The sequence below is a fragment of the Erpetoichthys calabaricus genome, chromosome 2 (assembly GCF_900747795.2).
Source record: "Erpetoichthys calabaricus chromosome 2, fErpCal1.3, whole genome shotgun sequence".
Classification (NCBI taxonomy): Eukaryota; Metazoa; Chordata; class Cladistia; order Polypteriformes; family Polypteridae; genus Erpetoichthys; species Erpetoichthys calabaricus.
This window is the reverse complement of record NC_041395.2, coordinates 152,321,557-152,829,249: the sequence shown is the minus strand read 5'-3', so window position 1 is coordinate 152,829,249 and position 507,693 is coordinate 152,321,557. Positions and strand designations below refer to the sequence as shown.

Genomic DNA, 507,693 nt, shown 5'->3' with positions numbered 1-507,693 from the left:
TGTATATATATGTATATATGTATGTATATATATATGTATATATATGTATGTATATATATGTATATATGTATGTATATATATATGTATATATGTATGTATATATATATGTATATATGTATGTATATATATATGTATATATGTATGTATATATGTATGTATATATGTATGTATATATATATGTATATATGTATGTATATATATATGTATATATGTATGTATATATATATGTATATATGTATGTATATATGTATGTATATGTATGTGTATATATGTATGTATATATATATATATATATATATATATATATACAGTGGAACCTCGAGATACGATCACCTCTGTATACGAGAAATTCAAAATACGAGGAAAGTATGAGCGAAAAATTCAGATCTAAATACGAGCATTGGCTCACGTAACGAGCCACATGCCAGGCTGTGGGTATAGCTCGCGGCTTAGCGAGGGGGCGTGGTAGCTGTAGCGAGCCGCAGGGCGGTCTGCGGTGTCTGCGTTTCTCACCTAAGTGCACAGGTGGGAAACTGCCCACATCCATGATTTGTCCTGTGGCTGATGGGCTGGGCAGGGTTGCCAACCGTCCTTTAAAATACGGAATCGTCCAGTATTTGAGAATGAAATTGCGCGTCCCGTTTTGAATCAATACGTATGCGTCCCTTATTTTTTTGTATTAGAAGTGGTAACCCTAGCAGCTGCCATGTCTTCCCCGCATATATAGAGAAGCGCGAGCCGGTTATGGGGGAGAAGAAGTAAAAGAAAAGAGAGGAGAGAGAACGGAGGTTGCAGGAGGAGGCAGGAATCCGCAGCAGTAGGTAGTCGGTGCGAGAGAGCGAGCGAGTACAGGCTCGCGTGTAGCTGAACAGGCGAGCCAAACAGCTGAAGCAGGACAGTGTAGAGAAGGTCAGCTGCATTAAGTGTCTCGCCTGTTGCAGAGCCCGCATGGGAGAAGTAGGTGAGACGCTAACAGAGAAGAAGCACCGGGGATTGTCATCTGTTTTTTGAAGACTGCTTCCTGTTGACGTTTTAACCTCGTGTTAAAGGATTGTTATTCTTATGTACTTTAAACCTCCACTTCACAACTGTTTTAAGGATTATTTATTTAAAGATTTATTGAATGCTCTACTGCACTTTGGACACCTGTTTTGATTCTTTTAATAATCAGTTATATTATTTACCAGTGTTATTTATTAAAGTAGACTACAGTATATATAATGTATCAGTGTTATTTGTTAGGAAAAATGATTTTTATGTTAATATATTTGGGATGCGGAACGGATTAACTGGATTTCCATTATTTTCAATGGGGACGTTTGTTCTAGATACGAGAAATTCGCTATACAAGCTCAGTGCTGGAACGAATTAAACTCGTATCTAGAGGTTCCACTGTATATATATGTGTATATGTATATGTATATATATGTGTATATGTATATGTATATATATGTGTATATGTATATGTATATATATGTGTATATGTATATGTGTATATGTATATGTATGTGTATATGTGTATATGTTTGTATGTATGTGTATATGTACAGTAATCCCTCACCTATCGCGGGGGTTACGTTCCACAGCCCCCCACGATAGGTGAAAATCCGCGAAGTAGCGACCTTTATTTATTTTGTTATTTATACATATTTTAAGGCTTTATAAACCCTTCCCACACTCTTATAAACCTTTCTCACTCTCTTGTTAACCTTTCCCACGCTCTTAAGCACTTTCTGCATTCTTAAACACCGCAGACCAACACTGCACACTGCGATCAGACGTCAATGTGTCTGCACTCGCTTTGTGAATGGAGGCAGCTGAACTCTGAGCAGAGCAGAAATGGACTTTGTGCTGCTTCTGCCAAAATGCCTGCTTGTGGCGCGTTCGGGAGGAGGAGGAGGAGTTGGGGGTGTGTGAGGGCTGAACGCACTTTCGCTCAAACCCCCCTCCCCGGAGGCGCAGTACGCTCCTGCCACTTCGCATTGTCAAGGGGGTGGGGAGCTGAATGAACGCTAAGGAGAAGTGGACTTTGTGCTGGCTTTGTGCTGCTTGTCGCTCTGCGTGTCAATAATTTAAAAGCCTGTACAATCAGGCTTTTAGGTGTACATCACTTATTTTCCTGTCTCACTGTCTTGTCTTGCGTGAAGTTAAAATGTTTTATAATAGTGAGATGTTACTCATATCTTTAGCCCGACATCCACATATCATATGTGTTAACAAAGTGTGTTTTATAAGTTTACATGTGTTTAAAGCATGTGGGATGGGTATTTTAAGGCTTAAACTATAAAAATGTTTATTTATATGGTCTTTCTATATCGCAGATTTTCTCCTGTTGCTGACGGGTCTGGAACATAACTTCCGCGATAGGCGGGCAATCACTTGTATTTAAAAACCCGCGAAGTCGTGAATCCGCGAAAAGTGAACCGCGAAGTAGCGAGGGAATACTGTATGTATATATATGTATGTATATGTAGTGTGTGCTTGGTGTGTGGGTGTGTTTGTGTGTGTGTCCTGCGGTGGGTTGGCATCCTGCCCGGGATTGGTTCCTGCCTTGTGCCCTGTGTTGGCTGGGATTGGCTCCAGCAGACCCCCGTGACCCTGTGTTCGGATTCAGCAGGTTGGAAAATGGATGGATGGATGGATAACGTCCCAACTTCATTGGAATTGGGGTTGTACCTATGCACATCACTCGCTCTTTAGACCTGTTTATATTTGGCTGCATGCAGCTACAGACATAGTCGTACACAGATGATGTGCACCTTGGTCTGTTGGTCAAGTGTTCAACAGTTTTTCTGTACATTTATATATCGATCTCGCAGAAATTTCCATTTCTACCTCCAGAAACTTTCAAGAGTCTAGGCGATTTTTTGCCATGAATCTTGTCAATGTTTGGCTATCACTGTGCAGGTGCAAGTAGTGAACCTTTACACAACTGTTGCTCCATTTACTGTATGTATTCTTGTCTAGCACATTTGCAGACATGTTGGTTATAATCGACTCTTTAGTCTTTGAGTGCACACTGACTAAATAGCCTGCACTTTATACACAGTGCCAATCACTGCTATAAATTGACTGATTTATTAAGGTGCTAGTAATGGCCCTTCTTCTGTCATGCCATGTTTTCAATCCATGGTTGGTTGAATCTGTGGATTTAGAACTTGCAGATACGGAGGTCTGACTGTATTTATTAATATTAATTAATATTTATGAATTAGTTTTGAATTTAAAAGTAACATAACCATCCTTTAAAGTAATTTGCAGTGCACACATGTAAGTTTTGGTTTTAACTATGGTGAGATTTTGAATTTGCCACTCAAAGCCATAGGTTAATTCAAAATTACTATTTTTAAACAAAGTAACATTACCGTAAGGTTTTATGCTGTTTGTAGTGGTTGAAACAAGTAGCAATGTTATTAATTAAAAATATTTGTGTTATATAGTATTTGAATATTAAAATACTAATTGATTATACTAAATTTACATATTTTTGTATTGTCTACATGGTGGGATATGATATAGCAGGGTCATTAAATAGGAGTTCTTTGTGGCCTTCAGTCTAAAGTGAATAAAGTACAGCTTTTTACTTTATTTATGTTCTTTCAAAGGCCCTTTAATTACTGGTATTTAATGCTTTTCACAAAGGTCAGTGTTACGTAGTTCAGTGTTTAAGCAAAAGTGTAAAACAACTGATTTATTTTTGGATTATTTTAGGTATTTATTTTCCTAGTCTGTTTTTAAACTACTCAATTGCTGGCAAGAATATAAAGGAAGCAAGTTTCCATCATATTAAGCTTCTTTTCAGCTTGCTAAACATTTACATGTTTTAACATGATATTGCATATGTGGGTTATCTTTCAGACATTGCTGAAACTCTAAGATTTCTTCTGTGTGGTGCCTCAAATGGCAGCTGTCAAGACCAGATAGACCTTGTGCCACGTAGTCCTCAAGAACTTTATGAACTAACCTCTCTCATCTGGTAATTATATATTTTTATGTTAAAATAGCCTTCCTTGAGTATTTTGAATACAAGATTAGAATATTAAGAGTCTACTCTTTATGAAACAAATTCATATTGAAAACCATTCTTGTGTGTGTACATACTGTACCTGTCAAAATAATAAAAATTTTTAATCACAATCTCAAATTGTCACTCTGTTAAGTTCAGTTTATTGCATGTATAATCAAAGTACTTCAGCAGTGTCCTGTAGTCCCCTATAAATGAGATTACTGTACATTTTCTTAGTTGCTCAAAATGTGAAGACTTGTGCTTTTCATGTAAATTCTTGATACATGACACAGTTCTCCCATGTTAAGATTTGTCAGACTGGGCTCTAGCTGAAGGGATGGAGGTGCTGAATCCACACTTGACCCCAAACGGGCTCTGAAAAAGTCGAATGTCATCTTTAAGTGACAAAGTCTTGACATTTGTCACAAAACTGCACTTGTAGCAGTCTATTTCTATAACCATGTTTTTGGGGAAATCGGAATCAAGTGTTTTGCTTTGCTGAAGACCCAAACAAACAGGAAAATGGTCAAATGTGCCATGTGATAATTGCGTGCTGAAAAATGATAACTTCATTTCAGAACCCCTTCACATAACTATAGAAATCACAAACAAGTTTCCCTTTGCCTTGCAATCTGTAATCAGGTCATTTGTATGCTTTCTGAGGTCAGTGAGAAATGCTATCTCCAGATTCATGTACCATCAGACAATTCTTTCAGAGGTCTACCTTTTCCTTTTATGAACATGTCAGAAAACATTTTAGCACCTTACCTCGACTGAGCCACCTGACCTCAGTGTGGTCAATGACATTGGAGTTAACTTTCCTCAGTTTCATCCAAAAAAAATGCTGAAACTGCCTATGATTAAGTACACATGATCGGATGAAGTTTACAGCTGATACTACAACATTCATTAACTCTTCAAAGCCAAGCACCTTTCCACAGAGTGTCTGCTGATGAATGATGCAATGCAAATCGACTGGCTTTTCTTTGGCCATTGATTCAACATGCATTCATTTGGCCCACCAGTCCCGACATCTTTCCAGTCATGGCTTTTGCTCTATCCGTCGTAACAAAGTTGAGATTTTCCCACTTTAAGTTAAGCTGTTCGAGATTTTTGCTCAAACATAGAAATTGTTCTTCTCCCATTGTTGTGCCCTTCAAAATGCACATTTGCACAAGCTTCTCTGCGAGTGTGATGGATTCATCAACACCGCAAATAAACACAAGTCACTGTGCCGTATTGGAAATATCATTGCTTTCATACAGTTCTACTGAATAATAAACAATATTTTGGGCAATGCATTTTAATTTCTGGAAAAGATTCTCACCCAAATCCTCCATTCTTCTTGTTAGTTAGGGCCAATAAACTCGTACTCTGAAAGACATCGCATTTCTCAAGATATATTTCATCCACCAACTCTTGCACACACACTTTGTTGAATTTGCCCTCTTGGAACAGTTTCCACGATGTTCTAATAAGGTGTGATATTTGGTAAGTTGCTGTCACGGCTGATATGCTTTCTTGGAATTTCCTTTGGAAAAGATTTTTCTGTCCCAGCAGTGACTTCTTTAACTGTTGTAACTTGACCATCCTTTATCTCCCACGTATTCTGAAAACTTGTCCTTATGTTTGCTCTGGTAGTGTCGTCTGACAGTATATTCTTTAACTACTGCGATAGTCTCTTGACATACAAGACAAATAACTTACTTCTGTTCACCATGGAAAGACAAATCCTCTGACCATTTATTGTTAACTGATGCAGAGTGTCGAAGTTTTTCACGTTTCTTAGACATGACTACTGCTTCTTGCTATCCATTGCACTTCAAATTATTGAACATCTTATTTTAAATCTGTAACTGACTTTGTCCCAGATTGGTTAACAAAGAAATGCATGCTTATTTCACCCAGGTATACATGTACAAAAGCCTCATTAAATAAAGCATTAAAAAAGTGTTTAATTCAACCAGTAGAAGTATAGTACATGTACTTAAAAGCATCATTAAAGTATCAAAAAATACTACAGTGGAAGGTCCAGAAAGACGCGTTGGATTTATACAGGAATGTTATTTTAAACTAAATATAGAAAATGAGTGATTTTTTTTTTTTTTAAACCTAAATATTAATTATGACTTTCACAGACTTTCCTGGGCCAATCTAAAATGATCCAAGATTCGGATTTGGCCCACGGGCTATAGTTTGGCGATCCCTGTAGAATGTAATTAAATACCAAGCAATATCCCTTGGCCAGGGTTTTTAACATTTTCTCTTCGTATAGGACATCCAGGATTTCATATAAAGTGTAATCATTTGAAGTGATTACAGAGAGTTTTTCAATTTTTTTTTTAAATATAAGACTGTATAAGGGCATTTTTGTCAGTTTTCATACCTTTTAGCACAGTTCTTCTTGTAACTTGAGTTAATTACTGCAATTATTTTCAGTAGAAAGATGAAGGTTACCAAATATTGGCAACTCTGTCTGAAACAATAGCCTTTCACTCTTAATTAATATTAATAACACTAAAATGCTAAGTTTAGATATATTAATTTTATTTTTAATTATTAAAGTCACTCTTTGTTCATTATTAAATATTCTTAATCTCCCAATTTTTAAATAAAAGTGTTCTATAAGTAATGGTACAAATAAGTTCACCAAAATTAAAAACCTTGTAACATTTCAGAATTAGACTTCAGACAAAGGAACGGGCATTCTGTGTAACTTGATTGTGTGGATGGGGGGGTGGGAAAGAGAGCACTCAGGTGAAACACACTTTCTCCGAAATCCATCGGGATTTTGATTTGATGTGGGACATAGACATGGAAGAGGAGAGCTGGGGTGGGAATGAGAGGAGTGAAGTCTTAGCGGCACTAAGCACTGTGAGACACCATGGAGGAGCTGAAACATAGATGAGCATGGAGACTCACTAATTGTCCTTTTAGTCCCCACTTTTTGGCTTTTTTTTTTTGTTTCCTTGTGAACGGACTTTGATAGAGAATTACATTTATGTAATAACCGAAGACATTTCAGTTACCTGTGTGTTTATGCTAAACTATGCAATATAAAGGCAATCTTTAATTGATTTTTGGTAATGTAAACCTTTCTGCAACCATGGTCCCTAGGTTGAAAACCATTTGCTTTAGATAGCAAGGGTTTTCAGTGAACATGATTAAGGAAAGTAATGCATTATACCTTTAAAAGTTAATCACATGCATTAACTCTGGACTCACACATGTTGGTGATTAATGTAGAAATGACAAGGTGGTGTATCACCATTTACAGTGCATCCAGAAAGTATTCACAGCACATCACTTTTTCCACCTTTTGTTATGTTACAGCCTTATTCCAAAATGGATTAAATTAATTTTTTTCCTCAGAATTCTACACACAACACCCCATAATGACAACGTGAAATAAAGTTTACTTGAGGTTTTTGCTAATTTATTAAAAATAAAAAAACTGAGAAATCACATGTACATAAGTATTCACAGCCTTTGCTCAATACTTTGTTGCACCTTTGGCAGCAATTACAGCCTCAAGTCTTGTTGAATATGATGCCACAAGCTTGGTACACCCCTCCTTGGCCAGTTTCACCCATTCCTCTTTGCAGCACGTCTCAAGCTCCATCAGGTTGGATGGGAAGCGTCGGTGCAGAGCCATTTTAAGATCTCTCCAGAGATGTTCAATCGGATTCAAGTCTGGGCTCTGGCTGGGCCACTCAAGGACATTCACAGAGTTGTCCTGAAGCCACTCCTTTGATATCTTGGCTGTGTGCTTAGGGTCATTGTCCTGCTGAAAGATGAACCGTCGCCCCAGTCTGAGGTCAAGAGCGCTCTGAGGCAGGTTTTCATCCAGGATGTCTCTGTACATTGCTGCAGTCATCTTTCCCTTTATCCTGACTAGTCTCCCAGTTCCTGCCGCTGAAAAACATCTCCACAGCATGATGCTGCCACCACCATGCTTCACTGTAGGGATGGTGCCAGGTTTCCTCCAAACGTGATGCCTGGCATTCACACCAAAGAGTTCAATCTTTGTCTCATCAGATCAGATAATTTTCTTTCTCATGGTCTGAGAATCCTTCAGGTGCCTTTTGGCAAACTCCAGGCTGGCTGCCATGTGCCTTTTACTAAGGAGTGACTTCTGTCTGACCACTCTACCATACAGGCCTGATTGGTGGATTGCTGCAGAGATGGTTGTCCTTCTGGAAGGTTCTCCTCTCTCCACAGAGGACCTCTGGAGCTCTAACAGAGTGACCATCGGGTTCTTGGTCACCTCCCTGACTAAGGCCCTTCTCCCCTGATCACTCAGTTTAGATGGCCGGCCAGCTCTAGGAAGAGTCCTGGTGGTTTCGAACTTCTTCCACTTACGGATAATGGAGGCCACTGTGCTCATTGGGACCTTCAAAGCAGCAGAAATTTTTGTGTAACCTTCCCCAGATATGTGCCTCGTGACAATCCTGTCTCAGAGGTCTACAGACAATTCCTTTGACTTCATGCTTGGTTTGTGCTCTGTCATGAACTGTCAACTGTGGGACCTTATATAGACAGGTGTGTGCCTTTCCAAATCATATCCAGTCAACTGAATTTACCACAGGTTGACTCCAATTAAGCTGCAGAAACATCTCAAGGATGATCAGGGGAAACAGGATGCACCTGAGCTCAATTTCGAGCTTCACGGCAAAGGCTGTGAATACTTATGTACAAGTGCTTTCTCAATTTTTTTGTTTTTAATAAATTTGCAAAAACCTCAAGTAAACTTTTTTCACGTTGTCATTATGGGGTGTTGTGTGTAGAATTCTGAGGGGGAAAAAATGAATTTAATCCATTTTGGAATAAGGCTGTAACATAACAAAATGTGGAAAAAGTGATACGCTGTGAGTATTTTCCGGATGCACTGTATATTCAGCTAAGTAACTATTGATTAATTATGTCTTTGCTTTAGAAATTACACTACCCATTAATTATGCTTTAATTTATAGTATCTGCAAATTATATTTAATCATTCACAGGAAACATGTTGAAAGGTATACGATCACAGAAATGAAAACAAATATTCTGCTGGCCTAGTTTTTGTATACCTTACTGCATAGGTAATTATGTGCAGCACATATAAAAGTGACAGATAACATTCTCCTTTTATGATTTATGCTTGAATTAGTTGACAATTTCTTATTGGGATTGTGTCATCTTTTAGTACATGAACCATTGTCTGGTGTTGAGTGCAAGAAGTGTTCAACATTTAATAGCTACCCAAAAATAAAAACAATTGTGATTTCTAATTACAGTGAGCTAATGCCTTGCTTGCCTAAAGAAGGTATTTTTGCTGTGGATACAATGCTGAAAAAGGGAAACGCTCAAAATACAGATGGTGCAATCTGGCAGTGGAGAGATGACCGAGGTCTGTGGCATCCTTATAACAGAATTGACAGTCGCATAATCGAGGTATAATTAATTTCTTCTCTTAGAATGATAAACTTCAGGTTTTTTTTTTGGTTTTTTTTTTAAATTCCAATGTGTTTGAAACAACAAAGAATAGGTCTTAAAAGAAGGGTTCAAGGGTTTTTGCTGTGTACCAGTTTGTTCGTGTGTGCAGCTAACCTGTTTGTGTGCATTCTCATTAAAGGTAATGTTTCTTTGATTTTTCAGATTTCAATATTGTGTAATATTTATATATATATATATAAAATATATATACTATAGAGTTTTATACTAAGTGATTATCTGTTCTATCATAAATTGAGTGATTAGATCAAATAAATTGTGCAGTCCTGAATGGCATTTTAAGACAGCATACTGCTTTTTTGTAAATTTTATAAACAAACCTCAAATTCAAACAAATTCATTCCAGTGGTTCTTTAGATGATTTTGTATATAGAGTGTCTCAGTTTTCACTTCATAAATCAATTTATTCTGCAATTTATACTCATTCTTTGCGCAAATTAGACATATTTTAATACGCATTTAAAATATATCTAGATTTTGTCTTTTAGTTCAGCTGCAGCATCCTTTTAGCAGATGAGTAAGCTTGTTGTAATCTTGGTTTTGAAGTCCAGCAGTTACTACACATGCAGTATATGGATAAATTCAGAATTAGTGGTAATGTACATGACATGTAGCAGATTAATACAATTAAATAACTTTTCTGAAGTTTTGATTGTGGTATGATAATTTTACCAGATATTTTGTCTCTTCATCTTCCTTGTGGCTCCGCCACCCTGAGTTCTACCAGTTTCAGCATGAAATTACTCTGGGTTCCCCATTTTTTTTCTACTTTCCCAAAGATGTGTACATTAGGTTAATTTGCAACTGTTATTTTGTATATGTTTGGATGTGTGCATGAGTTAGGGCCTTTAGTGGATAGATGCTCTGTCATAGCTTGTATTCTGCCTTGAAGACAAGTTAGGATTTGGTCAGTCTCAACCCTGAATTTCATTAGGCTTGTATGACAATATTTTATTTGCCTTTTAATAAAGTATAAAAAAAAAGTACTGTCCCTAAAAATCACAGGTCCCTGCCTCCAATAGACATTTCTCTATGTAAGTAAGTTTTGTATGTTTTGTATTTTGAGTTAAATATCCCCTTTACTGGCATACTTAAGATTGTGCTGCAGGTCACTGCTTGAAACATCCCTCACTCGATTTGGCCAAGTAAAACACGGTACACAAAAGTAAAATTTTTATCAGTCTTTTTTCTTATACATTAAAATGACAAAAACATGTAATTTGGATTAAATGTCTTTGGATTAAAAGAATAGTGGTAAAAATGTCAAGATGTGCATCTCTACAAAGCTGACTGTTAAATAGTGGTTGGCAATGCAAAAAATACTTAATTTGTTTATTCACTCCAATGTTACTTTAGTTGTGTTTTTTTTTTTTAACCATAACTTTTTTTTTCTCTCTTGCTTTCACCTGTCATTTCTTTTTCATTTAGTTTTATCATCTTGTGACAATTTTTAGTTCATCTTGTTTTGGTTAGTTCTCTCATTTATTTATTTTTTTTATTTTGAGAGAATAATTTCAGGTTAGGTCTTGTTTTATCTTAGAAAAATGTCTGTTGAATGAAGGTTAAGCAGTACATCCTGTGCCAAATAGCAAATGGATTTTAAAAACATGCAGATATGCACATAAAATACTTGTCTATACTGATAACTTTTGAAGGTTTTGTAACATGTGAGTTATAGCAGTATACTTCTGATCAGGGAATGGGCTGATTATTTTGGAAGCACTAGATATTTTAATCTCTGCATTATGTACTTACTAGCTTTTGAAGGTTTGTATTTTGTACAACCTGCTAAACATTCATGATTTCATAAATACAGTCCCAACCACAATTATCGGCACCCCTAAAAAAGATGAATAAAAGCGGTTATGAATAATTGACCTTTTGGTGAATTGCCTTAATTTTACACTGAAAAAATTAGAGAAATGGCTACATTTAACTGAAGTAAAATTATTCTGAAAAAAGATCATTCAACAAGTAATAATTATTTTTAACAAAACCAGATGTGCCACAATTATTGCTACCTCTCCATTTAACACTAGAATTCCTGAATCCTACGAAAAAACTTGTAATTCCAGCCAATCTTAAATCTGTTCACACCACTAAAATGTTACCATAAGTACCACTTGTGTGCCCTGTATATCTTGCTGGATTTAAAAAGCACCTTTTGTAAGGGCCATAGTCTTTGTTGGACAATCACTGCAAAAATGAATACAAAGGAGCATTCTGTTGATTTGAGAAACAAAGTCATTGAAATGTACAAGGCAGGAAATGGCTACAAAGGAAGATTTTGAATGTCCCGTTAAGCACTGTTGGAGCTATTATCAGAAAGTGGAAGGTTCGTCACAGCACACAGACTGTTACTAGAACAGGCCTTTCCACAAAACTAAACATCAGAGCAAGATGTCGACTAGTGAGAGAGGCTACTAAAAACTCCAGCCGTCACTCTCATAAGTCTGTAGTGTTCTTTGGCTGAAACTGGAGTGAAGATGCATGGGTCCATAATTTCAAAAGCTCTCCATAAAATGTGCCTCTATGAGAAGGGCCATGTAAAAGCATGTATGGCATTTGCTATAAAGTATGAGAAAGACCCAGTTAAGATGTGAGAGAATGTTTTATGGTCAGATTAAACCAAAATAGAACTTTTTTGCCAGACTTCAAAGAGGTATGCGTTCTGTAAAACTAACACTGACCATGCCTCAAGAAACACCATACCTATGATGGTGAAATATGGTGATGGCAGTATCATGCTATGGGGATGCTTTTCATGTGCTAGGACTGGAAATGTTGTCAGAGTTAAAGAGACAATGGATGGACACACAATACAGCACAGTACTGCATTAGAACATGTTCCAGTCTGCTTTGAACCTATGGCTTAGGAGAAGATTCAAAGTGTAGAAGGAGAAGGTCAAAGTGACACTGGAATTGCTGAAAAAAAGAGAGGTGATTGTTTTATAATGGCAAAATCAGAGCCCTAATCATAACCCTATTGAGAATCTGTGGCACTATTTGAAAACTGCTGTCCAGGGCCACCATCCCAGCAACCTAGAGAATCTCTGTAAATTCTGTCAAGAAGAATGGGGAAGAATCACAATGTGTGAAACTGGTACATACCCTAAAAAGGCTGTTATTGCAGCAAAAGGGTTATCAGCAAATTAGTAATGTGTAGGGCTTGAATACTACTTCCTCAGTTAAATGTCTACAGTAAAGGTTTATTTTGACTTTGAAAATGTATTGTCATAGCTCAAGATTTCACATTTAAAATACTGAATGAATAAATTGGTGCACAAATCTTTTGTGATGCAGAAATTTTACATACCACTGTAAATTATACTGAAAAATCAAGTGTATCTTTGAGTCTTTCAGCATATGCGTCCTTCTCAGTGGAGTCAAAGCTGTTATTACAAATCACCTAGTTTACTAATGTGACAGACCAGACCAAACCATCCATCCATCCATTATCCAACCCGCTGAATCCAAAACACAGGGTCACGGGGGGTCTGCTGGAGCCAATCCCAGCCAACACAGGGCACAAGGCAGGAACCAATCCCGGGCAGGGTGCCAACCCACCGCAGAACACACACAAACACACCCACACACCAAGCACACACTAGGGCCAATTTAGAATCGCCAATCCACCTAACCTGCATGTCTTTGGACTGTGGGAGGAAACCGGAGCGCCCGGAGGAAACCCGCGCAGACACGGGGAGAACATGCAAACTCCACGCAGGGAGGACCCAGGAAGCGAACCCGGGTCCCCAGGTCTCCCAACTGCGAGGCAGCAGCGCTACCCACTGCGCCACCGTGCCGCCCAAGACCAAACCATATGGAAGATTATTATTTATTTGGAAGAAGTCAACCTTGGGTATGTTAAAATACTATTACCTTTGATTAACTTGTGGGTTTAGTGCCAAGTACACACATGCCTTTTCATTCATGTATTTGAATAGATTTAGTCTGTTTTGCTCATATGCAAAAGTTTAAAAAAAAAAAAAAAAAAAAAAAAGCAGCTCAGTTGTGATGTTACATAGACATTACTGGTTTCTTATTCAGTTCAGGGTTTATTGTTAAAATATTTCGTCATCAAACTCTGTTTTGCTTTGTTTTCACAAACCAGTAATTTTATGAATCAAATAACCTCAAAACTCTGCACAAGTAATATTCACAATGGGTGGGCAAAGTAATTGAGTCGCTTTAATTTCAGTGCAATATCTGCATAATTGATGACCAGAACGATTGTTCCCCCCAATCTTAGTGAATTTAGAGATGAGGGAATTCCTCCTTCTTCTTTCTATGTTACTGGAAAATGTGTTGGTTTATTTAAAAAATACAAAACCGTTTCATTTCCATCCATTTTTATTTAATTTTACTTAGTTTTTAGGCTGGTGGTTTTAATCTCAAGTTAGTTTCCATTTTCCACTTTTAATTTTAACAATGTTTTGTTTGTCATTTTAGTTTGTTTTCAGCATTAACCTTGGTTCACTTATATTATGATAAACGGTCTATTTGTATTTGAATAAAAATATGCTCAAATTTTGTACATGGGTTAGTGTATATAATTGAATTGTGGGGTGTTTTTCAAGCTGATAAAGTTGTCTCCTTTCCAGTCATGGTATACATTAATTTGCCTTGGGAAATTGTGCCCTCAATTTTATTTGTATTTTTTATGAATCTTAAAATTCCATGCCTGTTCCTGAGTGCTAAAATGGGGTTTATGGCACATCAGTGCAAACCAGTAGGAAAACGCCTTAAAACTTATTGATGCAGCAGAGGCGTTGCTTTCAGAAAATGTGCCTTCCACATTTGAGATATTTGCAACAGATGAAGGAATTCGGAAGTAATAAATTCAACCCCAGAGTCTTGGAACTATTTATGCTTAGGTAAAGATGCATTCCTGTTCTCTTGTCTGTTCATAGTGAGCATTGTTGGCAGTTTTGTTTTTATTAGGGAAGTAAAACAGCACAAAAACCACACATTCGACACCTTTAGTACCACATTACTACTCTACAAAAATATCAATGTCATGATTACAGTACAAAGAACTTACATTTTCAATACACAACAGACTTCGATTAGAGCAAGCAAAATTTCATTGTACAAATGCAATGCCACAAATTAGTCTTATTGCTCAATAAGGCCAAAGTCTAACAGTCCATATCGATCAAACACGCCCAAGGCTGAACCCATAAAACTGAATGCTATTCAATTCAAGGGGCCATCTTAAAGTAAGACAAACTTAAAAGAAATGAACACAAAAACTTACGAAAGACTCTTCTTTAGCTTAGTCTACCATTGCATGCAACTAATAAGGCCACTAATATAACACATACACTGTTAACTTAATATATCAGAACACTTTACAGTACAGAGTGTAAACTTGCATCAAGCTTGAGGCATGATATTATAAAGTTAAAGCACACACATCACACATATATCGGTAGATGTTAAACTACATAACTCCCCATTAGAAGAGATTTGACAAGTCTGGGAGCATCAAGTAGCCCCTGCATTTTGCCAACTATGTTTGAAGTTGTGGCTTCAAGTGCTTAGGCTAACACCCACAGAAAGCCATTCTTCAAGTTTTTTGCCACTGTTTTCAAGCAGTGCCTAGTGCCCCTCTAAATGTTACCCATGTGAATAATTGCTCGAAAGTGAAGTAGTGTAAAAAATGCAGTGGTAGAGTGTTAGCAATGGAAATGTAATTTACCAGCGAATTGAATATTGTACAGATGAGTCACTGTTTTGCAAGGTGGCAGAGTAGAGCAGTCTAAAGTGCTGCTGCTTTTCACATCTAGCATCCCACTTTTTGCATCTTATGTCTAGTCATTGTCTCCATGCAGGCTGCATGTTCTGTATGAGTGAGTATAGTTTTTCCATACACATGCCTAAAGACGTGCTCTCTACAGCTGTTTATCCACAGATCTTAAGTCCTGGTTTTGTATCTTGTGCCTGGTCATTATCTCTATGGAGTATGTAGTTTCTTCCTGAGTGAGCATGGTGTTTCCATTCACATCCCAAAGATGTACAGTACAGATGAGTTGGTGATTCCAGAGTAATAATCTTGTAGATGGATGTAGGTGTGCAAGTGGGTTTAAAAGACCGCTTATTCATTTGAATCTTCAGAACAGTCTTGCTATAAGTGATTTAATCACTGCAGCATTCATGAAAACAAGCTACAGAAAAGCATACCTGTGCAAGGTGAAGGGTTGCCATAACAGGAGACAGGCAATGAGGTGACAAGCACAGCAGAAATACATTTAAAATTGCAAAACATCGCAAAAAAAAATTTTTCTGAAAAATTACATGATTATGCTTTTTAACGATATGTGTGCAATTTAAAGGCAAAGTTCAATATTTGAAGATATTGTTCACTTGAAAATGGACGTGTTTGGTTATTTTAAGGATTTTGTTTACATATTTGTACAAATACACAGTAGACCCCATTTTAAACCACAAGAACAGGAACAATATTTTTTAAAACTTACTAAAAATGCTTCACTAGACAATACTATTTTCAGTGACAAATCATTGTATTACTGCTTTTGTGAAAAAATAATTTAGTTTGAAAAATGTTATAGTTGTCCTTCAAAATGTTTCAGTGGTTTGTGGTGTTAAGAGAGAAGTGTTTCTGCATTTACTTTGTTCATTGGGGGTTATCTTTGTGATACTTGCACCCAGAGTATTACCTGTATTATCCTACCACAGTCGCTTGTGGATTTCAGCAGAAATGCATGCTTTCTTGTGATGTTTCACAAATACCGTGCTTAAACTTTATTTGCTTTTATACTGCTTAGGCAAAGTGATCTTCAAGTAGCTTTGTTGCAAGCATTTGTTTAATTAGAATCTCAAATTATTTTCCACATTTAGATGTGCTCTGTTTTTGGTTTTCAGTACTTTCAATGCAGAAAAACCTGCCACGTGGGTATGTTCTGTCATGGGTATTTGTTTGTGAGATTGCTCCAAAATTCTGACAGGTGAATTGCAGAGAATTGCATTTTCAAACTTCCATCTAAATTCCTCTTGTAACCTCAAATCAAGACAATCCACTTCAGTTTTGGACTCAAATAGATTTCTGATCCCGTTTAAATGACGATTGCCCAGCTCTGGGAAATTGTCAGTGAAGTATTCCTTCAGGTGTGGCAAATATAACGATATTGTAGGCCGGATTATGTCTGCCAGGTGCATTGGAGGTTCCAAGCTCCTGGTGAAGGACCCGGAACACTATAGTATTTCTTTTGTTTAGCCTTTTCTGCCAAAGCCTGATTTATTTAATTTTTGGTATAAATAAACTTTCTTGCAAATTAAGTTTGTTGTGATCGTAGCCCTGCATGCTCTGATTAGAGGTATTTGAAAGTTCAAATATGTAGGCCAGGTATGCAAGCTTCAGAACCCACAACTGGTTGTCAAAACAGCTGGGAAATTGGGAGATCACAGACAACAGAAATTCATGCAGCTTTTTGAGGAGATCAAACACTTGTTGTAAAATTACCCTGCCTGACAACCATAGGAACTCGGAATTCAGCAGAATGCTTTCAAAACTTCCCTCCATGCCACTGCACAGTTTGGCAAACATCCTGTGTTCAAGGAGACGTGCTTTGATACTATTTACATCTTTAACAACATTGAAGAACTTGTTGCAATTTGTCCATTCTTTTAGCGACAAATGCTTCTCTGTGAAGCATACAGTGTGTATCTATAGCATCTGGAGCTTTGGCCTTTTAATAACGTGATGACTCCATTATGCTTGACTGTCACAGCAGCGTCATCCATACAGATGCCCATGCAGTAAGACCAGTCAGTCAAATTTGCTTGAATGTGTTCAAAATTTGAAAAATTTCCTGACTTGTTGTCCTACCGTGATTTTTTTTTTTTTTTTGCAGAAAAAAAGGCTCCTCAACAAACTTGATATATTGGATCTTCTCCAACTGTGTGAGCTTACTTTGCACAGGCAGTACAGTATAATGCCAAAAAAGACCTAGATGTCTTTTCAATTTAGATGGCTTTAGACATTTGTTTGACAGTTTCCTGACAAAAGAATGCATTTGGGGTAACCAAGTCAGCTCAAATCCAAACTCTTTGTATGAAGCATCATACTTACTAAAATTAGATTTTGCTTTATAATGCAAAACTGCAAGATGTTTCCCCAACAACGAGTGTTTCCTTTTTAAAAAATGATCCACCATTACGCATGTTTTAGCATTCAGTGCACTGTGCCTAGCTTGATGTGAACTGCTTTAATACCATGATGCAACGTGTACGTTCACGGTAGATTTCAGCTAACATTTGAAAAATGCGTTTATTAATGGGCACAACTGGCAAGTGCACTAACAAAGTGACAATATTATTAAAATACAAGGTGAACTAGACACATGCTTTATTATTTACAACTTTTTAAATAATAAAATCATATCGTAGTAAAATATCATTGTGGATTCCCAGGGGACTGCTGACCCCAGGTTGGGGACCATTGTCCTAGTACATGGGTGTTAGTTATCTGGAAGTGGAAACTACATCACTTACATGCCGCCTAGAAAAGGTTGTCCCTCAAAATGCTCTGTTCCAACAAGAAAAGCTATGACACAAGGCACAGAGAGATCAACAGTAACTTGGTAGGAGCCTCAGAGTTTATTGCACCAGGCATCCATGTTAATGCTATTTAAAACTGGGAATGTGGCAGAAAGAAACTATTACTCAAAAAGAACCATGTAAATACATGTCTGTGGTTTACGAAAAAGAACACCTGACCCAGTTATTAAATGGGAATTGGTTTTATGATCAGATTAAGCCATAGAAGAGCTTTTTGGCCAAAGAGATCCATGAGATCAATGTAACACTGCCCACACCTCAAAACTAGACCCTACTTTCAATAAAGTATGGTTGTTGGTAGCATTGTGCTATTGGGATGATTTTAAGAAGTAGTCAGTATCTGGTTACAATAGAAACAAGAAACGGTGGTGGAAATTGCAAACACTGCATTATCACAAGCTACAAACTAAAGCTTGCATGAAAGCTCATCTTTCAGCAGGACAGTGGCCCCAAACACAGGGCCAAAACAAAAATGAAGTGGCTCAAGACCAAAAAGTGATCATCTTGCAATGGCCTAGTCAAAAGTCATGATTTTAGTCTAATCAAGAATGTTATTATTCAGAATGTTATTTTATTCCCACTTTTACCCTAACATAAAGCAATGTTACGTTAAAAAATATTTTAATTCCAAAGCAATAAAACTGAAAAACTATCACAAAGAACAAAATTACAGTCTAGGGTTTTCTGTCTAAATGTTTATTGGGTCTAAAAATGTAAATCTGGATTATTTTTAATTAAATCCTACAGGTTGCATACATTTACTACTGTCTCTTATGTGCCTGTGTTTATTAGAATTTCTGGAAAAATCCTGAGGTAGACCAGCACTGTTCCAGACTCCCGGCTTGTCTTCTATCTGTGTAATGTTCACACTGCTTACATGTTGGGTTTTTTTTGTTTTGTTTTTTTTTTTGTTTTTTAAACTTATCTCTCTCCTATCTAGGTACTCCATTTTGTTTATTCAGTCACTTATAGGTTAGTTTCCTTGGTTTCTCTAAAAGAGCATTTGTGCCCTTTGATATACTTTCTTCTCATACAGGGTATATGACTAACTCCTGCCTTTTTTTTACATTGCTGCAGGGATAGAATTTAACTAAACAGAGCTCTGCCTAATGCTGAATAGATTAAGAAAATGGAAGAATGAGATGTTTTTTGAATTCATGTTAGAAAATGTCTATTGACTCTTCATTCAGAAAGCTTTAGCTCAGGATAAACTTACCGTGTGACTTTTCCCTGCATTGTTGCTTTAAGCAATTCAAAAAATAGCATATAGCATTGTTTAAAGTAATACCATAGAATGTTCCAGCAAAATCTGAATGTTTTAAATAAGGTACTGAATTATAGTACATTTTTAGTTTTTATAAAAAGTTTTTATAACTTCTCCATTTTTTTTCTTTTGGCTCTTCGTTTTATCACTGTAATAATCAACTATTGCATAATAATCATGCAGAAAATCTTGTTAATTCTGAAATTAATTTCTTTTGCACATTAGTGTCTTGTGTTTTAGTTACAGTGATATTGAGCTTTTTTTTATAAAGCCTGATATCTGTATTAATATAGATGAGCGCAATGTTTTAAACACTTTTCCATCTTTTAAGTTCACATGAGTTGTTTTAAAAAAAAAAAAAAGAAAAAAAAAAACCACTGAATATTTTGTATTGCATCTTTATGTCCCAGCTATGTCTCAGGCATTTCCTTTTCATTGAATAATTGATAATTTGCTCTTATCTTTCTGCTCACAGACAGCTCATCAGAATGGTGAAGATGAGATTAGCTTGTCCACCCTTGGACGTGTTTATACTATTGATTTTAATTCTATGCAGCAGATCAATGAGGATACAGGGACGGCACGAGCAATTCAGCGAAAACCCAACCCTTTAGCCAATCCCAGTGCAAGTAAGTGATTCCATGTTATAACCTGAAGAGTATGGCATATCACGGTGTTGGATTATTTAAAGTTTTTTAATTTTTTGCCATCATTTACTTGTTTTAGTTTGGGATTTGTGCATTTTACAAATCAATACACCACTTTTACTGAATGCACATATACTGTTAAGTGTTTCTTTTGGTAATATAAGCGATAATGTTTGCAAACTTTGAAGCAGTGGGGCAATTATGAAAAGAATGAATAAAATGCTTAACATTACATCCTTGTAATTTAAATTATGTATTTAATTGGAATTTCATTAGTGATTTTGAATACTTAACAATGCCAACATAAGTGTTGTTTATTTTAATCCAGTCTTCAGGTTCATAGAGTTGGGAATTAGTGATAAATAGAAACGTAAGATTATAGTTCTGATACCTTATCTGGCTGCAGTGTGTGCATTGGTTTTCATCATAAACCACCCTCTACAGATCACTCAGACAAGGGACATTTCTTAAGTTGTCTTTGCATATTAACTGTACCTACCTCACATTTTTAACAAGATGCAGAAAATTTTTGTCAGTTCCAAACTGATCTGCCAAGCTTGCATTTATGATGACATCTGACCACACGTTTCAAATGCTGATTTATTGGGACATCTGTAATTGTTATATAATAAGACAAAAACAATAAAAGGGTGTTCAACTTTTTAACACTAGAATCCCTGAAGCGTATGGAAAAAGTCGTAATCCCAGGCCACCTTAAATTCTTTTGCACTTCCTCATCAGTGACTTTGTTTTGCAAATGTGTTGATCAGCACTGGGAGCAAGCAGCCTGCTATCCTATTCCCCACTGATGCAGCTCAAGTCGGACAAAACGTTCACCCAGCTCAAGTCTGCTTATCTGGGTGTGAGGTGCCTGGAATTGTGTAGGGTAAATAATATATTATTTGGAATACATGCATTTCATGTGTGCTCTGTGTCTACAACAATCTGGGTAAATGTAGTATGACAGGAAATGGTGAGGCAAGAAATGTTAAACACATAATTAAAACAAACTTTTTGCCTGTTATGGTACTAATGACAGAATGTTCACATGAAGTGTATAATCCCCTGATCCTTAGGAGTGCCATTCCTTATTTAGGAAAAGATCCCAGTCATTCCATGGGAGGAAGTCTATCCGAGATTGTGGTCATAAAGGCAGAATCATAACAACAGGCAACTTCATGTCGCTTTTGCTTGCTAATAGACTGCTGCACCACAACACAGCTGTGCTTGGCACCATAAATAAAGTGCAACGGTAGCTTCCACCTGCAGCTATAGACACTTCAGTACGCATGCAGTGGTACCGAGAATGTAGACAGACTTCTTCTTTTTAGGCACATACACAGTCAGTTTGGCAATGCCATATCTAAACACTAGTGTGGAGAATTGCTTGCATACTGAAGTGACTTTAGCTGCAGGTGGAAGCTGCCATCAAACTTAACGTAACTGGTCATTTCCTAAATAATGAGTGGCATTACAAATGTACTTTGTCAGCATGCCTATGTCGATCAAACACAGGAAGATCTGCAGTCTACTTGTGACTTTACGCTGTAGGAAGATAAGTAAATAAATACAGGCCAACAACATTCAATATGGCTTTTATATAAGTAACCTATAAATATTTTTTTTATATAAAGACCATCAAAAAACATAATCGCAAACAGAATTTTGCACAATACCTTGGCGAGCTCTGTAGGTCCTGCTGTTTCGTTGACGGATGTTTGTGTGGCAAATTCACTGGCAAAATGATGCCCAACCTCTGCTGCATGCAAACTGTGCCTTTACGCCTGGTGCAGCTGCGTTGTTCCTGTGTGTGACTGGATGTTTCTTGCGGGGAGGTCTTCTGTTCTTCTTTGTTCTTCTTCACCTATGTTATGGTACAGTTTATTTGAAAATTAGCAGTGTCGGATTGGGGGGAGTGTGAACGTGACTGAGAGAATAAAAGTGAATAATGTAAAGCTTACTGTGTGGTTTTTTTTTTTTTTACCATAAATTTACACCAGCTGTTACAGACTCTAATCAAATGTGTGTTTTTATTCTATAATAGTAATAATAAGCGCAGCTCACTACTCAAAATGGTTAATGCAGGAAAGACCAGGAATCGAACCTGCAACCTCTTGATTATGAGACAGCAGTTCTTACCTCTGCACCAGCCAAGTGGGCTTGTTGCATCGTCCCCTAACCCAATTTCTTTTTCTTCGGTTATATTCTTGAACAAAAGTGCACTTGTTTTGTTATACCTGTACCTTTTGTGAAAGTTTTTATTTGATATTTGGACTTAAGTCTCATAACATGCAAAATGTTTCTGTTTTAGTTTTGTGTTCAACATTTCTTGCCTTGCATTTCCTGTCATCCTACAGTTTCCCAAATCAGTGTAGACACAGAACACGCATGAAATGCATGTGTTCCAAATAACGATATATTATTCACACTATACAATTCCAAGCACCTCCTTGCCAGATAAAGAAACTTCAGCATCTGAGTTGACTTCAGCTGCCTCCGTGGGGGGATGAGTGAGCAGTCTGCCTGCTGCCAGTGCTGACTGACACATTTCCAAAACAGACACTGCTGAGGTTTTAAGGGAATTTAAGGTGGTCAGAGATGGACTTTTTTCATAGGCTTCAGGGATTCTAGTGTGAAAAAACATTAAACAGTTCACAAATTCACCTGTTGTTTTGTTTCTGTAGTTATTTAAGTGTTACATCAGCCAAAAATTTTCCAAATGAATTGAATATTGCAAATGCATTAATTTTAAGCATGAATAATGAGTCTTGCTAATTTTGTATTGTAAATTTATTTTAAACCACACACTTAACCAAAACCAATTATTAATTTATTATATACATAACATTCCTTACAGTGTGGCATTTTATGTATACTTGTCGATCTGCACCTGCATTCAGTTTTTCTAATTTGGGGTTCAATATATTGAGTACCCACATTGTTTACATTTCTGAATGTGTAATGTATACAGGTAGATGAGTATGTGTTTGCATATATGCTTTTGATTGCAGATGCTACTTAAGTGAAATTTTTTTGAAATGTAGACATCTAGGAACAATCAGGTTTTACTGAAAGCAATGTACAACATTTTAAATGTTAAATCAACAGATAAAAGTAAATCATGTAATTTACACTTGTTGTTCTACATAACATTCTATTGACACTTTTTACCTTCTAAATTTTGGCATTTTTGAATAGAACTGTGCATTATTTTATTGTTATGAAAAATTACAATTAACTTCCTCAAACATTATTTTAAACTTTAAAGGTGGACATTTGGAGGTGAAGAAGGAAGATGCCAGAGCACAACTGATGAAAGAAGATCCAGAACTAGCTAAATGCTTTATTAAGACTTTGTTTGGTGTGCTGTATGAAGTATACAGTTCTTCAGCTGGTCCTGCTGTCAGACATAAGTGCCTTAGAGCAATTCTTAGGATTATTTATTTTGCAGATGCAGAGCTTCTGAAAGATGTGCTAAAAAATCATGCGGTTTCTAGGTGGGTAAGGCTTTATACTAATAAAATGCATTTTTCAATGTTCTTTTGTTCTTTGAAATTGATTTTTTCTTTATGACATGTTGTAGCAGTGTTTATCTGATAATTTTTTAATCATCTAGTATTGGTATACATTTTCCATGTTGCTTTAATGTTTTGGTGTGGTTTTTTTTTTGTTTTTTTTCAGGTGCAAAATTACACTTACTAGCTCATTATTATTTTTTTTTTCCAGGTGCAAAATTACACTTACTACCTCAATATTTTAATGTGATATCTTAATTAGCTTTCATAAAGTTTGATTTTTACATTTAGCTTCTTATTTCAATACAATATAATAATAATAAGCTTCCATAATGAAGGTCAAGTATGCTTGGATCTGCCCCACTATTGTCTTGACGCTTTCCCAGCATTGAACAAAACTTTCATCTTTCACCGTGCAAATAGTGAGCCCACATGGTGGCTCCATAACCTTTTTTTTTTTTTTTTAAGAATGATTCTAACTGGGCTGTGTTGTCCACCTGATCATGGTGTGCTTTTTGGCAAACCCAAGGCCCAATCTTTGATCCAGAAGTGAGTCCTAGTATCCCTGCTCCGGACAAAATTTCCTTTCACTTAATGGGAACTGTTATTAGGGTCATTTATAGATCTTTCTTTGTCTAATCACTCTGCTTAGTCCAGTATTGCATGGGTAACACTATCAGGTGTGGGTATCTCCAGATTCTATAGCTCATTTTTTAAAATAAATTATGGCAGCTGCTTTAAGTAAAAACGATGCTGTGACGCAGAGTATACTAATACAGAAAGCGTAAGTTTGCACCACTACTTATCTATGACAGAATAGTTAATGCTGTATTCCTCAGAACTAAATCAGTGCTTAAAAAGTTGTGTGTAGTTTTTTTTGTGGGCATTTAAATATTTATGCATTTGAAAGATCATTGTTTATTGGAAACTCAAAGTACTGAGAGCACAATAATCTTAATAATGGTGGCACCTTCACTGAATTGCCAGTATACTGAGAATGACTGAAAATTCAATGTTGCTTTCACTGTTGTCTTTGATATTTATTTTTTAGATCTTAATAAACTGTTGGTTACTGTCCAGTGAGGGCTAGTATTATAAGTAAACCTGAGTTTAACATACTTACAGTCCACACTTGGAATGCAACAGAGATTTCATATCATCCAATAAAGCTGAGATTTAAAGTACTAAATCAAAATAAGATATTTAGAATTTCAGTATTACAATTTGAAATTTAGGGAGCATATTTGAAGTAAAAGAAACAAAATATGAAAATTTGTCATTCTTAAGACAATACATTTTTTACAAAACTTTTAACTAATTTTAAATAGGTTTGTAACTTACCACAGTAAACCTTAGTTTTGTCTATTTCTGTTTCAGCCACATTGCTTCTATGCTTTCAAGTCAGGATCTCAAAATAGTAGTGGGGGCGCTACAAATGGCAGAAATTTTAATGCAGAAGTTGCCAGATATATTCAGTGTTTATTTTCGAAGAGAAGGTAATCAATCTTTTCTGCTTCTTAGAATAAGATATTTACTGTGATTGCTGTGATGTATTTTTCCATAAATTGCATAAAGTAACCTGCAGTAATGTTTTCACATCGGTTGACCTTCTGTTCCAGCCGAGATTGTCGCTTGACATTTTCAATACATAGTGTTTTATTTATTCTTACATTTTATGAAGGTAGGTTGTGTCACTTTACTGAAGTGATGAGTCTAATGAAAATAAAGCAAGCTTGGTGCACCTTTTACTAAAATGTTTCAAGAGTATTAAATTTAGTATCAAGAGTTTAAAATGAACACTTAAAAGATACCTTCACAACCTTCTCTTTGGAACTTTGTGTCTTGTGCTCTCAGCCATTATTTTATTCGAAGCAAATGTAAATTACAAATGTAGAAAACTCAGTTTATATTTTGAAGAAGAAATATATACAGCATGTACAGTGGGGTTAATTATTTAATCCCCTGCTGAATTTGTAAGTTTGCTCACTTAACAAAGAATTGAACAGTCTCTAATTTTATGGTACTTTAATTTTAATGGAAAGCGACAGAAAATCAACCAAAAATTTAGAAAAAATACATTACATAAGTTATAAATTGATTTGCATTTCATTGAGTGAAATAAGTATTTGAACCCCTACAACCCAGCCAGAATTATGGCTCCCACAGACTGGTAAACAATCAATCAATCAATCAATCAATCACATCACAGACCCAAAACATACTGCAAGTAAACTGCAAGTGAACAAAGGAGTGAAGTGGGTAAAGAAGAAGCACATTAAGGTCATGGAGTGGCCTAGCTAGTCTCCAGACCTCAATCCTATAGAAAATCTGTGGAGGGAGCTGAAGCATCGAGTTGCCAAGCAGCAGCCAAGAAACCTAAAGGATTCAGAGAGTTTCTGTAAAGAGGAGTGGGCCAAAATCACTCCTGAGATGTGTGCAAACTTGGTGACCAACTACAAGAAACGTCTTACCACTGTGCTTGTACTAAATCATGTTTTGCTTGGGTATAAAATGTTTATTTCTCTCAGTGAAATGAAAACCAATTTATTACTTTTATGTAATGTGTTTTTTATAGATTTTTGGTTGATATTCAGTCTCTGTTCATTAAAATGAAAGTACCATAAAAATTAGAGACTGTTCATTTCTCTGCATTCACACAAACACTTCCACCATTTGTGGATATACAACGTAGATCAAAAAGGAGCTTCTGGTGTGTGATTTGAAAGGTGTTTACCAATAAAGGTGAGTGGCAAAATTGCAAAGGGTTTTCCATATAAAAATGCTTTCATCCTTCAGTTAGTGTCTCAAGTCTAAAAACTAGTTTAGAGGGCAGTTGTGCAACCAGTATAAGAATGGATCTCTGAGTAAGCTGTTGCTCTGGTTGTTGTACCACATTAACACTGCTCGCTGCTCTTGTGAAAAGAATGGAGATGAACACCATCAACTCAGAGAGGGAGAGGCAAGTTCATTGTACCACGTGAACATCACTGACTGAATAAAACTGAAAAATAAAAAGCGCTAGCTTTTACAAGTAGCCAAAATTTATACCGGGTGTTCGACTCAAATCAAATGTGTTATTATAGTAATAATAATAGCAGTTCACTGCTCAAAACGAGGAGTGCCCAGATTTGAACCCGCAACCTCTTGATTATAAGACAGCAGTTCTTACCTCTGCACCATCCAAGAAGATATATTTGACATTTGAACTTGGGTTTTTAACTTATTGTCAGTAGCATGCAAATTGAATGATTTTTTTTATCTTAGGTTAAATTCTTGAATTAAAGCACACATTTATTTGGACTAAAGTCTTCACACATTGTACACTTCACGTCATTATTAGTATAACATGGAAAAGTTTCTGTTTTAGGTATGTGTTCAGCATTTCTTGCCTAGCATTTCCTGTCATCCTACATTTACCCAGATCGTTGTAGACATGGAACACAAATGAAATGCATGTATTCCAAAAATCGGAGCGAGTTGCAGACTAGGTCAGCGAGTTGCTGAGCATATTACATCACACAACTGGTTCACTGTTGTACATCTCTAACTCTACGAGATTATGCAAATGTAGACTGGTATGACTAAAAGTCACTGGAAAAGTCATCTAATTTGAAATGGCCTTAACTGAATGAATACTAATGCTTTTTATTTAATTATGCAGAAGTTTCAGTGAAGTTCTGTTCTTCATGAAATTACATATGATGCATGGGTGAATTAGTAACATTGTTTCACTTCCGTAATAAGGGTTAAAAGGGGGATATTTGTAAGATTTTCTAATGTCCATGGAATTTAGTAGTAACATTAGCGTGCATACTGTAGTAGCCTTACATTCTAGTCTCTCTGCATGTAACATCTCTTTAAAAAAAAAAAAAAAAAAGTGAATTATACTAGCTCATTTTTCAGAATGCAAAATTGCAGATGGAAAATATTTCAGCCTATTAAATAGACCAGTTATTGATTTGTGGTACTGTGTAGAGTAACAACCTGCACCCACATGGGTGTACCAGAACCTGAGAACCACTTCCCTTCTGTTGGTAGATAAATCACAATACCCACCTAAGTATTTTTTAGTTATGCCTAGTAAGACAAAAGTATTGAAAATCTGTATATTCAGACCCTATTAATATGCTAAATCTCAATTGCTATTTAGTTTTTTGTTTATGTATTTAGGCAATTTTTGTTTTGGTTTTCTACAAATGATCGGAGGTAAAGGTCTTATTTGGGGTTTCTTTCAACTCCTAGGTAAACGTTTAAGATGAGAAGTTTAGTAAATATTGATTGCCTTTAGTTAGTTGTAGCATTTGAGAGAAAATTGTGTAGATGTATGTATGTATGTATATGTGTGTGTGTGTGTATATATATATATATATATATATATATATATATATATATATATATATATATATATATATATATATATATATATTAAATATATAAAATATAATTTATTTATTTTTAATTCAACAAAATCTGTCAAAGTACAGGTTTGTGATAACAGGAACTACAGTGGTAATTACTAGTTGTTTTTTTTTTTTTTTTTTTTTTTTTTTTGAAAGGCATGACATATATTCACTGCTGGGGTCCTTAACACTAGAATTACCAGAGCCTACGAAAAAACTTGTAGATCCATCCCACCTTAAATCACTTCTTTAATCCGTTCGCAGCTCTCCGCCAGCGTCTTTTGTCCTCTAAATGTGCAGATCAAGACAAGCTGCCAGCAGCCGGCTATTCCATCCCCCCACCGACTTAGAACGTGCACAAACTATCTGGGAGTGAAGTGGAGTTTTAGAGTGGAAATAGTAAATCGTTATTTGGAACACACGCATTCATGTGTGTTCCGTTTCTACAGTAATCTGTGTAAACACATTTTTAAAACAAATGTTTTTCATATTGTAGTAGTAACTGGCAAAATGTAGGCATAAACTATATAATGTATGAAGCCTGAAGTCCAAATATCAAAGAAACACTTTCACAAAAGGTACAAATATAACAGAACAAATGCGGTTTTATTCAAAAATAAAACTGCAGAAAAAAAAAAGCCACCTTAGCACACGATATTGACACGCATTTACGACTGCCTCCATGGCGCAATAGTATCAGCTGCTGACTGGGAATCAAAAGGTCACGAGTTTGATCCCGCACGACTCCGTTTTGAGAAGTGAACTGCTCTTATTCTTGTTTTAGAATAAAAACATACATTTGGTTTCAGTCTGTAACAGCCGGTGTAATGTATGATACTTCTAAAGGTTAGCTTTGTTTTTTTTAATTTTTTTTTTTTATTATTATTCAGTTTTATTATTATCTCAGCCACGTTCACAAGCCCAAACACCGACACCTACCCTCCTCCGCATTTGACACTGCAGTTTTCACATAGACGCGCTATAACAGAGGTAAAATTAGATTGTGACGACCCTTCTACATCGGAACAAGAATGCACATCGCATTTTTGCCATCACTGTATTTTGTATATGTATATGGGAAGCTCTGAATTTTACTTGTGACTTTACGCTGTAAGAAGTAAGTAAATAAATAGGTAAATAACATTCGAAAGCAATGCTTCTATGTAGAACGCAAGCGACTCTACACGCTAGTGTTTAGATCTGGACGGTGTATGTGCCCTCAAAAAAAGCCTTAACTGCATTCTCATACCATTGCATGCGTACTAAAGTGTCAGCAGGCACTTTTCGTGGAATTACACATATTTTTTGAGCATGCCCTCTGCACTGTACTTGTAACTTTACGCTGTAGGAAAAAAGTAAATAAATAAAGGTAAATTGCGTCATAAAATGATTCCTTCAAAACGTCACATATATTTGTCTTTCTTTTTTTAAAATGTGCGTTGATCACCACCAGCATGTTGTAGCACACAGCAACTGGCCACCTGCATGTTCTTGCGCACACTGAATGAGACAAATATATGTGACGTTTTGAAGAAATCATTTTATGACGCGAATAGTACTAATCGGAAAACATTGTCACAGTAATGCAATATTATTTGAAAACGAACAGCATCAGATCAGGTTTGAATTTATGGTGGCGCTATTACTTAGAGTCAGAACAGGAGCTTATTCAGTGCGCGCAAGAACATGCAGGTGGCCAGTTGCTGTTCCTGCTGACACTTTAGCATGCAAGCAATGATACGAGAATGCAGTTAGACTTCTTTTTGGGGTACATACACCGTCCAGATCTAAACACTAGCGTGTAGAGTCGCTTGCGTTCTACATTGGAGCATTGCTTTCAAATGTTATTTACCTATTTACCTTTATTTATTTACTTACTTCTTACAGCGTAAAGTCACAAGTAAAATGCAGAGCTTCCCGTGTCCATTTACAAAGTACAACGATAGCAAAAGTGCAATGTGCATTCTTGCTCCAATGTAGAAGGGTCGTCACGATCTGAGTTTACCTCTGTTATAGCACGTCTATGTGAAAACAGCAGTGTCAAATGCACGTGGGTGGGGGGGGTGTTTGCTCTTGTGAACGCGGCTGAAAAAACAAAGCTATCCTTTAGAAGTATCATACATTACACCAGCTGTTACAAACTGAAATCAAATGTATGTTTTTATTCTAAAATAGTAAGAATAAGAGCAGTTCACTTCTCAAAACAGAGTCGTGCAGGATCGAACTCGTGACCTATTGATTCCCAGTCAGCAGCTGATACTATTGCGTCGCGGAGGCAGTCATTGTAAACGCGTGTCAATGTTGCCTGCTAAGGCGGCTTTTTTCTGCAGTTATATTTTTGAATAAAAGCGCACTTGTTCTGTTATATTTGTACCTTTTGTGAAAGTGTTTCTTTGATATTTGGGCTTCAGGCTTCATACATTAGTTTATGTCTACATTTTGTCATTTACCACTACAATATTAAAAACGTTTCTGTTTTAAAAATGTGTTTACACAGATTACTATAGAAACGGAACACACATGACATGCATGTGTTCCAAATAACAATCTGTTATTTCCACTCCAAAACTCCACTTCACTCCCAGGTAATCAATCAAGGCATGAGCTGGGAAAAGTTCGTACACGTTCTAAGTCGGTGGTGGGATGGAATAGCCGGCTGCTGGGAGCTTGTCTTTATCAGCACATTTAGAAGACAAAAGATGCTGGCAGAGAGCTGCGAACGGATTTAAGAAGCGATTTAAGGTTAAGGTGGGACGGATCTACGAGTTTTTTTCGTAGGCTCTGGTAATTCTAGTGTTAAAGGGGATCTTGAAGTCAGCAGTGAAATCAGTGTGAACAAATTCCTGAAGCTCCTTACATCATGCAGATCTGTCTGATTTAAAAAAAAAAAAAAAAAAAAAAAACAAAAAAAAAAAACTTCAGTAAAGGAATTGGTCCTGATTGGGACTGCAGTGTTCAAGATAAAAAATTAAAACTGCCTATGTTTTGGCAACCAGTCTCACATCGCAAATTGGATACTTACAACAAATCCACTTTTAGCTTCGGTTGTTTGGAAGTTCTTAGGCATGTTACAGGTGTAACCATTAATAAATAATGTTTGTCCTAAAATGAAATATGGAGCTAGAAAAGATATCAAAATCACCTGCCATGTATTGCCATGTGCCTCACCTCAGGCTCTGTTCTTACAGATGTACGAGTGTTTATGTCAACATATAATAAGGTAATAGGATGCCAGAATAGCTTAAACTTTGTCATTAAGGTAAAATTTTATATTGTAAAACTAAAAGTATCTATCTATCTATCTAAAAGTTTTGTTTTCAGTTTTAATGCTCTCTGTATTTTAAACCAGAAAATGTATGTTCCTGTGATGCTACTGTGATGGACCATTAACAGCTTTAATTATTGTTTTAACTGTTTAATGTAATAATCATTCAAGGCTTTTCTTATCTTGTCCCAGGGTTGCCAGAGTAGGTGTTGGCCCTGCATAATCCTGCACTTAATTAAGCAGGTTATGGCAGGTTATGAGAAGAATGAATGTAGTTAAAAGAGCTTGTGATGAAATATGTCCTCCTTCCTAGTTCACTGGAAACTTTTTTTTTTTTCCTCCCCTTTAAGGTGTGATGCATCAAGTGAAGAATTTGGCTGAATCAGAAACTTTCCTTAGTTGCCCCACAAAAGCTTGCACTAGTGGAACTGGAAGTCTTTGTACAACCACCATTACTACAGCAACCACCGCTGCTGTTACTAATGCTACGTCTGACCTCGGCTCTCCAAGCTTCCAACACAGCATGGATGACTCTTTGGATCTTAGTCCCCAGGGGTCAGTGTGTACTTTCATTTTAAAAATGCTTTGTTCCCCACCCCCATTTCCTCAAAACCAAGTCTTTAACTACAGTGTGCAGTTTTTAGTATATGTAAAGAAATATATGAAACTCTATAAAGAAGTGAAAGCCTTTAATAGTTGGAAACTGGCAAGCTTTTGTTTTGATGAACAAAATATTACCAAAAATAACAGATATTTTGAATTTTATTGGAAATATTTTGTCATGAAGAGCTATACATTTGAGAAGTTTGTTAGTTGAAGGATTTTATCAAATGAAGCTTACAAATGCAAATGGATAATCTTAAAACTTTTCCCCTCTCTTAATGGCAGATTTCTTGGGTAGTATGCCCAAATTGCTACTCAAAATATGGATGGTGAAAATTTAACCAGCAAATATGTCCAATACAGCTACTATTCCTTACAGCTTAAATTTCATGGATGGATCTTTTTAAACATTAGTTATGAAAAGCTGCCTGTATGCATGTACTTGAAGTTTCCTTCATTGTCATCTGCAATTAAAGTGTAAAGAAATGCCTTTGCATATTCAACTATAGCTTTCATAATTTTGCAAAGCAAAAGTATGTATTTGAACTTAAAAGTTAACATGTGGACCTGGATATTTGGTATCGATAACAAAGCCTGGAATACAGTATATCAGCTTGACTTCTGACTTTTGTAGTTTAGATGGTGTTTTTTCACTCTTCTGAATAGTTTGGTGTGTGTACTGCATTCCCGATGTTGACAAGGAGTAACTTGAGATTAAAAAAATAAAAAAGTATGGATTATTTCCATGCAGTAAATATAAAAAGGCTGCTTCACTATCTCCCTACCCTTTTCAATACTTATGAGTTTATTCATTAGCTGGCCAACTGTAGTCTTATTCTCAGTGAGGTTCATTAGCCTTTGTTAGGACTTTTCAGCAGTTTTCATTTTAAGACGATTGGACTGCTGTTTAATAGGTATGTTTTTGGTGAAGCCCATTCTTGAGACTCCTGAAAAGTTACAGGTTTCATATGCTTGTGGAACTGGGCCTGGTTCCCTCCAGCATGCCATTTGAATTTTTAGTTTTGCCTATTCTTTGAATTTATCATAAACATGATGAATTAGAGACTAAATGATGTTATCTTCACACATATTATTACACTGTCTTTTGTACAGTGTAGTTTAAAGTTAGCTTATTAATTTTTTGCTTTCAGTAGGCTGTGATGTCTGAGCTGCTTTCTTGAGTTCCTACCAATTCCTTGAATTTCCATCTGTTTTCAAAAGTTTCAAAATTAGAAACATGCAAACAAGTTTGCCTCTGACCCATGCAGCCTAGGATAATGAGAAGCATTAACCTACTTATTTGAAACATTTGCCAAAATAATAAAAACATGCTGATAGACTTAGTCTGTTTTCAGGTTTTTTTTGGGGGTCATGTTATTTACAACTAGTGACTCTTCATCACTAGTGATAGTAATTAGATCTATCCACATGAAAACATAAGAAATTTGACAAAATGAGAGGAGATCATTCAGTTCATCAAGTTTGTTTGTTTAGCTAATAGCTGAGCTGTCCCACTTTCTGATCTGGATACTTCAAAAAGATTGTCAAGGTTTCTGCTTCAACTACGTATATCTGTAGTTAGTTCCAGATTCCCACAACTCTTTGCATAAAGATGTGCTTCCTAGCTTCAGTTTTAAATGCACTTTGCCTTAATTTCCACTGGTGTTCATGACTAAGTCATTCACTCTTAAGCCAATAGAATTATGCTAGAGATACTTTGTCAGTGCTTTGAGGATTTTGAAGGCCTTGATTACATCCCATATGGTTTTATCTGCTTGAGACTAAACATGATTTATTCTCTTTGAGTTTGTCAGAGTGTGATATGTCCTTAAGTCCTGACATGAACCTGGTTGCACTCCTTTACAGAGATAAAAATATTGCTGTCTTTCTTTCAGTGTGGTGACCAGAACTGCACACAGTACTCCAGATACGGTCTCACTAGTACATTATATAGTCAAAGCACAGTGTTCTTCAATTTAATTCAACACCTTCTTTGATATAACTTAACATTTTATTTGACACTAGCCGACCCGCAGCATAGTATACGCTGCATAATTATTCATTGATGGGTGAACACTTCGTGACAGACACAGTTGTCCAAATGCGGTGGGTTTGAGGATACGACTCTGATTGAATGAAAAGATGGAACTCTGGAGAGAGCAACATACAATTGTCCGTGACTGAAAACTGGTTTTGGCAGCTACAGGAATATCTTTTTGAAAGTTTGGCCCTGTGCCTTATTAATTGTCATTGCAAAGGCTAATCTAACAGGAAATTGTCTGCGTGTAAAAGTAAAAGGCAAGTTTGAATCTGATGGGGTCAGGAAAATCCGGGGAATAAGGACAATTTGTGAGGTAGCAGCTGCGATAGTTTTACACTCCAGTACATTGCGGTGAATGCTGGTAACAGTCAGTCTAGTGCCATTACAGAGACTTCTTGCTGGCATGAGGTTTCTGAGAAGCATGACGACTGAACCAATTTTAATTTTGAGTTTATGCGGAAGCATGCCAGTAGGAGTAAGACTGCTAAGAAATTCTTCGGGGAATGAAGGACGTTCTCGGAAGTGAATGGTGATAGTAGCTGGAAGTATTTGGGACATCGCCACAATTTCTGCCTCGCCACCATAAACTGTGGAAGTATTCATGTAGTCAGCGTATTGTTGAGCAGACTGTATGACTATGCTTCCGTGACTAAGAACAGCGGACAGCACGTCGCCGAAGTTATCGCAATGTTGGCAAACAAAGGTTACAGCCATGTTGCGAAGTTCGAGAGCAACAGTTTCGTCAATGACATTTTTCCAGAAACATCTGACTGATAGAAACAAACAGTTACCTGATGGAGGAATTTGCATAACCTTGAAAGAAGAGTTGTTCCCATGAAATACATGTGAAGCGGTGGCCATGTTAGGAAAAGTGACTCAGGATGTGTTTGGTGAGGAGTTGGGGGTGGGCACATGAGCAGGCAGTGTGCATGCCTCGAGAGCGACGGTGGACGCGGGAGGAGGGTAACAGTTGGCGGGCGGGGCTCTGTCGTGCGTATCCCATGACGCGGGAGAAGGGTTACAGTTGGCGGGCAGGGCTCTGTCGTGCGTGCTTGCGTACCCCATGGTATATATATAGATTTTTTAAATTACTTTTGCACATTGCTTAGCTGATGAAAACGTTGCGTCAACCTAAACCTCTAAATCCTTTCCAGAGGTTGCATCCTGTAGGACAGTGTCTCCCATTCTGTTTTTATAACTGACATTCCTTTTCCCCTCTTGTATCACTTTACACTTTTCTACATTAAATTGCGTTTTCCAAGTGACTATGCAGTTCTATGCATTAAACTGTATTTTCAAAATGTTTGCCCAATTCTTTAGCTTGTTAACATCTTTTGGAATTTTCCTTTCTGCCTCCTCAGTGTCAGCCATTACTTCAATTTAAGTGTCATTTGCGAATTTCACAAGTTTATTAACCATACTAGTATTAATGTTAATAATGTAAATCAAAAAGTAGCAGTCTTCTCTCCACACGGAACATTTTCCTTTTAATTGTACTGTATGTCTCCTGTCGATAAATCAACTTGAGATCCAGTTTTGTAGGTTACTTCTGATGCCTAGGTTTGTCAGGCTAATCCTCTAGTAAACCTACATTTCCACAGTACATTTCTAATATTGGCTGTTTAGTATGTTATTTTCACAGTACATTTCTAGTTTATTTATCATAGTTTCCATAGAAGTGAGACTTAATGGTCTATAATTACTAGGATCAATTTTATCATCAAGTCACATTTGCAACTTTCCAGCTCTCCAGTACTTCTCCTTTCTCAAGTTACTGCTTAGTAATGCCTACTATTGCTTTGTAAATGATGTCTTTCATTTCTTTACCAGTTAAATCTTAAATTATGTTTGAAATCAGTCATTTTCAGTTTATATTTGCCAACTTGCTACTAAAGACAGAGTAATGTCATATGTTTTGCAGCATCTAATCTGATGTGTTTCCATTTTTAAATAGATGAGTGGTGGTTGCTGTATTTTTAGACAGAGAGAGCTGTATGTCACAAGCTCGAGGTTTCGAAAGCATAGCGGTTCAAGATTAAATGTTGAGCCCATTCCTGTTTTTTTTCTCTGTCTTTCTCTCTCTCTCGTGGGTCTGTTTTTCTTTAAAGCTGCATGCTGGCCTCACTGCAGGAAGTCTGCAATTATGCTCTGCTGACAGGGCAGAAGACCTCATTGAGCTATGTGAGACATTTACATGAGAGAGAGTGAGAGAGATAGCGGGTGAGCAAGGAAGAGGGACAGATAACAAGTGAGTGTCGTGGCAGTTAAAAAGCTGCTTTCTTTTATAATTCGTCATAGTAAGACTAGATTAGCATATATGGCCGCATCACATATTACATGGTCGCACAAATTGTACCATTCCTACCATACTTTACAAAGAGTGACATGTCTCGCATTCTATCTTTCTCACCGTTCTTTTCTTTAATGGCTTCAGTCTTAACATCCTATAAAATAAGAACTATAACTGATCAAGAGAGAAGGAAGTTTCTTTGCAACATCTTTAACTTAAAAGTATATTTGGTGTTTGAACTCCCTTTAGTGTGCTCTCAGAATTTAGTATCCCACCACTTGCTTTAATATTCCTGCTCAGTCTTCACTTAGATATGTTTTAAAGTTGGGGCGAAAATAAGAAAAATATATTACAAAAGCAGTGTTTCCAATATGATGGTTTATGCACCTCAAGTAGGTTTGGTGAAATTAACAAAAATGCAATGTTTTTACAATGAAAAGTAGAACTCATCTTACATGTTTAAATATAATACACATTCTTTAGGGCAAATACAATATGTACACATGATACTGTATAATTCTGCACATTTTAATATCCATTTATAGTGCTCTATTTTGTGAGTCTTAGTAATAATAAAAAAAAAATTAAAAAAAAAAGCTGAAGACAACATGCATAAATATTTGCACAGCCTGACACTCTGTATTTAGTAACAACTCATTTGGGAGAAATCAGTTTTAAAATGCTTCTTGTAACCATGTAATAGTTTAGCTGTTCTTAGTTTACGGATCATTCAGCTCTCCCTTGCAGAAGCCTTCTACTGTGCAAAAATGTTTTATAGTTCTTCTTGTATACACCGAGTATGAGATCATCTAATAGCATTTGCAAAATATTCATGTCTGGGGACTGTTGCGTTCATCACAAAGCCTTTCTTGTTCCTTTAAGTATTTCATGAAATATATAAACTTATTTTTTTTTTATCAGATTTAACACAATCTCATCCTAGGAGCCAACATTCTTTCAAAGTATTTCTTGTGCCATTTTTAATGGCTCTCCCATTGTGTTTTCTTTATATTTAGATTCAACACAAACTCTGGTATATTGGATTCAACTAATCCTGGAAGCTACCCTACTTTCTATCTTCACAATATTTCCTGTGACACTGGTTTCTGCTCTAGTCCAGACTCCATTCTTAATGGCTGTTATGTTGCATTTTCTTTAAATTCTGTGCCTATTTTACTTGTCTTTTTTTGGCAGTATCATTTTTGTGTTGCATATTTTAGATCAGTGGTTGCCAGACTCAGTCCTGGGGACTCACTGTGGCTGCAGGTTTTTGTTCCAACCAGTTTCAAGATTTGTGATAATTGATCTCATTTTTTAATTACCTGGTCTATCTTTGTCTCATTGTACATTCAGAAACACACATCAGTATGATTTTTACGCTTTTATGCTTTTGCTATCACTTTAAATGCTTAACTCTCTTTTGTTGTTTTTCTATTGCTTTGCCCTTTTTCTGTGTAATTTGCTCCCTTCATTGTGTCCTAATAATGACAATTAAAAACTACCAGAGCAGACAACCAGGCAAGCAGTGAATTATGAAAGCCTGCAACTACTTTAGCATCAGGTCCTCTAGTTAGTAAATAATGGATTAAATAACCAGAACTCCTGGAAATTAAAGATGAAAATATTGTTGAAAAGTGATAAATTAAACTGCATTATTCCCATGTAACTACTTAGTTAATTTATATAAAAATTTTACCAACCTTAGTTTTGTAATTTCTACATTGACCCCAAAGCATAGAAACTTACGGAAATAACCGCTCACTTAATTCAGCCAGGTGTCCAATTAAGAAGAGAAGTTGGTTGGAACAAAAACCTGTAGCTAGAGTGAGTGAGTTTGACACCCACTATTTTAAATATTTATTTTGTGATGAGACTATATGAAAGATTCTTAAAGATGCATTTTCATTTATAATTTGTTCCAGAATCTGTGCTACTGCATATTTATAAAATTACAATTAGTCATATTTTAATTAAAAAATTAAATTTCTATTATAAAACAACCATCAATGAAATTAATATAAAACATTCATGAACCGATACTAACTCCTATCCCTTCCTATTTGCATCATTCAAGATCTGATATCTATTGTAATGAACACTGAACTTTTTAAAAAAATCCTGTGCTCGCTACATTGCCAACATTTATAACTAAACTCTTTTCAAGGTCAGTTTATCATTTTAAAATTAACATCCACCTCAAGAAGTTGATATCTGCTTAAAAATAAATTGATATTTTAAAGATCAGAACTTGTTTACTCCTTTTTCTGTTTTGTCTGCAATGACCATCTTGTGTGATGTCTAGGTTTCCCCCATTGTAATTTTTTTTCTTAATACTCATGTTTGATTGGTTCACTAGAGCCTCAGTTGCCACGCTATGCATGTTTTTGGTGTGAAATGCATATTGTTTAAAACCAGAAAACATGATCATATCCGTTAAAGTGCATGCAGGGTCTTGAAGGGTTAGTTATATTCTTTTCTGCTTCGGTTTAGGATATTCAGTGAGCGCTTTCATTGCTTAGAAGTGTCCTTTTCTACAGCTGACTATATACAAAGTAAAGGACAGAGATAAGCATTATGAGCCTAGTTCTACTCAAATTTTTAGTAAAGCCCACTTCATGTGACTTGATCAGAAAGATGCTTAATTTCATTTGCACATAAATCTGAGGCTTTTTGTGTTCAGGATTCCCTTGCTTTAAGCTTTTTTGTTTTTTTTTTATTACCTTTTTAAGGTGAATTTTTGTTATGTAAACATAGTTACCATTAATTTAAATGGAACAAAATAAATAATTACTTAACCCCCAAATATTACTTTTCTAAAAAAATAACTTCAAAATATATAATAATTGACAATTATTTTAACAAGAATGTTAGCCATTAAAAAAGCACCAACAAGACCCCCTGTTACCCTGTGTTCGGATTCAGTGGGTTGGAAAATATATATATATATATATATATATATATATATATATATATATATATATATATATATATATATATATACACACAGTGGGTACGGAAAGTATTCAGACCCCCTTCAATTTTTCACTCTTTGTCATATTGCAGCCCATATTGACAGACAAAAAAAAGAATTTTTGAAATTGTTGCAGATTTATTAAAAAAGAAAAACTGAAATATCACATGGTCCTAAGTATTCAGACTCTTTGCTCAGTATTTAGTAGAAGCACCCTTTTGAGCTAATACAGCCAATAGTCTTCTTGGGAAAGATGCAACAAGTTTTTCACACCTGGATTTGGGGATCCTCTGCCATTCCTCCTTGCAGATCCTCTCCAGTTCTGTCAGGTTGGATGGTAAACGTTGGTGGACAGCCATTTTTAGGTCTCTCCAGAGATGCTCAATTGGGTTTAAGTCTGGGCTCTGGCTGGGCCATTCAAGAACAGTCACAGAGTTGTTGTGAAGCCACTCCTTCGTTATTTTAGCTGTGTGCTTAGGGTCATTGTCTTGTTGGAAGGTAAACCTTCGGCCCAGTCTGAGGTCCTTAGCACTCTGGAGAAGGTTTTTGTCCAGGATATCCCTGTACTTGGCCGCATTCATCTTTCCCTCTATTGCAACCAGTCGTCCTGTCCCTGCAGCTGAAAAACACCCCCACAGCATGATGCTACCACCGCCATGCTTCACTGTGGGGACTGTATTGGACAAGTGATGAGCAGTGCCTGGTTGTCTCCACACATACCGCTTAGAATTAAGGCCAAAAAGTTCTATCTTGGTCTCATCAGACTAGAGAATCTTATTTCTCACCATCTCAGAGTCCTTCAGGTGTCTTTTAGCAAACTCCATGCGGGCTGTCATGTGTCTTGCACTGAGGAGAGGCTTCCGACAGGCCACTCTGCCATAAAGCCCTGACTGGTGGAGGGCTGCAGTGATGGGAGAAAGTTGTAGAAAGTCAACCATCTCCTGACTGCATCTCTGGAGCTCAGCCAAAGTGATCTTTGGGTTCTTCTTTACCTTTCTTACCAAGGCTCTTCTCCCCAGGAAGCTCAGCTTGGCCGGATGGCCAGCTCTAGGAAGGGTTCTGGTCGTCCCAAACGTCTTCCATTTAAGGATTATGGAGGCCACTGTGCTCTTGGGAACCTTAAGTGCAGCAGAAATTTTTTTGTAACCTTGGCCAGATCTGTGCCTTGCCACAATTCTGTCTCTGAGCTCTTCAGGCAGTTCCTTTGACCTCATAATTCTCATTTGCTCTGACATGCATTGTGAGCTGTAAGGTCTTATATAGACAGGTGTGTGGCTTTCCTAATCAAGTCCAATCAGTATAATCAAACACAGCTGGACTCAAATGAAGGTGATCTCAAGGATGATCAGAAGAAATGGAAAGCAGCTGAGTTAAATATATGAGTGTCACAGCAAAAGGTCTGAATACTTAGGACCATGTGATATTTCAGTTTTTCTTTTTTAATTAATCTGCAACAATTTCAAAAATTCTTTTTTTTGTCTGTCAATATGGGGTGCTGTGCGTACATTAATGAGGGAAAAAATTAATTTAAATGATTTTAGCAAATGGCTGCAATATGACAAAGACTGAAAAATTGAAGGGGGTCTGAATACTTTCCGTACCCACTGTGTGTGTGTGTATGTAGTACCCTTTGTGAAAATATTTCCTTTAGATTTTATATCCATTTCACAGCCACTTGCAGTACTTTCCAAACTTGGACGTTTTCTGCTATTTTTGAATTTCACCTATCTCTGTGGAGCAGGTTTAACTCATTTTTTAAGAAATGCCTCAACTAAGTTGGCAATTTTCATATTTTATCTATATGTCTTAACTTCTCAACATCTAATCTTTAGATCTTTACTTGACTAGGTCATTTCTAAACTGTACATTTTTTTTATTCTATGTTTTTTCTGTTTGACCCAGCTTTACCTTGGCTTCAGTTGATTAATGTTTGTTTTAGTATGTTCCAGAAGAACATTCTGGCATAGAGCAGATGTTAAGGTTCTTCCAGTGATGACAGCATGGCCAGGTTCCAGTGTAGCACAGAGATCTAAATTAGAGCACCATCTCTACTTTATTGTCCAGTGGATTCAAGATTATTTTCAGTGAGGTGTAGTTTTAACCCTCTCTTTTTGTTGCATGTATATATTGGCCAGAAAGTTCCACTTTTGACTCCTGTTTTAAAAAATAAATAGCATTCTGGCAAAACAGAGAAGCACTCTTGTTTTTTATTTACTTAGCAGTTTTTTCTGCATTGTTAAAGTATCATCTAATGATTAGAAAATGTCTTTCTTTTACCACCAGCATTCCATATTGCAACTTCTTGCACAAAATAATTTACTCCAGGATCATTTCATCAGTATGTTTTTGTTTTCTTTCAGTGGCTAGTAGGGATGTTAAAAGAACTAGTACTTTTTGTACAAGTCGATACCAAAGTTCCAAAAACATAATGGTCCTAGCTTTGTTTCAGTATCAGTAGTATGGATTGACAGTGGGTTCTGCACTCATATATGACTGCACATAGACCAAATACTCCAGAAGGCATAGTAGTACATGAAAAAAAATGTGAATTAGAACTGCATATAAATATCAGCACCACATCACCAAATTTCGGAAAGAGTAACAAAAGTCTTGTCTAGAAGTACTGGCAGAATTTCAGCGCATGACAGTGGGAATGGTGCTGATTATTTTTAAAAAAGCCAAAACACAAACACAGGCTTTCATTATTACTATTTTTCTTTTCATGAATAGCTTCAGGCATACTTTGTGAGCTCACTGTTGTGACTTATTAGGTGTGAGTTTTAATTGTTCAAGAAGAGACAGAATGATGGTGTGATGAATTGGTTTTTAATACCGTGTCCTACACAGACCCTAGAAAGAAAGGTCAGACACGTACATGGGTGTCCTTTTTAAGCATCAGCCCATTTTCTAACCGGTTTATACAGTTCATGGTCGCGAGGAAACATCTCATGTACCATGCACTGTGCATATAGGACTGTGCACCCTGGCAGTGTGAACAGCTGTAGCAAGTAAAAGTCAAGGCAAGTTTCGGGCAAAGTGGCTATTTGTCTTGCCTACACTGGTGATGAAATTAGCTGCCTAGTTGTTAATACCAAATTAAAATGTATTTAGTGCTTCAAAGTGCAGTTAACACTAGAATTACCAGAGCCTACGAAAAAACTCGTAAATCCGTCCCACCTTAAATCGCGTCTTAAATCCGTTTGCACATCTCCGCCAGAGTCTTTTGTCATCTAAATGTGCTGATAAACCAAAGCTACTAGCAGCCAGCTATTCCATCCCCCCACCGACTTAGAATGAACTTCTCTCCTAGCTCAAGCCTTGCCTTGATTTGATTACCTGGGATTGAAGTGGAGTTTTACAGTGGAAATAATTCTAGCGTTATTTGGAATACACGCATTTCATGTGTGTTCTATTTCTATAGTAGGCTGTGCAAACACATTTTTAAAACAGAAACGTTTTTCATATTCTAATAGTAAATGACAAAATGTAGGCATAAACTATATAACGTATGAAGCCTGAAGTCCATATATCAAAGAAACACTTTCACAAAAGGTACAAATAAGAGAACACATGCGCTTTCATTCAAAAAAAAAAAAAAAGCCACGTTAGCATGCCACATTGACACACTTATTACAACCGCCGCGGTGGCGTAGTGGTATCAGCTCCTGACTGGGGATCAGAGGGTAGCGAGTTCGATCCCGCACGGCTCCACTTCGAGAAATTAACTGCATTTATTCTTACAATTTTAGAATAACAACATAAATTTGATTTCAGTCTGTAACAGCCGGTGTAACTTATGATACTGGTAAAGGTTAGCTTTTTTTTTTTTTTTTTTTTTTTTAAATTCACTTTTCATTCTCGCAGTCGCATTCAGAATCAATCCATACAACCCCATTTGACACAGCTGGTTTCACATAAATAAAAGTGCACTTTTATTCAAGACTATAACCGAAGAATAAAGAAAGCAAGTTACAGTTGGTGGTTGATACGACAGCTTGCGTGGTGCAATGTTAAGAACTGCTGATTTCCGATCCGTGCTATATAAAATCATCACATTCAAATATTAACAGTTCCCACACACCCAAGGTCCGCCATTCCTACATTTACGACATGTGTACTTGTTGCAGTGTACACACCTCTCTGTGCTATGGTTCCTATTACAGTGAATGAGCACCTGACACTGTACTTTCTTCCCTGGGGGAAGCTGAGGTCTTAGAACGGAAGTTTGTTGACGCTGTATCATCTTTTCTTTTTCCATCGCCTTTTCCTATAAGAAGCGACGACGAAGTTCCTCTGCAAGGTGAGCCATGAACACTCTTCTTTTCTCAGTGGACCCCGTGCATGCCTTATACAGTACGTGTGCGTTCATCGCTGCTAGGTCAAGGATGTTGTAGAACACAGCAACCGGCCACCTGCGTGTTCCTGTTCGCACTGAACAAGCACGCGCCTTCTGGTCCATGATGTCAACGCCACGCTGGGGAAAAAAGGCATGCACGGGGTCCGCTGAGAAAAGAAGAGTGTTCATGGCTCACCTTGCAGAGGAACTTCGTCGTCGCTTCTTATAGGAAAAGGCGATGGAAAAAGAAAAGATGATACAGCGTCAACAAACTTCCGTTCTAAGACCTCAGCTTCCCCCAGGGAAGAAAGTACAGTGTCAGGTGCTCATTCACTGTAATAGGAACCATAGCACAGAGAGGTGTGTACACTGCAACAAGTACACATGTCGTAAATGTAGGAATGGCGGACCTTGGGTGTGTGGGAACTGTTAATATTTGAATGTGATGATTTTATATAGCACGGATCGGAAATCAGCAGTTCTTAACATTGCACCACGCAAGCTGTCGTATCAACCACCAACTGTAACTTGCTTTCTTTATTCTTCGGTTATAGTCTTGAATAAAAGTGCACTTTTATTTATGTGAAACCAGCTGTGTCAGATGGGGTTGTATGGATTGATTCTGAATGCGACTGCGAGAATGAAAAGTGAATTTAAAAAAAAAAAAAAAAAAAAAAAAAAAAAGCTAACCTTTACCAGTATCATAAGTTACACCGGCTGTTACAGACTGAAATCAAATTTATGTTGTTATTCTAAAATTGTAAGAATAAATGCAGTTAATTTCTCGAAGTGGAGCCGTGCGGGATCGAACTCGCCACCCTCTGATCCCCAGTCAGGAGCTGATACCATTACGCCACCGCGGCGGTTGTAGTAAGTGTGTCAATGTGGCATGCTAACGCAGCTTTTTTTTTTTAAATTTTTTGAATGAAAGCACACGTGTTCTCTTATTTGTACCTTTTGTGAAAGTGTTTCTTTGATATATGGACTTCAGGCTTCATACGTTATATAGTTTATGCCTACATTTTGTCATTTACTATTAGAATATAAAAAATGTTTCTGTTTTAAAAATGTGTTTGCACAGCCTACTATAGAAATGGAACATACATGAAATGCGTGTATTCCAAATAACGCTAGAATTATTTCCACTGTAAAACTCCACTTCAATCCCAGGTAATCAAATCAAGGCAAGGCTTGAGCTAGGAGAGAAGTTCATTCTAAGTCGGTGGGGGGATGGAATAGCTGGCTGCTAGTAGCTTTGGTTTATCAGCACATTTAGATGACAAAGGACTCTGGCGGAGAGGTGCAAACGGATTTAAGACGCGATTTAAGGTGGGACGGATTTACGAGTTTTTTCGTAGGCTCTGGTAATTCTAGTGTTAAGCCAGTTAGCAGGATAGGCAAAACAACATACCCTCACTGCTATGCAAATGCTAAATTTGTGTCATTCATTTGGTTTTAATCCCCAAAATTTGACAAATGTAGTGAAAGTACATGTTGTGGAGTTTCGGACCAGGACACAGACAAGCAGACACAGAATGTCCCAAAACACAACACGTTTATTTACAGGCTACACCACAGTGCACAAAATAGCAATAATGCTGCTCTCTCTTTCACACTCCTGCCGCTTCTAACTCCTCTCTGGCAAGCTTCGTCCACTTCCACCTGACTCCAGCTCTTGAATGGAGTGAGGTGGCCCCTTTTATGGCACACCCGGATGTGCTCCAGGTGGTTGGAAGTTATGCCGTTGCACCTGGAAGCACTCAGAGTATCTGGTTCCCAGTCCGGCAGCACTTCCTGGTGTGGCAGAAGTGCTGCAGTCCATGGCTCTGGAACCATCCAGGCGCCTCCCGGCTGTGGCCATTGACCCCCACAGGGATGAGCTTCCCAGCTCTGTATTGGTGGCCCTGATGGAATCCAGGGGGGCTGCCCCCTTGCATCCAGGGGAATATAATGCCCCTCTCCCGGTCCTTCCCTGCTCCAGGCGTCCTGGTGGGGCAAGGTCCCTGGTCGTCTGCCACAAATATAAATGTATATTTGAAAGGTATGTTGGTGAATGTAATGCAGTCTACCAATAAAACCAGTTAATATTCTACTTCTGGGCTAGTACACAGACTAAGCAATAAAAAAGTCTGATCAGATTTTACAGATTTGTCATACTTTGAAACAGCATAACGGAGTATTTTACAGGAGTTCTAAGTTAACGGGTTAATGTAAAGCTGACAAGCTTGATTTCACACTGGAAATTAAAGTTGGGACAAATTGTTAAAATAATAAAAGGAGAGGTGGATTTGGAAAAGTTGCAGTATTTTTTTTAATATTTGATATTTTAATAAACTGACTCATCTGTTATTGTTGAGTTTTTTTTCGACAGCTAATGATACAAATATAAATCTTAAAGTGTAAAGAGTACAAACCTAAAAGAATGAGTCTCTGATGAACCAGATTTTAAAAGTATGTTCTTACAAAACGTTTGAAAAGTTTGTTTAAACTTAAATATCCTAAATTATCTTGGAATTTACAACTACAGCAGTACAGCTGTAGTAACTTGCAAAGTGTTGTTTATTAGTTACTGAGAGAAAATGACAATTAATTTGGGATGGGCATATGGTAAGATAAATTAGGTAGTCCATGTTGATTATCATCCTTTGTATACCCTTCGCCAAAATCCCCTCGATTATAACATTTCCCCCATTTGTCATTAAAATGGGTGTATCCCCTTGTCCCTCACACATTAAAATTAAATCCCTGCATTGTATTTTGTGTATTTATAAATGCCAATACTAGTTTACATAAATGATAGTTGGGTAACGTCTTGAAGGGGTATACTGTAGTTTTAAAGGTACTGCACTACTGTGCACCCGTAACATATGATCAGTATATAAACTAGTTGATCTTTCTGAAAATTATTTACCCATCTTTCCTTTCCCTTATGAACTACAAATCCTCTGCCAGCAACCTCAAGTCCTCAATTAACTTTTTTTTTTAAATAGACAGTTGTTTTCTTATGTTATATCATGTCATGATATCTTACAATTTACCAATACAGTATCACTTTAATTTTCCAATATGCTGCAGAGTTTCTTGTGCAGTTGACAATGCAAATGCTATTTGGGTTTGCTTTATTTAACAATATATTCTTGTATCCACCAGAAAGCAGAATGTAATGATTTTTTTATGCAGTGTTAATGTGGTGTTTGAATTCATCACTGGGAGGTATTAGCAGGCAATCATTAATATGTTTGTTTTGTATATGTCAGAATTATTTATTAAACTGTAATACTGTAACACTGCCAATGATTAGGTGGGGATTTGTGTGATCTGCTGGTTTGGACACTACCTGCATATTAAAAAGGGGTTGTGTACACATGTATACTGTGGAGCCCCCATGTCTGTCTTGAAAACGAGTAGTAGTGAACCCTATATATCGATTGTTTTTCATTTACATTCATACCTATGATAGTTTAATTGATAAATTATACACAGTAAATTATCAACATTAAAAAATACAATATATTGTACATTATTATTCTTTCTCTCTCATATGAACAGGATTCTAGCATTTTAATGTAACCCTCAAGGGATGATGTAGCTAGCAGTGATTAAAAAAAAAAAATCTGGCACACACACACAGTTTAACAAATTTTTACATTACACTTTACCATTATTTCTTAAAAATATCTTAAGTCTATTGTGGTACTCACCGGCTTCTCCATTCTTCATTGTTTTTCTGATGGGAAGCACTTAGTGACTTCTCTTTGGCTTTGAAGAAGTGCCAGCATCTGTAAATGTACTTTGGGGCCATTATTAAGGAAAATGAAAACTTGTGCTCACAACACTGCAGTAACTTGGCAATGAATGTGGATGCGTCAATGAGTAGAAAATGTTGTCGAACACAGAGGCACACCCCTGCAACGCTCCCTGCCAAGACTGGGTTTTCACTGTGCACCGTACATGTTGTGTGGTGATTGTTAATTTCTGGAATTATCGGATGTGGGGGTTCTTTTGTATATGTGCACAGTATCTGTGTAAATGAATATATATTATGATAAGCACATGAGTTAAGAATGGATAACTGATGTGTTGGTGGATAGACTTAACATACATTAGGGAAATGGAATGTGTTGCATAGTGAGTACATAGTAAACTCCTTTCAAAATACACTTTTTCTGTGCAAAAACAACATGAATACTACGTATGGACATCTGCATTAAGTGTATAATGGTGAATGAATCAGCCACATGTTTACAAGAAAGTTTCATGGTGTTCCTTTCAAAACAAAATGACTGGCAGCAAACTGGGCAGCAGTGTAGGACAGTCTGGCATTCTCCATTTTGCTATGCTGGAACCATAATCCTGGCTTAGCAAGCCTCTGCCAGACACTCTTAATAATCAACCTCTTTTTCACTGAGTTTCCCTTTGGATTGTGTCTTCATTGGCTTATCTGATAAGATGATCGATACCAGACCTTGTAACATCGCAGGGACATCACTCAGAGGCATGAGCTGGACATCCAGGGTCTGAACAACGCACCATAAATCAAGGATAAACTATACTGATTGACAAAACTCTGCACTAGTGGTCTCAAGCAGTATTTCCCAAACTTGGTTCTGGGGACCCCCTGTGGCTGCAGGTTTTTGTTCCAACCACATTCCTAATTAGTGACAACACCTGATAACACTGATCTCGTTTAATTAGCTGGTATTTTTTTCTTCAACATTCAGAAAAGCATAGCAGCATGATTTTTACATTTATATGACATTTATAAATATTTCTGCTTTTGCTATAGATTTAAATGCTTAAATTTCTTTTGTTGATTTCATTATACTTTGCCCTTTCTTTGTGCAGTTTTCCCCCCCTTCGTTGTATCTTAATAATGACAATTTAAAATGAGCAGATCAGACACCCAGGCAAACAACACTGAATAATCAAGGGCTGCAAGTACTTTAGAGTCAGACCTACTAATTAGTAAATAATGGATTAATCAAACAATTAGAACCCAGGAGTTCAATTAAAAACAAGCTGGTTGGAACAAAAACCTTCAGCCACATGGGGTCCTTAGGACCGAGTTTGGGAAATACTGCTGTAAAGGGGGTGTTTCTTTTCTATACCCACTGTATATGTGTGTGTGTGTGTGTGTGTGTGTGTGTGTGTGTGTATATGTATGTATATATATATATATATAAAATATATATATATATATATATATATCCCTTGCTAGATTGCACTTCGACTTTCGCGGATTTTATATGTAGGCATATCTAAATATATAACGTGGGTTTCTGCGGACAATGTGTCTACTTACTTCTGGTACTTGCTTCCTCAGTTGGCTTGCCCAGTTGACTTCATACAAGGGACGCTATTGGCAGATGGCTGAGAAGCTTCCCAATCAGAGCATGCGGTTACGTTCCTGTGTGCCAATTGGCTCAGTGACGGTGTGCCAAATTTGATTCCGCTGCGTTAACCAGGAAGTCTTATCTCACTCATTCAGCATCAATGTGTTTCGCTGTGTAAAGAGTTAACTTTTGTGCTCTTTTGTGTTTATCTTTGTGCATAGTCAAGCCCTTCATTATGGCTCCAAAACGATCTGCTCCTGCTTCAGGGGCCGTGCCCAAGTGCCAACGGAAAATGCTAATGATTGCCGAAAAGGTAAAAGGTTTGGATATGTTTTATTTACAAAGGAGGAAAAGAATATAAGATCTACGGCCGCAGTATCCTTTAACAAGGGTGCAAAACGAGTTGTAAGTGGACGTAATAAGGCGGTAAAGTTTATAAGAGTGTGGGAAGGGTTTATAAAGCCTTAAAATATATAGAAATAATAAAATAAATATAAGGTCGCTACTTTGCGGATTTTCACCTATCGCCGGGGGCTCTGGAACGTAACCCCTGCGATAGGTGAGGGATGACTGTGTGTGTGTGTATATATTGTGAGCTGCGAAGCTAATCCTACCCCCAAAAAGATACAGACGCCCCTGGAAAAAGCCCTAGGAAACTTAAACAGACTACCTTCACATTTCTCCTTTTCCTTCTGGCCGGCTCTGTCGCGTAATCTACCTCCCGCGCACTACTCCGCCTTGTCAAAAAGCCTGTGCCGACTTCTCTCTGTGGTTATAAATTGATTTTCTGCTTCTCTCTCTCTCTCTCTCTGACTTCTGGTGCTCCTGGCATGTATTCCTCCGAAGAAGAAGAGATCCTTGGTTGCTTTTAAATGACAAGCGGAGGTGTAAACTCTTTCAAGGAGCATGTTTGAAACAGTTTTAAAAGATAAATGTTTGTTTGCGGTGTTTGAATAAAAATTCGAGTTTCTTCAACTTCCACTGGTCTTCTGTGCAATCTTGTAACCCAAGCGTGACAAGTGGTACCAGGAGTGGTTGCACAGATGGATGCTTTAGCACAAGCAGAAGCCGAATCCCTTTTCCAAGTCGCCCAGAATGTTCCTATCCCATATGATTCAGAAGATAATTTGCATTACGAACGTCCTACGTCTAGTCTCCGGCCTCCGTCTGTCAGACGAAGAGACAGCCAACAATATATTCAGCCTCGAGGAGCCTCTCCAATCCCTCAACAGTATGTTCCGCCTCCACCAGTACCAGCACCTGCGCAAGTTACTAGACGTGTGCTTCCTCTCCCTCCACTTCCGGACAATGCTAAGAATGTCCTGTCGAAGATGGGCCCATCTGATGACCCAGAGCTATTTCTTTTGGCTTTTGAACAAGTGGCGACTGTGTTAGGATGGGACAAACGTCATTGGGCTGTTATCGTCACCCAGTTTTTGTCTGGTGATGCACTACTTTCATTACGAAATATACCTACCGACAAATTTGGCAATTTATGATTTTTTGAAAGATCAGCTTGTATTGAAGAAAGCCACGACGTTTTTGTCAAAAGGTTTTGCACTTTACAACTGGAGGTTGGATATGGACAGATCTGTTCGTGCTCAGATACAAGATTTGATTCTTAAAGTGCAATGCTGGTTTGAGGGAGATAAAGTTGAGCGCATCGTTGAAAAAGTTGTTATGAACGTACTGCTGTTTGGAATACCTGCACCCATCCGAGATGAATTTCTTCGTCACAATCTTGAATCTCTAGATATTATTTCACAACGTCTAGAAGGCTCCCAGACCGCTTTCAAAACAAGCGGTAGCTTCGGTACTCAGTATCCTGTGTTGAAACCTATAAGGGAACGCCCAAAGTATCCTCGTCAACTTGATCGTGTACCTCGTCATCCTTCAACAACTGATCTTCAGATGTCGTCGGCTAGACCACCAGGAAATGCAGTTGCTGCTACCACAAATGAGATGCCTGCTACCGGAGACAGAGGTCGTGGTCGTGGACGTCATCGATTCGGTGCCGGCGAGCGAAGATGTTTCCGGTGTGACCAGCCTGGTCATTTAGTGAGAGATTGTCGTCTGTCTCCAGCCCGTTCAATGGAAATTGGCGTGGCAGAGGTTTGTTGCTCGAATATCCCGGATCCGTCGAAAAACAAAGATGGCTTATTTTTCACTATAAAGTTCGGGGGCCGACAGGTGACGGCGTTTTTTGGACTCAGGCAGTGACCTTTGTGTTGTCAGACGCGACTGTCTTGACGACAGTTACCATAGTAATACCGAGACTGTTAACATACGCTGTGTACATGGAGATGTTAAGAACTATGAGACATTATTTCTTCCTGTAACTTATAAGAGTCGTCACTTTAAAGTGTGGTCTGCTATTTCTGATTCATCCCCTTGGCCTTTGCTGATAGGCAGAAGGAATGCTCTTTTTCCTATATTGATGGCTGAACGACAGTCACTAATCGACTCACCTGTTAAACCCATTCGGGGGGAGGGAGACGGGAAACTGGTGGCAGTAGGGAACAATTTAGGTCCCAATTTAGATATTGAACCAGATCTCTCTAGTGAGTCAGAGGAAAACTCCCTGGAGAATTTCTCAAATTGTCAAGACCAAGACCCTTGCACATCCTCTCAAATTGTAAATGTCTCAGAACCCAAACCGAGTTCTAGCGAGCAGCAGGATTTTGTGAGCTTGCAACGTGGTGATAGCTCGTTGGAGTATGCATTTAATCAGGCTTACACTGCCAGTGATTCCTATTACCAAGACCGATATAACGGGAGCCTAAAAACACCACACTTTCTGGTGAAAGATGGTTGTATTTTCAGGGTGATTTCGGACCATCTATTGGAAGACTTTATTGAGCAATTAGTAGTACCTGAAGCACATAGGGAAATTCTTTTACAGCTGGCTCACTCTCATATCTTGGGAGGACACCTGGGGTCTGATAAAACAAGAGAGCGATTATCGAAACGATTTTATTGGCTAAATATGGGAAAAGATGTTGAACGGTTCTGCACTTCATGCCCTGACTGCCAAATCGTCTCTGCTCATAAGCCTCCTAGGGCTCCCCTTTGCCCTATGCCTATTTTGGATGTCCCCTTTCAGAGGGTGGGTTTAGATATTGTTGGACCTTTGCCGAAAACTAAAAATGGTTTCCAGTATTTGCTGGTGTTAGTTGATTATGCAACGCGATATCCAGAAGTAACTGCTTTAAAAAAGGCAAACTCCTCGTCTGTAGCCAAGGCTCTCTCTGTGATGTTTACCCGTATTGGCATTCCTAAGGAAATTTTAACTGATCAAGGCACACCTTTCACTTCTCGTGTGATGAAACAATTATGTAAACGGTTCGCTATTAAGAAATTGTGCACCACCGTTTACCATCCACAAACAAATGGCTTGACTGAACGGTTTAACAAAACCTTAAAACAGATAATCAGAAGAGTTGCTCATAATGATCCCACAACTTGGAACACTGTCCTGCCTTTTGTTTTGTTCGCTGTTCGAGAATCGCCGCAGGCATCCACTGGTTTGAGTCCTTTCGAGCTGTTGTTTGGCAGGCGCCCAAGAGGCATCCTAGATGTTGTTCGAGAGGAATGGATAGGTCATGAAACAACCTCTCTTGGGGAGGGTTTTGCAGAGCGAATAGTTTCCTTACAAGAAAGAATTTCCAGACTTTCTTCTATTGCTGTAGAGCATCAACAACGAGAACAGGAAACACAAAAACGTCTATACGATAGACGCAGTCAGCTTCGTGAATTCAAACCAGGTGATCGCGTTTTAGTATTAATACCGTCAGACCCACATAAATTCCTAGCTAAATGGCAAGGCCCAGCAGTTATCGAAGAGCGTATGGGACCAGTAAATTATAAGGTTAGAATTCCTGGTCGACGAAAACCATTTCAAATTTTGCACATTAATCTCTTAAAGAAATGGCACGACAGACAACAGGTTTACAATACCTTGACTGCTGTTTCTCAGACTGATGTTGTCATTGGCAATGATTTGACTGACCCACAAAAGACAGAATTATTAAACTTAATTGAACAGAACACTGATGTTTTTTCGGAATTACCAGACGTCACTAATTTAGCAGAACATAAAATCACAACTGAAGCCGCTGTTCGGGTGCAGATGCGTCCATTTCGAATTCCAGAAGCACGAAGGAATATTGTGCGCGAAGAAGTCAAGAAGATGCTGGAACTAGGTGTGATTCGTGAAAGCAAAAGTGACTGGTGCTCTCCAGTCGTGTTAGTTCCCAAGCCGGACGGTTCGGTTCGTTTTTGTATTGATTTTAGGCGCTTGAATAAGGTGTCTAAATTCGATGCTTACCCAATGCCCCGGGTGGACGAGCTCTTGGAAAAACTGGGTCAGGTGACCTATATTTCCACACTAGACCTCACAAAAGGTTATTGGCAGGTGCCTCTTGAGGCTAATAGTTGTGAGAAAACAGCATTTACGACTCCTGATGGACTTTATGAATTTACAAGACTCCCGTTTGGTCTTCATGGAGCCCCTTTAACTTTTCAGCGAATGATGGATCAAATACTACGCCCACATTCTGAATATTCTGGGGCGTATCTTGATGATGTGGTTATTTTCAGCAATGATTGGCATTCACATTTACAACGCCTACAAGCTGTACTTGATAGCCTGAAACAAGCTGGATTAACTGCTAACCCTAAGAAATGTAAACTAGGTATGTCTGAGACTCATTATCTAGGTTACTCGATGGGCAGGGGTTTACTTCGTCCACAACTAAGGAAAATAGAGGAGGTGCTTGCTTACCCACATCCTAAAACGCAAAAACAGGTGCGCGCTTTTTGACACCTGGGGTCTGATAAAACAAGAGAGCGATTATCGAAACGGTTTTATTGGCTAAATATGGGAAAAGATGTTGAACGGTTCTGCACTTCATGCCCTGACTGCCAAATCGTCTCTGCTCATAAGCCTCCTAGGGCTCCCCTTTGCCCTATGCCTATTTTGGATGTCCCCTTTCAGAGGGTGGGTTTAGATATTGTTGGACCTTTGCCGAAAACTAAAAATGGTTTCCAGTATTTGCTGGTGTTAGTTGATTATGCAACGCGATATCCAGAAGTAACTGCTTTGAAAAAGGCAAACTCCTCGTCTATAGCCAAGGCTCTCTCTGTGATGTTCACCCGTATTGGCATTCCTAAGGAAATTTTAACTGATCAAGGCACACCTTTCATTTCTCGTGTGATGAAACAATTATGTAAACGGTTCGCTATTAAGAAATTGTGCACCACCGTTTACCATCCACAAACTAATGGCTTGACTGAACGATTTAACAAAACCTTAAAACAGATAATCAGAAGAGTTGCTCATAATGATCCCACAACATGGGACACTGTCCTGCCTTTTGTTTTGTTCGCTGTTCGAGAATCGCCGCAGGCATCCACTGGTTTGAGTCCTTTCGAGCTGTTATTTGGCAGGCGCCCAAGAGGCATCCTGGATGTTGTTCGAGAAGAATGGATAGGTCATGAAACAACCTCTCTTGGGGAGGGTTTTGCAGAGCGAATAGTTTCCTTACAAGAAAGAATTTCCAGACTTTCTTCTATTGCTGTAGAGCATCAACAACGAGAACAGGAAACACAAAAACGTCTATACGATAGTATAGTGCTATAGAGGCACTACGCTATTACTTATGGGGACGGAAGTTCACATTAGTAACTGATCATGCTCTACTTCAATGGTTATACCGTCAAAAAGATACAAACTCCCGTCTTATGAGATGGTTTTTAGGATTACAACCTTACAGTTTTGAAGTCAGACACCGACCTGGGTCTGAACACATAAATGCTGACGTGTTGTCACGTCTCTTTGAACCGGGTCTGGAGAATCGCTTGATTCACGGAAACGTGAATAAAGCTGAGGGAGGGGGTGTGAGCTGCGAAGCTAATCCTACCCCCAAAAAGATACAGACGCCCCTGGAAAAAGCCCTAGGAAACCCCTAGGAAACTTAAACAGACTACCTTCACATTTCTCCTTTTCCTTCTGGCCGGCTCTGTCGCGTAATCTACCTCCCGCGCGCTACTCCGCCTTGTCAAAAAGCCTGTGCCGACTTCTCTCTGTGGTTATAAATTGATTTTCTGCTTCTCTCTCTCTCTCTGACTTCTGGTGCTCCTGGCATGTATTCCTCCGAAGAAGAAGAGATCCTTGGTTGCTTTTAAATGACAAGCGGAGGTGTAAACTCTTTCAAGGAGCATGTTTGAAACAGTTTTAAAAGATAAATGTTTGTTTGCGGTGTTTGAATAAAAATTCGAGTTTCTTCAACTTCCACTTAATAAATAAACTATACAAACCCCCTCCCCCTGATCATACTGACTTAGTCAACCCCCACTCCCCCCCCCCCACCACTTAATGTGTTGCTATATATTGCCTTTGATTCTTGTAAGTCTAAGCATTATCCTCTGATGAAGACCCCTGGTAGGGGTTGAAAGCTCAGGAATAAAAACTACTTTATGATACGTGATTCATTTTTTTTCTCCCTTTGTGGATCTCCAGCTGCAAATATGCAAACCGTATCACAGACCACCTCTTCCATATGTGTATGTATGTATGTATGCACATCACTTTTTCCACATTTTGTTATGTTACAGCCTTATTCCAAAATGGATTCAATTCATTTTTTTCCTCAGAATTCTACACACAACACCCCATAATAAAACGTGAAAAAAGTTTACTTGAGGTTTTTGCAAAGTTATTAAAAATAAAAAAACTGAGAAAGCACATGTACATAAGTATTCATAGCCGTTACCATGAAGCTCAAAATTGAGCTCAGGTGCATCCTGTTTCTCCTGATCATCCCTGAGATATTTCTGCAGCTTAACTGGAGTCCACCTGTGGTAAATTCAGTTGATTGGACATGATTTGGAAAGGCACACACCTGTCTATATAAGGTCCCACAGTTGACAGTTCATGTCAGAGCACAAACCAAGCATGAAGTCAAAGAAATTGTCTGTACCAGGACTCTTCCTAGAGCTGGCTGGCCATCTAAGCTGAGCGATCGGGGGAGAAGGGCCTTAGTCAGGGAGGTGTGACCAAGAACCCGATGGTCACTCTGTCAGAGCTCCAGAGGTTCTCTGTGGAGAGAGGAGAACCTTCCAGAAGTACCGTTCATCACCAGGCCAATACCATCCCTACAGTGAAGCGTGGTGGCAGCATCATGCTGTGGGGATGTTTTTCAGCGTCAGGGACTGGGAGACTTGTCAGGATAAAGGGAAAGATGACTGCAGCAATGTACAGAGACATCCTGAATGAAAACCTTCTCCAGAGTGCTCTTGACCTCAGACTGGGGCGACGGTTCATCTTTCAGAAGGACAACGACCCTAAGCACACAGCCAAGATATTAAAGGAGTGGCTTCAGGACAACTCTGTGAATGTCCTTGAGTGGCCCAGCCAGAGCCCAGACTTGATTCCGATTGAACATCCCTGGAGAGATCTTAAAATGGCTGTGCACAGACGCTTCCCATCCAACCTGATGGAGCTTGAGAGGTGCTGCAAAGAGGAATGGGCAAAACTGGCCAAGGATAGGTGTGCCAAGCTTGTGTTGCAGGCATCAAATTCAAAATGAGTGAAGATTTGCAAAACAACAAAGTTTATCAGTTTGAACATTCGATCGAATATAGGTTGAAAAGGATTTGCAAATCATTGTATTCTGGTTTTATTTATGTTTTACACATCGTCCCAACTTCATTGGAATTGGGGTTGTACATTTATGTGTGTATATATATATACTATATAATGTGGAGAGGCTTCTGTCTGCACACTCTGCCATAAACCCAAATTTGGTGGAGTGTTTCAGAGATGGTTCTACTTCTGGAAGCTTCTCCAGTTTCCACAGAGGTAATCTGAATCTCAGCCTGAGTGACCATCTTCTTTTACCAAGGCCAGGCAGCCAGTTATAGGAAAAGCTGTGGTTGTTCCAGGCTTCTTCCATTTAAGAATAATGGAGGTCACTGTATTTTTGGGAACCTGCAATGCTGTAGAATTTTTTTTGTAGCCTCAGCACAAATCATGTCTCTACCATCTGCAGGCCATTGATGGCCTGGTTTTTGACATGATACACATTTTAAGGTGTCGGGTCTTTAATAGATGTGTGTTCCTTTACTAATCATGTCCAATCAATTAATTTTACCACAAGTGGACTCCAAACAAGGTGCAGAAACATATCAATGTTGAGTGACACAATAAGTTGCACCCGAGTCAGAATTCAACTGTCATAGCAAAGGGTCTGGTTTCTGGGGTATAGAATGGTGCGTGATGAGAGAAAAAATAATTTAAATGATTTTAGCATGAAGTTTCAATTAGGGCTGAGAATCGATTTAAAAACTGCATAAATGTATGCAATTTATTGTGATTTATCACATAGAACAGTAGCTGACCAGTCACGTGGCCCTGTGCATCTTCAGCCTGATCATTACAGTATTATTGTTTTTTAATGTTAAAAAAAAAAAAAAAAAACATGAAAATGAAATGTTGCCCTGACCAAAGCACCATCTGAGGTGTTTGCCTCATTGCTGGCCCTGAATGCGTTAAATGGGCGAAATTAATTGCATAATATGCATACATACACACACACACACACACACACACAGATATCAACCACTGCTGGTCAAAAGTTTTCTCTGTGATAAAAGTGGACCAGTGTGAGTACCCTGAAATGGTGTTTATAGTCATAACAAAAGCAAATTGAACTTTACATAAGGAGATACATTTTGCAAATAAATAAATATGTAAATAGTGCAAATAAACATTTTGCGAAATGTGATAATACATAAATAAAAACACAATGATATGTGAGCTTGAATAATGCATTGTGAAATGTTTTTTGCCTTTTTTTAATGTAAGTATAGATTTATTTCAGCAACACTGAATGTAACGTGATACCCCTTGAAATAAAAACTGTCATTGTCACCTGTCAAAGTCAACAGAATGGGCTCTAGCAAGTACTGTTTTTTAATTGTTGAATCACTGGAGTTCTAGTAAATCTTTGGCCATCAAGTGCAACATTTATAGGCAGGCAATTCAGATGCAGATTCTTGAGAGATTGATGAATTCATGGCTGCTTGATTAAAAGTACCTAATTTGCAAGGAAATTCCGGCCAACTTTTTTTACAATCATATACACCTGGCATGGCATATTTCTTGTTGCTTGGGTGTCACTGAAATAAATAAAGAAATGATTAAATCCTTTAAGAAATAAGTGACCAACATTTCATTACACATTTATTTATGTATGCTCACATGTATTCGTATTCGATTAGTATCAAAGAACTCTAGCCAATTCTGAAAACTGATATGACTGAATGGGCTTATTTTTCTGGTGCCACAATCATTTATTCTAAAGGTTGTTTTAAATGTTCAGAAAAACATTAACCTTTGTTTTTCTTGAGCTGACTTGACCACCAACAGAATTTGATTAGTTGTAGAATCTTAAGGGTTATTTGGCATCTGATATCACATTGCACTTATATATATATATATATATATATTAAATTAAACTCTTAAAAAAATTAGTATATGAGAACTGACTGTTTATTGAAATGTATATACTGTACATTCAAATTTTAGCAAATGCTTCACATATTGGTTTTCTTTATATGTGTTGTTTGCAAAATTAAGGGGCCCTTTTTCCCTTTTAATGAAATGTGGAACTCGCTGTCAGCCTAACTTTGTGGGATAGTTGTCAGGCTCTCCAGGTGCCAGTGTTACTTGTAAGTTAATTATAGTCATTGTAGGTCACTTTGCAGAGTGTGACCTTAATAGCTTAAATGGTGTTAGAATTTATTTGGAGCACAGAGTCAGGTCATCCTTTCAGTTTTATGTTTCAGTAGATTTAGGATGTGGCACAATGCATCTTCCTTGGTAGCTTTGTCATTCAAACCATGGAATAAAGTTCATCCTTTGTGTTTCACTTTAAATGAACTCTGTCAGGTATCTCAACTTAATTCATCATATGCTTTTATAATACCAGATAGATAGAACTTAATTTGTCCCAAGGGAGAAATTTGGCTTTTTACAGAACCTATTCAAATAGATAAATACATATACACACACAATTCATCTGAACACACACTGGAATAACTATAAAGCAAGAAATTTCAAAAGAAAGGAAAGTTCTGACTTGTATGTCACAGTCCGTTTGATGCATTATGTAGACATAATGCATAATTTTGCTGTATATGTTGTTGGCTGACAGTAATGTGTTAATGTGTCAGAGAGAGGATGTGCAGCGTTTTTCATAATGGGTGCTCATTTTTGTTTTAATTCTCTTCAATGTGACCTCCAGAGGGTCCAGCGTGCATCCTGTAACTGAGCTCGCCCTTTTAATTACACTCTTGAAGTGATGTTACCAGCCTAGCACGCCACAATTGAGAAAATTGCACTGGTCATCACAGAGTTATAGAAGATGTGAAGGATACCACTACCCACATTAAAGGAACTCGATCTCCTAAGGAAGAAGAGCCTGCTCTGCCCTTTTCATACCAGCACCGGTATTGCAAGTCTAAAAGAAATCTTGGCAGAGTATTATACTTTATGCCCATTGTTTCTTGTGAACTATACTTGCATATTAGTCATGTCTTTGTAGTTATTTGGATTGTTGCAGTTAACCATTTTTTGTCTAGCTCTCAGCAGTTATTTCACATTCTAATAAAGGACATGTAGAAAAGATAAAGTAGGGTGTTTTCAGGTTATTATAGTCTGTTTGATTACCATTCAACGATGTCCGTTTTCTTTGGTTTATTTTTATAATAACAAAATATTTTTTAATTCAAGCATCAGATTTATTTTGCATATGTCAAATGATATATCAGTTTAAAAAGAAATTGTCATAACTAAAGTTTAGCTTGACAGTATAATATTTGAAAAGTAAACTTTTCTGTTTCTTCTAGTCGACTTAGCGATGTCTTAAAAAGAAAAAGAATGCCAAAGCGAGGGCCTCGAAGGCCAAAATATTCGCCTCCAAGAGATGATGAGAAAGTTGACAATCAAGGTATTTCACCTTCTCACAACTTATTTAGAACATTAGCTTACAGTTGACAGCTAAAAATGTAATTGATGATAACAATTAAATATGTGAATATTGTCAATCTAAAATATTTAATTTTATAGTGTTTGCAATATTTTTAGAATAAAATGATTGAAATATATTTAATATCACACGGTAAGTTATCCCTGAACTCGGAAGTGATAGACTATGACAGATACATTTGCAAGTATCTTTTTTACAAATGTTTAGACAGTCTTGTTATGAAGATGGAGAAACTTTTATGATTTTGTCCTGTAATTTTTTACTGTACTGTTTTATTCATTAACAAGTTTTCCAAAAATCACTGTATTACATGAGTACAGAGACATTTAACAACTCTTAGCACAACTGTTTATAGTGTTGTGTGTACCTAATTCTCATCTAGTAGCTTTTTTTTTTTTTTTTTTTTCATTTTGTAATTTACAGCTAAGAGTCCTACAACAACACAGTCTCCCAAGTCCTCGTTCCTGGCAAGTCTGAATCCAAAAACTTGGGGGAAATTAAGCACCCAAACAAATAGCACCAATTCAGAACCTGCACGTACAGCTGGAGTCAGTGGCATCGCACGGGTTCCTCCAAAAGATTCAGTATCAAATAACAGGTATGAAAAGTCTGCTTAAATCTATGAGAAAGCTATTATCTTTGAAGTACACTTTTTACGTTTATCTGTGTAGTGATAATTCATAAACTACTGGATATCCTATTTAATGTTTTATTCAGGGTGACTACAAGCAGTGTATTGCAAAATGATACATCCATAAACTTGTCCATAAAATTGTTTTAGGACATGTCAGTATTAAATGAAAATGTGTAAAGCTCTGCATTTTTATGACCTACTAAAATACATTTAAATACATCCCGTCAAATATGTTTTTTACTCTAATTAGAACATTATTTTGACAAGAACGGGCCATTCTACTTAACAAAGCTCATCAGTCTTATCCATGTTATTTCTCAAAATAACATTGTTGAGTTCTGCAGGTCCTCTGTTGCACTAATGTGTCTAGGTTGGCTATGCTAACTTTCTCATATGTATGAAAATTGTATGAAAAATCTATGATGTTTGCCCTTAACCAGTTTCAATCTGTATCCCAATGTTCTTATTGAATATCTCATTTTAATTTAACATCCTGGATCCACTGTACTAATCCTTTTCATAAATTTAAAAATTTTAGTCTTGTCAACTCCAAGCCTTTGTTTGCTTAAGTGGAAAAGTTTGAACTCCTTCAGTATTTCTTTGTAACTTTTTTTTCTTTTTTGTAGCCTTTTTACCAATATTGTACTTTATATAGCTTTAGCATAACCTCCTTTGATTTTCCCTGTACACATCCTGCTATGTAACCTGACATTCTGTTAGCCTTCTTAATGGCCTTTGTCCTTCCAAGCTGTAGATATTGACAAGTCCATGAAGACTCCTAGGTCCTTCTTTTAGGTGACACCTTCAAGCTTCAGACCTCCCATTGTGTATAAAAGTCATAACATTTTACCTTTTATTTCTTTATTATATTGCCTTGCATTAAATTTCTTCTGCCACAAATCTGTTCAATCCTGTATTGTGACAAAGTCCCTCTGTAAAGATTCAACTGATTATAGATAATCTGCCATTCTACCTGAGGCATCATCTGCAAAACTAACTAACTTCTTATTTTTATTCCTATCCAGTTAATTTATATATTTTTAAAGGAGCTGTGGATAGCTCTTGAACATCACCTAATTCTGGTACAGTTCTTCACACCATAACCCTTACCGTCCTTTGTTTGAGCCACTCTTGCACCCATCTACAGATGCAGCCATTCAAAATAAATGAGGAATAATTCATTATTTGCACGCAGCACATGTACCATTTCAGATATTTTCAGTAATGTGAATTCAACTGCTTGATAAAACAGTGAAGCAGTAAAAGGTTAAATGAAGACATACATTAAAACTTATGGATTAAGACACACACTTGAAGATGTTTATGTGGAAAACGTATTTACATATTTTGAACAATTACATTCCAAGTTGAACTTTCGAGCTAGACATTTTCTCATATATGCAAATTATAGTTTGTTTTTTTTTAGAAGAAACCTACCCATTTTTCACATCTCACACCTGTATCTGCACCAGAGCCAATACTGGTTGACTTGACTCGAACTGCATTCAACAATATATTAATAAAAAAAAAAAACATACCCTTCAGGGCTCCTAGGCAAACAGTGGAAAAGTGACCTTTCAGTAAACATCTACAGTGCCCCATACTGTTTGAGATAAAGATGCACTTTTCCTTGATTTTTCCCTCTGCTCCACAGCTTAAAATTACAAATCAAACAGTCCAGACTTGATTAAAGTGCACATTGTAGACTTTAAGGGTATTTGCATAGATTTTAGACATACCCCGTAGAAATTACAACACTTTTTATTCATGACCTCCCCATTTCAGGGCAACATAATGTTTGGGATAATTGATGTCACAGGTGTTTGTAATAACTCGGGTGTGTTTCATTGCTTCATTAGTGCAGGCAAAGGGATACCTAGGCTTGCATCTACCCTTTGGAGTCTGTAGTTGCCATTGTTCAACATGAAGGCATGCTGTGCCAGTGAAACAGAAAGAATTAAACAAGAATAAAACCATTAGAGACATTGGTAAAAACATGGGATTACGTACATCTACTCTCTAGAATATCTTTAAAAAGAAGGAATGTACTGGTGACCTCAGTAATTGCAAATGGACTAGTGGGTCATGGAAGACCTCCATTGCTGATGTACAGTAGTGGTATGTCTGGAAGAGGAAGAATGAAGCATATGCTGAAAGGAACACTCTGCCTACAGTGAAGAATGGAGGTGGCTTGGTTATACTCTTGGGTTGCTTTGGTTCTGGCACTGGAAACCTGCAGTGTGTGGAAGGCAAGATGAATTCAGTCAAGTATCAAGAAAACCTAGGAGAAAACGTCAGGCGTATGCAAAGAAGCTGTAGCTTTTGGGTGTTACTGGACCTTCCAACAGGACAATGATTCCAAGCATACCTCAAATGCTGGTTTTAGAAAGTCATGGAGGATTCTAGAGTGGCCGTCAGTCACCTGACTTGAACCCCATAGAAAATGTCTGGTGGGATTTGAAGGCGGCAGTTGTAGCACACAAACACAAGAATTTCAGTGAGGGGGAGCATTTCCCATGAGGAATGGCTAAAAATTCCTTGGGAACCCTGTCAGAAGCTGGTGTCTAGCTATACTTCTTGTTTGTAACTGGTCATAACAGCAAAAAGGGAGCTCAACTAAGTACTAAAGATGCTTGTCTTGAAGGTGTTAAATAATTTTGAGACTGCAGTAGTCATTAAAAGTGGCATTTTGTGTTGAATGTGGAGAAAACACTTGTAATATTAATCATTTTGAGCTATTTAGATTGTTCTTTTTTGTTTATTTCACACTGGAAAGTTTGTAAATTTTGCCAGTAAACCTACTTTGCAATGGGGGTTGAATAATTTTGAGTGCAACTGTGTTTACCTTGTTATTAAGTAACAAGTAAGGTAACCAAGTTAATTTTAAAAGAAACATTTCTCAACACTGGTCTCCTGAGAATATTTATTTTCTGCATCTGTTAGTAGTATAATAAAAGAGCATCCCTTTAAATGACAAGTGTAAAATAAACTGGTGTGCTTAAGCAAAGGGCTGAATAAATAGTCCTAAAATTAATAATAATTTTATCTTCATTTAATTTTGACAGTCATTGACAGAACCAATCAAAATGCTACTCAAACTTGCATTGTAGTGTGGCTTAAAATAAGCATTGAGCTGTTGACTTGTTAATGTTTCACTGTTTATTCAATTGTTTCCGTTACACAAAACTATTCAATAAACTAACTGCCCTTATTTAAAATGCGTAGACAAGTGTTTATTAAAACTTGTGTTAGAATGTAATCAGTTATTTCTGCTTTGTAGAAAATATGTTTGAAGAGAATAACAAAACCATTTTCAATTTAAATCCAGTTAATTTAATTCAATGTACAGTAAGTTTAAGTCATACGATTAATCACGGTTCAATTTTTTTTATTTATTATTTTTTTAATGAAACAGCAGCTCTACTAAAAAATAAATTAGTCTGTGTACAAGGACATGAAAATTACAAATGCAATTCGTCACTTCAGGAGAGTTCTGTTTGATTGCTTTTTCAAATGGTGTGCCTCAGGTAAAGTCTGGTTTTCTTTGATAGTCACTAGCTTTCGGCTGTTTGAATAGACAACTCAATGCTTGAATTTTGTATGTGTGAATGTTTCCATCTTTGCTCTGTCAAAATGATATATGGATCATGTATATCATTATTTAGTGGACTTTTTCAGTTGAAGCATAATATGTATTTTGCACTGCAGTAATAAATTCAAAACATTCAAATTATCTACATTACATTTTGAAATACTTTCCATAAATACATACAGTGCATCCAGAAAGTATTCACAGCGCATCACTTTTTCCACCTTTTGTTATGTTACAGCCTTATTCTAAAATGGATTAAATTCATTTTTTTCCTCAGAATTCTACACACAACACCCCATAATGACAATGTGAAAAACGTTTACTTGAGGTTTTTGTAAATTTATTAAAAATAAAAAAACTGAGAAATCCCATGTACATAAGTATTCACAGCCTTTGCTCAATACTTTGTCGATGCACCTTTGGCAGCAATTACAGCCTCAAGTCTTTTTGAATATGATGCCACAAGCTTGGCACACCTATCCTTGGCCAGTTTCACCTATTCCTCTTTGCAGCACCTCTCAAGCTTCATCAGGTTGGATGGGAAGCGTCAGTGCACAGCCATTTTAAGATCTCTCCAGAGATGTTCAATTGGATTCAAGTCTGGGCTGTGGCTGGGCCACTCAAGGACATTCACAGAGTTGTCCTGAAGCCACTCCTTTGATATCTTGGCTGTGTGCTTAGGGTCGTAGTCCTGCTGAAAGATGAACCGTCGCCCCAGTCTGAGGTCAGGAGTGCTCTGGAGCAGGTTATCATCCAGGATGTCTCTGTAGATTGCTGCAGTCATCTTTCCCTTTATCCTGACTAGTCTCCCAGTTCCTGCCGCTGAAAAACATCCCCACAGCATGATGCTGCCACCACCATGCTTCACTGTAGGGATGGTATTGGCCTGGTGATGAGCGGTGCCTGGTTTCCTCCAAACGTGACACCTGGCATTCACACCAAAGAGTTCAATATTTGTCTCATCAGACCAGAGAATTTTCTTTCTCATGGTCTGAGAGTCCTTCAGGTGCCTTTTGGCAAACTCCAGGCGGGCTGCCATGTGCCTTTTACTAAGGAGTGGCTTCTGTCTGGCCACTCTACCATACAGGCCTGATTGGTGGATTGCTGCAGAGATGGTTGTCCATCTGGAAGGTTCTCCTTTCTCCACAGAGGACCTCTGGATCTCTGACAGAGTGACCATCGGGTTCTTGGTCACCTCCCTGACTAAGCCCTTCTTCCCCGATCGCTCAGTTTAGATGGCCGGCCAGCTCTAGGAAGATTCCTGGTGGTTTCAAACTTCTTCCACTTATGGATGATGGAGGCCACTGTGCTCATTGGGACCTTCAAAGCAGCAGAAATTTTTTTGTAACCTTCCCCAGATTTGTGCCTCCAGACAATCCTGTCTCGGAGGTCTACAGACAGTTCCTTTGACTTCATGCTTGGTTTGTTCTCTGACATGAACTATCAACTGTTGGACCTTATATAGACAGGTGTGTGCCTTTCCAAATCATGTCCAATCAACTGAATTTACCACAGGTGGACTCCAATTAAACTGCAGAAACATCTCAAGGATGATCAGGAGAAACAGGATGCACCTGAGCTCAATTTTGAGCTTCATGGCAAAGGCGGTGAATACTTATGTACATGTGCTTTCTCAATTTTTTTATTTTTAATAAATTTGCAAAAACCTCAAGTAAACTTTTTTCATGTTGTCATTATGGGGTGTTCTGTGTAGAATTCTGAGGAAAAAAATGAATTTAATCCATTTTGGAATAAGGCTGTAACATAACAAAATGTGGAAAAAGTGATGCGCTGTGAATACTTTCCGGATGCACTGTATCATTCTTCACAACTATGTACAGTAGAACCTCAATCATCTAAGGTAATTTGGACCGATGCTACTTTGGATAACTGAAAACTCGGATAAAACAGATGGCCGTAGCCATTTTGGATTAAAAATGCATTTTTAAGGATACCACATCATGCTTCCTTTTCCTATTCTTTGTTATATAAAATTGAAAATGTGATGAATTATAAAAATTTATAAACACAAAAATCCATAGTCAGTGAAACAGTAGCACATTTGTACACTGTCAACACTGGCGACACACTTAACAGTAACTGAAGTGTGCAGTTGGGGTGGGATGAGTGAATCATGCTTAAATTCCTGTAGTCAGTAGCTCCTTAACTGCTTGCTTGGTGCACGTGAGGTTAAAAGTATACAATTTATGCGCATAGTACAGTATTTATGGCAAAGCTTTTATGAATTATAAGAAAAATGTATTATACTTACAGGTTTGCCTCATTTAATCAGGGCGTGGAATATTGTGGATGTGTTGCATTTATATCCTTTACCCATGAGCATCAGACAACATGCTGATTAAGAAAAGTGGATATTGAATATGTCTTAGTTACATTACCAGGTCTTATAAACCAATGCCAAAAATAGGCTTCTTGAATTATTTTTCTATATTCTAATTGGTGGTCCCACACTTTTAATTTTACTTCTCTGTGAGGTATTCAAAATTATTTCATTTCTTTTCACATTTCAACTCGGCATTTATACTCCTGAGTCAGAAATAGCATTCTACAATTTCTTAAATTCTTTTTTTTTTTTTTTTTAACATTTTCTAAAGACATTACTTTTTTGGAGAGTGTGAAAAGGGTTTTTTTAGTAACAAGAAAGCCTTGTTGCAGTTTTTCTGAGGAAATGTGCCTTCTGACTGGAGGTACTGAAATCTGAAGTTTGAAGAATACCTCATGTTATTCAAGAATTCTTTGCTACTCAAAAGAATATTTTTATTGCATTATTTCACAAAAAAATTGTTTTATTTTGCAATAATTATTGCATTATTTTACAGAAAATATTATATTATTTGGCAAAGATCGTGTCTGTTGCTGCCTGTGTCCGCATGCATCGGTGTGCTTTGGATGTCTAGTGAAAGCTTTTGAAAGAGATTAAACATGCACGTAGTGTGCAATCAAGTGACAAGAACTGAACAAAAGTTGATGTGTATTTTAATTCTACATTAAATAAGATTTTCAGTTCAAAAACTTGAGCCCGTATGAATAAGCATCTCATTCATAATGCAAAAAATGCATGTGCATTAGCATACTATAAATGCAAAGAATTATTATTAAAGAATTATTACTATTGGAAAACTGATGTAGATTATATGGCAATTTTTTTTTTCCATGGATGTTTTACTATTGTTTGCTGCTGTTCAGTATTGGCCTCACACCCCCCTCCATTCAGGCTTGCATCATAAACTTTGTGATCTTAGATCTGTATTAAAATATGTAAATTAAAAATTTTCTCGGTCATCACTACAAACATCACAGGGTAAGTAAAAGATAAGGAATACTCCATCCAAAAAAAAAAAAATTTCTGCCCATTGTAAAGTATACATTTGGGAGCCTAGCCTTTGACAGTATTATGTCCAAGTTCAGAGACATCTAGCTTTGATTGGTAAAATTCTTCAAAACATTTTTCACAGCGTATTTGCTGGGTTTACCTGTGACCTTGTTCACTGAATTTTTCCCCTAAGATCCTCCATGTGGCCTGCTTAGACAAACTGTTTTTCCCACGGCACCCCGTGATACTTTGAGATACTTTTGTTGACCAGAATGAGAGTACAGTAATCCTTCCTCCATCGCGGGGGTTGCGTTCCAGAGCCACCCGCGAAATAAGAAAATCCGCGAAGTAGAAACCATATGTTTATATGGTTACTTTTATATTGTCATGCTTGGGTCACAGATTTGCGCAGAAACACAGGAGGTTGTAGGAACTTTATTCAAACACTGCAAACAAACATTTGTCTCTTTTTCAAAAAGTTTAAACTGTGCTCCATGACAAGACAGAGATGACAGTTCTGTCTCACAATTAGAAGAATGCAAACATATGTCAGAGAGATAGAGAAAAGCAAACAAATCAATAGGGCTGTTTGGCTTTTAAGTATGCGAAGCACCGCGGCACAAAGCTGTTGAAGGCGGTAGCTCACACCCCCTCCGTCAGAAGCAGAGAAAGAGAGAGAGAGAGACAGAGTTTGTTTTTCAATCAAAAATCAATACGTGCCCTTCGAGCTTTTAAGTATGCGAAGCACCGTGCAGCATGTCGCTTCAGGAAGCAGCTGCACAGAAGGTAGCAACGTGAAGATAATCTTTCAGCATTTTTAGACGAGCGTCCATATCGTCTAGGTGTGCGAACAGCCCCCCTGCTCAATCCCCCTACGTCAGGATCAGAGAAAGTCAGCGCAAGAGAGAGAAGAAAAGTAAGTTGGGTAGCTTCTCAGCCATCTGCCAATAGCGTCCCTTGTATGAAATCAACTGGGCAGACCAACTGAGGAAGCATGTACCAGAAATAAAAAGACCCATTGTCCGCAGAAATCCGCGAACCAGCAAAAAATCCGCGGTATATATTTAAATATGCTTACATATAAAATCCGCGATGGAGTGAAGCCGCGAAAGGCGAAGCACAGTATAACGAGGGATTACTGTATTATGAAAAAACTTCATTGTTCTGCATATGTTCATTGTACATTGTATCTTCACTGCTGGATTAAGCATGTTAACCTTCTTGCTATGTAGTGCAAATTGGGTTGTGACAGGGACAACATCCCATATATATAATGCTCATCCCTTGCATCACGGTCTCTGTGGATGTGTGTTAGTAGTACTGATAGAAGCTTAGAAGACAGATAGAGATGAAGGGATGTTGAGTTTTTGTGGATTCAATATATAATTTTCTTTAAAAATGGAAGAGTGGTTAGCACTTCACCCTCACAGGTCAGGTCACTTTTTTGGCCACCTAGGTCAATACAGTTGGCAGATTGTTCCCTAGCTCACAGGGAAACGTAAAGAACATTGCCCAATTATAATCCACCTAAAACTAGTTAAGTTTCTCATTTTTATTGACTTCAGTGAATTTTCTGGATGTTTCCATCTTTTCACTGTCAATACAAATTCAGCGGAGTTTGCTTATCACTAACTAGGGGGCTCCGCCCCCTGCTCGCTTCGCTCGCCAACCCCTGGTGTTGGGAATGAGAAAGAGCGTGATGTATGAATGAGATATAGAATAGTGTGAAGGTGTAGATGATGCAAATAGAAAGCAAACAATAAAGTGTGTGGCACAGTGTAAAGGTTTATTGGAAAATTTCTTTGTACACGCCGTTTAAGTGTAAAAGGTAATTCCAGGTCAGAACTTGTAAGGTCAATGAAGATGGTTATTGTCGTGATCAGAGTCAAGTTTGTCAGAGCTTAGAAAGAGTTGTGTCTCTCCAGGAAGTAATGCAATGACTTGGGTATTTATGTTTTCCACATTAATATTTTTTGGACATAATATAGTGCGTTGTGTTAAAAGGGGCATTTGGTCTAATGAGATTGCTGTTCCAAATCTGTCTGTAACTAAGTCGGCGCAGATAAAGGCTTGAGGAATTGTAATAATATCTGGGTGAAGTCTATCTGTATTGGTGAGTGTACCATCTCCCAGTTGTAATAACCAATTGTTATGATCTGGATGTGGACATCGCATGTTTTGTACTAACTATCTTTTGAAAGCAATGCCAATTGTCTGCGTATTTTAAGGTGCACTGAACAATAGCTGAGCGCATGGAATGTGGAGCAATAGCTAAGCACTGTCTAAAATCTCCTCGTAATAAAAGTACCTTTCCTCCAAAGGGAAGATTATTATTCATAAACGTTTGTAGAAGTTTATGAATGGTGTTGAGTAAGTGAGTGGATGCCATTGTACATTCATCCATAATTAACAGTTTTGCCAGACGGATGTCATGTGCAGTGCCACTGTTAATGTTCATAGTGGATATCGATTTGTAGGATCTAATGCAGTTCATAAAGATTTCACTTTCAGGTACATTGTTAGTTAGAAGCTTCTGTAGATATTCAGGATATGAATGTAAAGGAGGCAGTCTAATTTGACCGTTTTGATAACAACGTGTAAATTCATTACTTGTTTTGCCAGTTGTTTCTTCAGGGAAGTTAAGTGAATGACAATGATTGCAAATGACATTCATTAATCCCAATGAATGAATGAATGAATGAATAGATAGATAGATAGATAGATACTTTAGTGGACTCATTATTGAACGTGTTGTCAGCTAACTGGCGCAATCGTTTAGCAGGTGTCTATCGTTGATGTCCGTGACGTGTATGTTTTGCTTGTGCCGTTTGAGAGGCGCGTCGTTGTATGTCCAGTATTTGGGACGTGTTGTTTTGGAGCTGTAATTGATTTGCCTGTGAGGTGTGAGAAGCCCATTGTAGTTTACGGCATGCATTGTTTGTATTGAGCCTTGCCCGTTTTTGTATGTCGGTCAGTTGTGCTTTCTCTTTTTGGAGCCTTGCCTGCTTGTTTTCCGGCATTTGAGATGCGCGGTGTAGACGTCCGCGTTTATTTATTTTGTCCCCTCGCTGCCATTTCTGTATGTCTGAGACAGGAGGTGTTTCGTTTTGAAGCCGTGCCTGTTTCGATGCAGTACTGTGAGACACGCGCTGCATGCGTCCACGTTCAGTGTGTCTGTCCATTTGGGTTCGTTTCTGTAACTGTGTTAGTTGAGCTTTGCGTTTTTGGAGCCGAGACATTTTTTCTTCCAGAGTTTCAGAAGCGCGTTGGAGCCGACGTGTGTTGTTTTTTTTCATGCGGGTTCGTGTGTTTGGTCCCGTTACTCGAGCCGTATCGGTTTGTACTCGTGATCGTAAATTCATGAATTGTTTCTTCTTCAGCGTTAGAAATATGGATAAGTAATAAGGAGGATCGCACTCACTGTTAATATGGAGCCTTTTCTGCGGTTGAACGGTTAATAGTGCCTCATTGTAATGAGATCCACCTATGCTGCATAGTGTGAATTGTGTTTGGTCCCGTTATCCGAGCCGTATCATTTTGTACCCGTGATCGTGAATTTATGACTTGTTTGTTGTTGAGTGTGATAAATATGGATAAGTAATAAGGAGGATCGCACTCACTGTTAATATGGAGCCTTTTCTGCGGTTGAACGGTTAATAGTGCCTTATTGTAATGAGATCCACCTATGCTGCATAGTGTGAACGTGTTGAGATGACGTATGTTTAATACGGACGGTTCATTTAGAAATGGGGCTTTGTGTGTAGATTTGTGCATATTTGCGTTGTTGATTTGTTTCAGGGTGCACTGTTCCAATGCGATGCAATATTTGTCCACATATGCGAAAGCAGTATGGGCCATTGCCTTTTGGTGGCCTGATATTTACTCCGGTAGATGCAAAAGCAAATGAACTATTGTAGGATCTAATGCAGTTCATAAAGTTTTTACTTTCAGGTACATCGTTAGTTAGAAGCTTCTGTAGATATTCAGGATATGAATGTAAAGGAGGCAGTCTAATCTGACCCTTTTGACAACAACGTGTAAATTCATTACTTGTATTGCCAGTTGTTTCTTCAGGGAAGTTAAGTGAATGACAATGATTGCAAATGACATTCATTAATCCCAATGAATTTTCCTCAATAGTGGACTCATTATTGAACGCGTTGTCAGCTAAGTGGCGCAATCGTTTAGCAGGTGTCTGCGGACGGTTCCTTTAGAAATGGGGCTTTGGGTGTCACTTCTTATTGATGTTAGTGTGTTTGTGGGTCTGAATCGTCGTCGTTGTGAATGTTTCGTGTGCCATGTCCGTAGTCTGTCCCGTTTCGTCTCTAATGGGCTTGGTGTGGCGGTCACGGCTTCTTTTTTTTGGTGTGGTAGGATGGTTGTTGAATCCTCCTCTTTGTGTGCGTCCCGTTTCATGTGCAGTGGGATTTGTGCGGCGCTGTGTGCTTTGCCTGGGTGGGGGGGTTGGTGGGGCGCGAGCGTCTTCTATCTTTTTGTGTGCCAGGGGCTTGTTGAATCGTCCTCTTTGTGTGTGTCCCGTCCGTTGCTTGTGGGGGGGGGGGGGGTTGCTTGGAGGTGGGTGTGGGATTTGTGGGGCGCGAGCGGCTTCTTTTTTTTTGTGTGCTAGTTTCGTGTGCAATGGCTTTCGTGCGGCGCTGTGTGCGTTGCCTGCGTTTGACTCCTTTTTTCTGTGCTGACTCCTTTTTTCTGTGGTCGCGGCGCCTCATTTCTTTGACTCCTTTTTTCTGTGCTCACTCCTTTTTTCTGTGGTCGCGGCTTTTCTGTGGTCGCGGCCGCCTCTCGCGGTGCCTCATTTCTTGGGGCGCCTGCGCAGTACATCTTTTTGTGGCTACGGCCCATGGCCGGATGTCCCTGCGTCCATCCGGTTTAGCATTCTCGGTTAGTAATGTGGATCCTGTGCAGGTATTAGAATGGATATAATATTAAACCTGGCAATATAGAAATACAGAAACAGTTGTACTACATGTGTAAGTCACTTTCTTTGAATTATGTCATTGATAGCATGTTGCAGCAATATCACACGTCTAAAACTATAAAAATAAAACTATAAAATGCCTGGAAAATGTCAATACAAACTGTAATTTCTATGCATTTCCTGTGTGGGTAAAAAAAAAATTGATTCCTGTTTTTATTTAGCCAATAAATTAATCTATGGAAAATTTGTGCTTTTTAGTAATATAACCTTTAAGTGGACATTTGTTGGAATATGTGGACTTATTAAATCATTATCAAATCATTACATGTGTTAATAAGTTTAATATATTTGATTTTTTTCTTTGTAGAGATAAAATTAAGGCTTGGATTAAGGAGCAAGCAAGTAAATTTGTCGAACGTTACTTCAATTCAGAGCATATAGATTCAAGCAACCCTGCACTGAATGTACTACAAAGACTTTGCACAGCAACAGAACAACTCAACCTACAGGTATGAAATTAATGTCACATGTATACTTTAATGGTTATGGTTATTTTGCTGTCAAAAATGTCCTTTTCAGTTTGATTTTTATTTTGTAAATTAAATCAATCAAGTATGAATTTTAACTAGATGGTGGCTTGAGCATCACATTAGTCTTCAATTTTTAAAATGTTACAACTAAAAATGGTCCGTTCACTGTTTACTGTCTATTATCTTACCATGGTAAGTGAGTGCATTTTTTTTTTTTATTAAAATAAACTTGTAATTGATATAGTCATTTTTTTCCTTATTCACTTTTTTTTTTGCTGAAGATGGATGGAGGAGTCGAGTGCCTTGTAGAAATTCGCAGTATAGTCTCAGAATCAGATGTATCATCATTTGAAATCCAACACAGTGGATTTGTAAAACAATTGCTGCTGTACTTGACGTGTAAAAGTGACAAAGATGCTGTGAGTAGGGATGTCAGATTAAAGAGATTCCTACATGTGTTCTTTGGCTGCCCGGTAAGAGAGATATTCTTCCTTTGCTTCATTTTTAATTGCTGTTTGCTCTTAAACATCAAGAGAATGTTAATGCTAATATTTAATATTTCAGATTACTTTCTCACTTCAGGCACCGGGACATGAGGCATATGGACGAATAGAGCCATCAGACAATGGACCACTAATGGCACTTGTGCACAAAATGAACAACTGTCTTAGCCAGATGGAACAGTTCCCTGTTAAAGTACATGATTTCCCTAGTGGAAATGGGACTGGGAGCAGGTTGGCTTTTTTCCATTTTTTTTCTTAACGTTTTATGTATATTTAAGTTTCATCAGCAAGACACGATACTTTCGGTATTGTTGAACCCAGAAAAGACATTCCAGTTTGATGTAGTTACATAAGGCACTGCCCATAATAGTTAATAATTAGACTGTGTGGTGTGTAACAGTTACTATCCACGCTGCACCCACCAAATACCATTGTGTTTCTGGAAAAAACAGTTGCTTAGGAATTGGTTGGATACATCTCCAAACATGCATGGAGTTTATAGTCATTAATAAAGATACAACCATAGCACAGTACTGAAAACATAGTTACTTTAGTTCTGAAATCACTTTTTACTCACAAGCCGGTTGTTCTGTATCCCAGTTGTCATGCAAATTAATAGCCATCAGTTTTGTTTATAGCTGCAATATATTGGATGTGAAGTATTGTCTGTATTTGCTGGTTATGGCATAATCCTCACAAGAATGAAAGATGGCAAAATAAATGTGTTTTCTGTACAAGAGAAATCTCTGTACTAAAAAAATGCTAAGAAGTTTAGTTTCAGTGGTTAGTTTGCCTGCTTACACTTAATAGGAGATCAAAATACTATGTAACCTGCTTACACTTAATAGGAGATCAAAATACTATGTAATTTGAAAAGTCTGTTTTGTCACACCATGCAGAAACATATCAGAAACCTTGTATGCTGCAAACAGGATTCTTTTGACATACATGCTCCATCTACCAGTGTCTGTGAAAACTATGTGTATAATATTACATAAATATCTCAATTATAATGCATGATCTCCACCAGGGCAATTTTAGCAGGGGAGCCCTGAATTTTCAGTGGTGGGGATGGTTAAGCAATGCATGATTACAATATAAGTAAACCCACATTTGATTCATAACATATATTGCCTGAGAGTTCTTAAGCAACAGATTAAAGCCAACAGGTTTTCATCCTAAACAATGAAACGTAACTTTAACAATCCAAGCAGAGTTTGTATTGCTCAAACAGGTGTAAGATGCTACCAGTAGTTTTTGCTTTCCATTTGCTTTTTAAGTTTTTTTTGCTCGTTCATTTGTAATATTATTCCATCAATTGATTGAGTTCTAGTACCAAATAAGTTCCTGTGTTGCATTTTGATTCGCCTTCTCTAGCAATATTTTAGCTATTTTTGGGCAAAACTTGACTGCAGGTATTATGGTACTGAAGAGATTATCGCCACATTAAACTGATGTTATTACTGTATTTTGGTTGGATCACTTTCAGTTTTAAGCTACCCTACAAACACTTTTTAATCTTTGTTACGGCTGACAAATTATTCAACATTAAATATTTTTTGATTGTGAAACAAAAATTAAAAAGTTCAAAATGCAATAATTTCACTGCACAACAATTTTTTTGAAAAGTCTTGCTTCCTGAAAAGTTTTTGCTGATTGTGACAGGTACTTACTGGGTATGCACAAATTTAGTTTTGGTTTTACTGCATCACATAGGAACTCTTGAGAAATAGACATTTATATGTTTACTGACAATAACGTATTTATTCACATTTATGTTTCACATAAGCTATTAAATTAAACAGAATTAAAAGTGTTTTGCTCCTGATCTTCTCTTGTATTCAATATCTGGTGCATCACGTTGCAGTGTCCAACAGTAGTCAGCAAGCATTGACGGATTCCAGTTGCCCTGGTATCGCTTCTCCATCGTAGCAATGTCCTGGTGAAACATTTCACCGTGTTCGTCACTGACAGCACCGATATTTGTTGGGAAGAAGTCCAAGTGTGAGTGGAAGAAATTAATCTTGAGTGACATGTTACACTTCATTCTCTTGTATGCTTTGAGAAGTTTGTCTACCAACTGAATGTAGTTTGGGGCTCTGTAATTGCCCAGAAAATTGTCAACAATGTCTTAGAAAGCTTTCCAGGCAATTTTTTCCGGCCCAACTAACAGATCTTCAAACCGCTTGTCACTCATAACCTGTCTGATCTGGGAGCCAAAAAAAATGCACTCTTTGATCTTGGCGTCAGTTATTCTTGGGAACATCTGTCTTAAATAATGAATACCTTTGCCTTCCTTGTTCACAGTGCTTTTGCGAAATTCTTCATGAGTCCCAGTTTTATGTGAATTGGAGGCAAAAATATATTTGCCGGGTCGACAAGCGATTCATGTGCCACATTTTTCTGTCCTGGATCTAACTTTTTACGGAGTGGCCAGTTCTGTCGAGAATAGTGCGACTCTTTGGCATGGCTGTCCCATTCACAGATGAAACAACAGTCCTTTTATAGCCAAGCTGCAGTCCTACTAACAGAGCAGCAACTTTAAGATCTCCAAAGATATTCCATTTGTACCTGTTATACTGGATGTGCTTCAGCAACAGTTCCATATTGTTATACGTTTCTTTCATGTGTGCTGCAAATGTGAGGCGGCCATTCCTTGTCTTGATCACCAATTTGGCAGCCGAAATACAAATGATAAGCTTTCTTCACAAGAGCAGTCGTCCAATGTCTCTGAGGTGCAAGTGTATATTCGCCACAGATAAAGCAGAATGTATCACAGCTGTTACAACATTGACGAGACATATCGCCCGACACCAAAATGTCTATAGCATCAAGCTTACTTACTGTTCTGTTGCTACAGATACTATACTATACTGATATTATACATACACACTGACTATCTATATTAACCAAATGAGCAGGATCGGTGTATGCAAGCCACGTTTATAGCATGCTGAGACCGCATCAAGCTCGTTCAGACCTGCCCAGGATGTCAGCTTCCACAGAACAGCTTCCAATCTGGCCTGATTCCTTGCCTGAACATGCCCAGGCTGCACAAACCGTTTTTGATAAGTCACTTACAGGAGCAAAAATGTTTTTGGATACAAATTTAAGAAAAAATCATGACAAAACTGAAACGGTACGTGATGGGTAAATTTTGATGTGATGTTCGTGATCAGCACCCAAAAATCTATAAGAAACACCCAACAGTGTTCAAGAAGCAAAACCTTTGTTGTGCAGTGTTTTTTGATATGTACATTTATTGTTAACAAGGATGTCCCAGTGTTCTCAAACAGAAAATTAAGAGGTAAAATGCGCAAAATAAAATGGGAAGCAGCACATTGGTGTGTCCAGAAAAGGTAAGTAAAATGCAAAAATAAAAGAAGAATGTTACTTGGTACAGATATTTGATGGATGCTCTTTAGTTGATATTTGCTAATCTCATGGCTTCCACAGAATGGAAAAATGTAGTTTAGATCTATTTTTATTTTAAATGTGTGGTACACTATTTATGAAAGTTCTTATATATGTTGCCCTTCTATCTATAATTGATATTGCAACTGTATTAAGAATCTGAATACATTATATCACTTTTTTGATAAACAGCTTTGGTTTTCACAGCATTTCTTTAAACAGAAAAGTGTCTCTTCCAGATGTGGCTCTGGCCCAAATTTGCCATTATAAAGAAAGTAAAGCCCCCTTAGAAATGGAGTTCTTTGTTAGGTTTACAGAAAAGTCACCTCTCGCATTTTGCCCCCACCACATTTCACCTTCCACAATTTGCCCCCTGTAGGTAATGAGTAAATATAAATAATGCAATCAAGTTCCAGCCTCACTGGGTCGCATGTTTTGAGCCTACACCAAATTAACATCATTCTGGGGGGAAAAAAAAAAAAAAAAGTGCTTTTCAGACAGCCTTGGTGTCACAATCCATCCTAACTCATTAACGGCTGTGTTTGGTGTTCTTCCAGATGGGCTTAAAGTGGAGAAGGACAAACAAACTGTGATTGTCTTCACTACATTATTGGCACACACTTATTTTGCTAAACTGGAAGAATCCTAACTCTCCTCTTTTAAGTCAGTGGGTAACTGATGTTGTATATTATTTGAAATTGGAAAAAATCAAATTCTCATTTAAAGGATCTGTGCAGAACTTTTTTCAAAACCTGGCAGGGTCTAATCAATAATATTTTAGAATAAGCCCTTAAAGCACCGAGGAAGTAGATTCTCTTCCCATTTCTTTTTTTTCTCCATTTATCTTTATACGCCTATTAAACTCCTCAATTTATTTATTTTTACTAGCTTTAAGTTTTACTCTGTTGGCCATGCTCTCTTTCTCAGGAGTAGAGTGTTTTCAATTCAATCCTATATTTTGTAAAAATTGATCTATTTGTATGGAATGATTACAATAAAATAAAAAAAAAGTAAATAATTCATCTAATTTTTTTATATCTTCTAATTTATTTTGGTTTAATAAATGCACGTTAAAATTGCCAAAAAAATTAACCAAATATGTGAAATACAATTAAACTTAAAAATATGCCTGAAGTTTTAAGGTTAACAAAAAGCTTATGAAATATATTTAAGTAGTGCTTATTAAACTAATTATTATATTACTCTAAACATTATACAACATCCATCCATCCATCCATTTTCTAACCCGCTGAATCCGAACACAGGGTCATGGGGGTCTGCTGGAGCCAATCCCAGCCAACACAGGGCACAAGGCAGGAAACAATCCCGGGCAGGGTGCCAACCCACCGCAGGACACACACACACACACACCAAGCACACACTAGGGCCAATTTAGAATCGCCAATCCACCTAACCTGCATGTCTTTGGACTGTGGGAGGAAACCGGAGCGCCCGGAGGAAACCCACGCAGACACGGGGAGAACATGCAAACTCCACGCAGGGAGGACCCGGGAAGCGAACCCAGGTCCCCAGATCACCCAACTGCGAGGCAGCAGCGCTACCCACTGCGCCACCGTGCCGCCATTATACAACATATCAGTTTCAATAAAAATTTCAGTCTCATTTTTGATTTAGTCTCCAGGCCAATTGCACCAGCTATATGTTAAAGTCTCTGTTATTTCCGTAGTCAAAACAAATTAATGTAACATTTAAAATAAAATAAAAAATGTAACAAAATAATTATTTAAAATTCAGTTGTATGTAATTCCTCTAAGGTAATCAATTACATTACGATTTTGAAAATTTTGGACTATTCCTTTAATTCTAGCAGATATTGCAGGATACTTCTTGTTTCTTTGATTGCCTGAATTACTGCAATTAGTTGTTTGTGATGCGCTGCTTGTTCTTAACACTAGAATTACCAGAGCCTACGAAAAATCTCGTAGATCTGGCCCACCTTAAATCTATTCGCACATCTCCATCAGCATCTTTTGTCCTGTAAATGTGCCGATAAAGACAAGCTGCAAGCAGCCTGCTATCCCATCCCCCCCACAGCCGCAGAATGTAAACAAAGTTCTTCCAGCTCATGCCTTGATTGATTATCTGGGAGTGAAGTGCTGGAGTTTTACAGTGGAAATAATAGATCGTTATTTGGAACACATGCATTTCATGTGTGTTCCGTTTCTACAATAATCTGTGTAAACACATTGTTAAAACAGAAACGTTTTTTATATTTTAATAGTAAATGACAAAATGTTGGCATAATCTATATAATGTGAAGTCTGAAGTCCAAAGATCAAATAAACACTTTCACAAAAGGTTCAAGGGTAAGGCAACAGCTTCCGTGGCGTATCGGTAAGATTTGCTTATTTGTGATCAAGGGTCCCCGGTTTGATCCCAGCAGCCTCCTATATTTGCCGTTTTCAGTAGTGAGCTGTTCTTATTGTTAATATTATACAGTACACACATACATTTGGTTTGCGTCTGTAGTAGACGGTGTACATTTATAGTACTTGTGAAAGTTACCGTTTTATTTTCACTTTTATTCTCTTATATTAACAATAAGAGAAGCTAACTACTGAAAACGGCAAATATAGTAGGCAGTCGGGATCAAACCAGGGACTTTTGATCACAAGTCAGCAAATCTTACCGCTACGCCACGGAAGCTGTTGCCGTACCCTTGAACCTTTTGTGAAAGCGTTTATTTGATCTTTGGACTTCAGGCTTCACACATTTAGTTTATGCCAATATTTTGTCATTTACTACTAAAATATGAAAAACCTTTCTGTTTTAACAATGTGTTTACACAGATTATTGTAGAAACGGAACACACATGAAATGCATGTGTTACAAATAACGATTTTCTATTTCCACTGTAAAACTCCACCACTTCACTCCCAGATAATCAATCAATCAAGGCATGAGCTGGGAGAACTTTGCGCACATTCTGCAGCTGTGGGAGGATGGAATAGCAGGCTGCTTGCCTTTATCGGCACATTTACAGGACAAAAGACGCTGACGGAGAGGTGCGAATAGATTTAAGGTGGGCCGGATCTACGAGTTTTTCGTAGGCTCTGGTAATTCTAGTGTTAAGCACAGTGATGCACTGCCGATAGTCAGGCAGTGAAAACAGCAAATCCGCACTGTGTAATGGCCGTAGTGTGTGTGGACACATTAAATTGAGTAACTGTGCTAATGAAAAAACTTACGAAATCCAGTAACTCTAGTTCTGTGGAACTCTTTTGATATATAAAATAAAATCAAAATAAAAAAAAAAATAAAATACAGGTAATCATTTTTAAAAAAGTTTAAGTGATCCAGGTAGGTGATAGGAAAAATGTCTGGGGCAAAGTGTGGGAAGCAAAATGTGGGGGGCAAAATGTGAGGGGGGGGGTCAACTTTTCCAGATCCCTCTTTGTAATCTGTGCACATTACATTAAAACATTTCTGAATTAAAAGGCATAAATGTTTGTATTCATGAATGTTATTCTGTCTGCTCTAGACAATGAAAGAAACCAGCTCTGCACAGAAAGATATCACACACAGAATTTTTACAGTGTTCACCAGAGTTGTCATTTTGTTCAGTTCAGTGAAAAGGTTCAGATCACTGAAATAGTAATTAATTAATTTCATTGAGTAACATCATTTTTCATTTTTGTCCTACTACCAACTCCTTGATCAAAGTCTGCTGCTTCTACATGGCTACCGAAAGAAAACAGAGGCAAAGAAATCTCTGTGGTAAATACTTTATGCCAGTGATTCCAACAATCGATCCAGGAGACCCACTGTGGCTGCAGGTTTTTGTTCCAGTCAATGTCTGTTTTTGCCTGAACGTCTAGCCTAATTAAGTGAACTGTTATTTCCCAGTTTCTGTGTTATGGGGTTAATGAGAAAATTCCTAAGCCAAGCTTGGTACGTTTTTATTAATATGTACTAAGCAGTTATATGGGGATAATGTTCTCTTTTTTTCTTAACTTTTAAATAATATTTCCATCCTGATTTCCAGGTGTTCTGGTTATTCAATCCATTATTTACTAATTGGTCAGTCTGACGCTGAAGTAGGTACAGTCTTTCACCATTCATTGTTTTTTGCCCTGGTGTCTGCTCTGCTTGTTTTTAATTGTCATTATTACAATACAGTGAAGGGAGCAATCTACATTGAAATAAGGCAAAATAGGAAAACAACAAAAATGAGTTAAGCATTTCAAATTATAGCAAAAATATCCACATTTCTAAATGTTTTAGAAATATAATAATTGTACTGCTGTGCAATTCTGTATATAAAATAAAGAGAAAAAAGCTAATTACATGAGATGAATTATTTTCAGTGATTGTAAATCTAGTTGAAACAATAACATGCAATTACAGTGGGTCCCCAGGACTGAGTTTGGGAACTGCTGCTTTATGCATGAATGAAGGCATATATGATCTGTATGTACACACATTGGGATTAGCGTTTCAGACAATTACTTTATTTATGATTAGTTTACAGCTTCATAACTGTTACGCAGAGACAAAATCTTACCTGACTCATTCAGTTTCAGTTCATCTTGTTGACCACTTGACAGCATTTTGTGTATGATATCCCTTAATGCTTGCTATACAGCTGCCTCTTTTTTAGAGGGGACTGCTTTACTTTATATGTTTGGTTTAAGTAAAGTTTTAAGACAGAATCTTCAGGTTTACACCACCTGAAGCCACCAGTGCAGGAAGGATTTAGACACGTTTGTTGATAAAAATTAAGGCAAAACCCCATTTAGATTTATTCAGTTCAAAGGACATATTGTCTCAAAGACCCCAGCAGAAGTTGAGAGTAGCATAACTACTTAGTTTCTTGTTTTTTTTAATAGATAATATTGGTATATTAATTCTAAAATGTGTATTGTTAACATTTATCTTGAATATTTTTTTTGTCTTGTTTTCGCTTTTAATCAGGGGATCTCAGGCCTTAAAGTTTTTTAACACCCATCAGCTCAAATGCCAGCTTCAGAGACATCCAGACTGCACTAATGTGAAACAATGGAAAGGTGGTCCTGTGAAGATAGATCCTCTAGCTTTGGTGCAGGCAATTGAAAGATACCTTGTTGTTCGAGGTTTGTAAAATTCTGCAGAAATCATTTTAAGATTCATTCAGCATAGTATTTTCATTTTCTTGAAATTATTACAAGAACGTTGTTCAATTTGGGACTTGATTTTTGTAACAATTACTAGAAATAATACATCTGATTCAGAAGTTTAGGTAAAAAGGTCATTAATACCTTTTTGCAATGGAGATATTTTTTATGTTTTAACCTGGTCTAATTGGGTTATCCAAAGTTTTTCACCTGGCAGACAAAAGCTATTTTTTTAAGTTACAGTAATCCCTCCTCCATCGCGGGGGTTGCGTTCCAGAGCCACCCGCGAAATAAGAAAATCCGCGAAGTAGAAACCATATGTTTATATGGTTATTTTTATATTGTCATGCTTGGGTCACAGATTTGCGCAGAAACACAGGAGGTTGTAGAGAGACAGGAACGTTATTCAAACATTGCAAACAAACATTTGTCTCTTTTTCAAAAGTTTAAACTGTGCTCCATGACAAGACAGAGATGACAGTTCAGTCTCACAATTAAAAGAATGCAAACATATCTTCCTCTTCAAAGGAGCAAATAAATCAATAGGGCTGTTTGCTTTTAAGTATGCGAAGCACCGCGGCACAAAGCTGTTGAAGGCGGCAGCTCACACCCCCTCCGTCAGGAGCAGAGTGAGAGAGAGAGAGACAGATAAAAAAATCAATACGTGCCCTTTGAGCTTTTAAGTATGCGAAGCACCGTGCAGCATACTTAAAAGCTGCACACAGAAGGTAGCAAAGTGAAGATAATCTTTCAGCATTTTTAGACGAGCGTCCGTATCGTCTAGGTGTGCGAACGGCCCCCCTGCTCACACCCCCTACGTCAGGATCACAGATAGTCAGCGCAAGAGAGAGAGAAAGAAAAGTAAGCTGGGTAGCTTCTCAGCCATCTGCCAATAGCGTCCCTTGTATGAAATCAACTGGGCAAACCAACTGAGGAAGCATGTACCAGAAATTAAAAGACCCATTGTCCTCAAAAACCCGCGAAGCAGCGAAAAATCCGCGATATATATTTAAATATGCTTACATATAAAATCCGCGATGGAGTGAAGCCGCGAAGCGCGATATAGCGAGGGATTACTGTAATGTTATTTTTGTTTTGTCCGTTGCCTCAGAAATTTTCTTTGTTAGATTTGTCCAGTACAGCACAGATCTAAACGTGTAACTGAAAATAAAAATACTTGCAGAACATAATGCGTAATCAAGGTTGGATTAAGACCCACACAGGCCCCTAGGTGACTTGGCACCTTAACAGAGATTTGATCACTGTGTCATTTAATATAGCATAGTATTTCTCACTCTTGATTTCGGCACACAGATAGTTCAGTGTTGTCACGGGAGTTGGGGGGATTCCTTGTCCCTTAGTCATTTTGGCATGCATATACTCCCATCGTTTCGTCAAACTTTGGTTCACTCTTGGTGCACATCCAGAATGCTGTGGTGGCAGATCTGCCCCTGTGTTTAATGACTGAAAATTAATCAGTAAAACAAATTTATTTCATGATAGAAACTGGTGTGTGGCCTGACATTTTTATATTTTCCAATAGCGGTAATGTAAAATCTTTTCCCCTGTAGATTTTTTTTTTCTTAGTGGGCTTTATTGGACAGTTCCCTTTTGTGCACCATCAGTCACCTTAAACATCACAGCAGCTACATACAGACTGTGAATTTTCCTCTGCTTGTCAGCTGTTGAGGTAGTTCCATTAACCTTCCATCTTCTTCAGTCTTTTGCATTTTTCTTCATTTTTATACAGACTCTGGTAAGCCTCAACAACAACACTGAACATTTTGTCACATTTGCAATTGTATGTTATGTTGATATAACTCATAGTTGGGCATTTATGCTTTCACTATGGGGGTGAAATGGATGAAGTACCTATTTGCAGCAAGTAGTCTATTTGGTCCTTTGCTCTACTGGGTACAGTTTTAAACAGTTTGATATTTCTTTTTTTCTCTTTTAAATAAAATGACTAGACACATCTTCACTTAAAATGTGTAATGTAACTGACAATGTGCAATAATTATGATTTTTTTTTTTTATAAATAGCAGCTTTATGCATTATTATATATACATCTTAATATAAATCGTGGCACTATTTCATTGTGTGCCTGATGAGATACATAATGCACACATATTCAGAGTAACGTCAAAACATTAAGAGATTGCTCAAACCTTTGCAATGTCATTGGCGAAAATGGACTTCTGCAGAATGTGACATTCATTTTTGAGGCAGATTTGGAAATATATTGTGATCAGTGGAGTTAGGAACTGCAGATAGAATAAGTATGCAAATCATAAAATGTATGTTATTATTTAAATTATTTTGAGAGTTAGTCAGTGTTTAAACTGCAATTAAAACAAATTTCCCAATTTGATTTTTTAAACAATTTAGCCAAAAAGTAAAGTGATTTAGGTGTTATTTTAAATTCAATTCTTATAGCTAATGTTTTAATAGTCAGTAAAAAGCAGTATTCTTTAAAAAATAAAAAGACACTTGACTGTGTTCTTCAATCATATTACTTGTGTACATTATTTGTTCTTAATGTTTATTTTTTGTTAAGGCAAAAAATAAAACTGCTTCAAAGAAGTTTTGTCATCACTCGACAGCAGGTAATATTTATAATACACAACTGTGGGGTATTGTGAAGCACCTTAACAGTAGAGGTTTGCGTTCTTATTGGGCTTTACATTGAACCTCAGGTAAATATTGGACATGCAGCAGTAAAATGACAGGCTGTAACAAAATTGTAAATCTCAAAGTAATTTAGTAATTCTGCAAATTTAGATATACACTGTAGTTGTTAACATATTTGTTGCAGTTACTCAGGATTCCAGACATTTTGCTCATGCATATCCCATTGGTCTCTTAAGTAATACTTCATTCCTGGAATTTGGAGCAGAGACATGCATATGTAATAGATTGAAATTCTTAACTACTGAGCTAAAGAATTATTATTAGTTTAGGCAGTTTGCAATGCCGAAGTCTGTGACTGGGGTGCCATAATTACACTATACCAGACTTGCATCCTAAATGCTATTTACTGTATATTGTTACTTCTGCAGCAGGATAAAAGTTTTATAGCATTGTGACTGTGACAAACAGAGCTGTATTTGAGAAGGTCTGTTGAAAGGGTCGTGTTGACGTGCCTAAGTATCTTAACCTAATATATTTAAAGCAATAAAAAGAGCATTAGCCTGTCAAATTTTGTCACATTTTAATAATCAAAGTAAGCTATGAAATAATAGGATTATTTAACCAGCAAAATCTTAATGATTTGAGTTTCAATTCTGTCATTATAATATCTTTTTTTCAAAGGCATTTCAAAATACTGAAACAAAACTACAATATTTAAAGCTTTGACCAGCACAAGAAGCTTGATAGTTTTACATACTGCAGGCTGTATTTCACTAACGATCATTAGCTGCTAAACCTGTTGTGGTTTAATGTTTTTTTATTTCGTAGCGATGCTCATGCCTTGTAAAATGTCTGATTCTACATCGTCTGTTTTCTTTTAGTACATGAAATTAATAAGCAGTTACATTTTTTTTCTATTGACTTGTGTGTTTCTATTGTGAGGAGTAATGCAGACAATTTTCAGTCATGTGGCTTTAATAATTTAGTTTAAAGACTCTGAAACAAACTTTTGGAAATAGTGATGCCATTGTATGAGTGGAAAGGAAGGTATAATATGATTTCCTGGCAATAACAGTAATAAAACAGGCACATAGCTTAAAGTACTTTGAGTTGATTTTCAATATATTAATCTATAATTCATTGATTTATTTTAAACTAACAGGTTATGGGAGAATTCGTGAAGAAGATGAAGACAGTGATGATGATGGTTCTGATGATGAAATTGATGAGTCTCTTGTATGTTAATATTTATTCACTTGATATTTTGTAATATTGTCAATGATTTATGAATTGTTTTATTTATTTTTGCATCTATTTATTTTTAAGGCAGCACAGTTCTTGAATTCTGGAAATGTGAGACACAGACTGCAGTTTTACATTGGTGATCATTTATTACCTTACAATATGACAGTGTACCAGGCTGTTAGACAGTTTAGTATACAAGCTGAAGAGGAGCGTGAGTCTACAGATGATGAAAGCAACCCCTTAGGAAGAGCGGGAATTTGGACAAAAACCCATACGATCTGGTACTCTTTTCCTTTGGTCCTAATGACTTTTTCATATGCAACATTTAATTTGAAAGCCTACTTAACAAAGTTAATTGTAATAGTTTAGACTTAAAAAATTCAATTGTTAATTTATAATGCCCTGTTTTTGTTTTAACAAACCCAGAAGTTTCTAAAACCCTGTTGCTAGAAATATATTTATACAATTGAACATTTTTAAGGATGAGTCATAATTTTTCTCTATGATTTTGTGCTGTCTTAAACTTAAGAGAATACATTTTTTGGAAATCAGTCCTTCAAAAAGCAAACAAATAGTCATTCCTTTTTAATGTGGGCACTAAACATTTTTTTTTTCAGTACAATGAAGTATTTCACATTTAAGATAACAAAAATTATATATTATGTTTACAGAATTTAATTATATTTTTTGTTTTTATTTCTTTCACATTTCAATTCCTATTGCATGTTATAAATGGCACGAATTGTCTAGCATATTATTTGTACCTTTCACATCTTTAACTTTTCTTCTTTTGAAAGGGTGCATTGGAACCCTACACTCTACTATCCAGTGTGCTCTGGACCTCTAAATTGTATTTAAATTGTATTTTCAATCATGATGATATAAAAAGTGTCTTTTCTTAATGCAGGTTTTAAGTTAGTGGAATGGGTACTTTGTGTCCTATGTGTCTAGTTTGTTTATATGTGAGTTAAAATAGTGCAGACATGTAAACCTCAGTCACTTAGGCTTATTCATTTAGCATTACCTATAGGTCTTCAACAAGTACTGTGAAAAATAACTGCTTATGTATTGTTTTAAGTTTTTCCAAATAACTTTTAAAATGCCATTTATGAAATGTACCAAAAATAGTGTTAACCAATAAACCATTCATTTTGAAACAATCCATCAACAGTATTAATGGAACTAAAGTTATTTAAATTCTACATTGTTTGATTACTTGTTTTCTTTTATATCCTTTGTGAAACTTGGGTAAACATAATTAAATTAGATCTTTATGATAAAAAGCAACCTTGAGATATAATTAATAATTTTTACTTTATTTTTGTTGTATTGATTAGGTATAAACCTGTTAAAGAAGATGAAGAAGGCAGTAAAGAAATAGTGGGAGGAAAAAGAGGGCGTGCTCAAACAGCTCCAACAAAAACCTCTCCTCGTAATTCAAAAAAGCATGATGAGTTGTGGCATGGTATGGTCTGTTTCTTGTGTTCATTAACACCACTGCTTTAAAAACTGCTTATTCTTTTTTTTGACAATGATACTGTTTTAGTGAAGTATTCTTTGTGTTTCAGATGGTGTGTGCCCCACAGTAACAAACCCTTTAGAAGCTTATCTCATTTCATCACCTCCTGAAAGTATTACATTTGAGGACCCTTCCCTTGATGTCATTCTTCTTTTACGAGTTCTGCATTCAATAAGCAGATACTGGTTTTATCTCTATGATGTAAGTGTAATAGTTCATTTTATGCACTGTTTATGTCATGATTCAATTCTCCAACCTGAGAATACAGTTGCTTACTCACGAAACGGTAATAATATACACAGCATGTTGCATTATGTATAAAGTTAAAGCATTATGATTAGGGCTGTTCGTTTTGCAAGAAACAGGCACGGTGACTGTGCAGTTGCAGTGAAGTGTGTCTGTTAAATACTATCCAATTTAAGTACATTCATTTACCCAATTCTAATTAGTCACCACTGCATCCAGCAATTGTATGCTGCGGCCAGCCACATTATTGGCCTTAGTGCTGTGTGACATTTCGATGAACCCAAATATAATGTAAACTTTAATTTTCAAAGAAAGCACTAGGGTGTTGTACCATGTTAGCCATTATGAATGTAGTGAGAAATCAAGAAAAATGACACCCTTTATTGGCTAACTAAAAAGATTACAATATGCAAGCTTTTGAAGCAACTCAGGCCTCTTCTTCAGGCAAACTTGCATATTGTAATTTTTTTTAGTTAGCCAATAAAAGGTGTCATTTTGCTTGACTTCTCACTAAATTGGGGTTTACATTTCACTTTTACCATACATAAATATTTATACAGTTTTATTGTTTAAAGTATTGAATATTAATTGTAATAACAATCTTTTTTTATGTGGGAGAAAATTTTGCCCACTGACCTATATCTCTCTATTATAAAAGAAAATCTATTGCCAAGAGATTTTTTCAAGTCCCACCCTCCTCTCAACCATTTCAGGTTAACGGCCCACGCCCATGGTCCCCACACCTCTCATTCGTGTAATTGCTTTTGTCGGACACCGTTCCTGTGCTCTCAGTTCTTATAAATTTTTGTTTTCCTCATGAAGTCAAACAAATGAATGCGAAAATTGTTGATCAGTTACATGGCAAATTGGTTAAATGCATATCAATAGACTATGTTGAAACAGTTGGTGATGATGTTGTGGAAGATGATAACATCAACTTACAATATCCCATAGAATATCTACAACCGTTAACATTGTCCGGTCTTCCACTGGCCGAATTACTGTTGAAAGAAGGATGTATCGTAATGTTTTTGCATGATTTATGTATGAGTGGTGGGCTATGCAATAGGACAAGATAAGTTGTATTAAAAAATCATCGAACAAATCTGACGTAAAATTTTGACAGGCGACAAGAAAGGTAATGTAGTACATCTTCTGCAGATAACATTAGACACCAAAGGAGATCTGGTATACCTTCCTTTTAAAACGTTTACAGTTTCCCATTAGATTAGCTTTTGCTACAACAATTAACAAATCACAGGGACAAACATTTGAAAAAGTCGGGTTATTTATTAGAGAGAAACAAACAATATTCACTCACGGGCAGTTATACGTTGCGTTGTCACGATGTAACTCAAAATTCAATGCGATATTGATGAAAAGTGAATTCCAAATATTGTTTTTACTGAAGTTTTACAGTAAAAGTGTAAGTTTAAAAAGTATTTGCGTGTTAATTTCAAAGCCAAACAGAACGAAAACATGTAACACAACAAATACCTTTAACGCAACATGAAACATAATTTTCTTTCAATTTATTACATTTTACTATTTTTTACTATGGTTAATTACTCACTGTAATGTAAAATAGTTAGGTCTATTATGCATATGTAACAATTCCTGTGCAAATAACAATCTGTTTAAATTGTACATCCGCTTCCCATACGCAAGCGGCAGAGACGCGAAATGGCTAGCACATAGCCATTAAAACCTAATTAGCAAAACCACAAAACAATCATTTTCTTTGTTTTTCATGCTGTTAACATATTTTTTTCCCCACATACATACGCTACAGTTTTATAAGCCGTTAATCCATTTTTTGAAGTTTTTATTTAAAAACCTGAGTTTTCTACTACAGCTTTTATTATTTGTTTGTATTTTTGTAAATAAATAGCTTAGTCTTTTTATGTTTCTCCCTTTAATGCAATTTAATGTTATACTTTCATTCCAAAAAATATTTCTTTTGACGAACCATGACAATTTACTCATGTTTGTTAATACCTAAACTCACCCATTACCTCCTTTGTGGAGGTTGACAACCCCCTTGAATAAAGGTGAAATTTCATTATACAGTAGTAAATGCATTGTCATAGCTTTGATCCTATTTTGGCATACACAGAACTGAGTGAAATTACACTTTTTGACACATTAGGTTATTGCAGGTTTTGCATTGCTTTACCATGCTATTAATACTGTACCATACTGTATATGAGCATTATATTTCATATTGTACCACATTTTACCTGTTGAGGCTTTTTTCTTAAGGTACCACAAGAAATGAGTTGGAAACTTTTCTTTTACTTTGTTACTTAATTTAAAAACAAATAGCATTATTTATTTTAGAATTACTGATGTCATTTTAAGAGAAAAACAGCAAAATTTGTCAGGACTTTTTAGGGCAGTGAGAATGAGCTGGGGATTAAATTACACAAATGTTAAGACATTCCTGTTGCCTTTACCTTGCCTGTTGTAATGTTCTTGAAATTAGGATAATAAATGATAACGTAGCTCTCTAAGGATTATATAAAATTACTTTACATTAGCCTTTGGATTTAATTGTGAAAATAATTAAAGGGTTAACTGTGATAAAATATTAATAGAAATTTTAAGTGTTATACAAAAAAAGCCATGCAAGAAATGAAATATTATATTTAAAACCTCATATTCTATGTTTTGTTTTTGTTTTTTGTAGAATGCAGTTTGCAAAGAGATAATTCCTACAAGTGAGTTTATTAATAGCAAATTAACTGCCAAAGCAAACAGACAACTTCAGGATCCGTTGGTTATCATGACTGGAAATATCCCATCATGGCTTACAGAACTTGGAAAAACGTGGTATGCTATTGATAAAAATTAAAACACGTGTTTTCCACTACTTATTTGCAAATTGATTGTTTTTGTTGTGTTCTCTATTTAGTGCAATAACATTTTTGTTTTCTACATAAAAAGTAATTGAGGGGGAGTTTGTTGGGTTAGTGTTTTTCTGCTTTTATATTATGTGTATTTTTTAATCCATTTTTTCTTGATTCCGTTTCAAGCACCCAAACTGATTCTCTCTCTATTACCCCCACATCACAATTTTCTTTTGTTTTAGTATTCCTTATTTAGTACTAAATATTTTATGTAATTTCTTGTTAAGATAACTTTTAGGTAGTCATTTTTATAAGATGGTATTGGAACAGTTGTACAGTATATTTGTATTATAATGCTGTGTCAGGAAACTTTCCTGAAATTCTAGCCTTTCTAACATAATCACCACAGAAGCAGTCTGTCTTTGGAAGCTGTGTATGCTGTAGCTGTAAGTTATTAAGACTGCAGTTTTAATATGATTTGACAAAAAAAAAATGAAATAGTTAACTGAAATATAATACACAGCAATCAGTATTTCCTTAATTACCAGTCAGGATATATGAAGCATACACACCATAGTTATGTCTGCAAAAGAAACTTATGAACCAGATGAAGTCAATGAGCATAAATAATCTACTCAAGATTTGTTAATCTTTTCAAACAAATGAGGATGACATGAGTTTGGAAAATAGAGATACTAAAATAGAGAAGTAGGAAGCAAGAACATTAGATACTGGGACAGTATAAAGACACATCAGCTATAATAAGAGCCTGGAAGAACTATTTAAACATGTAACGGAAACTTCTGTTATCACACTGTACTTAGTAACCTCTGCTCCTTAGGGACAAGCTGACAGAGATGGGAGTAGATTCATACCTGGTGGCATGGATCGTGGACTGTCTTACAGACAGACCTCACTATGTGCGTCTAGGGAACTGCAGGTCTGACATTGTGGTCAGCAACACAGGAATGCTGCAGGGGACTGTACTTTCTCCGGTCCTGTTCAGCCTATATACATCAGACTTCCAATACAACTCAGAAGTCCTGCCACATGCAAAAGTTCGCTGACGACACTGCAATCGTGGGCTGCATCAGGACTGGGCAGGAGGAGGAGTATAGGAAACCTAATCAAGGACTTTGTTAAATGGTGTGACTCAAACCACCTACACCTGAACACCAGCAAAACCAAGGAGCTGGTGGTGGATTTTAGGAGACCCAGGCCCCTCCTGGACCCCATGATCATCAGAGGTGACTGTGTGCAGACCTATAAATACCTGGGAGTGCAGCTGGATGATACATTGGACTGGACTGCCGACTATACTTCCTTAGAAGGTTGGTGTCCTTCAACATCTGGAAAAAGATGCTGCAGATGTTCTATCAGACAGTTGTGGCAAGTGCCCTCTTCTACGCAGTGGTGTGCTGGGGAGGTAGCATAAAGGACGCCTCACGCCTGGACAAACTGATGAGGAAGGCAGGCTCTATTGTAGGCATGGAGCTGGACAGTTTGACATCTGTGGTGACAGTTTGACATCTGTGGCAGAGCGACGGGCGCTCAGCAGGCTCTTGTCAATCGGCTCCTGTCAATCATGGAGAATCCACTGCATCCACTAAACAGTGTCATCTCCAGACAGAGGAGCAGCTTCAGTAACAGACTGCTGTCAATTTCCTGCTCCACTGACAGACTGAGGAGATCGTTACTCCCCCACACTATGCGACTCTTCAGTTCCACCCGGGGGGGGGTAAACGTTAACATTATACAAAGTTATTGTCTGTTTTACCTGCATTTTTATCACTCTTTAATATTGTTTCTTTATCAGTATGCTGCTGCTGGAGTATGTGAATTTCCCCTTGGGATTAATAAAGTATATATCTATCTATTAAAATATGTGTACATATTAAGCAATTAATGAGGTATGCATAATGGTGCTACCAGCTAATTTTTAAATAGCGAGTGAAACAATTCTGGTTTAAGATAATTGCTCAGACTGCTGTTTTACTTTCAATAAAAATGGAAAATGTATTTTTATTAGTAGAATAAAATGTGTTTCATAGAAGACTCATTTTATTTATACTGTTTATTTCCTAGCCCTTTCTTCTTTCCATTTGACACTCGTCAAATGCTTTTCTATGTGACTGCCTTTGACAGAGATCGTGCCATGCAAAGGTTGCTGGACACAAATCCAGAAATCAATCAGTCTGATTCCCAAGACAGCAGAGTTGCACCCCGTCTAGACAGGAAAAAGGTATCAATAATATATACAAATATATGCATACAAAGTATAATAAGTGTTTTGAAGTCCTTCAAATTGTGTAATTTTAACTTTTGTTGTATTGCAATAATGAATGACCATGTTAGTGACTTATCCTTAGGTAGTGTTTGTTCAGATTTGTTGCCATAGTAAAAGATTAAGATTAGGGTGAAACTGTGCTAAAACTGAAAAGCACAACTTTGTGATTTTACATTTTTTTACCCCAAAACCATAATTGTCTTACAGCGCACAATAAATCGTGAGGAACTGCTTAAACAGGCAGAATCAGTAATGCAAGATTTGGGTAGCTCAAGAGCAATGCTGGAAATTCAATATGAAAATGAAGTATGTACCCATTTTTTTAATCTTAAGTAATATTTAATTTTTGTTTAATGTATTAAAAGATGCTTGCATGCTTTTTTATAAATTACTTGTTTATTTTTTACATAAACTAGCTAAAATTAATTCTACAATCAAGTCCAAGGTCCAGTGATCTTAAACTTAAATATAATAAATAACACTTAACAGAAATTGGATGAATTAATAGCTCTCAATTTGATATTTCAGGTGGGAACTGGCCTTGGACCCACGCTGGAGTTTTATGCACTAGTATCTCAGGAACTTCAGAGAGCTGACTTGGGTTTGTGGAGGGGGGAAGAAGTAACGCTGGCAAATCCGAAAGGTGGTTGTCTTTAGTTGTTATTCTGTTGAAGTTCTAGTTGTATATTTTTTAACTCTGAACTAAATATTTTCCCCTTTTTACTATTTATTAAATACAGTTTCAGAAAAAAAATATCACAATCCATATTTAGTTATATTCAAATATTTTTCATTTTTTGTCTCTAAAATAGTTAAATTAAAATTTTGCCAAAGAGCTTCACGGAACCTATTTTCTGGATAAATGCAGTATTTTCATTATCTTGTAAAATCTACATTTGTGACATTTTCTTGCTAGTTTCCAGATAATAGCCTTTTTTTTTTTTTTAAAGATTTTGGCCTTTACAGATTCTGTGTTTTGAGGCCGTGGGACAACATCTGAATCTAGAAATACATTCTGTATGCCAGATGTCTTAAAATATTGAAGATGATATAAATTGTTGTTTAATAAATGATTTGAAAGATTGTCTTAGTAGCATGCTATTAGAAGCCTACTGAAAATTGGTTTCTTTTAGTTATTAAACGGAAAATAACAAAAGTCCTTGGTTCTAGTGAAGTTTTTATTTTGATGAAATACATGATTTTTTTTTTTTTTTTTTTTAAGTCATTGTTTCGAAATAAAACCTAAAGTAATGGTGTAGGATGAAACTGAAAAATATACTCTGGCAGACAAATGTGTTATCTTATTAGCAACTCTGTTTAATTTTACTTTCCCCATGTTCACTATCATTATTTGAACTCTTCTGAAATGAGACTGAAGAAATCCGATTGCTGTAAGAACAGCAAACCTAAATGGTCTTTTGAATTAATAGAGCTATATTTTTCAGTTGAAGAGGTGATCCTGGAGTTGCTTTGACCTCCCACAATTGTGTAATTAAATGAGAATTTTCAGCTTTGGATTGATATATTTTATAATTTTAAATATGTAAATATTTCATAAGGATGTAAATTGTTCATTATTTTGCCTCAGTATCCTATGATGTTCATTTTTAAATATGGCTATGTTTAAAATTCTTTTCAAATGCATTTTTGATGGCATGATTTTTTTTTATTATGGATCAACAGGAAGTCAGGAAGGGACCAAGTACATGTTTAGCTCAGGTGGCCTGTTTGCTGTTCCATTTGGAAGAACAACAAAACCAGCACACATAGCCAAGGTGAAAATGAAGTTTCGTTTTCTGGGCAAGTTAATGGCCAAGGCCATAATGGATTTCCGACTGGTGAGTTCTTGAATTTGCTTGTTCCCCCTCTTTTACCACTTTAGCACTATTTTATTCTGTAATTTAACTGTATGTTCTCACAAAGTCTGAGCTAACTAAGTAAATGTACAGTAAATTCTATTCTTCACTTATTTTTTTCTTAGAACAGTAGTTTTCTGTAGAACATAACCCCTCCTGTAACTCTGTTGCTAGAGAACATGCATAATGATGTATTTGTTCCATGCTTACAGTATTCATTTAGACCCATAAAGTAGTGAGATGCTAGGAACACCATCTTTGTCTTGTTAGTCCCTTTGGGTGTTTTTGCAATTTTTTCTCTGATATTAATTTATAGTAGTATATTTACAAGAGCCTTGAGAAAGCTAACAAGAGAAAATCTGGTCTAAAATCAGCCCTTCTGTTAGAGTGAATGCTTTCTGTGACATAATTTTACTTCCCTCATTTCTGTTGCCATTCTGGTGAGGTAAACAAAAAATCTTCAGTAAACATCATTCTTGGGAAGAATAAACTGAAACTGAATTAACAAAATATAAACTGAATAAACAAAAAATTCTCCATCATATGGTAGTAAGAGTGTGTCTATATAACTCTTCAACAACAGTCTGTTCCCCTAGTAAATGTTCTTGGGTAGAAGCAGAGAAAATTGATAGAGGCATCAGGATCTAAGTCATAAAGTTATGTTTGGAAATCTCTCTCAGTAGTGGGCCATGCATTAAGTGAGAAATTTTCTTAAGGTGCAGTATTTTTTTTAAAACTGATAACCTTTTTCTGAACATTTGTTTCTTCGTTGTTGTTATTTTAAAATTTAATAAAATTACCTAATTTTCTGCAATTTTGGGGAAATTGAAGCTGGACCTTCCTCTTGGACTGCCTTTTTACAAATGGATGCTCCGTCATGAGTCTTCAATTAGCTCACATGACCTCATAAATATTGATCCTGGAGTGGCAAAGTCAGTAAATCACCTAGAAGACATCATTAGACAAAAAAAGAAACTAGAACAGGACCGGACACAGGTAGAGGTGCATTTTTTAAATATACTTTATGTGGGTGTTTAAAAACAACATGAAAACTAAGTGCTTTGTTCACTTAATTTTTTTTAAAGAATGCATGCAAAGGAAAATGGTAGTTTCCCAGTTTAACCTTTTTTTTTTTATTTTTTATATATATATATATATATATATATAGATACCTAGCCTCAAATCCCCTAACAGAATTTTTGGCCCCTCATTAGTAATAATTTGTCCATATTTTTTCTTAAGACAGAGTAATTTAAGGGAGAGAATGTTGGCAAGTTTTGGAAATAGTTTTCCATTTTTGTTATGTAATCATCTCTCTTTCTTTCTCCAGACACGGGAGTCACTTCAGCAAGCACTGGAAAGTCTTAACATGAATGGCTGTTCCGTAGAAGACCTTGGTCTTGACTTTACTTTGCCAGGATTTCCTAATATTGAGCTAAAAAAAGGAGGCAAGGACATTCCAGTAAACATTCACAACCTGGAGGAATATCTGAGAGTAGGTGGCATGAAAAGAGCTTTCAAATTCAAAAAATAGTTCAAGTATGAACTCCACCTTGGCGTATCACAGACACTTCTTTCAAATTGCATATCACAGAGACCTACCTACGCACTGCATGATGAACAACAGCAAACATTAATGCAGAGGTCTACGTTGGCTACTTAGATTTCAACAACGTGAATATTTGTAAAGATTATGGGTGATCCCATTTTAATTCAAAACCATTTCAAAATTGTTTTTGCATAACCATGTTTGATTTTGATGAAAAATAGGCATGGGAATTGCAGCTAAATTTTTTTTTTTTTTAATTCTTCCTTTAAATATAGGTATTTGTCTTCACTGTAGGCAGCATAAAAATTATAATTTAGATAAATTTTGAGCTTTTTTTTTTTTTTCTGTGAAAGCTACATGACTCGGCTTTAGTGCACTGGGATGCTCAAAAGATTATTGTACTTTTCAATCATATGCTCAAATTTTACTTTCACACAACTCTTAGGTTTCTTTTATTTAGGGTTAAAGTGCATCTTGGAAACTGCATTTTTTTTTACTATTTTGAGGTTTTTTTAAACAACAAAGGGCTTAGAGTAACAAGTGATTTTTTTTCTAATGTAATACATATGCGTGGGTACTACTTCTATTTAAATAAAATTAAATTACTTGTTTCGTTAACTCCTTCATGAGATAACCGCCCAATTTTTTAAAAAAATTGCAAGTATCAAACCTCATATGGTGGTATGGGTAAAATTTGTTCTCTTAATTATAAAGAAAATGCTGATTACCTGCTTTTAAACAAAATGGGGGCTATGAGGCTCTGAAATTGCAAAAAAATATTTTCTGAAACAACCCTGTCTTAATCCACTTATTTCGTTAAAACAGAATTAAGTGTAAATGTTGTTGGGTATTTTAAGGGGAAGAGTATAAACGCATGAGTAGAAAAACAAAAAAATGCCTCATTAACTAGGAAAAAAGAATCATGTGCTTCACTGTACTGACAGTAAACCGAACTTAGTGTTCCCCAGAAGGACATTGAAACAGTGTGGAATTGTGATGGTAGACAATATGAACTTGGCATTTTAATGATGGAAACAAATGGTGTGCCAGATGCTCTACCCAGGACACAACTCCTGTGTACGCTGAGCAGATTTTGAATGTATTATTTACAAAATGAGCCTCTTTGGAATGGCAGTTTTTGCAATCCTTCCAACTCGCTGATGTGCCGTTTTTTTTTCCTTGGCATCATTTGAATGTGGTCATTACATTGGTAAAGCTGTTGAACAGTTTTAATAGTAGTGGTATCAAGATGCCTTGAACTTTGATTCATTTTTTGGTTTTCTGGCTTGTTTTGCTCGTTGACCCCCAGGTTTGGTTAACCGGATATACAATTTAAAGAGATTATTTTCATGGGAATTGTTACATATGCATTATTTTCACTTTTACTTTAAGACGTCAGTTAAAATAATATTTGAAATTATCTTCAAGATCGCATTAAATTTTGATTCTGTATTTACACTTACATCGTGACAACGCAATGTATAACTGCCCATGAGTGAATATTGTTTCTTTCTCTCTAATAAATGAACCGACTTTTTCGAATGTTTGTCCTTATAATTTGTTAATTGTCATAGAAAAAGCTATTCTAACTGGAAACTGTAAACGTTTTAATATGAATGGCATATCAAGATCTCCTTTTCTGTTTAATGTTGGTCGTGGAATATGTACTACATTACCTTTCTTGTCGCCTTTTAAAATTTTACATGTTAGAAAATTGTTCGACCAATTTTGAATACAACTAATCTTGTTCCATTGCATCACTCATACATAATTGACGCAATAACATTACAATACATCCTTCTTTCAACAGTAATTTGGCTTGTGGAAGAACGGACGGTGTTAAGTTGTAGATATTCTTCGTGATATTGTAAGCTGATGTTTTCATCTTTCGCATGATCACCACCAACTGTTTCAGCATAGTCTATTGATATGCATTTAATTAATTTGCCGTGTAACCGATAGCAATTTTCGCATTAATTTGTTTGACTTTGTTTCCTGCTGCCATATTTAGATGAATGGGTGATTCTAAACTGGATCTTCGTAAGTGTGTGTGTGTGTGTGTTCGTTCATAAGTAAACCCTTGAATGGATTGATGTCTGTCCAGGTTAAGTGCCGGAATGCACCTAATGACCGTGGTCTTGTTTGAAAATAGTTGTAAGTAGGGCGTGACTTGAAAGAATCTCATGGTAAAAGTCTCCGTCTTGCGGGACTTCCTTCCAAAATGTCTCTTCAAAAAGTCACGTCTCGTTGCAGGATTAGTCTTGCCTTGTCCCAAGATGATGTTATTATAATAAATAAGTATTTTTTACCTCTGGAAGGTTGGTGTAGTTCCATCAAAATCAAAAATGCTTATGCAAAGGCCATTTGTTGAAATAAAATGAAACGGCTCTTATCATAATATGAAATGTCTAAATTTACAAGTATTTGACAAATGATAAAAAGCAGGAAAATTTTACTTTTAAATGAAGCAGCGGTTTATTTACATGTTTGGACTTTGACTTTCTGTAGCTGGTGGTGTACTGGACGTTGAATGAAGGAGTTTCTCGGCAATTTGAATCATTCAGAGAAGGATTTGAGTCAGTCTTCCCTCTCCATCATCTTCAGTATTTCTATCCAGAAGAGGTAAAATATGGCAATTTTAATTATTGTGGCAGTTTTTTACTTTGTTGATGGATCCTGTTTTTATGTTTGTGTTTCCAACATTATTTTGAATTAAAAAATATTGTCCAGAAGCTTTCTGATTTTTTTAAAATTATTTATTGTTTGAAAGGTAATAACCTGTTTATTCCTTTATATTCTTTCTTGCCTTTTGTCTTAATTGAATCCTTTACAGTATAGTTTGGGGAGACAACTGGCTGCTTGTTGCTAAAGTGAAGCTTTGCAGTAGTGATCTGAACAGGGCTGATCATCTTGCAGCCATGTGATTATACTGAGATAACTTTCACCAAATGCTGTGCACACTGCCCGGTTTATCATTGCTTTACTGTCTGTCCAAGCGCTGTTTGTAGGAGTATGTTTTCTATAATGACTAATAAAAGTAGCATTACAAATCATGATGGAAAATGTCTTCACTTTCTTTTTTTAAGAACCTTCCTAATTTTAGTGGAGCTTTCCTGGCTATGTCCTTTATCTGTAAAGGGTATAAGGATTTCATGATATGTTGTCTTTACTCTGAATGTCTGCTGCTTATTGTACCTTTTTGAAGGATTGTGCACTTTTTCTAAAAGTACTCCTTCACATAACATTACATTGATCTGTCAATTGAATCAGTTTCATTTTTCAGTTTGTTCAAGGATCGGCCTGTATGATGCTCAGTTAAATGACAAAGAGCCTCAAAGCTACACCCATGGATCGGTATTCTCCTTTCCGTGTGTGGTCAGTTTTACAGTTTGTAATTCAGCCATGATTAAAAGAACTTTGAAGTTTCTTTTGTGAAATCATAGCTAGAAAAAAGTCTGTTGTCTCCAAAAAAGAACACAACACTAGGATTGGGATTTGCAGAGTTGAACCAAAATGTAACACAAGACTTCTGGACACTAAGCTGGAGTTGCTTGTTAAAATGTTTCCAAAACTCTGTTTTATCAGCATTTTATGAACATTTCCGTTGATCTCAGTGGAACAAGCATTTTGACTAGAAAATGCTCAAACTCCTGCTTGCTGCTAAAACGTTTAGGTGTGAATCGTGTCGTTGAAAATAATGGGGAAATAACTTTACTTTTGGAGCATTCTGGTCTAGCTGTAAAATGCTAGAAAATTGTTCAGGTGTGAATGGGCCCTAAGATGCATTTCAAATATATGAGCATGATAATTAGCTCAAGACTGGAAGAGATCTCTGTATAATGAATCTATGTATATTTCAGTCTTTTAAACATGAGCTTTAGATGCACATTTTAAGAATGCCTTTTTTGTTTGTTTGTTTTTTTGCAGCTTGATCAGTTGCTCTGTGGTAGTAAAACTGAAACCTGGGATGTAAAAACATTGATGGAGTGCTGTAGACCAGATCATGGTTACACCCATGACAGGTAAAATAATAAAATTCATCTGTATTTCCAGATTGATACTGCATTTCATATATATTACCTGTATTTCTTGGTCTGGAGACTAAGGTTCAAAGTTGGTTCATCTAATCTACTGCCAAGCTAAAATAATCCCTGCCTGTATTAAGTAAGGATTTGAGTAAGCATATTATAACAAGAGAAAGAACTGTAGACTCTGCTTTTTTAACATTTTGGTGGCAGTCCTCTGACAATTGACGGGGTGGTTCTAGATATAAAACACAATATTCATATACAATATGACCATAATGGATAGTGTATTTATTTGTGTTACATGATATTTCATATTTCTTGCACAGCTGGCTAACCACTGAATATGAGGTGTTTCGGGTCCCATTTTGCTAGACTTAATACACAACACCCCTGACTAATTTGGTTGTGTCACTAAATCAGCTGTTTACTGATGAAGCCACTCTGTATTAAAGTGTGCCGTTTTTAAGTTCTTTTTTTCCTGCTGAATATGTTAGTGTGTGAGTTACATAGCCATAGGGCAGAATCGTGAATCTTTATTTCTAAAATAAATATACAGTTTCATTTGTTTCTTGTACCCATTTTGATTCACATTTCCTTTATGTACTATATAATTGGCAGATCATAACAAAAAGCTTAATTTTTGTTCTTTATTTTGTAACTTAGCCTTTCTGGGAGGAAGAGGGATGTTGTGAACATAATTTACTAATTGACAAACTCTAGTACACATAATTTCATAGTTTTAAACTAACCTAAAATTAACCTTTTTTGTTTCGAACCTTTTTTTTCTTTGTAAAACTTGAGTTAATTTGCTTTTAATAAAATCAATTTAAAAAAAAAATTAACTGGATCATTTTAATGAATATAATCAAACAAGTTGGTGGACATGCTCTGTGTCCCCTTTATTGAACAAGTAAAATTTTTTTTATGTTGTTATTCACTTTGAAATACATGACTACCCAGTTTTTTACCCTTATGCTAATGTGGTGGAGGAAGAGTGGTTAATAGTTTCAAAAAATCCATATCTTATCACCATTAAAATTGAAGATGCTACTTGAAAGTTATGTACTACACAAACTTCGCATTCAAGTCTTCTTTCCCCACTAAGGAAAAATATAGTCAATTGAAATGAGAAGGAAAAAAACGAAATATAAACAATAATTTATGTTAAAATATTTGCAGTCTAATAACCCAATAGTTGGCCAGTAGACTTGCAGCCCTATCAAGGAAAGCATTCCTGAATGGCTGCCTTGGGTTGAAATGTTTTTACATTGTCCCCATTGGCTGAGCTTGATTTTCTTAACTTTTAACACAAGATTCCCTGAAGCCTCGTAATCCCAGGCCACCTTAAATTCCTCCGCACCTCTCCTCATCAGCATGTTTTGTTTTGTAAAGCCCCAAACAGGCAAGAAACGAACCCTCAAACATAAGAACAACACAGCTGCACCACTCCTTATTCACGAAAAGATCCCAGTCGTCCCACAGGAAAAAGACTTTTGGAGACTATGGTCATAAAGCTTATGAAACCATTTCTGGACAAAGGCAGAACTTTAACAACAGTTACATAGTCTATGACAGGAGCTTCCACCTGCAGCTAAAATTATTTGCATACTGAAGCTGCATTGCACATGTATCTTGTCAGCATGCCCGTGTCAGTCAAACACAGGAAGCTCTGCAGTCTACTTTTGACGTTATGCTGTAGCAAGATAAGTAAATAAATATAGGTAAATAACATTAAATGTGGCTTTTATATAAGTAACATATAAATGTTTTTCATATAAAGACCATCACAAAACATAATTACAAACAGAACTTTGCATGTTAACATGGCGAGCTCTGTAAGCCCTGCTGTTTCTTTGAAGTACATGTGTGCAGCAGACTTGACTGGCAGGATAACGCCCAACCTCTTGTTGTATCCAAATGGTGCCATCTTTCACCTTTACGCCTGGTGCAGCTGCATTGTTCTTGTGTGAGTGGACGTTTCTTGTGGGGAGGGCTTCTCTTTCTCCGATGAAGAACCCTCATCTGAGTTCTCCTCTGTTGTAGCACGTCTTTAATTGAAAACAGCACTGTCAGATTGGGGGAAGCGTGAACATGACTAACAATAAAAATGAATAAAATAACGCTTATCTTTACAGGTACCATAAATTTACACCAGCTGGTACAGACTCAAATCCATCCATCCATCCATCCATCCATTGTCTCCCGCTTATCCGAGGTCATCTGACTCCTCTCGATCAAATTTATATTTTTATTGTACAATAGTAACAATAAGAGCAGCTAACTATTCAAAACAGTAATTCTGGGAAACGCCCAGAATCAAACCAGCAACCTTTTGATTGAGTCAGCAGTTCTTACCTATGCACCACCCAAGCGGTCGTGTCAGTGTCATACCCTAACCCGATTTCTTTTTCATCAGTTATATTCTTGAATAAAAGCATACCTTCACTGTGCATCGGATGCAAGATTGTGGAATTTGGGGGAGACACTCCTCACCTCCTAGACCCTTACTTACAAATGATGTCGATGTCAACGGGGTAGAATCGTTTAAATCTCTTTGCACAATTATGTCTCACAATTTTAACTGGGATGAAAGCATAACTCCTCCAGTTAAAATACCTCAGCATTGTTGTGTGTTTTCTCCATCAACTTAAAAAGTTTAACCTGTTCTAATCAGTACTGATACAGACTTACTGAACCATCATTCAAAGCATCCTGACTTTCTCCATAACTGTCTGTTATAGAAATGAATCTGATCACACTAAACATAAAGTGCAGCTTGTCATTTGGACTGTAGAAAACATTGTAGGCCTGAAGCTGGACTACTGTATATATGACAGGTCGAGAAATGTGCTGGATATAGAAAAAACATCTTTTTCAGCTATTGTCAATGAATAAACTGTACCAGTCACTAAAGGCAAGAACAACTAGACATAGCCACTGTTTCGATTGTACTGCAGTCACTCAGGTTAAACATAATCTCTGATTCATCTGTCTTTTGCAGACTTCAAAACTTCTCCATTCAGTACACATTTTGTTTATTTTTGTTTTATTTATCTCTGTTTACAGCATATAATGTTCTGATGGTGTTATGTATGTATATTTTGTTTTTTAATTATATTTACCTTGTTAAGTGTGTGGATGTAACACTAAGAGAATTTCCTAGCAACCATGTTGAACGACAGTAAAGTTCAAAGATTGGCCTAATTTATAATAAGTATTGGCTCCAACAGACGCCCATGACCTTGTGTTCAGATTCAGGGGGTTGGAAAATGGATGGATGGATAGTGATAAACTGATCTTTTCCACCATGGCTGAAACTCACTGCCACCCACCCCATTTTTTAAATGATTGTGAATGAATAGAAAAAATATGTCAAATGGACAGAACCTAATAAAGGAAAAATGGGCTACTTTTGAAATAAAAGAATTGGAAAGTGCAGATTCTACATAGAGTTCCTCCAAGATGGAAAAGTTACCTTAGAAATCAGAATGTTTAAACATGGTGTACTTTTAAGGGAAATATTGGTACTCTGGATAGAGTCGGCAACTGATCTAACTTTAAATCCAAATAAAAAATAGCATAATAGTCAGGCAAGTAAGAATCTGGTAGTGCTAAGGCAGTATCTAATTGATAAGTATATGGAAGTATTGAAAAAGAAAACAATGAGGTATTTATAGTTATTTGTTTTTCTGTTTGTTTTGATTTGTATGTTTCAGTTGTGCATTGGCTTATAAAAGGCACAATATATAAATCATTTGTACTTTTTTTTTTTAATGTCCTTTTGTGACATTTTCTGACAGTTTTTTTTGTTTTCCTTTAGCCGTGCCGTCAAGTTCCTTTTTGAGATTCTCAGTAGTTTTGATTCTGAACAACAAAGGTTGTTTCTCCAGTTTGTTACCGGTAGCCCAAGACTTCCTGTTGGAGGTAAGCAAAAAGAAACTAAGCCATCATTTAAACAGAACATTTTGTTTTCTATTATTTGCTCTGCTTTTTTTGTAAATTTTCAAAGTTTTCAAATGATTTTATGTAATACAATTTTGAGGAACTTGAAAAAAAAAAATGTACAGCTTATTGATAGTGAAACTATGCTCTCTCTACATATTTTTTTGCCCTTTATAAATATTTAAGGTTCGAAAGACACAACAGTAAACATATTTTGAATCAGACCTTTCTACTCATAATTTTTTCAAAAAAATTAAAGTATGTTCATTTTCATCTGTTGTGACAGTAAATTCCATTGCCATCACTAACACACAAACTGCTCATGCAGTAAAAGTAAATATGCTAGTAACATATAAATTGACTAAACTGAAAATGAGTAAAGTTTTTTTTTTTCTTGTTTGCAAATATTTTTTTGTTTTACAGGCTTTAGAAGTTTGAATCCCCCTTTGACGATTGTTCGCAAGACATTTGAGTCTACAGAGAACCCCGATGACTTTCTTCCCTCTGTAATGACCTGTGTCAATTATCTCAAGCTACCGGACTATTCCAGTATTGAGATCATGCGAGAAAAACTTTTAATAGCTGCTAGAGAGGGGCAGCAGTCATTCCATCTCTCCTGATCAAAATTAAAATAAAAGAAAAAACACACACACAAAAAAAGAAACACAAATGCCTTTTACAGAAAAAGAAGAAAGAAGTCATGATTTTTTTTATCACCTTCATTGAGGCAATGTGTACAGCCGCCTTGTTGTAGAAAGCAGCTTGCAAAATTTAAAGACTTGGCATATTTTGCTGCCCCTCTCCTATAAACTGAAAGACATTGCATACCCCACTGAAGTAATAGAAGACTAATGATATTCATAGAGGAGTTCCGATATAAAGAGAAGTGGTCATTTGATGGGTGACATTTTTATCTTGCATTGCCGTGTGGTATTTAAAAAGGGATTTTTTCAAGATGGTGGAACAATAAATGTCACTGTGCAGTTTAATACTGGGGTGTGTCTCTCCAACTAGCAAAATCTCTATATAGTTTTGTTTTGTTCCAAAGATGATTTTGTACAGACATACATTTGCAGAATTTGCTCATATATCTAATAGTTTAGCTTTATGTATGTTCACTCATCATTTTGCCCATTTTAGTTTGTCCATTTACATTCTGTTTGTATAATATGCCACAAGTTTGTGTGTTGTATTTGGGTTCTGCTTTGTGTGTTATTCTTGCAAACAGGGAGTTGTTACAGGTGGTTGAATGCAGATAGAAATTACAGTCTAAATTTACCCCTTAAAATGTAATCAATCAAAAGATGCTGTATCAGCTATTTACTTACAACTAATTGTTGAAAATCATCCACCTTTTTAATTAGTTATTTGTTTATAGATTTTGGCATAGGTAGGTCTATTTTGATGAATGCCAAGGGGAGGGTGGGAGTTTGGGGTCCATGGAGCAATTTGTTGAAGTGTAGGACTGTTTCTGGCTTGAAGGATAATGGCTAAGCTAAAGATAAGAGAGCTCAGTTTTTTGCTTCTGTTCAAGAAAATGTAGCTGGTCAGGCTTTTTTATTTTCAAATGGCCAGATATCATTTCAAGTTAAATGGAAGGGAAAAAGTTAATTTGCTGTTTCATGCCTTTGTTGGCATTAAAATAGCCACTTTTTCTAGTGTGTGTGTGTGTGTGTTTTTTTTTTTCCCTTGTTTTGGGGAATGGGAGGGATGGGGTCTTATTCATTTCTTAAAGTAGGTTTTTGGTTTTGTCTTCTTGTTTCTTGCACTTTTCACTTGAAACAAACAGTTGAGCGTTCTTAACGTGTGGATTTAGGATTGGGCACCTGTAAGCAATGGTCTGTCCAACTGTTCATGTGCTGGTTCTGCAATCTGCAATAATTTACTTTATCAGGTTAATGTTTTTACCTGAACATAAATAAAATAACTGTTTTGACTTGCACCTTTGTTGATAACTTATTCGTTCGCAAATGTCATTTTCATTATCGTTATGTTTTAGTCCTGAGGAAAATTTGTTTTGTGATTAATTCAATCACCTAGTGTTCAAGTGTAAAAAAGAAGTCACATATTATGGATACAATGTTTTTAGGAAGGAATAAAATACATTTTTGAGATAAAGTCAAACAGTTGTTGTTAATGCAAATGAAGCAATAATGACTCCTGTTAATGAGTTTTGGTGCTTTTAATGCATGTATGGTATGGAGCATAAATCTTGGAATTATTCATTTAACTTCTGTCTGCTGCTTGCTGGTTTGGGACTTGAATATAAAAAAGCAAAAATATACATTATTTTTTTCAAATATCTGGTTTATGCTTGAGCATTAGATGTTTGCTCATGTAACCCTCTCCATTTGGGCAACTTAAAGCAAAGAATGTGATGTACTCATTAGTTTAGTTTATGTTAGTACAAGGAACCCAGTTAACAGGAGCTCCACTTGGCACAAATGATGGTCCCATTTTGACACATTGAAGATAATTTTTGTTGATTGATCTAGATAGGCTTGGTGGAGGAATGCTGAACTGCTAATAGGCTTGGTGGAGGAATGCTGAACTGCTAATAAAATGCTGTCATTTGGTGATTCCTGAGAATATGAGTAAAAATACCACATTTTCAAATGATATTGTCTGAGACTAGTATTAAATGGCAAAACAACATTTTCCTTCACCACAAGAGGTCACTAAATTCAAAAGATAGCCATGAATGAAGATTGCAGTAGAGATTGTTTATTGTAAAATTTGCTTTTTTACCAGCTTGGACTGAATCTGCATCCCTTCTCCTCCTTTGTTGTCTGAAACAGCAGACTGAGGACTGTGAGCACATGCTTCTGTTTATTTTTTCAGAATCCAGGATGCTAAAAAACAGTATTGCTATTTAAAATATATTTCACATCATAATCATCAACAGTTTATCTTAAGTTATCTATATTAAGGTTGCAGTATCAACATGTTGAGCGAGGTTGACCAGGCCTTGTTGTACTCTTCTCCTGAGAGATCTAATCCCTCCAGTATATCCTGGATCCTTTTTCAGTGAGCCATGCCTTATACACCTTTTATGAGAGGTGACCTTTGAACTTCTAAGTCAGATCCATAAGTATTTAGACAGTGATACAATTTTCATAGTTTTGGTTCTATATGCTACCACAGTGGATTTTAAATGAAGAAATAATTGTGATTTAAGTGATGGCTTTCAGAATAATTCACAGGGTTTAACAAAAATATTGTATGCACTGTTTAGGAATGACAGCCATTTTTATACATGGTCCCCCGACTTCCAGAGGCTCAAAAGCATTTGGGCAATTGACTGACAAGCTCTTCCATAGCCAGGTGGGAGCAGGTCCCTCATTATTTCATTAAGCAGGTAGAAGGTCTGGAGTTAATTTCACGTGTTGAATTTGCAATTGGAAGCTGTCACTGTAAACCCTCAATATGAGGTCTATGCAAGTGAAAACAGGCCATCGTTAGGCTGAGAAAACAAAAACACTTCAGAAAGAGAGAGTTGATATGCTATCTGGTACATTTTTAAAGAGAAGGAACACACTGGTGAACTTGGCAACACAACAGAAGGCCTGAGCAATCACAGCACACAACTCTGCTGGGTGATGATAGAATTCTGTCCTTGGTGGTGAAAAAGCAATTCACATTTTGCCAAACCAAGAATGCTCTCCGGGAGGTAGACGTATCATTGCCAAAGTCTACAATCAAGAGAATACTTCATGAAAGTAAAGAAAAGGGTTTACCACAAGGTGCAAATCCTCAAACATAAAAGGGCAAATTAAACTTTACCAGAAAATATTTTTTGAAAAAAAAAAAGTCTAGTTTTGGAACAGTTTTCTTTAGGAAAAGTAAACTAAGATCAATATAAACCAGAATGATGGACAGAGAAGAATGTGGAGAATTAACCGCTCATGATCCGATGAATATCCCATCACCTGTAAATAGGGTGAGAGGCAGTGTTGATGGCATGGGCATGCATGACTGTGAATGGAAGTCAGTCACTAAATGTTTATTGATGATACGACTTCTGGTAGAAGTAGCAGGATGATTTCTGAAGTGTACAGAACTGTACTGTGTGCTCAGATTCAGACAAATGCTGAACAGCAGACTGATATGATGACGCTTTACAATACACATAAGCAATGAGCCTAAACATACTGCAAAAGCAAACCAAGTCCTTTTCAACACAAAGTACTGGAATATTCTTCAATTTCCAAGTCAATCAATTAACCTCAACCCAGTTAGACATGCATTTCACTTGCTGAAGACAAAACTGATAGCTGAAAGTCCAACGAACAGGCAGCAACTGAAGCCATCTGCAGTAAAGGCCTGGCAAAGCATCACTAGAGTGGAAACCCAGTACTTGGGTTCCAGGCTTCAGGCAGTCATTGACTGTAAAGGATTTTCAACTAAGTATTGAAAATGATTGGACAAATTAACATGATCGTGAGTATAACATACTTTTCAGCCCCTGAAAAAATTGGGGGACCATATAAAAATATTTGCTGTGTTTTCTAAATGGCTCATACAATATTTTTGTCCTACACTTCAGTATACCTTGTTTGCTTCATTTCAGATTTGTTGTTGTTGCATACAGAGCCAAAATTATTAAAATTGTATCTGTCCAATTACTTGCTGACCTTACTGTACGTCTAAAACGTCTCAACTGACTCCTCTCAATCCTGGGAAGTAGTAGGTCTACTAGCATACTCCCATACTGCCAGGCTCCTCATTTTGTTCATCACATGGTAAACGTGAGCAGGACCTTAAGGCATTTCAACTCCTTGCCTACCTAAAGAAGAAATAACCACTGTATTCTGGGAACGAGCCTTGACGTCAAGTTTGGATGTGCTGTTATCATCTCGGCCACTTGACTCCTAGTAACAAGCTACAGTTAGAAAAAAACATAAGAATGACAATATCTCCAAAAGCAGACATGTAATTTTTGGCTTCCTAAACTGAGTGTTTTGCAGTCCTCTGCTCCGACTTGATATCTTGTCTGTGGAAATCGGGAAGAGGAAAGATGGGAGAACACTCCAGATTTGTTCAGGGTGAGTTTCTCTTTTATTTAAGTGTGATTATCATGAAAATCATTGATGGGCTGTTCTTTGTCTGGCCTCACCTACAGTGAGGAACATAAGTATTTGAACACCCTGTGATTTTGCAAGTTCTCCCACTTAGAAATAATGGAGCGGTCTGAAATTCACATTGTAGGTGCATTCCCACTGTGAGAGACAGAATGTAAAAAAAAAAAAAAAATTCAGGAAATCACATTGTATGATTTGTACAGAATTTATTTGTATTGCACTGCTGCATATAAGTATTTGAACACCTGAGAAAATCAGTGTTAATATTTGGTACAGAAGCCTTTGTTTGCAATTACAGAGGTCAAACGTTTCCCTCAGTTCTTGACCAGGTTTACACACACTGCAACAGGGATTTTGCCCACTCCACCACACAGATCTCATCTAGATCTGTCAGGTTCCGGGGCTGGCGCTGAGCAACACGGAGTTTCAGCTCCCTCCAAAGATTTTCGATTGGATCTAGGTCTGGAGACTGGCTATACCTCTCCAGAACCTTGATATGCTTCTTACGGAGCCACTCCTTGGTTATCCTGGCTGTGTGATTCGGGTCATTGTCATGTTGGAAGACCCAGCCATGACCCATCTTCAGTGCTTTGACTGAGGGAAGGAGGTTGTTGCTCAAAATCTCACAATACATGGCCCCATTCATCCTCTCCTTAATACAGTACAGTCATCCTGTCCCCTTCTCAGAAAAGCACCCCCAAAGCATGATGTTTCCACCCCCATGCTTCACAGTAGGGATGGTGTGCTTGGGATGCAACTCCTCCTTCTTTTTCCTCCAAACACGGCGAGTGAAGTTTAGACCAAAAAGTTCTATTGTGGTCTCGTCTGACCACATGACTTTCTTCCATGCCTCCTCTGGATCATCCAGATGGTCACTGGCAAACTTCAGACGGGCCTGGACATGTGATGACTTGAGCAGGGGAACCTTCCGTGCAATGCGTGATTTGAAACCATGACGGCATAGTGTTCTACCGACAGTGACCTTTGAAACTGTGGTCCCAGCTCTCTTTATGTCATTGACCAGCTCCTCCTGTGTAGACCTGGGCTGATTCCTCACCTTTCTTATCATCTGTGATACCCCACGAGGTGAGATCTTGCGTGGAGCCCCAGTCCGAGGGAGACTGACAGTCGTCTTTAGCCTCTTCCATTTTCTGACAATTGCTCCAACAGTTGATCTATTTTCACCAAGCTGCTTGGCAATTGCCCCGTAGCCCTTTCCAGCCTTGTGGAGGTCCACAATTTTGTCTCTGGTTTCTTTTGACAGCTCTGTGGTCTTGCCCATGGTAGTAGTTGGAGTCTGACTGACTGACTGACTGACTAGAGTGGACAGGTGTCTTTAAAGAGCTCAGACAGGTGCTACTAATTAAGATTACTAAGTGGAGTAGAGGTGGACTTCTTAAAGGCAGAGTAACAGGTCTTTGAGAGCCCGAATTCTTGCTGATTGCCAGGTGTTCAAATACTTATGTGCAGCAGTGCAATACAAATAAATTCTGTACAAATCATACAATGTGATTTCCTGAAATTTTTTTTTTCTTTTTTTTTACATTCTGTCTCTCACAGTGGGAATGCACCTACAATGTGAATTTCAGACCCCTCCATGATTTCTAAGTGGGAGAACTTGCAAAATCGCAGGGTGTTCAAATATTTATGTTCCTCACTGTATAAGATCTTCAGACAACATGTAGAAGTTTTAAGGGGTTTTGAAACACACACCACTTCCACTCTAAGGTCACAATCCCAGACACAAAAAATAGTACAAGTTAATAAATCACGTCTTTCTTAAAAACACCAAACTAAGATTCCAAGTTATAAAATAGTTGGTAATTGATTTTGTTCTTGTGGTCATTTTCTACTTTCACGTATTTGTGGGGCTTTAACAATAAATGTTGTTTAGAAGTGTAGTTTATCACAAGTCATCTGGACAATTGAGGATCTGAGTCTGACTTTGCCTGTTTTGCTTTCAAGATTAATAATTGGTAAATCATTTTTTAATAAGAGAACTTCATATGTCACTTTTAAAATTTAAACTTGGAGTTTCACTAAAATGATTGCAGGTACACTAAAGTGATTACACTGATTAAATCAGTTTTATATTTGCTGTTAATTATGTTTGAAAACATATGTTTAGAACATGAACGTATGATTACCATTCTGGTGCCTGGTTTTAATTTTAATGCCTAAATACAAGGACATAAGTACCTGCTGGTGCTGTCCTGTCCTAAATATCTGTTTGTTGTATATTTTTCCTTCCCAATCGTCCATTTGTTGTTTGAAATGGTGTGTATGAAACTGTGAAGACCCAAACTCCAAGCGAGTTAGAACTGTTATATGTTCATGTGTAGGTCTAGGCTGCTGTCACTTGTCAAGTGAAAACCGAGCTGATTAAAACAGAGGAACAAAGAATTTCACTTGAAGATATCCAAAGAGCAAAGCTTTCGTTTTCTAAAACAGGAGTAATTATCACACAATATGCAATAGGAAAAACTTGGAATTTTATGGTTGTTTTAACAATAGCCAAGACTTTAGCTTTGTGTGTGTTTGCTGCTAATCCAGCAGGCCTGATATTTCAAGTGTTTGTCAATCAAGACAACACCGTTAATTAGTCAGACTTGAACATGTTAATGTAATTTTGTTTTTATATAACATTTATGTAAATAAGATCAAGTCCTTTGAGCTCTGGTAGCTAAATTGTTCTAATATTGTATTTATCCAAATACTTTTTAAAAAGTTGTCTAACTTTCTCCAACTACATGACTTGGTCAGTCGTTCCAGATTCTTACAACTTTTTTCATGAAGGGGTCTTCCCCATAATCATCACTGGTGTCCTTAACTCACTATTTAAGTATTTTGTTGGGTCAGTTTCAGCCCTAGTTGTCCATTTCTCCTATCAGCCTATTTTGTTAGGTTTTTCTGCCAGTACTTTCTACACATCCCATTTTGATGCTCCAATACAATCTTTTATGATCACCTTTAGCCGAGTCTTCATACTGTTCAGATCATGGTTGTATTGAAGCTGCACATTCTTCATTTGGCACCTACCAAGTCAAATGGCTGTCTGCGTTTCATTGCTAAAGTATGAGTTAACTTTAGTGATGCCTTTTTTGGATTACGGTTTAATTTTCAGTAGTGACACAACTTGTGCTTGCTGTCTTTCAGTTCCTACAGGATAAATTTGAGCCCCAGCCCGGACAGTGCGTTAATTACAAGTGCCATCAAGACCTTGAAAAATACAGTGATCCCTTGCTATATCGTGCTTCGCCTTTCGCGGCTTCACTCTATCGCGGATTTTATATGTAAGCATATTTAAATATATATCGCGGATTTTTTGCTGGTTCGCGGATTTCTGCGGACAATGGGTCTTTTAATTTCTGGTACATGCTTCCTCAGTTGGTTTGCCCAGTTGATTTCATACAAGGGACGCTATTGGCAGATGGCTGAGAAGCTACCCAGCTTACTTTTCTCTCTCTCTCGCGCTGACTTTTTCTGATCCTGACGTAGGGGGATTGAGCAGGGGGGCTGTTCGCACACCTAGACGATACGGACGCTCGTCTAAAAATGCTGAAAGATTATCTTCACGTTGGCTACCTTCTGTGCAGCTGCTTCGTGAAGCGACATGCAGCACGGTGCTTCGAAGCACCAAGGGCACGTATTGATTTTTTTATCTGTCTCTCTCTCTCTCTCTCTCTCCCTCTCTCTCCTCTCTGCTCCTGACGGAGGGGGTGTGAGCTGCCGCCTTCAACAGCTTTGTGCCACGGTGCTTCGCATACTTAAAAGCCAAACAGCCCTATTGATTTGTTTGCTCCTTTGAAGAGGAAGATATGTTTGCATTCTTTTAATTGTGAGACTGAACTGTCATCTCTGTCTTGTCATGGAGCACAGTTTAAACTTTTGAAAAAGAGACAAATGTTTGTTTGCAGTGTTTGAATAACGTTCCTGTCTCTCTACAACCTCCTGTGTTTCTGCGCAAATCTGTGACCCAAGCATGACAATATAAAAATAACCATATAAACATATGGTTTCTACTTCGCGGATTTTCTTATTTCGCGGGTGGCTCTGGAACGCAACCCCCGCGATGGAGGAGGGATTACTGTAGATGTTCCTCTCCAGTAGACCAAAAATGAAACATGGTCTTCTGATTGCACGTTCCTTAATACTCTCATTTTTAAACACATTTGTGTTATCTGGCTACTAGTGGCCTGCCAATCTCTCCAAAAACACTGTATGGTAAGGTAAATGACTTGCATGCTCAAGCACAAAAAAATTGCCCAGCAAGCATTTGTAATGGTATCTGAACAACTCTTGGTAAATGAAGGGGGGGGGGTTAGTTTTATTAGAGAAATGACACCTCAATTTTGCAGCTTCTTTCTTTCTTTCTTTCTTTCTTTCTTTCTTTCTTTCTTTCTTTCTTTCTTTCTTTCTTTCTTTCTTTCTTATTCCTAGTGCTACAGATTAACCGCCTTCTCAAGATGCACCACAAGTCCACAGCTGGTCTGACCTCAAGGCTAACCAATAGAAAACCTGCCACATGAAGTCTAGAGACTAGTGAGTACAATGCGTCTTTTTGCTTCTAGGTTTCCAACAGAGGGTGCTCAAGTTGAAATAGTGGAGTTATGATTTGGTTCCTTAGCAGAAAACATGTGACACGTGCCGTAAAACCTGACCTGTCCCAGAGTGTGTGAGTCAAGAAGGTGCTTGGATCACACCACTCTTATACTGGGTCTGCCATGCCACAGAGGGTGCGCAGTGCACCCCTGGGGTTACTTAGAAAGCTTTCCCTTTATACTCTCCACAATTTCAACTTAGCTAAAGTAGGCTGTGTACAATTTAGAGGCATGAATATTATCTGTGAAGATTGTAACTTTTAAAGATATGCTGGTAAACATTTTGCAGCAAATTATTGATTCCTTATAGAAATGTGAAAAGGAGATGAGCAAATTGATTCCTGTGCAACAGTATCATTTTGTTGTAATAGCCATTTTCAAAAGTTCTTTAGTTGTCACGTCTTTTTAACTTGCCGTGTGAAAGGCAACACACACTGAGAAATCTGAATTACCGGGCCGTCATTTGATGAGCTTTAGGTTTGAGGCAAAGTATCACACATTTTTAACATCCACCCCGTGTGAAAGCCGCTTGATCCAGTCTGGTGTCACTGAGCCTACGCAGGACCTTGGGCTTGCTTATTCCTGCAGAGGTCACCCAGACAACCTCCAGCCCAGAAGAAGAGTACAGGGGTCAAATGTAATCTGGTAAAATACCAAGCCCCAGTGGCTAGAGATGATCTTGAAATTTCAACATGTTTTGTGAGCCACTTTATAAAGGTAGAAAAGCCACAGTTATCAAACATTTGGATGAGCAGCTATCAAAGTCATTAGCAGTAGGACGTCCCCTTTTTTTTTTTCTGATGAAACAAGGAGTCATCAAAGAGTTGGCTAGATTGGAGATCTCTGTTCAAATCCTTTACACCAAAAGTAGCAAAAAAAATGGAATGCTGATAAATATTAATTACAGTGATTGATGATTGCACAAACAGCAAAGAGTAGTTGAGGATTAGAGAGTCCTCAAGACCTCAATGACAGAATCTGAAAGAAGCTGAATCTTCCAGTTACACTCCTTGAATTGTCTGCAGTTGATAATTCTTGAGAAGACAAAACACACCACGTGCCAAGCTAGACAGGACTGACACGCTAACAAGTTCTGAGACACAACTGAAGAGATGCCCAGAGTTTTACAAATGCCACATTTACTTTTACTTTTTTTAACTGTACATTAACATTTTCATAAAAATGTCATTGTTTTAGTTTGCTATCAAGCCTTTATTTTTTATTTTTTTTAAATTAAAAGCTGAACAAAATATGTCATGTGTGTCCAAACCTTTGCATGAAAATGTAGTAATGTACATCTGTTTAATTTAGAAGTAAAATAAGGGTGCTTGAAGAGGAAAATCAGACTGATGGGAATCTCCAGTTGCCAAGGCCCTCTGCAGAATTTAAGTGAATTATGCTTCATTTTAAGATGTAAATCTTGAAATCTAGCAATCATGGTAGCTAACACTGCAGCTTCACAGCTTTGTGAGGACAGTGCCAAATTCTTAAATGATCACTTTGCAGATTTTACATATTTATGTCTGGCCCAGAATGAGTTAGTTGGCCCTGTGGTGGGCCGGCCGGGCCGGCACATTGCCTTGTGCCCTGTGCTGCTGGGATACAACTCGATTAACCAGGTCCCGTCAGCCATTTTTGTGCTGAACAGTGTGCTCAGAGCCTAGCCGCTCTGTGTGCCTTTAACAGCCACCATCACTGACATTTTCTAGGGAGACATCTATGACTTTCACAGTCTGTCTTATGCAAAATACACAACTGTTGTCACAAGGATTGCACATATTTTTTATCCCTTCTTGAGTGAATGAGGAGACATCTCTTACAAATTCTCATTTCTTTTAGTATGTCGATTAAAATGTTATGGAAGAAGTGCGGATCAGTCTTCGTAGACCTTTAAAAATAACCAAAACTGTAGATCGCTCTTCTTTAATTAACCAAAAGCTATGGATTCCCAGTGGAGATCGGAGTATAAAATAAGTCACTCAGCACAAATTTTGATTGTTTTTGTTGTTACACTTAAGCTGGCTCCTCATGCTAGCAGTGAAGCATTGAATTTTGCTTAATGAGACCTTACATTTTTGAGTGTTAGTGAGCAGTGGTGAGGATCAGGAAGGGTTTCTGGTTCTGTCCGTCTAAATGGAACACACTCTGCATTAGTCTATGCCCAATCTGTGTTCAGTTTCTGGTAAGACCTCAGTTGTCAGAGGTGGTACCATATGCACATGGGCAACAAGCCCATTTTTCACAGTTGTCCATATAGTGAAAGTCTGAACAATTCAGAGGTTAACACAAACTGGTGCCATTGAGGTCCTTAAATCCTCAGTTACCCTTTGTTTGTGGAATTGCCAGCCACTGTATGTAATTATCATTAATGTTCGGTTTGCCTTTGTCCTTTTGGTGTAAAGACTTTGAACCGAGAAGAATCCCACATCTGGTCACCTTCTTGATAGTCTCTTATTTCATAAAAATTCTGAAGGAAAGTTGTGAATAAGTACAGCACAGTGCCTCCTGGGGATAGGAAGCAACCATCAGTCAGCTCTGCACTACGATAAAAGCAGAGCAATGGGTGGTAAGGTGTACTTAGCTGTTCTGCTTTGCTTATGTCAGTCCTCCATGACTCATCCATTGCTTCTTAGGGCTGCCTTGTTTTTTAATATGGAGCAAGAAGGGTCATTTAGGCCAGCATTTCTAGGGACACAAGCAGTGCAGTAATCCCTGGGCATTGATTCCATCAGGGCTTTCTTTGCAAGGTGGCAATGCGTCTTGTTTTGGCAGATGCTATTATTCCGAATATGCAGTGTATCTAGCAAATGGTGTTAGCTTGCAAGTCTAGGAAAGCCACTGTGCTTACAGTATTGACTCAAAGTTCAGTTGGCGACAAAATGACAATTTTATACTTGTCTTGTATTACAGAATCACTGCAGTATTACTAGTTCTGGCAGAACACACAAATATCAGCAGGACGATAAACATATACAGTACTTAAGAGAGAAACTCTAAAGAGAAACATAAAATGAAAAGAAAATAATCTTAATGAGAAATAAGTATTTAAAGTCAAGGCAAAAAATACAAATATTTATGAATTTCTATATGTAGGCCTCAAACAGTGAGATCAAATTAAAGTAAGAATGACACACTTAATGAGCAAAACTGTTTGGGATAAAAACCTGCATCCATTGAAGGTGGAATCATCAGGGTCACTGAACATGGCACACACTGTTTTAGACAGATTTGAAACACTGAACGTTTCTCAGCATGACAGAGTTACACGTTCATGTGGCAGAGTGTCCAGTGGTGGCACCTGCCCTGTGCCAGGTTATCCTCCAGCTCTCTCAGACTTTTGACAAGATGTAAATGGTTTTTACTCCGACTGGTCTGATGATGTGTGTCAGGTTTTTGCTATCCATGAACAATTAACCAGAAAGCCAGAGCCACTAGAGCTCCATGTGTGTAAAGACATAATAGGCCATATCCATCTGGCTTACACATATTATAAAAAGCTTAGACTGAAAGTCAAAACATGATGAGTGATGAAGGGAACAACAGCATATTCGGCAGGGTCCATCAATTGAAATCAACAACATTTACTCGTAGATTATGTTACTGTGGTTTATCAGACTAAAGAAAGACCCAGGTGGTGCACACTAGTTAGAAATAATCTACTCAAAATGCTAATTAAAGACTGTAAAGCATTTAAACCTTTTCATAAAATATTAAAGCTCTGACACTTCGCAAAGTACAGTTGTGTGTGCAGCTTGTACTGTGCTGCTCCCTGCTTTTGGTTATTTTTAATCGACTAATTTTAGATTTGATTAGCACAGCAGTTTTCTGGCAGTGCGGCCTCATTTCCCCGCATACAGTTTGACTCCACCACATTACAGAGACCGTGATGCTTGTCCTCATTTGTAATTTTGTTAATATTTGTTGTATGCTCTGGCCTATTTACTATAGCTCCCCCCCCCCCCCCCCCCTATCATTTTGCATTCATCAGATACCCTTTTCTTCAAATTCTTGTTTGCTTTCGCATTTGTGTTGCTATTTCTAGCAGAAAGCGTTGCCTTATTTAACTACTTCCTTGCCACGACTTTTTGCTTCTGTTGTTGATTGGTCTTCCCATTTACTTTTTCCTTGTTTCCTGGAATGCAACTGCATGTTGTCATTTTTCCAGAGTGTTTAGCATTCTGCTACTTAGGACTATTTTAAGGATTATCGACAGCTACTCTACACTGGCTGATGGCAGTATCATGCAGAATCTAGAAAGGCAGGCAAGTGAAAAGCCAAAGACAGTGTCCCCTTGTAGATTAGGTCAGCGTACCAAATAGCAAATGTCGGCAGAGAGAGGTCTCCCATGACACACAAATGTGCCATACTCCCTTGCCTTATTTACTTAAAATGGGTCCCGCAAAGTGTTTGTGCAGTTTCAGATATTTTGCCTCCACCCCCCACCCCCCCACTTCTCGTCCTGCTTGGCTGAGTTACACATCTTTGATTGCAGCCTGGTGGGGCTAAGGTGGGAAACTCCAAGGTTCAAATTCCATCCTATGTTATGTCACCTGTCAGGAGGATTTGGGAACATTTTGTTTAGAAAATGGGGCTTGTGCTATCTGCCATTTTGAATATGAGAAAAGAAAGAAAGAGAGAGAAGCTAAACACACAGATGAGAGAAGATGCCACAGTATGAGGGGATGCGGATATCAGTACATTGATGCTTTTAGTCTTTAGTAGCTAATACGCCATTAATTTATGTCTTTCAGGAATCACACTGAGATATAAACCAGTTTATAGTGTGCATTTAGTTTCACATACTATGTTTTACAGGTCTGTTAATGGCAAAATGATCTGGGATAAACTCGTCGTAAGAGTGTTAAGTTGTATTTATTCTGACTGAGCTCGCTTCCATTCTCTCCCTGTTCCATGCTGGCTGCTGAATTTGATTCAATAACTTCCCTGTCAGAGGGGTGCCGGCTTGCTGATTAGTGCACTTGTCAAGTCCCCTATGACATGGTAGCAACACTTGTAGAAGCCAGCATGAATAAATGAAAGAATGCAGATATTTCTATGGCTTCTAAATGAACAAGCTTCTTAGTAAGAGGCTTAAAAACTGCTAAGCTGGAAAGCATTAGGAGAATGTCAACAGCCGCTAGTCTTCTCCGCCTCTTCGCTTCTCCAGGTAAGCCGATTTTTTTTTTTATTATTATTTATTAATTGGATGCTACCCTCCATCCTCCTGCTCCAAATAAAGAAAGAGAAGGCCCTTTTCCCGGAATCTTGCTATGATTTTGTGATTTTTCTAGTGTGCTTTCTGTTTAATTAGAACAGAATAATTGAGGCAGACAGAAAACATCCGGCAATTCACACTTCAGCAGTCGCTGATCTTTTGTATTTTAGCTGACACCTCAGGAATGTCAAAAATATGTTAAGCATCAGACTGCCACTTAACAAACTCCACCATTTCCTAAATTACTTGCCTAGGATGGAATATACATTTCCCAATAGGAAAACTATTTGTCTTGAAATATTTTTAAGCTTGTATCTAATTGTACTATAAATATTACAGATCTGCATAATCTTATAAATATTTGATGAATGAAAAGAAGGGATACAGTGCTAAATATTGTAATTCCCTCAATTAGTATTTTTTATAATATCTCCAGTGGTTTAGGGTATGAAGACCTAAGGATCTCTGAGTGAACATGCTTGGAACTGTGTTCAGGACGTGGTTCTGCCTTGTAATCATTAAAGAAAAAAAATTTGCCTTTTGTCAGAACATCAAATGAAAACCTAGATTTGCATTTGGTGGCTCCCAAACAGCATCAGGAAGATCCACTACTACCTGATAACCACCTCAATCCTGTGCAATGGTTACTAAATTAAATCTTGCTTCTTGTAGAACTTCTACCTCTAATCTGTCTGCTGTTCAGTATCTGTACTGGCCTTCTTTGTCATTCACGGTCTTCTGCATGCACACCTCTCTCCTTACAGTGTGCCAGATGGGGATTTCATGGTAATTTTGCGCCAATAGAAACTTTAGGCCCTCTTCACTAGCAGATTTTCCACTGTGGATCAATAAAGTCCAAATGTCTGTCTGTCCATCTATGTGTCTATTATAAGCTTATCAATACATAACTGTCGGTCTGACTGTCGCCCCTTTCATTTCTCTATATCTGGATCCAACATTCTGTGACTGAGTATACTCATTTAATTTACTGAAAGTCCTACTCCCAAAATATTTTGGAGATTTTTTTTTTTCAATTCACTTTTGTATAGCACACTTTTTTGAGTGTGAGTACAGGTGTGACGAGTTCCCAGGTAAAATGCAAGTAATAAGTTTACAAAATACAGAATTAGTTCAAATTAAGACACAGATTTGTACAGTCATGCTCTGATTTACAGTCGACCGAGTTGAGGCGATATGTACTTACAGCTGAGGTCCATAGGAAAACAATAGAGTAATAATGTTCTAGAAATTGCTGAAACCAGCCGCAGTAATCTTTCGTTGTTGTTATTTCTTCACAGGGTCTGACATGTTTACTGAATCTTGGAGGGGCTGTTATGGTTTGCTTTCATTGGCGCTGCTCCATGTGACTAATTTTTATACACTGCTTTCCTTATACCAGTCTTTCTCAACCTTCATGCTCCCACAACCCAGTTTTGCCTTTTTAAATTCATTGACGACCCACTACAAGCTATTGCAAGCCACCCCTTAAGTGAAACAAGCCCACTTAGAACTAGGGAAGCATATTGTGCTGTGCTGCTAATTGCATAGGTGACCCACTCATGACCCAAAGACAGCATCCTGGAACCCACTGGTAGCAACTCGGGTCATGAGCCAAAGACGCAACCTGCGATCCAGTTGTTGAGGTACGTGCCTTACACAGACCCAGAGTGTGGACGCTGTGACTTAACACTAGAATTAGAATTACCAGAGCCTATGAAAAAACTCGTAGATCCGGCCCACCTTAAATCCCATCACAGCTCTCCGTCAGCATCTTTTGTCCTGTAAATGTGCCGATAAAGACAAGCAGCAAGCAGCCTGCTATTCCATCCCCCCACCGACGCAGAACCTGCACAGAGTTCTCTCAGCTCATGCCTTGATTATCTGGGAGTGAAGTGCTGGAGTTTTAGAGTGGAAAATAATAGATCGTTATTTGGAACAAATGCATTTCATGTGTGTTCCGTTTCTACAATAATCTGTGTAAACACATTGTTAGTGGAAGGTGTTGTATCATCCTTGAAACTTTTGTGAAAGTGTTTGATCTTTGGACTTCAGGCTTCACACATTATATAGTTTATGCCAACATTTTGTCATTTGCTACTAAAATATGAAAAACATTTCTGCTTTAACAGTGTGTTTACACAGATTATTGTAGAAACGGAAAACACATGAAATGCATTTGTTCCAAATAACGATCTATTATTTCCACTCTAAACCTCCAGCACTTCACTCCCAGATAATCAAGGCATGAGCTGGGAGAATTTTGTGCACGTTCTACGGCGACAGGGGGATGGAATAGCAGGCTACTTGTCTTTATCGGCATATTTACAGGACAAAAGATGCTGACGGAGAGGTGCGAAGGGATTTAAGGTGGGCCGGATCTACAAGTTTTTTTGTGCTGCACAGTACCGGAAGTTAAGGTATGCCTTCCGGTGACACACACCAGACCCACAGTGCTACAAGAGCAATGACCTGTACAATTTTTAACGAACTCACAGCCAAATGGCAGGTCCCAAATGGAGCTGGAAGTTGGTGCATGACTGTAGTTTGAAACTGATTAACAGAAATGGAAATCAACACTGTCAATTAATTGTTGAGTATGGACAGTTGACAAGAGAGTAGAGAAAAATAAAAACTCAAGTCAGCATCTTAAGTAAATCCAGGGGGTCCACAAGTCTGTTATAAAAGACAAAATCAAAGACAATTTTTTTTTTTTAACATTTTATTGAATTTATTAAAATCAAATAGCATTCAGTTCAAACAAGTCATGTTTTACAAAACTAGGTTTGAAACAAATCAACCCCTACCCATGTGAAAGAGAGCTAGGCCAGAAATAAATAGAATAAAAAAGGGAAGAGAATCCACTTCCTTAATTTAAATGCTTATTCTAAAATGTTATTGATTAGATCCTGCCAGGTTTTGAAAAAGTCTTATACAGATCATCAAAGTGAGAATTAGATTTTTTCCAATTTCATATAACATCAGTTAGCCACTGACTAAAAAGAGGTGGGTTAGGATTCTTCCAGTTGAGCAAGATAAGTCTACGTGCTAATAGTGTAGTAAAGGCGGTCAGTTTGTTTGTCCTTCTCCACTTTAAGCCCATCTGGAAGTACACCAAACACAGCTGTTAGTGGATTAGGAGGGATTGTGACACCAACGCTGTCTGAAAGGCATTTATAAAGATTTTGGTCCAGAATGATTTTAATTTGGTGCAGGTCCAGAACATGTGGCCCAGTGAGGCTGGAGCTAGATGGCAACGTTCGCAGGTTGGATCTTGCCCTGGAAACATTTTTGACAATTTTGAACAAGATAGATTTGTTCAATTAAAGATTTTAAGTTAAATTATTGTATGATTTGGACATATGAAGCTCGAGTGAATTCTCTGCATGGCTGCCATCCACTCCTTTTCTGAGATGTTGACTGAGAGATCTTTTTCCCACTGTACTCTGGGATCTTTGAAAGGGAGGGACTTTAAATATATATTGCAGAAATGCAGTCAGAGTCCTCAAGACTGATCAATATTTTTTCCGGAATAGTTTTAGATGGGAGGTGAGGAAAATTGGGCAGGTTTTGTTTAATAAAGTTTCTAATTTGAAGTTAGTGAAAGAAATGTGTTGCTGGAAAATCAGATATGGAGTGTAATTTTTCGTAGGATGCGAAGACGTTATCTATGTACAGGTCTCTAAGTGATTTCATCCCAAATGTTTTCCAGTCGTTAAAAACTGTGTATGTTTGAGAGGGTAGAAAAAGGTGGTTATCGTGCAGAGGTGCCACAGATAACTGCTTCTCTATCTTGAAGTACTTCCTACATTGTGCTTCACGGCACCATTTCTCTCAGTGTGGGCATTTGGTCTGTGATGTCACGACTTAGACCTACTCACCAGCTGTGATCCAGAGACATTTAGATGTTCCAACTTGAGGGGACTCCACCTGCAAGCAGCACGTGTCTGTGTGCGAAACTTAAGCTGAGCTCTTCTGAGCGTATGCCTGCCTGGACTATTACAGGCCAACTGAGTTGGGCTATCGAACAAAATGTCTTAAGAAGGACAATTACTGTAATATGTCATTGAAGGTGACAGTTTTGTGACTTCCTTATTGTTAGTAGTGTTAAAAAATGCATGGCTACCTCACTATACTCGGATGACTGATTTATAAACATGAATGTGCAAAGGCTGTCCTAATGATAAAGTAAAAGTCCATAAGGTTAACCCAAAAAATACAGCTTGATGGAGCTGCCGGTTTTATTTTAATAAGATAACTGCTGAACCCAACGCAGTCCTCCACAAAGAAACACTTTGATATGAAAGTACTCTACAATTCAAGGCGGCACCTGTAGCCCCCTGCTTCCTCACATATGTTGTCCATGTGCTATACAAGATGCCATCTATCTGTCTTTCTGACCAACTGTTCATTTTCTTTGCCTGCTTACGATGGAAGAGAAAGTCCACCCTGCCAGTACTGGATTCAAAGCACAAGCCAACACGTGCAGCGCACAACCACAGCCAAATCCATCTGACCATGGAACCAACTGGACACATCTGTGGGTTATGGGTGGAAATCCAGGGTGATTTCTATTTGATAAATAAGTACTGCAACAGATGGCACTGTTTGCAGTGGTCTTCTCTGGAATGTCCTAGTCTTCAAAACACCACAGTGGCAGATTTTCATAAATGTCTTATTGGTGTGTTCAGAGCTCACCCTCATTTTCATGTTTCTGTGCTTTCAGAGAGCTGATGCTGATCTTGCATTACTCATTAATAACAATGTCAGTAATAAATATATACTGCTCATACATTTAGTGTATTATTATTGTAATGATTTTTGATTGGGAAAGACTGTTAAATTATTGTTTACATCATAATAATTCAAGCATGTGCCATCTGCAATGCTACAGCAAACAGACATTCACTGGGCTGCTGCTGCCGCCGCCACTATTAGTTAGTTATAAAAAGCAAAGTGCAATAAAACTAAAATGCTGTCCTTTCCAGTTTTACCCTTTTACTCTGCTCTGTGATGTGGAGTGAAAATCAAATATTTTTGGGTGTTTCCTCATACTTAGTTATGTGTCAGTGGGATAGCTCAGTTAGCCGTAAATATTTTTGTGTGCAATTTGATGAAGTGGGGGTTCTGCCTCATCGTTTTGGCCTCTGTCATTTGGCCTTGTGTCGGTGAATCGTATCTGCATTGAGCTCACCACTCCCCCCACCGTCTGTTGGCTGTCCTTTCCTTGCACCCAATTCTGCCCACCATGGCCTGTTTGTATGACAGAGTGATTCGTAAAACTGGTACTATTGTATACTTAATATTTTGTACTGTGTAAGAAAAAATATCTAGAATGTGATCAGTTCACACCTGCTAGTTAAATGCAAGCCTTTCTATTTGTCACATTTACAGTAGGCAGCTGACTCCAGCATTTGCAGTTCTTTGTCTATACTTGGAAGCAAACCAACAGGGGTGTTGAATATAATCGAATCACCAAATGAAAAAGGAGTATCACATTTAAGTACATTACAGTTACAAGCGCAGCTACAAAGAGGAGTCTGTTAAGGTTAATGGTCAATCTGCAGTATCTGTCAGCACTTTGATATTTGAGTTCTTAAATCAGGCAACACCATTGCTGGTCACCTCTGCTGTTTCTTGGGACAATCTGACAGTTCAATGATAGAGTGGGGAAAACAAGTCAACTGCAGGACGCTCTTTCCTAGCAGGCTCACTTAGTGCCACGTGTTAGCAGTGCAAAGCCCAGTGGCAATGTCTAGAGGATGTGACATCAAGACCAGTTGTGTCCATTAACACATAACTGGGACACCAGCATCACTTCAGGCTATTGTGTTGTAACTCAGTGGTCCTCAAGTTCAGCCCCGGAGGGCTGCTGGTTTTTGGTCTAACCAAGTTGCTTAATTCAAAGCCAATTATCACTCGAGCAACAGTTTTGTGCTTGATTTTTGTTTAACCTTGTTAAATTCTCAACTCTTAAAAATGCTTCTTTTAGTCTTACCCTGTGGTCTGTGCATGGATTCTAATGTTCCAGTGCAGGGATGTGGACACTGTGCTGAAAAAAAGTGTGCTGCCCTTCCAAGTAAGACACAACCACCACCCCCACCCCCCCACCCCTGTTAGTTACTAATCCCTGGTCATTCAAAAAGAGCAGGGTGTTTTCTAATGTCCTGGCTAAGTTGCTCACCCATACCCTTGTCATCCTGTGCCTTAATGATTACTGCCCAGTGCCTCTCGCGTCTCTTGTCATGAAGTGCTTTGAGGGGATTATTAAAGACTCCACCTGTTCCTTTCTTCCTAGTTTGCATACTGTACAAACAGGTCTACTGATGATACCATCTCGCATATTCTGCCCACCTCTTTGTCCCATGTAGACAGTAACAAGGGGAATTATGTAAGACTGTTGTTCATAGACTACAGTTTGGCCTTTAACACCATTCTGCCCCACTTATTGATGCTAAATTTTCTAACAGGCAGACCTCAGGCGGTGAGAGCAGACAACTGCTTCTCTAATTCTGTCATTGTCAACACATGAGTTCCACAAGGCTGTGTATTGAGCCCTCTGCTGTACTCCCTTCACACATACGATTGGGTGGCCAAGCACAGCTCCAGTACCACTGTTAAGTTTGCTGATGACACAGTGACATCGTTGCTGGAAATGAGGACTATCTGGATGAGGTAGAGAACCTGGCAGTATGGTGCCAAGCTCATAACCACTCACTGAATGTCAGCAAGACCAAGGAGCCAACTGGATTTCAGGTAGAAGCAGCAGCACATCTATAGTCCCATCAGCATAAATGAAATTCCTTTTGAAAAGGTGAGTGGCTTCACATACCTGGGTGTGCATATCACGAAGGACATGACGTGGACCTGGCACACACAGACTCAGGTCTGGAAAGCAATACAGGGCCTTCATCGGATGAGGATATTCAAGGTCTCGCCATTCATTTTGAAATTTTTTTTTTACACCGGCGCCATAGAGAGTATCCTAGCACAGAGCTGCACATTATGGTTTGGGAATTGTTCAGTCCAAGTTCACAAAGCCCTGCAGAGAGTAATGTGTTCAGCAGACTACATGCTAAGGTCAGCACTGCCCACTCTGCAGGATATCTACACCAAGCGCTGCAGAACCAGGGCATTTAAAATAACTATGGACTCTGTTCACCCCAGCACAGACTGTTCAGCCTGCTCAACTCAGACAAGCAGCTACGCAGCCTAATGGTAAAGACCAAAAGATTCAAAAGGAGCGGTTGCCCTCAACAAACAGTCAAACCTAAAACTCCATTTAACTTACTGCTTGGCCACATTACACTTTTTACTGTTTTTATTGTTTCAGGTTTTAACCTAGTTTAACTTAATTTAGTTAATTTTATAATCTATTTTTTTTGCACAATCTTGCAGTAGGCTAGCTTTTTCATTTCACTGCACGCTGTACCAGTATATATGTGTGTATAATGAATAAAACTCTTGAATCCTGGTCCCCCACATTATCCCCTGTACCCTTATTGGCTAATTATCACTTTCATCCCTTCACCACCTAATGTGTGGTGAGCGTACTGGTGCAAATATGGCTGATCTTGCAACATCCAGGTGGGTGCTACACAAGTGGTTGAAGTGGTTCCCTACTGTCAATGAAAGCATTAAATACTTTTATTTAAGTAATTAACAGCAGCAGTAGTCATGAATTTTAATTGCTTTTTCATTTAATCAGTAGCCAATTAACAAGGGGAGGCCAATGACAAAGGAGCCAGCGGCTCACCAGATAACATTTACACCTGTGTGATCACCATAAAGGGTTTGTCTTGTCAAGCTTGGGTCACAAAGTTACACAGGAGAGTTCAGCAGGTTTTCCAAGGAGTAGAAACAGTACTTGTGTACTAAATGGATGGCAGTTCCTACCCATTCTAGTGTTGTGCTCTGTGGGGGATGCACCCCTGTTGCTTAATTTTTGGAGTTTAAATTATTAGACTGACCTACCCCAACCACAAATACTAACCTTAAAGTTAGTGGGGGTGGAGTGTAGTTGCCTATAGGTCCCTAATGTTAAAAACGAAAATCTGATTTGGGTCACGATAATAGAAAAGGGTACTAGCCGTCAGTTTAGTACACAAGTACCATGAAACTTTATTGCTGTTCTGCCAGATACAAAAACAAGTCTCTTACAGAGGCGATCTGGACTCACAAGGAACAGCTGTCAAACTTGATGCATCGGCTTTGACTCCTGCTCAAAAGAACACAAAGTCTTCTTCATCAAGGGGCTCCAGCGGCCCAATAGCAGCCTTTTAAATGTTCGAAGCCCTTGTATGGCAAGCTGGCAGCTGATCCCGCAAAGAGGAACTAAGTGTGTGTTGCTTTCCCATTGAAAAGCTATTTAAGAGGGGGTTTCTGAAGAGCTCCGCGTCCCCCTGCAGCAGCAGTCACAGTCTGAATAAAACACCAGGAACGACCTGAAATGTGCTAATCTGTTTAGGTCACAGATCACTTGGTTCTTACCACTGGACAGGAAAAATCCACAATATAAGAATGAGTTGACATGGCAGAATGTAAACGCTAATGCATCATAAGATTAAATAAGCTCTGTATTCAGCAAGGATATGTAATTTAAGAAATTGGGCTCCAACTAGAAACCTGTAGCCACTGTGTCCCTCTAGGACTGACCTTCAGGACCCCTGGTGTAGCTGCTTGTGTCATGGACCCTAACAGTTTCCCCACTTCCAACATGTGTGGCCCCTTTGTGTACCATTAGATAGATAGATACTTTATTAATCCCAAGGGGAAATTCACATACTCCAGCAGCAGCATACTGATAATATCAAATTAAAGAGTGATAAAATTAAGGAATTAAATCGTTTGTCGGTCCTGATCTTGTACTGTGGTGTCATTTGTCCACCATCTTAGGTGACACATAAATGGCACCTCTCCTTATACTTGTAACTGTCTGTATGTTGTCAGCGTATCCATGTAGAACTGGGATCTTCACTCAGGCTGCAGGTTTTCATTCCAACTATTTTTCTAATGAGAAGACAGTCCTTGCTGATAATGAAAATTGGTATTTAGCTGTATGGCTTGTTAGTGCTTTATTCATCCATGACAAATCTTTATCTTAAATGAGAACATCTGTCTACTATGTAATGACGTACTCAAGTTCTGTGTGTGTCTGTCTGTCCTGACCCTTAGAGTAGTATGATTGGTCAGTATGGCTTTGGTGAATGGTTTGCAATTGAAAGAGGAAGTGTGAGTGTTAAACAAACGAGGAGGAGGAACAGCATAGGAGCCTTCAAAGACGAGATGTATAAAAGTGGGACAGGAGCCGAGAAAGGGGCCTTGAAAATAATGAGAGTCTGAGAAGCAGGCTTTACGCAAACATGTTTAAGAGTCTGGTGAAGAGAGGTTCAGATACAGGTGAATACACAGGAAAGGTAATGAATGTACACGTAAGGCATGAGATAGCAAATACTTTTGAAAATGATTTTGTTACAGGTTCCTCGGCTAGGTAGCCATATGTTTTGTGGACCAGAACAGATTTGCACTTAACGGTATTCTTCAATTATTACTAACCATTTTATTAACACAGATACTTCATGATGCACAAACACCATTGTAAATGGAGCCAAGGTAGCTGGAGAGCTGGTAGTTTCTTTGTTATTTGCATTTCTTTATTAAGTGTGGCTGGTTACGAAAACAGGAAACAAAACCTAAATGCAGCTGCTTAAAACTAAAATGGGCAATTAAGGGTTCTGAATAATAACCAGTGAGTTAACTAAAATTAAGCCCCCAAAAACATATTGCTTTAGCAGTAAATAAATGGATTCTAATTAAGAAATCGATTGAAGTGTAAACCTGCAGCCATGTGTCCCTCCAGGACTAATTGAGGACCCCTACTCTACAATGCAATTAAAATTTGTCTTGGTTGAGTGAAAGCACTAACAAGCCATATAATTAAATATCAAATTGCATTATCAGCAAGGACTTTCTTCTATTTAGGAAGCTGGTTGCAATGAAAACTTGCAGCTACTGCAGCCGTCCAAGACCATAAGTGAGGACCCCTGTCATAGATTGCACATCCAACATGGCGTTTTGGTCCCCCACCATGCTCCTGAATGGTCTTTCACCGTCTACTATGACTGACCAGACATGCAGCTCTTTAAACTCATTCCTCCATCTTTTACTTCCGTTGAACTATTAAAAGTCTGCCTAACTTCACTGAGGAATTTAATATTTTAACACTACACAAGGTCCCTAAACCATTTTTAAAAGAAATCTTAATATTTCAGTGTCTAGTCAAAGCAACATTCAAATATTTGTTGAGATATTGTGACAGCTTAGCTATTCGCTAACAAACAAGCTTGATGGACTGAATGGCCTCCTCTCATTTATCAAATTTCTTGTATGCTTGAGGATTAGTGGCAGGAAATACAGCCATTTCAAGGCATAGTAAAATGAGGGAAAACCTGGCAGCGCAAGAAACGCCTCCCAATAAAGTAATGGCTATGGCCCACTTTATAGTCAATCCAAGAAGCAGAGATCAAGCTTTCAGGAAATTAACCTACGGTTCATTATACAGTAGAAGCCAGACATGATATGCATTTTCACTATGCATCTTAATGATATTTTTGAAACTTGTGTTGCATGTTGACTTGCACATCGCTGTAAAATGTACGCGTCACAATATTGACTTCGTGGACCCCATCCTGGCTCATTCTGAGGTGAATCCTAATTATCTGCTCCGAATGTTTTGCCACCCAACCATCCATCCTTTTTATCCACTATGAGGTGTCCAGTCTGTGCCAGCAGCTTTGGCCACAAGACTGTCAAGTGATGTGATTTTTGGCCACCTCTTATTAACGATCCCCGAGCCCGCTTGGTCCATCTAGTCTGGTCTGTGCTTGGCCGAATCGCCGGTCACACTCCCTGTTACAAGTAACGGCTAACAGGTGCCCAGCGGCCGGCTTCATTTTGAAGGATTAATTGTGGAACTGATTGGACTCTTATGCGCTATTTTATTTTTTTTCGTGCTCAGTTATTAGGATTTAAAAATGACGCCTCCTCCTCTAATGAGATATTGCAATCCTTCCTCATTTCAGACTAATTGTTTAATCAAACAATAGACAACAAACCCGTCTCGTGACCTTGTGCACGTCTTAAGTCAGAACTGTCGCCGGCAATGCCAGGCCCGCTTCCTCCTCCCGTTCCACCCCCCGCCCCGTCCTCAAAGTAGGTTGTATCCCTGAAGGTTTCGAGCTGTCGTCACCTTTCGTCACCATGAACCAGTTTATGAATGCGATGTGAATCCTGCCCCCCGCATATCCAGCTCTCCACTAAAGTCAGCTGAGCAGCTGCCTCCGCTTCTTGTTCGCGCGCAGAAGACGACCGACCGAGACAGAAAGAAAGCGAGAGAAGGAAGGAAGCGTTTGGCGGGAGCAAAGCCGCTCTCCGTCTCACACACGCCTCGCACATCTGCCAGGCTCCTCTCACTCCACGGGGAAGCATGCGGGCTCTCTCGCGGCTCACCCTCGTTCTTTACGTGGGATGCATCTTCGTAAACCTCGGCCGGCCGCACCCGTGTTCGAGTCAACCCTGTCTTAACAACGGGACTTGCAGCTACTCCCAAGAAAGTTCATCGACGGACCAGACATACAACTGCACCTGTGCCACGGGATTCACCGGCAGGAGCTGCGAGGTAAGCTGACATCCGCGCTTTCTTTCCTTTCTTGCTGCCTTCGGTAAGAGGTTGTATTGGCACGTCTGCTGGTGCTCCCGTTGCCAGTTGTTTGATACCCTGTCCACTTATCCGCATCTGGTTCATCTGAAAATGCCGACGCGGTTACTCCGGCAACAGCGCACTGGAAAACGCCAGCCAGGCTGGAGGCGCTCAGCGCGGCTGGAGCTGTCCAAGGTACCCGAGCCGCGTAGCCCCATGAAGGATAACCGCTGAAGCAGTCCTTTCTCACGGCCGGGGCTCTGCGAAAAAAAAAAAAGACAATCCACTTGTGATCAGCGTGAATGAGACGAGCAGGTCCTGTCCAGTACCGTTTGATATTTAACAGTCAAAAATATCTTCTAATGAGACCCCGCGGCTGTTAACTCATTCTGTCTGCCCTCTCGATGTTTTGAAACGATGGCCTCCTATCATATGTTTCTCTTTTAAAAGTTCCCAGTTTTAACGTTCTTGAATTTTTGGAGGAATTTTTCAGCGTCCTTAAGAAATAAATCAAAGATACGAAATATGGTCCCATATTGAGATAGACAAAGCGACGCTCCCGACTTAAAAATGACTTTGTTCAACTGACAGGCTTCACCTGCAAGTGATGAAGTAGGACGAGAACCGGTGCTACATTTCACAAAAAAAACTAAATGCGTGTTTTCAAGTTGTCACTTTCAAATTGGTAATACGTAATGGACATTAATAATATATTAGTGGCTTATTTTATCATTTTAATGGAAATAAAAATAAGCTCAATGATTACATCTAACTATATTTTATATACAGGTAGCTCTCTTTATTTCTATCTCTATTTTAAATTCAGTAATTCCTTTCCTATCTATCTATCTATCTATCTATCTATCTATCTATCTATCTATCTATCTATCTATCTATCTATCTATCTATCTATCTATCTATCTATCTATCTAATCTACCTACCTACTCTACCTACCTACTCTACCTACGAGGAAATAAGTATTGAATGCATCAACATTTTTTTCAGTAAATACATTTCCAGTGAGGCTATTCACATGAACTTCTCACCAGACATTGGTATTAACTCAGGAAACCCACAAATATGAAGAATTCACAACATTAAAGGCCATATAAGAACTTATGTGTAATAAAGTGGAATTATGCCTGGAAAAAGTATTGAACATGTTAATTTAATACTTAGTGGAGAAGATTTATTTGTAATGATGACTTCAAGGTACTTCCTGTGTGAAGAACACAATCGCCTGCAGTGCTGAGGTGTGATTTTGACCTATTCTTGTCTTTAAATCTTGAAGATTCGAGGTGGGGAGGGTCTCTTGTGAACTCTGATCTTTAGTTCCATCCACAAATGTTCAATTGGCTTTAAGTCAGGTGATTGACTGGGCCATTCTAACAGCTTGATTTTCCTTCTTTGAATCCAGTTAAAATATTCCTTTGCTCTATGTTTTGGCTCTTTGTCCTGCTGGAAGGTTCACCCATACCTCATCCTCACCATCCTGGTGGATAACAGCAGATTCATTTCAAGAATCTCTTGGTACATGGCCCCATTCATCATTCCATCAATTACATGAAGTCTACCAGTACCATGAGATGAGAAGCAGACCCACACCATGATGCTTCTACCTCTAAACTCCACTGTTGGTACAGTTGTCCTTTTTTGGGTGATGTGCAGCACCAATTATCCTCTTCTGACTCCCATGTCAGAATTCTTGCGAGCTCTTTGCTTTTACTCATCATTAGATGTTTCTCATGTGCCACCTTGGCAGCAAAACATCATTTTATAGCCCATCAATCTGTCCTAACCCAGCTGATATCAATTTGCACAGATAGGAGGTGAAATTGCTTTCTGACTACTTATGGATTTTGCCTGATTTCTTGCCTTTTTGTACTGCCTTTTCTTAGTGTGTTCAATACTTTTTCTCTGTGTCATCGCTTTTTATTACACGTTCCTTTATTTATGGACTTTAATTTTGTATTAAATGTTGACGCTATCTATCTATCTATCTATCTATCTATCTATCTATCTATCTATCTATCTATCTATCTATCGCTCCTTTCATATCTTTCATATCTATGTTTATTTTACATAGCTTCTTTCATTTCTGTCTTTATTTTATGTAGCTCCTCTCATTTCTCTCTACATCTGTTTTACATAACTCCTTTCGTTCCTATTTGTTTTTTTATAGCTCCTATCATTTCAACCTGTACTTTATAAAGCTGCTTTAATTTCTATCTTTATGTTTTTATCCATCTCTTTTATATAGCTCCTTTCATTTCTTTCTAGTGAACTACTTTTTTTTTTAAACCTGGCTGCCTTTTCAAAGTTGACATCCCAAAGCCATATTTTTACTGTGAAGCAGACAAGATAAAAAAGTTCCCCTCAGAAATGGCTCAATGACCCAATACCCTATATTTCAATATTTGAGAGATGGTGGTCCCATCTGTGTTGAGGTCATGGGGGGCCACATCACTGTGTACAACCATCACATTCAAAGATCAGGCTCTGTGGTTCATTTGGTCATCTGCATAGGCAGGCAGTGAAACATATTTCCAGGATTTTCATCCTTTTCAAAGGGCTTCAAAGTTTGGGTTGCACTGATGGCTGGAACTGCTGTTCAGGTATTTTTTAGATAACCACTAAGCCATGTAAATGTACTAGGCATATGTGTAATGAAATAAATCCATGACATGGTACAGATAGTTGCTGCCTACCAAAAGTGTACTGAAGCTAAAAATCAGGAGATGAATTGGATTGAAGGCCAATCGGAGAGAAGGCCATGCAGCTGGAGATTAGGAGATCAGAGCAAAAACACTTGGACAGCAAAAAAAGCCCTTTGTGAGCCCTGATGGGGTAATAGATTTCATGTGTGTCTGTACCCTTTTGTCATTTCTCCCCCAGAAAAAAGCTTTGACTTGTGCTAAATTGTGTTCTGGCCCTGTTTTATTCCAGACTGTTTTGCACCCATTATTTACTCTGTGGTTATCTTATAGGGAACCATAAACTCAATGTACTCCAATAAATCATATCACACTAACAAAAATCACCCACCCAGATGTCTGAACAATTAAACATACATATCAGTTTTAAATTATCATAGAGATATCTCAGTGTTACTGCCTCAGGCTTTGGGTGATCTCTGTTTGTAGGTGCACACTTTATTGGAAGCTCAAATTGTAAAACCATAATGTAGGTTCTTCTCTGTCTTAAGGGACTTAATCACAAATGGAACATCCATTACGTTTTTGAGCCCCAAGTTGTTGAATGTTCTGTTCAATCAGGAAGGTCACTTGAAACAGCCTTGCAAGTCTTCCAGCCTGAGCTGCCTAAACCAGAAGACGCAGTTCCAGTTGCCTTTTGTTTGATTTTGCTATTCCACACAGCTCCTCCTTGGATTCATCTGATCTCATTCCCTTAATTGATAGATGGTGGTCTAATGTCTGCTTCTGTTGGCTCACTGCACCAGGTTTGCAATTTTAATGTTGGCCTCAGGACTTTCTCCTTGCGTAGGCTGTGCATTTTCCAATGTTTATGTGATTCCCTGTCAACTGATGTGCAATGCAGGAATAACCACTGAATTTATATTTAGTTGTTTGTTTATCTCCATCAGGGAGATTTGTGTATTAGGCCTGCTTCTCCTCTGTTTCGTAGCAATATGCTGAGTAACTTTATAATCAAAGGTTTGTTGCAGACTGTCTTTAGAAGTTTGCTGTTTGTGCAGAGTGTGAGATTGGATCTCAGTTTAAAGAGAAAGGCCCTCCATTGAGATTTAGCCAGTACTTAATGAGGATAACGTCTGGCGGTTAACAGTGCTACTTCACAAATCCAGCCCCCTGAGAATGAATTCTGCTCCTGGCCACGTGGAGTCTGCCTGTTTTCCACATGTTTATGCGAGTTTTCTCTCCAACATTACCAGATATGTGTGTGGTAGAGTAAAGAGTGATTCCATATTGGCCCTGCATGGGTGTGTGAATAGACCAACACCCTGTCAAGGGGCACTGTGCACCATGCTGCCAGTATGGGCTTCATTTCCTGTTAGCCTAATTAGCCTGAGAATGATGTTTTGCAAGATTTTTATCCTTGAATCCTTCAGTCTTTTATGAGATGATGGAAAGGAACTCCTGATGTTTAAGGCAGCACTAGTAAAGTACAATGAAATCTCCAACTAACAAAGAAGCATTCAATGTCACAACACATTTCAAAAATATTGCACCACCTGCAAGCCAATGTGCATACAGTATAAGCAGCTTTTCTCATATTTGCTTTATTCTTTGTTTAATGAATTTCTTTTCATTCCTTCTGATAGATTTAGCAATTGAATAAACATAGACTTCATTGTCATCTCCTAGACCAGATTGTGGTTTGTACACTGTGGACTTTTCTCTCGCTAGGACAGGGCAGCAGGACAACTACAAGCTTAGACCACTCAGTCAGAAATTTGTAAAAAGTGCCAAGGTGAGCGATGCCAAACTCTACGTTTTCATTTTTAATATGTTTGTGAAACCTGAGGCCTTTTCTTTAGAACTGAAGCCTATCAGGTGGCTGAAGTGAGACAAGGACTGATATGCTTATCCAGGACCTGTTCCAACTTTCCAGCACCCTGTGACCCTCTAAGAGAAAATTAGTTTGAGGAAATGGATTCTTTGCTGTGGGGGACACGCTTCAGTGGTCTCCACTGTGTTTATTACTCTGAACACAGCACAACTGTAATGGTCCAGGTGTATGTAGGAGCAAGGAGCTGGCTGAGCACCCAGCCTAATGTGTACTGCTTGCAGCTTAGAAGCCGTCCCATCCACAGAGCTGTCTGTGATGATCTTTATAACCCAACAGTCCCTGGTTTATGCTGTTTAGCTATGACACAAAACTTCAATTTCCCACATTAAGACGCCTCACACCCAGTGTTGCTGGGGTCAGCTCCAGCACCCCAGGACCCTAAATTGGTCAGAGAATTTTGTGTTTGATTCAAAGATCAAACCTACCTGTAATGTACCCGCAACAGGTCCCCACAGCTGCATTTCTTTGTTGTGATGTGTAGCATCATTTGTTTTCTTTCCTGTTTATCTCAAGGAGCACTTGACGTGAGTCTCCTAGACAGTCTCCAAAGATAAGACCAGCTGCTTCTTGAAGGAATTAATGCAAGCCTAATTTCTATTTCTCTGGAGAAAGCATCAAGCCTTTTGTAGATGGAAGTGGTCGATATGGCAGATCTTGCTGCAGCTGCTGGTTTTTGTCCCAGTTAATGGCAGCTCTGGCCCTGCCTTTTCCTCAAGTCATGTTTTAATTAGCTGCCATGTGTCTTCTCTCAACTCACAGGTCCGTTTCAGTTTGTCGTAAATTGGGAAGGCTGAGTAGTGCTGTCCCACTGGCCTGAGTAAGATAATGAACACTCAAAACGTTATAATTTCAGCATACATGGTCCCATATTTCTCTCTCTCCATTCCCTGCTCATTTAAAGAGTTGCTTTCTCCTTCCTGGACAATAAACCGAGAGCACGCAAGTGCCTATGTGGCCTTAATGGTACGGCTGACACAGACCAAAGTGCTAATGCTAGCTGTTTTAAAAGACATTGGAGTGAAATATGTGGGACAAATCTTAAGATATCTCAAAGAAATTAATTCTTTTCTGAAATGCTTTGCACAATTCTTTCAAGAAAGTAAAAAGAAATTGAAAAGGGATTTCTGGATTGACATATCAAACAATGAAGGTGCAAAATTACAACATGTTCAAGTACCTGACGCCTGTTTGATGCTTTAGTTGGAATAAAAAACAAGCAGGCATAAGTCTGGGAGTGTTCAGCCTGTAAGGTAATGGCAATAAAGTTTACAAAAAGAAAACACATTCATCCATCTCGAGATCCACTCAAAGCAATGCAGGGTTATGGGGACCAGAGTGTAACCTGACATCATGGGGAGCCAGGCATTGACAGACTCATCAGTTTATCACGAGGCACACACACTCTAATGCCTGGCCATTTTGCAGTTGCCAATTTAAGTGGCACTTAATTCTTTTTGAATACCTTTGATGACCCACTCAAAGAATTCCTGCTGGCCTCACAGGAGGCCCAAGTTCGCTTCCTAGCCAGTAAAGTCACTGCAGACAGTGGAGTGGTTAGCAACTGCTGCATGGCGGACCCAGTGCCCTGGCTTAATACCCGGGTGTTTTCTGCCAGTACCTCCAAAGACATGCAAGTTAAGCTAACAGGCAATTCCAAATTGTGATGAACTGCTGCTCTTTTCAGGGCTGTTTTCTGTTTTGCTGCTGCCTCCATGACCCCGAACTGAGTTAAAACAGTTTGAGGATGTTAAAATTTTTTTGGGTGTGGGATAGAAAAGCTATGTGCAGCACAAGGAGAACATGCACACCGCACATAGAGAGTGACCAAGATGGCATTTGGATGCAGGACTTCAGAGCTTTCAGCCTGCAACTCTACCCACTGTGTTTCCATGCCGTTCAGAATAACTAGCATGTTTTATGACTTTGCAAAGGTAACATTATTTATTTACCCAAAATAAAAATAGAAGTCCTGAGGGCAAGCACCCCAACCCAGGTTGATCTGATGCTCAAGCACCTTAAAAACCAGGTGTGAAAATAAATAAATAAAATTCTTACTATAGCAGAGCTTCATTAACAACTCTTAACATTTGGGCATCCATGCAAATAACGTTTTCTGTTAAAGGATGTATATGATTATTGTATCATTATTTTGTTTAATAATGGTATATTTCCCAAATCTTTATAGAACTCCTTATGACCTTAATTGTGTAAAATATCTAAATCACTTATAGTGGCAAATTACAGCATTTCACAGAATCTCTGAATGCATGGCTGGTGATGGGTGATTCTGTCATTCTGCAGCATCCCATCTGCCTTTTGTAATATATTTCTCAATTCAAGGACAAAATGTTGTCTCCATTTTTTAATATTTTGACTTTTGCATTTTATTGATTTTATTAAAATCCAGTAACATTCCATGCAAGCAAGTCAAGTTTAACAAAACTAGGCTCGAAACACAACATCCCCCACCCATGAGAAAGAGAGTTAGGCCAGCAGTGTAAAACTTTAAACTAGTAAAAATAAGTAAATGAATACAAATAAATAGAATAAAAAAGAAGGGAGAGAATCTTCTTCCTCAATTTAAATGCTTATTGTAAAATGTTATTGATTAGATCCTGCCAGGTTTTGAAAAAGTTTTATACAGATCCTCTAAGTGAAAATTAGATTTTTTCCAGTTTCAAATAGTATATAACATCAGTTAGCCACTGACTTAAAAGAGGAGAGTTAGGATTCATTCAGTTGAGCAAAATAAGTCTACGTGCCAATAGTGTAGTAAAGGCAATCAGTGGTTTGACCTTTTATAAGATGATGACATTGAGGTTATTAACACAGGAATGCCAACTTTCCCCAAGCATCCATGCAGCTATAAACCTCTAACTTTGTGTGTCACTCACAATGAACCCTGTGCTTTTCTTTGTCTCCCCGAATTCATATCCCTCACCTATTGGCTGTGTGAAAGGACTTTGCATGTTTTCTTCATGTCTTTATGGGTTTCTGTCCTGGTACTCTGGCTTCCCTTCCCTATACCCATAAATGTTCTTGCACTGTATGTGTGAATGGGCAACATGATGAATTAGTACTGCACACAGTGGGTTCCTTCCCTGAAACCAGTGCTTCCAGGCAGGTCAGTACCCAGTGACTCTAAGTTAAAAATAAGCCCTGAGAGTATTATCTAAAATTTTAAAATGTTCGCTGTGTTATAATTCATTTCAAATCCATCGTCACTGTGCTAGTCTTGATTAAATGAGAATGAACAACTGTTGAGTTTTAGACATATCGGTTGCAATGAACTTATTTGCACTCTCCACTGAAGTGACTTCTTGTTTCCAGTCAGGACAATTAGGGCGGTGTCTCCCCATGATCTCCTCTGGGTGTCCGTGCTCACTGTGATGGACTCGTATCCGGCACTGCTGCTGGGGTAGGCTACCACATAAAAGTGAGGGGAAATCTCTTGCACTGAGCCACTCATACATAAGGCCTTGAGGAGCATGTTGAAACCTCTTTATTTTCAACAATCTTACAAGAGTTCATGCAACACATGAAAAGGAAATTAAGTAGTGTAAGTGTCTAAAATATTAAAATATCAGGAATAGTGCTGCTGAAAGTAATAACAATGAATATATTATCTGTTAATTACCTGCTGCTCTGTATCTTCGCCTTGAATGCTGGGCAGGCCTCTGGACTCCAAGAGTGCTATGTGGATGACTTGGAAAGGCTGAAAGTATGTGGCTGACATTAGTCGCAGAAGCAAACTGGTAATGCAAACAATGACTCGGACCCGGCTACAGATATGTGCTGCCTGTATAGTCAATTGAACATGGTAATGTTCAAAAACAAGCAATATGTGAGTGTGTACTCCATTACATTGTAGATGTGTGTAAACCGACATTATCAGCCCTTCAAACAGACCATGCTCAATACTAGGAAATGCTCTGTGGAGAGGTAGTCACCACAAGGGCCACCGATCAATTGACCAAGTTAGTCGTCACAATGGCAAATGATCTTTCAGCCTAAACCATCTGAGACTCTACTGAGATTTCAACAGAGATGAAAGCAGTGGCTCGGGACTCTCCAGTTTTCTCTTTTTCTGTTGCCCCAAGTGTTTCTGGTGTTCCAACCCTTATCTATCTATCCCTGTGTCCTCAGAGAATGCAGACTAGGGGCCACCATTCAAAACTCCCAGGGCTGAGCAGGTCAATAGTGGTGGTGCTCCAGTATATCTGGGGTACAACGATTGTGAGGTGTCAATGCCAGGGTCCTAAATTTAAGATAATAAAGTGTTGGCACAATAATTCAGTCTGTGATTAACAAAGGGTTTTGCCAGCCACAGTGCTAGAAAACTATCTGGTAACAAAGAACTTTGTTGACATTTCTCCTGGCAGAGCTATCTCATAGACTGATACAGCATAAGAGTGAAAACAAAAAGCAAGAATGTGTTAAAAACAAAAAAGGAGAAGCAAGAATTGTTGGTTCATATTAATAATGAGTACGAATTAAATATAATATATAGTACATGAAAGAATAATATTTCAAAAGCAAGTAATATACATGAGTTCAAAGCTTGTTGAATACACAGATCACAGTAACATATTGAATAATGATGGAACTTCAGGTTCTCAAGTCACTCTGCGTTTTTTAATTTTTTTTGATTGTGCTCAAGTTTCAAATGTTAAATGTAGTTTCTCAGTTGTGCCCAACACTGTTTGAGCTTCTGCGGCTGCTAATCTGTTCAAGAAAATTTTATATGCCATTTATTATTATAACTATGTTACAATATTAAAAGCAGCATGTATTAATAATCCTTATTAACTATTAGTTATTAACATTTTTGTTCTACATCAGATACTGTTTAGTACAAGTACAGATCCCAGTGGGATAAGAACATAACAGCATAATTTCTGGTCTTACACCTCTACGCCCTTCACTCCCACTACTACCAAACACTTGCACCCTTGACTGGTGCTCTTGTAACAAGGCCCAGTGATCCTATTCCAATGCATGAATGTACTGGCATATGGATGACATCCCAGTCTAATCCCTAACAGCCAATAGACTTCTTTAACTCAACAGGCTGTTTTATCTCCACAAGGAATACACAAGTTAGGTCCTGAGCACCATGGCACAAAAAGCCTCTTGGAGTGCCTGCAACAAGACTCTCTTCCCATGTGTAATGATCCTGTTATACATTCCCTTTTTGTACTAAGACCCTGATTTGTTCCCATTCTTTTTTCCCCACATGCAGCAGAATCAGCTTCTTATTGTAATGCAGTTGGTTCATGCTGGTAGCTGGAGTGCTGCGGCCCCCTTCTCTGAAGCTGTGGTGAAATAGTGGTTACTAATTAGTTTACTGGTACATAAAGAAACCAAGGTATCATTTTGCTCACTTCAATTGTATAAATGTGTTTTGTGCACAGTGTGCTAGCAAATGTACTAAGTTATAAACTAAGTAAAAGCATTTTTGAGAGGGTTCAAGATGACTTTTTCAAATTTGAATTCACGTTGAAACTCTGGTATAGAGGAATGGGAATTAAGACAGAAGAAGCAATAGCCCTGCCTAAAATGTGTGGAGAAAGTAGAAAAAAATATGAAGAAAATTCATTGGCATCTTAATAGTATATTTTAAATCTACTGTGTAAGAACATACACAAATATCACTCACATACATTTGAATGTAATTTGTATACAAGTAATGCCTTCAATTAGGTTTGTTGCTGGCATTACAGAATCATCTGGAAGCAGGCTAATGACTTTATTTTTTCCTAGTGCAGTTGAAAAAACACTAAGTGACATCACTCCATGATAAGCACGTGTGGCAAGCGTTAAATCAAATGGAGAATCAGCAGGCAGAGCATGTGAGATCAGAAGCAGCTGCTGCATCAAATCAAAAGAGGCACTAGATGACTGAGATCGAAAGCAACTCCCACCAAGATGACTTGGACTAACAGACTTTGTTTTCAGGTCATTTGATTGGCCATTGCTTATTCTGTGTGAGCCAAAAGTCACTGCTGAGATGTTTGTCCAAGCCAAGAAGTAGATAACTGACTCTTAGTATATATGACCGCCATTACAGGTGTGTTTATTTACCATAAGAATGTGAGTGTTTAGACCGGGATGTGTGCTTAGCCTGTGAGAGGTAAGGTGAAATCAGTGTGTGCTGCAGATGGTGCATTCCCAGCTGGCCACTTAGTCCAAGGCTGATCCGCAGCTTGTTACTCTTGCTTGAGAGAAAGACCACAGAAGCAATCAGCCCCAAATGTTAATTAGCCGTCAACAATTTTATTGAACCGGAATAATGAACGAATTCCAGGCAACTTAACCGCTGGCTACACCCGCTGTAACAGGCAGCCTTCGTGAGACAAACAGAATGCAGCATATTCCAGAGAGACAAATCATAGTCTTTGCTAAACAGGCTTAAAAACAAGGAAGACTTACGTGTGGCTACACTACCATTTCAGGAAATGTAATTCTCTTGAATGCCTTACTAAAAGAAGCAGTCAGGGACCTTTTTTTTTTTTTTCATTTTATTTTTAAGGGATAAGCCCCAAAACCAAAATGTCAATCAACATTTCTACATTTCACTCAAATTGCAAGAAGTCAAGCAGCGGTTTAACACAAAACTGCTTTCTAAATATTGTTGTTTCATTTAAAAACAGTCTTTATATGCTGTATGAAACAAATGGATTATGAGTATTGGAAATGAAAGGAGCAGCACAGCAGTGCAGGGTTAGTGTTGCTGCTTTATGGCTGGAATCCTGTATCCAGGCATTGTCCACTTGGAGAATCCCTATGTCTGTGGGGGTTTTTCCTCCCCTATCCTCAAAGACATGTTGGTTATGTTAAATAGCCATTCTAAAATTGTCACTACAATGAGCTTGCCACCCTGTCCAACAGCCTTACATTGAATTTGAAAATGATATTGTACAGACATGGTCTGTTAATTTAAGAGCATGAAGAAAGTTTGTATTTATGAAGCACCTTTAAACCTTTTGTCCATTTTTCATTACAGAAGGCATGATGTTAATTAATTTGTGCATATCATCAGGGGGCTATGCATAAAGCTCAGCTCATTTCACTACCCTTGACCCCATACAAACATAATTTTGCAGTACTTTATAAAGCTGTTATGCAGCATAGTTGTGGAAGGTGAATTTGTAAAGAATCGGTTGTGCATTATAAACAGATCAGTACTTCATGTTCCTCGACTTGGAGAAGGCCTTCAGTAGGGTACCTCACGATCTTATCTGTTATGCCCTACAATCACATGATGTCCCTGAAGCCTACGTTGACTGGGTCAAGCTACTATACAGCAATGTTGGCAGTGTCATCCGGTGTCCAGTGGGAGTCTCACCACCTTTTGCAATCAACGTTGGAGTCCACCAAGGATCCACCCTCTCGCCACTCCTGTTCATCTTATGCATGGATGTGGTAACCTCTGATCTCCAAACATCCCTCCCATGGTTGCTTTTCTACGCTGACGACATATTCCTTGTGGATGAAGACCGTGAAGATCTGGAGTGGCTAACACAGCAGTGGAAGACTCACTTGGATGCCAATGGTATGCAGCTTAACATCAAGAAGACTGAGTACATTAATTGTGGCCTGTAGACCAATGGCACCATCAGCGTTGGCGGCGAAGACCTGAAGAATGTCGCTGACTTCAAGTATCTCGGCTCAGTCGTCAGCAGCAATGGCAACCTGCTCCCTGACATCTGTGCAAAGATCAATGCTGCATGGTTGAAATGGCGACAGGTCACTGGAGTCCTCTGTGACCGCCGCATGCCAGACCGACTTAAGTCCAAAATATACAAAATGGTGGTGTTCCCAGTTGCCCTCTATTGCTCAGAGTGTTGGACAGCTACTGCAAAGCACGAACGGGCCCTTAGTGTGATGGAAACACAGATTCTGCTGTGGTGCCTTGGTTTTGACAAGATGGGACCTTGTCATGAACATTGACGTCCGGAAATGGATGGGAGTTCCATCAATCATGGAAAAGATGCAGGAGGCAACGCTACAGAGGTATGGGCATGTCGCTCCGCAGTGATGAGAACTCAGTGACCAGAACAGTACTGCGTCTGAGCCCTCAAGGCAGACACCCGCGAGGGAGAGCAAAGAAATGGTGGATGGACCAGATCAAGGAAGACATGAAAGTCACTGGTGTTGCCCCGGAGGACACCTTGGATCGAGCCAAATGGAGGAGACGTTGCAGACAAGCAGACCCTACAATCGTGTGGGACTAACGCTAGGAAGAAGAAGTACTTCATGTTTCAGTAATGGATGCTTTACGCCACAAACATCTAGTCCTCTCGGTGATCCTTGATAACAGGCCTAACATGCATAATTATGAACCAACTTTGGACAGGATGCCAGTTGTTTGCAGACCACATTTGTCTAACTCACTGGCTAATCTAAGTGCATTTTGGGATGTGGGAGAAGAGCTAAGCTCATAGACAAAGAGCTACACTGACACAGAAAAAAGCACCTAGACTCCACACTGACAGTGCCTTAGTTTCTTGGTTTAAACCCAGGACTCTTGAGGCAGCAGAACTAACCTCTGTGCCAATTGCCAAGTGCTTCTGTAATATCTAATAAAATTATAGAGAGCTCATTAACTGGCACAGCTGAAATATATTATTACCTTATATTAGTATCACTTTCAATCAGTGTTTTATGACACCTTTCACAATGAAAGATGCTATACAAGACAGTTAACATTCTGATGTAAGATGTTAGCATTTAAACATCTGGCTGTTACTTCCCAGTGAGAGTGAACCTCATAGCTGTGTATTGATTTTCCTGCCACACTTTTTTGTTATGGAAGATGTATTAATGAATACAGAAGAGGAAAGTGACTTGCTTAATTGAGGTAACAAATTAATGGTTTGGGTCGTCTAATTGGGAGCTCATTGTCACAGCTTTATTGGAGTTCTCATCGATATTGTCACTAAGCTTTCCATAATTCAGGGGACACAAAGTCACTGTCTCCTGTCATGTGAAAAAAAAAATTCAGGCCGGCAGCACTCCATGGTGCCTCGAGCCTGATGCTTGGTTAAGCTCACAATGAAGCTCACAATCTAATGCCATTTTTCTCCAAGCCTTTATCTTTTTTTTTCCTCAGCTTGTGACAAGTTATTACCCAATGTATAAAATATAGTACAACCATGTATTAATAAAGTTTACATTCAACATGTATGCATATTAATAATCCAGGAGAACACACCAAGCTTTGACCTTGAAGGGTTGAAAAATGAGGCCTGAATTATTTATTCTGTTGTAAATGAATGTCTGGAAGAAGTGCATTTATTAAGAGCTTATTAACAGTTCAACCTTTTTGTTTGTGATTTTGATGCCTGGTGGATTTCTTCACCCAGTAAAAAAAATGACATAACTCTGTACTGACCTTTACCTGCTCTGCCTCATTGCACATGTGCAGTGCTGTAGATTTCTATAAACAATAGATTAGGAAGTCCAAGAAAAATGACACCACAAAATTGTGTTTACATGACTTATGTCATTGACTATTGTCAGATGATGGTAGGGGGGGGGCTTGATGGGTAACCACAACTGAGACTAAGAGCTAAGGACTGGCTCTCCCGGTGAAGCAGGCAGGACGCTGTTCACTGAAGTCTTAGGTTTGGAGGTCAAAAGCAGACAACATCTCTTGCTTCAGCAGAATGCATCTTTAGTCTGGCCAGTTGCTACACCCTGTTAATGTCCCTTGGCATGGGTGGGAAAAGCATAGAGCAAAATGGCAAAAGGATCCTGATTATAAGATCATTCTAGCAGATGGTTTCTGCAGCTTTCTGCAAGGAGGTTGTGGCAGTGGTGTAGATTTTGATTCTTCTAGGAATGGCTCTTCATCTCTGTTTATTCATACTAGGATATTAATGACTGAGAGTATACACAGGAAGTTATTGTGTGGTTTCAAAAAGGTGATAATAACACAGCAGAGTGGAAATAGCATGGGGCTATGTTACTCCTTCTTTAAGCTGTTTCTACTTCTTGTAATGGGACAGGTGAATTTTCTGGAAATGCAGTTTTCACAAGCTTCTTGCTTTTGTAGTTTTGGTGGGTGATGGGTAGAAGTGTACAGACAGACTCATATAAACCTGCAAGATATCATCTTCTGTGCACAGTGCCAGTAACTGATCCAAGGTCTTAGGTGTAAACATATACAAGGTATTAGCTTGCACCCTTGATATTCAACCTGCAGCAAATCCAGGCAACACAAAAACTGTCCGCCACATGGCCCATCAACTATGAAGGTGAATTCTAACAGCTGGCTCTGTAACACTTTCATTAATTTCAGTAATAGAATGATTGGTTTCATTACATTAGTACTGCAAAAAGAACTGCAACTAAAGTAATGATATGTAAAGAAGCACTATGCAATATTAATGTCTTATTAATGGAAGTTATTAAAAAGTAGTACCAATATCTCTTCTCATTTTATTGGATGGAGCTCACTGTCATATACTGTATTAGCCCTAATCCAGAAGGGGTCAGAAACAAAAAAGACACTCTCCTTGCAGAACTGGTACTGTCTGTCAAGATCTAAGACTATTTATATATCCTGTATCTATATATACAATAGAACCTCTGGTCACGAATGTTTCCGAACACGTACAAATCGAGTTACGATCAAAACGTTTGTCAAAATTTTGCATCTGTTCGCTACCACACCCTCTGGTGGTGAACAAAAACAATGGCGGCCAGTTTCCCTATGCACGTTTGTTTCTTTTGTTTGCGTATACAGGGCCTAACAAAGCAGCTGATGTTGCAAAAGGAGTTACAATGTTAACCAAGCAGAGGCATCAAGTGCTGGAAGAGGTGGAAAAACTGTTGCTAGTGTGGTTGAACGAGAAGCAACTTGCTGGGGATAGCGTAAGCGAGGCGATCATATGTGAGAAAGCCAGGAAGATTCATGGAGATTTGCTGAAAAAAAATCCTTCTTCGAGTGCCGAAGGTGAGGAATTTAAAGCCAGTAGAGGATGGTTTGAAAAGTTTCACAAGAGAAGTGGCATTTAATTTTTTTTCCCTGTACTTAAAACTCAGCGAGTGGTTTGTAAGGGTCTAGCGCAAACTCTTACAATGTTAGTTGTCTCTGTTGTTCAAGGTTTTCTCAGTGTTATTCAATGTTTTTACATTTAGTTTACTATTGCACTGTGCATTCTATGGTATAATTAACTATTTTTGTGCTTAAAAAAATATTATTTACATACAGTAAACTACATACATCTATTACATAAAAAAATTTTGCGTCAAGATGTGATCATCTTGGGGAGACACTTTGAAGTCCCGCTACACTACTTGCACGTCTTGCCGTACTTACAAACAATTTCTTGGAGACACTTTAATGTCCCGGGAGACAAGGAAGTGAGACAAAAGGACAGCTGCTGTACAGGCTTTTAAATAATCGACATGCAGCGCAACATGCAGAACACGCAGCTCGGTAGCAGCAGCTGATCCATCCACATCTCTTTAGCGTGCATTGAGCGCCCCCCCCCTTCACAACGCGAGCAGTAGAGACACGAAGTGGCGAGCATGAAGCGTGCCTCCTTTGGGGATTGGGGGGTGGACGAGCGAAGTGAATAGGGGGCATACTGTATATATGTATGTGTATACTGTATGGGTGTGTGTGTGTATATGTATATATATATATATATATAGTGGCACACGGCTGGGGGTGGTACCCAGCCGGAACGGCCAAGAGGACTGGAGGAGGGCTCACGCCTCCTTCAGACCACGAGGGGGCAACCGCCCTGGTTGCTGTTGTGACCACGGGTACAGATCTTTGAAACTCAACCCTGTAGGGGCCAGAGGTCACTGCCAGGGGGCGCCCCAATGCCTGGAGAGCCCTGGACCTCAGCACTTCCGCCACACCAGGAAGAGCTGCGGGGAAGAGGAGCAGGGACACCTGGAGTGCTTCCAGGGATGCAGCCAGCACTTCCGCCACACTGGGGCGTGTCGGTGGAAGATTGCCAGAGCACACCTGGAGCACATCCGGGGGACAATAAAAGGGGCCGCCTCCCTTCATTCAGAGCTGGAGTCGGGTAGGAGAGGAAAGAGGCGGCCTGAAGAGATGAAAGGCATTGTGTGTTGGCCTGGACTATTGGGGTGATTGGTGCTGCGGCACTGGGTAGTGCATGTTCGACCATTGTATAAACTGTAAAATAAACGTGTGTTGGGTGACATGAACGTGTCCGTGCCAAGAGATTGTCCCAGGGCCGTAGCAAAAAGGACAGCGGCTGTAGAGGCTTTAAAAAGATTGAAGGGTAGCGCGATGGCAGCTACCCCAAACGAACGCGAGCAGCGTTATATATCCTGCAAGAAAGAATTCAAATACGCCCGGGGCCAGAAATAAAAGACAGGTATTGCTTTTACAACGTCACGCGAGACCAGGCTGTGAGCCATCATTTAAAATAAGTCAACAGACCTCTAATCTAGCAGTTGTTGGATTGCTTTTGGCAGGCAAGCATCATGTGCTCGGAGCTCTTAAAACAACGACATGCGACAGGCAGAAGAGGCAGCTAGCAAGCAGCAAAAAGACAGCAAATGATCCAAAGGCATATCCTTAGCGTACGTTCAGCTGCAACACCCTTCACAACACGAGCAGTATTATACGTCTGGGAAGAAAGAGATGTAAACACGCGCAGGGCAGGAAATAAAGAAACAAGTATTGTTTTTACAAAAGGTTTTAAAGTAAAAGTGAAAATAATGCATATGTAACAATTCACAAGAAAATAATAATGTCTTTAAATTGTAGATTGCCTGCCTAAGGTAAAGGTATCCCTGATGAATGGGGACATGGGAATGAGGGGTCCTTTCATCGGATTAGCGCTATTTCAGATGTGGAATGGCAAACTGGGGGAGGCAGCTTGATGAATGAGGTCTCCAGGACTTAAAACAAATCCAATGTGAAATTCTACTCCATACTTCTAGAATTTTTATTTTTATATTGAATTGAGGATTTATTATGTTCTATATATTGTACTGTACAGCTCAGAATTAAAAGACAATGAGTAAAATGACAAACTAGAACTTCATAATGACGTTTACAAACGTTGACGCTAAACACATGCAGAGCAGGTTAGAGACTATGAAACCAGTGAAATTAGAAAGGCTCAAAAATAAAACAAAACAAAAAAAAAACGGCGCTAATACACGTGGTGAAAGTTAAAGGATATGAAAGTAGGAAAATCAGAAAATATAAAAAAAAGAAAGTAAAGATCGCAGTAGCGCAAACTAACAAAATGTCTCATTTAACTATGCACCAGTCTAACTTTGGTTTTGCACAATAATTAACTACACTATTGCACCTTAACACTTAATTCTACTTTATTCACATAATTTTACTTATTTATTATGTTCTACTATACTGTTATCTTTCAATCTATGACTTTTTGTTAATGTAACTGATATTCTTCTAACTTTGCACAGTTTTTGATAAGCGGATCAGGATGCATTGCACTGCGTGTTGTCCTGTATAACTATGCATGTGACAAATAAAGAATCTTGAGAATTTCAAAAACGGAGTTTACCGCACATGCATTTATTGGTTAATTTGTTCATATATATATATATATATATATATATATATATATATATTTATCTGTCTGTCTGCTGATCTTGATGTAGATCGTTTTGTCTGCGCTGAAATTCCAAACAGAGAAACCTGTCCTGACCTCATTAAAAAGATTCAGCATATTGGGACTTGCAAGATTACAAATATTGTTTTTACAGAAGTTCTGAAATAAAAGTGAAACTAATGAAATAGCAACAATTCAAAGAAAAAAAAAATCTTAAAAGTGTGTATATGGAAAACCAAATACGGGGGTTGGCGATCGAAGTGAGCAGGGGGCGAAGCCCCCTAGTGTGTGTATATATAATATTCATTGCATTCGTAGTGTGAAACACAATCTGATTGTATGGATGGTTACCTACCAGGTAACGCATGTGGTTGGTCTGCAAGTCGACAAACATCCACCACGCTCCTTCTCAGTTATGAGAAGCAGATAATAGAATATTACATAGTTTACTGTCAAATAATGCAAAGAGTACCCAACACATTTTGCCCTTATTTGGGCTCATCAGGCATACACACTCCACTGCTCCCTGCGTTACCTGGTAGGTAACCACCCATACAATCAGATTGTGTTTTAGACTACGAATGCTATGAATGTAATTACTCCGATCTCCAGGCTGTCAAATAAACAAACCACATGCCGTGGCGCAATGTAAAGGGGTTTCGCCCCTGACGTCCGAGGTTCGATCCCTGCGAGGGGAGCAGTGGAGTGTGTATCTGATGAGCCCAAATAAGGGCGAAACACGTGTTGCGTACTCTTTGCATTATTTGACAGTAAACTATGTAATATATATACAGTGTGTGTATATATATATATATATATATATATATATATATATATATATATATATATATATATATATATTTATAGAGCCAGTTTATGAAATACTACTCCTTCATATACAATATATACTTTTTCTGATTATTGTTATTTTGTTATTATCACTGTGTTACAATACTTGCTCTTCCTTTTCATTATCAATTGTTTGCCTTTGTTTTCAAGGTTGTGTTATATAAATCTGTGAGTGTTTCTTGGGCTCTGCTGGAAGAAAGGCAGAAAAAGTTGTTTGTTTTGCAGACTTCTAGAAAAAGAATGGTAAAATGCTTAGCTGAATAGTGATTGGATGATTGTACCAAAACAGTACTATCCTATCATACCTTGGCATTTTGAGACCACACCACTGCTGGGGCACCACAGCTGCTGATCTACTCCAACCTGGGCTTTTGAATTGCAGCTCCCTGTAATCTTTCAACACCTAAACTTCTACATTTTACAACAGCACCCAGAGAACATAATGGCCAGAGCACTGAGAGCAGAACAGCTACTGCTGTAAATATCTCTGTCATATGTGGATTTGTATGCTGGAAGATTATTTAATACAGTTTGTTTTTTGATAGATTTGTGTTGTTTGTGCTGTATTTATTTTGTCCCTGATGTGTTTTTGAGGCAGCACTGTGGATGGATTACCTTTCCTCAATGCAAATCTCATCATTAAACCAGGTCCATTTGTGGAACTAATGCTCCCTGCTAGGTGCACCAAATTGTGCCCTCCATCACCATAAACTATCGTCTCTCTGGGGGCGAAAGCTTTAGCTTTATCAAAAAATTTTGATCTCTGGTTCTCGATGGATCTCAATGTTTTAGGGTCCCCTGCTACCGAAAACATCAATAACTTAATGATGGGTGTGTTTCTGTCTGTGTGTCACAGCTTCTTGAGGACAGCCCAGAGCTAAAACGGCTGGACAGGAAAAATACCAAACTCAAAACTTAAGCTTGTTGTGAGATGAAGATGTGTTGACTATTGTTGTGCAAGAGAAACAGGCACTTTAGAGGAAACCTTAAATACCATAATACAATTCTGCAATTAATAATGAATTCTTCTCATCAATTGCTATTGTAATGACCTATTTTATGGTCAGAAAGCTCAGCATCAGAGTAGTAAATAGTTATTGAAAAGTTATAGAATAGCTTAGATAACTTGGTTCCTATGGTGCAAAGCATAGTGATGCTCATGTCCAAATTGTTTTTCTTTAAATTTCTGATTAGTGTCTTGTGATTTAGTTGGTTTTTTTTTTTTCAACTTTTGATTCTCTTCAGGCATTAGACTGTGAGTCTCTGGCATTATTTCCTGGTTCTTTGGTTCCTTTTTTGACCTGCCGTGTTCGATCTGACAGAACACAAAAAATGCCAAGTATAATTGGCTTATGTGGGATGAGGCTCCTGATCTTGTGTTAAATATGAATGTATTTAACTGTGATGATCTCTTGTTGCCCAGCTTGCTATCATTGTATATAAATGAATACGGTCTTATATTTAATTCAATGGAATTTATTTTTTATAGTGCTCCTTTCAGAGTGCTTTAACAGGTATACAGGTAAAATACAATTAAAACTATACAAATTTCATAAGCACACACATGAAATATTTATTTATTAGTTTTAAACGCACAGTACAATATTGCAATTTCAGGTTAATTAAGAAAAAGGATACTAACATTATATATCCATTAATATTGTCATTGAAATATGACCAGTTGACAATGAAGGATTACAAAACAAACTCCACTCAGCAGCATCCCTGGAGAAAATAAACCCCTGAGGGTCCATGGTCAGTTATAACAAACAAAGTCGGAATACAAAGTTAAACATAGTCACAGTCCTGGAGACCTTGGCCAATTAGCTGTCCACCCCCTCCTGGGCATTCTAAAGTAAAAAGTGTAATATTAAGATAAACTGATTTAATCATTACATTTCAAGGCTCCTAGTATCTTAGGTGTCTTTCCCATGGGCAGAGAAACCACTTGGCAATAAAACAGTGGCACCAAGTTCCACTGCAAGATACTGATAACTGAAACAGAACAGAGGGGGGATAGTGGCAGTTAATAATTATTGTATTCTTCCATTCTTGTACAAATAACTAACAAACAGAGATGCAGTTTACACACTTAATCAACAGCTCTAATCAGAGTATGCTAGACTGAGTCTTCAGCCTAAATTTAAAATCTGAGTTTGAAGTGGCCTCTCTCATACAAGCAGGCAGATTGTTTCACAGCTTTGGGGCTCATTCTCCCACTTTTATTTTATTTAGTTTTTGAATCTTTAGTACGCTGACATCTTCAGATCTTAATGCACCCTCTGTTTTATATATATTGGTAAGTCCAGATAGGTAAGTAGGGCCTCAGTCATTTAAGACTTTACATGTAAGAAGGAGGAAATCAACCCCAAACTTAGCTTGAAGCCAGTATATAAACTTTAGAACAGGGGTTAAGTGGTCATACTTTCTAGTTACTGTAATGATTCTTACAGAAACGTTTTGAGTTAACTGAAACCAGCTTGAAAAGCCTGTAAATAATGTATAGCTGTGGTTAATCCTATTAGGAATAACTGCATGAATTAATTGCTCACCATCTTCCATATTTAGAAACGATCTTAAGTTTTTAGTATTTTTAATTTGGAAAAAACAAATGTTGTATACTGTTGTACTGTGTGTTTTAAAAGACATTTTTTTAAAGATCACACCTAAGTTGGGTGCCAGTTTAGTAAATCTAATGTATAAACCTACATAGTTGAAAAGATATTGTTGCAAACTCCTGTATTTATAGGCAAATAGTCATCATCCATTCACTCTTTTAACTCACTGACACAATTAATTCAGATCACTATAAGGCAAACATCGTTTGGTCTGAAAGAAAAAAATAGCTAGGTATACAGTAGTCTGCATATAAGTGAAAATGGATGTTTTCTAATGATATTTCCCAATGGAAGTATGTAAAGTGAAAACAGTAAAGGTGTGAGTACTGAGCCCCGTGGGAAACCATATTTAATTTTTTAACTATCTGAATATAATGATAGAGAACTGTCAACATATTTCTTTACATACTCAGAAATACGAACTAAACCATGCTAACATGATGCCTGAGAGTCCAATGTAATTTTCTAGCATATGTAACAGAATAGAGTGTGCTAAGAATGATTATAAAAAAGGATATACTGTAAAACAAAGAATACGACTTAAGGGACTTACTATAAAGTACTATACATATGGTCAGGTTTGAATACATATACCAGTCTGTCTTACGTCCAGAACAACTTATGACCAGTCCTTAGGAACCAAATGTGGTCGTAAGTCAACAACTACCTGGATTGGTAAGGGCATAAAGAAGTCAAACATAAGTATTCATCAGAGTAAATTTTATTTAGTGGAGTAACATTTTCATTTTGAACCTCTGTAAGTAACAATTAAATTCGATGTGTGATTGTGATAGTAAGTTTGGCCTTTAACAATCGGGTAAGTCCCTACTGAGTTTATTACGCAAGGAAAACATTTGCTAAAAGTGTAGTTTCCACATCTGTGTGAACATTAAATTCTCCCATCAACATTACATGATCATAATTTATAGCTAAATCAGATACAAAGCTGACAGATTTAGAGATGTACAGTGGATATGTCCCATGTGGTATGTAAATTACTCTACAATTGTACTTGATTAGGTTTTAATGTCTTAGATGAGCACCTCAGAGGATATAAATGTATCTAAATTTTAGCAGCAGCATACAGTTAATCACACAGAGTTATCCCAACATGAAATATATGGTGACATAATATAGTTAGGCTAGCTTGGGCAGAACTCCTGCTTCATTACTCCATCCTTCTTAGGCTGAAACTCCCCCTGCTTCAGCCACTTAGCTCCTTTTCTCTGTCTTCACTTTTTATACACTGTAAACTGCTGCTCTTATAACAACTTCACACAAGTCAAACTCTACTAAGGCTGTTAATAGAATGGGACTATAACTTCACCTTTGGGGTTCTGTGTCTTTAAAAGAAACATTCTCCTAGGAATGTGCATTAAAATAGATAAAGTGTCCATATAGCACATAGTCTTTTTTGTAATTTATACAAGTACAAATTTTGACAATGCTGTGTTAATTGTGTTGCTTTTTTTTATACTGAACTTTTTGACAAAGAGCACCCATTCTAATGGGATAGGCTCCAGCTCATACAACACTAAATGTGGTCAAACTTGTTTCAGTATGTTATGTCTGTGTCATAGAGAAATACAATGCAAAGAATAAAAACATAAAAATCCAAAGGCACCCCAAAATGAAAAGCAAATGACATTTCAGGTAGTCATACAGGGGTTCAGTTTAGTTTAATGAACAGCCAACTGGCAATCTGTGACCACCAACAGGCATGAAACAGGAAGCAGAAGACAGAAAAAATATAGTTTAAGGATGTTTACGGCTTTGTACTGCCCCTCTCAGCCAATTGAATCTGCTATTGCTTACATACTAATTGTAGTGCACTCAACTGAAGCCTACTTAATCAATAAACAGAACTCTTAAGTAGGCTGTTGTGATTACCTGCCACTCATTAAGGCACTCCTAATCCTTGTTTTTCTGTGTTCTTTTGGAAATTTGTCCCAATTTAATCCTCAGTTTTTGCCATGCCTTTTTGTTTTTGTTTTCTGATCAATCTGTTTGCAGAATATAACTGTGCCAATGATGTCTCAATTACCCCAACTCCCTGTCTCCATAAAATGCATAATAATTAGGGTTGTCGACGTTAATGTGTTACCACACGTGATTAGTTGTCAAAGGTATTACGCATTATCATTTCACAGATTTATTCCCTAAAACTACATCAACATGCAGTGCTGAGGTGTAACAGTTTTTATACCCTCTGGTGATAGAATCTAAATTTAGAGGAGTCAATTGTTTCTTTCAACTCACATCATGTCATCAATGATTAAAGGTATAATATGTCATTAAGGATATCTGACAAAGCATACAGTGCTTTATTATTGCTACTTCTCTGGGTACTTAGATCTGGCTGCAGTTTATATCTGCGGGATGCTTTCTGTCCTATTTCCAAGCATGTTCATGAAATACTTAATGATGTGAAAATATTCATGTTACTTCAATTTTTATTTATTTGTATGTCACGTTTGTTCATTGATTGTATTTAGTTTCCTGTTGGAACATACAGTATGAGCACAGACAATTCAGCCCAACAAGTTTGCCAATCATATTCACTTACATTCTTCAAAATAACATTGAGTGAGGATATGAAGAATTACAAAGTCCTACTGTCTACCATACTACTTGGTAATTTGTTCCATGGTTGTTTGTGTGAAGAAAATGTTTCTCAAATTTATGCAAACCGCGTCCCAGTGTTCTTGCTTATAAATATATTTGGCAGTAGCAGCAGGGATCCACTGTGCCTATTACCTTCATAATTTTAAACACTTCAATTATGTCACCTCTTACCCTCTGTTTGCTTCAATATCTCCTCACAGCTCAGTCCCAGAATTAGCCTAGCTACTCTTCCCTGAACTTTCTCTAGTGCTGCCATGTCTTTGTTGTAATATGGAGACCAAAACTGCACACAGTTGTCCAGATGAAGCCTCACTAATGAGCTATATACAGTAGCTTAGGCATAACCTCCCTTGACTTGTATTCTACCCATCATGCTAAATAACCTTTGACTCTGGTGTTTAAATCAATTTTGTACCCACCTACACAGAGTGCTCTGATTCTCACTTCTTGTAATTTGATTATTAACCTCTCATATGGTTCCTTATCAGAAGACTTCTGAAAATAAGGAAAAATAATGTCATGTGCACCTTTGTGGTCATATGCTTTTGTTGCTTCCTCATAGAATTCCAACATATTAATGAAACATGATATTCCATATTGGAACTCATGCTGACTATTTGCTAATACAACTTTTCTTGTTGCATGATCCTCAGTTTTTTCTTTAATAATTGCTTACATTAGAGGAATGCAACACTCCAAAAATTATAGTTTTGTTACCTTTTACTTACCTTGTGCTATTTGTAGTAGGGGAGAGATCTGTCTTCAATTCAAGAAGCTCAATCCTGTTTAAATGTACTCCTTAGCTGTTCTAAAGAGTATTCTCCAGTAGTGGTTTATTTAACAATATTGTATCAAAAATACATGCATTTGAGGTGTTGAGAGCATACAACTGCATACCTGACATGGACTATGTAACCCGTGTAAACTAAGATTTTTTTTTTTTTAATAGGCATTTTGATATTGTTTGCTGCTTGTTCAGTGCTGTTCTCCATAAAACAGACAACAGATCTAAAATTTTTCTTGGCCATTACTACAAATAACACGGGGTAAATAGCACATAAAAAAGTCAGTCAGCCAGTCATTGCCTAACTCACTTAGTCCCGAACAGGGTCACAAGAAGGGGGGATGGCGCTGGGGGCTCTGGTGAGCTGGTGCCTATCCCAGCTCTCAGCAACTATGGAGAGACTTAGTATGTAACTTCTTTCAAGTTTTTGCCAAATTGATAAAATGATATCGCCCCTATAATTAACAATCTCTAGGTTTCATTTTTCCTGAGCCTCACGTACACAATATTGTTTTTTTCACAAATCGGCAACATCTGCCATTTAAATCATGCAGTTGCAGCATTTAAATCCCATGATCTTATTCTGATGTTTTCATTGGTAGGCAGTCTTTCCTCATTGGTCAGTGGAGTTGCTAGGTTTTTGTCTTGCAGTGTGTAAAATACTGTGTACATTCTAGCTTCTTCATGACCAGAATGAAGACATATTTGGCCAAAACCACTACCGTATAACATCAGGAAAGACCTAGTAACTCCAAAAAAAAAAAAAAAAACTCAATTTTGAAAAAATGTCAGTCACTAGGTTTTTCCATTGAATGTGAGAGCTAGTATAGGGAGCAAGGCAGGAACAAACCCTGGACAGGGCACCAGTCCATTGCCAGATAAAAAGTATTCCATTAATTTACCTGTGGTGCATGTTAAACTTACAGTTAACTTTGATCAGCCTTTTCATACGTTTTATACATTGAAATAATATTTGCTATCTTCCAGCCCTTAGGAATTTCCCCATTGTGCAGAGATTTTTGAAAAATGTGTCAAAGCTTTATATATGCACTCACTAAGCACTTGTTTTGTCATATAGAGTCCTAGGTGACCTGTTTTCCTCTTTGCACTCTTTATTGTGTAGACCTAAACAAAATGTTTTAAATCACAAAATGTCTTTTACCCTTCAGATTTTGCTTTGCCTTTTACACTTATGCCCTCAGGCAACACGATAGAGTAATAAATTAAACAGGAAAGAGAGTTACATTTTTAATTAATTAATTAATTAATTCTGCTTGAATTATAATGAAATAGAATAGAATGAGTGTTGATTACAAATTAGTATAACTTGGTAATGCTAGAGGTGTAGTTTCAGGTAGCACAAAAACTTGTAATTACTGTATATTAGATTCTTACAGTTCCACAAAATACTTAGTAAATACATCAGCTGGGTTTGTAGGGCATTCCAGTAGTTTAAGGAAGAAATTAGAGGTGCACTTTCATCTGCATTTATAGTTCAACCAATTTGTAAATAACATAAAAAGAAAGTGACCTGAGTTCTTGTATTCACTGTCACTGTGAGCAAAACATCCTTTATAACTCTCTGTGTCTCAATCTACAACCTTTTACTAAATACCCTCACAAACACCTATACCTACTTACTACACATACTGTACATGTTTTTTTTTCTAGAATCTCGTATTATTTCCTGCAATGCAACTGACTCACAAAATACTGATTGTGAAACTGCAGGTTTAAGAAACTGGCATTTCATGTAGTGTGTATACTATTGAACTGACCTAATTTATGAGAGATTATGACCATTTATGATCATTCAAACACAAAATTGTCATTTATATTTTACTCTAGGAATTCATGAATCTTCTTCTTTCGGCTGCTTCCGTTAGGGGTTGCCACAGTGGATCATCTTCTTCCATATCTTTTTGTCCTCTGCATCTTGTTGATCTTGTTGATCTTGTTACACCCATCACCTGCATGTCCTCTCTCACCACATCCATAAACCTTTGCTTAGGCCTTCCTCTTTTCCTCTTCCCTGGCAGCTCTATCCTTAGCATCCTTCTCCCAATATACCCAGCATCTCTCCTCTGCACATGTCCAAACCAATGCAATCTCGCCTCTCTGACTTTGTCTCCCAACCCTTCTAGGAATTCATCCATCCATCCATCCATTTTCCAACCTGCTGAATCAGAACACAGGGTCACGGGGGTCTGCTGGAGCCAATCCCAGCCAACACAGGGCACAAGGCAGGAACCAATCCCGGGCATGGTGCCAACCCACCGCAGGACACACACAAACACACCCACACACCAAGCACACACTAGGGCCAATTTAGAATCGCCAATCCACCTAACCTGCATGTCTTTGGACTGTGGGAGGAAACCGGAGCGCCCGGATGAAACCCACGCAGGGAGGACCCGAGAAGCGAACCCGGGTCTCCTAACTGCGAGGCAGCAGCGCTACCACTGCGCCACCGTGCCGCCCTCTAGGAATTCATGAATGCTGAAAATAAAAGATTGATTTTTCTTTTGATTAATAAAAGAGGCTGAAAGTGATAATTGCAAGTCTGGGAAAGGTGATAATTGTAAAAAATGAATTCCAGTTATAATTTCAAACTCTTTAATTACTTCAATGTGGTATGAGTGTCAACTTTCTTTTAAAATAGTCAACTTTCTTTTAAAAAAGCAGGGTGTGCATTTAGTGACAAAGAGATAAACTAAAGCACCACTGTTCTGTCCCTGAAATGCCTTATTACAATAAAATGCAACATGTTTTTAATTTAAATTTATATGCAACCCAAGACATTTAATTTCATTATCCTCTCGATGTTATGTTGCTACTACTTAGTTCAATAAGGAGTCTAAATGGTTTCCTGTTTTTTGGTTAAGTTGGCCTCAACTTTCTTCGTGCAAAAGGCAATATGCGAGAAGTATAATAATCAGTTGAATTAAGTCAGAGGTTTAAAGTAAAGAAGTATCATTGGACGACCTTTTAAGTAAATTTGATTGGGAGTAATGACGTTTAACCTTTGTATTAATCTATTTGTCAAATAACGCGAAAAAGAAAAACGGTTACATTTAAATTGAACTTTTTACAAGGACGTTTGTCAGGAAAATACAATTTTAGTGGAGATACCTCAACAGACCACACTGTACAAATTATTAAAATTTCAGCAACTCTCGCTTCAAAACCACTGGTAAATTTTTGAAATTATCCACCATAAAACACTTCTGTGTGACTTCAGTTACTTAATACTTACTCTTTCAAATTTACTTTGAGATTATGATACATGATATGTATTTATTTTTGCTCTTTGATGCAGTTAATAAGTTAATAAGCAAAAATAAAAAAATGGTCCAAGTTTGAAAAGTCCCCAGAAGTTCTGCGATGTGTACATTTTCTAATAGCGATTTATTCTTGCAAACATTTTATACTTTTTAACTTAAGGTGGCTTAATCACCAAGTATAATTGTACATTAATTTTATATTTCCTTCTAATATTTCAGCAGATGTTTTTGAACATTCTTCTCAATTTAAAGAGCTCTGTAGAACAGACCCAAAATATTTGTTTGTTTAGATTTTCTGCTGACAAGCCGCCATTTATGCTGACTTTACTCAGTGTACACCATTGCAAGTAGCTACTCTGGTTGCTTCTGAAAATGTTAGTTTTTCACACACAGTGCATTGACATGCCAATGAATAAACTTAAAATAGAAGGGTTCTGCATTTGTTCATAAGACGTTTAAACAAAAGGATGGAGGATTTTTCTATCCATAGAAAGACAACAGAGAGCATTTAGGGTTTTATCCCAGAGTCAAATCATTTTGTAGAGCCTACCTCCCTGCTATTCCTTGTGTCATATTTTCCCCTCTATGTTTCTTTAGAGAAACTCACTTTTGCCAGTGCAAGTGATGTTTTCATAGGTAATCGGTATGGAGGTTCAGACAGCAGCTAGTCTACTGGACTACCCTGGAAACGTTTGTGTGCTAAATAGGATTACGACTAAACTTCAAGGGGTGTAGAAAGCAAATCCCCAAATTGGTCAAGATGTTTTTATAATTTTTGTAGCCTGCCACTGACATTTTCTAAAGGCTCAAGATCTATTTTTTCAGTTTAAGAAGGGTAAGAAGTAAAGCCAAAAAAGAAAACTAAGGCAATAGGGGTATTATGCAAAGAAATCATCCTCATCAGAAATTTACTGGCTGTCTTTCAGTGGAAGTTAAACTTTGTACAAAGTAGGATTTTTTCTTCTTTTAAAAAGGATGCTATTAAAATGTATTGCTTATGTTGATTTCATAAAAAGGTAAAAATATCAGATTAATTAAAATGATAGATACAACATTCAAAGCTGCCTGAAACAAAGAAGTTTTCACTAGTTTTGGAGACTTTTCCAGTAGCTATTATATTTTATTTATTTATTAATGAATATTTTGAAGTCAAACAACAGGTGGTAGGGCACTGTCTGTGAATATTCTTTGAACTACCCATTCCAGGGGCATTATTCACATCAAATATGAATGTGCCACATCAGTATGTGGACTTCTGGGTTTGGAAAGCTGATTAGTTTATTGTTGCCAATTGTACGCTCTTATTAAGTTTCTTTTTTGTGTCTATGCATGCAAAATTGTTGTTTGATCTTGTTCTTTTTAATTGATGAAACGCATTAAGGTTGTTATAATGAATTATATTTTTTTTTGTGGACCTAGGCAGGTTGCTTAAAGTGCTATTGGACATGATGACCCTGATAGCATTAAGGATATAAAATTAATAAAAAGGAGAACAAAAATGAATTATATTAGGGGCCTTAATTAAAAAAGTGTCCATATTATATACACGAGTTTCCTGTTCTCATTTTTATTAATGAAGTATTCATACGTTTTTTTATTATTACTTTCATATTCTCACTTTCTTGAACTTTGAATTCATAAGATTCATTAATTTTTACATTCAAAAAAGACAGCGGATACAGTATAAAAAAAAAAAAAATGATGACGCTAAGACATAAGGTGACTCTTGACTGAAATCATTGACTAAACTAATTATGATCTGGGCTGGAAAAGCTTGTTATGTCAGCAGAGGGAACAAGGTAGGAACCAGCTCTGGAAGGATAAGATTCTACCTCAGGACTTGTAGTTACTGAGTACAGAGCAGTACACCCAGCCATACATTTTTTGAATTTGCTTTACACAATTTATAGGTAAGGGAGGCGGGTGTTTTCCTAGTAAAACCAGGCAACAAATAATCTATGCGTTCTAATCCCTTGCTTCTCACGACCTCACTTCTCTGGACTGTGGTTTGGGCTTTGCTGCTCCTCAAGTTGTTCCTTTGCTTGTATATATCTATTCTCCGCTTTCTTCAAAAGATTTGGTCTGATTAAATCAGATTTGAATTTTTAAGGTTTAAAATATTGGGAGACTAGACAATGTCTATCCACTGTAGTTGACCGAATAAAGTAAAAGGAAACAAATTGGTGTCACAGTTTTACCGTCTCCCTTGTTAATCTTGAATCTGAAGAGTAAGATAATGAGCTAATTTTCATCTTACTTATTAAAAACAGCAGTTATTTTTTGATTAATACCCTCATTTTATTTTTTAGCCCATCTCACTAATCATAAGGCATAATTGCTTTTAAAAAAATCTAACAAAACATTGTAGGAATGGTAAAAGTGAAGAAAATATCGGGCACACCATCATAAGAAAGTAGTCTAGTTCCAGACTGCCTCTTTCTACCTCTCTCCTTATACATGTTGTAGAAATTCTGCATACTCTCATATATGAAACAAGAGTTCTGCAAAAAGATCCTGATACAGCAGTTAAATGGTTACGTTTCTTCTGTGTGTGTGTAGCCAGGAGCCATGAAAGTGATTAAATGAGACAGATCAAATAATTTATTGTTTTTCACGTCACTTGCAAACTCCATGGAGCTTGTGCTGCCATGATAGCTAGTGCTGTTTCTCTTGAATAATGCAATTTCTTGTGTGCCAGATAAAAAAAAACTGAATACCTGCTTCTGTCTTCAATGTAAGCAGATTAATATGTATTAATAGGCATATTCCATCATATCATATTGTCTGTGCCCCGCCTTTACTCCTGGAGCAGTGGTTGCTTAGCAACCTGACAGCAGTGCCATGAAACCTCCTGCTACTTCCATTACAGAATATGGGCCCACAAGGAGCCGAGGAGCTCTGCAGGGAGACTGAGATAGTCTAAATGATGATTTAGCAGCCGAAAAAAAAACTACAATAGAATGCTGTTGTTAAATGTGCAGGAAAAGCACTGGGATCTGGTGAGTAAGGAGTCAGATGAATACCATAAGGATTTAGATGCACCATTACACTGCCATCTGATGGCTTACAGTGTGGTCCTTGGGGAATCACTATAACTTTTCATTTTATGCAGAACACATTGCACAATATATGCTGTGGGGAACAGCCCGGACACAGACAGGTAGACATGCTGATTCACCACACACGTTTATTTACACTAATATTTACAACAGTAGTGAGCACAATACCCAGTGCCGCAGCACCAATCACTCCTTCAGTCCTGGCCACAACACAATGCCTTCTCTCAGTCTCTGGTCCGCCTCCACTCCTCTCCACCAAGCTTCGTCTACTTCCACCCAACTCTTGCCCCTGACTGGAGGGAGGCAGCTCCTTTTATTCACCCCGGAAGGACTCCAGGTGTATCCTGAGGGCTCCTGTAGCCACACCCCTGTGTGGCGGAAGCTCTGTCGGCATATCCGGAAGTCCTCCGGGTGTCCCCAATACTCTTCCCCCCAGTACTTCTGGGTGTAGCGGAAGTGCTGAGGTCCAGGGCTCCCAAGGCATTGAGGCGCCCCCTCGTGTCCTGGAGGAGGCACAAGCCCTCCTCCGCTCCTCCTGGGCATCCCTGCCGGGCGACAAACCCAGCCGGGTGCCACAATGCAAAGTGGTTGTAGTACTGTCTCTCAAGAAAGATGCAATATAGACAAAGAATCATGATGTTTAATTGCTGCTGTTCCATTTAATTCAGCATTTATATAATCCAAGGTATCATATAAGAGAGTTTAGCAAAGGTCTTTTAGCTTATTGGAAGTAATGGGAGAAAATATTTGAACCCAAGAACAGGAAGCATTTATTTACACCTGCTAGGACAGAAGTGAGTGTGTGCCAGGTATTGCATCAAAGTATACATTGTTTGGAAATGAGAATAGGTGATCAGTTAGTGTCTAATCAACCAAATCAGTGGATAAGGTTTGCTATAACCAAATACAGTAGACTTTGTAAGTGGAAATAGGAGTGAGGACTAAGATACCATGGAAGAAATGGTGGGAGGTGTCCAAGATGGTGTTTGATAAAATGATGCCAAGCAAAGTAAATGTAAATATCTGTTTAGCAGAACTAGGGGAATTTCTGGTGTATTCTGCAGAGAAACAAGCAATATGTAAATAAAGGAAGAGAAGCTTAAAAGAACTGAAGTGAGACTGATGATGTGAGCTTTGGAGGTCACTCTGTAAAAGAGACTGAGGGATGATGAGTTTAAGAAAATGCCAGGAATGGTAAGATCATTGAGAAAATTAGAGACACTGGACTGATATGGAATGGACATGTGTCAAGGAGAAACAAGGGGGAGAAGACATGTCACAGGATGATGGTCCAGGGAGAGAGAGAGAGATGCTCAAATATAGAGATTGTGTGGTGAGAGATTCATCAAGGTAGCTCACCTCTAGCCAAAGAAGAGGGATATAGAAGAAGAAGAAAAAGAACCATCAACTGAATAAAATTCCATTTATTCAGGCTTGTTTGCAGCTTGTCTAAATTAGAATCATATCCGGAGTCTACACCAAGAGCAAGAAGTATTACATGGGATATTAATGTATGCATTCATTATAATCTTATTTGGTTTGTAAAGCTCATTGAAATCTGATACACTTAATAAAAATGATTGGTTGAAATTTGCAAAATTGCTTAAATATTTTAGTTCCTAGGATGATAGTTGTTTCTGCTGCTTTACTGCTTGAGGAACTTGTGTTTGAATTCTGTTTTGGTTTATGTAAAGTTTGCAAACTTTGGCTGTGTCAGAGTATTTTTCCAAAATCTTCACTTTCCAAAAAGACAAACTATAGGATAAAGTAAATTGACTTTGTATGAGGGAGTGTTTTCTATATATGTTGGTACTGTATGTGCATGAGTGTTTGTGATGAAACAGTGTCCTTCATAAGGTTTGTTACTGCTTTGGACTCAATTCTACCAAGGTAAACATCATCATCTTTCTATCCTGAAATGGAAGTAAAGGATTCAGAAGATCCACTGGATGGATAATAATAATATGCAGGTCAATGTTTCTTTCTGTACCTTAACTGAAATCTTTCAAACAATAATATTGTTTTGCTTGTATTTACTGTAAGAAGCAGAAGGAATTCACTTGAGTCCACACACTTGGTCTCACGCAACTCACAGTCATCTATAATCTATACTGAATTACCTTTCGCCTTTCCAGATGTTCTAATTCAATAGGAATTTGGCTTTATTTTATTTGGAGAATATTGGCAGTGAGTCTTATAAACATGAAGGCTTGGAAAACATTTATTGTTCTTATATGTTACCAAAGAAACTAAGTTCTTAAAGTTAAGACTTATAGCTTCTTTTTTCTCAAGCACCCTATTGTGTCAGTGTAATGCAGCACTGTTTTGGTTGCCTAAAGGCAGGAGTCTAGGGATCAATTGCCCATCAACTGTTATGCCTTTTGACTGGGTAATTTGCTATATTTTTTCTTTCTTACTTTCCCTGCTATTGATTTAAAGGTTTAATGCATCACAACATTGTGCCTTAACTACTGTATAGGTAAAATGTTTTTGATTAAAGACTGTTAAAAATATAAATTGAATGGAAAGCCACTGTGCATTAATAATTCTATTTGACATGAAACTGTTTTTAAGGTTTTATGCCATTTATTGTGCATAGTGTAATCATATACAGTATATCACTAGACACTGGATCCATTACAAAGCACTAGCATGGCTGGTTTCCTTTCTCAGGATTAGACAGGGAATCCTTGGGGTGTTTGCCCCTGCACCATTGTACTTTCAAACTCCACTTCTTGCTGTTAAGCTGCCAAGCATCTTGGGTGAATCACCACATAACACAAGGCCATCTCTTAATTGACAATGCCACACAGCCTAGATCTGCAGACCAGAATTCTTTGTTAGAGGTCTCATAGTTAGCAAGACATGGAGTGACTGCCGGTTTCTTCTGTGAAGAAGAAGGCACATACACTGTCTAACTCTTGTGCCAACCATAGCAACAGACAGCGGTTGCCAGACATCGACTGATACTTGATTAGATGATGAATATATATTGTTTTCATGATGAAATGCAATAATAAATTTGTATGATAATATTATACCGGTAAATTGTTAAGGCCACTTAGTTTTGTTCTATAATAATTAAATATAATTAAAAGTTGATACTATTTCTATGTTCTTTATTATTATTATTTTTTTACAATTTCTGCTAGTTTTACTTTGACAGAAACATTTTCTTTATTGCAATTTATTATGGAGACAAATGGGGAATAAAGAAAAGGAAGGACAGGAATTGGAATTAGACAGACAGAGAGGGAGAGGGAGGTATGGCATGGCTACATTGAAGATGGCCTACTGAGAAGAATTTCCAGTCTCTGTCTACATCTCTGACCACCTGAAAGGACCCAACCCTTACACTTACTTTAAGTGTAAGTTTCATACTCCCAGCATAGTCACACTGGCTTTAAAGATTGTCATTTGTAAACATGCAGGTGATGTACAATCACCAAGGACTTTATGTATGGTATATTGTGGCATGGTGGCCTGAGAGTACCCACGATGCCCACATTGGAGCCAATTCAGCCCTCTGTTACAATGAGGTTGGTGGTGGATGGCTAATGGGTGTTAGTTGATTTGTGCATACCTGTTTACATCAATAAGTAACCCCAGTACAATGACCACATTAGCAAACCTGCAATGTGGTTTTCATTTGCATCAAAACAACCACATTTTGGTTTAATCTGAATATGTGTGCCATGAATCTCCAAACTGTCAATAGTAATCTGATTTTTTTAATGCACTGGCATATAAATAACTTAAGTTGCAAGTATAATACACTTTTGCATTTCTATACGTATTCACCTTATGATAGGAAGCTGGTGTATAAGTGGAGCATTTCAACTGCTTTTCAGCAAGGAACATTTTGGGTAACTAGAGATAGCTCCTTACATTATAGATGATTGGGTGCACACATCTTCTGCCTAGCTAAAGTGAAATGGTTTCAGTTTTTAATGTGCATTCTACTTCTGTGTATTTCTCAGTTTGATACTATCTTTAGAAGCAGCAGTACGTTACTGTGGATGGGTGATCTGCCAGACAGCCTGTACTGAACATTCTGTTAAAATTTAACTGCATTTAACAGTTAAATGAAGGCTGCATTTAAGAAGAGTGTTTAGGTAAATAGACAAAGCCTCATCTTGCTTGACTGAACAAACTGAACAGAGGAAAAATTCAACACGATTAAGACAAATAATATACTACAGATGTGTCTGCAAAACATTAAGCTTAACTTTCTTTGGTATGAAAGGTTGGCCCCTTGCAGTAGAGTGGTACCATGGATGCAGGATGACAGTTGATGAGTTTTAAGCATTTATTAGATAAATGTCATAATATACTGTAGGTAGGAATCATGTGCTAGGAGCTGGGGATAACTGGTGCAGGAATAGTTGGAAAGCAGGTGTTTGTAGTAAATGGACCCTTGGGCTCACTTTGGGATACAGTAAGTATACTTTGCTGTCTCAGACCAATTTAACCTGCAGTAAGAATTTCATTGTACTAAGTACAAATTAAAATAAACTTGAAAAAATAGTAATGGGTTTAAGAAAATGAGATCCCATAGCAAAAACTACTGCAGTATACACTTGAGTGCCTTCTGATGGAGAACGGCAGTACTTGATCTTGGGGTCCTCTCTGTAAAGCAGTCGTGATGTGATCTTATTATTTAATTCAACAATAATACAAAACAGATTGCTATCCGATCTTCTCAACAATTTACTATTCAAATTTGTGCTGTCTGGATGGTGAGAGGTCCCTTTGAGCATTTCAAACTGAAAGGTAGAGTAATTTTAAAACATGGTCACTAAGACTTGCCTCCCCTATTAGCTTATTTTACGTGTACTCAACCTACCCAACATGGATATTTTGTGAGCCATGGTAGTTATGCTGATTTAAACCGGTTAACCGGTTTGGAAAAAATAATGATGCTTTTACCATAAACAAAAACATTTTTTTAAAAAAGTGGTTTAGAATAGTGACTTCACAAGCTGTTGTAAGCATCCTTCAGGAGAGAAAAAGAGGAAAAAAGACTGGAGCGCCATGTCTTAAAAACACATTTTTAAATTGAAATTCTCCCCGTCATCTACCAACTTGGGGTCTCACTGGCTTTTCAGAAGGTTAGACATCCTTGGATTGAATTTGTTGCTTTATTCCTGTTTTTACATAGTGCAGCTGTCCCAGCTTTTGCACTATAAGACAGGAACAATCTTGGATTTCTACAAAGAGGTTGAAATGATGCAAGAGTATCTTAGAACACTGCGCTAACATCTTGCATACTTTTCTGCCCACCACACCCATGTCCTTCATTTCAATGGTTTTTATTCTTGTCTTGCTCTGTTTCTCTCTTCCCCCTTTTTGTTATTATGTTTTGTAATGTTTTTACATCATGCTGTATAGTAAGCTTCAGTCACTACCCTATTTTTAAATGTATTGAAGAAGGAGATGTAGGGCATGTGCAGTAATTAGGATAACAGCAAGGGGCTACTGATAATTAGTTATATTTATACTTCGCTGGCTTGACAGCAGAGTGGCAACGGGTTTAGCACTGCCTCACAGCTCCAGGAGGTTGTGTTATAATCCTGTCCTGGTCACTTTCTGTTTAGAACTTGCATATTTCCAATATGTTGATGTAGGTTACTTATTAACCTACATTATTCCAGATTTCGCCCCACGTACCAGAGAATACAGTATGTGATTTAGTTTAACTGACAACTCAAAATTGTCCTGGTATGAGTGAATGCTGAGTAAGTGGGGAAATGTCCTATGAGTAGCTGAAATCCTACCCAGTGTTGGCTCATGTGTAGCACATGTTGCTTCTGCAACATCTGTAACCTAATGAAACCCTCAAATGGATTAAGTGGCTTGGAAATGTAATGGATATAAAATATTTGTCTTTTCCTTGGTAGACTCAGACCTGATCCCCAGAACTTGTTGGTCCTTAGATTCTCTGGAGATTCCAGCCAAAAAAGTAGAAAACACTGCACATATTTAAATTGTGTTTTTCATTTGGTGTCATGGGGGCACATGTTGATGCCGTTCCCAAATGTAATAGGGATGTGTTTTGGTTAAAGATTTTAGAGAGCCTTGCTAATGTGTTTAATAAGTCAACAGAAACATCAAAACCCACAGATGCTTCTTATGTGTTGTTTTCTCAAGTGTGAAGTGCTGGTATCCACTTAGAGGGTAAATAAATGTGTAAATGTCAACATCTGCCGAAATATGCAATTAAGGGACTGATGCATCTAAAGAAGCAGGCTGCATCTGAAGGCATTGCTTGTAGCTTTATTTTCTCTTTATTTAAATCTAATATGTTCATGTAGTAATACTTATCGCATATTCTACTACCAAAGAGTGTGTCTGATGCCTGCAAACACAACTTTTGAGAATGCAGTAACTCCTTAGAGAGCTCTGAGACTTAGTGCTCAGTTCTGGAGTTGGAATATTCGACTTTAATCCAGTTACATATTGAGTAGCTTGTCTGGTATAAATGTTGGTTGTGGTGTCATGTGACATACCATGCAGTCATGGATCTTCTTCCTGTTAAGTAAATCATATAATAGTTAAAGTACTAGAAGTGCTTCAAAAAGGAGATTGGGTCACACCTAAGATTTTTCAAAAATGTTTTATAGAACACGTCATGAATCTTTTTGGGAATTTATGCATGCCCGTTGCTTGAATATATTTACAAATTACATAAAAAATCTGCATCACAATTAAGTACTACAAAATAAATTTAGTATGTTAAGTAATAACAATTACATTTTCAATATTTTAGCTTTACAATCTGCTATACTGTAAGTCATTTTTCTGATTACCATCGGCGTGCATTTTAGGTTTCCCGCTGCAGCTAACCAGCCCCTGGCCCCAGACCAAAACAGTAAAGGGGTGTGTGAAATACTAGAGGGGGCACTGTATAATAAAGTCCCAAAATCCAACAAGTAACAGTACACTGGAGAGCTTGAGTGGAGGGCTTGACATAATATTTTTTGGGGTGTTGAGATGTTAGCCTGGCTAAATGACCCCCTGGAGCTGGGTCGGCAGCTACCTCATTCTCGCCTAAGAAACATCTCTCTTCATTTTCATCTAGTGTCATGAGTCTGTCTTGTTCTCATATAAGGAGCTGCATTTTGCATTCCTTTTTTTCCCCAACCTGAAAAGTTGCATTATACTAATATACAGTATGTCATTTTCTTTGACTTTGGACACAAGGAAAAAGTGCAGTAGATAAATGGGCATATGAAAACAAAAAACAAAAATCTGTAAACAGTCTGAGGTCCTGATTAGTGACAACATCAAAAATATGAACCTTTCCATCATGTAAAAAAAGAATACATCAGTAATCAATAAAGGAATAAACAAATGCAACACAAATGTAAGTGTAGTTTTGGGTATTACTGAGGAAAATATATATTTGTACCTGTAACCTAAGGAACATAAATGGTGCACAGCTAGGAGCACCACCAACTAAGAAAGTTATTCATAGTTTTGAAGTGCTGGTACTACTTAAGATTAAATAGACATATTGTGAATGAGATTTCATACTTCAGTTTTCATAAATGATAAGAAAATGCAATCTGCTGAGCTGTGGTCCTTGCAAAACTATTTACCTAGTAGAATTACCTTCACAGTTTTCAATGTGCAAGGTACTATTGTAATACTGTGCAGATAATTTGATGGTCAACAAAATTGAACTCCAGGTGCTTTCTCATCCATGCTGCTTCCTCCAGGGATAGATGTATCAACCCTTTCTCCTGTGGAAGGTTGAAAAATAAAATGTTTAAGCCTTAAGTAAATTATAGTTTACCTTCCATCCTACTCAATATATAATGTTTTACAGTGTCAGCGATCCATGCTCATACAAGGAATTCACCTATACTCTAGGAACTAATCTGCTTTTTGGCACCCACAGTTGGCAGCTGAGCCCAATATGCATAAAAATGATGCAGCAAACATTCTTCTATCATCTGTTTAAGCATTACAATGAGGTAGTGGTGGAGTTTATTATTCCAACTGGTGTCTGCATGGTATCCAAATACATACTTCTCTCAGTATCTGTGACCTTGTACACCCAGTAAGAAACAGAATACAAGAAAGATTTGTCCCCAATAATTTTAATATCATTGTACACAAGAATTGCACTCAAATTTTTAATGTTTGCTTCAAAAATGAAAAGATTAAATAAAGTTACAGGACTGTTGGTGGTCACCTATGCTGTACAGATGAAAGACTATATACTGTGTAATCTTAAAATGAGAAAGCTATGTGGAAGCTTAATCCAAGTCTTCAAAATTCTTGAAGACATCTATTATGATTGAGTCAAATGTTTCCATTTAAATAGTTAATCATGTACTCGAGGATACTAGTGGACATCAAGTGGAAGAGCAATTCAGATGGAAAATATGCAGTACTTTTTATTGATAGAGGGACACAGGAATTAAGAACAAATTACTGAGTCACGCAGGTAAAGCATACAGCCTAAGATCTTTAAAAAACATACTGTTAATAAATATGGAAAAGTTAGTGATTAGTAAACCAAATGAGTTTAAAAGACTATATGTTCATTTTAGTAAAGAAAATTTTAATTTTCTTATAATAGGAACTACAATGGACAGGGAGACCTAAATTAGTAAGATACATGAGAAAAAAAACCTCACTAATTAGCTGAGGGCTTGTTAAAATGATTACAGAGTAAAATTAACTTGTTTACTGTATAATGATTACAGTGTAATGGACTGGTGCCCTGTCCGGGTGTTAATTCCCACCTGGTCTCTAGTGCTGATGGGATAAGCACTGGCTTTCTCAAACCTGTACTGGATAAGAGGTTAGAAATTGCGTAGATAGACATATTTTCTTTCCATGCATAATTATTATGATGAAAAAGGATAATTATGACTGCTTAGTCAATGTAAAAACTAACCTCTCTTGGTCATTTATGTGTCATTGTCAGCATCTGAACTAAAACTAGGTTGTTACATTAATTATAATTTCAGCTCTCTTTCTTACAGATACCCAGGGGAAATGAAAAACAATCTAAAAATAGCCAGCTCCAGTTATCATTTATGTTCAGTGTTTCCAAACATTCAATAACTGCATTTTCCTTGCCAGTGTGAAACTAATTGAATGCTGGATGATGTTTGTGAGAAGCATTTTTTCCTTATTTTAAAGTGAAATGAATTTGACCTATTTGACGTATAAATCAAATCTGAATCTGCTAAGCATAGCACTATGGGAAATATTTGCAGCAAAATTACAAAAAACAAAGAAAAACCATAAATAATGCAACCAGTAATTCGAATTCTGAAGTTACATATTTTTCAGCAATAATAAATAAATAAATAGAAAGGCATAAACAAATACATGTCTAATTTTAAAACATTATTAATTTTTTAAAATATTTTTTAAATTTTTAAACTTTGTGTGAAAATTCCTTCACTGAGCTTATGGATTCCAGCAGAGTTTACTTGAAAATATGATTATAGTCCACATTGCCACACAGACACAATCACATACTGGATATGAAAAGTCTTGTGAAATAAAAACAAATTTAAGTCTGACTTTTTTCACCTTATATTAGATCTTGTAACCACCAACTTTTAAATTAGAAACAAACTGATAAAAATAATGAAGAATAAAATAACTTTCAATGCCATAGTTGTAAAGTTTGCTCTCTCGGAAATATAGCTGCCTTGGTGAACAATATTATATTAAGTACAAAATCTGTGTCTTCTTATTGAAACCTGGCTTAGTAAATCTGACTGCTGTAAATGGTTTTACATTCCTTCATAAATCAAGATAAACGGATGGTGAGGTGGCCTTGAGATAATTTTGTGTGATGAAGTGCATACTGCTTCTGAAAATGTAAGAAAATTGACAATTGTTATTTACTTGGGCGAATGATGTTGACCACAACAATTTTCTGAAGCAGAATATTAATGTATCGACTGCCGCTAATCTTTATCAGGTCACCAGTATGTCTTTTAAAACATTCATTACAACATTATCTAAAACCTGTTTTTTTTCAGCCTAAATATAGTGGAAAAGTTATGAAGTTTTAAAATGTGATAAATACTGAGGAACTAAGTCATGCATGTCATGTATCTCTAGTAGGAATGACTACTGCAGTGTGTTATTCACAGGCTGTTCAACCTGTTATTTATGCAACTTTCAGTAATCATTACATGAACTAGAAAGTATTACCTCATAACATCTTTTCTTAAGCTGTTACACAGCCTCAGTTAAACATAGGGCTGATTTAAAAATTCTCCTTCTTACATATGAAGCCTTAAATGGTCAAGGTCATACTTACCTATCTGAACTTATCATTATAGAGAAACTTCAGTGTGCATTAAGATCTCAAGATGCTGGCCAACTAGACATTCTAAGGATTATCAGAATAATGGTTGGAGTTTGCGCTTTTACCTACAGGACCCCAAAGCTGTTAAATGATCTGCCTGATTATATAAGAGATGTTCCTTAAGTCCTAGTTCTTAAATCCAGACTGAAGACCCACTACTTTGGTCTAGCATACACTGATTAGAGCTGCTGTTTAGCTGTGTATATTGAATCTGTGTTTTTTTACTCATTTGTATAAAAATATAAGTAATACAATAATTATGAAACCATTACTATCCCACTTCTATTCTGTGTGGCACTTGTACCACTGCTCCACTTCCAATTTGTTTTCCTACCCTTGGGAGATACCGGGAGCCTTGGAATCAAAGAATGAAAAGATTCTGTTAGCATATTAGACTGGACAGACCCATACTGGCGATTGCCCAGGAAAAGGTTGTGGCCAGTGTGCATATCTCTGTTGGCTTTTGTCTGTTTATAATTACTGTGCCCCCCTAACCCCCCCCAACCAAGAGCTTTATTTTCTCCATGGAAAAAAAATGTTGCTGACTGGAGTTTTTTTTTTTCCACTCCTCCATTGTCAAATAGCCAAAACTCAACAATAACGTTAATGAACATATATTGATAGGATCTGTTTATGTTAATCAGTTTGTAACTGCTTTGTTTTACTTTATGTTTAAACTAGTCTTTATGCTAATATGTGTGCATTGTGTAACTATCAAAGTTTATATTTGTATATTACCTATGTTCTTTTCACATAGGTGTGGATCTGACTGAATGGAACTGAAATAAGTATACACATCTTTTAGTTGATACATTGTAGAAGCACCTTATACCTTGCTACACCAACAGATCTATTGGATAGGTCTCTGTCCACTTAGCGCTACTGGGTTTGAATATTTTATTCCATACATTTTTTGTGTAAGAGTTCAAACCAAGTGAAACCGCAAAAAGGATCTCTTGGGCACAGCACTCTTCAGATGAGTTTACATATTTTCTGTAGGACTGAGGTGTATGCTGTAACTAGGCCATTCCAGGACATTTATCCCCCTTTATTCCAACCATTTCTTGATTGAGTTTATGGGTTTTTGTCATATATGTTGAAAGATGAAATTCTTCCTTAACTTCAGCTGCCTGACTCAAAAGGGCAATTGTTTCTCTAAAATTCTTGATATAAGGAATTCTTTTTGTTTACTTCTGGGAATAATAGAACCCCTGACCCTTCCGAAGAGAATCAGCCTTTTAGCATGATATTGCCTCTACCACTACTTTATAGGAGTTGCTGGGTTTTATGTATGAACTGTGTTGGCTCTGTGCCAAACATGTCTTTTAGAATTAAGCCCCAAGGGTTCTATCTTGATTATATCATATGATAAGATATTCTGCCACATAGGTTTGGGAGACAGAATGTTTCCTTCAAAACTGATATCGAGTTAAATGCTTCAGCTATTATCTTGGAACACTCGCAGACCAGGCTTGTGGAGAATGAAATGGTTGTCACAAGACAGGGAGTGGCCTTTACAATTTAATTTGCCTTTTGGTAAATGTAATTGTGCTTCCTTTCAGCCTGTTTGTTCATTTTGGAGGGTTGTTCTGTTCTTTGCAATGGTGCCATAGTGGCACTATATTTTCTGCATTACATAATGATGGCCTTTATAGTGTTCTGTGATACTTGTGATGCCTTTTGAAATTCCTTTGTTTTCCTCTCCTAATCACTACCTTTTAGCAATATGATTATGCTGTCCTTTTCTATTAGCTTCTTGAGGATTTTTGTAATCTCTACATTATGTAACCAAGAAACCTTTAGGGAAGTCCAACAGAAACACACACTTCTATTTAAAGCTGATCAGAACCACTTCAGAAGATATCAGGTAAAAGCAAATTCTTTGTCCATGATATGGAATGTTAATCATTTAATATGAAAATTGTCACAACCTCTAACATAAAAGGTGTGCACACATATATTTTTCACCTAAATATTTTTTATTATCAAATCTTATTAAAGATGAAAAAAAGGTATGCATGCTTTACATTCATTTGAATCTTCATGTCAAAAGAAGTTTGTATATTTGCGATTGTAATTAGTTTTGGGATGAATATGTAAAAACAGTCATAAAAGTAAACATAGAGTTTTCAAAAGCTTTGGTATTTTTTTTCCAGAAAGTTCCTTCACAGAATAAAGTTTAAAAAGATTATAAAGCAATCCTTACTTTAGTGCCTTTTTCAATCCCAGTCAAAGCAGTTTCTTTAAAACAATTAATGAAAGAATCTGCAAGACTGTGGAGCTCATAAATATGATATCTGTATCCTGTAGGCAGACTATAATAAGAAAACTGCTTTTATAAAGTAAGTGTCACTCATAATTCTCCCATGAAGCTCAATCCTTAAAAATCTGAGCCAGAAAGGAAAGTTAGATGTGACAGTACCTGTAAGGCAACTCTGCAAATAGCAAACAGATTTCCATATTTGGACTCTAACAGCTAGCAGCATTTAAAATGTATTCATGCCGAAAGTAGTCATGGTATTTTCTCTGAATTATAAAAGCTGAGGTGTATTAGCTCATATTAACTTATTATCATGGATGGTGTGTGGAGTTGATGCTCTACAGCACTTAACCATGGGGTTTATTTACTTCAGGCTGTCGTCTGTGTGCAGTTTTTCATGTCCACTCTTACTGTGTGTGTTTTCTCTGGAGCCTCTTATTTTCAATGGGCATTCAAAGATTTAATACAGTTATGTGTCTAACTGCAGAGTCTAAATGGCTTAATTTGAACGAGCATTGGTGTGTTCATGAGCTGACTGGATTCTCATCCAAAAGCTGGTTCAAGATAATCTCTACATCCCTGTGACCATGTACCAGATACAGTACAGTCAAAATATGACCTGTAAAATCATTACAGTTGTTAGATATTATAATAAAACACCTTATCCTTTTGAAGTAATTCTGAGACTGTAAATTAGTCAAATGAGAGGAACTGAATTACGTCTATAGTGCTGCACACAGCTCGAGAATCGCAGGATGGGCACTGCATACATGAAGATTAACAGACGTGTGTTCTGCAATTGAATGGATGTGTGCTGCAAGGATAGACTGACACCCTGGTAGTATAAATTGGATGAAAGAGTCGTACATTGAAAAATTTTTGCTTAAAGATTAGGATATGGTAGTTTATAGTGTTTTTTTTACATACCTGGAGTGTATTCCTACTTAGCCACTAACTGTGTGGAGTATATTTGTTCTCCTGGTGGTGAGTTTTGTTTTCATCAGGTGTTCCAATTTCTTTTCTCATTTTTAAGAAGTTAAAGTTTGTTCAAGTGAAGCTTTTACATTTGCCAGGAGTGCTGGACAGGTATTTTCTTTATGGGATGTTTCTTGCCTTGCACGCAGAGTTGCAAGGCTAGATGTTACTGTAATGGAAATGTGGGTTCTGAAACCGATTTTCTGGGTACTCAGAAATAATGTTTTTATTAAATGAATAGTAATAATAATAATTCTGTCAATAATAAGTGACAGGAGAAACATGCCCCATTCAAAATCAACACCCATGTCTGTTTTTTTCTACCTGGGGTAAGCTGCATCTGCTCAGAACCTTATTTGGATAAGCAAATCTGAAATTTAATGGTTTTATATATTTCTACCAATAGTGTATCTATTTTTTGGCACTTTTTTAAAAAGGTTCTATTATCCATACACATTATGTACCTGAGACGTAATCCATAATTTTTTATGGTGCAAATAAATCCAAGGCAACTTAACAATATTTGAGATATAATTGGTTGTTTTTCCAATTGGAGCACAGGTAGGTGTAGTGACATTCTTATGGTTACACAATGTCAGTACCGTGATCCAAACCCTCAACCTCAGGTATCTAAGCCTTCAGAAGCCCATTAAATGTCTTAGTTTGTCCATTCATTAGATATGGGATTATGTCAAGTGAATTTGATGCATGTTCTCATGTTAGGATGTGTAAAACATAAATGCCATTTAACAAACAAAAATCACAATACTGTAAAAAATTAAGGTGACCCTTTACATTAAACATTATAATTAGCCACATTCTTTAGATATGGCAGTATGCTATGTTTGCCCCATCAGAAATTCGAGTGCAGTGTAACAGAGGAATCTATCTTGTCTCAAAACTATATATTGTTGAATATTTCATTTTTGTTGACGTAGTACAAATAATTTGTCTGTGTGAATAAGTAGCTGGCTAGGAGCGAAGAAGCAGGCAGCCAAGTACATAACTGAATGAGTAGCTAACATTAGCCTCGGCTTATTTTCTGTGTCAAATTTCAAAACACTAAGTTGTCCCAGACCCACGACAACTTCTACATTTAACATCATTTTGGTTATGCAGTCCTTCTCTGTCATGCCTGTGCAGGAACAGCAAATCTGGAATAAACCAATATAGCCATGCCCATTTCAGTTTCCGTTGAAGAAATAAAAATACAAAGTAGCAAGTATTAAAGTCCCCTCAAATCTGGGTGGGTTCAAAGAATAAATTTGGCTCACCCACATGCAGAGTGTCAACCAGTTTAGTGCAGCTACAGTGGTGATTAAACCCAATAATATCCAACTGCAGAGCCAAAGCACCATATGTCAGGTGTATGCCAGCAGTTATAGAATGGAAGTTTAGGTTAGGAGTTAGTATGGTTAGTGTGTAGGATAAATGGTTAAGGGTTATGAGTTAGTTAATGTTATGGGCTACTTTTGCTAAGGTTAGGGCTTGGTGCGGTTAGCATGTCAATCAATTTGATTTTTGACAACATATAATCGTTTATTATCAAACTGCTATCATGTCACTTCCACCCTGAAACCACTGGTGTAGAGCTACAATGATGTATGGTGCTGTGGCTCTGCAGTTCGATACATCTCAAACCGCAGAACTTGGTGCCTCTTCGGGCAGGAGGGTCACTGATCGACATTCCACATGCCAGTATTGCCAAATAACCAACTAATTGGCTAAATAATGGAATATAACACTTGCCTTCTGACATTCTTCATGACAACTGCAAACTACACAGTAACTCTCGGAGGGTGCTTATCCACTCGTTTGATGTACGCATGAAACAGGATTTGGAAAGCTGGGTCAAAGCTGATACTGAATTAGAGGCCAACTGAGGATTCTTCATGGCTTTGAAAAGCAGCTTAGCAGGAGGTATGAAGCCTTATAATGAGCAAAAATGAATTCTTAATAAATTGGTTAATCAGTACACCAGTTCAGAAATATTGCTTATCAATTCACACACATAACCTCTATTAGGAATCTATTGTCTCTTCTTTTTGATTAATTTTTAAAAACTTTATTTCTTTCAAAGTTTTCCATCCAGCTGGTTGCCTCCTCACTTTAACAATTTGAATGTTGGATTAAACAGGAAACAAATCTTGTATTTATGTAACAACTTAAGGCCTTTCATGAGTGAAAGCATAGGCAAACGTATAGGAGGCACATATGCCTTAATGTACAAAAGGTTTTCAAAATTCTTGCCTGCTCAATAACTGTTAGTAATTTAATATTAAAAACATTAATGGATTAATGAAGAAAGACATCAATAGCAGCTTGACAGTAACAGGCATAACAACCTATTGATCTTTTTCCTTTCTGTCCTGCTAAGACATTGTTAACTGTAACAGCAGGGTGACTATGCAAGAATAGATGTAATTCATTTTATTAATTTGGCAGAATGTTAATGTCCCTTTGTGTTGAACTATTAATAAAGTGAATACAAAACAATTGGTTTTAATTGACTAACCCTTTTTATGTTAAAAGAACACTAATATAACAATAATCCAGGGATTACACAAGCAGCTTACTTTGTTTATGGGTGAAAGCTGTCATTTTCCAAACTTTTTTTGTATTCAATTATCAGCTATGGTGTGGTCTGTACACTTAAAAGTTATACAAGTAAACATGCATTGCTAAGCATACGAACACATATTACATTGGTAATATAAAGATGTACCTGGATGTCAAGAGTTTACATTGAACAGTGGCATCATGGATGTATGTCAAGAGTTTACATTGAACAGTGGCATCATGGAAGTGGCACATGCTGAGCTGAATTCCTTAATAAAATTTCCAGAAGAGAGAGATAAAGAGAGAAACCCCTACCCTCAGCATTCCAGTGTCAGAAAGTAGAGGATGGCAGACATGATGCCTTTGAAGTACAACAAGCAAAGAAAGCAATGCAAGAAGGATAATGGTATGCCCTGAGTGTTTGTTTTAAAGTTTACTAACAGAAGAAAGATGGCAGAGTATAAGGGAGACAGGGAGAAATTGGTATAGTCTCATATTGGAGAAGTTGTTTTGGTATTACTGAAAAAATGGGTAAGTTCACAGGACCTCCTGCCTTTCAGACAGAAGTTTAACAACACGTTGTATAGGAAGGCCCAGTGTGGCAGCAGGCTTTTGGGTTTTTTTTTATGCTTTTCCTTTATAAATAATTTTTTCCCTTCATGGGACCTTTGCTTGTGTCTATTTAAGGTCCTTTTTAGGTGTGTTTACATATAATGAGATCACCCTGTCTGGCCCAGTGCTCTCAGTGGACTGATTTTGTTGAAATTTGGCATGTTTATTCTTCAAGGAAAATTATCTGGAAAATTAATTTTTTTTTTTTAGATATCTCAAATTTTGCACTTTGTACTCTGTTTTGAAATTTCATAACCTCCCATTGAGAAGCATTGGAGAATTTTCAGACCTGTCTGTCTTATAACAGAGAACCATTCTATGCAACTTCAGTTATGGATTAGTTTACTGTTTCAAATTTACTTTAAAAAGGGTTACTTCAACTTTTGCTTGTCCCTCTTCTACACATCTTACAGCCACTCCTGATGTCAGAAAAGATTACCCATACATGTTAGTTAGATGCTGAAAGCATCTGCACCAGCTCACTTCTCCTGCTGCTTGAAGTAAGTTAACCATTTCAAAAAATCTAGAAATGAATGGAAGAGGACAGAAATTATATCAGCATCACTCTGTAGACATGGAGTAAACAAATAAATATTTATGTAGCACATAAAACCGGACAGCTGCATTATCTGCAGATCATAATGACTCAATTTTTCTCTTGACACTATATTTATGGGCAAAGCTCAACAGCATGGTCCCAAGCAGCCAACAACTTTAACACAGGTACAGTACATCTTTCAAAAAATGTTGCATGTAAGAAATTTTGAGATACAATTAGTCACAGGCCCTCCACGACCAACAGAGCAACAGTCAATGCCATTTTTATGTTACTTGAATTGGTACCTGCTCTCTGTGAAAGTTTTTGAGCTACTACAAGCCAATTCATTCAACATTTTTAACTGCATGATGTTTTAAAGTGTTGTTAAAAGCAAGTTTTTAATATAGTGTACTAAAGCAAGTAATTAAATTCTGTTATCACTATTATTTTAACACTCGCAGTTAGAGAAATGTTTAACAAAGAAAATGTTATAATTGACGCTGATGGCGTAGCTAAAACATTTAAAATACTCCAACTTTCAAATTAATTAACTAAGTTCCCAAACGCACCTGAATGTTACCAGTAGCGTAGCGTGGGTTTCAGCCGCCCCCTTATTTAGGTATGGTTCAAATTGTTACAAGATATTATTATTTATTGTGAAATTTTGCCGCCCCCTAAAAGTGCCGCCCGGGGCAGGCCACCCCTACTACGCTACGCCACTGAATGTTACTCCAGTGTACATTTTCTAATTTGTTTCTTCTGCTGGGTCATTGGCACTGTTGGAATGTAAGGAGACACTACAAAGTTGTGTTCTGAGTTGTGAGTTCTGTCCTATTTAGTACATACACTTTCTCTGTTCATTTACTGAAACTCTTTAATAAGGTTTTAGGATTGTATGAACTTGAAATAATCCTAGCAGAAACAGATGCAAATCTGGAACCAAATATACATGCCTAGCAAACAGTCTCATAGTCCTGAGTAACTGCTGTTTCTCAAAAACTAAGAATGACTCAAGAACAGTAGTGCAACTATGCAAAGTTTGTATTGATAGGCAGATAAAAAGTAACAGTAGGTCAAGCCTGGTTCTTTTTGAAGGCGAGAAAAATACAGAACAGTGGAGTTAAAGTAAATATGCCAGTGAAAGATATGAAAAGGTTACCTGAGATGCCTGGTCTTAACCTCACAGCTCTCCTAATACTTTAGAAGGGACTCATTTTAAATAGGATAAAAGATTTTAATGATTCGGCCTTATTGTCGAAACAGTGAGTTTGTGTGATTTACAATAGGAGAAGGCTGAAAAAAATGAAGTAAAGGATAAAGCAGAAGACAGAGAAATGAGGGTTGTAAATAAAAAATGTCAACAAACAAGAATATGAGATGCAGTTCTAAGTAGATAATACTGTACCCTTCAAGCTCTGACTATGATCTTAACTTTTCTTTCTTAAATTTGTGACCCTCAGCATCAGCTCTTAATTTTAAAGAGATGGTCAGCACTAAGACATCAATTTGTCTGCATAATCCTATCTGATTGGCTCACATGTTAAGAGTTTGCAGACCTGAATCAACCCGTGCTACAAGTTTTCTAGATAAGCTTTGTCTGTATCTCTCACTCATGGTGGTGTTAGTACTCTGGGGGCATATGGCACACGTAAAGTGTGTGCCACCACAGCAGCCCCTGGATTCTCACCCTGTCATGTCCTGAACCTTATCTGCTGCAAGCTTGGCACTCACTCTCTCTCTCTCTCTCTCTCCTCTCTCTCTCTCTCTCTCTCTCTCTCTCTCTCTCTCTCTCTCTCATACTGTATGTTGTTTGACTCCTTTTGGTGTCATTGTTCTAGCAACTTCTCACCAGATGGGCACTACCACACAACATCCAATATAAATTTATTTTTATTTATAATGATTAGTTCTGAGATAAACAGTTAGCAAAACTTACTTTTAGATTCATTGTGACATTTTATATCCATTTGAACCTCTCTTATGTATCTATTTAATTTAATTTACTATTGTTATATTTTATAACTTTTTGAATATATGCTAAATGTCTTTTAAATGTCTTTCATCATTTAGACATCTTTCTTCTCTTCTTTTAGTCCTTGGCCATTGTAAAAAAGTGGCATTTATCTTGTAAGGTCATGCACCAATGTTTAATTGAATTCGACATAATACATTTTCCAAATTGTAAACTAAAACTTAATGTCTGAACAAAATAAAACATATAAAGCCTACCTTTGTCTTGTTTAGTAAAATGAATTACAAGGACTGGTGTTCCTAGTGGATCCATCTAGTGTTAAAAGGAACCACTATATGCTGCATATAAAGCTTAGCTTCTATGTAGATTTTAATAGATTTTTGTCAGTTTCATTATGCAAACTCTGCATGTACTTATGCATTTCAACAAGACCTATGCTTCATTGTACAATATGTGTCTATAAACAATTAGTTGATAACACAAAAATCTCACATGTAAATGTCCATTGTTATTTAAAGTAGCAGATCATGTTTGAAACGGCACGGTTGTTAGCAATTCTACCTCGCGGTTTTCAAAATAGTGGGCACAGAAGTGGGGCTAGTCACTTTTGCTTGGGTCCTTCCTGTATCTTATAAATTTTTCTCTGACTGCTACGCTTTTCCACCCACATCTCAGTGATGTGCATGTTCAGTTAATTGGTGTCTCTAAATTAGCCAGAATGAACTGCAAGTGAGGGTGGAATGTGTGCTTGAGTGTGACTAAGACAGAATATCCTAAACAGAGTTGGTTTCTCTGTTGTGCCTTGTGATATGCACTGTACTTGCAGAGGAAAATACCGTGTAGATATTATGTAGGCAAACAGAAAATAGAAATTGCTGTGTTATGGAAATAAAAAAACACACACACAACACTCCAGTATATTTCTGAAAGCTACCATGGACCTTAGTAAACTAAATGGCAATATTCTTCTTAAAATACAAATTGGAGACAGACACGCTGCACCTCTATATATGATGTCATATACAAATGACTATTGAGTACCCACTTGTTTTTAATTGTTATGAGTTACTGTTTTCTATTGACTTTTTATTCCTTTATTTCTAAATATTTATCAAGTATATTTCAAGTGTGGAAATAAAAATAACCAATGCAGTTGTGATCAAACAATTGCACACACATTGACTGACTGTATATTCAGTGCTGCACACCAAAGATGCTGTATTTAATCTTAACAGATATCCTGCTTGTCTGTATGGCTATGGGTAGCCAGTTTCATGAAAATGTAGAAGAATGTAGATTTGAATGAAAGCTTTGGTAAATGTTAAAGCAGATACCACGGCAAAAACAGAAGCTGAAACCTGTAATTATGATAAAAAATATAGTACTGTAGTTATAGTAGTTATATAGTATAGTAGTTATAGTAGTTATAGAAAATGCTTTGCTTGTGCACATTCCAAGGGGCATGCACTCTTTTATTTTCCTAATCCCATTCTTGTTAGACTGTGGTATGTATAATATTACCTAGCAAGATAATAAGCATGGGGAGAAGCCCAGTAACAGTACTGTATCTGATATAAATTTGTAGCAATGGTGTTTGATGCATTGATAAAACTGATCCAGCTGAATTCTTCATTCTCATTTATGAAATGTATACTCTGTTTAAACACATGACTGGAAAATAAAGGGAACCATATTCAAGAAGGAAACTGGAAAAGGTCAGTAGAATCTAAGACAAATTATAAAAGCATTTAGTTGAAGTGAAGAGCCTGACAGGGTTTTAGAATGGATATCTGACTTAATTATTAGATAATCAAGTGAGTTAAAAAATTTAATCCTGCCTGTTATATTTTATTGTTCTTTTATTGCTGCTAGCCTTAGGATAAAATAGAAACAAGATCAAGAAAATAGTTCTGATACATAAGTCATGTATTTTAAAAAGTGTTGTATTACATTATATATAGTGTAAAATGCTTTCAATCCTTTTGTAGTTTCTTTTAATTAATTTAACATTTCCTGCACAACCAAAATAGCAGTGATAAATTTAAATATGTTGAAATCTTTTCCTTTGGGACTTAATTACAGTGAACGGCAAAAGAAGGAATTATTGTAAATTGTCGTCTTATTGCACAAAGAAAAGATGAATAATAAGATTAAAGCAATTGATAGAAAAAATAAAAACGAATCTACAAAAAATCATGTGTTGATATAGAAACATGTTACAACACAGTTGATAGTGTGAGATTGTTTCAATTGTCAGGAAACCGCAATGTACAAATCCTGTTGGAAATTATTTTAACTGATATTTTTAATGACCAACACAATAGTACTGCTATTCATTTTAACTCCTATTCATTTTAGATTTAATTTCTGAAGTGTCACTGCAGATGGGGCTTATGGATAAAATAACTTTGTAGATAAATATCCACATTATTAAGATCCTAATAAAATTACTTCTCACATTTCTACTGCAGTGCTGAGTTGAATATTTATGAATGATCTTGAGCTGGAAAATGAAAAATTGGAAGATGTTGTGGGTGAACAGTTCTTTGGCACTCAGTGGATCATAGGAGTTAAGCTCAGTTAAAGAATGCATTTGTTACATTAGTCAGACAATCAAACTTTACTTTCTTTAGCACTGCTAAAGGAAACAGTTTTGAAAAGTCAAATGTTTTCATATTTTTTCTTATTATTCAAAAGTTCCAAATGTATTTATTTTGCACATTGTAACCTTCTGTATGTGAAGTTTTCCTGTTGTTTTGCAACCATCATTCAAAGCTTCTTGCAACCCTGAGTTTTTTAAAAATAATTTTGTTTTCAAAGTCTGATTGCCTTAGCTGTAGATACAGTATACAGTAATCTGTAATCATTATGATTGTTTTCACAGGTAAATAAGCACGTATCCCAATCTTTAAAAAAAAAAACTAACATTTTCTTCAACTAAAAGAGAGCTTTCTTACAGGATTGAATGTGGAGCATTGTCAGGATCATTGGGTACAGAATCCCACAAAAATATTTGACACCGTCAGCCATGTACTTTAAGCACACTAATCCAATGTTAACATATAACCACTGGCATCCATTGTACTTATTGTATATACAGTACAGGTAAAAACAGACCTTTAGACTACTAGTGAGGCATACTACATTTTTGTGCTTACTGTATATTGATGAATTTTGATGTTAGACTTGTTGTCTATAAATCTGGCAGACTGTTGCATCATCAAGCAACAGATTTTAACTGTTTAAGTGTTATGAGGTCTCCAAAGAAGCATTTATTTTTCTTTTTATCATTTTTTTTCACAGTGCTATTTTTCTCCTTCATCCCAAAACGTCTTGATTCTGCACATTTCCACATCTGCTGTGTAAGAATCTGTTCGTTCCAGCTGTCATTTCTATCAAGTTTTGTTTCTTTTTTTAAACAGAGGGCACAGTAACCTTAAAAAATATGACAACATGCATTTTCATTTCACTTTTCAACAATGCATTGCCTCAGTAGTGGCAAAATAATTAAGTAGATTTTAAGCAGCGCATTAGCATGGGTTTTATTACTTGAATATAAAACAGGATTCATACTAATTCTCTCATTGTGAAGAAATCTCCTTTTTCAGTGGGATTGAAGCTAAGCTTTGATCTTTTCGAGGAGTAATCCTGCTTTTTGGGAGACAGAGTCCAAGGATGAGAACAAACGGAAGACTTTCATGTAAAAGAGCAGTGTATAAATTCCTGCCGATGCCACTTATGAGATTCTTCTAAAAATCTGGCAATGGCAAATGAGTGGTTCTTCCACTGAGGATGGGATGAGCAATACTGACGTTAACTAGAAAAGAGTGAGCTCCAAAAGATGAAGAATATAACTGATTTCAATCAAATTAATTTTGATTTTATATCCTGAATGTAGAAGTACCTAGATATCCATCTGGGCAGATCTAGACTGTGTTAACAGTTCACTATATGGCATGCTACTTAAACTATTTTATTACTCAGTGATGTAATAAACATCAGGCCATGTACATGGCACTTTGACACTGCCTCTATACAGAGCTGTAAATACAAAAAATAACTGTCCATGTTTCTTTTTTTGTGAACACATTTTTATTGAAAAAAAAGAAATGCAGAAAAAACATAATATATGAAATTACAAGATAATAAAACACCCACACACACACACACACACACACCAACAGTATGAAGAACAATAATAAACATAAATGGAGATTATTTTTCTTCCTTTTCATTTTTTCCCACTATGTGGGGTCAATATGTTTGATTAACCTTCTCCTAATTGCTTGGTCCTACACCTCCTCCCCAATCAAGCCCTTTTCCTTCAAATCTTCTTTTATTCTATCCATTCAACTTCACTTTTGTCTCCCTCACTTTCTCTTCCCCTGTACTTCCATCCCATCACTCTTTTGCCTACGTATTAATTATCTTTTCCCATCACATGTCCATACCACTTCTACCTACTTTCTTGTATTTTCTTAGATATCTCTCCCACTTTTGTTGTACCTCTGATTATCTCATTTCTTTTTCTGTCCTTTATTGTAACTCCACATATCTATCTCAACATTCTCATTTTTTCCATATCCAACGTCTTTTAATATCCTGCACTCCCTTTACTGCCCATGTCATCATTGCTGGTCTTACCACTGTCTTAAAAACCTTGCTGTTTACTTTCGCCTTGATTCTTCAATCACACAATATTCCTGATACCTTCTTACAATTGTTCTTTCCACCTTGCCTATAATAATATCAAATATAATGCACAGAATAAGCATAAATGGAGAAAGTAACTAAAACGGAGCCTATGTCACTAAGCACCAAGGGCAGTGGTTCACAGCAGGAAGGAAAATGAAAGGATGAAGGAGAGTAAGCAATCACTAGCAATCAGATAGATAATCACCCACAAACTTGGGGACCAAAATACACTTCCTGATGTTGGTGCTAGACTCTTTGTTAATTCTCAATGACAAGAGTTCGAAAAAAGTTAGATGAAAGAAAGATGATTTCCCATAACATTTACTTATTTGGCTGACACCTTTATCCAAGACAACTTGCTACATTTATGATACAATTGATTACATTTCTTTTGGTTTTCCAATTGGAGCACAGGCAGGTCAAGTGACTCGCTTATGGTCATCCAGTGTCAGTAGCAGGATTTAAACCTGCAACCCCAGGGTGTGAAGGCCCAAAGCCTTAACCACAAAACCCACTGCCTAAAAAAAAAGGTGAATTTCCATCAAGAGGCCAGTACAGCAATAGTACCCAGGGAAAACAACCTGGATTGGGCTGAGAGAGAGTGTGGAAAGGTCCAGGGGAAGGAAAATATGAAATGAGAAAGGAATTTGGACAGAGAGCATTGAAGAAAGGGAATTCAAAAAGAGCAAACCAACAGGGTTTATCAATGGGGCAGAGCCAGAATATCAATGGATCAGTGCATTAACCCATAGTAAAATATTTGAGTAGGGTTAGAAGTGATGGACAAAATAAAAGTCAGTATGCTGACAATTGGGATTACTGTAGGGCATAGTGATATTCTTAAAGACTGGGTTTCATGAAATAGTCTTGGGACATAGAGAAACTACATGAGAAATGGCAGACCAGGCTGTTTTTCCATAGGAGACTGTGTTCCTTTAATGGAGGAAGTGACATCCTTCACATTTTCTATAACTCTGTGATGACCAGTGCGATTTTCTTTGCTGTGGTGTATGTACTCTGGACCCCCTGGAGTTAGCAGCAAACTAGAGAAGTAAAACAAATCTGAGTGCCATTATGAGCAATGCTGCACATCCTCTCTCTGACACACTAATATTGAATACTTTCAGCCATCAGATTATTCAGCAGAAGTGTGTCAAGAAACGCTACTGGGGCTCCTTTATACCAACAACAATATATCTGCATAATGCTTAACTGTGACATCCAAGTCAGAACTTTTCTTTCTATTGAATTTTCTTGCATTATAGTCATTCCAGTGTGTGTTTAGACCAAAGTTGTTTGTGTATACAGTAATCCCTCCTCCATCACGGGGGTTGCGTTCCAGAGCCACCCGCGAAATAAGAAAATCCGCGAAGTAGAAACCATATGTTTATATGGTTATTTTTATATTGTCATGCTTGGGTCACAGATTTGCGCAGAAACACAGGAGGCTGTAGAGAGACAGGAACGTTATTCAAACACTGCAAACAAACATTTGTCTCTTTTTCAAAAGTTTAAACTGTGCTCCATGACAAGACAGAGATGACAGTTCCGTCTCACAATTAAAAGAATGCAAACATATCTTCCTCTTCAAAGGAGTGCGCATCAGGAGCAGAGCATGTCAGAGAGATAGAGAAAAGCAAACAAATCAATAGGGCTGTTTGGCTTTTAAGTATGCGAAGCACCGTGGCACAAAGCTGTTGAAGGCGGCAGCTCACACCCCTCCGTCAGGAGCAGAGAAAGAGAGAGAGAGAGAGAGAGAGACAGAGTTTGTTTTTCAATCAAAAATCAATACGTGCCCTTCGAGCTTTTAAGTATGCGAAGCACCGTGCAGCATGTCGCTTCAGGAAGCAGCTGCACAGAAGGTAGCAACGTGAAGATAATCTTTCAGCATTTTTAGACGAGCGTCCGTATCGTCTAGGTGTGCAAACAGCCCCCCTGCTCAATCCCCCTACGTCAGGATAAGAGAAAGTCAGCGCAAGAGAGAGAGAAAAGTAAGTTGGGTAGCTTCTCAGCCATCTGCCAATAGCGTCCCTTGTATGAAATCAACTGGGCAAACCAACTGAGGAAGCATGTACCAGAAATTAAAAGACCCATTGTCCGCAGAAATCCGCGAACCAGCAAAAAATCCGCGATATATATTTAAATATGCTTACATATAAAATCCGCGATGGAGTGAAGCCGCGAAAGGCGAAGCGCGATATAGCGAGGGATTACTGTATTTATTTGTTTACTTGCTTATCTATTTATTTATTTGCTTATTTAAAGAGCTTCTGTAAAAAGCCAAATTTTCCACAGAAGACAAATTAAGTTCTATCTACCAAGAAGGATTTTTTTTTTTCGTGATTAGTAAATACGAGCAAAGACAAAACGAGGTTGAGAAGGTAGTGGGCAGAAATATGACACAGCACATGTTCTAAAAACTCAAGATTAAAGAAAAAACAAGAGCAGAGGATAAAGAATCTGGGCCTTCTTGCCTGGAGTGTCCGGAGTTCTATGTCATCAATCTCCACCATTGTGTTAATACCTAAAAGAGACCATCCAATATATAAAGCTTTATTATGAAATATGGGGGTATTTAAATGCCAAGCTGGAGTGGAACCTAGAAGCTTTTCTACTTGGTGCCAGGACTTTAAAGCATAAGGAATAAAATGACCACATTTAGACAGAAGGGACTTTAGCATTAAGGTAGCGAAATGATAGAGTGTGTAATGGATTGTGGCAAGCAAGCCTTTGCTCAGTGAAAATCCAAAATGGAGTATTGGCAGGAGCATCAAGTCAATTTCAGATAAGCCTAAAGGTATGAGACCAGTGATACAGTTCCAAGTCAGGAAGAGAATCTCCCACATCAGTTCTGTCTCAGGTTATGGTAGAATGCTTAATACGAGGTCTCTAGCCATTCCAAAAAAAATTTGGAGGGAGGGGCTGTAACTTCAGGACAATAATTTATAGGAGGAGACAGAGAGGGAACATTGAGTAACATGTCTGAGGTGGCATCACCCAGGAATAGCAGGATATCATCAGCATATAAAAAATGTTGTGTTGAACATCATATGTAATTAATAGGGTGATTGATTCTGTTTTGCTGGGAGAAATGGCCAATGGTTTGAGGGAGAGAATGAAAAGAGGAGGGGAAAAGAGACATTCTTGTCTAGTATCTTGTGAATTTGAAATGGCTGAAATATGTTAACATTAGTAATAATTACTACAGCAGCCTATGTATTTAGGGTTTTAATCATATTAATTAACTTGACACTAAACCTCATTTGTTATAATGGTGTGCCAAAGAAAAAAGCAGATCATGCAGTCAAATGCCTATTCTGAAGCTAAAGAGAGAAGTGCAGCTGGTGAGGATAAGGTGGGGATTACATCAATTGAATAAAGAAGATGATTGGTATTGTCAGTAATTTCTGAGAAAAGATTTTTTTAAATGTTTCCTTATTGCTGTAGGATTTATAGGACACATGTAGGGCACTGACTAGAAGTAAAGTCTTCTTACAGAGCTCTCTCAGCACAACTGTCAAGCTTTCCAAGCAACTGCACTGTTGGCATCTGATTATAGCAGCAGTAGGTGCAATGTGCCCCTTCATGGCAAACTGAAAGCAGTGAAGGCATGGCACAGAAGGCAGTTTTTAATACATGTTCTGTGATTATAACAGCAGTAGACAATCTGGGTCATTTACAGTGTACCTAAAATGAAGTTGTACCAGTACCTAACCAAAACAGGACTGCTAAGTATAGCAGTGTGTTGTCCAAACTCTCAGTTATATTGATGTGAGTAATTAACTGAGAATCATAATAATTTTAACTTACATACAGCTGATTTGATATTTTAATAGGTGCTTTAATTGTTGTTTTTTAAAGCAACTGTTTGTTCAGAGCAACTGTGACTGATTAATACAGTGATGGTGTGCTCTTGACTTCTGATTTGTAGTAAAAACTGACATATACACAATTTGGTAAAAATGTGATCAATTTCCTTAATTAAATGTGTAAAGACCAAGAAGTTGAACTACTTTGATACATTAAATTCTTTAAATTCAAACACTTTTCATAAAATTCAAAGTGATAGACATTAACTGCTAAAAGCTTATAATCGTAAAGCAGTGTATAAAGACCACATTTATGTTGGTAGTTTTATATTTCAGAAAAGCACAGCATCTTCCAATTATTGTTTATCTGATCATTAGGCATTCATTTCCTTCCACAATTATTGTAACTACAGTACATTGAGTATTGGATAGAGCCTTTTGACAGTATATGCTGTAAAATGACCTATATGAAATGAAGATGGAGTGGTTGACTCATAATAAATAATTAATTGAATTTCCAAGTCACATCTCTCTATATATAAAAGAAAATCCTGGAATGGAGAGCAAATGCAAGGCTACGATACGTGATAATCTGGAAAGACATTTTAAGACCAGCGAGATCAAGGAGACTTGCCACGGTGCGTCTTGCGGGGACCGTAAACATGAGACTTGGTGCCAAGAGATTGTCCCAGGGCCGTAGCAAAAAGGACAGCGGCTGTAGAGGCTTTAAAAAGATCGAAGGGCAGTGCGACAGCAGCTACCCCAACCAAACATGAGCAGCGTTATACATCCTGCAAGAAAGAATTCAACCACGCCCAGGGCCAGAAATAAAACACAAGTGTTGCTTTTACAACGTCACACGAGACCAGGCAGTGAGCCATCATTTAAAACAAGTCAACAGACCTCTAAGCTAGCAGTTGTTGGATTGCTTTTGGCAGGCAAGCATCATGTGCTCCAAGCTCTTAAAACAATGGCATGCAGCAAAAAGACAGCAAATGATCCAAAGACATATCCTTAGCGTACGTTCAGCCGAAACATCCTTCACAACACGAGCAATATTATATGTCTGGGAAGAAAGAGATGTAACCTCGCGCAGGGCAGGAAATAAAAAAACAAGTATTCTTTTTACAAAAGTTTTTAAAGTAAAAGTGAAAATAATGCATATATAACAATTCACAAGAAAATAACAATCTCTTTAAATTGTTGATTGCCTGCCTAAGGTAAAGTCATCCCTGATGAATGGGGACGTGGGAATGAGGGGTCCTTTCATCGGATTAGTGCTATTTCAGATGTGGAATGGCAAAATGGGGGAGGCAGCTTGATGAATGAGGTCTCCAGGACTTAAAACAAATCCAAATCATATTATGTGATATCATCTAATGTGAAATTCTACTCCGTACTTCTAGAATTTTTATTTTTATACTGTATTCAGGATTTGTTCTGTTCTATGTATTGTACTGTATTGTATTGACCCCCTTCTTTTTGACACCCACTGCACGCCCAACCTACCTGGAAAGGGGTCTCTCTTTGAACTGCCTTTCCCAAGGTTTCTTCCATTTTTTCCCTACAAGAGTTTTTTTTTTGGGAGTTTTTTCTGGTCTTCTTAGAGGGTCAAGGCTGGGGGGCTGTCAAGAGGCAGGGCCTGTTAAAGCCCATTGCGGCACTGATTTTGGGCTATACAAAAAATAAATTGTATTGTATATCCGGTAAACCAAACACAGGGGTTGGCGAGCGAAGCGAGCAGGGGGCAGAGAAAAGCAAAAGAAAAGCAAAAGAAAAATAAAACTTATGTGTTCCTGGACAGTAGAGTAAGTGCAAGTTTTCTTTCCATTCTTTGTGTAAGTACTGTACAACTTAATATACACTATAAATTAATGTGAACTGATCTAATTTCTAATAACATTGTTCTGTTTTATTCCATTTAATAATAACTGCCTCAGTGTTGGTAGCGTATATACATGTGTTTGTTCTCTGAGGGACTGCCATCCTCTACAATGTTGGTTCCTGTGTAGCATGGGTTGCTACTGCTTTAATAATTCCATCTTTATGATATTTTCTTAAGAAATGCAGGTTGGCAGGGTTAGTGAATGGTCTGGTAACACTCAAAAGAGTTGCATTGTTTTTCAAATAAGTACTGTCTATAACACTTTCCATAATTAATACCACCATGAACTGATTTTGATATCCCCTTTAGTGCTGTAATTTATTATTTCAGTTTTTCAGACACATGCTCAAATGATTGTTGGAGCATGCAAGTTTGTGCTTTGAAGAACTGATGCCCTGTCCAGGAATGGTTCCAGGCTTGTGCCAGTGCCCAGTTAGACTCTGCACCCCAACATGACTCTGTATTGGAGTATGCAGGTTTAGAAAATTAACAAGTGAATCTGATGATGTTATTTTTTGCTTTTTTTCAGGCAGCTTACAAAAGTATGGATAATGGCAGAATCCTTAAGTGCATTTTAAAAATAAAAATGTAAACATTTTTATACTGTAACTAGCTGATTACCCAGTGGCTTCGCTCACTGAGTGCAAGTGAAAAAATAAAATGTAGTATTTATAAAATAAGTTTGTTAATTGCCAATTTTATTTTTCAACAAATAAAGAGCACTTACAATAACATAGAAATGAATATAAACAACATTATTAACATCATTATCATATGAGAATATGAAGTAATATATAAGAAGTACATTGCATATAAATATAAATTATTAAACAGTAAAATCTTCTATAATACGCTACCGTGGCTGTTCGTTTGTCTGTCCAGGATTTTAAATCACCTGTAGCTCGCAAACCGTTTCACTTATTGACTTAAATTTGGTACACATATACTACGTGACCTCTACTATCCGTTTTCGGGGTGATGATTTTATTACTCTTTTTATCTTTATTTTATTTTATTGTAGAATCAACTCTCAGCAGCACACAGCAGGGCGGCCGTGAGGCAGATGCGTACAGGTGCTGTTTTCATTCCCTACCACTTTCGCTAATCATTCTTGAGGCAGATTGAAGACTTAAGTGGCAGATTAAGTGAAAGGTTAAAGAAAACGTACTAAGTAATTGCAACACAAAAACTAACTTAATCAGTTTTAACGTGAAAAGATGCCAACGAAAGAGAAGCAGCGGGCCGCTAGGGTGGAGTAAAGAAGAGCTGCTCAGGAAGCAGCAAGCACATCAACCTCTGAGCAAACGAATGCTAAACGTACAGAGAAAGAGGATGAATACTATGAATGCTCAAGTCAAGTGTATTCACTGCACATTATCATGCAGTGTGCTTTTACTGGTATTTTGATAAAAGAATTTGAACAACATATAAGAAGCGTATAAATTATTAAACAGTAAAACATTAACATTTAAGAAGTAAAGATATATTGAGTATACTACTGCAGTGCTTTCGGGTATACTACATTTTTTGTTTGCCAATTATGTGCATAAATGTATACATTTTTTGGTGTTCCTACCCGAGAACACGCGACATATAACTGACCGTGGGAGAAGCATGGACTTTAAACACGTGTTGAGTTCATCCACTGGTATCCCTCATGGAATAACTGGTAATGTTTGACGAAAATCTCCTGCAAGTAAAACGACAGTACTTCCCATTTTTTTGGTAGGATCTCTGAGATCTTGCATTGTTCGGTTCAAGGCTTCATAAGCTCTTTTATGTGCCATGTTGCACTCATCCCAAACTATTATCTTTGAATGTTGCAAGAATTTTGCCTTTCCAGAGCCCTTGCGTATGTTGCAAATTGGATTTTCGTCGTGAGCGAGGTTTAATAGTAATTGCAATGCCGAATGTGTTGTACGGCTTCCATCTAATAATGTAGAAGCGATTCCCCATGACGCTACAGCCAGAGCTATGTTACCATTCGCTCTCTCGGCAAGAATCAGGTTTATTAAGAATGTTTTTCCTGTTCCTCTGTGGTTATACGTAATTTCCGTTTCAAACGCTCATACGTAATTTCCATTTCAAACACGAAAAGAATTTTATATGTATAGATAAGTTGATGAAAATACAGTTTACTCTAAATTGTCTAACTCACTTCTGAAATAAACACTTTTCAGTTGTTCTTAGTAATGGTGCTAATATGCATCTGTAATGTATACTGCAGCAGGCCAAAGAAAATAGATAATTTTATTGCCATTCGTGTGAAATAACAGGATAATCAAGAATTAATTCAATACTGAATTGCACACTATGAGAATGCAATGGTTGTATAGTGTTGTAAACACTCAAAGTGTTTTAGACAAAAACAGCTTGAGCTTTTATATAGTAATTGCTTACATCATCTGTGATTATGAATAGATTATTATAGTACACACACATGCTGTATAAATATATGTGCATTATATACTCACACACACACACAGAAGATGAACATATAAAGCAATCTGACTCACAGATTCCAGCAAGTTACTGATTATTGCTTATTGCTCACCCCTTAGGTACAATGGCGATACTTTACATACTTCTCACAAGTAAGTGGAATGATTCATTTTCTGCTTATAACAGCTTCTAGAAGCTAGTATTTATGCTCCTGCCAGAAGAAGAAACATGTAGTATGACCACAGAGAGTGTTATAAAGTTGTACTGTGTTATTTGTACAGTACCAGTACTGGAAATTCATCTGCATCTACTTTGGTACACAAGTCACATCTGTTGCACTAATGCTAGCATTCTAATATACAAATTGTCTTGTAAGAAAGAACTTTTAGTTTACCAGTTAAGAAAAAGTATCAGAATGCTAAATTTCTGTTTTACATCCTGAGTTTTAGTTAGTTCTTCTTGATTAAATATATGACCTTTTCATAAGAATATTCAAATCAAAATTGAATCAAGCTACATGTTAAATGTTTAAAAGATAAGTACAGTACAGTCAACCCAGAATAATAAATAGGGATATCAAAAAGGAAAAGAATGGAGAGTGGGGCAGTAAGTGTTGTGGACTGAATGGCATAGTTTCAAAATACAGTAAATGAGAGAGCTTGTAGGAGACAAAGACAGGTTCATGGTTGGATCTCAAGGACAGACAATGGGAGCTCTCCACAGATATCTCATAGTTTATGAAGAGCAGTGCGTCAAGACTGAGTTGTTTATGTATTTCAAAAATATATAAATGGTAATATTCTCATGGGCACTTGGCAGCCACTAAGATATATAGATGATTATAGGTGATTTTGTAGCAGAGGAGAGTGGATATTAAAGTAGTATAGGGTCATGTTATTAGACCCGGAGCAACATTTTCCTTGCTGCCACAGATGGCGGAAGAATCTAAATAGAGTATAATACATTAATTTAATCCTTTTTTAGTGTTTGTTTTGTTTAATGTCTTTCATAGAGAATTTCATCACAAACCACTTGACTAAGCACATGTAATGAGTAACATAAGATTCAGAAAATTCTAGTATCATGTATTTCAGTCGAGGAAAATGTATATATTCAGTATAAAAGAAATACCCACCACAAATTGTAAAATGTACAACCAAAAAAAAAATTTTAAACCAGCAATAGTACTGTGTGATATATTCTGTATAGTGCTTCTGATGAACAGTTTGATTACAAATAATTTTCCAAAGCAATCATTGTTTATTTTTTACAGTTCCTTACTAAATAAGCGATACCACTGAGCGATTCACAAAGCATTTTCTGATCAGTAATTTTATAGTGTGCCTTTTATATACAGTAATCTCACAGACCAATATACTGTACAGTACTAATCAATTAATATTACATGCATGTCCATACTATGAAGAGTAATTCAATTGTGCGATAAATTAAATAGAAGAGCCATATTAAACACACATAAAAGCTCATTACTCTGAAATAAAGTCATTGACTTTTAAAATGAATGCACAGCTTTGCTATTAAATTGAAATCTTTAGGCCTACAAATCCATTTTCAAGTTCTTTTAGGGAGGTCATATTGATTTTTTTTGAGCTTCACTTTTGTCAGGATCTATTGGAAATCTGCCAGTGCACAAAGTGCTCATGTTTAGTCATTCATTCGACTCCTACTGTATAAGAAAGATAAAAACTAGAAAACCCTTATAGAAGTAGTGCAATGGAGCAGGCTGGGAACAAAGTTGGTAAGGTTTGCTGACTGGTACAGTATTTTTAAATGCTAATGTGGTACTTGCAGAAACCTGTCTACTGCTGAAGAAACACAAAACAAATGGAGTATACTAAGAGTTTACAGTCTTGGCCCTAAGTGACTACTGTATTATGAATGTAGGTTTTTTTTTTTGTTTCAACAACAATTCCTAGTGCTCAACGTGCAATAATTTTCTAAGAAATATGACACTGGACATTGTTATCCCAAAACTTTGATTAAGATATGCAGGTATAGAAAAAATTAATTGATATAATGTCCATAGCTTTTATGAAACACTTTCACTTTAGATTCATCTAATCATACGGTTTTTTTTTATGAAAAATTGTTGATGAAACACTAGTTCATTGTAGACCACAATCGAGCACACAACCACACAAACTCATACAAAACTAATCAGCCCAGTCAACCTGGAGAAAACCTCAAAACGTTGGCATGAAATTATGCACACTCCACACACCACAATAATCGGAGTGGGAACCAACCTCGCAGTAAAGGCAGCAAAATTAACCAACTGTGTCACTGTGCCAACTCTCTTAATCCTTTTCTTTTAATTCAAGGATACTAATTTTCTTGCTAAAAGCTTTCACATTGGACTTGATTTTAAATGGTTTAATTTCAAATGACAATTAAGAGAACAAAATCCTAACAAGATAACTGAATATCGAAATAATCTGTAAATAAAATGTGTATATTTTTAGAAGATAGCATAGTAAAGCAGACTTTTACTGGTTGATTGTTGTTTGAAATATCACAAGTTTAAAGGACATACGTAACATATTGGGTCATATTGGCTCTGTATTAAAAACGGTGAAATGAAAATTACAGCCACACTCTTGCTTCATGCTGACTTAGGAAACTGTTAAAGAAAGGTCTCAAATAGGTATAATTAATAGTAATACCTGTCATTTTTAAATGCCATCTTGAAGCTGTTGTAGGAAATGAATCTTTTTTATTTGAAGTTATTTTTAATATTACTGTCATTTGGTCAGCCCTGACCTTCATTCAACTCCCTGTCCACTTTTCAGTGTAAATGCATTGAATTATTTATTTTGACTGGCCTGCCTGTGGAACTGAGGGAGTGCTTAGGCAGAAATGAATACACTATATGAAATAAACACTCTTACCTTGTCTTTACAACCAATCCAAAGAGCATGATAACATCATAAGACAATATAAAATACTTGACAATAATATTCTCTAATCAGTCATATTTGTTTTCTTCAATATACTCACAGAGAGTAAATGTCCATGTGCTTCGTACAGAAAATCTCATTCTAGTACAAAGATGACTTGGCTTAAGAACAGCCTTGTTTGTACTGCTTTGTGTAAGCATGTTTATCAAGGTTTCACTGTATCTTTAATGTACTTTTCTCTTCTCCTGGGAATCTTTTCCATTCCCGTATCTCAGCTTATAATCATGGTTCTGGTTTTTGACCAATTAATTGTGGGGAATGGGAGTGGACCATATATTCTCCCATGCTAATGGAGCATGGGAAGCTTGGTGACATAGTCTCTCTTCATCCAGCCCAAAAGAAGGTACTCTCTGCTTGCACTGTAAGTGCATGGAGGCTGGGAGACAATATAAAAATGATTATGCCACAGCAATGAAAAATCTGCTGACTCCTTCCTCAGTGTTCTGGTACTATGAAGATGTGTAGACAGAAAGACTGGTGGACCAGGAAGTTAAAGGCTTGCCTGCTAAAAACTTAAAGGTGTGTGTGTGTGTGTGAGAGAGAGAGAGAACCAAAACTAAAGGGAGACTGTAATGCATAGTCAGAAAACAGAAACTAAGGTGTAGCCAAAATAAACTCAAGATTAACTGTGTGATAATACTCCTTGAGAAATTCACAAAGTTTAACACGGAGAACAAAATAGCGACTGTTTATCCTATCATGATTATGACCTTAGCAACCCCAGCATGAATATAGCAACTGAGCTACAAAATGGCAATGCTGAGCCCAAAACAAAATGGTGTTGTGATAAAAATGAAAAAAAGATGTATAAAAACTTTAACTTGTGATAAAGGCTTCAGTTGTGGAAAATATTCAGTTGAATATAAAGAAGAGCCTTGAGCCCATTGTTATAAATGAATTTCAACTTGGATGTCCATTATTTACACCAACTGATGAAGTCTCATGTGCTTTTGTTAATGCAACATGACAGACTGAAGAAGTCGAACCGGAATGGCTTTCCCTTTATCTGTTAGCTTCATTTATATATAATGACTATGAAGCATTTCAGTTACACCATTGACATACAGATAAATGGTACATTCTAGAAACAGCCCTTGTGCCATTAAGCATTATGTAAAGTCTAGTGATGATCAGTGATTTTCGCCAAAGTGTTATTTGCAGCGAATTTGCTGGGTTTGCATTCGTCCTTGTTCATTGAATTCTTTACTGATAATTCGGTCTGGTTTAGGAGAAGTTTTTTCCCAGTGCCCCCATAATGCTTTGCAAGACCAGTGTGACCATCCCCTGGAGCTGTAACAGCCAACATTGGATGGGACCACCTTCTCAGGTATATAATACTGATTATTTGTATTACGGACTTAGGTAGTGGTAAGTAATGCACATTCTGAAAATACTTTTATAAAACTTATACCGCATAAATAATGAGTTATCTCTGCTTGTTGCCAAATGTGGCAGGTCAATCTTCAAGTTCACCATCAAGTATAAGAGATGAAGCACATGCCCTATGCATGCTTAAATTAGCATGGAGATAAAAAACAAGCCTTATAGGAGCCCGATGCCCTCCCCAACCCCAAACACAGGATACTCTATGAAATTCATTGTAATGTTCATGTTTCCATGCTGTTGATCCCAAGTATTTAAACTTATCCACCTTTGCCAGCTAGCCTCCATTGTCACCATTCCCCCTGACCTCCCTCTCATTCACACACATATATTCTGTTTTGCTCCTGCTGACCTAAATTCCTCTCCTCTCTAGAGCATATCTCCCACCTTTCCAGGGTCTCCTCAACCCTGCTCCCTACTCTCATTACAGATCACAATTTCTTCCACAAACATCATAGTCCACGGGGACTCCTGTCTAATCTCCTCTGTCAACCCTGTCCATCAACCATTCCAAATAAGAAAGGGCTCAGAGCTGATCCCTGATATAATCCAACCTCCACGTTGAATGCATCTGTCACTCCTACTGCAGACCTCACCATGGTCACACTTCCCTCGTACAACTCTTACATACTTCACCGTCACTCCCGACTTCCTCATACAATACCACAGCTAATCTCGAAGGCACCATCTCATATGCTTTCTCCAGGTCCACAAAGACACAATGCAATTCCTTTGGCTCTCTCTATATTTCTCCATCAACACCATCGGAGCAAACATCGGATCTGTAGTGCTCTTTCCCACACAAGAAACCATACTGTTGCTCACTAATCATCACATTCCCCCCTTAATTTAGCTTTTCACCACTCTTTCCCATAACTTCATGCTATGGCCTGATTCAATTTTTATCCTTCTGTAGTTAGTACAGTTCTCCATATCACCCTTATTCTTAAAAATCAGTACCATTACACTTTTCTCTACTCCTTCAGGCATCCTCTCACTTTCCCAAGATTGCACTAAACAATCTGGTTAAAAACCTCCACTGCCATCTCTCCTAGACACCTCCATGCTTCCACAGGTATGTCATCTGCACCAACAGCCCTTTCCAATTCTTCACCCTCTTCATAGCTATCCTTACTTCCTCCTTGCTAATCCATTTCACTTCTTGATTCACTATCACCAACATCATTTAACCTTCTCTCTCACCCTAATTCTCGTCATTCATCAGCCTCTCAAAGTAGCTCTTTCCATCTGCTCAACACACTTAAAACTAAATGTAAACCTATAACTTTTGTTTTTGTTATGCTGATGTGTTTGCATGCTATGCACATGCTCATCTTGTCTCTCATTACCTATTACATGTGCACCACATGATGAATCCAGCAGCAGTAGACAATATCTTTGTGAAGTTTTGCAATACTTATTGCACAACACAATTCGTTTGTGAAATAGCACCAAAAAAAAGTTTCTGAGCACTGGGAATAAGCTCCTGTAAAAAAGAGTGCATATTTTAGAAAGCAAGAAGAAAATATTCTCCTTGCTGTAACACACAAATGGTTACTGATTATTGATTGTGTGAAGTTTGCTTGTTTTCATAAAGTCTATGTGACTTTTTCTTCATGTTTTCCTTACAGATCCCAAAAAATACGTGTTTTGGAATAAACGGCCATTTCTAAATGATATCATGGGTGTGTCTGGGTGTTAGTAGGCAACAGTGTGGCTCTCAGAGCAGGGTTATTTCCCTTCCTTGCTGTTTGGATAGGCACAGACTATAAATTGGACTGAAGGGTGTAAGAATGCTGAGCTATGCTATGCTTTAATGACAAATCCATGCACCAATAGTCAAGAAGCAAACTGTAACTGGAGAAGACATACTGTAGGTGTTGTTAAGCAAGCAATGTCAATGTACAAACAGAATTCAGATTTGGATTTGTTCCTAGCTTTATGTACTTGCATTTGTGAAAAATAAAACATAAATTTAGGTATATGAGAAACTCTCTTTAGAATGTAAAAGAACCAGTAAGTTGGCACAGTAGTTATTGCTGCCAGTGTTGCTGTCTCTACATTACAGACTCCTGTGTGAAAATACTAGTCTTAGTAATGTCTATGTTGAAATGGCATGTTCTCTCTGTTTATTTGTTGTTTTCAGGCTCTCTGGTTTATATATATATCTGTGATTATTTTTATATATGTAAGGATTGAATGGAGCAGCACTTCCACCCAGATTTTTATTCATAAAGTCAGTCCTTTTGTCCCTAGTAAGACCTAATGGCAAATACACACAACTATAACAGGCACACTTTTTAATACAACACCAATTCTTACCAGCATTAACATGGCTATTCAGAATGAAAAATGGTTTGTTACTAAATGTGTTTCTACATTTCCAGACCAAATCACATGTCATTTACTTGTAACAGGGGACTGCCAGTGTGTCTTAGATGCTTCTTTACATTGTTCCTCTCTAAAGCCTTCTCCATTTTGTGCAATCTCTGAAACTATTTACTCTTGTTATGGGGTCTCTAACGGTTTCTGATTTTTTTTTCTTTTTCAGCCTACTTTAAGTCTTTGATTATCACAATTTCTCTTGTATAGATTCATCTTGTTTTCTCCTGCTTTTATAACACTATGGTGATTTTAGGCAATGCTTATCTCGTATTGAGACTGTGATGTCTCCAGCTTTTAGCAGTCACTAGTGTGTTAATACCTTATCTTTTTCATACCTGGATTTTGTTTTTAATACTTTGTGTACTCTAAAATAACTCACTTTTTCATTATCATGGTAACATCCTCCTAAGATTTGCAATTTTTCATAAGTAAAAAATGCATCTAGAATTATTTTAAACCTAAGTATCAAATGAAAGATCAGAGTCTTTATAAACATATCAGTTTTAACTTGTAAAAGGGCTGTTAGAAAGGCCATCAAACTCCTCTGTTTTGTCAGAGTTTAACAAAAGATTATTGCAAGCCATCCATCACCTATGTTAATGAGATAAGCTTCTGTTCTGGCAAATTGAGACATCTCAATTATATTCATTCATAAATACTGCTGAATATCATCTGCATATCACTGGAAAGTAGTACCAAGCTTGTAAATTATATGACTAAAGGAAAACGGCAAAGTGCTAAACCTTGAGGGAATCCATATTGTAACCCTGGTTACCACAGATTATTCATTATTTATGTGTACAAATTGGCAGCGGTCTAAACTAGGAGAGTTATTATAGTGGACTGATTTCTAGCACATAAGTTGATAAATATTTTGTATGTCTATTTGTGTTAGACAAAACAAATGTTTGAGGAGGCATGATTTACTTCATTGATGAGAACAGAGGTGCTTTGATGGTCAACCTTATCTACTCCACCCAGTCTATAGGACTTACTCAGGATGAGGAATTTATGACGAGAGGGGTCAAGCATCAGACCAGCTTGGCAAGGGTGACTGTGTTTGGACTTTGAGCCTATAAGCCATCCACTGCAGGAAGGCCATATACTGCCTAAACAAAGCAATGGAGGATGACTTGCACCTGAGTGACTTTCATTGGTAGATGGCTCAGGTAGGGACAGATAAACTAATTCTATTGGCCTAAAGTATGGCTGTTTATGATTGGTTTTGAAGCGATGGCCATTCTGTATTATGATGCCTCATTGATTTGTGTTTATTGTAATAACGGTATAAAGCTGATCACCTTGTTTTATCTCTGTCTCTCACATTCTGGTCATAAAGAGAAAACCAGCATGAAAACAATTCTGTCTCGCAGCTATTTTGAGACAGACATGTGGCCTGTTTCAATGCTCCATTTAAAGAACATGTGGTAGCAAAGCAAACTAGACTGAAGATAAGCCAAAAGCTGTCTCTGGACGTAAGATGCACTGCTACTTATGTAGTTATGTACTTATGCACTGCATAGTATTTGCGTCTCGGGAACTGCAGGTCTGACATTGTGGTCAGCAACACAGGAGTGCCACAGGGGACTGTAATTTCTCCGGTCTTGTTCAGCCTATATACATCCGACTTCCAATACAACGTCGGAGTCCTGCCACGTGCAAAAGTTCGCTGACGACACTGCTATTGTGGGCTGCATCAGGAGTGGGCAGGAGGAGGAGAATAGGGACCTCTGCGACTCAAACCACCTACACCTGAACACCAGCAAAACCAAGGAGCTGGTGGTGGATTTTAGGAGGCCCAGGCCCCTCATGGACCCCCGTGATCATCAGAGGTGACTGTGTGCAGAGGGTGCAGGCCTATAAATACCTGGGAGTGCAGCTGGATGATAAATTGACTGGACTGCCAATACTGATGCTCCGTGCAAGAAAGGACAGAGCTGACTATACTTTCGTAGAAGGCTGGCGTCCTTCAACATCTGCAATAAGATGCTGCAGATGTTTCTACCAGACAGTTGTGGTGAGCGCCCTCTTCTATGCAGTGGTGTGCTGGGGAGGCAGCATAAAGAAGAGAGGACGCCGGACAAGCTGGTGAGGAAGGCAGGCTCTATTGTAGGCATGGAGCTGGACAGTTTGACATCCGTGGCAGAGCGACGGGAACTGAGCAGGCTCCTGTTAATCATGGAGAATCCACTGCATCACTAAACAGTATCATCTCCAGACAGAGGAGCAGCTTCAGCGACAGACTGCTGTCACTTTCCTGCTCCACTGACAGACGGAGGAGATCATTCCTCCCCCACACTATGCGACTATTCAATTCCACCTGGGGTGTAAACGTTAACATTATATAAAGTTATTGTCTGTCTGTATACCTGCATTGTTATCACTCTTTAATATTTTCTTTATCAGTATGCTGCTGCTGGAGTATGTGAATTTCCCCTTGGGATTAATAAAGTATCTATCTATCTATCTATCTATCTATCTATCTATCTATCTATCTATCTATCTATCTATCTATCTATCTATCTATCTATCTATCTATCTATCTATCTATCTATCTATCTATCTATCTATCTATCTATCTATCTATCTATCTATCTATCTATCTATCTATCTATCTATCTATCTATCTATCTATCTATCTATCTATCTATCTAATCTATCTATCTATCTATCGTGCATCCGGAAAGTATTCACAGCACATCACTTTTTCCACATTTTGTTATGTTACAGCCTTATTCCAAAATGGATTAAATTCATTTTTTTCCTCAGAATTCTACACAAAACACCCCATAATGACAATGTGAAAAAAGTTTACTTGAGGTTTTTGCAAATTTATTAAAAATAAAAAAACTGAGAAAGCACATGTACATAAGTATTCACAGCCTTTGCCATAAAGCTCAAAATTGAGCTCAGTTGCATCCTGTTTCCCCTGATCATCCTTAAGATGTTTCTGCAGCTTCATTGGAGTCCACCTGTGGTAAATTCAGTTGATTGGACATGATTTGGAAAGGCACACACCTGTCTATATAAGGTCCCCACAGTTGACAGTTCATGTCAGAGCACAAACCAAGCATAAAGTCAAAGGAATTGTCTGTAGACCTCCGAGGATTGTCTCGAGGCACAAATCTGGGGAAGGTTACAGAAAAATTTCTGCTGCTTTGAAAGGTCCCAATGAGCACAGTGGCCTCCATCATCCGTAAGTGGAAGAAGTTCGAAACCACCAGGACTCTTCCTAGAGCTGGCCGGCCATCTAAACTGAGCAATCGGGGGAGAAGGGCCTTAGTCAGGGAGGTGACCAAGAACCCGATGGTCACTCTGTCAGAGCTCCAGAGGTCCTCTGTGGAGAGAGGAGAACCTTCCAAAAGGACAACCATCTCTGCAGCAATCCACCAATCAGGCCTGTATGGTAGAGTGGCCGGACGGAAGCCACTCCTTAGTAAAAGGAACATGGCAGCCCGCCTGGAGTTTGCCAAAAGGCACCTGAAGGACTCTCAGACCATGAGAAAGAAAATTCTCTGGTCTGATGAGACAAAGCTTGAACTCTTTGGTGTGAATGCCCGGCGTCACGTTTGGAGGAAACCAGGCACGCTCATCACCAGGCCAATACCATCCCTACAGTGAAGCATGGTGGTGGCAGCATCATGCTGTGGGGATGTTTTTAGCGGCAGGGACTGGGAGACTAGTCAGGATAAAGGGAAAGATGACTGCAGCAATGTACACAGAATCCTGGATGAAAACCTGCTCCAGAGCGCTCTTGACCTCAGACTGGGGCGATGGTTCATCTTTCAGAAGGACAACGACCCTAAGCACACAGCCAAGATATCAAAGGAGTGGCTTCAGGACAACTCTGTGAATGTCCTTGAGTGGCCCAGCCAGAGCCCAGACTTGAATCCGATTGAACATCTCTAGAGAGATCTTAAAATGGCTGTGTACCGACGCTTCCCATCCAACCTGATGGAGCTTGAGAGGTGCTGCAAAGAGAAATGGGCGAAACTGGCCAAGGATAGGTGTGCCAAGCTTGTGGCATCATATTCAACAGACTTGAGGCTGTAATTGCTGCCAAAGGTGCATTGACAAAGTATTGAGCAAAGGCTGTGAATACTTATGTACATGTGATTTCTCAGTTTTTTTATTTTTAATAAATTTGCAAAAACCTCAAGTAAACTTTTTTCACGTTGTCATTATGGGGTGTTTGTGTGTAGAATTCTGAGGAAAAAAATGAATTTAATCCATTTAGGAATAAGGCTGTAACATAACAAAATGTGGAAAAAGTGATGCACTGTGAATACTTTCTGGATGCACTCCTATCTATCTATCTATCTATCTATCTATCTATCTATCTATCTATCTATCTATCTATCTATCTATCTATCTATCTATCTATCTATCTATCTAGGCTGTAAGGGTATGGTTTGCAAATATTCACATAGTATTCTGCTTCCTTAATATTTTTTGGCATTTTTTATCAATAATACATAATTAAATGTGTAACGTAACTCTTGTCTGTTTCTTGCCCTGCCTAATTGCCTGAGGTTACAAATGTAGAAGGGAATGGGAAAGGAAGTGCTAAAGTACCTGATCACAGAATGATAAGTGTATGGGATTTCAGACATTTATTAAGGTCTACACAATGAAGAGTATAAAGGAGGAAAACATGAGTCACCATAAGAGCTTACACAATAAAACAGTTATACCAACAAGCTTTTTCAAATCTGTTCAATAGTATATCATGGTCTATAGTATCAAAAGCAGCACTTAGTTTTAAAATTACAAGCAGAAAAAATGTAGTCACGATAAGTGGAAAGGCATGGGTCATTCAGGACTGAAGCATTCTATACTATGGCACATTCTAAAACCTGATTGAAAAACATCAAAACCTTTATTTCTTTTCAAAAAATATACATAACTTTATTTAGCCTTCTTTAGGATTTTATATATGCAATGCCTTTAAAAAAGTATTGACCCTATGGGACATTTTCATATTTGATTATAAAATTGTATTATACAGCATTGAATTATAGTGGATTTAATTAAACTTTTTTGACATTGATCTGATGTATAATGCAAAAAATAATTGATTGCTTAAGTGTTCCTCCACTCCAAGTCCGTATTAAGCAGATGCAGCTTTGGCAGCCATGACAGCCTTGAATCTGTGTGAACAGGTCTCTATCAGCTTTGCGCATCTGGGCTCTGGCCATTTTTCCTTATTCTTCTTTGCAAAACTGCTCAGGTTCTGTCAGATTGCATGGGCTCATGAGCGAACAGCTGTTTTCAAGTTCAGCCATGAATTCTCAATTTGAATAAGATCTGGACTCTGACTTAACCACTCTAGGACATTAATATTGTTGCTTCTGAGACATTCCTGTGTAGCTTTGGCTTTATGCTTGCAGTTATTATCTTGGGGAAAACAGAGTGTTCCCAAGGTACATCTTTCTTGCTGACTGCATCTGCAGGATTTCTCTATATTTTGCTACATTCATTTTGCTCCCCTACCCTCATAAGCCCTTCAGATCCATCTGCAGGGAAGCGTCTCCACAGCATGACGCTGCCGCCACCATTCTTCACATTGGGAATGAAGTGTTTTTGATAATGTGCACTGTTTTTCTTACAGCAAACATAGCACTTAGTCTGATTTCCAAAAAAGTTTAATTTTGGTCTCATTGGAGCATAGAATCTTCTTCTAGGTGACTTTAGAGTTTCCAGTACCCCTTCTAGCAAACTATATCCCAGATGTTGTGTATATTTTGTAACAGCGGCTTTCTCTTTTCCACTCTACCATAAATCTGTGACTGGTGAACCATCTAGGAAAGAACTGCTTTCAGCACAGTCTTACCAATATTTTCCACTCTTTCTTGTAACTCCTTCAGAGTTATTACAGGTATCTTGGTGGACTACCTCATAAGTCTTCTTTTTACACGATCACTTAGTTTTAGTGGTCAGCCTGCTCTTATCAGATTTACAGTTGTGCCAAATCATAACTTTGTCTGTGGATAAGCTGTTCTGTTCTTTTTGCAGCCGTAATCCTATTGTCAAGTATGGTACAGTCTTTGTATAATTTGTTTGTATATTTTGTTAATATTATTATTGTTACTGTTCTAAATAAAGATGCTAATAAGCATTTCTGTGTACTATGTATATATGTCAGTAAACTTGAACTTAACTTAAAGTAAAATATTATCCAAAGAATCATCTGTAGTTGTTTTGGTTTGTTAATTTTTTTTCTCTTTGGATAAACTTTTACTTTTACTGAGCTTTGTTATGGTTTACTCTTGATTTGGGATACCACAGAGCATTTTGATTTGGTTGATTAATTTTTTATTGTTGTTTTGGAGGACTTTATTTTATTTAAAATAAAGTCTGGAATCATTTTGGTTTTGCTGTACGTACCACCATTTTGTGAATCTAATTGGCACAATGGTACTTCTGGTTGCTGGGATGTGGTCATGGTGGTCGCGACCTTTAATGTTAATACGACAGGATTTAAAGGTTGGCACTGGCAGCAGGTTTTATCCAAGTGTGTGGATAAAGTTTTGTGAAAGGCAATGTCTCTGCTCTCTTATTTAGTTTCTTTTTAGTTTTTTTCAACTTCTGCTTACTCATAAGATTTCAACTTTGAACTACATTCTGGCTTTGATGCTCAATTTTTTTTGACCTTTGTTTCTGATCCTTGTTGGTTATTAGCTATGAAGCTGGCCTACCCATTCCCTGATCCTTTACTTCTGTCTTAGCTCAACATTGGCTCGGCATATGCCATCAGTCCTGCACAGTTTAGATGTAGTCCTTCTTGGCCGAAGAAGCAAGGTCTTTCCCTAAATAAACCCAAGTTTATAAATAATGTCTGTGTTCTGCTCTGCACACCATGAATGCAGCCAAATATGTGATGTATACATTCTGATGAAAAATTCTGTTCCACCTCAGTAGGCTGGCAAAGATTCTAAAACCATTATTTAATGAGTCCATCCATCCATCCATTGTCTCCCGCTTATCCGAGGTCGGGTCGCGGGGGCAGCAGCTTGAGCAGAGATGCCCAGACTTCCCTCTCCCCAGCCACTTCTTCTAGCTCTTCCGGGAGAATCCCAAGGCGTTCCCAGGCCAATCGAGAGACATAGTCCCTCCAGCGTGTCCTGGGTCTTCCCCGGGGCCTCCTCCCGGTTGGACGTGCCTGGAACACCTCACCAGGGAGGTGTCCAGGAGGCATCCCTGATCAGATGCCCGAGCCACCTCATCTGACTCCTCTCGATGCGGAGGAGCAGCGGCTATACTCTGAGCCCCTCCCGGATGACTGAGCTTCTCACCCTATCTTTAAGGGAAAGCCCAGACACCCTGCGGAGGAAACTCATTTCAGCCGCTTGTATTCGCGATCTCGTTCTTTCGGTCACTACCCATAGCTCATGACCATAGGTGAGGGTAGGAACCATAGATCGACTGGTAAATTGAGAGCTTCGCCTTGCGGCTCAGCTCCTTTTTCACCACGACAGACCGATGCAACGCCCGCATTACTGCGGATGCCGCACCGATCCGCCTGTCGATCTCACGCTCCCATTCTTCCCTCACTCGTGAACAAGACCCCGAGATACTTGAACTCCTCCACTTGGGGCAGGATCTCGCTACCAACCCTGAGAGGGCACTCCACCCTTTTCCCGGCTGAGGACCATGGTCTCGGATTTGGAGGTGCTGATTCTCATCCCAGCCGCTTCACACTCGGCTGCGAACCGATCCAGAGAGAGCTGAAGATCACGGCCTGATGAAGCAAACAGGACAACATCATCTGCAAAAAGCAGTGACCCAATCCTGAGCCCACCAAACCGGACCCCCTCAACACCCTGGCTGCGCCTAGAAATTCTGTCCATAAAAGTTAATGAACAGAATCGGTGACAAAGGGCAGCCCTGGCGGAGTCCAACTCTCACTGGAAACGGGTTCGACTTACTGCCGGCAATGCGGACCAAGCTCTGGCACTGAATCGTACAGGGACTGAACAGCCCTTATCAGGGGGGCCGGTACCCCATACTCTCGGAGTACCCCCCACAGGATGCCCGGGGGGACACGGTCGAATGCCTTTTCTAAGTCCACAAAACACATGTAGACTGGTTGGGCAAACTCCCATGCACCCTCCAGGACCCTGCTAAGGGTATAGAGCTGGTCCACTGTTCCGCGACCAGGACGAAAACCACACTGTTCCTCCTGAATCCGAGGCTCGACTATCCGACGGACCCTCCTCTCCAGGACCCCTGAATAGACTTTTCCAGGGAGGCTGAGGAGTGTGATCCCTCTGTAGTTGGAACACACCCTCCGATCCCCCTTCTTAAAGAGGGGGACCACCACCCGGTCTGCCAATCCAGAGGCACTGTCCCTGATGTCCATGCGATGTTGCAGAGGCGTGTCAGCCAAGACAGTCCTACAACATCCAGAGCCTTTAGGAACTCCGGGCATATCTCATCCACCCCCGGGGCCCTGCCACCAAGGAGTTTTTTGACCACCTCGGTGACCTCAGTCCCAGAGATGGGGGAGCCCACCTCTGAGTCCCCAGGCTCTGCTTCCTCATTGGAAGGCATGTTAATGGGATTGAGGAGGTCTTCGAAGTATTCCCCCACCGACCCACAACGTCCTGAGTCGAGGTCAGCAGCGCACCATCCCCACCATATACAGTGTTGACACTGCACTGCTTCCCCTTCCTGAGACGCCGGATGGTGGACCAGAATCTCCTCGAAGCCGTCCGAAAGTCATTCTCCATGGCCTCCCCAAACTCCTCCCACGCCCGAGTTTTTGCCTCAGCAACCACCAAAGCCGCATTCCGCTTGGCCTGCCGGTACCTATCAGCTGCCTCCGGGGTCCCACAGGACAAAAGGGTCCTGTAGGACTCCTTCTTCAGCTTGACGGCATCCTTCACCGCCGGTGTCCACCAGCGGGTTCGGGGATTGCCGCCACGACAGGCACCGACCACCTTACGGCCACAGCTCCGGTCAGCTGCCTCAACAATAGAAGCACGGAACATGGCCCATTCGGACTCAATGTCCCCCACCTCCCTCGGGATGTGGTCGAAGTTCTGCCGGAGGTGGGAGTTGAAGCTACTTCTGACAGGGGGCTCTGCAGACGTTCCCAGCAGACCCTCACAACACGTTTGGGCCTACCACGCCTGACCGGCATCCTCCCCCACCATCGAAGCCAACTCACCACCAGGTGGTGATCAGTTGACAGCTCCGCCCCTCTCTTCACCCGAGTGTCCAAGACATGTGGCCGCAAGTCTGACGACACGACCACAAAGTCGATCATCGAACTGAGGCCTAGGGTGTCCTGGTGCCAAGTGCACATATGAACACCCCTATGCTTGAACATGGTGTTCGTTATGGACAATCCGTGACGAGCACAGAAGTCCAATAACAAAACACCGCTCGGGTTCAGATCAGGGGGGCCATTCCTCCCAATCACGCCCTTCCAGGTCTCACTGTCATTGCCCACGTGAGCATTGAAGTCTCCCAGCAGAACAAGGGAGTCCCCAGAAGGTATGCCCTCTAGCACCCCCTCCAGCGACTCCAAAAAGGGTGGGTACTCCGAACTGCTGTTCGGTGCATACGCGACAAACAACAGTTAGGACCCGTCCCCCCCACCCGAAGGCGAAGGGAGGCTACCCTCTCGTCCACCGGGGTAAACCCCAATGTACAGGCTCCAAGTTGGGGGGCAATAAGTATACCCACACCTGCTTGGCGCCTCTCACCGGGGGCAACTCCAGAGTGGTAGAGAGTCCAGCCCCTCTCAAGGAGATTGGTTCCAGAGTCCAAGCTGTGCGTCGAGGTGAGCCAACTATATCTAGCCGGAACCTCTCAACTTCGCGCACTAGCTCAGGCTCCTTCCCCTTCAGAGAGGTGACATTCCACGTCCCAAGAGCCAGTTTCTGTAGCCGAGGGTCGGATCGCCAAGGTCCCCGCCTTCGGCCACCACCCAACTCACACGCACCCGACCCTCCTTGGCCCCTCCCATAGGTGGTGAGCCATGGGAAGGGGGACCCACGTTTGCCTCTTCGGGCTGTGCCCGGCCGAGCCCCATGGGTGCAGGCTCGGCCACCAGGCGCTCGCCATCGAGCCCCACCTCCAGGCCTGGCTCCAGAGTGGGGCCCCGGTGACCCGCGTCCGGGCAAGGGAAAACGCCGTCCAAAATGGTTTTTTCTTCATAGGAGGTTTGTTTAACCGCTCTTTGTCTCATCCCTCACCTAGGGACCAGTTTGCCTCGGGTGGCCCTACCAGGGGCATAAAGCCCCGGACAACAGAGCTCCTAGGATCATTGGGACACGCAACCCCTCCACCACGATAAGGTGACGGTTAAAGGAGGGGCATTTAATGAGTGATTATTCTTAATCACAACCAAAAGTAGTAAATCAGTCTATTATTTAAAAACTTAAGATTTTGACATAAAATTTCATTAACTCCATTGTGAACAATGAACATGCCCACATTACCAGATTTAAAATATCTGAAACCCAAGCACCAGTGACATAAAAAGTAAAGGCCTTACCCATCGGTAGTGCAGTATTCAAGATGTGGACAATGAGTCTCTAATAACCAAAAATATCTGTAAGACGACATGAAGGCAGACATGAGCTGAGAACTAAATATGGGTGACTGGTAGAAAGATCCAGTATAGGAAGTAGCTGGTTAGTATTACCATATTTTGACTGTGGTTAGTGGAGGCTCTCAATACAATTATGATAGATTGACCATGAGATTCAAAATTAAATAAAGAGAAAAGGGCCAAATAATCAAAATATAAATAAGATGTTAAGGCCAAGTAATTCAACAAATACAACAACAAAGAGGCGGACGAAAATTTAAAATACAATATTGAACATATAATAAAAAATCCCTAGATGTCCAAAATACCTAATGTGTAGGATTACAGTTAAATAAAATACAAAAGACCAACAAACTCAAAAGGAAAAGTCTAAACTGAGATAAATAATCCTAAGAAAAAAATGTATAAAAATGAAAAGACAAAACCAGTTGAGTAGATTTTATTCTGTGGGCTGCTAATCCCTAAATAGCACAACCTCAAGTGACAGACCATTAGCTAAATGCCTGGAATATTGGGAAGGCCCCACATAAAGAGGGAAAAGTGAGAAACAAAGCAACATGAAACAACTAAAATTCTTTATAATTTCTTATTAAAAGACTGTCTTTATGAAAAAGTCACATCTTTGTTAACCATCACATTTTATTTATCATTATTGCCAGCCCTTTATGACATCAAAACTTGAAATCATGGTTTCTTAGATTGCAAAATAATAATTAGTCATGGTACATAGTAGTACATGCTACATAGTAGTAAGTACAGTAGTCCTATTAATTACTTGATTTCTTTGTTATTAAAGATGAGGCTGACCCTGTGGAAGGGAAGGAGTTTTTGTCCAACTACAGGATCCATGCGAGATATAAGAGAGGGTTGTACCTCTGTGTACGTGACACAGGCAAAAACAGCTGAGGAGGATAAAAAGGGGATACTCAGACAGATGAAAGGAATGTAGAGGAGGCTACTACAAGCTTTGATTACTTTGCACAAACTACAGTACTGAGATCTTGATCTGTTTTTCAACTATTACCTCCAACAATCTCCAAGACAGAGCATGTTGTGGCTGTGTCAAAAGCTGAAACTACCCCTACTACACATGACAGCACTCTTGAACGTGGCGACTTGTTGCACCTCAGTAAAAAGGACACCTGTTTGCAGCAAAATTTAGCATTGAAAAGAGCAAGAGGCAGCAGATTTAGAAGTTACACGTTTCTTCTCTTTTGTTGGCAGTCAACATGGTGGTCTAGTAATAAAAAAACACTCCCCACCGCCGGAGTGATGGTGCACTGGTCTGTATCATGTCATTCCGGGGCTAAAAGACAGTCAAACTCCACCCTTAGCTCTCCCTGTATCATCTCTGGGATTGTTAACTTGAACATAGTCTCCAATTTTTTATATTTGTTTCTGTTAATTCTGTTCGTTTACCCGAAGTAGATGTTTTTTATCCAATTATTTAATTATTTCTCTGGAATAAAAAAGTTCCACATGTAGATGAGTCCTTTCCCCAGAGAGCTAAAGAGGATGGTGGTCAAGCAATACTGAATTGTCTGTTTTATTACTGAACAGCCAACATTCATCCCAAAACGGAATGGCCAAAATCATTAGTCCAAGGAGGTTATGCTCAACCTTTATAATGCACTGTGAGGCCTCGTCTGGAGTACTGAGTGCAATTTTTAGTCTCCATGCTACAAAAAGGACATAACAGCGCTAGAAAAGGTCCAGAGAAGAGCGACTAGCTACAGGGGTTGAATTATGAGGAAAGATTAAAAGAGCTGAGCCTATACAGTTTAAGCAACAGAAGATTAAGAGGTGACATGATTGAAGTGTTTAAAATTATGAAGGGAATTAGTACAGTGGATCGAGACTGTTATTTTAAATTAGTTCATCAAGAAAACGGGGACACAGTTGGAAACTTGTTAAAGGGTAAATTTCACACAAACATTAGGAAGTTTTTCTTTACACAAAGAACGGTAGACACTTGGAATAAGCTACCAAATACTGTGGTAGACAGTAAGACATTAGGGACTTTCAAAGCTCAACTAGGTGGCTAGGACTGGTGAGCGTTGTTGGGCTGAATGGCCTTGTTCTTGTCTAGAGTGTTCTGATGTTCTAGAGTTTGCTAGGAGGCACATGAGAAACTTTTGAAGCCACCTGCCAGAAGGTTCTGCAGTGTAGAACAAAATTGAGCTTCATGGCCATCAGAATAAATGCCATTAAAAATCCTTTTAAACTCAAAGATGTCAGAAGGAAAAATATGTTTGTCAACCAAATAAAGGAAATTCCAACAAACTAATAAACACAACTTAACAGCCAAAGAATTAGATAAATACATGAGGAAAATATAGCAAAAGAAAACAAGAAATGGACCAATAATAAAGACCAATTACCAGAAATCAAAACAGGCAAACAACAAGGTGATACTCTACAGAACAAGCCAGAAATTCAAAGTTAGTCTAATACTCCTCAATAAGTCCCAATAGTATCATCAGTAAGCTGAACAATAACATCGAGGCAAAAACTCTGTGAAGAAGGTTAAACTGCAGAAGGGGTCTTCAAAAAACATCACCTAATACTTGCTAATGCCATAGCCACATGCTGAGCCAAATGAGGATTTTAAAAAGTCATGTCAAATAATTACAGCTGAAGACAATAGAGAGTAAAGGCATAGAGAAAACCAGAAAAAAGCAAAAATTTGATAAGTGTATAGGATCGCAGAAAATAAACAACTAAAGAAAAACCGGGTGGAACACTGTTTTAATCCTAACAGGACATTTCTCTTCCTGAGTAGGCTAATATGAAGATGGATATAGAACAAAAAAGGAATTAAGCGTATTAAAGAACTGTATAAAGATGGCAGCTATGCAATATTTGAGCAGCTGTACTAAAAGTAAAATCTGAAAATAAAGTTAAAAGAGAATACAATACACCTGGTGCACACACTGTTCTTCAGGATTATAACCCTTCTGCTGAATGGAATATTAAAAGTGACATTTAAACCCAATACAGTATAAAATCTTTTGTACATTGTGAACAGCATGTTCATCAGCTTGAAAAGAACAAGGATCAGTCAAACCTGGAAACTTGGAACATGGAATGACCTTTTTCAAAATGGGACATTCAAAAATGGGAAACATGGAAAAGGAGTTATAAAAAAAAACAGCAGTATGTCACCTCATTTTCAGAGAGAGGCTCACACAAAGACAAAATTTGTACATATTTTGAAGGCCTGTAAACTGACCACACCTTAGGTTTTCTTTGGGAAGCTTGCATTCTCCTTGCCTCTTTGAACCAACCGATTTTATCCAAAAGGCTGAAATATTCTATACAAATTTGCATGATTTTTTTTCCCTGCTGCAGCACAAGGTGTTATGGTCAGTGTATACATCTAATTTTTTTGTCCAGCAGTATGCAGTGATTTCTTAGAAGTGCTTTAATAGATGATCCCATGGTTTTGAAAAAGGGGTTGGCAGTGGAAGCTATTCATTCATTTACATCTCAGTGCAGCTCCTGGTCTTAATATGGTATATTTCTGGTTTAATCATGTCTTATCCAAATATGAACTTAAGGGAATTATCTGCAGGCATTTAAAAAAGATGTTTCCTCTGTCTCAATCAACAAATAGGAAACATATAAATTCTAAATATATATTTTTAATCTATATATATATAAAAGTCAATGTTTGTGTATGTGTCACAACCGAACGGCTGGAGCGATTTTCATGACACTTGGTACACATGTTTCTCATTGGTCAACTAAAAATACTGTAGGATGAAATCAACACTAACCCACTCCCTTCTGGGTAGGGTGGGGTTGTGATCTTCCGGCCTTGTATGCAAGTTATCGTCCAGTTGACACTCGGAACAACCACCAGAGGGCGAACTGGAGGTGACTGCCAGCATTCTCTATGTTTGAGCCCCACTGTGCCCCTGTTGCTTTTGAAATTAAATAGAGTTGGCTGGTTCTGAGCATAAACTGGATGATAACTTACATACAAGACCGCAAGACAAGCACATTAGTGAGTCTTCATTGTTTGTTAATTTGTTTTTATTTTTAAAGTTGTTTTTTTTTTAAATTATATTTTTCTCAAATAATAAAAAAAAACAAAAAAACACTTTATTTCCCTCCTGGGCAACGCTGGGTGTTTCAGCTCTGCTAGTCATCAATCAGATCAAAATGACATTTGCATCTTCCTGTTTAACATTAGAATGTCCAATAAGTGATTTTTTAAAATTGTCTCTCCTGCACTTTGAGTTTACCATATTTAAAAAGCGGTACACTTTTGAACAGGATTTGAATAAGCCTTTGCAGAAATTTTTACAGTACACCACACCCCTGTGTGATGTGCCCATCAATTTTTTAAAATGTTTAGAATTATTCCATTAAAAGTTAAAGAATGGAATAAAAGAAATCGCCTCCACAGAATAAGCTTTGAAGAGGACCGAGTTGGTGCACAAGAACAATTACTGCTGTGGTTACCCATCTGCTTCCTTCCATTTAATTTCTACCCTTTCAATTTTATTACAGTAAAATGCTAAGTAATAGAAGAGCAGGGAGCTTACAGCAGTAGAAGGAGGCCAATAATCCTTTAGATAATAGGCTTCTCAACTTGAAATTGATGGGCTCAATTGCCTAATGCATTGCATCACACTGTATATTGATTAGTCTGCTTAGTGCAAGCAAAATTTGTATGCATTAACAAAAAGTCGGGTTTGTTTTTAAATGCCTTCACCTTATATTTCAAATGTGAAAATCGGCAGTCAGTTAGATATCTAAAGTTTTAATTGAGATCAATTCAGAAGTACCTATTTTTTATTTATTTTTACAAAGTAAATTGTGGTGGGGGGTGTTTTGTTAGCACATGGTTAGTTCTGCAGCCTCTTGTGCCCAGCATTCTAGATTCAAATACTGTAATCCATTATTGCATGCATAGAGTTGGCATATATTATCCCCAAGTACTCTGGATTTCATCCCAAATGCTAAGGATGGGCACTCAAGGTTTTTTTTTGGATTGTTTTTTATTACCATGCTTCTTTTAACTTCACCTGTTTGTTGTCTGGTACAAATCTTGTAATTGATATTTAACCCACTTCCTATTGTCCAAATGACTTGAAATTTTGCACACTTACTCACTTCCGATGACAATACATGAATCAATAATCAGTTTCACTAATTGATACATGTTAATTAAGAATTGAAATTTTCATATGAAGAATAGTTAAAGATTTCACCAATAGATGGCGCTAGAAATAGTGAAGGAAGTGTTAAAATATTGATTACAAATTATACTAAAACAAACCCAAGACTAAAAAGTTGAACATAATATATATATAAAAAAATACTTTTTAAAAACCATGCTTATATTAAGTTAAAAAGTAAAAAATAAGTCTCTCATACATCACTCGTAAAATAAAAGTGTGGGCGCTTTTCATCAGTCAATAAAATCTGGGCAAAAGTGCCCACACTTTTATTTTACGAGTGATGTATGAGAGGACTTATTTTTTACTTTTTAGTACACTTTTTAACTTAATATAAGCATGGTTTTTAAAAAGTATTTTATATATATATATATATATATATATATATATATATATATATATGTTATTTAAAGTGATTCTGAATTCAACTGTTGTGAGTATGGACATGGAGTGGACATTGCACGTCCTGCGGTGGGTTGGCACCTGCCCGGGATTGGTTCCTGCCTTGTGCCCTGTGTTGGCTGTGATTGGCTCGAGCAGACCCCCGTGACCCTGTGTTCAGATTCAGCGGGTTGGATAATGGATGGATGGATGGATGGACATTGCACTGGACTGTTGATCTTTGCAATGGATAGATTCTGACCTTGCACCCAATGTTACAGGTGAATGTTCTCACCCTCCTGTAAGCCTGAACTGGATTAAGTGGGTTTGAGAAAATACATTATTATACCACTGATTATCAAACTAAAAATATTTTTTGCCATTTGTTTAACGGTTACAGAGCAATTGTTTGCATATGCACTCAGTAACCAATTTTAGGTCCTCCAAACAACTTATCAGTTGGGTCCAGCTTACCATATACAGCATAGCATACAAGTCAACTCAACTTTATTATCCCCTATAGAGAAATTCATTAAGTTTGTGCATCAACAATAAACTTACATAGACAAAAGCTTTAAATATAAAAAGACAAGGAAAGAGAAAGGGCAGTATAAGGAGCAACATATGTTTGAACACCACCAACAGGCATACAGATATTAAGCATAAATACCAACACATGCAATAGATATGCTAAAATACTTCCCTCATCTTTTTACAGTAGTAGCTTGTATGAATCTGCCATGGACATGTATGTTGGTTACCTGTTCTCATTAAACAGACTAATTACTGAGGGTACAATTATCACTTATATCTGTAAGTTTTTTATTGGACATCGTAAGATTCTGTTTAGTGTCACAGAGCTAAAATTAAATTTAAAATGTAGTGGCATTTTACGATCAAGGAAGATTTGATGAAGCTTTTTAAGAACCAAGTCCTCATACGGCTGTTGCACTGATTTTTTTTTCCTTCCACCTTAATAATAATAATAATAATTATTATAATAATAATTCATTACATTTATATAGCGCTTTTCTCAGTACTCAAAGCGCTATCCACACAGGGAGGGACCACAATCTTCCACTTAATGACCTTACTTGTTGCTTTTAATCAAATACTGCAGTTTGACTTTGTCTTGGGCATACATTTCCAAAGACGCAGATTCAGACAAAATAAAGAACACTCTGCAGAACATATGGGGAAGGTGGCATGTGTTTTACCTGTCTTATGCAGCTGTGATCACAGACTTTACTTGTTGGTAGCCCAAACACTGGAATGAGCAAGAGATGTGATCAATAGGACTGATATTGTTATTGGCACAAGTGAAAGTTCCAGTATCTCAGAAACAGTTGAGATGCTGGGAATGTTCATACGCCACAGTCTTTCAGAGAATGTAGTGATAAACAAAACAATTTTCAGTGAGCAGAAGTTCTATAATTGCAAACACCTTGTTCATCAGAGAAAGCAGTGGAGAATTACCAGACTCATTCAAGGAGACAGAAGGGCCACACAAGCTCAAATAATAACTCTTTATAACAATCATATGGAGAAAGGCATCTCTGAATGCATGACGCATTGCGCCATAAAGACTATGTTGGGTTTCATCAAGTCAGCTATGAACAGTGGCCATGTTATCATCTAAAATAGGATGATTTGAAGATTGGAAAAATGTCTTACTAGTTTGGTTCAAAATTTAATGAAAACAGCATGAATACATGGATCTATCCTGGCTTGTGTCAACGCTACAGGCTGGTGGTGGTATTGTAATGATGTGTTTATTTGGTGCACATTTGGCCTCATAATAGCAATTAAGCATTGTATGAATTCCTAAGCATACCTATGCATTAATGCTGACTATGTGCATACTTTTCTGGCTGGAGTTCACTCTTTTCAGATTGATACTTTCAGCAAGATAATGCAACATCTTACAAAGTAAACATCATCTCAATCTGGTTTTTCAAACAAGACTGTGACTTGAGTTTACTTTACAATTTCCAGGTCTCTATTCAGCAGAGCACATGTTTGGGGTGCATTCAAGCAGGAGATATGAAGCTTGAATGGATAGGTGAAAAATCTGGTGGAACTATGAGATGCTGTCAGGTAGGGCTGTGGGATACATCAAATATAATCGGTGCATCGTGGCCTTTTCTATGTGGGTTGTAGTAAATGAGTACAAATTATTGTGGAGGTTTTTTTTAAGGTACCGGCATGAGCTTCATTTTGCCATTTCCCTTCTCTGCCTCTCATAGACCCAAAATGGAAAAAATTCACATATATATACGTCAAACACACTTGCCTCCCAATCCGACCACTCTCCTGTGCAAATGCGTGTGACGCATATACAGTAGATAAGACGTGTGTTTTTGTATCTGGGGTGTGAAAGAGTCTGGAGAGAGAGAGAAAGGAGTGAAATGTGAAAGTGCGTTTTTTTGTTGAGTTAGATGATGAAACAGGATGAATTGGTTCAGAAAAAAATAGCACAAAATAGCTGAAAAAATACATAACATGTCCTGTTTAATGTAATGTGAAGTGACTGTTATTCTGCAGAGTGGTTTGTCACAGTGAAGTGACCTGTTGTCACAAACATTATACACTTTAATTGATGTTGTTTTGAAATGTTCTGTGCAATTACCAGGTTTGAATGACTACTGCTTTGTTAAATTTAACTTGGTTGTGATTTTTCCACTTGTTTTGGATACAACGTTAAGATTTTTCCAATAGAAACCACAAATGAATATAAACAACAATGACTTAATGCAGACATACAGTTCCTTAGGGAAGATTTCAAAATACTGATAGATAGATAGATAGATAGATAGATAGATAGATAGATAGATAGATAGATAGATAGATAGATAATAGATAGATACTTTATTAACCCCAAGGGGAAATTCACATACTCCAGCAGCAGCATACTGATAAAAAAACAATATTAAATTAAAGAGAGATAAAAATGCAGGTAAAACGGACAAAAACTTTGTATAATGTTAACGTTTATCCCCCCAGGTGGGATTGAAGAGTCCGCATAGTGTGGGGGAAGAACAATCTCCTCAGTCTGTCACTGAAGCTGCTCCTCTGTCTGGAGATGATACTGTTCAGTGGATGCAGTGGATTCTCCATGATTTACAGGAACCTGCTCAGCACCCGTCGCTCTGCCACGGATGTCAAACTGTCCAGTTCCATGCCTACAATAGAGCCTGCCTTCCTCACCAGTTTGTCCAGGCGTGAGATGTCCTTCTTCTTTATGCTGCCTCCCCAGCACACCACCGCGTAGAAGAGGGCACTTGCCACAACTGTCTGATAGAACATCTGCAGCATCTTATTGCAGATGTTGAAGGATGTGTATATATTGTGTATCACAAAATAGTCTAAACATATTGCAAAATTATTTATAGTCCATATCATCCAGCCCTACTGTCAGGTAAGGAACATTTCCTTGATTGTTTTGAATCCATGACACCAACAATTTGGCTGCTCTGGAGGCGAAAGGTTGACCTACCCAATAACTAGTGTGGCAGTCAGCTGGTGTCCTTACCCATGCTGGGACACCTCTACAGTGGAAGGGGAGCGAGCTTATTCAGGGCATTACCTCCCCTGGAGCGCTAGGTGGTAGCCCCCCTGCTTTGCAGCGGTGCCTTAGATTCCTATAGGGTCCTATGGGGTTTGGAGTTTGACATAGCCCTGTTGGGTTTCGTGGAGGCCACCAAGGGGTGCTGCAGGAACTGCTGAACCCTTTGTTGCAGCACTTCCACCACACCCAGAAGTGCTGCGGAAGAAGGTCACTGGGAGCCCTATTAAAGGAGCCAGTAGCCACTACTCTGGGGCCAGAGTTGGAATGGAGGGAGATGAAGCTTGCCAGGAGGAGTGGAGGTGGCCAGAGAGGAAGAGAAAGAGAAAGGAAAAGAAGAAAAGAATGTTTTTTGCTGTGTTTTTGGTTCTGTGAACTGTGCTGTATAGGTGGGAAATGGGGGAAGGCGTTTGCTGAACTTGTGCCCTGTGTCTGTCCTTTGTTGATTTTGGGTGGCAGGAGCGCAATCTACAGGCCACACTAGGTAAATAAACCAAATAAAGTGGCCACTGAATGTTTTATAAATTTAGGCCATGCACGTCAAGTGAGCTGATCAGAGTCACACAATTATTCAGTAGTGGGTGGTGAATAAAAAACCCTTGATTCACAGCTGAAAATAAAGGATTTGCCCCAGGTGATTTTCTGCATACACTTCACGTGTTTTACGGTAAATGTTTCCAGATCTTCAACCAAAACATAATGATAGATATAAGGGACCCCGAGATAGAAAATAAAACAAAATCTCAATTCTTATTTAATGTATTTCAGTTTCCTATGCAATACCCGGTATCTTGTGAAAGTAATGCCTTCTTATACTCAGTAACTGGTCACACCATATTTTAATGGCAGTAACTGTAAATGGAAATTTCCTCTAGTAAATATCAGTCTCTCAGCTCTGTGATTGAATTTGGGCTCTGTCTTCCTTATTGAATTAATTCATGTCAGGAATATGTATGGGTTTCTCAGTGAGATCTGCCTACTCCTTACCCTGTCAAGATATCTCAGGAGACTTGACTTAACCCTTTCCAAAAACATTTTTGTTTTTCTTCAACCATTTTGATGCAGACTTGTTAGTGTTGTGAGATCATTGTCTTGGTGCCCATCCTTACTGTGCTTCAGCTCATGAATGCCTTGACTTTCTGCAAATGAATTCTCTGCCCAAAAATGGGATTCAAGGATTCTTTAGTGATTGAATGCTTTTCAAGCCCTAATGATGTGAAGCATTTGTAAACGATGACTCTACCATTACCATAGATGGCCAAGGCTCACGGATTGGGCACCATATTTTCCGAAGCATTCAGTATATATTTATCTCTCCTGTCAAGAGAAGATTGTTTTAGATATGTTGAAGAATTTCAGTAGACAAATTGGCAAACTTAAATTGACTGGTTATGGTCTTAATAGTGAGCAGTGCTTTCTGCCTTGCTTGTCTGTTATGGATTTAATTAAGTCAAATGTCTTACTAATGTAGAACTGGTGAACACTAACCTTAACCAAGATGAGAGGCCTGCATCCCCACTTGTTGACCAAGGGTTCCTTAAGATGTCATAGACAATTGTATGCCTTTCTCTTAGATTTTGCAACTCCCTGGGACAAAATTGATATAACTGTAGTTCTTTGGAGCTGTATGGCTGTAGAATGTTTTTTTAACCCTTTCCAGACAGATTTTTTACTGAAAGTGAATTATTTTCATTTTTTACAAACACATTCACCTGGATTCTTTAGAATCTATGTGCTGATAGTTTTACTCTTATGGACAGGGCCAATATTAATCACATTTACATTGAGTGAGATTTGTCTAAATCAAGACTGATAGTTAATTAAAGTATTCAAACAGCTGATCCTAATTATTCCTTTAATTGGGTTGTGTTTCCTAGGAGGACAATACCTTTTTCACTTTTGGGATTATATGTGAGTTGAGTAAGTGAGTAACTTTTACTTTCCTTTATTATACTCTTCAGTTATTAAATTTAATAATGTATTATATTCTTCCTTACTGCAGAAGGCACCTTGTGATTGTGCATTCTGCTAATGGTGCTATAGAAAATGAAGATTATGTGATTGGTATAAAAGCTGGTGGATTATGTGATTGGTATAAAAGCTCACTTGAAAGCAGGAACTGGTTGGGGTGAAAACCTTCAGCCACAGGGGAACAGTGCAGTAGGCAAGGATCTCAGACTAAGTTCCAACAGAGACAAAAATGGCAGCTGGCTTCCATTCTTATTTAAAAGGCAGTTCTTGTTATTTTCTGAAACAATCAGAAATACAATACTGGATTGGTACTCCTCAATCCATTAACTTTTGCAACTCTCACCTTTTCTCTCATAAAAATAATTAATAGTATACATCTACAAACAGTAACAATTTAGCAAGTCTTCTATTAGCATTCTTTTATTAATATTTCAAATGAACTGGTTGCTGTTAAAAAAACCTAACAGTTAAGAATCAAAAATGAAGCCAAAAATTGTACTGGCTAATTTAATAATAACAATCTCTCTATTATAAAAAAAAATCTTGAGACTAGATAAGACTATTGCCAAGAGATTTTCTCAAGTCCTGCCCTCCGCTCAACCATTTACAGTTAACGGCCCAGTTAATGGTCCTCTCACCTCTCATTAATGTGAATGCTTTTGTTAGACACAGTTCCTGCGCTCTCAGCTCTTAGAAATTTTCACGTTTTCCTCACTTTAAGTTCCCAATAATAGAAGACTTATTATGTCCAAATCTTAATGAAGAATTAATGAAGAAATGAGTACATGGGCAACCCTAGCACCGAGAAACGAGGAAGTCAAACAAATTTACATAAAAATTGTCGATCGGTTACACGACATATTGGTTGAATGCATATCAACAGACTATGCTGAAACAGTTGGCGGTGATTGTGTGGAAGGTGAAAACACCAACTTACAATATCCCATAGAATATCTACAACCGTTAACACCGTCCGGTCTTCCAGTGACCGAATTATTGTTGAAAGAAGGATGTATCATAATGTTATTGCATAATTTATGTCTGAGTGATGTGCTATGCAATAGGACAAGATTAGTTGTATTCAAAATTAGTGAAACAATTCTGACATTATTAAATTTTAACAGGCGACAAGAAAGGTAATATAGTACATCTTCCGCGGAAAACATTAGACACCAAAGGATATCTTGATATTCCATTTGTATTAAAACGTTTACAGTTAGAATAGTTTTTGCTATGACAATTAGAGAGAAAGAAACAATCATAACTCATGGGCAGTTATACATTGCGTTGTCACGATGTAACTCACGGAATCAAAATTCAAGCGATATTGACGAAAAGTTTTACAGTAAAAGTGTAAGTTTAAAAAGTATTTCAAAGTCAAACAGAACAAAAATATATAATGCAATGAATACCTCTAACGCAACATGAAAAATAAATTTCTTTCAATGTATTATTATTTTTTACTATGGTTAATTACTTGCTGTAATGTAAAATAGTTGGGTCTATTATGCATATGTAACAATTCCCATGAAGATAACAATCTGTTTAAATTGTATATCCGCTTCCCAATACGCGAGCTGCAGAGTCGTGAAGTGGCTAGCGCATAGCGCCCGCATGGGGATTGGTGAGCAAAGCCCCCTAGTAATAATAATGATAATAATAATAAATCTATCTATCTATCTATCTATCTATCTATCTATCTATCTATCTATCTATCTATCTATCTATCTATCTATCTATCTATCTATCTATCTATCTATCTATCTATCTATCTATCTATCTATCTATCTATCTATCTATCTATCTATCTATCTATCTATCTAATAATGGTAATAATACATTTTATTTATATTGCACCTTTCCCATGTACAAGGCGCATCAGAGTATCAGAAAAAACAGCAGGGTATATGTAACATTTGATAAAAAACTATATCCACATAGAACACTAAACACAGATAAATACAGGATATATAAAGCATTAAATAGAATAAAATACAATAAACCAGAGTAAAATACTAAATGCAATACTAAAAGTAAAACCTGAACAAATAGCTTAATTTGTGATATAGCACATGCACAAATTAAACAGCGCATCTGGACTAAAAGGTTAACTGAAAGACGCGTGCAGAATGTTAGGTTAAGTTAAACACCTTCCTGAACAGATGAGTTTAAAAAATTTTTTTTAAAAGAATTAATGGAGTTCTGCTAATTTCATTAATTTAATGAGGTCATTCCAAAGTTTGGGCGCTATACAGCTGAAGGCCCTGTCACCCATAGAGTGCAGGTTAATGTGGGGCACAACAAGATTGCCAGAATCAGAGGACCTTCGTGAGAACAGTGATGGAGAAGGTCACTGATGTAGTCCGGTGCAAGGCCATTTAAAGCTTTGTAGGTTATTAATACAATTTTATATTCAGTCCTGTAAGACACAGGGAGCCATTGAAGGTGAAGCAGGATGGGTGTTATGTGCTTGCTGTTGCTGGTTCGTGTAAGGACTCTTGCAGCAGAGTTTTGAATCAACTGGAGCTGTGATATAAGATTAGTAGCAGCACCTGCCAGTAGGGAGTTACAATAATCGATGCGGGATGTGATAAAAGTATGGACAAGTTTCCCAGCATTAGAAAATGAGAGGAATGAGCGAATATGGGATATATTATGGAGGTGGAAGTAAGATGTTTCTTAATGTGATTTACTGGAGGAATAAGAAAGGGAGGAATCAGAAATGACACCAAGATTCCTTGCATTAGAAGAAGGTCTGATGAGATCACCATCAACAGTGACTGAGAAGGAGCTCATTTTATTAAGTTGCGCTTCAGTACCAATTTGCAGGAGCTCAGTTTTGTTGTAATTTAATTTTAAAGAGTTCTGCTCCATCCGAGTTTTAATTTCACTAATGCAAGTTGTGAGGTGAGAAAGCTCTGATGACATTTCTATTTTAACACTGAAATAGAGTGCGTACCATCTGCAAAAAATGATAACCCAGTCAATAGCTATGAATAATATGACCAAGGGGAAGCAGATAGATACAGAAAAGCAGAGGGCCAAGGACAGAGCCCTGAGGAACTCCTTGTGTGACTGGCGCTGAGCTAGACCTGCTGTTGCCAAGACTAACAAACTCTTGCCTATCACTCAGATAGGACTTAAACCACTGGACGGCAATGCCAGAGATACACAGCATATTCTCTGTTCTGGGCAGTAGAATGTCATATCTGAATGTGTTAAGAGCTGCATAGAGGTCTAGCAAAATTAATATGCTGGTTTGCCAAGAGTTTGCTGCCATAAGCAAATCATTAGTTACCTGAAATAGAGCAGTTTCACAGCTGTGCTGTGCCCAGAAACCAGACTGAAAGGGTTCCATTAAATTATTAGAAGTTAAGCAATTGGTGATTTGGAAGGCTATAACACACTCAAGAACTTTTCACAGAAGAGTTAAGTGAGGAATTGGCCAAAAATTGTTAAGACTGTCAGCATCAAGACTATATTTTTTTAACAGTGGGGTTACACAAGCGATTTTGAAATTGGCTGGCACAAAGCCAGTGTCAAGGGACATATTTATTATTTTGGAACAGACAGGATTATAGCATGAAGACAGGATTTAAGAAGTGTGGTGGGGTTTGGGTCCAATACACAGGGTAGTGGGCCTTATCTTACAAAGGAGGTCATTGACAAATGCAGATGTGACTGGTGAAAATTTAGAAAAAGGCCTGGATGGAATGGGAAGACAGGTAAAGATATAAATGGGTGATGGATTTATGTTAGTTGAATTATTTAAATTTTTAATTTTATTATGGAAAATGTGGAGGAAACTTTACAGACTTCATTGGAGGAGGTAATAGGGCCATATGCAGGTAGAAGTAGTTTATTAACTGCGGAGAACAAAACCCTTGAGTTATCATGGCCACCTTCTATTATTCTGCCATAATGCATATTCTTGGCTATAGTTAGTGCATCCCTGTAAGCCCTAGGATGGCCAAAGAAAGCCTGACTATGCACAGTGACATTCACTCAAGGCATCAGCCAGCTGCTTTCATAGACAGTAATACTGGAAGCTTACAGGAAACCTTATTTTTTAAAGGAATTGTTTTATCTACTGCTGAAAGTAGGGCTGAGTTGTAATAGTCAACAAGACTATCTAGTGTTGATAGAATAGGGGAAGACTGAAAAAGATCAGCAAGGATAGAGGGACAGATATTTTTAGTCAAATGCAGTAAGAGCTTTTACAGCATTTAGCAACTTTCTAAATTTTGTAGTATACCGTAGCAGAAGTTGCACTGTCGGTAATTTCTGAGATTGCAGGGCAAGATCTAATTAAACAAGAAGTTAAGTTAAATCCAGCGATTGAGTTGAAATTAATTAATTAGCTCGATCAATAACTAGAAACCTCTGCAGTCATCCAGGACTGAAATGAAGATCCACTGCTCTCGAGAATTAAGTGTATTGTACATTGACATGCATAAATTGGCTAAGCCTAGAATACTTAAATTCAAAAAGGGAAGAAAAAATCTAAAGGGCTGTGCTTGTTTCTTTAATCTGTTAACGTTTTTATTAAATCAATGCACATGAACAAGTTGCAGATTTTGTGCATGATGGGCTTCATGTCCTGTTTCTGTTTATATAGGGCATACTTGTTTTGAATAACAAGTATATTTCTATTTATGGCTGCACATAAGTGATTCATACCATAAGGTCTGCTGCATTACTAGGGCTGTACAAGTGGCTCAGTGTGTGTCCTTCAGGTAATTTGAAAATGGCGTGCTGTAATATACCTTAATACAAGGTAAATGGGGAAAAAAATAATGTTAAAGAGAAGACTGGAACAATGACAGCTCCAATTATTCTATATTTGTTGCAACAAAAATTTTAAAATACTACTAAGGGACCAAACAATATTGTTTTATACTATTTAGTGGTGCATTAAAAGAATTGAGTTTATTTAACCTCAAAGGAAGGGCACAGCTGTACTCTGCTCGCAGCTCTCCATTAAACCTCATTTGTCTGCATTCAGAGAGGATGTATAATGTCAGTGAATCTATCCACCACTCTGAGACACCCATTCCAGACTGTGCAGTCATGCTTATTTACATTCTGTCATACCTTGCAAATGTTATTAACATTGTCAATCATATACAGTTTATACTCTTACAGACTTTAGTATGAAAGGGATAAAACAAGATTGGTGATTTAATACATTGTCTATTCTTCCATCTGCCCATCAGACCTGTCTAATCTGATTCAGGGTTGCTGGGTCCCAGAGGTTTTTCCAGCAGCATCAGGCACGAAGCATAAACCAGGACTAGACTAAGCCCTGGTCTATTGCATGTGTCCTTTCACACACACAATGAGACACACACTTACCTTTCACTCATTCCTACAAAGCCATTTTGAAGTCAAATTTTAACTTAACCTGCACATCTATGAAATATGGGAGAAAAACTGGAGTACCTTAAGAACCACCTATGCAGATGTAGGGAGAATGTGCATACTACACATGGGCAGTGACTATTCTAGGATCAGAACCCTGTGTCTTGGAGATATGAGGCAGGAGCACTGACCACTTTGCCACAATAAATAAATTATAATGCATACATGCATTCTCAAACCTGCTTAGTTCTTTTTACAGTCATGGAGTGATGTAGCCTATATTGACAACTTTGGAGAATAGGTATGAAACACTCACATTCACCCTGGCCAATTTAGAAGCACCAGTGAATGTAACACATACAGTATGACTCTGGGATGTGGGAGTGAAATTGGAGCACAATGGAAGAAAACCCAATGATGCCATGAGAATGTGCAAATTCTACATAGGCAATGAGTGAACACAGAATTTGTATTTTGTATTGTGATTGTATTAAAGAAGAGTAAATGTTGTAGGCTCTTTGTATAATGTACATTATTTGTGTTGTCTGTAAATTTTAACTAACATCTCTGATATAGAATCTTGTGCTACTGGAACCTACCTTCTTTGCATTTAAATTTTTAAGAGGTGTTCGGTTCCACCAGCTAAAAGACAGAGTATACTCAGCTTTGAAATTCTGTGCCTGGTCATTATTGGTGTAGAGTATGAACATTCTCCCCAGCTCTGTTTGTGGTTTTTCTTCGGGTACTCTGGTTTTTGCTTTAACATGCCCAGAGGTGTATGGGTTAGGTTAATTGGCGACTCTAAATTTATCATATGAGCATGGCTATGTTGTGATGGACCAGTGCTTGGTCAATGACTGATTCCGATATACTACTTGGATTGACCCTGTTCTTTGAGATTTGGACTTAAAGAGCTTATTATATGTTATGTAGTCTTTAAAGGTTATTACAGTGGCACATATAGCATGAACTGTTACAGCTGGATTGTGGTGTGTCAGAATTAAATGGTCTGCTTGACAAACCACTGCAACAGCTGTAAAGTGTGGGTCTCACTTTTCCTTTCATGATAGCATAATATCAGAAGCATACAGTCAACTTATGATGTTGAATGCAACCACACAGACACATGAGTTTGCACAATAACATGACATTGCATGACAAAATACCATCTTTTTCTTATTTATATTTGCATATAGATTTTCCACTTGTATGCTAGTTTGGGATTTTACTTGTAGCTATACTTCATATTAAGAGAGTCCTCCTCTGCATCTACATGAAGTGGGTAAAGTTGTGGTAAACGATTTGTGTCTGCAAAGTTTTGTCATAGAATGCACAAAATCTTATCACTTATAAGAGGCATGGCGGCATTGTGGTAGCACTGATGCCTCTCAGTAAGTGGACCGAGGTTAGCTTCTTTGGTGTATCCGGTGTGAAGTTTTCATATTCTTCCTTTGTCCATGTGGATTCCCTCTGGGTACTCCAGTTTCCTCCCACAGTTCAAAGACATGCAGGTTAGGTGAATTTGGCCCTTGAGTGTGTGTGTGTGTGTTCATCCTTCGATGGACTGTCTCACCATTCAAGGATTGTTCCTACCTTGTACTTGATGCTTGCTGCGATGGGGTCAAGCTGCCCTGCATCTCTGGTTAGGAAGATGAATGAATGGATGGATACAATGCAGAAACACCTCTTTAAACTTCGGCTGGTAGTATGAAAAGTTTTGCAGAAAACTTGTTGAAGGGCTGAAAAAATACATTTCTGTCATTCTGAGTATCATGTTATCGTAAATGAGATGCACACTACAAAACACATTTAAGTAGCAGGTATCAGCATTGCTATGCTACTTTGGTATAGCAAAGTAGTTCTGGCTATTCTAAATGTTCATAAATACAGTATATAATTTACTGTATTTATCATAAATAAATATATCAATATTTTATTTAAAATTATAAGCTGCTGAAGCACAGAGAGCTGTTGTGTCCATTCATCCATCTTTTAAATGTGTTTACTTCATTACAAAGTTGAAGGAGATAGAGTTTGCTTTGGTATAATTTAGCAAAAAGTAAGAAATAAACGTGCACTGACAGTCAAACCATCGCATGTGTCTCTGCCTTAAATTAACATTGGTCCAATTTAGTGTCACCAGGTATGGTACTCTAAAAAGAAAATATTTAGAATGTCAAGTGAAAATCAAATTTAAGAGGGCAGCACATGCAAATGCCACATAGGCATTTGAATTGAATCTACTATAGGTCAGAGGAGCTGTCAGACAGCAGTGTGCCATGTAAAGTCACAAGGACTTCTGTATTAATCTGCAAATCTGAGGTACTGTTTGTCACCAGGTAGTGTATCATAATTTTGGTGTCTATCTATCTATCTATCTATCTATCTATCTATCTATCTATCTATCTATCTATCTATCTATCTATCTATCTATCTATCTATCTATCTATCTATCTATCTATCTATCTTATTAGAGTTACTTACATGTGTAAATTGTGTGCATTTCTTGGACTGAGGTTATTTATATTCACACTGTTTGTTGATACTCCGTCCTGGTCAGTGATGCATAAGTACGTTTTAACTTAACACCTGCTTGATCTGATATAAAATTTCATTGATTACAACCTCATCTAAAACACACAGATAAAGTAGTTTATTCAGCATGCTAAATGTAATAAATGAAGGTGAAAGGTTCATATTTTATTTTAATTACATCCAACCCTTCAATGTATCTTCTTCTTCTTCTTTCGGCTGCTCCCATTAGGGGTTGCCACAGCGGATCATCTTCTTCCATATCTTTCTGTCCTCTGCATCTTGCTCCGTTACACCCATCACCTGCATGTCCTCTCTCACCACATCCATAAACCTTCTCTTAGGCCTTCCTCTTTTCCTCTTACCTGCCAGCTCTATCCTTAACAACCTTCTCCCAATATACCCAGCATCTCTCCTCTGCACATGTCCAAACCAACACAATCTCGCCTCTCTGACTTTGTCTCCCAACCGTCCAACTTGAACTGACCCTCTAATGTACACATTTCTAATCTTATCCATCCTCGTCACATCCAATTCAAATCTTAGCATCTTTAACTCTGCTACCTCCAGCTCTGTCTCCTGCTTTCTGGTCAGTGCCACCGTCTCCAACCCATATAACATAGCTATCCAACCCTTCAATGTATGTTTAACAAAACACTAGTGGAAATGAAAGACAACCCTTTAAAATTAAGTATATATATTTCTATGTGCTATCATAGCCTGTTAAAATATTTATTTAATTTTTAGTGTCTTAGCCTCTAACTAGACTCCAAAAATTAAACTCTTTTTGTTATAACTTTTATAAAGGTCAACCACTCTGACTATTCCTCCTGTGTAAACTTTCTCTAATACTTTACCAGAAGAGTCTAGCCATATTCATTAGGGTGATTCTGTAGTATCTGTTAAGGTGCTTGACTTAATATAATTAAAAATTTTGCTTACTTGTCCTTTGTTTGATACCATATGTAGTATTTGCAGTGCATGAGCAAGAGCAGTTATCCTAGCAATTAAAAACAAAAGCATCTGAAGAGCCATATTTAGACTGTATTTGAACTAAACTGAGCTGCGCATGATGTGACACGCCGAAAGCTTTGGACAAAGGCAGAAGGCTTTGCTGCAAATCACTCATGTCTGCCTTATGATGACAAAACCAAGATGATTGTCAATTTTATGTTGTGTACATTATATTGTAGCAAAACAAACTGGGTGTGATGCCACACAGTTGGAATTTGTATCTGAGATGACTGTCTGCATTTAAGTGTTTATTTGCTGTTTTGGTGAGCACTAGTATTACAATATTATCAGATGCATTTTTGTGATGTATATACATTTGGCACTGAATTTCTTGTAAATATATTGTCATATTGTTATGCATATCCATTGTATTTAGTCAAACAGAGTAAATGTATACAGTATGTGCACCTGCTCCAATCCAATGCATGTTCGACCCATTTAACAAAACTGTAGTTGGTTTTTCTCAACAAGCTTTAAAGTATACAAATAAAAATGGACTTCTTCACCCAGCCTATAATAGCAAAGCTGTTTTTAGGTAGTTTGCTGCCTTGTTAGCAGTTGTCAAGGTTCGGATTAGTCCATAAGGTCTAGCCACTTTTAAAAAGATAGAAGCTGTGGGAAGTCTACAGGATAGACTGGATTCTACTCTCTGGGAGGTATTCAGAGATGTTTCTGATGGATTAGACAAGTACATACAGGTAGACATCATGACTTCTCAAATAAGCTTTTGTCAGGAAACTTGTATTTGAATGAAAACAATTATCAAATACAATAATGACATGCCATGTTTTTCTAAAAAGTTGAAAAAGTTGCGAAACATTAAAGAGGACACTTACAAAAGTAAAAACAAAAATGTATAAACAAGAAATATCATCTAGACAAATCCATTAAGGATGCCCAAAGCAAATACAAGGCCATGCTGCAACAGAGTTCCTCCACAAATCATTGTTTACCTGAAATGCTTTAAAACTGATCACTGGTTACAAATGCAAGCCCAAGCCAAGAATAATACCCCTTTGACCCGACCAGAAAGAAGGGCTCTCAAACTCCATATAATGAAAAAAATTCACATTTCTAAATGTAGGATTATACATGAGTTAAGTAAAATTGGTGGGGAAGTATTCCCTCATCTCATCTTATCTCATCATCTGAAACCGCTTTTCCTAGTGAGGGTCACAGCAGTAGTAGCTCAGATTTTCCTGCCCTATCTTACAGATTCCAGCTCTTCTTTAGGAATTCCCATGTGTTCCAAAGCCAGTCGAGAGATTTAATTCCTCCATTGGGATTGCTGCAGTGTCTCCACCTAGTAGGACACACATGGAACAGGGTACAACAAAAGATCTGTTCCCAGAAGTGACTGACCAACCATGAGACACTCATTTTATTAGTTCTCAGTAGACTAGGGGGCTCAGCCTCTTGCTCGCTTAGCTCGCCAGCCCCTGGCGTTGGGGCATGACAAAGAGTGAGATGTATGAATGAGATATAGAATAGTGTGGAGGTGTGGATGATGCATATAGAAAGCAAAAAATACAGTGTTTGGCACAGAGTAATGGTTTATTGGAATATTTCTTTGTACACAACATTAGTAGTAAAGATGGTGTCCTGTCCTTGAATGAGTCTTCCTTGGCATGGAGCATTTATAACTTTAACTTTAACGTCAGATGACCGTCGAACACGTGAGAAGGCAACATAAAGTTGTCCATGTCCAAAAACGGGCTCAGAGAGGTAGATGCCAACCTTGTCTATGGTTTGTCCTTGTGATTTGTTGATGGTCATGGGAAATGCAGGTTTAATGGGGAACTGTCGGCGTTTCAATGTAAAAGGTAATTCTAGGTCAGAACTCGTAAGGTCAATTCTAGGAATGAGAACAGTATTGTTAGCATGTGATCCTGTAAGAACTGTTGCTTGAATAACATTGTGTGTTATGGTGTAGACGACTAAACGTGTATCATTGTATAAACCCTGTTTAGTGTTAAGGTTTCTTAATAGCATGATTATTGTTCCTTTTTTAAGGCTAAGATTGTGTTGTGGTAATCCGGCCGGGTTAATAGTGTTCAAATATTCTAAGGGGAAATTCAGATGTTCATTGTCATCATGAGAGTCAACTTTGTCAGAGCTTAGAAAGAGCCGTGCCTCTCCAGGAAGTAATGAAATGACCTGGTTATTAATGTGATCAACATTAATATTTTTTGGACATAATATAGTGCGTTGTGTTAAAAGGGGTATTTGGTCCAATGAGATTGCTGTTCCAAATATCTCTGTAACAAAGTCGTCGCAGATAAAGGATTGGGGAATTGTAATAATATCTGGGTGAAGTCCATCTGTATTGGTGAGTGTACCATTTTCCAGTTGTAATAACCAATTGTTATATTCTGGATCTGGACATTGCATGTTTTGTACTAACTGTATTGTTTGAAAGCAATGCCAATTGTCTGCGTATTTTAAGGTGGACTGAACAATAGCTGAGCGCATGGCATGTGGAACAATAGCCAAGCATTGTCTAAAATCACCTCCTAATAAAAGTACTTTTCCTCCAAAGGGAATATTATAATTCATCAACGTTTGTAGAAGTTTATCAATGGTGTTGAGTAAGTGACTGGATGCCATTGTACATTCATCAATAATTAACAGTTTCGCAAGACGGATGTCATATTTGTCCACATATGCGAAAGCAGCATGGGCCATTGCCTTTTGGTGGCCTGATATGTACTCCGGTAGATGCAAAAGAAAATGAACTATTGTAGGATCTAATGCAGTTCATAAAGTTTTTACTTTCAGGCACATCGTTAGTTAGAAGCTTCTGTAGATATTCAGGATATGAATGTAAAGGAGGCAGTCTAATCTGACCCTTTTGACAACAACGTGTAAATTCATTATTTGTATTGCCAGTTGTTTCTTCAGGGAAGTTAAGTGAATGACAATGATTGCAAATGACATTCATTAATCCCAATGAATTTTCCTCAATAGTGCACTCATTATTGAACGCGTTGTCAGCCAAGTGGCGCAAGCGTTTAGCAGGTGTCTGGCGTTGATGTCCGCGACGGGCAGGTTTTGCTTGTGGCGTTTGAGAGGCGCGTTGTTGCATGTCCAGTATTTGGGACGCGCTATTTTGGAGGTGTAATCGATTTGCCTGTGCTGTGCGAAAAGTCCGTTTCAGTCTAAGTCGTGCATTGTTTGTATCGAGCCTTGTCCGTTTTTGTATGTCGGTCAGTTGAGCTTTCTGTTTTTGGAGCCTTGCTTGCTTGTTTTCTGTCAGTTCATGTGCGCGTTGTAGACGTCTGCATTCATTTATGCTGTCTCTTCGCTCCCGTTTTTGTATGTCTGAGACGCGAGGTCTTTCGGTTTGAACTCGTGCCTGTTTCAATGCAGCACTTTGAGACGCGCGCTGTATGCGTCTACGTTCATTGTGTCTGTCCATTTGGGCACGTCTCTGTAACGGGGTTAGTTGAGCTTTGCGTTTTTGGAGCCGAGACATTTTTTCTCCCGGAGTTTCAGAAGCGCGTTGTATGCGCCGCCGTATATTTTGTTGTTTCATGCGGGTTCGTGTGTTTGGTCCCGTTATCCGAGCCGAATCGTTTTGTACCCGTGAGCGTGTATTCATGACTTGTTTGTTCCTCAGCGTGCGAAATATGGATAAGTAATAAGGAGGATCGCACTCACTGTTAATATGGAGCCTTTTCTGCAGTTGAACGGTTAATAGTGGTTTATTGTAAGGAGATCCACCTATGCTGCATAGTGTGAAGGTGTTGAGATGAAGTATGTTTAATATGGACGGTTCCTTTAGAAATGGGGCTTTGGGTGTCACTTCTTATTGATGTTAGTGTGTTTGTGGGTCTGATTCGTCGTTGTTGTGAACGTTTCGTGTGCCATGTCTCGTCTCTAATGGGCTTGGCGTGGCGGTCACGGCTTCTTTTTTTTTGGTGCGTTAGGAGCTTGTTAAATCCTCCTCTTTGTGTGGGTCCCGTTTCGTGTGCAATGGGATTCGTGCGGCGCTGTGGGCTTTTCCGGCGTCTGAGGGGGGGGGAGGATTGGTGGGGCGCGAGCGTCTTCTTTCTTTTTGTGTGCCAGGGGCTTGTTGAATCGTCCTCTTTGTGTGTGTCCCGTCCGGTGCTTGTAGGGGGGGTGTGGGTGCTTGCAGGTGGGCGCGAGCGGCTTCTTTTTTTTGTGTGCTAGTTTCGTGTGCAATGGGTTTCGTGCAGCGCTGTGTGCGTCGCCTGCGTTTGACTCCTTTTTTCTGTGCTCACTCCTTTTTTCTGTGGTCGCAGCCACCTCTCGCGGCGCCTCATTTCTTGGGGTGCATGCGCAGTACGTCTTTTTGCGGCTACGGCCCATGGATGGATGTCCCTGCGTCCATCCGGTTTAGCATTCTCGGTTAGTAATATGGATAGATAGATTATCCCTTTAGGCTTGGAAGCAGTGCATGATGGTAGGTATCTAATGACTGTTGCAGGGCTAGTCAGGTGATCCTGGAAACCATTTATTTACGTGTAAAAGGCAGTCATTGTGGGCTAACGTTCTGAAATGAAAACCCAGATGTTTGTGCATTCTTATCCCACTGCTGGCTCACTTTATGTCTTAATAGAGCCACTTAACCTGCCTTCTTGCTAAATTTATAAATGTGTAAGAGTTTTTGATAATAAATGATGATAAATTATTTGACTTGATTTTATGTTATTAGATCACAAGGTCACAGTACTCCTCTAGCTCACCAGGTGGACTCGGGTCTTTGCTGTTTGAATATGTGATATCCCAACATTGTATCATGCTTGATGTAAGAAGCTACTAGGCTGGTATTCAGGTTGATCGATTTATTAATTTTATAAGTTAAGTTTACAGGTTCAGATGGCACATCTGACTCCAGATACAACCTAGAGTATGTAGCACTTACATGTTCATATATTTATGAAGCACTGCGTGGCATTGTGAAGAGGTGGGTTGAACGCACTCCAAGGAGACACGGCTGCTCCTCTGAAACCCCTCTTAAATGGTGATACAATGGGAAATAAATAACAGTTGTTTTTTTTTTTACCTCCTCTTTTCTCGATCAGCTGCTGGCTTGGTGCAGCTGCCGTGCCGTGTGATCTGCATTACATGCGGCGCTTTGGACATTTAAAAGCCTGTACAGCAGCCGTCCTTTTGTCTCAATTGTCTTGTCTCTCTTGTCCCCCAGACATCCTCAAACACTATGCGATCTCTTTTCGCTGTTCTGTTATTTCACAGAATAATATTTTCCGTTTGTTTGCGCTAATGCAATCTTTACTTTCGAATTTTCCTACTTCCATTATCTCTAACCTGCTCTGCATGTGTATCACGGGACTTGATTCCAAAGGTTGTAAGTATGACGTGACTTGTCCATCTCGCGGGACGTGAAAGTGTCTCTCTGTCTCTCTTCCGAAGATCACGCCTCGTCACAGGAAAAAATTCTCGTATCGACGCAAGATTTTTTTTATAATAGAGAGATGTACTTGACTAATTGACGTTTGTTTCCTAATTTGTCTTTTACTTCATCGGTACGTTACTGAATATGCCATTTTTTATTTGCTTAGAAACAACATAGTTAGATTTTTTTCATTGTTTTGCTAATTAATAAATCGGGCGCTGACATGCAGCACATTCGAGAGTGCTGTATATTCACTGTGAAATTCATGGCTTTCATAGCACAATTTTTGCTGATTTATTTATTTTTATTTTTTTCCATTAACTCTATCAAGATGCATATAATAACATGTCCAAGTTAATTAAAGCAAATTGTAGTCTATTTCAATCATAAAAGTAATTTAATTAGTTATCAGATTCATTTGACATACTTGCCAGAAGTTAACTTTTTATTTATTTTACCTCTACAAATATTGATCATTTTAATGGGTACTAAAAAAGAAGGTGAAATTAGAGATCCCCAAATGGATTCATGCATGAATACATGTACATCGCCTCCTCTTAAGTGCTTTTTATTTGACCCTCCAGAAACGATGTGTTGTTACATGTAACCAATTAAATTAAATTAAAGACAAAAGTATTATTGGTCTGCAACACCATGCAGTCACACTGTACATGTCTTTGTGAATATAATAGTCATAATGATTTGTAAGTAGTAGGCTTTCTAAAATTTGTATTTAATTAAAAAATCCAAAATGAGAAGAAATGCCTGTATAAAAACCATCACTTCTGTTAAAAACAAAGAAATAGAAGCCAAGTAGTTGTCTAAGCAGCAAGTCTTCAGAGTTTAATCTGTTGTTAAATGGTCAAAATATTTTTAAAAGTAGCTTTCAAAATTCATAATTGATAGTGCTTGTAAATTTTTTGTGGCCATGAGCAAACGTTTTGAATCCCTTTGCTTTAGTATTGGTTTTTATTTTATTTTATTTTTTTGTCTTTCACTGTCTTTAAAGCTGAATACCATTAAGGCTTTTGAGGACTGTGTTTACAAATTCTCGCTTGTCTCTGATTTATACCATTTTAATCCCAAATTGGATACTACATTCTGTTTGATCATAATCTCCAATCCCAGTTTGTGGCAGTGGATGCTGTTTAAATTCAGTTTATGGCTGTTAGTCGTGACCAGCTCTGTGTCTTGAGACTTTCTAAGAAAACTGTAATCTAAGAAACAAACCCACTTCAATATCGTGGGTAGCATTGAAACACCTGATATAGGACACCCTAGTTGAGGGTTGAAACAGACCCAAGTAATGAGAAGTATCTCTGTAAACCTATAGTGCACTTGGGGATGTTAAATTGCTATTGGTCAATACCCTGTTATTCTCATATATTTAAGTTCCTCACAGTGGTGCAGTATTTAGCTTTGCCAGTCTAGCCTGTGCTGACCTGAAACATTCTCCCTGTGTCTTCCTTTTTTTCCCTACATTCCAAATAAGTGGGTTTAAAGGTGACTTTGACTTTAACTTGATTTTGTGTGAATGCATATGTGTGTGTGGTTGAGCATGCCGTCCAATGCAAGATGCTATCCTGCACCCAGTCCTGGTGGGAGAGGCTGTAGTCACCTCCGAAGCTAAATTTATGTGTTTAGGATGGTATTATGTGGGTTTAGTGAATGGATTCAAACAGTAAAATCATTAGTTCTCTAAAGTTGTACATTAAATTTTTCAGACTAGATCTACCAGAAATTAAGATAAATTCACACACTTGTTAATCCTCATTTATACTCTTGTTCTTCTTCTTCTTCTTTTTCTTCTTTCGGCAGCTCCCGTTAGGGGTCACCAGAGCGGATCATCTTCTTCCATATCTTTCTGTCCTCTACATCTTGCTCTGTTACACCCACCACCTGCATGTCCTCTCTCACCACATCCATAAACCTTCTCTTAGGCCTTCCTCTTTTTCTCTTGCCTGTCAGCTCTATCTTTAATATCCTTTTCTCAATATACCCAGCATCTCTCCTCTGCACATGTCCAAACCAGCACAATCTGACCTCTCTGACTTTGTCTCCCAACCGTCCAATTTGAGCTGACCCTCTAATGTACTCCTTTCTAATCCTATCCAACCTAGTCACACCCAGTGCAAATCTTGTCATCTTTAACTCTGCCATCTCCAGCTCTGTCTACTGCTTTCTGGTCAGTGCCACCGTCTCCAACCCATATAACATAGGTAGTCTCACTACCGTTCTGTAGACCTTCCCTTTCACTCTTGCTGATTTATACTAAACAGTTAAAATCAAATGTTATTGTTATTTTTAATACTTTAAGTGCAGACCTTGATAGGTTCAGTGCACTTTGTTCACATTTTGAATACAGAGACATCATCAATCAGCAATAGTGCACATCAGGTGGTTCAGCCCTATAAAGACCCCTATTCTGCTTTAATTGCAGTTGGCAACAAAGAGCCTAGTAGAAAGTATAGTTGAGCATAAAGCAGGACAGCTACCTGATGGCTTACAGTGCAATTAAATGCCTAGTTTTGAGAATATACTTTAATTAACCGTTCATATCATCCTCTAGTTATTCAATGACTTTTTATTCTTCCAAAATGTCAACATGTTCCTGCTTAAATCAGTGTTTCTGCACACTAAGTTGCCATATCTCAGAGGTGTCTGCCAGTAAGCATGCTGAAGTGCAAGTCGTTTAAGCTCTAAATTTAGCAGCAGTGGTATTATCCTGAATTCATGGGGAGGGCACAGTGAGGCTTCGCCTTAAGGGTCACAGATGTAAACCCCATGATGACGTTGTAAGTGAAATTTCAGATACCTACATTTTTGTTAAGTCTTGTTTTAGTGGATGGTTATGTTTTTTACTAAAGGTACCACATGAATAATTGAGTGAGAATATTTATTATTTAAGAACATGCCACACTTGTACCCCTTTGCTTCTAAAACTGAACTGTATTTTATACTTTACTAGCAAAATACCCGCGCTTCGCAGCGGAGAAGTAGTGTGTTAAAGAGGTTATGAAAAAGTAAAGGAAACATTTTAAAAATAACGTAACATGATTGTCAATGTAATTGTGTTGTCATTGTTATGAGTGTTGCTGTCATATATATATACATATACACATATACACACACATATACACACATATACAGATATATTATATATACATATACACATATATTTTTTATATATATATTTTTTATATATATATATATATATATATATATACACATACATACATATACATACATACATATACACACATAGATGCACTTACAATAACATAGAAATCAATATAAACAACATTAACATCATTATCATATGAGAATATGAAGTAATATATAAGAAGCACATTTCATATAAATATAAATTATTAAACAGTAAAATCTTCTTCTATAATTTGCTACCGTGGCTTTTCGTTGGTCTGTCCAGGATTTTAAATCACATGTAGCTTGCAAACCGTTTCACGTATTGACTTGAAATCTGGTACACATATAATACGTCACGTCTGCTATCCGCTTTATGGGTGATGAATGTATTACTCTTTTTATGTTTATTTTATTTTAGAATCAACTCCTATCTGCGCACACCAGGGCGGCCGTGGGCAGATGCGTATGGTGTATTCACTCCATGTTATCGTGCATTGCGCTGTCAGTGGTATTTTGATAAAAGAATTTGAACAATATATAAGAAGCGTATAAATTATTAAACAGTAAAACATTAACATTTAAGAAGTAAAGTTACATTGAGTACTACTGCAGTGCCTTCGGGTATACCTAATTTTTTCGTTGCCCATTACATGCTTAAATGTATACATTTTTTGGTGTACCTACCCAAGAACACGCGACATATAACCGACCGTGGGAGAAGCATGGATTTTAAACACGCGTTGAGTTCATCTGCTGGTCTCCCTCGTGGAATAACTGGTAATGTTTGACTAAAATCTACAGCGAGTAAAACGACATTACCTCCTTTTTTTTTTTTACGATCTCTGAGATCTTGCTTTTTTCGGTTCAAGGCTTCATAAGCTCTTTTATGTTCCATGGTGTACTTAATAAGTACTAATTATCCCAAACCATCATCTTTGAATGTTGCAAGACTTTCGCCTTGTATGTAGATCGGGGTAATTACATTCATTGCATTCCTAGTCTGAATCACAATCTGATTGTATGGGTGGTTACCTGGCAGTGTAGGGTTGCCACCCGTCCTTTAAAATACGGAATCGTGCCGCGTTTGAGAATGAAATTGCGCGTCCCGTTTTGAATCAATACTGGACGGGATTTATCCCGTATTTTTTTTATCATTTTTTTTTTAAAGCAGCGTCTCATGCAAATCATCCCACACGCATTTTATGAAGATGCCTCCTTTCCTACTTTTCATTGGGTAATACTTGATGTCATCGTTAGTTTGATTGGTGTTTTTAACTGTCCAGTGAGGAGGGCGTGTCTTTTAAGTACAGTCTGCAAAGTGTTGGCACTGAGATGTGGCGTCAGCGCCACAGTTGAAGCCCCTAACGTTGCGGTCAGCAAGTCGGCTAACATCCGCCATGTGCCGTCTTTCAGTTGCGAGAAGCAGATCATAGAATGGTTGAAACTGTTGCCCCTAACGTTGCGCCACGGCGTGTGGTTCGTTTATACCTCGTGTCTTCTCATTAAACTTTTATCTCGCGAATATGTTATTGCAATCCGCAGCGGGAGCGTTTCTATAAACTTAATTTAAACTTACGTTTTACACCGTGGTTTGTTTCCCTTATGAACATGCTTGTATGCTTAACTCGCTCCGTTCTCAATTGTTTAATTAATTTTTTGCTGTTCGCTGTTTGCGGCTCTTCCTCCATTTCCCCCTACTTCGTTCTTTTATCTCGCGAATATGTTATTGCAATCCTTAACGGGAGCGTTTCAATAAACTGATTGAAAATAGTTTTGCATTTACCTTTTTAGTAAAAGGCGAGCTTTTAAGCCTGAGAAATCACCCCGTAAATGCACACGTTTAATTGGACATGTGTTAATATGTATGGTTACACAGTATTAAAAGACAGTGAACAACGTCAGTTACCTTTGTTCCCGCGTTTGATAAAAGGCGAGCTTTTAAGCCTGAGAAATCACCCCGTAAATGCACACGTTTAATTGCACATGTGTTAATATGTATGCTTACACAGTATTAAAAGACAGTCAAAAATTAACGTCATTTACCTTCGTTCCCGCGTGCGACTCGTGCTGTAATTGTCTTCCTTGTTTTTAGTTCACGTGATTACGTAGGAGGCGTGATGACGCGATACGTGACTCCGCCTCCTCCATTACAGTGTATGGACAAAAAATATGTTCCAGTTATGACCATTACGCTTTGAATTTCGAAATGAAACCTGCCTAACTTTTGTAAGTAAGCTGTAAGGAATGAGCCTGCCAAATTTCAGCCTTCCACCTACACGGGAAGTTGGAGAATTAGTGATGAGTGAGTCAGTCAGTCAGTCAGTGAGGGCTTTGCCTTTTATTATTATAGATTAAGGATTACTGTACCCTGATAGCCAATCATTATCACGTAGAGTTTTTTATTTACAGCATTTCAGTAGGATTTCAATGAAGACCTTATGATTCATACTCCTTAAGATTCAAACCCCGATTCATTCTTTATTGTGTTTTGGAGGTGCAGATGTTATTGGTTAAGCTTTGACAAAACACTTAGTAGCTTCATTAGAAGAGCTAAATTTAAAAGAACAATGCAGTATTAAAGATTCTTTCCAACCTCTCATTTAAAGTTTCTTTGTTACCCACTTAAGACAGCTGGTGTTATTTATGAAATGATTAACAGAAAGATCTGGAATATGCAAAATATATCAATCCTGTTAAAAATATAATATTTAGTTTATACATATTAAAATTATATATGGAAACCTTTAAGAAGAGCTGCAGTAGTCAGAGAAGTAATTTTCTTGATTGAGCACAGCATGTATGGATAAGATCAGAGATATGCAGAAACAGACATCAGGAAACATCTTGAGATAATAAGAGGGCGCCAGTTATTTCAACAAAATATGTTTTATCGGTCAGAAGTTAAATTCTCGCCTTTCTCACTTTGCACAGTACAGCACCTGAAATGACTTCTCGTATGATGTCACACCATAAATTACTTGTTAGTATCTTTCAATCATTAATCAGTTGTTTCATACAGTATATCATGTAATTAGGTGTTATTTCAGTTATTTTGGTTGCTGCCCCTTTGACATTCATATGGAGAATTGTTAATTTTTCCTCATTTGTAGCCAAGAGGGTTTGTGAGAAGACCAGGTTAAATTTGTCTTGAAGCTGGCAGCTAAACTTTGAGCCAAGGTTGTGCTATTTGAGAAACGTCACCTGTGCACTTTGATACATGAGAGTGGCTCTGACTTTTTTCCCCTCCAGACTGAGCCCAGCCTTTGCACATCAGTGCAATCAATAATAAATTGGTAGAACTGTTTAATTATGCAAGCTCAGATGATACTCTGCTCCATGGAAACCGCACTGGCTCGACCTTGTCAGTGCAACTCGATTCGTTTACCAAAATTGGTTTAATTAGAAGACTGCTGGGCTTGCCTACAGGCTCAGCTGGAAATGTTATTGTCATGCAGTTAGATTTTGATATTACACATTGAAACAACTGTTTTCTTTCATGCCCAAGCTTTAAGAGTTATAATATTATTTACAAATAAGCAAAAACAAAACATGGGCCAAATCAGTGGCATTTGATTCTCATGGCAGCATACTGTATAATTTGACAGAATACAGTATATGCATACAGTCTGCTTCTCAAAATGCTTGAAACTGACGTGTTTCTACATTCTTTTAGTCATTTATAGATCCCTGCATGAGCAACCCATGTATCCATGGCAACTGTACCAGCACTGGCCCTGACAGCTATATCTGTGACTGTAATGAGGGCTACCAAGGTGAACGATGTGAACAGATACTGCTCAGCACTCCTGCTTCACCCCTACGAGGACAGGACACCTCAACAACAGAAAAACCCCTTCCTCTGGATACTACATCACTGCCTGATTTACAGATGGCTGTCACTCTGCCTTCATGGCAGCCAAAGCTGGGCCAGAAAGTTACTGAACTCAGCTTTCAAGGAAAGGAGGTAAGAAAAATGTTTAATGTAGAATACTGCATATGGGTACATTAATGTATTCACTCAGTTATGCTGTATATATGTATGAGCAATGTATACATACAGTACCTGTAGTGGTTTGTGTGAAAAGTAAAGTAGGCAAAGGCTAACCAGCTGATTTGGTCCTGTTTCCATCTGTGTGTCCTTCTCATAAATTACCCACTTTAATGAAATATATTAAAAAGAAATGAGAGAAACATGAACAACTGAGAACTTACTATCTACTTCTTAAGTTGTCAGAAATAAGGAAATACTGTATAAATACATCAATGATGTGGTAGAATGGGGACGCTGACAAGCCATACAAGCTGGGGAGCATGCAAAGGTACAGCATGTTGATGCACCCACCACACAACAAAACAGTTCGGGATCCTGGTTGGCAACCCCTCCAGGCAGACACGTAGTTCACTCCCACCCTCCGGAAATTACCATCTATTTACCAGGTGTTACGTGGGCGTCCCCTTGGCCTGGTCCAACCCTCAACAATGAGGATCCTGCAACCCTCGGGGAATCACACCACATGGCCAAAGTGCCTTAACTGATGCTCCCTCACAATGCAGGTAATGTGCATCATTTGGGACTCCATGAGCAACCACTTATTCAACACAAAGTCAAACCAGCAGTACCCAAGGATTCTCTGGAGAGACACAGTACTGAAGGAGACCAGTGTTCATCTCACATCACTGGATAGCGTCCATGTCTCAGAACCATATAGCAAGACAGAAAGCACCAGGACTCTAAAGACTTGACCTTTGCCTTTTGCAAAGATATCTGAAGTGCCACACACCCCTTTCCAGCGACCTCTTGACCCCCCATGCTCTCCCAATCTGTCTACTGACTTCATAGGAAGAGTCATCAGAGAAATGAATGTCGCTGCCGAGGTAAATAAACCTCTCGACAAGGTTGACACTCTCTCTGCAGAAAGACACACTGCTGATGGCTGTGCCCAAGAGGTCATTGCGGTTCTGCCTCCACTCTGCACAGCACTCACAGCACGAGTGTACAGGCCAGCCATGATATCCAGCAACTTTGAGGTGACCCCATGAAGTCTCAGAACAACTCTGTCAAACGCTTTATGAAAATCGACAAAGGCTACAAAGAAACTCTGCTGATATTCGTGCACTCCATAAGGCAAGTGGTCAAGGATCCTATTGAGGATGACCATAGCAAGGACCTTACCTGGCACCGTGAGCAGTGTTATCCCCCTGTAGTCCCCCCTGCAATCCAGGCGATCACCCTTCCCTTTCCAGATAGGGACGACAAGTCCCATTTTCCAGTCAGTGGGTATGACGCCTGTCTCCCAAATGAGAGCAAAGATTGCTTGCAATGACTTGGGGACAGCTTTACCACCAGCCTGGAGAGGTTCACTACGGATACCACAAATCCCTGCAGCCTTCCTTACCTTTCGCTGGTTCACCACCTGTGCAATCTAAGTAAGATTGGGTGGTTCACAGCTAATTAGAGGATCAGCCTTAAGAACCGGGAACCAAGAGATGTCTAACATCCTAGCCGGAGGATCAGCTTTAAACAGATGCTCAAAGTAGCCAGCCCAGTGGGTCACAACTGCAGTGTCATCCGTAAGGACTGTTCCATTAGCTGCCCTGGCTGCAACTCTCCAAGGAACAGATTTGGATGTGCATAATGCTTCAATTCCTCTGCAAGCAAGATGTGGGTCACTAGACCATAGATAGTGTGTAACTTGCTCACAGACTCCTCTAACAAACACCACCTTATCTGCCCTCAGAACCCTTGCAGCCATCCTTCTCAGTACAGACCAAAGTTGCCATCAAGCTGTGCACTGCAAATCCTCTCAATGATATCCAAGGTGCACTGCGAGATGAAACACCTCCTTCTGGGAACACAACCCTTAGCAACCTTCAGTGTGTTGTCAGAGAAGGTCTTCCACATCACATTAGGATCAACAATCACACCCAAGTCTGTAAGTTCTTCACACAAACTGTGTGCAGACTTGTTAGAAACAGCCTGATCTTGGAGTCTGGCCAGGTCCAGCTTCATTTTCCTAGTAGGTGGTAGCCTACTGGACCTAAGCTAGATCTTCAGAGTAGCAACAACAACTCTTTGGTCAGAATTCACAAACTGAGCACTTCTGTAGACCCTGCAGTTTTCTGCCCACAAGGATGTGATCGATCTCCTTCACTGCACCACCAGTATTGGAGTACCAAGTCCAACGATGTGGCTCAGGGTGCTGGAACCAGGATGCAGCGATCCACAGCCCATGACCTTTTGCAAAGTCAAAGAACATGGAGCCACTTTCACCTCGGTCACCAGACTGATGGGGACTGACACAATTGTCATAGCCAGCCCTGTCAGTCCCAGTGGTTGCATTGAAGTCATCCATAACTGGAGGAGTGTCACCTTTTGGGCACCCATCAACCACCGAGCAAAGTTACAAATAAAATGTCTCCCAGAGAGTGCCTTAATCTGAGTCTCATAATACGCTTGTTGAAAGAAGTGACATCAGACACCTTTGGAAGGAGCCGATCCGCTACAGCAACAGCTACTCCTTGAGTATGATAGCCATCAGAGTGACCAGACCAATAGAAGGTGTAAATAAAATGCTTACATAAATTTTTTCATTATCAAAAATTAACAAGATATTGCTTCAAACTAAGAAGTTCTTTGATGGAAAAGTCTGACACCTCTGTTTACAAGACTCAGGGGGTTGCATGACAGAAGTTGTAAATACATAACTGCCCAATAGGTTGGTTCTATTACTAGACAACCAAAAATATGAGGTTGGACAAAGCTTAAGATTCAAGTTAGGTTCTTGGCCAATATAGGGAGCATGTGCTAGATGAGTCAAAATGCATTTGATTTGAGGAAACTGTAGAAATAGGTGTCTACATGATAGAGCATGATAGAGCAGGGGTGGGCAAAGTCGTTCCTGGAGGGCCGCAGTGGCTGCAGGTTTTTGTTCCAACCCAGTTGCTTAATAAGAAGCACTTATTGCTCAAGTAACACTTCTGCTTCATTTTAACTGTCTCGCTTGTTAAGATTTTGAACCCTTATTGCTTATTTTAGTCTTAAACAGCTGTATTTTGGTTTTTAATTGCTCCTTATTAGCAATAAGATGCAAATGATAAAAGAAACCAGCATTTCTCCATTTAGCCTGTTTCCATTTACACCTGTTTGGTTTAATTAAATACTTGGAAGGAAAGTGAAGAGAAAAAAAGTAAAGGACTGAGAATTACATTTTAGACTTCAAATCATTTGAGTGATATCCTTAGAAAGGAAAAAAAAAACCTAGGATATGAGGATGACCTGACATGGCAGAGTTAAAGCACTAACAAGCCAGGAAATTAAATTATTGGCAAGGATTGTTTTCTAATTAAGCAGTTGGGTTGGAACAAAAACCTGCAGCCACTGCGGCCCTCCAGGAATGACTTTGCCCACCACTGTGATAGAGCATAAAGAAGTCAGAAAACAGAACTGGTGTCAACATTCAATTAAAATACATTTAAGAAATATGTATAAATATACAAACATGTTTAGATACATGAGCCTGGTTCTAGCAGTGAATTTTAAGTAATTTCAAGTGGTGTGGTTAAAGACCAGGAGAGCTGTACTCATGGACATGGCATGATAATGTATTGTTGATTGATCAAAAGAAACTTTAAGCTGTGAATCTAAAAAAACAGCAAAAACTTTATACAAGAAATTGTTGATTGATTAATCAATGAACTGTATTTACCAAACCAATTCAACCATCCACTCATTCATTATCAAAATAGCTTGCTCTAGTTTCCGAGTCCCAAGGACTCATGCCTATCCCAGCTCCATCACGATCAAAGCAGGTACTAACCCTGGATATGGTGCTGGCCCAATGCTTGGCATACTCACACACAAACCTAAAGACATCATACAGGGCCAATTTATAGTTGACGTACTGTATCACCTATTATGAACACTGTTGGGGTGTGTTAGGAAAGTAGAGTACCTGAAAGGACTATAAAGGACTATATTATACAAAGTGAATATTAATTTGAGCTTGTAGTGAGATGTTTTCTGCATTGTGATAATTTGTTAGGTCTTTCTTTTGATGATTACAAGTTTGTCAGAGGTATTGGGAATATAAAGTGGTCAGTCAGCCAAACTGTAATGATGATGTGCAAAACTGAGTAAAGAATACAGTTTTAATCAGGTCTTGAGTATGGTGTTTTACTGCTTTAACAAAAAATTCATTTAACATATCCTAGAACTGTAAATGCATTATTACATTATAAAACGCTCCATTTACAACCAAATATTTAAGTCCATTTGACAAGTATCTTCTTTATCCCTGCAGCCATTTTAACAACATCTTTAAAATAACAGCTGAATGTAAAGTATTTGCATATATTTGTAACATTATAATGTATTGAATCTTGGTGAATTACTGAAGTAGGAAGACATTTCTGTCTGCATTAAAATAATCATGTCTGGTGTATATTTGGTTGTTATGTTAAAGTGGAGATGCAGAATTTTTGGTTGATGTTTCTGTAATTTCAGTGGGTACCTACAGAGATGTATGTTTACAGGCTTGTCTTTAGCTAATTACAAAGAACTCACAAAGAAGGGAACAACAAATACCATACCATACCATACCATATTTATTTGTTAAGTGCTTAAAAACACAGCATTACAACTGACCAAAGCGCTGTACGGTTAAGACAAGTAAGACTAAAAACAAAAAATTAAAAACAAACATTAAGAGCGAATTAGAACAGAGAATACTAAAAACAGATCAGGGGACCCAATAAAATAAAGAAATAGCGAAAAGTAAGTGGAAAATGAAACAGATTAAGAATTAAAAATGCTCTCCATTAATACATGGTTTAATTAATCAATACAATAAAGATTTTCTTTGTAATTATAGACATTCCTTTTTAACCAGTCTATTCCAAATGTGGATGACTGAAATTCAGATATCATTGTAAAAAGGCTTACCTATTTGAATTTGTAAACCTGGTTCTTGATGTCTGAGTGAGCAATAGGATGTAAATAGCTGAAATATGTTTTCAAATAAAAAGGATGAGCTAGAGTTTTGTCCGAAGTTGACAGCTAACATGCCACCCAATGCTGCTAGAAAAGGCTGTGGCTCCCCAGAACACTGTATTGGACAGAAGGTACTGAATTGGATAGAAAAACAGATGGAACATGAAGAGTGCAGCCAAACTTAAGTGATCTGTTACAGCTGTTTAGTCCTTGGAAACTTATGACTGTATCCAAGTTCCTGCACTCTTGCTTGCACCCATGGGATCTCAAAGTAACTTGCATTCCAGCAAACCTTCCTATATTCTGAATGCAGATAATCAATCCATTCATATTTCTGTTTTCTTGTATTCGTGGGAAAACATACAAACACACACACAAGATGCAATCTTTACAGACCAAACTCTTCAAACAGCTTGCAGAATGTGACGTTCCCTGGCTACGCAAGTCTGGCCTTGCAAAGCAACTCATACTTTGGGTACATTAGATTCCGCCATGGACAAGAATGTAATTATCTGCATTTTCAAGGTGTTCAAAGTAGTTGATGAAAATGCCTTCTATTCATCTGTCAATGGATGAATACAAAACTTGAAGCAAGTGCTGACTTTTGCTTTTCTTCATTTTCTTTTCTTTTTTGTTTTTACATTCTGTAAAGAATGATTCACTACATCCCTGGAAGTGCTGTTTCAGCAACATCCTTTCGGTGCTAAGCAATTTTCAAACAAGCTTCAGAAGGAGCATTACTGTCTTAGCAATAAAATCTATAATTTTGGGCTTGAAAGCCATGCTCATTTTCTCTAGTATTAGTTTTTACTTGATCCTGCATGGTCTTACTCTTTTCTGTGGATTCAGATCACTTATTTTCTTGGTGGTGATGAAGATCTTTTTAAACTAACTGGTAGGCTCAAATGTTCATCATTACAGACTGATACATTCTCATGTTTATTTCTGTGGCAGCAAGGAACCACAACATTCACTGTATTTGTGATTCTTGCCTATTCACTTAGTAGATAGATATGATCAACTGAGCCACATTCCTATAACTGTATGGTGTACAAAGTATGAAATTAATTTGTTTCCTTAAATGGGTCCATAACTGAAATGCCTTTATGGTATCATTATAGATTTATAGGGTCTTTATTACCACATGTGCAGAGTACAGTGAAATTCTTATGTTAATGTGATAATGTGAATTTCCCATTGGGATTAATAAAGTATCTATCTATCTATCTATCTATCTATCTATCTATCTATCTATCTATCTATCTATCTATCTATCTATCTATCTATCTATCTATCTATCTATCTATCTATCTATCTATCTATCTATCTATCTATCTATCTATCTATCTAATCAGCATGCTTAGAGTATAACTAGTTTAACTTGATATTTCCGTCTCCCTTATACTAAATAACCACCTTAATTGAACAATCTCAGAAAACGTTTGTCATAACCCAGCAGCAACAAATTGTATACCAAATGTGGTAATGTGATTATCAGTACTTGATGCCTGGAGCCACAATATTTGTTTAACATTAAAAATAAATAAATAAATTTTAGAGATTCATTTTCGTTATGTTCCACTGAGTATGGCATCTGGCTCTGTTTCTTGTACTGTATATGTTACTTACTTCTCTGTGTTCAGTAACACTTGTTTGTTTCTATTATATGCTCTGCTTCCCAGCTATGCTGATCAAATAAAAAAATGGGAGTTATTCTAAAGTGAATATAAGATGGGTAAGGATACATTTGTATAATGACTTTAAAGTAGAAAACTTGAAAAACCACTCTGACAGTGGCTGGTAAGAGGAACATCAAGGAAATGGGTGCCACCACTCTTCTGGATAGACCCAGAGAAATGACTGTCTTAATAACTGGTCCACATATGACCTTAGTTACTATATATTGCATGAATATGCAAATTAAATTTTTTTAAATTGCATAAAATAATTTCAGTTTATTAACTGGCTGTGAATAATCTTACCAAAAAATTGTAACTATCTATTTTAGTTGGTCTTTACTTTTTCCATTGCTTCATTGGCATAGTGTACTTTAATAACTGTTTTTGCATTACTTATTCCTTGCTAGGATGAATCAGACTCATCTGCTGGAGATGAGAAGCATAACAATGAGCTTTGGCTACAGCACATAGAAATTATCAGAGCACATTAGACCTTGGTTGTTGCAGGGCACAATATACTGCAAAGTCAAATGATGCTGCCACCCAAACATTATACTGTACTGGTGGTTCATGAAAGGAGAAATTATGGACCAATCTAAAAATAGTCCAAAGTTCACTTGTCACTTTAGAGCAAATCGCCTGCTAGCAATACACCATTCATCACCTTTTTCCAGTTAAAGCAGTCTGATGGACATCCCCCAACTTCGTTTAAAAGTGGATGTGCTATACAAAGTACAGTAGATCTATCAAACCATTCCCCTTTCACCACCAAGAGATCTTAAATATATGTCAAATTGCCATAATATGTAATAGGGTCACCTTAACTTTTTCTGGATTTTTTATGTTAAAGGAGGAGTCCTTTGATTTTTAAATATTTTAATTTTTAGTCAGCTAACAATACGACATGCTCAAAGGTTAATGTCACAAACTACCTAGCTGCAACATCCTCTGTGCCAGATTATTTACAAATTATACAATTTAGATTTGAAACTCTACAGTATTGTGCTTAAGTAAAGAATATATATCTGTTAATTAGAGGAGGCACTCTCACTGCATTTTTCCAACCCAGAACAAGACCACGAAGGCCAGAGTATATTAAATTGTCATTTTTTGCCAATAAGCACATGGCATATATAAAGAAAATGACACAGATAAAAGTACAAAGTAAACAGACAAAAAAATGGTGCAGCCCCTCTGGACATACCTGAATTGGTTTGGAACCCCGTTTGCCTGATGGGGTGGCTTCCTCACCTCAGAGTAATGTACTAATCACTCACCTCTCCATGTTTTATATCTTTTGTGCACTACCCAGGCCTCTGTCTTCTTTCCTCCAGATGAGCATTTCTGCCACTCTGGACCTCACTTTGCTTTTAAACCCACCTTAGAAACCACTTCTGGGCATACCCTGGAATCATGTCTGTAGTCAGGTCAGCCTAGCTTTCCAAAAATGGATACTAAGCTAGAGCTCCTGGTAGAAAGCCTTGGTTCCTTTGCATTGCTGAGCTGTTTATCACCTTCAGAGGGTCACTTCTCCAGGGTATCTTTTAACTTGCAGGTTAAAGGTGCAGCACGTTCCATGCTCTTTAAGCTTAGGACCATGTGTGGTTTGGTTAGGAGGCTTTCTGACCTTTTTGTCCTGGTCTGCCATGGCCTCATATTATAAGGAGGGTAGTGCACTTCCATTTTCCTCTGTCCCAAGCCCTTATAGGGCATTCAATGCATCTTTTGGTCATATCACCACATTTGGTGCCCTTTATATGTATATGTATGTATGTATTTATTTATTCAAGGAATATTACACATTTTAAAGTATTCCTATTTCTTCATAAATGTGAATTTATATTAAATACAATGAGCCTATAACCGTAAACACACTCTGCCCGTTCTGGCAGCTGAATTCACCAAGGTCCTTGTTTGCTCTCATTTGAGTGAGAGAATAATTTTGTCTCACATTTCAGTGAGTACATGGCTCTCTCACCTTTCTTTATATTCAGACCCATATAGCTAATGTATTCAGAGGTCATCTGTGGATATTGCATAAAAGCTGCAGCTACTGTAAGAGTGATATCTTAGAATATGTGACCAGTCTCAAGGGAAAACAATGACCTCGGCTTCTTCCTGAAAAGATTTAGAGGTCATAATTCTCTGTGCCATGATATGCTTGTGTTGAGATGAAGTAAACGTGCTTGTTTTACTAGATGGCTCTGTGAAGAAAGTCAAGGTTTAAAGGTTTTATGATGGATGTCACAAAAGACGTCAAATAGGAACATGATAGTTAGGTATTTGACCTTTTTTAACAAAGCATTGCTGTAAATGTAGGGTCATTTACTGTTAGATTTTTCACAGAACCTAGAAATGAAACAGAAAATCACTCTCCCCTCCCTATATTTTCTGAACTCTCCGTTTGTTACTGGGTGTGAGGAGCTTGAACGTATGCAGTACTGCAGCACTGAGTCCAAGGGTAGGGTGCCAGTCTACGGGAGGCCATATTTGCATACACATTTATTGTCACTTGTGTCTGGACAATTTAAAATTAGCAAATCAAAACAGCCTGCAGAATATCTCCAAACAGTACACATGAACGTGCCTGCAATGCAACCTTTGTCCTTGGAACTATGAGGCAGCCCTAATTGTCTATGACACTGTCCCAGCCCAGGCTTTAAATTACTAAATGAATTGCAACTCTGATTAGTTAGTACTGATGCGTCTCGTCTTCATTGTTTCTCTGTGTCTATGTAGGTTTTTCAGGGGATACCTTAATATTCCTCGCACATTTCAAGGATGTGTGTTAATTAGGTTAATTAGTGCTTCCAAAATGGCTCCATATGAGCGAGTGTGTCCTATGATGGCCTGGGTTAGCTCCTGCCTTTTTCCTTTTTCTGCCCTGATAGAGTCCAGTCCCTTGTGTTCCTGAACTGTTCCAATAGATTGATGGGATTGATAAATAAAATTGTATTCAAAGTCAATTACTGAACTCATATATCACTTTTTATTTTATTTATTTTTATCCATTTGGCCAACAACATATACATCAGAGACTCCCTTTTATCTCATTTCTTTCCTCCTTTCTCCCCACCCATTGGAGTGCTTGCCTCAGTCTTCTTCACAACTCCACACTTACAGTAGTAGGCCTTTGGCCATAAGGTGGCTTTAAACCCCACGCTGGAATCGGAGATGTTCCTCCTTTTGCTACAGGAAGAGCGATCTCAAGCGATCTCTCTAGTTGAACATGGTGGTCCTTCACCCCACACCAGGGGGCTCATTCTCAATTCTGATTAGTAGATTTTCATTTTAGCCACTTTCTTTCTTTACTAGTCATTACTTTTGCTATTAGTAAGCTGGATAGTAATTGAGTTGTTTTGTAAGTTTGGATGCTTTCCATATTTTTGTGAAAAAGTAGCAGAGTGAAACTGCTTTGCTGCATTGCACAAGAACTCCAAATGAACTACTATCCCCATAAGATGATATTCTGATTATAATCCCAAACCTTGCTATCTATAGTGATTGTTTTTATTACTTCCATGTAAATGGAAGTTTGGTGAAGAGGTCTCAAACTCACTATCAAGTTAAGTAAGGTTCAAATTCAAGATTCTGCTCAAAATATCGAGAAAAGTTGATTTTAGAATGGTGTCTGGGTGAATGTGTGTATCAAAAATCAAAAATAATTTTCATATCTTAAAGTTACAGTATTTATCAGAAAATGATGCATTTTTCTGCATTCTTGTAGGTGACTACTAGCAAAGATGGAAAATTACAGAATAAATGTTTTCTGAGATATTTGCCCTGAATTCCACGATCTATATGCAGCAAGAACTTAAAATAATCACCTATCTTCTTCAAACAAGTTGCATCATGCGTGTCATTTTACAGGCTTCAAGTCTGTTGTTATTGGTGCAGTTTATTCCACTACTTATCTATAGTATGTCCAATGAGAACTGCTGTAGAAACTGTTCAGTTTAACTGGGAATTTTACAGTCTGCTCTATTTAGTCATGGAACCAGACCTATTGATTTGCAAAATTTTTCCATGAGATACTATTTAAATTTACATTTATGGAGAAAGGGATGCACACACAAGCACACATGCTCACACACACTTAAAGAAATTTTTATGTGAAGATATCTAAAAGCTTGTATGCCCTACCAGCGCATATCCTTACTGATTAAGAGAAAGTAATTAGCACACGTAAACCCACACATGCATAGGTGTCAGTTCCTTGGGTGTTCTGGAGCTCAAGCACTTCCAAAATTTAAAAACATGAAAGTGCTGCACAGTCTGCATATATTCATCATGTTCTATTGTTAGATGACTTTAAAAAATGCTTTGTTGCTTTCCAGGTACAAAAGTCTTTAAGCTCAACTCTTGGGAAAGATGACACCATCTGTTTAGTCTTCATGGCTGCCATACTAAACACCAGGTTACAAGCAGAACTGGGCATAAATAGTGATGTTCAGTTAATAAGAGCTTATTGCAATGAATGTGATGAACAATAGCAGGGCAAAAAGGATGACAACGTGAATAAATCTGTCATGAGGTTAAACTGCATTTTTATCAGTGTGACTCAGACAGACACAAGTGATAACTGCAGAAAGTACAGATTTGGGCAAAAATTATACAAAGTGAAGAGACAGCCCATTAAAGTTCTTGTTACTACAATGAGGTTTTGATAATTGTGTATGACCACAATAGATCTCTAAAGGCTGACATGGACAGGGGCATTGAGCCACCCCGTACCAATTTATTTATCTACAGCTTGCTTACTTTGTTTGAGCCAATGTGTTTAGTCTCAAATGTAATGTTACTGAAGTTTTTCACTTGATCAATTTCCTGTTCATTTTACTCTGCTTTTACTTATTTGAGTAATAAATATTATATAGGTTCATGTACCTAATGCTGTATTATTGTACAGTATAATCATTTGTACTCAGTTGTTAAATCTTCCTTTGAGTGATTTCCAGTGGTTTCACTAAAGTGTAATTTACATGGAACTTGTATAAGATAGCTTACATAAATATTTAGTCTAAATAAAGAACAATTATAATGAAATAATTTCAGAGTATTATACTATGTGTTTATTTTTCATTTTGGTGAACCAACCTCTTTTGTGCCTGTATATATTATAGCAGAAATGCTAAACTCTCTGTGCCGCCATCTCCTAATGAAGCACACAGGGAAAACTGTACCTCCACAATGTTTTGAGAGCTTTATGAGCTTGGGCATTGGAACTGTTGTTACAACCTAGTATCACATGACCTTCACATTTCTACATGCCTAAGTCTTTTCACTGTACTCCAAAACCACTGAGCTATTTTGCTGCAAATGAAACTGGTGAGTGTTCCTTGCCTGATGAATGACAGAGAATCTTCACCCCAGCTCTGAAGACCCCACTGTTTCCCGATTGCAAAAAAGACAATGATCACTAAGTTATCTTCATCAGAAATGGACGTTGGCTTAAACACATATGGTATATATATTCAGGTTTTCATAATTATTCTTAACTCTTAATTATTCTTAACTCTGAAGCAGCAGTGGTATTTAAAATCTTCTTTTCCAGATTCTACAGTGCCTTAAATTACAATCTTATTTGTTGGAGATGTATACTTGCCTTTATAAGATTGGTTTCCACGTCCATTGGTGGTCATTCCACGAGATTCTTTTATTCACTGCACAAGAACTGTTGCCAACTTCCTTAGATATTATTTTTAATATCACTGATTAGTATTAATCAATTTGTATTTTTTTTTAAACATGACCCAATCACCCAAGCGTTTGGTTTTTCAGATCACACTGGACTTTTCCTGTGGAAATTCAAGCCTTACAGGATCAAATGATGGTCGCAGCTTGGCGCTTGAAATTATGGAGGAGACTTCAGTAAAGTAAGAGTCCTATGTGCTTCTAAATTAAATATGTACATAAAGTAGAAGCTCTATGCAAATTGGTATATCCAAAAAAATGTATAAATAAACTGCACACAATGCCTTTTAAAAATTAGCTTAAACAGAAAAAGATTATATTGTGAAATATAATGCTCAAAAACATTCATCCATTCTTTCATATATTTTCTGATCCTACTACGGAGTTACCATATGCTTGAACCCTTTAGCGTATCATTGACATCCATTAAAGGTTGTTCTTGCACACAGCCACTTTCACTATGCAGTCTGACTATGGAACTGCTATGAGTTTGAGTCGCCACGTAATCTAATGTGCATGTCTGTATGACGTGGGAGAAACCCACAGTACTTGGGAAAAAAAACCCCTTGGTCATGGCAAATATGCCACCTCAACACAGACAGACAACGAAATAAACCCAGGTCTCTTCATTAATCAGTGTGCTCCTGGGACATACTGTGTCAGTACAGCTTAAACTTTATTGTCCACAGAAGTGAATTAGGCTGCCCAGAAGAGTTACAGTATTTAAAATAAAGCAAGGCATGTCATAAACAAACCCCAATAAACTTCAGACAATCTTATTGGCATACCTAAGTGATGAGACGCACATGGCACAGTGACAATTCAAAGTAAGAATTGAAACTGAACATGACATCAGCACTGCTGATTGCTGGGAGACTAGAATCTCAATTAGCGTCTAATTAATTAAGTTGAAAGTTTCAGAAATGGAAAACTGTTTGAACCAGTTTTTTTTTTTACGTTGAATATTAAATAGATACCCTTGTAGTAAAAGTGGGATTTTCAATATTTAGGGTTTAGGATTTGGTGCTATCTGCAAGAACATTCTACATGTTTGCTAGTTAGCTAAAGTCGATGTCACAATACTTATAGTTGGAAGGGATGTCAGACTTGGCGTCTGAAGTTGCTGATCTCGTTGCACAAGTAGAAATTGCAAGGCATTTCACATTAAATGGCTGAGCAATGATTGTCCAGCACAGTTACATGTTTCCAAAGTATCTTGACCTCACCCCCTTTTTCTCCTAGCCAATAAATAACGTGTTACATGACAAAGCTGGTGCCTGTGCAAAGGTTTACAGGTATGGTGAGCTCAGACACACTCTCACCCCCTTTTTGTTCTTCTATTCTGTTTTAGTACATAAAACATGTTAAATCAGACAGACAAGCCATTCTTCTATTTGCAGGATCCAAAACACACATGTTCGTTATTCCTCTTAGCTGTTTTATATGAATTGTATACTTTTGGGTGAGCACTCATTGGTTGTTAACTCTCATGCATACAGAGCCCACCCCTTTGACTTAAGACAAAATCAGACCTGTTTGATTTCATCAGTTGCAAGTTCCAGACTAGTTGGACCGAGTCCCCAGTTATGTCACACTATGCGACTGGCAGTCACTGGAGTGTGCCATGACTACCCCTGACTCACTAAGATTATGTGAATGAAATCTGCGACTGAAAATAACTGTAAAAGTTGTGTAGTGTGACATGGGCGTATGATGGGTTTTTACACTGAGGCCTTGTAATATTATTACAGGCTTTGTGAGATTTACTTTTTCTTCTAGTGTCCACCTTTATTTTTTATCTGGGTTCTTTAATCTTTCTCAAAAATCCAAAGGCATACTGATTATGAACCATTAAGGACAATGTTGGTTATTCTCCCTCTGACATACTAACACTGAATACTTTCAGCCAATGAATTATTCAGCAGAAATGTGTCAAGAAGCATTACTGGGGCTCTTTTACACCAATGGCAATATGCCAGCTTAATGCCTCATGCTGACTGTGACAACCAAGTCAGAAGGTTTTTTGTTTTTGTTTTTGTTTTTAAATCTTCTTCTTCTTTAGTCATTTTTGTGTGTGTTCAGACCAGAGATTCATGACTCTGTATTGGCTCAATATGATTATGTGCCCAGAATTAGATTAAGTTGGTCAGAAAGTAAGCACTAAATAGATGTTAGAACATCACAAAGTCAACAGCCTTAGATCCTCCAATTTAACAGTTGACAATGATATATAAATTGATGTAATTTTTGCATCTACTGTCTATGAAAAATATACCAGCCACCACAAGAATACCTGGGCTTGTTATTTAACTACATGATTAAATACTGTTTAGAAAATGTTTTTTTGTAATCTACTAATAAATGTAATTACATTCTACATACGTATTATCACTGTTACTTTCGAGTTTGAATTATAACAAAAATATTTAATGAAAAAGTCAGATCTTTGTCTTTGGTGAAGTAAATAAACAAAAATTAAAAAACAGTTAACTAAGGCCATGAATATATCTGAATGTTACTCAATGTTACTGACTTTTTTAACTTGTATTTTAAATTCAAAAAATATTGTGGTTATTCCATCCAGTGTGGGATCATGTCTGATTTTGCTCTAACCAGTGCTTTTAGGAGTAGTCTCGGCCACAGATATACCAGAATTCTGATAGATGAATGAAAATTGCCTGCTTACTTTTTCACAAATACTTGTAATTCATTATAATATATTATCTGCTGTTTTGCAGGATTAAGGCTAACCTTACAAGTCCACCTGCCCTGTGGAGTGTCAATGAAGATGACTTTAGGCAGTGCTCGATTACCAGTGGCAAAAGTGTTCTTTTGTTTGATGCTTTGGATGGCATGGTGCTCCCTGATGAAGCATTATCTCTGGGAAACAATTATTTCATTGGTGAGATACTATAGAGATTTCCTGCTTGATCAGTCACATACTTTATTGACTTATTTTATTTATTTACTGTTTTTAACATATTTTATTGCACAGATGTAGAATCAGATGAAATGTCTGCCTGTTAAAGTGAAATGTAATGATACATGACTTATGAATATCACTTGAAAGGTGTAGTAGAATACTGGGTATCTGTCATAGACAATCGGAAATCAAATAAGAAGATGGAAAATGCACACACCACAAATACTGCAAATGTGCACACACCACAGATCATTCACTTTAGCATAGTACTAGCAGCAATGGCACATGGCACTGGTCAGAGATAATAGAGAATAGTTTTGTACCATTTTTGTCTTTTTTTTTGTGCAAATCTCAAGTAACTAAAATTAAGAATTAGCTGCCAGTGTATATTCTTTACCTTTGCTAATTTAATGATTCTGATTGGGTATGTATAAAAGTAATTGGATATCTCTTCAAATTAGAACATTGACAGATTAAATAACTTCCCCAGAGTCACACACTACCTCAGTAGTGATAGTTACACTGGCAACGTTGTGGTTTGCAATGACTTTGCACTAGTTTACACTACTTTATAATCTCTCACATGTGGGTCAAACTTCCAATTTGAACAAATAATGTTCTTACGCCTGCTTAAGGTAGGAACCAACACCAAATTTGTCACACAGGACCCAAATCTGCACATACCCACACTTGCACTCACACGAGGACCAATTTGGAATCACTAGTTCTCATAATCTGCCCAAGTATAGTGATATGGGAGTACAACAGGAGTGACAGGGGTAAATCCTATACAGACACAAGGAGAATGTGAATCCTCTACCCCATCTTTAGCCCCCCACCCTGCTTTACAGATTTACATGAATTGTAATTTTTTATTATATGCTGTTAATTTGAAAACTCTTTTATGTTCAAATTTTCCATCCTCAGTCCAGAAGGCAAATTTCTCATTATTGTTCTCTTTTGAAAAATGCGTTGTCATTTAAGTTCAGAACCCATCCACTGTAACACGATATCCTACAAGTCCTTCTTCAAAAAGACAACTAGGATGCATTAGAGCTGTGATCAGAAAAGAAGCATAACTAAATAGTATTTTTAAGTGCACGCGTTGAAAGAAGCCCACTTTTTTCAAAAACAGACACGCATACCATCAGTACTTGGGTTTAAATTCTGCTTCTATAGCAGTCTCTTTAATGCTTTATAAATAAACATTTGATATATGCAACTAGATGTTTCAGTTGTGTCTTACCCAAAGCCTTAGGATTTGCCCCTTTTTATGTTTAGGTGAAAACTTATTGATGTTTAATATTTAATCTTTTAGTTGTTTTTAACATTTGAGCCAGTTTTATTTATGATTTTCCCAACAGTAAGGCTGTTCAGGTGATGTATTATGCTGTTTTTTGTCTCACCATAGTTCCAATTTAACTCCCATTAGAAGGGATGTTCTACTCGCTTGTTTGTTTGTCTGCCAAATATATAAGCATCAATGTAATCATAATGAAAGTCTCTGAAGTCCTTCTATTGAAGTTTTTCACTGGTGTCCTTCTAAAGCCAGGTTTGTTTAAGCTAGTAGTAGTGTTTGTCTGCTTATTTCTAAACATTCACTTTAATTTGTACCTATATCAACTTGCCAGGAAAAATCCACTGTCAAAGTTGGTGTGTTATCATGGTTTGACTCATATATTTCAACACTTTTCTTTTAAACACTGCAATTTAAAATCCTGTGAAATGCAACAAATACAGTGGTACTAAAGTATTAAGATGACATAGAGAGAGAGGTTAGGAGCACACGCTGATACAGCGCATTGCTACACCCACCATACGACAAACCAACTCAGGATCCAGATTAGGAACCGAGTTCAGCCATGCAGAGGGTGATACCTCAGCACCACACTAGTTCAGATGGAATGGAGCAGTGTGAGGTTTGTTTATGGTGGCTGGAGTGCCAATTCTGCCACCAACCCCCAGGTTTTTCCCTGCAGGTTGGAGAGCCTACATGCAGGGATGGATGAAGATTAACGTCATACCCAGGACGGAGATGGCATACATTTAACTTAAATGCAATAGCTCAACCAAGTGGATTAATTTCAGATGACATTATTGGAAACATTAATGGCAGAGCTAGATTTTTCATGAAAGAAGCAAAATCAAGATAACCAGATGTACCTAATGGGCATAAATAGACTGAATAAATGTGTAATGCTTTTTGATGAACATCCAGTGATCTAAGATGTCTAACTATAACAACAAAATAGGTAAATAATTTGCCACATCCAAAACTTGTTTTTATTAGCTGTTCTAATAAGCAGCTGCCATTAATGAATTAAATTATTGAAACTGACTGATAGGGCAACAAAGCTACAAAGTAGTTTAGTCTTGTTTCCTCACAGCTCCAGGACACTGGTGTGATTCCTGGCTGTATTATTTCTTGTGTTGAGTTTGTAGACTATCCTTATGTTTACATGTGTTTTTTCAGGATATGCAGGGTGCCTCTCACTTCTCAAAGATGTGCATGCCATGTTATAATGCAGAAATGGCAGCCCTACTGCTGTTTATAATTCTTTGTTAGAGGGTTCATGAAAATGTACACCCCAGTTTACAGTAAAAGTATAGATAGACCTAGCCCATCAATGAGATTTACTAGGTGCTACAATCCAAATTCCTTGTTCAACTGAAATTGCCCATCCAAGAGAGGGAGAGGGGTGGGTTTTTGTAAGTGAGAGATGGAGGGATGTAGCAATACAGAATCTGAGCATAGAATTACATAAAATAGTGTGCCCTATTGCACACAAATAACCAAGTTTTCATCTTTATACTGCAAGGTCTTCTCCCTAACCTGGCTAGTCTGTCATCTATCCAGGAAAATGAGCAGTTTCCCTAAAATGCCAATTAAAAAAAATAAAAAGCCATAAAATAAACACTTTTTAAAAAATCATTTAATTGCTAGTTTTGCACAATGACATAGTGGTTTGTCTTTCTACCACAGGGATCTTGTTTCTGTTTCTGAATAGATCACTGTGTCAACTCTCCCCATTTCTCCAGGTCTGTGTTGGTTTCTTCTCACATCTTAAGGACAGAATTCTGAATAAACAGTGACTCTGAATTGACCATAAAAAGAAACTATAGATGTGTGCACAATTGTGACCTGTAATGGGCCATCATGAGTGTTGTTTTCTTTTTTGTGCTTAAGGTTGCTGGGATTGGCTCCAGCTCCCTGTGATCCACTAATAGAATAAACAAGTCCAGATAATGGGATGGACAAAGGTGTATTGTGTTAGTTTTTAGATATGTTGAGTTGAACAGCAACAGATCTGTATATCACCAAATGTGCTATGAGGTTTGTTACTTCTAAATCTGCCCCAGTATGGTACTATTCTGTGGTTACAGTACTCCAGTTGCGCTTTGTCAACTAGAGATTGACAGACTGATTGTTTTTTATTGATCTCCAAGGGAAAATTCATTAATTAGTTTCCAAACTATCACCTGACTGGCATGTTTCTGCCCTGGGAAGCAGTTCTTCGTGCCACATGTCAGGAACTGTTACAGTACATGTGATGTGCAGACAAGTGCCTGAGGCTCCAAAGGCCCTGCTTGTTTGTTATGTCAAGTGGGAACTTTTAGTCACAAGTGTGTTTCTTTCCACCTTGACAGTAGATTGTTTATGACAATTTTCTTCCATATGTCACACCATCTCCATTCTCTGCCCCAAGACAGTTCAATCAAGCCTTGAACCTTTTTTCCTATTAATTAAGAAATCTCTTGCTTGCTGAGTTTAAAACATGTGAATAGAAGGAATTCTTTACTGTGCATAGTAACAGGGAGAATGTCTGCAGTAGTCCTGAATGATGTGCCTTCCCACCACCCTATGGACTCCTTACATTCTGCAGTCTTTCTTCTTACGTGCTACCTGAGATATTAACCTTACCCTCCAATAACCAGTGGACTACAGCATTCGAGTTTAAGATATCCCGTTGGCTCGATGTTTGAGACATGGCTAATAGCATAGATTATCTTCTCCTCCCCGCGTCAGTGTGTACATGTGACACACAGTGTAAAACATTCACAACTGCACAATGTGACAGTGCTAGCTAGGCAGCCTAGTGAGTCTGGGACTACAGTATAGATAGATAGATAGATAGATAGATACTTTATTAATCCCAATGGGAAATATGCTAAATGGTAACGTCATTTGTAGTTCTTTTCAGGAAGTAATGTAACCCTATCACATGACAACACAGATATATTCTTGTGACAATCACAATCAATAAAATTGACATCCAACCCGCTATATCCTAACTACAGGGTCACAGGGGTCTGCTGGAGCCAATCCCAGCCAACACAGAGCGCAAGGCAGGAAACAAACCCCGGGCATGGCGCCAGCCCACCGCAGGGCACCCACACACAAACACACACCAAGCACGCACTAGGGACAATTTAGAATCGCCAATGCACCTAACCTGCATGTCTTTGGATTGTGGAAGGAAACCGGAGTACCCAAAATTGACATTGGTATGTTTATTTTTTAAAACAAATCCACTGAACCGGACACTGATCACTTTCCATATGCATACCCTGTATATTGTACATTCCCTCAATATGGCTATTTCAAATAATATTTTTTTTATTGTGCCTATGTAGTCCCTGAAATCATGTCAATATCTTTGTTTGTTTGTCTAAGATGATGAAAATAATACATGTGGGCTAGGAAAATGCTTAGAAAAAGCCAAATCATTACAGTCTAACCACTGTCACAAAGCTACTATATTTACAAAGCAACCTGTCAAGCTCACTTAAATTGTATAATGCCTTTCAAAGTTCACACTTTGAGAGACCATATTCATAATTAAATCTACACAAAGCTGAAAAGAATTCCATTGATTGTTTGAGTGGAGGAATGGAGTCAATAGTACAAGTGAAAGTAGTTGGTTAATAAAAAAAAATGAAAAGGGTTACACCTTAGGCATTGTCAGGTTTAGAATATACAGTAAAAGAAAAAATGTGCTCTTTAGCTAGGATCAGAAAGATTTGAATGAAGGAGATTCACAGAAACACAGCCATTATTTGTAAAAACAAAAGCCACATTCCCTGTACATACACAGTTTCTAAAGATACTCCTTCACATTAAGGGGTCATTTCCAGCTGTTTCACCTACAGCAAAATACATAATTGCTGTGATTCATCAGTGTTTAATTTAAATTCAATTACTCCTTTTATATTACAAAATTTCTGTGAAGCTGTTGTGGTTTACATCTTAATGTGAAATAATCTGCCAGACTGTTTTGAAGGAGATCCTGAAAATGACGTGACGCAAATCATGTTTCTTGCAGGATTTGTGAAAGATTCCTCCCAGTCAGTTGTGATGCTGCACCTGAATATCACTGTGAAGGTCAGCAACTGTGTGGAACCAGGGAGCAGCTTTAATGGTCCTGAATGCTCTGGGAAGGGAAAGTGCACAACCTACACATCTAAGGTAGGCACAGTTCAAGTAATTAAAGGCCTTTAAGATTGAATTGTATAGGGTGTTTATATTATAAAGACTTCAACTTTTAGAAATTGTTCAACGATAATTTAAGAATCTTAAACAAAAGAAACTAATTGAACAAAACAAATGTTGTTTACTATAGCTACATGTTCATCTCAAAACAACATATCAATTGCCCACAGTGTTTTCCAAATTTTGTCAAAATCTACTTACCAAATTGCCATTCTCTAATTTTGTAATTCTTAACTTTTATTTGTGACCACTCCAGGAAGTAGTGAGGTCTTATACAGTGAAGTTTTGTTTGATATCTACTAGTAGTATTGTCACAGAGTTTGCAGCATTATATGAAAATGCCAGTTCAGCCTTTCTGTTGTACTGTTTAGATAAAATATGAAACATCTGTCTAACTGACACTGACTGTATAATTACAACCACCACATAATTATAAGAATAGGCATTTATATTGGCCTAGTCATTGTTAAACACATTGAATATTCCTCTTTGTAGAAGATTATATATACATTGTGGTGGACGGCCGGGACCCATGCCTGTCCGGGACGCCCCTTTGACACTAGGAATGAATGGTGGCAGCCCTCCTGGGTTACATCGGGGCCACAGGCGTGGAACTTCAGGGCTCAGCCCTGTTGGGCTCTGTGGCTACCACTGGTTGGAGCTGCACGGCTTAACAAGCCCTTGTGGGCTGGAATGCAGCCACACCCGGAAGTGCAGCCTGAATTAGGTTAATTATCACCTGAAGCACTCTCGGGTGGGCTATATAAGAAGAGCCTGCAACCACTATTTAAGGCGTCAGAGTCGGGAGGAGAAGGAGGACGACGACGACGACGACGACGCTGCTGCTGCCTGGGAAGAGTGGAGGAAGAAGAGAGTGTTTTTCGTTGGTTGTGTGTTTTGGGACTGTGTAGGGCCTGTGGGACACAGGGAAGACGTGCCCCATGGCTGTAGAAATAATACATTTTTTTGTTAATTTTTATGTGCCTCTGGTGTCAGTCTGTGTTGGGTTGGTACCAACCAAGTGCTTATTCCACAACATTCAGACGTTCTTGTTGCCAATCTCCAGTCATCTGCATCTGGTAACATCTTTGCTGTGCCTTTTTCTATAAACTTGATCTAGTATACTGGGATAGACCAACTCTCTGTCCGGGGTTGCTTCATGCTCATCACTTGTCATGATTGATCTTCAAAGGAACACAAAATAGCAAAGGAACTGATCATGTTTGTTACCTTTTATATTTAAAGAATTTACTGATGATTGAAAAAAAATTCAACTAGACCTAAAGAGAGCAATTGTTAATTAACAAAATCTGATTACAAACTCCACACTATTAAGAAAACCCCAAAGGACAAGTAATATATCTAAATACAAGTTCAAATGACAGACTGCAACACAAAAGACTAAGCCCCCTAACAGTAATCTGAAGTTCAGCTTTGTTAAACATAACTGGATTTAGCAAGACATAAATCAAAAAGGGAGCCAGGACCAAAGGCAGTTAAATTTAGATAGTGGAAAAATAGGGTATGCTACCACAAGGCACTAATGCCCATGTGCTTTAAAAAGGGTGAATAACAATGCCTTAATCATGATGGAATGCAAATGAGCAGAAAACAAATAGAGAAGGAATACAGGTTATTAACAAAATTAGCTAGCAAGTGAATATTATTAAAAGATCTAGCTGTGTAAGTCCGTGCTGTAAAAAGCCTGGGGTCCTAGAAACTATTAAAATTGTAAGGAAAAAAAAAACTGAAATGTAGAGGTGTCAGGTAATTGAAAGGAACTACTCTGGGCATCTCTCTCCTAGGAGGATTCGTTTTGCTGATGTGCTCACATCGCTTGTGCATTATTGGCGGGAGGAAAAGTAAAAGGGATACCATTTTGCAGATGAAAGCGGCTAAGCGACTTTGTCTTTCTTCTGAGGTTTCGTTTTGCTGACATGCCAGCCTCGCTTGTGGTGTTAGCGGCTAAGTGAGTTTTCTGTTTTCTCGGAGGTGGAGCCCTTACACCCGACTCCACCTCTCACTTGTGGGTGGACAGACACACACACTTCCAAGTGTAGACATTTATATATAAGAAAAGCACGTAAGGGCAAACCACATTTTGAGAACATAACAGCACCAAGTGCTACTTGGATAGACTCTTGCCCCATTATGATTCTGAATTGCGTTAAATGGGTTAGAAAATATATTATGATAGAGGTGGCACAGTTGGTAGCATGGAGCTGCACCTGTTTGTTGTCTACGTGGAATTTACACATTCTCTTTCTGTGTATATGTAAGTTTCCTCCCTCATTCTCTAAGACGAGGAGCCCCAGTGTGAGTGCGGGTATGTGCGTGTGTTAGTCCTGTGGCAGACTGATGCTTTTGTAGGGTTTTTCTTTGCCTTGTGTCTAGCATTTCTGTGATATGCTTCAACCCTGTGACCCTGAATTAGATTAAGGGGTTTGAAATGTTATGTTTTGAGCCATTAGTTTGTTTTACTTTACGTGAACCTTTCATAATTAGCCAAGTTTTAAAACACATTAATGAACGATACACAAAGAAAGGATAAACTTTTTTTTAGTCTTCTTAAGACTTCACAGATGAAGAAACATATTAATTGTAAATTGTGTACTATTACCTTCTTCGATTAAAAGTATCAAGTAGCCTACAATAGTTTTGAAAGTTTTGAATCTGTATTTTTTGGACAATAAAGATTTACACATACTACATGTACAGTGGTGTGAAAAACTATTTGCCCCCTTCCTGATTTCTTATTCTTTTGCATGTTTGTCACACAAAATGTTTCTGATCATCAAACACATTTAACCATTAGTCAAATATAACACAAGTAAACACAAAATGCAGTTTGTAAATGGTGGTTTTTATTATTTAGGGAGAAAAAAAAATCCAAACCTACATGGCCCTGTGTGAAAAAGTAATTGCCCCCTGAACCTAATAACTGGTTGGGCCACCCTTAGCAGCAATAACTGCAATCAAGCGTTTGCGATAACTTGCAATGAGTCTTTTACAGCGCTCTGGAGGAATTTTGGCCCACTCATCTTTGCAAAATTGTTGTAATTCAGCTTTATTTGAGGGTTTTCTAGCATGAACTGCCTTTTTAAGGTCATGCCATAGCATCTCAATTGGATTCAGGTCAGGACTTTGACTAGGCCACTCCAAAGTCTTCATTTTGTTTTTCTTCAGCCATTCAGAGGTGGATTTGCTGGTGTGTTTTGGGTCGTTGTCCTGTTGCAGCACCCAAGATCGCTTCAGCTTGAGTTGACGAACAGATGGCCGGACATTCTCCTTCAGGATTTTTTGGTAGACAGTAGAATTCATGGTTCCATCTATCACAGCAAGCCTTCCAGGTCCTGAAGCAGCAAAACAACCCCAGACCATCACACTACCACCACCATATTTTACTGTTGGTATGATGTTCTTTTTCTGAAATGCTGTGTTCCTTTTACGCCAGATGTAACGGGACATTTGCCTTCCAAAAAGTTCAACTTTTGACTCATCAGTCCACAAGGTATTTTCCCAAAAGTCTTGGCAATCATTGAGATGTTTCTTAGCAAAATTGAGACGAGCCCTAATGTTCTTTTTGCTTAACAGTGGTTTGCATCTTGGAAATCTGCCATGCAGGCCGTTTTTGCCCAGTCTCTTTCTTATGGTGGAGTCGTGAACACTGACCTTAATTGAGGCAAGTGAGGCCTGCAGTTCTTTAGACGTTGTCCTGGGGTCTTTTGTGACCTCTCGGATGAGTCGTCTCTGGGCTCTTGGGGTAATTTTGGTCGGCCGGCCACTCCTGGGAAGGTTCACCACTGTTCCATGTTTTTGCCATTTGTGGATAATGGCTCTCACTGTGGTTCGCTGGAGTCCCAAAGCTTTAGAAATGGCTTTATAACCTTTACCAGACTGATAGATCTCAATTACTTCTGTTCTCATTTGTTCCTGAATTTCTTTGGATCTTGGCATGATGTCTAGCTTTTGAGGTGCTTTTGGTCTACTTCTCTGTGTCAGGCAGCTCCTATTTAAGTGATTTCTTGATTGAAACAGGTGTGGCAGTAATCAGGCCTGGGGGTGGCTACGGAAATTGAACTCAGGTGTGATACACCACAGTTAGGTTATTTTTTAACAAGGGGGCAATTACTTTTTCACACAGGCCATGTAGGTTTGGATTTTTTTTCTCCCTAAATAATAAAAACCATCATTTAAAAACTGCATTTTGTGTTTACTTGTGTTATATTTGACTAATGGTTAAATGTGTTTGATGATCAGAAACATTTTGTGTGACAAACATGCAAAAGAATAAGAAATCAGGAAGGGGGCAAATAGTTTTTCACACCACTGTATATCATTAACAAAGTCACATTCTCAGGCCTGCTTTATCCAGCCTGGGCTTGCTATAGCTTACCGTAAAAGCACTGGGAGCAAGACACAAAGCAACACGCTCCAGTGCTCATTCATGCACACATCCACATCCACTGAAGGCCGGTGTTTACTTGCCTATTAGCATAACACTCACTCACTCATTACAGTCTGCATACTTCTGTACATATCTAATCTACTGAGAAGTGAAGGATGGTGTTGATGCTGTTTCCATTACAGCAAGAGTAGTCTGCAAGGTAGCAATGTGACAAAGGGCAGTGTGTTGGAATAGTCTTTGAGAACTGATGTTGCATTAAAAAACATTCCAAAATGAACTTTTAATGGATAGCTGTAGTATTACAGCATCAATGGCTTCCATACAGCATTCTAAAAGCATGCCTCCAAGTTGAGTGCAAAGTAAAAACATATTAATAAGCAAAGCCGGTGCTTGGTGGCACCTCTCACAACTGAGATTCTACAGATAGAATTAAATAATAAACCAAGTGCTTTAGATTATCATTAGCATCTGTAAAAGTCAAGTCAAGTCAAGTTATGAAGCATGCACTGGTACAGTGTGTTACTGCACCCACTACACAATGAAACAACTCGGGATCCCGGTTTGCAACCCACCCCCAGGCAGACACGCGGTCCAGTCCCACCCTCCGGAAATGACCCTCTATCTGCTGCAGCCAGGTGTTACGTGGGCGACCCCTTGGTCTGGTCCAGCCACTCGGGTCCCCAACAATGAGGATCTTACGAGCCGGATCACCCTTGGGGAAATGCGCCACATGGCCGTAGTGCCGTAACTGACGCTCCCTCATCCTGGATATTATAGCTTTAGGAGTGGCAGGCCCTGAACTCCAACTCCAACTCATTTCACTATTTGTCTTTTGCAGTCTGTCTTTCATTTTTCTTTAATGATCTGAATTTTCCAGGTTTACATATGACACACAGGAAATCTGTAAATTCTTCAAAATTTGGCTTTGGTGATCTCAGGTCTCAGTTTGATGTCCTGACTGTGGTGTGCTTGTTTTCCAAGTGTTCACATTAGTTTCCTCTATGAACTCCATTTAGAAAATAACAACTAATATTTAAGCAAAATATCCCTTGGAAATCAGAGCTTGCTGTGTCAGGAATGTTATATCTGTAACGTATTACTGTGTCTCTTATCACATGTTACATTTTATGGGTTTTCATATATAATGGTTAATTAATCAATAACTAAAATCTCAATTAAACAAGGATTCTCAGGGATGCGAATGACAATGACAACCCTAGCCAAATACAATGCATTACATTGATGTGTGTGTTTGATGCTTGAAAGAAAATTTTTGAAGACTTGACAGCTTTAAGCTTAAGGACACTTTCATACTTTTTTCCGATGCCAGAGTATCTCCCTTGTGTGCACCATGTTTGCTGCAGAACTACGTGTACTGCCGTAGAATGTCATATGAGGAAAGGGAATCAATAAATATGATGAGCTTACATTTGTTCCAGATGCACTCTCAGTGCCTGTTATTTAGTTATCATTGTTTTTTTAACTTGAGATTTGAACACAGAGTTCTTATAGTTTCCACTGGGGTCACTTTTTGATTTAATTGTTGCAATTTTATTGACAGTTCCATAACTTACAGTTTAATATTTAAACCCTGTAAATAAATAATAAGAAGCAAAACTATCCTTTTTTGTCTTGCAGGCCACTTTTTTTTGTGAGTGTGACCAGAAGTATACTGGGATCTTCTGTGAAGAGTTTGATGCCTGTCATACAAAGCCCTGTGAGAACAATGGCACCTGTACTGATGTAAGACAAGGAAAGGCTGAGAAAAACTTTACTTGTGCCTGCAAACCAGGTAACCCTTAATATGTTTAAAAAAGAAAACTTAATAACATTTTTTTAATGTATCTAAGTAAAAAAAAAAAAAAATTTTCATCCAGTGTAACTTTCTACATTGTGAGTGTGCGATTCATGACCTTGGTGTACGCTTTTCTTTCCATTATCGGTTTTCTTTTCCATAACAAATGGTACAAACAAGAATGTATCATTTATTTCAGCCAGTCAGGATATAGCGGGTTGGAAAATGACTGACTAACACAGGGTCATGGGGGTCTGCTGGAGCCAATCCAAGCCAACAACAAATCCCGGGCAGGGCGCCAGCCCACCACAGGGCACACACACACCAAGCACACACTAGGGACAATTTAGGATCGCCAATGCACCTAACCTGCATGTCTTTGGACTGTGGGAGGAAACCCACGCAGACACGGGGAGAACATGCAAACTCCACACAGGGAGGACACAGGAAGTGAACCCAGGTCTTCTAAATGCGAGGCAGCAGCGCTACCACTGCACCACCCTCATCTATTTCATTTGAATTAAATTCTTGTGTGCTTTATAAAACACTTTGTGATTGTATACTATTATGGATGCCATATAAAATTAACTTAAAAAATTACATTTTGGTTGATTTTTATTTATGCAGATGCATACTGGTACAGTGAATAGTACTTAACCCAGGCACTGCATTTATGGAATTTACACATTCTCCTAGTGTTCAGATGGCTTTGGCTCCATGACAGTAGATTTTCTTCCATATCCCAAAGATGAGATTAAGTTAACCAAGTGTGTGTTAGGGTATTCTGCAGAAGATGGACACTCCGCCAGTGCTGGTTCCTGAATTTGATCCAGCTGTTCTTTTGACTCTTTATTGGAATAAACAACTGTGGAAAGTGACTGACCAAATAGCTGGTTATAGTTACAGGACATGGTCCTGACTGTGCAGATGTTGACTTAGTGGTCTTTTTTGTTAATTTAAACTTCAAAATGTGAATACAGCAGTTTTCATTATTATTATTAGTTGGGGGCGGCACGGTGGCACAGTGGGTAGCGCTGCTGCCTCGCAGTTAGGAGACCTGGGTTCGCTTCCCGGGTCCTCCCTGCATGGAGTTTGCATGTTCTCCCCGTGTCTGCGTGGGTTTCCTCCGGGCGCTCCGGTTTCCTCCCACAATCCAAAGACATGCAGGTTAGGTGGATTGGCGATTCTAAATTGGCCCTAGTGTGTGCTTGGTGTGTGGGTGTGTTTGTGTGTGTCCTGCGGTGGGTTGGCACCCTGTCCAGGATTGTTTCCTGCCATGTGCCCTGTGTTGGCTGGGATTGGCTCCAGCACACCCCCGTGACCCTGTGTTCAGATTCAGCGGGTTAGAAAATGGATGGATGGATGGATTATTACTTGGTGGCTATGCCCCCTGCTCGCTTCGTTCGCCAACCCTCAGGGGTGCCCGCTATCTCGCAGCTGAGCGGCTTGAAGGGTGTTGGGATGCTACTCTGTTAGAGAAAGCAATTGTATTTAAACAGTTTGTATAGGGAAGAGTATACAGGGTGCGGGAGAAAGATGGTTTGGTGCTTTGTTATTATAGATAGAAAATAAGTTACTTGAGTATTTCACTACAGCTGTCTGTTTTGAATATCAATGAATAATAAAATGTAGTAAAAGGTAAAAGTAAAAAAGTAGAAGTTAAAAAGTAAAACATAATAAAAAGTAAATAAAAAATGTAATTACATTAACGCCTCATCAAAAATGATATTATGAATTACTTTATCCTCTAACTTACATTCTATAAATGTTGCTTTACAGGATTTCTGTTCACATATTGTTCAGAATATTTTTCTCTTTTTCATCTATTGGACAATTCTCTTTGTTCTTGATTTTTGTTATATGCAGCTCTTTTTCGCCCTTCGTAACGATTGGGTGAGTGGTGTGGAGGGGAGTGGTCAAGGCTGAATAATCCGGACACAACAGAAAACTTTATTGATTTAATAGAGTATGATGATGATGATGATTATTATTATGTGTTTATTAAAAATGTATACAATTGTCAACAAAACATCAGTGCTGAGTACTAAATCAATTTTAGAATCCTGTACTTTGGCCATAAGACAGCACTACTGACCCAACTGTTATATTCTTACTGGGTATTAGGATCTCAGTCTTAAAATATCAGTTTACATTGTAGAGCCCATGAAGTTGAAAAATTACACTTCAGAGTCATGTGAAGATTTATGCATCCAGTGTACTTGACTTTTTACAAACGTCCCTTAAAGGCCTTCTAATAAAAGACTTGTATTTGCCTTATATTAAAAAAATTGTCTTGAGAGGCTTTGATTAATTTCTGGCTTTCTCATTCAGTATTTACAAGAAGCATTCACAAACCATGAATTACTGAAGCAGCAGATGGCACATGATGTTTTCTTTTGTTTTATTGACAGATAATCTCTGTTAAAGGAACTTCAGTGCTGAATTTAGCCTAAGAAAAGTGATTAAGTTACACTACTATCTATTTTGTGTATGTTAGCCTAGTAAAACGAAGTAGAAAATTAAATCACAAGGTACTTCATTTTAAATTAAGGTATATTTATTGTAAGGTTTGTGATCCTTGCAGACACTGTTATTTGTAACTTCGCTGAGTAATTTCACAACCATGATCTTAAAAATATATAAATAGTGGGCTGATGAATAAAGCAACTGGTTTCATCCAGTACTAGTTGGTTCATTGCACCCATTCCTGCATAGATAGACTGTGATTCCCTATGGCCCAAAGTAGTTAGTTGCAATTGTAGAAAGCAAAATGGATGCGGTAATGAACTGAATAAGCAAAAACACAACAGAAAGCAGTGAGACTACACACAAGTCATTATGTATTTCATTCTTGTAATGCGAGTGTAGCAATGAACTATGTTTTTTATAGTCTGGAATTCAGTTCCAATCCAAGGAAGAAGGTCTTTCATCTTATTGAACTGTAAGTTGCATGGAGGATGGTACTGTAAATATTCAATTATTTAGGTCTTTCTTATGTGTCTGACCAACATGTAACAGTGTTGCCACCAGCAAATGTTACTAATCAAACTTTGAAACCTATGGAGTCTTCTTTCCCCGAAGGGATATGATTAAAGAGTAACCTGATAATTTCAGAAATACCAAGTGATTATTGCAATACACACAGCAGTAGAAAACAGTAGAAAAGGATACTGGGGAAAATTCTGTTGTTTACTGGGTAGCAAGTTAATATATAAATAACACACTCCTCAGCATTACTCTAATGCACTTATCTATTGGAATGTATTTGGTAATGCATGTAGTAATAAAATGCATACTACAAATGTTTGTGATGCACTGTCTGTTGGAATTGCATATGCAATGCATATGTCTCTGATATACACCATTTGAAACTGGAGTCATAAAAGAGGTGTTAGTGTTTGATGTGCCATCTGTTGCAATGACAAATGCAGTGCATGTTTGTGAGACACCATCTGTTGAAATGACAGAGACATCACAATAGAACAGACAAAGAGATACACAGACACACATACATTTATCCTTTTATTAAGATGGATACATGGAAAAAAAAGAGGGACATGAAAGTCCCATCTGTACAAATGGCAATAAACCTGAGCCTGAACTTAGACAACAGTTTATAGAAGGTGCAAAGTTTTTCTGACACCATTGTTATTAAACATTTTACACAGCAAGAGTCTTGAGGCACTCATATTGTGGTTGGTTGCTTAGTTGCTGTTCATTTGTAGCACCAGTAAAGCAGTGTAACTGTATCAAGACTACTATGTTTAAGTGAAAAGCTTTGATTAAGATGGCATGCAGTCATTTGTACAGTATTTGCCATGTGGTACTGAGTCTGTTTGCTTTGAATGTTTGCCGTATCATCTGCAACTTAATAGGGAATGTCATAACTCTTTCTGGTAGCCAGGCAATGTGTGATATGGCTGTTTTTTCCCTTTGTGAAGTATGGCTTCTAGTTAGCCCATGCTGAGCACTGTTAGTGGCACAGAGATAGAAGTGAAGTTAAAGTTAGTGTTACCCCTTGGAGAGGTAGGGTATGTGTCTCCAGCCATTTAAGAGATAGAGAGGGAGAAGTAGTAGTTTACACATATCTAGTGTTAAGTGATGGGCTAAGATTGGAACAGAATTGTCTTCCATTTACTGGTCAAAGCCAGTCTCTCTAACACTTATAAGTGTTTGTGTAAGAAAACTGTCAGCTTCCAGTTATACAGTAGAGTTTGAAATGGATTTCCTTTTAGTTGTCTGTTCAATGGAAAAATTTTCAGAGATACAACTTTATCTTGATTAACACCACTAATATTTGATAAAAATTCATAAGTCTGGCTGAACATTAGCTTCTGTGCTGATGGGACAGACGACACAAGGATTTCAGTTCAGCTTTGTAACTTTGGAATATAGGAGGGAGCTGAAACTGTGTGTGTGAATGAAAGCTTAATCAAAGAGAATAATCTCCATTTTGTTCCACAACATGGGTCACACGTTATATGAGAAGAAGGTGAAAAGTGGTCTAAGAAGGTGAAAAGTATAATCATGAAACCTGAAATACAGACCACTGCTTAATTTACAATAATGCTTCTCTTTGCAAGGAAGTCATTCTGGGTAGGGTGGTGGTGTTGTTTGGGGATAGTTTTTAATGTGTTGTCTAGGAAGGAGGTAGTGTGTGCCATCTTACATCTCTAAGAACCTCCCTTAGACATTCTTTTGTTTGATGTGTGAGTTAGATACCCAGGGTGAGAACTACTGGGGCACTGCTGGCTCTGTGTGACAAAAAGATAAAGCAAATACACCACGGTGGATGGAGATCAAAAAGGTGGTGCAGAGGGTAGCATTACCAACTCATGGATCCAGTGCCTAGTCTGAATGATCGCCCTACGTCCACGTGGGTTTTCCTACATGTACTTCAGCTTTCCATTCTCATCCCCAAACACTTGTGTATTAAGTTGATTTGCCGTACAGAACTCATCCCGTGTGGGTCTGTGTATGTTTGAGTCTGCTCTTCAATGAAGTGGCTTACCTGTCCAGGGATGTTTCTTTCATTGCATCCAATGTAGACAGGCTTGACTCAGTTCCCGCTGTGACCCTGAATTGAATTAGTTCAGTTTGTGAATAGTATTTTAGTTTCAGCAGGGAACCTCTAGTCTCATGCCATATGAATGTGTTTCAGCAAGAAGTGTGCCTTGTTAATAGGGAATGGCTTTTGAAGCACCCTTACTGCAGGAGAGATGTTTAACCACTCTACTTTTGCCCATTCATTGCTCCTTTTGGACTCCTCTCATCTCAAGTCTAAAAGGTAGGAGGCAAAAGTATAAAGTGACCTTAACACTACTAAACTGTAGTCATGTAACCCACATGTGTGCCACAAGTGGAATCCAGTGCCACTTTGAACTTGGAGCTGGCAGCAAAACTCAAGGGCTGACATGCAAGAAGGAAATGCAGTCAGAGGTTGGCAAAGCAAAAATAAACTAGAAAGGGAGAAGACTGAGTTGTTTCCAAGTTATTACACCTTCGCTATTTTGACCTAAGAGGTTGAAGAAGATGTTTATGAATTTTGTCTAACCTTGTTAATTTTGCTTTTGATAGCAAGATAAACAAACATATGAGGTGCTATGTTACAAAGGATGCCCATAGACTGCAGATTTTCTTTCAAGTCAAGTTACGTCTAAGTGAATGGAAGAGGCCAAGGGGCATTGGGAGAATTTTAAAAATATTTGTTTATAGCTGTGTGTAAAATTTGTTTTTATTGCGTAAATAGTTGAATTTTTCCTTCAATTTCATAAATCCAATTTTTAAGTAAGAAAGAGAGCTTGATCTTTCTTTGGTTGCCACAAGCACATAGGACAGCTTGAGGCAGCATTTCGGCCTTCCCAGGACATACTCATGCACACTAAGTAGACTTAGAGGTCCTATCCCACAGCATATCAGTGGACTGTGAGAAGAAATTTCAGTCTGCTGAAGGGAACCATGAAGGAAACTCCATACAGTGGGCACAGCTGCTAAGTAATGCTATGAAGAAGCTACATTACCTAATGTGTCATGGTGCTGCCCAAAAGCATCTTCATAAACACAGTCATTGTTTTCAGCTAGTGCCTGAATAATGGTGGGATTCCCAACATAGATTTCTATAGAATTGTACATACAGTATTTGTTTAAAAATAGATTACTCTTTTGAGTTTATATTTTTCATAATTCTATGTGGATTTTATCTGCTTCTGTTACAGTTTAGGAGAGAATATTTTAAGGCAGTAAGGCATTGCAGAGATAATGCTGTTTAATTTGTTTTCAGATATACAATGTGGCAGAATCATTGATCTTGTCAGAATAAATCTATTTATGGCTCTCAGGGAAACAAAAACAAATAAAGGAGCTAAGGCAAGACTAAGCTTTTCCTCTGGGTTATCGACAAGTACATTGCTTATCCTGCAGGTAGTGGACAGGCATCTAAAAATATTTTCCTGCAGTTACCTGGATGTCTTATATGTATTTTGATTTTGTGCCAGAAGTGTTTGTTCAGTGTCCAGGCTAACAGCTGGAGATTTTCTTGTAGAAAAACTGAATACACTTTTGTATTAGAAAAAAAGGGGCGAGTCCATCTGCTAGCATTCTGCAGGTAACATATAAATGCATTGCGAGCTTGAGCATTTAAGAAATATTTTAAGAAAATATAACTGATGACAGAGGTAAGCAGCACTTAAGTTTTCAGTAAACATTCTGAGCAAATATTTGGACATCACACGTAGCATTTGTGCACAGTGAAGGACATTACAAATTTTCTGGGATCAGATTCAACTTTAGCAGCAGGAAGACCCTGGACGGCAAATGAGAGAGAAATGCTGCTGGAAGAGGAGTTGAAAGTCGGTGTAGGATTATCCCCAGATAGCTGGCCCTTTAAATAAGAACATGATGCCTAACATAGATTGTCAATTCATATTCCCTTATAATCTATGCCAAATAATGTACTGTAAAGTCATTCATTCATTCATCCATTTTTTTATCCCATTTATCCAAATCCTGTGGGGCTGGTGCATATCCTGGTAGGATTAGATGCAAAGTGAGAACAAAGCCTGAAATGGGTGCAAATCTGTCAGCGTTCATGCTCGCCCACACCCTGCACTGTCATAACGGGCCAACTTAGAATTGCCATTTAACCTAACCTGCATGTTCTTGGATATGCAATGGTAGCCAGAGTGCCTATAGGAAACTCCACATAGACATGGTTGAATAACTGCAAACTCCACATGGACATTTCTCAGGCCTACAGTTGAACCTTGGACTTCAAAAACAGTGAGATCAGTGTTGGCTGCTAGGTCACTGCACTGCCCTAATGTCTAGTCAAGACATGAAATTGAATATCTTGCTGTTTAATTAAAATCTTCTTTACTAAATTCTACATTCCTACCTTGTTCTGCAGGGTTATAAAACCAGTAAATTTTCAATATAACCAATCTTCAATTGGAGACTCATTCTTGCTTTGAACTCAACTGTTTGCTTAATTAGATTGCTTACTGTTGCCTAGTTCTGCTCTACATGTGGTTGGAAAGTTATATTTAGCAATATATTCACTATTGTTATCTAGTTTTTGAGTTACATACAGGAAGACAGTCTAGACTGCTTGTTTGGTACTAATTTATAATTTTTAAAATAAATAGTATTTAATTTTGAATGAATATGAACATCTTTGAATAATAATTAATATGGAGCCTATATCATTTTGCAAGTTCAATGCTTCTGTAGAATATTTTCTCTTTTGAAAAGCTAGAAATCATTTTGAAATTTTTTGTCCTAAAGATACTATTAAGAAAATGTGTTTGTCTTAGCTGATCTTATTGAGATACTAGGGGGCTTTGCCCCCCACTCGCTACGTGCCAGTAACTTCGCGCCTCTTGTGCTTGTGTATGTGGAAGCAAAAGTGCGTACACCTGATCAGTACCAAATAGGATGAAACACGTGCTGTGTACTGTTTGTATTATTTAGCCGGTACTATATAACAAGTATATATGTGTGTGTATATATATATATATATATATATATATATATATATATATATATATATATATATATATATATATATATATATATATATATATATATATAGATATATATATATATAGATATATATAGATATAGATATATATATATATATAGATATAGATATATATATATATATATATATATATATATATATATATATATATATATCTATATCTATATCGATATATATATATATATATAGATATATACATACTAGGGGGCTTTGCCCCCTGCTGGCTTAGCTCGCCAACTCCCCTGGCCTGCGCTATGCGCCAGCCTCTTCACATCTGTGCCGCTCACGTATGTGGATTTCACTTTCACCAAACAACAAATCTTTTAATTCTCATGGATACACCTCTTCATTGGGAAGAAACACTACTTTTACCTGATGACGACACGAATTAGACAATCTACAAGTCTCCGACTTAAAGTTTAAATACAAACAAAAAATTCAATCTCTTTTCGCTGTTCTGTTATTTCACCGAGTAATAATTTCCGTTTGTTTGCGCTAATGTGATCTTTACTCTTTTTTGAGACTTTCAAATTTTAGTACTTTTATTATCTCTAATCTGCTCTGCATGTGTATCACGCCAATATTTTTGAATTCTTTATGACGTTCTACTTTGTCATCTACTCTTTGTCTTTTATTTCCGGCCCGAGCATGGTTAAATCTCTTGGCACAAAGTCTCGTCTCGCAGGACAGGAAAATATCTCTCTGAAAAAGTCACATCTCGTCCCAGGCTAAACAGTCTTGTCTCGTCCCATGATTTTTTTTTATTATAATAGAGAGATTTATGTGAATGCAAAATTTATCCTGCAGCATTTTAAATCAGCCTGCGAAGTGTACTCATTCACTATTCATTCACTTTTCAGGTGATTGTTACATTGGTAACACCATTAAACTCACTACCATGGCCTAGTATTACATTGACAGAGCTAATACTTCTGCACCAGGTTGATGGTCACCCTTCACTTAATAACAAATCCACAAGATACCTTAACTTCTTCAATTGATATACAGTAGCTGTTCCTAACTTACCTGCAAGGAGTATGGCACTTTTTTCCAGGAGTAGATCATGACATCAGATTTGGAGGTTCTAAAATGCATCAGAATCACCTCACACTCAGTCATGCCCTATACCAGGGGCTCTAATAATCAAACTCAGATGAGGACAAAACTACAGTATCATCTGCAAATAGTAGTGATGCAGACCTTACATTTCCAAAAAGGTTATTGTCCAAGTTTTAGCTCAACCTCTGTGTTGTAGTTATTAGTTTTATACATAGAGGAATTTTTTGTGCATATTTAGTTTGGAAAAGGGTATTAATTTTGCTGGTATTTTCATTGTCTTGCTGGTGACTGTATTGAAGTGCCATTTTGAATTAAACAATGGAATCTCATCATGACTGCTGTACATACAGTAGTTACTAAGAGAGGGTTCAAAAGGCAGTCAACTCTTTTAGTTTCATTTTTTGGACCTTCAAGTTTTGTTTCACATATTGTTTTTTGACAATCAATTTCTATTACTCTTTTTGGGTTTGATTTTGGGCTGCTTCCTGAAAATGCTCAGTTTCTCCCCTTTTGGAAGCTTTATTTATTGGTCCACAACATAAAATCTTGGTCCTGTGGGGTGAGTTCTATTTCTGTTCACAACATTGTATAATGTGTTTATGAAAATCATAAACACAAGAGGAGCCCAGGTATCCCCTAGGCAAAATTCTACACCCACATTCAATAGCTTTCCAACCTCATAGCGTCTTCCACAGGATATCATGACACCTCATATCTGTGCAAGCACAAAGATTTAATACACTGTTCCAGAGATAGGACGAAATATACATTGTATTCTGCCAGAGATGTTAAAATATTAGCAGTCTATTGAGAAAAAAGGAAAAGGACTATGATGTGGAACCTTAAAACAAAGTACAGTGGGGGTCATATCCAGAAATTTATTTTGCATTGCATATTTTAACTCAGAGACTTAAGGAACTTACCAATTAAGTTGTTAACCAGGGTTGCAAAGGTTTCTAAGAACTCAATCCAGAAACTTGGACAATGGTTTACTTGCAACGCCCTCTTTAATAATGTCATGCCAATGACTTCACTTGCCATAGCTTCAGGGGGCTTCCCCTAGCAACAAAACTGCAACAAGGGCGCAAAATGGCAGCACCCTATAAAATGAAGATAGAGTCATGGTAAACCAAATATATACCAATAAATGTAAGTTTTTAAACAAAACCAACTACAAAATGAAAGTGAAACTGAAATTTCCCTAATTCAAAGTTTAGGAGAAAAACACAAAGCCCCAAAGAAAATTGTATTTAAGCAAGGAAGAAATAACATTTATTCTTGCATTCATGACACATTGTTCCTCTGGAATATGAGGTTTAGGTATTAGGTGAAGTCTCTTTTCAAGTAACTCAGAATAGACATTTCCAGGAAGGCTGAGGATTGGGATTCCTTGGTAATTAGAACACATCTGTCTCACTAAATTTTTAAAATGAAGACCAGCTTCAGTCTGTCACTCTTAAGTCACATTTCCAAACATTTGCATGTTAAGTAAAACACCCTGTCATGCCCCAGAGTCCTTGTCATAGGCTTTAGTGGGCACTTGGGGACCTGAAGTACTGGGGCCGAGAGTCAGTAAGATAATAAGGGGGGTAGACACAACTGATTTATTGAAGAAAAAAAAAAGTCCACAAACACTGAAATGATGACTAAAGATGAAAAACAAACCAAAAAGTGCATTCACCACCTGACACTTGCCTAAAAAAAATCTTCCAAAATCATAAAAAGGACCAACTCCTTTTTTAAATGAGCTCAGCAGAGTCAGCTCTTCAGTAAAAAGAATACTTAGCCTGATTTCTCACCCTATTAAAAACTAGCTGTTAAAGCTGACTTGCCCTGGCAGATCAGAATACCAGTCTATTCCCTGCTGGTACATCACCCTGCTGCTCTTGTATTGACTTTCTCCTGGTCTGAACTGAACTCACCATTTCTGCTGAAAAGACTGGCTTTTATCCTGGGTCAGCCATCACCTGACCCTGGTCTAACACCCCTCACTCTCCCTAGTCAAGCGCCAAGCCTAAATGATATCTGTGCCGACTGCGTCACATGCACTTATGCTGTAGACACTCCGCAGCACCCCGCACCATATGTTCTCTTATGCCCACAACGGGCATCTGCCAGGCGTCTGTTACTTTGTAGTACAGCCACTTCCAAACACCATGTTGCACCAGAAGAATGCTGGGACAAAGTGCGCCTCCACCAAAGGTTCCTTCGAATAGAAACCCCAAACCATTCACTCCAAGGCTGCTCCACATGTGCACCTGGGGAACAAACCGATAAGTAAACAAATGCTTTTTTTTTTATTTAATAAGGCCAGTGCATGCAAAAAAATAAAAAAATGGAGCAAAGTACTTTTTAATTACTACATTGGGGGGCATTTCCTCACACACCCTCATAGTATAATGGATCTTATCCTTTCATGTGGCCTGGCTCATGAAAGTTTTTAATCACGACATAGACCTCAGTAACAGAAATGTATGCATCTCCACTGCCTACTCCAAGAAAGGTAGATCAACTGATTTTTAGGAGTTTGCCAAAGTTCTCCTTCTACTGTGTCAAAAATATACCAAGATATGGTCAGCAATTCTCCACTCTTGCTGAGAACAGTCTAGGCAACATCCTGCCAATGCTGTCAAATGATCTGCTACAACCCGTTTGAGGCCAACCATGAGATATTCACCATGGTCTCTCTAAACCTCTCCCAAACAGACAGTGCTGCAGCTCTCTCCTTCTTAGCCTGATGCGTCTTCTTAATCAAATCCTGGGCATCTTTTACTAACATTGTATGTCTTTAACTTTACATCTTCCCTCACCATTTGTATATGCTACTCTGACAGGCATCAACCAAATTTTATCCACATCTACTAATAGCTGCCTTCACTACAGAATTCTTGTAAAATGTCAATTAAATAACACTCTTCCCATATCTCTACCAATATTAGAATATCAGAAAAACTGAACACAAAAAAACTTTGAGAACAGGTTATACAGCCCAATAAAAGTAGTTAATCCTATCCTTCTTATTTGTCCAAAAAGTCCTATTCTCTACCATACTACTTGTTATTCCATGTGTCAGTGGTGGTGGAGTGAAGAACAACATTTTAACTAAATTTACCCTTAATAAATTCACAACTGAGTCCTTGTGTTCTTGTTGAACTCCTTTTAAAGTAACAGTCTAGGTGCACTTTACTAATTACTTTCATAATTTCAAACACCAATTATGTCACCTCTTAATTTCCTTTTGCTTAAATTAAAAAGGTTCAATTTCTTTAATCTTTCCTCATATAGTAGCTCATACCTCTCGGTCCTGAAATTGGCTTAGTTGCTCTTGTACAGTATATATTTTCAGTAGCACAGTGATTTCTTTTTTATAACCCTGGTGACCGAAATGGCATTCAGTACTCCAGGTGTAGCCTCATCAATTTGTTATAAAGCTTAAGCATAACCTCCTTTGACTTGTACACTGTACATCACGCTATATGACCTTAAATTCTGTTAGCCTTCTTAATGGCTTCTGTACACTGTCAAGACGTAGATATTGACGAGTCCATTATGACTTCTAGGGCCTTCTCATAACGGTTACTTTCAAGTTTTATACCTCCCATTGTGTATTCAAATCTAACATTTGTACTTAATATGTAAAATACTTTACATCTACTTGCATTAATTGTTATATGCCACAAATCTGCCCAAGTCTTTTTTCTGTCCAAGTCCCTCTTTTAATAATTTGGCTGATTCTTCATTAGCTGCCTTTTCTTTAGTCTGATATCAACTGCAAAATTAATCAGCTTGTTATTTATATTCCTGTCCATATCATTTACATTTACTGGAAGCCCCAGCATTGACTCCTGAGGGATACTCATTTTAAAGTTACATGGTTCTGATAAAGTTCCATGCACCATAACCTTTTGCTTTCTGTGTTTAGTAAATTTTGCACCCATCTACTCACTATGCCCTGAAATCCCACTTATTTTAGTTTCATGCCCAACCTCTCACATGTCACATTATCAAAGGCCTTCTGAAAGTCAAGATAATTAATATCATATGCACCCCTCTGAAAGGATGCTTTTATTTCATCTATTAGTATTAGCATATTAGTAAATCATGACATCCCTCATCCAACCCCATACTGACTTTCCACTAGCACTTCTGTTTTTGCCAAGTGATGTGCAATCTTAGTTCCTTCCATTAATTTACCCATGATACATGTTCTGTAGTTATAATATATAGTTTCCGGGATATGTCCAATCTCCCATTTTATATAATAGGATAATTGCCATTTTTCAGTACTTACAAATTTCCCCAGTATGCAGTGACCTTCTAAAAATATTTGTCAAGGGTTTATACATGCATTCACTAACATTCTTAAGGACTACAGAAAAATGCTTGGTACTCTTGATGACTTATTAGATTTAAGCCTATTTAATCAATGCAATACTTCTCAGTCGTCTTCTTCTTTCGGCTGCTCCTGTTAGGGGTCGCCACAGCAGATCATCTTCTTCCATATCTTTCTGTCCTCTTCATCTTGCTCTGTTGCACCCATCACCTGCATATCCTCTCTCACCACATCCATAAACCTTCTCTTAGGCCTTCCTCTTTTCCTCTTACCTGGAAGCTCTATCCTTAGCACCCTTTTCCCAAAATACACAGCATCTCCCCTCTGCACTCCTATATATTATATACAGTATTATACTTTTATGTCTATATATATATATATATATATATATATATATATATATATATATATATATATATACACAGTGCATCCGGAAAGTATTCACAGCGCATCACTTTTTCCACATTTTGTTATGTTACAGCCTTAGTTCCAAAATGGATTAAATTAATTTTTTTCCTCTTAATTCTACACACAACACCCCATAATGACAACGTGAAAAAAGTTTACTTGAGGTTTTTGCAAATTTATTAAAAATAAAAAAACTGAGAAATCACATGTACATAAGTATTCACAGCCTTTGCTCAATACTTTGTCGATGCACCTTTGGCAGCAATTAGAGTGTCATGTCTTTTTGAATATGATGCCACAAGCTTGCCACACCTATCCTTGGCCAGTTTCGCCCATTCCTCTTTGCAGCACCTCTCAAGCTCCATCAGGTTGGATGGGAAGCGTTGGTGCACAGCCATTTTAAGATCTCTCTAGAGATGTTCAATCGGATTCAAGTCTGGGCTCTGGCTGGGCCACTCAAGGACATTCACAGAGTTGTCCTGAAGCCACTCCTTTGATATCTTGGCTGTGTGCTTAGGGTCATTGTCCTGCTGAAAGATGAACCATCACCCCAGTCTGAGGTCAAGAGTGCTCTGGAGCAGGTTTTCATCCAGGATGTCTCTGTACATTGCTGCAGTCATCTTTCCCTTTATCCTGACTAGTCTCCCAGTCCCTGCTGCTGAAAAACATCCCCACAGCATGATGCTGCCACCACCATGCTTCACTGTAGGGATGGTATTGGCCCGGTGATGAGCGGTGCCTGATTTCCTCCAAACGTCTGGCATTCACACCAAAGAGTTCAATCTTTGTCTCATCAGACCAGAGAATTTTCTTTCTCATGGTCTGAGAGTCCTTCAGGTGCCTTTTGGCAAACTCCAGGTGGGCTGCCATGTGCCTTTTACTAAGGAGTGGCTTCCGTCTGGCCACTCTACCATACAGGCCTGATTGCTGGATTGCTGCAGAGATGGTTGTCCTTCTGGAAGGTTCTCCTCTCTCCACAGAGGACCTCTGGAGCTCTGACAGAATGTCCATCGGGTTCTTGGTCACCTCCCTGACTAAGGCCCTTCTCCCCCGATTGCTCAGTTTAGATTGCCGGCCAGCTCTAGGAAGATTCCTGGTGGTTTTGAACTTCTTCCACTTACGGATGATGGAGGCCACTGTGCTCATTGGGACCTTCAAAGCAGCAGAAATTTTTCTGTAACCGTCCCCAGATTTGTGCCTCGAGACAATCCTGTCTCGGAGGTCTACAGACAATTCCTTTGCCTTCATGCTTGGTTTGTGCTCTGACATGAACTGTCAACTGTGGGACCTTATATAGACAGGTGTGTGCCTTTCCAAATCATGTCCAATCAACTGAATTTACCACAGGTGGACTCCAATTAAGCTTCAGAAACATCTCAAGGATGATCAAGGGAAACAGGATGCACCTGAGCTCAATTTTGAGCTTTATGGCAAAGGCTGTGAATACTTATGTACATGTGCTTTCTCAATTTTTTTATTTTTAATAAATTTGCAAAAATCTCAAGTAAACTTTTTTCATGTTGTCATTATGGGGGGTTGTGTGTAGAATTCTGAGGAAAAAAAATGAATTTAATCCATTTTGGAATAAGGCTGTAACATAACAATGTGGAAAAAGTGATGCTCTGTGAATATTTTACGGATGCACTGTGTATATATATATATATATATATATATATATATATATATATATATATATATATATACGAGATATATATATATATATATATATATATATATATATACGAGATATATATATATATATATATATATATATATATATATATATATATATATATATATATATATATATATATATATATACGAGATATATATATATATATATATATATATATATATATATATATAATATATAAAATAATTATATTATATACACTCCTCTGAGAACTTCAGTCTACAATTTATAAATGACTCAGTACCTTCTTACTAGTTCCTGGCTTGGAGGTTATCCTTTTTATCATTTGAAAACTTTAGAAAAATGCTGATGTAATAGAAACAAATGACAATGATAAAGAGTTTGGGATACCTGCCTGGTAACCTCGAAAAATTAGATTGCGAGAAAAGAAAGAAAATGCGCAATAATTGCAGAGACACATTTCCAGACTTGAGTTTCTGAACTGAACTGGCAAACATGACAGAGCTTCTGGTTTTCAGTCCTCCCAGCAGGAAGAGTTGGCTCCAATAGGATGGACATCAAAAGTGATGTCAGCAGTGTCACAGCCATCAGTCAACTGATCTGCAAAGGCAGGAAGAGAGAAAAGGCATTAGGACACAGCACCAACACCTGGTGCAGCAGTGGAATTACAGTCACTACTAGCGCTTTGGCTGTCCTTTATGCCCACGTGAATAACAGCAAGTTTAGAGTATTAGCTATTTCACTATCAATATATTTTAATATGCCTTTAATACTCCTTATGTGCTTCACCTCCTTGTTGACTGTTCTTTTACAACTAAAATACAGAAAAAATCTCTTTAGGTCATCTTTCACCTTATCTGCAATGTTTCTTTCTATCTGCCTTTTAGCTTCCCTAATATCCTTTAAATTAACTTTACTCTCAAGCTTTGTTCCTCTGCCTAATGTGTTTAATGAATTCTTAAACCCTCACTCCCTAGCTATCTCTAACTTTCTTTGCTGTAAGCACTATTATTCCTTTTTACACCCTAATTCCTTCTCACTAAGAAAACTCACCTACTGAATACTATCCACCACCACGAAGGCTTTTATCAACTTATTGACTTGCCAGTTACTACTTCTGCTTCCTCCACTTTATGTCCCCCAAGCTCACTGTTTCCCTAACTTGAAACCCCTCTTTTTTACTTCTTTACCTTCAAGCCGGCCCACCGCCTACACTTAAAATATAATAAATGCTTTCCTCGTTATGAGTGAACGTTTATAGTGTCTCTCTACTACTAGCGCTAGTGCTTCCCGGTATGAGCACTATATACTGCTCTACCTTAAACCTTAATTTTTTCCCACTAAAGAATCATGGTAACATTTAGCTATTACCTAATATGACACTGGTTATTATTTATTGTTCATCAACCACTTCTGGTGCTCTATGCCCTGCTCAATACAACTTTGAACACAAGTTCTTTTCTAAACACTTAGCTACCTTTGCCCTGTGTGAGTGAAAAAAACAGCAAAGAAATTCTAAAGGGGAAAAAGCTGTAAAAAGTCTCACACAACCCCTTAGAGGCAACTAAAAATGAAGTTTTAAAGAGCAAGAGATTTTAAGTTAATTCCTGTACAAAAGTAACATTTATCACTGAGCACTTCTTCTAGTTCAACCCCACAAGGATGAGGTCAGAATCCAGCAAATACAGAAATAACTTTTCCAGTGTACACTCTCACTACGTGGGCCGATATATCACCAAGTGGTGATTATCCAGAACATATATTAATGACGTCTGGTACCGGGTACACTCACGACCAAGTCTGAGACATTGTGTTTGTTGTAGACAAACTGTGACTAACACAAACATTTAGTGACAACACGGATTCAGAATAGGCTGTGTATTCTCTTCATTCATGTCCTTCTAGGTACTACAAGTACAACCATTATCTTTTATGTCAGCAGTGAAGTGTAACAATAGGACTACACAGGCAATAGGTTTTTATTTTATTTTTTGTCATTGTTTAAAGTAAAATAGTGTCTATAGCTGAATAAATACACAAATGTAAACTAACTACATAATATGCAGTCAAAGGAATTAATAACATAAATACACTTAAAGGAGAGAAACCTGCTCATGTCTTACAGATGTAACAGCAGCTACTAAAATGTTACTTTCCAAGTTAATTTTATAGTGCAACATAAATGTTACAGTATCCATTTCGGTCTCTTTAAATGTTAATATATTTAAACTGACCAAAAAACGGGCATGCAGAAAACAATTAAAGTGGTGTGTTTACTTCTTAGTAACTGAAAACATGAAAGTTCAGATTGAGAAGAGATGCATTCCAGGGTTTACATAAAGTACTGTAGGTAAAGTATTTCATTTCAGTTTGCGGTTCAGACATCCTTGCAGAATGACCTGAAATGCCCACTAGCCACTATTCTGAAATTCTAAAAATATGGAGTGAATTAAATGTTGTACAGTGGCAAATAAATTGACTCTAAGCTATCAACTTCCCAACAGTGTTTAGAAGCCATTAAGAAGGCTAACAGAATGTTAGGTTATATAGCACAATGTGTGGAGTACAAGTACAAGGAGGTTATGCTCAACCTTTATAATGCACTGGTGAGGCCTCATCTTGAGTACTGTGTGCAGTTTTGGTCTCCAGGCTACAAAAAGGACATACGCTAGAAAAGGTCCAGAGAAGAGCGACTAGGCTGATTCCAGGGCTACATGGGTTGAATTATGAGGAAAGATTAAAAGAGCTGAGCCTATACAGTTTAAGCAAAAGAAGATTAAGAAGTGACATGATGGAAGTGTTTATAATTATGAAGGGAATTAGTACAGTGGTCCTGCGGTGGGTTGGCACCCTGCCCAGGATTGGTTCCCTGCCTTGTGCCCTGTGTTGGCTGGGATTGGCTCCAGCAGACCCCCGTGACCCTGTGTTTGGATTCAGCGGGTTGGAAAATGGATGGATGGATGGATTAGTACAGTGGATCGAGACTGTTATTTTAAAATGAGTTAATCAAGAACACGGGGACACAGTTGGAAACTTGTTAAGGGTAAATTTCGCACAAACATTAGGAAGTTTTTCTTTACACAAAGAACAATAGACACTTGGAATAAGCTACCAAGTACTGCAGTAGACAGTAAGACGTTAGGGACTTTCAAAACTCAACATGAAGTTTTTTTGGAAGAAATAAGTGGCTAGGACTGGCGAGCTTTGTTGGGCTGAATGGCCTGTTCTCGTCTAGAGTGTTCTAATGTTCTAAATACAGAGTAAAATCGGTTTATTGCCTTATTACATAACTGCTTGTCATTATCTGGAAACAATATGTACATTTTTAGGATGTGATTTCTTCTGTCTGTTTGGTGTACCATCTTAATTAAAAATGGAATCTTAGATAGAAGAGGTAAAATATTCAGAAAGTTGCGTATTATAAAATAGGGTTGATCTGGATCATTTAAAATTCTTCTATTAGAAATATAAATCCAGTAGGTTTTGTGGTGTTCTAGTTTTCGTTGACAAGCTATACTCTCCAAAGAAAAATAAAAAAATAAAATTGCTCCCCGAAACAACCTGCTAATATTCCCTCTGCAGAGCTAGGGACACAAATGTGACATTGAAAAACAAATTAGAGACACTCTCATCTTTTTTGAGATGCAGACATACTTTTTTTCTCGTAGGGTTAGTCCACCATAGACATACTGTATACAGTATATAGGTGCTACTGAGCTTATGACATACACTTTTCCTTTTGAATTCTGTTTGGGAGACCCAAATGACTCCACAGTATTGTGTACGAAGACAAATGCACCTAATCACACCAAAATCGATACCGGTACTTAAATAATCAAAACTACCAAAAATTCAGTGCTTCTGTAACTTTTGCCAGCAAATTGCAATACCTGTTGTTAATCTGAAGTATATGTTTAACATATTTAAGAGTGATCAGAGTTTATTCATCATTTTATTGTAGCTGTTAAGGTCAAACACATAGCTTTAAATTATTATAATGTGGAAAACAAAGCAAATAAAGAGATGGACAGAGTACATACACTTTCTTGTTGTTTAAATGTGCATATGACACCGGAATATTAAATCTGGCAGAACTAAATGAAAACACAAAAATAAACAGAGTAAATATACATGTTCACTCATTACTGCTGGAAGGACTGCATCTGGCATGAAACCTTCAGTAAATTAAAAGTTTCAGGACATTTTAGTAATATAAGTTCGAAAACAGAACATATTCTGTGTATTCTCTGCATCAAAAAGGGATTGCAGAGCCAAATGTAAAGGGTGGAGCATGGCAGTGCTGTCTTTGGGTTACAACTGGTGGTAAGTGGAAGGATGCCTAATAACTGATGTGTGTCTCAAAAAAGGACATGTTGCTAATGTGCCAGACATTAGGCTCCTGTTCCAAGTGGTCTGATCCCATCAAACATACTTCCCATATTTAGAACTTTTTCCTATATTTATAACATAATTTCCTGGTAAGAATACTAAATGCTCAAGAAAGACAACAGACATTCATGATACATCAGTTTTCTGGACCTACTGTTTCCATTACAAGGACTAAGGGAGCTAGAGCATGAATGCAGTACCAGTCCATTCCGAGGCACACTGTGGCAAACATCCATATTCAGTGATATTGGACTAATTTAGACCAGGCAATTAATTTAACATATACAGTATGTATTTGGTGTACTATATTTGAATCTGTCCCACATGACAGCTTCATTTTGTTTATAAGGGTTGAGCCTCAACCGAGTTTTTAGGGTCACCCCCATTGTACGGTGCTGGCAACAAAACATAACTCTGCATAGTGCCTCACTGTGACTGTAACTGCCAAGTCAGAAGTTTTCTTTTTGATATTCTTCCTTTTTAGTAATGTGTGTGTTCAGGCTAAAGTCTATCTATCTATCTATCTATCTATCTATCTATCTATCTATCTATCTATCTATCTATCTATCTATCTATCTATCTATCTATCTATCTATCTATCTATCTATCTATCTATCTATCTATCTATCTATCTATCTATCTATCTATCTATCTATCTATCATTACCTTACAACAATAACAGCCTGGTGATCTTTTGTTAACTCCTTGACTGCTATTGTTCTTTGCACATTACAATGAAGAAACCTTCAGAGAAACTGAACATTGCAGCAATTTTAATCAGAATCTACCTCATTTGGTGTCAGGTAATAAGAAATTGCCAACATACATAATTTGGAATGTGATTTGTTACATTTATGTAACCAAGACATTAAAAGTAATTTAAAAATTAATTTGTATACCTATTTAATAAGATCCAGGATAAGAATATTTAAGGTAAAAGAATGATAGTATTAACAACAACAGATCTAAAAATATAATTAGTATGTATTAATTTTTGATATCCACTCTGTATAGATATATTGCATAAATGTAATATGTATTGATTGATAACACATGCCTCAGAGTCTTTGTAGTATTTCTTTGATTTTGTGTTCTTTTATCTGTTTTCCCTAAAGGAAGCCAGGGGTGCTAGTGTCTTCAGGCAATCACTTGAATAAATGTAGCTTAACATAAAAACATACCTGAGGCATTAAACTGTGATTTTTGATCTGTCAAATTGTGGTGCAAATTTTGCCTTAAGATAAAATGTTCATGACACACCCATGTGCTGGCAAGTTTCATTCTTAGACTTATTGCTTATGAAAAAAAAATGACAAAAGACAGTACAAAAATTTATTAGAATTTACAAACCTTGTGTTCAACTGAAACAATTTTTGCGATTTGCAAGTTTAATCGTTGACATCTATTTGATAATAAGAGAAAAACAGAGTTCCTGGAGTACTTGAAGAAGCCATCATGTTAAGTTTATGTAGGCAGGTGACCAGGCCAGAAACTGAAATGGCACTTTTCAAAGCAATGAACACCCAGTATCAAATTCTAAACTGTGCATTAATGCATAAAATTGAAATTAAAACAAAATAAATGCTGTGAGATATTTTTCCTTACAGGATCAGGGCGAGACATGGATCATCCACCCATTTTTGTGACCTTCCTACCTAGTTTAGTGTTACAAATAGCCTGTGCCTATCCCAGTATCACCAGAAATAAGACAGAAGCAGATTTTCATACAGTGTCAGTCAATCACACGACGGATTCTTACACTAAACCATGCTCACTTTCATATAAAGTCAGAGTTGACAGTTATTGAGATACAGACCCTTCAGTATATGCTAGTCTCATTAGAAGCCCATTTGGTTATCTTAACGTAGCATTATTAAATTCTTGACAAATTGTTATAAAGCTTTAGACCTTTCCTCTTAGGTAAATATCTTTTCTGATTTTAAGTAAAATAGGACATTCTTTTTTCACTAATTTATGGAGCAAAACATCAAAATTAGGGTTGAATCCCTGTTATATTTTAGATAATTTTAATCTTTAGAATCATGCAAGGTATACAGTTTTGAGATGAGTTACAGCATGCTTTGCAGAAACTGAAGAAAAATTAATGTTATGGATAATTGATATCCACTCCTTGCCTGTGATATTGACAGTGAGGTCTCATCCTCAGCATTGTCCAAGACCCTCTAGGCATATGTTTTGTGAATATCCGAAATTAATTCCATTATGGGTGAAGACATTTTCATCATAAGATTTACAATTGTTCCAATTTCTAGATACTGTAATTTAGCAGTGAGCACCCTGACATTAATTGATAATGTCTGGACATACTACCATAATTCTTCTTATTACTTAAGCAAATGAATACACAAGAGATAATAAAGAGTTTTGTCCCCACCTTGAAGACACCCAATTTATTGGCCAAAGATAAATTGAGGCAATAAGTTGTAGATCTGACTTGTAGAAATGCAGATGATTGAAATGATGTCTGCTTCCTGTCAGACTGGGAGGGGTGGCATTAGTGGCATGGTTGTGGTGACACTTATTGTCGATGTCTGGAACAGTAGGTGGAAACTGAAATGCTTAATCAACCATGTTATTGCAAAGTCTTCACACTGATGCAACCCAGTAACTATCCTCATGAAGGACTTACCAGGCCGACATGTGTCACCTTTGTTAAAACATCTGTAAAAGTTGATGGAGGATTAGGAAAGTTGGGTAAATTCTTTTAAAACATGTTCCTAACTTATAAATGGAAACATTTGTATGTTGAGAGGAATTCCATTTTTGCAATGGAGCTGATCAACAGTTGCAAACACATTCTTGGTATAAAGATCTCTAAAAGCTAAGATACCTAAAGATTTCCATGAGTTAAATTCTGTGTATCTGAGGTAGGACTACAATGCAAAATTATCCAGTGATGGAGTAACAGACAAAAGTGTCTGTGCCTTGAAGTCTTTCCTCCATTGGTTCTATATATAGAGTAAGTGAAGCACAATGTAATTGTTAGTAAATTGATGATAATTATTGAGGATCAAAACACAGAGGAAGTCATGCAAGGAAGAGTTTTCACAAAATATTTTTTTCAGAACCAATAAAGTGGATGCACTTTCAGCACATTCTGCTTCCTCCCTTTGTCTCAAATTATGAATATTTGCAACCCAGTAGCAAACCTAAAAGTTATGTAGCACTGTAGCACGTTCTGGTTTTATGGTTTGCAATACTGAAACTTTTTTTCAGAACCTCTGCGTTTTTCCCAGTTGATTCTGGGGTTCGTCAGGGGCGTGTTCTTGCTCCTACTCTGTTCAATGCTAGTATAGACTGGGTGTTGGGCAAGGTCGTGGGGTCCAGTGGCTGTGGGACATCTGTAGATGAAAAAAGATTCACTGATCTTGACTTTGCTGACGATGCTGTGATCTTTGCGGAGTCCATGGAGGTTCTGATCGGGGCGCTTGAGAGACTGAGCGAGGAGTCTGAGTGTCTGGGTTTACGAGTGTCCTGGATAAAAACCAAGATCCAGGCCTTTAATGACCTCTTGGGCACAACCATCAACAGTGTGTCTGTTTGCAGAGGGTGTCAATCTTGTCGAGAGGTTTACTTACCTTGGCAGTGACATTCATGTCTCTGGTGACTCTTCCTGTGAAGTCAGTAGACGGATTGGGAGTGCATGGGGGGGTCATGAGGTTGCTGGAAAGGGGTGTGTGGCGCTCCCAATATCTATGCAAAAGGATGAAGGTCCAAGTCTTTAGAGTCCTGGTGCTTCCTGTCTTGCTATATGGTTGCAAGACATGGATTCTATCCAGTGACCTGAGATGAAGACTGGACTCCTTTGGTACTGTGTCTCTCCGGAAAATCCTTGGGTACCGTTGGTTTGACTTTGTGTCGAATGAGTGGTTGCTCATGGAGTCCCGGATGAGGCACATTACCTGCATTGTGAGGGAGCGTCAGTTATGGCACTATGGCCATGTGGTGCATTTCCCCGAGGGTGATCCAGTTCGTAAGATCTTCATTGTTGGGGACCCTATGTGGCTGGACCAGGCCAAGGGGTCACCCATGTAACACCTGGCTGCGGCAGATAGAGGGTCATTTCCGGAGGGTGGGACTGGACTGCCCTGCCTGGGGGGTTGCCAACCGGGATCCTGAGTTGTTTCATTGTGTAGTGGGTGCGGCAACGCACTGTACCAGTGCATGCTCTCCAACTTGACTTGACTTGACTTTTTTGCCTTTTATGTAAATGATCTTACAAGAGAAACAATCTTCTTAAAGATGAATCTGTTAATAAGAGTTACATTAATTCTATCCACTAGAAAGAACTGAAGAACCACCTATTCATATCTTTTAATGCTTTCCATCAAACTGCAAACTGCACCATCTCTATAATTTTTTGCCAAAACATTTGCCAGGATGTTGACATTGTTGTTCCGCATAAAATTCATTTGTAAAATCCAGAGTCTTCTTTTGAGAAGCAGTAATTGATGTCTGACATGATATGCTATCATCTCTAGCCTTCTTAAACATAGCTAACATTAGTGGAGTTAATTTAACAGATAGCTTTTTAAAATTCTTTTGGGTCACCAATTGTGACTATTAGAGGTACTCTTGAGCAGACCTAAAACACAGAATGACAGTCAGACATAACAAAATACAGCATTATAAGGGTTTATTGAAGGGAGAAAGGTTTTCGGGGAGATGCAAAGGCACATGATTAATTACAAAATGGAAAAACAACAAAGAGTAAGCTACGGAGTGTCTGATTATACAATACTAGCCGACACCCGCCATAGCATACGGCGGTGTAAGAATAGGAACAGAAAACGGTGAGAAAGGAATTCAGAAATCAAGAAGAAATAATTACTTCTTGAAAGACGCAGTTGTGCATAGGTGTTTTGGTGGAGAAGAGAGATAATGAGTCGAAAGATCTAACCCTAGAAAAAGCCACGTACAACTGACCGTGGCTGAAGACTGGTATCAGGTCTGTACTCTGGTCTTTGGGTATCCGACAGTGAATATAGAATTTCCGGCCAAGCAGGATTACATGTGAAAGTGATAAATAAAAAAGGCTTTCCGAATGTACATACTATGGCCATGGCATCCTGATAGTTTTGTTGCATGTATCTTGGACTTCCTGGAAATGTGGACTGTAATATGATCATTTTGCCTACACGTACGTTGTTATTTTCAGTGTTTGCTTGCAGTGCAACTGATAGTCCTTTGTATTGTTCCACGCGCAGATCTTGTTGATGTAATCTGAGATAGTTGAGATGCGCGCCCTCTGTTTTAACATACGCATCTACAACGTACTGTTGGAATAGTTTGCCGCTGGAGTGCAAAATACTAAATGTATTCCTCATTGCTAATCTGTACGCATAAAATTGACATTGAGTAAGCCTTATTTGCTTGGCGGTTCTTTTATCGGGAGTATGTTGTAAATCTTTGTGCCAGCCAATGTCTCCGTAAGGGAATAAAAGTGGGTAAACCATAGGATCGCAATTCATGTTGAGCGTGGAAATCTGTTTACAGGAGTTGCCTATGGGATAGATGCAAATGTCTCTTTCGGCGGGCGGTTCGCCATCTTCTCCGACAAAAATCGCTGCAACATTGGTGTGACATGTCGGGGCATTGTATCGTCGTAAATGCTGCCTAGGGTTTTCCTTGAAAACCATTCGTACAGATGCTGTTGGATTGGACTGAGCGATTTCATGCAAGTGTTTGTATGATTTAGTGAAGGGGTTGATGGTTCTGAGCATGGAATCTAGCTGGAGAAGTAAATTTTCGCTGCATGAAGTTTGCTTTATTTTGTAAGCGTACTTCAGTAGCTTGCGCTGTGTCAAAAACATACAACTGTCCATATTCTGCAGAGGTAGAAGTGTTAGCGTATATTGGAGAGATTTGGTGATAAATTTGCCCGTGTATTTTAAAACAGTATGGTCCGCGACCAAGAGGTTGAGTTATCTGTGCACCCATGGAAGTAAACGCTAGAGATGAGTTGTATTCTCGAATGTGTTCACGATAATTTTTAGCTTCTGATGTTTGCTGTGCAAGAAGCTCTTGTAAAGACACAGGAGCCGCAGGCAGTATGGGGAAGGGTTTGGAAGAGGATGAATAGGAATATCGAGAAATGCCATATCGGCTCCATGTGGGTGGGACCGGTTTTGAAGTGGAAGCAGGATGAACCAGATGAGAAATATCTCTTTAAAGGAGTACAGCTCTTCATCAGGATCTCTTCTTAGCTACCTCAGTGCCATTGCCTCTCTGAGCACCAACCCATTAAAGGGAAAGATTGCTGTCCTCTAGTTCCCTGATGACCAACATCCAACTTCTGTCCTCCAGAACACCTTGTACTGCTGTTTAGGAAGTGTTCCAGATAAACAAGTGGGTGGGAGCTGATAACTCATGAAGGGAAAGTACCAGACAATCCCTTGGATGAAATGAAGACCTCCTTATAATGTAGTCTGATGTCCAGCATTCCTTTATGCCATCTTGACTCGTGATTTCAGGGAGTGATAGCACCTTAGATTTCAGAGAAGTTCAGTTTTATACAGATGTATCCAGTATCTTTCTGCACAGTACATTTAGCAGAGTTATTTCTAATTTATTTAACCAATAATTTTCATAAGCTTCACTTTTATTACACTCCAAGCTGTAAAGTGATCTAGTTTAATCTAACATACAAGACTATTCCAGGGAGTAGCATATTCTTATCCAAGATGGTCTTATACAATACAATACAATACAGTTTATTTTTGTATAGCCCAAAATCACACAGGAAGTGCCGCAATGGGCTTGAACAGGCCCTACCTCTTGACAGCCCCCCAGCCTTGACTCTCTAAGAAGACAAGGAAAAACTCCCAAAAAAACCTTATAGGGAAAAAATGGAAGAAACCTTGGGAAAGGCAGTTCAAAGAGAGACCCCTTTCCAGGTAGGTTGGGCGTGCAGTGGGTGTCAAAAGAAGGGGGTCAATACAATACAATGCAGTACACAGAACAGAACAATTTCTCAATATAGTAAGAAATAAAAAATATAAATTTTAGAAGTACAGAGCAGAATTTAACAGTAGATGATATATCCCATAATAAGATTTGGATTTGTGTAGAGTCCTGGAGACCTCATCCTTCAAGCTGCCTCCCCCATTTGGCCATTCCACGGCTGAAACAGTGCTGGGCCAGCCGATCCGATGAAAGAACCCCTCTTTCCCATGATTCCTGCGATCCTCCATCTGGGATGACTTTTCTTTAGGCAGGCAAAACAACTTGGCAGGTGGGCCATGGCACCAAGTGCCACATTTGAGTACTGAGAAGAAAAACAGAATAAGTGAGGGTTATTATACAATTATAACTGTCATGTTACTTATGTTTAAGTGCTAATGACTAACAACAGAGATGCAGTCTGTACAGTTAATCAGCAGCTCTAGTCAGGATATGCTAAACTGAAGTAGTGAGTCTTCAGCCAGGATTTAAAAGCTGAGACCGAAGGGGCATCTCTTATAGTAGCAGGCAGACCATTCCACAGTTTAGGGGCCCTGCAACTAAAAGCTCGACCTCCCATTGTTATTTTATTAATCCTTGGAATCATAAGCAGACCGGCATCTTGAGATCATAATGTGCGCTCAGGTTTGTAAGTCATGATAAGTTCAGACAAGTAAGCCGGACTTCAACCATTTAATGCTTTATATGTTAAAAGAAGGATTTTGAAATCTGCCCTAAACTTAACTGGGAGCCAGTGTAAGGATTTAAGAACTGGAGTTATGTATTTTCTTGTTCTTGTAATAATTCTTGCAGCCGCATTTTTTATATAACTGGAGGCTGTATAAAGAACAGTTTGAACATCCAGTGAACACTGCATTGCAGTAGTCAATCCTACTTATAGTATTCCTTAAATATGTTACTTATGTTACAAGTGTTTGTTGTGATATTAATCTCTGCAACTGCATTCCAAACTTCCTTCTTATGTATTTGTTAGACTATAAACATATTATCTGTTTCTCAGTGATCATAATGAGAATGACATAAAATGAGTTGCTCTGTTTTCCTTGTGGTCCAAGAGTTGAATTCTGTTTGTACTGGCAATCTTTGTTATAAAATATAGCAGTGGGAATTCTTGATCAATTTTAAAGATCTCAGTAGTGAAATCTAATGCCATTATATTTTATCATTTATTTTTATGAAAACATATGAAATGATTTGCCCTCTTAAGAGTTTTGGAGGGTGATCTTGCAGATATCTATTCAGCTATGGTAGTCTCTATGAAAATATCAATTTGTGTAGAGAGGAATTGAATATAATTTTCATTAGCCGGTATTGATTGGTTGAGTTGAAACTTGCAAGTTTGATTCCAGAATAAAATGAATGTTATTTATATTAGCATCCTGCAAAAGTACTACATCTGACTTCAGAGAGATGAAACACAAACCACCTTTCTCATCCTGAGTTCAAAATTAACATCTTTAATAATGAAAGTAGTGAGTCTTCAGCTTTGATTTAAGAGATGAGATTAAGGGACACTTGATATAAGAAGACAGATCTTTGCACAGCTTTAGAGTCCTACATTAACAGCTCACCCTGCCACTGTTTTTTTATTAATCTTTGAAATGTTTAGTAGCCCAGCATCTTGAAGTTTTAATGCACATTCCAGTTTGTATGCAGTCATAAGTTCAGGTATGTAAGTAGGGTCGTGATCATTTAAAGCTTTATATGTAAGAAGAAGGATTTTGAAAGGAGTTATATGGTCATAACTTCTAGTTCTTGTAATGATTCGTGCAGCAGCCTTTTGAAATAAGTCAAAGCTACATATACTGTAGAACAGCTTGAAACGACTGTGAATACACATTGCAGTAGTCAGTTCTGTTAGAAATTATAGAACTGACTCAGTTCTCACAAATTATCAGAATGATCCATATTTAGAAACCCTCTTTATTTTCCAATATTTTTAAGCTTTGTACTGTGTATTTACAGACATTTTGGGTGATAAAAACAACACCTAACAATAAACCAATTAGCCCAATTATCAATAATTGCAAACTTTTAGAAACACTCCTAATGAAACAGTCAAAAGAAGGAAAAACTACATTAAAATTAAAATATGGGCTATTAGAATTATTTAAATGTAGTACTGTTACAGTAAATACCATCATGTTAAGTAGGTCACTCCAGTCACCATTAAAAAACCTCCCACTGGTTCCATTCCATCTGAACTAGTGTGGTGCTGAGGTGTCACCTGTTGCATGGCCACACTCGGGTCCCAATCTGGGATCCTGAGTTAGTTTGTCATGTGGTGGGTGCGGCAATGTGCTGTATCAGTGCCTGCTCCTAACCTCTCTCTCTAAGTAGGTGAATGATGGAAGATTACAGTGCAGTGAAAGTGGTTTAGACAAACAGCAAAAAATGTATAAAAATAACAGAAATTACAGTAAAGTAATGAAAAAAGAATAGGAAAAAGATATATGGAAGATAAAATAGAACGAATAAGTAAAAATAAAAGAAGACAGATATCAAGCGGCCATAAATGGGCATAGCAGCTATAGGCAGGTAAACGATTAACAATAAATAAGATTAAAGACATTTAAATATAATGTACAATGTATATTGCCTACTTTAGTCTTCATTAATTTGCTAAATTTTAATTAAATTATATGTGGTATTTTCCTATTACAGAGTGATGTCCAATGTTTACTTCTGTATCTTCTGTATCTCTTTTGGTCTTTGATCAGATCCAGTTCTGGTTATAAAAATATTTGGAATTAGTATTTTTAAATTCTTATTCAGTTTAGCAGGTGATCTGTACTCTACAATACAACTATGACCCTAATCTTAGCTGAATACTGTATATGAGCCCATGATGTGTGCCGCATCACGCAGTCACAGCTTCATTCCATTATTTACATCCCTCTACTCCAGTCTGGAAAGGTATAAATTTCACAGTCTGCAAAACTAGTCTTTCTTGGGGACATCTTTTCTACTAATGTGATCAAATTTAACAATAAAAACTCTCAGAGAATGTATGCCAGGCAGATAATATTATCTTTCAGTTTACAGATTTTCCTTAATAATGTTTCTTGGATTTAGTGAAGAATTGTCATTTCTACCTCTTCAGGAGTTCTAAGACTTTTTAACATTTTCATTCTTGACTTGTCTTCAGAATCTCTTAATATAACTACAAAGAGTTTTATATTCATTTATGAGGCTCTAAACATTTTATCTGTTACATTCGCCACCAGTTCCAACTGCTCAATATAGTTGTTCATTAACAATTTCATGTCATCGTGATGGATACCAATTTTACTCCCCATCTTTTCCAGATTATACCCGTACCATTTCCTAAATGTTTCACATTGTGTTTCCTGTTCAGTATTTTCTGTTTTATCGTTCTTGTGGTGCTCTGGGGTTGTCTCATAACCAGCTGCTTTTCATGCTGGAGATGGAGATACTGATGACAAATGAGCCCCAGATTTTGTTTGTGAATGTGAGGCCTGTTCACTGCTGGCCTTGTTTCCCACCTCATTACTGACCATGTTAAGATCACAAGATCTGGAGAGTGCTGTCTGGGTTCCTTCTGTACCACGTTCTGGGGCTATAAGTAAAAGTTTTAAATATGGTATTATTTATAGAACATTCTCTAACTCACTTTTGAGTAGACTACAGAGCAAATGCTATTCTTCTGTAATACCCAAAAAGCTAAGTGATTCTGCAGTGATGAGTTCGGTTCTGCTTCCATGGTGAACTTCAGTTGAATACACTGTTCTGGCTGTTGACCAGTAAACCAGAGTACCTTTTCCTCATTCTTTTTTTATTAAATATGATGTTCAGTAAATTGCTGTGAAATATGGAGACTTTCTTGTGGAGTGGTATTTTGAAAGTGATTGGTTTAGATGTTTTCTTATTAATAAGTTATTACTTCAGTGTTCATATGATAAAACCAGAAAGGATAAGACAATATTAAAAAGGAAGGATAGTGAAAGGATAGCTCCTAATTCTGCTGTTTAACCCAGGGTTTATGTCCACAGATTGGATGTGCTACAGACTGGACACAAAGCATAGACTAACCCTTGATGGGGTGCTAGTCTGTAGTGAGGCACACTTACTCAACTACCCAGGCTGATTGTCAACAGACCAGACCAGAGTAACTGTTATACTTAACCCACAAGCTTTTCAGATATGAGAGAAAAATGGGAGTTCCCTGAGAAAAACCTAAATCAGCCACAGACAGAATGTGCAAACTCTTCACTGACATCAGTTGGGATGTCATTTTGAACCCATTTTCCTATTTCTGTGAGACTGCTCCACCATGTTGTTCTGAATGTTTTCGAAGCATTGTTCGACTTATAAGCCCAGCACACCATAGACTACAGTATAATTTAATGCATCTGTCTAATGACATAACACACACAGCACTCTTTCCCCTATGAAAGCCCCATACAATACTACAAATGAGCAAACCTTAAACAGCCAGCCATTTTCTACATTGATATATAGGGCTGCTGAAGCATAGGACAGTCCCGGTGAATCCAGAATTTTAGCCACCTTATTAATTTCCTGTCAGTTGTTGTGGATCATTGCAATTTGTGTATCTTATCAATGATCTCTGTAAGAAATACTCAAAGACATTAGCAGTCTTAACATGATACTAATGAAGTTTTCACATTCATCAGTATGCAAGGTTTTTAAACCAGTGTTTGACAGTTCAGATTGGCTTCCTGTTAGTTGCTTAATTAAACTGTTTACACATTAATGAACATGAAATCTGAGACTCAAATGCCAGGCAAGGCTACTTTATCCTATAAACCCATGCAATAACAATGGAGATGTTCTGATACCAATCCCAAAACTATGTTATACAGATTGTTGACTAAGCCCAAACTTTTCTTACACTTTTCAAACCTGACTTTAAACTGTGATGCTTTTTTATTTTGAGATTGTCCTGTCTCTACTGTGGAATGTTGCCTGTCAGTTGGCATGTCGCCTATACAGTAAAATCATCTGCTTTGTAAAACGAAATGGAGGGCTAGCAAAAGAGAGCTGACACTTTCAGTACATGGAAAGGACAAGCATAATACCTTTTCCAATCATGCAGAGTGACAAAAGACAAGCACAAAATAGTACATCTTCTTTGAATGTTTCCACACTATTAAATATGTGGACAACAATACAGATTAAATCTTCTTTGATAAAACTTTTTAATATCTGAGTAGAAATACAGTTATTCTGTCACCCAGTCACTGAAGACCGAACTAACTGCTTTAGAATACGATAGGGTTAGGATGGTTTCGCATTAGATGCATTCACTTTAACCAATACCCCGTCTATTGAAACAAAAATGGGGGCCATGTGTGAGAGTGTGAAGGTAAGAGAATTTAGTGTACTATGTGATATTAGCCTGGACACCACCAGTCGGAGACCACATCTTTATCCAAATTACACTCTTTATTGTCTTCCACACAACACAACTCACAGTCCCGCACAACAACACAGTGCCTCTAGCCCCAGTCTCCCTTCTCCTGGGCCTTCTCTCTCCTTGTCCCTGGGCCACCTGTCCTCTCTCTCCAGGAGCTTCATCCTGCTCCTGCTCCCGACTCCAGCTCCTTGATTGGAGGGAGGCGGCCCCTCTTATCCTCACCCGGATGAGCTCCAGCTACTCTACATGACGTCACGTCCTGGTGTGGCGGAAGCGCCAGGAGAGCACCCGGAAGCACTCCGGGTGACCCTGGAAGGATCGTCCTCCATGGTTGTGGCGGAAGTAAATAAGTCCCGGGCTCCATGAGGCTCGGGGCACCCCCTGGCAGTGACCAGAGGCCCCAACGGTCTTGAGCCTCCGTGCTCCCCTTCCGTGGGCCTCTTCTACTACAGGACGGTTGCCCCCTTGTGGCCCAAAGGACAAATATGCCACGACCCAGTCCTTCCAGGAGTCCCGGCCGGGTCTGACCCCCAGCCATGTACGACAACTATTAGTGAAATGTTTTCTATGTTGTGCATTACATGAAGCCTTTTTGAAGCCATTTAGTAAGAGTATAAATAATAGACTTCAGAAATAGTACAGTATGTGTGTTGTTTTGTGAGATGTGTCTTTGACATTGCACAGGCCCCTTAGGCTTAGAAGATTAAATTATTAGATAGGTAGATAGATAAATGGACTATAGTCTGAACACACACCGGAATTACTAAAAAGGAAGAAATTCAAAAAGAAAACTTCTGACTTGGCAGTCACAATGAGGCTCTATGCAGAGTTATGTTTTGTTGTCAGCACCTTACGATAGGGTGACCTTTATAGCTTGGTTGAGGCTCAGCCCTGATAAACAAAAAGAAGCTGTCATGTGGGGCAGATTCAGATATAGTACACCAAGCACATACTGTGTATGTTAAATTGGTTGGCTGATCTAAATTAGTCCAATATAACTGAATATGGATGTTTGCCTCAGTGTGCCTAGGAATGGACTGGTACTGCATTCATGCTCTAGCTCCCTAAGGCCTTGTGATGGAAACAGTAGGTCCAGAAAACTGACAGATCATGCATGTCCATTATCTTTCATGAGCTTTTAGTATTCTTACAGGAAATTATGTTATAAATATAGGAAAAAGTTCTAAATATGGGAAATATGTTTGATGGGATCAAGCCACTTGGAACATGAGCCTAATGTCTGGCACATTAGCAACATGATAAAAACATTACAGGATAGATAGATAGATAGATAGATAGATAGATAGCAGTTTATTTGTCCTCAGGAAATAATTTGTCTTTTTACAGAAGCTCAATAAATAAGTAATAAATATATTATGACATAAAAACAAACCCAGTCTCAAATAGACTAGAGAATGAGTAAAAAAAAAGAAAACTAGAAAGAAAGAACACCTCTGACTTGGAGTAAATGTTGTTACTAAAACGAAACAAACACAATCCTACACCTAAGGGTGTTTTGATATATTAGATTTGTGTTCATGGTTTGAGTCAGTCTTTTGGAAAATAACTCCTGAGACTTTCATGACTGCTTTAGAAAACTGAAAAGTACATAAAAATAGTAAGTTAAGGGTGCTAGTAGAAGTTTTCTGTTTTTGCTGACTCTGTGAAGAAAAATGGGCCAGGGGCTTTGAAAGCTGTTTTTGATGTGACAGTTAGGAATTGCTGAACAACATCTTTTAGGGCTCTCATTTAGTGCCTAAGGTCTAGACTGAGAAGAATGGTAAGCTGTTATGGAAATTATAACTAAATAGAATTCTGGCAGGGCTTTTTGCTTTAGGCTTTTCTTTTTGATTTACCTTATTATCATAATATGCATCACATACCTGAGGACATATGAAGTAGACTGTTTTTCCCATGTTGCTAGTTGTTGGAATGATTTCCACATTCTGGGAAATTTGACAAAAGCATTTTGATATATATATATATATATATATGTGTGTGTGTACATGTGTGTGTGTGTGTGTGTGTGTGAGAGAGACATGTATTTTGTTATGTTCTGTGGTCCACTGGCACTCACTTCAAGTTTGAGACTCAGTCTTGCCTTCGTTGCTTCTGGAGTAGCCGCTGCCTTCTACTGGAATGAGTAATTCAGTTGCTCAATAGTAAGCAACGCTGCCTTACAGTACAGGGTCTTGGGTTTTAATTCTATGTCATTTAGTGTCTCTGTAGAGTTTTCACGTTCTTCTTCAGTCCAAGTGGGTTTTCTCAGTACTGTATATGATTTCCTTTCACATGCAAATAATATGCATGTAAAATTATGTGGCAACTGTAAATTGACTTGGTGTTAGTATACTCTGAAGTGGGCTGGGGTCTTGTCCAAGACTGACGTGCTTGCTTTTGCCTAATAAACTGATGTGGTATGCCATCATGTAATGGAAAGAGCTAGTTCAGAAAACTGAATTATTGAATATTATATTATTCATTTGGAATTTCAGACAAATATACAGGAAAATACAGGAATGTGCATCATCTTCTGCATGTTTAAGGAATCTATAAGCAAGTATTGTGGTTTTGTGGTTAAAGGGTTGGAACTAAAACAAAAATGTATACATTTTACTTCTAAATGAGTGTGTAATTCTAAACCTGCTACATTTTTGATGCTTTAAAGCATTATACTATTACTTTGTTTTGATTGTTTTATGTACTATATACTGAGTGGAATTCTAGCTTTGTTGTGTAACCTGCTCCATGAATGTAACTAGAACTTTCTGGGTAGATTTCAAATCAGGAGAATAGTAGACCTTTCTAAATAAGGCAAGAAAACATTCTGTGCATCAAACATGTCTGGCAAGCTAACAGATAAATTCTCCCAATATTTTATTTAGATACTCCTCTTCACCTATTTGACTTGATAATTTGTTTGTGATTCCTAGATCCTTTTTGTTTAAAGAACTGAACCTCTGCCACTTAGATTTCACCACTGTCTGCAATTCACTATTAAATTTTGCTGAATTAACTTTACAATTACATTTAAAAGTTTTGAAGACCTGAGTTAGACTTTCATGCAGTCATCTCTATTTGAACGAGTTTTTAATTTCTCTAAGAGAATGCATTTCAGACCAGGGATGGCTTTGGTTGTTCTCCTCTATGCAATATCTATCTTGATGATGATGATGATGATGGCAAGTGCTTTTGATTATTTGACTTCTTTTTAAAAACAATTAGTAACTATTTGTTTTATTTATTGACTCTAAGCAACCTTCTCTCCTTTTGCTTCTGTCTTCTAATATGGATTTCATTCTCTGTGTCACAGACAGTTTTTAAGTGTTTATCTCTCCATGCCTGAGGCTGAGTGAATTGTGTCTGATTTAGTCAGAACATCACTCATATCAGACACCAGATTACTTGACACTACTGGTTTTATTGTGTAAGGCAGTAGGACCGTTCCTATTATTTTGCTTAATTTACACAACATAAAAGGACAGCAGCTCTGCATTGTGTCGGCATTGACCTTGCATTTAGAGAAGACATGCATTTATCCTGCAGGCAGGAACACAGAGGTACTGACAAAAGTTATAAACACTGGAAGGGACAAACAGCCAGCCTGGCTTTCCTCCTCAATTGGTTTAGCTGAGGATTAAGGGTATAAAATAATGATCTCCTTGGTATTGCTTAAGTGGCTCTAGGTAAAATCAGCTTTAGGGGAGTGGTGGAATTGGGTGAGGCATTTATCCATCTTTAGTAATGTGATTATTCATGCTTGTCTTCCCAGGCTATGAAGGAGACCAGTGCCAGTTTGTGGTAAACCATTGTCTGCCACAACCATGCATGAATGGAGGGACCTGCCTGAATACATTCTCTGGATATAATTGCCAGTGCCCAGAAGGTATGAAGAAATGACATACGTACTGCATCATTATGATTTTTTTTAGAATAATCATAAAATAAAAATCACCCCCTAAGGCCTATTTCATCTTAAAGTTTTGTGCATGCTAGTTTAGTAGAAGTCATAGCACTTTTTCGTCATTTAATTTTTATCTTGACAAAGAGATGTTAGTTTTGTAACTGAATTAAGAATAATTTGAATAGCTCCTGTAGGCTTTCCTCTGTTTGCTGCTGATTTTCAGGTGATGCTGAAGATTACATTATGAATCTATTGATATTTTTGCAAAGAATAAATAATGCAAACCATACAGTGACTATAACAGCTATGTGTATATACAGAGTAACAAATTATAATAAGAACATAAGAAATTTGTCAAACAAGAAGAGACCATTCAGAAAAATCAAGCCCATTTGTTAATAAGTAAGCTGTCCTAATATCTCATCCAGATTCTTCTTAAAGGTTGTGGAGGTTTCTGCTTCAGCTGCTTATTTTGGTAGTTTGTTCTGGAGTCTAACAACTCTTTGTATAAAGAAGTGTTTCCTGGCTTCAGTCCTAAATGCACTTCCCCTTAATTTCCACTGTTGTCATCAAGTATGTGATTCACAATTTAGTCGAAAGAATTCTGCTGGATCTACTTTATGAATTCCTTTGAGGATTTTGAACACCAGGAGTAGGTCCCCATGCCTCTTCTCTGCTCAAGACTAAACAGGTTTAATTCCCGGTTCTGTCATAGTATGACATGTCCTTAAGTCCTGGGATGCACTTGTTTACCTTCCTTTGCACAGCTTGAAGTGATTCTGTGTCATTCAAGTAGTGTGTTGACCTGAATTGCACACAGTACTCCAGATGTCATCTCACCAGTGCATTATGTAGTTTGAGCGTAACATCCCTTGACTTATATTCAACAGTGTTTATGTTATAACCTAGCATTTTGTTTGACTTTTTAAAGGCCTCTGGACACTTCTTAGATGATGAAAGCATTGTGTCAACATAAACTCCTAAATTCTTTGCAGAGGTTACTTCCTGTATGACAGTGTCTCCCATCTTTTATTTATAATTGATGTTCCTATTGCCCATATGCAACACTTTACACTTTTCTACTTTAAACTGTTTGCCCAGTTCTGAAGCTTGTCCATGTCTTTTTGCTGCTTCCTTCGTGTCTCCCATTCCTCCAATTTTAATGTCATCTGTGAATTTCACAAGTTCACTAACCATACCAGAATCAACATCATTGATATAAATCAGTAAAAGTAACGGTCCAAGGACAGACCCCTAAGGGACTCCAGTGATGACCCCACTCCATATGGAGCATTCTTGTCTAATCTGTTCTCTTTGTTTCCTGTCAGTCAATCAACTTGAGATCCAGTTTTGTAGGTTACCTCTGATGCCTACAGCATCTGGTTTCACAATTAATCTTTGGTTTGGGACCTTAAAGGCTTCTTAAACGTCTATGTAAATAATGTTGTATGCTTTGTTTTTGTCAAGTACTCCAGTTGCCTGTTCAAAAAAATCTAAAAAAAAATTGGTTTGGCAGGATCTTTCTGTCATAATGCTGGCTGTTAACTTATATAGTGTATTATTTTCATATAGGCACTTAACAAACTTATTTCTTATTATACCACAGCATACAATACCATTTTCAAAGCCCACTTGATCCTGAGCAGTCACACAGTGGGCTGGATCTAATCCCAGCAATCAATAGATGAAAGGCAGGAGCAATCTTTGGATAGGGCACCAGTCCATTGCAGGGTGAACATACAGACAAACAGACACACACTCACACACACACACGCTATGGGCAATGTAGCATCACCACTGAAGCACGGGGAGAAAACCCACACAGACATGGGAAGAACATGTAAACTCCGTGCACTGAGGACCTGGGACATGAACCCCAGTCTTGTTACTACAAGGTAGCAGCCCCACCACTGTGCCGCCCTTTATTTCTTATTATGGAGTCCATGATTTTGCTTGGTACAGAGTTGAGACTTATTTGTCTGTAACTACCTGAATTAATTTTGTCTCTCTTCTTGAAGATTGGAGTCACATTTGCAACTTTATAGTCCTCCAGTTCTTGTCCTTTGTCAAGTGACTGCTCGAATATGCCTAATAAGTGTTTATAGATGAACTCTTTCATTTCTATCAAAGCAATTGGTAAAATCCCATCAGGTCCAGGTGTTTCATAATCAGTGCATAACAAACTTCCCAAATGTCTCCAAAATTTTGTAAAGAGTAATCTACTCTATATATACAGTATATATATAAAATCCTAAGCCTAAAATTGCAACGATTTTATGTGACGTTTCTATGTCATGTTTTTGTCACATTTTAAATCAGGCATTTTTTTAAAACCTACATATATATGTTTGGGGGCGGCACGGTGGCGCAGTGGGTAGCATTGCTGCCTCGCAGTTGGGAGACCTGGGTTCGCTTTCCGGGTCCTCCCCGCGTTGAGTTTGCATGTTCTCCCCGTATCTGCGTGGGTTTCCTCCCACAGTCCAAAGACATGCAGGTTAGGTGGATTGGCGATTCTAAATTGGCCCTAGTGTGTGCTTGGTGTGTGGGTGTGTTTGTGTGTGTCCTGCGGTGGGTTGGCACCCTGCCCAGGATTGGTTCCTGCCTTGTGCCCTGTGTTGGCTGGGATTGGCTCCAGCAGACCCCCGTGACCCTGTAGTTAGGATTCAGCGGGTTGGAAAATGGATGGATGGATGGATATATATGTTTGGTATCATTCCTTTCAGAATTTATCGAACTTTAATGTGATGTTGTTAGATTTTCAGATTCTTATTCCGTTTTTAAATTATAAATTAAAATATCAAGAAAGTTGTTTGTATTTAGGTGATTTAGTTAGCTGAAGGTCGAGTTACAATGACCCATTGCATACCACTTTAGTTTTCACGTGATTTTTCCTGTTATTTAAAGTAATTTTTTAAAAAAAGTTTTTTTTTAATCTATAAGAATATCAGCTAAAACGAATGGATAGTTTATTTAGTCTCTTATAAATACTCGTCAAGCATAGTGGACCTCAGTTTAATTGGAATACTCCAATCGGTAAGAGAGTCAATATTTTATTCTCATTTCATGATTTTTACTCCTTTAAATAATAATTAATTTTTCTTTTACATATTTATAGAATTTCGTGATTTGGGCCACAAGTGAGGGTTGGGTTCCGAAGGCGCCAGGGGGCTTGCCCCCCCCCCCCCCCCCCCCAGTTAATTATAAAAGTTGTATTTGTGGTTTGTGGGTAAATGCAAACTCAATTCAAAACACCAGCTTCAAGGCTTTAGGTAAAAGATCCTTCTTTAATAGCAATAGCCATAAAAAGTGAATAGGAAAGCGAATAACACACCTATATAACTAGAATCTCATCTGCAATGATTTTTTGTGTGAAGAGTGGTCCTGGGTGAATACTTTTTTAAATATTTAGCATGATAAGTTTGGCTATGTCAACCTTTAGAATGCTTTGGATTGTTTTAAAGATGTAAACTAGATGTCCTGTGCTGTGCACTTTAGTTTTCTTCTTTGCACAACTTTATAACTTCAGAGTGTTATAATAGATTAAGGCAAAAGCACATTCAAACCCATTTGAAATCTTATAGTAGTATAACAGAGAAGTGGAGGACAGTTTCTGTAGTGTTCTTAAAAAATAGCTGTTAGTCAGGTTGAGTGAAAAACAAGTTAAAAGAAGATAAAGATTATCACAACAAAATGGTGACCCAAAACCTAAAGTCTTTGTCAAATAAAACCCTAATTAATTTTTGATTCTTTTAGTAGTTCTTAATCAAATTGTAAAAATGTTTTTCTTTTGTTTTAATTAAAAGTTCTGACACCTCCTTTTAGGCACCACAATATAGCAACAGCTTGATGACATTATGAATTATGGCTTCCATAGCATGTGGTTAGCAGCAGGTATCATTGCTGTCTACATTATGATAGTGCCAGGTTTTTAAAGTACATAAATAGTACTGAAGATGTAGAACCGTCTAAGAGATTCCAACATCGATTCCATTATCTTTTGATTAGCCACAAGAAAGAAATGCTAGCCACTTCGGGCACTATAGTACTGGGATGGCACAGCCCTGTTTTAAGTAGTGTTAAGTTTGCTCATAACATAAAGTAGCTGTGTGTTTGTATGTTAGTGTTCCCTGTAAAAAGATTGGTGATACACCCAGAAATGGTTTGTGGCTTATGCCAGATGTTGGTAGGATAGATCCATCTCTTTATAACCCTGGAATGGTAAAAGTGAGTTTAGAATGATTCACTAACACTTTGGAAGGAGATAGAAGTCATCAAAACTAAACCCTCTTGTTCAGCCAAGGAAAGGAAATTTTGCTCAGTATCCTCTCTGTATGCTTTATGCTGTGCTCCAGTCAGCACTAGTTAATATTAATTTGCCAGCAATCCCATTGTTCACTGTTCACTTAAGATATGGAACCCGTTGTAGGACAGATGTGTGATGCTGTTTTCAGAAGCCCTTGTGTATAATAATCATATATATGTCAGACTTCTTTAATATACAATATTCAACTAATGGAAGTCCCTAAGATTGTGTTGACCTTTAGAGATTCCAATTATCACTGATGGGGGGAAAAAAGAAAGCTCAGTTTTGAAATAATGTTTCAATCTTCATTACTGAAGTAACAATAAACAAATCATAGTAATAAATAATAGAGACAGTGCAAGCAAAAACGTCAGGAAAACATTAACAACAATTGTCTTACTATGCTTCAGTATATTGTATCACCACCTCTTGCAGCAGACACTGCTTGTCGTTTCTGGCACCTACAGCCAAACAGCCTCAAAATCTGCACTTGTGGAGTGATATCTCATTACTTCAGAAGGAAACTGACAAACTTGCTTTGGTAAGCACAGGGTGATGTCACCAGATGTTGCAATCCAGGGCATTTCAAATTTGCTCTAAGGCGGTGTTTATTAACCTTAATTGTCTAGCGCAGTTTTATCTTATTAAGCACTAATTGAAACCTGGGTTGGGGGGTTGAGGGTCCCCCTTGCTGAAACAAGTATGATTGGAAGAGCTGCTCCTCTGTGTAGAATGAGTGCAGTTAGAAACAGGGAAAAATAATGCACAGTGCTGTTGACTAATTTAGCGGCCCACTGGCCGTAACCCGTGACCCAGTGGTTGAGAAATATTGTTCAAAGGTGTCATGCTGAAGGATAAGGTCTTGTTGAATCACAAAAGGAATGATGAATTGCTGCTTAATCATATCCCTATAATGTACTCTGCTTATCCTACACTCTGTGAAGTAGGGGCTATGTATGGCCTGTGTGGTGAATACCAGTGTAACCACAAGGGGGGTGCCACTGAGCCACAAAGCAGGGTCACTAAAATTAAATCCCAAACCTGAGACCCTGTGACCTGAGCCAACTATGCCAGACTAGAGCTAGCAAGTCTGAAGCCCGACCTGACATCATAATGTTCTTACTGACCCCGATCTACTTTGCATACCACAATGAGTGCAACAAATAAAAATACTGTGCAATTAGAACAGTAGTGTAAGCCAAGGCAATCAGCACCACAAAAAGCAAAATGTCTAAAATGGATTTTCACATATTACTTTAGAATATTTGAAAGAATATTTCAAATAAGAGCTTTATCAGCTTTGCAATGTACAGTATTGCATAAGGATATTTATACGCTATTTGTCTTTCCTGTTATCACTGGTAGCGTACTGGAAACTTTTGTTTCTCTTCCAAATGAACAAAACTAGTGGGCAAACTCAGAGCTATTTACAGTCATGATGAAGTAATTAATTTAATAAGAGTTGCGCAGGAACAGAATTGTATCTACCATTGATGGTTTCAGTGACGTTCTCTTCTGGTCTATTGTTCTGCCTGCTGCGCTAAAAGTTCAGCTCGCTGCTGCTATTGCTACTTGCCTGGATGGTTAACACATCTGTCTGCTTCATGTATTTCACCAAGGGCTTCACTGCCAGCAATGTTTCTGAAATTTCTGGGACAATATCTGAAAGCTCATTAACATATAGTGTATGCTTAAGAACGGACATGATCCTGGCAGTCCAGGCGATGATAGAGTGCAAGTACAGTAATGATATTTGGTCCTCGATCAGTTACCCAGACAATTTTGTTCATAACAACAGAATCAAATCCAGGCTCATTCATGAGCTGTCGATGTAACACACTACATATGTTGGCACCTCTTTTAGTGTTTTCGAGGGGGAATGTTGCAGTTGCTAAGCACTCTGCTTTTAATCTTGTACTGTGGTGTGACATAGTGGCAGGTAATTGTCAGGTAACTGACTTTATGGTAATCGCTCAGCCACATGTCTGTGGTCATTCAGAAATTAATATCAGAAATGATCTCTGGTATTTTTCTGATAACATCCTGTCTTTTCATCATTGCAGTCTGCTTAAATTTACAAGAGATGGTAGTGGGATCCGGTACCACACTTTTGGCTGGAATTCAACCATGGCTTGCTGCCAAGTGTATAAGTTCATTTGCTAGATCAATAAAAAAGTTTCCTGCTACTGTGGCAAAACATCTAATATCCCAACAGCAGAAGTCTACAAAGTTATCCGAAATATTTGATTTGACAGGAGCTGTTACTAACTATCGTACCTCAAAACAGCAGAGCATGCTTTACACTGTACATAACCATCCATCCATCCATTTTCCAACCCGCTGAATCCGAACACAGGGTCACGGGGGTCTGCTGGAGCCAATCCCAGCCAACACAGGGCACAAGGCAGGAACCAATCCCGGGCAGGGTGCCAACCCACCGCAGGACACACACAAACACACCCACACACCAAGCACACACTAGGGCCAATTTAGAATCACCAATCCACCTAACCTGCATGTCTTTGGACTGTGGGAGGAAACCGGAGCGCCCGGAGGAAACCCACGCAGACACGGGGAGAACATGCAAACTCCACACAGGGAGGACCCGGGAAGCGAACCCAGGTCTCCAGATCTCCCAACTGCGAGGCAGCAGCGCCACCGTGTCGCCCTGTACATAACCAGAGAGTTTTTCTCCTTTGTTACAACAAGGTCATAATTGTTCTATAATGAGGTTGTTTCCAACTCATTTGGCATTTTGAGTAGTTCTCTGTTTGCAAGTTTATTCTTTATTTCGTTCATAAACAGCTATGGCTACCATAGTTGTTTATCACTCAGGTTAAACACAAGCAAGCGAAGAGAGGAGTTGGGGGTGGTGTGGAGGTGCTAGTATGCAAATTACAGAGCAAAAATGAAAAAAGGGACGGGGGGCTATTTAAAAAAAAGGCTTATATAAAAAAACCCAAAACCAGTCTGAGATCAATATTTAATTTTAAAAGTGGGCCTAACCCAAACCCGATGCTTTGTTGGGGCCCACTGGGTTGCAGACCTCTAGCCCAAATACAGTTCCTGTTCAAATGAAAGATATTTATTTATCTCAAACACCTTCTTTTCACAATCACCAGCCACAACACACAAATATAAAATCACCTTCCACCTCCAATAGAGTGTTTTCCCGCTGCCTCCCGACTCTGACTTGATTAAGAGAGGCTCTCTTAATTTTTAAATTCAATCTGGAATGCCCAGGTCATCCAGAGTTTTTCTGGGTTGTGTGGAAACCAGGGCAGTCCTCCCCCAGCATCTCCCTCTGGCAGTATGCAAAGTCCCAGATCGGGCAGACACCCTGGGGGTGTCTTAATCGTGTTCAGCCTGTCGTTTGCAGGAATGAACTGCTCGTTTGTCCAGTCCATCCATTATGGTCTCCTGGCTCAGCAGGACTCCATCCTTTATCCCTGGCACCTAAACAGCCCACTTCATTATACTGGTCCTTCCATAGGGGTCATTTTCCTCAACAATACACACTACACACCATTTACATGAACTGGAAGAGGACATGATGTGACTGTTGACAAGTCTGGTCCAAACCTTTTAGGTGTGATGTCTAGAAGGTGTAATAATCTCTAAGACTGACATCTTGCTTCTGGTTTATACTGGAGACATTATGGAATACTGTACACAGAAAACTGACTTAATTTGGATTTTGTCTAGCTGTGACCTGTGCTTTTAAAAAAGACCCTTTTAAAGCTGGCCTGATTAGACATTGTTCAGCTTGGACCACATTGGATAAAATTGCACCTATTATAACAACCTCTCGTGTCTTTGGCTAGTTGCAGTGCCTCACCGCAGAAGCTATATTGGTGGTCTGAGTCTGAGGACTAAGACAAATCAATAACATTGGGATAAAATACACAAGTATTGTGTTTTAATTTCTGAAAATGTTGTGTTCCTTAGCTTACCTGGAGGGTGATAGAGAACAATGAAGTAACTGTTAACAGAGTAGGAGACAGTGATTACATGGTATTCAAAGGTAGTGTTGTTATACAGAGTACATAGTGGTGTGAATTTCCAGCTTTTGGCGATTCAAAAAACCTGCCCCTCCATTCTTTTTAAGTGGAAAGTCTGGCAGGAAAGAAAATTAAATTGGCAGAAAGTGCTGTTGGTATGATAGTATTCTGTGGCAGTGCCTTAGATTGAAGTTTATATGTATTTAGAACAACAACATTTCAAATATAACCTTCCCACAACACACTATTTTTATTTATATACAAGGTAGAAATTTAATCAAAAGCTAACCTGATGAACTTCCTTCATTTTCCATCAATAATTATGCCTGGGGCGATACTGGCTACTTTTGAAGAAGATACAGGTCTATATTCTACCAACACATTTTAAGGATTTTAATCTTAGAGACTGATGGAAATGAGATCTCTAAATTAGAAATTCGGATAATAGAATTAGGCATCCACAAAATACTTTCTTCTTCAATACAATAATTCTTCTAAAAATTGCATATCATTTAAAACTATCAAGAGCCAAGCTGTGAACAGTGCCGTCAGGTGTAACCCTCAATAGGTCATATGTTTTAGGAACAATCTGCACGCAGAAATGTGCATATTGCTCAGACAGCAATCCTCCAACAGTAATATTTGGTGTAACACCAATTAGGATACCAGTACAATGAAACATCTACAGCATTGTGATGTCCTACGCAACATTGCTTTGCATGAAGACTGATTTTCATTAATTCTAACAGACTTCCCATAAGTCAATGGGAAAGTCATGTCTTATACTACCTTAAAGCAGAAAACTGCTAGGAGCAGTTTAAGATTTTTTTTTTTAACAACTTGATATTGCTGTTCTAATTTTGTTGTAAAATGAGCACATCAAGTCTCTGCTGAACCCTTTCTTTTGTCTTAATATATGTGATGAATTGTCATGTATATCCTTCTGAATTTTGTAGGGGAAGGCAGACAAGTGCTCAGTTTGATGGAATTTTTTGGAACACAATGTCTGTATAACTATATTAATCATCTCTTTGACTGGACTGTGCTTTACTGCTGGATGTTCTGTTCTCCTAATAATAATAATAATAAACAATAATAATAAACAAGGATTATCAATGGCTAAATTTATTAAAAAAGTCAAAAGTACAGGTTTAACAGTCTTCATCCAGCACTAGAACTTTTACTGTATGAACTGCATGCCATGCATTATAAAGGGGTGTATTTTAAGGTATGAACGTGGTCAGCCAATGAATAAAAATGAATGTTATATCTCCCTCATGTAAGACCTTTTGCAATGGGACACATACAGAAATATGAACAGTGTTTACCTGAGCTAAGAATGAAAAAGCACTGTCAGGTTTATGTACATATTACTTTAACTTGTTAAAGGTGGCAGCAATTACTAACCTACACTGTGCATCCTGATTTGTCGGTTTAGGAGGAGCTGTAATAGAAAGAAATAGCAAAAGATTTTTTTTTGTTAAAACAAGCAATTGTCAGTGGTAGAAATTCAGAGTAAAGTAGACACAGCTTTCAGCCAGTAACCTGCACAACTAGATTTCCCTGAGAGGTGGGTAAGGAAAATGGATGTATGTCAGATTTCACGTGCTGTTCTTTTGCTGGGATAAGGAATTAGCATTATAAAGTGGGGGGTTGCATTTCTGATAGTCAACTGATCTTTTTGTGGCTAGGAGCAGCATCTTTGCCATCATTGGTTTGGTAAAAGTGTGTCAGCAAGTATTGATCTGTCAGTTCAGTCTTGAAACCTGCCGGCTATGATAGGAATTAACAATGAAAGTAACCTTAGATGAAATGCATCATGTCAAGTTCTGGAAATGCAGTAGTTGAAAATCTCTTGTGGCTATAGAATGGTGTGATATTTGCCCGGACACCACCAGTTGGAGACCACATCTTTATCAAACTGCTTTTAATTTCTTCTCCACAACAACACATCTCAGTCCCGCACAACTCACACAGTGCCTCTAGCCCCAGTCTCCCTTCTCCTGGGCCTTCTCTCTCCTTGTCCCTGGGCCACCTGTCCTCTCTCTCCAGGAGCTTCGTCCTGCTCCTGCTCCCGACTCCAGCTCTTTGACTGGAGGGAGGTGGCCCCTCTTATCCTCACCCAGATGAGCTCCAGCTGCTCTACCTGACGTCACGTCCTGGTGTGGCGGAAGCGTCAAGAGAGCACCCGGAAGCAATCCGGGTGTCCCTGGAAGGATCGTCCTCCATGGTTGTGGTGGAAGTAAATAAGTCCCGGGCTCCATGAGGCTCGGGGCGCCCCCTGGCGGTGACCAGAGGCCCCAACGGTCTTGAGCCTCCGTGCTCCCCTTCCGTGGGCCTCTTCTACTCCAGGGCGGTTACCACCTCGTGGCCCGGAGGACAAATATGCCACGACCCAGTCCTTCCAGGCATCCCGGCCAGATCTGACCCCCAGCCATGTACGACCATGGTTAGGCAAATAGTATTTTAGTGTTTAAGACTTTAGGGTACTTTCAAAACTAGGAGGAGGTTAGGAGCACACACTGATACAGCACATTGTCACACCCACCACATGACAAACCAACTCAGGATCCCAGATTAGGACCCAAGTGCAGCCATGTAGCGGGTGACACCTCAGCACCACATTAGTTTCAGATGGTATGGAAAAGTATGAGGTTTTTTATGGTGGCTCTGCCACCATCCCCCAGGTTTCCCCTTCAGGTTGGAGGGCCTACATGTAGGGCAGGATGCAGTTTAATGTCATACCCAGGACAGAGCAATTGCAGGTTAAGGGCCTTACTCAAGGGAGCAACAGAGTAGAATCTCTTTTGGCGTTTATGGGATTCAAACCAGCAACCTTCCGATTGCCAGTGCAAATCCCTAGCCTCAGAGCCTCCACTCCACCTTAGAACTAGACTTGACGTTATTTTAGAAGAATTAAGTGAATAGGACTGGTGAGCTTTGTTGGACTGAATGGCCTGTTCTCATCTAGATTGTTCTAATGATTTTATTTTTAGTTGTTTTTTTGTCCTCTTTTGTTTGCTATGACATTTTTGAGCAGTATTTCACGTAAGGCTGGTTCCATAATTCCTGTATATTTCTGTATTTGTTTTCCTCTGGGTCTATACTGTTTTTTGTCAGATTATATAATAGATGCACCTTTATGCATTATGCACAGAGTAAATGGCACAAAAGGAAATATAAAATGCAAAGGAGTGGGGTACAGATAGTGTCAAACAGAGACAGTAAATGTGGAAGGCCTACCTGGTCAACCCATTATACAATATATAATGGCTTTATTCTCTCTGCCTCTTGGCATGGTGCTTATTTGTCCTTGTTTCTTCAAAGTACAATGCACTTCCCCTTGCCTTTACCCTTTAGCCACTATTACTCTGGTTGCTTCTATTCTCTTCTTTGCTAATTAGCAATAATCATCCCCTCTGAAGTTTTCTCTCATTAGCACTGACACCTATTCAATTTCTTTTGCTTATAATGTGGCAAAACTGTAACAACCTGAAGCGATTATAGATCTTTACCTCCTAGCCTTACATGGATACTGTAAATTCAACTGAAAAAACACCAGAAAACCTTTTGTAGTTCCTGCCTTACTGTACGGCTAGTAGGACCACAGTATGATGTTAATGCTGTGCCCCTCAAAAGATAAGAGCTTACAGCTTTCTCATTATGCTCTTACAGTATCTTCATCGATGTCTTTCACTGAATTTGCTTTTCACGTCACAGTTACAAACAGTCCTCAACAACTGTTGGGTATTTACAGATGACCGTACCTACATTTATTGTGCTCTGTTTTTAAGTTGTGAGGTAGAGTGGGCAGATGAACTGGGGGTCGTCTCTCCTTTTTGCAAGGGCATGAGGCAAAGGTTAGCAGGGACATCTGTGGTTGCTAGTGTTGCTATATCTCAGCCAGGGTTTCTCCCATGGCTGGCATTCAAAGTCTTTTTTTATGTCTGTTTTGTTGTTTGTTGAGTCATTTATTTATGTTAATGTTACTTTTGTCAGTTATCTGCTGTATTTTCGTTGCCTATGGTATGCGCCATGTGTTTTGTTAGTGATCCCCCAAAAGCTGGGGCTACCTCAAGTTCACCACCAGGAACTTCCCCCTCCCCTATAAATCCGGAAGTTCTCCCACAGTTCTTGGCAGTTCATTTCAATTGTGCTTGGGAGTTTGGTGAGTGTTTATTTGTACAGTTCTGTGCTTTTGTGATTCTTTGTTTTTTTTACCTTTTTGCTCTATTTTTGACCATTATTCAAATGTGTATTTTGGGATTTGTTTGCTTTGGATTGCCTTTTGTATTCCTACATATTTTCACTCTTGAGGAAGAGCATTTTTTGTGAAGAATAAGTCTTTTTATTTATGAAGACACTGTGTTTGTCCTTATTAACTAGCCGGGGTTTTACGTTTATATTCCCCCTCTAGTGGGGATTTCTGGAAGTGTTTTTGGGATTATATATTTTGGGACTCCTAGTTCATAACAAATGTACTGTCTTGGTGGTGAGAAAAAGTATTTTACTGAGAAAGGTTCAGAAGATAACATATAATCACATTTGTGTCAAGTTTGTTAATGGGGGGACTGTCAAAACAAAAGCCAAAAATCAATGTAAGAAAAACAAAGCAAAAGTGTTTTGACAGGAATGTTAGTCAGAAATCACCTGCACAGTAATTTGTTTAGTTTAGCAAACTTTATTTTACTCCTGTATAGCAGTCTTCACTGAATGTGGGCTCAGAGTGCCGTCTCCGTAAACTAGATGATTTAGGAAATGATTATGATGATATCTGCTCTGTGTGCTAGCTAATAATAATAATAATAATTCATTACATTTATTTAGCGTTTTTCTTAGTAGTCAAAGCGCTATCCACACAGGGAGGAACCGGTAAGCGAACCCACAATCTTCCACAGTCTCTTACTGCAAAGCAGTGGCACTAGCTAACCATTTTATCAACTTTGGTGGTGACCAGAGAAATCAAATGTGGTTCGTGCTGAAAGATGTGAAAATATTTCAACAAAATTAAATTAATTTTGTAAATAAAACTGCAAATATATTTATATTCTGCATAACCTCAAATGGAAAGAAAACTTTCTGTAAAACCCTATACAAAGGCAACACAAAATGTAAGACAAACTGGATCATAACAGCTAGAGAGAGTTGCAGGAGATCAGCCCTTTGGGTTTCATAAGGTAGCGCTGAAAAAGGAAAATTATTTCTGAGGTCTTCCTGGAAGGATTTCTGTCCTGGGGCTTAAAAGCCCTATTGGTTACTTCATAGACAAACTGGAGGATGAGATCTGGCAAGAGCTCCACTGATTGAATGAAGAGAGACCAGAGGTTGCACAAAGAGTATAAGAAGTGTATTAAAGGGAGAAGTTGTTGTTATATTACTTATCCAGGAAAAGCCACCATATCATGGTGGAGAGGTCTGAGTGCACCTGTGACCCTGGGAGGTATGTAGTCCAGAGCAAGAGCTCCTGGTAGGGTCTCCCAAGGTAAATTGGTCCCAGGTGAGGAGTCAGACAAAGAATGATTTACAGCCTCTAATAATGTAGCTCTTTCTAAAGATAATAACAGTACCCTGCTCTGTATGGGGTTACCAGGGCCTCCTCCTGGAGCCATGCCTGGGAGAAGTGCTCGCATGGCGCCAGGGCCTACCATGCAGGCCGGTCGGGCACACAACCTGAAAACATAACCTGGGACTGCCCTCCTGTGGTCAGTGTGACCTGGGTGGCAGTTGAAGGCAGAGGTCTTGGTGGATTGGAACCCAGACACACAAACTGACTCTTGGCATGTTGAATGTCATCTCTGTTTGGGGGGAAGGAGCCAGAGTTGATGGGTGAAGCAGAGAGCTACAAACTAGATATACTTGGGCTCATGTCCACACACTTGCTAGGTTCTGGAACCAAACACCTTGATACAGGCTGGACTATCCTTTAGTCTGGAGTTGCCCTGGAAGAAAGGCGTTGGGTGGGAGTGGGCTTTTTATTGAGTCCCTGCTTGGTCAATGCCATGCTGGAGTTTGTCCTGGAGAACGAGAGGGCCACCTTTGTGTGGCTAAAGGTTGCAGAGGGGAGGACTCTGACTATGTACCAAATGTCAATTCAGAGTACCAGGCCTTCTTGGAGTCACTGGAGGGGATCCGGGAAAAGGTCCCAGCTGGGGGCTCCATAGTTCTACTGGGAGACTTCAACACCCACATGGGTAATGGAGACACCTGTGGCCTCATGCATAACGCAGTGCATAGAGTTCACACTGAAACATGGCGTACAGAAAAAAGTGGAAATGTGTGTATGCACAAAAAATTCAGATGCACAAAACCATGCATAAGCCAAATTCCACACACTTCTGCTACATAAATCCCGGTCAGTGTGAAAAGTAATGCTCGTACATGTGCCTGCTTCCCCACCCCGAATCCTCCCGGAATTTTGCATATTTTAATATGGAAATCAATATAAATAGCCCTTTCAGTTAAAACACAATGGAAAAAGCACGTGAAAAAAAAGAATTTCAGCGAATGTGTTGAAGCAAGGAAAATCTTACTATTTGTTGGCTTAAGCAGTGGTATAAACAACAAAAGGAAGTCGATCGAGTGATACAGAGTGCAGAGAAACTCGAAAGTTCAAGTTCACAAAGTTGTACAGTACCTGAAATAAAAAAAGAAGTGATCAGATATCAAAGTCACCATAAAAAGGCGAGTCGTTGCCCACTGTCTGAGTGTCATACGGAAGCGAATTAGGGTACAGAGAAAAGAAAAAAAATAGGGACACAGTGAAAAAAAGGTCAAAATGTTCACTTCAATCTCGTAATTTATTTTGTCATTAAAGTAGAACATCATAAATTTAATCTTATCATCAATGTTTAATTTACTAGAATTTCTCAGATCCCATCGTAACTAAAGTAGCATATTAAATGCTTTGTATTCTATGTGTTTTTCTATGTACTCTATGTATGTGAATCAGTATGTGCTTCTTAAATGCGCTTTCTCTTATGCCGACAGGACACAGAATACATTATATACATGATATTAAGGTCTCTGAACAATTTAAATACTAAGATGTATACTTGATATCATGTTCATGTGAAATTAATTAAAGCATGTATTAAAGAAGGGTGCACAGTGGCACAGAGATGAGCTGCTGCCCCATCCAGAGATCGTTCTTGGCTCCCGCAAGATATTTGCTGTGCCGTGCGTGACCCTCGATGAAATAATTTATTGCAGCAGTACTGTCTCTTTCAAACGTACTAACCCCCAATTCCTGTCCTTCCTTTTCTTTCTCCAAGTAACCAATCACCAGACAATAAGTTCAGTAATAAATGTCAAGCCATCTGTAAGCTTAGAATGCTGATTCTTTAAAACTTTTAAGGAACATTGAAATATCTTCATAGTACATTTTTAATTATTCCATCCATCGCAAGGCAGGAACAATCCCTGAATGGGACGCCAGCTCATCGCTACTGCTGCGGCTCTGTGCCCACACATTTAATTACTAACAGTATACATTATTTAAATGAAGTTAACAAATTATCTGTATAATGTAATATACATACTTTAATGCATTTCATCTTAAAAATGATATCAAGAGCTCCAAGAAGATAGCACCTGGAAATCTAAATCGACTTAGAAGCCATTTGTCATCATCTGTAAATACACACTCTCTTCTATTGAATTGATTTCAATTCCTTTATTGTTATTGTATGGTACAATGAGATTCAATATGAAAATCCTCCATAAACTTATTTTCCTATAAAATAAAATAATAATAATAATAATACTACGATACAAACAATGAAAAATACACAATATGAAAGCATAAGCACAATATACATGTACATATATAGTGCAGATAGTGCAAATGGTTCATAAAGTGGCTCAGGTTGTGCAAAATTACTATCTGTAGTGCAAGTTTACAGTGAGGTAACTGTACTTATAAGTACAAACAGTTCTACCAGGAGCACTTGATGGACTGAATGAGTGCATTTATAGCTCTTGGGATGAAACTGTTTCTGAAGTGTGAGGTCCCTACAGGAAAGGCTCTGAAACATTTGCCGAATGGAGGAAGTTCAAATACATTGTGCGCATGGCTGAGGGGGCGACTGGTGCACTGAAAGTAACAACTCTAAAGCAGCTGTGGTATTTGGAATAGTTTGGCCATTCCGTGGATCATTATATTGTTACAGGATGATTACAATCAGACGCTTTAAATTTATAAACGATATGCAGTTATTTTTATATTTGATAAAGCTACGTCAAGGATGTGAATCTAAAAAAAGGGAAACCAAACAGGAACAGCAGCATTGCTTTGACGCTGGGTGCTATAAGTTTGCAAAACCGAGCTGAAAATTTTGCTTACGCAATGGTTTGAGCTGGTGTGAGAATGTGCGTGGCTTTATGCCAACTTTAGTTTTCATACATCACAATGTGAGTGTGGAAACGGGCATGCGCAACATTTTTGTGCGTATGCACCATTTATACATGAGGCCCCTGGAGAGGTGTGATTGGGACGAATGGCCTCCCTGATCTAAACCTGAGTGGAGTTTTTTTATTAGACTTCTGTGCTAGGCATGGTTTATCCATAACGAGCACCTTTTTCGAACATAAGGTGGCTCATAAGTGCACTTGATATAAGAGCACCCTAGACCAAAGATCTTTGATTGATTTCATAATCATATGATCAGATGTGCGGCCGTATGTTCTGGACACTTGGGTGAAGAAGAGGCAGAGCTGTCAAATGATCACCACCTGGTGGTGAGTTGGGTCAGGTGGTGGGAGTGATGCCTGGACAAACATGGAAAGCCCAAATGACTAGTGGGGGAGGCCCCTGTCAACTCCAACTTCCAAATAGCTTTTCTCACATCTCAGGGGAGGCTGGGGACATAGAGTCCGAATGGGTCTTGTTCCAAGCCTCCATTGTGGAAGTGGCTGCAGAGAGCTACAACCTGAAGGTCATCGGTGCCTCTGGAGGTGGCAACCCAAGGACCCAATGGTAGACACCAGAGATAAGGGATACCATCAGGCTATAAATGGAGGCCTTCCATGTGTGGTTAGCAAGGGAGACTCCCAAAGCAGCAGAGAGGCACCAACAGGTCAAATGGGTCGTGGCCTTGGTGGTTAGGGAAGTAAAAACACAGGTGTGGGAGGTATTCAGAGATCATGGAATGCGACAAAGAGGTTCTGGCAAACCATCAGGTGCTGACCAGGACTGGTGATGTTTCTTTGGCAGTGGAAGGAACACTTTGAGGAGCTCCTGAACCTGATGGATGGAGGAGGCAAAGCTGATGGGGGATCAATAACCATTTTCCTGAGGAACATCATTGAGGGAGTTAAGCAACTCCACAGTGGCAAGGCCCCAGGGGTGATGAGGTCTACCCAGAAATGTTGAAGCCTCTGGGACATTCTTGGGCTGTCATGGTTGACACGCCGTTTAATGTTGCCTGATCATTGGGAGCTGTGCCTCTGCAGTGGCAGATCGGGGTGGTGCTTCCCATTTCTAAAAAGGGGGACAGGAGTGCTCCATCTTTCTCAGTCTCCCTGCAAATGCTTATGCCAGGGTACTAGAAAGGAGTCTCTGTCCAGTGTTCATGGAACCTCAGATCCAAGAAGAGCAATGTGGATTCCATCCAAGTCATGGAATGTGGACCAGCTGAGACCACCTCATGTTTACCCTCATGAGGATTCTGTAGGGTGCATTGGAGTACACCCAATCAGTCTACAGTACATGTGCTTTGTGGACTTAGAGAAGGCGTATGATCATGTCCCTGTATAATCACAGTGAGAGCTGTGTCCATATACTCAGAAAAACAGTGTTTCCTGTGGGTGTGGGACACTGCCAAGTCTGTGCTTTGTCTCCTATCCTGTTTGTGATTTTCATGGAAATGATATCAAAGCGCAGCTGGGGAAGGGAGAGGGTCCAGTTTGGTGGCCTTAGAAAAGCATCGTTGCTTTTTGCAGATGACATGATCTTGTTGGTTTCATTCATCTCCAGTACACATTGGGATGGTTTGTGACTGAGTGTGAAGTGGCAGAGATGAGGATCAGCCCCTCCAAATCTGAGGCTATGGTGCTCAGTAGGAAAATCATGGGCTGTCGTCTCTGAGTGGGGGTGAGTTACTTCCTCAAATGGAGGAGTTTAAGTACCAATCTGTAGTGGTGAAGAAGGAGTTGATTCAGAAGGTGAAGTTCTTGATTTACCAGTCTTTGATAATGGAACTTTGGTAATGACCAAAAGAATGAGATCACGGGTGCAAGTGTCCGAAATGAGTTTTCCCTGCAGGGTGGCTGGGCTCACTCTTCCTTAGAGATAGGGTGAGAAGCATGGACATCTGGGAGAGGCTTGAAGTAGAGCAGCTGACCCTCCGTATCAAGAAGAGCCAGCTGAGGTGGTCTAGGCTTCTGATACAGATGCCTCTTGGACACCTCCCTGTGAAGGTTTTACAGGCATGACCAGCTGAGAGACCCCGGGGAAGACTCAGGGCTCTCTGGGAGGATTGTATCTCCTAGAATGCCTGGGAACGCCTGGAGATCCCACAGTATGAGTTGGCTAGGGAAAGGGACAAAGAAGCCTCACTAAAAAGACTGTTGCCCCTGCAACCCAGCTTCAGATGAGCAGTGTGAAAAGAAAGAATGAAGAAGCTTTTGTTATACTTTATGTATATGTATGTTTCTGTTGTGAGTTCAGTTGCAAGATGTTTAAAGGTTTAATTTATTTATTGATTTTAAAGTTATAAACTCTTTACTTGGCAGATTTTAATTTAAAGGTTTAATTTATTGATTGATTTTAAAGTTATAAACTCTTTACTTGGCAGGTTTTAGGTAGCATATCACCCATAAGTATGTGCAATAACTGGAGTAATTGCCCTGTGTGCAGCACAATAATTAGCAAGCACCATCTGCTGCAGAATGCAGAGCCACAAGTATAAAGGTGTATAAAGTACATAAAGTGCTTAGGGGGAGAACATAGAGAAAGACAACAAGAACAAGAAAGGAAAGAAAGGGTTATTGCTCATTGTGAGAAGTTCAGTTTGATGAAATGTTTTCCTTCTTGAAAGGACAGGACGGGCAGAGTAGAAAAGGGAACAGGACCGATGACTGGTGTGATCATTATGATCCGTATAATGCTGTGCTCTAAGTAATAGACATGTTTCTTCTATGAAGTAGTATTTAAATAAGATTATTTGATTTGAATGCTATAAGAATCTAGAAACAATGTCCTTTAGAAGAAACAGTTGCAGCTAAAATTGGAGCTACTTTTGATTGGGCATTTGAAATTCAAGTCTTGCCTAAATAAGCAGAAAATGCTATTAGATTCTTTTGCAACTGGTTGACCAACCTTCTAAGCAAAAGGAAAAAAATACACAGCTCCTTCAGCTGTAATTTAATTTGCCAATATGTTCAAGGTAACATAACAGAAGTCTCTGGAAGGAATGGCAGAGATAATTTCAAGCTGCATCTCTTGAGGCCTTTCAGCTGCCTGTCGAGCTGAATTTGATAAACAGTGCAATTACAGACTTTAAAGTGCTTCATCCGGGAGAACAAAAAGACACAATGTTGAATGTTTTAGTAAGAATGGCTTTATGAATACAACATGGGGAAAGTGCTGGCTTAACGGGCTTATAGCACTTATCAAATCAAAAACAGCCCGTTTGTCACTAGTGCCTCCCCAGAGTACTCAGAGAGGCACCATCATTATGACTGTGTTCATCTGGGTGGCACAATAAATCTGTCATAAGCCCAGAAGCCATTACGCATGCCCCTGCCTTATTGGGACTTTTTAAGCCTGACAGTCATGCATCATAACCATCAATGGTGTTCTAACCAAAGACGTATTTAACACCTCTGTTTTCTGTAGTTCATTGTGTTCCCATCTCTTCACTTGATGTCCATGTATAGCTCCACCTTTTTGTCATTTACCAGTTATGTTTTTGATTGGTCTTTATGGTTCCTTTCTTAGTAATCTAATTTCATTACCTCTCAAAATACATTTTATCTCTTGGAATAACTCGAGAGTTATCATCTCCTTTGCACTTCAATTGCTCTCAGAAGCTGTATTTATCAGCTAGTAATGTAGATCCTATAAAATGTATTCATCCCTTGGAAGTTTTCAAGTTTTATTATTATACCACATAATATATACAGTGGCATACAAAAGTTTGGACACCCTTGCTTAAAATGTCTGTTACAGTGAGTAGTTAAGTGAACGAAGATTAACTGATCCCCAAATGGCATAAAGTTAAAGATGACACATTTCTTTAATGTTTTAAGCAAGACTACATTTTTATTTCCATCATTCAAAGGTACAAAATACAAAACAAAATGAAAAGAATCTGAAGCAAATGTTTGGGCACCCAGCATGGTCAGTGTTTAGTAACACCCCCCTTTGGCAAGTATCAGTTTGTAAACGCTTTTTGTAGCCAGCTAAGAGTCTTCCATATTTTACTTGGGTTTTTTTACCCATTCTTCCTTTCAAGGGCCTCTATTTCTGCAAGATTCTTGGGAAGTCTTGGCATGTACTGCTCGTCCGAGGTCAAGCCACAGATTTTCTGTGATGTTTAGGTCAGGGACTATGAGGGCCATGGCAAAACCATCCGCTTGCTTGCCTCTTGAGGTATTCCATTGTAGATTTTTATTATTTTGCTGTAGGACCCATCCCCTTTTTAACTTCAACTTTTTTATAGTAATGTGATGTTTGATTCCAGAATTTGCTAGTATTTATTTGAATCCATTCTTCCCCCTACAAATGATATATTCCCTGTGCCACTGGCAGCATCACAAGCCCAAAGCATGATCAATCAATTACCATGCTTAACACTAGAATCCCTGAAGCATACGAAAAAACTTGTAATCCGGGGCCAACTTAAATTCCTTCGCACCTCTCCTCATTATTGTCTTTTGTTTTACAAATGTGTCGATCAGTGCAAGCAGCCTGCTATCCCATCCTCCACTGACAGAGCTGAAGTCAGTCGCAAACTTCTCCCAGCTCAAATGTCAATTTATTATGGTGTGAGGTGCCTGGAATTGTATAGGGTAAATAATATATCGTTATTTGGAATACATACATTTCTTGTGTGTTCTGTGTCTACAAAAATCTGAGTAAATGTAGGATGACACGAAATGAGAGGCAAGAAGTGCTGAACATTTACCTTAAACAGAAAGTTCTTCCATGTTATACTAATAATGATGTGAAGTGTATATAATGTGTGAAGACTTTAGTCCAAATATCAAATAAACATGTGCACTTTAATTCAAGAATATAACCAAAGAAAAAAATCATTCAATTTACATGTTGCTGTCAATGAGTTAAAAACCCAAGCTCAATCAACAGAAAATTGATATGCATTCTTGGATGGTGCAGAGGTAAGAACTGCTACCTTATAACCAAAAGGTTCTGAGTTCGAGTCCATGCACTCCGCGTTTTGAGTAGTGAGCTGCTATTATTATGATTGTAATATAATAAAAACATACATTTGATTAGAGTCTGTAACACCCAGTTTAAATTTTGGTAACTTGTAAAAGGATGTTGATTATACCATGAAGTTCATATTTGTTCAGGTGTTGCTGCACAGAAGAACAGTGCACTACCACTCCAGAGTCTGCTAAATGTTCCTGAAGGTCATTTGTAGTCAAATGGGGGTTTTTATTTACCTTTCTATCAGTCCAACAAGCAGTTCTTTCAGAAAGTTTCTTGGTCTTCCAGACCTCAGCTTAACCTCCACCTTTCCTGTTAACTGTCATTTCTTAACAACATTATGAACTGAGGAAACGCCTACCTGAAAACGTTTTGCTATCTTCTTATAGCCTTTTCCTGCTTTGTGCAGGAATTATCTTATTTTTAGAGTGCTAGACAGTTGCTTAGAGGAGCCCATGGCTGCTGATTATTGAGACATGGTTTGAGGAGTCAGAATTTATCCAGCTTTGCAATTTGTATTATCTGGGGTTTCCTAGCAATGACTGTGACCAAGCCATAACCCTAACAAGCTGTGAGACCTTGGTAAACAATGTCTGATACATCAAATTTCTTAATGTGCCCAAACTTTTTCATGGTGCTTCTTTCTTTTTTTTTACTGTACAATTTTACAAAAGAAAAACAATGTTATTCTTGAATAAAATGCTGAAAGGAAAAGAGTCTTCTTTAACTTTATGCCTTTTGGTGATCAGTTCATCTTCTGCTCACTTAACTATTCAGAGTAACTGATATTTTAAGCAAGGGTGCCAAAGCGTTTGCATGCTACTGTATATATAATTTAAACCATTTTGCAGAGATCTGTTCTTACTTAGACAATAAAGTCTTTTTGTGTTTATAAGTGTCAAAAAAATCCACTGCAATTTAAAGTTGTATGACAGTAAAATGTAAAAACGTCCAAGGGGGTTTATACTTTTTATAGACACTATATGCACTGCAGGCATTACTGTTATATTCACTGGAGTTTAGTTTTGGACATGTTTTGCTAGTAGTGTTTAAAGATATTATTGTTACTGGTACTGGTAGAAATTTGGATGGCGCAGTGATGTAATGGTAGTGATGCTGCCTTGAAACAAGGAGACTGGGATTCATGTACCAGGTGCTCACTTTGTGGAGTATGCATGTTCTCCCCATGTGCTTGTAGTCTTACTTCCACAGTCCAGAGATACACACATTAGATGGCTTGGTGATGGTAACTTGGCTCAAAGTAAGTATATATGTGTGTGTGTGTACACCCTTTGATGGGCTGGTGCCCTGTCCAGGGATTTTTCATGCCTTTTATCCAGTGCTTGCTGGGATTGGCTCCAGCCTCCCTGCAGCCCTGCTCTGCTTAAGTGGATTTCAAAAAGAGTGGATGGATGTTACAGATATGCAGGTAAGAGTAGCTGGTTACTCTGAACTATTTCTTTCTGAGTGTCAAAGTGAATGTGTGTATGAATGGGACCTGAAATTGGCTGAAGCCCTGCCTAGGGCTTCCCTTGTACTTACTGCTGCTGGGCCAACGTTCCCAAGATGCCTTCAAGCTATGTTAATAGCATTAGCTACACATTGCACAGGTACTTGAAGACTGGGTTGGTATAAATAAGCTAGATCTCTACTTACTATATATGACAACAATATTGTAAATGACTGCCAGCATGTGTTGAGGAAGAAAAGACCCTCTCAATATATACATTTGTTAGACTTATTTGAACAGACAGCTGTATTTGTAGACAAAGTAAAATATGTGGAATAGTTTATTCAGACTTTCAAAAAGATTTTGACAAACTTTTGCATTTAGATAGATAGACAGATAGATGTCTTTCACATCACTAGTAACTTACAATATTGGCATGCTCAGTTGTTAATGGACAGCAGACAGATAGTACAGATAATAGGAGAATGCTCCACATGGGGTGCAAACTTTGAGATAAGATCTATGCTGGAACTGTTACTTTGTGAAATTTATTGACCTTATTGACATAGATTCACTGCCAAGGAAATCTAAACAGTACTGAGGTATGGCAGCCAGAAGTGTAAATCATAATCAGTAAGGAAGTGTATGCTCCAGATGTTTGGCCAAAGTTGTAAAATTTCTTCACCTGTCTGACCTCATTTTTACCTTCTTTGTACATTATCACAATTTCTTATTCTGGTTTGATATTTTAACTCTCCTGCATTCACTCCTTATTTTAAAAGTCCATATATTTAAGTCATTTATTGTATCCACTTTACAGTAGATGGAATGGTGGCTGTGAGGCTAGGGATCTGCATTGGCAATTGGAAGGTTGCCGGTTCGAATCCTGTAAGATGCCAAAAGGGACTCTGCTCTTTTGGGCCCTTGAGCAAGGCCCTTAACCTGCAATTGCTAAGCGCTTTGAGTAGTGAGAAATGCGCTATATAAATGCAAAGAATAATTATTATAGTTTTTGATCAGCGACGTTCTGTAATGCAAATATTTTGTCATTTCCAAAATATCACCTTCAGGCTCAGGATCACTTACAGAATCAAGTTTGTAGCTTATCAAAAGAGTATTTTTATAAGAGACGTGGATAAGAAAGAAGAACAATTGATTATTTCAAAGTCTTTTCACAGTCATTTTATTTTGTGCTGAAAAATGTAATTTTGTTTAAAATTGGTGAGTGCTACAGTGCATGTCTGTTATGAATTTTCCTATGGAAAACACATTTTTTCATGCATTGTAAAAAATGCATTCCTTGCAAGTTTAATGAGCATTTATTGCACCAAATCTGAATTACTGTATAAAATGAAACAGTTTCTCAGTTTCATGTAGTTCGTTTTAGTCAAGAAACCTAGAAAACATAAAAAGTTTACAATGGTGAAATCACAACAATTTGTTTATTGCTTATGTTCATTGGAATTAGTCAATTTCTTTGCTTCTTTTTGTGCTTTGAATTAAATTATTTATTGGTATGACAGATGAAATTATAATGACTGACTTAGACAAACAATGACACATCTTATCAAATCTTATCCGTTACCTATCTAGAGAGAAAGAAATGAGACTTAATATAAAGTGATCATCCAAAGATATTCAGGCATATTAAAGGTTAGCAGAGATTAAGAGTAGGTAAAGTTCCAAAATAAAGCCTTTGATCAATTCTTCTTTACGTGAATGGATTTATTTATACTTTTAAGTAAAATAAGACAATGGTGAATTAGAATTATGCTAGTTGAGTAAGGCAATAAAGCAAAGTACTAGCAATGTGTTCCAACTCCCTACAGCAAGCTGTTCATTTATCAGTAAAATCTCTTTGGGGTTAGTTAGCCATTATTGTAAATCCAGTCTGATAAGCAGGTAGATTTTTTATTCCAATAAAGTTGGAGAATTGACATTCCCAAAACATGTGACTCATGTATTGTAACTATAATGAAAAACATCTAAAGTCAAATATTTACGACATCAAAGACAAAACATCTAAAATATGTACAACACCAAAGCCAACATGTTTATCAGCTACAAGAAAATATCTAATAATCTTCATTCTGTAAGCTAAAATAACAAAGGTACGACTAGTTTCTCCTTACTTACCTGCATAGGGTTTTTCTCTTCTGGGTCTCTCTGTTTTAAATACATTTCTATCAGAATTACTATTTTGTAACTATATTTAGAGTAAGAGAATTTTTTGGATGTACACTTTTAAATAGTTTTCTGTTTATTTAAAATTAAAGTATTTTCAAATCTATTCCTAAAATGCATTATTTTCTTTTAAGTAGTCTGCCTTTAATATTTCATTATTTTATAATGTCTCAAATGGCACAGTCCTCGTTCAAGGTTCCTGGCAAGTCTATTTATTTTTGTTTTTTGTATTTTTAAAGGATATCGTGGCAATATGTGTGAACAGAAGATAGACCCATGCTCCTCATCTCCCTGCCAGAACAATGGAAGCTGCTATGTTGACAGAATGTCCTTTGGCTGCAGCTGCAGTCCTGGATACACGGGTCCTACCTGTGCTCAGCTGATTGACTTCTGTGCCTTGAACCCCTGTTCACATGGAATTTGTCGCAGCATGGGAACTAGTTACAAATGCCTGTGTGTTCCAGGTAGGTTTATTACTCCGGTTATCTTATCAACAGGTGTACAGTAAATAAAAACACTGCTGAAAGTGAAATGTATTCATGCTTTGTTTTGTAAGTTATTGCAAAGCTTTATTGGACTAAGCAGAAGCCCCCCCCCCCCCCACACACACACACGCACACAAACCCCGCCCCAACCTTTTTGGCTGCACTTCTTTAACATTCTGTCCAATACTGAATTATCTTCAAAACTAAGCTACGACAGCCATAGTTATGTCATTGTTGATTAAGCCGAACAACCCATGAAGCATCTTTTGGAATCAGCTTCCTTGTCAGTAAATATTTCATAGTGAATACTCCTTGAAAGTGAACCCTAATAGTTTGTGAAACATCTCCCACTCTCTGGTCTCTGGGTTTTGTAATCATTATTTCAAAAGCTTCCCAGAAATAGATTTTCAGTATTAAATCTGACTTTAAAACAGACTTTTATTCAGAGCATCATGCTGGTACAGTGGTTAGAACCACTGCCTTACAACTCCAGGAGAGCTGGCTTGAATCCTGCTTTATCACTATTTGCACATTCTCTCTGTGTCTGCATTAGCTTTTTCTGGGTGCTCTGCTTTTCCTCTCAATTCCCAAGTATTCACTGGTCACATTAGCTCTGTATGGGTTCAGTATGGATGAGTGTCAGAAAACGGGCACCCTGTCCAAAGCTGTTACCTGTAGCATCCCTGCTGCTGCTTCTGGAACATACTCCAGCCAGCCAAGACCCTGAAGTGGACAAAACAGGTTTGAAAATGGACGGAGAGAACAGACTGTTATGTACTTTCATATTATTAATGTTTCTATTTATCTATTTGTTTTGACAATCAGTTGTCTCAATGTACATGCATTTCTAGTTCTGCAGCCCAAATCATTGAATGACTTGCTCATGGCCATAGAGTGAGTTATGAACTGGGGATGGTGTGGTTTACAGTCCACTGTGTCTAGCGCACACTGCACTCTGTAAATAAAAAACAACATCATATTTGATTTTGGTAACTGCCATTGCCTGTGCTGAAGTCAAATATTAATGAAAAATTCCCCCCATTGGATTCATCCCACAGTTGACAAACATTTCTCTTATTACTTACTACACAACTCTAAAATGTTTTGTTAAAGCATAACAAAATGTTTACAGTTAGCAGGACCTTAATTGTGAAATTTATATAGCATAATATTCTGGAGCCTAAAGCTTGGCACTGGCCAGGGGAATGATTACTATACAGTACATTATTGTAGGGGTGGCATGGTGGCGCAGTGGTAGTGTTGCTGCCTCACATTAAGGAGACCCAGGTTCACTTCCTCCCTGTGTGGAGTTTACATGTTCTCCCCATGTCTGCGTGGGTTTCCTCAGGGTGCTCTGGTTTCCTCCCACAGTCCAAAGACATGCAGGTTTGGTGCATTGGCGATCCTAAATTGTTCCTAGTGTGTGCTGAGTGTGTCCTGCGGTGGGCTGGTGCCCTGCCTGGGGTTTGTTCCTGCCTTATGCCTTGTGCTGGCTGGGATTGGCTCCAGCAGACCCCCATGACCCTGTGTTAGGATATAGCAGGTTGGATAATGACTGACTGACATTATTGATTTTTTTTATTTGGGTATGATGAACATTTTATTAATTAAGGCTGATACTGTAATCAAATCCCATGCATATGCGCTACGGAAACCAGAGATGATGTAATTGTCTCATGGGATCTTATTCACACAAAACAGTATTACCAACAACTGTAGCATGTTAAAAACAGATTCAGGGAGTGCAAGAATTCTTCAAGTCAGAAAACTATAGAGGAGTAGAAAACATAAGCATTAAACATACTAGTACAGGCTTGAAAAATACTTTTGAAGTGTTTGCTATATGTTGTCAAGCAAATGATTCTCCACCATATAGTCTGGCTCATCTAGAATTTTGGACTAATCAAGAAGGAGACTTCTATGTATTGTTCCCCAATAAATGCACTTCATATTATAAAACTGTAATTGAAATAACGAGCCTGTGAGGCTAAGGAACTGAGGAGAAAGACTATAAAGATGTTCAGCTCTTCCTGCTGCCTTACTGAGCAAATTTCTTAACCTGACCCACCTCCAGTCACAAAAATGTTGAAGTGTTTACTGCAGTACTTACACCAATTTGAGCTAGTACTGATCACGAAAGAAATACAATACAATACACACAACAAGAAGTGCCGCAATGGGCTTTAACAGGCCCTGCCTCTTGACAGCCCCCCAGCCTTGACTCTCTAAGAAGACAAGGAAAAACTCCCAAAAAAAACTAGTAGGGAAAAATGGAAGAAACCTTGGGAAAGGCAGTTCAAAGAGAGACCCCTTTTCAGGTAGGTTGGGCGTGCAGTGGGTGTCATAAAGAAGGGGGTCAATACAATACAATACATAAAATAGAACAAATCCTCAATAAAGTATAAAAATAAACATTTTACAAATACAGAGCAGAATTTTTTTTTTGTTCTTTATTTGGCCTTATACAATTTCTTGTATTAGGAATTTGTTAGTTTTCGCATACCCCTTGGGGTCAGAGTGCAGGCTCAGCCATTGTACAGCGCCCCTGGAGCAATTGAAGGTTAAGGGCCTTGCTCAAGGGCCCAGCAGAGTAGGATCTCTTTTGGCAGTGACAGAGATTCAAACTAGCAACCTTCAGGATACCAGCACAGATCCTTAGCCTCAGAGCCACCACTCCGCCCTAATTTAACAGTACATGACATCACATGATATTATTTGGATTTGTTTAGAGTCCTGGAGACCTAAGCCATCAAGCTGCCTCCTCCATTTGGCCATTCCACAGCTGAGACATTGCTTTGCCAGCCAATCCAATGAAAGGACCCTTCTACCCCATGATTCTTGTGATCCTCCATCAGGGATGACTTTACCTTAGGCAGGCAAAACAACTTGGCAGGTGGGCCGTGGCACCAAGTGCCACGTTTGAGTACTGAGAAGAGAAACAGAATAGGTGAGAGTTAATAACAAATTAGAACTATTATGTTACTTATGTTTTAGTGCTATTGAGTAAAAACAGAGATGCAGTCTGTACAGTTAATCAGCAGCTCCAGTCAGGATATGCTAAACTGAAGTAGTGAGTCTTCAGTCGGGATTTAAAAGCTGAGACCGAAGGGGCATCTCTCATAGTAGCAGGCAGACCATTCCACAGTTTAGGGGCCCTGTAACTAAAAACTCGACCTCCCATTGTTATTTTATTAATCCTTGGAATCATAAGCAGACCAGCACCTTGAGATCTTAATGTGCGCTCAGGTTTGTAAGTCATGGTAAGTTCAGACAAGTAAGCCGGACCTCGGCCATTTAATGCTTTATATGTTAAAAGGAGGACTTTGAAATCTGCCCTAAACTTAACTGGGAGCCAGTGTAAGGATTTAAGAACTGGAGTTATATGTTCGTATTTTCAAGTTCTTGTAATGATTCTTGCAGCAGCATTTTGGATTAACTGGAGGCTGTATAAAGAACAGTTTGAACATCCAGTGAACACCACATTGCAGTAGTCAATCCTACTAGAAATAAATGCATGAATTAACTTCTCAGAATCCTGTTTATTTAGAAAGCGCCTTAATTTCCCAACATTTTTAAGATGGAAGAAACATGATTTGGACAACTTTGTAATATGCACTTTAAATGACATGCTAGAGCCAAAGATATAACTCCTAGGTTGTGGGCTGATTCAGTAACATTAATTGGGATTCCAACTGAGTTAAATGATGACAAAATATTGTTGTGATCAGCATCTTTCCCTCCAACAATTAACATCTCAGTTTTATCTGTATTTAAAGACAAGTAGTTCTCATCCATCCACTCCTTTAATTCACTAACACAACTAATTAAAGACAACATCGGAGAAACTTCATTTGATCTAAATGAAAGGTATAACTGGGTGTCATCTGCATACGAGTGAAAATTAACATATGTTTCCTAATAATATATCCCAGTGAAAGCATGTAAAGTGAAAACAGTAAAGGTCCCAGTACTGAGCCCTGCGGGACACCATATCTCAGTTCTGTGTATAATGATGGAATGAAATTGTCTCATTATTATTAGCATCATTTATTTGTTTCCTTATGTACTTATTTAATACATTGCTGATCTGTTATTATCCCCAAGGGCATAAATAAACTTAAAAGGCACATTAATGCTCTGCAACTCAATGACATAACTTTGTCAGTTGCTTTTTACTGAAAAGCACTGCATGATAAACATTAAAGTTGTGCTTGTGTCCAGCTCTTTAACTTCTACAACATATACATACATGCCTATATACAGTAGCGCCTCTGCTAGGAGAGGACAGCCGCCCTGGTTGCTATGGGGGTCACGGGACCCATGGCCACCACCAGGGGACAGGTTCTGGTTCCTGAAGCCCTGGAAGCCAGCACTTCACGCACACCGGGAAGTGCCGGCGAAAGTTCATCAAGGGGCACCTGGAGCATATCTGGGACAGCATAAAAGGGGCCACCTTCCAACAGTTGGAGAACTGGTTTCGGGAGGCAGAAGGAAAGGCTTCGGAGAGTGGGAGAAGGCAGCCGGAAAAGGAGCATTGAGATAGACAGAAAGAGAGATGTTTGGTGCAGGAAGCACTGTGTGCTGTGGGGACTTTACTTGTAAATACTGCAAATAAACGTGTGGTGGATTTAAGACGGTGTCTGTCTGTCTGTGGTCAGGCTGGCTTTCATAACATCATGCCATTTCTGGAATTGCAGTTGTAATAATAACAATAATAGTAATAACTTCTTCAGGCTCATTCTTGCATCCACTTACCTCGATTGTCAAGTGAGTAGGGTCTTTATTTTGGTATAATTTCAGTTCTCACCCAAGTACACGTTTATTCATTTGGAAGCAGGTGGTCATAGCTGCGCTGCATACCTATTTTGCCTCTTACCCAGGATGACAGCAGCAGGGACATATACTATAACTGGGAACAGAGACGATTCTCTGTAAAATTAAAAAAAAACATCCTGAACTCCTCACTCAAATTATGTCCAGAGACTAGTAACACAGGGAGATAGACTCTGGGACACCGAGAGATTATTAAAAAAGTTAAAGAACAGTTCCATCTCAATCTTTATTTAGTAACACAAACGTTCAGGGTCATTTCAGGTCTTAGTATGTGTGCTTCACACAGGTTTATAAAACATAAAAGACAAGAGCACAGTGTTAATGTGAAACTCTTCCCCATGTATTTGAAACAGAATTACACTTTTCAATAAAAGGGATGATGTGCTTTTTCCTTGAACTGATCTTTCAATCAGTGATTATTTTCTAAATGGTTCAGGCCCAACAACCACAAGTTAAACCACACCTATAGTCAGCATGTTGCCTTATTTCTCCATTTATGTTTTTTAATGTGCCTTTGAAGTAGAACAGCAACCTTCTAGCATGTTATCAGTATCATGCATATTATATGGTATACTGTAAATGGAAAAACTACACCTCTATTGCCAAGTGTAATTGTTTTTGGCCTCTCAAGTTTTGATCACTACAGTGTTTATTTATTTATCTTTTCATTCAGCTGGCAAATAGACCCGGGTAATATCCATCCATCCATCCATTATCTAACCCACTATATCCTAACACAAGGTCACGGGGGGTCTGCCAGAGCCAATCCCAGCCAACATGAACAAATCCCAGTCAGGGCACCAGTCCACCGCAGGGCACACACACACACACACACACACACACACACACACACACACACAACATACAATTTAGTATCGCCAATGCACCTAACCTGCATGTCTTTGGAATGAGGGAGGAAACCCACGCAGACACGGGGAGAACATGCAAACTCCACGCACGGAGGACCCGGGAAGTGAACCTGGGTCTCCTAACTGCGAGGCAGCAGCACTACCACTGCACCACCCGGCCGCCCCCCAGTTAAATCTCCTGGCTTTGCTGTCAACTTAGTTGAGTCTCAATGACAGACATTTCAGAGTGTTTGAATTGACTCAATAAAATAGAATTTCCAAATTGTACCAGATTAGCAGGCAGCATTACGATTTTCACTAATCAAACCAGTTTACAGAATTGCTTAATAAAGGTACAAAAATATACATTACTTTCACATGTAACAATATGTAAAGTACATAGATTGTTAAGTTAAGGGAGTATTCTTTTTATCCCCAGTATGACTAGGTACCAAAAACTTGTTCCATTGAGGAACCAATTCATCTTTGCCAAAATCTGCCAGATGAATTCTTAGCTATTTATTTTAATCTTTTTTTTAAGTATTTTCATCTGTTGTGCGTACTTGAGAGTGTGGGGAGAGGGTGTATATGGTGAGCAAAGTGTGGCTACTTTTAAATAAGGAAAATGAAGAATGAGCTAAGTACACTATACATCAGTGCCACAAAGGAGTTTGTAGGGTACAAGTCCCTAAAGACATCACACCTCCCACCCAATTCCAGTAATGTTGGCCCCCTCACAACAAATCCTTACAAAAACTTGTCAGCATATGTGTATACATTTTACTATATACAGTATGTTATTCATAATAAAAATGTTCATCATTAAAATTGACTTAATAAAAATGACTACTTAGATAAAACTGTGACACTCTTCTTGGACAGCAATACACTACAATTTTGGGTGGTATGACAAAAGCACACCAGCAATTCAATTATATATTGTGTGTCATAATTAAATTGATTTAACATTCCCATATCTATCACGTTCCCACATTTATCATTTTCTTAGACACTGTTGTTGAAAGTAGAAAAACCTCTTGTCTGAAAAAGTGTGAGTCTTTTAAGACTGCATTCACTCTACAGTGTGACTATTCTGATTTTTGCTTCATATCAGATTTTTGTTTTTTGACAGCTCAAATTTATTTTGCAAGTGATCCACATCTAAGAGGAGAGTGTACAGAGATCTATCCTGGATGTATCCTGCATGTGCAAAATGAATAAAAAACATTTTGTCAGAGAGATTCAGTGTAATAGACAGATGGTGGTTGCTGTTGTATTTCTCATCATTTCAGTGCAGGATGTCAGCTTATGATGGCCAAGAAGAGAAATAGAACACAGAAAATCCTAGTTGTGGCTTTGAGCGCAGTAATCACTGCCGTGTTTGCACATAGAGAGAAATTAGACCTGGTGGGATGGAGGTGTTGAAATTTTGAATAGAAAATGGCAGTTATGAAAGTAATGTTAATCCTTTTGCCTTTTTGCTGATCACAGTTCTCTACAGAGATCAGACCTTTGTCACATATGAGTGAAAAAATGGAAGTTAAGTTGATGTGTGTGTGGACTTCTTTTGTTTTCATAAACCAAATGCAAGATTGTAGGCCCTGAGCTATAGTCATTGCTATCAATAGCATGGCAGTGCTCAAGAAAAGGAATAACTTTCTGAAACAGCGAAAAGCACAATAACAATTATAGAAATTAAAGTGAACAAATAAGAACATGTTTAAGGTTGATGAAAACCATGAATTAAAAAATAGCTTTGGTAAAACTATAAAAAAAAAAAAACCTTAAAACAACATGAACACAGACTGTACTAATAGGAACCTCACATGTCAGCGACAAATTTCCTCATTTAAGAGTTTATTTGGTTTATTACTAGAAAAGTGTTAAATGAGGATTCCATTGAATTTATATGTGCACTCTACAGTACATATTGTGAAGAAATGATTACCAAAAGGACTTTATTTTTTCTCAGATGTTTCAACATTATTGAATGCATATGCCTGCACATTTTATTCTGTGGACATTTATCATGGTGTGCTTTTCTTGGCACACTTTTGCTGGCGTATGATGATTTTGATTACATTACTTCTGAAGAAATTCAGTTTTCAGACTTGATGATTTAATTTCTTCTAATGATGAGTTCAGTGGTTTAAGATCTGCCTTTGTGTATGTTTGTGTTTCACCAAGCAATTTGACAGTGTGGATGCTAGAGGTGCTGTTGCCCCGCTAAACCCACCAGACAGACATCCAAGACACACTTATAAAAGCACCAAGAAGATTTCTTTAATAAATTCTTCAAATAAAGTGCACAAAGCACCACACACTCCACAATTCACAAATCACCAATAATCAATAACAATAATCAATCCTTCACTCCTCCCAGCAGCTTTGTCACTCTACCACCCAACTCCGGCTCTCCTTGCTGGGTTTTGACCAGTCCTTTAAATAGTCCATGACCTGGAAGTATTCCTGCTCTGCGTCAAACGCCACATCATCCTTCAAGTAGCCCAGAAGTACTGCAGGCTTCCGTCCTCGTGCCTCCGAAGTACTTCCGGGTCGTAACAACAATAGGAGTCCCCAGGTTCCTTGTGAGCTCCCCCTGGCGGCACCCACGGCACCCAACAGGGCTGAGGAAACGGACTCCATATCCCATGATGCCCTGAGGGAATCCGGGGAACCATTTCCGTCCAGGGGAGCTGCCACCTAGCGTCCCGGGGGATGCAGTACCCTGAAAAGCCTGCTCTTCCTCCTTTTTTCTGTTCAGGGACATCCTGGCCAGGCTGAAACGCCGGCCATCCATCACAACAGCTATCTGCTAAACCTGCAGTGGATTAATGGCATTATATTAGAAGCCTTGTTAGATGCAGGCAGCAGTAGGCTCAGCAACAGAAGAGTCATTCTTCAATTTTTCTGTGTAATCTTCCATTATATTGGGTTTTTGGTGTGATGACAAACTCCTACATTAGGCAGACATTCCCATCACTAATTGATAGAAATTTCTATATCTTTACTAATTTGTTGTGAACATTATAGACATTTTTAGTAATAGTTACTTCGTAGATGTTGTTCCTATCCAAATAGGGCTTTAAACTGACTAAAAAATGTAGGGAGCAATGACACAAGTAATTCTGGGCAGAATGCAATATATCAGTGGTGCACTAGTCTGCAAGAAGAACTGCTGCCATACTGCATTGACTACAGAGCTCCGTTTCTCATTACTACATTTGTAGTGTTCTATGAAATATAAAATATAAGTATACAATTAATAAAAAATATATAAAAAAAATACAAAATTATAATAAACATTTCTTAAGCATCAGGATTTAGTGGGAGTCACATTTTATCTATAGAGAAGGTCAGAGAGAGAATGTTATGTCCAGTGGAAGACTGCGTCTCAGAATTACTCCTAGGAACCGTACTAAAAGTCTGACTAGGATAAGTATTTGTACTGCCTCAGAGTAAGCAAGGAGTAAGGAGGCCATGTCTGTGAATGAATGACATCACAATCTTATGTTACTTCTTGCTGCAAATTAACACTCATGTTGATATTTTGTAGTTTTCTGATACTAACACTGAGTTTTTACCACAAAGATGTTAATGATAATAATAATAATCAAAGTAGAAGAAGAACAAGGAAAACATAATAAGGTGTATTGTGCTAGGCAGCACGTAAGTGTTTGCAACATCATGAATAATATTGTAACAAGCACCAAGATGGAAAGTTAAAACACACACCAAATGAGAGTTAATGGACACATTATTTAACAATGAATGATCCAGGGCCATACTTCCAGAAGAATTGCCTTCCCACTGTTATGGCCATGGCAAATGTTTCATTAAGTAGCAGTTATGCTGAAACTAGCCAGGGTTATTTCTGCACTATTAATGAAGTTGCATTCACTCTTGCACTGTTCCTGCTCATCTTTGAGAGTCATGTGCCATGCCTCTCTCCATGATTCACCCTTATTTTCTGTGAGGCTATATTTATCCAATGCCCCGGGAGTCACTGCTTACCTTCTTGAACCTTCCTGGCTTGATAGGTGTAAAGCAAATGTTCCTGAGGTTCATTGAATGCACAGCTCAGAGCATCCATATCACCTAACAAGACCCACTTATCTTCATGTTGTGATTCACATATTTATGTGCTCATCCTCACTTGGAACAATGATATTTATATACTGACCAATCTGCATGAATGCAGCTTGTACAATTACCTCATGGAAAGTTATGGTAAAATGTATAATTCTGTGCATTACCTCATGCATTGTAACAGCGTTCAAAGTTTGGTACAAAATTCAAGAAACTGTTGGTTGTGACTTATAAAAGTAAGCCCAAATTTGCATCACAATGAGAATTGTGAGCCGCTCAGGACCATTTTTCTAATCTGAGATGCTTAATAAATATGAGCACAGGAGTGTTATTGAGCTGTAACAAAATTCATCATTAAAGATGCTCCACTGTTGAGTCTCAGGATAGGCATCATCAACTTCATCATAGAGGTTTCATGAGACACCTTTAACCAAGAGGGGTTTAGGATCCATCCTTAGAAAGCAGACATGCTTATTTTGCTGCAAAGGAGTAGTTAAGACTATAAAACCAAGTCTTCTATAAAGATTTACCAGGAGATGGTCCGATAAATGGGAAGTGTTAAGGATTCAACTGTGGTAAAATCTTATTAATTCCCCCACTCTAATCTGCAGTTTGATCTCCCATTCTGTGGCATAGTATAAGTTTGTTTAAAAGAAGAATTGTTTATTTGGATTAAGGTGTGGCACACTAATCAACATTGATGCCTCACGGTGCCTGGTTAGGATATTAGATTAGATTATTAATCTCAAGGGAAAATTTAGATGCATACAAAATTAAGTTAGAGTATAAGAACTTAGTTTGGAATGTCAGGAGGAAACACTGAAACTGCCTGATAGCAGCAAATAGAAAAGATCCTCAGAATTGCTTCTTAGCACAGCATGGTGGAATGAGTGCTCCAAGACAGCTCTTCTTAGAGGAGATGGAGTGGACTTATCGTGATGGCATTCTTTTTTGCTTCCATCTTCTTTTCTACAACAGCTTTCAATGTGTCCAGGTTTCACCCTGTGATGGTGCAGACTTTCTTGATAAGTTTGTTCAGGCATTGTGTGTCTTTTGAAATCAAGCTGCTTCCTTAGGAGACCACAGTGTAGAATACCACACTGGCTACTATAGACTGGTAGAACATTTCCAGCAGCTTACTACATACATCAAATACCCGAGTCTTCTTAGTTAGTACAGTCTACTCTAGCCATTTTTGTGTAGTGCCACTGTGTTGTCAGAGTTTTTGTGAACCTTCAGGTATTCGTAGCTCTGAATCACTTCCATGTCCTCCCCCTGAAAGGTGTATGGTGTCTGAGGCTGTTTGGTACACTGGAAGTCCACCACCATCTCTTTTGCCTTGCTGATGTTGACTTGCAGGAGGTTCTTTCTGCACCACAAGATGAAGTCCTCCACAAGCCTCCTGTACTCTGACATGTCTCTGTTATTAATGCAGCCTATGATGTAGGAATCATTTGAGAATTTCTGTTTGTGGTGCATGCTGATATTATACTGGAACTTTGTTGTATAGAGGGTAAACAGGAAGGGATACTGGACAGTTCCCTGTGGTGCTCCAGTGTTACACACCACCATTTCTGACACACAGACTCTGAGCCTCACAAACAGCTGACCAACACTGGAAAAATCAAAGAACATTATCCTACCTATTGTGTTGGTTGTGTCCATGTGGAGCATGTAGATGAGAGCATCCTCCACACTCATATGTTCCTGGTAGGCAAACTGCAGAGGAGTATGACGTTCTAAAACCAGGGGTCAGAGTTATTTCAGGACCAATCTCTCAAAGTTCTTCATGATGTATGAGGTACGAACAACTAGTATTTTAAATTAAAGTATAGGTTATGGCTACTCATTTGGATGTTACAGTGCCTGGTTGAATTTTGAAATGATTCATTTGATCAGGGTAGTCTATTTGTAGAATATTTAAGCAGGGTTTTACCATTGGCTGGCTGCACAGTTTGTCGTAAATCAGTGCATTCAGTGTATTGATACACATCAAAAACAACCTTTACATGCATGGCTAAAGTACAATGATATCAAGAAACAATGTTACCCAGTTATTTTTTATTTTCATTCACTGTCATTGTCTCCTGCTTATTTTTCTTAATCCCGTTTCCTTCTTTATAACTAAATTTCATTAAAGGGTAAACAAAAAAAATGTACAAAGGTGAATTAAGAATACTACATAGTCAAATCCTGATTATTATCCTGATTATCCATTATCAAATAACATTATTAAGGTATATCAGTAAAGTTTTATATCTCTGTTATCAATTTATGTTACCCAAAGCATTAATGAATTTAAAAGGAAAAAACAAAAGAGAATTTACATATAAAATGCAATCATAATACAACAAAACTAAGTAGAGAAAACTTACCAACAATAACATATGTAGTTAAAGTCACAAAAATCAAGAAAAAGAAAAGGCAATAAGATCCACTGTCTCATACCCGCTGAACAATTTGTTGTCAATGAAATAATAAACTTAAGCTTAAAAATAACTTGAACAGAGAATTAAAGTAATATCTTTTATTTAATATCTGGGCCTTATACCGATATAATCAACTAACATAGGAAGTCTGTCATTCTTTATTGCAATAATATTTTACAAAGAAGCACAGAGTGCTTATTTTCCTGTAACCTTAGAAGAATTTAAGGCAGCAGAAGATTCACAATGCTGCCATTTAACCAGTCTAGCTGCAAATAAAGTATGCAAAATAAAAGTACAAGTTTCAGGTAGATAATTGTCTATCCCCAGCCCAAGCAAGGCCAACTGAGTAGACAATTTAACATCTAATTTTAAAGAACATGAAAGATAGTGACTTACAAGACCACCCCATATGTAAAAGAGTACCATTTTTATCACATTCCCTCCAACACAGAGGAGAGAGATTTACATAAGTTAGTCCATTTTCACGGAAGTAAGACACCATCTGTAAATCAGTTTTAAAGTAGCTTCTATAGGTTTAGTACTATGTGTGTTTTTACCTAATTTAGCTAAAGTGAAGAGCAACTGCTCAACAGAAAAAACATAGTCTAGATCTCACCCTCAGCTAAACAGGGTTGCAGATTTTGAATAGTTACTTTTATTATCTTCTTCTTCTTCTTTCCGCTGCTCCCATTAGGGGTTACCACAGCAGATCATCTTCTTCCATATCTTTCTGACCGCTGCATCTTGTTCTGTTACACCCATCACCTGCATGTCCTCTCTCACCACATCCATAAACCTTCTCTTAGGCCTTCCTCTTTTTCTCTTGCCTGGCAGCTCTATCCTTAGCATCCTTCTCCCAATATACTCAGCATCTCTCCTCTGCACATGTCCAAACCAAAGCAATCTCGCCTCTCTGACTTTGTCTCCCAACCGTCCAACTTGAGCTGACCCTCTAATGTACTAATTTCTAATCCTATCCATCCTTGTCTCACCCAATAAAAATCTTAGCATCTTTAACTCTGCTACCTCCAGCTCTGTCTCCTGCTTTCTGGTCAGTGCCACCATCTCCAACCCATATACCATAGCTGGTCTCACTACCGTCCTGTAGACCTTTCCTTTTCACTCTTGCTGATATCTGTCTGTCACAAATCACTCCTGACACTCTTCTCCACCCATTCCACCCTGCCTGCACTCTTTTTCACCTCTCTTCCTCAATCCCCATTACTCTGTACTGTTGATCCCAAGTATTTAAACTCATCCATCTTCGCCAACTCTACTGCCTGCATCCTCACCATTCCACTGATCTCCCTCTCATTTACACACATGTATTCTGTCTTGTTCCTACTGACTTTCATTCCTCTCCTCTCTAGAGCATATCTCCACCTCTCCATGGTCTCTTCAACCTGCTCCCTACTATTGCTACAGATCACAATGTCAACAGCATACATCATAGTCCACAGGGACTCCTGTCTAATCTCGTCTGTCAACCTGTCCATCACCATTGCAAATAAGAAAGGGCTCAGAGCCGATCCCTGATGTAAACCCACCTCCAACTTGAATGCATCCGTCGCTCCTACCGCAGACCTCACCACTGTCACACTTCCCTCCTACATATCCTGTACAACTCTTACGTACTTCTCTGCCACTCCCGACTTCCTCATACACATACCACGGCTCCTCTCGAGGCACCCTGTCATATGCTTTCTCCAGGTCCACAAAGACGCAATGCAACTCCTTCTGGCCTTCTCTAAACTTCTCCATCAACATCCTCAGAGCAAACATTGCATCTGTGGTGCTCTTTCTTTGCATGAAACCATACTGCTGCTCACTAATCATCACCTCACTTCTTAACCTAGCTTCCACTACTCTTTCCCATTACTTCATGCTATGGTTCATCAATTTTATTCCCCTGTAGTTATTGCAGTCCTGCACAACCCCCTGATTCTTAAATATCGGCACCAGTACACTTCTTCTCCACTACTCAGGCATCCTCTCATTTTCCAAGATTCCATTAAACAATCTGGTTAAAAACTCCACTACCATCTCTCCTTAACACCTCCATGCTTCCACAGATATGTCACCTGGACCAACGGCCTTTCCATTTTTCATCCTCTTCATAGCTGTCCTTACTTCCTCCTTGCTAATCCATTGCACTTCCTGATTCACTATCTCCACATCATCCAACCTCTTCTCTCTCTCTCGTTCTCTTCATTCATCAGCCTCTCAAAAGCAGTCTTTCATCTGCTTAACACACTCTCGTCGCTTGTGAGTACGTTTCCATCTTTATCCTTTATCACTCTAACCTGCTGCACATCTTTCCCAGCTCGGTCCCTCTGTCTAGCCAATCGGTACAGGTCCTTTTCTCCCTCCTTAGTGTCCAACCTCTCATACAACTCATCATACGCCATTTTTTTTTTGGCCTTCACCACCTCTCTCTTCACCTTGCACCTTATCTCCTTGTACTCTTGTCTACTTTCTGCATCTCTCTGACTATCCCACTTCTTCTTTGCCATCCTCTGCATACTATCCTGTATTTCTTCATTCCACCACCAGGTTTCCTTTTCCTCCTTCCTCTTTCCAGATGTCACACCAAGCACCCTTCTTGCTGTCACCCTTACTACATCTGCTGTAGTTTCCCAGCTGTCTGGTAACTCTTCACTGCCACCAAGTGCCTGTCTCACCTCCTCCCTAAACTCAACCTTGCAGTCTTCCTTTTTCAACTTACACCATTTGATCCTTGGCTCTGCCCTCACTTTCTTCCTCTTCTTGATCTCCAATGTCATCCTACAGACTACTTAACTACACTTTCCCCTGCCACCACTTTGCAGTCTTCAGTCTCCTTCAGATCAACTCTCCTGCATAGGATGTAATCTACCTGTGTGCATCTTCCTCCACTCTTGTTCGTAACCCTATGTTCCTCCGTCTTCTTAAAATACGTATTCACCACAGCCATGTCCATCCTTTTGGCAAAATCCATTATCCTCTGACCTTCTTCATTCCTCTCCTTGACACCATACCTACCCATCACCTCCTCGTCTCCTCTGTTCCCTTCACCAATATGCCCATTGAAATCCACTCCAATCACCACTTTCTATCCCTTGGGTACACTGTTCATCACTTCATCCAACTCACTCCAAAAATCTTCTTTCTCACCCATCGTACACCTAACTTGCAGTGCATATGCACTAACAACATTCATCATCACACCTCCAATTTACAGCTTCATAATCATTACTCTGCCTGACACTCTTTTCACCTCCAAAACACTTTTGACATACTGAATTAGAGGTGTCAGTAGGAACCACAGAAAATAACGTAATGCAACTTTATACCTAGAGATACAGTATTAATAAAAATCCTTATGATAAATATTGGTGTTCATGGAGACATTGAAAAGAATGGAAACTGTTACCAGAAAAGGTTAATCTAGTGGATTAAGCTCATTTTGTAACTATGTGTGTAGATTTAAATCTGGAATTAGGCATTGAAATTGTGCTAAAAGAACCAATTTAGGTGGCAGAGAAATGTGGAGACAAGGGTTTGAGGTACAGCTGAGAAATCATATTTAAGAGAAACAAGTTGAACAAGTCAGAGCGGATCTACCAGATTTGATTATCTTCTTACATACTGCTCTATTTGAACTCATTGGGTAGAGCTGTAAAGAAGCACCATTGCCTCAGTTGGTCCAGTATTACTGCTCTATGGCAGTCACGTTACATTAAGTCTGGTACTGTTACACCATTCATGGAGCTGAGTCTCGTCAAAGCAGTCAGGGCTGTTGATGTATGGTTAATAGGCTATCTAAATAAATTAAATATTTTGCAAGGTTTTTATAACCTTACAGGGAAGCAAAAAAGAGTATAAGATCTTTGGAAGTACAATCATTTTGGTTACTAAAATTCTATTTACCCATGATAACAGCAATGGATTGACCATTAATGTCTTTATTAATCTTATGTGAAATATTAAGAAAGTTAATATGAATAAGATTCTTTCAGGAAATTGTTAATGATTTCCCAATCATATTTAAAATTTTCACAATTGAAAATAAAGAAGCAGAAATAGCTCTACAGAGAGTATGGCGCCTTATTTCATTATTCTTACAAGAAGAACAAACTGCAAACTTAGTGAACATTTGTTCAAGCAAATACAAGGAACCCAGAGAAGTAGTTAATGCAATTAAAACATCACTTTCATAAAGTCTGATTTTTTTCTGAATGACAGGTCCAATTTGAATCCACTGAAGACAGCCTAAGTGCTCAGCAAAAGGGACTCATAGTGAGTGCAAATATTAAAGAAAAAAATGCTATATAAATAAAATGTATTATTACTATTATTATTGTTATGAATTCTGTCAGCATTCATTCATTCATTTGACATATCAATGGAGTCTCAAGGATAGCATTACAAATAGAACCCATGAACTTAAATTTACTCAAGCATTGAATACTATCAAAGAGTGGGAATAGAGTTAGATTTAACATATTGAGTGATATCAGTGAAATGTCTAATTTCATCTGGCTCCTGTTTTCAAGTATAAAACCAACTAGATCAATATTGATTATAGAGGGCAAAATCAAGCTAATTTTGAGAGTATAATCTTTGCAAAGAATTTTGCATTGGAATTAATTTGTAGGAGATAAAGGAGATCTGCCCAGTTTGGAGACAGTGACCACAATCACTTTAAGGATTTCTTTAGGAACTTGTGCATCCAGTGAAAGTATTAAAAAGATAGAGGATACACTGATGGGGATCATTTGTATAATATTCTTTAGTAAAATCATCATCACATAGAGATTTATTAAGTTTAATTGATTTTATAGCAACACTAGCAAAATACCCGTGCTTCGCAGCGGAGAAGTAGTGTGTTAAAGAGGTTATGTAAACATATATATACATATCTACATACTGTATACACATATATACTGTATATACATATATACATATACACATCCACATATATATACATATATATATATATATATATATATATATATATATATATATATATATATATATATATATATATATATATATACACATATCAACATATACAGTGGTGTGAAAAACTATTTGCCCCCTTCCTGATTTCTTATTCTTTTGCATGTTTGTCACACAAAATGTTTCTGATCATCAAACACATTTAACCATTAGTCAAATATAACACAAGTAAACACAAAATGCAGTTTTTAAATGATGGTTTTTATTATTTAGGGAGAAAAAAAATCCAAACCTACATGGCCCTGTGTGAAAAAGTAATTGCCCCCTTGTTAAAAAATAACCTAACTGTGGTGTATCACACCTGAGTTCAATTTCCGTAGCCACCCCCAGGCCTGATTACTGCCACACCTGTTTCAATCAAGAAATCACTTAAATAGGAGCTGCCTGACACAGAGAAGTAGACCAAAAGCACCTCAAAAGCTAGACATCATGCCAAGATCCAAAGAAATTCAGGAACAAATGAGAACAGAAGTAATTGAGATCTATCAGTCTGGTAAAGGTTATAAAGCCATTTCTAAAGCTTTGGGACTCCAGCGAACCACAGTGAGAGCCATTATCCACAAATGGCAAAAACATGGAATAGTGGTGAACCTTCCCAGGAGTGGCCGGCCGACCAAAATTACCCCAAGAGCGCAGAGACGACTCATCCGAGAGGTCACAAAAGACCCCAGGACAACGTCTAAAGAACTGCAGGCCTCACTTGCCTCAATTAAGGTCAGTGTTCACGACTCCACCATAAGAAAGAGACTGGGCAAAAACGGCCTGCATGGCAGATTTCCAAGACGCAAACCACTGTTAAGCAAAAAGAACATTAGGGCTCGTCTCAATTTTGCTAAGAAACAGCTCAATGATTGCCAAGACTTTTGGGAAAATACCTTGTGGACTGATGAGACAAAAGTTGAACTTTTTGGAAGGCAAATGTCCCGTTACATCTGGCGTAAAAGGAACACAGCATTTCAGAAAAAGAACATCATACCAACAGTAAAATATGGGGGTGGTAGTGTGATGGTCTGGGGTTGTTTTGCTGCTTCAGGACCTGGAAGGCTTGCTGTGATAGATGGAACCATGAATTCTACTGTCCCACAGTCCAAAGACATGCAGGTTAGGTGCATTGGCGATTCTAAATTGTTCTAGGTGTGTGGGTGTGTGTGCCCTGCGGTGGGCTGGCACCTTGCCCAGGGTTCGTTTCCTGCCTTGTGCCCTGTGTTGGCAGGGATTGGCTCCTGTATTTAGGATATAGTGGGTTGGATAATGGATGGATGGACATTTGTATGCATAGCCCCATTTGCCCGTTTTCGTTTTTTTTCTTTCTTCAGTAATATTTCAGCAAACCCGGAGCTTGTCAGTTCAAATCCTGGTACTGACACCACTGTGTGACCCTGAGGAAGTCACTTCACCTGCCTGTGCTGCAAAAAACAAAAGTAATGTAACAAATTGTACCTCAGATGTTGCAGGTTGCTGGAATAAAGGCATAAGTAAAATAGATAAATATGTATTATACACATAGGAACTATTCATTTATTTTCAGTTAAGTCATTTGCAGCAATCCTTTATAAATGAGGGTTTCTCCTTTTTAGATAGTGCAAACTGTTTCTTCTTCATTGAGGTTTTCTCTTGGAGAGATTTATTCATTTAATTGAAAATTAAAGCAGCAGCTGCCAAAATATATAGCTTTCTTATTAATTTTTCAACATTGTGTAAAATAACTTTATAAAGTAACATAAAAGGTTTAAATACTGGTTATCCTTTTACACTAAAATATTACTAAAGAGATACCAAAAAAGTAAAATGCATATGTTGTTTTTCTTTAAGGAGATTAAATATTACTGAAGAAAGAAAAAAAAAAACTAAAACAGCCAAATGGGGCTATGCATACGAACTTAAAAGGTTTAAATAAAACAGAAATATATACCTTTATTTTTACTTCCTTAACTTGTGGAGGGTGTATCCTGTAGCAAAGCCCTAACTTTTTTCGTGAAAGCCCGTTTCAGTCAATAAGTCTTAAAAACAGGTGTAAAGATATTGACAATAAGCTAACCCACCAAGACATGAAATCGTTTAAATCAAGTATCATTACATCTTCCTTTCTAAAAGAGAAGTAAGGCAGTACTTATAAGCTTAGTAATGTTATACATTTCAAATGCTACTTTGATAAACTTTATCACTTCAAACAACTGAACTATCCAGAACATTTCAGGCATACATCCAGCATTCAAACTATGTATAAAAAGCACAACTGTTAAAGGAATTCAGCATTTCTTAATTGAAAATGTTCCTTTAATCTTCAACATGTCTCAATGAGTCGTTCTGGTGGTTTTACTTGACGTTTTGATCTTCTGGTTAATTGTGTTTGCAGTTGAGATGTTCTTTCCTGATTTATACTTGGTTTCTCGTTAATATTTGTTTCGCTGGTGTTAGTGTTCTGATTAGAGGTTATTGGTCCTTTGATGTCTCGACGGTTTCTTCTTAGAACAGCTCCTATTACGCAATTCCGTCACATACTGGTCTATTGTTTCGCTGCTTTTCTGGAAACATGTAAAAAACTTGTGCCGCTCAAACGTCACATTGCGCTTTGGGTTGCAATACGTTTCGAATTTTTCAACTATTTTGTTCAATTTCATATTGTCTCCATCTTCTTCAAACTGAAAATTGTTATACACCTCTAGCGCCTCTTCGCCAATTACATGTAGAAGCATAGACGCTTTCATTTTTTCACTTTTCCTATCTGCTTCAATCGCAGCAAGATACAACTCGAATCTCTGTTTGGATCTTTTCCAATTTTCAGCTACATTTCCCTTTAACTGGAGATTTGGTGGGGGCTGTAATCCTTCCATATTTTTTTTTTCTCTTTTGCTAGAACGTCTTAGCGCTTTCTGACCACGTTTTCGGGTTACTCACAGACACGAGACTCGTTCAACAGCTGAACCTCTTCTTCACATTCCTCTTCCAATCCGCCACTTCTGACACCATGTAGTGATCTTGTTAGGTTCGTAGTTTAATCAATACACAGGATTGAAAGATATAATAACTTTTTAATAGACAGACTTTAGAGACATTTACTGTACATGTTACTACTCGTTCTTTAGTTCACGCCCATTCTCCTACTTGCATCTGCATTCACAGGCATTACTAATCATTATGTAAGTATCCCTTAATAGACCTTACTAATCAACTATCATTACAAAATCCAACGTGGTTTGTGCCCTTCAGAATGAAAACAGTTTGTATTTAATTTTTTAATAAAAGGCGAGCTTTTAAGCCTGAGAAATCACCCCGTAAATGCACACGTTTAATTGCACATGTGTTAATATGTATGCTTACACAGTATTAAACCCACCAAGACATGGAATTGTTTAAATCAAGGCGCTGCTCTACCTTCTTCCAAATCGGCCCCAAGGCGTTTCACGTGATTACGTAGGAGGTGTGATGACGCGATACGCGACTCCGCCTCCTCAATTACAGTATATGGACAAAAAAGAGGTTCTAGTTATGACCGTTACGCTTTGAATTTCGAAATGAAACCTGCCTAACTTTTGTAAGTAAGCTGTAAGGAATGAGCCTGCCAAATTTCAGCCTTCCACCTACATGGGAAGTTGGAGAATTAGTGATGAGTGAGTGAGTGAGGGCTTTGCCTTTTATTAGTATAGATTACACTCAATATGAGAAACAGGGTTTTGACTACTAACAGCTGTTCTGTTGGTCACCCTGAAAGTGATATTTCAATGTCCTGCTCCACTGACAGACTGAGGAGATCGTTCCTCCCCAACACTATGCGACTCTTCAATTCCACCCGGGGAGGTAAACATTAAAATTATTCAAAGTTATTGTCTGTCTGTATACCTGCATTGTTATCACTCTTTAATTTAATATTGTTCTTTATCAGTATGCTGCTGCTGGAGTATGTGAATTTCCCCTTGGGATTAATAAAGTATCTATCTATCTATCTATCTATCTATCTATCTATCTATCTATCTATCTATCTATCTATCTATCTATCTATCTATCTATCTATCTATCTATCTATCTATCTATCTATCTATCTATCTATCTATCTATCAAGAATAAATTCCCTAATGATTGAAATATTTGATTGCAGAGTTTGGGAAACTTGATTTAAATTATAAAGTTTGGTGTAATATGATCTAAATTCATCTGCAAAAGTCGGGTGATTCACATTCTTCTTTCCCCTATTCAAAATAAGAAAAGGAATTTTTGTTTTAGTCAACTTGATTTTTAGCGTTATTAGTAGCTAACATTTTATTAGGTTTTCCACTTTGTGAAAAATAATTAAGCATTATTAGTTTCTTCGTAGCTAATTCATATCTATTGAGCTTAAGCTGATTTCAGTTTAACAATTTATGCCAAAAAGACAGCTTATTCTGGAGTTCTTTGTTATGTAAGCAAGTACGTATCTTCCATCATTTTTTGGCTTGTTTTTTCTTCTTTAAAGGTCAAATCTAAATGAATTCATTTCTCATTTGTGGTTTATGTGCACACAATAACGTGGCATGCTCAGGACTGAACCAACATCAGTACAAAGGAATCCTGTAAGAGACCATTCAGTTTGTGAAAAAACTCTAGAATGATTAAGTAAAAAGTCATTAATTCTCCAAGGTTAGTTGTTAGGTATACTAGGGAAATCATCCAATTCCATCATAAAAGGGGAATGACCAGAACAAGTTTATAGTCTAAGTGGTGGAAGATTTTATTCTCTGTAATATCCGTCTATCAATTAAATATGTATCAACAAAAAAATTACATTTAAGTTGATTAGAATTAAGGCCATATGTATTAATAATACTATAGATTTTTTTATTAGTTGATACAGTCACTATAGTAAAATGGCTCATAGGATCAATCGCTGAATTTTATATATTGTGGTACCCGGCGGGAGTTCATGCCCGGCTGGGATGCCCAGGATGACCGGAGGAGGGCTTGTGCCTCCTCCAGAACACGAGGGGGCATCCTCCCTGGTTGCTTTGGGGACCACGGGTACAGAGCTTAGAAGCTCAACCCTGTAGGGGCCTGTGGTTACCGCCAGGGGGCGCCCCGATGCCTTGGGAGCCCTGGACCTCAGTACTTCTGCCACACCCGGGAGTGCTGTGGGGAAGAGTATTGGGGACTTCCGGATGCACCGACAGAGCTTCTGCCACAAAGGGGTGTGGCTACGGAAGCCCTTAGGATACACCTGGAGTCCTTCTGGGGTGTATAAAAGGGGCCGCCTCCCTCCAGTCAAAGGCAAGAGTCGGGTGGAAGAGGACGAAGCTTGGTGGAGAGGAGTGGAGGTGGACCAGAGACTGTAAAGGCATTGTGAGTGTGGCCAAGGACTTAAGGGGCGATTGGTGCTGAGGCACTGGGAATGTGCACTTCAATGGCTGTAAATGATGTAAATAAACGTGTGTGTGGTGAAACCAACATGTCTACCTGTCTGTGTCCGGGCTGTTCCCCACAATATTTACATGCTATCCAAACCTCTCCTTTCTTGTGATCTGTTAAAGAGTTGTCTTAACATAACTGTGTGTAGCATGACGAGTTTGTTTTGCACACAAAATATTCTGAGAAACCACCATTTTACATAATGTGCCGTGCTTGCGAAGAAGTCCTGCATAAGAAGCAAATTTGCTTCTTTTAGTCAAACTCACTGGTGAAAGATTTGTAAAAATGATGATGTCTTTATAAGGTCTAGAAGTGCTTTACTGCTTCTGGCAGTTTGCCCGAGCTTCTGAAAAGTACACAAAGGAAATTGTGTACAGTATGTGTTAAGGCAAATGCGTAGTACTTATTTCCTGTAGAATTTTAGTCTATTTATCATGTCCTCCATTTTGTTAGAAACAGTTACACTTCTCTTATGAACCCTCACAAAATTAGCCATTTTAGTTTTCCTACGTGAAGTGCATTTTGTAGTATCAATTATAAGTAATTTAGGCACCATTATCAAGTTTGTTTGTTTTTTTTTTTTACATCATTGCACATTGCAGCGATCATCTGGAATTAAAATAATTCTTACCTCAGTAACGGAGTGATCTACATTATGTGTACTTTGTACTAGGGCCCTTTTCCACCACTGCTAAAACAGAAGATATCAAAGCAGGTGAAGCAGACAGGTTACAGCATCTGCAGTGGCGTGCAGGCTTAAGGTTGAGCCACAAGGGGTGTCACGATGGTCTTTGCCTGTCAAGTGTTCTTAAGCTCCAAAGACATCCAGCAGCATTCTTAGCCCACTACTTTTTTTTTTTTTACCCTTTCCCCATTTATTATATAAAGAAAGGCCTTGTATTCAAAATACATAAATAAAAAGATTTAGGCATGGTTTCAGACACTTTTGGAGGTCCCATTTGGCCTCATTAAGAATATGCAATCTACTCTGATCTACATGAAAGCAAAAAGCAAATCCAGCCCAGTTTGTGTTTTATGTGGGGTTTTCATTTGTTTCTTATTCCTAGCTCTAAATTGCTTTCTGCTTATGCAGGGGTGGGGTCTTATGTTAAATTAGGTCTTTCAAGTGTTACTGTGATCAGAACTGTAGTTACTTGAAACAGTTATTCAAGACCCTTACTTACTACAAGTAGTTGCAGTGTCATTAGCTTGCTTATTGAAGTTGTGTTTCTGACCCACTTGTTAAAAGTTTCTTGGCTAAGTTCAGGAAAAACATCACAATACAGAATGATTAAACAGTAAATAAAAATCACTAACAAATAAATTATATTATTGAAAAAAGGTAAAAATACACAACAAAAAAACACAGTACAGTAATGCAAAAGGATGAAATAAACGGTGAAAGTACAATTTCACTGCAGTTTCAGCTATTCATATGGTTCAGTAAATCATGGTTATCTTCCAACGTCCATATGCTTTCCATTGATGAACACTCATCCTTGCCGTGTGTTTGGTGTGTTCGCCCTGCAATGGATGGGTGCTCCTGCGTTGTGCCCTATGGCTGCTGGAATAGGCTCTGGCACCCCGCTCCCCACCCTGCAAGCAGCCCTACACTGCAGAAAACAGGTTAAAAATGAAATGACAAGTTCATTCCATTAATATATATTTTGTAGTAAATTTGTTAGGGTGACCTTGATACTGTGTTGTGATACGAGTTGATTTAAATACAGACTGACCCATTAATATTAGCAATTTTACTTGTATCGGTACCAATTTCAAAAACAGAGGTATCGCCCCATCTGTACTAGCTGTGTGGGCCGGCTTAGGCAAACATTAATTTCAGAGCACCCCATGATGCTTTGCAAGGCCACTCTGCTTCGGACACCCGTGATGTCACAACCCACTAAGTACACCAGCCTTCCACGCAGCATGTGTTTTAAAAAAAAAATTATTAAATCTTGCGGTATTTTCATTTGACAGATAAATTAGCTGACCATAATGAGAACATTATGGTATCCCTCGACTTGTGTACAGTTGCGTTCTGGCACTGAGACGCAAGTCCACATGGGTGTATCTCAATAATTATAGGGAAGAGATCAAATATGCTGTAAAGCAAATGATACAATAATATCACTCATATTTAAATAAATCACTTTGTTTTTAAAAATTGGCATTATAATTGATTGCAACTCGCTAGAGTCGTGTGTGATAACACTCAGTCCTTTGCCCCTTTCATAGTGTTTGAAAACTTTTAAGTTTGTGTAGTGACTCGACCTGTGGATGGTGTGCGTCTCTGCTGGGGGGGGGGGCTTGTGGTGTGAAAACCCGTGAGGACATCGATCCCCCAGAAAGATGAAGAGGGACAGACACCCCGACATAAGCAACTTTTCAATTGTCCTTGAAAGGACTGTTTATTGTTTGTTAAGAAAGGACCCTGATCAGCTGGTAACTTTGAGAAACACAGCTCATCCTCTTCGTCTTCAAGGTGGTAGTGCTGTCCTCAAGAGTCTTCACACTGCCTTCTTTCCTTTGCCGACCTGTAATTCTGTTCATTGCAACTCCTCATAAGCTTGAGGCATTTAAAGGCCACGATGCCCTTGCTTTTACAATAATTTAGGAGGTATGATATACGAAACAGACACAGGAGACGTCAGTGAACAAGATTAGACGCAAGGCTGGTGCCCGATATGCTATTAGACTGGTAGCAAATGTTATACAATACAGTGTTTATTTTTCTTAGGAAATAGAGAAAGTACACATTAACATATAATAATAAAGAGTACATACATACAGCATATATGTGTTACATATCTGTTTATTAAACCTGTTAAGTGTATATATATGTATTTTATGTTAGATATGTACTTTACCCTTACATGGATGGCAACACAATCGGTTTTGTTTAATGAAAATGAAACATTTATTACTATGTACAAAATGGTTCTTTCTTCTTGATGGAACAAGAAAGTAAGAAACATCTGTACAGATACACATGAAATAAAAAACACATGCCTGCTGGAATGGAATGACCAGTCCCACACTACCTCTTCATGGCATGGCCAATGTGAGCACCAAGAGTTGAAGTCTGTGAGTTCAATGATCTACTGTATATTTTATTTACTTAGTACTAGTTGAGTGCTTGACTCAGGCACTGCCGAGAGTGGCAGCCTTTTCAGCAGCTCCGTGTACGACTTTATTTTTCTACTTTTATATTTCTCTTTTTTATTGATCACTCCTATCACTTTATTTTATGTGGATTCGTTCCCTGGACACACTTACTTTTACAACGTGGGCATGGATTTTTACACGCCGAGCTTTGTCTATTCAAGTAGTCAACTTTGAGCGCTGAGAACAAATGCCAGTGCCGGAGTGGTACCCTATTTACCCGACGAGTTAAGAAGGCGGTATCGTGGCAGCAGAGCTGGCACTAAGCTAAAAATGAAGCGGCTTGTGAGAACTGGCTGCGCTGGTGAAAAATGTCAGAACCTACTATTTTTGTGAATTTCCCCTTGGGATTAATAAAGTATCTATCAATCTATCTAGTTTGTTGCCATTTGTTGTATTTTGTTTGTGGTATTTTCGTTCCCTCTGTGTATTTTCAGATTTGTGGCACAGTGCTAAACTATTGGTTAGCACTGCTGCCTCACAGCTCAGATCACATGTTTGGTCACAATAATTAGTCCAGCATAGTTGGCAGACTTTCCCCTAATCCACAGGAACACTTAATTGACTTCCTTCCCCTTTTACTGTAGTACTAGGGTGTTGTACCATGTTAGCCATTAGGAATGTAGAGAAAAGCCAAGCAAAATGACACCTTTTATTGGCTAACTAAAAAGATTACAATATGCAAGCTTTCGAGGCAACTGAGGCCCCTTCTTCAGGCAAGATGTGGTGACATGCATTTTACTTTAATGCATTCTGCTGAGTTTGGCGAATATCTCAAACATTTCTGTGATTCCACCAAAGTCATACCGAAGTGAACTCCGCAATGTTCACTCATCAGTGACAATGTCACATATTGTGAGAATGATTTATGAAAGCGGTCTAAATTATACCAGGCTTTGTCTGTGAATTAAATTAACAAAAGTAAAAAATCAAAGATCTTTCTGTATGAGTTCATAATTTGCAAATCCTGACCTAGCCAGTGCCTTTTTGGTTTTTTCATGTTCTCCTCATTTCTGCATGGATATTTCTATGAGTAATCTGATTTCCTCCCAAATTCCCAAAACATGTTCATTATGTAAACTGTGGACTTGTTATTGGTCCACTTTGAGGGTCTGTGTGTTAGTGAGTGGTCTTTCTCACCATGAAGAGAGATGTTCTGCCTACCAACAGTAGTGTCTAGCTTTAGCAATTCTGAACTGGCTTGAGGATGTTTGATAATGAATGGAGGATACAGGTTAGATTATGCACAGTACAGAGTTAAGACAGCTACACATATAATTAATACAATTGTTCTGGGATTCTTATTGAACCAAGAACCCAATACACTTCTGATAAATTACAGGAAAATAACTAATTTTATGTGTTTTTGTGAAAGAGAGTGAATTTTAAGACCCTTTTAAGTAAATTTATTATTTAAAATTATTTTAATACATTCTAATTTATCATGGAGTTTGGTGACGGGATGAATGTTGGTACTACTACCACAGCTGTTACTACTACTACTAAATCATTGAAAAGTGTCTTAAACTAGTTTTTAATAGAAGGAACTATATATGCAGTACAGGGACTGCATGGATGAAATTAAGAGTGCACAGTGAAAAGATCATAAAGCCAGCACTACTTTCCCCCTCTCAGTGACTTCTTTCTTGAACCCTACTTCACTCGAAACAATTTTTACAGCACAGTATGCACAGTAAACCCACTGTATTGTAGCAAAGAAATTCTGTGATTGACCCTTACAGTTCAAGTAATAACCACATTACAGCCTGATTATAGTTAAACTAGTTGTGCTACCTGTCTAAGATGGTTTGAAATCTAAAATATCAAAGTAGACCTCTGTGCTAATGTTTGCAGTACACCATGCAATGAAGATGCCTCTGTTATGTGCTTTTTGGTATGGAATTCGTAAAAAGCAGAGTTAATGTTTGTGATGTGGCATCTTTTGGAATGACAAATGCAATGAGTTTAATTACTTAAACTGTTTGTGATGCTCCATCTTTTGGAATGACAGAGACAAAGCAAACAGATATTCATGCAGACAGACACACTAACACTTGCCTTTTTTAAGGTGGAAGAGAATTCAGGTAATAAGCAATTACACTTTAATGTGCTCATTACTTAGATACTTTTCTTACACCCAAGTCTTTCATTAATAAAGTTGGATTTAAACAAATCATAAATAAAATGCCACTTATTGTATACGCCACTATGGTGCTTCACACAAAAAATGTTTAAAAATTTAATTCAAAATGAAAAGTATTAAAATAACTATAAGCCTATTTGACTTTAATTTATTATTCGATTGACAACTCTTTGTCAGTCATTTTCCCATGATGCTCAATAAAGAATGGATTGTTTTCTTTCACGAGAATCAAAGAGATTGATTTCTTTTAAATAAATGGTAAATTGCTTGCTATTTCAATGCACGTTTTTTATCTTGGAAAATGACAAGCGTGTGAGAATGGAAAAAGAGAAGAGGCTAAGACAGAGACTGATGGCTTTATCGCTTTGAGGCAGTTGCCATGGATTTTTCTCCTCACAGCCTCAGAGAGTGGTAACTGCACCTTTGTCCTTGTGATGCTGTTACAGCAATGACAAAGCACTTGTCTAGGAGGATGGGAGTGTTTAACTATTGATTGAATTCAGACACTACAGTCCTAGAAAATGAAAGAAAAGAAAAACTGAATTGAGAAATCTCAACCTTTCAGCAAGTAAATTGGGTCTGAATTTTAGTATCCCCTGAACATCATGAAAAAGGCAGTGCTTTAAAAGCCAGATGGCATGACTAATAGAGATAGTTAGGAGCTGTCATAGTTGCACACTGATAACGATTCTCCAACTTACTTTATATTATTCATGAATTCCTTTTATATTTTAATTATGTTTACATTTATATTTCCATCCATTTTCTTACATGCCTTTTTCTGATCAGCACTACAGGATGGCAGAGCCCATTCAAATATATTTCTAAATGAAAATAGTGATGGTTAGAAAAAGGGCAGAAAATAATATTGGAGCCTTACAGCACGTGCACCCATTTAGGTTGATTGGCAATTTTAAATTGGTACTGAAAAAGTACTGGTAATCTCTCCTGGCTTGCCGCCTGCTTTACACTCATTGCAGAAAGGATAGGCGCTGTCTCCAACAACCTTAAACTAGATAAATAGATAGAAACTTTATTAATCCCAAAGGAAATTACAGTGTTACTGCAGCAGACAAAAAGAGGCACAAATACACATATAACAGGAATTATACCAAATCTTAAGTGTACTAAAATGACACAAATACAGATATAATAAGAATAATTAATAAGTACTTTTAAAAAGTGTAGATATTTACTAAGTGTAAAGTGATTACAATTGCACATACTTAAGAAGTTACAATTACACAGTACATGATGTCAGTCATTGGCACAGTGTCTGTTAATATGTCTGCTTGAACAGCTCAAAACTATTCTGCAAACAGGGAACGATACCTCCTTGGCTGAGGGGTGACTCATTACTGAGCCTAATAGCTGAGGGTAGAAATGACCTCACATAGCACTCCTTGGATCAACACACTTCTCTTGGTCTGTTACTGAAGGTGCTCCTCTGTTTAACTAAAACCTCATACAGGGGTGAGAGTCATTGTTCAGGACAGTAGGCAGCTTCCTGAGTGACTTTTGTTCTACCACTTCCTCCAGTGAGTCCAGACTGACTCCCAAGATTGAACTAGCCTTTTTAATCAGATTATTTAGTCATATGCAATAATGCTATTTCCTCTGCACAATACTGCATATGAAAATACACTAGCCACTACAGAGTGGTAGAGAATGTGTTGGAGTGACCTGCATACACTAAGTGACCGCAACCACCTTAAGAAGTACAGTTGACTCTGACCCTTTTTGTGTACCTCTGCATTGGTACTCTACTCAACCCTGTCATTTAGATGCCCCCTGAGGTATCTGTATGTTCTCACCAACTGCACATCTTCACCATCAATGAGAACTTGAATAAGCAGGTTGGAAGTACGATTGAACAACAACAACATTTATTTATATAGCACATTTTCATACAAAAAAGTAGCTCAAAGTGCTTTACATAATGAAGAAAAGAAAAATAAAAGACAAAATAAGAAATTAAAATAAGACAACATTAGTTAACATAGAAAAAGAGTAAGGTCCGATGGCCAGGGGGGGACAGAAAAAATTAAAAAAAAAAAAAACTCCAGACAGCTGGAGAAAAAAATAAAATCTGCAGGGGTTCCAGGCCACGAGACCGCCCAGTCCCCTCTGGGCATTCTACCTAACATAAATGAAATAGTCCTCTTTGTAATTAGGGTTCTCACAGAAGGGTTTTATGATGATTGAGTGACTAAACAAATTAGTATTGGTATTTGAGCAATAATTTTACAGTGCAGCATACTTTGATAAAATTATCTTTTCGGCACATAACTCTGGCACTTAATCTCATACTGTTGCATACCCTCCCTCAGAATCCAAGGATCATGGTCAAAAGCCTTCTCCAAAAACATATATAGACAGGTTTCACCAAACTCCATGACTATGCATAGGGTAAAGAAGAAGAAGAAGAAGTAAACTGTTCTAACTTCAGGATGGCATGTACATTTCCTCTTTCTGAATTAAGGGTTCTTCAATCATCTGTAGTTTCCATTCCATCTAACTGGCGTAATCGTTATTGGGAAACCAGAAGAATGTGATTTCTTTGAGTATGGAACAAGCTGTTCTACATACTGTAAGTGGACCCAAACCTTCCAGATACTTCTTGCTTCTTTGTCCAGGAACTCCTCAGAAGGCTTCTTCTACCTACCAATAATACCCCCCAACTTGAAGTCAGTTTCCCCCCCACTTATATAACTATAGCTATTACAATGTCCTGTTCACCGTTACTGGGTCAGGGAGATCTTCTGGGAAGCATTCAGTGGCTGCCTGTGTCATTCCCCATGTCCACGCAAACTTTTTTCCCTCACCTAGACTTTTAGTTTAAACACTGCCATACTTGTAACTGTCTAGGCTTGCTGATACCTCTCATTCTTATCCTGAAACCAGTTATGCCCCGTAGGCAACAGATTTCAAAGGGCGACTGGAAGACAACGACATAGTCAAAAGAAATATACCAAGGTCCAGAACTAGGAGAACAACTATCAATAACCTAAGCGAAGACTCTTGAAACAAAATCAAAGTCAGAAGGAGTGCCCAGAGTTCAAAACCAGAGAAATGCAACAAAGAAAATTTTCAAAAAGGTTTAAAGGATTTTGGAATCCATGTAGTCAGACAGGGAAGTATCTCCTTGAATGAACTTTTCCCATTGCATTGTGACTGACAGACCTTGACCTCTCAGGACATGCCCACTTCAGGATAATTTTAGCAATGGGAATCATCAATAATGCTGTCAGAGTGGTGGTAATATAAAGATCCAAATTACAGATTAAAATTAAAACTGTAACTACAGTATGTTTCAAAAACACATTAATCCAATTAATACATTAGGGGTGTAAAATCACCCAAAAGAAGCAAACTGTCGTGAACTTTGAGTCCAAAGCATTAAAGATTTGCAAAGCACGTGGTTCCAAACACTTCCAATAATGCTTACAAGAGGGGGATATCACTGGCTAGTAATAAGGGCAAGCATGGCATCTTTCTAAAGTAAAATATTTATTTTTCACAAATTGTATTCCAAACACAATGAAACTCTATGGAGCACAAAGGCAAAATGGAATTGTCTGAAACATGAAGTCAATCCAAATCAGACAAGTCCCAGTACATATTCCAAAAGCAAGGTGAAAAAAAACAAACAGCAAAATGTCAAAAAATCAGAGATCCAAATAACTCACAAAAATTACAATAAATATAAGTACATACACTCACCATCTCCCTAGTTTATTTACAATGGACCTCCAGGAACTGTGGGAGACCCTCCAGATTTATAAGATGAAGAGCAGTTTCTGGTGGTGATTGGCAGGTGGCCAGTAACACAGAACATAACATAGGCAATTTCTATACATTATAACATTTCAAAACAAAGAATAATGCACATAGTCAACAAAAGTAACATTAACATAATCAATATAAGTCAAAGAATCACAAAATGAACAAAAAAGACATTAAAAATGAATTTGAACTGCAGCTAGGGTAGGAACTTGACACAAATGATATTCAAAATAGTAGTCCCTGACAAAGCGTTCCTGCTAACATTGTTTGAAAGGCTCCCTTATTTAATGTGTTTCTCCACAGTGAGTGTTTACCAAGGTGATGTGTGGCCTTGACCAAATTTCAGTCAATGTCCTTCATTGTTACTATTACTATTAAGGCTTTGAACACCCTTCATTCAACCTCCATGTACTCCATCCTCCCACAACATGCAAGGGAAGCTGTGTTGGAGGACAAAGGAAACCACTAGGCATTACCAGGACAGAGGCTCTGGTCTGTTAAGCTCATGTTGTGTCCATCAATTTCAGCTCTGTACCAAGTGAATAGCTGAAAGTTCAGCATGCCCCTAGAACTAAATTTCCAAACCACATGACTTTATGTCAGATACCACAATGATAATTAATTATATTTGTATAGAGCTTTTCTAGCTAGTTAAAAACACTTAGACAGAAGGGAATCATTTCAACCACCACCGATGTGCAGCACCCACCTGGATGATGCGGCGGCAGCCATTATTGCACCTGTACAGTCACCACACATTAGCTGTTAGAAGGTGAAGTGGTGAAAGAGATACCCAATTAGAAACAGAGGATGATTAGGGGACCAGAATGACTAGGCCATGGTGGGCAATTTAGTCAGGATATCGGGATACACCCTACACTTTCCGAAAGATGCCCAGATCTTTTATAATCACAGTGTGTCAGGACCTCGGTTTTACATCTCATCCTAAGGACGGCGCCATGTTTACAACACAATGTCCTCATCACTGCGCTGGGGCATTGTGATCCACATACAAACAACAGGGTAAGCAGTTCTGCTGGTCTCACCAACACCTCTTCCAGCAGCAACCCAAGCTTTTTCTAGATGGTCTCTCATCCAAGTGCTGGCTGGACCCAAACATGCTTATCTTCAGGTGGATGACCTGTTCTGAAGCACATGTGGTATGGCTGCTGGTCAATAACAAAATTGATCATCGATCTTTAACTCAGATTTTTCTGATACCAGGTAAGCTCATTTTTGAATGTAAGGTTTGTTATTGACGTAACCAGCGCTAAGCTACAAAATAAATTCACTACTGCAATAAATATGATATATTCGCCATTTGGGTTACAGATTACGAAGAAAAATGTTTCCAGATTTTAAATTAGATCTCATGTTTACGTTACAGAATTACCTATCTGGTTGCCAGTGGATATGTTGTCATTTTTCTTTGAAAAGCCATCAATGGTCCTGCTGTTCATGCAAACTTATCCCAGGTGGCTGGGACCTAACATTATACAACAATAACGTAGAACAAAATCTACCGGCTGTAGATCATATGGCAAGCATTCAAAGGGGAAACACAAAAATATGCAAAAATGAACTCAACTGATGACATCAGATCACCTGCTAACATTTTCTTACTGTTAGAATAAGCAGGTGTCCAGAATGAGAAAAATATGCAACATCCACATAGGCTGACAGGTATTGTGCCACTGTGCAACAAATGTATTTTTAAATGTATGAAATACATTTGTTTAAATGTATATGTATTATTTAATTTATGGTTGAATTAAACCTGTGATTGGAGCACTATTAGATTAAGTGACTTGAGTGGGTCATTGTGCTAAATATTTAAGGCACAAGAAGGAAAATATCCTTGTCTTACCAGCCAAGGTCTTACAAAACTACCGTTTACAACATCTCCACTAGAGGTCTCCCTTACTTTTCACTTGTGTAAATGTGGACAAAAAAAAAGAACTAATGGGTTATAGCAATACTCCGATGACATGCCTTGTTTCCTGTGATACTTCTCTGTATGACACACTGTCTTTAATGATGTGTAGCAGCATGTGCAGGTCCCAACATCTTCACACATCTGTGTTTCCTTTTAACTGACACAAGGCCAATGCTTTAGAATTACATTGAACAAAGGTACTGTAGTTAATTGCTTCCTAGACTGCTTGCAATGTACAATTTGAAAACAGACGTTAATTCTTCACACTCACAAATATAAAGTCAGGGTTTAAAATGTGAATGTACTTGAATTATTTGTTTGGTGCCTCTTGGGCCTTGGGGTGCTGTCTAGACATTTTCTTTTAATAATGGTTATGGTTGATAAGATGCATACACAAAATATTTTCTGCATAGGGCCTCTTACAAGCATATGACATCAGGATGAGTGGAATTAGCATGGCTTGGTGTGGGTTTTGTCTTTAAGGTTAATGAGCCAGTATGCACTTTAAGCAGTTAGTACCAGTCAAGAAAGTGGATTGTTTTACAGTTAAAGAATCAGAAGCACTACTCAAGGAAGCAAAAGATGCAGTAACTGCCCTGGAAAAATGAGTGCCAGAATCTTTGTATCATTATCTCTGGCCAGGCAAATGCATTTGATGACAGTCGAGACACTAGGAGGGTTGTAGCCATATTGCATGTGGTATGACTGCGGCTACATAGTGGGGCACAGCTCTGTAGAAATATTCAGGGATCAGGCCAGCTGTTTTTCCCATCAAAGCCAGTAGATCATATTACTAAACAGGTAAAAAAAACAACTCTTGAGTTTGAATATAGTTCTGTTTTTCATTTGAAATACTTCCAATAATGAAGCACATAAAACTGAGAGCATGGGGTGAACAGGATGAAAGACCATCTAATTTAAAGAGAGAGAAAAGGATACATGCAACACAGAAAGGATATGGTTAAGCAGTGCAGCTACACTGTCTCGACATTTGGTGTAAACTACCAGTTTATTAAAGCCTGGAAAGTAGAGGCAGGCATCACTTTGTTGTGTGTTTGTATGTCCTTTTATAAACCTTCATTAGGTGCAATAAGACCTATATTTTTTATATTTTTGTGGTCTGGTTGTATTTTAGCTCGATGTTATACTTTGTTGGCTACAGCAATATTACTATTTGTCATTCTATCCATTCATTTTGAAACACTCTTCTTTCTGGCAGCAACTATAATGCCATGGTTATCTTATTGTGAATTTCCCATTGGGATTAATAAAGTATCTATCTATCTATCTATCTATCTATAGATAATTTTAACAGACTATACTGAAATTCATTTGAGTTTTAATCATAATAATGATTTACAGTATTTTACAAAAGTTAAAATACCAATGCTTCCCGTTCAATTTTTAAATGAAGGCATTGACTTGTGCTGCATAACCTGACAGAATAACAAATGATTAATTCATCAAAATTTTCAGTTGCCTGATAACACATTGGTGAAAAGAGGAGCAAAATTTGAATTGTTTGCTTAGAATAGTTTTACACATAAAGTACAAGGCAAAAAATATGCTTTAAAAATATGCACATTTAAAGTAATTTATGGATCTGTCAGCACATGCCATTATCCATTTGGTATGTTTTCTTTAGGTTATTTACAACATGGAGTGGCAAGTACCAAAGACAATATCTTTGCACAATCTGTTTTGTTTTTGCTCCAGCATAAAACTTTCAAAGCCAAATACTGTGTAAGTCAGGTCAACAGCTTGAGCACTGTCATCAGAGGGCAATTTGCTCAACATTAAAAATAATGAATAGTGTTTCTTTTCACTTATGTTCATGGGTTAAAGGCCAGCACAAAATGTTCCATCTGTTGTGTCATTCCAAACACCACCATTATATGGTGGAGGTGGTGCTTCTCTTGTGATTTTATCATAAGCATTCCATTTGTTATCTATCTATCTATCTATCTATCTATCTATCTATCTATCTATCTATCTATCTATCTATCTATCTATCTATCTATCTATCTATCTATCTATCTATCTATCTATCTATCTATCTATCTATCTATCTATCTATCTATCTATCTATTGTGGCCTGAAGGAGGTGCTCTAGCTCCCCATAGCTAACACAAACAGGCACAAGTTCTGGAAGTACAACACAAGCTTTATTATGTTTTTCATGGGAAACTCTTCACTACCAATTGTTTCCCACACCACAATCACAGTACAACGCACAAGCACTCAGTAATGCCCTTTTCTTTTTCTTCTTCTTTTCCCCTCTCTGCCCAGCAAGGTTTGTCTCCATCCTGCCGACTCTGGCTCTCTGAGCTGCGGTAGCAGGCTTTATGTCACACCTGGGTGTACTTCTGATGTCCCGTAAGCATGGTCTAGAAGCACTTCTGAGTGGGGAGGGAGCCAGACAAAGTAGAGTTCCTCAGTCTATGCAGATTCCCCTCGTGGCACCCCTGGAACCCAACAGGGCTGAGCCCATACATTCTAAGTCCCAGCATGCCCTGTGGGAATCCTTGAAGTGCCTTGAAGTAGCAACCTAGGGAGGCTAATGCCTTGTGCATGCTCTCTCCCCAAGTCCTTCCACTACAAAGGTGACCCGGCCAGGCAAGGGCACCAGCTGTCCACCAAATGGCCCCTTTCCAGGATTCTGCCCTGAAATATAAAAACAATAGAATGACGGGGAGATGCTGTGCTGACGCCGCCTTCTGGCATCTCCCGTTGATGTGTATGGGCGGTGTCTCCAGCCAAGTCCTGTCCAACAGCACACATAACAGTGCCACCTTCCTCCTGGAGCTTGTGACCTGCAAGTGTGAAAACAAGACAAAATTCCTGCCCCTCCCCATGCTCAGCTGAGCTTGTCTCGACCCTCTGTGACGCTGGAGGATAGCCCTCCGACCCACGTAAGCACACGGGCTCACGCACTCCCGTGTTAGGAGACCTGGTCTTCTTTTCATGGATCTCCTTTCTCCTCCGGGGTATGGCGACAGTCTGGGTGTCTCTATGAGATAAAGAGAGACCCCGCTCTGTCTGTATCCCCACCTTTGACTTTCATGCGACTGCCGCCGGTTTGGTAGGGGGCTGGTCTCATCCAGCCTTTGTTCTTACTCCTTCACCATTGGACGATTGATCATCACACTCTTCTCAACTGTAGGGGTTGTGGCTACTTGGCACCAAAATTATTTATTTCCTGGGGCCCTTTATCTCTGCATCCCTCTTTTCTGTACGGTACCAGTGACACCCCCCCAGTACTGCAGAATTCACCTGGACAGAGAGTCCTGCTCTAAATCTAAGTCTTCAAGAGCACCTCAGCTCTCCTCTCCAGGCCCTCAATCATCTTTTTCAACAGACTAGCCACCTGTAAAACATCCCATACGTGCTAGAGCACGCATTGTAGCTCCTGTACAATGAAAACACAGTCAGTTGTTTTGGCAAGTGGTTGACCTGGGCTTTGCTCCTCCTCATCTACCAGCAGTGAGCCATAAAGCCCATGCCTGGCCAGCCGGCCCCACCTCCATTAATGCTAGTGGGATCTCGGCACATTCCTCCTAACCCCTTACCTGCTCTGGGGAAAACAGTTCAGGTATCCACTTATTCCTCCCACTTTGTGAGATCCTGTCTGTTTGGTGAGGCTCCATGCACTTCAAGGGCCACCATCTGCTTCAGACACTCCCTGGGTTCTCACGGCAGGTCTCATGGCCCTCCTGGGCAAACAGCATGGTGAGGTCTCCATTGCTCAAGCCATCTGAGCTTGCACCATCGTCATCTTCCCTGGGGAGGTATGTCAGCCACAAACAGGCATCCGGGCTTTCTCCATCTAGGAGGTAAGTGCATGCAAGGGACGTAAAACATTTGCAGATTGTAGTGATCCTGCATCCGTCACCTACATCCTTCTGGAGTCCATCATCTGGAGCTTTGTTATTCCAACTAGAAGTATCGCTCCCCATGCTGGCTCCCTTGCCACTGACGATGGCATATACCTGGCCTTTCGCTGTCTTTGCTCCTTGCTTGAGCCTCCTTTTCCTCATTGCAGGAGGAAGCAGAGCTTCTGTGTGCCTGCACGGAGCATGTAAATCCTGTCACGCTGCTGTGCCAGGTTTTGCCACCACAAATCAATAAGGCAGGTCCCTGTAATGCAGTTGGCCAAGAATTATGAGGCTTATGGCCTGAAGGGGGCCACTTTGAGTTCATAGATTTTATAGTACTAAGGTGTTGTACCGTGTTAGCCACTATGGATGTAGTGAGAAGTCAAGCAAAATGACATCTTTTATTGGCTAACTAAAAAGATTACAATATGCAAGCTTTTGAGACAACTCAGGCCCCTTCTTCAGGCAAGATGTAATCATTACATCTTACATCTTGCCTAAAGAAGGGGCCTGAGTTGCCTCAAAAGCTTGCATATTTTAATTTTCATAGATTTTAAAATAGAAGAGTCATATGTGCTTCAAGTCCTCAATATGCTGAAGACTAATAAAACCCCTGGACCTGATTGGGAACTTACCAATTGTATTAAAATAAATGAAACACGTCATCTACAAACCCTTATTAGGCATATTTCAGCAGTCACTTCAAAAAGTACCTGAGGACTGGAATGTTGAAAATGTGACTCCAGTCTTCAAGAAGGGAGACAAAATGGATTCTAGTAATTACAGACCAATTGGTCTTACTTCTGTGCCATGCAAAATTAGTCATTGTCCAACCTGCTATATCCTAACACAAGGTCACAGGGGTCTGCTGGAGCCAATCCCAGCCAGCGCAGGGCACAAGGCAGGAATAAATACCTGGGCAGGGCACCAGGAAAATTTTGGAAACCATAATAAGAAAGAAATTAGAAAATTACCTAAATGAAAACAACATTCTAAATTGCAACCAGCATGGGTTTATTAGAGCAAGGTCATGTCAAACCAATATTTTAGATTTTTTTGAAGAAACAACCGGAATAGTTGACAAAAACAAAGCATACAACATAATTTACCTAGACATTCAAAAAGTCTTTGATACAGTCCCACACCAAAGATTAGTTCTGAAACTACAAGCTGTAGGCATCTGAGGTAGCCTACTAAACTGGATCTACTTGGTTAACCAGCAGGAGACAAAGAGTACAAATAATAGGAGAATGCTCCACATGCAGCGATGTCATCAGTGGAGCCCATCAGGGATCTGTCCTTGAACCATTACCTTTTCTGATTTATATTAAATTCATTGATTCTGGTATAGTTAGTAAACTTGTCAGAATCACAGATACCTCTAAAACTGGAGGGATGGCAGACACTGAGGAAGCAGCAAAAATAATTCAAAAAGACCTGGATAACATTCAGAACTGGATGAATATCTGGAAAATGCAGTTTAATGTAGAAAAGTGCAAAGTGCTACACATGGGCAAAAATATAAATACAAGATGGGCAACACTGTGTGAAAAGGATGCCGTATAGCGCCCGACCCAGCACAGACTTACACAGAGGCACGTGTAGAAACACAAAGACTTAATTTCTTTCTTCAGCTGGAGGGCACGTCTTCCCCGTGAACCCCCCAGCCACAACACAGTCCCAAGTACTAAGCACAACACAAATCACAACCCTTCTTCTGGCACCACCACTCCTCCCAGGCAACCTCATTCTCTTCCTCCCGATTCTGTCCCTGAGTGGTGGTTGCCAGTCCTTTTTATAGCCCACCTGGAAGTGCTCCAGGTGCTTGATCACCTGTTCCTAATTGCACTTCCGGGCAGGGCTGTAGAGTTGTCCAGGTTGGCTCTGGGATCCATGCAGCACCCCCTGGCGGCCACCCCAGATCCCCACAGGGTTGTACAGAACTCCATCTCCCATGGAACCCTGAAGGAAACTGAGGCACCATCGTCAGCCAGGGAGGCTGCCACCAAGCGTCCCGGGGGAGGTACTAAGGAGCCCATGGCTGCTCCCCCGGAACATAAGCAGAAGGGGCGTCCCGGCCAGGCTTGGGACCCAGTCATGCTCCACAACTGTCATACAGGAAACAATCTCTGAAAAGGATTTTCATTGACTAAGCAATGCATAGAAGCAATTGAAAAGGCAAATAAAATGTTAGGTTATATTATAAAAACTGTTAAATGTAAGTCAAGGAACATTATGCTGAAAGTATAGAATGCACTGGTAAAACCACATATGGAGTGTTGTGTGCAATTCTGGTCACCACGGTACAAGAAAGACATAGCAGCACTTGAAGCTGTGCAAAGGAGAGCAACCAAATGCGTCCCAGGACTTAAGGACAAGTCCTACTCCAACAGACTCAGAGAATTAAACCTGTTTAGTCAGGAGCAGAGGAGACTGTGTGGGGACATAGTCAAAGTATTTAAAATCCTTAAAGGCATTGATAAAGTAGACCCAGCAACATTCTTTTGGCTTAAGAGCGAATCACGTACTCACAGACATGAGAGGAAGTTAAAGGGAAGTGCATTTAAAACTGAAACCAGGAAGCATTTCTTTACTCAGAGAGTTGTGGGACTCTGGAACAAACTACTGAGACATCTACCTGAAGCAGAATCCTTGACAACCCTTAAGAAAAATCTGGATAAAATATTGGTACAATGTAGCTATTAGCTAGAAAAATTGACTTGATGGACTGAATGGTCCAACCCTCATTTGGCAAATTTCTTATGTTGTTATGTTTGGCCACTTCACCTGGGAAGTGAGTCAGTGTCCAAGCACTGAAAATGCACAATGCCACTTTTGGCTTTTCATTCATAATGGATCATGAAAAATAGCATAAAAACTTATAAAACATGTTTAAATTGTGGTATGTTTAATCATGGAAGGACTCTTGGGAACACTCTCTCTCCTCAAAACATAATCCCTCCTGCTTGCGAAGAATCTTTTTAATGTGGTCCCAACAGCATAATGTCCAACCTCTGTTGATACTCTTTCTTCCTTTTCTTACACTTACCAGCCTTTTGGACATTTACATTTGCACTCGGGACTACCGTCCACCAGCTTCTGTCAGTGTAACTGCTCCAAACTTCACCCAGGTATCCTGCTGGTAGGAACATCCTCCCTCACCTCTGATTGGTCTAATTTATAAGGGGACTTGGTTCCTAGCCCTTGACAATAGAATAGAGTGAAAAGTGCAAGAATGAAAGCAAGCTTAATAACTTTTAATCTTTAAACGGTATTAAAATAGTGAGTGCCATAAATGAAAGTGATTCACACCATACAGCCTAAATCGTCCTGTAGTTCTATAAGCAGCTGAAGACCAGTAATACATTTAACGTGTATGCTGGTGGTGCAGGGGGCACTTGTCTGGTTCTTGAAATCTCTGCAGTGGGTTTCACTTTGTCTGATCTTATAAAGCTATACTATTCCAAAATCGACCACTTTTAAGCTTGTGATTCTGACACCAGAAGAGACTATAGTGCCGACATGCTTGTATAACTTAGAAACAACTTAAATGGCTCATATGATTTTTGAAAGAAGTCAAACCTTTGATTTAAACCTGGTCTTATCTCTTATCAGCAAAAACAGGCACAGTCAAGCAACACACACAGCATTCCTAAAACTCTACACTTACAATATTACCAAGATTTTAATACTGTCTACTGTGACAGGCGGCCGGGTTCCATGCCTGGCCGGGACGCCCCTTCTGTATATGTTCCGGGGGAGCAGCTATGGACATCTCACTACTTCCCCCGGGACGCTTGGTGGCAGCCTCCCTGGCTGACGATGGTGCCTCAGTTTCCCGCAGGGTTTCCTGGGAGATGGAGTTCTCCACAACCCTGTGGGGAGCTGGGGTGGCCGCCAGGGGGTGCTGCATGGAGCCAGGAACCCACCTGGACATCTCTGCAGCCCCACCCGGAGGTACAATTAGCCGCAGGTGATCAAGCACCTGGAGTACTTCCGGGTGGGCTATAAAAAGGGTCAGCATCCACCACTCAGGAGCCAGAATTGGGAGGAAGAGGACGAGGTTGCCTGGGAGGAGTGGTGGTGCCAAGGTGGAGAGAAGTATTGTGTGTGATATATTAAGTGCTTGTGGGACTGTGTTGTGGCTGGAGGGATTACGGGGAAGACTAAGTTGAAGAAAAATAAAGAAACTGTTTGTTTTACACGTGCCTCTGAGTAAGTCTGTGCCGGGCCGGGCGCTATATAGCGCCTATATTACACTACTTAAACTAATTATTTACGTTTATTTATTTGGATGGATGTCTTTATTCAAGGTGACTTATAACATTTATCATACAATTGTTTACATTTCTTCTGGTTTTCCAATTGGAAAGCAGGCAGCTCATGGTCACACAGTGTCAATGGCGGGATTTGAACACACAGCCACAGGGTTTGAAGTCCAAAGCCTTAAAACCTAACACCACACTGACTGCAAAATATTCAGGTAGCATAGAAAAGGAATAAATGTCATTGCAAAAGTCTTCTTTAAAATGTTACAAGAAAAGTTCCACATCTTCCAGAAAAGTTCTACTCTATCCTCCTAGAGGTATAATTTGTTTTCTCAAACAACAAATGATAACTATCATCAGCAATTTAAAGTGAGGGCTGTGACCGGCTACAATAAAAACAATGCACTATTAAACCAATTTACATAAACCATGACAGTTATCATTAGACATTCATTTAAGTAATTAAAGACTTGAATGATAATTATTTCCTTCCTTTAAGCTAATGATGGACTACTTTAGTATTTAATATTAAGTTGACCATAACTATGTTTTGATTTTTTTTTTTTACTAAAAACTTTTTATACAATTAAGGAAGCAGCTCTTATACTAGGGAATATTGCACGAGTCATTTCTGGTCATTTTGACATTGTTTAAATTGAAAATGCAGTAAATGGTTAAAATTAATATAATGAAAGTTATGTTTAAATGGACTATTCTTAGGATAGAGGTACAGCACATGGTCACCAGGGTGTCATGTAGTGTGTAGGAGACTTTGTCTATGATGGCCGACAGCTTAGCCTGCACCCTTCACTCTACTACTGCCACTATTGTGTCTAGGCTAGTGCCCAGAATGGTGCCAGTCATCCTGAAATACTTATTTCTGATGGCATCTCCTGTTCTCATGCTACTGCCCCCAAAATGTTGATAGAAAAATGTAAAACTGTTCTACCTACACTGAAGGACCACTTATACACCCCACATTTAAAACATTGTCACAGTTTGTGCCACATTAAAAGTTTCACAATTTAACCCAGAAATCCATGGCCATGCTGAAATCTGGCTTCCATGAAGGAGCTTCCAGTTATAAATGCAAGTCATTTTTTTAAACTAAAAGACTTCTTGAGGTACTTTTCCCTTAAAAATATGTTTACAAATTGTTGCTTCAAGTAGGTATATATTTATACAGAAGAAAGAAGCAGTTTTGTGCCTTCTGCCATGACCTTATTTACAGTCCCTTTTAAATCTTCATAACTCAACTGGAAGGTTGGCAGCATTTAAAAGAACTGTTACACAGATTTTGATGAGAGGCATTTTGAGAATAGGGATGCTGGAAAAATAAAGGAGATGGTATTGTAGATTAAAAGGCTGGCAGCAATAAGAAGAGTGGCACCATAAATTAAGAGGAGTGGCAAAGAGGAGAAATGTGAATGTATAAATTAAGACGAGTTTTAGCTTTTAAGAAGGCTGTTTTTCCAGTTAATGAAGGGTACCACTGCAAATGAAAAAGTGCATATAAAGAAACATTCCAACAAATTACTGGGGCACATACAAGGCCACTTATTTCTTTTGTCATTCATTTTATTCATACAGTACTGCCAACTATATTTCTTTTAAAAATCATTTAAATGCTGGGCACGATTTGTACCCTACTGGCACCCCACATGATATAATACTGGATGTCTTTTATTAATCTACTGTAGCACCTGATATGATCTCTAGCATAATTAACTAAATAATATTTGTCTGTCTATACTAGAGTTATTGGAGATGCATACAGTTTTTGTATTGTGATTTATATTTTTCTGGACTGTATATTGTAGTGTTATTTTGCTTTGCTTTGTTATTTGCTATGCATCCTGTGAAAGATGCTCTGATAAATAAAAGTTGATTTCTTAAATAATACAATGGTGATGTGTGTTTGCTTGTCCACTGGGTAAGTCTTCTAATGTTGTCTAAGTTGTAAGGCATTTCTGTTTCTGTCACATTCTTTAACAATAAATACTAAATCTCAACTTTTGTTTTTACTACAACTTAATATCTTTCAATGTGTTTATTTTGCAATAGGATACCATGGATTATACTGTGAGGAAGAATACAATGAGTGTCTCTCCACTCCTTGCCAGAATTCGGGGACATGCAAGGATCTGGTAAATGATTATGAATGCCTGTGCACTCCTGAGTATGAAGGTAAGCTTTGTTGCTAAGAACAGTGTGTAATAGAGATGTCCTGGGTTGGGGAGAAAGGGGGTAAGGGTCTTGGATGTTTGGATTTTCTGCAAACATGCAGCTTGAACAAACAAACAGTGCCATCAGTCTCTGTCAACTCAAACTCTGTTTGTTTATGTTAATGGAATTGCCCCGGATCTGAGGAGGTTACCACATGTTGAACAGGAGCTCAGGGGTAAGGCTGACGCAATTGTGGTGTCCCAAGTACACAGTTGCTCACCACAAGCCCCTTGGGGTCTTGCTTTAACTGAGAAACACCAGAGTTAATATTATATTTATAGATTAGGCTTCAGCAGTGGTATTTACTTTATTTCGGTTTTCTTTGCGCAAGCACAGTTTTATTAGAGAAAAACAACCTCCTCCTTTTAGCACTGCTAGAAATGAAAGAAAAAAAATGATAATGACGGCAGAAGTTTGCAAGTAAATATTTCTTTACTGTGAGCAAACTTTCTTTCAGCATCTGGCACAAAACAATCACTACTCAGTAATTAGACTTAAATTTTACCCATGATTAAATACTTACATTTTAGCCAAAGGAATTCCGAAGGCGGGAATTTACCAGGGAACATTTGCTAGACTATATCATATTTTTACCAGTTTGTGGACTGTAAAACTAGAGAAAAAAGGACCCTGGACTTATTGTATGCCAATTTTCAAGGAGCATGTAACTCTGTTGCTTTGCCACCTTTAGGCCGTTCAGACCATAATTTGGTTCAGCTCATACCCACATATAAACCCATTGTCCAGCAGCTGCCAGCCACCACCAGGACCGTGCAGGAATGGACAACAGAGGCTGAAGTGGCTCTGAAGGTTGCCTTGGAAAACACTGACAGGGACATGCTTTGTGAGTCACATAGCCAGGACATAGACAGACTCTGCCATTGTACCACAGACTACTGTACATCAAGTTCTGTGTGGACAACATAGTCCAGTGCACTGTTTCCTCAACATCAAGCCATAGATCACAAAAGACTTGAAAGCCCTATTGAACAGGAAGAAGAGAGCCATCAGATCTGAAGATAAAGATGAAATAAAGCAGATGTAGTCACAACTGAAGAAGCAGCTCGGAAAGGGGAAAGCTCACTACAGAGACAAACTTGAACACAAGTTACAACAGCACAACATGAAGGAAGTGTGAAATAGGTTGAGGACTATCACTGGCACCACACAGGCTGTAAGTGAGGAATGGAACAAGAGCAGATCTAATGATCTGAACCAGTTCTTGAACAGGTTTGACTCATTCTTTTCAGTACAGCCCTCTCCAAACACTGCTAGCCTCTGTGAGCGAGCTGAGGAAGTTCTAGAATCCCAACTGCCATCTGCACCCTGCAAAACTTTCCCCCACAACGACATCACACCTGTGGTCTCCAGCTTCGCTACACTCTATGGACTTTGTGTCTCTGCTGATGAAGTAAAGTGAGGAGAGAACTGGGAAAACTTTGCATAAACAAGGCTTCAGGGCCGGATTGAATCAGCCCCAGGGTTCTGAAAACATGTGCTAGCCAGGTCTGTGGGTTCCTACAACACCAGTCCTCCCTTACCCTGAATTTGCAGAAAGTTATCCAGCTGTGGAAAACATCCTGTGTGGTCCTGGTGCAAATGAAAGTGCGTTCCAGTGATCCCAGGGACTTCAGACCAGTTGCTCTTACTTCATACATCATGAAAACCTTTGAAAGGCTGGTCCTCAAACAGCTACAGCCCCTGGTTTCTGAACAACTGGATCCTCACAGTTTTCCTATCAGACACATACAGGTAGGGGTGTGGAAGACACTCTCATCTGTATGCTCCTCAGAGCTTACTCCCACTTGGACAAAGCTGACACCACAGTCAGGATAATGTTTGACTTTTCCAGTGCTTTTAGCATTATTTTGCTTCATCGACTGGGGAAAATCTCAAGGCTCTGTATTTTGATGCCCCCATGGTCTCCTGGATAATGGACTACCTGACCAACAGACAGCAGTTTGTGAGACTGAGGGACTGTGTGTCAGAAATAGTGGTGTATAATACTGGAGCACCTCAGGGAACTGTCCTGTCTCCCTTCCTGTTCACCCTCTACACATCATATTTCCAGCACAATACCAGCACAATACCAGCACTTGCCATCTATAGAAATTTTCATCATAAGCTGCATTAATAATGGAGACAAGTCAGAGTACAGGAAGGTTGTGGAGGACTTCATCTTGTGGTTCAGGGACAACAACCTGCAAGTCAACATCAGCAAGGCGAAAGAGATGGTGGTGGACTTCCAGTGTGCCAAACAGCCTCAGACACCATACACCTTTCAGGGGGAGGACATGGAAGTGGTGCAGAGCTACGAGTACCTGGGAGTGTATAAAAACAACAAACTGGACTGGTCTGACAGCACAGTGGCACTGTGTAAGAAGGGCCATAGCAGACTGTACTTGCTAAGGAGACTCAGGTCTTTTGATGTGTGCAGCAAGCTTCTGGAATTGTTTTGCCAGTCCATAGTAGCCAGTGTGCTTTCTGTGCTGTGGTCTCCTGGGGAAGCAACTTAAACTCAAAAGAAGCACAATACTTGAATAAATTTATCAAGAGAGCCTGCTCCATGACAGGATGAACCCATGACACATTGGAAGCTGTTGTAGAAAAAGAGGATGGTGTCAAAATCGGATGCCATCATAAAAATACCTTCTATCCCCTCCATGAGGTGCTGTCTTGGAGCACTTTTAGCTACATGCTCATTACACCACTGTCTGCTAAGAAGCACCTCTGGGGGTCTTTTCTGCCAACTGTTATCAGGCATTATATCCTCACAGGTGGTGCAGTGGTAGTGCTGCTGCTTTGCAGTAAGGAGATTGTGGGTTCGCTTCCTGGGTCCTCCCTGTGTGGAGAGTGCTTTGAGTAGTGAGAAAAGTGCTATATAAATGTAAATTGTTTGTGTTGGCAGGAAGGTTATTCACTTTTATAAAATAATGAATGTCCAACATGAAATGGAGACTCTATGATATGTTCTTGAGTTTCTAGCATTCTTCAAAAAATCACCATTCTACTATTCTCTTTTTAAAAAAAGATTATAAATTTTGCTACTCTTGGGGAGAATCAAAAAGGTCAGGAATCCTGGATGCATCTGGAGCAGACATACTGAGGGTCAATTTGAATTGCTACTCCTTTAGACTTCCTCTTCCTGGCCAAACACACCTTGTGCAGAGTTCACAAGCCTTTTTTGTATTCTGCACCAGCATGTAGTATCCACTACTGTGCATTACTTTTCATATTTATCCAGTCTATCCACAGAATTTACAAGTAGGACTCAGCAAAGACACCGCCTTATGTGTCGGGTTTGGCCTCTGTAGGTACTTGTTACCAAAGCCATAGACAGAGGCCTGAAGTTTCTGTGGATGCATGTAAGTAAGGCTCATGGTTTTAGTTTTATCTGCTCATTATGAGGGCATTTCTTGGACAGCAACAAAGGACACAATGCTCCTAGTGTCTAATAGTGGTGTTGTGTGTCTAAACCCATTCACCACTATCATATCATACCAAGGGCTAGACTTAAGGGAATGCACTGCTTGTGCACAGTACCATTTCCCATGAGCTCAGATGCTGGGACAGTAGACAATGACATGATGACATGATGACATTCCCTATGCCAGAGGTCCCTAGGCACATCTGTGCTTTGGTTTGGTGATTCATGAACATGAGATTTCTTCATCTTTGAGTACTCCAGTCCCTGTCCTGGCCTCTCTTTTCTCTCGATTGTTGCTTGCCCCAGGAACTTCTTTCAGGTAGTGTCTCTCTGTGGTAATTGATCAAATTGATCAGGTCTTCCATATTCCTCAGTGAATGATGTTGCACCACCAGGAGAAAGAGGTCTCGGAGAGAATGAAATAAATATTCCACCACTACTAACTGCACAATCTTGGCTCTGGCCACTTAGTCATTTACTCCCATAAAAAAGTACCTGGGCTTTGACAGATTTGGAATAATTATATTTTTACTCACAGCACAGGCTGGACTGTACAAGAGAGCTGACATAATGGTGGGCTACAATCTCTTTTTTGAGAATGTTATAATCACTGTCTGGTCTGCTTCTCCATATTGTATTAGGTCTGCACAAAAACCACACATTTATTTGTCCAATTGCAAAGCCAGGGGAAAAAAACAACAAAACTGCTATCTGGCACAACAATGAAAAGCTACTGTTCTGGTCATCAAGTCTGATGAGTTGTGGAGATGTCTTCAGGACTCTGAAGTCCAGAAAATGAAAGGAGGAATTGTCAGAGTGTTGGTGACAGGTTCAAAAAGAGTTCTTCTCAGTTGTTGTCCCCAAAACAATCACACTAACCAGTAAGCTGTGGTGAAACCCCCAAATCCCTCTCTGGTGTTCCTTCAAGTTCATCCATGAAAGGCTTGCAATACAATTTATAGTATAGAGAATACTGACATTACCTGGAGTATCTTTTTGTTAAAGGATTCTTATACCTTGAATACATCCAGTTTAAGAACATAATACATAGAATGAACTTAACTGGATAAGTGATAAATTTAGAAAATGTTGACCATCTGTGGATTTGAGTCTTGAATCTTTGGTCAAGGTAAATTAGGAATGGTGGCTTGGAATTCTTAGACAAGTGGAAGATGAACCTAGCCAGGTCATAAAGGCAACTTGCTTGTGTGCAATTTAATGTATTTTAATGTATCTGGCATGTTCTTGTGCAGACCTCACACGCTGAATATAAATGAAAAGTTTCATTTTACATGGATGTAGAAAACAAGGAGAAATGCTGAATTTCACTTTGAAAAGCAAACTATTGGTAGTCTGCCAAAAGAATCCACTCCCACTTCTTAAATAAGAATCGCCATCCTAAAATACAGAAAACTAAGGTTGCTTTCCAGTACCTTTTGATCAGCATGAATTCCCTTCTTTCATGCTTTCCTCAGTTAAGTGACTGGGCCTATTTAGCTGTGTAGCTGGCTTACGCTTCTGACTCATAAACATTAGCAGCCTCAAACAGCATCCCTTTGGCATGTCTTCCTATATTTAACACAGGCACAAAAATAATAATAGATGAATAAAAATGCTGCACTCAGATCATCTGTTAAAGAAACATATAAGCTGATGTTATGCTGTACATTTAGTAATTGTTGATGGCAAGGCATCTTACAATGCTTAATCCTTGTTTTGATCCATAATTTCAATGCCGTAAGTATGATTTAGTGCTTTAAGTTGCCTGCTACTACTTATTATTTTTTTTTGATGTAAGAGGCATTGGTTAAAGACAAGAACAGAATACATTATCATTATTTACAATACTTTAACAGTTGAAAAGTAGAAGGTTAAGTGATTAATGGAGAGTCACACAGTATCAGGGAGATCGTGATTGACCCAGGATCCATTTGGTTTAAAGTCTGATATGTACTGATGCTTGCATTTCCTCCCTCAGTCCAAAGATACTGTTTTTAGGTTAATCTGTAATTGGAAATTGGAAATTGGCTTGGTGTTGATGTGTGTATGAGTGTACTCTACCAAGGTGTTGGCACATAGTCTGACTCAGATCGGCTCTGCTTCATAAGTGTCCTTGCAGTATATTTCTAACTTAACATTGTATTTTATTTTCAAACTTCAGGCAAACACTGTGAGCTCTACAAAGACCCCTGTGTTAATGTAACATGCCAGAATGGAGGAAAATGTGAAAGTGAAGGACTAAATGCAACCTGTTTGTGTCCATTGGGATTTACAGGTAAATTGTAGTGGTGTGGGAAAGGATATCCATTTCATGAACTGTAAATGGCATATAAGTGGAAGCAGGACATTTTATTGGGTATACCACTCTTGGAAAATTGTTTATTTGTAATATTCACTATTTCAGCTATGTTATGAAAATAGGGGAGAGGATCGTTTTAGTTAAGAATGAATCCCAGAGCTGTCAGTTTTTTTTCTGAGCAACTTGGAGTTACTGCATTAGATTGAACCTCAGCATCTGTAGGCCTTAGGCACAACCATATGTGTACAGGGAGGCAATACTCCAGAATGAACATCTACTGTTTATTTAAACCTATTGGCTAAGATAGCATTCTTACAGAAACACATGGGTATGCCATTTGTTGAGACAGAGCAAAGCAGAACAAAATGATGTGTAATGATGGTTGGACTATAAACACACACATGATTCCTAAGCTTTAACCAGTCTTCACTGAGTCCAGGCCTTCATTCTCTTTCTCAGTCTTGTTCAGGACTAAGTGGGTTTATTGCAACTGTTTTGCTTAGCTTAATATTTTTTCGTACAGTTTCATTTGCCTATTTCTAGGTTCAAACAATTCTCAGTTTTCTATTTCATGTTCTCTTGAAAACTCACATTTACAAAGAAAACTGAAAACATCTTGAGACCAAGAGCTGAGCAACAGAAAACATTTTAGCTCATCTGCACAGCAGAGTTAGGCCTAAGCAATGATAGTGGAGTTTACGATCAGTTTTGAAAAGGATACTAGCAGCAACGGGAAGGAAGTAGAAAAATGAACAAAGCACAAGGTTAGAGAGTAAGCAAAGAACAGAAAACATCAGGTGAGAGCCATGACAGGAGAGAGTAACTATTATCAAACTGAGAGAGAACAAGAACCTGAACAGGACGCCTAGCAGCATGGCTATGAATAATAAAGTAACAGATATGTGTTGGTTGTTCAGATATGAGTGAGTGTACCTGTAATAGACTACTACTCTGTTCAGTGTTGGTTTCTCGGAAGATTGTTTCTGATATCATGTAATGAAGGAAAAGTTAGGTAAGAAGAGTCAATGAGAATACATTTCACAACAATAATGGATTCTCTATGCACAGCATCATTTACTGTATGGCCTGCATTATTCCATGTTGTTCTCTGCAGTAAAACAATAATGATAAAACAGTTAACTTTGCCATGTGGCTTTTTTATCATGTCCTTAAATTAAGGCACTCCATCTATCTTTTCTAAACAGGTGATGACTGTGAAATTGACATAAATGAATGTGAAAGCAATCCATGCCATCATGGTGGGACGTGTGTGGACCAACCAAAGAGCTACATTTGTCACTGTCCCCAGGGATGGGTTGGACCCAACTGTGAAATACGTAAGTTATTTGGATCTTCAATACACATAATACATAATATTATTGCCATGAATTCCATGGGTAGGGATGGAAACATTGATTAAAAATTGAATCAGAATTAATTTAAAATTTAGACATGTAGTTCCTGAATGGTGCCACCCCAGCAGTTTCTACCATATTGGCAAACCTGGTAGGCAACTTGCACACCTGCTGCACGTATATGATTGTAAGGAATGTATTAATAATTCTTTACATTTATATAGTGCTTTTTCTCACTATTCAAATTGCTCCATTCAGGGAGGACCCGGGATGTGAACTCATACTTGCTCTTTGTGTGCAGATATAACAAATCTCTCTATTATATAAAAAAATCTTGGGATGAGACAACACTTTTTCAGAGAGACGAGACATGACTTTCTCAGAGAGACACTTTCACATCCCGCAAGACAAAGAGTAGATGACAAAGTAGAACGTCACAAAGAATTCAAAAACGTTGGTGCGATACACATGCAGAGAAGGTTAGAAATAATGGAAGTACGAAAATTCTAAAGTCTCCAAAAAATGATAGTAAAGATTGCATTATTGCAAACAAACAGAAATTATCACTCGGTGAAATAACGGAACAGCCAAAAGAGATTGAATATATTGTTCGGATTTAAACTTTAAGTTGGAGACTTGTAGATCATCTAATTCGTGTTGCCATCGGGAGGGGGAGGGGGGGGTCTCGGTGAGCAAAGTGAGCAGGGGGCGAAGCCCCCTAGTAAAGGAAAAAATAATTCCTGTATTGTGAGCTCATAAAGGGAAAAGGACATAAGCCATAAAATACCCAAACAACAGAACCTTGTAGACCATATAACCATATAACTGATTGTGTAACTTAGTCATCTTCCAGTGAAGCCAATTTGGAGTATTTTGTGCACTCGTAGTCAGCATGCAGAAAAGGGCCAACTGCCACACTAGAAGGTGTGTAGAGAAGAGTAAATTGATTTTTCCTTTGAATGAAAAATGCTGAAAGGCAAATGGAACTAAGTCTCATTAACCTTGAACAGAGAAGGGTAGGTAAGCACCTAATTCAGATCTTTGAAATTCTTAAAGGCGTCGATCTAGAATTACTCCGGTAAAACACCTCCAGCTATATAGTGAATTATTCAGTCTGGTGGAAAATAAAGAAAAGTAATCTAAAGAAGGAACAGAAGAAAGAACTTTGTTTTACACAAATAGCCTTGGGAGAAATCTACCTCGTCCTGAAAATGAGGTGTGGAAACTGACAACATTTAAAAACTGCCTGGATGAAATATTAAGATACCTTAGTTATACTATTAGTCTTACTGTATGATTTTAATAGACCATGTGGTATTCTATTGTATGTAAAATTAGATATGTTGAACAAAAGTCTACAAATAGAAGTTATATTAAGGACACCTTCATAAATACACCACCTTTGGGGTGGAGTGGTGGCTCTGAGGCTAAGGATCTGTAGATCCCCGTCACTGCCAAAAGAGATCCTACTCTGCTGGGCCCTTGAGCAAGACCCTTAACCTGTAATTTCTCCAGGGGTGCTGTACAATGGCTGACCCTGTGCTCTGACCCCAAGGGGTATGCGAAAACTAACAAATTCCTAATACAAGAAATTGTATAAGAATAAATAAATGTTTTTTGATTTGTTCTTCTGTAGATCTGCAGTTGAAATCTTCTCGGACAGCAGAAACATTAAGCAACATGCCTCGACATTCCCTGTATATCATCATCGGTGCTCTGTGTGTGGCTTTTGTTCTTATGCTGATTATTCTTATTGTGGGAATATGCCGCATCAGTCGTATTGAGTACCAAGGCTCATCCCGGTCAGCCTATGAAGAGTTCTACAACTGCAGGAGCATTGACAGCGAATTTAGCAATGCAATTGCCTCCATTCGACATGCAAGGTACTTGATATTTTAGATCCTTCTTCCTCTGGGCTGGACAATTACGAAAACCTCTTTAGTGTGTCCAATGTGTCTGAAAGTAACAAGTGCCAAGAAAACACATTTCCATGGTTTATGATGTTCTCTGTGTGAAAAAATGTACAGCACTGAATCAGCCTTCAATGGACGTTCTGTTAGCTGCAAAAGAAACTTGTAATAAATTACAGTATATACTTATTATAATTATATATCCCTCTACAATCCAGTTATTCTTTCTGTTATCAGGCTTCATTTGAACTAAATGACAGAGTATTGCAGATAGGTAGATACTGTAGATCAGTGAAATAAATACTGAAGCTAGATTCAATAACCTTATTGCCCACATGATGAAATGTATTATTTTCCAGTAAGCAGTACTGAACACACAATTAAACATCCAGCTATTTAATAATTATTGCACAAAACAAGACAAAATATGTGATAAATACCACAGCTAAAGATATGGAAGACTTATCTTATCTTGCTCAACTGGAAGAATCCTAACTCTCCTCTTTTAAGTCAGTGGGAAACTGATGTTATATACTATCTGAAATGGGAAAAAAATCTAATTTGCACTTAGAGGATCTGTTCAAAACGTTTTCAAAACATGGCAGGATCTAATCGATAGCATTTTAGAATAAGCATTTAAACTAAGGAAGCAGATTCTCTCCCCTCTTTTTTATTCTTTTTAATTTTTATTAATTTATCTATTTACTTATTTTTACTAGTTTAAAGTTTTACTCTGCTGGCGTAGCTCTCTTTCTCATGGGTGGGGGTTGATTTGTTTCGAACCTAGATTTGTTAAAACTTGACTTGCTTGTATGGAATATTATTTGATTTTAATAAAATCAATAAAATGCTTAAAAAAATAAATACATAAATAAAGAAATGGAAGACTTATTAAAATGAACTCTAATATTTGGCCAGTCATTAATATTGCATCTATAGTAATTAATCTTTGCGTGTGCTCCAGAGTTTAATTTTATTTCAGGTATATTGGTATTCATAAAAGAAAAAAAGAAAAGAACAAGTTTCCCCAAAAAGTCAACTGAAAGCTTACTGTTCTTTACTGGGCTTCATGCTGTCAAACAGAGCCAGACGGAGGTTAAGGAGGAGAGAGAGAATGAATAGGGTAGAATCAGAAGATCCTGGGGTGCAGAGGAGTGGAGGCAGGCAGCTGGGAGGAGAGCCCTTAGGGGAGCCTGGGGCTGATGCTCGGGCATGAAGAGGGCCACTCCAGTTGAGCGTTTTTTATGGAGTAACTGGAGTGACCCAATGCTTGTAGGGAGCTCCCACATAAGACCAAGGGATGGCAGCAGGAAATGAAGGAGCATGGTTTGGTGTGGTGCCCTGCAGGCAGCCTGTGGGACAGCAGGGACCTGAGCCTCGGAAAAAGGTTGGCTGTACCTGTCGGCAGGACGTCTCCTCTGTCTGCTGGATCATGTGTGGGGTAAGCAGAGGAGACGTCGGTTATAGAATGCAGAAAGGCTTGTGAGTTTCTAAAAGACTGTTTCCTGCCCATGAGTTTTAACCACGTTTTTACAGAATATATTTTTTTGATGGATTTTAACCTCCACATACACTGCTTTTATGGATTATTTATTTATTTATTGACTTTATTATAGATGGAGCACTGCACTATTTGGACTGTTTTTAGTAAATACACATAACACTTGGACACCTACCCCTTGCTGTGTGTGTGTGTCTTCATTTGCCCAGCTCATCTCAATTCATGACTATCGACGGTTCGGGTTCAAGATGCTCCCGAATAAAACATGGAGCTAACCCAGACTGTCACTATTTATACTGTATTTTAAAATTGTACTTATCAGCTTGTGATGCAAGGTAGTTAGCTCCAATGACTCCATCGGTTGCATTCTAAGTATATTTGGACAATTACATTGAAACTCCAGCATGTGTGACTGCTTTATATATTGTAGACATGGAACTCTTGTCTGCAATGAAATAAGATACATCCAGTACCTACTTGCCAGTAAAACAGAATGTCCTCAAATTACCAGGCTAGACTCCTTTTAAAGCCCAAATACTTTCTAGTAAAGTGCTGCACCTCACATTCAAGTTCATAAGTACAGTAGGTAGGATTGTCTTGCATTAATTCATTCTTTAAGTTTGTACTCTCGTGCTCACGGGATGTCCGACAACACCCATAAAATCTGACATATTGGTTGTGTGTACAATATATGATGTTCATGTCGAAATTAGCAGTAAACAGTGTCTTTTTCTCTTTTTTCAGGTTTGGTAAGAAATCCAGACCAGCTATGTATGATGCTACTCCAATAACATATGAAGACTACAGTCCAGATGACAAGCCTTTAGTCACGTTAATTAAAACAAAAGATTTGTAATATTATCTGGTGTGAGTGGAAGAAGATGAAACAAGGAAACATTGTATACTATTATGTATGAGGTCCACATACTGTATAAGGTAGTCAGATATAATCTGTTCATTAAATTATGTTTAAATTACCTTTTAAGTATTTCTAAAAACAAGGGAAAATAAAATTTGATAATTAAATACGTTTTAAATGTGAAATTATGTGATGCTACTATGTTAATGCAGCACTAGTTTGCATATACTGGTAAGTGCATTTATTTAGTTAATGGTAACATATTTATTACAAATATGATTATTATCAATTGCTGCTGATTAGAAGTATCAAATTAGTTTTTAGCTCAGCGTGTAATATGTGAGGTTCTATATTTGCAGCTCCAGCTGTAGAATTAAAGAAAATGTAGAAAGAAAAGAAAAAAGACAGTGTGTGTAGATCTATTCAGGTTACCAAAAACTTGTAGTGGTATTAATGTCTGCATTTGTTACACAGTACATTTACTAAGAGAAGTGATTATTGGTTTATCTTACTGGTGCATGGGTAGGTATGATTTCTGCATTTTTTAAATGCCTATATTATCTTTGATTTAAGTTTTTTTTTTTTTTTGGCCTTAGAGAAATGAGTTTTTAATGATCCTGTAAAGGAGAACGGGTGGCCTAATTCACTATGAAAGTGAAGTGATGTTTGTTGAAAAAGTATGAAACGCTTGCTAATCTAATCATTCGCTGCTAAGGAGATGTTTCTGCATCAGGTTTGCTCAACATGTGCATTTTACTGTAGTTTTACCTTCTTGTAACAGGTATGTTTTTTCTGTAGTTTTATATGACTGTGGTGTTATTCTTGGGGTCAGTTCTTGTTTTTTGGATTTGCAACTTGTTGAGGTTTTGACAGATGCCCTTCTTTAATATATTTTTTAAACTCATGTACTTAAACTTAATGTTGAATGATGTAATAAAGATCAAAATTGTCACAAGGGTTGCGGTGCCTGTAATACATAAGAATATATAAAAGGATCTTAACCAACAGAACAAATGGTGGTTAACACTCACTTAGTGTTACATTTTGGAGGCAAGTGACTCCCGGGCCTGAGCCCAAGACGCTGTGTTTGCAACTTGCAATGGAGTTAAGGTAAGGGATTGAACGTGATCAAGGGCAAAGTGGCGTATGCAAGGCCTACTCTAGTAAGCCTCAAGCCCTAAACCTTTGGGGGCACTGCACTTTGAATTCACTGCAATTCACTGATTTTTTTTTTTTTTTTTATGTTTAAATAAATCAGCTTTTGTGGTGTTCATATCATAAAACACTCTACATTTCCAAAACTATTTACTTACTGCCATAGTGATTTTTGACTTAAGGTACATTCAATTGCATAGTGTGAGGAATGGCCCATGCCCTTACCTGTCTGGGATGCCCTTGGAATGGAAAGACTAGGGGGCTAGAGCATGTACAGGGCATTATCTCCCCCCAGAGCACTGGATGGTACCCCTGGTTTGCAGTAGTAACTTGGGTTCCAACAGGGCAGAATGGAACAAGGAGTTCTTTGACTCAGCCCTGTCAGGTGCTGCCAGATTGAGGAGCCCTACTTCATGGGGCTTTCACCTCCCCTAGATGTGGTTTTGGACCACGTCTACAGAGCACTGGACGTATTCCCGGGTGGGAGATAAAAGGAGCTGCCTTCCTCACATTGAGGATCCAGAGTCAAGAGTTGGAGGACAACACTGGCTGGAGGAGTGGAGGAGGCTGAGACAAAGAGAAAGACAGAGAGGGAAAGAGACAAAGTATTGCTGTATGCTTTGCTTATTGTTCTTGTGGTTGTAGTGTGGGAAACACTTATTGGAAAAGTTTCCCACAAATAAACTCTCTTGTGCTTTTACAATTGTATCTGAACCTGTCTGTGTTGGGGTTAAGGGGAGCTGGCCACAACAGTTATTACAGTGTAAAGGAGTGGTAACAGTTTTAGTTATTATGGTTATAACTATTACTATATTCTGTATGAATTAGATTTCGTGATCCAGACAAGATGACATCTTGTCACAGTCACCTAGAACCATGGACCTGTCCATTAAACCAACCATAAATCTTTTATTTGTGTGGTAGAAGTGATGCATCTTATTACCAACAACTTTACAGATATAGATACTGTAGGCTGTGTGGGTTTACGTGTAATCTTGTGTATATGCTGAACATTGTAATCCTTACATGATGCAGGAAGCTTCTTCACTCAAAGTAAAGTACTGGTTCGATGTTTGCATGATTGTTTCCCCAAAAGACACACTTTTATGACGTAACAGAATGTGAGTAAGTGTCCAGCTATGGCGTGCAATTTTCTAGAGCTTCCTCCTGCATTGTGTCTATGGCTTCTGACCTAGGTGTCATCTCCTGGCCAGCCTTTCCAAGAATTGAGCAGAAGAAATAGATGTATGAATGTGTTTTTTAAGTATAATAAAAAATATAATAGATGCATGGGAACAGTTTGCAGAGTAAGTTCTTGGAAACAAATAGGGTATTGTTACATATGTTGCATTCATCTCTCCATTTTCTAGGACACATGTCCAGATACAGAGCTTCTGCCTATCCCTGCAGCACGGAACAGAACTTTGGGCAGGGTGCCTGACAGGTTGCAAAGCACAATTACTCTAACACACACACTTTTGTGGGAGCAAAACTATTGTATCCAGGTAAACACCCTCACAGAGACAAGGAAAACATGAACACTCTCCCCAAACAGTGTCCTGGAATGGGGTCTGTGAGACAGACAACAGTTCTGTTTACTGGGTCACTGTGCAGCATTGCATAGGATTCATATATCCACTCATATTTTGATGTGTACAGGGAAAGGAAACTATTATATTTAACACTGATTAACTGATGTATGGCATGATTACACACAACCACAAAGAACTGTGTGTTTATGACATTCTTATCAAAGTAGGCTGGATGAGCACACAGTGCTGTCTTTTGTGGCTAAATGTTAGTCAGGCCCAAATACCCAAAATTGCAGCAGTCAAGATGGTTTTGATAAAGCAGTCCACTTCAATGATCATTTTTTACAATACTCAATAACAAGTGCATTTCGATATTTTAAAAATGTAGATAACATGGTATAGTTTTCTTTATTTTGATTCTTTAGTGTAACTACCTTATTGATACATGTTAAAGGTTTGAGAAAAATACTGGATAAAAGAATAAAGAGAATGTGAGAGCCTTTGTGACATTTTTGTTTTTTAAAGCTTATTACTATATATTTGTATTATTTTTAAAGGTATTTACATCACATGATTTGATTCCCTGATGTATCCTCTTGATTTGTGGATTCCCATTTTAAAAGTAGTTGAGATGTGATGCTGATAAGACACTAGCACTAATGGATGTATGCCTGCGCAAAGCAGGTTTTCTCAACCAAAACTGAACATTATTCTACCTAAACATCTTCAGCCTCATTCTAAAAAGACGGAGCACAGCTAGAACATGTCAGTGCCAATGTTAAAAAAAACCAAAAAAACAAACATAACCTCAAGCAGCCATGCTGTCACAAATAAAGTAAGAAATAAACAAGAAGGCTAATTAAGCCAAGAACAGATTAGCCACTGATGAAGATAATGGAGTTGCCACTGTGGCGTCGCAGGATGCTGATTATCTACCCTTGTATTAGACCGAGACCCTACAAGTAGCTGAAAATGACTGTGTATGGGTTCAAGTTAGCAATTATTATGAAGCTGTTTTCTTATGAAAGGAGCTGTGTGGCACTCCTTGAGTGAGCAGTAGACCCTGGTTTGAATTTGAATTCGGGGCAGCATTGCGCCCCTGTGGTAAGTGTGTGGGCAGTGAACTTCTTAATTTGTGTCCAGCTGATTACAATTCTAAGGTTTAAATTCACGATGTGTGTGTCTCACAACAATTGTATAAGGTAGTTAGAGATAAAAAAAAAAGATTTTTTTAAACAAATTTTTGATTTTCAGATATTTAGTAGATTTAATCTACTAAATGAAGGCAAACTTTGTTTTATATAAATGTATGTGTAACATTTTTGCATATAGTATATTTTGTGAAATATTATAGTTCCTCAGTAAACAGAGACCACCTTGCTACACTACTATAACAGAATGACAAAACAAAAAGTCAGTTGAGAGCAATGAGTATAGGGAGTACAAAGAGTACCTCATTTTAAAGATAAAAGACCACCTTCTTGCCGGATGTATAGAAAATAGACCCTAAGCCCATGTTCCCACAGCACCACAAATCAACTTGATACATCTTTATTCTCACTATGCCACTTGACCCACCCACTGCCCCAAATTCTGCAGTCATCCTGGATTACTTTCTGGAAGACTTCTTGAATTCAGTCAACTCCGAGGCACGCTGCCTGCAGGTGCCCCCTTCTCCTGAGATCTAAACGGCCATTCATTCACGTGTGAATTGAAGGAAGTACTTGTGATTGTGATCAGCTAATATTTTGTACTAGTAAGTTGTACATGTTCTCCTTCTCCATCATTACTTATACTGACATTATGTGAACTGTTCAGTTTTCTTTCAGCCCGCATATTCAGAGGCTTTCTGCTTTTCAGCTTTTTATTACCAGTGCTGTGTACCTTTAACTTGGCCTCACCCAACAATCCATATTCTGTCTGGAATATGCAGTTCCAGGTTTCAGGCAGAGCGAACTCCTATAAGAATCAACTCTTGACACCAGTCCAGAGCCAGCCACACAATCTCACTCACAGAGAGAGAATTCCGAGTTGGCATCAGGCTGACGCCGTTTTTTGACTGGGAGTGGAAGACAAAGCTACTGGAAGGACATGCAAATCCCAAACAAAAGATAATATGGATGAGAATACACTGGATTCCAAGCAATGTTGCTGTACTTATCGCAATAATTTAAACATTAAAGCAGATAATTAGCATCTTGGTCATTAGTTTTTTAGATGCAAAGTTTATAAAGTAGACATTACAGAATTTTTAGAATCTGGCAGACATTTATTCATCCTCTTAATTACTTGAAGATGCTGAAACCTTTTTCATATTTGAGTATTTCTGAGTGAGGTTGGAGAGGGAGAAAATATCTGATTTGATTTCATGGAGGTGTAGCACTGATTTGTCTCCATGAGCTTTTATTCACAGTATTCAAATTGATTAAATAAAAAAACAACAGTTACTACCTGGGAACCTTTAATAACAGACAATGATCTCATTAAAATGTAGGTCTCCTCCTCAGTAGAAAATTACACTTTGCAGTTTGACTTAGCAGTGGGAAATCTGTTTGTTCAGAATACAGTAGATAATTTGAAAAATGCCTGTTATTCCCATCTGACCTCTGGAAAGTGTTAATGTGGTATTCATTACATGGTAATGGGAAAGGCGCTATATAAATAAAATGTATTATTATTAGACTGTAAGTATGTTGTGTACACCTTATTAAGGCCATGGGCTTCAGTAATCTGATTGTTTCAGAACTCTGATGAACTAAAAACCTCTCTGTGAGGAAAACTGTTGTACTACTTTTACTGTTATTTAACCTATTGATATCTTTCTCGAATTATATATTTTTTTCTTTTATAAAGCATGCCAATATGAAGTATATAAGTATTTATAGCATTTATAAGCATTTATAAATGCAGCTCCACAATCCCTTATCAGCAATTGTGAAATCTGAAAAGTTCCAAAAACCAGATTTGTTGTGTAGAACTGGATGTTACAATCCCTCAATCGAGTGTCTGAGACATGCTGCCTTGACTCTGCGAGATGGTCTTCTGTGCTGTTGTAACCTTTGATGGTGCAAACAGCAACAGTTCCAGTGTTGCTCCTTCAACATATAGACTCCGAGGAATGGTCAAGTGAGTGGTGGCATCTTCTGGGTTTTCAGGAGGGCACCCACTCTCGTTGATGTTTAGCTGATAGGCCCACAACACCTCCATAGGGCTCCTTTAAATGCATGGCCACTGAGTACCCTGCTGAGCAGCTCTGGAGGGTTCTTTGACAAGGTTGATGATGGATAGCACCAAACACTACCCAACGTGCTGAGGCAATGTAGTGCATGAATGCACATGGCGTCATGTGTTTTAAATATTAATGCACACAAGCACAGTTTAGGATCAATATGGTAAAATAGTGTATGACCTCGCTTTAGAATAGTTTAAGAAATGTTTTATTTTATAAAACACTTCCAAACCCATTTAAATCCAGTTCAAGATCACAGGGGAACACAAGGCAGAACACACCTCTGAATGCATAACTCACACTGGGCCAACTTACAATCAATAATTAGCCTAACCCAAGATAAGACCCCTAGTGTGGGTCTGTGGCTCCGGTCCTCAGGAAAAGGGTCTTTGGTCCTCCATCAGTGGTTCTCCTACTGTCTGGGGCCTCTATCTCTTTCTTTTAGGATAAGACCCTTAGGATTAGGGTTAGGGTTAGCCTTAGGATATGGGTCCCCTTGGTTAAGCTTTTTAGTTGAGGTAGACCCGCCGGAGGCCCTAGGATGTCTGGAGGTTTTACCTGATGCCTGTGGGGCTGTCCTGTTACTGCTTGGTTGGGCTTAAGTTTCCCCTCATGGCTGCTGGGCCTTTTTTAGTTTCCCTTCTCCTTGATTGGGCTTGGTTTCCCCCCTCACTTGCTTGGTCTTCTAGTTTCCCTTTCTGCAGTCTTTGGTCCCCATCTAGTAGGCCACCAGTCTCCATTCTCTCTTGGGCTTTCTCCTTCCCGTCCCTTTGCTTTCGCTTGGCTTCTCCCCTGCACGACTTTCCCTGGTATGTTGATAAGTAAGGCACGACATTTCATCCTTTGGAGGCTCAGTCAGGTGAGGTAATTTGCCAGGTAAACTCCATTCCCAAGGTCACTTCCGAATGCATAGGAGATTCCCTGGGAAGGGGGAAAGCACCGTCTGTCCAAACTTGGAGTGGTCTTGCCTTATCCCAGCAGGTATTTTTGGTATTATTGCATGGGCCATATCTGGTTACAGATGGTGGATGGGGTCCTTCAAGTTATCGGCTTGTTTGCTGTCTTTCTCCAGCCTCTCCTGAGGTCTTGTGGGCTTTGGATTTGGGTTAGGCCCTGGGGACATGATGCTTGATCTTGGGACTCAATCCCAGGACATTGCATCTGTGATGAAGCAAGCTCGCCCAATGTACCACTGTGTATATGTCTGAAATAATCCTGGTTATAGAATTACTTCAGTATAGGTCTCTTAAAAAATAAAAAAGGATAAATTAACATCATAATGACAGTCTTCTAAAATCTGTCATCTATTTTGCTGCCCCCTCCAGCTATGTATGGTGTATACTTTTATATACATTTAAACATATCACACTGAAGACACATTTGTGCCGTAAACAGTGTTATTTTAGGATATAATCATTCCACAAGTTGAACACATTCACAGACAGTAATCACATTTGAATAATGACCAGTTTATGTGTACGTAAAGGGTGGATTACCAGGCACCAATCAAGTGGTTTTATAAATGTAATCTCATTCAAACTGGATTGTATGTGTATAGTTAAATGGTATGTCATCTCCTACAATTTATATCAGATAACAGCATCCATAGGAGTTAAAACTCCCACGAAAAGATGAGGCCTTTGGGTATCCTTCATATTATTGTATTTAAGATATCAAAATACAAATAATTTGAAAGTATAGACCTCAGATGTAAGATCAATGTCTGGGACTGTATTTTTCTCCTCTGGATATGGGCTTCTCCTTACAAAATACGAGATTAAACCATTCTAACATCTGGAAAACCTACCAAACCAAACCCACCTAAATTATTATTTACTTCTCATGTTTATTATGGGCCACAGTGGTTAGACTCACAGATCCAGTGTTCAGGTTCAAATAGGTGGAGTTTGCTCCCCCCCCCAGCACTTTTATCAGTTCTCTTTCAGTACTCCATTGTTCATTGTTCCTACCACATCGTAAGGACATGTCGACTCTGTGTGGGTCCCGTGATGGGCTGTGTGTTGTCTGGGTTTGTTCATCCCTTGTGCTTGATAACATCTGGCTCTTCAGGACCATGTATTTGATTAAGCAGGCCTGGTGTTATTACTCCATGGTACGCATGTGATTACAGTACTGACTCTTTAAGGATGTTTCATGAGGAACACATTTTCAAGCACAATACTTTACTATTTTGGTTTCTTAACCCCAGTGAGATTATCAACTAGTTCAGCATATCTCCCTCTGCTTTTAAACGTTACAAAACTTTAAAGAAAATGACTTTTTCTTTTTCTTTTATTTGAGTCCAATATATCTTGGCAATTGTATAACCAATTGCTATAAACATATGAAACATATGCAAGTTATTTATTTAACACACTACACTGAAAATGGCGATAAAAAAGTATTACTTGCATACAGCTTAAAAGAAAACACCACTATCTCTGTTTTACGGACATGCTTGGTGAATCGTAAGAAAATAAACAAAACTCTATGTACTTCATACTAAACATTTTAATAATATTTAATGTTTTCTGCAAAATAAATTGCTATAGTATAAACAAATACAGTATATTTAAATACTGTATACCATAATTGTACTTAATTCTCACTATCAAGCTTTTCTTTGTTGTATTTGTTTTATCCTTAATTGTCTGTAAGAAATGTCTCTACAAAGCTTGGTTTTAGGGGTTGTGCTGCAATTTGCTGAATGCTCATGAAACATTTCCATTTTTGTTGTACTTTTGCTGATTTATTAGCATTTTTGTTTTGCTTCTATCTTATTCTTTCCTTTTTGTACTTTATAACTATTAATATTTTTACACTTATTTACTCAGTCCTCCAAGACAGTACAATGTTGACAGTCACCTGACAATGAGAGCCAATGGGCCCTGTCACACCACACTTAGGGGACCTCTAGGACTAGATGGTTATGGAGCAACGTATAAACAAGTAACCAGTAAGAGTAGACCTAGGACACGTAGGCTCAGAAGAAATGAAATTAGAGCAGAGTGGTTAAAGCTTGTGTACAACAAGATGTTGCGTGAACAGGTTAGCCTTCAAGAGGCACTTCAAAGTCAACATAGGGAATGACCATGTCCCTCTTAATGCGTGGGACAGCAAAAATGTAGGCTAAGGAAAAATGGAGATTTCAAGGAGAAGAGTACAGAGAGACTGCAGGTTACAGTAATAAGGAACAGACCAGGAAGGTCATGAAAATAGCAATGAATGTGCAGCATAAAAGTACAGTGTTAGTATATATAGTGAGGGACCAGGTGAACATTAGAAATCTGCATGAGCTGGAGAAGCTGAATAACAGTTGGAGGATGCTCCATCAGGAGTTCCATGTAGTACACCACAGGATGGATAAGCCATGGATTAAATGATCAGTGCAAGTTATGCCCCCTGGATTTGCCACAGTGGATATTCAGGCACATGCAAAGGGAACCTCACTGAATGGCAGTTAGTGTACTCTTAGAGACCACACATGCGCCGTCAAAGAGGATAACAGCCATACAGTATGTCTAGCTCTTGGACTTTGAGTGAGGGAGAATTGTGGGAAAACAGATTCTCCTTCTGAGACACCAGCACTCATATTGACAGAATGCGAGCACAGTAACAAGAGTATGGCGTCAGTGAGTAAAGCAAGGTCCAACCGACCAAAGAGAGAATTCTGGAGCACCCAGATGTACAAACGAACAGGTGGACAGACATCTTGTGCATATGGCAATGATAGATTAAACAGCCACATCATAGACCCTAGCCCAAATATTGGGGTCTGTCCAATGTCAATGGGTGTCCGCACACATTGTTTGATATAATTTGTAACAGTGAGCAAGCTTTGGACATCCATGGCTCTCAAGCACAGGCATCTGTGAACTGTGTTTTCGGATGAGTCCTGGTTCAGTTTACTCCACTTTGATGGATAGATTGGTATATGAAAGCAACATGGTGAAAGACTCTTGGGGACATGTATTTTGCATTGCCAGTAACTTGACCAGCCAGCAATACATCATAGAGGTTTTAGAAGCTGAGGTGGATCGTACCCTATCTGCAGAGGTTCAGTGGGTCCATATTCCAAGAGGACAAACATCCTACAATTCCTGAATGACCAGCCAGTGTCTCTTCTTCCATGGCCCCTGCATTCACCACAATGCTGGGGCATGATTGAATGATGGGTGGTGTATCCGAGACTACCAGCAGTTACAACAGATGAACTTTGGGCATGTATGGAGGCTGCATAGTATGCCATTCCACAAATACACATCCAACGTATTTTCCTGTTGGTTATTTCCATGGTGGATACTCCAAATGCTAATTATTGTCAGTTCAACATGCATGACTGAGCTCTGTTTCTAATCATGTAAGCCATGTATTAGAAGTAATCACATAAATATCAATTTAATCTCTTGTGTCTTTCTTGGTGGCCAGTAGTGTAATATAACCTTAAAGGACAAGAGGTTTAGCAGTATAATAAGTCCAGAATAAATGGATCTTGCAGATATTACAACACAAGAAGCAACTAGCTTAGGCACTGAAGAGATCTGCTGAGTTCATTAAAGAGAATCGTTCAAGAATATGGGAAGCTTCCTGTCGGATGTGAAGGTGAGAGTTTGATGAAGACGATTCTCTGATATTTTCTAGAATAACTCAGTGGAGTCTGGCTGCTTGAGAAGCTGAGTGTGTGAATATGGGAGAGACAGCTGAAGAGGAAGACAAGACATCTGGCAAGAGAAAAAGGGATGTGGCTAAATTAGATAGTTGATTGAGAACTGAGGAGGATGGGGAGAGAGGAGAGGTTTGCAGATCAAGCAAATACAAGAATATCTTTTATCAAAAGTGGAAAGTTGAAGTGAAATGACTTTTGCAGAAGATCTTGCAGTATATTGGCTCAAACCGAAAGATTTTGTGGATTCAGCACTCTGCAATTTCTGTAAATCTTGCCTGAAGAAGGGGCCTGAGTTGCCTGGAAAGCTTGCATATTGTAATCTTTTTAGTTAACCAATAAAACGTGTAATTTTGCCTGACTTCTCACTATATTCATAATGGCTAACACAGTACAACACCCTAGTACTACATGTTTTAAATAGGAGAAGGAAAGCTAGATGGTAGGTCTCAATACCAGCAACATTATTTGAGGACTGGGAACGTATAAACCTTCTTAAAGTCTTCAGGGATTGCACCATGAGGCAGTAAAAAAAAAACAGACCTGTAATCAAACATTTCAAGGGAGTGAGATGGAACAAGATATGCTCACGTTGTGTGTCAGTGGTCACCAACAGATCTGAAATATCAGAGCAATCAATCTATGTTCACTATGTCATTTCCTTTGGAGAGAGGAACGATGGATAGGATCATCAGGAACTGAATGAGAATGTGGTTGTTAGGATTCTAATATGTAGAAAATGGGGGGCAAAGAGAAAAGAGAGAGTGGTATTTTAGAGGATGGATTCCTGTTTGTTTGTTTTTTTCCCCAATTCTTCAAGACATTATAATCTGCAGGCACTACTTGGTTAGCCAGGGCTAGTGAGGAATTCTGCATGCAAAGGAGCAGAGGACTCTGGGACAACAAAGGCAAACATTAACTCACAATTCACTGAGAGCTATGAAGAGCCTGAAGTGGAGAAGCAGGGCGGGTGGTAGGGCATTGAGAAGAAACGCGACTTTAAGCAATATATCTAAAACAACTGGTAATACCTTGTTGATTAATTGTAGAAATAATATTTAGATGTTTTGGTTGAAATTCTACAGGCAGATATTGTTATGTTAGTACTACATCACCAGCTTGTCGTTCAAAACTAAATGGAATTTATATAATTGTAAAAGTAGCAGTTTTTTTTTCAGGTAAGGAAGACAGAAGTTTGCTGTACGGCACTCATACTCACTGATCATGGAGCCGAGGAGTTTTGGCATTTTACATGTGTTTTAGCACTAGTAAGTAAGAATTTCAATTTACTGTATACACAAGGCAATAATGACCCTATGCAATGTAAGTAGTTCTGTGCAGGCCTGGACATTTTAAATATGACTTGCTTAGAGACAATATTTCAAGTAATCAATAGATACAAATTTATATTATATATCTCACAAAGCAATTAATATTATAGTACACCATTATGAAGAAACATTGAATGCACCTAAGAGTAGGGTTGAGATGACAGCACATCAGAAAGAATACTTGTAGGCAGAGACTCAGGAACTACAAATAAAATCTAAGAATGGATTAAATAAGTGGCAGGTTTTAGGATGAAAGTAGTTTGATGGACTGATTTTGGGAAGGGGTTCTAGAGCAGAGATTCTTAAATTTAGCCTTGTGTTCTTACTATCTTTGGCACGTTTAATGTTTGCTTGAAGCACCACTGATTGGGTGTCAATGTATGTTTGGGTTTTGTCCACTTTGGCGAATCTCATTGTATTTGTAGCTTTTTGTCACTCAAGAATTATTATATGTAGTGCCTTTCAAATGGTGGTGATTCTACATCCTCATTTAAAAGTGTGTTTTTTATATGTTCTTTATAATTACAGTATGGTAATATATTTGTTCATTTCAACAGTAAAGTATTATTTGTTATGGTAAAACATCCTGTGACAGTCACTATCACTATGAAAAATAAGAAAAATCCCCATATGATATGTATGGTTTACTTTGATTTGGCCTTTCACTTCAATTTGAATAAAGCGGCTAAAAGATCACATAACACCTTCTTGCTTGTCTACACATTTGTCTGTTTTTGGACATGTACTGTACTGCAAAGATACCCTCTTTATGGAGCAACAACAACAATTTATTTCTTGTATAGCCAAAAATAACATAAGTAATGCCTCAATGGGCTTTAACAGGTCCTGTTTTTATTTTTTATTTATTTTATTTTATTTTATTGATTTTATTGTAATCATTCCATACAAATAGATAAATTTTTGCAAAAAAAATGGGATTAAAAACAAATCAACCCCCAGCCCTGAGAAAGAGAGCATGGCCAATGGACTAAAACTTAAAAATAGTAAACAGGTCCTGTTTTTAGACAGCATCCCCAGCCTTGACTTCCTAAGAAGACAAGAAAAAAAAACTCTCAAAAAAACCATTGTAGGGAATTAAAATGGAAGAAATCATGGGAAAGATAATTCAGAGACCCCCTTCCAGGTAGGTTGGCCATGGGTGTCATAAAATAGGGTAAATACAGTACAGAAAACAGAACACAAGTACAGTATCCCTCTTCACAGCTCTAGTCTATCATTGCCACCTCAGAAATACAGTACAACAGTAGAAATTACACAAAGTACTGTGACAACTCTCAAGGGCAAAACGTAAGAAAAGATTATACCACTCACTGAATACAGAACTATCACATCTAAGGAAACAGATTTGTTCACATACATCGAAAACAAAGGTAGAAACTAATTAACCTAAATGAAAAGCAACCATATCTGTCCACCAGTTAACTGTAGAACCTCTGCCAGATTGTAGAAAAGGAGTCAGAGAAGCCAGTGAGACACAATGAGAGTCCTGGAAACCTCAGCCAACAAGCTGCCACCTCCCCCCATTGGCCATTCTGCAGCTGAGACAGTGCTGAGTTGGCCAATCTGATGAAAGGGACCTTCTACTTGATGATTCCAGTGCTCCTTTATCTGAGTTGACTTTTCCATAGGCAGGCAAACAATGGAGCAGTGGCACCAATTGCTACAAGAGTATATCGAGAAGTGAAACAGAATATGGGAGGAATACTAACAATTTATAAAGATGGTATTACTTATATTTTAGTAAAAATTACTAACAATAGAGATGCAGTATGCTCTGTTAATAAGCAGCTCTACTCAGGGCATGCTGAACTGAAGTTGTGAGTCTTCAGCCTGGATTTAAAAGCTGAGCCTGAAGCAGCACCTCTTATAGTAGCAGGCAGACCACTCCAGAGCTTCAGGACCCTGTAGCAAAGAAACATCAGCGATGTTTACTTCGTTGTCGGCATGCTATTTTAACTCAAATTTTTACTTATTTCTTATTTCTTTTCTTGTAACCGCTGTAACAGTAGGGGGCGCTAGAGCTCCCTTGAACACTGGGTAAAATTACAATTATTATTTATTTTGTAATAATAATGTGCACAAAGCACCCTCCACTCCACACTACTCATATAATCAATACTCAATACAATAATAAATCAATAACCAATCCTCCTCTCCCAGACGCGTTGCCACCCTTCCACCCAGCTCAGCTCACTGTCTGGGATTTCCCATGGTCCTTTTATAGTCCATGACCCGGAAGTGTTTGCCCCTCAGTCCATGTGACTTTCTATCACTTCCGGGTCAGGCAAAAACTTCTCTTTTTTTCTTCAGCCTGGAAGTATATCATTTCTTCTGTTTCTGTGAGTTGGAAATACTTCCGGGATATATGGAAAATATAAATCTCTGGGCCTCCCTGCAGCGACTCCTGGCAGCCCTGACGTTATCCAGCAGGACTGTGTATTTAAACTCCATAGTCCATGATGCCCTGCTGGAATTCAGGGCATCTCCACGTTGCAAGGAGGACTCCATCTAGCAGCCTGGGGGTATTGGCCGGGATGAATGGCCGGCCATATCTCACACCGCCAATAAGTCTGCTCAGTGATGCACAGGTTAAGAAGCACTGCTCCAAAAATGGGACTTTAGAGTAGTGTGGAGGCCTTGGAGTTGCAGGAACTACAGTAATTAGAAAAGGTGATTATTTGAAGTTTTTTTTTCATAAATATATTTGTATTTCCCCAATAATAATAATACGATAATCAAAACTGATTTTCCATGTCAGAGCCAAAACTGACAGAACTTACAGAAATGTTATGTACAGTTTCATTCTCATTTCTTTTTCTGGCAGGGGTGGATGTGTGGTTGAAATCATACATTCCAGCCTCTCTTTGGAACACATTGGAGACAAACAGTAAGGAGTCAGCACTGAGCTATCACACCATTCACACTCGGCTCACTACCTGGTTAATCGATATTCTGTCAAGGTGGTGCCAGCTCTTTCTTTAAATTTTACCCAGATTTTTAAATATGTCACATTTTTATGGTCATGTACATACTTTTTCAACATTTAGATGAAGGAATTAAAACCAACTGAAAGCAGACTTGACAGGTTTTATATATATATATATATATATATATATATATATATATATATATATATATATATATATATATATATATTAGTTCTGAATCACAACCTGATTATTTAGGTGGTTACCTACCAGGTAACACTTGTGGCTGGTCGGCCAGTTGGCAAACATCCGCCACGTCCTCTCAGTTGCGAGGAGTAGCTCATAGATATGTGATACAGCATCTGCCAAATAATACAAAGAATACACAACACGTGTTTCGCCCTTATTGGGGCTCGTCAGGTATACGCACTTTTGCATTCCCTTACGGGAATCGAACCTTGGACATTAGCACCTGAAGCGAAGCCGTACGGAATCTGTAACCATTTTATGATTGTATAATTTATGTGGATCAATAAATAAATGCTGAGGTGCTCACAGGCACTGCTGGTCACAGTTACAAATTTCGAATGCTAGATTCTGAGATGCTTTTACAGACACTAGCTAGTTTTTCCATTTGTAGCAATGTGCTAATTCTGTGTTGCTCTGCTCTCTTTCAACACAAAGTGAACAAACAGCATAGATGGGGATATTAAGAGGAAGAGGAAGCCATTCAGCCCATACACATCAGCTCAATAATGTTCAGACTACATTCTAATGCAATGGTTGTGGTGCAGCCACCACAAAAAGAGGAAAAGAATACAGCTGGCCAAGAATTACCAGTCATGCCTCATAAAGAAAACATAACACAGTTTTTGTGGTTTTCTGTGTCTGAACATAAGCATTTTAGAAACATAAAGATGTGAACCAGGATGATGTTGCCCGCAACTCAAATGGTTCAGTCACCCTTCTCCCCAACAGGAAAACAAACAACATTAAAATACTTGTGTATAAATGACAGATTAAAAAAAACATACTGAAAAATTAATGAAAGTAAGATAAATGATGTATACATGAAAGATTTTTTTATGTTAGCAAGTAAAGTGTATACACGTTATTACTTTTATTATTCTCCTTAATAAAAGGGCAAGGTCTGCGTGTCCGGACAAAGACACTGCACTGCAAATATTAATGCAGAGCTCTACTTTGATTATTTAGATTTCAAACCGTCTGAGACGGGTAGCACAGCTAGTCTAGATCTCTCTCTTATAAAAAAAAAATCTTTGGGAGGGAGACTAGGGAGACGAGACGTGATCTTCTCGGAAGATAGTTTGAAGTCCAGCGAGAGACACTTTAATTTGCTCCCAGCTCTTAAAACAACGACAAGCGACAAGCAAAACATGCAGTTCGCCTGCAGCAGAAAGCCAGCAGATGATCCGACCACTTCTCCTTAGCATGCATTCAGTACCCCATACCCCCCCCCCCCCCCCAAACAACACAAGCGGCAGAGACACAAAGTGGCAGAAGGACAGCTGCTGTACAGGCATTTAAATGATCAACATGCAGCGCAACATGCACAAACGCAGCGTGCCAGCAGCAGCAGCAACAAGCCAGCAGATGATCCAGCCGCTTCTCCTTAGCGTGTATTCAGCCGCACCCCCTTCACAACATGAGCAGCGTTATACGTCCTGCGAGAAAGAGATGTAACCATGCCCAGGGCCGGAAATAAAGGACAAGTATTGTTTTTATAAACATTTTAAAGTAAAAGTGAAAATAATGCTTATGTAACAATTCCCATGAAACTAACAATCTCTTTAAATTGTATATCTGGTAAACCAAACCCGGGGTGGGTGAGCAAAGACCCCTAGTATATATAAAATTGTAAGGGATGTTCACCTATTACACAATAACGTGCACACCCCGGGCCTTGGAAGCTTGATCTTGATCTCAATCAACAGCTAATGCTATGACACACACACAACATGGTCATGATTTTGATGTCTAGCACACAGTGGCTATGAAAGTTTATGTTGAGTACCTGTCATGGCCGACGAAAGGAAAAAAACTGATGGGTGCAAAGAAAACATAGAAGTGGTCACACAACATGCATGTGACATTGCTTACACATGGACTGGCAACCTCCACGGGAAATTCACAGTGGGGTGTCCACAAACATCTCCCAGAAAACTCATACACACCATGATAGTGTGGTGCATTCAATACTGACAGCTGAATTACAAAAATAAAAAGGCACGACACTGCCACACATACCAAAATGAAAGATCAGCCTGAACTCTCACAGGAAGTGCAAGAATAAATCTTTAAGGACACATACACAGTATTAACAGCTCCTTACTTTTTACATCCATATGGGCTTCTATTCATAATCTCCCCAGACACAGTGCAAATGAGTTTAGGACAAAAAAAGCAAATACACCACACACACATACACACGCCTGACAGTTTCAGTAACATATCATATTATACTGTGATGGATGGCCAGGGCCCATGCCCGGCCGGGACGCCCCTTCTCTATATGTTCCAGGGGAGCAAGCATGGGCTGCACAGTACTTCCCCAGGACCACTTGGTGGCAGCCCCCCTGGGTGACTGTGGTGCCTCAGATACCTGCAGAGCTCTATGGGAGATGGAGTTCTTCACAACTCTATTGGGATCCAGGGTGGCCACCAGGAGGTGGTGCAGGGGTTCCTGAGCCCGTCCAGCCACACCCGGAGGTGCAATCGGAGGCAGGTGATCAAGCACCTGAAGCACTTCTGGGTTAGCTATAAAAGGGGCCAGCAGTCACCACTCCAGGAGCCTGAGTCAGGAGGAGGAGGACAACGCTTTCTGGAAGGAGTGGTGGTGCAAAGAGTAGTGTGCCTTTTGTTTTGTTTTGGTGCTTTTGGGATTGTGTACTGCCTGTGGGACATGAGGAAGAAGTGCAGGAAGTGTATGATCACACAGTTAATCAATGATCAGTTTTACCTTTTGTTAATGCTAGTAATTCATTAAAACAATCAACAAAATAACCCTTAAAGGATGCAAAGTTAATGTAGGTTCAATCTCTGTTTAACTTCTTGGCTTGGATTCCAACAATTATTAATAAACTTGACACTTTCACTTTCTCTGTTGTGGTTTTGCGCTGTGATAGAAGGTACTTACTTTCACAAACAATCCAAACACAAAATAATGCAATTACTTTGTACCCTGGATGCTAGATGGCAGCCCCCTGGGTTGGAGCAGTGCCACATTTTCCCGCAGGGCTCCATGGGAATTGGAGTTGGGTGCAGCCCTGTTGGGTCCTGCAGCTGCCACCAGGGGGTGCTGCAGCTGGGACTCCTGAGCCTTTATGGGCAGTGTTTTCCCCACACCCGGGTGGACTATAAAAGGGACCACCAGCCACCACTCAAGAAGCCTGAGTCAGGAGGAGGAGGACTACGGGAAAGACGTACCCACAGGTGAAGAAAAATAAAAGTTTATTTGGCTTATATACGTGTCTCCGGTGGGAGTCTGTGTCGGGTCGGGCACATATATAGCGCCTTTGTTAGAATATACAGTATATATATATATATATATATATATATATATATATATAAACTGTATATATATATATATACATACACATGTAAAATTCTGTTACCACTAACTGCCAGGGACCTAAAAAACATTTTGTTGTAATGAAAATTTCGTTGTAATGAGATTCTGTATTTGTCACTATAGTGCTTTCTTTAACTTGCATCAGGCATTTGCAATCATTTCAATATCTTCTTCCACATTAATTTTAATCTTCTCCTGTCTACAAGTTATGCTGACGAGAATTTTTCTCAGCATTTCCTTGTGATAATACACTTTCAGGGTGCGAATGATGCCCAAATCCAATGGCTGAAGCACTGTCATGCAACTGGGTGGGAGGAATTCAACACAAACTTTATCTAAATGTGGAAGCATGTTGTGGGCAGCACAGTTATCATTCAGAAGCAGAATCATCCTTTTCTTCTTCTTCATATTGTGAGGTTTCTGAACTCTTTTGGGATTCCCCCCACCCAATGGGAACATCACACTGAAGTGCGTCCCGAACCGCGATTGCCCATCTGTGGAAAATTGTCTGTTGCCAGGGCAGGGCAATAGCATGCTCACGGCGGTGCAGTGAAGCGCCATAGAAGCAAATACTAAAAGATCAGGGTCACGTTGTAAGTCCCTGTCTTGCACCACAAAACATGAGGCTGAGTCTCAGTACTTTAGCAAAACCAGCTTTATTCAGCTTGAAACAGGAACAGCACGATTATTTATTGTAGTGTGATCTGCCACTCTGCTATACACAGACACAGCAGTCAGGCAGGGTTGTGGCCAGGTTAGTGGCCAAGTAATACTGTTCCCTGCATTTACAATGTTCCTTAAATCAACCATCGAGATCTTTTCTGTTTGCTTCGGTGTAGAGCTGCATCAGAGCTGTGAGGCTGCTGTTGCCCTGGCAACATATAAACAGTCTTTCACAGTCACAGTCATCGCACTTCAGGAAGCTCTTCGGCGTGTTGTCCATTTGTGAGAGGTCCAAAGAGAGTTTAGAAACCTCACATTTTCTTGAATGAGTGCCACATTAATAGGAATGTTGCTTGAACAAGCATCACTGAACCACATAAAAACGGCTTTTTCTACGTCTTCAAATGTAGCAGTTCACATACGTTTGAAACCCGAGATTTTTCTTCATTTTTTTGCTCGGTCTTCCAAGAAAGTTGACAGTGTCGATGGCGAAATTCCGAATTCACTGGCAACGTCTTTTTTCTTTTTGTCGCAATCGAGAGCCCCAAAAATTGTTTTTATTTTTCTAATATGAACAGTTATTGTTTTTTCGTGTCTGCCGTTTCTATAAAAGGGTGACATTGAGTTAAATTCCAATGGATGTTTTTCAAATGTTGATGAGAAATAAGCAAAAGGTATCACTGAAAACCACAGGAAACAAAAACAGCAAAAAACAGTATGAGGAAAGTTCGAAGAAAGAAACAAAAAATTTATAATGTTTCTGTTTAGGGATCGTTGTGCAGAACACGGCCACAGAAAAACTGCTCTGTGGATGATTCATTCAGGCATTTCAAGGTCTTTTGGGCACTTCGTTGTAATGAAAGTATCTGCGGAATGTACTTCGTAGTAACGAGATTTCTATAGACTCATGTCATATGGGGAAACTGTCGGGACCATAAAAATACTTTGTTGTAATGAAAACTTTGTTGTAAAGATATTTGTTGTAACGGAATTTTACCAGTATATATACTAGGGGGCTTTGCCCCCTGCTCGCTTCGCTCTCCAACCCTCCTGGCCTGCGTTATGTGCCAGTCACTTCACATTTCTGGCACTCGCTTATGTGGATTTCACTTTCATCAAACAACAAATCTTTTAATTTTCACAGATACGCCTCTTCATTGAGAAGAAACACTATTTTTCCCTGATGGCAACATGAATTAGACAATCTACAAGTCTCCGACTTAAAGTTTAAATTCAAACAATATATTCAATCCCTTTTCACTGTTCCATTATTTCACGGAGTAATAATTTCCGTTTGCACTAATGGGATCTTTACTTTCATTTTTTTGAGACGTTCGAATTTTAGTACTTTCATTATCTCTAACCTGCTCTACATGTGTATCGTGCCAATGTTTTTGAATTCTTTATGATGTTCTAGTTTGTTGTCTGCTCTTTGTCTTTTATGTGCGGGCCCCGGGCGTGGTTAAGTCTCTTGCCACAAAGTCTTGTCTCATGGGACGTGAAAGTATCTCTCTAAAAAAGTCACGTCTCGTCCCAGGATTTTTTTTATTATAGTATATACATATATGTATAGGTATTTAGATGTATAGGTATTTAGATGTATAGATATAACAAAAAAATAACAAACAACACAAAACATAAAATTATGAAAGCATAGTTTAACTTCTCTCTTATAGAAACAGATACATAACTTATGAATCCTGATCTTTCAATTCATGTGTTCAAGATGGAAAAATTCTTTAGCTGGTTATTAAACTTGTTGTGGTTTTGCTGTGGCATTTGTTTCCTCACAGCTAACCTCTGTGCTGGCTTACCAACCCCTACCGCGCAGTGTTTGATTTGTTTGTGTATGTGAGTATGTGTATGTGTGCGATGTTGCTATGCACTTTTGTTTTTGAATTTAGGATGAGACACTCATAATAGCCAGCGCGTATCCTTCACAAGGATGCAATTAATTACAATTTATTACTTTACAGTAAAACCTTGCATTATCCTATCTACTGTATTACATTGAAATTAATAGTTTTCTTAAACAAAGTAGTACTTATGTGTTGAGGTGAGCGATGCTTTATTCCTTTCCTGGTTGGCTTTCTCCAGATACATGGAAGACTTTTTCAGTGAGCTTTTCTTCTTTATTTAGGAGCTCATCTCCTTCTTTGTTCTCTGGTCGCACCTTCTGGTTGCAGATAGTACTACAGTTTCTGTTCAAGGTTTTGCACGCACAGTGTCCTCAGTTGCTAGCAAAGTAGTAGGGTCAGCTGGTGATCACTCAGCTCCAGTTGTTATCATGGAGTACGAGTGGCTTTTAAGTGTGTCTCTCTTGCTCATGATCTTGCTATTTCTCAGCAAGGTTGGACTAATGAAAACCTTGTTCAAATTCCAATAAAGACAAGTTCTACCCTTCCAGTCCAGCACAGTTGCCCTTTTGGAGTAAAGGGATTGGTTCAACATCTGTTGCAGCCACAACCTATCAGCAATGGATTCTGGCTATGGGCAGTCAAAGTTACAGCCAGGCTGAGCAGTAGTTTGATGAGAACAGCAGTTAGATAGGCTGTGGTTGATGTTTTTAAAGGAAAAAACAGAGGTATTTCCATTATCTTCTTGTGTGAAAATAGGTCCATTCTCTTGGTTGACCACTGGTGCAAAGTACTGTACATAAATGTTGTTCACCCTTGATTTATGGTGCTTCAGAACTTGGTTATCCAGCTTGTTCCTTTGGGAGATGACTCTGCTGGTATCAATCATCTTATCAGATAAGGTGTAAAGCTGCAGTTTGGGAAGGAGCCCCACCAGGCAGACTGAAACTTTGTAGGTGGCAATCAGAGTGTCTGACAGTGGTTTGCTAAGCCAAGACTTGGGTTCCATCCTGGCAAAATAATAATGCCAGCCTGTCCTACAATTTTCTATGTACAACAAACATGTCAATAACTCAGAAATGGAGAGGCTTCTGTTTTTGAAAAAGCCAAAACTGTTGTCCACTTGCATTAACGTCTCAATGCAATTCAAAAAGAAGCATTTGCCACTTTTTCAAGTAGGCAAAATAGAGATGTAATTTAAATAAAAGGCTATGATGGAAATGCTATTTTTTTAGAATGTGATAGAAACAGACCAATGGAAGATGTCACTTTTCAGTGAACAAAAGTAATTACTAATTTATGTTTGTGGTAAACATCTATTCAAACCCACTGAATGATACAGTAAGTCACTACTAATTTTTAAAAGTTTTTTCCTTTGAATGAATGAACTTAAAGTCATCTTTATAACATCACCAAACATTGCTATTGCTATGTTCTGTACCACTCCCTACTATAGATACTTTCCTTGGCCCATTCATCTAAGCATTTATAAATACAATGCAGCTTACACAAGAATACAAGCTACAGGCACAGACAGACGTCATACAGCTTCCTCACCACAAGACCAACTCCAGTAAAACACACAGAGTACTTCAAGCTTTTGGTTTAATGTTTCATCACATTCTTGCATTTGTGATTTCCATGCTTTTCTTTTTTCACTAACACGTTTAATTCATTTTGGACTTCCACATGCATTGCTCGACTTCACCCCTTGCAATTCCCTTTTATTTAAGGACCAAAGGCCTGTGTTTTCCACTAGTTAATTTCAAAGTGCCATTGTAGTATGTTTAAAACTTACAATAGCACATAAATGACCTCCTTCTCTTTTCAGAGCAGTAAAATTTAAACCCTGTAGTTTGAATACATTTACTGAGTACAATTAATTAACACTACATAAGGACTCCAGTTCTGTATACTGTCTATTGTCATGTAATTCTCTTCCATTTAAACATTGTCACATGTGCGCATGAGAGGTAGCTAAAGGGCTTGAGTAAGGGCAGTTCCGAATCAGACCAGGATGTGACAGAGTGCACTGACTCTTTTTCTCACTTTCCTGCAGACCATTCACGGGAGATTGCACCTGGCCCTCTTGACGTCACTTCTGGGTCCGGACCTATAGAGGAAGGCCATGCCGGCTCTGGCCCCCTTGAAGTCACGTCTGGGCTCGAGCATATGGCTGAAGACCTTTCTGACCCCGGCTCCTTTGACGTCACTTCCTGCCCTGACTTTTAAAAGCCTCCACCTTTCCCCTATTCCCTCAGTTCTGTTTTGCACTCCAGTTTGTGCACATCAGTGCTGTCATTTATTTGCAATTTGCAGCCAGGAAACCAAAGATATGGGTGGCTGCCCCAAACCTTGCTATGGCTCTATGTGGAGCTTGTGACACCATCTAACACACTAAAACATGTTACTAAAAAGGCTTGTAGCCTTTGTTACAGCAGTGTATGTAGCAGTTCCATAGTGTTGTGTTGCCATATCATGCAATGTCTTCTACTGTATACTGTAGACTGGTCATAATACTATTCAGTAGACGCCATGTCACATCACCAGACTTGACTACCTCACGTTCCACATCAGACACTTCTGTGTATAATACATGTTTTCAGTTCACTCAGAATTTAACCACCAATGTCCTGTACAGTACCTACTCCAGAGGTACCACTTCTTCTGCATATAAACAAGATCCTGAACAGATTTAATGACAATAATTGGACATATCAATCAAGTTTACCTTAACTCTAGGATTCAGTTACTCATTTAGAATAAATCTGATACACTGCAGCAAACACAGCTGAAGTAATAATAAATTTACTATAATAACAGATAAATATTATTTTATTATTATTAATAATAATAAATATATTATATTATTATTATATAATAAATGTACATTATTTATGCTGGGTTACACACATACAGTATACAGTAGATAGCATTGTTGCTGCATCCGTCCACTTCTGAAATACTTCAATCAACCTTCCCAGATACAGGTATATCCAAGCAAACCAGACTCTCTACCTTCCTGTCTTATTTTTATTAATTTGTGATATTTTATAATTGTTTTAGTGGAACAAAAAATCATGTTCAAACTATATTTTGTTTTGAAAAAAAAAGCTTTTTAAATCAATTGCACTTATTTTATGTGTCTTTAAAATTATTTGAAAGAGCATAAACTTATTAACTTTTGCGTTTCAATTATTTTTTATTAACACAGTTGTGTTGTTACTTTAGACAAACACATCTGGATCATCCCAATAAAATAATCATCTACAAATGGATTGATTTTTTTCCTGATTAAAAGCCCATGTCTTCTGGAATTGTGTGAATTGTTCCTTTTTTGTTTTCCTCCTAAGGTTGAGGTAATTCCCAAATATACTGTCACCTGTATACAAATTCCAAAATTGGACTTTTTTCCTTTTTTTTTCCTCAAGTCTTTGATCAGATAATTTTCAACTAATTTTCTGTAAATCATGATAATTCTGTTCTTTTGTTTACTCTTTTAAAGTTGAAAAACAGTATACGTCTTTGTAAAAATAGATTATAAAAAGTGATGGAGTTTTGGCATTGAATTTTATTGCTGTTGAGTTAATTTTATTTAATATATTTGATCCAAAAATACTAATGTTTAGTGATTTGCTTGGACTTGGGGTGTCTTTGGTAGTAAAAACTTGAAGCAGCACATGTAAATCAGTCAATATTTGATACAACCTTTGTCATAGCAAACCTCGCCCCAAGGTGCTTTACCAAACTAATAATTAAACTAGAAGCCTGTAAACAATTCTGACTGAAGCCATATTGTTTAAACGGAAATAAGTATTAACCTATGTTAATGAATGTAGTATAACATAATTATAATTATTTTGAGGTGACCACAGGGCATCAAGTTCATGGTTCAAGCCGTGTATGATGTCCTAGTCTGCCCAGCAAATCTACACACCTAGAGCAAGACTGAGTCTCCAGTATGTCCCCTCTGCACTGGAAAGGGCTCACTGGAGCACATACGCAGTGACTGCACAATAGCCCTCATTGATGGCTGCTACTGCTGGTGACATGACCAGGTGCTCAAGGCAGTGATAGAGGCCATCTTTAGAGCCATGGCTAATAACAGGGTCATCCAGAGCCAGCGATACATCTCCTCTGTCAGGGCAGGAGAGCAGCCTCCACCACAGCCTTCAGTAACAGCCAGCCTGCTCACCTCAACGTTGGACTAAGAACTGCAAGTAGACTTGGGCAGGCAGCTCAAGTTCCCAGACTATGTTACATCAATGTTTTTGAGGCCAGACATGGTGTTAACATCTACCTGTCCAAAACAGGTGCTTATAGTGGCATTGGCTGTCCCTTGGGATGACTTCATTGAAGAGGCTGATGAACAAAAGCATCCCAAGTACCATGAACTGGTAGAGCAGTGCCAAAGGAGTGGCTGGAATACTCTTTGTGAGCCCAGTGAGGTAGGGTATTGAGGCTTTGCAAGGTCTACACCCTGCTTGGCATCATAGGAGCTGCATAAAGGAGAGCCTTAAAATCCACCATAGAGAATGCAGAAAAGACCTCCAGGGGTGGCTTTGGATCAAGGAGGTCTGAATTATGGGCTGTTGCTGCTGAGACCCAAGCCAGGGCCTGATCAACCCTGGCTGGGTCAACTGAGTGAGGGTATCTGATGTTGTGAGACCTGAAACACCTGAACACCTCAGGAAACATCACTGATGATGTGTCCCAGTGCATCCTTGGATTGTATCTTTAAACTACATGACTAAACTATAGTTCACTAATGCTTTTTAAGTAAAATGTTGAAATAAAAATCTGTATCAGGGTGCACCAATAAAGAACTGTAAATAAATATGATAGAAGAACACCCTACCACATGAATGAATAGTGTATGGGACAGTATTTCAATACTCAGCACTCACACAGTGTCATGAAGTGATTCCACTTTATTTGTACTGTTTTTGATCTTGCAACAAAGCCAATATAAAAATGATTACATTTTTACTGTGTAAACACCTATAGAAGGTAACATTTTAATCGCAAATGTAAGGATCTCCAGCTTTTAGCGATAATCTAATCTGCTCAAGATCAGTGGCAGATTAAATTCTCTTTAAATTATTTTTCCATATTTGTTTTTCTTTTGAATTAATTTTATTTACTGGTTTCATTGCCTGGATTGGTGACATCATTTTTATTTTTCATATCACATTTTGCTACCAGGCATGCTTTAATGTTGAATCGTGGCCACTGTGCATGCGACAATTTACGACACATGAGAGACCATATTATTTAAGAACAAAGTAATCATCTTTACTTACGTAAAAAATCAAGAGTCTTTCAATCAAAACAATAGAGAGGAATAATCTTATTTTAGGACATGGTTTATGAATTATTTGCTACATGATTATGATGTCTGCTTTTACCCAGCACAAGAAAGGTAAGCTGAAGGACTGACGCTTCCCTTCCACCCATAAAACCAAACACATAAAACCACAAATGAGACTCTTGCTTTCAGGAAAGACATCCTCATTGATCATGATTACATTACATTCCTTTCTGTCACAGTTATTTAACAAATATCAGTTTGCACCTTGCATATAATTAAACGCAAGCCAGCATAATACAGTATATGTTTTAACTAATAAACTGTATCAAGAGAATTTGTGCTTCGTGTCATCTCACACTATTTGTTACTGAATGTTTCACCCAAATGCTTGACTAGTTCTTAAACTTTTTTCGCTAATAAATAAGTAATCTGTGAGATATGAAAGTACAATTGGACAGATGATTTCACAAAATGGAGTACAGCTTATGTGCTTTAGAGTGGGTGGACGAAGCCCTAGAAATCTGCTGTGGCCTCCATCCAGCTCCTTCTTTTTTAGTAAACATAACTCCAAAAAATGCACCAATTAATAGTAAAGTAAATAAAATAAATATGGTGATACGTACAGACAACAGGTGGAACAGACTGTCTAACATTTTATTTTTCTGATAATATCCGTCCATATACATCTGTTTTGATGTCATTTCATGTGAATGACCTGTGAACAGTAACAGACTGACATTATGGAAACAATCCAGATGAGGAATAGTTGGGTTCTATGCTCTCGGGCACCCTGGGACAAGATAACACGTCCCCTCTGCTCTCCATTGTTTGCCTGTTGCACTTCTGGGGCTCCGCACATTACTTGGTTTGCCACCACTAACAGTTCCTGCCTTCTCGCACTGACACGCTGAGATGCTGTCTCCCTGTGAGCATTGGCCATCTCTCTCTCTCTTATTGAGGCTTGTGTTCTAGTAGCAGTTAAACTCTAGATGACGTTACAGTCATCACAAAAATAACAGAAGAAATCAGAAGGCTTTCCTTATAATACAATAGATGTTTTAGTGCAGGCACTTAAATGTAGTTGCTGGCAGCTCAATCAGAACTGCTGCAACCCACAAAGGAAAACAGTTGCCTCATAAAAGGACAAGAAACTGGACACAAACCAAGGCATACAGCCTTTAAGTTTACAGGACGGCCGCCATCTATTGGCTAAAGAGCAGAGCAGACTGAAATGACATAAGCAAGGCAGCTGCTGTCTGGTTGTGGCTGAGGAAGTTAAACAGAGAGGCCAGAATCATGGCTGCTTCTGTCTGGTTGTCGGACAACCGGCACTGTGGACTAGACAGAAAAAAACAACTTGCTGGATTTTTTACTCCTGCTCAGTCCAGAGTTCAAGATTCCTGGCACTAAAAAATGTGTGTTTTTATGTAAACAAAATAGCAGTTTTCTTGGCATTGAAAAGGTGCTTCTCCTTATACTTGTAGGATCTCCATACAAGGACCATACAACATGTTGTACTTGGCAGCGGGATTTATAGCAATGGTGACAATGATGCTCTCAGGATCTGGGCTTTTCTGCAGAATTTCTCAGTTTTTTTCCTTGGCCTGTAATAATAATACGGATATAAATCTTTGGGTCATGAAATGTAATGGTGTAATTGCTTCTTGAGTCAGAATGTTTTAAAGGAAATTATTTTTGAAATATGTCGTTCAACAATGCCATGTTGTTTTTATTATGGGAACCACCATTGTTTGCTCTTAGTGGTGCAGTGTTGCCAGGCTGTCGCTGTGTGTGTGTGTGATGCATGACATCTTTACCATGACAGTATAAAGTCCACTCCATATGCTGTACCACCCAACTGTCCAAATTTGTGGATAAATCAAAGCAAACAACTTTACTTTAAACTGCTACCTCCATGTCCAGTTAGTACAGATGTCACATGTTAACAAGAAACGCTAAATGAAAGAATTGCCTGAAACTAACAAAATACAGAAAATGGCCTAACAGAAAAAAAACTGCCTTAAAGTCTCTTCATATGGAATTCTCAAATTTGCTTTATCTATCTATCTATCTATCTATCTATCTATCTATCTATCTATCTATCTATCTATCTATCTATCTATCTATCTATCTATCTATCTATCTATCTATCTATCTATCTATCTATCTATCTATCTATCTATCTATCTATCTATCTATCTATCTATCTATCTATCTACGTACCACATGTGTGAAGTAAGAATTAAGCTCAGTAATCATTTATGCACAAAATGTACACTAGAGTGTCTGTTAATTTTTTGCAAAGACAATATAGAGTTAAAGCACACTTGCTGGCTGCTATTCTTAAGAATTTTGTACAACCACATATTAAATTTGTATTAATCCTAAATTAAATCAACTCAGCTGCATCTGTTGACTGAGAAGTTAAATGTATTGCTAAAATCAACAAACAAAATCTTGAAGAGGTTTTAAGCTTGCTCCATGTGTTTAAAAATATTGTTTAACATGGATAAGAGGACATTCTTAACATCACTTGCTGCTCATATGGCATACTGGTTTGATCTAAAAGGATGTGATCTCTGGGAGAAGTTATTACAGTGAAATCTGTTCAATATGTTTAATTGGTACTAACATTAGAGTATCTAGATGCAGATTGTTCACTTCTTTTGGTATAGTATATTTTTCATTTTCCAGTGGAGGAGGGGAAACATGAAGAATAATTTACTAAAATTAAACTATCAAAAACTTCAGTCGAAGCAGAAGAAGTACCAGTTATAATAGAACTAGGGTAACAGATTATCTTGAAAGAAAGAAAGAAAGAAAGAAAGAAAGAAAGAAAGAAAGAAAGAAAGAAAGAAAGAAAGAAAGAAAGAAAGAAAGAAAGAGATGCATGTTAGCTTACTGTATATTTTCATTGTGGTGAGTCAGGAGTCCTAGGGTTACCAGATACCTGCACACCTAAGGGAGGACAAAGGAGAATGCGGCCCTTTCTAGTCACGAAACACAGTGTGGATAGTGTGTTACAATGAAAACTTTTAAAACAATTCATTTGACAGGTCACAAAATGAGTCATCATAATTAAAATTTCTACGCAGTTTCATATTTTTCAGATGAGGTGACTTTTTGCAGGCAGTTCATCGTTCTGGGGACAAAGGTGTGGATTTCCAGACAAGAAACGTTCTTAAAATTGTATTTAGTAAGAACAATTCCTCTGACAGAGTCAACAGACAGTCTGTTTCTTTCTTTCGTCCACTTTGTGTTGATCAAGGAAAATGCTCTTTTAACGCTGACATTGTACCCAGGAATACAAAAGAAAAAATTGCAGGTCTTAAGCAGCTCTGAGTAACAGGCTTCATTTGCACAACTTAGAAAGGATGAACACCACTTTTCATGAAGGAGACTGTCAAAAAACGTATCTTTCTGTCCTGGTCAAACAACCGAACATCGCCTACAACAATACCTTTTTGCTGATATACTGTACACATGGCAACAGATCATTGTACTGTCTTTCACTTTGTTTAAAAACATCCAGCGAAAGCACTGAAAATTCATTGATGGGTGTCAACCACTTTTCCAAATTATCAATGCACCCTTGGTACACGGACTGAATCTGCTTTATCAGCTGTAGGTTGTTACAAACCTCCAACGCCGATGTTTCTTCTGTTTCACTGGCTGCAATTTTCACTTGAAAAACTGACATCAGCAAATGCAAAAACCACAAATATACTTCTGAAAAACTGTTCTCGAAAAAATTCTTGATCAGTACCTGTGGCTGATTTTTGCTCTTAAAGTATATTTTCAGCACGGGTAATAACTGCAATAGCCTCTTAATTTCTGGAAATAGGCTGAGCCACCATTTTTGCTGTGGTATAGCAACTTCTGATAGTTAACATCAGTGAATTCACAGAAATCTTTTAGAGCCTTTGTGCGAACAATATACATAAAAAAATAGGTGAACACCTTCAGCACAATTGCTTCAACATCGACTGCCATTAAATCTGCTTCGTGTTTAATACAATTGTGAAGAGCATGAATTAGACATCCAAGGCTCACCAATGGCTTCTTAAGGCTCATTTTCAACTGTGAGAAAACGTTTTTGCCTTCTTTCCTGTCGATGCCCCCAAAGTTCGCGTTTGCATTGTCTCCTGCAAATGCAATGCATTTTGATGACAGACTGTAGTTCTCAAGGGTTTCCAGCAGGTAATTAGATACCGTTTCAGACATTTCATTTGGCATGATGTCCAGTGCAAATAATCTACTCTGAGTTCCACCAGCTTTCCAATTAAAATACTGAATGATTATTGGGAATAATTTCTCTACACCATGGTTACTGGCATCAGTTGCAATTCCAAAGCAGTTAATGCCATGTAATGACTTTACTACGTCCGTAACAGTGCAAGGACCAATGACATTGTTTATAATTGCCTCCATTTTTGTCCTGGCACATGACATATTTTTAGCCGTTTCGGAGTCACCAAACAGCCTACGAATTAGACCAGCAGTGCAATTCTTAGATTTAAATAACTGATGATGAGCGACAGTGTGAAATGCTAATGTTGCTTCAGCAGCACGTGTCTTCAAAGATTCTGCTGAATGACTTTTGCAGACAAAGCAAATGTCTTTACCCTGTTTCTGTGTTTTTTAGTTGGTAAAATGTTGTTCTAAATCAGTGGTACCTTTGTTTGCAATGGACACATAAGAATCACAAACCAAACACTTTGCTTCATTTTCGGTGCATCTGTCACCAAAGCATGGATACTTCGTTTTCATGTGATCCAAGAATTTGCATTTCCTCTTGTTAGTGTTACTGCTGGATGACATTTTTAGATAAAAGACTACTGCATATTCGTATAACAAGTACGGACAACACAAAATGGTGAAGTGGGTGCAGGTGAATGGCTGTGTTTTGTTTTTGATAAAATATAGATGATTTATGTAAAGCATAGAGATGAAAGTGTGTGATTTCAGCCAATAACACGGTCAAGTCAGTGATTAATGAAAGCCAGACAAGGCATATAAATAGGCATCCACATCAGACAGCTATTATTTCTAGATAGATACTTTATTAATCCCAAGGGAAATTCACATACTCCAGCAGCACCTTACTGATACAAAAAAACAATATTAAATTAAAGATTGATAATAATGCAGGTAAAAACAGACAATATCTTTGTATAATGTTAATGTTTACCCCCCGGGTAGAATTGAAGAGTCGCATAGTTTGGGGGAGGAACGATCTCCTCAATCTGTCAGTGGAGCAGGACAGTGACAGTAGTCTGTCGCTGAAGCTGCTCTTCTGTCTGGAGATGATACTGTTTAGTGGATGCAGTGGATTCTCCATAATTGATAGGAGCCTGCTGAGCGCCCTTCGCTCTGCCACAGATGTTAAACTGTCCAGCTCCATGCCAACAATAGAGCCTGCCTTCCTCACCAGTTTGTCCAGGCGTGAGGCGTCTTTCTTCTTAATGCTGCCTCCCCAGCACACCACCGTGTAGAAGAGGGCGCTCGCCACAACCGTCTGATCTGCAGCATCTTATTGCAGATGTTGAAGGACGCCAGCCTTCTAAGGAAGTATAACCGGCTCTGTCCTTTCTTACACCGAGAATCAGTATTGGCAGTCCAGTCTAATTTATCATCTAGCTGCACTCCCAGATATTTATAGGTCTGCACCATCTGCACACAGTCACCTCTGATGATCACGGGGTCCATGAGGGGTCTGGGCCTCCTAAAATCCACCACCAGCTCCTTGGTTTTACTGGTGTTCAGGTGTAGGTGGTTTGAGTTGCACCATTTAACAAAGTCATTGATTAGGTCCCTATACTCCTCCTCCTGCCCACTCCTGATGCAGCCCACGATAGCAGTGTCATCAGCGAACTTTTGCACGTGGCAGGACTCCGAGTTGTGTTGGAAGTCCGATGTATATAGGCTGAACAGGACTGGAGAAAGTACAGTCCCTTGTGGCGCTCCTGTGTTGCTGACCACAATGTCAGACGTGCAGTTCCCAAGACGCACATACTGAGGTCTGTCTTTAAGATAGTCCATGATCCATGCCACCAGGTATGAATCTACTCCCATCTTTGTCAGCTTGTCCCTAAGGAGCAGAGGTTGGATTATGTTGAAGGCGCTGGAGAAGTCTAGAAACATAATTCTTACAGCACCACTGCCTCTGTCCAAGTGGGAGAGGGATCGGTGTAGCATATAGATGATGGCATCCTACGCTCCCACCTTCTCCTGATATGCAAACTGCAGAGGGTCGAGGGCATGTTGAACCTGTGGCCTCAGGTGGTGAAGCAGCAGCCTCTCCATAGTCTTTATCACATGTGATGTCAGAGCAACAGGCCGGAAGTCATTCAACTCACTAGGACATGATATCTTTGGGACTGGGGTGATGCAAGATGTTTTCCAAAGCCTTGGGACTCTCCCCTGTTCCAGGCTCAGGATAAAGATGCACTGTAGAGGACCCCCCAGCTCCGATACACAGACCTTCAGCAGTCGTGGCGATACTCCATCTGGACCTGCTGCTTTGCTGGCACGAAGTCTCCTCAGCTCTCTGCTCACTTGCGCTGTTGTAATTATGGGTGGGGATGTCTCTCCTATGCTGGTATCAGCAGAAGGATGTGTGGAGGGTGCAGTACTCCGAGGTGAGAGTGAGAGTGGGTTAGGGTGGTCAAACCTGTTAAAGAAGTTGTTCATTTGGTTTGCTCTCTTCACGTCTTTCTCGATGGTGCTACCCCGCTTCGAGCTGCAGCCAGTGATGATCTTCTTCCCATCCCACACTTCCTTCATGCTGTTATTCTGCAACTTCTGCTCCAGCTTTATCCTGTACTGCTCCTTCACTGCCCTGAGCTCTAAAACAAACACAAAAGAAATAATGGACACACAACATGAAACATAATGTTTTATTCCTTTAGGTGACAAAAGAATGCAATTGTTTACAGAGGGATATGGCAGCCTTTCCAACAGTGAGAGGAAACACAAAGAGAAGAAGTGCCAGCACATCACAACCCAACTTTGCTCTCTTTTAGCTACATAGACACCGCTTGGACAGTCTAGACCAGGGGTCCCCAACCACCGGTCCGCGACCCACTACCGGGCCGCAGCTGTCTGACAGCCGGGCCGCGAGAGAACTGCCGGCAACGGAGACTCACTCAGACTTTTCAGAACGCTTGGCGGGCGGGGCTTTGCAGCGGCGCAGAGAGAGGAGAGAGTATTACAACAAAGTATTGTTACGGTCCCGATAGTTTCCCAATATGACATGAGTCTATAGAAATCGCGTTACTACGAAGTACATTCAGCAGATGCTTCATTACAACGAAGTGACCTTGAAATGCCTGAATGAATCATCCACAGAGCAGTTAGATCTGTGGTCGCAGCTCAGATGTGCACGTTTGCACAACGATCCCCAAACAGAAACATTGTAAAAAAAATTCTTTCTTCGAACTTTCCTCGTACTGTTTTTTTTGCTGTTTTTGTTTTCTGTGGTTTTCAGTGATACCTTTCGCTTTTTGCTTGTCAACATTTGAAAAACATCCATTGGAATTTAACTCATTGTCACCCTCCTATAGAAACGGCAGACACGAAAAAAACGATAACAGTGTTAATGTTTGTGATGTGCAATCTGATGGAATGACAAATGCAAAGCATATGTCTTTGTTATATGCAAAAAAAGAAGAAAAATCTCAGGTTGCGAACGTATGCGAACTGCTTAATAATAATAGAAATGTTATATAAATTATGTATAAAACTGCCCAACGACCGGTCCGTGGAAAAATTTGCATCTAATAAAGTGGTCCTTGCTGTCAAAAAGGTTGGGGACCACTGGTCTAGAGGCAATTTTAAAATTGTTAGTATATGTATATACAGACCAGGGGGTGGCGGAGTGTACTGATCCTTTCTCTCTTTCCACTGCAGACCGATTACAGGAAATTCCACCGGGGTCCAATGACCTCACTTCCGTTTCCGATCCTGATGACCTCACTTCCAGTTCTGGCCCTGATGACCTCACTCCCTCTGCTTTCTCTTAAAACTGCTATCTTTGCCTCCTTAAGTCAGTTCTGTTTTGGACTCGTACCTGTTGTGGAATATGACCCGGACACAGACAGACGAAGAGCATTTTAAAGTCCACCACACGTTTATTATACACTACTATTTACACTTATCGTGAGCACAACCCAGTGCCTCGGCACCAATCTCCCCTTCAGTCCTTGGCCACACAACACAATGCCTTCAGTCTCTTAGGTCCACCTCCACTCCTCTCCTCCAAGCTTCGTCCTACTCCTCCCAACTCTTGCTATTGACTGGAGGGAGGCAGCCCCTTTTATTCACCCCGGATGGACTCCAGGTGCATCCTGAGGAGCTTCTGTAGCCACACCCCTGTGTGGCGGAAGCTCTGGCGGTGTATCCGGAAGTCCTCCGGGTGTCCCCAATCCTCTTCCCCCCAGCACTTCCGGGTGTGGCGGAAGTGCTGAGGTCCAGGGCTCCCAAGGCATCAAGGCATCACCATGGGCCCCTACAGGGTAGAGCTTCCATGCTCTGTACCCGTGGCCCCCAAGGCATCCAGGGCGGATGCCCCCTCATGTTCTGGAGGAGGCACAAGCCCTCCTCCGGTCCTCCTGGGCATCCCAGCCCGGGCATGAATCCCAGCCGGGTGCCACACTGTACACAATGTCCTCCCAATTTAACTCTTTCGCAGCTGGGAAACATTATACAGGAGGCTGGTCCAAACCTTTTTGGACTCTATATTTTATTTATATCATCTGTTATTTTAAATAGTTTCTAAAGGAAGATGAGTACCACCAAATTAATTCCATTATGTATTAAAAACCTCCAAACTCCTTTGGACTGCACGTTTTGTGTTTGAATGTTAAATATACTGTTTTTGGAATACTTGGAGACGAATTAAATGCATACTGTTAAAGATAACAAAGTAATTGGGATTAGCTTAGCCTGGTATACACCCTCTGTTCTAACATCAGGAAATTTTTACTTTTACAACCTCCATCTCTTCTTCGTTAGGCTGGGGAACACCTGCAGCACTGCACACACGACCGTCACAATGCTGTGACCGTCACTGAGGTGAACATCTGATATTACCTAGTAATTTCTGAAGAGAGCAGAGTTGTATTTCATAAATATAATATGTTCCAACACATTGCAGGTTTGCTAATTCGGTCACTGTACTGAGGTTATTTACCGGTGTAAACAGGTATGCACAAATCCACCAACATCCATTAGCCATCCACCACCAAACTCATTTTTACAGACTGCTGAATTGGCTCCAGTGTGGGCATCATGGGTACTCTCAGGCCACCTTGCCATAATAATAATAACAACAATAATACATTTTATTTAATAGGTGCCTTTCTTTGCATTCAAGGTGACCTTAAAATGAATTAAACAACAATAATAAAGATAAAAACAAATAGGACAATAAAATCAAATAGCAATAAAGGTCCATTAATAGTAGCAAACATCAAAGATAGCTGGTTGTAACTGTGATAAACTCATAGTTGGTATGCTAGTTTAAACAGATATGTTTCAAGGACAGTTTTAAACTGTGTTATTGAGTCTAGCTGACAGATGTGAGAGGGAAGAGAATTCCAGAGTTGAGAGAATGCTCGAGCTCCCATATAACAGAGTTTGATGTGTGGTACAGAAAGTAAAGCTGCAGATGAAGATCTGAGGAGGCAACAGGGAGTGTAAATCTGTAGGTGATCAGTGAGGCAGGGAGGGACAGGATTGTGGAGAGCTTTAAATGTTAAGAGCAGTATTTTGAATTGTTTTCGACAGTAGACAGGGAGCCAGTGAAGCCAGGAGAGATCAGGTATGATATGTTCAGTGGGTTTAGAATGGGTTATTATCTGAGCAGCAGAAGTTTGTATGAGTTGTAAGCGATGGATTAAGTTTTCAAGGGAGGCCAGATATAATAGTATTACAGCAATCTATACATGAAGTGACTAAGGCATTAACCAATACTTTATTACTATGTTGTGTAACAACAGAACGAAGTCTAGAAATGTTTTGGAGATGGAAGAAGGCAATCCGAGAAACATTACTTATGTGGGGAGAAAAAGAGAGAGTACTATCTAGAATGACTACCCAAGCTCTTAACCTGGGAAGAGATGTTTGTGATAGTGTTGTTAAGTAAAATGCAATAATGGTTAACCTTAGCAAGTGTAGATTTAGAATCAATGAGGAGCACCTCAATTTTATTGCTATTTAATTGAAGAAAATTGTGAGTCATCCATGACTTTATGTTTTAGAGACATGCCATAAGAGTATTTGGAGGGAAAACAGAACTGGATTTAGTGGATAGATATAGCTGTGTGTCATCAGCATAACAACGAAATTTAATACCATGGTTTCGAAAGATATTACCTATTGGGAAGATGTAGATGAGATGAGTAATGACTGCATTCTCTGACTCAAAGCACTTTGCTTGAAAAACTGCCCAATGTCAGTGAGGCAGGAAGAAAACTGTTGATGGACAAGGCTACAGACTCCAAAACTAGCTAGATGTTTCAAAAGTATCTGATGTGATGTGGTGTCAAATGCAGAGCTGATATCAAGAAGTACAAGAATTGATAAGAATCCCATGTCAGCTGCTGGAGAAAATCATTTGTGATTCTGACCAGGGCAATTTCTGTGATGTGTTTAGGATGGAAACCAGATTGAAACTGTTCAAAAAAGGTTATTTTTTGAAAGATGAGACTGAAGTTTGGAGGCAACTATCTTTTTGAGAATTTTTGATATGAATGGAACAGTTAAAATAAGCCAATAATTATTAAGGATATTAGGGTCTAAGCCAGGGTTTTTCAGAATTAGAGTAATTGAGCCCATTTTTAATGAGAAGCCAGTAGTAAGGGAAGAGTTAATTATAGTAGTTATCATAGGGGAGATATATGATAAACAGGATTTAGCAAAACTTGTAGGTATTGTATCCAAATGGTAAGTGGAAGAATAAGATTTTGTTATAAGCTCCAAGATATCACTTTTACCTGGTAAACTGAACTCTGAGAATAAGGTGATTGTTAAGGGAATATGGGTTATAGTGGAAAGTATGTCGTTTTCTACAGAAATAAAAGAAACAAATTGCTAGTGGATTTTTTCGGGAACGATGTTGTCTGGTGGTATAATTAGCCTGTTGGCTTCTTTTTGGAAAAAAAGAGTAATATACAGTATAAAAAGTCTGTGGTGACTGCACATCACCTGCACGTTCAAAGCTGACAACCCTTACAGCCGGTTTGACTAGGCTTCAAGGGACTGACAATATGAATGGCTATCAGCTACGGCCCATAGACTTCACTTAAATTACGTGTAAGGGGTGTGGGCTCTTTCAGGTGGTTGGAGATGCAGCTACAGGATTTAATGAATATTCTGATCAGTAGATTTTTTTTTGCAGCCGTATCTCTCTCTCCCCCCAAACATAAAAACTCCAATTCTTGTCCTTCCCTTTCTCTCCATAACCAATTGCAATAAAGAAAATACTTATGTCAAAGTAAAGGTAATAGCAAAACTAAGAATCCAGATTCTTCAAACATTTTAAAGAACATAGAAATATTATCAACATATAAATTTGTAATTATTAACATCCAAAATAATTTAAATGAATTTAACAATTTTTCTACAGTATATCATATCTTACAAATGCCTTTACTGCATTTCATCAACAAAATATACTATGTAAAAAAGTTTTTGTTCTTTTTTTAATTATTATTATAGAATATAAAAGAAATGCATTATCCCTTCAAGTTGAAGGTAATAATGATCCCATTTTGTTATAAATCAGGAAAATTGTTTGTTTCAACTTCCAGTTACAAATGACTTGTTTTATTCAGTAAAACAAAACGGTGAAGACTGACGTCTCTGAAGGTCAACTGTTCATTCCTGAATCTTACTGAAGCAACATCCTAAATTTGAGAATATGATTCTGCCCAGGCTGGACAACTGAATGAATACAAGAACACCCTTGGTTAGTTGACTTGTTTCGAACCCAGTTTTGTAAAACTTGACTTGTTTGTATGGAATGTTATTTGATTTTAATAAAATCAAAAAAAAAAAAGAACACCATTGTTGGCTAAAAATGGCACGAGATATAAAAATGAAATCTTGTTAGATATGTAATTCCAACCAGTTTTACTTTTATAGTATATTTCACTGGCCACAGCAGTGGGAGGTAATTGCCTTAAATTTTATTACAAACCTACCATATTCACAAAGATTTACAACTATTTTAGTCCTTATCACATGCCTTTAAAGAGTGCAAATTTTATCACCCTATAAAAGATGTCTTCAACAAAAGAGTTCACTTCCATTTTTATTAAGGAGTTTTTAGGTTGCAAGACTTCCATAGAACAATAAATTCTGACTGTGAACCTCAATTTGTTTCCATATTCTGAAAATATTTTTGTGAATTTAACTTAATCTTATGTCTGATCATCATCTTGAAGGCAATGATGAGACAGAACATGTTAACTAAGATCTTCAAGGCTATAACACATGTATGGTGAATTCAAGTCAATCTGATAGGAAAGATCTGCTAACACTAGCTGAACTGTGCCTGAATGTTTTAAAAACCATTACCACAGGGAAGCTGCCATTTGCCATCTTTGTTTTCTATTAAGGCTACCAATTCATCTGTTATAATCTTACTGATTATTTTGAGGAACAAATGGGCAGCAGTTTAAGGCAAACTGCCGATGGCTGAAGTCTCAGCCAAGGTAATCTCTGACAATTGAAGAGAAGTTGCCCAGACTTTTAAGACTGAACTATGAGTAGTGCTTGCTACTTAAGATATCCACCTGAGGGTTCCATCTGGAAAACTCACACCCAGATGTGCTGTTCCTTATAATAATAATAAAAATAATAATAATTTTTATTTCAAGATACCTTTCTAAACACCTAAGGACACCCTACAGATAATAAAATCATAAAACCAACAAAAACATGCATGTACAGATACATATATACATATATCTAAATCTATCCATCCATTATCCAACCTGCTATATCCTAACAGAGGGTCATGAGGATCTGCTGGAGCCAATCCCAGTCAACACAGGGCGCAAGGCAGGAAATAAACCCCGGGCAGGGCGCCAGCCCACCGTAGGGCACGCGCACACATACACACACACACCAAGCACACACTAGGGACAATTTTGGATCGCCAATGCACCTAACCTGCATGTCTTTGGACTGTGGGAGGAAACCGGAGCACCCGGAGGAAACCCACGCAGACACGGGGATAACATGCAAACACCACGCAGTGAGGACCCGGGAAACGAACCCTGGTCTCCTTACTGCGAAGCAGCAGTGCTACCACTGCGCCGCCCTATCTAAATCTATGGAACTGAAAATACAGCAATAAGAATACAGCCTAAGGTCATGTAGTGTAAGCTAATCTAAATAGATAAGTCTTAAGACGAGATGTGAAAATAGGTAGGGAATCTGTGTCCCAAATGTTTTGGGGTAGTGAGTTCCAGAGACGAGGAGCACTATGACTAAATGCCCTGGAACTCATGGTGATCAGGCGTGCAGGGTGGGTGATGAGAAGACCACATGTAGAGGACCTAAGAGTGTGGTGAGGTGTATAAACATGTATGAGATCAGAGAGATATAATGGAGCAAGTCTATGAAATGTTATGAAGGTAAGTAGAATTTTTTTTAGCAAAAGCCAGTGAAGCTGTTTAAGAGATGGAGTAATGTGTTGCACGGAAGAGGTCTGAGGTATAATACGAGCAGCTGAATTCTGAACAAGCTGGCGTTTATGGAGAAGCTTATGTGGGATACCAAAGAGAACAGAATTACAATACTCAATACGGGAAGTGACCAATGCATGAGTAAGGATGACGGTGCTATTTAGTGTGAGGGAGGGTCGCAGGCGTGTAATACTATGGAGATGAAAAAAATATAACAATGTATGTGATTATATGACTAGTTTTTCCAGTGTCTCATAGTTTGGATCTCCCTATTCAAGATTCGTCCATCATTCCACATTTTTCATTCTTCCTTTTTAACAAGAAAAGTCGTTCTTCTTCTTCCACCTTTAGGTAAAACATTGTGACCATCAAAACTTTAGCATAAGATGAATATAAAGAAATAGAAAAGAAAAAAAGTGGAGAAATCTAAAAGAGAAAAGAGGTAACCAGTGAGCAGCTAAAGAAAGGACAGTCCCAGAACATGTGGAAGAAGATTCCCAAAGTGTTAAGTGGGCAAAGTGCGCAGAGCATATCAGACTCCAGTGAAACGTAATCTATGAGAAAGCAACTTCTGTGAACAGAAGCTTGAAGTTTTTAAAAATAGTATGCCAGCACAAAGAAGATGGTGGAAGATCAGAGTCCAGTTTATGCATTATAGAGACAGTGATCTTACCAGTCATGTAGGGGGACTTGAGTAGCAGAAACAGCCTTAATGGAAGAAGCTGAAAAGGCAGTGAAATTAGAGGGGCTGGGTTGGTAAGGGAGCAGAAAAACAAATTCTATGCATCCTGAGGGTGGATCTGAGCTTCTGATAAAAGAGAAAGTAGAAAGGCAGAATCAAAAATTTAGAACAAAGATACTGGAACCTGAGGAACACTAATTCATCTTATCAGTTGCCCAGCATGTATATTCCCAAGGAAACTGAAATAATGAAAAAAACAATGAAATGAAAGAAATAGCACTATGATGAAGTGCCAACATGCAACTGACCATTGTTTTGTTTAACATTTTCCACCAAGTCACCACCATTTTGTGCATTGTTCTTTGGGTGCTGCCATTTCATTGTTGGCAACAGCTCTGTTTCTAGTCATGTGGTTCACTATCATTGATATCATCAGACCGCCCTTATAAAGACACTGGTGACACTCACACAGACTAATGACCAAGCTTTTAAATAAGTTTGAAAAAACACAGAAACTTCACTCACAGTTATACGGAAAAGTTCTCAGACAGGTTTTGAACTGTTGATTTTAATTTCTGTTCAGCATTTTTAGCTTTTGACAACTAATTTTTCTTACTGATTATTTTGGCATTAGATCTTTACCTTGTGCTTGACTTTAGGTTTTTACCAGTTGGCTTCTCTCATTTTGTGGTCATTAAATACTCACAATTTTGCCTTTGTGCACACAGTTTTATATCATATCCACAACACATTGTACTTGAAAGCTAAACTTGAAGTGTGGAAGGGATCTGCTTTACTGGCAACTCAGGAAAAAAAGTCAGCTTTTTATGTTACCCAAAATTTGTTCATAAAAAAAGAGCACAGTGTGCTAGATAAGAGGACGTAAGGTGAAATGATATTATCTAAATAGGGATAGGTGTTGGCACCCTGTGAGCCTGAAATCCATTAAGTGGGTTTGAGAATGTTATATTATTCTATGGTCTAGCAGTTAAGAAGTACAAATGAAGAAGAGCCCAAATGCTGGGGCTGAGAGAACACTTTGCTGTCATGTTGTTTTCTCTGTGTGCTGTCAAGATACTCTGTCAGCACACAATTGTACATGTGTCACTGTCACCATAATGTTTTACAGTGCTCACCTACTCTGGCCTTCTCTTAGTAGTGCATGCTCAGCCATCTCGACCAAACTGTTGAGTATGATTACATTGTCATTTGTACATCTGTGTGGGCAGTGAGCAAAGTTTGAGCACATATCACCATGCTGCCTGGATACATGTAAAACAATTAGGCATCCATGCTGACAGCGATGTTACCAAGTGGTTGCCAGCTTATGAGTGAGCAGATTAATAATAGTGGACATAGAAACAGGGTTTTAAATGCTGGGAAACAAAAACTCAGGTTCCCTATATGGTAATGCATCTTCCATTCCAATAGTCAAAATCAAATAAGACACTGCCTGCGGAAAATGTGATGAGTCTATTGACCATTTGTAATACTTATTTCACTTTTATATGAAAACCGCACAGGTGAAAAATACATATACAATGAATTCACAAATTAATTTTCCACACATTTAAAATGGGAGGATATAAAATGTTACCTATAAATTTCAACAATACTAGTCTGCAGTATTATTCACTTTGGCATCTGTAATAGTCTGAGGTAAACATTGCCACATGCCTTTTATCAGTAACTGAATTCTTCTTTGTGGACCTTCATCCCACACAGTGTGTCAGCTGGCAGCTTTTGTGTATAAAAATCAGGAATATTTTTGGTCCTATTTGTCATTTTCCATTCCATAGATATTGAGATGTGGAGGATAAAATAATATGCAGGCCTTATGAAGACTTACTTTTTGATACCTTCGATGTTTTAAATTGTAAACGTTTATTTCTCTTGTAAAACATAAAAAAATAGATTTAAACTTTGCCTGTAGGCATGCTAAGCCAACAATATTATTAGCAAAGATACTGCTAATAATATTTATAATAGGTCCTGTTTGATTGTACATATTAACTTAATTTAAAATAAAAATATTCAGTGTGGCCACTTGAAGCTGCAATAGACTATTATTGTGTCCATCAGATATACTAATTGTCACATTAATACCAAAGTAGAAAGTATATACCAAAGTATGGCTCAGGCAAACCTGGCTAAATACCAATCCTTTCTTGCATCCTTTTCTTCTGCCACCCTCAAAGCTAAGGTAAGATTCTATCAAACCAGAATTATCAGCACCACCAATACACACTTTCTGTGCTCTGCTTTCACCTCCCTTCTTAACCCTCCCTCAGCCTCCTTGTCTGCTGATACCTTTGCCATCTTTTTCAGGATAGGGTGGATGCTATCATCAGTCAGTTTTCACCCTCACTACCACCCATTATGTCTCCTCCCAAGCATCCACCAACATTATCCACATTCTCTCCACACTGTCACTGATTGTTTCCGACTTCCTCTCCAATCACCCCACTACCTGTCCACTTGACCCACACATCTCCTTCAGGTCCCCCTCACTTGTTTCAGCAATTACACACATCATTAATGCCTCACTCAGCTCAGGCACATTTTCTACCATCTTCAAACAGGCTCTGATAACCCCACTTTTCAAAAAACCAACACTTGATCCATCCCAAGTTAACAATTACAGGCTCATCTCTCTCCTTTTTTTCCAAAACACTTGAATGTGCTGTTTCTAACCAGGTCTCTTCCTTCCTTGCACAGAATTGATTGCTCAATATCAAACATTCTAGCTTCAAGAGGAACCACTGGACTGTGACGGCTGTACTGATTGTGGTTGACAAGCTATGATTTGCTAGAGCTACCAAAATGTCATCGGTCCTGATCCTTTTAGATCTCTCCTCTGCCTTTGACACGGTCAAACACAACATCCTTCTTGCCACTCTCTCTGACTTTGGCATCACTGGGACTGCTCTAAGATGGTTTGAGTTCTGCGTCTCAGGCAGATTTTACAGTGTGTCCTGGCAAGGTGAGTTATCAAGGATGCATCAGACATAAACATGGGTGCCCCAAGGATCGGTCCTGGGTCCTCTACTTTTCACTGGGCTCCATCATCCAATCCCATGAGTTCTCTTATCAGTGCTATGCTGATGATACACAGCTGTACCTGTTCCCTGCTGAAAACAACATCATATCAGCTAGAGTCTCTGCATGTCTTACTGATATATCAACCTTGATGAAGGACCATCATCTACAGCTCAACCTGGCAAAAGCAAAACTTCTTGTGATCCCAACCAGTCTGTTCAACTCCCCATCTCTGTAAAACTTGGCTCACTGTTGCTAACACCAGCTAAATCAGTATGCAATCTTGGGGTGGTGATTGATGAGCAACTATCTTTTTATTACCATATTCATTCATGCAGGTTCACACTGTACAACATCTGCAAGATCAGATCTTATCTGATGGAATATGCAGCACAACTTCTGATCCTGGCTTTGGTTTTGTCATGTCTGGACTGTTGCAACGCACTTCTGGCAGGAGTAGCAGCATGTGCTATCAAGCTGCTGCAGATGATCCAGAATAACCAGCTGAGACGGGCATATGTCACTCCTCTCTTCATATAACTACATTGGCTCCCTGTAGCAGCACACATTAAGATAAAATCCCTGATGCTTGATGACAGAGTAGTCAATGGGTCAGCACCTGTGTATGTGGAGACACTGGTAAGGTGCTATGCTCCTTCTCACCCACTCAGGTCTGGCAGTGAACAGTGTCTGTTGATGCTGTCTCTGCGAAATGTCAAGTCTCAATCCAGATTCTTTTTCTGTGTAGTTCCTAGTTGGTGGAATGAGCCTCCCACTGCCATCTAAACTGCTGACTTCCTCAATGTATTTAAGAAGCAATTGAAAGCCAATCTGTTCTGTGAATATCTGTCGAATTAAAAAAAATTATTGTTTGATTTGTTGTTACATTATGTTTAATTGCTTTATCAATTGTTAATCTACGTTTGCAAATGTATTAGTTATTACATCTTTTCAGTTGTGGCAATCATCTTATGTTACCTGTGTGGCTGAGTTAGTTTGTTTTATTGTGAACATTCTCAAAACTATATTTTTTTATACTGAAATTCTTCTGTTTTATATATTGTGAATTTTGTTTAATGTGAATGTAATCATTGTATCTGTTGTATATAGTTCTTATTTGTCTGTTGTAGCAGGGGGGGCTTTAATTAATGTAACACCCATAGGACGCACATGTGACGTACAGCAGGCTCCTGGCAAAAGCTGGAGGACGCTTTTGCAGGTAAGGTGCTTCTCAATGCTCTCCGTCTCTTGTATAAGCTGACAAGTTTTAAATGAGTGTTTTTCTGTCTGAAACTGAGTGGAAACATCACACCACATGGTTGTTGATGTGTTTTGAGGGTCTGTTGTCACTTTTGGTCGGCAGAAGTGGATTTTAAAAGTGTTTGGTTTAGCGGAGATCCAACCTCATTGGTATTTTGTTTGGCTTGCTACAGGAGACAGAGAGCGCCTGACGTTACATGTGCTGACTGTGCCCTTTACTGCTTGTCTTGTAGGTATGTTGCAACGTTAATTATTGTCCTTCATTGTTGCTGTTTATATTCAATTGTTAAATTTGTATTTATCGTATTTGTGTATATATGGTTAATTAAAAAAAAAAAAAGCTGGAGGACGCTTTTGCAGGAGACAGAGAGCGCCTGACGTTACATGTGCTGACTGTGCCCTTTACTGCTTGTCTTGTAGAAAAAAGTGGATGACGCTTTTGTAGAATAAACGGCAGAATTTGGGTATTGCTGTGTCTGTCTTCTTCCAAATCACCAGCAGCCATTCTAAAGCCGCTACATAAAAACTGGTGCCGTGACCCGGATCCACTGATCAGCTACCGCCGATCGCCGAGGTCAAGCTGTGTGCTCGTGACATCGTGGGATATCAAGTTGGTGGAAGTGTGGATCTTTTTGTAGCTGCTGAGATGGTTTTTGGTGTTTTGCATAAGCGCAACTGTGGTTAATATAAGTTCATGTTAAGAGTTAGTGACATAAGTTGAAATATTTAATGTAAACTGCTTAATAGTTCTTGCTCACTGTTATTGTAACTGTTTTGTTCCTGTGTGAGATATGGCAGGCAGGGGTCAACATACCTTTAATATTTCTACACAACTTTCAGGCAGGGGGAGGGGTTTGTTTAATATAGATGGAGAAGTTGGTAGGACCCCAGTGCTAACCTATGATTTAAATGAACCATTTGAATCAGAAAGCGTAAATGACATACCTGTCCTTGAACCTCAATTCTCGACTCCCGTTACAAATGACAACACTGTACAACAGTTACGTGTGTTAATTGGTGAGTTGGGGAGCCAGATAGGTGAATCCATAGCCAGCTGTTTGCTGGCTAGTCAGCACCCATTCACTCCAAGTCAGCCTCCACCAGCTGAGTCAGCTAGGGTTGAACCACCTGACACAACTCCAAACTTGTCCAAAGTGAACTTAGTAGTGAGGCCGGATATCAAAGAGCCCCCGATGTATCGTGGCGATGGTGCAGACAGATACTCCATTCAGGAGTGGATTGAGCTGATGGCGGTGTACCTGCATAAAAAAGGCCTTCCAAGTCATGAGCAGGGAGATGAGGTCCTGAACCACCTCCTTGGTAAGGCAAAAAGTATAGTCAAAGTGGGACTGAAAAGCAACCCCTCACCTGGTGTTACTGTTAACCCCGAGACAATCTATGTTATATTGAGACGCTACTTTAGTGAGAGCCCTGCTTCATGTCTACCACTGGCCGATTTCTATGCCACCCAACCAATAGCAACAGAAACGCCAATAGATTACTGGGTCAGGTTGAACACAGCTGCTGAAGTGGCCAATAGGCACTTGGGACGTCAGGGTAGTAAATTAGAGAATATGGATGCAGAAATAGCCATGATGTTCATCCGAAACTGTCCTGACCGTAGTCTCGCATGTGTTTTCAAGTGTAAGCCTACAAGCAAGTGGTCAATTACAGAGGTGCAAGAGGCTATAGATGAGCATCAGCGAGAATGCCGAGCTAAAAGATCAGGTGCAGACATGATGAAGTCACATGCTATACAAGTGGCCACTGCCGTAACAAGTAGCAGTGTGCCAGAACCTGAAGTTGTATGTGCTCATGTGAACACAGCCAGGTGCATCCCGCCTAATCCAACCAAGTCAAGTGAGGCAGTCATTTCAGAGCCAAGTGCTCTGGAACGTGTGCTAAGTATGCTGGAGAGAGTGTTAGAGCGCACCAGCCAGTCTGTTCACGCTACAGCTAGACCACAGGCTTCAACCCCAGCACGTTTCCCTCCATGCCAAGTCTGCGGGGACGCCTCTCACTCAACACGAACACATTGTATGCGAGAGAGGAGATGTCTAACCTGTCTAGAAATAGGGCATCAGCGGAGAGACTGCCCCAAAGCCGTTATTGCACAGAATGTTAGCTCATCTGATCAGGGAAACTAAGTTGCTCACACTCAGGAGGGGACAGTGTGAGTAAAAATGTTGAAGCCCTCAACCTTGATGAAGATGTGCAGTTTGTGTATACAAAGTGCCTGAAATCTGCCCCACCTGGAAGTACTGTACTGTTTCAGAACATGATTAGACTTGATAAAGCTGACAGTCTGTTTTATACCAGTGCACAGGTGGGTGATAAAGTCTCACTACAAGCGTTGCTCGACACCGGCTCTATGGCTTGCACCATTAATGCAGAGGCTGAGCAGGTGCTAAAGAATGCTGGATTGGCACTGGAGACTGACAATATCCAGACTGATGTTGTGCTCATTGGCTGTGGTGGAGTTCAGGTTAGGCCCAAGTGCATTTACAATTTAAGGATGGAGGTGTATGGATGTGCATTCAGTGTGCCTGCCTTGGTGGTCCCTGGGCAAAAAGACCAGCTTATCCTTGGCACAAATGTTATAAAGCACCTTCTAAAGTGGTTCAAGCAGTCTCCCCAGTTCTGGCAAGTTGTAAGCAAACCTGAGTCCACTAAAGCACCTGAAATAATGCAGTTTCTTAATATGCTGTCTGGCATTAACAGGTGGAGAGGTGAAACAATCCCAGATGCTATTGGAACCGCCAGGTTGGCACAGGCAGTGACTCTTCTCCCTAAACAAGAACACCTGGTTTGGGCCAAATTACCTGCAGCCTCACCTCTTTCTGAGGGCAGTGCCATTTTGATCGAACCATCTAAGGCACAAACTCACAAGAAAATCATCATTGTCTGCAGGTCGGTGTGCTCCATGAGTGGTGATAAGTGGGTCCCAATAAGGATTTTGAATACCTCTGACAAACCTATCATCTTAAAGCGCAACGCCAAGGTTGCAAATGTGTCACCCTGCATTGCTGTTGAAGATTTGGATGTGACCACTGGACAGACACCAGCTGAGGAGCTTGAGCTGCAGAGTCAGACGCTGTGTGATGAAGTGGTCAGCAAGCCAGGCTGCCCTCCTTGTCCCAGTTTTCATGATAGCCTACATAAGCTGGGGTTGGAAGATCTGGATATTGACTCCTGTGAGGTGTCCCACCACTGGAAATCTCAGTTGCTGCAGCTGGTGCAAAAGTATGAGGATGTGTTCTCAAAGAGTAAGCTTGACTGTGGGATGGCTAAAGACTTTGTTCACCACATCCATCTGTCTGATGATCGACCCTTCAGACTTCCATATCGACGTGTCCCACCAGGGCAATATCATAAGCTCCGTCAAGCGCTCACAGAGATGGAAGAGCTTGAGATCATCCACAAGTCTAACAGTGAGTGGGCCTCCCCACTAGTGCTTGTTTGGAAGAAGAATGGTGATCTCAGGATATGTGTGGATTATCGCTGGCTGAACACGCGCACAGTCAAGGACGCACATCCCTTGCCACACCAGTCTGACTGTCTCGCAGCTCTGGGAGGGAGTGCCATCTTTAGTGCCATGGACCTTACCTCTGGCTTTTATAACATCGCAATGGCAGAGGAACACAAAAAACTTACAGCTTTCACCACACCCATGGGGCTGTATGAGTTTAACAGGCTCCCGCAGGGCCTCTGTAATAGCCCTGCAAGCTTCATGCGCCTCATGATGGGTATTTTTGGTGACCAGAACTTCCTGACAATGCTCTGTTACTTGGATGATGTGCTAGTGTATGCACCCAATGAAGCTGAAGCCCTCAAGAGGCTGGAGATGGTCTTCAGCAGGCTCCATGCTCATGGACTGAAACTGGCCCCCAAAAAAATGCCAGCTACTCAGAAGAACTGTGAGGTTCTTGGGGCATGTTGTGGATGAAAGTGGTGTCTCAACTGACCCTGACAAGGTCAAAGCTATCGCTGCTATGACAGAGGCTGACCTTATGATGGAGGATGGCTTAACGCCATCACAGAAGAAGATCAGGTCATTCTTGGGCATGGTCATGTACTATCAGCAGTTCATCCAAGATTGTTCCAGTATAGCTAAACCCTTGTTCGCCCTGACTGCTGCACCTAAGGGGAGGAAAGGGAATGCACGAGGTGCTGCTTCGTTCAGGAAATTACATCCAAGTGACTGGAGGCAAGAGCAGCGTGACTCATTTGAACAGTTAAAATCTACTCTCTTAGACTCTGTTGTCCTTGCACACCCTGATTTCAGTCGACCATTCATCTTGTCCACAGATGCCTCGCAGGATGGATTATGTGCTGTGCTATCTCAGGTCCAAGAGGGTGAGGGTAAGGCACGCCCCATTGCCTTTGCCAGCAAGGCTCTCACCCGTGCTCAGAGCAACTATCCAGCGTACCGTCTAGAGTTTCTGGCACTGAAATGGTCTGTTTGTGATAAATTTAGCCATTGGCTAAAGGGACACAACTTCACCGTCTGGACCGACAACAATCCGCTAACCTACATCCTCACAAAGCCCAAACTCGACGCGTGCGAGCAGAGATGGGTAGCAAAACTGTCCCCATACAACTTCAGCATCAAGTACATCTCTGGTAGTAAGAACATTGTTGCAGACGCCCTAAGCAGGCAGCCCTTTGTCCAAAATCGTGTTTGCCAGAGGCTCATTAAAGAGCCGTACAAAGCACTGTTAGAGGAGTCGGAGCAGGTTAGAGAGGGCATGGTCCAGGAGGCATTTAGAGTCAGTGCTAACAACCAGAGTATCAAGTGCTCATTCCCACCTGAGAGCCTTAGACACTGCTCTATGACAAGCGGTGAAGTGTCTGCGGTCCTTTCAGGTCATATGGAATGGGACCAAGGAGCCAACCAGAGGGTGGTCACTTGGTTGGCTCAAGACCTGGAACAGCTAATCCCACCTGGCCAAGATGCCTTGCCTGTCTTCTCACTCCAAGAGCTCCAGGATGAGCAAAGGAGAGATGCTATATTGTCCCAGGTCATCCCATTTGTCACCCGAGGGAGGCGGCCATCAAGGAGAGAAAGGGCTGTACTATCGCTGAAGGTTCTTAAGACTCTGAAACAATGGGAGAAACTGAAAATGCTTGATGATATCCTGTACAGGGTATGTAAAGACTCAGTGACTGGGAAGAAGCGCCACCAGTATATGACACCTTCCTCCCTAGTCACACATGTTCTCCGTGGTGTCCACGATGATGCCGGTCATCAGGGTCAGAGTAGGACACTGTACCTGGCAAGGCAGAGATTTTTCTGGAGTACCATGGAGCACGACGTCCGAGACTATGTCAAATGCTGCAAACGCTGCGTAGTCAGCAAGACACTGGAGCCAGAGGGGAGAGCCCCACTCGAAAGTATCAAGACTACATACCCCCCTTGAGCTGGTTTGTCTGGACTTTTGGTCTGCAGAGGACTCCAGAGGAAGGAGTGTGAATGTATTGGTGGTGACAGACCACTTCACCAAGATGGCCCATGCTTTCTGCTGCTCAGACCAGTCAGCAAAACAAGTTGCGCGCCAGCTCTGGGATAGATATTTTTGTGTCTATGGATTCCCCCAGAGGATCCATTCAGACCAAGGGGCGAGTTTCGAGAGCCAACTGATCCAGGAGCTGTTACAGATTGCAGGTGTGAAAAAGTCCAGAACAACACCTTATCACCCAATGGGGAATGGCCACACTGAGAGGTTCAACAGAACCTTAGGGAACATGATCAGAGCCTTACCGCCCAGGGATAAGATTAAATGGCCGCAAATGCTGCAGACATTGACTTTCGCATATAACTGTACAGCTCATGAGTCAACTGGGTATGCTCCCTTCTACCTGATGTATGGGCGGGTCCCTAGACTGCCGGTGGATGTTATGTTCCACAATGTGGAGAGGAACAGTGATATCATTGACTATGATAGCTATGTCAGGAGAATGAGGGATGACCTCAAGGAAGCTCTCATCTTGGCCCAAGTCAACACTGATTCCAGCCAGCGGCGCCAGGCAGACTTGTACAACATGAAGACAAAAGGTGCAGACATTGAGGAAGGAGATCGAGTTCTCTTGGCAAACAGAGGTGAACGTGGTCACAGGAAGTTGGCTGACAGATGGGACTCTACACTGTACACTGTGGTCTCTAAAGATTCAAAGTGCCATACATACCACATCAAAAACACCATTAATGGACAGGAGAAGATTGTTCATAGGAACTTGATCTTGCAAGCTAGCTTCTTGCCAGTGGTAATCGAACAGGAAGTGGAGCCTTCCTTTGATAGTGGCTCTGAACCAAGTTGGGACCAGTGTGATGTGGAGAGAACTGCCTCTGTGACTGGATCAGAAGTTGACCCTATAGAGCGTACTGCCAGTTGGGTAGCAGAGACAACCCCTTCAGGGGTTCCTCCAGAAAGAGAATGTGCATCATCTGAACCTCATGAAGTATCCCCTGACAATGCTGTGCCAGAGGCTGACAACTCCCAAGCAGACAGTAATGGTGTAAGTAGTCATGCTGGACCATGTGCTGTGAGTCACAGTGTTGGGGTTGAGACAAATAGGGCCAACAACAGTGAAACGGATAGTATGCATGGTGCAGAAGTGCCAGAACTGAACCACAGTCATCCTGAGGACCAAGTAGCCAGAGGATCAATGTCTGAGATCACTTTGATACACGATAGAGCACCAAGTAACACAGTAGGGCACATCAGAACAAGAGTAGGAAGGATAGTAAAACCAGTTAACAGATTGATTCAGAACATGACACAGAGAAACAAACAAGCTAGTGGTGGTGTTAGTGGGTTAGCCAAAACTTTATTTTTGTGAACAACCGTCAGTTATCCTATTGGAATAGTTCAAAGTTAATTAGCAATGTGTATAATATGTATAATTCTGTTAATTAAGTTCAATGTTGGAGTAACAGTCATTTATTCATTAGGATGAGATTGTGTATAAGGCACCTTCTTACGCAAGTGAACATTGGAAGTCTGGCCAGCTTCCTTTTGACACTTTCCCTTTTGGTTGGGAGACGGTTTTGTCGCACATAAGAGTACTGTGATGTACTGTGAGAAAATAATGACATGTTATGTTATGTTACTGTTATTTAGAACTCTGCCATTACCTGACCCTCAGTGTTTTGAGAAGTTCAGGGGGGAGTATGTGGCTGAGTTAGTTTGTTTTATTGTGAACATTCTCAAAACTATATTTTTTTATACTGAAATTCTTCTGTTTTATATATTGTGAATTTTGTTTAATGTGAATGTATCATTGTATCTGTTGTATATAGTTCTTATTTGTCTGTTGTAGCAGGGGGGGGGCTTTAATTAATGTAACACCCATAGGACGCACATGTGACGTACAGCAGGCTCCTGGCAAAAGATGGAGGACGCTTTTGCAGGTAAGGTGCTTCTCAATGCTCTCCGTCTCTTGTATAAGCTGACAAGTTTTAAATGAGTGTTTTTCTGTCTGAAACTGAGTGGAAACATCACACCACGTGGTTGTTGATGTGTTTTGAGGGTCTGTTGTCACTTTTGGTCGGCAGAAGTGGATTTTAAAAGTGTTTGGTTTAGCGGAGATCCAACCTCATTGGTATTTTGTTTGGCTTGCTACAGGAGACAGAGAGCGCCTGACGTTACATGTGCTGACTGTGCCCTTTACTGCTTGTCTTGTAGAAAAAAGTGGATGACGCTTTTGTAGAATAAACGGCAGAATTTGGGTATTGCTGTGTCTGTCTTCTTCCAAATCACCAGCAGCCATTCTAAAGCCGCTACACCTGCACTACTACACTTGCTGAACAAACAGGCCCTAGCCTAATGTTACTTGATTATGTTTACCTCTTTTTGAAAATCGCTTTGGATAAAAGTGTCTGGTAAGCAAATAAATGTTAATTGAGCTAATGCTTCTACCATACGAAAACGATCGACAAACGGGAAATGTTACTGATACTGTTTTTAACATTTTTATTGTAAGTTTAATTAACAATAACACATAATAATGCTATAACAACTAATGATGAGCAGATACCATATAACAGAATGCAACACACTGAACTGATGAGAACACATCATTCAGTGAGACGCTTGTTCTTGCTTTTCACCTACGATTTTGGATAGTCTTGGCACAATTGGTGAAAGAGCAAGGCTTTTGCCATCTTTGGGAACTCGTCGACATTTTCGCGACTACGGCCGTTTTAAAACAAATAATCCCCTGAGTAGGCGAAATTTACTCTGGGGGGGTTAATCTATCCTCAGTTGGGAACCTCTGGTGTAATGCAACTGTAACAGCTCAGTTTCATTCGGCGACCTGGAAAACCCTACCTCCCTCTGGCACAGTGCTCTCATAGTCTCACTCATCTGAGGACCAGACGCACCAGCGTCTTTAAGAGGAGGAAAAGGCGGGAGGACATATGTGCGAGCACGCGCGCGCGCACACACACACACACAAACAGACAGACAGACAAACACACACACCGGCACGCACGCACACACAGGCGCGAGGCGGACGGTCTTGCTGCCGCCCTCTACGGGCTCTCATTGGCAGTTGCCGCAGACACAGCCCAGCCTCTCTGTTTTTCTCATCTTGTCTTCTGCGGGCGGAGCTCGGCTCTTGCTTTCCAATGGAATTCAACGGTTGTCTAAAGCTCAGAGAAGCGTGTTGCAGAAAAAGAGAGTCTGTCTGAGGACAGATGTGCGCGGCCCTTCTGCAAAGCAACCCGGAGCAGCAACGCAACCCGCAGCCTAAGGATCTGAACCAGCTTTAACATGTGGCAGCCCGCCAGCGAGCGATTGCAGGTAGGACCCGGGGCTTCCCGTCTCTTTCCAGGTGTACAAGAGGCACGCCACTCTATAATAACTGCGAGCGACAGCGCGGAGATGCGCTTTGGCTGTTTGTTCTTGTGCATTTCTAGCTTTTGCTGTTGCCATCGCGAATGCATTCAGTTCAGTTACTTCGGTCCGTGTCACTGCAAGCATCACATAGGCACAAGAAGGCGGTATTGATTAAAATCACTTTTGTCCTCTGTTGGCCATGCAAACAGAGTGTAATAAAGGCCGTTTTTCAGGCTTATAACATGCATCCTACCTGGTACGTGCGCAGTATGCTGTCTTAAATATGAGTACGTGGAGTATATCAATAGATGCATAAAAATATCCTTTGCACGCCCGATTGATGTATAACGTACTTTTAAAACTAGGCTTTGATGTGAACATTTTAAATAGCATACTTTAAAGCTTAACGTAAGAGTGGTAATACTCATGACTGTGTATAAAATGTTTGTTAGAGGACCACATAGTCTTTGTGCGTATGTATATATTTATAGATATTACATATTGTACACGTATACACAGTATGAGAGCAAATGAAGATTGAGGTATGTCAGTCTAGATATCCGTTTGTGTGTCTTATGATATCGATATACCATATTTAAGGTACTAACTCATCACCAGTATGTTGACCGCACACTGCATGTACAGTATATACACAGTGTACACACCATGCATGTATTTGCTTTCTTTTACTAAATTGAATCGAGAGCATTTTTCTATATACAATATATTTATTAAATATACAGTTAAACTGTGCCTACTGTGTAGCTGCTGCTAGTCTTGTCCTTATGTTGCTTTGCTGCATCAGCTATAGATTTTTTGCTATATGTAATGTCTCAATGTTCTCTTTGTGTTTTCGTTTGGTTTCCTGCAGTGCCAGTGGGTATTTATGGATGGATGTGTGTGCCCATCGTTGATGAACACATAGGGAAGGATTTTGCTTTCCATTCATTGCTGCCAATGTTGTAATAGCACACTGTGATCACAGACAATCTCTGAAATTGGTTGAGTGTGTGTGTGTGTGCGTGTGTATGTCTGTGTATGTGTCTATATATATATATATATATATATATATATATATGACTGAGAGATGGTGTATTTACACTATATGCATAGTGCTGGTAATAACATTTTCTCTCTCATTTTTAAAAGTGAATATGTATCAGTAAGATATATTAATTTTCATATATAGTGCCTTGATATAGTGTTCAGCTAAAAAAAGTTAAATTAATATTAAGAAAAAAACAATTAAATTAAAAAGTATTATTTTAATGTAATACTCCAACATAGAGCATTTCCATGTGCATAGTAAACAGTGATATCCAGATATGTTCAGGGTGTATACATGTAATATGTACAGTATTTGTGGTGTATCTGTTGTAATACAGTAGATATGCGTTTGTGCGTGTGTGTGTTACATAATAAATGCCTATAACGTTTTCAATTAAGCTAGTTCAGGCTAGTTCAGCGTGTTGTGTGAAACTTTCTGCCACATCTGTTTACAAGATGTTAGGCTTTTCATTACAGTTCTCTCCTTGTGTAATGCATTCCATTTTGTTTCATTTTAAGCACTCCTATACTAAGTATAAAAGTTTTGTTACTAAAAATACAGTTTTGTTACTTTTGTAGGGAAACAATTTTTTCTGACATTTATTAAGATCTCAGAAGTCCTTGGGTTATCCATGCCTTAATACTGGCTATTCAGACCTTATCCCTAAATGCTGTCCAGATGGTGGGCTAAATATTGCCAAATGAACTTGCACAATCTTACTGACAACTCTTGGCAGAATTGAAAGTCTGAATGTTGAAGTAAACTAGATAGCTACCATAAGTTAATAATTGGGCCATGACACTGTCAATGTTTCAGGGCAGAAATAAGTATACCTTGACAGTAACATATGTTTCTGTCCAAGATATGATTGAAAACTCTAACGCAGGTTACAGGAATACTCCACTGAAAAATTATACATTTTAAAATTTTACTTACCTTTTGTTGTTTGTAGTAAAAAATGTTTATTTCATGTTTTTATTGAGAAAGGAGATAACAGAGTTCCTGATACAATAGGCTTCTATTTGGTTTCATGGTGAACAAATGGCAAACAATTTCAAAATTTTTCATGAATAAAATCTGAATTTATTCATGTCACATAAACCATATGTCAGGTATCCAGTGTGTCGGTTGGCTGGGGGCTTATGCCCAGCCGGGATGCCTGGAAGGACCGGGAGAGGGATTATACCTCCCCTGGGCCACGAGAGGGCAGCTGCCCTGGTCTGTATGGGGGCCACGGGAACTGAGCATGGAAGCTCAACCCTACAGGGGCCCGTAGCCACCACCAGGGGGCGCCCAGAGGATTGAGGAGCCCTGGATGTCAGTACTTCTGCCACACCTGGAATGGCTGCCAGAAGGAATACCAGGGACACCCGGAGTGCTTCCGGGTGCTCATGCAGCACTTCCGCCACACCAGGAAGTGCTGCCGGAAGATCGTCAGAGGGCACATAGAGCACATCCGGGTGAATATAAAAGAGGCCGCCTTCCTCCAGTCATAACCTTGCTCTACACGTTTGATATGATGTGAAGTGCCCTGGTAACCAATGAATAGCTAGTACTGAGGAGGAATCCTGACCAGTGAATAGGGGAGGAGGTGGGACTTCATTTCACAAGATCATTCTTGTTTGATTGTGCTACCCAACTGTAAATGATAGAGTTTTCTGGAAATGGTTTATTTAACAATTTTTTTTAAGCAAAAATACATGTGTCTGGGATGTTGCGAGAATGCAACTGGATATCTGGCATATTGATTAAGTCAAATGAGTAAACTGAGATTTTTACATTGACTCTCCCAGACCCCCACATTGGCAGTGCCAAGGTCAGCATTACAAGTCCTGGATGCTGACCATTAAGTTCATTCCTAATCACTGTGCAACCATGCTTCTCCGGATTTTAGTGTACTATACTCTTTTTAAAGAAAGTACTTGGCAGAAGAGGTAACCAGAGACAACCGTTTATGTCATACAGTAGTTGTTACACCAATAATTTTATGCTTTATAAGGGCTGTCAACATTGATGCATTAACACGTGATTAATTTTCAAGTTATTTACCTTTTTCTTAATCACATTAATCAACACCTCTTGCAATGTAAGCCAGTGGTTTTCAAACTGAAGGATGCAGCTTTAGCAAGGTTGGCATTATTAAAAACATCAATTCTGACTTTAAAGATTGTCTTTAAATTGCCTAGTTTTAAAATAAACATACAGGTAACTGGAGATGTTTTTCAGTTACTGCATAAAAGTAATCATATACTGATGTAGTTATACACAAGAACAGCATAGTATACAAACAGCTGTCAGGTGATACGTGAAGGAACAAAAAAAAAAGTTTAAAGACTGGGACTTAAAAGAGCACATATTGTAGTGGCTGAGCATAAACCTTATTTGTGGGCTAGATCCTTTGGTGCTCCAGCTTCCATCTTTCCAAACTTAAGTCTTTCAAAGCTAACATTGGCCCCAAGGTCAAGGCTCCCTTTTGTTTCCACAACTCACACAAAGACCAATAGATTTCTGTGAAAGTGAGTGTCAGGTGAGTTCTCTCTTTCTCAACCTCTCCACTCCCTGCTCTCCTACACGTGCAGGCTGCAAAGGGTTTGTGCTTCTCTCTGTTTTTCTCTTGCAGGACTGGTTTGCAGTATTATAAGATTTTTAATCTCAGTGGTTGTGCCATCATTTTTAGAACCGTTTTAGAAATTGGCAGAATGTACAATGAAGATGAATTTTAACAACTATTAATAATAAAATACTTTACCTGTATCTAAGATTTCATAACATTTTAGTATTATAAATATTAGTCAAAAGCAGAAAGATAATCTTTTGGACCGAGTTGTCAGTTTTTTGTAAACTTCATCCTCCCTTTAAAAATAAATACAGGAATTGGCTGAAGGTAGTAGCAGAACTGTGCTTATAGGTATTGAAACTGTATCCTGACATACAGTAGATATAATACAATACAATTTATTTTTGCATAGCCCAAAATCACACAAGAAGTGCTGCAATGGGCTTTAACAGGCCCTGCCTCTTGACAGCCCCCCAGCCTTGACTCTCTAAGAAGACAAGGAAAAAATTCCAAAAAAACCCTTGTGGGGAAAATATGGAAGAAACCTTGGGAAAGGCAGTTCAAAAAGAGACCCTTTTCCAGGTAGGTTGGGTGTGCAGTGGGTGTCAAAAAGAAGGGGATCAATACAATACACAGAACAGAACAAATTCTCACTGCAGTATAAAAATAAAAATTTACAAGTACGGACCAGAATTTAAAAGTAGATGATATCACATAATATGATTTGGATTTGTTTAGAGTCCTGGAGACCTCAGCCATCAAGCTGCCGCCCCCCATTTGGCCATTTCACAGCTGGGCCAGCCAATCCGATGAAAGGACCCCTCTGCCCCACATTTAATAATAATGAGCCTATAAAAATAAAGATACGCAACCTTCACAAATGGCTTTGTGTTATTTTCCTTTTTTTTGACCTGGAGTTATATGTAACTTGAGTTACTTTTCTGCCTTTTTTTGATGTGTTTTCATGTATAACTGTCAGTCAGTCAGTCATCCTCCAACCCGCTATATCCTAACACAGGGTCATGGGGGTCTGCTGGAGCCAATCCCAGCCAGCACAGGTAGCACGGCAGGAACAAATCCCCAGACACTGCCGGGCACACACACACACACACACGCACACACACCAAGCACACACTAGGGACAATTTAGGATCGCCAACGCACCTAACCTGCATGTCTTTGGATTGTGAGAGGAAACCCACGCAGACACGGGGAGAACATGCAAACTCTACACAGGGAGGACCCGGGAAGCGAACCCAGGTCTCCTTACTGCAAGGCAGCAGTGCTACCACTGCGCCACTGTGTCGCCCATGTATAACTGTATACTTTTTTAAATTGGAAATATTTAAATTTTAGACTTTCAAATTTTTATGCCTTATGAAACCATGCTACTGGTATTATGTTAAAAAAGAATTAGAAAGTGTTTGATGTACATAGGAAAAACTAAAAGATATACACAACTACACAATGAATCTCTGCAATCAATTGTTAAAATCATTAAATGCAATATTATGAGCAGGGGTGTGAGTTAAGACATCTTATTTTAGTTGTGCCTAGTTAGAGTTCAGTACTTAACTATTTAGCACTGAAAGAAAATGAAGATACTTTAAAAAATTTTAGTTCCTGGAAGTGCTATGCCAAGAAAAAAGACAGAAAACCCCTGACCTGGAGATACCATGTGACATTTAGTCTGCTGTAGTTAAGCATTTGCTTTGATGAACATTTGTACTGTTACACAAAATCCGGCAGTGTTAACTACTTATCGATAATCCTCCAAGACCATGCTCCACTTCATTGTGTTGGATTTATGTTAGTGGGGCCCCTGACCAAATGGTACAACATTTTGGGGTGTCTTATTTAAAGTTTGTAAACCCCTTATCTAAACAATTCTGTTAATAGTGGCTGAAGAGAATGACATTTATGATATTTGCTTCTGATTTCAAACACTCTCTTAAATGGTTCAAAGAACAAGATTGTCCATACTTGTAAACTTAGTGTAGGCAAATGTAAATATCACTGGAGTATGATATCCTTGGCTTCTCGCATAAGAGCAAAATATGCATGATGGCACTGTTGAAAACTCTTAATGTTGGGCAGCAAAATCTGTGGCAGACTATAGTCCATTGATATACAATGATGCATTGTAAATAGATTGAATCAGTCTGCAAACCCCTAAATTTAGTTAACGATATTGGGCTGAGACATGTCATTCAGCGAGGTTTGACAGTTCTTACACATTACCTTCACTTGAAACAGTTGTGTTGCATATTAAGTATTTATATGAAAGGCATATGCCTTTATAGTTTGAGCAGCTAAGAAGTTATACAGCAGTTATACAGCATTCACTGGGGACTACCGGACATTGCCGAACTACTTCGTTAAACGTGATTAATCTTGATTAATCCTGGTACATGTGATTAATTGCAATTAAAAATTCATTTGACAGCCCTAATTTTTATTTATTGTTGGAAATTGGGGTTAACTAATACTTTGCTATTATTTATATAAACACAGGAGTAATCTGCCAGTAAAGTACTACATTGGTTAGAAAAGTGAATAAAAGTACTTTGCTTATGAAAGTGTAATATACATGTGTTTTGAAACTAAACAGGCATTTGATAGATAGTTATACAGCATTGTGGATTAATAAGAAAAAAAAAGTTAAAGGTTATTTCCATGCTGAAAAGGAAAGAAGGATAAAAACAACTGTTTTGGCTGTATAGCCTTCATCAGGTGTGTAATCTCAGGTTAATAACCTTTAAGCATTTTTTCCTTTGCACAAACATGCTGAGGCAGCGCAGCTCTAACTCCATTATAGATTAATGTTTAGAGTGAGGTAGCAACAACATTAATTATGTTAAGTAAACTGAAAATATTGAAGCTTCTATGCAAATGATTTCTAGCAAGCCTGGCTTATTCAAATGTATATGGGTAAGTCAATCTGCACTTTTGTGATTATTTTGTTTGGTATGGCTGTACAGCTTACCTCACACACATGTGGAAACATTGTGTATCTGTGGTCACAGTGGTAGTTTCAACCTTAATCAGGCAATTTTTTTTGTTGTTTTCCTGGAGTGAACATGGCTGTTCTTCTTTATGTTTGCACCAAAGGGTGGTGAGCAGAGATCTGATTTTCATTTTCTGAGATATGACATGTTACCATTCTACATTCCTTGCCTTTTCAGCTTCGTACTGGTCTTTTTTGACCACACCATGTGGTAGGCTTTCTTCAGTTATGGATTTAAAAAAACAACAGAAGCTGTACCTTGTCTATTTTCTTAAACAGTAACATTAATTGTTTTGTTAACACTAATGGTACTACTACATATATACTTGAAAACAATTTTTGTGGACCATTTATGTGCCACATATGGTACATGTGTTGATCACGATGGTGAACAGGTTGAGACATTCCTGTAAATGATCTTGCACATATGAAGTATGTTTTGTGAATACATTGTTTCCGCCATTCAAATGTTAACATAATTTTGACTTACGCTGTATAATGCCATCTCTCCTCTTTATAAAAATACTGTAAGACATTTAGAGCTGTTAATCGATCATGACTTGTCAGTTCAGTTCAATTCTTGATTTGTGATTCCATCCGATTCAAAATAATCCAATTCCAAATAGATTGCAGTAAACTAGAGGTTTCCAAAATGGGTGGGGGGCAGCAGCAGCCCTGCCAAGACCGATGTTCTTAAAAAATTAAGCCAGATTTTTAAAGATTATCCTTAAATTATCTCATGTAGTTTTTAAATAAGTGTACCTAAAAAGTGTGACTATAAAACATCTAAGTGAAACTTCTGAAACTAAGAAAAAAAAGTAGCTATAAATTCTTTGTTCTAAATACACTTTTGTAGTTTACAGTGTAATGTTTGGCGTATCATTTGTTTAAATATAAGTAGTTGATTGCAGGGGCTCCCAAATGTTTTTGATCAAAGGCCCCCCAAAGTATTATAGCATCTGGTCAGGGCCTCCAACTAATATAAACTCAATGCTGCAAAGCAGAGCACAATCTTGGACCTCGTTACTTCTAAGAGTAGTAACACAGCATGATTTAGGATAATAGTAGACCTATCAAAATCAAAGTGAGTGCGTTCACTATAGTAAACTACTGACAAATATGTCATCAGCTGTGGTCTAATATCTCTAGGCCAGTGAATCTCAACCTTTTTTCCCCTCTAGGAATTGAATACTGTATTTTGAAATACCACGGTATGTTTATAGGCACTTACAACTAAAGGTGATGTTTCTTAAATCCTTGTCCCTAATATTGTATTTTGGGATTTTAACAAGTAATGCTGATCGTTTTTGTGTAGGTTTTGGTATATGTTTGTAATGAATTATTTTTTTGTATGTACGGATAGTAGTGTGGTTTGATATCAAATAAAAAACTGAAAAGTTAAAATTTCCATAGTTTTCATATTAAAATTTTTTACAGTGAACAGTATACATGTGAATTCAGATCATAAGAAGCATTCACAATTTACATACTACTTCAGATCAAAAAAGAGCAAAATAACTCAAAGTCAATGTGGAGGCTGAATCTGCTTCTTGGCTATACCCTTTAGGTTCCCCCGTTCCTGTATTTATTTTTAAAGGAAGAATGAAGGCCCCTGTTAGTTAACAATTCTGTCTGAAACAAAAACTTTCCTTTATTGATTAATATTAGTAAATGCTAAAATATAATGTTATATAAGTTTATTTTTTATTAATAATTGCTAGCATTCATCTTTGTTCATCATTGTGTATTAATCTGCATTAAAAAGACAGTTTCTATAAACATTATAAAAATGATGGTAGGATAAAAATGTTTACAAAATTAAAAATATTGTAATGTTGGAGGATTAGACCTGAGTGAGAGAGACAGAGAGACAGACACTGTGCAAATTACTCATTGGGAAGTGGAGTGGTTGAAAAATATGACAATCATCTCTTAAGATGATCTTTTTTTGAAAAAATCCCTTGGTTTTGAGGTATGGATTTTGGACAGGCTCATATCTGGGGAGTGAGAGAGTGGGGTTACCTTGGACCCCAGATAAGAAGAGGAAGACTTTGATTTGGCATGGGTGGGCTGTAGACGCTGAAGAAGAGGAGAACAAGGTGAAGTGGGTGAGATGGGAGTGAACTCTTTCAGCAGATGCACTGTGAGATGAAGCTGAGCGGAGCAGTAGAATTGAGACAAAGTTGAGCAGAGAGAAACAAGATCATCTGCTGTGTTTTTTTTTTTTTTTTTTTTATGGGTAACTTTTTCCTGGTAATTTGTGCGTGTGTTTCCTTCATGTATAAGAGCTGCTCACTGTATGTCATAGCTTGAGAACTTGCAGTTCTAGTCAGTAATTGCAATGATATTAGGATTAGTCTAAAGCAACAATTGAACATTTTAAGTTATGCTTACTTAAAATATAACTAAAGTGAGTATAGTCATGAGTCAACGATTCCTTCCTAATTTGTGAAGTATCAGCAAAATATATTAAAGGAATAATCCACCCAACAGTGCTGCACAGTTCCATGCATTATGCTCACCTATAGTAAATATGATTTTGAATTCCTGCAAAGAACTGTGTGTCTCCTCTTCGATTTAAGTGTAATGTAGATTACAAATAATCAAGAATCAAACTGCATTTGGTCTTCATCCCACTTTTCGAAAGGATGCCTAAGCAAACTGTTAGTCATTTAAGGCCCATTTATAGTTGGGTGCAAACCACTGTAGACATGGATGTGAACAGAGCGTGCGTACCCTGGTCAGTTTATAGAACAACCATATACAGTAAGTGTGTGATACTACGTGTTTACTGAATAACCCAGCAGTTTCCTTTGTGCAAAGGCAAAGAAAAAACTTACCACTCTTGCAGATATTTTAATTTCTGTCTGCACATATTTTCATCTTTGCCCAGAATCCGGGTGATTCCTCACCATGAATTTGTGTACATTTGGCCATTTCTGAGTGCTTTTAATGTTGGATTGTAGAGGTATAAATCACTTCATGCAACTGTTCCCCGAATGAGACCATTTTTTCTTGTTTACTTCAAGATCAGTTGACTTGCACAGGGCTGCATGTTCAAAAATTCAGACCCTTGCAGCAAAGCGGAAATGCAATATAAAAATGTATAAGTGTGCTTTTACACATCGCATTTCTTTTGGTGGGAAGATCATTTGACATACTAGGGAATTTGTTTTTGAAGGAAAACATTGTAGATGCAACTACAATACATTATAAAACATTTGGGTGGTAAAAGTAAAGATTATTTATATTGCATATACCATTTTTATGTGGCCTGGAAAAAGTTGTCAAATTTATTTGTCACAATCATGGCAATAAACTCTTTTGCCTCTAGAACTTGTGCTCTAAAGTAAAGCATTTGGGGAAAAAATGGTGTCTCCCACAGCCGCTTATAATTTTGATCTATGGGGCACCACAGTAAACATGAGACAAAAGCCTTAAAATTTACTAAAGATGTCCACTTTGAAGGCAAGAATGTTGCAGTGTATTGAAGCGTCAAGAGATTGCATGGATATTGGAAAAGAAGATATAGAGTTTTTGCATCAATATATTTTCTTCCATTTTTACAAATGTCCAGCTATTCAGTTTCTTTCCTGTCTTCCTCAGCAGCAACATTTAACATCAATAACCATGTTTTTATTGGATAAATATGTGAGTGGGGCAGTTTCAGCTGTACTTTGATAGAATTTTGAGCACTCAAGCTATATTTTTGTTCAGTGATTTTAGTTTTTGTAAACACCTATACAATTAACCCCTCATTTTAAATCAGTGATATTACTGACAATAGGAAGTCTTTAGTCTTGTGGCTGAAACTTAAGTCCATGAGCCGTGGAACTGGCTAATGTTAAACCTGTGGAAAAGATAAAATAATGTCTACCAAGAGCAAATGCCTTTGTTGCAGAAAATGGAGCTTATTGTTACCACTATTGGAAAACATAGATGTGTCCTCAGATGAGCATGGTTTATTACACAGTGCTGTTTTTTGTGTTGTGATTGGGATGAATTTACAGATATCATCAATCATGAAGTTCTGGAAATACTTTTGCATTTTCCAGAACTGAGCTGGAAGAAGATATCAAAGATGGAAATGTCAAATTAACAGCTTTTTTTACAGTAAATTTTTTGATCTTAAAAGCTGCCACAGCACATTGATTGATTCTGAAACCTCAAAGCTCCAAGTGATGGTGTGAAATGTAAATATCCATATTGGAGATTTCTTAAGGTCTTCAGTTAGAATATTTACATCTGATTTAAGCTGTGCAGTATGTTTTTAATTATATTTTCACATCCTAGGTACATGTACTTTGAGCCATTGTAGTTGGAAGACAACATTGTTCTGAGCCGCTACAGGCACAGGCTTTTTTTCATATTGTTCAAAATGCATAGTTCTGATTTGTAACTTGGGTTTTGTTAGACTGGCTATTTATTGTTTACGTGAAGACTATCAATGCTGTTTGCTGTGAACAAATAATCAGAAGCTTATGCCAAGAATCTGATCAAACATTACTTCCAGGTTTGTTTTGTTGCCATAAATATACCTTTATAACACAGAAAGGGTGTTATATGGAATCAAAACCTTTGCTTCTTCAAAGTTAATTTATACAGTAAGTTATTTTTGCTTCACACTTTCTGAGGTGTCCCATAGACTGTCATTGTAAGCTAAAGAGAGAGACTGTATATATATTCTCCCAAATTATATATATAAACTAGCTGATTGCCCAGTGGCTTCGCTCACTGAGTGCAAGGGAAACAAATAAAATGTAGTCTATAAGTTATTAAACAGTAAAACATTAACATTTAAGAAGTAAAGATACACTGAACACTACTGGAGTGGTTTCGGGTAAACTACATTTTAAAGGCGGTATAACACAACAGGTAAGTAGTACTAACAGCAGCTAAAATGTATTTGGATCATCTCTTGGTAGTACAGTAGATTCCTTGTGAAAGGCGCTTCACGACTGTTGTGGTATAGAAATTACATTTTCTATGTGATCGTGCAAATTTCTGCCTGATAACCTTGCACTATGTGCTTGTGATTTAAGAGAAAAATAATTCTGATAAATGTGGACGCTGCCCTTCCGTGCTTAACGGGCAGAAGGTCCAAACAATTCCCAAGTCCAACAGTTTACATGAAGAGGTTTGTACATCTTCTTAGATGTAAACTCTCCATCTTTTTAAAATAATTGATCACAAAAGTAACCTTGAATGTTGAGGGGTTTTAGTGACCCAAACTCACCTTAAGGGACAGAAAGTAGTCCTGCAGGGCAATTTACAAACAGAGTCCTGCTTCGATGGCGCCGATTACACTCATTCGCAAAGATTTCTACTCTCCCAAGAGCCGACGGGGCACTTGAAATGTCACAAACAGTGCGAGAAGAGAGGGCTGCCCGAAACTGCGAAGCTCTCGACCCGGCAGAGCAGCCTGACATTCCGTGCCCCCCAGCGTCCACTTTGTTCTCACGACCCCTCGCCAGTGAAGGTGGTCTCGTGTTCACATTGTTTACAGCTCGGTGCTGTTAAAAAGCTTGTTTTCCACATCTCTTCTACTATCAAGTACTGCCAACTAAAAAGAAGTTACAATGTGGCAGTTTCCGCGACAGTCACATGGAGGAATAAATAAAACTTCTCTGTCAGAACGCGCCTGGCGGCAGACGGCTCAGTGCTGTAGTCCAGAGATGAAAGCTGGGAGAGGGCGACGCGGGGTGCACTTCTATGGGATAGAGCGGCGTGTTTGTGTTTACTTCTTTTCAATATCAGTAAAATAACTCTCACACAAATAATAACAATTCGTAAAGATGATATAAAAATGGCGTCCATAAACGAAGTGATTAGTTCCTGTATTATAATATGTTCTGTGGTCATACGTAATTTCCGTTTCATACATAATTTCCATATTGCGTGGTCATACGTAATTTCCATTTCAAACGTGAAAAGAATTTTATATATATATAGATTATATATATATATATATAATTTTTTTTAAATAATTCCTCACTTAAGAATACAGGGTAGATGAATGTACACCATGGTTGGGAAAAAAATAGCAAATCCATCCTTTAAGCTGGATTTATAATGATGGCTGGACAATTTTTTTTTTTTTATATTTAGTCATTTTTAATAGATTTGTTCTTAAACAGTATTTTCTAGTAATAGGGCATATAACCCAAGGCCAGAAGACAATAGGCTTTGAATGTAATCTAATTTCAAAATAAAAGAGGAAGATAATTCATATGGTTATATTTTCAAGTAAAATTTAGAAAAGCTGCACAGCTTAAGATGCCTTCATTTTTTTCTCATTTGTTACCTGCCTGATAAGATAAGTTTTTGTTCTAAAGCAGATGACGAAAAAGTCCTTCTCCAGATACCCACACTCAGAGATGGTCGTGGTGTCAAGAAATGTTTATCACTAGGTTCACACTGTTTTAATTTTTGCACTGGCAGTTTGCAAGTTTTCAGTGGGTCAAATTAAAAATATCCGTCTAAATGAAAGGGTTCTGATTTACTACCCTTAAATTCAATTTCAATATTTTTGGATTTACAGTGCTTATGGCTAGTGGTAAGCCAGTGCAGACATCCAGTGTTCTTAATTACACTCTTTTTCCTGGCAGACTGCTATGTGCAAATTGTTGCAGGATGCTGTTGTTAAGTTGTATGGTAATGCTGTAAGCTAAACAGTCTATGAAATTTCTGAAAACAGGAACAGCTTTTAAAAACAGGAGAATGAAGTTTACATCTACAAATGAAATACAACAAAATACAAATTTGAGTAAAAATGACCATTGGACAGGTCTACACACTATTATAAGTTGAGATGGAATGATGGTATGTGGGGTTTTTTTGTTTTTTTTTCTTGCTTCATGTACAACAAATAACAACAAACAATGAGAAAAAAGTAGGGACTTGAACTATTTTGTGATACTCTCTACTAAATATCTAGAGAGTATATCACAATGGAACATTGTTAGTCTGCTTGTCTTTAGTTGTTTTTTACAGACTCCTATATGAAGTTAGCTTGTCTAGTGTTTGATAGCGAAGTTATAGCTTTGAATGCTCAGATCTGTGGATTCAGATTCTACTGCTAATTTAATAAGTGGCCTTGAGCTGGTCAGTTATCTCTGTTATGATTTTGTAGAAATGTTTCACTGTATTCCTCAAACATTTTAAGATTGTTTTTGCCAAAAAGTCTGATTCATTGGTATAGATCTAAGTGTGCTGTATATGATATCCACATCTGAAACCACTCATTTCCAGTGTTGTCAATGTTGGTGTAAGAGAACAGAATCAGCTAGTTCATTGTTTGGAGAAACTCAATCTAGTTCACATGTTGTCAGAAGTGGGTACATAAAAGAGGCAATGATTGTGAACTTTATAGAAAGTGTGTGAGTAAGGTGTACAATTTTTAAATGTGGATATTAGAAATGGTGTTACTATTATTATTGTTGGTGTTGGTGTTATTTTGTCCCACATGCTTTTGTTTTGTCACCTTACTGGCCTCCTCTCACTCCCTTTAAATACATTACTCCTTAGACAGCTTTGTAACATTTTCTCTCCAATGCCGGAGAGGCTGTTTTAGGAGATAGAATAGGGCACAGGTTCCAGAATTTCTACCACACGCTTCTCACCCTTGTTATCACTGATGTGTCCTCATCTCCATTTACTCCCAACATATAACCAAAGTAGCAAAACTTCTCTATTTTCTCCAAAACAACATAAAATATGCAGTAACAGATATGTAGAGGAAAAATGTGGTAAATGAATGCAGAAAGATACCCTGGGTTTAGTTTTTTTTTTTTTATAAAAATACAAAGTTAAATAACAAAAGTAAAAACCTAAACCTAAAATAAAAACACAAAACAAAATAAATCACTAGTGAGGTTGAAGCCCACATTTCTCTGGGTAATATTTTTAATGGACAAGCTCACCTATTATGCTCCGGTCACATACAAGTGCATGCACAAAAATATTGTTTACTTGTATATAAATGCTGTGTGCAAATATTTAATATTATTGACATTATTTGTGTATGATAATGTCATGTTATGTCAGTCAGTCATTTTCCAACCTGCTATATCCTAACACAGGGTCGCGGGGGTCTGCTGCCGCCAATCCCAGCCAGCACTGGGTGCAAGGCAGGAACAAACCCTGGGCAGGTCGTCAGCCCACCGCAGGACACACACACACACACACCAAGCACACACTAGGGACAATTTACGATCACCAATACACCTAACCTGCATGTCTTTAGACTATGGGAGGAAATAGGAGCACCTGGAGGAAACCCACGCAGACACGGGAAGAACATGCAAACTCCACACATGGAGGACCCGGGAAGCACCGCCGGTACAAAGCTGTTGAAGGCGGCAGCTCACACCCCCTCCGTCAGGAGCAGGGAGAGAGAGAGAGACAGAGAAAAACAAAGTCAAAAATCAATACGTGCCCTTTGAGCTTTTAAGTATGCGAAGCACAGTGCAGCATGTCGCTTCAGGAAGCAGCTGCACACAGAAGGTAGCAACGTGAAGATAATCTTTCAGCATTTTTAGACGAGCGTCCCTATCGTCTAGGTGTGCGAACAGCCCCCCTGCTCACACCCCCCTACGTCAGCGCAAGAGAGAGAGAGAGAAAGTAAGTTGGGTAGCTTCTCAGCCATCTGCCAATAGCGTCCCTTGTATGAAATCAACTGGGCAAACCAACTGAGGAAGCATGTACCAGAAATTAAAAGACCCATTGTCCTCAAAAATCCACGAACCAGCAAAAAATCCGCGATATATATTTAAATATGCTTACAAATAAAATCCGCAATAGAGTGAAGCCGCGAAAGGCGAAGCGCGATATAGCGAGGGATCACTGTATATATAATATATACAGTGGTACCTCTAGTCATGACCATAATTCATTACAAAATGATTTGGTCATGACCCAAACATAATTTCCCCATAAAATTGTAAGTAAACACGATTAATCCGTTCCAGATCGTATGAACTGTATGTACATTTTTTTTTTAAGATTTTTAAGCACAAAAGTAGTTAATTATACCATAAAATGCACAGTGTAATAGTAAACTAATGTAAAAATATTGAATAACAATGAGAAAACCTTGAACAACAGAGAAAACAAACATTGCAAGAGTTTGTGTTAGACCCTTAGAACCGCTCACTGTAAACACTTTTTTTTATGAGTTTTAAGCACAGGGAAAAAATTAAAGTTTGAAAAATCCTTAATTTATACAAAAACTAACCTTGCATGAATCGAGTTCTGGCGTGAAGGAAGTGAGGAGGAAGCTGGGTGGAGAGGTTACAGTTTTGAGGGAGAGTCTGGCTTAGCGATGGAGGGACATTCTCCTTCAGGTGTTTTCTCTCTTGTGATTTCTTCTATTTCATGGGTTTCTGGTGTTTTTAGCCATTTAGTTGGTGGACCAGACTTCATGAAATAGTGGTCTAATGTGACTTGCCTTTTCCTGCACATTAAAACTTTTCGGAAATGCGAGACGACATAGTCGTTCATCATGTTTATCACTCTGTTCGCGACCGCTTTGTCAAGGTGGTTGTTCTCGAAAAAATCCTGGCACTCGTTCCATTTTTCCATGACGACTTTTATTGTGAGTTCCTCTGTCGTCCGCTCCTCCTTGTGATCCAGGACCACGGCGCGTATGAACCAGAAGGGAAACTGGCCGCCAGTGTTTTTGTTCGCCACCAGAGCGTGTGGTCGTGAACAGATGCAAACATTTTGACCAACTTTTTGATTGTAACCTGATTTGTATATGTTTGGAAACGTTCGTGACCAGAGGTTCTACTATATATATATATATAAAATTACAAGGGTACCCAAATTTTTGCAGAGCCAGTTTTTCACATTTGATTTAATTTCATACAACTAAAGACTGTTTCAGTAAAAATCTTTGTTTGGAAAAAACCCCAGTACTCAGATGTTCCTAGGAAATGAAAGACATACCACTGCTATCTTTTTTGTTGAAAGTAAATTATTATGCAGGCTGAGAGGGGTTCCCAAACCTTTTCATATGACTATGTATATATGTATATATATGTATAAATGTATATGTATATATGTATGTACAGTAATACCTCGCTATATCGCGCTTCGACTTTCGCGGCTTCACTCTATCGCGGATTTTATATGTAAGCATATTTAAATATATATCGCGGATTTTTTGCTGGTTCGCGGATTTCTGCGGACAATGGATCTTTTAATTTCTGGTACACGCTTCCTCAGTTGGTTTGTCCAGTTGATTTCATACAAGGGACGCTATTGGCAGATGGCTGAGAAGCTACCCAACCACAGCGCGTATTATGTATTAAATAAAACTCCTCAAATATATTGTGAGCACGGGGGCTGTTCGCACCCCTAGAGGACACGGCCGCTCCTCAAAAAACGCTGAAAGATTACCTTCACAGTGCTCCCTTCTTTGCTGGGCTTACATGTGGCTGCTTTGCAAGCGATATGCTTCCTGCATGGTGCTTCGCATACTTAAAAGATCAAACAGCACGTATTGATTTTTGATTGTTTGCTTTCCTCTCTCTCTCTCTCTTTCTCTCTCTCTTTCTCTCTCTCTCTCTCTCGCTCTGACGGAGGGGGTGTGAGCAGAGGGGCTGTTCGCATACTGGCCTAGAGGATATGGATGCTCCTCTAAAAAATGCTGAAAAATGCTTGCTCCCTTCTTCGCAGCTACTTTGTCCGGCGGTGCTTAGCATACTTAAAAGCCAAACAGCCCTATTGATTTTTGACTGCTTTTTTCTCTCTCTCTCTCTGACACGCACTCCTTTGAAGAGGAAGATATGTTTGCATTCTTTTAATTGTGAGACGGAACTGTCATCTCTGTCTTGTCATAGAGCACAGTTTAAACTTTTGAAAAAGAGACAAATGTTTGTTTGCAGTGTTTGAATAACGTTCCTGTCTCTCTACAACCTTCCGTGATTCTGTGCAAATCTGTGACCCAAGCATGACAATATAAAAATAACCATATAAACATATGGTTTCTACTTTGCGGATTTTCACCTTTCGCGGGGGGGTCTGGAACGCAACCCCCGCGACGGAGGAGGGATTACTGTACAGTAATCCCTCACTATATCGCGCTTCGCCTTTCGCAGATTCACTTTATCGCGGATTTTATATGTAAGCATATTTAAATATATATCGCGGATTTTTTGCTGGTTCGCGGATTTCTGCAGACAATGGGTCTTTTAATTTCTGGTACATGCTTCCTCAGTTGGTTTGCCCAGTTGATTTCATACAAGGGACGCTATTGGCAGATGGCTGAGAAGCTACCCAACTTACTTTTCTCTCTCTCTCTTGCGCTGACTTTCTCTGATCCTGATGCAGGGGGGCTGTTCGCACACCTAGACGATAGGGACGCTCGTCTAAAAATGCTGAAAGATTATCTTCACGTTGCTACCTTCTGTGCAGCTGCTTCCTGAAGCGACATGCTGCATGGTGCTTCGCATACTTAAAAGCTCGAAGGGCACGTATTGATTTTTGATGTTTGTTTTTCTCTGTGTCTCTCTCTCTCTCTCTCTTTGTCTGCTCCTGACGGAGGGGGTGTGAGCTGCCGCCTTCAACAGCTTTGTGCCGCGGTGCTTCGCATACTTAAAAGCCAAACAGCCCTATTGATTTGTTTGCTTTCCTCTCTATCTTTCTGACAGTCTCTGCTCCTGACGCGCACTCCTTTGAAGAGGAAGATATGTTTGCATTCTTTTAATTGTGAGACGGAAATGTCATCTCTGTCTTGTCATGGAGCACAGTTTAAACTTTTGAAAAAGAGACAAATGTTTGTTTGCAGTGTTTGAATAACGTTCCTGTCTCTCTACAACCTCCTGTGTTTCTGCGCAAATCTGTGACCCAAGCATGACAATATAAAAATAACCATATAAACATATGGTTTTTACTTCGCGGATTTTCTTATTTCGTGGGTGGCTCTGGAACGCAACCCCCACGATGGAGGAGGGATTACTGTATATATGTATATGTATATATATATATATATATGTATATATGTATATGTTGTGAATAGGGCGGCCCGGACACAGACAGGCAGACACGTTCACAGTCATCACCACACGTTTATTTACAATATTATTTACAATCCGTAAGTGCACCGCCACACAAACCCCAACAGTCTCCCCAAGTCCAGGCTTTTCCCTCTTTCTCTGCCTTCTCTCACTCTTCAGGCCTCTCCTTGCCGCCTCCTCTCCAACCTCATCAACCTCCTTAGAATTAAGGCCAAAAAGTTCTATCTTGGTCTCATCAGACCAGAGAATCTTATTTCTCACCATCTCAGAGTCCTTCAGGTGTCTTTTAGCAAACTCCATGCGGGAGTTGGCCTTAATTCTAAGCGGTATGTGTGGAGACAACCAGGCACTGCTCATCACTTGTCCAATACAGTCCCCACAGTGAAGCATGGTGGTGGCAGCATCATGCTGTGGGGGTGTTTTTCAGCTGCAGGGACAGGACGACTGATTGCAATCGAGGGAAAGATGAATGCGGCCAAGTACAGGGATATCCTGAACAAAAACCTTCTCTAGAGTGCTAAGGACCTCAGACTGGGCCGAAGGTTTACCTTCCAACAAGACAATGACCCTAAGCACACAGCTAAAATAACGAAGGAGTGGCTTCACAACAACTCTGTGACTGTTCTTGAATGGCCCAGCCAGAGCCCTGACTTAAACCCAATTGAGCATCTCTGGAGAGACCTAAAAATGGCTGTCCACCAACGTTTACCATCCAACCTGACAGAACTGGAGAGGATCTGCAAGGAGGAATGGCAGAGGATCCCCAAATCCAGGTGTGAAAAACTTGTTGCATCTTTCCCAAGAAGACTCATGGCTGTATTAGCTGAAAAGGGTGCTTCTACTAAATACTGAGCAAAGGGTCTGAATACTTAGGACCATGTGATATTTCAGTTTTTCTTTTTTAATAAATCTGCAACAATTTCAAAAATTCTTTTTTTTGTCTGTAAATATGGGGTGCTGTGTGTACATTAATGAGGGAAAAAATTAATTTAAATGATTTTAGCAAATGGTTGCAATATGACAAAGAGTGAAAAATTGAAGGGGGTCTGAATACTTTCCGTACCCACTGTGTATATATATATATATGTATATATATATATGTGTATATGTATGTATATATATATATATATATATATATATATATATATATTCACGGCATTCGTAGTCTGAATCACAATCTGATTGTATGGGTGGTTACCTACCAGGTAACGCTTGTGGTTGGTCAGCAAGTCGGCTAACATCCGCCACGATGCCCTCAGTTGTGAGAAGCAGATCATAGAATGGTTGAAATAGTTTACTGTCAAATAATGCAAAGAGTACGCGACACGTGTTTCACCCTAATTCTGGGCTCATCAGGCGTACACACTCTACTCCACTCCCTCTCGGGAATCGAACCTCAGACGTCAGCGCTAGAGGCGAAGCCCCTAACGTTGCGCCACAGCGTGTGGTTCGTTTATTTGACAGCATGTAGATCGGGGTAATTACATTCACGGCATTCGTAGTCTGAATCACAATCTGATTGTATGGGTGGTTACCTACCAGGTAACGCTTGTGGTTGGTCAGCAAGTCGGCTAACATCCACCATGATGCCCTCATATGTATGTATGTATGTATGTATGTATGTATGTATGTATGTATGTATGTATATATACATATATTATATACATATACACATATATATACATATACATCTATATATATATATATATATATATATATATATATACAGTATATACATACATACATATATATATAGAAGAGTCCTGGTGGTTTCGAACTTCTTCCACTTACGGATGGTGGAGACCACTGTGCTCATTGGGACCTTCAAAGCAGCAGAAATTTTTCTGTAACCTTCCCCAGATTTGTGCCTAGAGACAATCCTGTCTCGGAGGTCTACAGACAATTCCTTTGACTTCATACTTGGTTTGTGCTCTGACATGATCTGTCAACTATGGGACCTTTATATAGACAGGTGTGTGCCTTTCCAAATCATGTCCAATCAACTGAATTTACCACAGGTGGACTCCAGTTAAGCTGCAGAAACATCTCAAGGATGATTAGGGGAAACGGTGCACCTGAGCTTAATTTTGAGCTTCATGGCAAAGGCTGTGAATACTTATGTACATGTGCTTTCTCAAATTTTTTATTTTTAATAAATTTGCAAAAATCTCAAGTAAACTTTTTTCACGTTGGCATTATGGGGTGTTGTGTGTAGAATTCTGAGGAAGAAAATGAATTTAATCCATTTTGGAATAAGGCTGTAACATAACAAAATGTGGAAAAAGTGCTGTGCTGTGAATACTTTCCGGATGCACTGTATATGTAATGCACTGGGAGTTAGAGCCATAAGACCCTAAGAGATAATAAGTTAGCTCAGCACAGCTCTTTATTTTTATGTTTGTTTGCATTATTTGTTTACATGAGTGGATTTTAACATTTAATAGGGTTTTGTGTAGAGGTCACTACTTTTAAAATTGTAAAGGCAGGCATACAAGTTGGTTTGTTAATAATATAAATGTGTTGTGGATATTTACTTAGCGTAGAGTTTAACATGTTAGGTACAAATTGTGTGAATAAAAACAAAGTACCTGTATGTTAAGTAGCACAAGGACTTTGTGTCTTTTTCAGTGATGCTCATTTTACACCACCTCAGTGGATTCTTTGTATTGTCATACAGTATATTATCATAGCTATGGCAAAAATAGTATAGCTGGGCATATAGCATTGAGACATATTCAGTTGCTTGACATGATGGCTGATGTTTATAGTTTGTTCCTAGGTCAAACAATGGATTGCTTTTACAGCTCATTTTGTACTGTTAGCAATATAGTATATAAGCCTGGAAAGCCAACCTTTGGCAGGGTTATGTATTGATCATGTTGATTCTGAACATTTGCAGTTAGGATCAATACATTGAACCAGTTTAGAGGTGTCTATGTACAGTTAGGTCCATAAATATTTGGACAGAGACAACTTTTTTCTAATTTTAGTTCTGTACATTACCACAATGAATTTTAAATGACACAACTCAGATGCAGTTGAAGTGCAGACTTTCAGCTTTAATTCAGTAGGGTGAACAAAACGATTGCATAAAAATGTGAGGCAACTAAAGCATTTTTTTAACACAATCCCTTCATTTCAGGGGCTCAAAAGTAATTGGACAATTGACTCAAAGGCTATTTCATGGGCAGGTGTAGGCAAGTCCATCGTTATGTCATTATCAATTAAGCAGATAAAAGGCCTGGAGTTGATTTGAGGTGTGGTGCTTGCATGTGGAAGATTTTGCTGTGAACAGACAACATGCGGTCAAAGGAGCTCTCCATGCAGGTTGTTTGGTACATCCTGAGAAGGAAAACAAACACTGGTGAACTCAGCAACGCAAAAAGACCTGGACGTCCACGGAAGACAACAGTGGTGGATGATCGCAGAATCATTTCCATGGTGAAGAGAAACCCCTTCACAACAGCCAACCAAGTGAACAGCACTCTCCAGGGGGTAGGCGTATCGATATCCAAGTCTACCATAAAGAGAAGACTGCATTAAAGTAAATACAGAGGATGCACTGCAAGGTGCAAGCCACTCATAAGACCTCAAGAATAGAAAGGCTAGATTGGACTTTGCTAAAGAACATCTAAAAAAGCCAGTACAGTTCTGGAAAAACATTCTTTGGACAGATGAAACCAAGATCAACCTCTACCAGAATGATGGCAAGAGAAAAGTATGGAGAAGGCATGGAACAGCTCATTATCCAAGCATACTACATCATCTGTAAAACACAGTGGAGGCAGTGTGATGGCTTGGGCGTGCATTGTTGCCAGTGGCACTGGGACACTAGTGTTTATTGATGATGTGACACAGGACAGAAGCAGCAGAATAAATTCTGAGGTGTTCAGAGACATGCTTTCTGCTCAAATCCAGCTAAATGCAGTCAAATTGATTGGGCGGCGTTTCATGATACACATGGACAATGACCCAAAACATACAGCCAAAACAACCCAGGAGTTTATTAAAGCAAAGAAGTGGAAAATTTTTGAATGGCCAAGTCAGTCACCTGATCTTAACCGAATTGAGCATGCATTTCACTTGTTGAAGACTAAACTTCAGACAGAAAGGCCCACAAACAAACAGCAACTGAAAGCTGCTGCAGTAAAGGCCTGGCAGAGCATTAAAAAGGAGGAAACCCAGCATTTGGTGATGTCCATGAGTTCAAGACTTCAGGCTGTCATTGCCAGCAAAGGGTTTTCAACCAAGTATTAGAAATGAACATTTTATTTCCAGTTATTTAATTTGTCCAATTACTTTTGAGCCCTTGAAATGAAGGGATTGTGTTCAAAAAATGCTTTATTTGCCTCACATTTTTATGCAATCGTTTTGTTCACCCCACTGAATTAAAGCTGAAAGTCTGCACTTCAACTGCATCTGAGTTGTTTCATTTAAAATTCATTGTGGTAATGTACAGAACCAAAATTAGAAAAAGTTGTCTCTGTCCAAATATTTATGGACCTAACTGTATGTCCAGTATATACAATATGTATATGTGTGCTTGTTCTGGATTGATGCATAATTCAGGCCTTGTGCTCTTGTGTATGAGTCCCTGCAGCTCTAAACTGGATATATGGGTTAGAAAAGCACACATGGACTTGATTATATATTGCTCAAATTTGCTAAATACTACAATGCAAGTCAAACTGAAATCTGTGGACTGTATAAAATAAAAAATAAGAAAGAAAAGTATATATTTTAAACAGGTAATGCCCATACATTATATTTAGATTTTATTTTTATTTAGTCAAGTTAAAATAAGAAAATATGGTATATGCTTTCTCAGTTTTTGCCAAAAGTAGGAATAAAATAGGTTTTAAAAGCTGTCTTTTTATTAAAACACACGGAAGTCCACATCAAAAATTGAAGTTCTTACGTACTGTAACTGCTTTTTACAGCTTCAAAGGCCTAATGTAAATGTGTGTTTAGGCACATTATCTGTTAAAGCCTAGTACTTTGTTACTGATAAGAATTGTTGTATGGAAATAAGTAAAAAGAATTTCTAGAGCAGTTTAATTACTGCCACTCCCCAGGATCAGGTCTGGAAACACCTACACTAATGGCTGCCATTTATTTTTTGATGAAATGCTAAGGAAGAAGCAATGTTGTTGCAAGTACACTTGACCTGTGGCTTCTCAAATCCCACACGCTGTAGAGTGAGGAGAGACACTTGCAGTAGGCATAAAGTTCATGAGGGTGGGTTTTCCTATTCTAGAACATCCATATTTTGTACATCTCCTTAAACACATTTTTTAAATCTGTGGCTGCTTTACTGAAAGGCTGTGTCCAAGTCTGAGGTTTTACTCTGAACTGAAATTACTTTGCACAACTATAGTTAGGCTGGTCACAAGTTAAACCTTGCATTATAACCAGGAAGTGGTCTGTCACTCAAACGGTGGCATTGTATAATTGAAACACACCCAGTGCATTCATATTTTCTTCACAACACGTATAAACATGTCTTCAAAATTGCATTATGGTGGCGTAAAGGAATAACAATCAAAAATGTACTGGCAAAATACATTAAGGCCAATTGTTTTGTAAAGACGTATTTAACTTTCAGCATTATGAAGGTTTGAAAAACAGCTTATCATAGAAGTAGCAAATTTAAAAGCCACAATATCATATTAACTAAAAATTCAGAGTTGTTTTAGAAAAATAAAGCCTCTAGAAGCACCATCTATAAGAAAGAGAAAAACCTATTCAGATGGTTGCATTGCTTAAAAGACTGAAAAAGTACAGTAGTGTTTCAAATACCAGTATAACATAGGGTAAATTCACTGAAAAGGTGTTCAGCACACTGATCATGAATTACTGATTAGTTACCATATTTTAATAAACCTTTTTCTTTCTCAGAAAATCCTTGTTCTTATGTCAAAAAATCAGTTGTGTTTTAAACTATCTTCATCTTCAAAATTAACATCAGCAGTTGGTTGGGGATGCAGGAGTAGTGCTGCTGCTTTGCAGTAAGGAGATTGTGGGTTCACTTCCTGGGTCCTCCCTGTGTGGAAAGCGCTTTGAGTAGTGAGAAAAGCACTATATAAATGTAAAGAATTATTATTATTAAATAACTATTAGGTAGGTGAACCCATTAAAATAGCCCCTCAGTTCAGAAAACAGGGAGATGGTTTCATCTCACTGTACAATAACACGATGACTGGTCAAATGTTTGACTGTGTTTGTGTTCCCCACAAAATAGTCTGGCAATACATAGTGTTGATTCCTGCTTTGCATGCTGTTTTGTTGAGACTGGATTGTTTTTCAAGGCCACAAACAGGACAAGAATATTTTGAAAATGAATGTTGGAAAAAATTTGAGTTTGATAAATAATAAGTGAATGTTCATCTTTGTATGAAATTATATTTTCCATTGTTGGATTGGTTTTGCCACAGACAACTGTTGCTACAGGAGTAAATGGCATCTTGGAAGGATTTGTTTATTGGAAAAGAGCTATCTGGATTGTTGGAATTTAAACAGTGGCTACAAGGAAGCACCATCTGTTAATCTATTGTTTAAACTTGATTCATCTTAAGTAGGGTTTGAAAGAGTGAAGTAACACATAATTATTTGCTGATTTCTAAACAGTCTGTTAGAGTCTTAAGATAATTTTAAGGAGACCATTTCTTAGTAATGTATACATCTCACCTAAGGACATCATGGTGGCATAGTGCCTAGTGGTCTGTTTTTGCCTGCCATTTGTTACAGTTACCTGTATGTTAGGTTGGCTGCCAATCCCAGTATGTGCATCTGTCTATATGGTGGACTAGCTCCCCACTTGGATTTGATTCCTGTCCACGATAGGCTATGCTCAGTACCTGACTAAATACCCTGAATAATCTTTATCAACTTCTGAGTTCCATAATGCATACTAATCCTTGAATAAATCTAATTTTATTTCTCTTCTTTGCAAAACTTTGATGTATTGCTCTAGCAGGAGCTGCACTTTGACATGGAAGAGTAGGTATGATTTAACACATCAGGCTTGTTTCCTAGATTCCAATTCATTAAAGTACAATTGAAACTCGAGTAATTCAGTTTTTTACATTGAAATAGTAAACTGATTAACATGGTATTAAAGCTTTTATTGGCAAGCTCCATGTATTGTTACATGCTGTATCATGTGCTGTGCATTCTATTTCACCTGACTTGTCAACTTAAATTTACATATAGAACATGAAAATATGCCTGCAATTTTGACTTTCTGACCTCTGCAGCCTTTGTTTTGTAAACCAACTCATACGAGGAATGTTATTTTTATTTAGTATTCCAGTAAGGTATTTATCATTATCTATGTTTTCTTACATGCTCATTGTGTTAGAATTTTCTTGCAAAGAACGGGAGAGAGAGAGAGAGAGAGAGAGAGGTTGCAGAGAAAGAAGGCAATTATAAATGAATGAATATGTGAGCAAACAATAATTTTGTTATGTTACTAAAAGACATCTAAAAACAGGAAATACTATTTGCTGTTGATGGCAAAATGCATTTTTTTGTTCACCAGTATTTTATATACTTTTAACTTTTAGAACCTTGAAATTAATCCTTTCATTTAATTGTATTTTAACAATTGGAAGACATGTTTAGTAGTGTTTAAAGCTTTTTTCTTTCCTTTTTCATAGCAGAATGTATAATGTGCTTTGATATAGCTTTGGATACACAGATTTTTGTGATTTCTTTTGTGCCATGTGAATAATTAGCATATGGAAAGCATTTGAGCAGAAAGTTTCAGGCTGATCAGTTTTGATTTTAAGAATATAAGTACAGTGGAACCTACACGATTTTGCTTAATTAACCATATGTTGTCCTTATAGTTTAGAGTAAAATGCATACTGTTAAAATAATGTATCAATACAGGAATGCAAAAAATATGACAATTACAGATCACTGACAAATAAATGCCAACACACATGCCAGCTACATGGTTTATTTCAAACCAGAGTAGTTGGACAGATTATTTGCATCTGATCAAAAAACTGATATAAGGGTTATAATGAGGGACAATGTACAGGAGGGACTTCTATGAGCAATTATTTTAATATAAAGCACAGTAATTACATTAGGAATGCCACATGGTTGGAAAGGATCTCCTGCACAACTTTTCAGCCACTAGTGCCACCCATGCAGATTAATGTTAATTTAAAAAGGCTCATGTAAATGTTGGGTACTTATGGTTTATACTCTGAATTGCTACTTGAATAGTAATTACTCCTGTATTTCAGACTATGTTGTGTTGGTGGGTAGTTGCCTTAAATTAACATATTATATAGTTAAATTATTTGAAAGGTGAAATAATAAAGCTATATCTTATAAATTATACGGTATGTACTGTATATGTACTTGAGCACCATCAAACTGTACAGTACCTAATAGGACACTCTCCAATGCCATGAACATCAGGCTGCGTAAGCACTCCCTGGTTAGACAAACTCTGATAAACTGCACTGTTGCAGGTAAGCCCATGCTCTGCTTCAAGACTTCACTTCCTAGTAACATTTCAGAGAGTATTTAAGGACTACTTAATAATGTACATTTTATTCTATATCAAACCATTCACGTTTTGTTTTATTTTTATGTGTTTTGTGATTGGTAATTATACTTATTGTATGTTTATTAAGTATAGTATTCATTTTAAGGTTTAAGAGGTATACTTATTATACATTTACTAGCCTCTTTAGTAAGTACAGTTAAGGCATGGGTTCAACAATGCACTAGGAATATTTCTTAGGGGTTTCTGTAGTGTTATTGGCATATATAATTGCTGAAGGTCTCCTGTTCCAACTCATCCTAAAGGTGCCCTGTTGAAGTGAAGTCTGGAAACTGTGCAGGCTATTGAAGTAAACTGAATCACTGTTATATGACGGCAACAGTTTTAGATGATGCATGCTTTGTGACATTATCCTGCTGGACATATCCATTTGAAAAGAGTAGACTGTGACCATAGAGGGGTGCATTTGTTAGGCAACAGTGACAGGTATGCTTTGCCATTCAACTGAGGCTTAGTTGTTATTAAAATGCCTAACATCTGGGAGGAAACTTTCCCCTCAACCATTTCTCTACCACCACCAGGATGTAGTATTGACATAAGACAAAGCAGATTTATGGATGCATGGTGTTTATGGCAAATTCAATGTCAATCTATAATAATAAAAGGCAAAGCCCTCACTGACTGACTGACTGACTGACTGACTGACTGACTGACTGACTGACTGACTCACTGACTGACTGACTGACTGACTGACTGACTGACTCACTGACTGACTGACTGACTCACTGACTGACTGACTGACTCACTCATCACTAATTGTCCAACTTCCCGTGTAGGTGGAAGGCTGAAATTTGGCAGGCTCATTCCTTACAGCTTACTTACAAAAGTTAGGCAGGTTTCATTTCAAAATTATACGCATAATGGTCATAACTGGAACCTCTTTTTTGTCCATATACTGTAATGGAAGGCAGCAAGATGGCCGTAGGAGACTGAGTTGCGTGTCGCGTCATCACGCCTCCCACGTAATCACGTGAACTGACTGTGAACTCAGTACGTAGAAAAGAAGGAGGAGCCCCAAATAGCGCTGAAGAAAACATTCATTACACAATTGACAAGGCAGCGAAACAATAAGAAGCAAGTGAGTGACGCATACAAGCATCTTCATAAGACACGAGGTATAAAAAAGCACGGTGTAAACCGTAAGTCTAAATTTACTTTATAGAAACGCTCCCGCTGCCGTTTGCAATACCATATTCGCGAGATACAAGTTTAATGAGAACACACGAGGTATAAAAAAGCACGGTGTAAAGCGTAACCTTAAATTAACTTTATACAAACGCTCCCGCTGCCGTTTGCAATACCATATTCGCGAGATACAAGTTTAATGAGAAGACACGAGGTATAAAAAAGCACGGTGTAAAGCGTAACCTTAAATTAACTTTATAGAAACGCTTCCGCTGCCGTTTGCAATGCCATATTCGCGAGATACAAGTTTAATGAGAAGACACGAGGTATAAACGACAGTTTGCATCACTTTGTAACAGAGTTAAAATTGCTGTAGCGAGAAACTTTTAACTGCCGGGTCTTACCTAACATTAAATAAACCCGTGGACATCGCAACATCACACAAGAGAGCGGCTCATGTGAAGTGACTGAACGCAGCAGGAGTGATCACTTCCATTAATGAAACCTGTTCAAAAAACACATTACACAATTGATAAGGTAGGAAAAGAATATGAAACAAAGCACGGTATAAACCGTAACTTTAAATTAAGTTTATAGAAACGCTGCCGTTTGCAATACCATATTCGCCCCTGCGAAGCGCGGTGATTTTACTATATATATTAAACTATTTGAACCATTGTATGATCTGCTTCTCGTAACTGAAAGAGGGCACCGCGGCACAAGTTAGCCGACTTGCTCACCAACCACAAGCGTTACCTGGTAGGTAACCACTCATACAATCAGATTGTGAATCAGACTACGAATGCCTGCAATGTAATTTCCCCGATCTACATGCTGTCAAATGAACGAACCACACGCCATGGCACAACGTTAGGGGCTTCGCCTCTACGTCCGAGGATCGATTCCTGTAAGGGAGTGCAGTGACTGTGTACTCCTGATGAGCCCACAATTACGGCGAAACACGTGTCACATACTATGCATCTTCAAAGCACGGTGTAAACAGTAAGTTTAAATTGAGTTTATAGAAACGCTCCCGCTGCCGTTTGCAATACCATATTAGATGACTTTGTAACAGAGTTAAAATTGCTGGAGCGATAAATTTTTAACTGCCGGGTCATGTCGCGTGTTCTTTGGTAGGTACACCAAAAAATATATACATTTATGCATGTAATGGGCAAACAAAAAATGTACTATACCCGAAAGCACTACAGTAGTACTCAATGTATCTTTACTTCTTAAATGTTAATGTTTTACTGTTTAATAATTTATACGCTTCTTATATGTTATTCAGATTCTTTTATCAAAATACCAGTAACAGCGCACTGCACGATAACGTGGAGTGAATACACTTGACATGACCATTCATAGTATTTATCCCCTTTCACTGTACGTTTACCATTCGTTTGCTCAGAGGTTGATGCGCTTGCTGCTTAATGAGCAGCTGTTCACCCTAGCGTCCCGCTGCTTTCTTCTTTCGTCGGCATCTTTTCCCGTTAAAACTGATTTTTTTTAAAACTTACTATGTTTTCTTTAATTTTTCAGTTAAGCTGGCACTTAAGTCTTCAATCTGCCTCAAGAATAATTAGCGAAGGTGGTAGACAATGAAAACGTCAGCCGTACGCATCCGCCACGCACGCACTGGTGCGCGCAGCTGTGAGTTGATTCTACAATAAAATAAAATAAACATAAAAAGAGTAATAACTTGCAGCACCGCTATTCAATTACACTTGCCTAACGCCTCTCCTAAGGGGAAATACTGTGGGATCTGGGCATCCGTCAAAGCAGCAATCACAAGCCCGATTAGAAAGCAGGAAGCTGTGATTTGTCCTCTCCCTCCCATGTAACAATCACAGCCCGTGTTGCAACGCACTATGTATGTATGTATATGTATATATGTGTGTGTGTGTGTGTGTATATATATATATATATATATATATATATATATATATATATATATATATGTATGTTCATATGTGTGGGAAAGCGAATAGTACACTTGACGTAGTATATGTGTACCAAATTTCAAGTCAATAGGTGAAACGGTTTGCGAGCTACAGCTGATTTACAATCCTGGACAGACAAACGAATAGCCACGGTAGCGTATTATAGAAGAACATTTTACTGTTTAATAATTTATATTTATATGCAATGTGGTTCTTTTATATTACTTCATATTCTCATATGATAATGATGTTAATGTTGTTTATATTGATTTCTATGTTATTGTAAGTGCTCTTTATTTGTGGAAAAATAAATTTGGCAATTAAACTTATTTTATACATACATTTTATGTTTTTCTCTTGCACTCAGTGAGCGAATCCACTGGGTAATCAGCTATATATATATATATATATATATATATATATATATATATATATATATATATATATATATATATATAATAGATAGATATATGTGTATGTATGTAGATATACAAATATGTACATGTATATATATGTATATATGTGTATATATATATGTAGATATACAAATATGTATCTATAATAATAAAAGGCAAAGCCCTCACTGACTGACTCACTCACTGACTGACTGACTGACTGACTCATCACTAATTCTCCAACTTCCCGTGTAGGTGGAAGGCTGAAATTTGGCAGGCTCATTCCTTACAGCTTACTTACAAAAGTTAGGCAGGTTTCATTTCGAAATTCAAAGCGTAATGGTCATAACTGGAACATATTTTTTGTCCATACACTGTAATGGAGGAGGCGGAGTCACGTATCGCGTCATCACGCCTCCTACGTAATCACGTGAACTAAAAACAAGGAAGAGATTTACAGCACGAGTCACACGCGGGAACGAAGGTAAATGACGTTAATTTTTGACTGTCTTTTAATACTGTGTAAGCATACATATTAACACATGTGCAATTAAACGTGTGCATTTACGGGGTGATTTCTCAGGCTTAAAAGCTCACCTTTTATCAAACGCGGGAACAAAGGTAACTGACGTTGTTCACTGTCTTTTAATACTGTGTAACCATACATATTAACACGTGCAATTAAACGTGTGCATTTACGGGGTGATTTCTCAGGCTTAAAAGCTCGCCTTTTACTAAAAAGGTAAATGCAAAACTATTTTCAATCAGTTTATTGAAACGCTCCCGTTAAGGATTGCAATAACATATTCGCGACATAAAAGAACGAAGTAGGGGGAAATGGAAGAACAGCCGGAAACAGCGAAGAGCAAAAAATTAATTTAACAATTGAGAACGGAGCGAGTGAAGCATACAAGCATGTTCATAAGGGAAACAAAGCACGGTGTAAAACGTAAGTTTAAATTAAGTTTATAGAAACGCTCCCGCTGCGGATTGCAATAACATATTCGCGAGATAAAAGTTTAATGAGAAGACACGAGGTATAAACGAACCACACGCCGTGGCGCAACGTTAAGGGCAACAGTTTCAACCATTCTATGATCTGCTTCTCGCAACTGAAAGACGGCACATGGCGGATGTTAGCCGACTTGCTGACCGCAACGTTAGGGGCTTCAACTATGGCGCTGACGCCACATCTCAGTGTCAACACTTTGCAGACTGTACTTAAAAGACACGCCCTCCTCACTGGACAGTTAAAAAGACCAATCAAACTAACGATGACATCAAGTATTACCCAATCAAAAGTAGGAAAGGAGGCATCTTCATAAAATGCATGTGGGATGATTTGCATGACACGCTGCTTTAAAAAAAATACGGGACAAATCCCGTCCAGTATTGATTCAAAACGGGACGCGCAATTTCATTCTCAAACGCGGCACGATTCCGTATTTTAAAGGACGGGTGGCAACCCTACAGTGCCAGGTAACCACCCATACAATCAGATTGTGATTCAGACTAGGAATGCAATGAATGTAATTACCCCGATCTACATACAAGGCGAAAGTCTTGCAACATTCAAAGATGATGGTTTGGGATAATTAGTACTTATTAAGTACACCATGGCACATAAAAGAGCTTATGATGCCTTGAACCGAAAAAAGCAAGATCTCAGAGATCGTAAAAAAAAAAAAAGGAGGTAATGTCGTTTTACTCGCTGTACATTTTAGTCAAACATTACCAGTTATTCCACGAGGGAGACCAGCAGATGAACTCAACGCGTGTTTAAAATCCATGCTTCTCCCACGCTCGGTTATATGTCGCGTGTTCTCGGGTAGGTACACCAAAAAATGTATACATTTAAGCATGTAATGGGCAAACAAAAAATGAGGTATACCCGAAGGCACTGCAGTAGTACTCAATGTAACTTTACTTCTTAAATGTTAATGTTTTACTGTTTAATAATTTATACGCTTCTTATATATTGTTCAAATTCTTTTATCAAAATACCAGTGACAGCGCAATGCACGATAACATGGAGTGAATACACCATACGCATCTGCCCACGGCCGCCCTGGTGTGTGCAGATAGGAGTTGATTCTAAAATAAAATAAACATAAAAAGAGTAATACAATCATCACCCATAAAGCAGATAGCAGACGTGACGTATTATATGTGTACCAGATTTCAAGTCAATAGGTGAAACGGTTTGCAAGCTACAGGTGATTTAAAATCCTGGACAGACCAACGAAAAGCCACGGTAGCAAATTATACAAGAAGATTTTACTGTTTAATAATTTATATTTATATGAAATGTGCTTCTTATATATTACTTCATATTCTCATATGATAATGATGTTAATGTTGTTTATATTGATTTCTATGTTATTGTAAGTGCATCTATGTGTGTATATGTATGTATGTATGTATGTATGTGTATATATATATATATATATATATATATATATATATATATATATATATATATATATATATATATATAAAAAATATATGTGTATATGTATATATAATATATCTGTATATGTGTGTATATGTGTGTGTATATGTGTATATGTATATATATATGACAGCAACACTCATAACAATGACAACACAATTACATTGACAATCATGTTACGTTATTTTTAAAATGTTTCCTTTACTTTTTCATAACCTCTTTAACACACTACTTCTCCGCTGCGAAGCGTGGGTATTTTGCTAGTATGTATATATATGTATATATGTGTATATATATGTAGATATACAAATGTGTATATATATGTAGATATACAAATAAGTATATATATATGTAGATATACAAATATGTATATATATGTAGATATACAAATATGTATATATATGTGTCTGTATGTGTCTATATATATGTATATATATATATATATATATATATATATATATATGTATATATATATGTGTGTGTGTATGTATGTATGTGTGTATATGTATGTGTATATATATATGTTGATATATGTTTATATATGTGGATGTGTATATGTATATATAAATGTATATATGTATATATGTTTATGTATATATATATATTTTTACATAACCTCTTTAAACACACTTCTTCTCCGCTGCGAAGCGCGGGTATTTTGCTAGTTTATTTATATAGCACATTTAAAACAACATAGTAATGCTGTCGCCAAAGTGCTTTACAATAATAGAATAAAAGAAAAACAAAATAAATTAACATAAATAGAAATAAAATATATGAACATAAAATAAAATACATAATAAATACAACCCCAAATCAGAAAAAGTTGGGACAGTGTGGAAAATGTGAATAAAAAAAGAAAAAAGCAAGTTATAAATTCTCCTCAAATTTTATTTCATTGCAGACAGTATGAACACAAAATAATTCATGTTTTTTTTTTGTCAACATCATTTGATTTGTAAATAAATATCCATTCTTGCCATTCAGGCTTGCAACACATTTCAAAAAAAGTTGGGACAGTACAGCATTTACCACTTTGTACAGTTCCCCTGTCTTTTAACAACACTTAAAAGACGTTTAGGCATTGAAGAAATCAAGTGACTAAGTGTTGCAGGTGTTAGTTTGTCCCATTCTTCCTGCAAACAACGTTTTAGGTGCGCAACAGTACAGGGTCTTCGTTGACGCATTTTTCGTTTCAAAATGCGCCAAACATTCTCTATAGGAGACAAATCAGGGCTGCAGGCAGGCCAGTCAAGCATCCGCACCCTCTTCTTATGCAGCCATGCCTTTGTTATGCGCGCAGTGTGTGGTTTGGCATTGTCTTGCTGAAATAAGCATGGGCGTCCCTGGAAAAGACGTCGTCTTGAAGGCAGCATTTGTTCCTCCAAAACTGAGATATACTTCTCAGCATTGATGGTGCCATCGCAGAAGTGCAAGTTACCTTTGCCGAAGGCACTGACACAACCCCATACCATGACAGACCCTGGCTTTTGGACTTGTATCTGGTAACAGTCTGGATGGTCCTTTTCCTCTTTGGTCCGCAGCGCACGGCGTCCATTTCTTCCAAAAAAGATGTGAAAAACCGATTCGTCTGACCACAATATACGTTTCCACTGCACAATGGACCATCCCAGATGCCTCCGAGCCCAGAGAAGTCGACGGCGCTTCTGGACACTGTTTATGTAGGGCTTCCTTTTGGCACAGTACAGTTTTATCTGGCATTTCCTAATGTAACTACGTACTGTAGTGCTTGAGAGTGACTTCCTGAAGTAGTCCTGAGCCCACGCAGTTATATCATTTATTGATGAATGACGGTTTTTAATGCAGTGCCGTCTGAGGGCTCGGAGATCACGGCCATTCAGTTTAGGCTTGCGCCCTTGGCCTTTGCGCACGGTAATTTCTCCAGATTCCCTGATTCTTTTCACTGTGTTATGCACTGTAGAGGGAGAAATGCCCAAATCTCTTCCTATCTGTCTTTGAGAAACGTTTTTCTTCATCATTTCAAAGATTTTTGCCCGCACTTGGTGGCAAACTGGCGATCCTCTGCCCATCTTTGCTCCTAAAGGAGTAGGCCTTTCCTCGATGCTGCTTTTGTACCGAATCATGATTGCAATCACCTGTTAACATCACCAGTTTCAAATCACATCATTATTTAGTTATTAAACCTCATTACTACCCCTTAATTGCCCCCATCCCAACTTTTTTTGAAATGTTTTGCAAGCCTGAATGGCAAGAATGGATATTTATTTACAAATCAAATGATGTTGACAAAACAAAACATGAATTATTTTGTGTTCATACTGTCTGCAATGAAATAAAATTTGAGGAGAATTTATAACTTGCTTTTTTCTTTTTTTAATTCACATTTTCCACACTGTCCCAACTTTTTCTGATTTGGGGTTGTAGAAGTAATGTTATATACATAAAAAATAGAAGTAATGTCATATAATCACAAAGAGGAAACCATCAGTATTACTGAAGGTCATGGAATGCAAGTGAATAGAAATGAGACTTTAGTCTTGTTTTGAACAGTTCAATTGTAGACGACTCCTTTATATGATGAGGTAAAGAGTTCCACAGGTGAGGCACAGCAGCTGCAAAAGCCCTGTCCCCCTTGGTTTTACACTTGGTACGATGGACAACCAGAGACAGTTGACCAGAAGATCTAAGCACTCTAGACGGCTGATGTAAAACACACAGTTCAGATAAATAAGCAGGAGCAAGCCCATGTAAAGATTTAAAAACTAGCAGCAAGATTTTAAAATCAATTCGAAAACTGACAGGCAGCCAGTGTAAAGAAGCTAAAATAGGAGAAACAGAGTCATACTTTCTTGCCCCAACCAGAAAGCGAGCGGCAGCATTTTGGACCAACTGTAACCAACGAGTTGCAGTAATCGAGGCGAGAAAAATTAAACGCATGAGTAGCTATCTCAAGATCCCTAGAAGATAAAAAAGGCTTTATCTTACCTAATAGACGAAGTTGGAAAAAGCAATTTTTGACTACAGAATTTACTTGTTTCTCAAAAGAGAGGTTACTATCATAGGTAACACCAAGATTGCGGACTTGAGGTTTGGAAAAGACAGAGAAAGAGCCGAGAAGTCCAAGACCAATTTGGGCTTTAGCTGATGGACCCACTATAAGCACCTCCGTTTTATTTTGATTTAGATCAAGAAAATTATTAGCCATCCATGATCTTAGTTCAGACAGACAGTTGTGGAGTTGATTTTGTTGTAGAGTTGCAGACAGGAACATAAACCTGAGTATCATCAGCATAGCAGTGAAAAGAAATGTTAAATTTCCTAAAAATTGCTCCATTAGGATGAAGGTATATGGAGAATAAAATAGGACCCAAAATGGATCCCTGAGGAACACCATATTTAAGAGAAGTAGATGAAGAGGAGGAATTAAAAGTCACTAAAAAGTGTCTACCAGTTAAATATGACCTGAACCAGTTAAGAGCAGCCCCTTTAAGCCCAACAAGATGTTCAAGCCACAACAGCAGTATCACATGGTCAATAGTGTCAAAGGCAGCGGACAGGTCAAGGAGGAGAAGGACTGCCGCATCACCTGAGTCAGTAATAAGAGAAATGTTGTTGAACACTTTCAGGAGTGCCGTTTCAATACTATGATAATGCCTAAAGCCAGATTGGTAGATCTCAAATAAATTATTGGAGTTAAGGTGATCAACCAATTGATTATAAATAATTCTTTCTAGAATTTTAGCCAGAAATGGCAGTTGGGAAATTGGACGAAAATTGGCTAAAACTCCAGGATCTAATTCTGCCTTTTTTAGATGGGGACGGACTGCAGCATGTTTAAAAAATGAGGGCACAACCCCCGAAATAATAGAATCATTGATGATGGCTAGTAAGGGTGGGCCCAACACATCAAAGGCTTCCACTAAGAGACGTGGTGGTACAATATATAGAGGACTGGAGGCTGGTTTAAGGATGTCAATAGTTCTTTTTAGCTGTGAAAGTGAGACTAGATCAAAGGATTCTAAGACAATGTCATGATTAACAGTTCAGACCAAATTCAGACCAGTTTTTACAGTTTTCAGTTCCTCTGTTTTATGGGTCATGTGCCTGCCGTAGCTTCATCTTACTCTTCATCCCCGATAGGTAGTTGGAACCCAGTTTAGCCTGCTGCTGCTGTAGTCCATCAGCTTCAACTCACAAAGTGTGTTGTGCATTCAGAGATATGTAGCCACGCATCACTAAGTGCTGTTATGAATATTTGAAATACTTTCAGTTAGCTTGAAAGAGTTTGGCAGTTTTTTCTGAATTCCAGTCATTAACAAAGTGTTTTCACCCAAAAAAAAGTGCTACTTATTGAATATTGTATGTTCATCACACCATTCTCTACAAACTTCAAAGTCTAAAGTGTATAGCATATGCAAATCCCAGGAGAGCAGCTGTTTCTGTGAGGCTACAACTACCCTGCCTGGCACCCATACTGATAACATGGTGTCTTACCCATTGTTTGGTCAAACAACAGCTAGGCCACTTGGAGATATCTACATGCCATATGTGTACTGAGCTATGGCCATATGATTTATTTTTTTAGAAGAGCAGATATTTTTAACAATTAGGTGTACCTGATAATGTGGCTTCTGAGTATACAGCATATTTGCCTTGTTTAATGTGGAAAAACAAATTCCATTGTCTTTATGACATTCAGCAATAAACAAAACTAAGTAATTAGCTTACTAGTACATGTGATAATAGATATTTTTATTTCTGTGGTTTCTCACAATACAACATACATAATATCTTCAAACTTCCTTTGTCCAATTCAGTGTCACAGGGGACCAGAGCCTGTTCCATCACATCTATGCATGATGCCATGCTCATGGTATTTACAGTATAGAAGATAAAAGTGAGAACATTAATAAAAATTAAACATTAAAATTCTGACATTAAGCAAGAATGCTGTGGAGCCTAAATCAAAAAGGAAAGGCAATTTGAAAATTATGTGGAAACTGCAACAGATAAAAGCTGGCGCACTACAACATGTTTGCTATAGTTTATGCGTATTTTGGACACACAAAGCAGAGTACTCTGCCGTTTGTCTAGTTGAAGCCAAGGTCAAATAATCGTGGACGTTCTGCTGCAGGATCATTTTGGAAGAATGTGATATAATGAGATTTTTGAGCAGTTTGAATGAAACCTTCTTCTGCCCAAGGAACAATGGTGTAACCCTGCGATGAAGTGTCCATGTTCATTTTACCTTGGCTTCAGCTAGACTAAAGGAAGAGAACTGCACTCTGCATATTCAAGCTACCCATAAGCCATTGCATACATTATCTATCTGTTCCCGTTAACATGTAATTTTCAAATTGCCTTTACTTTTTGATTTACTCTTGTATTCCCCATTGCCAGTTGGACAAGATCTTCTCCCATAACACCCACAAAATGCTATGAGATAATTTTCAGGCACTTGCTTGAACATAAAGATTTATATGAATGCATGAAAAAATAACCAAAGACAAAGTATATCATCATTGTGAAACTAAACAGCTCAAAAAAATTAAAGGATCACTTTGAAAACACATCAGATCTCAATGGGGAAAAAAATCATGCAGGATATCTATACTGATATGGACTGGGTAATGTGTTAGGAACGAAAAGATGCCACATCATTTGATGGAAATGAAAATTATCAACTTACAGAGTGCTGAAATCAAAGAGACCCCAAAAATCAAAGTGAAAAAATGATGCGGCAAGCTAGTCCATTTTGCCAAAATTTCATTGCAGCAACTCAAAATCATACTCTATAGTTTGTATGGCCTCTACGTGCTTGTATGCATGCCTGACAACGTCGGGACATGCCCCTAATGAGACGACGGATGGTGTCCTGAGGGATCAACTCCCAGATCTGGACCAGGGCATCACTGAGCTCCTGGACAGTGTGAGGTACAACCTGGCGGTGTCAGATGGACCAAAACATAATGTCCCAGAGGTGTTCTATTGGATTTAGGTCAGGTGAGCGTGTCGGCCAGTCAATGGTATCAATTCTTTCATCCTCCAGAAACTGCCTGCATACTCTTACCACATGAGGCTGGGCATTGACGCTCACCAGGAGGAACCCAGTACCCACTGCACCAGCATAGGGTCTGACAATGTGTCCAAGGATTTCATCCCGATACCTAATGGCAGTCAAGGTGCCGTCGTCTAGCTTGTAGAGGTCTGTGTGTCCCTCCATGGATATGCCTCCCCAGACCATCACTGACCCACCACCAAACTGGTCATGCTGAATAATGTTACAGGCAGCATAACATTCTCCACAGCTACTCCAGACCCTTTCACGTCTGTCACAGGGCGCCTGGGGTGGACCTGCCAATTCTGGTATTCTATGGCAAATGCCAATCGAGCTCCACGGTGCCGGGCAGTGAGCACAGGGCCCACTAGAGAACGTCGGGCCCTCATGCACCCTCATGAAGTCTGTTTCTGATTGTTTGGCCAGAGACATTCACACCAGTGGCCTGCAGGAAGTCATTTTGTAGGGCTCTGGCAGTGCTCATCCTGTTCTTCTTTGTCCAAAGGAGCAGATACCTGTTCTGCTGATGGGTTAAAGACCTCTTACGGTCCTGTCCAGCTGTCCTAGAGTAACTGCCTGTCTCCTGGAATCTCCTTCATGCCCTTGAGACTGTGCTGGGAAGCAAACCTTCTGGTAATGGCATGTATTGATGTGCCATCCTGGAGAAGTTGGACTACCTGTGCAACCTCTGTAGGGTCCAGATATCACCTCATGCCACCAGTAGTGACACTGACCGTAGCCAAATACAAAACTAGTGAAAAAACAGTCAGAAAAGACGAGGAGGGAAAAATGTCAGTGGCCTGTACCTGTTAAACCATTCCTGTTCTGGGGGTCGGCTCATTGTTGCCCCTCTAGTGCACCTGTTGTTAATTTCATTTACACCAAAGCAGGTGAAACTGATTAACAACCCTCTCTGCTAATTAACTGACCAGATCAATATCCCAGACGTTTCATTGACTTGATGCTATACTCTGATTAAAAAGTGTTCCTTTTATTTTATTGAGCAGTATAGTTACACAATGATGATATGCTTTCTCCTTGGTTATTCCACACGACTTGCAACTGAAAAGCCATTGCTAATGTTGGGTCCAAACGCTCCATTGATCTTAAATACAGAGCACTTAAAATATTTAGATTATAGTAAGATGATCTTGAAGAATCTCCAGAAAAAGAAAAAGGAGCTTTCTGGCAAGAGGCTAATGGTGAGAAAAAAATAAACTTTACTTCACTGATTTAAGAGAGATTGAGGACTATAAAGAAGGAAAATGTGGGGTGAGGCATCTGGATAGAGAGAATCAATGGGAGACTGTCTGAAACATTAGTAGATGAATAGTCTCAAAACATGTGGACGAAGTTTCCAATAACACTTATAGTGCAGAAATGACAGAGGTCAGTGGATAAACCCATTGCCATCTATTTACAAGGGTTAATATATCAGTATGCTAAAAGTTGTGATTCCTGGAAGACAGAGTGACTCTTTAAAATATGGTATGCTTAATGGAGTGATGATGTTGCCATGTTGAATATAAAAGCAAGGGCTTATAGGAGGCTTTACATAATGTAGCAAACAGTGTGACCACTGTTTTTTTTATGTGATGAGAGTAATGAGATAAAGCAAAAGTGTATATGGAAACAGTGGTAGAAGCAGCACACTACATGTCTTAAGATGTGATCTCAGTAAAAGGTAAAAGAAACATAAGAGGAAAAGAACGTGAACCTTAGTGACTGGAACATCTGGAGACCAAATCATCAAAGACAATACCCTGGGTGTTAAAACCTAAAAACGACTAAGGTGGAAAAAAGTTGGAATATTCTCCTATATGTATACATTGATAATGAAAAATAGGGCTTTGTAACTGACTGCTAGAAATGGTACATAAATGTGTCTTTACTTGTTACAAAGTATTAAAATCCTACAGCATTAAAGGACCAGATTTAGAAATAAGACTTCAGTCTTAAGGAGAATGTGCGTATTGAAAAGCAGGAAGCAAGCCTGTGTTCAGTGGGAAGCCAAAATAGCAGACGAGTATGGGCATCAAGACAGCCTAATGATATAATCCCAGCTCTGGAAGCTGCATGCATGGTGTTTTGCAATTCCAAAGAAACTAGGAGAAGAGGGATCTGACTTAGGTCTAGTTTATGACAGGGAGAGAGAGGGAGCATTGAACTATCAAAGTTTGTACAGTGAGCAGTGTTCATTTTAAAAATTGCTAATCAAAAGTGGAAACAGTGGTATGAGACGATCCAGAGAGAACATTTTAAAGTTTATTTTTTTAAAGGCACAGCAGTAGTTGTAGGTGACAATATTATGTACCAGATCAGAATTTTCAATGCTGAGGTATTTAAATAAATTTATCAGTTGGATGGGATGTGTTGGTGAAGGTCATTTTAAAGGGATTAATACAGATTTGGACCAGTTACTTTTGTTTCCTGAAATGAAATCACTTAATAAACACAAGAAATTGAGCACAACAGGTAAATCTGTTGGGACATTACCTAGGAAGTGCAGAATGTCATCAGCATAGAGTTTATTTTTGTTTTTTGTGGAATGTCATAGATATTTATATAGTAATTAAGTATGCTTTGTGGAGAGAAAAGGCCTGTGGTTTAAGGGAGAGATTGTCAAGAAGAGCAGATAAAGGACAGTGTCAAATTCTACATCAAGCCCAAATTGCATTGTAATCATTAGTCTTCAGTGCATTCTGAGGCATTAAAGACTCGGACATCAGCTTTAGAAACAGCAAGCCAGAAATCCATCAGATCCGTCTGTGGTGGATGAACAACCCATGAATCCAAAAAATTAAAAAATTTTTCCTCCAAAGGTATATGAAGTCTAACTGGACAAACACCATATAGCAAGAGATGCTGTTTACTATAAAATGTGCAGGCACGTCTACAAAATTTGTACTCATGAAAAAACTACATTTGTTAATGTGTAATGTGGCCCTTGTTTAATTATGGTGGAGAGATCGTCTCAGTCTTATGAACAAGTTGCCCAGTTGTCTCGGGCTAATTTTTGTTAGACACCATATAATGGTAAATTAAAACATTTTTTTTATCCCCAGCTGATGCTTGCATGTTAAGGAAAACCGCACAATACTTACAGAAGGACCTATAAAGCAGACATAGCCATGTTTAAGTCACAATTAATTACACAGGGTTTTATTGCATCAAATCCTTTTTTAATTATTGAATGATAATTCAAATATATCTGTATTTTTTAACTTTTGTTTTTATGTTAGTTTATTTTATTAGCTATGTTTCATGATTACTCCTTTTCATTTTTCCTTTTGGTTTTTTGAAGAGGTACAAAGGTTTTGCAGATTTTTTTTTTTCCATTCCAAGATTAGTTTAACAGTATTATCAACTACCAGTTACCAAACAGGAACAAATCATTTCATGTACACCTACGTAGACAAACAAAGAGATCTGGAACAGTCTTTGACACAATCCATCCAGTTTGCATTTCTCAGTTCTGACTTGCTCACCCAGCCACACCCCATAATCCCATTCCTAGTGATCTTTACCCGCAAGTGGAGGGAACTTGAAATTTTTCTGATTATGTTAGTTATGCCTTTCTCCAACACAACTTTAAAATTCTGCTGCAAAACATACTGTATTTATAAAGAAAAGAAAATATATGCTGTACTCCTGTCTAAAGACAGATACTTAGATAGTTATCATTTATTATGAAGTAATAGGCTAACAAATAAAGAAAATAAGCCAATAAAGAAATAACAGCACAGCTAATTAAACAAGAGAAAACAGTTAAAAGTGAAACACAAATTCCCAGAAGGGAAAACAGCCTCATACTATGTTGAGTTGCTCTTTGTATTTGGTGGGTTTTTTATTTATTTGTCTGTGGTATTAATATTTACTTTACTTTATGACTCTGTTGTACTTATTATCTTTGTTCGGCAAACTTTGTGAACTTTTCTGTGGCTATTATGAGTTTTCTTTTCAGCAACTGTGCAGAATTATTGATTTATTTTTTATTTCTCATGCTGCAGTCTGACAGTTCCATGTTTGATAGCAACCATTTCTATAACAATGATGTACTTAATACTGTATATATGTATTTGTTGCTACTAATTTTACTTGTGAGAGTCTGTAAATGTGTAGGATGTTTAAAGTTAATAGGTTTTGAAAGGGTTTCTTTAAGTACTGTACTAGGAGGCTTTGCCCCCTGCTTGCTTTGCTCACCCCCCCCAAACCCCCCCCCACCAGGGCGGGCTACATTCCAGCCACTTCACGTCCCTGCCACTCACGTTGTGAAGGGAGGGGGCTGAACACATGCTAAGGAGATGCGGACGGATCAGCTGCTGGCTTTCTGCTGCTGCTGCCGAGCTGCGTGTTCAGCTTGTCGCGCTGCGCATCGATCATTTAAAAGCCTGTACAGCATCTGTCCTTTTGTCTCACTACCTTGTCTCGCGTGACGTTAAAGTGTCTCTCGCGGGACATCAAAGTGTCTTCCGAGAAGATCACGTATCGACACAAGATTGTTTTATTATAATAGAGAGAAATATTCATTCTTTGTTTCTATAATCTGAGATAAGCTGTTATGCACTTTCGTGGACAATATACTATAAAAATAGTTTTACACTGATGATTCATTTTGACCAACACTGTTGCTTTTTGTAGCCTTGCTGCTGCAAAAAATAAATAAAATAGAGGGTACATTTATTGCTTAATTTATCTGATTTTTATTTTAGGAAATAAAAATATATGTTGTATATATTAAAAAGCAATGATGTGATCAATTTAGATGCGAATATTATTTCTGAGTGTTAGTGTTTTTTGGTTAGCAATACTGACAAGTTAGAATAAAATAAAGTTATTAAAAGAAAAAAAATACACTCTGTTTATCCCCGATAAGGAAACTGAGTTTTTGTAGTCGTTCAGTGAATCTAATGGTTTTGTAGTTATTGATCTGCATGTAAAAATAGAGACCAATGATCATCTCTACCAGTGGTAGGTGTAAAATGGTGACCAAATGAATTATTCTGTTCATTCAGGCTCTAGGAAGTTTAGTCCATTTAAGCAGTTTATGATATTTTACCCTCATAGTAGTCTTGTAGAGACATTCACTTATTAAAGTTTCTAAAAAACACATACTGTAGTGAATCACTAAGCTTGTAGTGCTTTTTGGGTTTTTAAAGACAATGGAAAGTCTATTGATACAATAACTAAAATGTTTTGTAGTACTAGGGTGTTTTACCATGTTAGCTATTATGAATATAGTGAGAAGTCAAGCAAAAAGACACCTTTTATTACTAAAAAGATTACAATATGCAACCTTTCGAGGCAACTCAGACCCCTTCTTCAGGCAAGATGTAAAGAGTTGCCTTGAAAGCTTGCATATTGTAATCTTTTTGGTTAGCAAATAAAATGTGTCATTTTGCTTGACTTCTCACTAAAATGTTTTGGAAACAGTGAAAGCACATTACAGGAATGTAGGACATGGTCTTCACTGCTGGAGAACTGATAACAGTTTTATTGGTAACTTCATTTATTTTACATCTGACTAAGAATATCCATCAACAGTTGACGCTTAATAAATATATATTTTACTCCATTTATTCCTAGAGGAGTGAGAGACGTGGAAGTCTACATTACATAATTTAATCCTTAAAATACTACAGTATACCTAATCTTTATTGTTCATTCTGGATGCTGTTTTTATGTTTTGTGTATGGTATTAGTAAATGAGATGTTTGCATATTGGTAGTGCCACATCATTAATATTTATAGTACAAATTATGTATTTTATACATTTATTAACAAAATGATTTCGATACTTATTAATACTTAAACAAAATGTTTAAAATTTAAACATTTTAAGATTACATAGAGCTAGTATACGGACTTGTGCTTTTGTGCAGAGCTTTCTTAGAGAGAGATGAATATGTTAGTTGTAGTGAAGTATAATTTCATTTGTGTAATGTGGGTCTTACTTTTTTGACCACAAGTTTCCATTTCATTTCATTTCCATTTCATTGTAGGACTGGTCACTTATCTATATAATTACTATCAAACACTAAGTCAAATTCTTACTTGTAATGATTGTATCACAAATTCTTGGATATTTTGTTCAAATCTAATTTCTGTTTTCTTCGTATGATTATGGATAATGTCTTCTACTACTACTGTAGTACTATCAATATGATGTTGTTTCAATTTTATGGACACATTTTTCTTTAGAATCTTTAGTCATTTTGTAATATATTCCAGTCTGCCTGTCCTTATGTAATGCACATAAATGGAATTATTATACTAGAGCTGCACAATTACAATATCATATAATCTTATTTTTGTACCATGTAGTTTTCCATTTTATTTGCATAGCTGATGTCAAGTATAGTTAGTCAAATATAGTTGCCGTATATTCTGGGAAAGATTGTTCAACACTGATATGTTGGCATTTGATAAGTACATTTTATTTATTTAACCTCAGGACCAGTGGTAGTTTATGTCACTGCCAGATCTCTTGCAAGAACCATTAATGATTTTATTTAACCTTTGTTATAGTCTATTTAAAGAAAGCCTGTTGAAACAAGCCAGAATTCTAAAGTGCCTGTCTCTGTTTAAATACTTATAGTACATTCCTAATATTAGCCCATGATTATGAGCTATATTGTAGTCATGAACACAAAATATTATTTCTTTGTTACCTCAGATTTTAGGATGTGCTACAGCTTTGTATACATGTTTAAATTCATTTGACTGAGCTGTCCTATGTCTGTTTTTAACAATGAAGCAGTAGATGGAAGCTAAGTTTGTGATCTCGGTATACTGTACAAGGGGTATAATATTGCTAAGGATGACTCTGGTGGCCAGCAGAGGGAGTGCAAAAAATGTCTAGTGTCCCGGTAGCCAAAGAAGGCAACTTCTGATTCCAGAAGTAAGTTTGAAAATGTCAAAGGGCAGAAGTATAATGAGTCTTATGTTTGGGAGGGTAGTTTAAGGCAAAGAAAAAGAAAGGTAAAGTCAAGTGAGATTAATTAAAGGGAGAATGGTGTTGATGGCATTGTTGTTGGTTGTTTTATCTTGTCTGTTGTTCTTTAATATTTCAGGATCTAACCTTGTTTATCAATTTCTTGTGTGTGTAACGATTAGTTCAAGCTTGTAGCAAGACTGGTTTCCTTTGCAGATAAGAGAGCTGTATGATGTTCTCTGATTGTTTGTATGTTTCACCACCTGTAACAGCATGTCCTGCTATCCATTGAAAGAAGACTATATAATATTGGATAGGTGCATAGCGCTTACAGTTACAAAAGAAAGATGATAAAATGGATAAATAAGATGTAAGCTTAAATACTTCTATGTGTACATGCATGCTTAAATGCTTATTGTACAGTATATATACTCGAATGCTTACATAACTTCTTATTGAATTAAATAACATATTTAACACTAAATTTAACATTCTGTCTTCATGGAAAATTAGTTTTCATTACTTTTCATCAAAAACTTTAGCTTTTGCTCTTGAGGTTGCTGTAGACCAAGTAACATATACTTGGCCAAGTGTGAAAACGAGTGAAAATTAATACAACAATATCTCAAGTTTGCTGATCGATGAAGATGGAAGAAATGGCACATGTGTTTGCACACCTAAATGTAGTACGAAAATGAATGCAGTATTGGTTTGTGTTTGTTTCTATACATATTCATTGTATATTCATTTCTGCATTTTGAGTACTGCATTCAGATATTACAAAGCTTTATGCTATATGCTACTTGGGAATATATGTGACAGGTTCAAATTTGTGAAATGTAAAATGTCATCTACAAGCTATACGTAGATATAAGGGAGTAATAAAATAATTGCTAGACTAGTCCACAATTTGTTGAATGATTTGTCTAGCCCTTAAATCTAGGAACAGAAGTACCAGTCATCTGAAATTAGTTCAATAAGTTTGAAAAGCAGTAAAGCACAGTATCATCTGCATAAAAATGTGTTACAGATGTAGCAGTATCAGTATCAATATAACTTATGACAAGCCTTTAATAATTGACAGGTTAAGGTGGAGTGAGTATTGAACATTTTTGATGTTAATGCAATTTATTTAACTAAAAATCAAAGGTTATACCTTACAATGCACAAGTGCATTAATGTGTTTAATAAATAGATACATTTCAGTAAATTCATGAAACATCATTGCATTAAATGCAATTAATTAAGCAGTTTTTCTTACCATGAGAAGATTGATGTTGAAATGTTGGAATAGATGTTGGAAAAAGTGGGGCACAAAGATTAGAGAAAGTATTATACTCTGGTAGTTAATATGTCAGTCAGTCATTTACCAACCCGCTATATCCTAACACAGGGTCACGGGGGTCTGCTGGAGCCAATCCCAGCCAACACAGGGCGCAAGGCAGGAAACAAACCCCGGGCAGGGTGCCAGCCCACCGCAGGGCACACACACACACACACACACACACATGCACACACACACCAAGCACACACTAGGGACAATTTAGAATCGCCAGTGCACCTAACCTGCATGTCTTTGGACTGTGGGAGGAAACCGGAGCACCCGGAGGAAACCCACACAGGCACTGGGAGAACATGCAAACTCCACGAATGGAGGACCCAGGAAGTGAACCCGGGTCTCCTAACTGCAAGGCAGCAGCGCTACCCACTGTGCCACCGTGCTGCCCTAAATAGATTATGATTATTTGTAATTTTTAATTTTTTTTTTTTGTAAATAAGACTTTCCAATGAATTAAACTGTTTCATTGCCAAATACTGTAGTTTAAGGTTACACATTGGTTAGCTCTGTTGCCTCAATTCCTGAGGTTTGGATTCAGGTCCACCGTATCACTTAGTGGAGTGTGCATGGTCCCTCCATTTTTATTGGTTTTCCTTTCAAATTAGAAGTTGTGAGTCTTGCTTATTGTGGCTGTGGCTTTGAAGGTGTACTTTAATTTAAGTACTAGTGGAGGAGAAATGATGAGTACAAGTCTCCTCCTGAAAACAACTTCAGATATTTCTTGTGAAGCTTAATCAGTCATTTAGGAGCAGCATCAAACCAGCACCAGAATTTAGACATAAAATCTCAAACACTGGTAGTGTTGTTTATTTTACAGTACATCATTATACAGTTCCATGCACACCTTTCTTTTATAATCTTTTAGATTAACATACAGATCATTTGGTGGAGAATGTACAATATGTGCATTATTTTATTTCTTTTTTCAGTTATTTAAATAAGGTATTGTTTTCTTTCTTTCAAATATAGTATTCACAAAGAAAATGAAGCTATTATCATTACTTAAAGAAATTGAAAATATAGGTCTGTCTAGCAGTTACTTTCTGTTGGGAATGCTATGTGTTAACATTTGTGATGCTTTGTCTATTGGAATGTATTTTGTCATGCATGTAGTAATTAAATCCAAGGCCTTTTTCATTCAGAGTGCACATTGTAAACATTAGCTTCTAAAAATCCAACTATAAATACCACATAATTGTGACAACAGGCAAACTGAAACTATAAATTAAGAAGGGAAAAATTTAATTAAAAAAAAAAAACGGTGTATCTATTGTAGAAGATAGCCCGACTACAGACAGACACACAGACCCAGAATGTCCAGAACACACTCGTTTATTACTTTTCAATGTCCTGTACACAACACCGTGCTCCATTTTCCTCCACTCAATCCTTTCTTCTGCCACCTCCACTCCTCACTCGCAACCTCGTCCTCGTCCACCCAACTCTGGCTTCTGAATGGAGTGAGGCGGCCTCCTTTATAGTGCACCCGGAAGTGCTCCAGGTGTCCCATGATTAACCTCCAGCAGCACTTTCACGTGTGGCGGAAGTGCTGCATAGGAACCCGGTCCTCTTCCGGAAGCACTTTCGGGTGTGGTGGAAGTGCTGTATGCCCAGACTCTGGAGCTGTCCAGGTGCCTCCTGGTGATGACCACGGACCCCCAGCGGGTTGAGCTTTTGAGCTCCAAATCCGTGGCCCCGATGTAAACCCAGGGGGCTGCCCTCTCATGCCCTGGGGGAAGTACTCCTGGTAGTGCGCCCATTCACCCGGTGTTCTCATATAAAAGGCGTCCCGTCTGGGCAGGATCCCTGGTCATCAATCACACTATATACTACATAAGCTGATTCCTCTTCATCCCTCAGTTACACTCTGTTGTGTGTATTTAACATTAATATTTGTGATACACCATTTATTTGAATATATTTTGTAATACTTTTAATAATAAAATCTGTTGCAGTTTTAGCTTTATCCTATTATGCTGCTTGGAATACACAAGTAATGATCGACTGTAATGACTGGAGAACAGTGTAGGAACTTCTAAGGCTACTCAAAGGGCTTGATACAGTATTTAACAAGAAGGACTCTCATATTTTGTAAAATAAATGGGTTGGCATCTAGTTATGGGCATTGTGATTCTCTTCTTTGATTCAATTCTTTTGATCTACCCAAGCAATTAAATCAATTTATTTGATTTGTTTGATTTATTTATTCATTAAAAATATAAAAAATGTATGATTTTCCCCTTGCATTAATCAAAATTTACGCATTTATTTATTTAATTATATTTTAAACACACTGGTAATTCATATCATATAATATTAGCCTCTTTGAAAGCATAAAGCTTGACAGTAGAGTGAAATAACATAATTAAAATAAGACACCAAGTTACCATAAATGAACAAGAATTGTATTACTCATTCTCGGGTAATGATTTAGCAAGATGCCTGGGACTACCAGTTTTTAATTCCAGACAACAAAACTACAGAATCACATAGCCTGATGGACTACCAGGTCCACGCAATATTTTCCTTATTAAAATTAATTTGATAAAAGCAAAAGACTTACTTTTTCATTGGGTGTTGCTTTTGAAGACAGCCTGTCGGACCGTAGAGGCCATTCCATCTATACAAAATCATACAGTAAATGCAAGCAAATTCCAGTGTACTAGATTATTACTGAATTTACAGTAACAAATTTAGAAAGTAGCCTTCTGAGAGTTCATTGGTCATATCATTTTATAGAACATGTGCATGCATTGTTATTTCTCCTACAGTATACTTTATGTGCTGTATGTACATTCTCAAGGTAACTTAATCCAATTCAGACTCACAAAAGTCAGGCCTCTTAATGCCAGGAGATAGAACTTATCCTGGCAGTAAGAGGTCCAAGGCAGGAAGCAGCTCTGGCCAGTGCACTATTTCATCATAGAGCACCCACATACATCCACTCAATTTCTTTTAAATTGTAGCCTACTTAGTTACCAGTAAACCCAACTGGCATTGTTTTGGGGGATTTGAAGGGAAACCCCTTGCAGACAAAGGAAAGGCCCTGCAGCCTCTACACAGCTTTCAACCAGGGATGACATTTGAACTTGGGACACTGGATATATAAAATAGCATTGCTAGCCACAGCACTATCCAGCTACCAAAGTGTACTTTGATTCATTGAGCCTGGGGGTTAAAATAAAATTCCAATTTTTTTAAAAATTATAAACATGATAGAATTATAATGAATAGAACATTGTATTCAGTCCCAGCTAACTAGCTGCACTGTGTAGTATTTTAGTATTGCAAAGCAAGAAAGAATGTAGTATCATTTTGTAGTGAAATACTTTAAAACTTACAAATTAATTACATTATCTATTACTTATGATTTGAGTAATTATTCATTATTATTGTCAGGATGTTTTATTGTCCCTAATAAATCAATGAATTCATTAATGATAGATAATTTGCAATGTTTTATCCATACTGTGTTTAATTTAACAAGTTTCTACTCTCTCTCTCTCGCTCTTGCTGCTGCTTGAAATTTTGACTTATGTTTGCTAGGCATCTAAAATCTGGTACAGAAGTAAAAATAGCATTAGTACTAGTTTTATATAGTTTTTTTTTTTTTTGTAAATGTAACAAACCAATTGTCATGGATAAGCTTTCCAATGCCTGCCAGCCTACAGAGGTGACTTTCCATGGGATAAGGTATTCACTTGCCATTTCAATGTGGCCTCTCTATCATTCCCGCATTAGAGAACAGGGAATTGTATGACTATTGAATTGATTTTTTGTAGATCCATGCTAAATTAGAAACATTTAAGATACCATAAAACATTTTGCACGTCCAAGCTTTTCATAACACCTTTCCTGCATGATGCACCACAAATCACAAAAGAAAGAATGCCTCGGTGTCAGGTTCAAAAGGCTCCTAAGAGAGATGGGAGCATTTAGCAGGACCCTCATCGTTACACCTCTGCTTCTTGTAAAGCTTTTCACGTGCACATCATTATAAAATGATGGGGGGAATATATATTTGGTTTTCATTAACTTGTTATAAAAGTACAACATACATTTTAAACCTTTATTCATTAAAAAAGAGTAATACTGTGAAAAACAAAATTAAACATAGGGCAACACCTGGTTCTAATGCCCTGGTTTTAAATTCCCTGCCTGATCAACTTTGAGGACATTGCAGGTTATTTCTGTAATTCTTTCTGGGGTTTTACTGAAGTTTTCTTCCCATATCAGCAAAGATGTGTGTGTTACATTAACTGCTTAGTATAAATGGCTCCACCATAGGAATGGGTGTATGCATGTCCATCCTATGCTTATTCTGTGCCTTGCTTCTAGTACTTCTGAGTTTAGGCACCAGCAAGCCTGAACTGGATTATGCCTAGATACATTCTTCTGAATTTGTCTGTCTTCTGGATGCAGTTAAATAATGCTTTTTTTATTTTATTTGAATTCTTTTTTTCTGGTAGTGCGCATAAAAAAGCATTATAGTTGAAGGAAAATTTAGTAGAAAGTCCAAAGCATTATATTCCCTTTGCCACAAGTAACATGCAGATATGTTAACCCATGGGCATATTCACAGTTTCCACGGCTTGTCCAGCCCTCCTTTCATTCTCTTCACAGCTTCACCAGCTGCACTGCATGTTTGAAGTGTCCCAAACTCAAGCTTTAGAGAAAATTCCTGTCTGCTGCTGATGTACCTAAAACATACTTGTGTTATTGGTAGCCACGTATGAGGTATTTAAAGGTGAGGTCATGATGCTACTACTGTATGTCTATGGATCGTCTTTTAAAGGATGGTATTAAAGATAAAAATATGATGATCTCAGGCTTCCACTTCATCACTTCCGTGACAGTCTGGATGCTCTTCTCACTGATGAGATGTAGAGAACATCCTATTCAGTGCAAAGAGGGAAATGGCCATGATGTTTGCAGGCTGCCTTTTTTAACATCTGAGCAAAATTTGTAGGAGTGTGGTTTTGGGCCAATTTGGGTTGTGCTGTTGTGAATTGTTAAATATATGTCTAGTGTATACTCTTAAATAGTACAATTTTTTAACTTGAGTGCAGGATGTGACCCTTAATTGGCCACCAGTCCATTGCAGGACACAAACATATACACTCACTCACATAAGTTATGCATGTGTGTGTACTGCAATGCATTTCACTCACTGCATTAAGAAGATTATATAAATTTATCTTACATACAGGAAAATAATAGCTTATTTTGCAGCTCCTGCTTTTGAACAGTAATGCATAGTTTATAAAGTATAGTCTGAGCTTTATGTGAGAATGAATTCTTGCATGTAAGTCAGCCAGAACTTAGCCTATGCATTTCTGCCTTGATGAAGATCAAATATCAAAGGCTGAGCACAGCACTGCCTTGTTTAAAGATGACATCAGGTACAAATCATTCTTGAGCATCTTCCCTCAGGAAATCTCATCATGGTTTAGCATCTGTAACTCTTTAACAAACAAACAGTATGGATTTCAAGAATTAATATGAAAATGTGTCCTTAAAATGCAGAATGCTGCATGCATTTTGCAACTGGAAAATTCAAAGACTGCCCTATAACTTGTATAACTTCTACTCATATGATTGGTTTATTGACCTCAGTTATAGTGGTTTTAGTTAATAGGACGTATTGAAGTTAATCATCTTTGTGTATACAAATCAGTGTTAAGGAAATCTGGCCACAAAGATTAATGTTCCCTCATTAAATTACTGTGTTATTGTATACTCTACAAAGTATAATTTGCTAGTCAGATGGCAACATTATTGCATAATAATATCCATGTGCTAGTTATTACATTTTCAAGTTTAGATTTTCTATTTTTTGTTGTTTTTTGTTTTGTAGTATTATTTTTTTGTATGCACTTTAAGTATATATTTATTTTTGGCTGACCTCTGGGGATGGGCTTTTTTCTCCTTTTGAGCCAAAAGTTTTTCTGTAGTCCTTTCAGTCAGTCTGTTGTCGCCTTCAGCAGAAATCTCTACTGGGTGTTTTGCAGCTGCCAAACCCTAGTTAAAAAATATCTTGGACGGTTTCCAGTCACAATGGGTGGAAGGTGCAAGAGCCAATTGTTACTTTCATTTGGGCTGCCAAAGCAGAGCTGACAGCTCAATAAATGGAAGTTGTAGCAGTCACATGACTACCCTCTGCAAACACTGTGGTAACTCTATTAAATGAAACTCTAGGAACCCAAAGCACATTTTAAAATATATGTATTGTTTTTGTTTTTTTTAGAACAAGCTTAACATAATTTTGAAACACTTTGAGTACTGCAACACTATAAACAAGAAGCCTTACACCTTAATTGTTTAAACTTGTGGATATAAAGAGCTTCTCTAGTGTATAATGGGTCACAGTCCTACATGTGACACAACACATGGCACAGTCAAGGTAAAAAAATTCCAATTTAACTTGTGATTGTTGCACATTGTAGTTTGAATAGCTAATTCTGTGGCACATTTTGTGTGAAAGTAATGGATTGATTAAATGGATTTTGTAAGAAGTAAGATGTGTTGAGGAATTATCAATAAGCCGGCCATAATATTATTTTAACTTGATAAAAAATCAGATATGTGGATTGTTTTAGATGTGATATTACGTTAAATATACTCCATTGAAGCAAAATTGTTCACAGAGCACCATGCTGTTTACTAGGTAAAGTTTTTTAATTTTAATTTTAATCATATAAATGCATTCTTTTAAAATCTTGGGCCTTATGTATAGATGGTGTCTATGCACAAAAATGTTTCTGATACCCTTTTTCGTAGCACACAAATTGACATAAAGCCACGTACATTTTCATTCTAGCTCCTTACTTTGTTTACACGTGTTTCTGCTCAGTTTTGCAAAGTGGCGGCACCCAGCGTCAAAGTAGTGGTACTGTTTCTGTGTCATTTACCTTTCTTTTTCATATTCGCATCAATTACACGGGATTTACCATATTCACCAAAAATAATTGCATATTGTTTACAAATTTAATGCACTTGAATATAATCATTCTGTAACAATATAATGGTGTATGGATTGGCCAAACTATTCCAACTACCATAGCTGCTTTAGTGTTGTTAGAAGACATTATAAATGGAAGAATTAGAAGAGAGTGCGTATTCAAAGATGATGATGATGATGACTGGCTACTAAGTCAATTTCGATTTCCAAAAGATATCCTCTTAGAGCTGTGTGCTGAAAGGTACCGGCTTTACAGACTTTGAGGAACTGTGCTGTACCTGCTCCTTCAGAAGTTCTGTCCACTCTTGGGTTTTTAACTGCAGTTGCTTTTTAACTTGAACTTGACTGATCAGCTTTTTCATAATCATCACTCTGTCGCTCCATGCTATCCGTAAAGGATGGTATTATCTGCTTGTCATCCAGATATATGTGATTTCCATACACTGCAATTGAACTGGCAAATGTAAAAGTACAATTCACAGCAATGTCCAATTTTCCAAATGTAATCGAGTGGTCAACTGTACGCACATTGCTATTCCAATTGCGCTGGACAAGTTACATTAGCTTTGGATGAATCACCAAAAGAATGAACTGGCATTAAGTCATGTATTACTAGAGAACCTATAAAAATGGCACCTCCAGACAGTCGCAGGTAATTTTTCCAACTAGTGCAGCAAAAGGCAAGCAGTTCTTTTAAAGATAATGAGTCACCTCAAATAGCCATGTAAAGAGAAGAGAATCGATCTGTTGTTTCACTCAGTGCAGATACTACACTATAAAGGCACCCACAGAGAATGAATTTACTCATGTAAACAGAAAGCATTTACAGTCTATTAATGTTCTGCTCTATAGTCCGCAGAAAGTGTGTCACATTGTGCAGGCATGTAGTGTCCTGCTTGCCCGTACCTGAAGAGATGTGGTATGATTAAACTGACCCTGACCCACCAAATAATCAGCCAAATCAGACATCGTTACAACTTTGTTTGAGTGTAATTAGCAGAATGTAAAAACAGGTAATCAGATGCCACATTTATTTTTTAACTAGTTCATTTAAATTGTGGTCAATATCACATAGTACAGCCCTTGTATTCCTCAGTTAATTGGCCACATCTCTTACAGCATCCACTATTGCATTGTGTGACTCCAGAACAGCGTCCGTCAGCATACAGCCAGATGGTCGCTCAGCAATTTTTTAGGCAGAGGTTCGTGTGCAGCCAGTGTCTGAAGATGTGTTGGGCACAGCAGCATCATCACCGCATAAGTCACGTCATCAGCACGGGGATCAGCGTTTCTAATGTTGTCAGATGGCGGGCTATGACTTGCCTTTTCACATCGACTTTGATATCTGACCGCTTCTTTTTTATTTTGGGATTTTTCCGTGCGACTTTCTGAACTTGAACCTCCGAGTGTCTCTGCCACACTGTATCACTCTGTAACTTCCTTTTCTTGCTTATACCACTGTTTAAGCCAACAAATGTTACATTTTTCCTTACCTCCACTTCACAATCGCTGCAATTCTTCTTTTTTCCACACGATTTTGCATTTGTCTTTTAACAAAACACCGAACGGAAGGTGATATTTATATTGATTTGGATATTAAGATATACAAAATTCTGGGAGGAGTCGGGGTTGGGCTGTAGGCACGTGTACATGTGTTAAATTTCACATTCATTGGGATTATTCAGGGGAAGTGCATGGAACTTAGCTTATGCACAGTTTTATGCATCTGGATTTTTTTTTGTGCGTATGCACATTTCTGTTTTTGTCCGTATGTCATGTTTTATTGTGAATTCTACACACAGTGCTATACATGAGGCCCCTGGAGTGTTGTACTCACTACTTTTCAGCCAGTTACAACTCCTTTATTACATAAGCAGAATAATAGCTGTTTATTTTTGCATATGAAATGAAAACGTGATAATGCCAAAAACCCCTTAGGGCCTAAGGAATTAAAGATTGAAGATCAACATCATTTAGACACGTATATACACATGTTCTATACAGACTCCAAAACCTGGTGTATTTTCTTATCATAATAATATGACATATTAGCAAAAGAAACCAGTTATTTTTTCTTTTCAAAATGTAGCAATTTCATGAATACTTGCACAACAGAGAAACCTTTTTTTGCAATGGGATTCTCCCATAAGCTCCATTATGAAATGCAGGAGTGGGCTTATTATTTTTTAAATTTTATAAAATATGCTTAACTTTAGAATACTGTCTCATATGGCTAATTAATGTTTTGTATACCATAATTGTGAAGAAATAACATTGACTTGAAAAATACTGAACTTATTTAATTGTGTTTAGATTAAATGTATTTGAAATCCATTTCAGCCTGAAAAATTATTACATGAACTAAGACAAATACAAGAAGCATAATTAAAAGCAAATTTGACTTAAATCTCACTATTCCAAATTTTATTAGAAATACAAGTCCAATTTCGTTAGAATGAAGAATTTGTTATTTGTTATAACAGGAATCTTTGTTATAATGGATTTGAAATATAGTGTCTTTTGGCACATACAGCTGACAAAGCTGACTGTGGAATGCTGAACTCCTATTGCAATGTCAATTTTCTTCTTGCTAGCATGTTCTTTGGCGAGTCTCCATTTTTTTTAAGATCGTGATAAAAAGTTCAAGGAAATGAAGGTCACATTCATAAATAAGAATCATTGGATGTGTATATTTGAGAGCACAAAATTCAAAAAATCATTCAAATGCAGTTCTTTTTTCTGAAGATTATGGTATGTGAGTGTTCAAAGGGTTAAATCTCAGCAAATTCATGAAATGCATTGAAAACTGGTTGAGTAGCATAAACACAAGAGAAGCTGAGCAGCTGGCGTTTTTTAAAAATGGTTTTTAAAGTGATTTTTCTGAAATATACCTTTCTGAAAATTAAGTGGGATACAGGTAGCGTGTTAATACCAAAAACCTTGGGCCTCATGTATAAACGGTGCGTATGCACAAAAATGTTGCATAAGAATGTTTCCACATTAAAATCTCGATGTATAAAACCTACACTTGGCGTAAAGCCACACACATTTCCACAGTAACTCATACCCTGTTGTATGCAAGTTCTCCTCTCGGTTTTGCAGACTGGTGGCACCCAGCATCAAAGCAGTGCTACTGTTCCTGTGTGGTTACCCTTTCTTTTTTAGATCCACATCCCTGACGCGGCTTTATAAATACACTGAAATTAACCTCATATCGCTTATTAGTTTAATGCATCTGATTGTAATTAACCTGTAACAATGTAATGGTCCTCAGAATGGTCAAACTATTCCAAATACCATAACTGCTTTAGCATTGTTACTCTCACTGCACTGCACCTTCTTCTTCTTTCAGCTGCTTCCATTAGGGGTTGCCACAGCGGATCATCTTTTTCCATATTACTCTTACTGCACCACTCAGAGTATTTATATCACTGTATCTGAGTGTGAATCACAGCTGTACAGCAGCTGATCGGAAAGAGAATTATTGGTATACAGCATCAAGCAAACACTGCCTCAGCCTTGCTGTCTATTGACTGCTCTCATATGGCAAAAGCTTCAGAGCCTTTCCTGTATGGACCTCGCTGTTCAGAAACAGTTTCATCCCAAGAACTCTAAACGCACTCAATCAGTCCATCAAGTGCTCCTTGTAGAACTATTTGTACTTATAAGTACAATTACCTCACTGTAAACTTGCGATACAGTTATAATATTGCACAACCTGAGCCACTTTATAAAGCGCGTATTTATATATGATAATATCATTTTTAAGATGAAATGCAGCAAAATATGTTCATTATATTATACAGATAAAACTTTAACTTCATTTAAATAATCTATATTGTTAATAATTAAACATATTAGGACACGGTGCCGCAGTGCTAGCAAGCCGCTGTGCTCCGTTCATGGATTGTTCCTGCCTCGCGCTGTATTCTTGCTGGTGCTGACGCGACACTGGAAGGATAGATGGATAGAATAATTAAACACGTACTACGAAGATATTTCAATGTTCCTTAAATGTTTTGAAGAATTGGTGTTCTAAGCTTACAGATGGCTTAACTTCTATTACAGAGCTGATTGTCTGGCAATTGGGTATTTGGAAAAAGAAAAGTAAGGACAGGAATTGGAGGTTAGTACATTTTAAAGAGACAGTACTGCTACAATAAAGTATTTCATCGAAGGTCGTGCATGAGGCAGCAAGCATCTTGCGTGCGACATGAACAATCACTGCGCCACCGTGTTCCCATGTTTAATAACATGCTTTAACTCCTATCATCGTGAAAATGATATCATGTATACATCTCAGTATTTTAATTACTCAGAGAGCTGTAATATCACAAACGTAATGAATTCTGTGTCCTGTCAGAGGAAGAGAAAGCACGGAAGCACGTAGTGATTCACACATATAGAGTCCTGCCATGTGCAAAAGTTCGCTGATGACACTGCTATCGTGGGCTGCATCAGGAATGGGCTGGAGGAGGAGTATAGGGACCTAATCAATGACTTTGTTAAATGGTGCGACTCAAACCACCTACACCTGAACACCAGCAAAACCAAAGAGCTGGTGGTGGATTTTAGGAGGCCCAGACCCCTCATAGACCCAGTGATCATCAAAGGTGACTGTGTGCAGATGGTGCAGACCTATAAATTAGACTGGACTGCCAATACTGATGCGCTGTGCAAGAAAGGACAGAGCCGGTTATACTACCTTAGAAGGCTGGCGTCCTTCAACATCTGCAATAAGATGCTGCAGATGTTCTATCAGACAGTTGTGGCGAGCACCCTCTTCTATGCAGTGGTGTGCTGGGGAGGCAGCATTAAGAGGAAAGACGCCTCACGTCTAGACAAACTGGTGAGGAAGGCAGGCTCTATTGTTGGCATGGAGCTGGACAGTTTAACATCTGTGGCAGAGCGCAGGGCGCTCAGCAGGCTCCTATCAATTATGGAGAATCCACTGCATCCACTTAATAGTATCATATCCAGACAGAAGAGCAGCTTCAGCGACAGACTGCTGTCACTGTCCTGCTCCACTGACAGACTGAGGAGATCGTTCCTCCCCCAAACTATGCAACTCTTTAATTCCATCCGGGGGGGTAAACGTTAACATTTAACATTATACATAGTTATTGTCTGTTTTTCACCTGCATTATTATCATCCATCCATCCATCCATCCATTTTCCAACCCGCTGAATCCGAACGCAGGGTCACGGGGGTCTGCTGGAGCCAATCCCAGCCAACACAGGGCACAAGGCAGGAACCAATCACGGGCAGGGTGCCAACCCACCGCAGGACACACACAAACACACCCACACACCAAGCACACACTAGGGCCAATTTAGAATCGCCAACATTATTATCATTCTTTAATTTAATATTATTTATTGTATCAGTATGCTGCTGCTGCAGAATGTGAATTTCCCCTTGGGATTAATAAAGTATCTATCTATCTATCTATCTATCTATCTATCTATCTATCTATCTATCTATCTATCTATCTATCTATCTATCTATCTATCTATCTATCTATCTATCTATCTATCTATCTATCTATCTATCTATCTATCTATCTATCTATCTATCTATCTATCTATCTATCTATCTATCTATCTATCTATCTATCTATCTATCTATCTATCTATCTATCTATCTATCTATCTATCTATCTATCTATCTATCTATCTACGTAGAAGATCAAATACAAAACAAATCATGTAATGTGTTACTTTAGTTACGATGGGACTGAGAAACTAGTAAATTAAACGATTTTAAGATGAAGTTTATGATGTTCTACTTTAATGACAAAATAAACTACATGATTAAAGTGGAAATTTCGAGATTAAAGTTGACATTTTGTGCTTTTTCCCCACTGTGTGCTTTTTTTTTCTCTGTACCTTAATAAGCTTTCATATGACACTCAGACGGTGGGCTACAACTTGCCTTTTCGCGGCGACTTTGATATGTGACAACTTCTTTTTTTTTTCAGGCACTGTGCGACTTTGTGAACGTGAGCTTTCGAGTTTCTCCGACACGCTATGTCACTCGATCAACTTCCTTTTGTTGTTTATACCACTGTTTAAACCAACAAATAGTATGTTTTTCCTTGCCTCCACTTGGTATTCGCTGAAATTCTTCTATTTTCCCTTTTGCTTTTGCCATTGTCTTTTCACAGAAGGGTGAGCTTAAGGGCTATTTATGCATATTCAGAGAGGCATAATTCTGGGAGGAGACTGGGTGGGACAGCAGGCATGTGCACGTGCGTTACTTTTCACGCTGACCGGGATTTATGGAGTCGAAGAACGTGGAAGTTAGCGTTCATACAGATTTATGCATCTGGATTTTTTTGTGCATAAGCACATTTCCGCTTTTGTGCTTACGTCATGTTATAGTGCAAATTCTACGCACAGCGTTATGCATGATGCCCCTGGTGGTTTGTAAAAATGGGCATAGTAAATACTTTTTACAGCGTTCAAAAGAAAGTTAGTGTGTGTTATTTGCAAAGAAAGTGGGGCAGAATTCAAGGATTACAACATAAGTAGGCACTTTGACATAAAATGCGGTCACAGTATTTTAGAGTTATATTATCCTCCTGTGTTTGTTTTTTATTGGTGATCAAAAAGAGGTACCCTTTAATACTGTATACGTTTATCCTTAGCTTATTAACCTTGTTTTTCATATACATCCTACATTACCCACTCCTGGAAACTTTGGTAATGGCAGGACAAACAAGGACATCTCCCAGATAGGTTTATTTTCAGAGAAACCGTAGGAGTCAAACATTTGGAGTTAAAATGGATGAAAACATGCAACCTGAACACTTCAAATCAGTGTAACATTACAAGCTTCACATGAGGTAGCTTACCTGGCTCAGCAGTAATAGATTCAATGAGTGTTGCAGCCAGAAGATTAGTTTCAGAAGAAGAGAAAACCTCATATTCTTTCTTTTATACAGTTTTTTGTTGTCTGATCATCTAAGAATTACAGAAGCAAAGCCATAGTTGTATCGAGCTAAAACTTGAACAACTAATAACTTATAAATGGTTAGGTTATTCATATCAAATATTACTACATAGCTAATACAATGATATACTAACCGAAAGGTCTCAATCACTTTTATCTTCTACTAGCAAAATACCCGCGGTTCGCAGCGGAGAAGTAGTGTGTTAAAGAGGTTATGTAAACATATTTATACATATATATACATATCTACATATACACATATCTACATATACATATATATACATATATATATACATATACACATCCACATATATATACATATATATATATACACATATCAACATATATATATATACACATACATATATACATACACACATATATATATCTATACATATTAATAAAAGGCAAAGCCCTCACTGACTTACTGACTGACTGATTGACTGACTGACTGACTGACTCACTCATCACTAATTCTCGAACTTCCCGTGTAGGTGGAAGGCTGAAATTTGGCAGGCTCATTCCTTACAGCTTACTTACAAAAGTTAGGCAGGTTTCATTTCGAAATTCTACGCGTAATGGTCATAACTGGAACATATTTTTTGTCCATATACTGTAATGGAGGAGGCGGAGTCACGTATCGCGTCATCACGCCTCCTACGTAATCACGTGAACTAAAAACAAGGAAGAGATTTACAGCACGAGTCAAACGCGGGAACGAAGGTAAATGACGTTAATTTTTGACTGTCTTTTAATACTGTGTAAGCATACATATTAGCACATGTGCAATTAAACGTGTGCATTTACGGGGTGATTTCTCAGGCTTAAAAGCTCGCCTTTTATCAAACGCGGGAACAAAGGTAACTGACGTTGTTCACTGTCTTTTAATACTGTGTAACCATACATATTAACACATGTGCAATTAAACGTGTGCATTTACGGGGTGATTTCTCAGGCTTAAAAGCTCGCCTTTTACTAAAAAGGTAAATGCAAAACTATTTTCAATTAGTTTATTGAAACACTCCCGTTAAGGATTGCAATAACATATTCGCGAGATAAAAGAACGAAGTAGGGGGAAATGAAGGAAGAGCCGCAAAAATGCGAAGAGCAAAAAATTCATTAAACAATTGAGAAGGGAGCGAGTGAAGCATACAAGCATGTTCATAAGGGAAACAAAGCACGGTGTAAAACGTAAGTTTAAATTAAGTTTATAGAAACGCTCCCGCTGCGGATTGCAATAACATATTCGCGAGATAAAAGTTTAATGAGAAGACACGAGGTATAAACGAACCACACGCCGTGGCGCAACGTTAGGGGCAACAGTTTCAACCATTCTATGATCTGCTTCTCGCAACTGAAAGACGGCACATGGCGGATGTTAGCCGACTTGCTGACGGCAACGTTAGGGGCTTCAACTCTGGCGCTGACGATAGAGATTCGATTCACGAGAGGGGATGCAGTGAGTGTGTATGCCTGATGAGCCCAGAATTAGGGAGAAACACGTGTCGCATACTCTTTGCATTATTTGAAAGTAAACTATTAAAACCATTCTATGATCAGCTTCTGGAAACAGAAAGAGGGCACGTGGCGGATGTAAGGCGACTTCCTGACCAACCACAAGCGTTACCTGGCAGGTAACCACCCATACAGTCAGATTGTGATTCAGAAAACGAATGCCATGAATGTAATTACCACGATCTACATACTGTCAAATAATCGTAACACACGCCGTAGCGCGACAGCTGTGAAAATCGAGGTTCAGAAAAAAACAGATCCTTAACAAATTGTTATTGGTATATTTTCGATCCGTTTAAAAAGGTTTTCTTTTGTTATTAAAAAATTAAAAGCAGTACTTCGCCGCAACGAACCGCGAGAATTTGGCTATATATATCTGCTTCTTGCAATTAAAAGAGGGCACGTGGCGGATTTTAGACGACTTCATGACCAAACTTAAGTGTTACCTGCCAGGTAGGGTTACCACTTTTAATACAAAAAAATAAGGGACGCATACTGCAGCGGGTGCCACATCTCAGTGCCAATAGTTTGCAGACTCTACTTAAAAGACCCGCCCTTCTCACTGGACAGTTAAAAAGACCAATCAAACTAACGATGACATCAAGTATTACCCAATCAAAAGTAGGAAAGGAGGCATCTTCATAAAATGCGTGTGGGATGATTTGCATGAGACGCTGCTTTAAAAAAAATGATAAAAAAAAATACGGGACAAATCCCGTCCCGTATTGATTCAAAACGGGACGCGCAATTTCATTCTCAAATGCGGCACGATTCCGTATTTTAAAGGACGGGTGGCAACCCTACAGTGCCAGGTAACCACCCATACAATCAGATTGTGATTCAGACTAGGAATGCAATGAATGTAATTACCCCGATCTACATACAAGGCGAACGTCTTGCAACATTCAAAGATGATGGTTTGGGATAAGTACACCATACAACATAAAAGAGCTTATGAGCCTTGAACCGAAAAAAGCAAGATCTCAGAGATCGTTAAAAAAAAAAAATAGGAGGTAATGTCGTTTTACTCGCTGTAGATTTTAGTCAAACATTACCAGTTATTCCACGAGGGAGACCAGCAGATGAACTCAACGCGTGTTTAAAATCCATGCTTCTCCCACGGTCGGTTATATGTCGCGTGTTCTCGGGTAGGTACACCAAAAAATGTATATATTTAAGCATGTAATGGGCAAACAAAAAATGAGGTATACCCGAAGGCACTGCAGTAGTACTTAATGTAACTTTACTTCTTAAATGTTAATGTTTTACTGTTTAATAATTTATACGCTTCTTATATGTTGTTCAAATTCTTTTATCAAAATACCAATGACAGTGCAATGCACGATAACATGGAGTGAATACACCATACGCATCTGCCCACGGTCGCCCTGGTGTGCGCAAATAGGAGTTGATTCTACAATAAAATAAAATAAACATAAAAAGAGTAATACAATCATCACCCATAAAGCGGATAGTAGACGTGACGTACTATATGTGTACCAGATTTCAAGTCAATAGGTGAAACAGTTTGCGAGCTACAGGTGATTTAAAATCCTGGACAGACACACAAATTGCCACGGTAGCAAATTACAGAAGAAGATTTTACTGTTTAATAATTTATATTTATATGAAATGTGCTTCTTATATATTACTTCATTTTCTCATATGATAATGATGTTAATGTTTATATTGATTTCTATGTTATTGAAACTGCATGTATGTGTGTATATGTATGTGTGTATATATATATATATATATATATATATATATATATATATATATATATATATATATATATATATATATATATATATACTAGCAAAATACCCGCGCTTCGCAGCGGAGAAGTAGTGTGTTAAAGAGGTTATGAAAAAAAAGGAAACATTTTAAAAATAACGTAACATGATTGTCAATGTAATTGTGTTGTCATTGTTATAAGTGTTGCTGTCTTTTATATATATATATATATATATATATATATATATATATATATATATATATATATAATATACACACACACAAACATTTATATACATATACATATATATACATATCTACATATACACATATCTACATATATATATACACACATACTTAAACACACACATAAGACTTATTGACTGAAACGGGCTTTCACGAAAAAAATTAGGGCTTTGCTACAGGATACACCCTCCACAAGTTAAGCAAGTAAAAATAAAATATATATTTCTGTTTTATTTAAACCTTTTAAGTTCATATGCATAGCCCCATTTGGCTGTTTAATTTTTTTTTTCTTTCTTCAGTAATATTTAATCTCCTTAAAGAAAAAGAACATATCCATTTTACTTTTTTTGTATCTCTTTAGTAATATTTTACTGTAAAAGGATAACCAGTATTTAAACCTTTTATGTTACTTTATACATTTATTTTACACAATGTTGAAAAATTAATAAGAAAGCTACATATTTTGGCAGCTGCTGCTTTCATTTTCAATGAAATGAAAAAAGCTCTCCAAGAGAAAACGTCAATGAAGAAGAAACAGTTTGCACTATCTAAAAATCAGAAACCCTCATTTATAAAAGTTTGCTGCAGATGACTTAACTGAAAATAAATGAATAGTTCCTATGTGTATAATACATATTTATCTATTTTACTTATGCCTTTATTCCACCAACTTACAACATCTGAGGTACAATTTGTTACATTACTTTTGTTTTTCGCAGCACAGGCAGGTGAAGTGACTTCCTCAGGGTCACACAGTGGTGTCAGTACCACGATTTGAACTGACAAGCTCCGGGTTTGCTGAAATATTACTGAAGAAAGAAAAAAAACGAAAACGGGCAAATGGG

At 38.3% G+C, this 507,693-nt stretch overlaps 3 protein-coding genes across 16 annotated transcripts in view; all 3 read left to right on the top strand.

The window, feature by feature from the left end:
• Nucleotides 1-105,953, top strand: part of trip12 (thyroid hormone receptor interactor 12) — a 328,355-nt gene extending 222,402 nt beyond the window's left edge. For 4 of the 14 annotated variants that reach the window (XM_051923009.1, XM_028794645.2, XM_028794653.2 and 1 more), the window contains 27 exons: nt 3,859-3,976; nt 9,286-9,442; nt 19,825-19,978; nt 23,265-23,493; nt 24,889-25,007; nt 31,527-31,731; nt 59,662-59,762; nt 60,225-60,399; nt 72,665-72,806; nt 73,109-73,300; nt 73,392-73,561; nt 81,680-81,837; nt 85,653-85,726; nt 85,817-86,016; nt 87,073-87,200; nt 87,304-87,455; nt 90,190-90,332; nt 92,435-92,591; nt 92,844-92,942; nt 93,165-93,279; nt 94,320-94,474; nt 95,324-95,494; nt 95,823-95,987; nt 98,550-98,663; nt 99,969-100,063; nt 103,890-103,993; nt 104,435-105,953. In XM_051923009.1, coding sequence (XP_051778969.1) covers nt 3,859-3,976; nt 9,286-9,442; nt 19,825-19,978; nt 23,265-23,493; nt 24,889-25,007; nt 31,527-31,731; nt 59,662-59,762; nt 60,225-60,399; nt 72,665-72,806; nt 73,109-73,300; nt 73,392-73,561; nt 81,680-81,837; nt 85,653-85,726; nt 85,817-86,016; nt 87,073-87,200; nt 87,304-87,455; nt 90,190-90,332; nt 92,435-92,591; nt 92,844-92,942; nt 93,165-93,279; nt 94,320-94,474; nt 95,324-95,494; nt 95,823-95,987; nt 98,550-98,663; nt 99,969-100,063; nt 103,890-103,993; nt 104,435-104,631 — 3,989 coding nt within the window. In that variant the 3' untranslated portion in view covers nt 104,632-105,953. The remainder of the gene's footprint in view (nt 1-3,858; nt 3,977-9,285; nt 9,443-19,824; nt 19,979-23,264; nt 23,494-24,888; nt 25,008-31,526; nt 31,732-59,661; nt 59,763-60,224; nt 60,400-72,664; nt 72,807-73,108; nt 73,301-73,391; nt 73,562-81,679; nt 81,838-85,652; nt 85,727-85,816; nt 86,017-87,072; nt 87,201-87,303; nt 87,456-90,189; nt 90,333-92,434; nt 92,592-92,843; nt 92,943-93,164; nt 93,280-94,319; nt 94,475-95,323; nt 95,495-95,822; nt 95,988-98,549; nt 98,664-99,968; nt 100,064-103,889; nt 103,994-104,434) is intronic. The other 10 variants (XM_028794650.2, XM_028794656.2, XM_028794647.2 and 7 more) reach the window with 6 other exon arrangements.
• Nucleotides 105,954-130,137: 24,184 nt separating this feature from the next.
• On the top strand, nt 130,138-389,148 carry dner (delta/notch-like EGF repeat containing). The gene is made up of 13 exons (XM_028794644.2): nt 130,138-130,582; nt 243,576-243,866; nt 256,352-256,446; nt 259,003-259,166; nt 264,512-264,654; nt 270,725-270,878; nt 306,920-307,033; nt 332,622-332,846; nt 376,681-376,803; nt 382,431-382,544; nt 383,774-383,905; nt 385,560-385,806; nt 388,079-389,148. The coding sequence occupies exons 1-13, from the start codon at nt 130,391-130,393 to the stop codon at nt 388,188-388,190; spliced, it is 2,106 nt and encodes a 701-aa protein (XP_028650477.2). The 5' UTR covers nt 130,138-130,390; the 3' UTR covers nt 388,191-389,148.
• Nucleotides 389,149-441,684: 52,536 nt separating this feature from the next.
• pid1 (phosphotyrosine interaction domain containing 1) overlaps nt 441,685-507,693 on the top strand; it is a 135,006-nt gene continuing 68,997 nt past the window's right edge. Inside the window, exon 1 of the mRNA XM_028794643.2 lies at nt 441,685-441,955. Within this exon, the coding sequence (XP_028650476.1) occupies nt 441,926-441,955 (30 nt within the window). The 5' untranslated portion in view covers nt 441,685-441,925. The remainder of the gene's footprint in view (nt 441,956-507,693) is intronic.

Excerpts from the sequence above, each read along its gene's own strand:
- dner (XM_028794644.2), top strand. The coding sequence starts at position 130,391 with ATGCGGGCTCTCTCGCGGCTCACCCTCGTTCTTTACGTGGGATGCATC. Across the intron at positions 130,583-243,575 it reads TCACCGGCAGGAGCTGCGAG|TCATTTATAGATCCCTGCAT; the intron begins GTAAGCTGACAT and ends ACATTCTTTTAG. Across the intron at positions 383,906-385,559 it reads TGGACCCAACTGTGAAATAC|ATCTGCAGTTGAAATCTTCT; the intron begins GTAAGTTATTTG and ends GTTCTTCTGTAG.